This window comes from Rhipicephalus sanguineus, chromosome 9 (genome assembly GCF_013339695.2).
Source record: "Rhipicephalus sanguineus isolate Rsan-2018 chromosome 9, BIME_Rsan_1.4, whole genome shotgun sequence".
In the NCBI taxonomy this organism is placed as follows: domain Eukaryota; kingdom Metazoa; phylum Arthropoda; class Arachnida; order Ixodida; family Ixodidae; genus Rhipicephalus; species Rhipicephalus sanguineus.
The window spans coordinates 7164597-7690319 of record NC_051184.2 but is presented as its reverse complement, the minus strand read 5'-3'; the positions used below and the strand labels follow the sequence as shown (position 1 = coordinate 7690319).

At 44.1% G+C, this 525723-nt stretch overlaps 17 protein-coding genes across 18 annotated transcripts in view; 7 read left to right on the top strand and 10 right to left on the bottom strand.

The window, feature by feature from the left end:
- The window catches only part of LOC119404325 (osmotic avoidance abnormal protein 3), a 42454-nt gene extending 24582 nt beyond the window's left edge, over window positions 1-17872 (bottom strand). Inside the window, exons 1-2 of the mRNA XM_049419349.1 lie at window positions 17807-17872; window positions 17070-17257 (exon numbers count right to left, since the gene is read on the bottom strand). Coding sequence (XP_049275306.1) covers window positions 17070-17257; window positions 17807-17872 — 254 coding nt within the window. The remainder of the gene's footprint in view (window positions 1-17069; window positions 17258-17806) is intronic.
- Window positions 17873-27046: 9174 nt separating this feature from the next.
- Window positions 27047-29467, bottom strand: LOC125759781 (piggyBac transposable element-derived protein 4-like). Its single transcript, XM_049418921.1, has 2 exons — window positions 29208-29467; window positions 27047-28996 (listed from the first exon to the last, which is right to left on the bottom strand). Exons 1-2 carry the CDS (start codon window positions 29212-29214, stop codon window positions 27564-27566), a joined length of 1440 nt encoding a protein of 479 aa, XP_049274878.1. The 5' UTR covers window positions 29215-29467; the 3' UTR covers window positions 27047-27563.
- Window positions 29468-41824: 12357 nt separating this feature from the next.
- Window positions 41825-49511, bottom strand: LOC119404546 (protein YIPF3). The gene is made up of 10 exons (XM_037671085.2): window positions 49391-49511; window positions 49198-49237; window positions 49045-49130; window positions 48757-48866; window positions 47923-47971; window positions 47736-47828; window positions 46389-46520; window positions 44247-44369; window positions 42825-42948; window positions 41825-42025 (listed from the first exon to the last, which is right to left on the bottom strand). The coding sequence occupies exons 1-10, from the start codon at window positions 49439-49441 to the stop codon at window positions 42009-42011; spliced, it is 825 nt and encodes a 274-aa protein (XP_037527013.1). The 5' UTR covers window positions 49442-49511; the 3' UTR covers window positions 41825-42008.
- Window positions 49512-49638: 127 nt separating this feature from the next.
- Window positions 49639-62151, top strand: LOC119404545 (BTB/POZ domain-containing protein KCTD9). Of its 2 annotated transcripts, XM_037671083.2 has the most exons (11): window positions 49639-49888; window positions 50046-50167; window positions 50281-50324; window positions 51319-51394; window positions 51949-52145; window positions 53013-53080; window positions 54551-54649; window positions 55394-55543; window positions 56899-57004; window positions 57854-57987; window positions 61167-62151. In XM_037671083.2, the coding sequence occupies exons 1-11, from the start codon at window positions 49811-49813 to the stop codon at window positions 61278-61280; spliced, it is 1188 nt and encodes a 395-aa protein (XP_037527011.1). In that variant the 5' UTR covers window positions 49639-49810; the 3' UTR covers window positions 61281-62151. The 2 variants fall into 2 exon arrangements, with proteins under 2 accessions (XP_037527011.1, XP_037527012.1); XM_037671084.2 differs by lacking the exon at window positions 54551-54649.
- Window positions 62152-66796: 4645 nt separating this feature from the next.
- LOC119404544 (uncharacterized) lies at window positions 66797-73279 on the top strand. Its single transcript, XM_037671081.2, has 5 exons — window positions 66797-66902; window positions 67879-67962; window positions 69124-69340; window positions 70808-70998; window positions 72886-73279. Exons 2-5 carry the CDS (start codon window positions 67914-67916, stop codon window positions 73095-73097), a joined length of 669 nt encoding a protein of 222 aa, XP_037527009.1. The 5' UTR covers window positions 66797-66902; window positions 67879-67913; the 3' UTR covers window positions 73098-73279.
- Window positions 73280-75387: 2108 nt separating this feature from the next.
- On the bottom strand, window positions 75388-106774 carry LOC119404543 (uncharacterized). The gene is made up of 10 exons (XM_037671080.2): window positions 106735-106774; window positions 102768-104347; window positions 100877-101128; window positions 98083-98266; window positions 94657-94914; window positions 93625-93816; window positions 92184-92330; window positions 89244-89368; window positions 86570-87853; window positions 75388-76989 (listed from the first exon to the last, which is right to left on the bottom strand). Exons 1-10 carry the CDS (start codon window positions 106772-106774, stop codon window positions 76753-76755), a joined length of 4299 nt encoding a protein of 1432 aa, XP_037527008.2. The 3' UTR covers window positions 75388-76752.
- Window positions 106775-115762: 8988 nt separating this feature from the next.
- On the top strand, window positions 115763-130957 carry LOC119404542 (UDP-glucose 4-epimerase). The gene is made up of 10 exons (XM_037671079.2): window positions 115763-116034; window positions 122253-122385; window positions 123641-123756; window positions 124125-124238; window positions 127570-127746; window positions 128519-128699; window positions 128763-128848; window positions 129504-129581; window positions 129673-129787; window positions 130569-130957. Exons 2-10 carry the CDS (start codon window positions 122262-122264, stop codon window positions 130706-130708), a joined length of 1131 nt encoding a protein of 376 aa, XP_037527007.1. The 5' UTR covers window positions 115763-116034; window positions 122253-122261; the 3' UTR covers window positions 130709-130957.
- Window positions 130958-131015: 58 nt separating this feature from the next.
- Window positions 131016-162331, bottom strand: LOC119404541 (26S proteasome non-ATPase regulatory subunit 2-like). The gene is given in 21 exon segments (XM_037671078.2): window positions 131016-131120; window positions 132840-132954; window positions 135799-135917; window positions 137004-137225; window positions 137836-138004; window positions 138502-138669; window positions 139323-139393; window positions 139474-139575; window positions 140193-140355; window positions 147285-147372; window positions 149742-149869; window positions 151206-151312; window positions 152271-152420; window positions 152963-153029; window positions 153244-153388; window positions 159109-159267; window positions 159585-159800; window positions 159940-160061; window positions 161568-161732; window positions 161840-161896; window positions 162181-162331. Coding segments are annotated over 21 exon segments (2685 nt in total). The 5' UTR covers window positions 162265-162331; the 3' UTR covers window positions 131016-131052.
- A 129-nt stretch (window positions 162332-162460) lies between these two features.
- Window positions 162461-171821, top strand: LOC119404540 (UDP-N-acetylglucosamine transferase subunit ALG14 homolog). The gene is made up of 5 exons (XM_037671077.2): window positions 162461-162878; window positions 163336-163538; window positions 164456-164596; window positions 167077-167136; window positions 167763-171821. Exons 1-5 carry the CDS (start codon window positions 162713-162715, stop codon window positions 167931-167933), a joined length of 741 nt encoding a protein of 246 aa, XP_037527005.1. The 5' UTR covers window positions 162461-162712; the 3' UTR covers window positions 167934-171821.
- Window positions 171822-174189: 2368 nt separating this feature from the next.
- LOC119404538 (twitchin-like) lies at window positions 174190-270409 on the bottom strand. Its single transcript, XM_037671076.2, is given in 96 exon segments — window positions 174190-174925; window positions 176369-176598; window positions 179708-179821; window positions 180416-180613; window positions 181065-181187; window positions 181557-181713; window positions 182227-182372; window positions 183515-184258; window positions 186460-186637; window positions 186786-186933; window positions 187750-187795; window positions 188777-188949; window positions 189702-189819; window positions 190151-190256; window positions 190356-190436; window positions 190546-190591; window positions 190714-190866; window positions 190954-191153; window positions 191240-191381; window positions 193084-193287; window positions 193945-194035; window positions 194179-194244; window positions 194360-194392; window positions 194507-194628; window positions 195294-195459; window positions 196107-196394; window positions 196794-197078; window positions 197620-197925; window positions 198542-198671; window positions 200156-200328; window positions 200986-201264; window positions 201522-201700; window positions 202875-202986; window positions 203683-203880; window positions 204354-204458; window positions 204542-204655; window positions 204806-204994; window positions 206205-206364; window positions 206879-207021; window positions 207132-207297; window positions 207390-207508; window positions 208208-208510; window positions 210015-210314; window positions 210432-210555; window positions 210969-211129; window positions 212077-212379; window positions 213462-213659; window positions 214245-214349; window positions 214695-214886; window positions 215782-215889; window positions 215957-216244; window positions 216693-216822; window positions 218192-218364; window positions 218696-218901; window positions 221033-221138; window positions 221649-221927; window positions 222460-222762; window positions 223765-224064; window positions 224307-224585; window positions 225253-225552; window positions 226921-227217; window positions 227802-228083; window positions 228666-228832; window positions 230554-230689; window positions 231413-231527; window positions 232289-232479; window positions 233081-233362; window positions 234599-234898; window positions 235135-235257; window positions 235613-235789; window positions 237355-237636; window positions 238444-238746; window positions 240561-240860; window positions 241958-242239; window positions 243320-243622; window positions 244066-244365; window positions 245073-245354; window positions 245956-246258; window positions 247121-247420; window positions 248571-248852; window positions 249305-249607; window positions 250703-250919; window positions 250921-251003; window positions 251660-251944; window positions 252519-252821; window positions 253680-253985; window positions 254503-254784; window positions 255892-256194; window positions 257399-257704; window positions 262929-263210; window positions 264292-264594; window positions 266749-267048; window positions 267610-267897; window positions 268785-269090; window positions 269234-269539; window positions 270276-270409. Coding segments are annotated over 94 exon segments (20028 nt in total). The 5' UTR covers window positions 269529-269539; window positions 270276-270409; the 3' UTR covers window positions 174190-174925; window positions 176369-176398.
- LOC125759901 (twitchin-like) lies at window positions 269764-375752 on the bottom strand. The gene is made up of 40 exons (XM_049419348.1): window positions 375417-375752; window positions 363115-363136; window positions 327884-328046; window positions 325239-325380; window positions 323270-323399; window positions 321928-322112; window positions 320343-320358; window positions 319700-319910; window positions 318130-318220; window positions 317454-317680; window positions 316168-316258; window positions 315242-315462; window positions 314286-314376; window positions 312919-313215; window positions 310995-311043; window positions 310811-310859; window positions 310644-310720; window positions 309374-309540; window positions 307596-307888; window positions 304958-305797; window positions 299809-299915; window positions 299613-299731; window positions 297405-297641; window positions 293476-293515; window positions 291722-291815; window positions 285602-285872; window positions 284224-284363; window positions 282938-283079; window positions 281492-281633; window positions 280585-280709; window positions 279497-279635; window positions 278483-278613; window positions 278253-278339; window positions 277903-278109; window positions 276411-276713; window positions 273865-274022; window positions 272884-273028; window positions 271385-271529; window positions 270276-270412; window positions 269764-269801 (listed from the first exon to the last, which is right to left on the bottom strand). Exons 1-40 carry the CDS (start codon window positions 375730-375732, stop codon window positions 269764-269766), a joined length of 6585 nt encoding a protein of 2194 aa, XP_049275305.1. The 5' UTR covers window positions 375733-375752.
- Window positions 375753-407036: 31284 nt separating this feature from the next.
- LOC119404537 (mitochondrial potassium channel ATP-binding subunit) lies at window positions 407037-427987 on the bottom strand. The gene is made up of 18 exons (XM_037671074.2): window positions 427642-427987; window positions 426553-426865; window positions 425778-425951; window positions 424310-424455; window positions 422456-422531; window positions 421793-421933; window positions 420609-420694; window positions 420172-420269; window positions 418207-418312; window positions 416944-417016; window positions 415597-415716; window positions 414430-414502; window positions 411716-411849; window positions 410771-410842; window positions 409694-409872; window positions 408376-408434; window positions 407952-408040; window positions 407037-407140 (listed from the first exon to the last, which is right to left on the bottom strand). Exons 1-18 carry the CDS (start codon window positions 427719-427721, stop codon window positions 407054-407056), a joined length of 2106 nt encoding a protein of 701 aa, XP_037527002.1. The 5' UTR covers window positions 427722-427987; the 3' UTR covers window positions 407037-407053.
- Window positions 427988-428458: 471 nt separating this feature from the next.
- Window positions 428459-434346, top strand: LOC119404536 (sulfotransferase ssu-1). The gene is made up of 3 exons (XM_037671072.2): window positions 428459-428534; window positions 429759-430060; window positions 433560-434346. Exons 2-3 carry the CDS (start codon window positions 429854-429856, stop codon window positions 434337-434339), a joined length of 987 nt encoding a protein of 328 aa, XP_037527000.1. The 5' UTR covers window positions 428459-428534; window positions 429759-429853; the 3' UTR covers window positions 434340-434346.
- Window positions 434347-435563: 1217 nt separating this feature from the next.
- LOC119404534 (60S ribosomal protein L37) lies at window positions 435564-442432 on the top strand. Its single transcript, XM_037671070.2, has 4 exons — window positions 435564-435644; window positions 435890-436025; window positions 436973-437057; window positions 442332-442432. Exons 1-4 carry the CDS (start codon window positions 435642-435644, stop codon window positions 442408-442410), a joined length of 303 nt encoding a protein of 100 aa, XP_037526998.1. The 5' UTR covers window positions 435564-435641; the 3' UTR covers window positions 442411-442432.
- Window positions 442433-445004: 2572 nt separating this feature from the next.
- Window positions 445005-463216, bottom strand: LOC119404532 (5'-AMP-activated protein kinase catalytic subunit alpha-2). The gene is made up of 15 exons (XM_037671068.2): window positions 462882-463216; window positions 462221-462362; window positions 462050-462143; window positions 460877-461021; window positions 460645-460732; window positions 460308-460377; window positions 459564-459612; window positions 457704-457809; window positions 456674-456779; window positions 452213-452395; window positions 449915-450029; window positions 449721-449791; window positions 449012-449077; window positions 448846-448945; window positions 445005-447976 (listed from the first exon to the last, which is right to left on the bottom strand). Exons 1-15 carry the CDS (start codon window positions 462988-462990, stop codon window positions 447888-447890), a joined length of 1533 nt encoding a protein of 510 aa, XP_037526996.1. The 5' UTR covers window positions 462991-463216; the 3' UTR covers window positions 445005-447887.
- A 131-nt stretch (window positions 463217-463347) lies between these two features.
- LOC119404533 (armadillo repeat-containing protein 7) lies at window positions 463348-466403 on the top strand. The gene is made up of 5 exons (XM_037671069.2): window positions 463348-463532; window positions 463615-463713; window positions 463774-463842; window positions 464705-464842; window positions 466221-466403. The coding sequence occupies exons 1-5, from the start codon at window positions 463454-463456 to the stop codon at window positions 466373-466375; spliced, it is 540 nt and encodes a 179-aa protein (XP_037526997.1). The 5' UTR covers window positions 463348-463453; the 3' UTR covers window positions 466376-466403.
- A 5257-nt stretch (window positions 466404-471660) lies between these two features.
- Window positions 471661-524867, bottom strand: LOC119404531 (sushi, von Willebrand factor type A, EGF and pentraxin domain-containing protein 1). The gene is made up of 34 exons (XM_037671067.2): window positions 524015-524867; window positions 522632-522887; window positions 520781-520957; window positions 517962-518120; window positions 515420-515599; window positions 514576-514755; window positions 512604-512798; window positions 511444-511695; window positions 510332-510574; window positions 509079-509270; window positions 503977-504104; window positions 503275-503413; window positions 502397-502606; window positions 501150-501320; window positions 499535-499696; window positions 498133-498300; window positions 497729-497869; window positions 497014-497241; window positions 496608-496809; window positions 495344-495501; window positions 494353-494551; window positions 493645-493817; window positions 490300-490539; window positions 485196-485363; window positions 484189-484362; window positions 482344-482797; window positions 482050-482254; window positions 481179-481282; window positions 479538-479874; window positions 478205-478413; window positions 476323-476550; window positions 475317-475598; window positions 474391-474739; window positions 471661-472244 (listed from the first exon to the last, which is right to left on the bottom strand). Exons 1-34 carry the CDS (start codon window positions 524501-524503, stop codon window positions 471906-471908), a joined length of 7491 nt encoding a protein of 2496 aa, XP_037526995.1. The 5' UTR covers window positions 524504-524867; the 3' UTR covers window positions 471661-471905.
- Window positions 524868-525723: the final 856 nt, after the last annotated feature.

Sequence of the window (525723 nt, the reverse complement as noted above, 5' to 3'; positions counted from 1 at the left end):
ACTGTGCCACTGCGTGTGCATACAGTTCGACGTGGAGAACGTATATCACGTTCTTCCCGCTTTAACCACGTAGTCTAGTCTAGGAGCTGAAGCTATGAGTGCGCTTGGTAGGGCGCGGCATAAACGAATAGATATTCTTTCTTAATAGGAATCTCCAGCAGTGCGGCTTGCAACTTCTGCGGCTGAGAAGGGACAATCGAACAGCTGTGCCATTGACCACCTTTCGAAACTCAACGATGTCCTCCGGAAGCTAAGCTCCGTCGCTTAGATGAAAGACTACTCTCAAAGGAAAAAGACTAAAAAAGATGCCGAAAGCTTGGCCCAAGCAAGCACAAGGCCACAAGAGATCTTTGTGTTTCTCGATGTCGAATAGACTTTAATAATAACCTCTGGGATATTGCATGCCAAAAGCACGATATGATTACGAGACACATTGTGTGGGAGGGCCCTGGAAATTTCGACCATCCCACGTTCCTTAATCAACGAGCACTGACATTGCACAGTACACGGGCCTCTGGCATTTCGACTAGACTTTACGAACACTTGTGAACTGTTAGTGTGTGTTCTATGAGTCCACAATTTAAGGGCATTTTTGTTGTTTAGTTACTTTTTCTCATGTTTATCTATTCTATTTATTTTGCCCCTTTCCCCTGCCCAACTGTAGGCTGGCCAACCGAGCTTGGTTAACATCCCTGTGTCTGACTCTTCGTTTCTCTCTCTGTCTCTAACGGTTCGTGCGCATATAGCAACCAATCATGGCGTACAATGAAAAGACAAAAAAATTTGCGAGCCATTTACGAGCATTCGTTACACGCGGATAGCCTTTGTAATCCTACAGGCAACCCTTCTCCTCCCCGAAACAAGCACGCTCGCGCCGGAGCATGCGCGCACACATACACAGTGCCAAGCCTGACATATGGCATCATCGGCATCATATCTCAAACGCTGATGGCACAAGCGTTACGGGCGCAAAACATTGATCGAGATACCGGTCAAAACATATAAATCTTTCAGGTGCGGTCGTATACCAACCGGCGCATCGACCAGCTTTCACTTCGTACATCCTAATTTTCTTTCACTGTATACAGTCCCACAACATGGACTAATTACGCTTTCGGTTCATCGACCGGCTTCTTCTATAACCTAGGTCGCAGCTCACGAGGGAAACCGCCTGGCCTTCGCGTACATTGCATGCCATTCACACATCCAGATGCAAGAACAGAACTGCGGATATCTCTTTTGTATATGCTGTGCTGCCAAAATCGAAGCCACGCATCGTGCACACAGAAATGAAAAACGAAACGTTCAATTAAAACTGCACGTACGCTCTGACCTCTGCGTGCTTCCTACGCGGCTTTTCACCCCAGCTGAAGGAGTACTGATTATACATCTAATAATAATTGTTGGCTTAACGTCCCAAAACCACGATATGATTATGAGGGACGCCGTAGCGGAGGGCTCCGGAAATTTCGACAACCTGGGGTTCTTTAATGTGCATCTAAATTTAAGTACACGGGCCTCTAGCATTTCGCCTCCATCGAAAATGCGGCCGCCGCGGCCGGGATTCGATCCCGCAACCTTCGGGTCAGCCGTCGAGCACCATAACCGTGGCGGGTGATAACCCTATATCTCCATCGAAGAAACATCATGCATCGAACGCATTAAAGTGTTTTTCACTACTTGACATTTCGTATATAAAGATTATTGCACATCGGTCATTACAATGTATCATTACCTTTGTTTTATAAACCTTGCTGTGAAGCCGCTGCCGAGCAAGAGGGGGCCGCGGCTCTGCCAAGCTGTTTCTGAAAGCTTTTTCTGTGCCCCCACTGTATGTAACTCTACAAGGCAGAAATAAAGAATTTGAACTTGAATTTTTGCGCGTAACTCGGTCAGTCGAACGTCTTTCAGCAAGGTCTTCCACTGAGACGCTTCCTCGGGCGAGGTTGGTTCATAACGAAGTAAAAACCACTGCGCCAAATATATTACCGCGCAATGTGTATTTACCGTATCATTTTGTGCTATTACTCTTACGGCCTTCAGCAGTAGATAGGCGAGCAGGCTTGGCTTCCTGGCGACGACTATCGCTCTAGACTTATTAAGGCGAAAGCCTTAATAATGCTTCTTTCGAACGCGACCATCAACGAAAACCCGGCGTGAGAAAAATGAAGCAAGAAAAGATCGCGTGACGTCTAAGGGAATGAAATCCGTACAAACGCAAGCGAACGCATTTCTGTGCGCATCATCATCATCATCATCAGCAGCAGCAGCAGCAGCAGCAGCCTGTCTACGCCCACTGCAGGGAAAGGCCTCTCCCATGTTCCGCCAATCAACCCGGTCCTGTGCTTTCTGCTGCCACGTTATACCTACAAACTTCTTAATCTCATTTACCCACCTAATTTTCTGTCTCCCCCTCACGCGTTTGCCATCTCTTGGCAAGGGCGTAGCCAAGGGGGGGGTTGGGGGGGTTCAACCCCCCCCGAAAATTTTCAATTTTGCTTGCGCATATATACACGCACACATACAAACGCACGCACGAACACACATAAAGTATGGTTGAACCCCCCCCCCCCCCCCCCGAAAAAAATTCTGGCTACGCCCCTGTCTCTTGGAATCCAGTCAGTTACCCTTAATGACCACCGGTTATCCTGCCGACGTGCTATGTGCCCGGCCCATATCCATTTCTTCTTCTTGATTTCAACTATGATGTCCTTAACCCCCGTTCTCTGCTCTCTTCCTGTCTCTTAAGGTTACACCTATCATTTTCCTTTCCGTTGCTCGCTGCGTCGTCCTCAATTTAAGTTGAACCCTCTTTGTAAGTCTCCAGGTTTCTGCTCCGTAGGTAAGTACCGGTGAGATGCAGCTGTTATATACCTTCCTCTTGAGGGATAGTGGTAGACTACCATCCATGATTTGATAATGCTTGCCGAATTAGCTCCATCCCATCCTTATTCTTCTAGTTATTTCACTCTCATGGTTCGGCTCTGCGGTTACTACCTGTCCTAAGTAGACGTACTCCTTTACAACTTCCATTGTCTCGCCCCCTATCGCAAAGCGCTGTTCTCTGCCAAGATTGTTCCACATTACTTTAGTTTTATGCATATTAATTTTCAGACCTACTCTTCTACTTTCCGTATCCAGTTCAGTAATCATGAGCTGTAATTCGTCTCCCGCGTTACTCATCAATGCAATGTCATCAGCGAATCTCAGGTTACTGAGATGCCCAAAGCGCCACACCAGATGGTTTTCGCCTACCAGTCGTATTAGGTGAGCGCATAAGGGACCATGTGAATTCCTTTTTCTTTTCCTCCTATAAAGCTCAATTTGTGTAGGCGAACGCGTAAGAGACCCTGCGAGTTTGTTTTTCTTTTCTTTTTTTCTCCAATAAAACTCAATGTGTCATTCCTTTCAGACTTTAAGCTTACCTTTCAGTAAAGTTGGTCCTGTAATACTTTGCTGGAAAATGAAAGACACCCCCCCCCCCCCCCTTTCCTTTCACTTTTACGGAAGCCTCTGATCGGCGCAGTGGTGCAGTATTCGTGCAATAGCAGTCACAAGTATACATACTCAGCATATAAAGCCAACAGACAATCGAGCCAAGAAACGCATAAAAGAAATTAACGGGTCTTTCTTTATACATAAATAATGAAAAAAAAAAAGGATTGAGTGAATTCGTACTAAGAGACAACATGCTCCCTGTAATGACTCAAGTCACAACAGCCTTTATGGAAGCACTGATAAATGCTCACATGTGCTGCCAAGTGCTTGCGGCACTAGGAAAACTCACAGGACGCCCTAGTGATAATATCAGGTGTTACGATACAGCCCATATGTAACAGACAAAACGGAGAAAAGAGGACTACGACGAGTGTTTGGCGATTGCGGTGCAATTGTAAAATCAAAAAGTAATCTCAGTTGTGTACGGCTAGCTCTCGCATGTCATTTCTGTTATATAGAGCATTGTACACTTGCCTTAGCGGCAAGCACGGCACGGACTGTGCAATTCCAAGAAATCAGGTGCGAGTTATAGTGAAAAAAAAAAATAAGAAAAGAAAAAGACGGCTTTCACTGCAAGAATCAATTACCACTAAGGCAAGCTGTGCTGGCCATCGAAAGCCATTTTTACAATGTCAGTCGTACATAGTAGTTTTTCTGAGCTACCTACTGGAATATTCTCTCTAAGCGCAGCTCTAGCAAATCTGCACACAAACGAATAATACTTACAAAATCATAATTTTCAATTCATAACGTCGTAATAGTATCATTACGAATCGCAACCATTACTATTCGATGCAGCTTCACAAAGCAATGCTTTTGTGCGAGCGTGTGCAGGTGCATGTGTGTCTGTGCGTTAGAATGTGCGTGTGTGCTTATGTGAATGTAAACATTGCAGCGCTGATAAAGAAGTGTCAGGGCATAAGGTAGCTAAAACATGCAAAATCGTTAAATTATCAAAGCACGACAACGACACATCGAACTTCAAGGTCCTCCGTAAAAAGTCATAAGGTTCCTTATGCATTTTCCTGAGACGACTCGAAGGCGAAAGCCTTCTTTTTCTTCTCAGTCGATCGTATCAATGTCTCTTTCACCCCCCTCCCCCTTCGAAAGCATTGTGCACCAAACGTGCTTTTGCACTGCCTCCAAGACTGGAGGCATTGGGAGCTTTCTGCACCTCTCATTGTTTTGCAGCGCCTCCGGGATCGGCCCACCTTTGACCAAGCGACAGTGTCATTGGATGACGTCCCCATGTGACGTCACGCTATGTAAGTCATGATCACGTTATGATGACGTCCTAAAATTTATCGACCTGTGACGTCGTCACGACGTGACCGTCAGCGTCAACCTTATAGTGACACAAGAAATCACCATCCACGTGATTTCTTGTGTCGCTATCAACACGAACTTTCGGACCATGTACAATCGACGTCAAATGAAACGCGAATAGCGGAGCGCGTGGCCCAAGCATTAGCAAAGGTTTAGTGCGCGCCGTCCAGTCACTGCCAGTCGCGCACATCCGGTGTGGCAGCCCTGTGTGATCCCCTTATTGCGCGATTTTTCGCTTCTGTTGTAATTCTGATATGGTGATAAAGGCGGCCGGCGTGGGCGTGCCTGGCGATTTTGGCCGTTTCACTTTTTTGTTCGTTTATATCTTTTATTTTTTTCCTTTCAAACATCAGAACTTGAACAGAAGCAAAAATACTTCACTATAGACCAATCGCGCAGTGCTGCCACACCGGATGTGCGCGCCTTTCAATCGTGATGACCGGACGGCGTGCACTATACCGTCGCTAATGCTTGTGGAAAACGCGCTCCGATGTTCGCGTTTCATTTGACGCCGATAGTACGTACACGTTCGCGGGATGGGTCGCAGTGTTACAGTCGCACATATGGGTGAATACTGTGGAACACGACTCGTGACAGCCCGAAGCGCCAATTCACCAAGGCGGCATAAATAAGGCAAACGGGGGAGATTGATTCAGCTGTGACTCACGCGTTGGGCAGTCGTCGCGCTTACTGACCGGCTCAGCGCTCTCTTTGCTGCCACTCGCTATCGACACGAACTTAACGCAAAATTCTAGTGAAATATGCATAAACAATCTGCGCGCGTGCGCGGGCAAACACTATAAGACAAACTAAAAACACGCTGACGACCTGTTTTAGCAGTGAGTCGTTAAAAAATGAGGCCGCGCCATCGCGTAGCGTGAATGCATCGACCCCCGGCGTGGTCGATATAGCGTTTGACAGCAAGCTCTGTTCTGGCTGACTGCCACGGCAGGAAACTGGGGCACGCGTTCTGAGACACTCCGTCTTGGACCCCATCGTTCCATAGAAGACGAACGCGACAAAGGTTTCCGACTGCGACGCGCGACACCGAAACAGTGTATCAACGTAGCACTTTCAATGGGCCACATTGAGTTTTGTCTAGCTATCAACTGACGAACCACAAAGGCACTGACTAGTGTAAACATTTCATATGTAAACTTCACCGTGTCTGGGTTCGTCTTCGCCTCGGCTTCCGTACAAAGTGTATAGTATACTGTACCACCTTATCATTACCGCCGATCGCGTCAACACTTCTGACAGATTACTGCGATTGATCGATTTATGGGGAAGTGGTAGTACTGGGAAAAGAAAAGTGGCTTCTTTTTTGTTTGTTTTTTTCTGAAACCCACAGAAGATCACGGCTCACCGCCAACGATGACGAAGTAGGGAAACAAAACAATACAAAAGACAAGAGAGGAGTTTTTAAGCACCGTGCGGAGCGGACGTCCGCACGTGTAAACTTTCGTCGATCAAACGGCGAAAGCCGCACCCGATTTGTGTGGGCTCTCTTCTTAATGCAACAGGTGTCATGAAATACACAATGTATACTGAAGTATTTCGGAATAATTTTAACGTTTCCAGGTGCACGTTATAGATGAAGAATAGAACAGCGCTCAAGACGGGACGAGATGAGGGCAAGACACGGCGCTGCGTGTGTGTGTCCTCATCTATACACTGCTCAAGTACACGTTAAAAGGAGCGGTTTATTCGGCATAATAGCAAGTTTGGGAGGTTGATATCTGCTCATAACCATTCTCTAAGAGGCAGGACAGAAACAAGAGGTCATCTAGGCTTTTGTATTTTCTGCACACTGTCTCACGCAAGCATTGCGAACGACGAGCAAATGCGACTGTTCGTCAGACAGAGACCCAAGTAAATGTAGTTCTTATCCACCCCTCGAATTTCTTATGACGAAAAATCTTCGTTTTGCACTCTAGTTTTGCTACTAAACTCGTTAATCAGCGAACACTTTGATCATTCCTGTAAACAAAACATTCGTTATTAAAAACTCTTCAAATACATCTCACTCATTTGCAGGAATATTACAAATATTCTATTTTTTCTTGCTCTTGTCGAACTCTGCTGTTCATACCCTTGCCAATTCTTGTTATTGCCGAGGTTGGTTTGTTCAGAGAATTCATTGAAGTAAGTTGTTAGAAGTTTGGTTACGTATTACTCGATGCCACGCAATACTGTTCACTTGTGCGCATGCTGCGTTGAATATTTATAACGGGTGAACACCGTCAAGCTTTTCAAGCTTGTAGTCCTGCATGTACTCCTTTTCCTTTTTCAAAAGGAAATAAAAATTGCTTGCTTGCTTGCTTGATTGATTGATTGATTGATTGATTGATTGATTGATTGATTGATTGATTGATTGATTGATTGATTGATTGATTGATTGATTGATTGATTGATTGAATTTAATATCACCCCTTCAATGTTAGAACTTTGTCAAACAATGATTTGAACCCACAGTTATTAATTACACTGTCTGGCGTAGAAACACTTGGAAGACGTCCACGAGCATGGGCACACACGAGCACTAAGTAATCAACAAGAAATGTATCGCGCTAACAGTGCCAAAAGTTGGCTCTTGCAAAGCACAATTATATGGCTGTTTACGCTGTCGTAACACTTCTGCAGCAGTAGGTAAGATCAAGTAATTAATTTGCACCTACAATATATTTAAGATATATGTACTTTATATATAAGGAATTCCGGTGACGGCGTCGGTGTCGGCGTCGTTGGTTGTGAGCGAAAAAATCAGCGTTGTCCGCGAGCGAGAATTAGAGATAGATGAAAATAAGGAAATAATAAAAAATATTCGGTTCGAGTGGGAATCGAACCCAGGATCTCTGCGTAGCAAGCAGATGTTCCACCCTAGAGCCACGACCGTGCTCGAATTCGCTTCAGGAAAAAGCACTATATGAATATTATGTAGTGCGAGAAGTGTCATTAGCACATGTAATATTGCGTGGCAGAAGCTAGAATCACACCAGACGTCAAAATATGTGGTTAAGTAAAATCTTTGAGCGCAAACAAACGACGCATGACCAAGAAAGAGAAACACACACCACAAGCGCTCACTCGCAACTGCGTCGTTTATTTGCTCTCAAAGATTTTACATAATCATGAGATACCAACTAGCCCCCCTAGCTATATTGTTACAAAATATGTGAATTGCGCAATGAGTGGATGGTTTAGAGGCTCACCAATCGCAAAGTACAGAGGCATAACAATTGTCATTATCAACAACAGCATCAACAACGAGTACAGCTGCGCGTGTTGCCTTATGCGGACGCGTAGTAGGTGCCTCGCCAACTCGCAAAAGGAAGAATTATGTCCTGGTTGGCACTACGACATAATTAGGAAGGTCTCTGCTGTCGTGTATCCGGAGCAGTCATAGCTGTGCGCCGGGTATCTCCATTAGGGGAGGCCAAGTGTCACCACAGTACCCCCCCCCTCCCCCAACCCCTCGTTGGTCGAGTCGGAAAGAAAAGAAAATGAAGCGATGACGTACTCCTCACAACGGCCTGCCATTGGTCACCGGCCTTCCTGCGCTAAAGGTGGGAAGTAAATAGTTCTTTCAATGCAACACACCGGGAGTCCACGGTCGCCATTGTCGTCATAACCCTGCGCATTAAAAAATGGCGCGAAAGGCCCGTCATAGTGAAGCTGTGGAGCAGAATTGGCGCCCCCCTTCAATTGATAGAAGGGGGCTGCCGCCCCCACTGCCCCCCCCCCCCCCCCCCCCCCGTGCGCACGCCTATGGGAACAAGCCCCAGAGAGGCGCGAAACTCGCGTGTTCACGAGTGTCAGAGAGAATCGAGAAACAACACCAGCTACGCAAACGGCCACATGTAAGCCCAGAATTTGTGCAAAGCAGAAAAGAACGGTCAATTTCGAGTCATCCGCGCCTATAGTTCGAGTCGAGTGCATCGCGCAGCCGGGTAATCATTTCGGAGGAAGCGTATAATACAGAGCCGCGCCAGTGTTAGCTCGTCGCTGCGTAGCATCGATTGACAGCAGCTGACCTTCACTTGTCGTCCCGCATGTTAATGCAACACGAGGCCTGACGACGACGGCGAGAGAGCGCTGCTGTACACCGACGGACGACTCGGCGAACGTCGAGCTCGCCGCTCTAATGACACTCGACTCTGGTGTACTATACTTTCCGCCTGCATAATTAACAACGCGAAGAATAAACCTTCCAATCGCCTGTCCCCTATTACGAAAGCAAGGGTCGCAACGTATCTATCTTTATCTGTTTGCTGTCTCTTTGAATATCTTTAAATTATATTACAGAGAGAAATCGGAGGTTTAGCGATGAAGTCAAGGCTTGCGAGTAAAATTGGAGGGTGTTTTGTTGGTTTATATGTAGAACATTAGACCTATTGGGACACACCAACTCTGGGGGATTGACCAAGAATCCGGCAGTCCAAAAAAAAAGAAAGGTAAGAACAAAGCTTTTTTAAAAGAACGTATTAGTTCGAATAACAGTACATAAAATAAATAGATAAAGGGGGAAAAGCAACTCTATAAAATTAAGAAATAACTTCAAGAAATCGTAAAATATCGGGACATTGTTTTGATGGAAGAAAAAAACTGAATTTTTATTTTGATTCCATGGCGTTTAAGTCTCATCGGCTCTACTATTCCTAATGCAGTATTATAACACCATTATTTTTTTCCATCCATAGTGAAAGATAGTGAAGAAGAAAGCATTACGGCACCAATCCTTCATTGTCATATGTTGTGGGCTAGATACTGAAAAAAAATACACTCGCGAATCTTGAGCACGAACTCGCTGTCATCGAACTATCGACAACACATTCACACATATAGTAGCATGCTTCCAGCTTTTTCGTAAATCCTTAGAAACATGCAGCGCGATGCAGTGGAAGAAAGATGTGCATTTTCGTATCCTCCACTATTTTTTTTTTTACGTTACCGCAGTCATTTTTCTTTGGTTTAGCACTGCGTGCCTGTTCACTTAGTGAGCCTATTAGTTTATTGACGCTACAGTTACTCGCCAGTACGCGAGGTATAAAGATCCGTAATGCATACAATGTTTTGTACGTTACAGTAGCCTCGCAAGCTGACTAGAGGTGAAATTGAAGTCCTCGCTGTGCAGCATGTCTTGACCTGCGGGACTTTGACCTTGCTTGGGTTAAAGTACCGCCGGCTGGAGTGCAATTGAAAGAAGTGCTTGTTCCGAGGGAAAATAGGCTCTTGAGATGTTCGCAAAAGAATGACAGTCCCTTTAGGGACTAAGGAGAGCACAGGCGAACGAATGTGCTCTCACGGGACACTCGTTAAATTAATTTGACGCCCTCAGTCGACTGCATTGCATGCTATGTCGGCATTCCTAAAAAGGAAAGTGTCCTTGCTCTCAGTTCATTCACTCATTGTTACGACCAGAATCAGCGCAGCTTGTCTGCGCTTGCATTGTTCCCACCATTAAAGCGAAGCCCTATGTGTCTCATCAAATGATAAGTTCAGCGTGATCACGATATATACATATAACAACAAGCTTTTGCGTCTACTGACGGCTATGGAGTAACCCGCATCCAGGGCCTAGTGCATTGTGTGGAAGAGGTGTGCAACGCCAAGGTTCAACAAGCACGAAATGAAACGCCTCAAAATTAAACGTTTCAGCCTTCGCTACTAAGGCTTTTGCCATCGAGTTGTCTCAGCGAAAGTGTGAGATACCCTCGGAATTTTCGTCATCTTCCATCTGCCTGCTGTGCCGAGTACTGACAGGAGCGAATTCTGCGCTACGCGATAGACCGATGCCGGGCCTAAGCTGCACGACGGCTCGAGCTTTTCGCGGGACGCAGCATGTGGCATGCCGGGGCGCTGAACCACGGGGGACCCTTACGCGGACTCGCACCGCCGACTCCGCGCTTGCTTCAGCGGCGTGGACGTACGTGCTATCCATGCCGACGAGCCGAGCACCGGAAGACGTGGTCGCCTCTCCTTCTACCCCCACCTATATATAAGCCCTTTCACCCATTCCGGTGCACTGCTCCGCGACCCGACCACACACGCAACACATGTATCCCCTGTTCGTTATAGCCCATTGCAGAGTGTATACGCTTCAGGCGTATTTGTATTATTTACAATATTGCTAACCTCGAATTGGGGTTATTTCAAGGTGGCACAGGATGAAACATACATCACAACATAGTATATAAACATACAGAACAGATTTTACGGACTATCGCTATCTTAGACATTCTGACATCAACGCGCGGACATGCCTCTGGTTGTGCAACAGCGAGAGGATGTATAATTTCGCTTTAGACAATATAGGGAGGGATCTACAACAATACTTAGTCAACTACAAACTAACCCCTTATTTCTTTGAACTAGTGGCCAATACAAAGCAAGATATATTGCGTATGCGATGAATTGACCCTTCTGCATAGCCACCGTGTCCTTCCTTAGCCCCACTGTGCTGCGTATGACTGCAGCCGACCACTTCGGTGAAGGCACTGCAATGTTGAACTGCTCGGTCGACGTGCCGCGTTCCAAGACCAACGTCAAAACTATTATTTTTCTTTGCTCTAAATGAATACAACCAAAAACAAATTGCGTGCGCATTTCTGGCCTACAATTTGATTCGTTTTATGCAAAATTACAACATGACTGACCTGCAGAATAATGAAATAATTAATTAAGCGCTAATTGGGATTAATTACTGAAACTCGCACAAAACAACATTTCACTTCATTTCCTTCCTGGAAATGTAATATAGAGTGCCTTATAATTATTTTGTACGAACTTGACACATTTGCAAATAATCGATCATAACTTGCGCCAGAAGGGGTTAAAACAATTGGTTGTTGTTGTTGTTGTTGTTGTTGTTGTTGTTGTTGTTGTTGTTGTTGTTGTTGTTGTTGTTGTTGTTGTTGTTGTTGTTGTTGAAGATACGTCACAGAACTTTATTTCCCAGAAACCACGTTAATTCTTCTTTATGAATAACATCTCTTATATGCCCTTCCTCCTTTTAGAACTAATATATGAGACTGGCCTGACGTACGTTAAAAATTTTTTGCAAGATACTGAAGTGTGTTTAGTCCCATCATTAAGACTATATGACACGATTTACTTTACGCTTCGTGACCCACGAATACAACAATAATAAATTATCTTCAGCACGGCCAGCGCCACCGATGAGTCCAAATTGGGACATCCACGCGTGATAATTCGCTCAAGTTCCTCAGTTGTCGCTATCGTGATTTCATTAATTCAACGTCCGCAATGCAAATTGCGGTAACTATGGAAAATTTAGGTTGCTACGCTGCCGCAGTCATAGTGACAACAACGAACATTAGTCAAATGACATGCAATGACTTTATCAACACATTTCTTGCGTAATACAAGAGAACTTCCTCCGTTGTCCGTTCTGTTCTGTTCTAACTGTTTTGCTGTGGAGAGGTTGAGGTCCATATTGCCTCGGCTGTCTATTTGCATACGAGAGTTATGTTTTCTCCTCTCCGTAAACGTTCAGCATTGACTTTTTTTTTTCCTTTTACCCTCCACTGTTACGGCCACTTGGCGGATGTACGTATTCTAGTAATCTTGCCGACAGAGACACTGTGGTTATAACGTAGGTTCTGCTATAAAGCACCAAGACGCAGGTTCGGTTTCTGACTGTACCGGAGGCCCTATAACGGTGATATACGTGAAAGTTTTCGTGCAGGCAGCTCGGGGCACGCGTGGCATGTTGAGCTGCACTTCGAAAAAATTATTCCCGAGACTAACTTGACACTAAAGACATTAAAGAAGCCGTGTATGCGGCGTCTATAACAGGTAGATAAGAGACTATGCTACCATGGCTTTGTTATCCTATCCAAACGCTGATCACGTGGGGCACCACTATCGCGTTTTACAATTTCCTTGTCGCCGCCAGCAGGAACATACATACCACTGTATCCGCTACCATAGCTGTCAATGTTATGTCGTCTGCAAGGAACATTCAGTTAATTCCACGTTCAATCTCAAGCACATTAAGGTTCTCCTTTTGCATATTTTAATTTAGCGATCGCTGTGCTGTGCAAGAATGAATTTCGTCATTACTATCCTTATTTATATCACACTCTCAAGCAAGATTTGTGTACGCGTACTGCTTTAGACCATGCAGGTGTGCGCTCTATATCCAATCAAGGTAGCGATACCTTCGTACTCATAGTCCTCATAGACGACATTTGCAGACGATGATACGTCAACTAAGCGCAAAAGTGCGCCAAGTGCTCTTTGTTTAAATTTTTCTTTCGGGAGGATTCGATAAAGGGTGCAATGTAATCAACGTACGAAATAGACCACGATATAAAGCAGTACCACATCAAGTGTCAAGTGCTGAGCAGCGGACAACTATGCAGTTCTTTCCTTACTGATCCAGGCTAACTTGTAGCCTTCACAAAGCTCTGTAGAACTACTAGAATCTGAATAAGCAGTGTGCTTATTCAGCAGCTCAGGGATGACTACGGAGTTTATCACCCCGTTGACGGTATCTTTTTATGAACAGTGTTCCTACATACGAACGTCTGTGCTCCGAACAAGCGTGACACACTTCTGTCACGTTATTATTCGCATAAAGTTCAGGATCGGAGTGCGCAGAAATGTCTGAAATCGTAAGAGCCTGCGTATTTGGGCTGGTTGTTTTCATGCTTGCTGGGCAAACAGCGCGAGAAAAACGGGACAAACAAAGAGACGAGACAAACCGCTTACTTACAATCTCACTTACAAGGACTGACATTTATCATGGACTACGTTAACGTTCAGTCTCACGTAAGCCAAATACCGTGCCTAGATGAAAGTCGTGGTATACAACGAAGAAGAATATAATATTTAATGAAGAAAAAAGAGGAGGGGTTGGCCTTAAGAGCGTGTGTCTAGACTGCACCACCTCACCAGGGTAAGAGAAAATTCTAAAGCCATGGATAGATGAAACTGCGACGAAAGGTGACTATGATGTAGTGTACAATGCGTCACTGTTCACAAGTTGTACTATGCGCTGTGTTGCGCTACGCAGTATACAGGTAGGAGTCTTAACATAGCATATACTCTAGAGACGATCGCCTCAGCCTGCCTCACTTTCAAACTTCAATACACATTTTAAAGTGCATTGGTCATGGTCGACACGACTCAAACACAGCCTTCTATGAAGCAGCCGGCTTACGTCACCGCATTTTAATGGCAACTTCCTGGCGCCCGCACAAGTCCACAAAGAATTACAGAGTTTTAATTCAAGAGGCTGCCGCGTCGCTTTAGCGGATCTCGATCAGAGGAACTCTATAGCTATAGGCGCCGTATAGCAACAAGATTTTCAGACTTCATTGTGCAGAACGCTAAACAAACTAGAAAAGAAGAAGACGAGACGAGTTCATTGTCCGTGCGTTAGTTTGATGCTCTACATAATTTAATGTCCTAATATAATGACTTCACTATGTTCACTCACTTAACACTTTGAGCTTTCTGCTGTGCTTTAGACAGCCCGCCTACTTACTTTACATAGACATGTAAGAACACTCTTCAACTCATTCTTATGTTATGTAACCTCACACACGACGTCCATCACCTCGCAGACGGCAAGCATCTGGAGACTCGCAACATGCCCACACGTTCGCGAATAGCGTCACACTCGTGCTTATGCTGAGCTTCCGCGCGGAAATGCTACATTCTGCAAAGAAAACTTCAGATGCCGGGTGCTGTTTCGTGAAAAGCAGTGGCTACGTAAAACTCGCACGACGTTGTCAGCCGCGAGATGACCTGTATGAATGGAGTCACGAGCGCGTGACGAAGTGTAGTTAAGAGCGGTGACAAAGGAGGGGTGTCAACAGCTCTGTAGTAACGTGCTTGTACCTACTTTTGTGCGTGCGCCGTCAGTCAAACCAAGGATGCTCGCAGGCCGCGAGTCAAGGCGAGCAACGCGCCAGGAGCACAAAGGGAAGCGGCAGTAGTCCGTGGCAGCGCGCATGCGAGAGCTCAGCCGTCCCACCACCGGCAATGGGCGCGCGGTCGGGTGACTCGGGTCTCGCCGAAGCCGCCGGGGCAGAGCCGTGGATACGAGTCAACAAGCGCGGGGTTGCTACGGTAGCGGCTCGCCGCCGAAACGCTCTTGAAAACGCGCGCCGCCTTTGAACGCCGCAGCTGTCCCAAGACTTGCCATGCCTGCGATGTCATCCCTATCAGTATACATTCGGGTACGTGAAAGATAATAAATAAATAAATAAATAAATAAATAAATAAATAAATAAATAAATAAATAAATAAATAAATAAATAAATAAATAAATAAATAAATAAATAAATAAAAGCCAGTTCCAGCCCAAGTCAAAGCTGTACGAACTGCGCAGCATTCATTCGTCCGTGTTTCCGTTGTGTTTATCTGCTCTACTCTGTTCTTTTTAGGGGTGTGCGAATATGCGAAAGTTTTAATAACGAATCGAATAGTACACATTATAAATACCGAATATTCTTCCAATTGCTTTCGAATAATCAGCACCGACGGAAGAACCCCAAAACGAACAATACCTTAGAACTGCTAAAGGTGATTTTAAATGCGAAACATTTTCTTAGCGAACCTCGGGTACTTTTCGCCGTTTCTTTCTTTCTTTCTTTCTTTCTTTCTTTCTTTCTTCCTTTCTTTCTTTCTTTCTTTCTTTCTTTCTTTCTTTCTTTCTTTCTTTCTATCTATCTATCTATCTATCTATCTATCTATCTATCTATCTATCTATCTATCTATCTATCTATCTATCTATCTATCTATCTATCTATCTATCTATCTATCTATCTATCTATCTATCTATCCGCCTGCGTCTGGGCGCTCTCCTGGTCGTCTCCATAACTTGTAATATACCAAAATTGGCATAGCAGGGGATCAGTGTATGACGAACACGATTCGCTCGTCACGACATGAATAACTCAAAACGCTTGTCGCGTACGTCGTGAAATCCTTTCCCTCAGTCACGTGTGGCATATACCTGCATACCACACTTCATGTTATGCGGGTATGTGCCACATGTGATTCACGGTTTTAATGAACGCATTAAAGGCGAACATACACATGGAAACGCAAGGTAAGTGAGGGAGCTGAAGACAACACCCCTGAAGACGCTCGACTGCCATCCACTCGTCCACGTGGTGTTCTGTTCATATCATGTGAGGCTTGGCGATGGCCTCATGCTGAACGAGGATGACGTCAGATTGATTGAGAGCAGCTTTGTGACATGCGAAGAAGCCGCCGCTAAGTACCCTGACGGCATACGGCTATACCACAGCAATGCGGACGTCGACCGCTATAACGCACGTTGCTTCGACGCTGCGGACTATGTGTTATGTCATCCCGCATGCGATAACATAACTGGCTATAAGAACGCAGGCATGCCTGGCCAAGGTGGCCAACATGAACGCAAGCGACATGGGTAGCCTGCCGGCCTCAGTTTACCTGAGCATCGGCAAGCCGTACATGATCATGGCCGACATCGACGTGAGCGACGGCCTCGTTAATGAAAACATGGGCACCTTGTGGTATATCGAACGGGATGAACACGGTGACCTCTTGTGAATGTGGCTTGAATTGTGGCGAACCCCCCCGAAATTTTTCAATTTTGCTTGCGTATATATACACGCACACATACAAACGCACGCACGAACATACATAAAGTATGGTTGAACCCCCCCCCCCCCCCCCCCCGAAAAATTTCTGGCTACGCCCCTGTCGAGCATATATGTCTTCGGCGCGTGTTGGGAAACGCACATCTGAGCTTTGAAGAGTTGATGACCATGCTCAACGAAGTTGAAGCTGTCATTAATTCACGCACCCTGACATTCCTGCACGTATCGCCAGACGAAGGCACGCCCTTGAAACAGTCGCATTTCCTCACTGGCAAAAAGTTGCTCGCGCTTCCTTACGGTCAGCCGTGTGCTCCATCCACTGCTTACGCCAAGGAAATGATAGGAAGATGAAAGCATTGCCAAAGAACAATTGACCATTTCTGGCGTCGGTGGAGGAACGAATATTTACTTCAACTAAGATCGGCGCATCATTCCGCAAGCAAAGAAAACAACGTACTTCTTCGCTGGCCTGTGCAACTATTGTACCCAGTAGAACTCAGCAACTAAAGAAAAAATGAGCTTACTCATTTTTGGCGGGCAGTGTGTTGTATTCCTATTTTGTTTCCATTTGTACTTATTGAACGTCACGTGCGTAGTCCAGACGATTTTCCAGGAAAGCACCACAACTCCTCCTTTGCCGGCATAGAGGGTCTGAAACCGTGAGACCGCGCCACCTCCTCCAACATAGCCTCGGCGGGGCAACCTTTGACCGCGATGTTGACGGAAGAAGAGCAGTGCGTCGCTCCGCGTGTGTTGTGCTTGTGAGGGTGGTGTGCGGTTAGGTCTGCAGGAGGGGACGGACTGCGTGCCTGCGTGTTTGGGAAGACGCTTATAAGATCTTGCAGAGAGTGGACGTGTGCCCAAACGCTGAGATGTTCCGTGCTCTTTCTTTGTTTTATATCTCAGAATACAAGTTTTTCATTTCTAACCAAATTTGAGTTGTGTCTTTATTCAATCGTTCACAGGCCGTACACAAAGAAGCGGTCACCCGATGCCGGTGTTTGCGCGGTGGGCCCTCGAGGACCGTCCACAGAATTCTTCCTGGAAGCCCGCTCCGAAATGCGCATTCGTTACCCCGGGGTTCTTCCTTTGCGTTGAAGAAATGGACGTAAACATCTTGAGAGGCCTGGGGTCCAGTCTGCGTTTTCGGGAACGTCACAGCTGTGTCGTTGTTGCCTGAATCTGCGTGCAATTCTGCCTCATGTGAATGTATGGGAACCGCATGCTCCCTCAGGTCCCTCCGCTCTCCCTTTATCTCCCCAATTGCGGCCACGGAATGCTTCGCCCCTTTCTAAAAGCACTTGCCCCCATTTCTCGCGAATCTCCGGCGTCTTTGGCGCCTTAAAAAATGCACTAACCTTGTGCTTGTGCCGCCGCTGCGCAGGGTGCTTTTGCCGCTTGATTAACAACCGGATGCCGAGCATTTCCTAGGCATATTTCATCGTGTTGAATGAGCGCGCGAAAGCGCAAAACTGCCGGGAGTGCGGTCAGCTGCCGAGGGCCGCCGGCGAAACACACGAAGCAGACCATATGCTTCAGGTAATGCATATTCCACTTTATTCGGTCTTTCAATGTCGGCACAATAATTACATCAATTCGTACACTACGCGTTGCAAAGTTATCACAACAGAGCTAATGTACGTGCAAGTTTGTCAACGGCAGTAGACCACGCTGACGAGCAGCAAACGTGTCGTGGGCAAGCAAAATGCACCAGTACCTTCGGAATAACTCCACGAACATCGCACCAGAAAAGGAAAGAGCGCTTGCAGCGTTACTTGCAATTAAACAGCAATGGTCAATGTTTCCGCTTTTTTTTCATTGCAATTTCATGATTATGTCGTATCCCACCATGTGTCCCATTGGTTTCGCGGTTACTGGAAGCGACCAGTCAGCGCAAAACATAGCGGCCAATTCACGGTAAGTAGTGATTGGTACTGATGTGCTTTGGTTGCACTTCACCGCATCGGTGTCTAGTTTGTGCAGCCATCGTTCACATCGTGTTTGAGCAGAGCTGAACACTTCAAAGACTCGTCGTCTCAAACCTCCCGCGAGTAGTCTTTCCTCGAGCCCACATTTTCGAACGAGCAAACTTCACTTTAATTTATTTGCTTAAAGTCCCGCTTTATGAGTATTACATCAGGGTTGATGTTTAATAAAACTGTTCACATGGATGTTTCTAATAGCTTCAGAAAACATTAAGGGTTAGTGATGGCAGAAATGGCGTGAGAATGGCCGTTCCAGTCTTTCGCTACTCGTACAAAAAAGGAGGCTTGCAACGTCGCGGTATGTCGCGGTCCGGGTACGTGGTAGTGCGACTTGAAGCGGATGACACGTGCTATGAAATATGCGTGGAGAGGGCGTGATGTACGGTGGATAATTCAGTGAACTGAATTAACACATACGAAAAAGAGAGATGGCGGCAACCTGTCGGCGGGAAGCGTTTCCTAACCCGATTCCGCTTTCAAAGATGAGTTGCTGATATCGTATGAATATACAGAATGAATGAACCTGGTAGTGCGATTTTGAAGCGATTTGAGTCCATTTACGATATATGTTTGATGGGGACTCCATGGAGATGGAAGATGCATACTCGAGCTTCGATCTGAAAAATGATTTATATGCAAGCATTTTGACATGTGGCGGAGTACCGTGTAAGTTAGCAGCCGAAATTATGTTAGTGGTGTGATGACGCTAAGACAGGACATGAGACAAGGTGACGCTGAGGAATTTGAAAGATTCAACTGATTCTACAGGAACATTAACGATTGAATAGGTGCACGTGAAAGGGTTACGGCGTCGAGAAAAGGAAACAAGCTCACATTTGTTATGATTTAGGCGCCGCATGAAACACCAGTGTTGCATGCGGCGTTGAGCCGCCTGCGAAGAGCGCCCGCAAGGGTGGTGATCTAGTGTTTTGTAGTGCCGCTCCCAGATGACGCGACAGTTTGCTAACACCCGCAGAATCGGCCAATGGCATGTCCGGGATTTGGAACGCAATTTCGCAACTGGTAAGATTGAAAAACTCTGGTTGTCACCTGTTCTCGTGTTCCACGATGTCGGCAGACGCGGGCTTTAAAAGCCGAAGATTTTTGCACAAAAATTCGTTCATTTTCTCTCTCATGTAAAGATGTAAATAAATCTACCTTCCTTGTTGTAAGAACGCTTCTCCTCGCTAGCAAACATCGGCTATGTGGGCGGACGGCGGGAACCCCTACGCCCGACGGACGCCAGACGGACGCCACTAGCCCCTACGCCATTAATTATCATCATTTTCTGAAGTAAGGAAGTGCCGTATGTAGGACGCGCACCTGCGTGACTGCACACTTTATTGATGCTGTGGCTCTTGGCGATGCTAACGAAACATTACAACTGAGCCTTTTGTAACGGGTGGGAAGCTTTAAAACACCCACTCGTTACGCAATTCACTTCGTGTAAAAGCCATGGGCTGTGCTAGTAATCGTACATAGTCGCTGCGCGAGCTATCGATACTCACCAGTGTCATGATCGAGCATTTTCGGCTTGGCAATGGTATGTGCTGGACGCATGCGTTTCTTTAACCAGCACAGGTGAAGTTGTGGGATCCAGGTTGGCTCAGAAGGGTTAAAAGATAGTTACGAAGAGTAACGCTATGGCTACGTGTGGCTGCGCGGTGTTACTGTATGGCTACAGTGGTGTGTCCGTGAAAGGCGCGAGGTGGTGGGCAAGGAGACCAACGTAAGTAGTCCTCCTTCAAGTCAGGGCTGTGGCCGATCTGTTTGACCGGAGTACCGAGAGAGGGTGCGAGATGGTCATGCAGGAGGAGGAGCGGCGGAGCATGCAGGGGTACGACGGCGACGGGTGCTGGAGGGCAGCACTTTTTCGGCTAGCACGTCTTCATTTTGAGGTTTGCAAATGCGCTCTTGTATGGTACGTGATCGTTCTCTATGCAGGCGCATAGGGTTTTTGCGGCTGCCTCAAATTGGGACATCCTCTTGTGTGATTACATTTCCTGTTCACAGGCATAAAAAGACTTCATTTGCATTTGCACTGTGGTGCGAGACGTTACCGGCGTAGTAACCATTATTCTGGGTGTTTCACGAAGCTTCACGCTGGGTAGGCCGATTAGGAATTTCTTATCTTAAATGGGGATATTGAAAATATGCATGAAGCGAACTTGGCAAGGGTAGATATTTGGCCTTGTTAGAGCGGCATAACTTCGAGTTTAGCGAGGCCAGGACGATGAACTTTTGCTACGATGACGCCCGTCCTGCAGCCCTCAAAGCTAGCGACTATTCTCTACTCGATCTGCGGTGCTTGCGTGGTGATACTCAATTCAAGGGTCCTGAAGTCGGAATGCCGAAGCCTTTGGGTCATTCCACGCCAAACGTCCCAGACATTGCGCTCGACCCTCTCCAATTGTATTGTAAAAAATTGTGGACGTTCATATCAGTGCACTAACTGCCCTCGGAAAGTATTTTTTGGAAAAAAATTTTTCTTGTCTGTTACAGTGATTTGAATTTTGCCGTAGTGGGTGAAACATAGGTTGCGAAAAAATACTCTAAAAAATACAATACTTTACGGAACGCTTTAACTATCTGCTGTTTACTTGAAAAGGAATGGCACTATCTTATTATCGCCCATTGACGACCACTACTTTGTCTCACGATGTGCTTTGTGGTGAAGCAATGCCGCAATTCTGCCCCCATTTTGATTATTTTTTAAAAATTCTACGAATATTACAGACAAAATAGGACTATATCACATGGCTGGATAGTTGGCAGTAAGCGTGTAAAAAAAGTATTGAAGTCGATGACCGAGTAGTTTCGAAGTGGAAGGGGCGCAAACATTGAAAAATGTGTGAAATGCTCCAGGTTCAGGCACATGTAGAGTAGTGATGCAGTCTAAGTAAAAATGCACGCTTGGTCTCGTTGGGAAGAGTAAACAAAGGAGATTTATTTGTGAAAGTTTCATCGGAGTGTTTTTTGTTTTTGGCGAGAAACAAAATTTTATGTTGAGCACTCGCGGCGTGCCTGGGTGCGGGCCCGTAAGTCCGCTTCACTGCGCGGCCACTTATCCTTGGGGCAACGGAAGTATGCAGCGCCCACGCGGGTGGCACGATCGTGTACTGCTGTGAGTTTTCACGTTGCTAAAAACTTGCAAACAGTGTATATGGCTGGCAGAATGTTTCGGAAGGGCACTAAAGGTTGCCGGTTAGTAGTCGGAGCAGAGCACGATTTCATTGCCACGTCACTGCATGCACACGTACGACAGGCGCAGAGCTTGGGTTGTGTTTTCGATCTCCGCGGAGGTTGCAGTTCTTACTGCCGTTGCCGACGTATGGTCTTCGCCACTTGAAATGCCTGTGTTGCTGGGTAGGTGGTGAGCCCGGCATTAAGAGTGGTCAGTGATGACGGCACGAAAAGGTGAAACGTGCGCGTACCTTTGAGGGAGATTAATAATATCTGGGGTTTAACGTCCCAAAACCACCATATGATTATGAAAGACGCCGTAGTGGAGGGCTTCGGAAATTTCGACCACCTGGGGTTCTTTAACGTGCACCTAAATCTGAGTACACGGGCCTCAAACATTTTCGCCTCCATCGAAAATGCAGCCGCCGCGGCCGGGATTCGATCCCGCGACCTTGGGGTCAGCAGTCGAGCGCCATAACCACTAGACCACCGCGGCGGGGCCTTTGAGGGAGATTGTAGACTCAAACCTTTCTGAGAGCTGAACTTTCTGCCACGCTGCATGCGATGCTTTCATCTTAGTAATCGCCTTGCGATTACTAAGCGGAGGCGATAGATTTAAAAGCTTTTGTGTATTTATCGCTTTCGGTTTCCATTGTACAGGCTCTCCGTCTAAAATATGACACGATAGCAGTATACTCACCATTCGCAATGTTTATCTTACGCGCTGCCAAGGGATGCGGCCGAAAGACGAACCTTCGAGTGCCGCGTGCTCGCTCGGCGACGCGATCACCGGAGCAAAGTTCACCTCTGCCAAAGATCCGAGCGTAAGAATACGTAGCACCATTCGGCTCCGAAGCACGAATTGCGCGAGTCACGTTCAAGCGAGGTGCCCATAAAAAAGAATTATAAGTGTATTCCCGGTGACTGTTAGCCACTTTTATTATATAATAATATATCTTAAACGAACCATCACTCGTTTTCCCTGACACTTCGTCGCCGGCACTGAGGAAAGCCGAAGAATCCGTGTCGAAACGTGAAAACTCACAGCAGCACACGATCGTGCCACCCGCGTGGGTGCTGCATACTTCCGTTGCCCCAAGGAACAGTGGCGACGCAGTGAAGCGGACTTACGGACCCGCACCCAGGCACGCCGCGAATGCTCAACATAAAATTTTGTTTCTCGCCAAAAACAAAAAACACTCCGATGAAACTTTCACAAATAAATCTCCTTTGTTTACTCTTCCCAACGAGACCAAGCGTGCATTTTTACTTGGACTGCATCACCACTCTACATGTGCCTGAACCTGGAGCATTTCACACATTTTTCAATGTTTGCGCCCCTTCCACTTCGAAACTACTCAGTCATCGACTTCAATACTTTTTTTACACGCTTACTGCCAACTATCCAGCCATGTGATATAGTCCCATTTTGTCTGCAATATTCGTAGAATTTTTAAAAAATAATCAAAATGGGCGCAGAATTGCAGCATTGCTTCACCACAAAGCACATCGTGAGACAAAGTAGTGGTCGTCAATGGGTGATAATAAGGTAGTGCCATTCCTTTTCAAGTAAACAGCAGATAGTTAAAGCGTTCCGTAAAGTATTGTATTTTTTAGAGTATTTTTTCTCAACCTATGTTTCACCCACTACGGCAAAATTCAAATCACTGTAACAGACAAGAAAAATTTTTTTTCCAAGAAATACTTTCCGAGGGCAATTAGTGCACTGATATGAACGTCCACAATTTTTTACAATACAATTGGAGAGGGTCGAGCGCAATGTCTGGGACGTTTGGCGTGGAATGACCCTTTGCACAAGAGTAACTGTGAAGACCCTAACCCTGGATCAGATAGCACCACGCCAACATCGTTGATCTTAACGCCTAACGACTGTGGAATTACGAGTGCGAAGGAGACAGACACAACGATAGACGGGAACATGAAGCGACTGTACGGTGTTCGGAAATTATTGCGTACAGCTATTGAGGAAGTCATGGAAAAGACTGAAGTAGTACTTTCGTCTAGATCCCCGATGATCGGTAAACTCAAGGAATTACGCCTACATCTCAAAATTATGAGACAGGACTTGAAGAAAATAGACCGCCAGATTTATGACGCTTTACCTCTTGAAGATCTAGAAAGCGACGTCGAAAGGTGCGAAAAATTTGACTGCGACATCTTAAGGTTGGCATCAGACCTTCAATTTCTATTAGCGGAATTCCAGAAAAGACCGTTGTATGCACTCGCAAAAACAGCAGAAAGTTCACTGGTGTTGTCTAAAGAGAACTCGATTTGTCCGCACGGCGAGGGAATGCCCGTCGATGGCAAAGGAAACAAAACTGACAGTGTAAGGAATTCCGCTGCCCATTCAGGACACGGGCTAGGCAATGTAACTCGCAGAATAAGCGGTGCCGAAGATTAAGTGATGGAAGCTCCGATTGAGCAGCAGTCGCCTGAAATAAGTTCTAACAACTGCGCCAAAAATAACGTCTCAAGACTTCATTCTCTACCGTCTGTCAGTTGTGGGAGCCCTGCAGAAATTTTCAGCTATGTTGCTGGAGATCACGAAACATCAGACTCCACTGCGAAAAAGGCGTCAACCGTTTGTCACGAAGACAAAGGGCCCAAACAAAGGAAAAATCGAAGTTCACGAGAGAGCACACACGCCAATAATGTTAAAGATGACACGCGGAAATCGATATCAGCCTTTCAAGTCATGATCTCGGGCATATGGGCGACAAGCTTCAAGAAGAAAGTGCACTTACGTGGTTTGCAATCGAAGAGACGCAGCCATCGGGCTCGAGGCGTAAATGACACAAGAAGAAAACGAAAGCATCTGGGGGCTTGGAAAGGCAGAATGATGCCATCAAAAGGAAAGAAATTCAGGAAAAGAACGCAACGACGGTCTACTCTAGTGAGAGCCAAAGAAGACCTGGAAGCAAAGAATGTAAGAGCACGTAAGGACCTCCAAAGACGACACTCCATACCAAGAACGCACCTATTGACCTAACCACCTGCAAGCAGCGACTTCATGCAGGAAGAGCGACTGTAATTCGAGATCACTCCAAACGCTTCAAACATCGATGGAAAAGAAAGGTTCTCGCTAACATCCAGACAGCTCCGACTTGACTGCGCGACCACGGATTGGACTAGGACTATTGCGAACTGCGTTTGATTGACGTCACCGAACTAAAGGATTGTCAAAGTGCGTACGAGACGAATCTGCGAACGCGAAGTGGTGGTTAGTGCGCGATGCACTTTAAGTGAATCGCGCATCGACCTATCTGCAGCCAGCGAACGAAAATATGGCGCAAAATGTTACAAGTGACGTGACTTCGAACTACCGCCCAGCCAGTGCTTTGGCTCGGCAGTGTTTTGTTGTATTGTGCCATCTTTTCATTTTCGCTTCTTTGTCGCGGCGGGAAGATGTTGAAAATGGAAGACGATGACGGTAGCGCACCGCGCGCTGGCAATCATCATTGGGATTAGTGTGGCATTAAAGGGGGAAGAAGAAGGCAGCCATGCCGTCGGTCTCTGTTCTTTACAGACGGCACAGCCCAGGGGTGCTGTTACAAAGCAGATGCGAGGGTCCTGGGCCAGCTGTCCCCAAACGAGTCTTCCCGCTTCTTGGACCACCCCTCATTTCGGAGAACGGATTTGTCACGTACACCTGCCGTTCTTTCCCTCAGCTGGGCGCTTCGGCTGCACGGCGGCGGCTACGCGCGGGCCTCACCAGTATGCGAGGAATGCCGGCTGTATGTTGCAAGGGTGACCGCAATCAAGTCATTCAGCCGGGTCTCCTCCGTGGAACACGTGTTTGCAACGAGTGTGTTTTGGTGGAAGCTGGTGCCTTTGTCCGTCGAAGGTGTTCAGTAAAGTCCCTAGATTTTTCAGGAAAAATCTAGGGACTTTAGTTTTCAGTTCCCCGAAGTGACATTGCCCCCCCTTTCTTCCGAGCGGGTCGGACGTGGAGAGTGGGAGTGAAGTGGTCCCTGCATTGCCATCCTGGGGGCGGTGACCTATGTGTCGAAGAGACGGACCCTCCAAAGGCATGCACTTTGTGATTGAACGTTTGCTAATTATGGAGCTTCAAAGATATGCACGTTTGTGATTGGACATTTCTAGTTAAGGAGTTTCCCTATCTTGGAAATGAAGCGTATTTAAGGAGCAGCAGAGCGTCTGCTCGGGGGACGGATCGATCGGACCAGATGTCGTTCTGACGATCCTGTCCTCTATGATGTCATCTGTTAAGTTTTCCTCAACGCCGGTCTCTCTGCCTCGGCTTCCTGCTGTTCTGGACGTCCCTGGGCCTGCGGTACGACTCCCGCCGCTCAGCTCCACGCTACCGCCTGGGTCCGCGACGGCCACCGACGCAGTGCCGGTTATTTGTTCGACAGCCATGTCAGTCGCCCACCACCGAGCCCAAAGAGGGTACGCTACCATACGTGAAGGAAACGCAGACGCCAGCTATACATGGCCGCTATAACCAAATATGGTTTACCAATATAGGATAGCCAGACAAGCTTAACCATTGCCGCCAAGAAAATTGGTAGTAACTATAGAGTGGAGAAGACAGGAAAGATTAAAAGTGTGAGAGAAAGACGAAGATGTATGAGGAGAGAGATATAGGAAAAGGTCGTCCGCGTCCACGACAAATACACGATTAGCTGTCCGCGTCCACGGCAAATCCGGATTTGGTCCATCGCCTGAATGATATTATCCAGGCGACGGACCGACCCGCGGGCGGTTGAGTCACGTGACAGTAAGAACGCGAGTGACCCGTCCGTTTGCGCCATACACACGTGCAGTCCGAAACGGGAGAAATAAAGCACGGGCCGAGTCCAGTTCCAACCGCAAACGATGCTGCGCGCGCGTCTCGAAAGAGAAACCGCGTGTTCAAAGAGCCGCCGGCGCACTCGGCTACCGAAAAAAGAAGAAGAAAAAACCTGTCTTGTTGACGCCCCACCCCTCCGAGCATTTGCAGTGGCTTAGCTCGGCTATGCCAGGATATACGTATAGCGTTAGCAAAGGTTCAGCTGATTATTCTTACCTTTCCAGATTGTCTAGGACTATCAGCCTTCTTCTGTTCATTCTTCGTACGCTGAACCGCAGTTGCCAGGCAACTACTTCGGGATCCGAAGAGATAAGCGTCTCGGCTCTTCTGCGCCGTTGAGCAGCATTTGCGCTCTCCTTCTCCATGGCGTTACCCACCCGCAAACGCCAGTCAGAGACGTTATCAAGCGGCTCCAGCACAGTGTCAGACGGCGACTGCACAGCGAAGGCGAATAGCTGCACGCGCGACGGTGGCGGAGTCTGCGCGCGCACCGGCGCCAGTTTCTCTGCCGCGACTACAGTGTACTAGAAGTATTCTAGTACAATACTTCTAGTACCCCTTTGTTGGACACAGCAAAATAAAAGAACTAGGCAACATTTTCTTTTAACGCATGCTTTTCTGAGGTGATTTTATTCGAAAAGAAACAAACCAGGAATTGAAATGACTATTCACAAAAAAGAAAAAAGTGGGACAGGGTATGTCCCACAGACCACATCCAGCAGATTCACAAAGTGGGACAGGGTATGTCCCACCATCCACTTCAGGCAAATCATGGGCGGCAGTGAAACGGGCCGAAACAGGCTACACAAAGGGGCACATTGCACATTGTGCAGATGTATTTGCTGCGAACTTCTTTCATCTGTGTGGAGCACCACCGGCACCGCAGACGTTTACCGGTGAACTTCGGATGGTGGCCATTTCCGGCAAACCGGAGCTCGTCGGGCACCCCGGTCATGGCACGTCCGTTTTTTTTCCCTTTATTGTTGTGGTGAGCTTTCATTGTAACACTCGATCTTCGAAAGGTGTTTTGCGCAACCAGTTGGCGACCGAGTATCAAGCGGAACTGCAGATAAACCACAGGCTCTATGAAACTCATTTGAATAAAAGCATTCACTACCGCTGCATCCAACATGAAGTAAAGATGCGGCTCCACCAGCGCTTTGATCGGCGGTCTGCGGGGTAGGCATTTCTCTTCTGGTCGAATTTATCGACACCTCCCATCCACGTGTTGTAGTCTTTCACAACAGAGGGGCACTCAACTGCCATTTTCTTGCCATTTTGGAGTGTTCTTTGCACCTGCACACGGTCTTCTGGGTCATGGTAGTTCGACATAAGGTGTACATTCTTTGAGTCTCGCCATTGGTAGGCGACCACCTCTGCCTTTCTTCTCCAAATGTAGGACCCTCTCTCGAGCTTGTTGTTTTCTTTGACTACTTGAGGTAGATCCCTCTTGTTGACACGAAATGTACCACAAGCAAGAATGTCTTTTTCCCGAAGCACTTGAAGTAATTTTGTGGAGCTAAAAAAATTATCAAAGAATACCTGTGAGCCAGCAGGCACTGCGCCATCGGTCAGGGTCAGGACAACGTGTTCACCCAAGGTTACGTCATCTGGCTTGTGTGCGCTCTTTCCTTCGTACAGCTGGAACTTTAGGAGATAACCAGTCTCGGAGTCCGCCAGAGACCAAACTTTGTAGCCCCTTTTGATTTTAGGCTTCATGGGCATGTACTGCTTCATGCTCGAACGCCCTTTGAACAGTATCATGCTCTCGTCGACGGCGAGATGACTGGATGCCGTGTAGTTAGCCAGAAACCTCTCGTTCATCATGTCCATCAAAGGTCGAACTTTGTAAGACCGATCGTAGTCCTTCGTGCCGTAATCTGGCATGAGGTCATTGTCATTCAGGTGAAGGCAGTTGGTTATGAGCTGGAAGCGTTTGTACGTCATCACCTGCGCAATTTCTTTTACATGAAAGAAGCTGTCCGAGCACCAATACATTTGCAAGTGGTGCATGCGATTGACGCTCATCAGAATCAGCAGTCCTATGTAAGCACGAAGCTCCAAGCATGTCAGTGCCGTCCATCCTGCGCGGTTTGTTTGTGCTGCGTATAAGTTCGTTTGATCGACGATATGCTTCATAACGTCGTCATCAAAATACAGAGAGAATGTTTCAAGTACAGTGCTTCTCTGCGAAAGTTTCTCGGATCCAAGTGCACTGCAATTTGTAGGAGTTGTGGCAACAAATTTGGATGAGTCCCACTGGTTGTCCACGGTCTCGTCATCAAGCTCTTCGGAAGGCTTCTTCGATTTCTTTTGTTTTTTTCTTTTCCCAACGTAGTGTTTGCGTCGGATTCCTTTGCGCTTGCTTGTACTAGGCCCTGGTAGCGGTGGCAAAGTGTCGTCCTCCTCGCTGCTTTCATGAGGGGCAAGCACAAACTCTTCGTCTTCAGAACTTTCGCAGTACTCATCTGTACTGTCATTGCAATTGTCCGGTAAACTGAAATACAGTTCTAGAGCTTCCTCTGGGCTCAGGCGTTTTTGTTTTCCTGCGTGGGAGAAGGAAATCAGCCGATTCAGCACGCGTATCACGCCAGCGCACGCACTCCACTCAATAAGCCTAACCCTGCGGGCGCAAAAACGCGCGTGTTACACGATATTCATACATGCAAAGGTTTTTTCGTAACGCAGGGTAACTTTTATAGGCAATTGCATTTCTCAAAGCAATACTGTAGTGCAAGAAGCGAATATTTCACTTACCAGACATGTATACGTCGTTGAATTAGCTTCAAAAACAGGCGCACAATCACGAGACAGGAGCACAAGAACACAACAAAATGTAAAAGCAGCGCCTCCAGCTCCATCTCATGGCAAGGACATAAAACTGCATAGAGTGTTTTGCACAGGGTCTCATAGAAGGCGCCATATGAAAATTTCGAATATTATTTCATGTGTAAGCATTTTAGAGCGAAAAAAAGACAACTCAAAAAGTGGGACCTATGTGTCCCATCATCCATCAAAGGGTTCCGCAGTTGCCAGGCAACTACTTCGGGATCCGAAGAGATAAGCGTCTCGGCTCTTCTGCGCCGTTGAGCAGCATTTGCGCTCTCCTTCTCCATGGCGTTACCCACCCGCAAACGCCAGTCAGAGACGTTATCAAGCGGCTCCAGCACAGTGTCAGACGGCGACTGCACAGCGAAGGCGAATAGCTGCACGCGCGACGGTGGCGGAGTCTGCGCGCGCACCGGCGCCAGTTTCTCTGCCGCGACTACAGTGTACTAGAAGTATTCTAGTACAATACTTCTAGTACACTGTAGCCGCGACTACGACGCCACTCCTCCCGAACGCGCAGACAAGCAGCGGCGAGCCGCGCGCGGTGGTGGCGGAGCGCGCGTGAGATGGCGGCTCCGGCAGCTCCGGAGCTCCGGTGAGCCAGCTGTGTGACATTACTGACCCTCGCGCATGCGCAGCACGGCTCATGAAGATCCACGCGAAATCGGCTCCGGCTAGGCAAGTGTAGCTAACGCTACAAAAGTAAACGCCAAGCGCCGCAGTACTTCACACACAGCCGGTGCAGGCGAGGAGGTGTTTCTTCTGCGAGCCGACAAAACACGAGACACAGTCCTGTTCGGCTCCCCTCCCGCCGGAAGACGCACAAATTGGTACGAGCCGGGCGCTGCTTTCGTTGGGGCACCAGTTCAAAGAACGCAGAAGAAAAGTAAAGTGCATCCAGTGCGGAAAACGTCATGTATCTTCCGTGTGCAACCCCGACTGGGAGAGATCAAAGAACGATCATCCGCAAGAAGCTGTGAAAGAAGTTGCCACAACTAATGTACATGCGGCCGCTGAAAAACAAACGATCAAAGAAGTCGCTCTGCAGACTTTCCGCATCTTGGATACATCCGTGGTGTACTAGACGGCGGAAGTCAAAAGACATTTATGAGAGAAGACGTCTCTAAAACGCTTAACCTGCGTGTTTTGGGACAAGGATTTCCACCTTAACACTTTCAGATTGACAGCTGCGAAAACGGAAACATTCCGAATTGTTGAACTGAGCTTGCGGAGTCAATACAGCGACAGTGGATCAACCACTGAGGCCGTAGAAGTTTCTTTCACGTGCAAAGACGTTGTGCCAGTTTCTGTTGACTATGATTTCGTGCAGCAAATCGAGAATAATGGAGCACTTATCGCTGACCAGCTCATTTATCCAGGAATGCCAGCTGTTCCAGGAATTGCACTGTTGATTGGAGCGGATCATTTGTGGAAATTCCTGTAAGGGCAGGTCCGCCGCTGCGCTGACAACAGCGGTTTAGCAGCTATCGATACAAAGTCTTAGAGGACAGACATTTCGCGACTTTTCCGCTAGTGTCTTGAGATGGAAAGTCTTCCGGCTGCTCAAGGTTACAGCACGGCGCACTTTGGCGCTGCTCTGAAGCTTGATCGGCGGGTCGCTTCGCGCTTTTACACCTTGGCTTGCGTTTTTGCTCCAGTGGCTTCGACAGGTACGCGGGCAGGTTCGGAAACACCTTGGGCACGGCGTCTTTCACGAGACTCCATTTGCCTCGTGGGATCTCGACGGATTTCCCGTCGATGACATGGACGTACATTTTCAATATGTCCTGTTGATGAAAGTGGAGGTCGCACACTCGTGACATTGCTGTTAATTCCTTGTCCGCACGAGGAACTAGCTGCTCTGTTCCACGCTGAGCGAAGACTCACGTCGGACGGTGCGTAGAAAAAAAAAATCCCAGCATATCCACGGAGTGAATGATGATGAGTGGACGAAGCTGCGGAGGTTCATCGGTAAACAGTGAATCTTCCGTGAATTCTGCCCAGTACATCATCACCGACGTGAGATCGGGCGCGTTTATACTAAGGGCTCGATGAGTTATGACGACTTGCAGCTCACTTTAATTTTACATGTACGCTGTGAATTTTCATTGTTTAGAAAACCATTGCTTTAGAAAACATCTGGCGTCTTTCGTTAAGCAGCTGGCGTCTTTTCGTTTTGGTTTAGAAACATCTGGCGTTCTTTCGTTTTGCTTTTACAAAACATCTGGCGTCTTTCGTTGGTTTATTTCATCAATCAACGGCGTTTTGAAAAAAAATTTTATTGTTTAATCACGCACAGGAGAAATCTCACCAGGCACTACCTTGGAGGTAAACAATGGCTGCTAATGGGAATGAGAGACAGAAGAAGTCGGCTTTTAGCTAACACTTACACTTTTACTTCTACTAACGTTTCCTACTGGAACATGCCAAAGGCTGCTAATGGGGAATGAGAGACAGAAGAATTCGGCTTTTAGTTAACGCGCACGCTGCGAATTTTTTATTGTTCAACAACGCACAGGAAAAATCTCCCACCGGCACCACCTTGGAGGTCAAGATCTGGTACTAGCGTTACGACTGGTTACGCACTACTACGAGGGACGAACGGGTGCCGCCTTAAGAAGCTTCGCCCCTAAAAATGTCGGTCCGAGCTGCTTGCATCCTTGCGGTATCCGCTCGCGCACCCCGGCACGCAACAAGTTGGCATGGTTCACACCCAAAGATTATAGTTACACATGATGCGAACACAGTACGAAACGCCGCCACAAAAGCTGCAAAAGTCAGATAGGCCTGCGGTGGCCAGCGGCGCACCGTATTTTGAAGCCCGATGCGACTGCAGCGCCAAAACATATCGAAAGGAGCGCTCTGTTCAAACAGAAATAAGTGACAACTGTGACAGTTCGCGTTCGTCCTGTGTGTACCTGTTCCTTCGTTTCGAGCGCCCTGCTTTATGTTTGAGCAGTGCGCTTCAAGTGTCGAGCTGTGACGCATGATAGTTCGCGCTCGTCCTGTGTGTGTTCTTTTCGTGCGTCCTTTGCGTTGGAGCGACGCGCTAAAAATTTCGAGCTGTTTCCGTTCTTCGCGTTACATTCCAATTTGTTGCTATCGCATTCATTGCTTCACCAGTGCGGCGAAACTGTGACTTTTTTTTTTCAGTCTAAATTCGTGTACGTTTCAATGTCACTTGACAAGTTGTCTCACAGCCTTCTCGGCGAGCAAATGCCGCTGCTTATTCTGTTTCTTAATACAGTGCATTCGTTTCGTTTGGCGCTCGCACAAAGCGTCAGCAAATGCAATGGCTTTTTTTTTAATCGTTCCCTTTGCTTACGAGTGAACTTGCTGCTCTCTGTCATCAACAAATTCATACACCAAAGCTTCACCACTTCGAGATTGCTGGTGGAAGGAGAAGCGGTCTACGAGACCAAGCATGTGGTAGCACACAACGCCAAAGAAAAGAAAGGAAATACAGTAACGTTCGCCGGATTTGTTCTGCAAACGTTGGCTGTGAACAAGGACCCAAATGAACTTGAAATAACGGTGAAAGAAAGAGAAGTTATTGCAGCAACCAGCAACCGTATAGCAGGGTAGCAACACCGCGTAAAGAGTAAAATACAAAATTTTAGTGCGCAGCGTTATTTGGCGAGTACCCCAGCAATTTTGGCAGCAGTGTCGTGGCTAACGCAAACAGCGCGGCATCTTTCCCACATAAATAAATAAGGCTCCAAGACAATACATGGGGCTATAGAGAGACCCAGCTTGAGTTTGAGAGTGTCACAAATAAATTTGGTTAGCCCATAATGTTTCCGTCAGAAGAAAGCAATCATGACTGAAAGAACGTTATTACCAACATAAATGCAGCGCACATCAGCCGCAGCTGGCATTTGACTCGCTCGCTATATGTGTACATCCACCAGCAAACGTCGTGTAGCTTATGAAGGCGAAAGCCTTAGATGCCTCATCAAACGGGAAGGTTAACCGTCGGTGACGGCGTCCCGCATCGGTGATGTCAACATGAGTGATGCAAAAAATAATCGTCACGTGATGAAGTCACCATATGACGTCATCATGACGTCACCGATCGCCAAAATATGTATCGTCATTATGACGTCACATGACGTATTCACACGACATGGTAGCTTTGCATTGCCTCCGTGATCGGTGGGCCGATCACGGAGGCTGTGCAAAACTGCGTTAGGTACAGAACGCTTTTTGAGGAGGCGGGTGAGAATCAATACACTGACTGACGAGAAGAAAAAGATGGCTTTCGCCTTCCAGTCATCTTTGGCGAATGCGTAAGGGACCCCGCGAGTTCTTTAATTCTTTGTATCTAAACAATGACTTGCGTATCTGCAGCCAATTTTGTGGACGCTGAGCACAGGGCCTACGATCAAGAGGTGGCACAGGAAGGTTCTGAGGTGGTATCGTACCTGGTAAAAGGTAGCGCCGTTTCCATCCTGCGGGTGATAAACATCATTAGCCGGCAGGGGCGTAGCCAGAAATTTTTTTCGAGGGGGGGGGGATTCAACCATACTTTATGTATGTTCGTGCGTGCGTTTGTATGTGCGCTTGTATATATACGCAAGCAAAATTGAAAAATTTCGGGGGGGGGTTCAACCCCCCCCCCCCCCCCCCCCCCTGGCTACGCCCCTGTTAGCCGGCGAGAAGCGCGCGCAAGCCATCGTCTCAGTGCGCGCTGTCTGCTATACTCACCGAACATCGCAGTGCCGACGCAGTAGCGAAAGTCTTCGTCGCGGAAGTGCTTGTTGCACACACGACTCGTAGCCGATCGCTGCTTTGCCGGTTCTTAGCTTCACAACTCGTGCTTCACGCAGTTTCTTGTCCCGCGGGTAACGGTGCAGGCTGACACTGGGTTCCGTTGCGCATGTCCGGCACTGAGCAGTAGATCTAGCACCACGTACAGTGCCGTCCACTATTATACTATTGGCCGCGAGATCGACGTATAGGTGGCAGCACGGTCGCCGCGTTAGTGTGGAGAGGCGGTCGGAGGCGCGTATGCGCACAGAGGCGGTCGGAGGCGCGTATGCGCACAGCAGCGCTCCGTTGTGAGCGGTTTCAGACGATTGTCGGCGAATAAAATGCGTTGATTGCAGCTTACTGGTAATATATACGCTCTTCATTGTTGAATAGATGCACGAAGATCATCCAACGTTACTATTACAAATGAGAGAAGCGCAATATGCCGATGAAAGGGGTGCTCGCCCTGGATGACAGTCTGCGCTTACGCACTGTATGACGTTTTTTGTTGTTTTCTCTGTACGTGTTTATCTTGTGTTTTGTGTACTACGCACTGCAGTAGCACTACTGAACTACTTAAGTGTTTACTTCTTGTTCATTTGTATACCAGCCCGTATTCCTGCGCAATGAGTTCAATAGCGCTGTTCACGCGAATAGGCATATATACGCAGGTAAGAGTTTTGCACAGAACTTTCATCGATTGATTACGTGCACGAAAATGATGCAACAAAAGTCCGGTTATTTTATGGAGCAAGTGCCTTTTTTTTTTTAAACTAATTATGTGCGCTGCCTTCCATCAATTTATAACAACTCGACACAAACGCTTAAGATAATGTAAAAAGAAAGGATGAGGTTTTGCGTGAAATTATGCGACATAAATGTAAGGCACGCCGTCGGGATTAACTATGAATATCTGGGTCCTTCAAAACGTACCTAAATCTAAGCACACGGGTGGTTCTGCATAAATTTCGCCCCAAGTTAAAATTGCGCGCGGCAACTCCGTTTTATCACTGCCGTGTCATTCCATTGTCTGTCTTTCTTTTCTTTTAAAGACGATAGTCTTTCTTGGGGAACTTAAACGCAGAAATTTTGGTCTGTCTTTCTGTCTGTCTGTCTTTCTGTTTGTCGGCACGTCCCTCGATTCAGCCACTCGGCCAAAGTTGAACCACTTGCCCAAGGGCCAGCCGTCTTGAACTGGTACGGCTGTTCATACTTGTGAACGTTGTCGATCAAAAAGTAAATATCATGCATATCTGAGGTGCAACATCACTAGGTAAGTATTAGGTGGCGTGTTCCTTTAATAGAAAATGCATACATACGTAATTTTAAGGACCCTAGTTTCTTAAGCTGCGCTGAAAATGCATAAGAATGGAAGCTTGAGCGAGTTGGTATGCGTTCATCTTTGTTGAAACAGCGCTCACTAGACGACGACGAAGTAAAAGAAGGCACAGGACAGGCGCTGCCTGTCCTGTGCCTTCTTTTACTTTGTCGTCGTCTAGTGAGCGCTGTTTCAACAAAGCTGAAAATGCGACTGCGCTGAAATTTGCCTTCCTCCGTGCCCTTCGCACGAGCTCATTGTTGTGTTTCGGTTTCGGTTCTGTATTGCACTGTACGAATGCCATGGGTTGGTGTTGAAAAACTTTAGTTTTGAGAAGGCCAAGAAGGTGAAAAAAAATATTTAAAAAATGAAAAAGCAGCGTTGTGGGCGGCCTTTAGGCTGCCGGTTGTGGGCGACGCTCTGGCGTTCCTGTTTTACCCAGGCGACGTGTAAATAAAAGAGTGTGTGGAGAGTACTCGTTGAATGCGGACGTTTCTCTGCTTCAGCGCTTCGCGCCAAACCGCGTTTTCGGGCTGGCTGGCGTCCCCGCCGGTCGCGTTGGTCACCGCCGGTCTTCGCCTGCTGCTGCGCCGGGACTACCAGCACGCAACACAGCACTCATGTTTCCCGACGTATTGCCAGATGGCGTCCATATCTCACACAGCGCCTCTTCTATCGTCTTTACACGACATCTGCAGCGAAGCACGCAGATACGCGGCCAATTTTTTTTATTTAGGGACAGTTTGAGTACCGAAGTCTCAGACTTCACTTGAGAGAAACATTTCGCTGTAGCGGGGACCACGACCGTACAATAAAAGGACATCTTAAGCACAACTAAAGCCCATCATGAACTGGAGTGCCGCGATTATACACCTAACAACAACGCGAAAGTGCATGAGCTTCGTTTTTGTTTACCACATTATATAACACATTATATAATGCAGCGCTGAAACGCTGCATTCACACACTATATAATGTTCCTCATGTTTAGGACTATGCCAAGCGCACTTTAGGGTGTGCTTGAACCAGAAAGCGGCACCAACACTGAAGTGATTCTGGCGAACGAAGGGTACGACATCAATACACAGCCCTCTCGAAAGTCGCACTCACTGATCTTATTACAATGCTTATGCAGCCGAGCAAGCTCATTTGCTTCTCTACACAATGTCACGTATACGTACGAGCAGTTAAACTCGCGCTAACACAACAGAACAAACCGCCCTTTGAGAACGTGCATGACGTACGCGCACATGCAAACACGACGTGGCTAGCAGACGACGCAGGGAGCAATCCACACTAGGCGCGCTTCAGCCAGTAGCCGCCAGGCGGCGACTCCGCTCGATCTCGCGGCCAATAGGGTGAACACGGCGCAGCGTGACCACGCTCCGCGCAGCGCCAGCGCACCTGGCGCGGCCGCGCAACGAAGCGTAGCGGCGCATGCGTAGAGGGACGCGCGGGGACGACTTAGCGTTGTGTGCAACAGAGCTAGACCATTGCCGTGGCGCCGCTCTTGCCTGGCTGTAGTACAGCAAGAGCGACGCGCTCGTGTGCGTCTGCGCCGCTTCAATTTGGTGCGCGGCCACGCCGGATGCAATGGCGCTACGCGGAGCGCGGCCACGCTGCGCCGTGTTCACCCCATGGACGCCACTGTACGTTCGTCGCCTTCGGAGGCAGCCACTCCTATTACAATGATTTCAACTGCGAGAAAACCTCCGCATTTGAACAGACCGCAGCGCAGGTGGAACACGAAACTCATTTTCAAAGCACGGGGCAGCGCTCCACAAGCAGCCGACGTGCCCGCAGACAACGTTTATCCGCAGAGGCCCCGTGATCCTGCCAAGCACGTCACGCCGACGGTGGCGCCAGCGTTTCCAGTGGTGGCCCTCGCTCCCAATAATCGGCCTTATGAGAATGCCGCCAGAGGGACGCTCCTCTGAAGAAACGACGACGACGTTAACGACGTTTTTGCTGGTGCACCGTGTGCACGTGCGTCCGGAAGAGGTCGTAGCTGGTAAGCGCGTTTGAGCAGCTTGACTGCGCAAAAATGGCCACTTTTCACTGTACCACGTTCATTGTAAACCTGGGACATTTGCACATGTGCGAACATTGCGTGGAAAGCCCAAAGACCTGCATGAATCCAGTCACCAAGTGCAGCGACGCTGGCGACGCCAAGAGCGACGTACCAGCCAGGGGCGTAGGCAGAAATTTTTCGGGGGGGGGGGGCACCTCCTTGATCTGTAGTGGGGACGAGCAGGCAGATGTGGTCGAGTGTCATTTTCTGCTCTGTATGCTATGGCAAAAAAAAAAAAAATTCGGTGGGGGGGGGGGGGGGGGGGCACGGGCCCGGGTGTGCCCTAACGTGGCTACGCCCCTGGTACCAGCCGATCACGACCCTGACACCACAAGTGCCACAAGTGCTAATCGCAAGAGGAAAATGACAAGCGACGACGAATGTACTTAAAAGACCAGAAAGACTGATAAAGGGAAGACAGCCTCAGCAAACACAACCGGTAGTGGATCTGACGAGCCACCTGCAAGTACCACCAACGAGAAAATGGATGGCACGAGCGCTGCCAGCGTGTGCAAACCAATGGATCCAGGACGACCAATTCTGAACAGTCCCGAAGACTGGACGCCATCGAAAAAACGTGCAAGACTGCCCGTCAGTTTTTTTCTGATGGCTTGCTCCACAAGCTTAGGAAGGAGAACTTTGACCAGAGTGTCATAAGTGAAGTGAAAAGCCTCGCCAAAGAACTTCTGTCGCGTGTTGGCCCGAAGATTGAAGCTAAGAACATGGTGGGCCTGCTCTACACTTACATGCCCGGTGTGGTGACTGAGCTTGTAGAGAGCGTGAGTAAGCTTGCATCTTACATCGCACTGGCGACGACTTCGCGGGATCTGATGATGGCCGCCGTCAAATGGGCAGCACAGTACGCCCTAGAGTTGTTATTTGGATGACAGTGTCGTGGCCTGTGCGCAAGCAACAGAAGGTCGTACAAAACTCGGGTCACTTTCTGTGATACCTAAGTGGTTGTTCAGTTTCAATAAAAAATAAAGCCTTCAAAGCTGTGTCAGTAGTGTTTAATGAACACAACAAGGTTTCTTTTCTTAGCTAAAGTCAAAGCAAGAGCAGTGAAATTGTGCAAGAACGTACGTCTAGATAAACTACGGAAAAGCTTTGAAAAAAGTGACAAATTATTTTTAGATGCTTTCTTTGGCGCTAAGACCGACAAATCTGACGTTCGATCCCTTCAGTGTTATCATATCTGAAAAAGGTACGTGGCAGAAGCAGATTGCTGTCTACCTGCTCGATGAGCTTAGACTTTTTGAAGTGCGGGATCCTAGAATTGTGCTGTGAAGGTGAAGGAAATAAACTATCGTTGTTAGTAGCGTGTGTGTACGTCTCTTCTTTTGTCTGAGTCTTTTTGTGCGCTCACCTTGTGCCACTACAAAGCAAGGCGAATGTAAGAACATGCGCGGCCTCACGCCTTAGAAAATTCAGCTCAACTTGTCATATTTTGTCACTAGTGTTTCCTTATTGGAACTTTCCACTCGGCGTACGAAACACATCGAAGTTTGTTCGCCGGGCGCTTCAAGTTTAATTATCGCTGGTGCCCACGTTAGTTCCACAAAAACTTGGAGGACGCTTGAGCTTTGCCTTCAACTGTAGCACGCGTTAGCTTTATCGGGCCCCGTGCGCATCGCATTCTGTTCTCAGTGCATGCCTGAACCGTGCCTCCCATAACTGGCGTACCTCTCTCCTCATTAGAAAAACCGGTGGGTGCCCGGCGGCACTGAGTCCGCTCTTGCCCGCGCAGTGTGGCAAGATCGTGACTGCATATCCCTTTGATTGCGAGCTGTAATATTTTTTCACCACTTTTAGTGACGATAAAAAGTACATGCTGAAAATGTAGACTATCGCTATTTATATATGCATTACAAGTGTAATATAAATGCTGTGGATGGCTCTAAATTTAAACTCACGGAATCCCTTGTGCATTCGCCTAAGACGACTCGAAGGCGAAAGCAATCATCTTTTCAGTCGATGTACTGATCCTGCCCCGCCACCCTCTGAAAGCTTTGTGCACCGAACGTGGTTTTGCACCGCTTCAAGGATCGGTGGCAACTCACCTGGTTTTGCACTGCCTCCATGATCGGTCCAGCTTTGACCAAGCCACCATGTCATGTGATGGCGGTAACGTCACGTGACGTCACGCCAGAATGTGTGGTCATGATGACGTCACAAATTTTTGCTATCTGTGACGTCATGATAACATCATCACGTGACGATTTTTTGCATCACTCGTGCTGTGCCCTACGCCGCCAATCGATTTTCGCGTTTGATGAGGCATTTAAGGCTTTCGCCTTAAAGCTGGTCAGAATAACAAAGCATCCTACGGAACATCACAGCGACGGCGAAAATTCACGTGCTATATTTAGTCCATAGCTGTCCGAAGGTCTGCACTTTGCAGTTTTCAGAGTAACGCAAATATTCCCGACACAGCCCAATGATTGGCTCAGCAATGCTAACAGCTCTCGTTCCATTACATCAATTGCACCAGCTAAACTAATTCTTGAAGAATAAGGAACTGCTACTGCCTTGCATGCGGATTTCTTTTGAAGCTTTGAGCACAAGAAATTGTGCACTGGCTACATTTATTTAACCACGTATATAGTTTTCATATGTCTCAGCTAAATGTCACAATTACAACAAATTCAAAGGTTTATAACGGTCCCACAACGGGCTTAAAATTTCGAGCTTTCCGTTCTAAAAAGGCAGGGCGTGCAAACACGGACACAAGAAAGAAGTAGAATGCAGCATTGGAGTGAGAAGACACTTGGTGAGCCAGAAAAGGCATAAAAATGAAAGAAGGATGAAGACACTGCCTGGAAGTTTCTGCAACAGCTTGCTGTGACATCAGGTTTTGGTGGCGTCTCAAGTGTTTAAAGGGGTACTGACACAAAATTTCGCGGCCGAGATAGCCTGCGGGATCGATTCCCGTGAACATGCGTATATCATCTGCAAAATATCAACAGCGTGTATAGCTTGGAAGGTATTTTAAATGAATTTTGAATGCGTGAGCGATCGACATGCTCACGCTACTGACACCCTCAAAGGTGACCCTCGGTGACCCCCCTTCTTCCAAGAGTGCCACCTCAGAGCTTCGTATGGTGCACTTCCACACCAAAGGTGTGAAGGGCTAAAGTCACAAGAAGGCAGCTCAAGCAACAACTGCTTGCCACATGACACTGTAGTCTGTTACAACCAAAGAAAAAATGTAAGCTCAGCCCACAGCCATCACTGTCCCACCAATAGGTCAGCAAAAAAAATTGGAGCTCACTTAGACTCACTCAAGAAATATATCTTCTCCGAGGGCTCATTCGGACTCGGACTCGCCAAAATTTTCCTCTACAAGGCTCACTCGGACTCAGGCTCACTAAAATTTTTCTCAACCGCACTCACTCGAACTCAAACTCACCAACTTATTACTCAGCCGGGCTCACTCGGATTCAGACTTACAGCTTGACCCAAGTCTCAGTGAGCATGAGTGAGTCAACTCATGAATCCGTTAGCATAAAATTACTTTTTCAATCATGGTGTCGATGCTCTTTAACGCCAACATCACACATAATCGGTGCTCTACGATGTGCCTTTTGATCTTGTACCTTCAAATACGAGTTATCAGAGGTTTCAATCCAGTAAGGACCTTTTCATGAAATACGTAACTCACACGAGATGTTTTTATCTAGAACTTCCCGTGAAAGGTTTGCTGGGGGAGGTCATCGAACTTCCCCCCACACCCCCTTACTCGTGCCTCTGATCAATAAATATGAAGGTGGTGCATGAACGCTAGTGCATTTAGATATGTGTGAATAGACTTGAGTATAAACGTAAGCCGATATAAGGCTGATAGTAATGCTGAAGATGAGTAGAAAGGACCACAGGTCGGCAATAAAAGGTGGAGCTCACTCAAGAAATATATTTTGCGCTTAGGGCTCACTTGGACTCAGACTCACCAATATTTTCCTCAACCGGACTCACTCGGACTCAAACTCACGAAAATATTACTCACCCGGACTCACGGCCCAATCTGAGTCTGAGTGAGTTGACTGATGAGTGTGTTTGCTGACCTATGGTCCCACCTAGAGAAAATGTGCATAAATGCCACGTCCAACTGCGATTCCTTATTTACAAGACATCAAGGATATCTCATGCATTTCAAGCAGGAGACTTTCCCATACAGGCACATGTTCATGTATCTAGTTTTTTGGTTGAAAACATGGACTGCCTGGCAAATTTCAGTTAAGATTGCAAGCTCACTGCTGAGCCAAACGTAACATTTTAACAAGGGACAACGGACTTTTACTTCATAATAAGCACAGTATTTACATTAACAGCGAAAAGGTGCTCATGGTTAGTACAGAAACCGCAAAGCACAGCTCTCTTGTGCAGATGAATGACAGGCGCGCCACAGTTCTGGGTGGCAGAGCTTGTATTTAATCTTAGGCTGCAACCGATTGCAGTTCCATCTCTGTTAGGCACACGTACTGGCACAAGACACATACACAAGGTAGGTTGATAGAACCAAGAGTCTGTATCTTAAACAAGCATCAAAAAAAAAAAAAATCTCTTCATGTGTCGTCCCAAGCAGACCCTTTCAGATATTTTCGAGCACTGCAATAGAAAAAATAGAAGAGACATATTGAAAGGCTCCACTAAAAATGGTACCGGTAACAAAAAAAAAAAGAGAAGTATTCAGAACATCTTTCAAAAATCCTTCAAAAAGACACTGAAAAGTAAAACGGTTTTTGTCATACTATCAAACTACCCTTTCACAATACTGAAAGCACCACTCTTACCGTGAGGCAATGCTTGCATAAGCGGAAAAACGCGCAAAAACATAATGCGGGTGGTGACGCCACCTTGAAGTTCCCACCAAATCAACTAGACATCATAGACTTTTACGGTGTCTGCGGAGTTCTCAATAGGTAAAAATTAAATGTGTTGTCCTCTGTTAGGGCCAGAGACTTAACGAACCAATTTAACCAAATTAACTAATGCACTTGCACAAGATACCATGACGTTTCCACAGCTGCTCCGCTGCATCGCTTTGTTGGTGACGCACAAGTGGCCATTTTGAATGTTTTTGGTGACTTATAAGTGGCCATAATGTATGTTTTGGAACCTGACATCATCACAACTAGCCATACTGGCGCGTGACTTCACCAGAACTGACACTGTAGCCTGATGTCACGCTAGTGTCGATGTCACTATGTGCGCATGTGAAAATTGACTTCAATATCAAAATAAAATATCAGCATTTACTGAGCTTCACACTTGCTCAGAGTGGTCTCTGTATACGGGAGATTTCTACGACGGAGTAAACTCAGCTTCAAAAACTGGTGTCAGCACTCCTTTAAAGACAAACATGCCAAAGCTTCTGTCTGAGCACATATCACGTTGTTTTCCTTACCTTCGACAGTCCTGTGATATGCGAAATGAAAGTAGAGTAGAGCGAGCAAATGGAGTGCACCAGCGGTGCCGGCTGCTACAGCTTTGTGCGATGCACTTGCCGTCTTGGCCGAAAAGACTGATATCTGTGGAGAAAAAAAGCGAGTGCTTTATCTCACCGACCAAAGCAACGAGCACACAAAGTTTTGCCACTTCAAGCACAACAACCGTTGCAGAAAACCAAAAAATGGCTGTTGACATATAGATAACAACGATATACACATGTTCACACTCTCTTTCAGTGGCCCGCTGTATAATAGAAATGCACCTTTATAATAAAAAGAACATTAAGTTTTGCTAAAACAATGCGCTGAAGAACTACAAAGAAAAACATACAATGTGAAAAAAAAAGCACCTTTACCAATAACATGAGTAAACTAACATAAGAGCATGATGTACAATATGACATTTGCCTTTGCATACAATATATGAAGTGATAAATCCAGAAAAAATAAAAATTATCCAGGACATCTCTCTGCACTGTGCAACACGCAGTGCAGAGAGAGTCAAAGGAAGCTTTAATATAGTCTATTGATCTGAGTTGATGAAAGATAATCTGTAAGAACAAGATAGATATTTTTCATGGCAGTGTCAGCCTCTTCCATGAGCATAAGTTCGTTTGGATGTATTTTATTGCTGCTTGTCAGAATATGTGTCAAGCTTTGTATGTATTACACACTTAAGACCAAATGTTTTTTAATGGACCCTAGTGATTTCAATTGAAGGCTAGTGGAAAGTTTGTATCTTTGGGAGCTGTTTATCTTGCAGTGAGCTTAAATGGTCCCTGAAACAGTTTTTTTTAAGTTATGTAAGCTGTTAGACTACAACTAGAATAAATTATTTCACCGTAATTTAAGCAAAGCATCTTGATTCAAGGGAGCTACGGGTGATAAAAGTTACCCTCTTCCCAAGCCACACTTTTCCCCTCAATTACTTTGTTGGGTAGCCAGAGCTGAGCTCCAACTTCAGTGGTGCTCTACTAGCTCATTGCAGATCGTAGAAGCTGTGCTCCATGTTTGCTAGGTTGATCCCTGCACCACAAACCTGGCCACTCATATTTTCACTTGTGGCACAAATGCTTAGCAGCCAATCAGATCGGTTACAGTAGTGTTTCGCAAAACAATACCACATTCAAAAACAGGGCAGCTTATAATTTTGTAGTGTCGCTGTAACCTGCAGCAATGCACATGTTTAAAAACCTTATAACAAAATACACATATTGAACAGAGTGTTTTAATAGGTCCATGGATGATTTGAAGGACCTGAGTTTCCAATCAATGGATCTGTACAGAAAAGTCAGAGCACTTTTAGGGTCCCTTTAAATTATGATGATGCCAATGACGATTATGCAATTTTTATCTCACAAGTAGAGTAGGGAGCGTACCAGCTTGGCTGCAGTAGCACCACCAAGCAGCAACCACACAACGTAGAAAAAAAGGTGGGAGTGCACAGGATGGAACGTATTCCCCAGCAGCAGAGCCAAGCAATGGCCAGATAGTCCATAGCCCTAGAAATGAACATTCAGAAAGCACCACTGAAATCCAAAACACAGAGTAAGCTGTGACACAAGAAAAGCATATTACATGAAACCATAACAGAATGTGTAAAACGGGAATGAGTAACAATCAAACGATCGTCCTTTATTGCATTCATTCTCTTCTCTGCTTTCGTTAGTTTCATGTCGTTCAGTTTTCATCGAAAAACAAACACTGCAACGAGGTCTTACCATGCTACAAATCTTCATGCTACACCATGCATGCATGCAAGCAAGTACAGAAGTAACCAACAACGCACTAAATGCTCTGAGAAAATGTAAGACTGGTTTTAGTCTCATGTGTAGACTGAACAGCAGTAACGGATTCTCTGTTCTATAAATACTTTTAGGAGTTCTCACATTATAGCATACGAGAGTTTTTAACATTTACATACCTGCCAACCTCACAGCATGAAGTGGTTGTTTTTTTTGTGTGCATAGCGGAAATTACTGAGACTGGAGACTGAGATCAGAAAGGGGTAAGGATGTTTGTCTTGAGGTGCCTGAACCAAACTTCTTTACTAGTGAAGGCACCAAGGCAGTTCACAGTTGCACGTAGTACAGAATCCGTACTTGTCACCTTTCCGCGAAGTCACAAAGCACGAAAACCTAGCTGTGTACAAGTCCAGAAACACTTGCAAGTACATTGATTTTGACGCCGTCATCGACCTTCTAACTCTCGAAACACGCAACCCCCACAGCAGACGGCGTAGCATACGAATGGCTGAATGAATGGCGAATGGAGCATGAATGGCTTCAGAATAAATAGATATTTAATTACAAAGTAATTAGAAATGATTACTATAACACACACAAGTGAATGCATTACGACATTATTTTCGTTGCAATATACTATCGAGTGCCTTGAAATAACATTGTACTGATATGACGCATTTACAGACAGTTCTTCATAGGTGGCGTCTGAAAGGGCTAAGGCAACGTACTTCAGTTGCTCCTAAAACAAAACAAACACATGGCTTTTCGACATACCAGCATTTCCACACCACCAAAATTTTCACAATGTAAAACTCAGAAAACAGAACAATAAAGGTGTAGTCTGCTTTGTCATTACCTTTAATCTGCAGAAGAACATGCAATTGGGCAGCTTCATTCATGATTAAAAGTGGTAAACAGCGCTTCACAATGAGACAAATTTCATCCCTGATGAGTACAGTCGAATCTGGCTATAACAAAGTCGCTCAAGTGATAAAAACGGTTAGGCATATCATGTAATACCATATAAATGAACCCGGGCAAAACAACTTTTTTGAATAGTTATGATAAGTTTGTCGTGTATATATGATAGAACAAAGTTGTCCAATGACACACTACAAAATATGTGTTTCAGCAGTGATGTTTTTTTTTCCTTATGCTTCATTAATGCACTTTTGTATTTAATTAGATGCCTTGTAATTATGATACGATATCTGTTATATGTGTTTTGACATGCACTGTGAAATGATATGAGTTTCAGTAGTAATGGTTCCTTTTCTTATGTTTCAATAAGGCACATTGCATTTTAACGTGATTTTAATCCACTCCTGTAAGAGCCTGCCAAGGGCTAACAGTATCAATAAATAAATAAATAATAAATGAAGCTGAAGCAGCACCTGGCAAAGTGACTTTCACATCACCACTTGCAGGCAGGTAATACAACAACTCAGTGTGATCGGTACCTCTCCATCCAGTTAGGTCAGTGCATCACATAGTACCTGGTTATGTCCAAACATGCTGTAAGACTTGTTTAGCCACATTATAGGGGCAAAAAAGAAAAAGAACAGCTGGAAATTTATGAAACATAAGATGCTGCTGTGGAGTGTTTTATGTCACAGGTTATAGGCACTAGAAGCTGAATGTCCAGTCTAGATATTTCTTTCAGATAAACATCTTGCATGTTTAATAGAGAGCACAATTTGCTGAACCCAGATACATTATAATGGAGTTTGGCTTCACTTTTTTTTTTTTACATGACCTACAGCTGCGACAACTCACCATCAGTGATAGAACCTGAAAGAAGGAGAGTTGTGTGCTGCTGATGTAACCGGCAGCACGGACTAGGGCTGAGCCTCCAAGCCAGTAGCCAAAGCTTACACCGAATGCAGTTCCCATGAGGGTGCCTTCTTTCTGAAAAAGTCCAGCAGCTCAACTTGCTCAGCAAGTAAGAACTTCTGTCTCTCCTTAATAAAGTAAACAAAAGAGCTTTCGTGTGTGTACTTGAAGCGCAACAAAAGACACAAGAAAGTAGAATGAACAGGCCGAGTGCTAAAGCTACATTAAAAAAACTACATTATAAGGGGCCTCCATTTTTGTGCCAATAACAGCATTCTAAATGGTCCGACTTTAAAATGAGACTATGCACTCATCATTAGGTTTAGTTAGATTTGCGCATTTTAGAAATAACAATTTCCAGACCGCACAGCTACAAGCACTCGATATTATTTCTTGTGCGATTTTGACAATACCTCGCATGTGCTGATAAACTTGCTCTTTTTGTTTATCTTGATTTTTTAGTGTACTTGTGAGTTCAAGTAATACAAAAGAAAAATAGAAAGAAAATTGCACATTAGTCATGCATATGTTCTTACACCTGTTTTTCCTAAAGAAGAGTACACAAGCTAATCCTACGAGGTGAGAGCCCTTCTGAAGGAAACAGCACACGATGATATAAATATTAATGATTGATGGGGTTTTACTTCCCAAAACTACAATAAGATAATGAAATCCAAAAAACGGCAGGAAGTGGAAGATGGAAGCTGCGATGAAAAAATCCGTAAACAGGGGGTGGGTGCTCAAGGCTTGAGCACCCACCCCCTGTTTACGGATTTTTTCAATAAGATAATGAGGGACACCGTAGTGGAGGGCTTCGGAAATGTCGACCACATGGGGTTTTTTAACATGCACAAAAGCCTAAGTACACGGGCCTCTAGCATTTCACCTCCGTCAAAATGCAGCCACTGCAGCCAGGATTCAAGCTCGCAACCTTCGGGTCAGCAGTCGAGCACCATAACCACTAGACCACAGTGGCAGGTTAGCACATAATGATGTTGCATAGGAGAATGCATTCGGTATTAACAGCCTCTCTGTTTTTCACCATTACACAGTGCCGACACAGCGATTTAGGCTCACAAGATATATTGTGAAAACCCAGGAAGCTGCAGAAGTAACAGCAACAAATTTTGGTGCGGCCAAATGAAGTGTTCTGTACGGGTCACCTGTAGAGTGACTACATGAAATTTTTCCATCAAGTTAGGTTGCAAGTTAGGATTAGTTAGCTGCACATGAGGAAGGTGGTGATACAGGTACAATAAAGTTGTTTCTGTGACAGGCTGCTCCACTTACCACAGTATGACCAGATGTCTTCATCCCAAAGAGAAGCAATGTTATCAATGTCAAAACCAGCATCAGAGGTCCATAAAGCTCAGCTGGAATTAACTGCAACAGGAAAGTACGCAGGAAAATATTCTAAGGAAAGAACGCTACAACGTTTGAAGCCAAATACTGCTGAAATTGGATGCTCAGTGTTTACCAGCGGTGCATAGTGTGATGGCCAGCGAGGAAGGAAAGACTCCAAGATTCTGTAAAAGACACAAAGGAAAATTACTAAAACCAACGCACAATTAAGCCAAGAAAATTGTAGGGAACATTATTTGTTATGCTTAATTGTATCGTAATGATTATGACCCAAATTGCGAGGAAAAAAAGTGGGCGAAATATCACCCTTGTTTGTCGGTGGGATGCGAACCCACAACCTTCGAAGCCTGTGGGTTTGGATCCAACCGATGGAAACACGTCCTTCGAACAATTCCCCTTCTTTCGTAGAAAGGAAAATCCAATTTTAGGCTGAAAGCCTCACTAAAACTATCGTACAATATAAATTTCTTCTTAAACATTTCCTGAATGACTAATACAATATGGTTGTTGATAACCTCTTTGCAAAGACACTAGCTTCAACATTTCACACCAGCACAATGCAAGATTTCCCAGTGTATAATGACACCTTAAGCAAACATAATCGTTTCAAGAAAAAAAAAAACGTCAGCACAAAAATACAGCCAGTTAAATTTTCAGTTAAAAAAACACAACATTTGTGTTGTCTGCTACTCTTGCGTCCACGTTTGCACATCTCACTTTCTTCTGCAGTGAATCCCTCCCAATTAGTTCAACTTTGTCATTCTAAACTTTCTCTTTGGTTTGTCGCGAGTGATCACGTGACGTGTCAATCAGGTCGTTTTGTTTGTGAATGGGTACCTGTACACTTTGCGCAGACGCAAATGAAAACACCAAGAAAACAGCGTTGATTCATAACTGTCTATAAAATGTCATTAGGCAATAGGAGTAATGACAGATGCGTGTATATCACCTGGCCCGAACTTCCTGCGGCTCGACGTGAAAATACGGCCTCAGGAGATCTATGTTGGCATAGATGCTGAAAGCGTTTTGCGCCTGCTGCTTTCCTGCCTGCCACAGGAGCTGCAAAAATTTTGAGAGAACAAATCAGTCGACGATGAAAAAGGCAAAATTTCGCTCGCACATGGCCATCTTGCATAAAATCACGACCACACGGAGCTCAGAGACGACACACAGCAGCGCTCAATCGTGGCCGACTTCAGATTTAGCACATTCTAAAAAGCTTTCATGGCAAACGCACCATGGAGGGCACAGCCGAAAACACGTCTTGGCTCGGCTGGGTTGGAGCAGGTTTTTCCGCAGAATAGAACTTCTCATCGTGAAATTCTGTAAAAGTGTAACCAATAAGTCTACTTCAAACACGTAGGCAAAGCTCGCTGCCTATATTACACACCTGAGGAAGGAACATCCGTGAAATCAAGAACCGTAGATTCCTGAAACCAAATAGCAGGTGTAAGTTAGTGCTCCTACGCAACCAATTTTAACCACACAGCGCGACGGGACCAACTTCATATTGTTGAGAAATTTCAACTGACTTTTTATGTTTAACTTTAGATGCTATAGCGATCTAAACACAAACATATTACCTGTTTTTCCACGGCAGCAAACGGGGTGCGAGCGTCCGGCGGCGCTGCCATGTTGGCTGCGATTTGTTTACGTGCTCGATCACATGTGAACTGGTGTTTACGTTTAGCCAGTCCGGCTTACCTATTTTCGTTTTCATACGTACGTGCTGCGGATCTCGTATTTTGTATTTGGACATTACTTACGTAACAACATTACGAAAAGAGATAACACATACATTTTGAGGACACAAATGTAAACGGTATCAACGCATCCAAGACAATCCGATACGGAGCCATTTCCAGCCGTCGCATCGCCGCTACGCTTGCAGACAGTTTTGCTTATTTTGCAAACGACTCGTAGTTGCTGCCCCGTTCTGATCGTAACTGTTATGTCGCTTGTAAACTGAGTGAGCAGATTTCTTTACCCTTAATCTTTTATCAATGGAAAGCGAACAGCCTGCGGAAGAAAAGACTGTGCGTGTGGTTGTGTACCGAAACGGAGCAGGTCGCGATGGAAAGGTAAGCGAAACATACTCATCGTTACTTGTTGTGTACAGTTAAGACACTCTAGTAAGGAACATATGGTGGCTAATAATTGGCGACTTCATGCGCGAAGCCATGTCATGAGTGAATTGTTGATTTTGCAACGCCTTTCACATCTCCTTTTCGTCGTAAGGTGGTCCTGGTTCCTCGGACTTTAGACGAGCTGCTGAAAGCCATCAGTGCCAAGTTCGGCATTCAAGCTAAACGGCTGTTTACAAGCAAAGGTGGAGAGATCGACGATACAAGTTTAATAAGGCAAGTACCGACCTCCGCAACAAGCTACTGCGTTTCGTGTAGTGCTTACTTGCCTTACCGTTTTATTTGCATCGTTTCTTACGGTGCATTCAATCGTGCTTGATATTTTCCAGAGACGAAGAGACCTTGTTCGTCTCATCCGGCGAAAGCTTCATTGGTAAGCTATAGCGATTTATACAACGATTGAGAAGCAAGCGGACGGAGGAGCATTAAACACTTTCGTGTTCACACATCCGCTATCTGAATGTAAACAGTCCGCGCGCCATATTGTTGTTTGTGAACTTTCGAGAATGGGCCTATCGTTACAACAGCTTCGCTTCTCGTAGCAATCATCGTGGTTGCGATTGTACGACTAATCGATCAATTAACGACATAATACTTTTATATCTGGTTCACTTTCGAATCACAGTGCTACAAATTACTACAGAAACGAAGAGATAGGGCGTTGCCACTAACAACTGAATGAATCCCTATACACTGTCATAATGCATGACATTTAGGTAAGTTTCAAAAGACTTCTGTACCTGGTAGATGATGTGCTGTCTGCCAGTTTTTTGTCAAATACCATAATGGAAATGGCATGCTGAAGACGAAGATCTGCCTCCTAGGGCGTCACTACAGTATTGCATTTGCTATACTGAACCGAAACAGCCTCTGCAGAATGGCATCCTACCGCAGTATAATCGCTAGGACCTATGTGTGTGCAAATAGTTGCCATCAGAGTCAGCCAACCTTGTTCCTATGCCTCTCATCCACGAAACACATCAAAAGTGGACATGCTTTTTAAACTATGTGCATTGAACATTGCATTGTTTTATTCTTGTGTGTCAACCATTGTGCTTAAGCATATATGTCTGTCGCATGTAGAAGTAACGGACCATCCCTACCACTTAAGATTTTTCAATAGCGTCATCGGGCATAACATCATGGCACGATGACTATCAGTTTTTGCTTCCCTTTGAAACGATGATGTCTTTTATAGCTCATAAAAATGCTAGGATTTGCTACTGTTGCTAAAAAGTGAGTACATATCACGTAATCTGGAGATGACACAGTGCAGCTCGCAGACTTAAAGCAAACAGTAGAGGTCTACTTCAGCTTGTTATTACTGCGTGTGCGCACGTGCATATTTATAGACATCTTATTTGCAGCTCCACAGTGCCTGGCCCCTGAAAAGCCAGACTGGGTATTGCTCAACGTTGGTGGAAAGCACTTTGCCACTACAAGGTACCCTTCTGTTGTCATAGTAGCTGTCTCTTGCAAGAGATATCTCTTTTTTGAGTTGACAATGTAAAATTGACAAACAAATACTTTTTACTCCATAAAAATATAATTTCCATTGCTTACGTATACTTGTGTAGCATGTGCACAAGTAAAGCAAGAAGTTTTCAGAGTCAAAATTTAATAATAAACTTTCAGTAATTTTACGAGTATATTTAGTATACCGAAGGAGGTCCCATAGCCAAAGACTGTATCGGTACTAGGCATCTCCACCTAGATTGAAGAGATTTAAAAGGGGGTCTGGCCCCATGTGAAATAGCGATTCACCAAAGTAAGCAATTTCATTCGCATTATGTAATTTCAATGTATGACACCTGCTTCTTGTTCACCACAAAACAATGTAGAAGGTTTTGAGTTGGAATGATTTCCAAAATAATCTATGCAGTGTGACACATTCCTCGCATGGGGATTGAATTTCCTAGCAGCACTGCCGTAGTTATTTGGTATTTACTGCGTAAGAATCTGTGGCTCAAACTAAAAAAAATTTCCTGTCCTTTCAGGAGCACATTGGTTTCCAAAGAGCCCCATTCTATGCTTGGGCGTCTGTTCAGTGAAGGTGCTGATGGAACGGTATGGCCAAGTGCCAAGGATCACCACGGGGCTTACTTGGTTGATCGAAGCCCTACCTACTTTGAACCATTGCTCAACTACCTTCGTCACGGGCAGCTTATTCTCGATCGAGGGGTTTCACCACGGGGTGAGTGCAACGACATGTGATGTTGAGATTGTTGCACTCGTGAACATCAGGAATGTGCAGATATTCAAAATTTTGAATATGTAATTGAATAGTTGGTTCAGTTCAGCAATTCACTCTTTGAAATTGTAGAATACCATTAATTTCTTTCAAGCACACAAGGTGCAAAAACACATATTGTAGTCTAGTGAGACGAAACAATGGTTGTGTTGACTGCTCCAGATGATTCTGCAGTTGTTGCTCAAAGGTGCCACTTTCTGAGCCGTAGAGTAGGTCACTCCTGCTCAGTAATTTCCAGTCATTGAATAAGACTGGCTTTTTTAACAGACTAACTACTCATTTGTTCTTATTTATTGTTTGGCTAGCGTCACCTTGCTTTCATATCATTCTAAAACTGTGTATACTGCTTTAGCGTTACACTTTTATCTTCCAGTTGACAAAACGCAGTAAGTGCATCAGGCAACATGCTGTTTCCTTGTTTCATTACTATCACTGCAATAGTCCTCTATGTGGTTGAAAACAGTTACATATTGGTTACAAACTCCTTAGTTACTCCATGTATTTGTGAATGGCATCACATTCACAAATACATATCAGTGTATACATAGGCCTACAATAACTTTGTGCGAATATCATATTTCATGTTGCTTTAGAAAGAAGATATTCAATGTGATATTTGGTGATTGCTTTTCTCTAATTTAATTTAGTCAATTAGGATATTCCACTATTCAAAATGTCCTGTCTGTTCTTTTTTAGTTACTCAACTTCCTTTCTGCTCATCTATCTCTTGTCCAATGAAAACATTTGTGCATTTTACATTTTCATTTACAAATACAGAAATCATTGTTAATACATCATGTTACATTACAGGTGTCTTAGAAGAAGCAAAGTTTTACGGAATTGAATCTGTCATTCCAGAGCTGGAACGGATTAGTCAGGTAAACAGCATTCTATTTGAGATATGAAGCAATCTATGTGTTGCCATAGACATTACAACTCAATCAATGCTGCAACATGCCTTTGTGCCATGCTTTGCAATATATTCACACTGTTCTCGTGACATCTTGCCATATGTTGTCACATGGAATTCACTATTCAGCACATGAGGCAATCTCACGTCTACAACACCAACACTACCGTAAAATGCCAAGCAAGTGCCCCCACCCGAGCAAGCGCCCCCCTCCCTTTTTCGGGAGATCTCGAATAAGCGCCAATGACCAAGCAAGTGGCCCCCCCTCCCCCTCCTCCCCTGCGGCCACTTTTTTTTTCAAGACGAGCATCGCTTGTGTAAAAAGAATCATAAGAATCAGTACACTGAATGCGTATCTAATGTTGTTTATGAAATTCCGTTGTCATGTGGCCAGATGTATATTGGTCAAACCGGTCGCTGCTTCAATGGTTTGACAGTGACCACGGGGAATAAAAACAGTAAATAAATAAACCATTTCATGAGAAACATGGCTGGGCATTTTTTTTTTATTTTGAGCGGCTCTCCCGCCGCCATCTTGAATTTCGGTTCGGGACCGAGCAAGCGCCCCCCCCCCCCCCTCCAAATCTGGTCGGAATATCCTTCATTGTAGGGGGGGTGCTTGCTCGGCATTTTACAGTGTAATCCTATGAAATGCACCAGCATGTTTGGTTTGTACTTTGATGCATAGTGGATTTTCCCAAGATTTAATAGTGTCATTTTGATTCAGGCGATAATTGTTAGCTCTGTTGCTGTGCTTAATTTGGACTATAGTATGCGTATGTTATACAGTAAAAGCGCGTTAATTTGACCCCCATTAATTTAAAAAATCAGATAATTCGGACGAGTTTTTCAGTCCCGGCAAGCATATGTGCTTGCATCAAACTCTCGTTGATTCGGTCACATTTGACCGCAACCCGGTTAATTCGGAAAATCCTCGGAGTGTGCCAAGCACAAATTGCCGCACATGTGCGACGCAAAGGAGTGAAAATGGCGTTCACGAAAAACCAAAACGGCTGCGGGCCTTCAGAAAGGCGTGGTCGCGTTCCATGATTGTGCATTAGCAAGCCAGGTTTATTCAGCAGCAGCAGTTCCGTTTCAACTCAGCAGTTTCGTTTCAACTCTGGGCGTAGGTTGTGCGCGTGCCTTCAGAACTGCATGGACACTATGATCATGTCTTTAGCGACCACGGTTTCGTCCACAGCAGATGCGGCACTCAGTAGCTTCGTTTTGACTTTATATTAGCTATATACATATATTTGACGTTATATACATGTTTGCAGTTCCACCAACAGGGAGCTTGTCTTCGTACAGGGTTCTTGCTCTGCGTCTGCACTACTTGCCCCTGAAGTTGTCAGTGCTAGTTAGCAATACATTTCTGGACCTGCTGACTCCTTGGTCACTCATGTAAAATTGTTGTTTCACCACCCTGCCCCAACAGCAGAGTGAGTGCGATCCTGGTGACTGCCTTCCACTGACAAGACAAGATGTCATTCGCGTCCTCACCAGAACGTCCCACCTGTCGGAACTGCGATTTCAGGCAGGTATAGCATGTGCCAAACCATTGCTTTTGGAATGTACCCCATTTCCCAGTTGGCGGTGACGTACTTGCGGTCTTACACTTGCTGCATGACTGCAAAAGAAGTGGCGCGTCAATAGACGCCACTAACTTTTGAAGCCATTGTCATGTGCCTGCATTTAATGTTGGACCATTCTGGAATAGCACAACCACTTCGTGTTACCACTACAATCACCTATGCCTGCCAGCCTTATGCACGCAAGCCTATGCGCACCTTGCACATGTCAGGCAGAGATCAGTTTCTGTGTGAAGGCTCACAGATGGCCAGAGTGGCAGTAAGGATAGGAAATAGTAGCATGATGCTGAAACCTGAACATTGATGCATTTCTGGCACTTAATCGAAATAGAAAAAAAAAAACATGCAGAAACGGAAAGAAAAAGGAGCAGTGAGAATGTTGCACCAGCGTTCTTACTTCTGCAAATGCATCAAAGTTCAGTATTGCAACTAGCCCAGCAAGCTCCTTTAAATGCTGAAACCCTTATCATATGGCTTGTATAATTCAGTCAGTTGAAAAGAAATGTTTTTCATGTAATCCTTCCATCTTCAGCGCACTGGAAAGCAGAAAACAACAGGGAACCAATTTTTTTTATATATGTTATCCACGAGGTTCATTGCAGGAAATGTATAAGTGATACAGCATGAAGCACCACACATCTTACTGCACAGATTGTTCTGCAGTAAGAATAAAACTGCTTACACTCTAGGGTGTGGATCTGTCTGGCGCTGACCTGTCCCGGCTGGACCTGCGGCACATCAATTTCAAGTGGGCCAACCTGCGCAAGTGTCGCCTAACGTGGGCCAACCTCAGTTACTGTTGCCTTGAGCGTGCTGACCTCACCCTGGCCAACCTTGAGGTGAGCAAGGGGGCCCGCATCTTCAGTTTATTAGTTTACACTCACGATACACTGCATTCTCCAGCAGGATACTAAAAGCAGGAATGAAGTAATTACAAAACATGTTTAAAGTGCCATAGGCAGCACTGTTAGACACAAGCAACCAAATGAATCGAACTGACAGTTAGGCCAGGGAAAGCACAGAGGATGTTAATTGTTTTGTGTCACTATAGCGTAGTATTTATGACATAAATTGAAATGAACTGAAGTGGACGAAAAATCACCAGTTCTGTCAGTGTAATCTGAACCCACAACCTTCGAATGTTGTGGGTTCAGACCCCACCGACAGAACTGGTGATAACGCTTCCGATGCTCTACCACTGAGCTCAGTGGTAGAGCATCGGACACGTTATTCAAAGGTCGCAGGTTCAGTGCCTGCCAGCAGCAAGTTATCTTTTCGTCCACTTTACTTTCTTCACACTTTATCCTAATTACAATGAATAACATCCCCTATACTTTCTTTGGCATTATTGTCTGTTAGTTCTCTATAATTCAGCAGTTTTGTAGTATATGCACACAGAGCCATGAATTTCCTTGTGTATGTCATGTTTTACAGTCATTCATTTAATCTCCTTGCGTAAAGTGATGAATTCAGTAGTACTGTAATATATTTGCATAGCGAAATGTAGTTCTATGTGTAAATCATGTTTAGCATTGTGATTTTTTTTTTCGCATCACGTGAATTGCGATGTGCAGTTCCAACTTGCCTGCTTGCACATGTTGTAACATTCACAGAATGACATTGCTAAATAAGTGTGTGTGCTTTAAGGAGTATTCAGACGGGGGAGAAATGCTCGGGGGGTAAAGGCGGAGCCTAGTGACGTCAGCTCGCGAGGAAAAGTCTCCACAAATGCCCCCCACTCACACGGACGGGGCGAACGGAGGGGGAGACCAGTGTTACCAGACTACTCCTGTGGCTTGTACCGCCCGTTTCACCAGCTGCTGACGACAATGACCCCAGCTACAGATGACCCCAACTGCAGACTGGAAACCCACTGCCGCTCTCTGCAGGAGCAAGTGCAACAATGTGGCCTAACAAGAGCCCGAAATTCCGCCACATCCCCCACCGCCGGGGGATCGTTTGTCCTTTCGGGGAAAACGTGATGAATTCCTCCCCGTCTCCTCCGAGGAGGCGCGGGGGGGGTCACGCCCACTCGCTAATCCGTGACGTCGCGGTCACGTGATCCGCAATCCCCCCGTCTCCCCCCAGCATTTCTCCCCCGTCTGAATACCCCTTTACTTGCTTAAAAAAAGGATATGAACAAAAAGGATATGAGCAATGATCCAAGCTGTCACCCCTTTTTGTTGTCAATCAGGGTGCCCAACTGGTTGGAGCCAAAATGATGTGTGCCAACATGGAGGCAGCGCATTTACGTTCTTGCAACATGGAGGACCCCGCTGGTAACAGTGCCAACCTGGAAGGTAACTGGCGCATTTCACACCACCACACGTTTATGTGTTGTTCCCTCTGCAGAAATGGAAAGAGAAAGACTAGTAGAGATTATTATCAGTGCCATATTCACAGGTCAGATTATACTTGTACAAAAATGTGGTATCCTTTTCAATAAGTTTACAGCTTTCGTCTCTCTTATGGAGGACACCATGGGCGGCAGTCTCTAAACACCCTTTTTTTGGGGGACAGGTAGGGTAAAAATCAATGCTGTGATACCGTAGCAAATCACTTTGTACATTCAATTCACATACACTTGGAACACTCAAGTAGCATACAGTGGCAGCGCCTAAACCTATATATTCAGTACTACAACAATGCATTTTAGTAGAGCTTGAGTTAAGGACACGGTACTGGCTCATTGCCAGTTGGGAATTTGATTAAACACTATAGTGATGCTGCAAGTAAGACATACAGTGGTTTGGATGCTACTGCATAGCACAGTCTCGGAGAAAATTTTGAATTTTTAATAACTTGCAATGCTGCTAAAATTTACTCTTAGGTTCATCCACAAGAAACAATTTTTCGCTGGATTTTCGCCATCAGCATGCAATGAATTCATTGACAGCTCTCAATTACAAGGTGCTCTCAGCTTCGACATATTTCTAGCACTAACCAGATTCCAACTAGTCACTGTCTTCCGCCTAGAACGTAACAAGTGTAGATGTGTGGCACGTTACATGCGTTTTCTGTTCTGTGCTTCAGCTTGAAGCACAGATCACTGTACACGCACACACATATTGCCGCACACATGCTAACACATTAAAAGTGCTGCACATATCTTGGCTTGCAATTCATTCAGTGTTGTTGGTGTGTTTCAGGTGTGAATCTGAAGGATGCAGATCTGGATGGCAGCCAAATGGCTGGGGTGAACCTCAGAGTTGCAACCCTCAAGAATGCCAATCTGCAGAACTGCCATTTGCGCCAAGCCATTCTTGCTGGTGCTGATCTCGAGGCATGTCATTCTTGCATTATCAATTATATATTGCAATCATTGTTACCTCTCTTCTGTGACATTGTGTCGTTGTCATCATATGGTTAATTTGTCCACTGCTCTCTGTTAAAACTTGCACACGTAACTGACCAGAAGCCCAGCACTGCAAACTGAAATCAAAATTTTAGATCAAGCTACAATTGCCAAGCTTATTAAAACATTTCAACATGATTTGACACGACAAAGTGTTAACTCACCGGAGAAGACAGAAACAATGTTATAATTTTCCTGTACTGTTGGTGGGGCACTGAAATATTTTTCAGACATAAGTTGTGCACACTAACTGGCCTGCCTGTCAGCTATAATGAAAACCAGACAGTGCTGGTGGCAGGTGGGACATTGCTCAGTCTTGTTTAAATAATTCATTTTGTCCTTGTCATCTTGTTTTTTACTGATCTACAACATCATGCGTACATACTAATTGGCTGCATTCTATCACAGATATCAGATCAGACCTGCCAGATAACTTAAAAGAGGGCTGTTGTTCTGCAGGTTTGCTCAGTAAGACAGAAAGACAATGTAAATAAGTTGAGCGGCTGTGACAGAAGATGCACTGAATAAATCACCGAGCTCTTCAGTGAGGTAGATTTCCAACTGTGACAAGCGATCTCAATTTCCACTATAGTGCAATCATAAATGCTAATTAACTGAATTAAGCCTTTATATTGATCTGTGAAAGAAATGCAAGTGAAGGTCACAATATTTTACCATTCCATTGCTCTGCCTTTAACCACTGCCTTTGAAGAATGATACCGCTTTATAGAATGCAAAATGGCATATATTAACAATACTACAAAGTTTATTTGCCCAAACGATAAATGAACAATGCAAAGGATTAGGTGAAGCATACGGTAGACCAACACAGCATTGACTGACCACTATAGTGTGTAAGTTGACACCAGTGACTGTGCAGCGCTGACAAAATGAATAGAATGTCACACACAAGTGCTAAACTTAAAGGGGCCCTGCAACATATTTTCAAGTAACCATTGAATGGCTTTATTAAAGGAGTTTATTGCCTCAAATATCAACTGCCGCAAAAATTTTTCGAATCCGTGGAGTAGGAAAGGAGTTACAGAGATTTGTCGCATGCTGTCGCAGCCCGATCTCGCGGCGAATATGAGACGCCGTTGTTGAGGGCTCCGGGTAATTTAAACCACCTGGAGTGCATTGGCGTGCACAGAAATTGCACAGTACAAGACGTCTACAATTTTGCTCCATCGGTATGCTACTCGGGATTTCAAGAAACGCCTAATATAAGCTTCCGCCATTATAGTGAGTGAAAGATGTTCTTGGGTACCGTGTAAGGAAAGCAACTGTAAACTGCCTAGATTAGTGTATATAAGATGTGCGCGCTGGTATCTAGGGAAACATTCCGAGTATGCAGCTACGCTCGCATGCCCGTAGACTGGCCAACGCGACTTGTGAGTCATTAATATCTCAGGAGCTGTTTTTCGTGCATTTTAAGTGCTGGATGCGGAGCGACTCTTAACCCAGGGCAAACGCCGTTGTTGATGCGCCAGACACTAGTGGTGATGCGCCAGACCATAGAGACACTCGTTTCCCCGAGTGGCGGTGGCGGTGACTCGGGGAAGAAGGGTGGGACAAAGAACCTTGTTGTTTTGAACACGAAAACGTAGTGTAGGTTGGGTGCAGTTGCCTGCCGAGGCGTCAACATGACAGCTTTAATTTATGTAACGCTGCCCAGCCTGGCGTATTCCTCCCAGAAGCAGCTAGAGCACGTTTTTTTTTTTCATTGCATTGTGCAATAGATGAAGTTTGCAGGAGACTTGCTACTTTTACTCAACAGCCCTAGCTCGTATGCAGTTGATGTAGACTCAACCAAAAAGTTTCTGCCATGCGTTTTTCTCCACTTTATGCAGGTATTATATTTTGTGGTTGTTCTTTGAAATGCAAAAATGAGATTGCGTGGTTAGCACTGCGTGCGTACATGAAATAGCCAGCTATGACTAATTATATTTTATATTGCCCTGCAATCATTTCGCAAGAGTGTTACGCGCGTAATTCACCGAAAGTAGGCACAGTACCGGTGAAAGTTGTGACACTGAAAGAAGTTCCTAAAACATTCTCTAGAAAATATCTTGTGTGCGGCAGGTATCTTCACAATAACCGAAGGTTGGACAGTGCCTCCTTTATGCTCAAGGCATAACTAGCTGAAACGGGCCGGGCCGGGCCCAAACCTTTCGGGCCCGGGCCGGGTACGGGCCACATTTAAGAATACCGGGCCGGGCTCGGGCGGGCCGGAGCATGGCGTTTTCGGGCCGGGCCGGGCCCGGGCCGGAAAAATCGGCCCGTGCAGTGCTCTAGTGGTCGCGTTCCATGATTGTGCATTAGCAAGCCAGGTTTATTCAGCAGCAGCAGTTCCGTTTCAACTCAGCAGTTTCGTTTCAACTCTGGGCGTAGGTTGTGCGCGATATCTGATATCTGTAATTGCTTTCTCTGTTCTCTCGTCCCGACAAGCACGCTGAATGCTAAGCAGAGAGGGATGGCACGGGGGAAAGAAGTTACATCACGCGCATGTCATGACCTTGAGCACTGTTTCTTTTTTTTTTTCATCAAATGTGCGACTTACTTTCAATGTGGTAGTGAGTGCGCGGGCACGTGGCGGCCTCCCGTGGCAGCCACGGTAACTATGCAGCTCACGATGCTTAAATCAGCCAGTAGCCATGAATTTGAGTATATGGTACAGTTCTCTGGGTATATGGCACCATTTGTAGAGAGAAGAGAGAGCAATTTCTAGCTGAATTTGACAATTGTAAATTCCAGGCCGCGTGCTTCACTATAATGTTTGGCTCGCATGTTCTCAGGAGCCTCAGCTATTGATCGGCAGCGTTTTCTTTCATGCTGAAAAAGTGTTGCAGGGCCCCTTTAAGTTTAGACACGAACTGCTGTACGTTTATACTGTTGTGGCATGTTCTTTATGCATTAACACTTTCTGCAAGGCAATGGCACAGGACTTTTTGATGGATCACTGGTAGTATAGTGGTGCATCTGTGTTCTATGCGATACTGTGACATTCCGGCAGGCTCAGCTTTGGTGCAGTTGCTGTCTATGCAACAAAGGTCACAGGCATATAAGCGTGGACTAGCATTCAATGTCAGTCACAACTGACCTTGCAGAACTGCAACCTGTCTGGAAGTGACTTACACGAAGCAAACCTCCGTGGTGCCAACCTCAAGGATGCCGTCATGGAGCTGATGTTAACACCACTGCACATGGCTCAGGCCATCTGATGACTGCTGTCCGTGTGTGTGTGTGTGTGCATGCACTTGCCAAGCAACCATGCATTTTCCCGGTGGACGGCTATCTTCCTCACTGTGGTGAATTTGTTATCAGGTGGCCTCTGAAGGCATTACCTAATCTGCTTCAGTCTGTTATCACTGGCGTGTTGCCTACTAGATACCAGCTACTTCGTGTGGACTTGGTAACCTAAATTTGTGTGTTACATTTGTTTTTTTGCTTAGCTTTCTTTTTTTCTTTGCTTCCATTGCTTTGAGTTGTTGACCTTTGTAATAGCAATAACCACAGAAAGTTGCAAGAAGTTTAGTTAATGTACATTTGTTATGGACCGGTCCTTGTGGCATCCTTGTCATGTAGACAAACATGCAAAATATATTCAAAACTCTTTGCTTGTATTCTTTCTGAGTAAGTACAAAGTCAGGGGGGTATTTAACCAACTATACATATTTTGTTAAAGATGTTTTTAATGCATAGCACATGCTAGCAGGAATATTTTCAGAATAACTATATTCAGCTAGCCTACATAAATTAATGTTAATTTGTGTGAATGGGGATGTGCAAAAATACGACTTCTTTAATTTTTATTTTATTGCAAGCACAGTTGTTCTCTCTTCCCTCATTTTGCAGTGAAGTGTGAACTGCCCTGCAATTCTAGCTTAGACATACAAGCACTTAACATTTCTTGCGTAGACTGACACACTGTGCTTAGACTTCTCGTGCATTTTATTTTGAGAACCTGTACACTTGGTGACTTGGCTACTGCCAAACTTATGTTATTCTCTTGTATCATACTGTAAGCAGCCAGGTGTCTTGTCCTCACTGTAAAATTTCTCTGTAATAAATTTATAGCCTTTCGTGTTTTCAGTCCTTACACTGCAATAACTTTCTGACCAGTGTTTACAGCACATGTGCACACCTGCCTAATACCATGTGGGTCATTCCATGCCAAACGTCCCAGCCATTTTGGCAACTATCTCAAATGTATTGAAAAAAAATTGTGCCGATTTATTACGTTGAAAACAGTGAATTGCTAGAATATTTAGGAGAGAAAAAATTTTTTGGTCTTGTGGGTGCCTTCCAAATTTACCAGAATGTCATCTGGGTGTTGTTTGTAAGAAAATTTATTCTGAGAGTATTGTTTCTTGTTTTAATACCAAATTTGGTTTACATATTATCTAATGGTGTTTGTGTAAGCTGTTTAAAGCACGATAATATTAGTACAATTTTTCTGCCATATACGCCTCCAGGAATTTCGCCAAAATGTTCTATGTTTGCATTTTTTCCATTGCGATATTGCGCCTTGTATGAATATACGAGTAATTAATACTTACTCTACAGAAGGTATATTTTGCGATAAAAATATTTTCAGCCCCCTCAAGTTTCTAAACATTACGTGAAAAAATCACGAATTTCAGAAAATCGTCGTTTTGGTCCACATTGAGACGCAATTTACACCACGTGGTGCTCCAACTAAAAATCGGCTTTATACCTCAATCGAAAGCAACTAAAGAGTTCTTCTTACATGGCAAGTTTTATCATTACAGTTTTCGTTTTAAGGAAGAAGATAATTTTTGATGTTCCCCATTGACGGCAATTGGGAATATCAATAAGGAAGCTGCCATGTGACCAAATGGGGAGATAGCCATCAATGGGGAACATCAAAAATTATTTTCTTCCTTAAAACGAAAATTGTAATGATAAAACTTGCCATGTAAGAAGAACTCTTTAGTTGCTTTCGATTTAGGTATAAAGCCGATTTTTAGTTGGAGCACCACGTGGTGTAAATCGCGTCTCAATGTGGACCAAAACGACGATTTTCTGAAATTCGTGATTTTTTCACGTAATGTTTAGAAACTTGAGGGGGCTTAAAATATTTTTATCGCAAAATATACCTTCTGTAGAGTAAGTATTAATTACTCGTATATTCATACAAGGCGCAATATCGCAATGGAAAAAATGCAAACAAAGAACATTTTGGCGAAATTCCTGGAGGCGTATATGGCAGAAAAAATGTTACTAATATTATCGTGCTTTAAACAGCTTACACAAACACCATTGCTTAATATGTAAACCAAATTTGGTATTAAAACAAGAAACAATACTCTCAGAATAAATTTTCTTACAAGCAACACCCAGATGACATTCTGGTAAATTTGGGAGGCACCCACAAGACCAAAAAATTTTTTCTCTCCTAAATATTCTAGCAATTCACTGTTTTCAACGTAATAAATCGGCACGATTTTTTTTCAGTACATTTGAGATAGTTGCCAAAATGGCTGGGACGTTTGGCGTGGAATGACCCATGTGTACGTGCAGACTAAAATTAAATGTACGGTGCTCACAGATTGAAATGCGACAATTGGGGCTGAGTAGTGTATGTGCTTTCATTTCTGTCGTGTTCAGATCGTGTCGTATTGGCATAATTTCAGCTCAAGCATTGACATCAGAGCCAGCATTACCAGATGCGCAAAGACACGACGCAGTTATCTTGGGCAATTGTACATACCAGTCGTTATACTAAAAGCTTTGATGTTGCATTTCAGTTCGTGAGCACCGTACGCAATATACTGCATCCAGTGTCACAAGCCTGGCATGCCAGGGCAGTCTGCATGCTAGCCTCCAGAATGGTCTTCTTAGCAAACAAATTGACTAGTCTATGAACATATTAACCTTCATAACAATACATCTACCTAGTACTAATATACATCTGCCTAGATGTGTGTTATTTTTTGCATGTCATGTGTGTAGTGATGGTTGTGTGGCAATAAAGTTTTACACCAAAAAAAATCTATTTAGCACAGCTGTCATTGATTCAAGGATGAGACACTTTCCTAAATTGTGTTTCCGTGAAAATGTGATCTGCTAAAGTAAAACACAGGTAACAGCGACATCACCACTTCACACTTGCAAGTGAGCATATTTGAAACGTAATGACGGTACTGGCAAGCGCAGCTTGCAAGGCTGCTTTACCGTAAGCACAAGAGCCTTATACAATCTGACGGGTGCAACCAACACATGTGGGTATGAGTAGGAACTATGGCATGTTCTCGCACAAATTAAAGGGACAAAGACGAGGGGAGGGGGGCAGAAAGGATAATGAATGAGGGGTTCAGTATAAAGCACAGATAAACTTTAATTACCTCCAGTGCTTATTGCTCTTCTGAACAACAGTCTGTTTAAAGTCCCCTAAGCTCTCTCACTTGACTCAGCGTATTGTCACAGTGTACTTGACGATTTGCATCACTTCTCTTTAGAGTGACAGGTGTATAAAGGATACTTCAAAGTGTTTATGGCAATGAGATGTTGGCTATCATATATAGTGTAGATCAACATGAACATACCATGTTTTTAGTGTTACAAAAATGTTAATTATATTAATTTTTATCATTAATGTCGCTTTCTATATTCACCAAGTTTTCGAAGCTCATCAAAAGACATAACCAGCTCCACGGCTGCAACACGCCTCCAAATAAAAGATAGTTTTGGTATAGCTTAAGTGGCACCATGCTAGATGTTATAATACGGCAGAATCAGACTCTGCGCGTGCAGAACACTGACAGCTTTGTGCTTAGCACACTTTGCTACTTTTGGAATTTAGCGCAAGGCACCAATGCTCGCAAAGGCCATTTAGTGTGGAAAACCTAACAGCACCTTTGAAGCAACAGCCACTCACTTCATGTTCAGTGTCTCATCCTGCTGCCTTGTACAACTTGTTCATCCACAGTAGATGGCCCGGTTATTTTTCGCTCCAAGCCATTTTTGTTCGGTAATAGACTATGGATGATAACTTGGCACTGTTTTCAAAACAGATTTTCATTTGTTATGGTTAAGTTTTGTGCTTTACGGCACATCACTGTTTGTGCTATACTAAAGCTATTCCAAATGGCTCTCAAGTTAGCTATTCCAATGTTTCTCAAGTTAGCGTCTGGAACAGATTAAAGCTAATGCAGACACCTTATACTACACTAAAACTCTTGAAGTCTCTGTCATGACACAAACATTACAATACTGGCTGTTCTCCTGGACCATGCCGCACTCTCTTGGGGACCCTTGGGAATCATACACTGCAGAGGATGGGAAAACCTGCACTAAAAGATGGAGAAACACGTCATACTTCAACGAACCCTGCAACACTTGTCCAAGTAATCATCATCGCAAAATTTTTAGAATCGGTCAAGTACAAGCAGAGTTACAGGGGTATGTCGCACACTTTAAGCAAGTGCTTTCCCCCTTCTCCTTTCATGCCAGCGAGCTCGCTGAAAGCTTCACAGGGGCGGGATGACAAGGAGGCAAGAAGCTACGTCCGTTGGTCAGTGCACGTCATCACCTTGAGCACTTTCTTTTCTTTCTTGTTTTTCTTCAAATTCGCGGCTTACTTTCAGTGCGATTGCGAGTGAGCATGTGGCCACAGTAACTGTGCAGCTCACAATGCTCAAATCAGCCAATGGCCATGGATGTTGTGTTTATGGCGCGGTCATTTGGGTTTATGGCATCATTTGTCGAGAGAAAAGAGAGTGATTTCTACCCGACTTTGAGAATTCGTTGTAAATTCCAGTCTGCGTGCTGCGCTATAATGTGTGGCTCGCATATTCTCAAAAGCATTGACTACCGACTGGCAGCGTTTTCTGACCTTGCTGAAAAAGTGTTGCAGGGCCCTTTTAAGGTGGTTCTAGGAATGCCTCTGAAACCAAATTAAATCGGTTTTTACGTAGCTACTTTTACGTGCATTTAAATGCTAACTTTTGATGTTACCATTTAATGTTCTGTATTGCTTTGTCACAAGCAACAGCTACAACCATCAGAGTTGCACCATTTCCCCTATGTTGTGCAAGCACTTTTACACCCTCATAAAGACATTCAAGCTTATCAAAAGGAAGCGCATTTTTTTCGTATAGTATTGTACTTTCACGATGAAATATTTTTTGTTGGGACATATCTTGTAAAGTTCTTTCAGCTAAGAATATTCAATCACTGCATAATACTAGCAATGTGGCCAGCTGTTTAATCTTCAATATAATGGTACAGTGTAGTAGTCTTGTGTAAAAGTAAAAATTGTAACTCCACTTTTAGGGTGCGTTGGATGGCTGCAAGAAAAAAAAATCATAAATCTTTTAAGTGTGCCACATTCTGCAACAAATGGTATAAACAATTACTTTCTTACTTTTTCACGTGTACATTTTACGTGCAAAAATAATGTACCATGAAGTTTAGACCTCGCTTTTTACATCGACTTGTAATGATGTCAATTTGACGTACAGATGTTTTTCAGACATACAGCATTTTATATAAGAATGAACAATTATGTTATCAAGCGATGCCTAATTATGGTTTCAAAACTGTGCTCTACGTAATGCCTTCACTTGGTCGCCCACATGATCTGCTAGAAACAGCCAACAGCTTGCATTGCCTCATCTGCATCAACAGTGTTGTCATCGCAGCCTACGCCATAAGCTGATACGACAGAATGCTTGTCGTGGTGGGCAAGGTTTTAGGGCTGGGCCATAAAGTTACTCATCCAGCTATTAGCCGAGTGCAACTGCCCACTTATCACTGTGACAGGCAGACAACAAAAGCTTGTGTGGGAGACCGTCTCGTCAGATGACAGCTCGACAGAGGTGAGCACTTACAACTTCTGGCTTTGCCACTTTGAATGTGTCCATTGAATGCGTCCATTGATGCTTGCATTTTCTACAAAGCATCCAAACATTACTGTCAACTGTATATTAATAGACAAAATAGAAATCTCAAAGCAGTGATGGGTATTGCAATTGAATTCCTGTACAAAATCTTGTAACGAATTATTGTCATTAGCAAACCCTAACCCTGCACTTTAGGTTTACGAATGACAACTATGTCACGTCAACTTAATTTAAATATTGGAATTTCTCTAAAAATACTCCATGGTACGATGTAGAAAAAGTTAGGAGTAAGAAGAAAGCTAATTTATTTTTAATCTCAACTGTATGACATAGTAAAGATTTTACTTTTTACTAAGGTTAATATAGTTAGCACTTTATTCATCAAGGTAATGCTGTAGCATTCTTGTGTCACAAGTTTTAAAGGAGGAAAACTGAGTGCTAAGGCAAAGCCTTGTCGCTAACATGACACGGCAATGTGTCATGTTAAATTTCTATCATGTCAATGCTGAACCTGATATGGCAATGTTTAAATCATGCATGATCATGATCACAGTTCAGCCATACGGGCATATGACATGGCTGCTACAGTTATTCAATGCTTTTGAAGAGTTCTGTACATTACAAATCAGCTAGAACAATGCTTCGCATCCAAGCTATTTGATCACTGCAGCTCCTTCAACAATTATTATTTCACCTATATCAGTTCACGAAGTTCACATGACATGTGAAAGTTGACTAAACATCACACATTTTTCGAAATCTGTGGTATCAGGAATGGTTAAGAAAGTGATGTTGCTAAATTATATCGATACTACTAATGTCATGGTTTTTCTTCATTTGAAACATGTTCCTCTCGTACCGAGATACTAATCAGTGCTCATTAGTGTTGCCTGCAGCGAGTTTTTACAGGTATAATTTTTCTTGACTGCGTCATTTTAACTATGTGCCACAGAATCTCGCGGTCTCACTGCACCAAGAAGCAAGAAAATGCATTGGTACCTGTATAGTTTGGTCACGCTTGCCTACATGATGAAAGGTGAGAAAACATATCTCTGTAACATGTCTCATCTTACTAGGTACAGCGCTTTGTGCAAGGTACCCTTCGTGCTTCCTAGGATATATATATATATATATATATATATATATATATATATATATATGTATATATATATATATATATATATATATATATATACACACACACACACACACACACACAGGAAAGATGATTACTTTTTAAGAGCTCGTTTTTCTTTGTTAGACACAATATTAATGATAACTAACAGACATATATATAAATAAACTAAAGTGATCTAAAGCGATCCTGGTGAAAGAGATATTTGTTACAAACACAGCAAATGACTGAAACGAGCGTGCCAAGATGAGTGTATGTTGGAATGATTTATTTTTTTCAAGGATTTTCATTCAATACTCCAGATGTGAGAGCTGGGAAGCCCGATACTGAGGAGAAATGACACATGACGTCGCTATGAAGGAATATAATGAATAAGGAATACCAAAAATGGAGGAATCTGGCCATCAAATATGACACCTAGTAGCTTATTACTAAGCCCATGCACTCAATCTATCGAAAGTCAACTACGCCACTACTGAAAAGGAAGCATGCACAATCCTAAAATTGTTGCCATTCTCCAGTACTTACTAGGAGGATGTAAAGCTTGCTTTTTTCAATGATAATTGATAACTAATAAGTCAGGATGGTAACAAATGCCAAGGTGTATTTAAAAAACAAACACAGCATGAAATTGATGCCTAAAATAGTGTGATAAAACGAGCTTTAAGAACAGAAACAACTTGTAAAAGCAAATAACACGCGACTAAAATATCATGGTGTGTTGCTAGTAGCGTTATCTGTTAATTGCGTAGGTTGGCAAACTCACTCTTAAGTTGACTCACTCATACCCAGACTGACCATTAGTCCAAGTATGAGTGAACCTGGTTGAGCAGGATTTTGGCGAGCCCAAATTGGGTTGATCCCAGCCAAGCTCAGTATTGCTGACATTGAGTCCAATTGAGCCTGACTGAGCGCAATTTTATCAAGTGTGAGTACGAGTGAACCCGATTGAGTTGAATTTTGGCGATTCCTAGTGATTTAGTTCCGTTAATTTTGTTAACCTGTGGTTACTTGCCACCACCTAAATTTGGCGTGCTTGCCTTATTCCCCATGTCACTTCAGGGTCAGAAGCAGGGAGTCCTGTCGATTCCAATCTGTATGTGGACAGCCTGCTCACGACCCTGGTGCCACTGCATGCTCGCAGCCTGGGTTTGGAGAATATCAGTGTGCCCAACTGTGCATTCAAGGTTCCCAGCACAGCCGTCACCAATCGCGACGTCACTGTGGAGCTGCACAGTGGACGGTTGCTGGGACTGGTCACTCCCGGACTAGCTCGCAGGTAATCCCTAGCACCTGCCTGCTCCCTTATGATCAGTGTTATGGCCAGTAGCTCCTACTAACTTGATGTGGTAGCTTAAAGACTAAGGTATTGCACTGCTTAGCTTTGGGACGTGGGTTCGATTCCCGAACATGGTGGACACATTCCTACGCGGGTGAAATGCAGGAACTCCAATGTACCTAGATTCAGGTTCACGTTAGAGGAATCCAGGTGGTCAAAACTTATCCCAAATCCCTCACTACTGCTTGCCTTGCATCATGGTTTTACCATGTAAAACCCCACAATATTTTTCAAGTTTTCTACTAATTTTTAATTCCCATTGCTATACTGACACTGTCGGTGCCCTGCAGCGATACCCAAATACAGCATAACACACCACTTTCTTTTTGTCCGTAACAAAAATGTGACATGAAGATCAGATGCTTACTACAGTTATATTGAATTTCCTGAAATTCATTCGCTTCTCACACTGCAATTACGTGTGAACGTACAGTACATCGCTAACATCCACCACAGGCACATTGGTATGAAGATGCTCACCGCAACTTTTGTTGCGCGTATAATTTGCTGTGAGTGTGTTTTCTTCTTGCATATCCGAGCTGCAGCAGTTTTATTCTCGGGCTGTTTGGTCAACACCAAAAGCTATTTCAAACTTGGACTAGCCTGTCGTAGCATTACAGCACAGCTTTTATTCCCCCTTGCCTCAAGTAAAAATGTGAGTCACAGGTTCTTAAAACGAGTGCTTCACAAGTCTTCTTGCTAAAACTTAAGCTTGCCATTAGCCACGTTACAAATGCAGCATTTTGCTATGATACTCATATCCATCGGTGCCTTTCTGTCATAGACCATACTAATGAAGGAGGGTAATTCAAGGAGTCCCAATAAACTTTTTGAATATATTTAAACATCGCCAAGTGCTGTGAACATGAGCAAAATATAGACCAACATGAGGAAAACGGGAAAAGAGATGTGTTAGCCTGGCCATGTTTATGTATGTAAGTCATGGTCCACATTGGCATTTAGCTTAAACTTCGATGACTGGACCAAGTGCTACAAAAACAAATCTGACATTATTTTCCTGTTGCAGTTGTGAATGCAACTTTTGCCTACCACCCTGCAGTAACAAAATGGCTATGAGAGAAGCCATACTGAAGGGTTCCAACATAATTTTAGTGACCTAGAATACTACTTTAATGTGAACTGAGAAAACAGTAAATGAGTGTTTTTACATTCCGTCCACTTAGGTGGCTGGGTATAAAACATGTTGCCTCGCACTCAAGAACTGAACATAGGACTTGCGCACTTCTCAGACTTGTTTCTCAGGCATAGCAATTATGCACTTCAATGACTTCTTTTACACTGAAATGTAATGGCTATAACATATTCATACACAAGGACAAGCATTATTCACTTTCACTTATATGCATTGGCAGCCCCATTTTCAGTATGATTTGCTCTTTCCTGCAGGGGTCAGTGCTCAGCTCCTGGCTGGTTGGGTATGAACATCACCGTGGGTTGCTATGTGTCACTAGACAATGCACACGTCTCGTATGCTGGCTCAGCCAAAGGCGACAGTTTGTTGAACACCAACCGGAGCATTGTGCTACAGGCTGCACCCTTCAGTGCGAACGCACTCCTGGAAGTCACCTCAACACCAGGTACAGAAAGTTTTAAAATATGCAAATGTACTCGGAAGAAGCCGACACCCAGCTCTTTGCTTCTATAAGGGGTGTTGGTACTTGAAATTTCAATAAAAATCAATGATTAAAACAGAAACTTGAGCTATCTAGCAAGTACACTTTGAACAAATTGCTAGGAGTAAAACTTCAGTTGATGGCGAAAGTTTCAGCAGCAATGCAATTCTTGTAACACAGCCTACTTTTTCCACCAATAACCAGTGAAGTGTTGCAATAAATTTGAAATCATTTGTATTACGCCACCATGACATTCTCCGATTCCAGCCTGTGCCTGTCTGCCACCATAGATGTCTTGAGCAGCAACTTAGCCACTCCAGTTTCAGTACCCTTTCCTTACATCTCTTTTTGAGCTATTTTCTCTCCACTGTCTCTCATAATTTTATGGCTGAAACAGCTCAGGTGACAAAGCGAGGCGGCTATGACTCCTGTGACCTCACACCCCTCCACTTCACGAACCCCTCCATCTTTCTCATACTTTTTTTATCATCTACGTAAGTGAGATGCATTCTTAGTAGGGATAGGCAAATAGTAAGTTTGAGATTCGAAGCAAATAGTGATTATTTCGAATCAAATTTCTTGAATAGTATATATCACATATTATTAAGAAAAATTAGCATTTTTGTCATGACCCAACTAACTTGCACAATACAGTAAAACCTCGGTGATACGATCACGGCTCGTACGAATTTCGGGGTGATACGAATTTTTATGTGATCCCGGCCAAGGCCATTAGGCTGCAATGTATTGGAGCACGGTTGTTGCGAACCGATTTGCACCCCGCGACGTTTGATACGAACGTACGCTAGCGCACAGGTACGAACAGGTACTGCCCGCGCTGTCGCGGAAGACGCGGCAGCCACGTGCGGACGCGGGCATGCGCGCTGCGCGACCATCAACGGTGCGTCGTTTCCTCCGAGATAGTGCGCGCGAATCTTGGAGGAATTTAGGCGCCTTCGCGTTTAGATTACAGATGACATTGACGCCGCGATTTTTTTTTTTCCGACACGTTGACGCGTGCTCCGGTGCTCGAGGCAGCAGCGTCTTTGTACTGTGTCAACACGTGCCTGCCACGTCGAGGAAAGTCATGTCCCCGCAATCAGACGTTCTATGAAACAAGACTGAAACTTGGGCTGCGGGACTGTCATGCAGTCCCATTAAAGGTGGACGAAGACCCCAAGAGACGAAGCGGGTGGTCTTGGTGTAGGAGCTTGTCCTCTATCTATCGAGTGCAAAGCGCTTCTTAAGTCACATTCGCCGCAGTACTTTTGTGTCATGCAGAAAAGCGTAGTAAGATTAGGAAGGGGAAGCTGGCGGTCACGGGGCACAACACATGTGGTTCATTAATTACACACGTGCGCATGCACTGTATATTTACGAGTGCAAGTATGATTGTTGACGTCTAAAAACTTTAATGGCAATCATTCAGAGCTGTTGATGACGTCGCTGTGGCCCTGAGAAACACTAAATCAAAACGTATGACAACTTTCTTTTGTCGCATACTAATTTTCCATGTTTTCTGGTGATACGAATTTCAGATGATACGAATATTTTTGGTAACCCTGCGAGATTCGTATCACCGAAGTTTTACTGTATTTTTAAGAATTCGAACTAGGCATGTGTGAACGTCACTTTTTCGGTTCAAAGTTAAGTGCAGCAACTTTGAATAGTAGCAAGATTTGTACAGCAATAGGGTGCAAGTTATAACTGGTACAAAATGTTGCATTTTAAAAATTACTATGCTTGGAGCATATAAGCCCGTATTCCCACTTGCCAAGCGTCCTCTTGCAGCATACTGTGAAAGAGTAATTTGTTTTTCTCTTTCGTGTCCCTTTAACTTCCTCAATGCAGGTGGTGTGCCCCGAGTACGCACTTGGGCTTTGCAGCCGTTCACGTTTGTGGTGGGCACGTCGCCCAAGCTGAGCCTCAACGCCGCTCGCCAGGCCACGTTTGACAAGGAGGCCAGCAAGTGTGCCCATGCTTCGCTATCCAACGTACTTCTGGTGGCATACAGGGAAGCTCTAGAGAGGGCTGTGAGTGCTACAAGGCTGCCTCTGCCATGAACATTCAAACAAGTTGTACCATTGCCAAGAAATGACCGCTGCTGCAAAAGATGTACAGGTGAAGCGCAGTATGGATAAAACAGGACGAGAGCCACTACTTTTCAACCTCAAGATATCTGTGTCCGCTACTTGTTAGAACCGTGCTCAGGAGGCAATGAAGTAAGAAACACATGTATTTACAATAAAAAAATACAAATCTGCATAACTGGAAGAATTATGACTATCGCATGTACACATCTACCTCTTGGCACACTTGGAACTCTTCCTCCATTTTGCTTCATTACAAGACTTCTTGGGTGTGAAGAAAGTCAATTCGTCAAGAAAATGTTTTTAAAAATGCCTAGATGTTCCTTTAAATACATCTTTGAAGCATGCTTTCTCCTTTTTTAAGTGAGAAAGTATCCGCAGGGTGTCAAAAACACTAGCATTTTCAAATACCCAGATTCTTTTGCAAGTGTTTCCGTGTTAAAGCAAAAATTCATTTAAGATTTATACAAACACTTCCGTTTAGGATGTGGTATTGTATTCTGGATTTAAAGTGGCACGTAACTGCACCAGTTTATTAATTGTAATTGCATTAGTTGTAAGTTTATTTATTATTATAGTAACTGCATTACAAGCTCCAGCAGAGTCCTCTGACGAAAGGGTATCACAGGACTCTGGCCTGAATATTGCACTGAGTCACCTCTCACATATCTGTATCAGGCTCTCAGTCGGACAAGAGTTTCAGGACCACAAGACCAAAAACCCGTGGCTGATCTCCTGGCTTTGACAGCAGCTATTCATCTCTTGTTCGTGTCTGGCTTGCCCACACCACCAGCAAACACTCTGCAAATAGCGGCCCAATACACAATGTGTAAATTACCGCTGAAGAGAGCATGCAACAATGCCCACAACATTAAAAAATCACAGTAATAAGTAGGCAGCAAAATCTGCTTATTGCTCCATCTTTTTTCATTATTACATGCCCTAGACATTTCTTGAAGTGTATTTGAAGCTCATAAGACAAGTTAAAAAAACAAACAAGAAGCATGGAGGAGGTACTGGATCAAAGTTTTCAAACATAGTCTTCACATGCAACTAGAAACTTGCATTTCACCTGAGCATGTAAGCTTAATGTGTCTAGTAAAAATGGGAAAAGAAACTCTGTGCATGTCTTTTCCTTGCTTTGTTTGGCATAACTAGCTTCACACAAAGAAGGTCAAATGTGTTTAACCAACCAGCTTACTGCCAGGTTTTTCTTGATAAGGACTGCATAAACAGCGAGTGAGAGACCTGATAAGGACGCTCGCTGTCGCAACAGCGTAAAGAGCGAGATCATGGCTTGATAGTCCAATGGTGAGGTGCAAGAGGTGTTGCAAGTGGGCACCTGCAACAAACATGGCAGTGCACTCTCAGGTAAGCTGTCCACACTGCCAGTAGTGCTGTGCCCGTAAAAAGCGATGCGCCTAGTACGTGAAACTGTCGCCATTACTGGCATTTTAGGAAGGCTCCACGTCGTCTACGTAAAGCTAACAGGCTTCATTTTGACGATTCTGCTTATCTGAAATCTTGTTTAGGTTTTAGCTTCAAGTTAGTGGGGTACTGCTGTATGTGCTCAAGGTGAGATGATGAACTGCCACACAAAGCATGAGGAATTGATTCCTGAACCTGACGTCATTGTGGGCTATTGGGGGATCCGTGTTAACCAAGAAAAAGAACCTTGAGACCTGGGAACACGAATGGCACATTTGAAGTCATGCAAGAAATCCCAGAGGACTGATCTGACTGACTTTATCGACATGTGAATATTGTAAATGTGCTGTCTTGGATATTAGCGCTGTAACTTAGGGATGAACATGGACACACACAACACACCCTAAGCTACAGCGCTAATATCCAAGACAATGTATGTATAACCAAGTGGCCCATGTTGCAGTACTTGTACACAGAATTCTTTTCTGCCACGCTGCGGCCATGACCCCTCCTGTTCATCCTTGACATGTCCCAGGCACAAGATGCTTTAAGGCCAAGCAAAGTGGTCTTCACAACAGTAACCAGCCGCACCAAGACCGGTCACAATTATGACAGTAAGAGAGGAAGTGATGCATGTGGGAGGCGAACAAGTACAAAATCACAGCATAACAATGGCATTTGCAGCTACTGGTACACATCTCTTGCGTAACACTGCAAGGAACCTTCAAAATTATCTTCTTACCAAACAGGCCACTGAACTTGTTACGGATGCACCAGGTTACACCCAGTCATTTTAAACACTATAGCATTAGCCACAGGACACAACATAAACAGATGAGAAAATTTATTGCAACTGCTTGTTACAGACACAAGTACAAAAATACCTTATTATGTTGGTCCACATAACAATTTCACAAAAATATTAAGTATACATGGTAGAAAGATTCAAATATTAAGTATACATGGTAGGAAGATTCCACTTCAACAGCAATATCGGACTAGCTTAAGTCACCATTTTATGTGTGTTTCGTTGATGAACCACTGGTCTACAAGACAAAAATATGAAATTGTTGTGAACCATGGGTGTACTGGTCTGTTGCTTTTTTAAATAGCCAGACACAGTAAACACTAATTGCCCAGGAACTAGCACCGCAAAGCAACAGCAATTAATGCAGCTACTACGTTGTATCAACAATGTATAGTATATTTTCGAAAGGCACTTGAACATTCATAAAAATTCTTGAAAGTCACACAAATAATAATTATAGAAAAGCACAAGAATACTAATAACACAGATGAACTCACAGATACTTTCTGGCTTTTGCATTGATTTGTTGCATGCTTGTCAGGCTGCTATTGACAACATGCTGACGTGCAGTGAAATGTGTCACATTTGATAAGGTAATTAAACCCCACTCTGAAAGAAGGAAATGACACTGAAGCAAGATCAAAATGTATGATAAGTAGTACAAAGTAAATCTGAGCTTGAGATTACAAATTTCGGGCAAGTGAGAAGTGCTCTCAATTGAGATCAGTATCCAAGACGTTCAAAAAACAAAATTGGTCAAGAATCTTTGGTGTATGCATCTACAAAAACGAGATGAGCAGACCTTACCATTGGTCAGCTAAGTGAACTTTGCAATACAATAAAATTAGAAATGTGCTAGGCCCATCTTTGCCAAACCAAGGTATGAAATAACATAAGGTGGAATGTGAAACACATGAAAATGTACGTAACAAATAGTTAACGAGTCGTTATGACAAAAAAAAATGAAATGCTGTGTGACATTTTCTGATAGATAAATGCAGAGGAAAAGAAAACATGCCCCACGCGGCTTGGAATGCACAATTTCTTAATGTGCCGTGTCATGGTGGCTGCTGTCTTGAGTCTCTGGCTACTTTCAGAAACAGTTGTAAATGTATGAATGTGTAGCTTAAATGCCAGCACATAAACCTAACAGCTTTTCCAGGAAAGGAAGCATAGTTGGAAGACCAACAATAGAACAGTAAACTGCCAGCTCCAGGCAAAACATGACCTCCAGCGAAATATGACTCCAGGAAATATATGGTCAAGATCTTTCAAAAGTGTCAACCAATGATGCTTAGCACTTAACTGTTGACTGCGTGGTTAATTTACCCTTTGGCAATGACCAGAATTAGGTTCACAGGGAGAGTAGGTAAGTCACAGCTGAGTTGTAGGCTAACCTAGCCTTCTGTTGACGATGGCATCTTCAAGCCATGGCTGTGCTACCAGCTCATCAAAACAACACAGCTGCCACTGGCGTCCAACAGCCGAGACAATGATGTAATGGTATTTGCGTGAACGGTAGCTGTGCAGGCGGATGTTGACCTCCTCCACACCGGTCCACCGGCACAGCAGTTCCTTCACCAAGCCTTCCTGCTCCCGCAACATCTCCACGAAGCGAGCTGTTTGAACCTGGTCACAAGAGAAATGGGAAAACAGTGTAGCTAAACTTCTCGGCCACCAACTGTAAAGCTGAATGGCTGTCAGACAGTTGTGTATAAAAAGTGAGCAACACTTAAGGAGCAGCTATGTACCAAAACGATGTGTGACACCAAAGTAGCGAGGATGGATTACTCATTGCATGTCAACCTGTACAATGTTTACAAATTGAAACACTACAATTTAAGGCTAAGTAATGCACACACTTTCGCTTCCACCATCTCCAGTTTGTTTCATGTTGCCATAAGTTCAACTCTAACACACACATCAGAGCCAATGTTATCTTTAGCGGACAGATTCATGGTGACGTGACATGGTTTATCTTGAGCAATGGTGCATACCATAGCATAACACGGTCAAGCGCACACAAACAAGGTCAGAGGGAGGTGATGACAACACAAGCGTGTTGTCATTGCCTCCCTCTGTCCTTATATGTGCACGCTTAAGTGTTCTGCTATGCAAAACCAACTCCCCCAAAGAATCGGTGCTCTTGTTGGTGCATACCAGTCGCTATACTAGAGGTTTTGAATGTTGCATTACAATCCGTGAGCACTATAGTATATGTCCCACAACAAGAAGACAAAATTTGAGTGCATTATATGCAATAGAAAATTTGTATTTGAATCTTTTAATGTCACAGTTGAATTGTATGGCAATGCAGCAACCATGAGTGGTGATGAAATGAAATGACACCCCCGAAAGTGACTGGCTCGTGTAACATAAGCCAATCTCAAAGGCCATGCTTTTGCACAATCCAAAAACAGGAAGTGACTGCAAGAGATAGAAAAGGTCACAGTCGCCATGCAGTGCTTTGTTTTTCATGCAGAGTGAAGAGCAATTTCAAACTGAGTAGAGAAAAAGAATATTAAGGCAAAAGCCTTAGATGCCCCATCAAATGAGAGAAATTGATCGGCATCCCACATCGGCGTCCCCCATCAGCGGTGGCACCACAAGTGATGCAAAAAATCTAGGGGTGTGCGATTAGTGAAATTTCATCTCAAATCGAATAGTGCCAAAAGTGGCCAAAAATACTGAATATTGAATACAAAAGATTTGATTGAATATTGAAAGACAGAACAAAGAAATGAAATCTGCTCATGACCTCGAGCACATAACGCGGTGAGTGACTGCTACCGAAAGACTACAAATTGTCATGCAGAAACACAAGCTGTTCTACATGACCTGGCTTCAGGCTCTCTCGCCACGATATTACGGTGTTTCCTGCAGTTGAAAAGGATGGCAGGTCACGGAACTATCTAATTTACATGAAATGTGTAAATAAGATAGCTGGTGACAGTGTTATGAGCTTGTTCAGTGGGGTGTTCAGCTTTTATGGGTGCGCAGGCATGTTGATAGAAGAGCCACCATTTCATTCAACAGCGGCACTCCTAACCTAACATGGCTAACAGAGGGGGCACTCCTAACCTAACGGCTAACAGAGGCAGGTGCAGTAGTTAGTTTTGTTTGTTTGTTTGTTTGTTTGTTTTTCCCCTATGGTCACGCAATACGGCTCATCTGACAACGGTAATGTGCTTCATCATCATGTGTGCTCCGGGCCCAAAAATCTTCAGGCACCCATTCACAGCAGTGTTTTAACTGCCCGCATTAAAAGTAGCGCGTTACGGCAGTGGCAACTGCACAGCGTGAACAAATTTTTACATGTAAAGCCAATCAACGAGGGTTTCGCGGGCCAAAGTCAGGGTCGTTTTACGGCACTTGCAGCGCACGTGATCGAACTGCGCAAGAAGTCCGTGCCTTCCTTTCGAAAGCAATGTTGTGAAGGGCTTGACAGTTTTCTCATGTTTTTTTTTTTTCACGTGCAGAAATTACATTATCTCCTTTAAAATAAACATGTGCTCACTTTTGAACCAGGATACCAGTGAAACCCAGACGTCATATTTTTAGCGCAAACAGGAAGAAAAAGAACGAACTGGCTGAGAAGAGGAGAGGCAGAGAAGAAGATATCGCACAGGGCAAGCGCTAAACATCAACTGGCTTTATTTAGGAAAGAAAACCACGGAAAAGACAGATCACCTAAGCGCATGTGCGCAGCCGTAGCATAGCTAATCAATCATCGACCTGAATAGTCTGAACTCGTTGCCATACAAATGTATAGACGTGTCACTAATACACTCTGTGCCCTTGCTCTTAAAGGGACACTAAACAACAAAACGATTTTTCTCCCATTAGTAAAGTAGTCTTCCATGATACCAAAAACACCATGCTTGCTGCGAGAAGACTCTTATTAAGCGAGAAAACGCGCAAAAATAAAATACAGGTGGCGACGCCACCTTTGAATTCCCACACCATTTGCCGTGACATCACATATTTTTGACGGCGCCTGCTTGGGCCTACGTAGTTCCTAATTGGTTAAATCAAAGTACATTGTCCTCTGAGTGGGCCAGAGACTTCACATAACGAGTTTGTGGAAATTTCGTCGAGCCAGAGGCGCCAAAATACGTTAAATGCTCTTTGAAACCTTTTACATCACGAATTACAAAGTTCAGCGCGAAATTTAAAAATGAAACTTTGAACTTGGTTTTCTCCTCTAATAATAAACCTATGGTGGTGAAATAAACTACGCAAGAGTTCTCCGAGCACGCTTTATCAATCTAAACCAATTCATTGTTTCTCTTTAGTGTCCCTTTAATATAGAAAGCTTCCAGCAACTCCCTTCCCAAAGTATCGTCACCCATACCCAGAATCTTGATCTCGCAGTGTTACTTCACTACATAAGTAACAATATGCATAATCAGCACAAATATTGTATTAATTTATGTAATATCTGCTTTCTTTTATGAGGGAGACCTTGGCAGGAAGCAGCTCTCACACGTGTCAAGCATATTACCACCCAATAAAACCACCGATGTTACAGAATAATGCCTAGAACTGCGACACAACGTAATGTCGATAGAACTGCGATAGAACGTAATGCAACGTCACGAGAGAATGAGAGGCAGCAAACAGCCAATAGGCGAAGTGTAAATGCCCCAGAAGAATGTGTCACATTTTGATCACCTGCTGGGGGACAGCATAATTAATTCAGAAATGTGTTCAACCCCCATGAAAAAATGTAGAATTATTATAACCAAATATCAATACTTGGGGGCATTGTTTTTCAAAGCTTGAAATTGCAGAGAGCAGCGACTTTAACTATTTATTTGTGTTATGTCTTGACTGCGCGCTAGTGGTTGTTGCAATTTCACAAGACGTTTCGTGGGGGCACAGATGGCCATTTTCGCAAACTGTCGGCATGGGATTGTAGAGCCAGACACCATGTAGGCTAATTCGATTCTCCATCCTGTGGTGCAATCTTGTACGCATTCCAAATAAACACGGAGGCGTGGCGTTACATCCAGCCGCACGCGAATGGCCCATGTGAACCGCGACAGACGTCACGGCCCTGCATTGACCAATCGCGTGCGGTCACGAGCGGCTGGATGTAATGCCACGCCTCCATGTTTATTTGGAATGCGTACAAAATCGCACCACTGAGCGCTTGCATTTAAATCCAATCCAAGTCGTCCAGAGACCGTTATATATCCGTTCTATAGGACGGAACGGTTCATTATTTGTTACTCCTACTCTCACTTAGTGTGGAATTTTGAGTGGTGACAACCAATCATACCAAACACCATGTATTTTTTAAACTCGTAACTAGAGCGGCTGAAAGGCTGCTGCTTCAGCCGCCCTAGCAGACATATTTTCACATTCGTCGGATGTCATCTGCTTGGAGTAGCAGCTTCAGAACTCAAGCCTTGTATGGTGGTGCACACACACGTTATGCAGCTGCAGCATGCTTATCATGCCACCCAGTAAAACAGCAAGGTCCATTTAGTTATTGACAAGTTGGGTCTTAACACATTTTGCAATGCGGCAGTGGAGTGTGACCATTGCTGTAACTGCAGTTGAACCTCGATATTGCCACGTGCGTGCTATGAGAAAGACGAAGACGACAGCGCAAAGGCCCATACGCGTTATACAGGAGCCATAAAGAACAAAGAAGAAGAACTCGCTGGCGCGCGGTATTAAAAAGACCGACCCGCTGTTATTCTCTCTATCTTGGCGTTACGACCTCTCTCTTGACGTCGCGACACTGGTGGAGGTGCTGGAGCCTGCAACCCGATGCAGGAAAGCCTTATTCGGACACGTACCCCCAGTCCGGAGACTCAGCCTCTCGTCACGACTCCAGTACACCGATTCAGCCGGCGCCTCCTAGGCCTAAGTCCGGAGTTCTCGACTGTTCCTCATCTTCCCAGCATGGCCGCTCCTACAACATCAGCGGATCTCCTTCCTTCCCAGGTGACTCTTGAGCATCCTCACGTGCCTGAAATCTTCCGTGGGGAAGCGTATGAGGATGTCGAGGACTGGCTCGAACAGTTCGAACGGGTCGCTGTGGTGAATCGCTGGAGCGAACAACAGAAGCTTGGCCGTGCCTATTTCGCGATGGAAAATAGCGCTCGCACATGGTACGAGAACCGGGAGCCTACTTTCCAAACTTGGGCCAATTTCCGCCACAAGCTCCTCGAAACGTTCCAGAGCTCGGATCGGCGGGATCACGCACAGCAGCTGATCGAAGCCCGCGTGCAAAAACCCAACGAAACCGTTGCCATGTTCGCAGAGGACATGACGCGTCTGTTTCGCCGAGCTGACCCTGACATGCCCGAGTCGAAGAAGGTGCGTCATCTGATGCGGGGCGTCAAGGAACCGCTGTTCGCGGGCCTTGTACGAAATCCGCCGACAACAGTCGACGAATTTATAAAGGAGGCGACTGTTATTGAGCGGGCACTGCAGCAACGATGCCGCCACTTGGACCGCCTGCCCAACCACACGCCAATGAGTGCTGCGGCTCAGAACGCTGCCGTTGGCGAAAGTTCCCTGCGACAAATGATCCGGGAAATACTGCGTGAGGAGCTTCGGGCCCTCGGCGTTCCTTCTACCGAGCCGCCAGTTGCTTCTGTCGCTGAAATCGTGCGCCAGGAGTTGCGGCAAGCCTTTACATCGCCCGCGCCATGTCCTGAGCCGCGTCCGTTCAGCTATGCTGATGTGGTCCGTCGTCCTCCACCTTCACCTGAGGCAACGCCCTTCCAGCCACCGCCCGCTCCCGTGCCTTGGTGGCAACGGGATTCTGCGAGACGACCACCAGTTCGCAGAACCGACTTGTGGCGCACGGCTGACCGTCGACCCCTTTGCTTCCACTGTGGGGAACCAGGCCACATTTCACGCTACTGCCGTCATCGAGATGCTGGATTTGGCAACTTTTCACGCCCCGCTTCTTTTCGCTTTGAAGACCGTCGCGCCCACGATGGTGACCGCTTGTCGACCAGCCAAGTACCTTCACCGAGTCGTCGTTGGCAATCTCCGTCACCTGTGCGTCACACTTCCCCGAACCGCCAGAGCTACGCTGACGTTACCAGAGGCCGTTCCCCGAGCCCACGCCGGGGAAACTAACTGCTGCGACCTCCGGGGGCAAGGTTGCCAATCGTCGAGACGCCGAAAAGTCCCCCCTACCGCCGCAAGAAGACGATATGACGACGACGACGAATACTAATGCCGATGACGTCGTACGGGCCGATCTCAGTGTTCTCATAGACGGACACCACGTGACAGCACTGGTTGACACAGGCGCTGACTTCTCGATTATGCGGCAAGAGCTCGCCAACCGCCTTCGGAAGGTCAAGACGCCGTGGACAGGGCCGCACATAAGAAGTGCTGGGGGTCAGCTAATGACTCCAACGGGTAAATGCACCGCTCGGCTCATAATCGGCGATTCCAGCTTCGTTGCCACTTTTGTCCTTCTACCAGAATGCTGTAAAGAGCTCATTTTGGGTATGGATTTTCTGCGAGAGTACGACGCTGTCATCAACATTCCGGACCGTATGGTGACGTTTTCCGCACATCCGTATGTCGACACCACCACGGATACCACTGACGACCGACACGTGCGTTTGCGAGTATCCGACGATGTGACGCTCCCGCCGAGATCCTGCTGCCTTGTGTCCGTATCATGTGAGCAGCCGTGTCATAAGGATGTGATAGCGGAGCAAATAGCTACGCTATTGCTTACGCAAGGTGTTTCCGTCGCGAGAGGCGTTCTGGCACTAGCTGGTGGGCAGGCAGAAGTACTCCTCACCAACTTCAGCAACGAGCGGCGTCACATCCAGAAGGGTACCGCGATTGCCTACTACGACGACATCGACCAAACGAGGGATTGTTTCGCTTTGCAACCTCACGACGCGACCACGCCTGCCTCGACGCCTTTGTCTGTCGACGTCAGCTCTACTCTGTCACCCTCTGATAGGCAGCGCCTACTGGAACTGATACACCAGTTCGAAGATTGTTTTTCGTGTACATCGAAGGTCAGGCAAACACCATTGACCAAGCACCGAATAGTTGTTGAAGATAACACGAGACCGATCCGACAAAATCCCTACCGTGTGGCTCCGAAAGAACGCGAGGAGATTCAAAAGCAAGTACAGAAGATGCTCCAGGATGACGTCATACAGCCTTCAAAAAGTCCTTGGGCATCCCCCGTGGTATTGGTTAAAAAGAAAGACGGCAGCTTGCGCTTCTGTATAGATTACCGCAAGTTAAACCAAGTCACGAAGAAAGACGTCTACCCGCTGCCACGTATAGACGATTCTCTGGATAGACTGCGGCATGCACGCTATTTCTCATCAATGGACCTACGAAGCGGCTATTGGCAGATAGAGGTCGACGAGCGCGATCGTGAGAAAACTGCCTTCGTGACGCCCGACGGTCTTTATGAATTTAAAGTCCTTCCATTCGGGTTATGCTCAGCGCCAGCCACTTTTCAGCGATTGATGGATACCGTGCTATCAGGCCTGAAATGGCAAACATGCTTGGTATATCTAGACGACGTTATTGTCTTTTCAGCTACATTTGAAGAACATCTAAGCCGGTTATTCACAGTTCTCCAAGCTATACGTTCGGCTGGCCTCACGTTAAAACCAGAAAAATGTCATTTTGGCTTCAGTGAGCTTTCCTTCCTCGGCCACGTCGTAAGTCACGAGGGTGTTCGACCTGACCCAGCCAAAATAGACGCCGTTGCAAACTTTCCTGCACCACACGACAAAAAAGCAGTGAGGCGCTTCTTAGGACTATGTGCCTATTACCGACGATTCATCGCGGACTTTTCATCTATTGCGGCACCTTTGACACGACTCACACGAGAGGATGTTCCCTTTCTTTGGGGAGAAAAGGAACAAATGGCATTTACCGACTTACGTCAACGCCTCCAAACGCCTCCAGTTCTTGCGCACTTTGACCAAGAAGCGCCAACAGCACTGCACACCGACGCCAGCAATGTAGGCCTGGGCGCCGTACTGGTACAGTGGCAAGATGGCACTGAAAAAGTGATAGCCTATGCCAGCAGAGCTCTCTCTCGCACCGAGGAGAACTACTCGACTACCGAGAAAGAATGTCTCGCTGTGGTGTGGGCAGTTATCAAATTTCGACCATATTTGTACGGGCGCTCATTCAAGGTCGTCAGCGATCACCATTCGCTCTGCTGGCTCACTAACCTGAAAGACCCATCTGGCCGTTTGGCGCGCTGGAGCCTTCGGCTTCAAGAATTTGATATGAGCATAACTTATAAATCCGGAAAGAGACATACTGACGCCGACTGCCTCTCGCGGTCGCCCGTTGAGCCTGCCGCTGTTGATGACGAATCCATGGACGCCGCATTCTTGGGAGTCGTCAACACGGCTACTATTTCACAAGAGCAGCGCAGCGACCTAGAGCTGCTTCCGCTCATCGATTTCTTGGAAGGACGACGTAAAGACGTGCCGCGAATTTTTGCCAGAGGACTGCCGTCTTTTTGTTTACGGAACGACGTTCTCTACAAGAAGAACTTTTCTCCAACCGGCAGCGCGTACTTGCTCGTCGTGCCTTCATCACTGCGAAAAGAAATTTTAGAAGCCTGCCATGACGAGGCCACTTCCGGTCACCTAGGCTACACCCGAACGTTGTCCCGACTGCGACGAAAATACTACTGGCCCAAACTACCTGCTGCTGTGAAACATCACGTCCAGACTTGTGCTGACTGCCAAAGACGCAAAGCGCCACCCGGTAAACCAGCGGGCCTATTACATTCTGTTGAAGTACCAGCACGGCCATTCGCCCAAATTGGAATGGATTTCCTGGGCCCATTCCCAACTTCTACTGCAGGGAACCGATGGATCATTGTCGCCACTGATTACCTCTCTCGCTACGCGGAGACTAAAGCTATGCAGAGGTGCACAGCAGCAGAAGCGGCTCACTTCTTCATCGAAAACGTCGTCCTTCGGCACGGCGCCCCAACAGTGGTCATCACAGACAGAGGAACTGCCTTCACGGCGGAACTTTTGGAGTCGGTTCTCAGGCTCAGTGGTACAGCTCACCGGAGAACAACTGCGTACCATCCCCAAACAAACGGACTAACGGAGCGCCTTAATAAGACCCTCGCAGACATGCTCTCCATGTACATCGACACGGAACATAAAACCTGGGACGAAATCTTGCCTTACGTGACCTTCGCCTATAATACAGCTCGACAGGAAACTACTGGAATGACACCGTTCAGTTTAATCCATGGTCGCGAGGTCACGACAACGTTGGACGCTATGCTGCCGCACGAGGGTGACGACATTGATACCGACGCTGAAGAATTTACTCAGCGCGCCGAGGAAGCCAGACAGCTCGCCCGCGTACGCATTGGTCATCAGCAACATAAAGATGCGAAACGGTACGACCTGCGACACAGATTCGTTACCTACACACCAGGCGACAAGGTATGGGTCTGGATCCCAATACGTCGACGCGGACTTTCTGAAAAACTGCTGAGACGCTACTTTGGTCCATACAGAGTCATCCGACGCTTGAACGACGTGAACTACGAGGTCGTTCCCGACAGTGATTGCTGTTCCAGTCGCCGGAAGCATTCACCCGAAGTCGTGCATGTCGTGCGGATGAAACCGTACCTGTCCAGCTAACTCTGGTTGGGTTCCAGTGCATATGTGCGCGCTTTTCTAAGTAGAGCGCCTAGGCTGTGCATCGGGACGATGCCTCTTTCGGAGGGAGGCAAATGCCACGTGCGTGCTATGAGAAAGACGAAGACGACAGCGCAAAGGCCCATACGCGTTATACAGGAGCCATAAAGAACAAAGAAGAAGAACTCGCTGGCGCGCGGTATTAAAAAGACCGACCCGCTGTTATTCTCTCTATCTTGGCGTTACGACCTCTCTCTTGACGTCGCGACAATATAATGAATACGAATATCAAGAATTATCAGTTACCACAAAGTGAATGTGGAATAGTATTGCCATTAAAACAGTGTTACGAATATACATTTACCAAGAATTATCAGCTATAATGAAACTATTTTCATGTCAGATGGACTTTGTCGTAACAAGGTTTGGCTGTACGTGTTTGTGGCAGACAGGAACCTTTTTTTTATAATATGACATGTACGATTATGAATGACTAGATTTTCGAACTTCACCGGTTTAACTAGACTGCACCACAATGCACTGAAAGCAGCAGCACTACTCACATTTATACGGATGGGGTCAGACTCTAGCACCTCGTCTGCGCTGTCATGAAGGTCAGGATCACAAGGAAGACCAAAGCAGCAGACATCCCTCGACATGACCAGCCTAGAGTAACGGTACAAGGCTGCCAATGTCAGCTTGTGCACTTGGCCAGAAGGTGAGCAGCACTCGTTGCAAACTGGAAGCCCCGTCAGCGCCATGGTGAGGTAGCGAATGAACCCACTAACGAAGTCACCGGCAGTCTGCCCACAGCTGCCTGCGTCTCCTTGAGACTTGACGCAGCTCAGTGCTCCTGTTGAACTGTGGCTGCTAGACAAATATTGCTGGAAAGCCCGCTTGAAGCATGACATGCAAACTTGGGAAGCCTTGGTAACAGTATCGCACAATAGATCTTCCTTTCGTGCCCATGCACACAGCAGGTCAAATGCTGCATCTTGTGATGAACGACCAGAGCTATGCTGATTTATCTTTGCAGACAACAAGTTCCGTGGCACCGTCTTGCCTGTTGACTGTGCACAACTTCGATCTTTCAAAAGCAGTAGCAGGCTGTCTGCAATGCACCATGGAAGACCCAAGCTATGCTCCTTAAACTGCTCATCGCTGCAGGTTACCATGTACCAGGCAGATGCCATCTCCAGCAGTGTTTGTTGTGTTGGCTGGCTATGACCTCGCTGAGAGACTGCTTCGACATCTACGACAAACTGCTTCTGCATCGCTTCAGTGAGCTCCCGATATTGTTTAGAAACCAAGGTTTCCACACTGGTTTTGTCCTGTTTGCTCTTGTTGTAACGTGAGACACTGTTAATGACCCCTGCTACCACTTCAGCTTCACTCTCAATGCCATACTGATTCATGATCCTCATCATCATGTCTTCATAGATATCACGGGCATTCTCTGCAGCGTGCCGGTGCTTTTGCCATCCTGGGTAATCAAACAGGGCACTGTGAAAATCAGCCGCAGTATACGCATGGTAAGTGTTGCTGATCAGTGTCTTGTTTAGGCGGTAGAGTTCTCCCAGTACCCTCTTAGACCTGTACACTGGTTTAATTCCCCTCTTGTTCATGAAATCAGGGTACTTCTGAACACGTTCAGACCGAGTGAGTTCAGCGTTGATGCCAGTCTTTGCGAAGTCGAGGCAGGTAGAGATTTTCTTGGCAAGTTCGAGACAGGTGTAAGAGAAAATGCCATCTGGAAGCTGGTCAGCCCAGGCCAGGTGCGCATTGGACATGATGCCTACACTGTCGTTAAGGATGTACTTGCAGAGGAACTGAATGATGTCATCGTCCTGCACAGTGCCAAACACAAAAATACCGGTTAAAGTGGAAGTAAAGAGCAGGACATGCAAAGGGCCTCCTTCGGAAGCTGTGCATCACAGGTGACTGAAATTAGACCAACACTAATGGACAAGCATGCAAAATAATGCAAAAGGCATACGAGGCAGTGATAGCTGGCATCAGGTTTTGGATACACAAAGCCGCTGTCTCTCAGCTCCCCAATACGTCTTCATATCCTTTGCCACAAATAGATAAGATGAACTACCAGTTTTCACCAAAATTGCATGAACACTAGAAAATGCCACCCTTTCAGCGCCTGCACTTCATTAAATTTTCACCTCACAACCCAGGTGGTCTTGAGCATTTCCCTTTGACCCAGTGTATCATCTATAACTGTGCACCGATCTCGTGTTACACTACCAGCCTACACCAAATCCATCACTGGCCACCTATTGTCGATAAATCAAGTTTGCTGTTAAACTTGTGCTAGCTTTTATCTGCAAATACAGAGGACAACAGCTTCGGCTTTTTAAGCACGAAAATGCAGGGACAGTAAACAGTGCCTGCGAAAATCTGGTGCTCAGCAGGTAACCTAATGGGGAAGTTATACCCGTGTCACACGGGAACTTTTGAAAGACCATCCAATCGATGGCCGTCGAAACGCTACAACTCTATCGACTCGCTGGAGTTGTCGCGCCGCTACACGGTAGTTTTGAACGGCCGTTGAGTGGTTCAGACATTTTTAGCAAAAACTGCGTGGTGCTGAGTCTCTTTATTTTCATATTCGTGTCACCCAAAGTTAAATAATATAAATTCACTTAAAAGCACAAATATGTCTGTTGTTTTTGTTTAAACATTTTAATAAATTGTTTATTCGTAGTTATGAATACATATTTAACTTGAGCAGCGAAACTGTAGCGAGCAATACACAGCCAGATGGCACAATGAAGACAAGCACGTGGCTGTTGTTGAGAGTATGTGCAGTTCGCACATTTCAAGTGGCAAAAATACTTTAATAAATAATTCATAACACTCACATATACTCCTTCAAAGCATACTGGTTAGATGTTTTCTAATCGTGAGTACGAGCACACTGTGAATGAGAGGGCACGTTCGCACTGTTTCCGCTTCCGTTGCTCAATGGCTATCGAAGTTTCGCTAGCGTTGTCGGGTGCTCCACAGACTCGATTGATAATGGACTCGATGGCCTTCGAAATGACCAGTGTAGCAGCTTGTACTTGACCACTGAGTCAATAGAGTATCGGTCGGAAGGCCTTCCAAACGCCCGTGTGACACGCGTATTAGTCACCTCGCAGTATGCCACTGTGACTGGGCCACATCCCACGGTTGGGCAACACATGAAAATGCAAACATAAGGAAGCATATTCGGGGATCACTGGCCAGGTTTCCAGTCGAGGGAGCTCCAACGGAAGTGTCACTGAACACCATGGGCTCCCTGTTTGGCCCTGGAAAGAAGAGGTCTTGTTCCCAGATCACGATGTACTCGTCTCCATCAAGGTCTGAACCTGCACACACGTGAAGGGAAGAACTAAGAGATTAACAGACGCCAAGCGAAATGTTGCAGATGCTCACAAGCACGGTTAACTCTTTCGTTACCACGCCTATTCAAATCGATCACCGGTGATCGACGAAAAAAGCTGCCGATTTCGACGCGTTAAAATTTTTTCCCGTGCATGCTGCAGCATCTCTCGTTTAGTTCTGGGACTGCTCTTCTACAATCCGTTTAAATTTTTCCGCTCTGACGACGTTGCGATTTTTGACCGAGTTTTTCGCAAACGAATGCGCATGTGTTACTGGAAAAGGGGGCGTGGCTGCCACACTCGGGAAAAAAATTCGCTGCTCATGTTTGTGCTCCGTTATTATCAACATTTTGGTATCAAACGATTCCTAAGAAGTCAATTATGAAATTGTGCCGTCAGTTTTGCGAGGTAATAAACTTTGGCTGTGATAATTACATGAAAACGACACCTGCTACTCATTAGCAAGCTTTGCTTCCGAGTTTGCGCAATATTATTGAAATACAGCTCGTTTCTGAAGGTCTGTCGCCTCTCTAACTTGTTGATCTGGCCTTTTTAGCCAGTTTGCAGCAGTTTTGGTTTCGTTTCTCTTTATCTACGTGAGAGGGGCGCATCGGGTGTTAGCGTCGGCGCGCGCGGCAATCTCTCGGCCGCTCCCATGGCGTCGTCAACCCGCGGGGCTGCGTCGCGGGAAAAACGCTCCGCTCGAAAGCGTGCTCAACCCGCTCATGAATTTAGTGAAGCTGAGTCGAGCTATGAGTCCCAAGACGACACCAGCTCATCTTCAAGCGCTTCTTCAAGCCAGCCGGGCCATCCTCAGCTGTGTACCGGTAAGTTTCGTTTTCGGCCTTGAGCGGTCTCGTCCGTCGGAAGCGTTTATCTGCCAATCTCGGTACACGACCTTTGAGATGTCCTGGTTATCTGCAGGATACGCACAGAGCTTGGACAGGATGTGCTGCCGCCGGCAGCCAGAAAGCTTCAATTTTCACCAAGAAGGCCGCCCGGCGCATCTCAGCCCGGCACACCAGAGCAGCGCAAAACGTTTCACGACGGCGCGCGATTTTTTTTTTCCTGTTTTCAGAGAAACTCTTCAGAGAAGCTCAGAGAAACTAATTTTGACCAGCTATCCTTCCGGTTGGAGCTCGCTCAACAGCTTCTCGAGGTGGATGCGGATGATGTTCCACGAGTGGAGCCACCGCCAAAAAAAGTGCAGCACCACCCCGAAAAGGTGCCGAAAAGGAAAAACTGCCGCAAGTGCCATGAGGAACGCAAAATTGAAAAAGAAAACGAACGTTCTTTGTGAAACCTGTGGCGTCCACCTGTGCTTCACAAAAACCAGAAACTGCTTCACCGCATGGCACGAGCGGCCATGCTCGTGCCATGCGGTGGCCATTTTGATGCGGTAACGAAAGAGTTAAACCTTGATATGACTGGCTTAAGTGTCCCAAAATCCTTGATACAATAAAGTGAATAACTATTAGTTCCATACTAACAAAGTATAAAACACCACGTAATTTTAACCTAAATGCAGTAGACTCTTGTTAAAAGGAACCAGAAGGGACCATGAAATTATGTTCCAAAGGCTGCAGAATTCAAGTACGAAACCAATCATACTGCACGCAGTTGCTCTATTTAAGCAGCAATTCTGTCCAAGAGATTTCCGTTTACTGAGAGTCTCCTGTATAATGAAACATGCCTTAGAAGAACAGAGCGTTGGGCGAGTTGGTATTCCATTGTGAATGGCATCTGCACAAAAAAACAGGGACACGAAAAAAAAAAGCCACGAGACAAGCGCAGACTCTGTGCCTAGAAGCGGAGAAAAAAGAGAACATGTGGGAACCCTAGTGCATTGTACTACGCGCTCCGTACAGCATAGCTCCGTATTCCGTGCCGCATGTGCCTTGTGTCAGCATCCGATCTGGCCTTTTTGCTCATAGCATGTGGCAAACGAGATGCATCAGTGGCCATATGCGTGGTACAGTTAAGCACACACCTCTTTCACTTATCTTCCAAATGATCTTGATTGTTCCGAAAATGGGTGTCCCCGCTTGGTTAGGGATATCGCAGTGCTCGCTCTTTATGATCCCAAAGTCGAAGCTCAGTGATATTCTCTGAAAGAAATTATCAATTACCAGCGAAGGCAATCGAAACTAACAGATGTTTTTACTACAAATAACCACGCTTTCAATTAATCCAAAACTTAGATGAATTTTGCATTTAAGTAACCTACCAATTTTTTAGTGCTACTCACTCTTATTTGCAGCACCACTACCAACGATATGGTTGCTCTGTGATAAAAAAAACTAACAGCACTTTTTTCAAACCAATTGTTTTTCCAAGTGCACCTTCTTGGGAGCACCATCATCACACAAATTTTTAATCGACCTCGAACTTTTGACCAGTTCGTCGGAAGTTTTGGGAAAGAAAAAGCTTTGGAATTCTCGCACCACACAATGGATAACCTTCTCTAACCTTCTCTGCTAACCTTCTCAAAAATCAAGGGTGCCACTAATACACAGATAATTTTGAAATGTATAATTTTGGAGATCTTTTAAACAAAGTCTTGGTGCGGCTCTTATACCGGTATGGCCATTGAACAGGTACATACGGCTTAAACATTGCAGTAATGGGGTAGTGAGACATTTCTGAAGTCGCACGAACCGTTTCTCCAACTACTACATTTTTGTAAATTGTTTCATGTCAATAAATACAATTCAATTCAATTCAGTTCAACCTTACTGCACACATTCCACACATAAAGTGATCCCACTTTCAATCACACGCAAGTGTTGTCAAGACATACCAGCCATCTCGTTGGGGTGAGGCCGGGGACCTTTGGCTGGAAACACAATGCAGTCCCTGATGTGGTGCAAAGCAGGCACATCAACTGCCTCAAACTTGCGCACATCACCAGGGTGCAGGCAGGGGCACTTGGTCACCAGCACAGTACCTGGTGAGCAGTCACAGTTCATGATCAAGCACTATATAGTGTACACTGAAACAACTACAGCTTGCAAGTTAACTAGAATGGCTCTGTGAATACTCTAGAACTGCAAATGTTGAATCAAATAGCTGTCATTACTAAGCACGAATATTTTTCGAATAGTTTACAAATATTTTCAAAATGTCCACTCCACTGAAATAAACGATAAATTGGTGCAAAAGTATGACATATTTTACCACTGCAAATACACTATTATAAGCATAAAACATGAGTTGTTACTTAACTAGACGTCAGCCCTTGCGCCTGTGTCTATCTTTATGTGTCCGTTTCGTCATTGTTTTTTTTGTGCGCCACCATAACCTATGATACGAGTGGTTACATGGTGCAGGCAGCTTTTGCATGCTGCTTATTCATTCCCAATTCTCCATTAGTGCTTGTAATGCTAGAATTATGAATACTAGATTGTTAAAATAAATTTGTATTATTTATTAAAATGGCTGCTCAATATCAGAAAATTATTCAACAAGTACTCACCATTCGATTCAGTTCAATTCTGGCATTATTCAATTCATGCTTGATTCACTGTCGAAAAATCTCTATTTGCTAGCGAGCACCGCTGCTCACTAGCATATACATGCATGTTGTGGACTGTAAGTGATTGTTATACCTTAAATATACCAGTACTAGTATACTGAAATGGTATTTTTCAATGTGCTTTGCAGCATCTCTTCAAAAATTGCAAACCACTGCATGGAGCATTGCCAATAGCATGAGAGATGTTCAAGCGGAACAACTTCTGATTGTGTACACACGGCAGCAAAAGTTCATGGGACGTGAGCTCCACTGAAAATTTGGAACACTGTTCTGTTAACGCATGATGCTTCTAATCTAGCAGCTAACTGTACATGTCGCAAGTACTACAGGCTGTAAGATTTATTTGGAGATTATTTTCCCATAAAAAGTGGAAATATAGCTTTCTTCGAAATTCCTCATGCCGCAATGTTTTGTTGGAGGGTGCACACAAGTTTAACCTCATCCCTTCCAACAGTGCCACAGCTACTACCATTATGCGAGGAGTTTAAAATGTACAAAAAACACATTCTCTGTGCAAAAAACACGCAAGAAAATGTGTTCAGCACACAAAGGATGGATGCCAGTCTTCGTCCTTTGTTTTTCGCTGCATCCTGCCCTAATACGCATTGGCAAAATTATGTTCCCTAAGGCCAGTAACCAACTAGCCCAACTTAGTCTTAACTTTGCAGTGCCTCACCGTGTGAAGTACATAGAATCGGTCACATACCCGTCAGCACTTGGGTGCCACCTGAGTGGTTGTTACCAGAGTCTGGTGTTCCATTCTGGAGGTCAATGCCCAAATGTGTGTACTGGACAAACACTTGACCATACTCAAGGGTGCTAGTCTCATCAAGGACACCCAACATGTTACGGCCCTTCTCTGAAGGAATGGCAATTCGACTCTTTTCTTTGAGCCCCACTGAAAAGACAAGCATACAAGCCCAAAATTACTTTCTTTGTGGAGAGGTGGAGAAGGGTGCAGTGGAAAAGGGGGGGGGGGGTTAAAACAGAACAACACTTTTAAGGGATCACTACAGACTCTCAAACAGAGACTTGAACTTACAAGCATTTGCTCTTTTAAAGGGAGGCTGAAGCGACACAGAAGTCAGTTTAGGCAGATAAATTATTTTGGAGAACTCTATTTTTGGATTTCGTGCAAAAACTGCACCCTCAGCACTTGAACAGATTTCAAAGTCTTGTTAGCATTTCTGCCACATTGGCTCAATGAAATTTTCAGAACTTTGCTACATTAAGTTTCCAGGTTCCTTAGAACACAATTTAATTCATTTTCACCATTAAATAATAATGCAGCTCCTAGCAGGTGCCGCCAACAGTATTTTTCTTTTCACGCATTTTCTCGCACATGAAGTGCCTTCTTGCAGCAAGAGTGTTCGAGTCAAAATTGTGCCGATATGACATGAATTGAAGGCAGTGGAAACATAAGTATGTGCATTATTTAGCCCTAAATTAGCGAAAACAAGCGGACAATGAAGCCAAGGAAGGTATTGGAGATGTTAATTGCACTGTTTTAAGTGTATTGTAGTCATTTTGATATAGATGTGAAGAAAGTAAAGTGGATGAATAGACAACTTGCCACCAGCAGGGACCGAATCTGCAACCTTCGGATCGAAGGCTGCAGGTTGTCTGCTGGTTTTTTTAAGGTTGTGTCAAACAAAAGAAACAAGCCCTCAAAATTTCCTTCCTTCATTTGCCCTAAATGTCACATTTCAATCCAGGAGCCCCGAACATGGGAACTTGCCGAGTAAGCTCTCGTAGACAGCCAGTATCATGGCGCGAATGAGTGGCTCCCGACTCAGGGACATCCCGTTTGCAAGCAGCTTGGCAAAAGGCAGGCTGGTGTTTGCGTAGGTGCCAAGCGCCCTCAAAGCCGCACCGTCATTGACAAGGGCATCACAGAGCTGAAGCAGCATGTTCTGCTGCAAGTGCAAGAACACCCGCCGGGGAACATCCAGCTGCTCCAGAATGGTGATCAAAGGGCGGTTCAGAAACACCGATGCTGCGAAAAGCAATGGATTAGATTATAACTCGTCCAGCCACAACCAAGTATTCGCTTAAGCAGAATACATAGCGCAGAAATGAACACAGGAGTGAAGACGACAAGACAAGCGCTAACTTTCAAGAAAACTTTATAGCAGATCGTGCGCATACTTTTAAGCACAATATCTGAAACTGCAAAAAAAAATTATGGCAGCTTCACACTAGTGGTGCCAAGCCTGAAGGAAGAGCAGAGCTGTGTGGCCTTCCTTGTCTCTCTTTTTTTTTTCTTTATTATATTTCTTTATCTTTCTTTCTGTTGCTTGTATGTTTTTTTTTGTATCTGTTGCTTTCTATTTCTTTCTTTCTCTCTCTATTTCTTTCTCTTTCTCACTCTTTCTATCTTTATTTCTCTTTCTTCCCTCTCTTTCTTTGTTTCTCTTTATTTCTCTGTCTTTCTCTGCTTTTTCTATCTCTTTTTCATGTCCGTTTCTTTCTCTTCCTATCTTTCCCTCTGTTTCTTTGTTTCTCTTTCATTTTCTTTCGGTCTGTTTCTTTCTATTTCTCATCTCTCTATCTTTTTATTCCCTTTATTTCTCTCTCCCTATCTCTCTCTCTCTCTCTTTCACGTCCTCCACTTCGCCAAGCAGAGTTTTCGTTTAAACAGACACTAAAGAGAAAAACGATTTTTCTTATATTAGTAAATTACTCTTTCACAATACCAAAAACGTCACGCTTGCTGCGATATGATGCTTGGTAAGCGAGAAAACACGCAAAAAGAAAATGCGGATGGCAACTCCACCTTGAAATTCCAGCACCAAAGGCTGAGACATCATAGATTTTGACGGCGTCTACTAGGCCCTATGTACGTAGTTCCTAATTGGCAAAAAATGACCTACATCGTCCTCCAAGGGCAGCTTAGACTTAACATACCAAGCTTCAGAAAATTTTGAGCCAATGTCACCAAAAAACGAAAAATACACTTGGAAATCCGTGACGTCACGTGTGGAGATTCCGGCGTGAAATTTAAAACTGATACTTTGACCTTGATTTTCTCCTCTATTAATAAACCTGTGGTGGTGAGATGAACGACATTATGGTTCTCAGAGTACAATTTATCTATCTAAACCGACTCATTGTTACACTTCAGTGTCCCTTTAGCACTCGCAGCCTGCTGAGCTCGGTAGTGGGGCTTGCCCAATTCCGGTGGCACATACCCACCTGTGGTTTCTGCGGACACCAAAGTTTTTACGGCTGGCTTAAGCAGCTCCGTTGTTAACAAGGAAAAGTACAGGCTACAGAAAAGAGAAAGAAACGCCACGCGTGAAATATGCCAAGCAATAGTCGAAGCGTTTGAAATGGCTCAGGCAGGTGATGAGTGTGCAAGTATGCCATCAATAGCATTATCAAAGGAGCTTGGAATTTTTGGCATAGTTCACATGTGGCACTTTTTCTCTTTTCTGCAGCCTGTACTTTTCATAGTATTTTGCAGTTACAGATATTGTTCTTATATCTCCTTCAGCGGCGGTGTGTACAATTGTACACATCAACTTCAGAGGCGCGACACGCACTGCGTGTTTTTTCAAGTGGCTTGAAGCGCGGTGTGCACATTCGTGAAGGCTTCCTGAGTGGACAACTAGCAGTCATTTAACTTCATTGTGCTGTGTATTGCTGCAGAGGATCACTTTGCTGGAGACACTACCATGTTCAACTAATTATGATGCATTTGTAGACAGTGCATCATAATTCACGCCAGAAGGGGATATACGCGCACTATCTGCAATAAAGTTCTGTTGAAAGTTACTGCTTGTCTCGTCATCTTCTTGTCCTGTGTCTTTGTTTCTGCACTATGTATTCTGCTTAAGTGATGACCAACACACCCAAACCCTATCCCTTCTGACGCAACCAAGTCGCCACGAAATATCTTTACATTGTGTTTGTGCAATGACAAATACTTGATCTCTGTAGATAAAAATTATCAAGAAAGAATAAATCCTCCTGTGAAGAAAGCAACAAATCCAGGTGAAGTCATGACAAGCTGCAGTATTTTCAACTGTTTCTTTAATTTTCCAGTATCACCTCAACCCACCCATTTAAAGGGACCCTGCAACACTTTTTGAGCATGGCCAGGAAATGCTGCCGATCTGTAGTCGAGGCATCTGAGAACACGTGAGCCAAACGTTACAGTGCAGCACGCGGCCTGGAATTTACAATGAATTCTCAAAGTCAGCTAAAAATCGCTCCATCTTCTCTCGACAAATGCCATAAACCCAATTGATGGTGCCAAAAACCCAAAGTCCTTGGCCATTGGCTTATTTGAGCATCGTGGGCTGCAGAGTTACCGCAGCTGCCGCGAAACGCCGCCACATGCCTGTGCACGCTCTTGCGATCACACTGAAAGTAAGCCGCGCGTTCGAAGAGAAAAAAGAAAAGGAAGTGCTGAAGGCCACGACGCAGCGCTGATGAACGGTTTCAGCTTCTTGCCCCCTTTTCATCCCCCCTCTGCGTAGCTTTCTGTGCGCTCACTAGCATGAAAGGAGAGAGATAGTGCTTAAAGTGCGCCGAAAATCCCCATAACTCCACTCGTACGTGACGGATTCTAAAAATTTTTGCAGCGGTTGATTCGTGAGGCAATGAGTTCCTTTAATGAAGCCATTCAATGATTACTTGGAAAAGTGTTTAGGGCCCCTTTAAGTGAACACATAGCTTCGGTGGACAAAAAGGCAAACTCTCCAGAAGAAACCTCAGCTACTGAAAAAGGCTTACATTTCCATTCATGCAAATGTTACTTATATAGCAAGATCTAATAAAAAATTCCCCTGCACTAAGAGAATGTAATAATATTGTACTACTGGGAACAAAAGTCCCACGGACAAAAAAATTTGCAAAAAGGCTCAATTCTTGCTCACCCTGAGAACTTAACTTCTACTTAAGAGTTCCAGCCTATAGCTGCTTTTGTTACTTGCACAGTTGTCCATTAAATTAAAAGTCACGCTTCACCCAAGCTGAAATTCGCATTAGCTGCAGAAACAACGTCCTGGAGACTTCTGACCACAGGAGTACAAAATACATATAAGCATATACATTCCCGTAAAACCATGATATTCCTTTCAGAGAAGAATCTATTAATCATTATATTGTAGCAACTTGTTCTGTACATCGTTTATAAAATGTGTTGCTGTGTACTTACAGGGAGCAGACACCTTGATAACCTCAATGCTGGCTGACGTGACACAGGCAAACTTGTTCATGCTTTTGCGCAGAATGAGCTTGTCGCCCTGCAGAGCATTGTTTGTACACAGCATGCCTTTGTAGCCTGCATAGCGAATCTGAATGGCAGATGGAACCTGTGCCATGTCCAGCTTTGCACAGACCTGGAAAGCAAGACAATGTTTTATGTTCTTCATGCCACCCAAATGCTGTTTTTTCATTGACCTTGTGCTCTTTTTCTGTGCCACATTGAAATTGTGTCCAGACATGCAAATCTATAGTGTATTGTGCGAGAATCAGTGAGGCACCTTGAAGGCTCAACTTCCATTTGATAATTTTGCACAGTGTGACAAAACGCAAATGTGTGACACTGAGTGATGGTCACAAACCAGTTGCTCCGTGTACATTGCCCATTCTCTCAGTTCTGAACTTTGGAACACCTTTCACAGAGCCATTTTATGCACATGTTTCCAATACATCACTGTCCCTGTACTAGTGAAGCAGGTCTTTTAACAGCGGAGCTGTTTAAAGGAGTACTGACACAAAGTTTTGAAGGCGAGATAACTTGTGGGATATATCTGTGTGAACACACACACATCATCTACAATATCAACAACTAATATAGCTTAGAACATATTTAAAATCAATTTTAAAGTGCGTGTCGCGCAATTGCACGCGAAATGCCCTACCTTGCAACACCGACACTAACTTGGTTTGAATGTAAACAACCACCAGCCACCTGCATCTGCCTGCATCACGACTGCAAGAGATTGTGTTGGCTGCCATGATCCCTACCAGTGTTCTCTCCAAGCAGACCAATTCAACGGAAAGAGGAGGCACCTCCTTTATTGACTTGCATGGGAGTACAAAGGCTGACATCCTTGCCTTGGCAGTGCAATTTTGGGGGGTCACACACATTTACAACATCCCAGAGGGGATTACAGCAGCACCTTTCCAGGGAAGCCTTCGTTGAAAATAGTTGTCGATGCGGTGCTCATATGCACGCGGTTTTGTGTGCTAACATGGCCTGCTATGTTTACGTGAAAACCACTCTAGGCCCCTCCTCATTCGACGCTCTCTGACACCGAAACTGCGACTGGACGCTATAAAACCGTCTTCAAATAATTAAATGTTGCGCGCTCGAGCAAACAAGCTTTCCAGGCATGATAAGTGGCTCGTTAGCTACTTACTGCAACAGAAAAAACAACACGTAAAATTTATGTGTCAGTGCTCCTTTAAGCTCGTCAGTTGGTCTGTGAGCCACGAGACCACCGGACTATGATTTGTGGCTCTATGGGCCCCACCATAGAGCACTGTTGATGTATATAGCGGAAAACAGCCTCCATGTATATATTTAACTCTGCATGCCATTGGGCAAACATTTTAAAAAAAAGCCACGAATCGAAAATGATCATCGTCATGAACCAGCGCGCGCTCTCTTCGTCCTCTTCCTCATCCTTATTGTCTTCTTCTGCGTCGCTCTCAGAACATGTGCTCTAATTTCTCTGACACGGGATTCAATAACTCTGATGAGTGAGACAAATACAGAGAGAGAGAAAGAGAAATAAAATAGAGAGAGAAGAAATTCTAGGGGGAAAAAATTTCTTCACGAGGCGAGATTCAAACTTGCATACCCGTGATCCGAAGGCAAGCATCTTAACCATTCGGCTATCCAGGCACTGCTAGCAAAGCATAACATAGCCTTGTGTAGCAAGGGGGTGGGAAAGGGAAGTGAGGATGAGGATAATGTGAGGGTGAGGAGGAGAAGCGTAGCATAAAATGTGAGAGGGAAATAAAGAGAACGAAAGTGAGAAAGAGAAAGGAGAAAAAGAGAGAGGAAGAAATAGTGAGCTAGAGAGGGATAAAGAAATAGAGAACGAGAGAAAGAGATAGAAAGGAAAAAAAAAAGAAAGATAGAAAGACTGAGAAAGAGGGAGAAATAGAGAGAGAGAAATAAATAAATATATATATAAACAGAGACAAAAAAGACATACACAAAAAACAGAGAGATTAGAGAAAAAGAAAGGAAATATTCGCAAAACTTAGCAAAACAGCAACAGCCAGGACCACATACGTGCCCATCAGCTCCGCTGTCTCTTTAGCATTGCGCCTCCAGAGCAAGCTATGCTCATTTCTTTTTCTCAGTTGAAACACACTTGCTCATTACCCCTTCAATTTATGCTAGTACAGCAAAATGGTGCACCTGGAAAAGCCTCATAACTACTGTTCCCAGTTTTTCTGTCATGGAAGCGTGCAAGTGACAATGCTTTTATCTTAGTTTATTTCTTCCCACATGTGGGCAAGGTGCCCACTCCAGCCACAGGCACTGTGTGGGGCTTTGAGTTTAATAGAGAGATCGCCATTAAAATTTCGGGATAAATATCTCAAATTACTGTGCAACTTCTGCAATTTCTAAAAAATGGCATGCCATAAATAGTCAGACTACAACAATCCCATACAAACTGCCCGCAGGTAAATAGCTCTTAAGTTAATTAACATGTTTATGTTAATCAGTCAATTTGATGTCATTTTAGCTGTGACAAAGTATTTCCGCCTCAATGTACAGTTTGGGTGTGAAAACAACAGGTGCCTGGCTGTCAGAAATTTTTATAGAAAATATATATTCTAAAAATGAAAGCATCCTGTATAGACAGGCAATGAAACCTTTAATGCAGTGTGAACAATGGACCTGTATAAGCTAAAAAAACGTTAAATGGGGATTTATAATTTGATCAGTAACCTTAATTTTTCAATTTATGCGGAAAAGGACCCACCTTTTTCATAAGAGACTCCGAGATCACCCCAATGCCATCTGAGAAAACGTAGCGCTTTCCGGATACGGGGTGCACGCCGCCCTCTATGTCTGGCGCATCCTCCATAGTCTCGCCATGAAGAGGTACAATGACAGACTCTTCTGTTGTCGAAAAACACTGACCCATTCGTGCTATCTTCTTGGCAACGCTGGGGATCTCACTGAAGTCCCCCATCCAAGCCCGTATGGACTCCACTGAATTTCCATGACAGTCCTGCAATATACAGTGCCAGTTTAGAATATAGATGGGTTTAGAATATCGATGTAAGTGACTGAACCATCTGTTAACTTGCTGCATTGCATGTATGTAAATAAAGGCAAAAATGAACATGGCCACAGGACATCTTACACGATTCAGCAGTTAAGCGATAAAATCACTGGCATGATTAGGAGGTTCGTAGAAACACCTCATTAACATTAGTAATGTGAAATATATTGTAGCAAGGTCGACAGCTGGGCTAGTTGGTAAGGTTCCATGATATTTTTAAGCAGCGCAAAAGACGAGACGACGGACAAGAAGTTGATCGTGTGTCAACTTCTTGTCCCTCGTCCCGCCTTTTGCACTGCTTAAAATATTATGGAAGTAATGTGAAACAGGGCAAGTTACAGAACTAGGCGAACAGCAAGAAACAACAAACATATACACTGACTAACAAGTGATTTCATTCAGAAAATAGATTTTATCTTGTGTTCTTTTTATTTGTTGTGTTAAAGGAGCCGTGCAACATTTTTTCAGCATGGTTAGAAAATGCTGCCAATGGGCAGTTGAGGCTCCTGACAACATGCGGGCACACGGCCTGCAATTTACAAAGAATTCTCAACATCAGCTAGAAATCGCTCGCTCTTCTATCGAAAAATGACTGCACCATAAACCCAAAGTCCACGGCCATTGGCTAATTTGAGCATCGTGAGCTGCTTAGTTACCGCAGCCACCATGACGTGCCCGCATGCACGCTCGCAATCACACTGAAAGTAAGCTACACGTTCAAAGAAAAAAAAAGAAAAAGTGTTCCAAGGTCATGACGTGCACTGACAAACAGACATAGCTTCTTGCCCCCTTGTCATCCCCCACCCCTGCGTAGCTTTCAGCGCGCTCGCTGGTATGAAAGGAGAGAGAAAGTGCTTAAAGCGTGCAACAAATCCCTGTAACTCCACTCGTACTTGACACATTCTAATAATTTTTGTGGCAGTCGATTCGTGAGGCAATAAACTCTTTTATTGAAGCCATTTGATGATTACTTGGAAAAGTGTTGCAGGGCCCCTTTAACACAGTTTGCATTTTGTAAAACAAGTAGCACTGCATAACTTCATTTAATTGTTTAAATAGAATAAGCTAAGTGTCAGCGCACATGCTTGTTGTTTCCCTCATTGTAGGCCCAGAAGATTGCAGCAATCTTTACAGCACAGCGAGCCTGCACTTTTTTTATCACTAGTACATATAGTGGAACAGCTGTTGATGAATTCTAATATTATGTACACTGAATGACCCGTAACATACTAGGTTTTAAGACTAGTCGTCATGCTTCTATGCTTGAGATGAATACTGACAGGAGACAGTTATCTTAACTGCAAGAAACAGTGGGAACCAATTGGACGAGACAGACTGGACAGTGCCCATCCAGTTTGTCTTTCTTGTCCCATTTGTTTGCGCTGTTTCTTGCAATGAAGCTGTACGAACGTACTACCAACGAGCTCAAGTTCAAACCCTATTAAAGTACATTTATCTTAAACTCCCTTGCTTGCAACTTTTGTAACTGTGGTCTCCAAACCCACGTGTCAACGACACTAGACCCTTTTCTCTACACCCTTTTCATCAGCCTCTCAAAATTCATGTTTGTCTTTCTTTTTCTTACATTTGCGTAGAGCCAGACACCATGGTCTCGAAGCTGGCTTACAGAGCTAGCCAGAAGCCTGAAGTGACGGTCACCAATCTTGATTCCATTACGCAAGAAGCCTCCCACAACTTCATTGAGCATCTCAAGCTTCTTGTCATGAGATCCCAGGGTGTGCGACAAAAGTTCAAAGTGGTCGTCACGGAACGAGACTCGAAGCGCATAATCCGCGTCAAATTTGCGAAGCACTCTGTTCTCGGCGTGCACGGCGGGTGGCAGGAAAAAGACGCGAGACGGTGTCACGAACAGTCGCCGTACGAGGCAGGAGCCCCTTGGCACAGCAGGGGGCAGATACGTCTTGCAGAGCTTTTTGAATAGCTCGGGCAAGACAGCAGCAAAGGTGACATTACTCCGATTTTCGAGAGCAGTGCAAATGCTGAACAAGGCTTCTTCCAGAGCCCCTTCGTTGTGAGCTGCATACCTTTCCAAGTCTTTGAAGAGAGTGTCTTGCTCATGCTTCTCTAACACCATCAGCTGCACAATAATGTCGTCACTCATTTGGATGAGGGAAGTGAGTGCATAGCAGCATCTAAACTGAAGCTTAGGCATTATCCTTGAGCACAACTCTTGTCGTAGCTCTTCAGCTTTACTGCCAACGGAATGAGTTTTCACAGGCACAAAGCTGAAGCGGGCTCTTCTGCATCTACGGCTTAGGCGACCGACAGTGCGCCGTGCCTTGTGCCTGTCATTGAAGCTCAGCCTGATGACAAAACAGCCGCCCACGTCACTGCTTTCCAGAACTAGGCCGCACTGCTTGCATCCAATCTTTAACGTTCTCTGGAAATCCATTTGATCTCGAGAGTTTGGTCTTTTGGCCTTCCAAACAGTGACAGAAGAACTCACACTGCCTTCTGCACGGTGAAACAAGGGAAGGGTGTGCACATGAAGAAATACATCTGCGGACCCACTGTCGGGATCGTGCACAACCACATTAAAAATGTTGTTGTAAGACATGCTAAGCCGGTAGACATCTGTTGTTGTGCAATGGTTCAATTCAATGAACACCTGCAAAGACCTCTCATCATGCCTGAATGTGCAGTCTATGTTGTAGCCTTTACCAGTGGAGTTACCGACTATGGCATGACGCTCGGCAAAGATGTCCAGGCCAACAAATGTGCCAAATGCTATGGAGTTCATCTTGATGCCTTCTTCAATGGCATACCAGCCATGCCAAAAGCCATTTTTGCGGTCAGGCTGCAGCCACTGCAAGTATCTAGACATCTGCTTGTCGCTGAGTCCCGTTGTGCACCACCGGCGAGCTATTTCTACACTCAAGCTCTCAATCTTATCTGCATTCATTCGTGAATGTAGATTAAGGCTAATTTCAACCAGCCACTTCTGGTCTTCCCACTCATGCTTGAGGATCTTCCGCGGTGGTTGAAGCTTAACGCTTTGTACCTGCTGCCATTCAAAGAACCGTTTGTATGCTGCCAGAAATTCCTGAACATCATCACCGGGCTTCTGAGTCCACACACAGGTGAAAGAAAGGCGACTACTCGGTGGAGAGGCCATCTTTAGATGGTGCCCGCTGCGGCTTTCAACTAGAAATACAAAGACAAACAGGCAATAAATTATGAAATCATACATTAAAATACAGGTACATAGACGTAGTTAAAACATTCAATAACCCAAAATTGTAAAGAACATAATCAGAATGGCAGGTGTTGATTCAATTTGGTTGAACACTTACGACAACCTCAGTTTTTAGTGCAGTGGGTCAAAAGTGAGTCAAATACAAGCGTGATATACGCCTGAGACAGGCGTGTCGTATATCATACCGTCCAGCTGTTGTGTTCTGTGCTACATGCCGAAATGCAATGCCAACACGCATACAGCTTTTGTCACCCCAAGTGATCAATACAACTTTCCTAAACAATCGATTCAATATTGCAAAAAGAAAAATGAAACGATGCCGCAAGAGTCAATGGTTTAACAAAGGAAAGTTTCCTCGTCAAGAAGTCTCCATTGCCGAAACGTTAGTCCTAAACAAGTCTATCACTACTCGTTTGTCGACCGCTTCAGCCAGGTCTCCATCGCCGAACCCTCACTGTTCGACACACATTTAGACATTCGGCATTTACACCTGCCTCGAACGACCCCGCGTCTAACTAACACCACTGTTTGGGACCAACAAAGCAACTACTTTATTAGCACGGCGCCAACCACGATAGCAAAAGCGAAACTTTACAATGGAACGTAGCATCGTATATGAACAAATCACCTTGCGCGTGCTAAGTTCGATCCGATTAACTCGCAGCACACAACTACTGCATAGAAAGTTTATCGAAGCCGTAACCATCGTGCAAGCACACCTTAGCTCAAACACGCCGCCTTGCACTTTCGAAGCCGCCGGGCCGCCGATCGAGTCGATTTGCCCATTTCACCGTAGCCCCACACACCGACGTAGTACGTGTTGCAGTCGCGCGCGGTCGCGCGCCAGTACAGAACCACGATATTCCAATTTCCACACAATATTCTCTTACTGACAGCGCTTAGTAATGATGATGTATAACTCAAGCCAATGTTATATTTGTACTAATGCGACATGGTACAACGATTAAATGAAACATACATACAAAAAAACATACGCTATCGTCGCTATCGTGCACCCAGCGCTGCTAGCGCCTCTAGCATCCTTTAGCGTCAAGGTGGTTCAGTTGGGTTAGTTTCGACATGGCCTCCGAGATTGCGCGGCGCCGCGCAATTTCGGAGGCCATGGTTTCGAATTTGTCCTTCGCAGCACGGAGCAAAATTCGAATGTTGTTTTTTTTTTCTTTATTTTGCCCAGTTTCCGAAAAATTTGTGACAAGGAAACATTGAAGAATTAGTATCTGTGCTCTTTACTGTACCCAGAGCACCACGCCCAGAGAGACTGAAATTCGCGACGTCACGCCGACATTCAGGTGCTAATTTTTGGCGCGACATTCAAAAATGTAAATTTCTCCATTCCTCACTTACATCCTCCCACGGTTTACGGAGAATTCATGACAGCAGCGTTGTAGAAGAATGATATCAGTGCTCTTGACTGTACCCACTAACTTTGAAATTCATGACGTCACACTGGTATTGAGGCGCTAAAATTTCGGCGCGAAATTAAAAAATGAAAATTTGATTTCAAATTAAATTTGTTTTCAGGCGCTATAAATCATATACTTACGTAGTGACAGTAAATATACAATAAGGAAATATCAATCGGTAGTAAACTCATTATACAAAAGCAGGACACCAAAAAAATTGAAAGCTCCAAGTGCAATACAAAATTTCTGGCAAACCGGCCAGTTCTCCATGCGCTTCGTGTTGTCCATTAATTCCAGCTGCTAGCCTTTTGGTTCGCTCGAGTGGGAGAGCTATCGCAGCGAAAAAGCGTCGCGGTCCGGGTTCGAACCCCGAAACCGGACGAAAATTTCGCGAACAAGAAGCATTTCTTTCTGAGAAATTCTTATATTTCCTTGTACCTTTGTGCTACAAAATGATGGATGTCAATTTACTCTTTCATAGCCTTGCTTCCTTTATTTTAGTTCTTGTAGCAATAAGTGCAGTCCGCGACTCTGCGACCCATATGCATACCGTATTTTTTTCGGTAAACGCCACGGTATTACTGTCGTTGTTGAAGCATCCCAATAAAATAACAGCTGGGTTTATACGCGCCAAAACCACGATATCATTACGAGAGACGTGATTAAAAGGACTGGTGGGGGCATCCGGATTAATTTAGACCACCTGGCGGGTTTCTTTCACGCACTGCACCTAAATCAAAGCACACGGGGGTTCTTTGCACTTCGCCCCCATCGGAATGCGGCCGCCGTGGCCTGGAATCGAACCCGAGCCCTCGAGCTTAATTAGCGACGAGACACTCATTATAAACATGAGTTGCATTCACGTAGTAATCTGTTAATTTTGAAACAAAGTTCGCGGTATGTCAACTTACCTCGATCGGAGCTGAGCGTCAGCGCTTGTAAACTGATCATACCCGCGGAGCCCGGCAACCCGTTGCTATCGCGCACTATGAACAGAGGACGGTCTCGACTCTTCAGACACTCTATTCCCCACCAGACGGCGAGGCCGGATGTCTAGCCGCCTCTGTTGATGTCTGAATCTCGTGCTGTAGATGCCAACTACATATCCCCCCCCCCCCTTTCCTTTTCGCACGGCCTGCTGTAGTGCTTGTATACGCCAACGTTCGATCGCCAGACGGTGCGTGGTGATGGTGAAATAAATCAAACACTCGCCAAGTGTACTCACTTTATCGAGTTTTATTTAACCCTGTTCCCTTCCTCGCCAGCAGGGGTTCTATTCAACTCTGATTATTTGTAAAACGGATATGCACTTTGCGGAGGAAGCGTTGTCGACGGACTTTGCTCAAAGCGTTCCTCTTACCGCCTGTTTTGACGGTCGGACCATGGTGGTTGGATTTACAATATAAAGGCGTTGATACCACGTAGGTCGACGATACGCGCCCAAGTTGATAAGCGTGGGCTTTGCGGTGTCTAAAACTCCTCGGATATGTGCGTGCGTGCGCGCGTGCGTGCGTGTGTGTGTGCGTGCGTGTGTGTGTAGAGAGGGGGGGGGGTGCTGCATATAGGAATAAGACCAAGGAAATACGAAAGAAATGATATATGTGGAAGTTCTCGCAACTTATTAGCAGCAAATGTGAAGCCAGCATCTATCTACCCGTATACTTTAAAAACACAGCATTTTCATGTGATGCCCTAACGCGTAAATGCTAGGTTGATTATACGATAAGAGATCGCTGTTCCCCACGAAAGTCATATGCATCCGGAAGAGTATTAATAACGCGATGTCTGATAAAAATTGCCAAGACAGAATGAGCCACGTACGTTGAGCGCAGTATTAGCTGTGAGAAAGGATGAGCCATATCAAACTCATATGGCGTACGTACGTGTCTAGCGAGCAGAAGCCATTTAGAATGAATGCTTTGGGCGTCTCGTTGGATAGTTATCGCAATTAGTCACCAAAACCGCGTGTAATTTCCTGCGCAAGAAAATGCGCGATAGTTCTCGAACCCTGCAGCCTTTTCGCCTTCCACGCGCGCACGAGCCCGATGAAGTCGAATCACAGCATCACCGCGCCTTGCCCTTGGCGCGAAGAATGCGCTTTGTTCGATGATCCCCGGCGAGAGCAAGGGATGCCAAACAAAAGAGAGGGGGGCAACCTAACACCAAGCTTGCGTCCAGACGCATTCATCAACAGCACGCTGCTCCACCGGCGCAATGATGAAAGAACTTTATTGTTTGTCCGGCAGATTAACGGCCCGGGCTCAGGTCTCCCATGTCGGGACGTGAAGGCCTTGCCTCTCCGCCGCTTCACGGGCCTGCTGGACTGCCCAGAGTTGGTCGGCGAGCTTGGAGCTGCGCAGAGCGGCTTCCCACCTCGCCGAGAGAGCATCGGGATTAAACGAAACTTTCAGTCGGCGCATGGTTTCTCTGCGCTCACTTCTTTATTAAGGCGAAAGCCTTAGGTTCCTCAAGCACAAAAACACATTTTAAAGTACAACCTATACTACGTGAATGCACGCCGATGACGTCATCAAAGGATAACTGGGATAACTGCAAAACATTCTGCAAAGGATTAGTGGGGTCATAGAGTTAGAAAACAGTCTGTACTATCTCTATGAGTGGGGTGAACGAACCAAGTATCTGTATCTCCGTGACGAAACAATTCAAAAAAAGAAAATTTCTCTGTCATGCAGGACTATCGAAGGCATGCATGCGCACTTGGTGCCGTTTGTTGTGAATGTAATAAGCTTCCATAATTTCTCTGGGCCTGATCTGCATGAGCAAAAATACACACTGTATAAAAGGTGGGCCGGTCACGGAGGCAGTGCGAAACCAGGTGAGGTGCAGAAATTTCTTGCACTAGATGTCTCCGATCCCGGAGGCAGTGCAATACCCCATAAGGTACAGAAAGCTTGCGGAGATGGGGGAGGAAGTATATCGACTGAGGATAAAAATAACGAGATGGCTTTCGCCTTCAAGTCGTCTGTGAGATTTTTTCCCCCTCTCCGTTACCGACGCGACTTTTTAACAGACCAAATAACATGCTCTAAAATTACGCGAACGCGCCCAGACCATTTTAGGGCCGTTTTCAAAGGGTCTTTTCACAGGGCTCCGTACTGTCTGTCACCTACCAATTTCAACCTCATCATGTTCCACGTGTTACCCGGGTTACGCCCCCCCCCCCCCTCCCATGAAAAATTAGAAATCTACGCCTCCGGCCACCACCCCATCTAGACTTGCACCATAATCTATATATACACTGATTATGATGTTTTTTGGTTGTGTCGTGGCTCGCCAGCAGATACACAAAGGAGATATCCTGCTACGAGCTTTGAGTCAAGACTTCAAAAATGAAAGGCGCGTCGGAAGCGACTAGAATCGAACGCATGCTATTCGCACTAGCCTGTAGATACTTCAGCTATTTTTGATTTCCCCTTAACTCGTAAATTATGTTTAATTAACAAACTTTTTAATTATTGGTTGAAGACTCAAAGTACGAACGCAGAGTTGAAGAGCACCTTCTGAAACCGCCGAATGAATCGTTTCCTGCACGATACGCCTCACGTATATATATAGCCCTTTTTTTTCGCGTTGCAAAGAAAGCCGCGAAACATGAAAAAAAAAAGGGGGGGGGGGAAACGTGACGGAACACTTGCTCGCAGCTATCGTGCTGCTCTCAAGCGTGCAATCCGTGAACAACGAGGTCGTCTGCAACGCGACTGAGGCCAGGAGGAAGCGGCAGAGTGTTTTGATGGTGGGCAGGGGCGTAGCCAGAATGTTTTTTTTTTTCGGGAGGGGGGAGGGTTTATGGGGTTTTCAACCACTCTTTATTAGAATCGTTCGTGTGTGTGCCTATATATCCACATGCAGAATTGAAAACTTTCGGGGGTTTGAATTTTTACATAACAGCGGACACACGAACATATATACATTAAAGGGGTCATGAACCACTTTTCCAAGTAATGATCTAATGGCCTCAGTATCGGAGTGTACTGCCTCCCGAATCGATTGCCGCAAAAATTTCTCGAATCCGTCAAGAATCAGCGGAGTTACGGGGGTTTGGCGCACGCTCCCAGCGCTTTCTCTCTTTTCTCGTGCCGGCGAGCGCACTGGAAGCTAGACAGGGAGGGATGGCATGGGGGAAAGAAGTTACGCCAGCGCGCGTCATGAAACGCGATCGCTCTCCCGCTGTGATTCGCTTGCTCGAGTGCGGCTACCGTGTACTGAGGAGTGCGGCGCCGGCAAGTGGCGGCACCCCGCGGCAAGAAGCGCATCTGATCCGAACGCCGCTCTCGATTTACGTCGGCTATCGGCCAATAAGCATGCTATGTCTCTTGCGACGTACAGCGGACAGACGCCCCGCCCACCGACGAGAGTGAGAACCGGCCTCTGTTTGAAAAGAGGGTGCCTGGGGAAACGGCAACTTCGCGCTCCGCTTGTGGCCATTACGCGGCGCGCACGACTGTAATATTTGGCAGAGCAGTTCATAGCCGTGTCAGCTTTCCGCAGGATGTGTTTTTTCAATCAGCCCAAGGGGTGCTTCATGACCCCTTTAAGGGGGTCGGACCCACGGGCAGATCCAGAAGGGGAATCTGAATGTCCTGCAACCCCCCTCCCTCCCCCTTCATTTTTGAATGTATGAATGAGTTTGGCCGTTGACGCCCCATACTGAGCTTTATAGGCATCGGACTTTCCATATGCTGACCCCCCCTTCGAAAATATCCTATATCCGCCCCCTTGTCGGGATCCCTCTGAATAAATTTATACGCCCCTGATCTATATAAATCCTGTGGCCTGTATTAGGCAATGCACAATGGCTCTGTCTACTATGCGAGTATGCGAGGAAGCATGTGCTCACGCCGCACCCTTCCATATGTTGAAGCTGCAGGTGACTTGCCGTATAGACGTACAATTGCGTCCTTCTATCGGTTCGTTTATATCTAACGGAACCCCAACGTATGCATGCTTATAGGACGTAGTTTCATCCTGCAGCTACTTCGTATGTTTTAGTTATGGCGTCGTCGACAAGCACAGGAGGAGGAGACCCCGCACAAGGCCTCGCATCCAGGTCTTCGCGCGTTAATCGCTCTTTTACTGTCGACGGCTTGTGTGCCTTCATCGGCTCTGGGAAAAGACGCGAGTTGCCGCGGAGCGGCGTCTTCGCATTCCCACGTTTACTACACGGGCAGCCGCCCGCGACCATCGTACAGGCACGGCGCGTAAGAGGTGTTGCGAAAACCTGCGACGCATGAGCGAAGTGACTGGTTAAGACCAGGGGCGTAGCCAGAATTTTTTTTTTTTTTTTGGGGGGGGGGGGGTTCAACCATACTTTATGTATGTTCGTGCGTGCGTTTGTATGTGCAAGCAAAACTGAAAAATTTTGGGGGGGGTGTTAACCCCCCAACCCCTCCCCCCCCCTGGCTACGCCCCTGGTTCAGACACATATACCCCCCTCCTCATGTTTCCTACATTTGATAAAAAAGAAGAAAAAGACCAGCGCAATTGTAATATCTCGAACTCTAAAAACATGTACACCCTTCAGGGAGTCTTTTTGTGTCCTTTCACATAATTCCTTTCTTGAAAACTTGGCCCTAAGCCGCTTTCAAAAAAAAAAAGCCATGACATTTCATTTTTACTTTTCTATCCTAGTAATGGACCTTCTACTGAAAACCGAAAAAAATAAATTACGGGGATACGCCCACGACAGGGGCGCAGCCAGAATTTTTTTCGGGGAGGGGGGGGGGGGGGGGCACCTTTTTGATTTGAAGTGGAGGTCGGGCAGGCAGATGTGATCGAGCGTCTTTTTGTGCTCTCTTATCATGGCAAAAAAAAAAAAAAAAAATTCGGAGGGAGGGGGGCACGGGCCCACGACATACAATGAAATCACCAAACATAAGTTGGGAAGGTGGGAATTTGCACCCGCTCTCATTAGACCAAATAGAGTACAAGCGGTCACACTAGGACAACTATACAGACACAGACTCATTACTCACCGGCACAGATAAAAGAATGCTATGACATATAGAAGACACAGACACTTATTTGCAAGACGTGCAAGAAAGAAATATGCACACTTGAGCATATCCTCTGGGAGTGAGGGTCGTCTGGCCCTGGCATTTCCCGGGAACGGTGTGCAGGAATGATTAAGTCACACTGTCACACGACCACATACCCCAAGTCCTGGTTGTCTAGTACGCCCGTGACAGGGCTTGACCTCCCGGTCCCGACATGGGATTAACCAGGCAGGTGGCAACACCCTGTACAGGACCTGAATAAAGTTCTTTCTATCCATGCACCGGAAGAGGAGTTTTCAAAGAATACTTTATTGGTCACAGTAAACCGCTCAACGACTCATTTTAACTGCTGTGATCTACGATTGAGTGGCGAAAGCTCCGAGCGCGTACATTCTCGACTGGCCTGCTCTCCCCGTTCAAATAAGTTCATAAATTCAACTGGTGATTGGAGCCACTAATTAAGGTACGCGGCCTGAGGGATCGAATCCCCCATCCTCGAGCTACCACGGAGTATTTCGACGTAACAAACATCGACGTAGCCAGAAGCCCCCTCCTCCACCTCCCGCCCCCCGAAATTCTGACACACACAAGCACACACATTATAATATATATATATATATATATATATATATATATATATATATATATATATATATATATATATATACAAACTTCGCCTTTCTTCGATCCGGTGATTAATAAGTATATGAGGTGCAGGCGCACGTAAACAAACAAAAAATTATATTTATTGACGTTTCGATCGGGACTTGAATAAGACCCGGGATATATATATATATATATCCTCGCATGAAACAGATTGCTAGATACGCCTCCTGTTACCGGTGCTCAATTCTGTATCAAATCTTGCTCAAATTTTGCAACGAGATAGCGCAGCATAATTCGAATGTGCTATCTTCCAGCATTCATTTTTGTCCGACAGTCAGCCTGTGGGGTATGCCATTCCAGGAACGTGCAAAAGGCGCAAGCCAAGGTGACGCGTTATTAGCATCGCTGCAGACAGACGAACACCTTGAACCCGCGCAACCTTTTCACCTCCGGCAGTCGATCCCGAGAGCGGAGCGCCGAGCTTAACACATGCGATGCAGTCTATAGTGTGTAGACTCAGGCACATGCCATGTGCTTAAGCCTCTGTGCCGCGACGGTCGTTGCGTAAACGCCTCGGGCGTCGGCGGGCTTAGGATGCCGCATTCGCGCATAGGCAATTATATGAATACAAGGCGCAGCGCTGCAACGTGACGAAGGGTGCTGCACGGGTGGCTGGCAGGCGTTCAGCTTCAGCGTGCGAGTTTGCACGTATACCCATAGGAGCTTTTTAAACCTCCTTGCGTATACCTAGCTACTAAGCCTAGCACGACACGCAGGGCGAGAACCCTCTTCTTTGCTTCACAAGGTTTTTTTTATGATGATGATGATATCCTCTTCCTGATGGCTCTCATCCACAGATGGGTATAGACCAAGAACCTGGAAATAGGGTGTTTAAGGTAAAGACCAGGGGCGTAGCCAGAAATTTTTTTCGGGGGGGGGGGGTTCACCCATACTTCACGTATGTTCGTGCGTGCATTTGTATGTGTGCGTGCATATATGCGCAAGCAAAATTGAAAAATTTCGGGGGGGGGGGGGGAGCCCCCCCCCCCCCCCCTTGGCTACGCCCCTGGTAAAGACCTACGAAGCTAAAGGAAACTTTAGACTAAAAAGTGCACATCGAATGAATGAAAATACTAAACGAGCAAGCAGTCAGACTATCAGAAGGAATTTATGACGGAGATAGCAACCCACGTGGTGATATCATAGAGTTTCTTACAATAATTGTATGAAACTTTATGGGTGATATCATCTGGATACGAAGCCATATAAAGAATCGATTTAGAAAACTAACTTTTCTTGGTTAACTCTGCCTCCTCCACTTCGCCATCCTCTTTCTTCCAGTGAAAATAAAGACATTTTATTGATTTCGATTTTTTTTTCATAACTCCCAAACAGTTTTTACCTAGCTTTAATTGTGCTGTTCTACAGTTTCGTGCATTGTCTCCTCCTCCGTTTTTTCAGCCTACCTTGTGCTTTGTTGTTATGCTGTACATCTTGTGTTAATGTACTACATGCACTGTCATTTCGCGTTACCGCATCTTTTAAATATTCATACTTTTATTCGTATCTTGTCCTGCAGATGAGTGTCTTCACTTTATTGTTTATTATTACTATAACTATTTCTTAAAGCGTGTGCCAGCTGACAACGTTATTATTATTATTATTATTATTATTATTATTATTATTATTATTATTATTATCATCATCATCATCATCACCTACGTAAACTGGCTCTTCAGAGCTCTGAAGACGTACACCACGATATAACCTCCCACAATACAGCGCGGGACGTAATTCAAAGAATAAAGTTGCTGTACACAAGTTGACTTGCTGTGTAACCTACAGAGTTTCGCTGAACCTGTTAGAAACCCTGTAGGAGAGACGAGTGTTGCGCGCAGGAGCACCAGCGGGCTACATCAAACAGCGCCACCACATGTCCCCGAAGCGCCAAGAACCGCCACATACGAACATGCAACTTCGAGAAGGCAAAACCGGGTGCATTGGCCCCCCGAGAGCGATCAGCAAGCGGTCCATTCCGAAAGATGCGGGGTCATTTTGGAAACGATTGCGCCCGCCGGGTGAAAGGGAAAACGGCCCGCCCATGCAGTCGACGACGGATGCGAGCGCAGCAGTGAAGCAAGGCAACATTAACAACAGCTCGAGCTGCCAAGAATCGCCACTGACCGATGCTGGCCAAGGTCAGCGGTTCCCCGACTTGTATACCTAGAAGCAATGGCGCCTCGGAATGCGTGGAGAGGTCGTCTGTCCCTCGCTCTCTGCTGAGGCCAAGATGATGCACGCAGACAAAAGAACGCGATCTCGAAAACAATAAATTGATGCTTTGATTAAGGCTCGAGTTGATACTATTAATTCATAAATGTGCTTAGGAGGCGCCCCCCAGTCTAGCCATAGGTTGGGTATCCCTATCCTTATCCTTATCCTTGTCATACGAGATGTAGATTTTAAGATATTGTACACAGAAGTTTACAGAAAGCTTGGTCTAAAGGAACACATACATGACACGGTCTTCCTCGAACTACCAGCTCGATCGAGCTTTCTGTAAGTTCTGAATTCAACCCAAGCTATCTCGAGAAGGCAATGATTGACAGCCAAGTTTCAATTCCTAAACTATACAAAACATTCACTGTAGATGTGGTCGACCTCACCTACATCAAGCATAACTCGATCGGCTTGCTCTTCACCTTCAAAGACATCTGCAATTATTTGCACTGTACTATTCACGCGATCTGTATGGTTTTCATTGAAAACTTTTTCGCAATTAATTTTGATAGAAAAAAAAATTAGCAGACACTGAAGCTGTACATGGTGAGCCTAGGGAATCTTTATCCATATAGGAGCAGATCGAGCAGTCTTTGTTCAGCTGACCACCCTCCTCCGTCCTAAATATATATTTATAAAAAGACCGAAATTCGTGAAAAGAAACTATACCACCACTCAGCCAACGCACAACACGACAGCGCCATATGTTTCCGACCATTCCGCACTCTCACTACTTTCTTCGCAAAAGGCCAAAGCAAGAAGAAAAATAAGTAACAGATGCAAGAGCGAAACGAAGAGTCCGGAGCCTCCTCGCAGCATCTATCCAGCCTCGCTGCCGACGCGGCAACCTCACGCAAGAGCGCACGACTATCAAATACGGATGAAGAGAACGAAATGAGAAGAAACAAAGCGTTAAAGAAAAAAAAGCGGCCAGACCAGACAAGAAGGCGACGTCATGGCGTCTCCCTTGCCTCCGGTTGCCCTCTCGCCCCTTACGGCGAAGCGAGAAGCCAGAGAGGCCACCAGTTGCGGACTGGAGAGAGAAAAAGGAAGTGAGCTGCCCCGCTTCGTCCTCGTCGGGGGGTGTCACAGAAGTAACTTGCGCGTGCAGCTACGCCACCATCGCGAACCAACATCGTTCGGATTGGATCACTCGTCGCTGCCGTGGCAGCTTGACTACAACCAGCTCCACTGGATAGTTCAGACGCGCCCATTGCCATCGGTAACTTTGCGTCGTACGGCACCGCACCTGCCTCTGAGACCCAAGCTAGTCGTGTAAAGGCGTTCCTGTCGTCAGCAGCATCACCAACGGTGGGTGACTTCTTCAACCTCGACTTGTACACTTTTCTTGACTCTCCGATGCACGGAATTGCGCCACTCCGTAACGGGCCACACCGCGTTCGTGGTATGGTTGAGTCACTCGCGTTAGAGGTTTACAAGTCCCTCATCCACGATGAGTGACACGCAAGTGATTGAAAAGCCATCCGAATGCAGCCAGTAATCGATACGTTTATACCGAAAGGGGATGTGTGGTATCATTGAGTTCTACCGTCGTGGTGCCACAACTGGAGTCAGTGCACGTACTACGTTCTGCTCCAATGTACTATTTGCCCGCGCCATAGGTCGGCAAAAAAGTTGGAGCTCACTCAAACTCACTCAACAAATATATTCTGCTCTGAGGGCTCACTCGGACTCAGACTCACCAATGTTTTCCTCAACCGGACTCACTCGGACTCAAATTCACTAAAATATTACTCACCCGTACTCACTCAAACTCAGACTCACGGGCCGATCTGAGTCTGAGTGAGTTGACTCATGAGTGAGCTTGCTGACCTATGGCCCGCGCCAATCTATTCTAAACTCTTTGTGAACGACGACTGCTTAGCAGGGAACCACGATGTGATGAAACACGTAAATGCAATGTGCACAGATGACAGGGCTAAACACAATCCAGCGACAAAATATACAACTCTGAGCCACGGCGCGCTCGAACCATTCGTACGGTTACCTCCACGCTCACATCTCCGTTCATTCTATATAAGACGCTTGAAAAACGTCGACGCTAAATTACTGCTTTAATCAAAGTACCCGGTATCACTTGGTGCATTATGCTTAACGCAAAATACAGTGTCCCATCAATGATCACTCTGCAGCGTCTGCGTACACAGCCAATTGTTCGGAGCAGAGCTTCTTTGATCCATTGTCCACGTGAAGTTTCTGCACACTAAAACCGTACAGCATTCAACACCTTGACCGAGCATGGGCCGTATCCGAAAATGCTCGACCGTGGGACGTATCAGAAAATACCTGCATTTTTTTTTTGAGTGGAACCAATTAATGCGCTTGTCAACCACAATTGAAAAAAAAAAAGCAGTTGTCGAGACGCAGCAATAATTTGCAAGCGCTGTTTAGGTGTGACGTCACCAGAACCCTGATTATCTGGCTGATCAGCCTGTACATCCAGATTGGCATAATGGTTTAACGATAATCACTCAAACTATGCTTAAAGGACACTACAGATAAAAATCAATTTTCCCGTATCAGTAAATTATCCTTTCACAATATCAAAAGCACTACTCCTGCCGCGAGAAGACACTTTGCAAGCGAAAAAAGGTGCAAAAACAAAATTCAGGTGGCGGCGCCACCTTCAGGTTCCTGCACCAACTCGCTGTGACATCACAGATTATGACGACGTCTACGAAGGCCTACATAATTAAACGTGTACGGGTAAAAAAATGAATTACGTTGTGTTCTAACGGAACCAAATACTTAACATGGCAAGCTTCAAGAAATTATATTAAGCCAATGTGGCTAAAACGCGAAAGACAGACCGAACTCCCGTGACGTCACACGTACATTCAGGTGCTCAAATTTCGGCGCGAAATACAAAAACGCGACTTTCACCTTAATTTTTTCCTTATAATAATGAACATATGACGTTGAAATAAACGGAAATGGAGTTCTCAAATAACTAATCAGTCTAAACATGTTTATTATTTCACTTCGGTGTCCGCTTAAAAAAATACATATCCAGACAGCTTTATTTGCTGTTCGAGCAGCGGAACTGAAAACGAGGGACAGAGAAAAGACAGTCAAGGACGACGCTGCACCAGCGTTAGCTATGAACCAACTAGCTCCGTTGCATACCGTAGTGAGCTTTAATTGTCAAAGCGTCACACGATAAGCACCCGGAGCTTTTCGTTTTCTTTTTGCTTTTCTTGCTTTAGAAAGCCATCAATATTCTCTTCCGGGTGAGAGCTTATCGGTCATCCGCTATTTCAATCTGGCAGGCCGGTTACGAGTCTCTGCCCGTAAGCCAAAACTCGTTCTCATGCCAGTCAGGTGCCTATTTGCAAGTGCGTGACCAGCGCGAAGGTGTGCGCAAGCTGCTCGACAATTTCTCCCTAAACAGCATAAACGAATACTGAAGTCGAGGATGACCGTGCCCGGAGACCAGAGCAGGTTCTTCTGGGACAACGCTGTGGTGTTCTTGAGACGACCACATGTCCTAGCAGACGTTAAAGTCGCGAGAACAACTTAAAGGGGTACTGACACGAAAATTTTCAGTTGTCGTTTTCTTGCGTTAAATGAAAGGCCAAGACCTCAGGAGCCTAGAAAAGGTAGTGCTAAGCGCGAATGCAACCTGAAAAAGTAATTACAGTATGTTTTTCAAAGCTGGTTTCAGTTCCTACTGTATCCTGACGTCACAACACGGTATGAGCTTCTTTAACGTGCTGCACAACATATAGTGACTTTTCCACGGCCGCTCCGCACCGTGGCTCCGTTGGTGACGCAGAAGCGGCCATTTTGAATGTTTTGGTGACGCACGTGCATCCATTTTAGAGTTTTTAGTACCTGACGTAATCACAACTAGCCAGACTACTGCGTGAAGTCACCAGAATTAGTACTGTAGCCTGACGTCAAGTTAGTGTCGATGTCGGTAGGTGCGCCATGGAAAAATTGACTTTAATCACAAAATAAAATATCTTATCAGCATTTGCTGAGCTTCACACTTGCTCAGAGCCGTCTCTGCATACTGGAGATTCGTATGGCAGAGAAAACTCGCCTTCGAAAAATGGTGTCAGTACCCCTTTAAAAAATGTGCAGCATTAAACCGTCTTCAACGTATGGTTTAGGTATATGCGCATGTATTGGGGATCACCATTCAAAAGGCGGTGGGCCTGTAAATAATTGACAAGCCCTCCACACTCCTTTTCTTCTTATTGGCTAAGCCTCGTTATAAATCGGTGTGGTCATTACGAGAATGCAAACAATTTTGTATTGTTCCCTGGCCCCTTGAGCAGCTTAGAATATATTTTACAATACGCTTGGACAATTAACAATAATTAATCAGTCAACTTTTATGCTCTTGCTTTAAATGCAAAACTTTCAATGGAGAAATTGTAGTCGAGCCCAGCAACATATATCCAAACAATTATTTAGTCTAAAAGCGCGCGAGACAAAAAGAAAAAGAAAGCACATGACTATACCTGCTTCTGTGCATCGACATTTAAAACATAGTGCTCTCAAATACACCAAGAACGAATGATAGATGATAAACATATACCGATGACACGAATAGGCTGCACGAAATAAATAAAAAAGAAGATACATGATCACCACACCCGTCGTCTCTATGCATAGCCGTCCGCCGCCAAAACTCCCTCGTCCTTTACACTGTCTGTCAAGAGTAAAAACACGTGGCAGAGTTTACAGAATTTGCGTCATTTATCGCGTATCCCATGGTTCCGTTTGCTTCATCGCTTGAAAAGATATCTCGGCAAAAGAGGAAGCATCGACCCATGCTTGCATCCAGGGGGGATGTTCGGATGTCCTCATAAACGTTTTAAATTTGCGCGCGTTGTGCCGTGCAGCGTAAAGAACGTCACAACTCATGAAGTCATTCTTCCCAGCGGTAATTATGTTGTTGGAACGCTCACCGCGACTTGAACTTACTATTATTGATTACGGATCTGTGAATCATTGTCAGCATCGATCACCGCGTCACAAATTGAAGAGCTGACCATGCAGTTTCATGCTAAGATTTTAGTTCTTCTGGTGCGAACCTGCGACACAGCGTTGGTTGGGACCCCACAGATGAATGCGGCGCGTCTTTGTCCCAACAAAAGCAAAGAAAAAAAATTCAGGAGCCCTTCCTCCGTCGGGAAAATAGGGGCATGCGAAAGTTGGCGCGTGCGTGTCTGGCCTGTCATATTTATTTATTTATTTATTTATTTATTTATTTAATTGTTTCTATCTTTCATTTTACCCTCGGTAGAAGCGAAACGGCTCCGATTGGTTGCGGGCGTGATGTGGGGGCGCGCCTATGGGGAACGTGCACTGAGCTGGTGGCGCCGCTGTGCGGGAGCGAACGAAACGAATTGGCGTGCTACTTGCAGCAGCCGCTCCACGAGCCGAGCCAGATGTTCTCTGCCCGAGCCGTGTCACGCCGTTGGAGGAGTTTTGCAATGTCGCGCATGAGTTGCTGGATCGTCAACTGCGCTAATAGATATAAGGAATGCCATCCTGGAACAAAGTTCTCTCGCTCTGCGGGGCGAGAAAGCCTCCTAGACCAGCGGGAACGGTGGATTCGCAGCGTACGCCATGTGAAGTAATTGATCCCGTGCATGGTTATGAAGTACATGTTGTAGCTAGTTCGCTGTGAATTTACGCTTCACGCAAGTGAACCGGTATTTTTACAGTGCGAACCGAACCGAGTGGCAGCCGGCAAAGTGGTCTCGGGTCTGGAGAGTACATTTTGTGTGCGGAAAGTCATCGACAGATCCAGCTTCTCCCTCGTACGCTCCTGCTGTTTTTCCGCCGACGTACCGCAACACTGCGGCGATAGCTGAAGTTTAGCAGACTCTTCACTGTCGACAAAAGCTACAACTGCTGCTGCATGCTTGCAGTGGCCTTCACACCACCCATATACAGTTGTAGTGAGCTCTGGTGATCAGCCTATAGTTGCATAAAGCTGAAAAGTTACACCCGGCCTCCGGGCGGTACGATTGAAAAAGACGCGTTTTTGGTGTTAATACTCTAAAGTAATTAATGCTGAAAAGTAAACATGCATACCACAGAGCGCGAGCACTTAAAGTTACGTACATCAGCCAACAGTTATCTCGCAGTTCACGGCGATGACCATATTGTCAAATTACTTGACGCCGTCGAGCTATACGTGCGTTATTGTTACGCGGACCGTAGTTCTGACAATTTGATAGGTACATAAAGGCGAGCATCATTCAGTCATACTCATTTGCAGAGAAAAATGTTACTCGTACGCCCTATACGTATAAGCAGGTAGCGCAGTTCGTAAACGGGAACAGTGAGAAACAAGAGCCGGATGCGTGGCACAATGCATCGGGGACCGCTCCAATTTTAATTTTTATTACCCCTGTATTGTATTTGCCCCTTGACAGCGCTGCGCATGCAAGAGGTGCTGCGCCACGCTGTTTTTATGCTACGTGACGGCTAAGATATCGCTTGCAAAGATGACAGGTAACTGATTTACCCAAGCACTCATGCAGCCCGAGCAACATCCACAAACGGAGCTGCAGCATAGAAAGCTTCGCACAATTGTTACGGCATCACTAAATGCAACACGGGAGGCGATCATGCGTACTAATTGCGCCGATCGCACTCGGTTACCCTCAAGACAACATCTCGCTACAGCACATGTTTGACGTTAATGTAATCGTTTACTCAGTAATGAGCAGGTAAAATGATGAAAAAGCGTGCGCACAAACTTCGATGATGACGGCGTATGCTTCCTGATTCACGTTGGCCTGTCGCACGCATCTCCCTTTCAGAATACTCTCTCCGACCGTGCTCTCTTCCGTCACGTCGAAAACGTGCCTGCTGCGGCATAATTTGTGTCCCTTCTCCTCGTTGGAGGCTCTAAAAAACCCTGCGCTATTTACGCCCTTGAAGCCGGCGCGCTTTGTAACACCAGTCGCCGTCGCGCGCACGCACGTCCACAAAACGCGGGCGCAATAGAAGGAGAGACGAGATTTCGTAGCACGACACTTGACAACTGAATGGCCACTCGCGGCGCTGACGGCGCGCTGGCGCACTGCATTGTCGCGCCACCTGTAGGTGCCGCACGTTTCCCATATACGCAGTTGGCATAATGCCTAATGACTCACGTTCCTGCGCCGGCGCCGGAACGTGAGGTGATGCGTTCATATCCAGGCAGCAATGAAATGTGGCAACGTGAAATGCCAAGTGACGATAAAAGATCAGATTGCCATATCAGAAACGGCTGGTCGCCGAGAAGCCCACGATTGAGAGAGCATCAATTATTGGAAAACGACGCATACAAGTACGCATGTGACCGGAGCACGTTGGAAGGCCGCATTTCAGTACAATCGCCGGCGCCGGGTTTTTTCGCGAACGACAACGACGCCAGTGAAGTCTAAGTCATAGCAAGCCTCGCTTGAAAACAACGTTTGCGACAAAAGAAAAGAGAGCAATAAAAACTACGCCTTTCTACCCTAAACTCCAAAACAGCGGGGGTCCTTTATTTACAGGTGAACACGATGAGCGGCAAGACGGTGTTCGTGACGGGCGCAGCTGGCTTCATCGGCAGTCACACGGTCATCGAGCTACTGCGAGCCGGCTACAGGGTCATTGGAATCGACAACTTCGCAAACGCTGTCCCAGGTATGCACGTGTACCATATGGCGCCAGGAGTTTACGGGACGCTAATTATCCACGTCGGTCCCGAGTTAGGGTGCGCATGCTTGTACTGAGTAGAACTTTCATTTCGCGTAGCTCGCATATCGCAAACATTTGACACCGACCGCACGCAAACGAATATTTTTCTAAAACATAACTTAAATCGGACGTCGCAAAACTTGGAAATCTGTGACGTCATGATGACGTCATCACGTAATGATTTTTTGCATCACTCGTGCTGACCCCGAAGGTCGATTTTCGCGTTTGATGCATCTAAGGCTTTAGAGAGACTAGAAATATTTAGGTTTGTTCCAACTCGTAGTCGAACCGGTAGAGCCCGTCATCGCCGCAATGCTTTCAAAGGAACACTAAAGAAATTTCTTTCGTATCAGTAAACTACCCCTTAACAATACCGAAATTGCCTCTTTGGCCGCGAGAAAGCTCTTGGCAAGGCTGAAAACGCGCAAGAAAATGCAGGAGGCACGCCGACTTGAGTTTCCCGCGCGAACTCGCCGTGACGTCATAGATTCTGAAGGCGTCGCGTCATTCACTAAGGCATACGTGAATCTTAAACATCAGTCACGTTGCGTTCTAAAGAAACCGGGACTTATAAGCAAGTGGCCAATATACGAAAAAAAAAAAAAGATCCTCGACGTCACTCTGACCTCCGGCGCCGGCTAAAGTTCCCGCGCGAAATTCAAAAATAAATGACTAAAACGCGTTCTTTTTGTCTTTCATTTTTGTCTGCTCAAAAATGAAAGTTTTTGACCTTCGTTTTACCTCCAAATAGTTGACCTACGAATGAGAAATCGACGACACAGTTCTCACGCACTAACTTATTAGCATTAACCGATTTAGTGTCTCACATTAGTGTTCCTTTAAAGAACATTTCACACGTTGCAAGCCGGTGAAGAGGGTGCAAATGTCATTCATAATTATTTTGCCACAGAGTCATCATACTTCCATTGATTTCAGCGCTATTCGGCAACATCCTTTCCACACTAGCATCCACTTGTGCCATGCATACATGTTGCGAATCTAAATAGGAATTTCAATCCTCCCTTTTGCCTGCAGTGCGATGCATGGCAAAAGCACACCTTAACACACCATAAGTGTACACCATAAGTGTACACCATAAGCACACCAAAAGCACACCAAAAACACACCATAAGTGTATATATTTAGGTCTGCTGGCGTAGCTTCTCTACTACAGTATCGGTAATATTCGCCGTAAACACAGGTGAGAATGGACAAGCGGCCAGTTTGGAGCGGGCACAAGAGCTGACGGGAAGGACTATGACCTTTTACCAGTGCGACCTTCTCGAGAAAGCATCCTTGGCGAGGATATTTGACAAGGTATGGACCAGATGTGATTTATGGTTACGCACATAGCAGCCGATGGAGGACCAGAAACTTGCTTATTATCCAGGTGTTTTTTATAGTGTATGTTTGTTTTTCACATACACTCACTGCAGAGCATGCTTTGCTCACAAATACCTACAAAAGCATGCAATATACGTGAAACTAAAGCTACATCACAAAGAATAAAAACCGTTCTTTTGTGAAAAGGGGCAATTTAAGATGCCACTTAATTTTTTGCTATAGGAGAACCAAATTTTACTCATGGTATTTAGCATAAATTTCAACAAGTTGGTAGCCCTGCTGAGAACACAGTCAGCAGCAATGCGATCTAGTACGATTCACACTTAATTAATTTTCTGTAGCACAAGATCGACTTCGTCATCCATTTCGCTGCCATGAAAGCTGTGGGCGAGTCCATGCAGAAGCCGCTGTTCTACTACAAGAACAACATCGTCAGCACCATCAACCTGCTCGAGGTAAGAGACTGCCGTGTGCACAATACAGCAACTTAGTATGTATACTTAGTACATACACCCCCCCCAAACTGACGCTTCTAGTCAATACATTGTGCCAACGTCTCATTACAATGAATTAACAAGAAGACAGAGACCCAGCTTATTTTCTGACTCACAGAAGCTTTAGACAGGAAGAGGTGCACCTTGTCTTGAAATGTGCACAACTCTGCACTGACAATTCGTGGCCACACAAAAGGCAAATTTGCTAGTGCTTTGTAAGCCACTAGCATTTTTTTGCATAAACTTTACTCTTCGTAATTGAATTTGGTTTTTTAACAGGAAAGTGTTCTATGCCGGGGCCCACCAAGACTTCAGTGACGTATTTCCGTCACGGAAATGACGTCGAAAAAATTTACACAATCAGATGGCAAAGAAAAAAAGGTTCCGTCAAAGGGCATCAAACCCACGACCGCTCGGTCCGCAGCAACAGATGCCTGGCACGCTAGCCACTGCGCCACGGTCACAGACTCTAGAGGTACAAACGCGCCTTTTATATCTACCACTCTCCCGGTCGGCGGGGTGGTGTTGCCCTTTGGGAGCGGTAAAGTAAAGTAATTCGTCATTACTGTGGCCTCCGCGATTAACACCTGCAACGCATTACATGTCCGTCCCATTCGGCGCGTTTTAAATAGAAGTTAAATTTTGTCAATACCTTAACACACCGCAAGGTGGCGATCTTATCCCAGCGTCTTAAAAGCGTCGGCCTCGCTCATAGCATCACACAAATCCAAACCAAAAATAGCTCTGCGACGCGCGCCTGCCTCACCTGGCTGTTACACCGTGTTCCCCGCTCATCTCGAGAAAAATCGCGGCCGGGGGGCGGCACGACACGCTTTGCGTTTCCCTCTAGTCCGGCCGTCGTGTTCAATCACATTTTAACATGCCGCGGGATGGCGACCAAGTTCTGCGTCCAATATGCGACGCTCTCCTAGCTATCACACCTCGTTCTCTGATTACGCTTTCACCGTTAACTGCTATAGCTACCACAAGATTTTGTGTAATCATTTAACATGGACGTTAGTCTTCGGGATGGAGATGTACCAGCAATCGTCAAAGTGGGTGCATCCACGTTAAACGGTGCTATAGCTACCAGACATCAATATGCATTGTGCAAACTCTCTTATATCAATGTACAGTAAACATTCAGTTACTTCTGTAAGGGCACACTTTACTTTCGTGTTATTCTGATTCCTATGATGGAGGGATCAAGCATCTTTTTTTTTCGTGCAGCGACTAAGATGCAATCATGAGGCATGCCACTGCAGATGACAATGCATTAATTTTGACCACTTGGGGTTCTTCAACACGCACCGAACGCTCGGTGCATGAGTGTTCTTGCATTTCGCTCCTTTCAAAATGCAGCCGCAGATGCTGGAAATCGAAAACACGACCTTGTGCTTGTAGCAACGCAATGCCATAGGTGCAGTGCCAACGCAATGCAGGTCTTATCTTTGTGAGGCATGTATAAAAGTGCATTGCACCCTGCTAGTTCATCACAACTGATAAATCCAGGATCTGAAGACGCAGGCACCACCCTTATTTGCAGCTGTGGCTGGAAACAACACACAGGAGGGTGCAAACTCCCACGGGAGGTTCATACATCAATAATAATAATGTAATAATTGTTGGGGTTTAACGTCCCAAAACTGCAATATGATTATGAGAGATGCTGTAGTGGAGGGCTCCGGAAATTTTGACCACCTGGGGTTCTTTAACGTTCACCTAAATCTAAGTATACAAGCCTCTAGCATTTTCGACTGCAGGTCAGCAGTAGAGCACCTTAACCACTAGACCTCTGCGGCGGGTCTTCATACATAAATAGAAAATTTGTTTCCATTTACAATTTTTTGCAGGACCTGCCGGTGGCATTACTGAGCCCGATACAACACAAGGCTATTTCTTCAAGCACATAGAACCTTTTCTGTTAGGGCCAGTAAACAACCCCGATGTCCAAAAATTGTAATGAAAAGAAATATGCACACTTTTGCTATGTGAACATGCTGCCGCAAGAATTTTGCGAGTACGTGCTATAATAAGGAAGTTACAGGGGTTAGAACATCCGTTCCAGCTGGTTTCAAATTTTCGCGCGGCCTCACCACCCTTCTCCGCCACATGGAGGAAAAGGCGTAGCCCGTCGTCGTGACTCCGCCCACTTCGGCAACGTGACACGACGTCAGCAATTGACGTCATGGGTGAGCAATGCACTTCCGCTTGCTGCGGCTCCTGGTTGTTTATTGTTTATATTGTCGCACGTGCTTCGTAACTTGACGGGCAGTTTTCGGCTCTTCACTATTTTTAAACCATTGTGACAGTTCACAATGCAGCAGGAATGCGTGCTTGCTTTCCGAGACGTCGAAGGGGCGCGAGAGAAAAGCCTGGAGAACCCCGCTTGCCACGCGAGCAAGCGCGACCCGTCCGAGCTACCGGAGATTCCCCTCTCCCCGCTCGATTTGCAGCCGGCAACTGAACAACGCTTCGCCTCATGTAGAAGGCGAAGTGCGTGCAGGTGCTATGCAATGCGATGAATATACGCGCGCCGTTAGGCCGGTGTTGTGTATGAAGTGAAGAAGTGTCTTGTGGAATGTGTTGTCATGTATCCATCGGTCATAACTGTTTGTGTCACTGTAGCGAAGACACAAATATACAAAACAAATATTATGCCTTAAGGGCAAGTCTATGTCGCAAAAAAAAAAAAAAAATATACGCGCGACAACTGCGTGGCCGAAACCGCATCACCGCAGGGCCAAAAAACAAGGCGCAGTTTCGTAGCGGTGGGTGGGAACAGGAACTGACGTTAACCTGACAATTGTTTGTTGAGACCTGGTCTAGACCAATCGACGAGCTCAGTGCTACGTCAACTCGGCGATCGCCGAGTTGACGTCACTGCGCGTGCGAGGAGGATTGGTCAGGCGTAGGAAAGGAGCGCGGGAATTGTTTTTCGAAATGAAGGGTCTGCGCGGCGCGCAGCGCTGTAATATTCGGAAAACGTGATCGCCGCGGTCTACTGTACGGATTAGCGAGCTTGTTTGGCGGGTGTAAAAAAAAAGTCGCAGCCTGTTTACGGGCCCTTTAACCACTAGACCTCTGCGGCGGGTCTTCATACATAAATAGAAAATTTGTTTCCATTTACAATTTTTTGCAGGACCTGCCGGTGGCATTACTGAGCCCGATACAACACAAGGCTATTTCTTCAAGCACATAGAACCTTTTCTGTTAACCTGATAAACTTTGCATCCTCAGCACGTCATGCTTGTGGATGTTTGACAGCACTAACCGTTTGCATTTTTTTCAGGTCATGAAGGAGCACGGAGTCTACAGCATGGTGTTCAGCAGTTCTTGCGTGGTCTATGGCAACCCACAGTACCTGCCTATCGATGAGGCACACCCCATTGGCAATGTGACAAATGTGTATGGCAGAACCAAGTACGCCATTGAACAAATGCTCGAAGACATCTGCAAAGCTGAGAAGGTGAACTGAGCACCTGTGCTGAGCGAATTAATAATGTGTACAAATTACCGTATTTACTCGATTGTAACGTGAGGGGTAACTTTTCATTGCATCCAGGAATACAAAAATAGAATTTCAGTATTCAATTGTAATGCGAGGGTCGAATTCTGGTAGCAAAAATCTGGAAAAAAACTCGCGTTACATTCGAGTAAATACGGTATCTGCCTCACTATCCTGGTTGTCACACATCACAATTTTGCTTATAAGGTTAAACTTTCTATACTTTAACAAACTTTTATACAATGAACTAGTATCTCATTTACAGCTTGTCCGTTCAACACCATGTATCCTAAACCTCAACATAATCAGCAATGTTTATAAATGTTCGAAAATCAATCAAGCTCTGCATAAATCAAACATGCCCCAAAAGTTTTCAATTTTGCATGTATATGCATACATACATACATACATAGAAATGGAGGCACAAACACACATAAAGGGTGGTTGAACCCCCCCCCCCCCAACCCACCCAGAAAAAATTCCTGGCTACACCCCTCGGGTCGAACATCAACATAACAAACTAAGGTGTTCATTTTACAGACTTCATTATACTGCGGCTCAGCTGTAATCAACTCCTACATGACCCCCTCCTCTCCAGGCACCTTTGTGCTTCCTTAGAAATTTTCAAAGGTTACAGGGGCTTGAAGATGCCTCGCACTACAGTCGGTGATATGTCATGCCTTCATTTAAGTGCAGCAACGTCTAATTAACGTAACTACGCACCTTTTTGCAGCAATGGAACATTATAGCTCTGCGCTACTTCAACCCCCTTGGTGCTCACCCATCGGGAAAGATTGGCGAGGACCCCATCAGAGCTTTCACCAACTTGATGCCAGTCATTGGGGAAGTCGCACTTGGAAAGCGAACGGAGCTGGCTGTCCTGGGGGGTGACTACGACACCGAAGATGGAACAAGTTAGTGAGACGATGTGATCCAGTCAGAGCTTGCATGTGCAACCAAACGGTGTCAATGTGCAGGTGTAAGAGATTTCATACACGTCATGGACCTTGCTACCGGACATGTTGCGGCCTTGGAGAGGTTGGAGCAGAATCCTAGATACAAGGTATAGTGGTTTGGTGTTGAGATCATTACTTCTGCAAATTTTTCAGGTGTCAAACAGTAATTACAAAAGCAGAACTGGGATAACAGTGCAAGGTCTAAAGGTCTGAACAATAATGGGAACATATTTAAAGGGAGACACTGGTAAATTAAAAAAGCAAGAAGTTTTATGATATACTGATGAAATTTTCAGGCAAAGCCTGCTAGAAGCAGATATGCAATCTATTTTTTCCTTCTCTGAAGTAGTTTTTGAGATATTTAATATATCTTGAAAAATCAATTTTCCCAACTCTTCTGCAATTTTATCACAGACTATCCAAATAAAAAAAATTTGTCATAAAAGATATTATAATTAATTAGTTTTGTTTTCTTACTACACCAGAAGATAACGTGAACAACAGCACAGCACAGCATGTAAGAGAACAGCACCTCTTTCCGGGGAGGTGGGGGAGGCGTTGCGTTTGTGAGCGAAAAAAAGGTCATGAAGCTGACTTATGTAGAGTGCAATAACAAAATAAGTATTCATCAGAACGCATTATTATGGCAGCAACAAGTTCTTTTGTACATCTACAGTATGAAAAAAGAATCATTCAAAAAGTCTCCCCATTAGAAAAAAAGGAACCTCTACGGCACTATACTATTGCAGCCGTTCATTTCAGGTTTACAACCTAGGAACTGGCAAAGGGTACACTGTGCTACAGCTGATTGATGCCTTTGAGAAGGTCACGGGAAAGAAGGTAAGCCCAAAGTTTGCAAGAGGCAAGATCTATGTCGGGAGGAACAATTCATAACTGCATGGTTGCAATTTTGTTGGCTATTGCCACACAGATTGCCTACAAGATCCACGACCGCCGCCTCGGTGACATACCAGCCATCTGGGGCGACTGCAGCCTGGCAGAAAAGGAACTGCATTGGAAAGCACAGCACGGGATTGAGCGCATGTGTATGTGGAGTTTCTATAACTGAATCTACAACATTTTGCTATGGGGCAACTTGAATGCTGGGCTTCTTTATCTGCCTTTTTCTGTTACTGTTTTAGCCTACTTCAAGTACAAATGTCACTAATTATTTGTTCAGAACTGTAAATTAGCAACATACAAATCACTAATAAGGTCACTGCTTGAATATGTTCAGAAAAAAAGCTATTAGATTTATATGCAGTTGTTATTACTGTTGCTTTTTAACCGACATTACATGCTAATAGGCTACTACTAAACCTTTGGCTCACAGACGTATTTACTGCGACCATCAACGCACCAACATTTTCTTCTTCTTGGCCCACCAGATAAAGTCATAACCTTAACATTGTTCCATTGAATTCACTGTGCGTGTTACAGAATGATGAATTTGCAGGCTGACTGTCTAAGTATGTTCATAATTCATGATCAATCATGATCACTTTGCTAACATTCATTAATCAACTGCCTCATCCTCACATTACTACTTATACATTTGTTTCCTTCCTTGCTAAAGAACTGTACTATTCTATTGATAAAAAATACCATATTTTCTTGCATATAACCCGCACCCCTAACTTTAACTCTACAAAAAAAAAATTCCATATAACCCGCACCCCGACTTTTTAAGCACATTTTTCCGTTTTTTGGTACACGTTATATGCGGGAAAATACAGTGTATATGTACCCAGTCCCGCAACATCTTGCCATGTAAGATAGCAGTGTTTGTAAATGACAATAATAATAAAAACTTCTGTTCCTTTGTAGGCGAGGATTTCTGGAGATGGCTGACAAGCAATCCTGCTGGGTATCGCACAGACAACCCACGTGCAAGCCTAAAGATTAACACCACTGAAATCGGGTGTGGAGACTCTGCGCTGGCACCGGAGCTTGACTGTGACAAGTAGCAGCGAAGAAGCTCAAAGCTGGGGAGGGAGGCTTAAGGCTTTCCGTATTTATACTATTGCTGTGCATTATTTCAGTAGGTCTCAGTACAGTCAACATCAGATTTTTCAGACCCCTAGGGACTGCAAAATCGGTTGTTGGCTGCAGTCACAAATGCAAGCCTGCAGGTCGGGTCATTTTAATGTTTGGGTTACCTGTCTTTCTTTTTTCACTCTCTTCTGCAAATAAAAGTGCAAATTACAGTGCGAAAACATCCTCTTGTTTTTACAGTGCATGCAATAACATAACACAAGCTGCAACTACAGCTCAAAATTTTTTTTTATTAAGTTAGTAAGTACAGGTCGTTTCATGCTGCATAGTTCTCATTCTTCCTCAAGATGACGAAGCCTTCCAGGACAGGTGTGAGAGAAATGTCTGTGCCAGCAAAGTCAAGGTTGAAAGCTTTTGATGCACAGCGCACACTGCATAATATGGATGTAATAATAATTTCTGGGGTTTAACGTCCCAAAACTACGATATGATTATGAGAGACGCCGTAGTGGAGGGCTCCGGAAATTTCGACCACCTGGGGTTCTTTAACGTGCACCTAAATCTAAGTACACGGGCCTCAAACATTTTCGCCTCCATCGAAAATGCAGCCGCCGCGGCCGGGATTCGATCCCGCGAACTTCGGGTCAGCAGTCGAGCGCCATAACCACTAGACCACCGTGGCGGGGCGCATAATATGGATGTTATTAGCTACTAGGATGGTATAACGACGCAGGTTGGGAAACGCAGAGATTATAATTTGATAAGGTTAACCTTGAAATGTCTGATTTGACACCACTGTAACATGAATAATATGGTACAAAATTTTACGACTAGCAGGGCAAGGTATGACAATGCCAATTAAAAATCTAAATAAGAGTTTATATCTAACTGTGCTCACATGAGAGTAGGCCCAAAGCAATGGGTTCAGCCACTGAGTCATGGTGCAGCCACCTGTTGGGTAGTGATGACAAATGACTAGGGGTGTGCGAATATTCGAAATTTCGAATATTTTTCGAATAGTGTTTGCTATTCGATTCGATTCGCACTGGAATTTTACTATTCGAACTTCCCCAAAACAAATACAGTCAACGTCCAATTGAAAGTGACCCCTTCGGATTTTCAATATGCTTCACCACATTATACTCTCGTATTGCGGCAAAGCTGCCTTTCAAGCTTTGCTACGGTCGCAAATTTATGAACTCAGGAAAACGCTGGTTCCAACATGGAGATAGATGTGGCAGAAGTGGGGGCTCAATTAATGCTGTTTTGGACCTGAAATTTGGGCAGGAAGTCTGAAAAATCGGAAGCCGAAGCTTTTTGGCATCCAAAATTCCAGATGTTCTTATATTTGACGTCTGTGAGGCAGATATGGAACTCCGGACTTGTAGGGAGCAGACCCTTGTCCGCCACATCAGTTGGGCTTCCACAGAAGTTGAGAGAGGAGGAGAGGCTGAGGAAAGGGCATCTTTGCTTATCACGTGTAAAGTGTTGTCGGCAACACTTTGGTTGCACCAAATCATGTACATAAATACAATTCGGCCTCTACATTGCCTCATTCTTGATAAGACAACTATGAAACACCACCCCGCCAATGCTTCATCAACCTAGCGAAAAGAAACACTTTCATGTTGCTATCTCATAAGAATATGCTTAGGAATCCTCTATAACCTTTTTTTCTGCAGTTTCACTTCGAAGTATTCGAAAAATATTCTAGAAATATTCGAGAAGTATTCGAGAATATTCGATTCGATTCGCACTCACTCTTCAATATTCGAATTCGCTTCGCACCCAAAATTTTGCTATTCGCACAGCTCTACAAATGACTCACACTGTCCTTCCTTCTTGTCAGTGTGTGTTTGTGTGCAGCCTGTGTAAATGGAACCCAGCTATTGGTCTTGTTTAAGCACTGTTTCTTGACAGCAGTTGGCCAATGAAAAGCAACGAGGAATAGGCAACAATATTCACTGGATGATGCCTGCAAAACCTTTAATACTCCTCACTCACCTTAAGAAGTCCAGATCTGGAAACAATGAACCACGCAAGGAGCTGCTTGCGAGACAACTCTTATGTGGCTACAAGACGGAAATCCTCCTAAAAGGATACACTCCTCGGTGGCGAGTTCTGCTCGCTCCCCGTAGGCCAGTAGGACTGGGGTTGTGTGTGTCTGAAAGCCGGTGATGGTCTTGGGCTTTCCTGCCTGTCCCACCACATCAACAGCCTGCATAGAGACACGCAGACAACTTCTTAGCCAAAGTGACAATGACTGGTTCACGCAAGAATGCATGGACACACAAAAAAATTTGCAAGTTATTGCATGCCTGAACCAGGATCCAGTTGTGAGCCACTCCAGGTTGATTTGGTCCACTTGAAGTTCTTTAAAACGAGTACCTAAATGTGTGCTTGCATTCTACCCCACTCAAAACATGGCTTCTGTGACTGGGATCAAACCCAAAACCTTGAGCTCAGCAAAGCGATGCCCACTGCAACTAAGCTACCAAGGCAAGTACCGTATTTATTCGAATATAGGTCGACCTTTTTTTCCCAAAAATGTTGCCCATAATCAGCTATCGACCTATATTCGTGACCAAAGAATCTCGACCTATATTCGCGATCAAAGCGACCAAAAGCACCGCACCTATGGCGTTCAACTGCCGCGCCTGCTGTTCTTCAAGCAGTTCCCGCTACATACGCACATTATATACCATAAAATCTGGTATAAAAACCGTACCCGTTCGCCTTTTCCGACTAAGTAACTAAGAAAAAAAAAGTTATTTGTGCAACCGCCTTTTCAAAGCCCCCACGAAATGCAGCCGCTCCGCCATGTTTGCGCTGGAACCCGTGATTTCCCTAGGTAGGCTGTGAAGTCCCTAGCCCCCTAGCCGTGCTGCCTGCCGACGCGCAGCCGCACTGGCACTGGCCTAAGGCCTCACTGTTTGTTGTTTGATCTGACGTGACGGTTCGCATTTGCAAATGCGCGGTTGCGACGGTGTCATGTCAGTAGAGCTACACAACTGACTTCAAGCGTCAAGTGATACTTTTTGCCGAGAATTCCAGCAATTGTGCCGCTCAGCGTGAGTTCGACGTAAAAGTTGATTAGGGGTTGGCGGAAGCAGCGGGACCGACTGTTCGCGTGCAATGGATAGCGTCGTGCTTTTCGCGGCCCAGCAACTGGCAGGCATGACACTCTTGAAAAAGAACTGAGGCTCCGGGCGTCAAGGAGGCCCTGCAGAAGGCCAACAGACCTGGTCGTCATACCGCTAGGTATGACATCCCGGCTACATTAAGGACCGGGTGGCGAAGAGTTACAAAGAGTGGCTTGAAGGAGGATGCTGCAATGACACCGACGGGACGCCGCGAGAAGGGCTTCCCTCAATAGGCAGTTTTAGAATAGCGTACACTAAGTTAGCGTTAGCGTTTGCCACTTAACGGGAGGCCCCAAGCGGTTAGCGTACGACGCATGTGCAGTTGCGCGAAAAGCCAACGCAAAGCTTTGCGTACGCTATTCTAAAACTGCCTAATGAAGTTGCGACGTGGGTGAAGGACGCGCGGAAAGACTTGCCAGCGGAAATTATCGTGACTGGCTTTAAAAAGTGCTGCATTTCCAACGCAATCGATGGCAGCGAAGTCGACGTCATTTGGGATGCCGAGGATGCCTGCGAAGAATCCGACAACCTTCCTTGCACATCTGACGAACATGACTCTCCCGGCAGCGACTAGGGCGCTAAGTTAATTGTAAATAAAGGTGTGCTATGTTTCAATTTTCCTGTTTCTAAAAAAAAACATGGGTCGACCTATTTTCGAATATTTTTTTTTATTTCTCGTAGAGTGCTACAAGTAGGGGTCGACCTATATTCGTGCCCGACCTATTTTCGAATAAATACGGTATATGCTAGCAAGTATATGCTATGCACATGGCAGCCTTTAGACAAATATAATGAATTTTGTTGCACTTTAAAAAGACAACATCATTCTAGCGACTGTCTGGAACAGCTTTTTGATCTAGACTGTGAGATTTCTAACAAAAATTGCCAAACTAATATCCAGAACTAAGCTTAGGCAGTGAAAAGGTACTGCCAGTGATGGAAGTGACTTTTTGGACTTTTTACTTTTTGGAGCAGATTTTGGTGCAGGGAGCAGCCATAAGTGTTTTCGGAGCAGAAAAAATTATAGTTTGGAGCAGCTATTGGTGTTTTAGGAGCGTATGGCAAAACATGCCACACAACTCCTGGAGCTCAAAGCATCACCAAATAATCGCATAAATATAATATTCATTATGAAGGGTATTTCACAGACAACATAAATTTCAAGAAACGAACAATTAAAAAAAAAGGTTGGTTATTGAGTGTGCCATGAAATGAGATCAAAGTGGTAAAGCTGAGCACCACATTAAGAAGTAACCATAGTCACATATAACTGTTGCCAAAGGAGCAGTTAATAATAGGTATGAGAACAAAGCAAGCTCGATCGTTTTCACACTTCACTGAAATAGCGTGCATATAAAGTTGGAAAAAAAAAAAAAGAGGGAGCTATACGAGCTATATGCTTGATATGCCAGTTCTTGTAGAATAAACGAGATCAGAGCCAATAAAGCTGCATACTAGCATACTAGGATGATATTATACAGATTGTTTTCGGTTTCTTTAGGGCTTGCAAGTTGATCACATGGTTAAAGTTCCTCGTCTACATTTTCTCAGTGCCGTTTCGGAGCAGATTCAGAGGAGTTACTAAAAAAGTTATAGTTTCAAACAGTATGTAGCAGCATTTCTCTTTTGGAGCAATTTGGAGCAATTGGAGCAGCACTTCCATCACTTTACTGCTGGTGCTCTAGGAAATCCACACCTCTGTAAAGATAACTTGCTCCCAGAGAGTGGAGGCACCAACACCCCACTATGTAAGAAAAGAGATGGTGATGCTGCTACATTAAAAACGAAGCAGGCTATGTCCGCGATGACAGAGCTATCAACACAAAACCTGCGGCATAAACCCCAACACCATTCCGTATGAGGAGAATCACTGCAAAATGTAATTCGTTTGCGCTTAAGCAGTACAGATGCATTCTCACCTGTCCAACTCTGACAGGAACAGGCAGTGGCTCTAGCTTCTCGTTGAATGTGACCAACATGCGAGGCTGGATGGCCGTGACAAGGCAGTACAGCAGGTAGTGGGATTTGCCCAGGATGACTGTAGGAGACAAGTGGTTCCAGATCGTCCATGTTCAGTGAAAATAAGCACGGAATAATGGACATGTTCACGCTTAGCCTTTAGGAATGAACTGCTATGCTTTTAACCCCTTCCGTGCCACGGATGAGCTGGGGTCGCCCATGCGTTTCTGGTAAATGTGGCCAAGGACGAGCTCAGCTCATCTACGATACTCGCTCTTTTCTTGCACTGCCATAGACAAGCAGGCTTTGTCTCAGGGTTTGTTATGCCTCTGGTAGATTTGATTGATTGATTCAGTGATTCATTTGATTTATTTGTTTATAACAACACATGTACTGGGAGGCGAAAGGGAAAGCCATTCAAGGATGGCTTGAAGGAGTCCTTCGCCCCCGTTTTGGAAGGCACAGGCATTTTGTTTACATTGTCGTACACTTTGACGAAACCACTAGATTAATAAAAAACATCATTAGTTATTTGCCTACACCGAATGTCATGCATTAACATGCATCACATCTGCATGATACACCAGCATACACCCAGCTGCACAGCCAAAGCAGCACCAAGTTCATTTGCATGAAGCAATTGAAATGTATGTATTGGCAAGAGGGGCCCACAGTAAAAAAAAAAAAAAAAAAAAGTTGACCACTTTTGGACAGAACTTGGGACAACAGCGTGGCACCGAAGGATTAGGATGACTGCCAATTGGGCATGCTGGTATAGGTTCACGATGACACAAGTGCAAAGTACATGGTCCTTTCTAAGTCTCCGTGTATTTTGCGCTTGTGTCATCATGAACCGAAGGATTAGTTAAGCAACAAAATGAGACAAGCTTATCTCCACCTTTTCTAGAGCAACGCCTATACTACACAGATTCCCGTTACAAGGCGACAGGAATAAAGCTGTGATCTTCAAAACCACCTAGATTGCCTTTATCCTATACAGAGCTTCGTACAGACTACCAAAAATGTGCACCATCGCCAAAAGGCTTCAGCACACTCATACTCCCCCACTGTAACAATGCCTCAGGTGGGCACCTCTAATTTACCATAGGAAGCGTGCATACAACTGACACAGGCAACAGGTTAGTAGTGGAGTGACAGCACTCACTGTTTTTAACGTCGAGGAAGGCCAGCAAGGTGGTGAGCAGTCCCGCGGTGGCCACGGGACTCATGAGCTGCCGGTCACTGTGGTAGGGGCCTAAGGTGAGTGTGCCCTTTCCCATGTGTGCCAGACCCTGTGCTAACCGCACCATGAACAGGTGGTTCGGGTCCTTGGCATGGTACTGTGCCAGCTGCCGCAGCATGGCCGCCAGCCGGGCATTGTTGGTGCCTGTACAACCAGAGTGCACGGAATTTGACTCACTCACTTAAAATGATGGTGTAAAATGTAAACGCTCAAGAAAAAAAGGGGGCAAAAGAAAAACGTGTAGCACAGACGAGGGCACTGAAAGCAAGGGCATTTTGAACTAGGAACTAAGACCACGCTCCAAAATCACATGGGGAAAGAGCGATTGCATTTCATGACACACGCTGATGTAGCTTCTTTCCCCCTTTGTAGCTTCTTCCTTGTGTAGCTCCCAGCATACTCATCAGGGACAAAAGAAGAGAGAAAGCGCTTAATAAAACTGCGAAAAACCCCTAACTCCGCCTGTACTTCGCAGATCCGAAAAATGTTTGCAGCGATATGTTCCTGACCAATGAACTCTGGTACTGAGGTAATTCGGTGATTACATAGAAAAGCGATTCCCCTTTGAAGACCCTTTTACTGTGTTGCATGGATCTTGTTTTGATGTGCAATTGATAAATGAAATTTATTGATCACTAACTATGAAGTGAAGCTTTGGTAATGCTGCCAGAGATTGTCTAGGAAAAATTTTATATTACAGTATTAAAGGCCTGCTTTATCTGAATTTTGAATAATAAGAAAAATAATGCCGTACCAGCGCCAACAATTCCAAGTCCAAAGATGGCATTGTGGGCCACTTCATTGTCGCTGTCGTGTGAGAACTTGCTGAGCGTCTCCAGAATGTTCAGCCGAGGGTTTGACACCGAGATGAGAGCCAAAGCCAGAGGTACAGCCCTTTTGATCACAGGCTCCCCGTAGCGAAGCTGCACGTGTTAAAAAAGAGCACGACACACCATCAGAATGGGCAACAGCACAATACATCCAACAGCTGTAACGTGAAGGTCTCCATAGAAAATTTTATAAAACATGATTCAACATTCACCTGACCATCACAGCCCAGACACATATGAAATGTATGTTACAATGCAACAATTTTAAGTTAGAGACTGTCTCCCACAACAATGAATAATGAACAAGCCCAACTGGATACGCAGTACAACAGTACTGAACTGTAACGATTACGTGAAGAGGCTTTACCTCAGCTTTGCAGGTTAGTGTACGAAGAACTAGAGATTTCGAAAATGCAAGTCTTTTTAAAATTAGTTTTCTTCTGCGATTTTTGGCCATACGAGACCTGGCTGCCCTCTAACTCTCTTCAAGCAGCCACTGTGGTGAGGCTACATCAACAGACTAAAGTGGCGTAGAGTAGTCAAAGAAATGCTATAATAATAATAATAATACAAGGCAGAAACATGCTCACCAAATGTCCAAATGCCCTAAAGGCCATCTCTGAGCCGATCTCTTCTCCCATAGCGATCAGTGCAATGCCTAAGACAGCAACACTCTGCTGGCCGGACAAGTCCACTGAGCCAGCTGGCTTCTCCTCTTTATCCTCTTTTTTATCCTTCTTCTCATCCTTCTTTTCTTCCTGCAAAAATCAATAGTCATGTGAACCCTGTCACAGACAAGTCTCAACATGCTTGCGTTTTACTTGCTCGCAAACGCACCCGTTATGAAAGTGATAAGTAATATGCATTGATCATGAAAGCAAAGATCAGTAAACGAATGTCAGTAAAGGTGTACAAATATTCGATACTTTTGAATAGTGAATCAAATATCCCTCTACTTAGTTCAGCCTTCAAATCGAGCATTTACTACTCTATATGTAAATCGAATACGCTTAAAATAGCTTTTCTATACACATCCTATAGCCAACTGTAATGTCATTAAAGAGAAGATGTGCAATAAATTTATTCTGGCAGCCATAGTTGACGAGGCTTTATATTACTCTGCAAACCAGGCATCCTGGCCACACTGCTACCATTCACAATCAATGAGTCCTCGGGATCTAAATAAACTCATTATCTTCTAATGCCCCGTTTTGTGCTTCACGCTTCATAACGTGCAACATTATGACAGAAATCTGCTAATGTTGTGAAACACTGGTAGTATTAAAAGTATTCTGCAGTTTATTCAATTTACTTCTGGCGCTATTGCAGTAAGTATCAAGAAACTATTTGCACACCTTAAATGTCAACTCGTATAAAAAAAAAAAGAGCAAGCAAGGGGAAGAGGTCTAACCTTTTCGTTGGCTTCATAATGCTCACTACAAATGTGTAGCAAATGCTGGATCTTGAGCACGTTGCCAGTGCCTGAAATCATCGTATGCACATCAGTACTGGCACAGCACGATACAGAAAATGCACCAATGGTTAGAATAGGCAGCACTCACCGGCATATGCACAGATGTCCACGAGTGTGGTTGCCATACTTCTGAAAGGCTCTGGCAGCACCTCTAAAGCAGCCGTGATTGTTTCAGCACCCTCTTGCTTGCCTGGACACAAGCGATTATTGCACAGGACTCAATGTTAGGTACTATTCAACCAATGATATGTGGGCTGCATAACTAGTCATGCGTTTTCATTTTTTCTGCAACAAGCAAATAATACCAGCAGAGGCTATCAGCAGCCGGGTTGCATTGTTTCCTTATAAAATTTTCTGGCATTTCAGTCGCTCTTTTCTCATTCCATGCAGACACCCAGTAATGAGATCTAATTGCTATGAGAAATAATGCAGCTGGGAACATTGTAGTAAGCAGTTCATTTTACCATAAGGGACACAGATAAGTTTGCTGTACAGCGGCTGCCCATTGATATATCCATTATATTGGTAAAACCAGTGTAAAGACTAATGGAACAGTGAAATAAGGAGATGCAAAGTGCTTCAAATGGTTTCTTAGTAGATGCCACCAAACCAAGCCTGCAGTGCATGGTCGTAATTAACTGTGTAAAGAACTTATTGTTGTAACAAACTGAACCACTTTTCCCCACGTAAGGCTATTGCATAAGTGTCTAAATAATGCATTTGTTGTCAGTAATGCCATTGGTCTAGTGCCCAACACTCAAGTAACGATGGCAACCATGATGAGAGAGCTGGCACTGCACCCCCTACCTAGGTAGCACAGGCCCAGGCCGAGAGGAAGGAAGCGAGCGTAGGTGTCCTTCAGGTCAGTCTCTGACTTCTCCAGAAGGGCTGTCATGATGGTCGACGTGACATCGCCATTGCCAGAGCCGACCGCCACCATGCCACAGGCGATGGCAGTCACAGCTAGCACCTGGGTAAGCAGAGAGTTTTCAGATTTTGCATGAACAACATTTGGGTATGCAAACAGCCAAGTGCACGAACAAAAAAGGATTAATCAAGGTAAGCAACCAGGGTACGAAATTTTGGGGGTACAGCTCAGACCACTTATAACGTAACCCCTTACAGTGCAGTACCGGCTATAATGCGGTTTTTTCTGACTCCCGTTTACTCTCCCATAGAACTCCATGTATACGCATACCGCTTATTGTGCAGACCCCCCCGAGATGAAAGACCGGTTATAATGCGGCTGCCGGAACATCTCAGAGTGCGAGGGTGCGAGCGTGCTTCTCAGCGGAGATGCGCCGGCAGGGGGAGAGAGCGGCGGACGGCATTACAAAGGAGGAGGGGACGCGGAACGAACGAACAAGGAGCGGGGGGGGAGAAAAAAAAAAGGGATGGCTGCGGGGGACAGCAGCCCGGCGCAGGTGCGTGGTGTGAGGAGGGGGAGCGGTTGCGCGGCCGACGGAGAAGCCTTTGCCCCCTTCGGCCGCTTGACATGCGCGCTTCGTCGTAGAGCGCAGATATCGCGCGTGCAACCTCGATTCCCCCGCAAGCAACAATGCTTTGAGACGCGATTGAGCTTTCGCCTTTGCCACCAACAGGCGGACTTACAAGCTTGAAAGACTTTTTCAGGATAGTTGCCGCGGCTGTTCTCCCGATCGCGAACCGAAACTTCGTTTCACGCGTGATGCCCTCGGTTTAGCTCGCGAGTGCGGTCTCTTCTACTCCCGATTTCCGTGTTGCCTAAGGCAAGCTTCTCGCGGTGGCATGCCAAGTTGCAACGCGCACGCTAGGCCTAACGAGCGCTAGCTGCCATGTCGGCGCCGCGGACTACAGAAGTGCGGTTTGGTGCCGAGTCAATGAAACATTTTGCAATTGCTGCATTTGGAAAGGGGTGACTTACATCTTTTACGAAACGCGGGCGTGCGTGTGAAACACTCGAGTGGTGGTTTGTGGTCGCCACCGTTTTCGACATCGCGGACGCGCAGTGTGTTACCGCGGCGACTTCCCGTGACAGCGCATTTTTTCCACGTTCGTTATGTCGGCACCGCAGGTCCGCGGACGCTAACAGTTCAACATTTTCAAATGTAGCAGATGCAAACTACGGCCCAGTCGCATGCCGCGATAGTCGGAATTGCGCGCCTGCCTGTTGGTCATGGTTTTGTACACGTGCAACCTTTCAAAAATGTTGTTTTGGTTATAGTGCGGTACCGCTTATAGTGCGGATATTCGCGACTCCGGCGACTTACGTTATAAGCGGTCTATGCTGTACTCAGAGACTTGAGTGTGCTATGTGTAAACTCTCTAAGGAAATATCAATCACAGCTTAATACTGCACAGATATAAGCATTTACATGGGCGTGAATACTGTTTGAAGTGACACCTTTCTTTAGCTAATATGGCCACTCTGGACACAGAGGATGCACCTCAGCACATAAGCAGCTGGGGAATACATTAATTAGGCTATACAGTCAAACGTCGTTAATACGTACCCGCTTTAAGCGTACTAACGGTTAAAACGTAGTTGCGATGAATCCCCAACCAAGTCTCATAGAGCCTAATGCATTCACTGACCGCTTAAGCCGTAGTGCTTCATCCTACGCCTACCGGTTAGTGCGTACCCTGCGTATCGCGATAACTTTTTGTGCCATATAATTTCACTGCGCCGCTGAACTTCCCGACCCCCCAATGTGGCGCCAAAGGTTTTCAGTCTTCCGCGCGACTGCGATGATGCTTTTGTGAGTAAGCACCGGGAAAGAACGAAGGTGAGGCAGCGGCCACCGACGAACGCGCTAGCATGACTTATCACCGACAACCTTATCACAATAAGTATCTTCAGATATCTGCTCAGGCACGCGTGCGGCGCAGCACTACATTAAGCCATCTGGACGCTTTTAATAGGTGACAAGCTGAACGCACTGGCCCGCCGATCGGTGCCGTTTCGTTGTGCGGGGCCGTGTTCAAGCGCGCGCCGCTTTGTAGAAATGAAAGCAGCTCGCTGTTGCGGAGTTGAGCGTTGCTGGTTGCGGGCGACGAGAAACCTCTTTGCATCGACACTATCACGCTAAACGCACGCGTACCGTACAGCAAGCGTAGCGCTGTTGTAACCATATTGCACGCTCTTATTGGGCGACCACCCAAACGCGCTTCTGTACGCTGCCAGCACCGCTAGACCGTCGCAGAGTGCGCATCACTTGCAGGAAGTTCTTCATCACCGCGTTAACTGAACAAGCTACTCGCCACATCTGTGCACGGTCTGGAGCGATGTGGGTACGAAGAACACTCCCACGACAAATGTGCGCATGCAGTGCAGCTAGCAAGCGGCCCGGCAGTGACGGCGTGAGCCGAGAAGGCCACGCGCTGCACGCAACTAGCCAGGAGACGACCGGCTCCACGTAGTCGTACCGCGTTTCACTGAAACTGTGTCAGTTTTCGTTTAGTAGCAGATCGCGGTACAGACGCACACACATGTAGCCGACACTGTCCGTTCCGTCGCTATGTCGGTCACTGCGTATACTGGACCCTGTAATAGTTCCGAAATGCTCCTTGGCATCGCCACCGCGCGCTATCGGCACTACTGGATGGTCGTGCGAGAGTGCCAGAATCTTTTCTCCACTTTGGCAAAAACAAAGAAAAGGCTTTGCAGTGGGTAGTTTAGGCAATATTTGCTGTGGCACTTTATATATTTCTTTGCTGGCGGCGATGGCGTATGTGAGGAGATGCAAATTTTTACTTGGTTGTTAATGCATACGACCGTTTAGTGCGTAGTTATGCGGCATTCCCGGCAGGTACGCATTAACGAGGTTCCACTGTATATACATTAATTAGGCTATATAAGGGCAAGAAACTCATAGCAACTACATTTCTCGTTAATACAGTAGACTCCCGTTAAGACGAACTCGAAGGGACCGCGGACATCTGTTCGTCTTATCAGGAGTTCGGCTTATCAGAAGTGCCCTCAAAAAGAGACATGCTAACATGCAAAGTGCATCCAAATATGTTACTTGAAAATGCTGAATGGAGTAGACTTACAATGGGGGCAAAAAGACAAGAAAAGGCATTTATTTGGCTCATCTAGATAAAAACTATGCCTTCAAGCAGAGTATTTAAACGAATCTTACGAGCACCCGATTTTGCGTGTTCAAAAATAAAAGTGCTCATGAAGATATTTGCTACCACATTTTAACGATAAAACTGTAACACGCTTCTATGTTGACGATTAGAAAAAAAATTAAGAGACATGCACAATTTTCCTTCAAAGAATGTAAAATTTGTTGTCCTGGCAGTTCCTTTTCTTCCGTGAGCCTGTTTTGCTGGCTCTAAGATCACTTCTGGATACGCCTCGGTCGCGTGCTGTTGCCTTGACAAAGTCATTATACGCCGAGTTGCTTAAGAAAGTCTGCAAGGTTTTCTTCGAGGTCCGCATACTTTCCCGCTTTCGGCCCGTAGTAACTCTTCCTGATCGACGTGCAGCTGAAGATATCCCATCGCGCTACTCACGGTCACAAGCCTCGCGCACACGAAAAAGACACGACGCAGCTATATTCACTGTGCAAAATAGCCTTCCTTTGTCGTGCGCTTCCACAATCAAAATTGCTCATCATAATTTGCACTTCACTGGGAACAGATACAACGCGCGCGAACCAACCACAAGAAATCATGGAGCAAAAAATACATGTGCTCAGCCGCCATTGTGTGATGGCGATGACAATGCACCTGACCCCTCTGACAGGAGTGCCCGCAATCCTGGTTTCAGTTTCGTACTCGATTGTGATGCGTGATGCGCAGACTTGGACCCCCAATGGCATGGGGGTCCAAGTTGTAAATCCCCCTACTCTTTCTTTGCTTATAAAGCCCACACCTCCCCCACCCACAGGCTGGGGGTGAGGGGGGATACTGGCTTTATGCGCTGACCGGTCTTCTTGGCGCCCTCCCCGTCAGCGATTTGCTTCGCGTCTTTGCTCTAGGAAGCCCTTTTTTAAAATCTTTTTTTGCTTTTTCTTGGTCGCCTGAATGCCCCACCAAGACTGCAGTGTTCGTTTCACACAATCGCTGTTCGTCTTAACAGAAGAGTACAGCTGGGTGGTTCGTCTTAAGCGAATTTTTTTTGCATTGAGTCTATGGGAAACCAATCAAGTGGTCCCATGTTGTTCGGTATAAGCGAGAATTCGTCTTAACCGCGTACGTCTTAACGGTAGTTCACTGTATGTTTAAAACGGGTACACCACCACATTTACTGTACACGGCTGTGTTGTGGATATTTCTGTCACAATTTTTTAAACAATCCATACTTTCGAGCTGCCTTTTTTTTAAGTTAGCCTTTATATATTTAAACTTGAAGCACTTCAAAAAATTTAGCTAGAATTAGAGCTGTGTGAATAGCAAAATTTTGGGTGCGAAGCGAATTCGAATATTGAAGTGTGAGTGCGAATCGAATCGAACATTTTTCGAATATTTCTAGAATGTTTCTCGAATACTTCGAAGCGAAATTGCAAAATAAAGTTAAGAGAGGATTCCTCAGCATATTCTTATGAGATAGCACCATGAAAGTGTGTCTTTTTGCTAGGTTGGTGAAGCACTGGCTGGGTGGTGTTTCATAGTTGTCAAGAATGAGGCAATGTAGAGGCTGAATTGTATTTATGTACACGATTTGGTGCAACCAAAGTGTTGCCGACAACACTTGACACGTGATAGGCAAAGATGCCATTTCCTCAGCCTCTCCTCCTCTTTCAACTTCTGTGGAGGCCCAAATGATGTGGCGGACAAGGGTGTGCTCCCTTCAAGTCCGGAATTCCGAATCTGCCTCATAGACGTCGATATATAAGAACTAGGGGTGTGCGAATATTCGAAATTTCGAATATTTTTCGAATAGTGTTTGCTATTCGATTCGATTCGCACTGAAATTTTACTATTCGAACTTCCCAAAGACAAATGCAGTCAACGTCCGATTGAAAGTGACCCCTTCAGATTTTTAATATGCTTCACCTCATTACACTCTCGTATCACGGCAAAGCTGCCTTTCAAGCTCCGTTACGGTCGAACTTAGCCAAGAGACAATGTCCGGTTTCCGGTTGAAAGTGGTCCCTAGATTTTCAATATGCTTCACCTCATCACACATCCGCATTGCGGCAAAGCTGCCTTTCAACCTCCGTTACGGTCGAAAAGGCAAGGGACGTCCGTTAGGAAGTGGTCCCTAGATTCTCAATATGCTTCACCTCATTACACTCTCGTATTGCGGAAAAGCTGCCTTTCAAGCTCCGTTACGGTCGAACTTGGCCAAGAGACAAAGTCCGGTTGGAAGTGGTCCCTAGATTTTCAATATGCTTCACCTCATCACACCCCCGTATTGCGGCAAAGCTGCCTTTCTAGCTCCGCTACGGTCGCAAATGTATTAACTCAAGAAAACGCTGGTTCCAATATGGAGATGAAAGATGTGGCGGAGTTGGGGGCTCAGTTAATGCTGTTTTGGACCTGAAATTTGGGCAGGAAGTTCGAAAACTCGGACGCCGAAGCTTTTTAGCATCCAAAATTTTAGATGTTCTTATATATCGACGTTCACGAGGCAGATTTGCAACTCCGGACATGAAGGGAGCACACCCTTGGGCGCCACATCAGTTGGGCTTCCACAGAAGTTGAAAGAGGAGGAGAGGCTGAGGAAATGTCATCTCTGCCTATCACGTGTAAAGTGTTGCCGGCAACACTTTGGTTGCACCAAATCATGTACATAAATACAATTCGGCCTCTACATTGCCTCATTCTTGATAAGAAAGACAACTATGAAATATGACCCCACCAGCGCTTCATCAACCTAGCAAAAAGAAACACTTTCATGTTGCTATCTCACAAGAACATACTTAGGGATTCTCTGCAACTTTTTCTGTAATTTCACTTCGAATTATTCGAAAAATGTTTCAGAAATATTCGAAAATTATTCGAAATTATTCGATTCGATTCACACTCAATCTTTATTATTCGAATTCGCTTCGCACCCAAAATTTTGCTATTCGCACAGCTCTAATAAGAACATCTGAAATTTTGGATGCTAAAAAGCTTCGGCTTCCGATTTTTCGGACTTCCTGTCCAAATTTCAGGTCCAAAACAGCATTAATTGAGCCCCCGCATCTGCCACATCTTTCATCTCCATGTTGGAACCAGCGTTTTCTTGAGTTCATAAATTTGCGACCATAGCAAAGCTTGAAAGGCAGCTTTGCCGCAATAGCGGGGTGTGATGAGGTGAAGCACTGAAAAATCTAGGGACCACTTTCAATCGGACGTTGACTGTGTATTGGCAAAGTTCGACCGTAACGGAGCTTGAAAGGCAGCTTTGCCGCAATATGAGAGTGTAATGAGGTGAAGCCTATAAAAAAAAATCTGAAGGGGTCACTTTCAATTGGACGTTGACTGTATTTTTTGGGGGGGGAAGTTCGAATAGTTCGAATAGCAGGATTCCAGTGCAAATCGAATCGAATAGCAAACACTATTAGAAAAATATTCGAAATTTCGAATATTCGGCACACCCCTAGTTAGAATACAACATGGTGCAAATAAAGTTTTGTGAATGAATGAATCCAAAGCCAGCGGTATGTTAGGCGGTGCATGCAACTACAATTATGAGCATTATCAGTCTATTTTATGTCCGTTGCAGAACTAATGCATCAGCACAGCGATTTCCAATTACCCCTGTCCTGCATCAACAAACTATATTTTATGCCTGCAAGTGCAAACAACTGCATTGGCTGTTACGCAGTCATGTTAAGATAGTATATTACGCAGTATCAGCAAGAATCGTGCTTGCCAGGGGGGAACTTAGTGTATTTGAAAGCACTGGCTGTTTCATTCGCAGAAAGCCAGCATACCGAAATGAGGAACCACAGTCGACAAGACCATTCATGCACTAACCTCCATTGTGGACTTTGGATCTGTGAAAACGGGAAGCAGCAGAGGAATGACCTCACTGTGGTTGGATCCTGCGTACGCCAGGCCCAATCTGCAAGACGCACACAAGTTGGGTGATACCCAAAAGAGTATTCAGATACAACAATATCCTCAGAAGTCATTTTCAACCTTCAAATTGCATGTGAGCCTGTCAATCAATCAACCAATTAATCTTGTAAGTAACTCAGTAAGAGAACACAATACAGGTAAATATGCAGGGGGTCCCAAGGTTACAAACTGCAGGCAGGACTTCCCGTGGTAATACACTAGAAAAATATGTAAAGCAAACATTTGATAATAAAAACAATTTCAACATATTACACATAATAAAGATGGTGTCAAATAATTCAGTGATTGCTAATAAGCCCATGAAACACATGAGAGTTAAGAATGTTAGCGGTGTGCAACAGTTATACATACAATAAAAACATCTTTAGCTTCCTTCTAAATACATAAATAGGCATTATTTCTAGGGGTGTGCGAATATTCGAAATTTCGAATATTTTTCGGATAGTGTTTGCTATTCGATTCGATTCGCACTGAAATTTTACTATTCGAACTATTCGAACTTCCCAAAGACAAATGCAGTCAACGTCCGGTTAAAAGTGACCCCTTCAGATTTTTAATATGCTTCACCTCATTACACTCTCGTATTGCGGCAAAGCTGCCTTTCAAGCTCCTTTACGGTCGAACTTAGCCAAGAGACAAAGTCCAGTTGGAAATGGTCCCCTAGATTTTTAATATGCTTCACCTCATCACACTCCCATATTGCGGCAACGCTGCCTTTCAAGCTCCGTTACGGTCGAACTTAGGCAAGAGCCAGTCAACGTCTGATTGGAAGTGGTCCCTAGATTTTCAATATGCTTCACCTCCTCACACCCCCGTATTGCGGCAAAGCTGCCTTTCAAGGTCCGTTACGGTCGAACAGCCAAAAGACAGTCAACGTCGGTTTGGAAGTGGTCCCTAGATTTTCAATATGCTTCACCTCATCACACCCCCGTATTGCGGCAAAGCTACCTTTAGAGCTCCGCTACGGTCGCAAATGTATTAACTCAAGAAAACGCTGCCTCCAACATGGAGATGAAAGATGTGGCAGATTCATGATGAAACAAGCGCAAAATATACGAAGACTCAGAAAGGACACGTCCTGTGTCCTTTCTGAGTCTTCGTATATTTTGCGCTTGTTTCATCATGAACCTGTACCAACACGCCCAACTGGCAGTCATCCTAGATGTGGCAGAGTTGGGGGCTCAATTAATGCTGTTTTGGACCTGAAATTTGGGCAGAAAGTCCGAAAAATCGGACGCCGAAGTTTTTTAGCATCCAAAATTTCAGATGTTCTTATATATCAACGTCTACAAGGCAGATTTGGCACTCCGGACTTGAAGGGAGCACACCCTTGTCCACCACATCAGTTGGCCTTCCACAGCAGTTGAAAGAGGAGGAGAGGCTGAGGAAATGGCATCTCTGCCTATCACGTGTAAAGTGTTGTCGGCAACACTTTGGTTGCACCAAATCATGTACATAGATACAATTCGGCCTCTACATTGCCTCACTCTTGATAAGAACGACAACTATGAAATATGACCCCACAAGCACTTCATCAACCTAGCGAAAAGAAACACTTTCATGTTGCGATCTCACAAGAACATACTTAGAGATTCTCTGCAACTTTTTCTGTAATTTCACTTCGAATTATTCGAAAAATGTTTGAGAAATATTCGAAAATTATTCGAAATTATTCGATTCGATTCGCACTCAATCTTTATTATTCGAATTCGCTTCGCACCCAAAATTTTGCTATTCGCACAGCTCTAATTATTTCTTTTAGTTCAGATAAGAGTGAGTTACATAATTAGCATGTATTTTAGGCAGTAGAACGTTATTACGGACCGCATTCATGTGACAGTTACTACAATGTCATTTGCTCTGAGACAGTGGGAGGTCAGTGAAAAAGGCAAAGAATGCTTAATGTTCAGAGCACGCAGTTTGAAAATCACACATCCTGTTTTGCAGGTGAAAACAGAAAAACAATAAAATAAAGGGAACTAGAACTAAAGCAATAACTGCATGGTCCTAACAATACAGAAGGTTTGCCAAAAACCAGCTCCTGATGACACATTTGATGAATGGCAAGTGTCTTTTCAAGTACAGGAAAAAAAATAATGCAGTGCAGTCTTTCACGTTTACCTTAGGTACAAAACTACTGCATATGTGCAGCATACACTGTAATACACATTGTGCCACAGAAATGAGCCTGATATGTTTAGCCTGTTTACAACAGTGCTCACAGATCATAACATTCAATTACAGGTGATCAGTGTTGTGTCTGCCCTTGTATATGAGTCTGACAGTCTATTCAATGTGTTAAATCCTGTGGCATCAAATCATTGCTGCCCACTAAAATAAGAAACCACTTACCCGAGGATAGATCCAATCCTCATGAGCATGGTGTTGTGAAGAACGTAATCACTCAGAAGAGCGAGTGCAGGGTCGCATTCATTGCGCACACCACAGTTGACAATGCCACAGGCTAAGATGGCTCCTGCCTGCAACAGTAAATGTGAATGAAAATTTCAGTAGATGTTGATGGGCTGATGATTGCTAAGTCTACAGCAGACAAATGATGAAAAGCACGAGTGATAACTGGATACTACAGGCAGCAATACAGTCGACTTCCGTTAAATCGACCCTTCTGAGACCAGCGAAATTGGTCTATTCAAAGGGTAGAATTATCCAATGGGGGGGAGGGGGACAGAAAAGTGCCACTGATTCATTAGACAGTATTTGTGCATGCACTCCCATTCTATGGCTTCAAAGTACACAACATAAAAATGACATTGGAGCACTGAGGCGGCGTAAAATTTGAAAGTACACCCGGTTTTTTTTTAATGACGAAAGTGCAGCATGTTTCCTATTCTGGCAACAAGAAAAAGGTGAAACCAACATGCTTTTCTTCACGAAGTGGAACTTTATTCACTTGAATGGTGAGGCGATTACTCACATTTCCGAGTGTTGAATGACTGAATGATCACTGTGAGCAATCTGCAATCAGCTTGGCACGAAACCAATCTGTGGCCACCACGGTGCAGAGCTGATCAGCTGAACAACTGAGAGCAGTGTGGCTACCAATAAAATTCGCACTGGTTGTCGTTAAAGCTGCTAGGCACCCATCATTGCAAGGTCGCAATGCCTGCATTAGCAGCTCATAAGTGATTTAAGCTTGAAAACGTGCATACGAGCTTAGCTGACCGTAAAGCAGTGCTTACGTCTGTAGGTGACTAGGTAGCATTTATTGCATGCTCACCTACCACAATCATCTCTGTGCTTACTGCATGGATCGACTGGATTAGTAAGCTTGTGTGCAAACAGAAAGCTGCCAAATGAATTTCCACAACACAACCTAATCTGCCATGTCATACAGTCGAACGTTTCATGCAGCATCTGCAGAAGCACAGCGACTGCATGTCCCACGTATTAATTGCACTGATGGGCATATATATCTATGCACTTGTGGCTTCAACAATACCGCTACTTTCAGGGAATGTTTAGTATTTCACTGAAGTGCAGCATTTATTGAGCAAACATACCGTATTTCATCGCATATAACCTGCACCAAAAAATGGAAAAATGTGCTTAAAAAGTGGGGGTACGGGTTTTATGCAGTTTTTTTTCTTTCTGTAGAGTTAAAGTTAGGGGCGCGGGTTATATACAGGGGCGTGTTATACAGAGAAAAAATACGGTACGCAAACCAATTTGCCATACTGTTACGTCTTTTAAAAACTAATAAGAGGGCTTATTCTCGTATCATTAGCTTTTGCCTGCTTGATTTGGGACCAGCACTTGCTGATACATCAGACTCCCATGAGACGAAAGGACACATACCTTGATGTAGTCTTCTGTTGAGTACAGGTACTTGTCGATCTGTGCAAGCCCTCCATCAACATTCCACAGCAGAATCAAGCCCAGCGATGCTGTAGCACTAAACATGCCTGAAAAAATACAACAGCATTTGAATCGGGCTTGTCTTTTGTTCAGTTGGTACAGGTTCGTCTTGGCAGAAATGGCCCAAAACGAAATGACTGGTACAAGCCCGTGTACAGTGAAGCCTCGTTAACTTCAATTCCAGGGAGATTGGATTATTTTTTTTTGAACAAAACAAGTTTGAATTGGGTGGTCACTTGGATGTAGCACCTGATGACTTGTGTGGCATGGAACACTAGTGCAGAAAAAAGAAAAGACCTAAGAAACTGGAATATTTTTCTGAACTTCGGACCATTGTTAGGAAAAGTCGCAAGAACCTGCGAGAAATCCTTTTCATTACAATTGTGAGCTAATTTTTGCTCGAATTCGGTTTTTAGAGCTTGAATTCACGGAATTTTTTCTCTATCTAGATGCATATAATTTCGCCGAGACTGGTAGTGCAGCTGTAATTTTCAGTCAAACCAAATTAACTGATTTGGGATTATAGAGTTCACAATACAAGAAATGCAAGTCCAAGTACTACAAGTACTTGTACTGTTTATTTTTTATTTGTCTTCTTTTGTGCTGCTTCTGCCAAGATTAACGGTTATAATTTCATTCAGTTCTTGCCTACAACAATGTAAAGCAGCAATTTGTCCAATACCTTTATGGCAAGGCCATACCATTGTGTTGGTGTCATGGGGCTTTCATGACTGCATTGCGACAGTTTGATCCTTTTAAAAAATCCTGTGTCTTATGCACAGTTTTAACCTTTTCCACACATACCACAGCAAGACAGCTTTGTCCAAATGAGGTATGGCAACAATTTGATATATACATGCAGGTGAAAAGCACAGCACTGCCAATCCACTAGAGAGACGACACAAATGCTTTTGCCTTTATACATTACACAATGAGTTTACAAAAAAAAGAAACACACGTGAAAGATGGGGAAACAGGAAGTGCCTAAGGGAAGAGTGGATTTACCATGTTCTTTGTTCTTGTACAGCCACTTGTTTCCATCTTCCATGAGAAGCTTATCTTGGCCAAAAGCAGCATTGACAAACCCATTGACAAAGCTGGATGCCAGATTCTGTCGGGCAGAGTCCACACTGCCGCCAGGCCCAAATGATGGCCCTGCGTGAATGTAAGGAAGTTAATATCCACAAGCGAATAAAATGAGAAGATTTAATGCTACTGCAAGGAAAAAACTTACAGCCGAAGGAAGCTAGAGCGTGAGAGAAGGTGAAATATGAGGACACATGATAAAAACACAAACACATGATGCATGTATTGCAAGTTTCCCAAGCCAAGAGTTGCACCAAGTTCCAAGCAGATGGAAAAGCTAAATGACAATTGAGCAACACTAGGCTTTCAGGTTCACAGTTTTGGAACATTGGTGCAAGTGTTTGTAAGGAACTCGCATGCTGCTGTGTTGCCTGCACGACATTCGGCCACAATATAGACAAGCTGCTACAGAACCAACGCTGCACAAATGACATTCGTACAATTTGCGCCCATGATAAACAAGATGCTTGAATCATCTATGAACAGCTTATGATCTGTTACACAGGCCATGCACAAAATACTGTGTGCATGATCCCAAATAAAGTGCGATTCTTTAGGCACTAGGATGAAAAACAGCATAACGCATTTTTGTAAGGCAAAGGTGACCATACATTACTTGTAGTTGTCAAGGTGGGACTTGTAAATGTCCTCGGGAGTCTTTGGCTCAGTGATGTCCAGCTGCAATGAGATAGTGGTAAGAACAACCAAAATTCAAACAACAAGCCAAGAGTATTCACAGGCATCAAAGGCATTTAATTCCATGGAAACTTATATCTGTTGAAGCATTTCACTGCTGAAAGCTAAGCTGTCTTTGAACAAAAATGTATCCACGACCAAACAGTAAAAGATACTTATAATGATCAAGCGAGCAACTTTGCTGCCTTGAACTTGCCTCTCGAGCCAGACCCATGAAGTGGTCGTTGAGTGCAGAGTTGGAAACTATGTCTGAAAGGTCTTCGTAGTTGGCAATAGCTTCATTAGGCTTCAGGAACATTTGTTGTCTACCTAGCATGAATGCCATCTGCTTGAGGATGTCCCTGCAACAACGACAAAAATGAGCCCTGAACAACCATGACACCAAAAAAGGTGACTTCAAAAATAATGACAATCAGTAAGTTGTCACTGTTTATGCAGCGACAACTTTCCAGCTGGCACTTCGTCTTCACAATAAGATCAGGTTAAGCAATGCCATTTAATTTTTGCTTTTACAGTGGAGGCGAAGTAACAGTGGTGAATTTCGATCAAAGCATGTGGCCTGGACACTTCAAAGTTAAATAATCATGGTAACCAGTAATAGCCACCAGTACTATTGAGGCCGTAGGTCGGCAGAATATGCAAACACTTGCTCGTACATTCATCAGCACTAACTCACAATGCTACTCATACTCACCAATAGACACTCATGCTCACAGTCACTTCCACTGACACTTGCCAGCACCCACTCATGCTATCTCGTGCCTGTGAAGCTAGTGAACTGCGTACCAGTCAGTGTACTTCTTAGTGAGTGTCATGGGTCACTACTGTCAGGGAGGAGGCACTCACAACACGTGTCGTCGATAACACACTTTATTCCCTACTGCCCCTTCTCTCCACCGTCGTCACTGTCCATCCTCATGATGATGATGATGGCACCGACTGTCGCGCCATCTCTCGGCCTTACGGTTGCCGCCTCCGCCACACAGTCCTTACACGTCTCCCCCCCGTACAACGTGAACCCATCGGGGGCATGTCCATTTGGGGTTCATGGTACACTGTCAGCTGGTCAGCGTGGGCTATTCCTCGACGGCGTCCTGTCGTGGGATCTGTCAGCAGGAAATCATTAGTGCCTACCTTCTTCGTAATCCTGAAGGGGCCTGAACGTCTTGGTGCGAGTTTTGATGATACGCCTGTTGCTGCATTACTTAGGGTATGGCTGTCCAGGAGAACGAGGTCGCCTGGCTCCAGGGTAACTGGCCGCCTGTGGTGGTCGTAATGTGCCTTTTGTTTTGCCTGAGCAGCAACTTGTTGCGCGTGAGTAAACTCAAGGGCCTGGCAAGGCACTGCCGAACTTCTTCGGAAAAGGCATGATAGGCCGCAGAAGGCGGTTCAACGTTGTCCTTGGTGCCAGGTGGTTCCCATGGAGTGCGCAGCTCTCGGCCATAACAAAGGAAGGCTGGTTTAAAACCTGTCACAACACTCTCCGCAGTGCGGAGGGCAAAGGCGATTTCAGGGATGTGCGAGTCCCACTCCTTATGATTGGTGCAGTAGGCCCGAAGGCATTCTTTAACTGTACCGTTGTGGTGTTCCACCATCTGTCCCGCGGGGCGGTAAGGCACAGTATGACGGTCTTGATGCCCCATTGCTTTAGAAGGCCTTTCCAAAGGGTGCTGACGAATGGTCGGCCGTTGTCGCTAGAAATGGATACCGGTATGCCATGGCGGCTGAAGACTTGCCGCATACAGTCAACAATGTTTTGGCTAGTAGCGGCTCTCAGAGGAAACAATTCAATGAACTTTGTGAACTTGTCCACCACCACCAGCAGGTACTGGTGGCGCCGAGGTGTGAGCGGTAGCGGTCCAATGACGTCTACACTGAGCTCCTCCATCGGCGCAGTGGCCCACTGGCTGCTCATAAGGCCTGCTGGCTTTTGGCGGTTGGCCTTGGAACGCTGGCAAACTTTGCAGCACCTGACATATTTAGATATGTTTGCTCGCATACCTAGCCAAACGAAGCGAGAAGAAACACGCTGCAATGTCTTAAAAAAACCTGCATGTGCGCTAGTGGGGTGATCATGTGCCATTTTCAACACGAGAGTCCGCAAGCACGCTGGTAGCCAAGGCACTTTTTGGTTTCCTCTTTGCTGAACGAGTAACCCACTAGACTCCAGTTCTGTCGAAGCGGCCAAGTCCTTAATTAGGCGGGACTGTGGGTCGTCCTCCAGGAGTGGTGTACCCTGCATGACGCTTTTGAGTTTGGCAAGCAGTGGATCACGACTCTGTTCCTCAACAAGACGTTCAATATCGCTCAGGAGAGTCGTATCATCTGTCGTAGAGAGAGGGGCAACTGTCTCGAATGTGATGTGTTGCTCGGGCTCTTGGATGGTAATGGGAAACAATGTTTCGGGTAGAGTCTGGCTAGGGTTATCTGGACAGTTCAAGGGAGCTCGGCTAAGAGCGTCAGCTGGAATGTTGGCAGGTCCCCTCCTATGTTTGACCTTGCAGTTCAGACCTTGCAGGCGGAGGACCCACCGCTTTACTCTTGGTGAGGCCTGATCTGTGTGAAACATCCAGGACAGAGAAGAATGGTCGCGATGGATTTCAAATTCCGTAAATTCGAGATAAGGCCTGAATTTATCTACCGCCCAGACCTCTGCCAAGCACTCCCATTCCTGAAGTGTGTACTGTTTCTCTGCCTCAGTGAGGACCCTACTTATAAATGACACAGGTCTCAATTCCTCAGGGCTAGCCTGGAGAAGCACGGCTGCTATTCCAATACCACTAGCATCAGTCTCCACCACAAAGGGCCGGTTGAGATCGGGGAGGTTCACCACGGCATCATGAGCTTCCTTCAGTCTCCCGAATGCATCCTCTTGATGGTTTGTCCACTGCCAGGGTGCATCCTTCTTTAAAAGGCTGGTTAGGGGGTGAGCTGTGAGAGAAAACTGAGGTATAAAGCTTCGATAATAACCCGCCAAGCCAAGAAAAGCTTGAAGCTGTTTGATTGTTGTTGGTCGAGGGTATTGCAACACAGCAAGCACCTTGCCCTCATCAGGTCTACACTGCCCAGGTGAAATTACATGTCCGAGGAACTTGAGTGAATTGCGGCAGAGTTGGATCTTGTCTGGATTAATGGTGAGGCCTGCTTTCCTGATGCGCTCTAGTACACATTGAATGTGTTCCACGTGGTCATCAAGGGTGTCTGAATAAACTAAGACATCGTCCAGGAATGCCATTGCAAATCTGTGATTTACACCATCCAAAACAGTATCCATCAAAGTTTGGAAGGTTGCTGGCCCACCTGCAACACCGAAGGGCATCCTGGTAAACTCGTAGGTGCCCTGGTGGCAGATAAATGCAGTCTTGGGAATATCCTGCTCCCGCACTGGAATCTGGAAAAACCCTTGCGAAAGGTCGAAACTCGAAAACCATTGCGCCTGGCCCAATTGTGCCAAGAGCCAGTCAGTCCTGGGCATGGGATAGGCAGGCACCCTTGTACGGCTATTCAGTGGCCGATAATCGATGGCAAGGCGGAAGCCGCCAGACTTTTTTGCAACCAGAACAGGGGCGCTTGTCCACTGGCTGGTGCTCGGGCGTATGAGTTCATGTTGCAGGAGATCAGCGATGCAACTGTCCATAATGGCCTTTCTTTTAGCATTGACAGGGCGAAGCTTGCAACGTACAGGTTGGCTATCCCCAGTGTCAATGCAATGTTCAGAAATTGTTGTGCAACCTGGAGTAGCTGTAATGATTGGGCTGAAGTTCTCAAGCACTTGTGCGAGACGTGGGTCTACATTTACTTGAGACGCGAGGTATGTGGGGTTGTTGGGGGCTGGAATTTCTGAGTTGGCAGTAGGCGCAGGTTGCTCGGCAAATATTGCTTGCAGGTCGTAGATCTCTTCGCTGTCTAGCCCTCCTTTAGGCCGGCACTCTCCCTTGGCGAAAGGCACCATACACTGCGGTTCAGTCCCGATCGTCCAACCTCCAAGTGCAACATGAAGGGATATTCCGGTCACAGTCAGGAAGTCTCTCCCGAGTACGACATCCCTACAAAGGTCGGGCACACACAAAAACCGCTGCCGGCGAGAGCCTGCTGCCCAGTGTATCTTGCATCGGAGCGAGGTAGCAGATTGGGACCAACCTGTGGCCAGGCGGAGCGCACGTACCTCTCTTTTATGGCTGGCTCCTGTTGCTTCGGCGGCTGCCATCGCCTGCTGTCCCAGAAGGCTTACGCTGGACCCAGAGTCTAAGAGCGCCTGGAACGTCGTCGCACCGATGCGGATGTCGAGCAGGGGTTCCTTTCGGCCAGCAGTAGTCGCAACCTGGAGCGCGCTGTCGTAGATGCTCGCCGGCGCAGCATCTACCAACGTCGGTTTCCCGGAAACCGATTGTCTGGGCATTCAGCCCGCATGTGCCCCGGTTGACCGCAGTTAAAACACGTGGGCGGCACATTTTGCCTAGCCGTAGCGCACTGGCGGGCAACATGGCTGATCCCTCCGCAGCGCTGGCAGTGGACCTGTCGTGTGTTGGGCCGCTGCCAACGAGCGGCCGATGGCGAGGCGTAGGCTAACGGCTGCGTCGGCATCGGGACGGTGGAGGCCGGATGGAACTGATCACGGGCATATGATGGTTCAACAGCTGCAGGGTGTAGTGGCCAGTGGTATGCCGAGGCAGCGCTGGCCGAGGACACTGCGGTAGACGTAGCCGTACCCACAGCGGCCGACATCGGTCGCGGTCCGAGAGCGTTAGCGGCCGCCATGTGTGGTCGGAACGCCAGGTCCCTTGCGACCTGATTTGCTGGTGGAGGCGGCGGCTTGTACTGCCAACGCCGCCACGCTCTTTGCATCAATCCATCCGCGGCGGCGGCGAGCTCTTTCAAGGTTGTGAATGACGACCCTTCAGCGAGGTCTTGCAGCTGCGGGTGCATTTGGCGGAGAACCCGCTGCACTTTTTCTTCCTCAGTCACCGGCTCTCCGATACGATCATAGTATGCCGATATGACGTATATAAATTCCTTTAAATTTTCCTCGGGGTGCGGAGTTCGCTGTTCGAGCTCCTCGTTCAGGCGGCGTTTGGAGTCGATAGAAGCAAACTCCGCGCGGAAAGCTTTTGTGAATTCGTCCCACGAGTTGAAAGCGCCGACGAATCGCCACCAAAGCTTAGCGCTGCCCTCCAAGGCAGCCGGCACCACGTTGCTAAGTCTTTTGGCCTCATCGATACCGGACGCGAGGCAAAAGTTCTCCAAACGTTCCAGGAACACCTCTGGCGACTGCAAATCGTTGAAGCCCGAGAACTTCGGCGGTTCAACGAGCGGTGTAGAAGTCACGGCATGCAGCCGCGAGGGTTGCGGCACGGGCACCGGCACACCTAGGCCTACCGGCGCGGCCGTGACTGTAGCGGCCATCACACGTTGCCGCAGCAGGGGGGCGACTTGCTCGCGCTGGATCACCGATCCATCGGTTTGGCCGATGAGATACTGCACGACCTCCTCCGGAACGATTACGTTTTCCATTTGATCCCGGACGAGCCCCCACTTGTCAGGGAGGAGGCACTCACAACACGTGTCGTCGATAACACACTTTATTCCCTACTGCCCCTTCTCCCCACCGTCGTCACTGTCCATCCTCATGATGATGATGATGGCACCGACTGTCGCGCCATCTCTCGGCCTTACGGTTGCCGCCTCCGCCACACAGTCCTTACACTACATTGAGTTTACAAATGCACACCAGTGCCCTTACTTTCTTTGCGTGCTCTGCTTGAATGGTCTGCCTTCACTGCACGATCCATAATTATGTACGAAGACAGCGTTTGCAGAAATGCATGGTTAAACCTACACTGGCCCTCATATTTCTCATTGATATTGTGGGGTGTGCCATGCAGGTGACTTAGTGTATTAATTGGAGGAGCTCTCTTTAGATTAAACTAAATTTTATTTATAAATAAACTTTCGTCCCATTGGTGATCGAATGACCGATTCCTTCAATGTGATTGCACTCCAGACTTGAAAGAATCACACTCCAAAGTTGGCTCCCGAGTACAAGAAACACAGAGAAACATACACATCGGGGCATTTCATGAAGATAAGCTGTATGGCATCTTGCTCATTCAGTTGCATGGCCAGACGCAGGGCTTCAGGGTAGCGCTCATACTTGAGAAAGATCTCCATGGCGGTCTTCAGGAGGTTGGTGTTTTCGGGCTCGGGGACATAGGGTACACAGCTGCAAGAGAATAAAATACTTTGTGTCAATGGGAAGAAGATTACTTTTAAGGGCTTGTTTTTTCTTTGTTAAACACAATATTAATGAGAACTAACAGACAGTAATGCCAAGGAAAGTTTTCTTGGCACTTTCCTTGGCATTACTGTCTGTTCTAATTAATTTTGTGTCAATGGGGTATTATTAGAGTAGGACAAAGCCACTAAGCCGCTAAAATCAATGAGTAGACAGAAAACGATTAAAGGTGAAGCAGATCAATTTACTGCGAGGTATGTGCCTATTTATGCTTGATCCAGGATAGGCAATGCCCATGCACGCACCTTGTAAGGTATAAGCAGACCCTTGGGAAGGCCTCCTTGTCAACATATTCCTGCAGCAGCTGCAACTGCTCGATCTCCATGAGCAGGTCACAGGCCTCTGCCTCCGCGTTGTGTGCCATGTGATATGGCACAATCTGCTTGGCCAGACCGAGCAGGGCCGCTCGCCTCTCTTCATCAACTTCGACCCACTCCTGGGCAATCTCGCCTGCCAAATGCCTGCAGTCATTGACATATTATCAGCATAATATAAAGTCCTAAAAGTGGGACAGCATACACTGGAAAATACTGTACACATGTAGCCCTGAAACAAAACTTGCTGCAATGATTCATTTGAAAGATGAAAAAGATTGCTCACCGCACATATTCGTGGCCCCAGGAACCAATCTCTTCTCGTGATCCAAGAAGTCTGTACTTGAGACACTCCCGTTCCTCGCTGATGGTCATTGCCAAGATGGATACGATGTCGGCACAAAATCTCTGTAGAACGAAAACCAGTTGTTAGCAAACACTGGTGATGCTGAGCAGCAAATGTACTTTTCACACTCTTAGTGGTTGTGGTACAAGCCGACCATAAGCTCCTTATTGGTGTACAAGTGTTTCACAAGCTTTTTTTCAAAATTAGAAACTTTGTGCAAGTGCAAAAGACAGGTTCCGTGTGAAACACTGGCCTTCCTTGCAATAAACTTATAATAATTTTTTCTTCTTTTTTTTGTTATCGTTCGTAGCAGCAGCTAAATATTACTGTCGTAATTCATACAATTCGAGCCTTCAGGGTGCCCTCATAAAAAGATGTCTCTGTAAACATTCTTATTTGTACATTTTAATAAATACAGTTGTTCGTGTCAACACAGGCGTCCTGAATGTCGGGTCCCAGACTCTAAGGTCTCCCAATCCTTCGTGGTGGCATCAATGTACTCGCACCCGGTCCCCCAGTTCGCAACAGTCAGAACAAAAATTTGAAGAATGCAAATGCTTGCCTGAGTTTGTCAATTAATATAAAGCATATTAAATTCAGGGTGTAAAACTGAAAAAAAAAAAACGAGTTCAGTTCAGGCACAACATACCCCATTTTCCTTCGGTTCAGTTCAGGTTTAGAGAAATACAAATATAAAACTGTTCGCAACACTGAACCGGTTCATCACTGCAAACTTTATCATTGACGCATTACACCGTGTTAATGACTTAAATGTGCTAAGCTGAAACACTCCAGGTGGCAATGCTCTCCCAAGTTTACCAGTACTTGTATCTTTTCATTTTCCTGTTATTTCCCTTTTCATTCCCAGTCATGCGTAGCGCTGTGTGCATGGCACAACGCAAAGTTCTGACAGGAACTAGTAGAACAGACTGAAAACAGCAAGCAATGCTTTTACATATCAGTGCGATTTAATAAATAAGGCTAGAGCAGGCACACTCATAAATACAGTTATCTTACGAGCACTGTACTTCACGCGAAATGTGTGCGGCCCTTGGACCAGTAATGCTTTCATTTGGGCCAGTTGGTGCAAACTTGTAACTTAGCGCAGCCATGAATCAAGTCCCTTGGACCACTTTGTCCCAAACCAATTAAATTTTTTTTTTGTACTAGTTCCAATTTAGGTTCAGCACGTCCCAAAAATATCAGGTTTTTGGCCCAGGTTCCGTTCAATACCCCAATATTATTGTCGGCAAGAAAGTAACTATGACATTGCTTTCAAGCTGCAGCACAACGCAAAATTACTTTATTAAGCTGCAAGAGCTACGGCAACTTCTCAGCAGAAATTTTCAATGGCCAAGAGTATTGCAGATGGCGACCATCTGACACTAACACTACCTTACTGTTTCGTTCGGTACCGCAATAATAGTTTCTCGACGCGCTTACGAAGATTTCCATGATCAGAAGAAATGTTATCCGAACATTTAATCATAGTGGCGAACATAAGACAGCCGACAGCAGTACCGTAGGCTGAACAGTAACCGGCGAATCACTCGATTTGACAGGCTCACCTTCGTTTTTTCATCGGTGATCTTTTCGTAGACCTCCTGCAGCGTCTTGTAATGGGGTTTGAGAAACTTCAGAGGCTTCGGCACCGACGTCATCGATGTGGTCGAGGCCTTAATCTGAGTACGAAGGCTCTCCAGAGCGTTGAGGTACAGTGAAGAATCATTCTCCTGTCAGTGGCAAAGGGTAGCGTGTTACGCGAGCACGAAGAGGAAATAAGTAAGTAGGAGAACAGGTCAGCCGTGTGACTCGTACAATGAGGGAGACAAACACTTACGACGAGGCGGTGAACGAGCAAATTCAGATCGTCCTGAAGCTGCTTGTCTTCCTCCGTCTGAAAGGATGCAACGAGGAATGACCACCACAGTACGGCGTTCGGAGTGTCGTACAACAGAGAGATGAACAAACAGCGACTACGCTAGACATATGCAAAGACAGCAAAATAATAATTTTCAGTACGACGTTCGTAGATAAAAAAAAGTGCATCATGAACGTGCGCGAAGTGAGACAGCAAGATTTGGACGCCCATGTCAACGACGTGTACAGAGAACGGTTCGCGAAAGAAATGCTCTTATTTGGTGCCCAGGGAGTCGTCTTATGATTGTACGATTCACTCACGAGTTCCAATTCCTTTTCTGGTTCATTTTTCTTCTCCTTTGCAGGTTGCTCGCTTTCCGCCGGTGCGACCGTCTTTTCCTTCATGTTTGAAACTCTCCAAGCCAGGCAAGGCACGTGCTGTTGCACAAGCGTGACGGGTATACGCGAAGTAGTTTCGCTAACTAACTTAACTACGGATCGGTATATTAATTAATATTGAGGTTATATAAATATCCAGGCGCGTTCTTACTGAACGTTTAACGCTTCTTGCGTAGAACATCTAAAACTCTCGAACCACGGCGACACCATAATGGCTACAGTTGTGAAGTGACGTACTACGCTCGCGTCTCAAATCGTGCGAAATAATGCGCTGCAGCTGAGCACACCGTGCTGCAACCGAGTGCACATCGTGTGGGAAAGCGTCGGAAGCGCTCGACCAAGGCGACGAGAGTCAAAGATGTAGCGCCGTCGAGCGAGTACTTCGAAAATAGAGTCAACTACGCGGACTTGCCCAGTTTCAGTTTTGCCATAGCTTGCCGATCGCACGCATCCGATGGAAACCTTCGCCTACGCGACCTACCTCCAACACCTGATCGCCACTTTGGCGATCGTTCTTCTCTTTCGAGTCATCTGGGTTTTCGTCAGGATCAGACATGCTGCCGAAGCGTGCAAGATTCCCCGGAGAAAACCTGCCAAGCTTATGATTGTGCTGGGATCGGGTAAGCGCGCCGAACCGTTTAATTTCGCAATCACGCCGTACTGTCTGTGTCGTAAACAACGTACTGTACCATCGACGGATGATGCTACGTATGCACTGCCGCGCATCGCAACTTGCACCAGCGTTTTCGTTGCCGCTACCGACTAATCTGTGCCAAGTGTTTTTGTGGAGAAAGTACGATTGCAATCGCACGTTTTACGACCGTTAGTTGCTGCATTTCGCCCTTGACGACGGTCGCATAGCCCGTTGAACTCGCCGCAGTGTGCGTCTTTATGCCAGCAGCTGCATTTCACACGAATACCGCTGCGCTGGCTGTGCGAACGTTGCCCTGTCGGCGTTGTTTGTTCCACGTCGGTGCTGCGTAAGCAGCATCGCGTTGCAGTGTTCCAGAACCTATTTGCTTCTGTAAGCGACGTGCTGTAGTCTTTGCACTTCAACCTGTCCACCTTGTTGCGCAGGCGGCCACACGTTCGAGATGCTTAAGCTGGTGGAGAATATATCGACAACGTCGTACAGCCCACGTGTCTACGTGACGGCAACAACGGATCCAATGAGCGCCGATAAGGCCAAACAATTAGAGATGTGGAGAGTCGCATCGTCGTCACAGGTCCTTCTCCTGAGATTCCTCTCCTCTAAAAAGGACGCCACCGACGGTCCTGAGGTACCTCATTTTGACGCATCACCTCATTTTGACGCTTATTTCATCACCTCGTTTTGACGCTCATAAAACACTATTAATAAACGGTTAAATTCTTCTTTCGCTTAAATTGTTTTCTTTCGTTTATTAATGAACGGAGCATCATGAATACGTTTTGGCTTGCTAAAGTAACCATACTGTATCACATATTCTGCAAACACTATCTCATTTATGTGCCATACGAGTTAGCTAAAAAAAATTTTTTTTATAACAGTTAACTTTGAGGAATTCTTAATATACTGTTCAAGAAAATAGTTACGTGCAAAGTCATTCAGAGATTTCATGATATTATCAAATGACGCGATTATAGAAGTAAGATAATAAAATTCTATTGCTCTTCTTTTGTACACTTCATCATTGGCCACGAGTACAACCACAGCTGCATCATTTACACTGGCCCAGCCAGAATTGCCTCAGAACAGCAGGTATTGCAAAGGGTTTAATGCAAGAACAAATTGTTTTTTGCTCGTAACTTCTGTGAAACAAATTAATGGTCAAACGAGCAGTTCCATGCACAGTTGCCAGTTCGAATCCTTTTCCACAGGGCATATTTAGATCTGATGATTTTGATAGTGAATTACGATGCCATATTCTGCACCTATAACGCTTCTAATTATTTTATGCCGCTAGTTATTTTGTTAGCCATTACTACTATCTACATGATGTGTTGTTCCCATCTGGTGGCCACATCTGTTTGACAATTACCGCGCTACGATCATCTTGTTTCTGGTGTTTATATCTCTTGTTGATTGATTGTATGCTTCTTCATTTTACGTAAAGCATCTCTTGCTTGTGCCAAATCAATGGCTTGCAGTATTTCAAGATAAATAAATCCTTCGCTCATTCCACAACAATGCCCTCTTGCTGCACCACTTTTTCAGGCGGAAGAACCTTCCGACTATGTTGTCGAGCGCATTCCAAGGAGTCGCGAGTTGCACCAGTCCTGGCTGACAACGGTGCCAACGACGCTTTACGCACTTCTGGCATCAGCACCCATCCTTCTGCGCCATTCACCAGATGTCGTGAGTATTCACATCCGGCAGCTTGAACATTGAAGAAAGTAAAATACTACCATAAAATCCCGAGCAAGCACCCCCCCCTTTCCTTTTCGGGAGATTTGAAATATGCTCCAATGGACCGAGCAAGTGCCCCCCCCCCCCCTCCACATCCTACCTTTTTTTTTTTTCAGCCCCTTCTCCGCTACAGAATCCTGCAGCAGTGGTTCCTAAAAATCCAAGCTCTGAGAGTCTTCAGATATGTGGACGATTTCTTAGTAGTCGTACAGTTTGGTGCCTTGGGGTTGCATTCCGAGTGGTCACAAATTGTCGGAACATTTGACGAACGTCTTTCCCTCCTTGTCATAACACATGAAATTTCACACGAGGACTCCCTCCCGTTCACTAAAAACAGTAAATGCATGGGTATTCAATAAAGCTTTTCATTAGAAGCACCGATATGCATTCTTTGTTCTTAGTGGCTGTTCCACTGCCATCTTGAATTTTGGTCCACGACCGAGCAAGGGCCTTCCCTGCAAATCTTGTCCAATTATCTTTCACAGTGGGGGTTGGGGGGGGGGGGGGGGGGCGTGCTTGCTAGGGATTTTACGGTAAGCCTAGAAACTAGCTCCGCTTTCTGTCATTCTAGAATTCTAGCTTGCATATCATTACCCATTTTGATTGAAAGAGCCCAAAGAAAATGTTACTGCAGTCGGAAAGGCTTTTATAGTAGCGAGAATCTTGGTAAGTCATAATTTAACTTAATAAGGCAGTTTAGTCTGCTTAGGCGTAGTCTCTTGCCGAGTCCCTGTTTTGAAGTGTATGTTGTTGTATCGCAGCAACACACATAAATATATGTATATGCATGTGTGCGTGCATGTGTTCTCCCAAATAAGCATTCGGGAGTAGTATCAATCCCATTGTCTTCTTGCATCTATAGAAAGCACAATTTTGTTCCTAGAATTACATAGTATTCTAAAAAAATAAAGAGTTGGGTATTACTGCAGGCATTTTCTGTGGAAAAAGTGCTTGTGAGTTTGATGATACAAATAAATGTAATTTTTATGTTGGTTTAAATGCTTGGCTGAACTTTAATGGTACCTTTAAATGGGAGCGACTTGGTGTTCTTGAGCTAGAAAAATGAAAGATGCACTTTGTGACAGACACTGTTGTACAAAGAGAATTTTGAAAAGACAAACAGTGCAAATACCCACGTTGCAGTGATGCCAGGGTTGAAAAATTTAGACTGCTGTAACAGCCGAATTGCTGAGGTAGTTTGAAACCAGCATAAATCCAAAATGTGAAGGTTGGCTCTTATGGCTTCAGCTAACAACAGGTTAGCATACCTGGTAACTCTAGCTGAATTTAGTTGGCTGCCATGAACCTACACCTAAAAATATTGTATTACTTGTAATGCATCAATCACAAGCATTCACATAAATAGATGTTGTTTGATTAACTTTGGGGACCCATAGCAGCACAGGGTCCTTGAAACACAAAAAAAGCCAAATGCTCCGGGTTAATTTTTGACCATCTGGTGTTCTTTCAATGTGCACTTCGAGACAGTCTTTGAGCATTCTTACATTCTTTTCTTGCTAATGCCTTTGGTGCCTTTTAGAAAATTTAGACTTGCCATTGATAATGTGTCTAATTATGCATCTAGGTGGTGTGTAAGTAATTTTATCCCCTAGTTTCAAATGTCTGGACAATCAATTTGAAGCATTTAGCTGTTGAGGGGAGTACACAGTCAATGTGTATGTGCTTGTTGCCGCACTTTTTTCATAAGAAAAACAGCTTACCTTTTGTGACATTTTACAGCGAAAGCTGTTATGAGATCACAACAGCCGATTTTGGTGACGTAGTTGTCCGCCGCCGCCGTTGTCCGTAACCGCCATTGCGCAAAATGAGAAAAAAAAATATCCTGTATCGAGCAGGATTTGAACCCAGTCCCTCTGCGTGGCAGTTGAGCATTCTACCACAGAGCCACGCCGGTGCTTGAAAACTCTTTCACAAAAAGACCCTATACAGGCGTCATGTCAGACAGGGAATCACATTAACAGATGCAATATAGCATGGTAGAAGAGTAAAAGGCGTCACACAATGTGAATTGCATAACGAGTGGGTGGTTTAAAATTTCCCACCCATTACAAAGGGCTCAGCCATAATTCTTCATTGTTATCAGCCACGGCATCGACAAAATGCACGTAATGCTGTACAGATGTATAGCAGGTACCTTGCTTCTCCGCATAATGACGAATAATGGCATAGTGGGTGCTTCCCTACTTCGCAAAAATTATGATGATTTATGGCGTAGTTGGTACTTGTATTAGTTGCCCCAAGAGAGTTTACAACGGGCTCTAAAAAGGCCGCTCTTCCAGCTTTCGCTGTGAGTGTGCTGCGTGTTCCACCCAGGCCTGGCATTTTTTGTAGCAGTCTCTACTAGTAGGCCTTTACTCAGCACTTGCGTGAGTGTGTAGCTTATACTGGGACACTTTCTTTATTTTCAGATTATCTGCAATGGCCCAGGAACATGTGTGCCAATTGTTCTGATGTCGTTTGTGCTGGCTGTAAGTTTCATATCAATCATTGTGCATTATTGAGGCCTCCAACTTCGTGCACGAAAAATAACCTCAGTGGCAGTTTAAGTTAAAGCAGTGTTGCATCACATAATGGTAACAATATGAACATGGTGAACTCACATAGGAATTAGAATGCAATGTAGTGAAGTCATCAATTGTTTTGTGAAGCTGCTGTTATAAAACCTACACAGGTTGAAAACACTTGTGCTGGATGCATGGTAGTGATGGAAGTGTAACACGGGTGCAAATATTGGTATGGCTGTTAGCATGGTTTAAAGTTTCGCATGTCTAAAAATAGTGCTTGGATGGTGAGTTACAACCACTTTGTTGAACCTCTAAATGTGTTCTTGTAGGACGAAGCTATAACATGCAACTATCTTGCTACTGCAAAATGTTATGTTATTGATCGATAGTCTGAGGTAGGTTTTCACACATTTGAAAGTAACATTTTCAGGGGATTTCTCTCACCTGTATCACATGTAACCATTTGCATGCCCAAAACACATTTAATTGAGGAAGTGTAAATGGTGAAAGAGTCTTGGAACCTGTAATGTTGAGCATTTGTGTTTAAGAAAAAGAGATGCATGTTTCAGCTCTGCCTGTGGTTTTTACAGGTGCTGGGTACAAAGAGGACAACGGTGGTGTTTGTGGAGAGCTTCTGTCGAGTCGAGACACTGTCATTATCAGGCCGCATCTTGTACCACCTTGTCGACCACTTTGTGGTCCAGTGGCCCCAGCTCACAACCAAGTACCCTCGGGCTACGTACCATGGCCTGCTCGTCTAAGTGATCTCTGTGCAACTCATGTGGATTGTGCAAGGCATTCTTAACCTTTAGAGCGCAGGGCATATTAGGAGATGCGTTGGTCTCTCTCTCTCTCTCGCATGGGGCTTACGATATCTGTGTTATGCTAGCAACATAAACAAGAGGCTTTAAATGAAATGATGATTAGTGTGCCTTGTTCAACAGTACAAAGTGAACCACTTTTTACATGTAGTACACAGCTGTGTCCACCAACCTGCTGCTGCTTTTCCTTTCCCTGAGATTGTCAGAGCAATAGGTGTTCGCTGGTTTTACCATGAAAAGCCATTCATTGTTCTTACAGATTCAGTAATCATAAGAAATTTTTGAAATTTGGCATTTTTTAGGAGATGTAACTGTTTGCTGTGGCATGTTTACGACATAATAGATCAGGAGGCCATGCAAAATAATTAAATTTTTTTTTTTTACATATAAAACAACCAGAAATTTTTTAGTGGAACAAGTTATGGCTAGAAGATGCAGTCTGTCCCGAGTTTTATTGCATTTGGATTGAGTAGCAGAGAGTAAACATGAAACAAGGTATATGAACATTCCACTATTGCAGCGAGTGCATGCGCCGCGCCCGAGCTTAGTACGCAGAGGTGCTTGATGGTTTTAAACACTTGCACATGCATTTGACATTTCGCAAGTTTGATGTAACACATGCATAGGCCTCGGCGTTTCCTTTATTCTTGCAAGCTATTGCTATAACTTCGAGCATGCTGTTGGCATCTCAAAGTACTGCTAGAAACTCGTTACAATGGAGAAAAAAAGGGAAGTACAAAATCCTCATTGTGTAGGTCTAACTTAGGAAACGTCAAATGAATTGATATGACTGCAAGTATGGGGAGTATTTAGGAGCCCTAATGAAAGCTCCTGCTACGTGCATTTCCAAAAGCATGAAAGAAAAGTCTAGCACCAGAAGCACTGCAAGGGTACTTAAAGTACGTGTGAATGATTGGTTGGGCTCTCCTTTATGCTGGAGTGTTTCTTCCATCGCATGAATTGAAATAGCGCAAATGTCAGTGGATTGTGAGAATGCACTTTATTGAGACGTTGAATAGGTGCTGGAGTAACTATAACAGTCACCAGATGATGTCAACTTCTGCCAGGCTCCCAAGTTTCTCGTAGTGGCTTTTAGCCCCATGCAAAGAACTAAGTTTGGTGTGCACTTATTGTATTGCAGTCTTTGCGTTGTGGAGTGGTGTTGCCTTGCACAGTCCAGATGAGTATCTGAGGCACAGAGATTACTGGGTTCCCCTCTGATAGCCTGGCTTTTTCAGGTTCATGGCTGTGAATTTTGTCTGGGGCCATTTGGCTGTGGAATTTAGAGATGCACCATCGCTGCCTTAAAACATAAGGTGTTAGCTTCATGCATTTTGTTTGGCTGCCAACAATGCTTATAAGGTCATTGCATTGATATGTGGGTGCCATACTTGTTTCATAATGTTCCTAGCTTTACAGCCTAAAACTTTTTACTCCTCTATGAAACATGTAGGATAAAAACAAAACAAACATTACATGAAAGCAAGCATTTCTGTATGATGCTAGTATTGCAACAGTGTTTTTGCTAAGATATAGTCTGCTAATAAATGAATATGGATCTCTGTGTGTTGTGGAGAGGCATGCCACTAACAATACCTATAACTCGACGCTACCAAAGCGTAATAGCGATAGGGAGAGAAAATGGGTTATCTTTTATCCTCCATATGGTTCTATACAATTTTTCTGTGCCATCAATGTTCAACCTATTTGGTTGTTAGACTGTGAAACCATTATCTGCCTGTGCACACTTTCTTGCACGGCACAGGAAGCATTTAAACACTGAGTATTTCCACATGAGCTTTGTGTGCATCGGTGATAGAAAGTAATGAAGTAGTGGATTGTTCATTCAGGAACAAATTTTAGGGTAGATTTGTGGAAGACGCTGCATTTTTTAAAAGTCTCAACACAGGATCTGCATTATGTTCTTAAAGAATGGTGATGCTTTTATAAACTCATCATATTCTGGCACTTTGGTGCGCAATTGGACATCATTGATTTTATACCGACACTAAAGATTCATAGACTGATGTTCTTAAGAAAAAGGGGAGGAAGCACTGAACATGGGCAGTGGCCACGCATTTCAATGGCATTCTTGGAAGGAATAGTTGACACTGAAATTGTCAGGCCTACTTATGTTGGATACACATCGTGCAGGCTTTTGCAAGATGTTGCCTTCAGCACGATTCTGAACTGCTTTGGTGACGTGAATTAATCGCAGTGTGCATTCCCGTGCAACCAGATATTCTATTTGCATGCAATATCGATGTTGTGTATGTGCTTTTGTATGGCAGCTGATATGCATTGAGGCTGAGTGAAGAATGTGACCAAACAGAACAGCACAGCCATGAACCTGAATGGAGGCTCCAGAGTATTTTTGCTGCAGCGCGCCCAAAGTCCATGGCAAGCATATGTCCATTATTGCCAATGGGGACGGAGAATTCACCCTATACTAGAATGTGTCGATGGCGGTGGTGTCATGCTTGTAGCTAAGCGCACTTGACGCAGGCTCTTTTGTTCGATGCCCCTGGGTTGCTGCTGGTTCAGTAGCCCGAGGCAAGCACAAGGTTTGCCACACAGGTAGCTAGCTGCAGACTGCATTTAAACCGAGACACCACGACACCTAAGGCACTGCACCACGTAATTGTTTGCAGTGGCTGATAACACAGGTTGGAAGGCAATGTTCTAGCTCTCAAATGACTTCTAGCACCACTGATATGTCTAGGAGTGTTGCCTGCTGTGCAGCTCTTGATTTCTTTGTTCTCATCTTTTTTTACACAGGGTTTTTCTACTACTTGAGGTTACTACTACTGAGTGGATTGCGAGCAGCCAATACGTTCGAATGTTCGATTCTTTGATCTTATTTTGGTTCCCCGCCCCTTTTTACTCTCTTTCGAGAATGAGAGGTTCTTCTAGCAACCACCACTGCACAGAGCAGGCCTTTGCTGCAGCATGGATGGTTGTAATGAATGCTGTGAGAAATGTTTAGATGGGAGAAACAGACCCATGCAGAAATCAATTAAAAAACAAAGGGATTATATATTTTAAGGAAGAGAATGCTAGTCGTGAGAACAGTTGGGATTCATAGCAAATTGCAAGGACAGTAGCGCATCTCAGGTTTTATTGTTGATTTTTTTTTTCACTCCTCTCGAAGGTAACAAGCAACATATCCTGCTTTCCAGCAGTGCCCTGATCTGCTGTAAGTCCTTCAGTAAAACCGGGGCACGATTGGCCGAATTGTTTTCTATTTTTGAGTCTCCGGTTAAACTGCAGCGACGACCTCTGTGTGTTATTCATTCTCAGGATTCTGTTTCTAATTTTTTAGTCTCTAGTACAAAGCTGGGGCATGTGCAAATATGCTTCGTTCGTGGCTGGCCCATGGACGAGGCGTTATGCATTTAAGAGTGCTTCAAGCCCATTTTGCAAGCTATGGCACTTCCCAAGACATCTGCCTTTATATTTGTTCCCTCGTAGTTACATTCACAAGCTTCCCACATGCAATTTAATGACAGTATTGTCATCACGGGCGCTTTGAGCCAAACTGCGCTGCTTGTGAAGTGTGTGCCGAAAACCTGGGACATCCAAGGAAAAAGTGATGCCTGTTATCAAAGCTGTTTCACAAGCTTCTTTTGCAATGGCTTGACAAGTGCAGCTAATGCAAGTCACGCACAGCTTAAGGAATGCCAAGCGTAGAGCCTGTAAAATGTGTCTGTGCCCACAACTTGAAGAAATTGGCTCAGTGAAGTGGACGCACAGTGTTTTCTTTTTTTTGTTTGGAGTGTGCAATCCTGGATTTTTGAGATCTCCAGAATAAACTTATAACACCACTTATTGGCTTCCTGTGTATCTTTTTTCTAGGAACATCCAACACAGAGTATTTCTGTCATTTAAAAATAGGCTTTTGAAACGGAACTTATCTCGGACATTTCTCAATAACATATTGTAAAGGGGAAGGGTGATAACATTGTTACAAGTATTTGCAAGTAACACTTACCTGAGAAAGTAGGCAGAACACCATAGTGAATGATCTTCAGTGTTATAAAGCTTAAAATGCAACTTAATAGGGTCAGACAAGGGAGCCCATTGTTAAAAACACGTTTTAAAAGGACTATACACTTAATCAGTTTTGACTGATGAATTATGCATCACAAACTTCATTTACGTTAATTTTGCTAGAACAAGTTCATTATTTGAAAAGAAAATGAATTTTTAAAATTTTCAAGCTGGAAATTACTGCGCATATGTTGATGCGATGTCACAATTTCCAAAGTATTTTTGCTGTTTTGGTCATGTTGGCACATTAAAAGTTAACGGAATTTTCCATGTTAAGTCTGGATCTCTTTGAACACAATGAATGCAGTTTTATCGATAAAGATTTATATAGGCCCTAGCAGATGGTGTAAAAATCTGGGATGTCACAGCGAGCTGGTAAAAATTGGTGATAATAATAGGTGATAGCTACATGAATGCAAGACGACCGTGATTAAACAGTTGGCAATAAGAGACTTTTTGATGACCAGTAAATTGTATTAATTGCTAAATACGTGTAATGTAGTTAGATGTCCGGAGCTTTCCTTCAAGTGTACTTGATTTTCTGCGAAGCTCAGATGTCTTGCAATAGAGCCTGTATATGAAATATTGCAATGCCATTTACATTTGGAGCGTGGTTTTATATAGCATAGCACTAGGCTAGTAATATCACAATGCATTTCATGTTCACGTTTTTGCTTCATTCAGTTTGCTATTTTGTGCAAATATGTTTCACCTAGTTTCGTTTACGGGGGTTGCTGGAAAGTTATTGTGAAAGGAATGTCTATTATAGCTGTTGATTTCATTAAGAGAGCATACTTTTCTGTGACAATGTGCACATTTGGTGAATAATAATTTAGCTTTTTTTTTCTTTAAGTTGTGTCGAAGGCAAACACAGAATTTTTACCTTCCGAACTTTCAGCCATCCTGAAGGTGATCTTTTCCAGAAAAAACTCGAGAATGTTTAGAAGATGTTAAGCAGCCATACTACTCCACTGTTCAGAAGTAGATATGCCTTCGATGATTGCAGCTCCTAAAACTGTTTATCGAATCCATGACGTGAGTCCCGTGATACTCAGAGAGTGATGAATCTGTTAAATTTATTGCTAAGACATTAAATGTATTCAGGGAATGAGTTGGAATGATAATTAATGAGCAGTATGAAAGGTGGCCACCCTAACCATGTGTTTGCTACTTCATCATCATCAGCTATCATCATCAGTCGACTGCAAAACAACGGCCTCTCCCAACTACCTCCAAACCACCCTCAAGCTGTGAGCCTGATTCCATTTTATACCTGCAAATTTCCTTAATTTTGTCGCTCCATCTAACCCTTCGTTGTTCTCAGAAGTGTTTCCCATCTCTTGCTTTTTATTCCGTCGCTCAAACCAACCATCGGTTATCTGTCCTCATGACATGACCTGCGCAATTCCATTCTTTCCTCTTGATATCAACTAAGTAAATCGACTATGCCTGTTTGTTCTCTGATCCACTCCACTGTCTTCCTATCTCTTGGAGTCAACGACTTTCTGTTGCATCACGTGCTGTGTGGCTACTTGCAAGTACCCAACTGCTCTGACTGTGCTAGGGCGTTTTCTTAAAGCTTCAGAACTGATTTCAAAACTGCAGCATGTGGAGAGAATTCGTCTTTCTTTTCTCCTCATATTTGCTGCCCTTACCCTGTCCACAAGTGCATGGTAGCCAATAGGACTGTTAACCCTTTTCAACCTATCTGCCTTTCGTCTCTTCTTTTCCCTCTCTCCCCATCTGTAAATGGTTAAAATTTAGATCGTCTTCCAACACACAACGGTGTATACACGCTCCTAATCTTTTATTCGTCTCTGTATGGATTAAAACTTACTATATAATATTTATTTGTCAAACATCAAATGTTTTAAATATTTCAAAGATTTATTTATACATCAAACAAACCGTTGAACATTGTAGTTCTTGCACCAATGTGATCGGCTGCAATCATACTTAGTGCATTGAGGTTCAATTCATCTAAAGCTCAGTGCATCTCGCCCATTCTTGGCCACTGGTCCCAAGATCTGGCAAAAACAAGTTGCGTCCACATATGTGGACAATGCACCTGAGAGGATTATGCACGCAACTCGCATGCTTTGACACTACCAGAGTGGACAACAGAAGGAAACAAAGAGACCAGAGGTTACACCGACTTCTCTTTTATTCACATATGCTCATAAAATGACGCTCAGGCTACAAACAATCACTGTTTGCTAAACATGTTTTCGCCTCTGCATGGCCTCAAGCTCTGCACTCTTCAGAAGCTGCCCCCACCTTCTGAAGTCTTAGTACATTGTATTAGGATCGCAGTGAACTGTGCACTGGTCGGTGTCGCATGAATTTGGATAGAGATGCAGGAGCTGCGCAGGCCACGGCAGAAGCCAAAACATGTTTAGCTGCCCGAGAGAGTACTGTTGCTGTATGTGATAACAGTGTTTTAGTTTCGAAGAAAGAAAAGAAAAAGGCCGAGTTCGAGACAGTAACAGGTTGGAGAATGAACACTCCAAAAAGTCGAAAATATCGCGTGAGAAAAAAGAAAACGTTACAGCAAGCCAAAAAAAAAAAAAAACACCTAGGTCAGAGTACATTCATGCACTGGTAACAGTTTTCGTTATCTCTCTGCAGTGCTGAACTGAAAGATGTTGGTTATATGGCAGCACTCATTGCTGCAGGATGGCATCATCGTACCCTACGCGCCTGCACACTTCTCGCGTTCTGGTGTATGAGTGAGCTTCTCTTGAAGACAGAAAGAAAAAAGGCCATCAGCAATGGAAGAAATAATGCTGTTGATGCCATCCTGCCGCCCTGTTGTTGCAGAAGACAGAAAGAAAGTTTGTTGAAGGAAGAAACTTCGTTGCAAAAGGTTCAAGATGATGCACCTGAAAGATGACAGTAAGAGAGACTCAGAAAGGGAGAGTAGGAAAGGGAAAGAAGAAACATTTTCAGCTGTGCATTTTGATTAATCTATCACGCAATTGTTTTTTTTTTATTAAGCGCATTGCACACACCCACGTTAAGCACATTACTTGGGTGCTCTTTTAACCCTTTATGTGCAAAAATTTTAAAAGCTGATGGTAAAGCTGTGTACTTTGATTACTCCATCATGCAAGTGTTTTTTGTTAAGTGCGTTACACATACCCTGCTGAAGCGCATTGTTTGGGTGTTCTTTTAACCCTTTAAATCTTAAACGAATGTTACCATAATGACTCAATCATTTATGGTGAGAACATGCTTCAGTAACTCAGTTAAAACACAGAAATAACCCTGGAAGGATTATATGGAAAGAATATTTGTTTATTTGGTATTATATATAACTATGTGCAGTGCTCAAAGATTGAAATGCGACATCAGAACTTTGAGTGTAATGATTGACATGCGTAACTGCTCAAGATAACCATGTCATGTCACTACAGATCTGGCCACTAAAGGTAATGTTGGCTCTGATATAAGCTTGAGTCAAAATTATGCCAATATGAGAGATACCGAAGACAATGGAAACAAATGTATGTGCATTACTTAGCCTAAATTAACTTTTTCTTGTTACTGCAGTTGAACCATTTGAGCATTCAAGTGCAACAGATATGTTTGTATGACAACTTCAAATGCAAGAAGCCAAACACAGAAATGTACAGTCGCGCTCAGTATGACTTGCAACAGGGGAGCGCATGGCGTCGCAAGCTCCAAGATCACCCACTGCTTCCACTAGCCCTTATTTCCACAACTAAACACTGCTCTCTCATTTGAAGATGATCCCAAATAAAATATCATTTAGCCATGGAAATGAGGGAAAGTTGAAGCCATGCGCAACCTTTAACTTGTGAGCCAACACACTCCTTTATTGCAAGTCATATTGAGTGCAACTGTACATCTATGAACACCCTTTGCGTGCAACATTAACGTGGCCCAAATGACACATCGCGCCCATTTTGTGACGCCCCAATCTGCCATGTGACTGCTGCACACTTGTGTAGACTTGCACAGACCTACAACTAAGCCACCTTCGCCACCTCTGTGCAATGGGCCTCAGGCCTGGCCGACCACCCGACCTCGACCACTGGATCCGTGGACCTTACCACTGATCATTATCAGACTTTATACACGAAGCAAATTTACATGTGTATTTTTGACACCACAAATGACTATGCCTAAGGGCAGGCTTTCGAAATAAATTAAACAAAATCTGTACCTCAAAGAACAATAGTGTTTTTTTTGCAAGATTATACATTTTATTTCGGACTTAAACTGTGCGTATCACTGCAGTTGATTAAGTAGCACGTTGATGGCTGACAAGTGCTGGTTACAGTACAAAGTCGAGCACTTACCTAGACGGCACCTGCTCGACCGTGCTGAGTTCATAGCTGGTCAGCCTCTGAGACAACGTTGAGGGCAAAGCTGGCAGTGCTCTCACCGCTAGCATCTGTAGCGATAACCTGGTATTGGCCCACATCGGTTACAGTGGCCTGTGTGATGGTCATTGTGCAGGTTCGGCCATCTTGGGCAATCTTGTAATGGGCACCCTCCTTCAGGGCATCGCCATCCTTCAGCCATCGAACTGCAACACAGTCATCATGCAATGTTGTGAATTGCAGTGTGATTGCAGCTAGAAAACATCAACGCGTGTGAACAGCAACCGAAGTGCTCTGAACGCAAATAAGGAAGTACGATTCAACGAACAGGTCGACAACAAGGTCTTTTTCCCGCATTCACGAGAAGAGCATTATTCCCATTGTGAAATCCTGGCAGTGCTATCAAGGCGACTCTACACAAAAGGCAGCCAGATGGCAGGCTAGTCAAGATACCAATCGCAGTTTTGTTTGTGACCTTACTGCTGGCTTACTCAGTGTTGCTAAGATATTGCATGAATACCATCCTGTGGGTCCATCCCATAATTTATCCCACCAAGCCACTTAACGTTCTGCATAGCTCTCATGCAGTTTCAAAAATTTTGGAATTTCACAGTAAAGTGAAACTTACAAAGCAGCAGCATCTCTACACTTGGCTATCTTATTCGAGTTAATATGGCATTGCAGAGCATGAAGGCAGAAACTTCACTAACATCTCATTACCATCGTATCCTTTTATTGTTTTGACCAAGAGTGTTTAAAGCTAATTATTAAAAAAATCACTATTTCAACCAGTCTTGGGCAGTAACTAGTTACTAGTAACGCGTTACCGGTAACTAGTTACTTTTAAGTTAGAGGAACTTGTAACTGTAACACTGTTACTTTTTTCGCAGTAACTGTAACGGAAAATACCGTTACAGTTACTTCTGTCTTTATGAAAAATTATCCAACAGCAACACTTTTTCGAACTTTCTTCTTTACCATATATCCTCTCCACCCCTCAACTTTCCAGAATAGGGCTCCCCCTCGCAGTTTAGGAGAGGAGGTGACTAAGCGTATTATCTTCCCTGCAGAAGACCGAGGTTGGAGGTCTGTCATTAACGCGACATGTAAATCAATCGTGGTTCAACTGAACAGCCTGCTAAGTTCGCGTCCGTTTTTTTTTTTTTTTTTCAGCATATATATCCTTTTCGTCACTTTTTTAAAACTATGTTCTTGGTGTACAGGTGGAGGAGCATTAGGATGCCATGTTTATAGTCTCCCTCGTCTGAGGCTCCGAGCTAATCGTGTTTGACATGTGGCTAGAAAACAGCAGAACGCGAAACGGCTAAGGCCAGTAATTCCGTGAACTAGCGAAGCGATATTTTAAAACTTCTTTGTAACTGGTTGTAAAATGTTTACTCCGACTTAATGCAACAATTATTAACAAAATGACAGACGTTTCACCCCCAATGCAGGTGGCATCCTAAAAAGAAAAAAAAATGAGCCGAGGTCAACCAGTCCACTAGTCACACATGTCCTTGTAAATGTCCAGTGGAGGGCCGCGGCTGTTTTTGCAAGCCGCGGCGAATGCACCACGATTCCAGGAGTTGCTTTTCCCCCACCGTCGTTCACAAACCGGCGTCGTCGCATTGTTTAGGTCAAAGCTATGACCTGTCATCCAGCAGTGCTCAACAAGCTCGGTCTTAGAACACGTTGCATGGGTTGCTTTAGCGACATTCCGCTTGAGTTCTTTAGGCCTCGTTGATCATTTCCTGCCCGTTTCGCCGATCCCCACATCGCACTTTTAGATACCGCCATGATCATCCGCAGGTGTGCAGTCTTAGGATTTCGTGAACACACGTTGTCATGTTCCAAGGCATAATAATGGGACTTAAAAACGGTTTGTATGCCCAGTGGACCGGAAGCTCTCCGAACAGAGTCTGACACACCTTAAACATATGGAGCAGACACAATGGACGTCGTAACCACTCGTGATGTACTCCCCGCTGCTCTTCGTATGCGCTTCTGGGTATAGTTAATAAACGTTTTAGGATATATTGCCGTCGATCCAGTACATCAACCACGTTTTCCACTGCAAGTAAGAGGCGTTCAAAGTGATTGCTGGTGTTGGGCCCCCTTTTATGTTTCCTTCGTCCAGGGTTTTACGACGTGCAACCCTTATCAAATAAATTCTATAATTTGATTTGTGATCTATTTTATACAGTAACGGAAAAGTAACGACGTTACTTTTGCACAGTAACTGTAACTGTAACAAGTTACTTTCGGAAACTCTGTAACTGTAACTGTAACAGAGTTACTTTTTTGGCTTAGGTAACTGTAACTGTAACACTGTTACTTTTTACTGGTAACGTGCCCATGACTGATTTCAACCACATTTATTTTCTTACTTTTCTTAGGTACATTCATTTTTCTATTGTACATAACATCACGTTCAGTTAAAAAAGCATAAATTACAGCTTGTAATCCACCATAACTTAATTGTAAACTGTAATAACAGAACTTCTTAAGTTGGTTTGACGTCTAAAACTGGTAATCGTAGTATGTATCTAAAATTTATGACACTGTTTTACCGTACACAAGTGTATCGGTGTGCAAAGGATGGCGTAGTGTATAAAAACCACAAGAGTGCAGGACAGGGCTGTGGGAGCAGTGAATAGAGTTGAGCCTCAACATAATGAACACGAATATGAAAATGTTAATGAAATATTCATCTTGCCACTATTACATTATATGTTTATAAACAATACCAGTTATAACAAAACTGTTTCAGCACCACATTCAAATCTGTCATAACATCGTTCAACTGTAATTAGGAGTGAGATGTCACATCAAGTGACAAAAGCTTTAACAGTTAAGTTCCACCAGCTTTCCACTTATGCTGCCAAATTTAGCATGACATTGGACATAGCATACTTAATTAGCTTTGGCATACGAACAAATTTAATTAAAAAGAAAACATCTTAATGAATAATTTGATCTGTGTGTGCCAACACACTATACTCCATTACTTGTCAGCACACTTTTGTTACTCCTAGAGGCGTCTATTTTTCTCTTTGCATAAGTGCATGTATCCATAAATAGCCTCTGGCTAAAGATCCAGCGGTTATTCTCAAATTATGTTGTACTACACTGAGCTAAATAAAGCTATTGCACATTGTTGTTGCTATTAAAACAAACAAACAAAAATTTGGCTTTAGTGCCTTTGTGCACTCATTGTAGTAATGTTACCGCATCACAACTTGACAAAAAGGGAAAACTACAGGTGAAGATAAAATAATTCAAGCTATAGCAAATGCACGTAAAGAAACAACAAACCTCCGAGAGCTTCTTTGTCCGTGACACACTTGAACACAACTGGCTGGCCTTCAGCCGATGTCGCTGACCTTGGATATATGGAGAATCCAGGTCCCACGATTGGCTCACCCGGAACTGGGGGAAAAAAAAGGGGGGGGGGGGAGTATTCGAATCAGGTGGTGCTGGCTAAACAAATTCATGGAATGCGGCAATGTGAATTTTTATGTGTACACGTTGGCACATTTAAAAAGCAAATGCCAAGCCTTACGTACGACAGCACGGTGTATCCATAGATATTGTCACATTGCGGTAACAATGAAGAATCAAACACTTCCAAAAGCACGAGTAAAAAATTTACCTCATTATTGGCCAAACTCACACTTAAAAGTAAGACAAGACTCAAATCCAAATGATGGCAGTGAACAAAGCAAGCAATCACCAAATCTGAACTTACGGGTAAAGTCTCCTTTTTCCTATTTGCATAAAATGTATTACAGCACAATTCAAAGTAATTGGTAGTGCCTGTATACAGCTGAGAATGTGCGACAGTATTCATACCACATATACCATCTGATTAGATAGTGTACTCTTTTGCTGTAGAATAGGCAGGGATAAGATATTTCAGATAAAGTAGGCATTTCTTCTCACCAAGCACCAGCTTGACAATAAAGACTGAAGAATAGTTGCCAGCATAAGGTAAAACAAGCGACAGTACAAATCGGTGCGTACCTAAGACATCCAGGGTGCAGGTGCTGAATGCTTCCCCAACGTCATTGAAAGCTTCACAGGTGTACGTGCCACTGTCTTCTGGGTAGACTTCAGCAATCACAAGTTTGTAAACGTCACCCTCCGTCACATATTGGAAGTCCTTGCTAGACTTAATCTCCTTTTCATTGTGCAGCCATACGACATCAAACTTGTTGGAACCTGCAATGATGTTACCATTTGTTAGCTCAAACTTCTCTGTGCACATTGACAATGTGAATTGTTGGAAATATGCTTTTAGCACTGCGATGAACTGCCTCCATAACAGCAGCTATCCCAGTTTGCAAAAAATAAAGCCTTCTGGTCACTGGCCAAATCAAAAGTCATTTTGGAATTTGTACAGGTTGAGTTCCAATGGGTCAAATAAGATGCAACCAGGTTGTTTACCAGAAATCTTTAGTATTTTCTAACATGCTGCCTGCCTCACGAGGCAAGTTTACACTGTCTTTTGGCTATGCCGTTTTTTGTTAAAATTGACAGCAGAAACAATTATGTTGAAAGGCAGAAAGTACACATGCCCAATAAAAAGTATTTTGAAGCAGTTATGTAAAATGGTTTCATGAATTTCTTTGACTGCATGTGCGTGCTTATTGATTGCAATCTGTGTTCTTACCTCTGATTGTACACTGCAGCGTTACTGCGTCACCATCCTTGACAACGTGGCTCTTAAGGTGCTCGGCAAAGATGGGCGACTTGCCATCGAAGCCTTTTGATTCTGCCTCCTCTTTCTCCATGGCTGGTGTAGAAAAAAAGAAGAAAAAGGGAGAGAAGTGAGCAATTGTAGCTCGTCAGCTCGTGTTTCAAAAGGTCAACATGGTAAAGCTAACTTGAAAGTTCTGGAACATTTAGGAATACCGCCTTTGTCACGAACTTTTAGCAAAAATGACATTGCATTTGCAAATGCTTGTAAAGACAGCACAATTCGCCGTGTGCATGCAACACGAGTGTTACTCACGGCGACAAGTTCTTGTGGACTAAGTTTCTATTAGTGAACTGAATGCATTTTCAATCGTAATATAGACGTATGAAATGTCATAACGTTTAACTGCACTTTCTCAAACTCGCACTGTGCATCAATGTTTGTTATTTGTATAAGGTTACTTACGCAGGACAGTAAGCTTGCTGCGTGTTTCTGCCTTGCCTTCAGCATTGGTTGCTCTGCAGACATATTCTCCTTCGTCCTCAGGGTAAACTTCACCAATAGAAAGACTGGCTTCACGGTTTTTGTACTTCAAGCTGATGATGTCTGAGGATTTCAGAGACTGCACACATGAAAAAGAAGGATTCATCAGAACTAGCACAATGTTAAGTTTCCCATTATCATATTTCACTAAGAAAGCTGATAATAAAATTATTAAGCTGCCGTTTTACATTATAAATCTCTGTGTTGTCATTGCAACGTGAATGAAGCTAGGCTTTAGTAGTCTTTAGTTTGTTAATAAAGAAGAAAAAGTATAGTTATAGATACTGATAAGACAAGTACAAATGCTGCTTTAATTAAAAAGTGAACGTATAGTGACCACGTTTACTGTGCCACAGCTATTTTACAGTCAAGACTGACGTGAGAATTCACAAATCTACAGCTTACGAATGAAAGAGTCATGAGAATAATAAAATATAATCAACTTCATTTATGTAAGAAGCAGCAGATTGGTGGTGCATACATATTGCTGCGAGCTACGCTCAGTGCCCTGGCTTCAATATGATGCAATGTTCAAGGATCCTAGCTGCTCGATTTCTACAAGATGAAATCAAAAGTGTCAATGAAGTCAAACCTCGCCATTCTTGAACCACTCCACGGATGGCTCAGGGTCGCCGTCCACAACAGCTTTGAGCAAGAGGGGTTCGCCATCCTTAATGTTCATGTCCTGAAGACCAACCTTGAAAGATGGTGCTACCATGGGTGGCGCTTCATCAGGAACTGTGAAAGTATGAAATGGCTCAGAAGCTGGTTGGTGCAAGCACGCACATGTCCAATACAACTACGTAGTTTAGTTAATTTCTTTGTTAAAAATAGCACTGCCCCGTCTTTAAGTTCTTAACCAGACCTTAGTAGTTCTTTAAACACTAAATATATTTTAATACACAAGCTACTAACAGACTAGGTACATATACTGATAACTTGTCCTTATAACTGAGACAGAAACATAAGAACTGATTGCAATAGTGGCACCAAGTGTAAAACAAAATATTTGCAACAGGCACTGCTACAATGTACCGATATTCTAACAGCTTCTATTTCAATTAGCACCGAGCTTTCTTTCTTTCTTAGCAAAATCAGTCTAAAGTTCTTTGCTGCATGACAGTGTTTCTTCTTGCTTGGTACTGTCCTTCATGCTATTTTTACCTGGTTCTGTTAAATTGATATGCTAAAATGCAATCACAAAGGAACAATCACAACTGTCAAAAAACATTTTATGTTAGTTTCACCTAGCCATCTGAAGTGATATTATATGCTTTTTAATCATTTCCTTGAATATATAAAATTTCAATGTTAAAATGCAAGATACTAATAAAGTCAGCCCCCAAAGATAAAACATGACTTTGGGGACACATAGTGAAAACGTAAAGGGATAATACACTTTGTAACAAGACCAGTGAAGGAATTGCAAGGTAACAAAGGATTCAGCCGTATATTAAAGTTCTTTGATGCAGAAGCAGATACGATTTGAAGTGCTGCATTGTAATTTATTAGCACACAGCATCGCCATTCTTGACAAAAACATCTGGGGCTCTAAAATTCTGAATTTATCACTCTCGGAGGTATCACTTTCAGTGTGCACTGATTAGATGAAGCAACAAAAATATATGTAAAGAACAGCATGCAGTGGAACTTAACTTTAATTAAATTGTTTATAATAAATAGTTTGCACAACTGGAGCAATTTTAGCCTTAAATGGTAAGCCTCCCATCAACATTATTTGAACATTGCATAGCTCTGCAGTGCACAAAAAGGAATGCCCATCACCACTGAATGCAATACAAGGAAAATTAAAAGGATCTTTTAGACTGATCAATCTGGAGTACATCTCCTAGTAAAGACAGGCATGTATTGATACTTACGTTTAAGCTCCTGTGTTGCAGTCCGAGAACGAGACGGGCTAGTGCCTTCTGCTCCTTCCTTCTTACCATAGGGCTTCTGAACACGTTTGGTGGCTCCAGTGTCCGGCGGAGGTGACAGCTTGGCAGCCGCAGAACTTAGCGTACTCGCAACACGGTCCTTTGCAGAGTCTCGCCTTGACAAAGATGACACGTCTGAAGCCCTGTAGTCGGTTGTCTTCTTGTCCACTGACTTGTAATCAGACGACTTGAAGTCAGACTTATAGTCGGATTTGGACTTGTAGTCCGATGTGGACCTATAATCCGATGAGGACTTGTAGTCGGACAAAGACGAGACTTTGGAGGAAGACTTGTAGTCTGACTTGTAATCAGATTTAGACTTATAGTCTGACTTATAGTCAGACTTATAGTCTGATTTATAGTCAGACTTGTACGAGCTGCTTGACTTGTAGTCGGAGCTAGCCAGGTGCTTGCTCGTAGACGAGTAGTCCCTGGCAGAATAAGATGACGAGACATCGCTGACCCTCGAGCTCTTCACAGATCGGGTATCTGCGAATTTGGAGGATTTGCGCAAATAGTCGCTCTTGGAGTGCAGTCCTAGGTCGGAGGCTCGTGCATACGAGGACAAAGAGGAGTCGTAGCCAGAGTAAGCGGGTTTGGCAGAGTAAGGGGTTGGCGAGGCAGGAGAGGCTCCTGTGTGATGGTGTATCACGGTCGGGGAATGGCCTTCAGGTAGTTTGCGGCGGTCTGCAGTGGAGATGGGTGGAGAGAGAGAGTGATCTGATGTCAGAGTTGTGCATGTCCGTGCATGTTGCCTTCATGTCCCAACTGACGAGAGGGCTTCAGTGCTTGGGTAAATGCTTCGTCAAAGGCAAACCAGGAAGCAGGATGTGTGGCTGCACTAGTGTACTCCTAATGTGCTGCGCTGCTATGCCAAATAGTTTTTCAAATGAGTGTGATCTATGCCAGGCCTCATAGAGCAAGAGAGAAGCAATTGCTTGCATGTCTGTGCCTTTTAATCTGAACTTTGAGAGGATTTGTCAATGTTTTTTACTGCCTAATGTGAAAATTTTAACCTACACCTCAAATGATACCGAGAAGAGGCATTACCTCAAAGGTACGTATAATAAAGTGATAACTTGGGCTGGTTGGTGCATACTAGAATAATTCAGGAACAGTGCAAGGAACGGAACAAACAGTGCTTCGTCTGTCACAGTCTCTTTGTCCCGTACTTTGCATTGTTGCCGAATCATTCATGTACTCATACATTCACAATAATCCAATGTCTTGAGCAGTGAAAACAATGTGGTATTATACTAATGCCTGTCACTGTGCTAAAAATAAATTTTCAAAAGCACTGCTGGCTTCAGTCTTCAGAAAATGAGCTTGCAAGTATAACGACAAATGGCAGCAGAAATTACAGCCTAGGCGTGATTGGAGTCTTCATGAGAGCCAATCAGCACATTAGAAGTATAACTTAGTGCACGAGAGAGGCCAGGTATTTGGCAGCAAAAACACATCATCAACACTTCAAGTAAAAGAACTGATGTCCCGATTCCTGGTTTGTACTGGTTCCGACTTGTAGTTTACGCAGTTGTAACTGTGACCGCACTACATTTACGTTAAAGGTCTATTTAATGCATGTGCTTGTTCCAGTCATTATGTAACTTCCTAAAGTTTAAATACAGCAAAACATGGTCTTGAAAGATTGTGCCGTGGTATCTTTGTCATAAAGTATGCTTATTTAATTTTTGTAACATGCATTCATGCAGCCAAGAAAATGTTTTATATGACCATATACTTGGGGAGATAATTAAATGTATATGGTGCTTCACCTGAGTGGTTTAGAATTGTAAACTTAAGTTATATTCAGACAGTATTCTAAATTTTGACACAATTAAAGAATGAGTCTTAAGCATTCACTTTTTGTGGCAAATGTCCCCAGACCAAAGAGCTTGTGGCCAGACTTAGTCATGTGGGGGCAATGTGGTTGTCAGCTGGGGTGACTTGATAGCACAGGAATGCTTAGGCTTCTATAAACCTCTACAAGCAGAAAGCAGGTCAGCAGCAGTCAGCATATAGCTGTCATGCAGCTTCATGTTGAGTCTGACCTCAAGCAATATGGCCTGGAGACGATTGCGACAAGTAGTTCGACAAATTCTTTCACACTAATGAGAAACTTCATATCGAAGTAAAAAAAATAAATGTTCTTAGTACGTTAGAGGATTATATGCCATGCCAGGCATAACGCAATTTCTGGGACAAGGATAATGCAATGACCAGGACTTAGTAAAAGGTTGACAGTGTTGTTAATCCAACACATGCACTTCACAGCCTCAACAATGCTGCGAAACTATAATCACAAAGACTATAAAACATTGCATTCATAAAAACAAAAAATTGCACAAGTATTTACCAACACGGGAACACAACAAACATTAACGATGTCACAGATGCTCAATCTGAGCAGATCGAGTATTCTCTGCTGGGTTGTAATGGCCACACAGAGTTCACTAAAGCTGTACATTAAAACAACGATTGTGAGACAGATCGGCGCAGGAACACAAAACACATAGGAGCAAAACAATCTGTGTTATGAGAACGACACACAAATTTTGCAGAAACTAAGACAGGTTGGTCACTCAGCTTACTTTCCAGCCTACTTTCAGATAGTAACACAGGTATCAAAATACAACTGAAAAAATCGTAACTTGCGTATCAAATGACGACCACAGGCATTTAAGCCAACATAGAATCCAAAAATCAATTTTCATTTCGGTGGCTGCATCTGATACGCAAGTTACACTTGTAGTCTGAACATACAGTGAGTCACAACATCAATGCATGCAGGAACTGAAAGGTGCTGTAAACCTAAACCATCAATCAGTGCTCTATCGCTGCACTGCAACTCAAACCTATCGCGAAGGATGTCCTACACCAGTACTGACCTTCAACGATAAGGAAGCAGTTCGTTTCGTCCTCTCCAAGAGCATTTTTGGCCTTGCAGACATACTTGCCAGCATCCTCTTTCTTGCAATTCAAAATCTCCAACGTCACTACGCCATCCGCATGGGTCATGTTGTAATCAAACTTGCTGAGCTCTTTGCCATCCTTGTACCATTTGATCTGCAGTTTGGAAAAGTTACGTGTGAAGCTCCATTTTTGGTGCAGCTCTAGACATACTCTCCAAGTATGTTTTTATGCAAGATTCTGTAGGATGCACATGTGATGCATCAGGTAAATATTTAAAAACCAATTTGACTAAAGCCCTGACCTCTGGATGTGGCTTTCCAGACAGGCAGCAGAGAAGCTTGACGCCAATGTTGGTCTGGATGACACGAGGCCGGAGATGGAATGTGAAGCAAGGAGCACTGTCGGCGGGCTCCTCCCACAAATCGTACTTCAGAGGCTCTCTGCGCCTCCTGCATTATTCACACAATGTCAGCACATCAGTGCTTGAACTATAAAGGAAACTTAGGCAAGTTGGTGGTGATTCATCGTTGACAAGCTCAAGCGCTAATTAGACGAGGAAAGAGAAAGGATCTGTCCTCACGATCTTTCCTCTATCCTCATCTACCTAATTGGTGCTGTAGCTTGTCAGTGATGCATCAGCATTCAATTTCAGCAAACAGGCACAACAGTAGCAAACCTTAGATTGACTGGTGGCTTGTTTGCCTTTTGTAACTCACTCAATACCCTTTCTTCGTGAAGAGATGACTCAGTCATAACGAAAAATAGGAGTGTGTGGATACCCCAAAACTTCAGATGTCACAGCTATGAACAGCAGTGCTTGCTGCTTGTAGAATGTATTTTCTCATCAAGCCCATGGGGCTGTTAAGGACCCCTTTAAAGACATTGACTGCATACAGGAATACAGGCTTCCTGACTGCAGCGAACTCAGATATAAGCTGGAATTACATGCAGGAACTAGAAAACTAAAGTTGACTGGTGGGCTGGTTGGTATTGCATGACTCGGAACAGGATAGGTTTGAAACCTATCCTGTCAAGCCTATCCCGTGCATCCATCTGTCGGCTCCCATTTTGATCTATGACTCGGAACAGTAGCGCAAAAAATCACACAGACGACAGAGCAAGACGGGACACAGCGCTGTGTCCCGTCTTGCTCTGTCGTCTGTGTGATTTTTTGCGCTACTGTTCCGAGAACTAAGGTTGGTTATGAACAAAAGATTTCTCAGAAAAAAAAAAAGATGGCAAAGTAAGAAATCAAGATATCTTACCTGATGGGTTCCTCTAGCCGGACTTCTGGAATCGTGATTGGCATAGCTGCGGAGATAATAATAAAAAAGTAAATAAAGAACGAAAGTACTAGTAATACATTCTCTGGAAACTACAAGCAATTTGAACAGACAAAGTGCATCAAATATAGGATAACTAACTGGGTTAAGGTCATAGGCATCCGCAGGATTCTCCGTTATGGGTGAGCAATGTTTCCCCGCAGCACCCCCTTCCCCCTTCTCTCAATGGTCGAGTCCGAAAGAAAACTTGCACTATAATAAACAATTACGGAAAGATTCCAACTGAGTAAAGGTATAGGGCAGACTTGGCCAGACTTGGTGCCCCTCTTGGATGATTAAAGGTGGAGGCCACCCCCTCTGCCTACTACCGTGCACATGCCTAGGTTAAGGCAGCTATACTTCACTCAATGATAATGTCTGATAAGTCCGGCATAATATACTGTGCACAGTGTTTAACCTTTCACTACCATTGATTTGTATGGTCGTCGTGAGATTTTGTAACAAAATGACCGATGACGACTGTACTCGTCATCAATAAAAATTGGTCCTACACCGAACCAATGAAGACTGCACTCATCATACTTGTGTTTCTTGACACTAGATGGCCAAACTTGTCCATGTTGGGTCATTTGTGTCTCGAATTTCATTTTATTGCCATTTATTGTACTGCCATGCGGTGAAGCCACCTTCGAGTTATCTTTTTTATGCGATTAGTGAAACAAAGGAACCCCATTGAATTGAAAGAATGGGCTTGTTTCATTCAGAAAAAAAAAAGCTCTACAAATTTAGTGAAAAAATATTTCGGTAACTTTGGCACATTTTTATTCTTCTCTTATGGTAGCGAAAAAGTTAATCTGTCACTTACTGGCTAGTCAGCCTACATTCACATGATAAAGCTACATCTACCATCTGAATTGTTTTCGTATAGCATTGAAGAGTTCATCATGCACTGAAACATATGCTTGCAAAGTGAAAAAGCAAGCCAAAGGAGCAATATCTTGTCTATTACCTTGAACATTCAGGAAAACAGGCTCCTCTCTGTAGCCGTAACTGTTTTCAGCACGAATAATGTACTCTCCACGGTCATCCAGGCGGCACCGGTTCAGAATGAAGTAGTAGTCGTCGCCCTCGTAGCGCTTCATGTGCTTTACGCTCTGGCGCAGCTCACAGCTGTCACGATACCTGTGACATATAATAAATACATATGTGGAGGCCGCCTTCTAGCGCAACGGAGCTTACCTGCATGTTAGGAGCTTGCTCAGCTCCACAGACAGTTAAAAACCTAAGTTCGGTTTGATTGTTGCAGTGAAGCAGCACAGCCGTCCTATCGACGGCTGAATGAGAATCAGAATGTCGTACATGCCATGCACTTGTCATTTTTGTAGCTACACTCACATCATCCAATTGGACAGACATGGAATCCCAGAACATTTGAGACTACAGTTCTGAATTATTTCATATTAATGCATTTTGAGACATAAAGTCATATTTTCGTAAAGAAGTCATATTTTCAGCCTGCACCTTCTGCTTAGCAAGCAGCACAGATGACATTTTACCGAATAAATGATGCATTAAAGCCTGCGATGTTTTGAAGCACAAGAAATCTGTAGGCAAAGAGGAGTGGGTGTGAAAACTTCAGAACTAAAGAATGATTGTCCCATTCATTTAGGAGAAACAATTAACAATTAATTGCTGGAGTTTTACGTGCAAAGGCAATGATATGACGATGTGGCACACCTTAGTGGAGGACTTTGGATTAATCTCAACCATCTGGGGTTCTTCAACATGCGCCTAAATTTAAGAAGACAGGAGTTCATTGCATTTAGCCCCCACTGAATTCAGCCACTGTGGCTAGAAATTGAACCTGCACCCTCATTTGTGAGATAACAATGGGCGTGCAATAAATAGCAACAATGACAGAAATGATTCCTCACCATGTGATGGTGGCAGGCGCAGCAGCGATAACCCTGCAGTAAAACTTGGCACTTTGTCCTTCAAAGGCAAACGCACTTGTTGGTTTGATGACAAAGCGTGGTGCTGCTTGTCGTCGATCTGAAAGCAAAGGAAACAAAACAGCGTTTACGGTTAATCCCAAGTGCGTGCGCAGTCTAGGACCACTTTTTGGAATTGTACACTTTTAAGAGTAATAGGCATATAAGAAGATGAACAGCGTGCTCATAAACTTCTTTAAGAAACTATTACATAAGACACAAGCTATAAAATGTACAGCCTCTAATTAAGTTAATAAGCAAATGTGCAGAGAATGAAAGAGCTGAAGACAAGTGGCCTGCAGGCAATATTGCTAGGTGATATCAGTGCTTTTTTTTTACTCTCTGCTCTGGTTTGTTAAAATAAAGATGGTGAACAAGGAACAAACACTTACCGAAGTAGAAGTCATGGATGTTGTACTTCTTGTCGTGGAGTTTTCGTAACGAGCTGTAGTTTGCAATATGCCCAATGGGAACTGTGCATGAGTCCCAGTAATGACCCTAGAGAGTATGAGAAAGGGAAAGATTACACAAGGGTTGAAATGCTGAATCACTCAATTCAAGCCTTGTGGATATACTGCATGCAAATTGCAAGCTTACATATTTGGCCCTGATGTGATCCCGGAACTTGATGTACCGGCTGTTGGGTATTGGAATGGTTGCCGACTCCTTGATATCACCCTGATAAAAAGGAATGAATATATATATTAGTAAAGCACGAGAGCAAAATTACTTGGACTTAAATGAATAGTGACATTCTCCTCGGTAAAATAGCATATTTGACACATACCTTGAGCCAATCGTGCTCCAGACATTCATGTGCTGTCATACGCTTACTGCAGAAGAAAACATCACATGTGAGATATTCCAGCAATCAAAACAAAAAACAAAACACGATTTATTAAAATGAATGTATGTTCCAAAGGCAAAAAAAAGGAAAAGAAAACAAAGCACATACTCCTTGTTTCTTGTGAGCAGACGGCGAATGAAGTCTTTGCCTTCTTCAGAAACATTCGCAAATGCCTCGTCGTCAAAGTCCCAGTCACAGGCCTTGACATTTTTCAGTGTTTCAACATCATTCTCACCAGCGAACGGTGACAGACCACTCAATCTGCAAAATGAAAGTTGGGCACGTTTTAGTTACAATCACATTAAATCAAGGAATCAAGAAGGCGTTCATGGACAGGACGGTGCTCACAGGACGTATGCCAGCACACCAACTGCCCACATGTCCGTGTAGAAGCCAACTGGCTCGCGGTCAACGATCTCGGGAGCCGCAAACTCAGCCGTGCCAGTTGATATTTTGACGACCTCGTTTGGATCGAGCTTGGTAGCCAATCCAAAGTCAATTAGCTTGACATTCGTGCTCTTCCTAGTCTGGCACATAATATTTTCAGGCTGGAAAAAAAAAGAAGCAGTGAGAAACAGGTTTTGTTATATGATCGAAGAACAAAAGGCTTCATTCTCAGATGCACACACAGTACCTTGAGGTCAAGGTGAATAATGTTCTTTTCGTGCATGTGCTTGACACCCTCACAGATCTGGCGCATGTAGTTGATCACTTCGGCCTCGGACATCTTGTAGTCCTCGTCTGTGATGCGTTCAAACAGCTCTCCACCAGACATGCTGAAGTTTTTGGGACGCAGAGGAGATGAAAAATGAGAATTGTAATATGATGTCAGAATTCAGGTGCCACAATTCAGATGACGCATCTTAATCAGTGCCAGTCATGAATGGTTGTGCATATCTCAACTTATGCTATAGGTCATAAGTATGTATTCACCACATAAACATGTGCAAGCCAGCCATTCCAAAGCTAAGATTGGGAGACTACTGAGTACAATTCCAAAAATAATCTATAAGCACTAATCTGACATCAGTGAACAATTGATTAAGCAGGACCAGAACTTGTCAGAAGTAGGAATGGGCGAATATTCGGGCGTTTCGAATATTCGAACGAATATTAAAGTATTCGAATTCGCTTCGATAAGAATTTATATTATTCGAAATTTCGAAGGTTTGACCGCACATAACCCCCTGTAAAGGTGGTTTCACTGCAGCGTCGGGTTGCTGTGCCGTGAAACTATCCATCCAAGGGAAATCTGCACTGCCGCGAAGCCACACTTTACGGTTAAGTGTACATATTTTTTTAAGTTCAAAAGCGTATTATATGGCTTATATGCGCTAAGGATAGTAATTTTTAAATTGCAACGTATTGTACCCCTTATAAATTGCACCCTACTGCTATTCAAATTTTGATACTATTCAAGGTTTCTACCACTTCATTTCAAACCAAAAAAGTGACATTCACTCATACCTAGTTCCAATCCTGAAAAACATTGTGCAAGGGTCATGAAAAAAATGATCATTTTTCTTAATAATATGCGGCAAATACTATTCGAACTATTCGATTCGAAATTATTTGACCAAATCACTATTCGCTTCGGATTCGCTTCGAACCTCAGATTCACTATTCGCCCATCCCTAGTCAGAAGTGTCATAGCCACAGCACATATAACTATGCTTTCTGGGTTTCATACTATCGCCACTGGAGAAATTTCACTGTATACTAGTAATGCACAAGAAACTGACAGTACTCCTCACTACCTTCGGTTTTGAAGTGTTGAACATACTACAGGAACCCTACAACAGGTATGAATAACAGACCTTCTTGCTTAAGCTTCAAGAGACATAAGAAAAGCTGTCTAAAATTAATTACGTTTCGATGTGTCAGCCATGGTATAAACATTTTGAGACTATTGCATTAACTCTGACAGCAGCCTGTTAACTTGTAGGTAGCAAGCATGTCAATGTCAACAATAGCTGAGTACACAGGCAGTGTTGTGACCTTTCTCAGTATACTACCGTGGCTTACCAGTAATAAATAATACTGTAGAAGCAGTCATGTTGTGACTAGTTGTACAAAGGTCAACACACTTGTCTAGAACGCTCGAGTGGCACGTTCCAGACTGCACTGGCGACGTCTACCAACTACGAATGGCTTGAGACAGCCCACATCTAATCACGCATCATTGGTGGCAGCGCGTGCGTAAGGTTGGGCTGCCTGAAACCACGTGTTCTTGGTAGACACCTTTTCTACATGTCTGGAATCTGGCGCTCCAGCATCCTAGACAAGCGTGTTGAGCTCTGCACAATATACTGTGTGAGTTGTGTCTGGCAACACCAATATCAAAAATTAATGTCACATACTCTCTGCAATGAACAGGTTCTTCTATACTGCTCAGTGAAGCGTGAGTTGCAGCATGTTGTAGATAGCACAAACATCAATAATAAGAACTGGAAAAATTTGCATGTCCGCAGGACTTACAATTCATAGATGAGCACCATTTCGTCGTCATCTTCAAAGGCATCGTGAAGGCGGATGAGTTTGGGGTGATGCAGCTGGTTCATAATGTCTATCTCTTTCCGGATAATGGACTTCTCCAAAGGATGAGAAACAGGAATGAACTTGGCCGCAAAAATGTGGCCAGTCTTCTTCTCACGGCAGCGATGCACCACACCAAAGGCACCCCTGGTGAGGAAAGAGGCAGAAAACAGAGAAACTGATATAACAAATTTTCGGTTATAACAAAGTAAATGAGGCATTGTCTTGCCACAGATACAGTGTCACGAATATACATTTATAACGAATTTCCTTATAAACAAAGCCACTTCTTTGTCAAATGCAACTCTGTTATCATCAGGTTTCACTATATAAACACTGCATCCTATTCATCTAGAGCTTTTAAAGATATTGTTCTCTATAATCTATGCTCAAAATAAGCTGGAGGGATGCTGTGAAAGCACAAGTCATCCAAAAGAAATGACGTCTGTATGCATATTGCATCTGCAAACATTGCATCACAGCATGGACATCAGGAAGCCATGTTTTACATAGAACCAGTATTTTGTATGCATAAGCACAATAAAAAGGATTGAGTTTTGAGAACTGCAAGAATCCATAGGGATCAGCTATTAAAAAGTGTCAACAATAAATAAGGAATGCCTTAACGAGTGAAATATGACACGGCTTCAGTATAATTCAGTCACAGTCATCACCTGCTGGTGACTACCTTGTTTTATAATGCTACATTACATTGTTTTTATCTGGTCCTTTTCCCATTAACAACACTGGGCCAAGCCCATAGATTGTGCCTTGCTTAAGAAAAATATAACATGGTTGACGTACGTTCCGATTTCTTCAAGGATGTCATAGTAGTCATACACGCTGGAAGTTTTGATGTCGATTGGTTGCGGAATGTACTTGTCAAAGTCATGCACTGCATCAGAAAAAAAAAAAGAGAGGTTAAAAGCAATAAATCAGTGCAGCATGCACAATGAGCAAAGCAATAAGTCACATCACTGACTGACTCTGCTTAGTTAAGGGGCCTTATCAACTTGATAGTGCGATGTGGTAACTTACCAAATTGGTCATAGTTTGTAATTTTGCCTTCAGATTTTCCTCTGATCTTCTTTCCGTGTTCGTCAACTGAAATAAATGACAAAGGTGAGCGTCAAGTACAGAAAAGTGAAGCCATTATTTAGAGGCCATCAATGAAACAATATTTAAACCTACAGAGAAATAATTAGATTTGTAAACATACCCATGTAATCTTTCTTCTTTTCCTTCCTTGAAGCTGCAATAGAAATAAGTGTGCACAGGTTGGATAAAATTCTTACCAGGAACGAAGATTTCTACTATGGCAAAAATAAAAAATAATGTGAGTAGCTTTGCAAGCTGGGCTGCTTACGCTTGGTCATGATGGGAGTTGTGGGTTCACAAGGCTCACTCCTTCCAAAGACGTTTTCAGCATAGACACGGAACTGGTACTCCTTGGATGGGTTCAAGCCAGTGATCTGGTGTGTTGTAAACCTAAAAAGAAAATACAGTATACCAAACATTACTGAAGCACCTGCAACTTGCTTGTGCTATTAATACAAAATGAAAAAAAAAAAATGTTAGTCACAGACAGTGCAATGAGGTAAAAATACGGAGCAGTTAGATTGATTTATGTACTAGCTTGCACACAAGTGATAACCAGTAGGAATGAACTAACTACATACTTAATAAGACACCATAGCCTCCAGGTGCATGTTATCAACTATGATATTGGAAGCGTAGGTAATGGGGCGTGAAATAAGTTGCAATGCCAATCTATGGCACTTGGTACAAATCAAGTAGCAATGGTATGAAGTTGAATGCTCATTGACTATTATGCCAGTGTAACTTGAAAACTTGGTTAGTTTTACAGTTCAATGGCTGAAAAGATACTGAAGTCTCATTGATTCAAAATCTGGCAAGGCTATACTGCCCCAACGATTTCAAATCTAGTCTTCAATGACTGTCATGTTACCATGAATCACCTGAGAACAATCCGAAGGAATATTCAAATTTAAGAAGTCACTTGATTTGAAAATCCAGTCAGATGGCAGTACCTGATCTGACATTTTAAACAAACAGTAGCTTATCCTAGCTGTTACTCAAAATTTTCAAATAGCAGTCAGATATTACTTAGCATAATGTGAAGTACGACATACCTGGTGTTGCCGCAGCGCACCCACGTAGTGAGTGGGCTTTCTCGTTTCTCAATCATGTAGTTCGTGACGTGGCTTCCACCATCCCACAGCGGTGGTTTCCATGACAGCAGGCAGTTGTCATCATTGATGTTCTCAACCACTGGGTGTCTCGGTGGATCGGGCTTGTCTGTTTGGGTGCAAGAGAGTTTGTTCTATTTAACAAACAGTACACGAAGAACAAGAGTTGGAGAATGGCGTAAATCGTGCAACACAAGACATCAGCGGCAGCAACAGTAGGTCAGGCGAGCATCTTAGAAATGCTACAGTGCACACAAACAGGGACAAAATAAGAAAAAAAAAAACTTTTCGGGCAGTGTTCGATGATTAAGAAAGAGAAGGATAAGCTGACGTGTGAAGTGATAGAAGCTTACGAAATTGATCATGACAAAGAGAATCGCGTGAGCGCTCCTTCCGTCACGCTCTCAAAAAGGAGATTGATTACTTGAACACTGATATGCAATAGGCGGAGTGCAAAATGATGAGTGTCATATTCTTAATTTTATCTTTTGTAAATGCTTGGCTATGAGAGTGTTGTCATTGACTGGCTCAGTGTATATAATATGTCTTGCTCCTTGAAAAATAAGGTATCAAATGTAGTTCAGTGTAGTGTTTTCGTTTTCTCCACTTTTGTCCCCGTCTGTGAGCACTGTAATGTTTCTAAGATGCGATAACAACTGGCCCACAAAGCCATCCTTGTAAATCAGGCAGGCATTCCTGTTCCCAAATGCAGAATGCAGTGCCCAAATGCAGTCGGACATTGAATTCAGAGCTTACCACTGATCTGGACCTTGATGATAGCCGAGTCCATGCCAAGCTCATTCTCCGCGACCAGGCGGTACGGTCCGCTGTCGGTCTTGTTGACATCGCGGATGGTGAGGATGGCGTGCCGTTCGCCAGTCTGGATGTCGAAGTGAACGCCGCTCTCGATCTCCTCGCCTTCCTTGAACCATTTGATGCGCGGCTTCGGGAAGCCCGTGAAGGGAATCTTGAGCACCACATTCTCGCCCTTCTCGAAGCAGGCCAGTTCGCGGAAGCGAGGTGGCACGTTGATGTGCGGTGCCGCTGCACAAGGAAGTGTGAAGGCACACTGAAGCAAAGCTCTGAAGAATGAAACTTAAGTTTTAACAAGCTTTATCAAACCAGGCAATAGTTTGCAAGCTGGAAATTGCACACGTGCAGGCTACTGTGTGGCCGTCATACAACCAGGTTGCCAATTCTTAAGCGCTTTTTTGTAAAATTGGTTAATTCTTTTGCTTATTTTTTTCTAAATAACTGATGTACATATAACGCCACTTCATAAGATGCAAAAAAAAGTGGTGGATGTCAGTAAACAAAAACTCTGGTTATTTCTTTTGCAAGAACAATCGACTACCTCTTCATGTTTCCCTTCTACTGTGATCCCTTTTAGCAAATTAACAAATCAAAGTGCTTAACCAGAGTGCACTGAAAGAAGGGACTCACTCTTGATGAGCAGCTCTGCACGAGTGGTACGGGCGCCGCCCTTGTTGACGGCACGGCAGGCGTACTCGTCGGCGTCCTCCCCAAAGATGTCCGATATGATGAGCGTACACAGTTCACCTTCGCGCGTGATGCTGTACTTGAGACTCTCGTGCAGCTCGCGTGTGCCCTTGTACCATGTTACTTCGGGGGTCGGATTTCCGGTCACCTTGCACTGGAACTGGGCACTCTTGTTCTCAATGCCCATGGCAGTCTTGAGCGGCATGATGAACTCGGGTGGCACAGCAGCTGCACATAAGGAGATACATAGCATCATAATGTCACATATGCATCAATGCTTTAATGCTACTGTCATCCCTGTTGCCCCAAGTGCATCTGCTGCAGTGTAATATGCAGTGGGTGCAGTGATAGTGTAAATCGATGTACAAAAATTAAGATCAAGCATTACAATATTTCACTTGGACATCATAGAAAACAAGAAAAGAATAGCTAGAAACACTGAGTTATCCTATCTGCCAGTAAATGTTTCCAGCCTTTGGCCTCTTAAACTACATAAAATTCATGTGCTGTAAGAAATGAGCAGCCATGGAGTTTTCAAATAGCACATCTATACTTCGCCTAATTACCACGTGATCTTATAAAGCATTTACTACACACTGGCACTGTGCAAGTCTATAGGTAGGGCTAGGAGTGCTTTAGTTTGGGCAAGTTGGTGCGGCATCTGCAAAGTTGAATACTGAACTGACGAGGTCGGCACTGGTCCTTTGTGTGCGTGTTTTCTTGTGTCCACGTCTTTTGCACTGTTCAACTCTACAGATAGGCCACTCACCCTGTGGGTCCTTGATCTTGACTTGCTGGGAGTTCGAAGACGGCGGACTCTGGCCGGCTTCGTTGACGGCAAACACGCGGAACTCGTATTGGCGATCTTCAATAAGGTTGGGGATATTGATTTGCGTTGGCAGGCACAGGTGCGCAGGGTTGACGCGCTGCCAGGCTTGGGTGCCGACTTCGCGCTTGTCCACCCAGTAGCCAAGGATGCGTGAGCCGCCATCCGATTCTGGTTTCTCCCACGACAGGTTCACAAAGTCGCCTCCCACCTCCGTCACCACGGGGACGCCAGGTGCAGTTGGTGGATCTGCAGGACACCACGTAAAAAGGCAATTCATGCTTCGAAACTGAAGGCAGTACGTTGAGTGCTGTACATGGCTATCAGTACAGATATGTAAGATTAAAAATACCGAGGAAGAACTGTAGCACACCCAGCGGGCCTATAACGTTACACAGAATACGGAATACAGTTCCAGTTGCTTCGTGTTGTAATGATTCGCACCATTAGCGCTGCCCATGTAGAGGGCCTTGACGTATTTCGAATCAGTGAGAACCAACATGAAACAGTATTCCATATTCCGGGCTAAGGTATAGGCCCGCTGTAGAACGAAAAGCTAGGCCTTGATGATTTTGGTACATGCTGAAATGTTCAGTGTGCTTGACAAATCCAAAAAAATTTGAGAGAACTTCATGGTTTTAGGAACATTGACGTTTAAGCTTGTACTTTACTGGCAATTTGCAAGCAGGCATTACATGCACCTGCAGTGGATTTTATATAAATATAAGTGCAATGTAGGCGTCTATGGTTATACAGAACAAGAAAAAAAAATCCAAATTAAAGTGTAGCGATGTGTAGTCTTATAAACTTAAATAATCGTGCAAGAAGCAAATGTGAGAGATTCGAAATCTTTTGCATTACTGACCAAATGGCAACTTGGCAATGATCGGGTTTGTTCCTTCTAGTGGAACGCTCTGGCCATTTTCGTTGACAGCCATGACTCTGAAGAGGTACTCTCCGTTCTCAGTCAGACCTTGTACTGTTAGTGTTGTGTCCTGTTCATCCATAAAACAAGAGAGAGAGAGAGATAAAAAACAAAATTACATTTTTTTTCCAGCACAGTAATTACCTAAACACACAAGCAGGTGTAGATACTCGTTATAACCTATGTCTTATAACTGCTGTGCATAAAACGAGGCGGCCTTTTTTTCTTCAATAAAGACTGCATTTTCCTCGCCGAAACAAAACAAAACGAGATGAGTATCCCCTTAAGAGATCATGAAGGCGCATGCGTCTATACACAAGGAAGTTCGAAGAAAACCGGACTAAAGAAAATTCAAACTGCGTGGGGAGGAGGGGGGGGCGGAGGAGAGGGGAAACCCGCAGTGATCCCGTACATACATAAAATGTCCCATGGTTTAAAAAACGTGGCTAATCGTTTCGATGTACAAGTTGTTTTTTCGGCTCCAAATAACTCAATAAAGTATGCGGTAAAATAGACAGAAGGATAGCAGCAAAAGCGAAGTGCATAGAAAATAAGAAGTGCCAGGTTAAACACACCTCGCCTTTTGTTCAATGCGCAACATGTGTCGTGTACCTCATACCACTGTCATGTGGCCGTGTATACGTTGGCCAAACTGGCCGTTGCTTAAATATTCGCCTCCAGGAGCACAACAGAGCCGTGGCGTCAAGAGAGGGTGCCCACTTGTCCCAGCACTGCACCACGTGCGGATGCTCACCTTTTCTCGTTGACGCGATGGTTCTATCTAGGCATCGAGATAAAACCACGCGCGAACTAATTGAAGCTTTTCACATAAAGAGATGCGGGGATAGATGCGTCAGCCACCCTTCTATCGCCATAACAGAGATAGAATATTCATATTTGATCAACACACTGCATTAAACTTGTCTGCCCTCCCCTCTCCCCTCTCCTCCGCCCCCCCCTCCTCCCCACGCAGTTTGAATTTTCTTTAGTCCGGTTTTCTTCGAACTTCCTTTGTGTATAGACGCATGCGCCTTCATGATTTCTTAAGGGGATACTCATCTCGTTTTGTTTTGTTTCGGCGAGGAAAAATTGCACCACATGCCCCTTTTTTTGTAACGTATTTATGTGTACTCTTTCAATAAACCTTCAGTTGCGAGTGTGCGCTTTGTGTCGTCGGTTCCTCCCTTTTGTCCTTGTTCCCATAGTGCGCCTATTTGCTTTAAGATATGAATCGTTACCAACTAGCCCAAATGGCTGTTTTGCTACACTGTCTGTTGAATTCCCTGTCTGTTGGCACAAGGAACTCATGACGGAGTGAATGTTCAAGAGTAAACAGACAATGTAAATTAATAACTGCTACCAATAACTGAGGTACACACTTCCATTGAACACAACTTACAAAGCCTCAGCAATGTTCTCAAACGCCGCGCATCGGACACTGCAAAAGTGCTAAAGCACTCAAAATAACCAGACCTGCAACTTTTGCTGCAGACCTCGAGATCACTTTCATTCTGTGTGAAATAAAACATCTCATATGTTGCAGAATGCACTTACACGACAATAGGTGCTTGCCACCACCCACTGGTTGTGAGTGGTTTCCCTGCGCTCCACAATGTAGTGGGTGACCTTGCAGCCGCCATCATACTTGGGTGGGTGCCATACAAGTTTGCACGTGTGCTGAGTGATGTCAGACACTTCCAGAGGTCCGACAGGTGGCCCAGGTAAGCCTGTGAGTTGGAGGTTGCACTAAGAATTAGTCTGGAATTAAGCTCATTAACAATGAAGACGCACTAGAATGTGCTATAGAACCTGAAGGTTTACAAGAAATGGGCAGGGTTGAAGGTGCAGCCTACAACTTGGAAATTAACTGCAGTTCATACTACGTTGTCTTACAAATGCCATGTTCTTAAGCTCCATGGCGATTCATAGGTTTCATTAAACCTGCACTCCATTAGCTATTTGAGCCCTGCACTCCACTAACTATTTGAGCATATAGTACACAAGCCCGCAGTGTATAAGTACGTAGGTACTATATTTTCTTATCTAACATGCAAATCTGCTAACTGATACAGCATAGCAAGCGGCCTACTACTGTAGCACGCATGGAAACTGACAGTTATATTCGGACACTAGTAGTATTACACAGATGCTAGCAGTTCTGACATAAATTTTGTGAAATTTCACTCAACTAACTATGCCTATCGATTAAAGAAAATCACATTAAATAAGCGTCAATTGCGCACGTCACATCCCTTGGCTGTCCTTGATTTCTGTGGCACGATTTAACAGTGTCTGCCCGTATGGGTTGCTTCCCAGATAATTAAATGACCCACACCTGTGACCTGTGAAAAATGGTGAGAGTTCCAACAAATATTCTTGCTCACCAGTGACGTAGAGTGTGAACTGGGCGCTTGCCGTGCCGCTGTCATTCTTGAGGGTGAGCTGGTACTTGCCCTCATCTGGCTTCTCTGCCTCCCGCAGGTACACAATTACGTAGTCGTCAAACACTGTGTACTTGAGGTGGTCACTCTCTGGCACTTCAAGGCCGCCCTTGAACAGTGATACCTCCATAGGTGTTGAGCCCGAGAAGTAGATCTTGACCTTGCCGTTGTCCTTCTCTGGGACGAACACTTCATTCGGACAGCGCTCAATTCGTGGTGGTGCTGCAAGAGGTTGCATGTATTTTGATTTGAAGTAGAAAGATTTCTCTGACACTTTCAAAATTTAGTCACCTAACACAGGAAACTCGAGTACACACTCAAAGGTTGCATGCTGACTATAGGAGGAATTGAGGATAGACATGGGCATTCTTCGTGTTGCTTGTGAACATTAAATGCTACGGAAGAAGAGAGTTTTGTCTTGGTTTCAAATACCGCTATATGCCTTTTTGGAGATGAGTGAGAAACAACATCCAACTGACCAGCAATCTTGAGGTCTGCAGAACACCGTGCTGAGCCCAGAGGGTTGCTAATTTCACAGGTGTATTCTCCTTCATCCCCGTCTTCAATCTCGCTGAAGACAAGCTGGTAAATGCCTTCCTCTGGCTTCTCAACAGCTCGGATTCTTGTTCCAACACGGATGTCTCGGCCATTCTTTAGCCTTGTAAATAAAAGATGGGGGGGAAAAAAGTTGTGAGCAGTTACATTTAACGCTTAATAAAAGTGCTTACAGAGAATTAGCACAATTATTTCAGCTCCTGATTGCACAAACGGTAGAACGTGACTTACGTACTGATGATATCCTGCAGCATAGGCAAAATACAAAGGATAGGAAGAAGGGTAATATGAGAATGCATGATACTGTAGAGGCTAGTAAGACAAGTCTTACTGTTTGCATTCATTATAAAAAGAACAGTACGTCACATATGAAAGCCACACATAGGTGTCATTTAATTTGGTGTAACATTAAGTCTCATGCTTCACAAAATATGATGTGTTAGTCACATGATAAGCACAGTATATACAAGAATCCGTTTCACGTCTGATACACGATGCACAAAGTAGTGCAAATAATGCATATTCTAAACAACCATGTGTTGTAGTTGTAATACATAAAGTAGATATTGCATAGAAAGGATTACCACCACAAAACAACTGCATTGTGAAATGCACGCAGTGAGACCAATTATGGCGCTTCTTGCTTAGATTACTATATGTCGTTTTTGCTAAGCACCGAATAAAGTGCAGTAGCTATAAGATCCTATTCAAATTATGCGATTTCATGCTTACAAACCAACATTTTCCTTCCATTGACAATGATAAACAGTCTTGCTCAATGTTCATTGAAATGTTCAGTCATGGTGACTGAAATGCAGTCACCATGACTGGTAATAGAACCCACACCTTTATGCACAGTAAACGCATATGCCATGGCCTGTGGGTTTTTGGGTTAGATGATGTGCTATGCAGTAAAATGCTTGCGCCAAATTAAGAAATGTCCTGTGCATTGGCTGTCCCTGTAGCAGCTTATTTAGAATCCTATATGGTAAAAAGTGGTGCAGACCCTCTGCTATGGTGTCTCTTCAGATCTGATGTAACTAGCAGCCATAATGTTCAACATTAAAATAGCACAAGAAATTGCCAGCTATGTCATAAATATAGAAAATATCACACTAACAAGGCTGAAAAATATTTTTGTTGTATATACGTCTGACAGGCCCCACATACTGATACTAGCTTTATGCTGTAAGGATACAGCAGCTAACTTTAGCATCCAAATGTGGTCTCTTGCCCACCATGGGTATGATGCATTGTTACGAGAAAGAGGAGCTTACCATCTTGCAGTTGGTGCAGGCTTTCCAATGGCTTCACATTCAAGAGTGACTTGCTTCTTAAGGCTGACATTCTTGTTGAAAAGGCGGCGCACAAACTCGGGCTTCACTCCATCTGTAAAGGTGACAACACAACCAAGCGTTTGAAAGAAATAGCAGAGTACTGAAGTGGGCGCATTGCGCTTATATTATGAACACATGTTTTTCATGGAGTCGCAAAAGTTCATGAAATTTGCAGAAAGCACACATCTCAAATTTTAAGGCTACCTGTGCACCTTCAGCCAATTTTAAATGTATTTTTATGACATTAACAACATTACTTCATACTGAACTAGCAAGGACAGTTGGGTGAGTTGGTGCAAATTCATGTTTGAAAAAAGTGCGAAAAAAACCACAACACAGAGGCACAAAGGAGTGTCGTCCTGTCTCCTTCATCACACCTACAAAGCTGGGCACACTGGAACTAGAACTCCATCGATAATTTCAGAAGCCCTGGTAACAGTACGTTAAAAGGGCTTGATAAATCATGAACTAAGGTGTGTTGGTCAGACATCTCAAGTTTACGCACACCTCACCGAAGATTGCACAGACGGTTAAGGCACGAAATCACACAGAACAGCACTTATGTGCATGTGTGTGACTGAAGTTCCTGTTCTGCATTTTGCACCCTTTCTAGCTTTACTGCTAAGCCAGGTGAATAACACGTTCTGATTACATGCCTCTCTCATGCAAATTCGTGTTCTACATCACAGTTCACTGTTGCATCACAAACCTAGCATTCACTGCGAATGAACGAGGTGCAACCACACACCTTTGTACTCTGTTGCCTTCACCGGTGTGGTGCACATGGACGGCTCGCTCTTTCCAGCAGCGTTAACAGCGTACACGCGGAACTCGTACTCATTGTTCTCCTTGAGCTTCATGTCCGTGTAGTCGCAGTCCAGGATGGTGTAGTCATTGGACACCAACCAGAATGGACTGCCAACCTCACGTCGTTCCACGATGTAACCTACAGAGTGAAAGTATGAAGTTATGGGCATTTCTTTTGTTTAGTGTTCCCATCATTTCCTTTCCTTTCTGATTTGCAATATGTGGCTGCTAAAGGGCAAACAAGATATACAGCAAAGGGTGTCATTGTTCATACATCATTGCACTATAAAACATCGGGTTTCAGGTAATTTAAAAACAAATTTCTCATTGACGCATAACTACAGTTGAATTTTATTAATGGTGTGCCACGATAAAGACTGCAGTAGGTACAAAAGTATTTGTACAAACAACATACTGCCAATGATGTATCGCATCAGAAATGGCTCTGGTGGCACTACTCAACAGACACAGGCTGCAAAAAAAAAAAAAAAAAAACGCTGATTTCTTTGTCAAACAGACAAGCAAAACTAAACTTTGCCTAGTGCTATTGTCAGAAAATTGAGTTGAATGCAGTAAGACAGATGCCTGGAATGCAGTAAGACAGATACTTACCTGTAATGCGGCTGCCACCGTCTGATCTAGGCTTGTCCCATTTGAGGTCGCAGTAGCTCTTTCCAACTTTGACCACCTGAACATTCTGAGGAGGCGATGGAACAGCTGTAACGACAGCGATGCCACAAGTTAGCCTCGAATGTGTAAATGAACAACAGATTATCCAGAGAAAAATGGGAGAAACTTACAGAATTTCGGTTTTAGCCTCAGTGTTGCTGTAGGCTCGCTGGGTTCACTGAAGCCAGCAGCATTCTTGGCCTTCACCCTGAATTCGTAGTCCTTGCCCTCGAACAGCCTAGTAACTGCATGCAGGATATTACGGAAAGAAACACAAATGGGTTTTAAACAGTGTGTAGTTTGTGTCACAATGAAAAGCAAGAAATACAGATGCGCAAGTCTGCACGGTTGCAAAGATACACTCCATGATCCAAATGGCAAGAAGGAAGGCTCACCGGTGTAGGATGTGTCCTTGACGAGACCATCATTGGCAATACGCCACTTGCCATCGATGGGCTCACGGTATTCAACCTGGTATCCTTGAATCTTGGAACCACCATCACTTGCAGGACGATCCCATCTCAGGCTCACACTGGTGACATCATAGTCCACAATGTCTGGACGACCTGGTGGGCTTGGCACATCTGATAAAGAAATGTAAAATGATATGATGTACTATAAGTTATGGACAATTTAGCTAAGCAATGGACCGGGAGATGTCACGGTGGAAAAAGGGTGCAGGAAGTTCACATTAGCAGATAAATTGAAGCAGTGATGTGCCAGTGACCTAGTACAATGTACAGATGACACAAGATGTTTAGGAGCAACATATCAGACAAAAGCAATGTAGACAAGTATACTTCCATCAATTCATGAACTAAATTGCTGTAATGTACAGCATGAAAAGAATGTCCCATGCATGTTACACGCAATGTATTGCTAAAGCAACAGTAGACAGATTATCAGACAGGTCATGTCATTCAGTTTTCAAAAATGAAGCGGGCACACTTAAAGCGCTGTTTTCCTAAACATTGGCAGCTGGCATTGCTGGCATGGTGCTTTTAGGTTTTTGTGCAAAGTTCCGATCTTTGCTCCCTACTTGGCTGTTGTTGAAAGAAAAAAAAACCAAGTACAGTAGAATCTCGTTAAATGGAACATCAATGGACTGGAAAAATGTGTCTCATTTTGTTCCATTTAGTGAAAAAGAGACGCAGCACTATCTGCCCTACACCTTCTTGACATTGTTCGGTATGCACGAGCTAGTTCGTCCCAAATATGGGACAGAGATGACAGCTATGAAATGGACTAGGCTTTGCTAGTTTCGGTTTCAAGGAGGCAGAAGTGACATAACATATCTCTTACTGATCCAAGCGGTGGTCGAAAAACATGCAATTGTACAGGGAGAGTCTGTCACTGTTTATCAAAGATGGAATTCTGGATAGAAGACCGGTTTCACAAGAATATTTTCAAGATTGTCCTCGTTTTGAGAAAAATCCTTTAAAGCTTGCTTATGTGGTCCCGTTTACAGAGAATTGTGGAAATTTAGGTTCCAATAAATGAAGGTTTTTTTCTATTGCATTACCAAGTATAAGATCAGCCAATTGAAAGACTTTCGTTACATTTAATCAGAAATTTCATCTAAACGATTTCCATTTACTGAAATTCTAATTCCCATTTCTTAAATTTTCTCAATACACCTTGGCCCAACTCTATAAAGATGATGAGAAAAATATTAAGTGACTGTTTAAAAACCTCTAATGCTTAAACAACGTGACATGCAAAATTAAACAGACTACGTAGCTTCTGATGTTTGAAACCTGGTTCAAGGCAACTAACATATGCAATTGTTCTTACCGAATGGGAACTTGGCAGTGATGGGACGATCAGTCTCCAGTGGAGTACTGACACCATACTGGTTCTCTGCACTGACTCGGAAATTGTATTTCTTGTTTGGTTCCAGTCCGATGACATCGTAGTGGCAGCCACGGACAAAGCTAGACAGCTTGGTCCAAATCTGAAAATCAAGAACATCTGATGAGTTCGAAGCAGACAAGCAATGCTGTGCACGCAAAAGCAATGATTATGGCCAATGATTAGTGCACTTTCAGAGCTAAAAGCTACACAGAGGCCCACATATCACACTAGAGTGGAGGGCTATATAAAATGTTACACATGAGCTTTAGCAGTTCGTATTTTTCATTGGAACGCAGCTGCTGAAGCTGGAAATCCAAAATGCGACTACAATCTCAGCAGCAGAATGTCATTGTAAATGAGCCACTGCAGCACACAGTTATGACATTTGGACACAACTAGATGCCATAACTAGCACAAAATCTTATTATGCCAAAAGTTTTTATTCTTGATGAAAAACCTTAGGCAACTCAATATTAAGAACATGACGTGAATATGAGTGTATGAATACCATGCTTATTAACATAAAGTTGGTACACCCTGCTGAAATCAGAAGGCATCTGAGCAAGGCAATATTTTATGATAGCATGAAAACAGGTTTTTTTTTGCACGCTTACCTTGGTGGTTGGGTCTTGTTTCTCAACAATATAATTAGTGATCGGACTACCACCATCATCCAGGGGAGGTCGCCATGAGAGTGAGCAGGTTTCGGGTGTAATATCCGATGCCTCCAGTGGACCTTGCGGCGGGCCTGGTTTGTCTGAAAATTAATAAATGGAGATGATTCAGGTGCGCTGCCTTTCCGTGTAGTATGTCAACTTTCTGTTTTTCAAGGTGCAAGTGCATGTAATTGCTAAAACAGATCCGTACCAACAACAAGAACCTTGCATGATGCTGTGTCTGAGCCCTGTGGGTTCTTTAACGTCAGTGTGTATTTTCCACTGTCGTCACGCTTTGCCTTCTTGTTGAGGAACACGGTGAATGCCACGTTAACTTCGGTGTGGATCCTGTCGTCAGGTAGCACAGCGTTTCCATTCTGAAATGGACAGATAGAAGACATTTGCAGCCTCCAAGTGCTACTGTAGATATGCATTAAAGAGCATGGATAGATGACTGATTCAGACTTACGATAGTCCAAGATGCCTCTGGTGCTGGACTGCCACTGTATGGAACTCGGATGGTGAACTCCTCACCAGCCATGACCACAATGTCACGCATGACGAAGCCACTGTCAATCTTGGGAGCAGCTAAAGGTGAAAATCGGAATACGTCTTGTAAGTGTACATCATGTATAGAAAGATCATGCATGTGTTCGTCAAAAATAGGTAATAGCATGCAGGCTTAAAAGGACACTTAAGTGAAACATTAAATCAGTTTAGACAGATAAATTATTTTTTCAGAGCTCAATTGTCGTCAGTTGGTGATCACCATCATAGGATAATTACTAGAAGAGGAAACGAAGGTCAAAGTTTCGTTTTTGAATTTTGCACCGAAACTTCAACATGTGAACGTCAGTGTGATGTCATGTATTTTGAAGCCTTTTTTGCATATTTCACCACAGTGGTTCAATAAAATCTTTTGAAACTTGCTATCTTGACACTTTGGGTCCTTAGAACACAATGTAAACAATTTTTAATAATAAATGATTACGTAGGCCCTGAGAGATGCCTTCAAAATCTATGACGTCAATGTGAGTAGGTGTGGAAACTTGAATGTGGAATCACCACCTGTATTTTCATTTGGCACATTTTCTCGCTTACCAAGTATCTTCTCGCGGGAAGAGTGGTGCTTTGGGTATTGTGAGATTATAATTTACATATACGAGAAAAATCGTTGTGCTCTTTACTGTCAGTTTAAGAACAGTTTATCCCACAATAAGACAGAGAAGTTATGCCGATGTAATTGGTGACATAACAACGGTGTTGGAATAATGGGGCGACACTTACCAGGAGGAGGCCTTGCATAGATGCCCTCGGAAGTATTGCTCCAGGGCGACTCTCCAGCTGCGTTGACGGCACACACGCGGAATTCATACTGTTGGTTTTCAGTTAGGCCTGGCACCTTGTGCGTGAGGTCTGGCACTGGTGTCGGTGTAACACGGCTCCACTTGGTGTCGCCAACTTTGCGCTTCTCGACAAGGTAACCAGTGATTGGCGAGCCGCCGTCATTTCGTGGCTTGCTCCAAGCAATGGTGATGGAGTCGGGCGATGTGTCCACAGCATGTGGCGCTCCCGGTGCACCTGGTGGGTCTGGGAAAGTGAATGGCATGGGAGATAAGCAGCTGCAAGGAATAGTTACACGACTACAAACTCAGGCTTCAAATGTTGCACAGCTGCTTTTGTCATTCGTACAATGAAATCTTTTGCACTGCAGCTTTTGCACTGATGACATAGAGGACAGCTTGAGAAAAGCTTGCCGTTCTTGTACACGCGACAATAATGGGGTTATGCCGAATCTAAAAAAAGAACTGTGGCTAAAATATTTAGACTTACTGGAGGCTGTAAGGTAAGCTGTTATAATGAAATTTAAGGGGGGACGTGGCAATGGGAATGGTAAATTTGGTCAAATAGTTCAATTTTCCGATTTATTTTTTTCTGCAATCCTGAGACCATGTTTTAAGTCATGGTGAAATATTAGACCAAAATAAGCAGTAGAAGTTGAAAAAAAAAAGCATTTTACTAGTGTGCTGTCATCGAAAACTATGAGAAAATTGGGCTTTAGAAAATGCAAATCCAAAGTTTTCCCTTGACACAGTGCCACCATATTGGTGTCATCATAAAGAGGACAAATAGAGCTCAAGACAGGCGCAAAGCTGCATTTCTCCAATGAAAAATAAAACCAGCTTCCTTCCGAGTTCCATTTTCTTAGCTTTTAGCTTCATTTTCTTTGAGCTCCATTTTCTCAGCTTTCATTTTTTGAACAATTGCTGTCAGTCATCCCTGTGCCATTTCACAACAAATAAAGGTATAACCATTCCATTTTCTGTGCTTAGATCCTGAGACATTGGTGAGTGCCGTAATGCTGTCCATATTTATCTGCACATCATACAGATTTTTATAACTGGCTTTTTGTAAAAGTTGTTAGTAACACAATATGTATAAGAAATTTCAAAAATTTTTGTGTGTGCTCATTTGAACATTAAAAAATAAACCAATAGCTTTACGGCACAGAATGGGCCCTTGTGAATATCCTTATGCAAAAATCTTGATGAACTTATGTCTAATTCATTCATTAATTTTGGGATGACAATGAGAGTCTATCAAGTGTTGTAACTCAAAAACTACAACAGATAGCTCAAAACAGATTTCAGTTATGGTATCAGCACAACATATCACATCTTCATGCCTTATTTCATCACTTTATCTCCATAAATAAGAAAGATAGTTTCCATTGCCACGTCCCCCCTTAACAGAATGTATCAATGTAACCTACAGACAATTGCATCCATCCAGCATGTTTTTCTATTCCATTCTAGTAAATAAGTAGAATTGAATTGAACTGAATTGAACTACATGCCATAAACCTCACATGTGCTGTGGCAAATGTCTACACCAAAAACTTAAATCTACAAAAGTTACATTCATCATGATTTAAGCAGCGCAATGAGGTACGTGGACAGAGAAAAGAAGTTACATTACTGGACAATTACAAACAAGCAGCCAGGAACTTTTTCCCTTGCAAGCTGCACAAGTTCACTTTTATTTTAGTACTTCAACAGCAATGGTGAACGTTTCGTGGACTAAATCCACATACCAAATGGCAGCTTGGCAAGTATGGGTTCAGCAGTTGTTGCAGGATCACTGGTTCCAAACTGGTTCTCAGCCATGACCCTGAAGTTGTAGCGACGGCCAACGGTGAGCCCACGCACTCGGAACGCAGTGCCCACAACGTAAGTGCCAATCCGGTGCCACGACTTGGTGCCCTCCTCTTGCTTCTCCACAACATAGTTGGTGATTTCCGCTCCACCGTCATCCTTTGGTGGCAGCCAGCGCAATGTCAGGGAGTCACCATCCACCTCTTCGCCGCGCAGGTTCTCTGGTGGTGCTGGACGATCTGTGGTGGTAGACAAGCGAAGCGAAATGTCAGTTTTTGTACCAAACATTATGCTTTCTTGGTGCTGTCAGTTTTGGATTCAAGTCGAAGGTAAAATGAAAATGGTGCATGTCTTACCTAGGACAGTGACCTTACAGTAGACAGTGTCGAATCCATGCTTGTTCTTGAGGAACAGCTTGTACTGGCCAGTGTCGTCCCTCTTTGCCTTGGTAACAGTCAGGCTGGCATTTTCCTCCGACACCTGTGGGGAGAGCAGATGTGGGTGTTCATGACTGCAGTGGTTTACACATGTTAATAAACGGCAAGCACATCCCCACATTAGTTATTCACACCATTACGGCTTAAAAAACGTGATCATTAGGAGATCACAAGCTATCTTCATGTCTTGCTCTTCCTCAGTTTGTGAGCTTTTCTTCTAAATGGTACTACTGCATTGACAGTATCATTGGTACATTTTACATTGACGAACAAATTAGTTTCTTATCATTTCAGATGGTTCATCCTGTGCATTCCTCCATGCTTTCCACACTGACCAAAGCTTCCTTAGAGAACTGAGCCTTTTTACCATTATCAGTTACAGTCATATACTCATACTTCCTTTATCATTATGACAAATTATGAGTATTCAGAGCTGCGACTAGAGTTTTTATTTACCTTGTATGTTCTTCTAGGCTCCTTGTCATCAAGGTCAATGTCATTCTTGGACCAGATAGCTTCTGGTTTGGGGAATCCAGTGAATGGCACGTTGATACTGAAGTCTTGGCCAGCCTTCACAACAATGTCCTTCACAGCGCCAGCATTGATCCTTGGCTTGTCTGGTAAAATAAAGTATCAAAACATGTTTTATCCTGCCTAATGGGCATAATTATTCATAATTAATAATTATTAATACCATAATAATTGCAATGTGGCACTAAATGATCCCTCTTATTTGCTTCATTGAGACTTGCTCTGGTACTCAAATTTAAAAAGAATGGAAATCTTTCAGTTAGTAACTTTTCTTTAGGGCACATCAAATTACCCTACAGGTGAGCAAAGTAAATACCTGATTCCGCAAATTAAATGGCTCACTGATAATCTCAACAGTTAAAGGAATATATATCAAAGACATTGAAAGCAAACAGTGTCTCAAGTAGAATTGGTAGGACTAGTAAACCAATCAATCAACTGATTGATTGACTTTGATTGATTGACTTTGATTGATTGACTTTGATTGATTGATTGATTGATTGATTGATTGATTGATTGATTGATTGATTGATTGATTGATTGATTGATTGATTGATTGATTGATTGATTGATTGATTGATTGATTGATTGATTGCAGCAGAAAAAAGAAACTCAAGGATGAACTTTCCGTTTACCTCTCCTGAATCCTGTAGTTCTTATACCAGAGCTATGGCAACAATAACATTGTTGCACAAATTGACAAACTGTACAAGTTAGTGCTATTACACTGCTTTGAATCACTTGTGCTTAGAAGATTGAGAAAGATGCAATAAATTTGGCTTTCATTTCGAAAGCAGTGCAACTTTTGCTTAACAAGTAAATATGCTCACATGTGCATTTCTACAATTTGAAATACTAATGCCAATTTGTAATCTAGAAGCACAACTGCAGGCAATATTTATATATACAAATTTTTGCATTGTTTGTGACATGAAATGTCTATTTTAAATATAGATGCTTACTGTATCGATGCACCTTAAATTATTTTGCTTTAGTGTTCATTTAGATCATTCGAACATTTGCAAGGTCTCACCTGGCTGCTCCTCAACAAGCACAAGGCCAGTGGGTTTGCTCGGTGGGCTCTCGCCGATGTCGTTGACGGCCACCACGCGGAATTCGTACTCCTGTCCTTCATCCAGGTTGGGCACCGTGAAGTTGGTGTCTGGGTGTGGCAGGATGTTCACCGGCGTCCAGTCCTTGGCATCCTTGGGCTTCTTCTCAATAATGTAGCCCTTCACCTTGCTTCCACCATCGTTTGTTGGTTTGTTCCAGGAGAGAGTAACCGAGTTCTTGGTGACCTTGTCCACACGTGGTGTGTCTGGAGCGCTGGGAGCAACTGCGAGGTTTGGAGGCATCCAAGAAACATTACACTTAGTACACTGAGCAAAGCATTGGTTCGGGCTAGTTGGTAATCCATAATTATTAGCCTTATAGCGCAGAACTTACGCAACAGGCAAAGATACATGACATGTGCAAGTGCTATTTGAACTGACGTTAATATCAGAGCTCAGAATAAATACAGTGAAAGAGAAAGAAGGACCAACTACACCCAGTCACCTGATCACACCGACATGCGCGTGTTACAATGCATTTTCACCAGCTGCCTCAAGAAAATGTGTTTCTCTTGGGGATAAGAGTGCTTGTACGTGCCGTGTACCTTTGTCTATTGTGTGAGTTCTGCGCTATAAAGCTAATGCTTAGTACACTGCACTACAGTATCCTTGCTTCAAGCAAGGAGCCCAGTTATGTCCACAGACATCTGACGCTGAAAATTTTCCTGTTCATAAATTAAGTATGAGACATTATTGCTCTGTTGCCAAAACATGACACAGCTCACTGTGCATCTTCAAGCCATGAACTTGTGCAGCATGGCCTAAGTTCGATCCCTGCTGAAGGGCAAGTTTTTTTCTTTTCACCTCCCAACTGGTGAGCCGAATCATAGTGTACATATGGCAGCCATTGGCTTCCCAAATAATCTAATAATTTCTCTTTTTCGATTCTTAATGTCTGTCATTTGATTAAACTTATACCTCCTGATCAGATTACCAGTGACTGTTTGCAATACCGACATGCTTTATCAGATTTTGCCTTCTCCACATGAAAATGCTTACTATGTGGCAAAGAAGTTTTGATAGGTCTGCTGGACTATTGCTCATCGTGAGAGTGCTTCTTGATGGCAAAAAATAAAAATAAAATAAAATAAAGCTTAGAGCGCTTGCTCTAGAAGAGTAGATTGCCAAGGCATCAGAAAGCATCTGTTATCTCTAAACAAAAAAACATACTACTATCTTGTTTCTTTTTATGGCAAAGCTAAACAACCTTTGTTTCTGAGCTGAAATTTATGTAAGTGGATAACCAACAAAAAAAATTAGGCCACCCTCAGCACAGGGTTGCTAAATATTATGCGGTTTCACTCACACTTGGGCTCCTTGGCCACAACGGCAACACTTGGCTTGCTTGGTTTTCCGGGGCCGCCCTCATTGACAGCTGTCACCCTGAACTCGTAGGTCTTGCCCTCGGTGAGGTGAGGTACTGTAAACTGGGTGCCAGGCGTCGGTGCAGCATTGGCCTTGACCCATTCGGGATGTCCCCGCTCACGCTTCTCCACAATGTAACCTGCACATGGCATTGAACACTTACAGTTTACACACGCAGAGAAAATTTCACGCTTGTTGTTCCAAGTTTGATCTTTATAAGAGCAACTCTGAATAGTGAACAGTAGCAAGCAGCGCAATAAAAATGGTTGATCCATCTCTCATAACACAAATTTGTCGCAACACAAAAGTGAAACATGTTCTGACAGAAGTAGTTGTAGTGTACTTGAACATTATAGTTGGAGTGTATAAATTTTCAGTGTCTATGGCAAAAAATTACTGTAGATCCAACGTGATTTTTTCTAAATTTACATGTAGCAAGCTTCCCTCGCATCTTCATCTTTCACCCTATGCTCCAATGCACACGGCCTAATGTGTCTTCCTAAGCTGAACCAAATTTGTCCAGACGGTGTGTCCCTTATCTGGGCTATAGCAGCAAGTGAAGTGGAAACTGAAAGTGAGTTAAGAGGCATCTCACGTGGATGCTAGAAAACTAGCATACACTATTACTGACATCATTTGTGTGAAAAAAATGATGTCGGTAAAGTCTTGGTGAAGCCCAGAATAAACCACTTTTGTTTAAAAAAAGCTATGTGGGTGCACTAACCTTGGATTGGACGTCCACCATCGCTGGCTGGTGGCGTCCAAGAAATGGTAGCAGCGGTCGGGCCAATCTCATCAACCTTTGGCTGACCAGGAGAGTCGGGTGTGTCTGCACAAGAGGTGGGGTAAGGCAACATATTAAAAACATGCAAGTTACACTGTGTCTTGGATGCAGTCGAAATATTTGTAGCCGATGTGCTTTGTCAAGAATGCAAAAGCAGTCGAATATGTAGCATATGTTTCGTATAAAGATTATTCACTTTAAATTTGGGACCTTTACAAAATGGTACACGGTAACAAGGTACTGCCACCATAAACAGTATGCTAGGAACCCCTGCACCAACGAAGCAAATCGTACAGCACTTGCTACGTTGCATTTTATGGAAGAAGTTAATCATAGCAACACTTTACACAATATATGTCTAAAGCTTCGAGACAGGCACTATAATCTTACCGAATGGGTTCTTGGCAGTGACTGGCTTGCCCTCGAGTGGTTCACTGATGCCATAAATGTTCTCTGCACGAACACGGAACTTGTACTGCTTGCCTTCCTCGAGGTTGCGCACAGTGTATGTTGTGTTGGGACAGTAGCCTGGCACAGGCTGCCAGAAGTCGGAACCAATCTCACACTTCTCAACAAGGTATCCTGCACCAATGAACACACAGATGTTGCAAAATAATTTATACCATTAGTTTCAGCACGAAACAATCAAGCTACCTAACTACAAACATGATGTAACAGTACATATACACACAGAAAAAAAGAAGAGACAGAATAGAGTGCTGAACTGAACAACTCTGTCCTGTCTTTACTTGTTTTTTTTTACTGCGCATCTGCTGTAACAGTAGAACAATGCATCACTGACTAGCCTGCCAGGAAATGTTAATAAACTACAAACAATATTGAAAAACTGCATAACTGTTTATTAAGAACATTTAGACACAGCTATCACAGAGGACACATATTCATGCACTCACTTAGCCACAAAACACAAATTTTTGTAGATAAAGAGCTTTCGTGCTCAGACAAAGCAATTACAGAAAAACAATTACAGTATCACAGTGCATCTACGATGCTGCCCATTAAACTGCTGTATGCATATGTGCAGTTACATAAACTAAATCTAACAGAAATAACTTGAATGAAAAGAGCAAGAAATAGCTCAAAGCTGCAGATACCTGAACAGCTGCCTATAGTCGGGTACAACTTTAGAAAAAAGCGGCATTTGCACCTCAAAGGCGGATGCACACGCGCTTCCACCAATGGGCGCGCGCTCTAGACTGACGTCACGAGCCGGACGGCCGGTGCCTCCGCTCAAGGAGAAGATATTTCTTTGCCGCGGAGGCAATCGGCTGCCGCGCTTCGGTCATATGGGCGGGGCCTCTCCTTTTTTCTAAAGTTGTACCCGACTATAGAGAGATTCAAGAATCTGTTCTACCTATATAAACATCAGTCAGTCTGTCTGAAACACTTTACTCTATTTCATAAAATCTTCATTAAGTAGTGCATAATATGGCATTCATCCAATAGACAATCATACCTGTGATCTCTGCTCCACCATCATCCTCTGGTTTCCTCCACTTGAGCACAACTGTAGAGTTAGTCACCTCAGGATATTCGAGTGGTCCTTGAGGAGGTCCAGGCTTATCTGCATTAGAAGAAGTACTGCTGTTAGGAACTATCCTATTCTAGCTGATACTTGTCAAACGACATACCATAGACGAGAACGTCAATGTCAGCTGAATCTTCTCCATACATGTTCTTTGCCTTGATGGTGTACTTTCCTGTGTCACCTCTCTGTGACACTGGGATGGTGAGGTTGACCGTCTCGTCAGCGGTGTCAGTACGGATCCGGTTGGTGGGCGGGATCTCCTTGTCGTTGATCAGCCACGTGACAGCAGGTGCAGGTGCACCCGTGAGTGGTATGTTGATGTTGAGCGGATCACCCGCACGCACACGGATACCCTTTCCATAGAGACCGTCCAGGTGCAACTTTGGCTTCTCTGTAATTCGATATCACAGACATGCAAATGTCAGCAATTATGAAAGAAAGTCAGCAGATTTTCTCGTGGGATGGCTAAGAAAATCATAATGGTAGGTTAATGACAGGGCACATTACTGCTGTAAATAGCAATAAATAAGATGAACACCAGTATTACCACATAAAGACTGCGCATTTAATGTTCCCCTTTATGCTTGCTCGCACATGAGTATAGCAACTCATAGTAATGGAACCCTCATTGTAAAGAGTTTGTACACATACATGCAGCTCATTCTTATCAAACAAAATACTAAAAGCAGATATCAGTAACGTTCCTGACCAAATTTCCACCTTTCCCTAGGAGAGTTACAAGGCTGCCCATGTTGATATCTATGCACGCATTGAACACACATTAAGGTTTCAGAAAATGTAGTGTTGTGGTTGTGGTTTTCACTGCATTAAGATCTTACCTTTCATCGGTTTGGCTGCAATTGGCTTAGATGCCATGCTTGGCTCACTCGGACCAGCTGCATTCTTTGCAACCACTCTATATTCATACTGGTGCCCATCTGTCACATCCTTGTCTGTATACTCAGGTGTCTAAAATGAAACAAAAATAGAAATTGCTACAGGATATACACAGAGAAGTTAGCGTGCTACTCTACTCAGGGAAAGAAGGGGAGAAAAAAGGAATGATGTCAAGGCAGTACGAAAAATGGTTTGTTTGGTTGACTGTAGTACACTAAGGATTACTTGTGAGTCGTGACAAAACAGTGAAAACCTTAGCAGATGAGTGCATAAGCACTCCATGTTAGCATGTCATTAGTAGCAGAAAACATGAGACATAAAAACCATTATTCTGAACATAAAAGAAGAAAGTGACAATGCTGGTTCTTTTTGATACATAAAAAATACTAAAGTTGTGACAACAGGTGAAGAACTGAGCATTCAGATAAGTAATGATGTAATAGATGTTGCAGGACACCTATGCTTTCCTAGGATCCAGAATAGATGCAGATGGTAACTATACAAAACAATTACAGTGAAGAAGAGTACTAGGAAAGAGAGCTACGGGTGAACTTTCCAAGATTTCGAAAGAAATAGCTGATAAACTGAAATTCATTTAGTTTAAGCCCTGGTACTTTCCACGTTAATGCATAGGTGTGAGTTGTGGACCTTGTGAAAGTACATAAGACAAAAGCAAGATTCTTTTGAGGTATGGAACTAGCAGAGAATTTTATATTGAGAATTTCATAGACTGCCAAATGAACAAGTATCCTGATCGTAAGGGAAATCAATCCCGAATGTTCTTTTGAAGCAACGGTCATGAAGATGACACTAAAGTTTATGTTGGTCATGTTATGCCATTTACCAGCTCAACTCCTCCAAAGCTGATGACATCATTATAATGCAAATGTTAAATGCAATAACTACTAAACATGTTTGCACACTATGTGATCTAGTTCTTATGTGATGACGTTACATCCGAACTATATGTTTCAGACATGAAAAAATGTATATTGTTTCCTGCAGACTGCAGTGGTCATACTTTAATTCTTTACACATTTAGTGCCCGTGGCCTTCTATGGTTATATGCAAAGTAATTTACTTTGTATATAACCATAGAGTCGGCACTATGTCGCTGTGTAGTTCCTCATCCTTGTGCTCCACTGTGCTCTACACTGCAGGTCAAATATAATCAGATTAGCCTCCTCTTTTGCATTATGAGCCTAGATCCATATAAGTACAGGTTCTCCGCAGTGTCTGCTGTGAGCACAAGGATGAATTTCTTCAGCTTTTATAGAAGGTAGATATATTTATATAAACATAAACAGTTTATTGCATGCAATTTTATTGCATAACGAAAAAGTGTAAATGACAAGACAGGTTTCGATGCGAGTAGTCTGATGCAGTCTGAAACTTTTGGCCTGGACTTGATTAAGATACGAGTACGGCTTATCTGACTTACTCGAACAGGTTCCTTGTTGACGCGCACCCAGCGGTTAGACTTGGTGTCTCTACGCTCAATGTCATAGCCAGTAATGGGTGACCCTCCATCATTGCGTGGTGGCTCCCATTTGATTTTGATGAAGTCACGGTCATGATCCACTGCCTCAGGCTGCCCAGGCTTGCCTGGGGTGCCTGTAAGCATTGAGAGAGAAAATATAAGATGAAAAAACTTATTAGAATTAACATAACATCGGAGAAAGATGAAAACAAAAAATTTTTTTCTGGGAAGCTACTGCAGAAGAAAAGTGAGCGTTATCAATGTGCCTTCACAGCAATGCAGCACACATCATGGATAAACAGTAGCAAATCATATCAAGCAGATTCATGCCATGTAACTTCTCTCAGGACAGCCTAGTCAAATGTAGACAGAATGTATTTAGATAGAAATCAATACGGATTGTCCTTAAAATCTGTGTTAATTTGCTGACATGCTGCACGACAGGAAATAAGACAGAGGTCTCACCATATGGACTCTTGGCCACAACTGGACGAGTCGTTGTGAGAGGCTCAGAGAGTCCCTGTGCATTCTCAGCCATAACTCGGAACTCGTATGCGGTTCCTTCGATGAGTTTAGGCACAGTTGCTTCGGTGGCTGTTGGCGGCACAAATGCAACTGCAGGCACCCACTGGCCGCCATGGGTCTTGTCACGCTTCTCAATCACGTAACCCCTAGAGGCAATGAGACACACAATAAACACTTGTAGTTAGAAATGCGACTTCATAATACGTTGCCAGGTTAGAGTCATCCATGAAAATTCATGAACCAGTGCAGACAGTTTGTTCGCATTCTTGTGTTGTGTTGAATTATTATATAGTGCTATGTAACAAAACTTGTGCTGATGGGGTATGAAAGGCCTCTCTAATGCACACTTAGAAAGTGCTTATACAGTAGACTCTCATAAAATGGAACCTGAAGGGACCAGGAAAATGTGTTCCGTTTAACAGGAGTTCTGTTTACTGAGAGAGGAACAGGGGTGCGGAATACAAGTACGAAACCAATCATATTAGAAGCAGCTGTTCCATTTAAACAGCAGTTCCGTTAAACAAATTTCTGTTTACTGAGAGTCCGTTGTATTATATATACAATAGGTATATACATATAATTTATCTTACGTTATATGAGTATATAGATAAGTAAAAATGCAAAGTGCCCTTGTGTTGTATTTCACTCATTCCAGCTCCATTTCAAAACGAGTGTACTATAGTATGAGGTGCTGTAGTGTAATAACTAGGGGTGTGCGAATATTCGAAATTTCGAATATTTTTCGAATAGTGTTTGCTATTCGATTCGATTCGCACTGAAATTTTACTATTCGAACTATTCGAACTTCCCAAAGACAAATGCAGTCAACGTCCGGTTGAAAGTGACCCCTTCAGATTTTTAATATGCTTCACCTCATTACACTCTCGTATTGCGGCAAAGCTGTCTTTCAAGCTCCGTTACGGTCGAACTTAGCCAAGAGACAAAGTCCGGTTGGAAATAATCCCTTGATTTTCAATATGCTTCACCTCATCACACCCCCGTGTTGCGGCAAAGCTGCCTTTCAAGCTCCGTTACGGTCGAACTTAGGCAAGAGACAGTCAACGTCTGATTGGAAGTGGTTTCTAGATTTTCAATATGCTTCACCTCCTCACACCCCCGTATTGCGGCAAAGCTGCCTTTCAAGGTCCGTTACGGTCGAACTTGGCCAAGAGACAGTCAACGTCCGTTTGAAAGTGGTCCCTAGATTTTCAATATGTTTCACCTCATCACACCCCCGTATTGCGGCAAAGCTGCCTTTCAAGCTCCGCTACGGTCGCAAATGTATTAACTCAAGAAAACGCTGGTTCCAACATGGAGATGAAAGATGTGGCAGAATTGGGGGCTCAATTGTTTTGGACCTGAAATTTGGGCAGGAAGTCCGCAAAATCGGACGCCGAAGCTTTTTAGCATCCAAAATTTCAGATGTTCTTATATATCGATGTCTACGAGGCAGATTTGGAACTCCGGACTTGAAGGGAGCACACCCTTGTCTGCCACGTCAGTCGGCCTTCCACAGCAGTTGAAAGAGGAGGAGAGGCTGAAGAAATGGCATCTCTGCCTATCACGTGTAAAGTGTTGTCGGCAACACTTTGGTTGCACCAAATCATGTACATAAATACAATTCGGCCTCTACATTGCCTCATTCTTGATAAGAAAGACAACTATGAAATATGACCCCACCAGCGCTTCATCAACCTAGTGAAAAGAAACACTTTCATGTTGCGATCTCACAAGAACATACTTAGGGATTCTCTGCAACATTTCTGTAATTTCACTTCGAATTATTCGAAAAATGTTTGAGAAATATTCGAAAATTATTCGAAATTATTCGATTCGATTCGCACTCAACCTTTATTATTCGAATTCGCTTCGCACCCAAAATTTTGCTATTCGCACAGCTCTAGTAATAACCAAATGCCTCTTCATCGCAGCTTTCCAATAAGATGCAGATGAAATCCATTTCAATGCTGCGTGAATGGCTTTTGGAGTCATTTGCTTGCATTGTTGGGCAAATGAAAATATCAAGAGTCAACAATGATGGCACCAACCAATTTCAAATTTAATGCATCTGTAGGTGTAATGTGCACTGCTGGCTTTTAAGGCTGCCAATACATTTAAAAATATTCCTTGAGCTTCTGAAGCATGACTGCCACATATTTTGTAAGGTGCTACATCAGCACCACTCGAGCAGTTTTACATCCAGCTTCCAAACATAATCCACTTGAGCACTTCTATATCTTGTTGTGTAATTTACTCAGCATTTTAAACACTACTTACGTGATGTCACTTCCTCCAGTGTCCTTAGGAGGCCTCCAGGAAAGCTTGACATGATCCTTGTCAACTTCATCAACATTCAAGGGACCCTCTGGCGGGTTTGGTTTATCTGGAATGAGAAACTTGCGATTAATACACCATCTTCATCTCCATGAAATAGGGCTGCATGTTTCTTGTCATCACAATGTATGCAAGAATAGTTGAATGTAATTAAAACGATAAGATAGCAGACCTATTCATTAGTTGTATAATACAGAAAAAACGAGCCCCTCAGACAATACCCATACAGACCTACAGATGGAATTACAAGAAAAAAAAAAGGAAAGGAAGAAAAAGTTATGTAAGACTGCAAGTCTATCTGCATGAAAGACAACACTGAAGGAAGGACACGAACCAGTGCTATCAAGTTAGGTAATACCACCTGTTTATATCTCAATCTTAGGGTTTTAAGAATTTGTAAGCAATAGGGCTGATTGGTGAAAGCTGAGCCCCAAACATGTTTGCCTGGGCTGTAGATATGGTAAAAGATGATAGTGAGCTGTCAAGTATGTAACATGGAGTCATGTAAATTTGATAATGAACATACAATTTCACTCAAGGGCAATCAGCACAAGCTTACCCAGAATGACAACTGGCAAAGTTCCACTGTCCTCGCCACTATCGTTCTTGAGGTGTAACGTGTATGCCCCGCCATCAGACCTCTTGGTGTCAACGGTGTTGATGATGGTGTAGTCATCAAAGTTGGATATGGTGACCCGGTCATCCGAGATCAACGGTTTGCCATCGACCATCCATGAGACGGTCGGTGGAGGAGCACCAATAAACTTGATTTCGACGTGTAGAGTCTGGCCGATCTTGACCTTGACTTCTTTCATGGGGCTCACGATCTTGGGTGCCACTGTAAGACAATGACAACAGAGCACAGTTTAGCTAGCAAGTTACACAGGTTACGTACATCACTGCCTGTTTTAGCTGTTGGTAAATCTTTTTTCTGAAATGTATGTGCTGCGCATGAACCTTGTTGGAACAAAGAGTATACAATATACAAGAGTAGTAAAAAAGCCTGTTGCTTGCAACAGCACAGGACATTTCTTTCTATCCTTAGAGAACAGAGATGTCTTGAACAGATTTCATTTTTCGGTACAACAATTACAACAATTACAAGCAACAATTACAAGCATAGCTGCTGTACCAACAAACATACTAGCTTAGGACTACAGAAGCACTGATGCTTCTACAGTATTTACATGCAAACATGATAATGCGAAGACATCATCTAATCAACTCTTGTTATTGAAGGCGTTTTGGATACTACCATTTTACAAGGAAGTCCAGTCAGTCCTTGACTTTACAAAAAGTAACAAAATTAGCAGTTTACAAAATATTCTTTCGAATGTCCTGGCAGTATAACGTGGAAGCCAATTACTCACAGAATCTGGGCTTGCATGTGATGAGATCCGATGGCTCCGAAGGCTCGCTCTCGCCACCAGCATTGACTGCAATTACTCTGAACTCATAGTCCTGGTTTTCTCTGAGATCTGGCACAGTGGCCTTTGTCTGTGATGCCGGAACCTCCTTTGCCTTTGTCCAGAGGGGAGAGCCACGCTCCTTCTTTTGGATGATGTAGCTCTTGATGGGGCAACCGCCATCATCACTGGGTGGCTTCCATTCTAGGTCGACATGATCCTTATCCCAATCAGTCACCTTAGGACGGCCTGGCTGGCTCGATTTCTCTGCAAAGTGGTAAGGGCTCGCGTTAAGGCACGCTGGAGATCACCGAGTTGATTGCCTTTGGCATCTGACCTTAAAGACTGCTTTTGATTAGCACTGCTTGAGCATAGGGCGTAAAATACAACTGCAATTTGCTGCAGTCACATTTCGATGGAGATGACATACTAAAGACCAGTGTACTGTACGATGTCAGCACATGTTAAAGAACCCCAGGTGGTTGAAATTATCTGGAGCCCTCCACTACGGTGTCTCTTATAGCCTGAGTCGTTTTGGGATGTTAAATCCCATAAAAAAACAACCTAATTTGCTGGTTCTGTGATTAATTAGACAACCTAAATACACTCCTATAAGACTAAATGAGAGACAAAAATATTACTTGCTTGATATCCTGGCATGGTGAGTCAAATTTCTTTGATTCTACAATGTATTACATTGGCATGCTAATTTATTGTGTAATTCAGCTAGTTGGCTTACTGTACAGAAGGTGCATGCTGTTTTTGTACATTTCCAGTGCTGTGTACAATAAAGCCTCATTATAATGAAGTCATATCCGACATGAAAATGATCTCGCTATGTTCGAAAATTCGTTGTAAGCGTACATCCACAACACTGTGTATTAATGGCAAGACTATTTTTCAGCAAAGTTTTAAACTGCATGAGGAAGACAGGACGAAAACAGGAACACACATGTATGCACGCACACACGCACAGTACGCAGAGTTCTGCGTGCGCGTGTGTGTGTGTTCCTGTTTTCATCTCGTCTTCTTCGCACAGTTTAAAACTTTGCTGTAACCTTGAACCGACTAGCCCAACAACATGCCTTGCTTCACTATTATTAATTTACTTCCTTATAACTGAAAATTTGTTATATCCGTATTCGTTACATCAAGGTTTAACTGTAGTAGTATTCTTTGTTCCTTGAGCACAAGAGGCCCCACAATACATACTATGAAAGGCCATGCTGCAGTGGTCTAGTTGGAAACCAAGACACACTGTGGACTTACCGAACTGATCCTTGGCAATGATGGGCTCAGTCTTCTCAAGTGGCTCTGACTCGCCAATCTCGTTAACAGCCTTCACGCGGAACTGATAGCTCTTCTTGTGCACCAGTTTGGGAACCTTGAAAGTGAGGTTTGGTGTGGTGCCAGCCTCCACCCAGGTGCCACGAGACGTGTCCATCTTCTCAATAAGATAGTGCTTGATGGGAGTGCCGCCATCGTCGGCAGGAGCCTTCCAGGTAATGGTGGCTGAGTTCTTAGTCACTTCAGCAATGCCGAGAGGTCCTTCAGGAGGTGATGGGCGATCTGAAACCACAGCAGGCATTAGTACTCACCCTTTTTTTGCCGAGTAATTAATACTCTCAATATAACTCTGCGGCAGGCTGTGCTGAAGCATATTATATTCCAAAAGAATCTCCTTAAGAGGTCCTATCGTATACCAACAGGTATGGGGCATTTATTTCTGAATAAAAGCACTTTAATGTTTAGAGCTGTAAAGCCAGCAGTGCCATAAACAATGGACAAGGCAGTGACTCATTTCTGCTCACCGAGAACAGTCACTTTAGCAGAGGCTGATGTCTTGCCATGGGCATTCTCCAAAACCAGCGTGTATTTTCCAGAGTCAGACCGCACGGAGGATGCGATGTCCAGCAATGTTTGGTTGGCTGTGTTGGTGACCTCAACACGATTGTCATGCACCGGCTTGTCGTGGATATGCCACTCGATGGTAGGCGCAGGCTCTCCCTTGATGGGTACTGTGAAATTGATAGGCCGTCCAGCCCGTACCTTGATGTCCTTCAGGGCAGCTTTGTCCAGCGATGGAGCCACTGCGCAGCAAGAACACAGAGCAAGTTAAACATATCTTAGACCATTGCAGTTTGCTATTCCACAATGCTGTCTGAGGATAATGAGCCACTGCACAGCAAGAACACAGAGCAAGTTAAACATATCTTAGACCATTGCAGTTTGCTATTCCACAATGCTGTCTGAGGAATAATGACTTTTGACACCTGCACATACAGAACGGAGGCAACGAAACTGTAATTTCGTCGTTCCAACACATCCACTTAGATAATTCTTAAATTTCAAGATTTACTGAGATAACAAAATTTCACAGATGTTTACAAACAAGGTGCTAAATATATTCCTCTTTTACGATGCAAGATCTTCATGTCACAGGCTAAGCTTATTTTACTAACAGTGTGAAAACTCAAAAGTACTAAGAAAGGAAGACACAATGTGAACGCCGTTGTGTTGTATCTTCCTTTCTTACTTCTTAGTGCCTTCGTGCTTTTAGTAAAATACGCATTTGTACTGGCTTGCCTAATAAGCTACGGTTCTATAGGCTATGTGACCATATTTGGTCAGTGCAATCACTCTTTGGATGCAACCCTGCAGGCACAATGCTCATCCCATGCAGGCATGGACACCTGACAGTAATTTTCTGCTCTGGCTAACTCACAGGTCTTTTCAAATCTGGCGTAACCCACTTACACTTTCGTGGCTTGGCAACCACCGACTTTGATGGGTCGCTCGGCTCGCTGGGTCCGGCCTTGTTGAGGGCAATGATACGGAACTCGTACTCCTCGCCTTCCTTCAAGTGAGGCACAGTGGCCTTGGTGGCATCGCCAGGAACGCGAGCAGCCTCTTCCCACAGCGGGCTGCCCTTGTTGCGCTTTTCCACAACATATCCCGTGATCGGGGCACCACCATCGCGCGGTGCACGCCATTCGAGGTCAACATGGTCCGCATCCCAGTCGGTGACCTCCGGAGGTGTTGGTTTGTTGGGTTGGTCTGAAACGGTGCGTTCAACATTTTTATCAGTGACAGAACTGTGACTAAATTGGGCGTTTAGAATGTACAGTGCTCATGGATTGAAACACGCCATCAAAACTTCAAGTATAAAAACTAGATGCACCCTTGCTCGAGAAAACCGCGTCATGCCACTACAAATCTGGCCGCTGAAGGTGATGCTGGGCCTGACGTGAGTGTACAAGCTAAACTACACTGATGGGACATGAACCGAAAACTGTGGGAATGAAAGTATGCGCTCTACTTAGCCATAAATTGTCACATTTCAGTCCCTGAGCACGGTACCCAAAAATTTAAAGCATAACATACTAGGTACCGGCCCCAGAAACAAAATTTTTCTTACAATGGACTAGGTAGAACCAAAGTAAGATATGGTGGCAAACTATGCATACTTTACATGACTTGAACATAAAGGCGATTGGCTTAAGTGCATGATTGCAGATATGCTGCACCATGCCTGCGAATGATCCATAGTCATGCCTTCTCTCTCTTTCAACCCCCCTCCACACATGTAAGGTAGCTAACTGGACAACATCTAGCTAACCTCCTTGCCTTTCCTTTCTTTCTCTGAACTAAGGAAAATTGTGTTGAATTGATAGGAATTCATTGTTTTCCACGTTCTGTGTTTCAGTAGGTAAGCTTTCTAGAACAATCAAGATTGTGCTCATGCTCAAAAATATATGCTCGCTTTTTGCCAGTGTACAAGCTACCTTTTAAAAAGTGAATCGCTGCATGTGTAACTGATACTGCATCTTTTTTTCGTCGCTGTTGCATTGTTTAACTTAGAACGCTGCACATATAAAGTTACTTTTTCTAAACAGCAGTTCTTATCCTCAACCTTTAAGGTAACACCATGTTGTCCTCAGTATTCGACATGTCTATAGGCACTTGACATCTGGGATTCTTGGATACCATGGATAAAATACTATACAACATCGGAAAAGCTTAACACCTAAGTATTTAGTAAGGCTATGACTGGGGCTAGTTGGTTTGTGTCGACTTCTTGGATATGCGCTGTTTTTAAAGAATAACGACAAAGAAGACGCAGACCCAGAGGTGGATAGGACAAAGGGCATGCGCTTTGTCCTATCCACCTCTGTGTCTGCGTCTTCTTTGTCATTATTCTTTAAAAACAGTGCATATCCAAGAAGTCGACTTAAATATTTGTGGTCACAACCATATTGTGTTAAAGAAGGAAGAATGAAGCACAACTAGAACGCGCAAACTCTCCGCTGATGGAACAGTGCCCAACACTTGTCTTACGAAGTTCTGTTGAACATGGCTGCAGGATTTGAGAACACTGTGATTCATTAAAAACAAACGAGCACAGTGAAGCTTTTGTTCGCTCACCGAACGGATTCTTGGCAGTGATGGCATCCTTAGTTGTCGCGTAAGGAGAGTCACCCTCCTTGTTCACCGCCTTCACTCGGAAGTGATACTGGTGCTGGTTGGCCAGGCGTTCAGCCTTCACTGTGGTGCCCATGGTTTCAGCGACAGGTGTCCAGATGCCAGAGTCCAGGTCCTTCTTCTCAACGACATAATGCAAGATGTCGCAACCACCATCATCCTTTGGAGGCTTCCACGACACCTCGCAGTTGTCCTTGGTGATCTTGTCAATCTTGATCATCTGCGGTGCCTGCGGCACATCTGCAGGAGACAGGTTTCAAAATCAGAACAGTAAAAGTTGTTTACGGGTTCTTGCTAATGCTATGTTTACTTGTCTAGAGTATTAAACCTAACAAAATGAAAGTGCGTTCACGTTGTAAGTGCTGCAAGGTTAGAGAATGACAATGGTGGAGAGAAAACGCAAATGAAGTAGACTACAAGAACAAAACCATGAGGCTCCTTTCAGATACCTTGATCAAGTCCTTTTTCTACCATATGTTCTTGTACAACCAAAACTGTAATTTATTAAAGACATCCATCAGTCATGAAATTGGGTAGTTCAATAACTGGCAATTTAACTAAAATTCTAATCATATAGAGTCAAATAGTCGACTAGTATATTTTCAAATGTATGTTTGAAATTATGTGTTCAAATAGTATATGTCATAACAAAACACTGCTACCTGCAACACTTGCACACAAATGGATCGTAAATCATTTGAGCATTAAATAACCAGTATAGGCTGAAAGAATAGCAGTACACTGTTTGCTTGAAACAATACATAATGAAGATACAACTGATACACTGTGCAGTGCATTAACATGGGACAGCTCATGGTGCTCACCCATGACAACGACATTGACTTTAGCAGTGTCTGTGCCATTGGGATTGGTTGCCGTCAGGATGAGGGTGCCACTGTCACCACGTTCAGCATTGCGCACTGCCAGCTTGGTCTTGTAAGGCTCGTGTGAGATGGTCCAGCGCTTGTTGTCCTCTATGCTCTTGCCCTCCAGGGCCCACTTCTTGTTTGGCGGCGGCTCGCCAAGGACGGGCACTTCAAACTCGAAGCTCTTTCCAACCTTGATACGGATGTCATGCAGAGCAGTGCGATCGATCCTTGGAGCCACTGTAAAAAAAACAAGGCACAATACCACACAATTGTTAGGATTTAATACTGCTACAACAAAAGTTGTCTCCCCATGTCATTCATAACAAGAGTGCATTCCATCTAGAAAGGGTTCTGTGATGGAAAACCTTAGAACACTTTTGAAAACTGGGAGCTATTCCTGTCGATGTCTTAGCCCGTCATTGTTACAATGTCGTTCCTACAAGTGGAAAGTGGATTCACTGCCTAGCACTCAGCAGAACGACTAAAAGCAATGTTTTTTAGCATGGCCCTAGGCATTTAGATAAAATTGTAGGCTGCTAGCATTTAATACACCAGTTTCAGGCCACAAACAATGCACTTGCAAGTCACTTCGACCTTGCTCAACACAGTAAGTAAAATGTTGCTTGTTCATTCTTGTAAATATACAAATGTCTGGAATGCAAGAAATCATGGTTACTGACCAAGGAAGATGCTGTTTGACTTTTAAAAATCCATATGGGCACCTTGTTTAAAAGGAATCATACAGAGACCTTTAAAGACATGCCTCGGTGAAAACGTTTACCATGCGATGTACGCTCTTTGAGTCAAGTAAACACTCACTGTTTTTGGGGCGGGCAACATGTTGTCCAGTGGACTCGCTGGGAACTCCCGGTCCGCCCTTGTTGACTGCCCTGACACGGAATTCGTACGGAGTACCCTCGATGAGATCACCAACCTTTGCTTTAGTCTCATCTGCCGGGACCTCCATGACTGGTGTCCAGTCAGGACTGGGAAAGAGATGGAATAGAATTTGATAGAAATCAATCGCAGTGCAAGTCGTTCTCGTAATCTTTACTCAAATAACGGACTCCACGAGATGTGCAGTTTGCTGATGAAAATTTCAACCTTATTTCGCCACAAGTGGTCGCTCTTTGAACACTTTGCAATGCTTAACGTTTAGGCTTGTGCGAATATTCGAGCACTTCGAATATTCGAACGAATAATACAGTATTTGAATTCGCTTCGATTCGAATTTAAATTATTGAAAATTTCGAAGTATTCGAAAGGAACGAATAGGTGTATATTAAGAGAGCGATTCGTTGGGCAAGTTGGTGATCCATAATGTTACTAACAGCGCAAAAAAAGGACGAAGGACCAGGAAGAAACACAGACAAGCGCTGTATATTAATCCGCTTGTAAACCCCCTGTAAAGGTGGTTTCACTGCAGTGCAGGGATGCTATACCGTGAATACACCTTTTCAATAAAAATCCGCACTGTCCGCTTGTAACCTCCTGTAAAGGTGGTTTCACTGCAGTGGAGGAGTGCTATACCGTCAATACACCTTTTCAGGAAAAATCCGCACTGCCGCGAAGCCCCACTTCAAGGTTAAATGAACATATTACCCTCACATCGATTCATCATTTTTTAAGTTTAAAAACTTGTTGTACCAGCTTATATGCTCCAAGTGTAGTAAATTTTAAAACGTAACATACTTTACAAGTTATCACTTGCATTCTACCAAAAGCCAAATCCTGCTACTACTCAAAGTTGCTTCCACTTCCTTTGAACCAAAAAGAGTAACATTTGCACTTGCCTTGTTACAATTAAAAAAAAAAAACGTTGTGCAGGTTGGTTGGGTCATCACAAATATGCTCGTTTTTCTTTATAATGTGTGATATATACTATTCGAATTCGATTCGAAATTATTCGACCAAGATCACTATTCGCTTCGAATTCGCTTCGAACCTAAAATTTACTATTCGCACAAGCCTAGTAACGTTATGTATGCATAACTGCTCAGTTCACAACCCTTCGTAAATTTGTTCATCCTGATATTGGGCATTTCTCTGAATGTAATCCTGGGAGTGTTAGCCAGCGGCATTCGCAGCCAAGGCTGTGAGTGTGGAACACATTTTTTTTTTTTTGCCAGATGGCGTCATGTAGCACATCAACCAGAAATACCCAACAAAGTGGATGTGGAAACGCCTGCCGTGATAGCCCAATTGGTAGAGCATTGGATGCGTAATTGAAAGGTTGTAGGTTTGGGCCCCACCGACGGCAAGCTGTTTTTATTTGTCAATTTAATTCATTTGCATTTATGTCGTGATTACTACACAACAGTAAAAAACTACAAATGTCTCCTGTGCTTTCCTTGGTTTAAGCGTCTGTTGACTTCATTAAGCTGTGACAAAAGATGATGTATCAGGGCACAAAAGTGGGACATGAGATATCAATGGCAGGAGCTAATAAAAGCTGAGTGGTTTAAGCCAAATATGACACCTTTTGCTCCAGTCGAGACTGCAGGAGTGGCTGATGTTGAAGTACAAAGATTATGGAAATCACAATCACATAAGGCTCTAAGTAAGATAAGTTCTTTTGTTTGATTCAATTTTCTGGCTGGATTTCCTTTCAGGTGTAGGCAGAAGGAGGTTTACAGCAGCCTTGACATGTAAACATGAGCGACAATTGCAAAGCACACTCTACTGGAAAGCAAATGACAAGTCTCACTTGTATTTGTCCTTCTTCTCAATGACGTAGCCCGTGATAGGCGATCCTCCGTCATTTTCAGGTGGGGTCCACTTAAGCTTCACAAAGTCCTTGTCGTAATCCTCAATCTCCGGCTTGCCAGGACTGCCAGGTTCATCTTAGAAGAGAAGAAAAATAAAGAAAACCCGATTAGCTGGCAGAAATAAAGAAACATTTTCTGCTTTGTTTTGACACCTGTGAACAGAAAGTAAAGATAGACCTAAAGTGAAACGTAGTGACGATTACATTACTTGCCAATTACAAAGCATAATTATGTTTACTTTCAAGACTGAACTATGTTAGGACAATGCAACAGCTTGGACAAATGCTGCAACACGCTACAAGAGAATAAACATCAAAATTTGAAAACATTGGTGATGCAGCTTAGTGACAAGTAGTCATCAAGCCAGCCTAAGAGAACAAACAGTAACAGCCTGAGGAAAACGTGAGCATGCTATGGGATGAGGTCAAGGAATGTAACAAAAAGTGGTGACCCCATGTGAGAATGAGAACATCAGACTAAAATGGCATAGTGTAAAGGAATGCAGCGTGGAAGGTAAGTACTATCCATGGCAAACAACTTCAACGAACACTAGCTGTTCAAACAATGCGAGGTGCACTGATCTGACTTCATCTTGAGACTTACTGGCCTGCGATGCATTCTGTTAGAGAAGTGATACTGCGAGCATGCACATGATGTCAGCTGCAAGGTTGCATATGTATCTCTTTGAATGACTGATCGGTAGCTATGCGCAAATAACTGCAAGGCACACACGAGTGCAAGGTCAAAACTGAGTATAGTGACGAAACACGAAAATGGGGTTTAGTATTGGAGTATTACCGAATGGATTCTTGGCGACGATGGATTTGTCAGCTTCAAGAGGTTCAGACTCTCCCTGGCGGTTGGCAGCCTTGACTCTGAACTTGTACGTCTTGCCTGGCTGCAATCCCTTTACCTGCATGGCATGTCATAAAGAGATAAGAAACCCAGTATGCTACTAACAAGATAAAGTTTCACAGCCATCGTGAGACTACACATTCAACTCCTTAAGAGAAACATATGTGGCCATTATGCACCTAATTGCACACGGCTTAGAAGCTTTATAGCATTTTTGAAAGCACTATTTAATCGGCATAAATATTTATCTTCACATCATAAAGCAAATGAAAAGGTTATCTGAGCATCTCTGCTGAGTTCGGCTACCCATCTGCATTAGCACTCGCTTTTCCTTCAATTCTGCCTTAATTATTAAGTGCTGCTGAGGCTAAGCAGTTAAACTAGCTGAACCTCTGTTTGCTACTTTTCGTAAGCCTTGTACACACAAACATTATGAAAATCTAACAAACAAGCAAAAAATTTTTTAAAATAAAAAAAAACACATCTTTTGTGAGGCACACGTCTGAAATTAGCAAGAACAATGCAGTGGTCATTCACAAATGCAAAAGAAGCATATGTATTTGAGCTGCATCACAAGAAAACTCTGCTCCTTTATTTATATTTTTTCCACCACATTGATACTTAAACTGATGTCCCATAGTGTGCACCTTAGAAGCTGCCACGTCTTTGAGAGCTACAATATTATGTCATTAAAGATCGATTTCAATGTTATGCATAAAACTTTCACTGTTTAGCAATACAAAATTTTGAATCGTGAGACCAAGTTCTCGTGTCTGAAGGTGCTTTTCCTGAATTGAAGCTGGGAAGCAAGCAACCAACCTTCATCTGAGTCTCGGGCCCATGGGTGTCACCAGCTGGGACCCACAGGCCTGTATTAGGATCGAGCTTCTCAACAACATAGTGATCGACAGGCATGCCACCGTCATCCACAGGAGGATTCCACTTGAGTGTGCAACCCTCCGCGTGGACGTCTTCGATTTTGAGTGGTCCTCCAGGAGGCGTTGGTTTGTCTGCACAAAATGCAGTCATTCGTCAGGTCTATGGCAAAAACTCTAGAACACAGTTTTGACATTTTGACAGTGTAAAAACAAAGAAAGCATTTTCAATATGCCACTATTATTTACAACAAAAATGAAAACAAAAATGGATTACTTAGTTCCCATAATATGAAGTGTAGCATGTTGATCACCAACAGAATGTCAGATTCTGAAGTGAACTTACAAAAACCCTTGTTGATGTAATCTTGCTCCAAGAGGCATTTGTAATTTTGGTACTTTTGTAATGTACTACTAGTACAACAAATGAAACTCTAAGTATACGTTTGCCTAGACTTTATACTGATGATCAATTTCATCCGCCCCGGTGACAGTGGTTACAGTGTTTGGCTGCTCACCCAAACAGTGCAGGTTTGATCCCAGCCACCGCATTGCATTCTGATGGCAGTGAAGGTAGAGGCCCGTGTATTGTGCGAAAGAACCCCACGTGGTTCAAATAATGCAGCGCCCTCTACTACAGTGTGCCCCATAATCATATTGTGGTCTTTGCATGTAAAACCCTGGAAACTACATACATAATCAATTTCCTTCGACATCTCATGAAATACTGACTCACCCAGGACAATGACTTCGACGTCAGCAACATCCTTGCCGTGCTCGTTGACAGCTGTGATGGTGTAAGTGCCACTGTCAGCACGCTGAGCATGCCGAACGTTGAGTTTGGTGTTGTAAGGAACGTTGGTGAGCTTAACGTGATCCGTGGGGAGCACCTTCTTGCCCTTCAGGGTCCAGGTGACCTCTGGCGGTGGCTCACCAATGACGTTGACATCAAAGTTGAAGTTCTGCCCAGCCTTAATGCGCACCTTGTCCAGGTTGGTACGATCAATTTTGGGTGCCACTGGAACAGCAAATCAAGAAAAAAAAAATCAAAATGTCACCACTACTGGACTGAGTGAGATACAACTGCTGGAGTTAATTTGAATGTCCAATTCGTTTAACATTTCCTGTTGAAAATGCCATTTTGCCATGCTCTGTGTCGACCAACCATCGTTAACAACCACTAAAGAGCCCTCCACACTCACATGATTGGTGTTTTAATTCTGTGACACGGGCTAACAATACAAATAGTCAAAAAGCATGAAGGTACACGTCGACATGCCACCCGTAAAATTTCTTGGGGGCAAAAGTGAAATTTTATGAATTTGTAGCACAATATTGTGCTCTGTCATAAGCAGAAGCATGAGGCAAAAACACAGCAAGGAAACTCCAGTAATGTTTGAATGGGCATTTCTAGGCAATGCCATATAAAGAAAAAACCCAGAATGAATGCATAAAGATGAGGATCAACAGATGGTTCCTAATGGCATAAAACACAAGCTCGATCAGTAATCACCACAATTAGACGGACCAGCCCTGGATCACAATTTTATCCAGGAGAGGGAGGGTTTGACTTTGAGGTGGTTATCGATGAAGGTGATAACTGCATAGACGTTTACAATCAATAATAATAAATTTATTTGTGTACCAATAAGTGCTCTGATGACATGTATCTTTTAAAACAAAAAGTATGGCACTTAAGCATGCCACTTTATTTCTGTTCTGGCCTCGGCACAATTGGTGTCCTGAGCTTTAATATAAGGACTATAAGGACAGCAGTAATGCAGCTTTATGTAGTTTTTGGCTGGGCACAAACGAAGCAATAATATTTTAAAATTAAACCACGCAGATCGGGTATGTGCACTTCAATAGTGAAGGACCAGTACTAATATGGTTCTGTTCTCCTCAATAATCCTTAAACCTTTCTTGTACATTCGAAGCAAAAGAACAGTAAGAGCTGGGAAAGACTTCATGACTTTGTCGTGTGCCATATTCAGGTGCTGCACACACAAATTTTAAGGAGGGGGGGAGGGCAGGACATACGAACATACCCATTCCCCCTTGGATCATCTGTCCATGGCCCTGACTAGGCTGTTACACTTTTTTAAGGCATCAGATGAAGCTAGCATGCAATGAGCACTGATGCAGCTGTAGTGTCGGGGATTTTGAGCAGCCTTGCCAAAAAACAGAGATTATCTCTTTCTCAAAAGCGGAAGCAATTGCCAAAAGTCTGCCAACTTATCCCAAGTGAACTCACGCTTGCGTGGCTTGGTGATTATGGGCAGTGTGGCATCACTGGGTTCACCCGGTCCTGCCTTGTTGACGGCTATGACACGGAACTCGTATGGCTGGTTGGCTGCCAGGTCTCCCACCGTGGCCTTTGTCTGGCTGGCAGGCACTTCGGCGGCCTTCTCCCAGTTGCCCCACTTGTCCTTCTTTTCAATGATGTACTTCTCCACTGGAGCACCGCCATCGTTCTCGGGCGGAGTCCACTTGAGGTCCACGTGGTCCTTGTCCCAGTCCGTTGCTTCGACGTTGCCTGGTTTGCCGGGCTCATCTAGCAAGTAGCAGCAAACACAAGCATTACATCAGTGTGGTGCACGCAACTGATTACACCAATCTTGTTACCCATAAAAGCGCAATTCCTTCAAGAAGCAAAACTTAGCAAAGTGCTGAGCAGAGGTGTAGCTGTCCCATTTACTATGGAAAAGGAAGGGGGTAGCCAAAGTAGCTGAGGAAGGCACACAAAATAAATCATTGGGATGTTAATACACACATACCCCGTTTACTTACCAAATGGATTCTTGGCAACAATGGTTCCGTCCATCTCAAGAGGCTCACTCTCGCCTTCTTTGTTCAAGGCCTTAACCCTGAACTTGTATTCCTTTCCTGGAGTCAGGCCAGTCACATCCATTCCTGTATCAAAATTCAACGCCACTGTGATTACACAATCAATCAGAAAACATCTATAAGCACTGAGCCAGTACTGATGGGTCGAGCTGTTAAATTGAAATTGACAACAGAACGGAAAATGCGTCATGTGCTATACTATCTTTTGCAGATGCTACTATAGTTACCTCTACCAGCAACAAAAAAACTATAAAGGGGGGCACAGTGTAAGAATAACCTTATGTTCTGTTTTCTTTGCATGCTGATTTGTGTCCATGGTAAAACCTGCCAAAGCTGCGGTACTTATAACAGTGCCAAGATTAGCAAATGATAAACCTGCAGTTATGACAAAGTCTTAATAAACGGAGTTGTCATAGCTTACCGGGCTCTTTGGTCTTGCCCACAGGAACCCAGACACCAGTTTCAGGGTCCATTTTTTCCACGAGGTATCCATCAAGTGGCATGCCTCCGGTGTCCTTTGGTCGTTTCCACTTCAGCTTGCAACCCTCCTTGTGGACATCAGAGACCTCTAGAGGACCTTCGGGATTTCCTGGAACATCTGCAGTGGATGCACAGCATGTTCTTAGCAAGGTTATGAAATTCAATAAGTCATAAAGTGTGGCTAAAACTATTTTGATGTCGTCTTTCTTTAAATTGCCTATATTAAAGACTTTAGTATTATACTGGTTTCTGTAAAAACTTAAGGTCAGAGTCAGATGTGGGGACATCACCAGAATTTCATTTCGGGAGATTAGGAGGAGGTGATTTTCCTATATTTATGTGATGTGCATGTACCTGTATTGCAAGCATCATAGAAGGCATCATGCAGGCCCTGCAACTGTAGAAAGGTATTTTGTAGGCTTGTGCGAATAGCAAATTTTAGGTTCGAAGCGAATTCGAAGTGAATAGTAATTTTGGTTGAATAATTTCGAATCGAATTCGAATAGTATATGTCACATATTATAAAGAAAAATGACCGTATTTGTCATGACCCAACCAACCGGCACAATGTTTTAAAATTGTAACAAGGCATGTGCAAATGTCATTCTTTTTGGTTCAAAGTGGAAGCAATCTTGAATAGTAGCAGGATTTGGCTTTCAGTAGAATGCAGGTGATAACCTGTAAAATATGTGACGTTTTAAAATTTCCTATACTTGGAGCATATAAGCTGGTATAACAAGCTTTTAAACTTAAAAAATGATGAAGCGATGTGAGGGTAATCTGTTCATTTAACCTTGAAAGGGGGCTTCGCGGCAGCGCGGATTCTTCCTGGAAAGGTGCATTCACGGCATAGCACTCCTCCACTGCAGTGAAACCACCTTTCAATAAAACTTGTAACTGGGCGAGTTGGAGGTAAAAAACTGGAAGCGCAAATAACAAGACAGGGACACAGGAAGAAAGAACATGGACAGGCGCTACTTTCAACTATTTTGTACCACCTTTACAGGGGGGTTACATGCGGACTAATATACACCCATTCGTTCATTTCGAATACTTCGAAATTTCCAATAATTTAAATTCGAATCGAAGCGAATTCGAATACTGTAATATTCGTTCGAATATTCGAAGAGCTCGAATATTTGCACAAGCCTAGTATTTTGTACACAACATACATTTGCACACAGTTTATCCTGACACTTCGTCCGGGGGACCAGCCTTCGTCTGGTTATGACAAAGGGCGTTCCATACCTAGACAAGGGCCATTCCCTAGGCTGATACGTTGAAATAAAGTGTGCGAAGAAAACATATATCGTATCTGAAATACCTTCACACACACAAACATGTTCATATCTAAATAAATTTCTGGGCAGGGGAGGGGGGGTGAATCTTTCACCCCCCTTTGGCAATGCTTATGGCCAGTTGTCTTCCGCAGTTCACTTGATGCAAATGTGAATTAGCACCAAGTGAACTAAACTTTTTCCCGCAGTCAATCTAGTCACACACAGGACCAAATGAACAGAAACGTGTACATTGTGAATTAAAAAGAAGTCCCACTTAGCTGAACCATCCTTTATGCTGCTAAAATTCATTAAAAACTGCCAATGTAGAATCTGCCTAACTACATCCCTTTCCTTGGAGGATTGTCTAACGACGTGCTGGCCTCAAACCAATTAAAGTGCTTACCCAAGACGTTGACTGTAACCGTGGCTGCATCTTTGCCAGAGCTGTTTGTGGCAGTGATGGTGTACTTTCCAGAGTCACCACGTTCAGCCCTCCGCACAGACAACTTGGTGTTGTAGTCCTCAGTCTCAATGTTGCGATGTGTGGTGGGTTTCAGGGTCTCATCGTCTAGAGACCAGACGATGGTCGGTGGAGGCTCACCCTGGACGTTAACGTCAAACTTGATTGGCTGTCCAGCCTTGATGGTCAAGTCGTGGAGGTTCTTGCGGTCAATGCGTGGTGCCACTGAAATGAGGAAAAAGGCTCAGATTAGTTTATCGGCATTACTCTTATTCTCACATATGGGGCTGAAACCTTGAGAATAACAGAGAAACCCTTCAAGAAGAAGCTACAGGGACCACCCATTGCGTGATGGAACAAAAAATTATAGGTGTAACACTAAGACTCCAACTATGCTGGAGTCAGTGCCCATTCGCCATGCATTTCTCTGTCATGTCGGCGTAAGACTGAGAGTATCATTTATTTTCACATTGAAGTTGTTATTAAAACAAGTATTGCCACATCATATCAGAGGCATACGAATGAGACAATATCACTGAAGATGTCTGCTGATCTGATGTAACAACTGTCAAAATTACACCATGGGAGAACCCTTGTTAGCCTGCAATTGGATGCTGGAGGTATCATGACAGCAAAAACATGCAGTCGTATTTGTGGAATACAAGACTGTTCTGTGGTTGTAGGGGCTGTAGATCTGCACTGTGGTGCCGTAATGAAAAAGAAAACTGGAGAACTAAACAGCACTTCAATTACTGATACTTATTGAACCAGTTTTTAGTATGCCGGTATTGTTGTGCGGTCTTGGAGCCCTTTCAACCAAGTGCACTACATTGAAACTCACAATGCACACGATAGTGCACAGTGCAACAAAGAACAAAAGCATAACTAGGAGTGATTACACTTGAGCTGTAGAAATAACTTCACAAATATTAAATTTAATTAAAATAATACAGTACTGATCCCTGGCTTTATACAAAATGCTGCATCCAAATGCATTGTGCAAGCAATCAGAATTGAGAGAGGTCATCTTACAGAATCTTGGCTTAGCCACAACGGGCTTGGAGGCTTCACTGGGCTCTCCAGGACCGGCCTTGTTGACGGCGATAACGCGGAACTCATACTCCTTTCCTTCGTCCAAGAAAGGAGCGGTTCCCTTGCACTGGTCGCCGGGCACCTCGGCTGCTTTCTCCCAACGAGGGCTGCCCTTTTCTTTCTTCTCGATGAGATAGTGCGAAATGGGAGCACCCCCGTCCTTGTCTGGTGGCGTCCACTTGAGGTCCACATGATCCTTGTTCCAGTCCGTGGCCTCTGGCTTTCCAGGAGCCGATGGGGCATCTGTTCAGGTGAAGGAAGTATACAGCGCCGTTGAACCTCACAAGGATGCAACAGCAGTAACATAATATACAAGATAGGCACTGACTTCACTGAAGCCAACAAACAAAATGTGATAACGTTGCTCAATGGATTCTACACTCACATGCTGTAGCACTGAAGACTAGAGCTGTGCGAACAGCAAAATTTTGGGTGCGAAGCGAATTCGAATATTGGAGTGTGAGTGCGAATCGAATAGAATATTTTTCGAATACTTCGAAGTGTAAAGTTAGAGAGGATTCCTAAGCATATTCTTATGAGATAGCAACATGAAAGTGTTTCTTTTCGCTAGGTTGATGAAGCGCTGGCGGGGTGGTGTTCCTGTTTCATAGTTGTCTTATCAAGAATGAGGCAATGTAGAGGCCGAATTGTATTTATGTACATGATTTGGTGCAACCAAAGTGTTGCCGACAACACTTCACACGTGACAGGCAAAGATGCCATTTCCTCATCCTCTCCTCCTCTTTCAACTTCTGTGGAAGCCCAAATGATGTGGTGGAGTTCCAAATCTACCTCGTAGACGTCGACAAATAAGAACGTCTGAAATTTTGGATGCTAAAAAGCTTCGGCTTCCGATTTTTCGGATTTCCTGCCCAAATTTCAGGTCTAAAACAGCATTAATTGAGCCCCCACCTCTGCCACATCTTTCATCTCCAAGTTGGAAACAGCGTTTTCTTGAGTTAATACATTGGCGACCGTAGCGGAGCTTGAAAGGCAGTTTTGCCGCAATACCGGGATGTGATGAGGTGAAGCATATTGAAAATCTAGGGACCACTGACAATCGGACGTTGACTGTGCCTTGGCCAAGTTCAACCGTAACGGAGCTTGAAAGGCAGCTTTGCCGCAATACGAGAGTGTAAGGAGGTGAAGCATATTAAAAAATCTGAAGGGGTCACTTTTAATCGGACGTTGACTGTTTCTTGGCTAAGTTCGACAGCAACGGAGCTTGAAAGGCAGTTTTGCCGCAATACGAGAGTGTAATCAGGTGAAGCATATTGAAAATTTAGGGACCATTTCCAATCGGACGTTGACTGTCTCTTGGCCAAGTTCGACCGTAAGGAAGCTTGAAAGACAGCTTTGCCGCAATACGAGAGTGTAATGAGGTGAAGCATATTAAAAATTTCAAGGGGTCACTTTCAATTGGACGTTGACTGTATTTGTTTTTGGGAAGTTCGAATAGTTCGAATAGTAAAATTCCAGTGCGAATCGAATCGAATAGCAAACACTATTCGAAAAATATTCGAAATTTCGAATATTCGCACACCCCTACTGAAGACTTTTCACTAAAGGCTAGTTTAAGGCGACAGATGTGATGGCATGCTACGTACATGTCACAGTCACTGTCCTACTTAACCCAAACGTGTCTTTAGCATTTTTTTGCTTCCCTTGTGGAGTGTTCCGGAGATCTCTGATCGGGGTGCCTTGAATGTGCATGCTTTGCGCTACCGGTATTGCTGATATGTACCACTTACAGCCTGTGTTAAAGTTAAGCCACTATAGATGTGTCAACATTGTTTAAAATTACACAAGTCTGATGGTGGCCGTACATCACTGTCTTCTGAGGCTAGCAAACCTGTCAAGCACAGTGCTGATATATACATTACTAAAATGGCCGTTACGTGCCTTGAAGAAGCGAGATGTAATACTGAAGTGTGAATTCGAAGTAACCACTGCTTAATATTCACAGTAAAAGGGACATAATTTAAACAGGAAAGTATAGACTATAAGATTTCAAGAATGCACAAGCTATGATTCTTCAAATAGTTGGCACGACTTACCATATGGGTCCTTGGCTGTGATGGGAATGTCAGTCTCCAGAGGCTCTGATTCGCCTTCTTTGTTGACAGCCTTGACACGGAACTTGTAGTCCTTGCCAGGAGTGAGTCCCGTGACTTGGAACTCGGGCGAGTGACTTGCACCAATGGGAACCCATGCACCCGTGTCCGGGTCTTGTTTCTCCACCACATATTTGGTGATAGGCTCACCACCGTCATCCTTGGGCTTGTTCCAGGCCAGTTTGCAGCCGTTCTTGGTGACATCAGACACCTCCAAAGGACCCTCAGGTTTCGAGGGTTTGGCTGAATACAAATTTTAAAACTTTTTTTTACATCAGTAATGAAAATCCAAAGCAGATGCTACACATTTTGCATTCACATAGTTTAAAATGTCCCAATATTACACAAAAAGTAATGCACATTCATTTAGGGCACCGTTATCTCTAGTTGATTCTTGTAAAACTAATTTAACATACGCGTGTCCTTGCTAGTGGTATTTGGACTCCTGAAATATACGTGCTTTGTTCAAGCATGCAAGACATGTCATTCAGTTGTTCTGCCATGATGGCAAGTGAGTCCAACATTGCAAATTCCTAGCAGTGCAACAACCGAGAGGGGACAGAAGAGGGGACACAGAGCGCTCTTCTGTCCCCTCTTGGTTGTTTCGCTGCTAAGAATTTATAATCATGGTATACCAACACGCCCAATCCTACACTCTTCTGAATCCAACAGGTGGTGTGAGAATTGATACCCCTTGAAATTTTGCAGTAGTCGGCATTCCAGTTCCTGAATCTACGAGTCTTTGAGAAGTTCTGGTGACTGTTGTAAGAAATCTCCTTTCAGAAGTCCATACAAATGGCATATTAATCTTAATGTTAATCTTCATCTGTACTTGCATTTTTCATAATCATATTGTGGTTTTGAGATGTTAAACCCCAGATATTATTAATTTCATCTGTACTTCCGTCTCTTCCATATTAATCATTCAACGCAAAAGACAGGAAATATCCAGCACCGAAGACTGCATGAATATACAGGCCATGTAGTCTTCACTGGAATTGAATAAATTAATATCATCTGAGAGAACAAGACCTTCAACATTTCTGTAAACTTCGCTACAGCGAATCATTACAGCAGCAAGTGCACAGCATGCATTGGGACAAAAACCGACACAGAACTTCTGTATCAAACAAAGCCTGCACAAATGTCAGAACGGCTGATTGGGAGAGTTGGTGATTCATAATACTTGAAATAAGAGCGTGAAACTGCACAGGGACATAGGAAGACTTGTTCCTGTCTTCATATGTCCCTGCATAGTTTCGCGCTCGTATTTCAAGTATTCTGTATAAATTACATAACTATGCCAATGATCGTTAGAATGACAAAGAAGAGCAGCTCACAGATGACATTGACTTCCACCTCAGCCTCGTCTGTTCCGTACTGGTTTGAGGCAATGATCTTGTAGACACCATTGTCCTTCCTCTCGGCACGGTCGCAGGTCAGTTTCGTGTTGTACGGAACATTTGTGATGCTCAGCGTGGGACGCTCAGCCACTGGCTTGGATCCAAGCATCCAGCTGACACTTGGGGGCGGTTCACCCTGAACCTTCACATCAAACTCGAAGTCTTGGCCAACCTTGATAGTGATAGGCTTCAGGCTGCGGCGGTCAATCTTAGGAGCCACTGTAGAAAATACGAAGACCATGTGTTGATGAAGCATAACCTAATAGTACATGCATCAATGCAGTGCCTAATTAAAAATAGCAAGAACACGCAGTGGAGCACTGGAGTAATCCACTTATGGTTCTCTTTCAAATTTCAAGTTAACATCTCAAGACAACTCTAGAATGACAGTTAAATAAGTTGCAGAGATAAGCAGTGTTGTAAACAAGCCATAGGAAATGATAGACAGTTGCATTACCGGGCTTATCTGCAACATAAATGTCTTGTTGGATTTGGTAAAGACAAATCACAACTGTGTTCTTTACAGAGACAAAAAGAGGTGAATTAGAATTAATATTATATATCATAACTTAGATCAGAAGTTAATCGTGTTAAAATTTTACGTCACAAAAAGTAGTGTGAAATGTTTCAGTTTTTAACACTGATGCCACCTGTCACTGCAATAATTTAAGTGCACAGAACCCGACAGTTGAATGAAAGAAAAAAAAATTGGAGGAATTTTGTTTAGATAGTCGTCTTAGTGTCTAACAGACCCTCAGGATCTGTCATCACCTGTGAAACTTTCTTATTGAAACTTGAAAAACAGCGCAAAGACAGGACGAAGGAAAGTGACACATGGACGGGCACTTTCCTTCATCCTGTCTTTGCGCTGTTTTTCAAGTTTTAAGTTATGTACCAACTAGCCCGCCTTTCACCACTTCTACAGTTTCTTTCTGAGCAACATGTATAACATTCCTTGGTGGCTTTGAGCTACTGTCAGGTTGGTGATGATGTTTATGTTTCATGAGACCTCCTAAATCCTAAATGTAATAGCAGCGCAACAAACAAGGGCCAGCGAAGAACACACCAGTTCTTGCTTCACTAGTCCTTACTTACCTAGTCACACACTAGTCCTGTGCTAGTGACACACTAGTCCTTACTTCGCTAGTCCTTGTCTGTTGCGCTGTTATTACATTCATTATGTCATACCAACATGCCTAAGTTTCAACCCTCCTACATTTTGTAGATTTCCACACAGCCGATTTATAACTGGATAGTAAAAAATTTGCAATGCAGCGATAAAGTACGAAACACACTCACATTTTCTAGGTTTGGCAACCATAGGCTTGGTGGTCTCCGATGGCTCTCCAGGGCCAGCAGCGTTGACTGCTCGAACCCGGAACTCGTAAGTCTCACCGGGAATGAGGTCAGGCACGCGAGCCTCGCAGGATTTGCCGTCCACTACAGCCGCCTTGGTCCAGACAGGGCTGTCTTTCTCTTTCTTTTCCACAATGTACTTTTCAATGGGGGCACCACCATCCTTGAGTGGTGGCTGCCACTTCAGGTCCATGTGATCTTTGTCCCAGTCTGTAACTTCTGCTCCCGTTGGTTTACCAGGTGCATCTGCATGGTGATGTGAATGCAACCAAATGCAGGACTAGGTGAGGACATGGTATAAACTAGGCCTGTGCGAACATTCGAGTACTTTGCAGCCTAGGCATGCTATGCAGTGAAACTGCTTACTAAGAAAAAAAATCCACCCTGCCACAAAGCTCAGTGCACATTACCTGCACGCCGATTAATTTTTTCTAAAGTTTAGAAGTGTGTTATAGTGACATACACGGGCTACATATGCCACATTTTAAAATGCAACATAGTATTTTACTGCCCAGACCTTGCACCCTACTACAATTAAAATCCTACTACTCTTCAAATTCACTTCAAAATTATTTGATACTAATTACAGTTCACTTCAATTTCGCTTTGATCCGAAGAAGCGAAAAGAAAGTCAACCATTCAGGCTGAACGCAGGGACAGAAGTCTTGAGCTGAATGAACGAACATTACCATAGGGATTCTTGGCAATGGTGCCCTTCTCGGTCTCAAGTGGCTCGGACTCTCCCTCAGGATTGACAGCACGCACCCGGAACTTGTACTCCTTGCCTGGCTCCAGGTTGTTGACCTCCATCTCGGGCTTTGTGGGCCGACCGATGGGCACCCAACGCCCAGTATCGGTGTCCATTTTCTCCACCACATAGCCATCAAGTGGTTGCCCACCATCATCTTTTGGCGGGTTCCACTTGAGCTTGCAGCCCTCGGCGTGCACGTCCGTCACCTCCAAAGGCCCCTCGGGAGGTGTGGGCTTGTCTGCAAAAGGAAGGTCACTTTGGCTTAGTGACTGTGTGGTTGAGAGAGCAGTGTGTCAGGTGGTTGCGTTGGACGTTGCCGGTACTTGCTACCCATGTATGCTACTTGTAACCTATCATTGTTAGTGATTGCTTATTCTCACTCTCCCCATGTCTTTCTTCTTACTGTCTTTGAGAGCAGGTTGGAGTAGTTAAACTACTCCAACCAAAGTCTATTATCCTACAATAGTGTCCAGCTTTATACATTGCAGAGAAACCATACATCAAAACTGTTTTCTCTTTGTCGAAAGAAGCCCACTTCAATGATAATGATTGCTGGGGCTTTATGTCCCGAAACCACGATATGATTATGAGAGATGCTGTAGTGGAGGGTTCCGGTTCTTCAACGTGCACCTAAATCTAAGCACACGGGCCTCTAGCATTTTGCCTCCCCTGAAATGCGGCCGCCGCGGATGGGATTCAATTCTGCCACCTTTGGGTCAACAGTTGAGCACCATATCCACTAGACCACCGCGGTGGGTAAGAAGCCCACTTCAATGATTCCCATTGCTTTGTAGGCAATATGACTTGTTACTTAAAAGAAAGCTTTATCTTTTAGAGAAGCCATACAAAAAGAGCCCTGGGTATTGCTCAGGATTTTTTTCAGATATAATTTGAACTTTATGATGCACACACTGTTCACGTAGATAGGACAATGCCCAAACTTACCCAGGACTGTGATCTTGACTGTAGCCTCGTCCTTTCCAGAGGTGTTTTCAGCCACCAACTTGTACTCCCCAGTGTCCTTGCGCTCTGCATTATGAATGGTGAACTTTGTGCGATAAGGCTCCTTGTCGATCGAGTATGGCCCTCCATCCTTCAGTTCAGTCTTCTCTAGGAACCATGTAGTCTTCGGAGGAGGCTCGCCGATAACCTTGACGTCAAACTTCACGCCCTGTCCGGCGTGGATGGTCACGTCCTTGAGCGTGGAACGATCAATCTTGGGAGCCACTGTTCAGACGGATAAAGACAGAATGTGAACAAGCACATCAAATACAAAAGAAACTGTATGTGCAACACCAAAATGCTACATGCAAGAAAATATAATCAAGCATTCATCACAATTCTTCTGCATTTACCAATGTGTGTGTGACATTAGCGTGACGAAGGCTTAGATGTGGATAGTTGGGGATGTGATGCGTGTAAATAGAGTGGCTAAGAGCAGCGTCATATTGTATGTGCAAGATATGGTGAGACATTGCCAACAAAGACATTTGTGAAGTTCCTTAGTTTTTATCTTAAAAGCATAGATCTGTAGGAGGTGTCCCCTCTAATACATATATTTTTTTCATTTACACTTCCAGTTGTCCAGGTGTCAGGCCCTACAGTGAACAACGCCTTCATATAGAACACAAATAAATTATCACGAGTGAACAAATCGAAAGCAACCGCTTTTCTGGAGCAGCAGAGACTAGCCTGAGATAACTAAATCCGACACTTCCTTTATATTTTTGTGGTAAAATTACAATTCATCTTGCATCCACCTTTGTCTTTCAAAGAACATGAAAATAGGTTGATGATGATGATAGTGTAAGAGGTAATATTAACTTACAGAAGCGTGGCTTGGCAATGACCACATCGCTTGCATCACTGGGTGCACCCGGGCCAGCCTTGTTGACAGCTCGGACGCGGAACTGGTACTCCATGCCCTCAATGAGGTCGGGCACTCTAGCTTCGCACTTGTCGCCGATAATCTCGGCAGCCTTCTGCCACTTGGTGCTGAACTTGTCCTTCTTCTCCACAATGTAGCTCGTCACTGGAGCACCACCGTCGCTTGACGGAGGCTGCCAGGCCAGGTCAACATGGTGCTTGTCCCAGTCCTTGGCTGTTGGCTTGCCCGGTTTGCCTGGCTCGTCTGCGCAGGACAATGTAAACATTAGAGTGACAGAAAGCTCAGATAGTTAGCAGGGATTCACGATGAAAGACAGCAGGCGTGCGAACACGTACACGAGAGAGAAGTTGGGACACCACAAACGTCATTTGTGGTGCCCTGACTTCTCTCTTGTGTCCGTGTTAGCTCGTCTACCGTCTTTTACCATCAACGTAAACACGTTTCTCCACTGAATGCAAATCCAAATTAGCATTTTCGTGGTTTCATGAAATGTGGGAGGCAAGAAGACGTAGAGTTACTATGCGGCAGCTTGATGAAGATTACACCATCTGCAAGAGCAGCAGGATTGTCAGCAAATGACACTTTATGGAACTAAATGAGCAAACCATATAAAACTAGCGCTAAATCAAAATACGCTCATTACCAGTTTGTGCACCCACATCTATAATTACAAAAAGGAACCGTAGCGTGGTAAAAGTCAATATTCCGTAAGCATGAAACTAATATTAATACCATTGTACATTTAACATTAGGTCACTGTAGTTCATTTCTTGTACCAAGAAAAGCTGTACTACTTTTTGTGCTATACATCAGTGACATGCTCATTTGAAATCAAGTGTGCTAGTGTTCTTCAAAAGCAGGTACTCCAAGTCTGCTCAAATTGCTGGAGTCTATGGTGCAAAAGAATAGAAAGGATAGCTTCTACCCTACTGCTATTCAAATCCTGCTACTATTTGAATTTGCTTCAATATTATTCGATACTAAGTAATTACCATTCGCTTTGACTTCGGTTCAAATCATCAAAGTGATAATCGTAGAAGCCTGAGCGCAACATTATGTAAGGGGACTCTCATGAACACGTGAAATTCAGGCACATTTCACTCACCATACGGGTTCTTGGCAATAATTCCCTGTTCCGTCTCGAGTGGCTCCGACTCGCCCTCTGGATTGACGGCACGGACGCGGAACTTGTACTCCTTGCCTGGAATCAAGCCCTTGACCTCAGCCTCTGGTTCCTTGGTGGTCATGACGGGCACCCAGCGACCAGTATCTGTGTCCATCTTTTCCACAACATACTGTTGCACGGGCTCGCCACCATCGTCTTCCGGTTTGTCCCATTTCAGCTTGCAACCTTCGGCTGTTACGTCCGACACCTCCAGTGGGCCCTTGGGCTTGGATGGCTTGCCTGTACGTGCAACGAAACACGGTGATTGTCATGGCTATGACAGCAATGCAAAAGCCATGACTTACTAGGCAATCTTGGTACACTGTTGCACGGGAGACTGCCTACTCTCTCACTGCCACTCAATACAGTGCGCATTTGAGATGTGGCTAAATAGGCAATCTAGTGAGAATCGACCAAGTGCTGTTCTATGGAGATAGTACACATGTACCTTGTTTCTTTTAGTAACTAGTTGCAATCGTGCAAGGTGCCTTTGGAGAGTGTGCCCCTCATTCCACTACATGCTACCTATGGCTTGGTCACAAGAGCAGGCGAAACCTTTTATTCAACGAGAGAGACAGACCGCATCATAACTAATTCTCACTGAACCTTCAGCTAGAGGGATAGACAGCACTTTGAGGATAACATGATGGCATGAGGCCAGCAGAGAGAGATGGCATCTTTTCTTGGTTTGAGTAAGTCCAAGAAATTGCTTATTGTTAGACGAAAGCACGCAGCACAACTTTACAATCGGAGATAAACCTCACATCCCTTTTCTCATTTACTGTCACCATACCTTTGTTTTAATAATACAGTATATTTGAATGTCGGAACAACCAGGAACACTAAATGCACACCACTGCTTTATTATTGCTAAACGTTGCAAGTTGTTGCAGTCCATTTCGAAAAGGTGTGATGGGATGTACCGCGTGCGGTCTTGAAATAAAAGTCTATCCTCTGTGCTGTAAATGCACACAACAGCCATAACATGATAACAGCTGCACATGATGCTTCAGATGCACTGCATCCCTGCCATTCATAATTTCGCCTTGTTTTGTTTTAAGCACAGTGTGTGCTGTTACAAAACAGTAATTTTGTTTGACTGCAAAGAATTTATTTGCCAACTACATCTTGTAACCAACATCAGGCTGGTTAAAATAGATTAGGGGTTATATTGCACAGCAGTTGCATGTCAGCAACATTAGCACGAGTTATAGCACAGTGGAATGTGTGACAATTTTTTTTAATTATAATATAATTCTAACAGTGCTAGAGAGATAACGGAATTGACTTCTACATGTCAACTCTGACTGAACTTAAAAAATGCGAATCAGAAGTGATGTATTCCTTATGATACTACTTAATCCAGGAAATGTGCGGTTGGCATACTCACTGAGCACTTTGAGCTGAATGGATGCCTCATCAGTGCCATGCATGTTCTTGGCTGTGATAGTGTAGGTTCCAGTGTGGGCACGCTTGGCCCCGGTCAGGATGAACAGCGTGTGGTAGTCCTCAATGTCAAGTTTGATTTTGTCATTCGCCTTGAGAGGCTGTCCATTGTAGGACCACTCAATGGTTGGGCAGGGCTCGCCCTTCACGTCCACGTCAAGTTTCAGCGACTGGCCACTCTTGATGGTTGTGTCCTTGAGGTTGGTGCGGTCAATCTTGGGTGCCACTGCATAAGAATGCGAAATAAGCACAATGAATGTTAAATATACAAATAAACAAACATACAGGCAGTTGTACTCATGAATAAAAAGATATGCTCTCGAAAGACAAGCAAGTTAATGTAAACAACAAGGAAATAAAAAATATGCCAATATCTCTTGAAAAGGGCATAAACTATGTGCTAACAGGAAAGCAGATTATGTCGGGTTTTCTCTGATTCGAATATTCAAAGCGCTCAAATATTCGCACAGGTCTAACAAGCAGCTCATCAATAACTCTTTAGCAAGTTCTGTTCAGCATTCATAAAGGTTGGTAGATAGAGAGCAATTTTTAATGATATCCCCGGAGATGCTAGCCTGGTTTATTGCCTGGCCTGTTACTCAAGGTGTCGGGTGATGACTATGGTATAAACAATGACAACATATGCACACAAATAGTACGTGAGGTTGAAGGACTCACACTTCCTGGGCTTGGCCACCACGGATCGGGAAGCATCACTAGGCTCGCTGGGTCCTTCCTTGTTGATGGCAATGACACGGAACTCGTATTCCTCTCCCTCTTCCAGGTCACTGACAGTGGCCTCGTTGCTGGTGCCAGGCACTTCCTTGGCCTTCTGCCACTTGTGCGCACCTTTCTTGCGCTTCTCAACTGCGTACGCTGTGATGGGAGTGCCTCCATCGCTCTCTGGTGGTGACCACTTGAGATCCACATGGTCACTGTCCCAGTCTGTTGGCTCGGGACGGCCCGGTTTGCCAGGTTCGTCTGCACGGGCGCACGACCGGTCACTCTCAACGCTTTAACACACCGTTCTTTCTAATACACTATTCTTCATTATTATATACATTTCATTTTACAAGTTACACGCAAACTGTTCGGTCCCACAGCCATCGGCTAGTATGGGGACCATTTAAAAAAGCACATATGAGAAACTGTGATATGAAAATGCAAGTAAATCAATTACAGGAGTGGAAAATAAGTGCTAATGACTAGAAAAAACAAATAAAAGAAATAAGACAAAATTTGGCCATTAGAGTGAGTTTCCAATGTGCAGATTTCTTAAATAAATAAATAAATAAATAAATAAATAAATAAATAAATAAATAAATAAATAAATAAATAAATAAATAAATAAATAAATAAACAAACAAATAAATAAATAAATAAGTGAATAAATGAATAATGAAGGAAATTCTACAGTCAAACCTCGTTATAACAAAGTCGCATCTGACATGAAAGTAGTTTCGTTACATCTGGAAATTTGCTATAAACATATTTCCAACACCGTATTAATGCACATTGTCATCAGAACCTTATTCTGTACTTTCACTATGCTGACATAAATTTTATTTTTTTACTGGAAAGAGTGAAGTATGTTAAAAAGAAGCTGCAAATTTTTACTTGTTCTTTTTTGTGTTTGTTTTCCAACTGCCATAGATTGGCTTTGTCGCAAGAGAAATAGCTGAACAATTGCTGAACAGGGAATTCCCTGCTCAACGATTGTTCAACGATTTTTCGTAATTTTTTCTTTATGCAGTGTAACCGAAGGCTGGCTCACGCATGCACTTCCACAAATATAAACATACCAAGCCTTGACCATAAGACACATTTCTTCGCTCTTGTGGCTGCATAAAACTGCATTCATTGAATTTTGGCGTGCATTTACAATAGCCTTGACAACTTCTTTTACAGGATACACATGGATGCAAGCAGTAGACTTCTATAACTGATCACGTAGCGCAAAATTCGACACTGGACAAGAGAAGGGACGAAGTCCAGTGTCCAATCTTGCGCTACGTGATCAGTTGTGCATTACCAACATGCCCAACTTCATACTCTTACTAGACTTGTGTTGCTTACCAAAGGGATTCTTGGCAAGCGTGCTCGTGTCCGTCTCAAGCTCGTCAGAGTCACCTTCCTTGTTGACAGCACGCACTCGGAACTTGTACTTCTTGCCTGGAACCAGGTTCTTGACCTCCAGCTTGGGCTCCGTTGACTTGCCAGCTGGCACCCAGCGGCCAGTTTCCTCGTCCATCTTCTCCACCTCGTAGCACTCGATTGGGCAGCCGCCATCGTCAGTCCGGCTTCTTCCAGCTCAGCGTGCAGCCGTCCTTTCGGACATCGGACACCTCCAAAGGTCCGTTGGGCTTGCCTGGCTTGCCTGCAGGAAACCAGAAAGGAAGAAACTGAGCTAAGGCTACTCTCATATGCCATCTCAGGCGATTTAAAAGAACTCATCTTTCACTGCACTGACATGTGACTGTAAAGTTAGAATAATAATGTAGAAACATCGGTGAAGCAATTTCACAAATCTACGAAAACAAAGTTGCGGCAGTCGTCCCATTAAGGTATAAGTAGTGCGTACAGCACAGGGGTGTCATGTTTGTAGTGAAGAACAGGCAAATGATTACGAATTGCAGATAATCATGATCCCGATGAAGTGTGATGTGTGTGCCTTGCAAAAGACTACGTGAGCCTTTTCGTGAAGTAATACGGTATCGTTTTCAGGAAACTGGTGTTTTTTTCAACTTCCTCATCCAATAACAGGGATGGTATTGCTGCATCAAAACCATGGCTCACACAAGGCTACGGGCTGTAATTTTCACTCATAACTTCTACAGATGCCTTTCAAGTGGTGTAACACTTCACAGAATGCCTCAAAATAGATTGTATAGGCAACTGGTAATGTCACAACTGCTTCTGCTGATCATCCTGCAAATGCACTCAACAATCACATAATATTTTTAATACTACAACATTAACAGAGAGATCACACAACAACATAATATTTCTCAATGCAATAAATATGTCACCCACCTAGGACATTGATCTCCACTTCTGCCTCATCTGTTCCAGAGGCGTTGGTAGCTTTGACCTTGTAGACACCCGTCTCCTTGCGGGTTGCCCGCAGAATGTTGAACTTGGTGTTGTAGTCTACGTTGTCAACCTGGTACACCTCGTCAGACTTGACCTCACCCTTGCCCACATGCTCCCACGTGACCGTTGGCGGTGGCTCGCCAATGATGTTCACGTCAAAGCTGACTGCCTGGCCAACCTTGATTGTCAAGTTGCGCAGGTTGGTTCGGTCGATACGTGGCTTCACTGTAGAGAGAAAAGTTATTGAACGACACAGTGTTTCCACAACTTTTTATACGAATTGAACCTCAACTGCTTTTATCTGAATATTTACAGTACTTCAAAGAATTTTAAATGCTGCTTAAGTGAATTAAGAAAATACTTTTATATTTGGACTTAATTTGTCACTCACATGAATAGAGTATAAAATTCTTGGAAGTATTAGGGCGCATGAATAAAAGAGACATTCACAAGAAAGCTCGTCCCCTACCCTCTCGAATAAAAAAACAAGAGAGGGTACGGGGACAAGCTGACTGTGTCTTTTTTATTTGCGCACCCTAATATTTTCAGGAATGCATAATGCACTAAGCCATCAGTGGGTTCTACTAGAGTATAAAATTAAAGGCAGTTACACTAATGTACAGCAATGAGAGCAGTTTCAGTGGTTGCACTTTACTTAGACAGCTAATAGTGTGCATGCATGTCTACGGGTACAGTGGATTGGTTTTTTTAGGCATACTATTCAATTGTAAAGTTTGTCAAGCGAGACTTCTAGGATGAAAATGAAAGCGGACAGACTAAACAGAGAGGCCATACTTACAGTTCTTGTGTTTCATGAGGTGGGGTGCAGTGGCCTCGCTTGGCTCACCCGGACCGGCCTTGTTGACGGCTCGCACACGGAACTCGTACTTGTCGCCTTCCTGAAGCTTGTCCACCTTGCCCTCGGTCCTGTTGCCAACCACCTCGGCAGCGGGCGTCCAGTCATGACTGTACTTGTCCTTCTTCTCAATGATGTAACCCGTGATGGGTGCACCGCCGTCCTTGATCGGCTCGTCCCACTTGAGCACCACAAAGTCCTTGTCGTAGTCGGTGATGACCGGCATGCCCGGTGCCCCGGGTTCATCTGCATACCACGTGCAGAATGAGTTTGGAAGCCTCTTCTCTCCATATTTGGCTACCTAAATATTTCATGTGTTTTAATGGTTGTGCAGACTGAAGATAATGTGTTCATGTAAAAAAAAAGTATTCAAAATAAAGACCGTACTGCATGTCAGACTTAACAAAAATCTTTACAGATTTACTTGAGGTGAGCAAACTTCCAAGAGCACCACTATACCAGCACTGAAAAAGGTGCCCATCGTCACTGAAGCTACCCAACTCTGTGACACCAACCTCAACAGACAGAGGAGCCAGACTGTGTTTCTGTTCCCAAGTGCATGTTCAGAATAGCCACAATCAAAACTCTTTTGCACAAAGCTTATTAGACAAACTAGGTGAGTGCCAAGTGATTAGGAATGGTTATCATAGAAATGCTGGCACTCCAATACTCAAAACTCTGTCAATATGCAGATTTTGTGTAGTAGTGTTTTATGTTAGTTTGCAATGTAGTGGCACCACTAACACCACTAATGTTCCTGCCACTATGTTCCCACAGTGGCAATGCTACTATAAGAGGGCACAAACAAGTGGGAACATATTGAGAGTAAATACCCTTGGAATAAATAGTGCTGAGCCATTTTTTCAAGAGCACCCAAATGCCACCTTGTTCCTCACAGTGCTTAAAGTTTCACAGCAATGCCAGCACATAGGCCAGGCCGCACCTATAGTAAAGCGTGATGTAATTTTAAAGCTTAAGCAAGGGCCGTACAGTGTACAACAGCTCACTAGTATTTATACACCCAAGTCCCCAACTTGCACAGAAGCTGGATGAAGGAACAAAGACTTCCTGGAGAACAAAAGGGTGAAGTGAAGTAGCACTCACCGTATGGGTTCTTGGCTAGGGTCGATCGCTCTGTCTCGAGTGGTTCCGATTCACCCTCGTTGTTGATAGCCTTAACGCGGAACTGGTACTTCTTGCCCGGTTCCAGTCCGGTCACCTTCATTTCAGTGGTATCCTTGTCGGCCTTTCCACAGGGCACCCACCTTCCAGTTGCAGTATCCATCTTCTCCAACTGGTATCCCTCGATCGGAGTGCCACCGTCATCCTTAGGTTTGTTCCATGACAGCTTGCATCCCTTGGCGTCCACATCTGTGACCTCCAGTGGACCCTCGGGTTTGGAAGGCTTGTCTGCGAGTAGCATGGAGCCCCATTGCAAAAGATCTTTGGATAGTGTGGCTAGCAGCTTTCATTTATTAACTACTTGGCCAAGAAAAATTATATGACTGAAGTCTTAATGACTGCAAAACAACAGAAAGGTACCATTGACATTGGCTTAGGCCAATGTGTTAGTACCTCACCATGTACACTAATATTTTATTAAGTATTACTAAAGGAGAAGTTACTCTAGCATAACTCAATGTACAGTAAGATCGTTAAGACAACAAAGAATGACTTGTTGTAAGTGCTGACCTTTACAACTTCAGTGTTTTGAATAAGTTTCATAACATCCAGAAAGCTACTATGGTCCTGGTTCTTTTGGTTTAGCACTGACAGTTGAGATTAGTCATAATGCTGTGAACACTTAAAAGTAGCATTTTCAGAATGCAAGTTCTCTTTTTGCAGGATGAGTAACCTCAGTGAAGGGCTAACACTTAACGAGCATCTAGCTAGCCTGATAAGAACTACAATGTTGTACATTGCTTACCAAGAACAAGGATCTCTATGGTCTCTTCGTCTTTTCCTGATGAGTTCTCAGCCTTGATGGTGTACTTGCCGGAGTGCTTGCGAGACACCTTGCCTATGCACAGGAACGTCTTGTAATCCTCATCATCAATCTTGACGACATCACTCTTCTCCAGTTCCTTTCCGTTGAAAAGCCATGTTGTTTTTGGTGGAGGTTCGCCTATGACTTCCACGTTAAGCTTGGCAACGTGTCCAGCACGGACAGTGATGTTCTGGAGGTTGTCTCGCACGATCTTTGGTGCCACTGCATACGGTAAGATGAAACTCAGTCAAAAATTCTTACAAGCAATGTGGCTGCCCTCGTGGGAAATTAATCCATTATGTCTCATAAATTGGAGGACCCAGCATAAGTTGTAGAGAGTGCTAAAGATCTTGCAAAGTAAGCCCCACAAAATGCGAGGTACCTTCATACAGCAGTATTACCACTGGCTTAGATGAAAGCAACCGAATATTGACATACATCACCTCGTTTCAAGGTGTCAAACACACAGGCAAACTGTTCCCTTCTATGAACTGCTGTAGCCAAAAATTGAATTTCCCATTATTAAATGTGCGATCCACATTACTTTTACTGCTCAGTAACTTCCTTCTTACTGCACCTAATGTTGCCAATATTCGTAAGAAGCATAAAACACAATGTACAATATTTATGGCTACATCTCATGAATCCATTAAAAATAACCACCTAGATGTGCCAAGGAAAACTGATTACCTACCTCTATTTCTATATCAGCTGTCACAGTGTATCAAACCATGACTCTGAAAAATGCCACTAAAATTTACAAAAAGTGGGGCCATTGCATTCAACTGCATTTGACATATTCTGGGTGTATTTTTAAGTGGTGAGCTACAGATTTTTGATTGAATACATTAACATCCAATGGTTTGCAAGCAAGAACATATGCGTTAGGAAGATGGCCATTAACACTAAGTAGCACATTAACTGCTTCTTTGGAAACACTACACAAAGCCATTCAGTACCTGGTCACATCAAGCCAATCAGCATCAGTTGCTATAGAGTAGAAATGCTAAGAAGCCAATATCATCAATCACATGAGTTATACAAAAAAACAGTGCCCCATCACAAAACAAGGGTGACTGAAAACTCAGTGCAGTGGCATGATGTTTAGTGGTGTGTATGTTTAAAAACTTGCACTAAACTACACATCTTATTGAGAGCACTTAAATCAGTTGAAGTCGAAGAACCTATGCTGATGGCTCAATGGATTTGTAAGAAATCATCAAAACCATTTCACGGTCCCTTAATCCATACAGAGTCTCTTGCTGCCATTTCAGGCAGGGTAAATGCCAGAACAGAAAAAGCAAGAGACAGAGTGACAGGTGAACTTACAGAATCGCTCCTTGCAGAGGTGGGTTCCAGTCGGTTCACTGTGCTCGCCGGGTCCAGCCTTGTTGACTGCCCGCACGCGGAACTGGTACTGCTGTCCTTTGACTAGGCCTTCCACCTTGGCCTCGGGTTTGGAGCTGTTGGTCTCCAGGCAGGGCTCCCAGTGGCCACCGACCCTGTCCTTCTTCTCCACTACATAGCCTGTGATGGGTGCACCTCCGTCATCCTTGGGTGCATCCCATTTCAGGTCCACGTGCTTCTCGTCCCAGTCAACAATTTCGGGTTTCCCTGGCTTGCCAGGTTCATCTGCACCAAGGCAGCAACCCAGTGATGCAGGTCAGTAACAAGCATATTGTGCATTATACACTTTGACGATTTTGGCTAGTAACACATTTTCAGTGCTAGTATGTTGTATATTTGAGCATGTAATTTGCCCCGACGCGTATTCACGACCTTTAGCAGCATAGAAAACCAATATGTTCGAAACTTATCTTCTTCTAGACTGTTGTTGCAATTTCGTGACATATTGAATCCAAACGAGATGCTCAGGAGAGAAAAATCTTAATTTGGACATCATTTGTGTCTATTTGGTGATAACCAATTCAAAATGTTGCCATTTCTGACTTAGAAAAAAAATTCATTGAGCATGGTACTTCCAAGAAGGCTGAATGTATAACAAAAGACCTGGATGCCTGTATCCAATTAAGTACATAAAGTGAGATCCCATCTGTATAATATTGAATACCTTGCAGTCTGCCATAAAAATGAGAGACCAAGGGTGAGTATGTTTAATTCGAAAATATGCCAACATAGAATGAATGTTCTATGCTAGAAGCCCCGTTTCAGGGGCGTAGCCAAGGGGGGGTTGGGGGGGTTCAAACCCCCCCCCCGAAAATTTTCAGTTTTGCTTGCGTATATAGGCACGCACACATACAAACACACGCACGAACATACAGAAAGCATGGTTGAACCCCCCCGAAAAAAATTTCTGGCTACGCCCCTGCCCCGTTTCATTTTTTTAAGCATCATTCAAGTTTTTAACCTCGTTTGGGAATCTCATCTGGTGTAATAATAATAATTGTTGGGGTTTAACATCCCAAAACCACGATGTGATTATGAGGGATGCTGTAGTGGAGGGCTCCGGAAATTTCAGCCACCTGGGGTTCTTTAACGTGCACCTAAATCTAAGCACACAGCCTCAAGCGTTTTTGCCTCCATTGAAAATGTGGCCGCCGTGGCCGGGATTCAATCCCGTGACCTGTGGGTCAGCAGTCCAGCACCATAATCACTATAGACCACCGTGACAGGTTGTCATCCGGGGTAGTAAAATGGTCTGAAAGTAATTTTGGATGTAACTGCAAGCATTTCTAACTGTAATTCGAATGCTTTTATTTCGGCCAAGAAATCCAGGCTACGAGAGGTTAATTGTTTCATTCACTGATTTTGGTGGTCAGAATGCTTCAAAAAAAAACTGCTGTGACGAGGTCATGAAGAACTGTTGGGCACCTACCATATGGGTTCTTCGCAAGTGTTGGCCCATCAGTGACCAAAGGCTCCGATTCTCCTTCGGCATTGACTGCCTTCACACGGAACTGGTACTGCTTGCCAGGTATGAGGCCGGTCACTGGACACTCGGTCTTGTCGGGGTCTACTCGTGCCACAGGCACCCAGCTGCCCGTCTGCGTGTCCATTTTTTCCACGACGTACGCTTGAAGCGGCTTGCCACCGTCGTCTTCTGGCTTGTTCCACTTGAGCTTGCAGCCCTTGTCGTGCACGTCGGTCACCTTGAGTGGGCCTCCTGGCCTCGATGGTGCAGCTACGAAAAAATTTAGTTGTAAGTAAAAGCTTATCCCAGCACAACCCAGTGTGAAATCTGCAGAAACAGTAGAGCTGCAGTTCACCTGTGTTTCCTTTGTAATTTTCTGCGACGTTTTGTGGTATGGTATGGGTGTCTGTGATTACGTTATTTGTAGAGTAGAAATGCACGAAAGAAGACATGTGGCAACCCCTGCCACACTTGCCCCTGCTACAGTGACTTTAGGCCCTATTCACGCTCAAGCCGCCCTTCCCCGTAGCATTGTGTGGTTACCTCTTCATCCACGACCCAGAGCCATATATACCCTTCGGGAGAGTTTGGCGATTGTTTCATCTCGCCGCTCTCCGAGCTCCGCCCCAGCGCCGCCCTCTTCTTGTGACGTAAACCCTCTCTCCTCGCCGGCGGCGGCGGGCGGCAGTGCCGACAGCGCGGCGCGGAGTCCGGAGCTGCCGCGACGGAGAGACGCCGGCGCGCCACACACGATCTCTGAGGAGCGCGCGTAGGTTACGAAGCTTTGTGCGAAGCCACGCGTATTCGTGGCTACTGCTCCTCGCATTCAAGCGTGAATTTATTGCGTGCGATGGGCTGTTGTTGCGGTTGGCTGTTCAAACAGCAGCGCGCAGGGTTTCCGCCTTTTAGGCTTCCCAAGGAAAAGAAGCGACGACGCCTTTGGATCAGAAACATCAGATGCAGCAAATGGACCCCGACCGACTGCTCCGTGCTATGAGAGATACGTACTTGAGTATTTAGCTTGAATATTGCTGGTATCATAAACAACGTACCATTAACACACACTTATTATTTGTTGTGCAATGGGGCCTTTTCAGGCGCACAAACTTTAAAAATAATTTTGTCACGCTGAAAAAAAAGGAGTTTTATGGTTCGCGTTTCGATCGCTTGGGCAGACTGAAATTTTGCAGTGATCACGCTGTAAGTGTCAAGCGTGATGTGTTGCGTTTACATAATTACGTAAGCACGAGCTTGGGATGTTACCGTGATGATGCGAGGGGAAGACTTATTTCGATATCGCAGGTTAATGCAGCCGCGCGTCAGCTGCGGCGGTTACCTGGCATGTGTTGTACGTTATGTACGTGGTCTGCGTTTCTGTGGCTGTCAGCCTATGATGTCATTTAACGCTGTGTTGCAGCTTGTGTACATGCTACCAGTTTCACGTTTAATTCGCGCATGTAAATTAATCTGCCCCTCTGTGCTAAGCGAATGTGCCTTGCGCTTTTAGTCATGCACGTATAGTGCACGATGGCTGTGCTCGCGCAGGAAGCTCTTCAATGAAATTTCGTGATTAGGAAGTATAGAGCGCGAAGAAGTTGAGCAGAAAAATGATTTTGTAAATTAAACCAATAGGATGTCCGCTATCAGACTAGCCGAACGAGGTATTGTTTTCATTTAACACGCGCCTACTGGGGGCCCTGCACCTGCTCTGACGAAACCTGAGATGCCTCCGCAAACGCGAAAATTGACCGCCGGCGTCCGCGTCCCGCGTCGGCAGCGTCAACACGAGGGATGTCAAAAATCATCACGTTATGACGTGACCATACGACCAAAGATTGTGACGTCATCATGACGTCGAATAACGTGACTTCACGCGATGACGTCAGCACATGACTAGATGTGGTGTAGCAAGATTGCAGTGCCTCCGATCTTGGAGGCAGTGCAGGAACAACACATCAACTGAAGAAAAGGAAGACGGCTTTCGCCTTCGAGTGGTCTTAGGCGAATGCATAAGGGACCCGGTGAGTTTCTTTTTTCTCTCTTATTAGAGAGCTTTAGTGCCGGGGACTCCAAGCCGCTTCCTCATTCACCCTCTTACGTTCCCTTGTACTCTCAGCCGCACCCATGACTATACAAAGAAACGTAAGGGGCTTACGTACGCAAGGCACTTTGGAGTCCCGGCACTAAAATTCTCTAAGAGGGAATTTTAGGGCTCGAGATCCCCAAGCCGCTTGTGTACGCCCGCTTTCGCGGTTTTGTGGCCTTAATACAATTACGTGCGCTGGTATCTCCGTTTCTTTTAAAAGCAGAGCTGTTTAAGCTTGGAGAATCCCCGTTAGTGGCGAATAAAAATTGTCATCATCATGAACCGGCACGCAATCCGTCCTCTTCTTTATCTTCTTTGCTGCCAGAACGCGTGCACAGACTTTTCCGACGTGGTATGCAATGATTCTCACGTAACACTTGTCACGTGACATGTTCCAAAACTCACATCTGTTGTATATGCTCGTCACAGAGTCACATCACGCAATACCAATTTTGGTGTATATCAATCTGGCGGAACGGCCGCCATCGCACCATGAGCGTGGCACGTAAGTCATGCTGTACATGACACGCGTGTCATGATTTTCATAATAACTCCTGTTATTTATGTTCGCCATACGCTCTTGTCAAGCCGTACCAATTTTGGTAAATATCAAATTAACGAAACGGCCGCAAGAGCACATGACATGCATGTCATGATTTTCATGTTATGACCAGTCATTTATGTTTGTCATACAGTCACATTATGCCATACCAATTTTGGTGTACACCCCATGAACGAAACGGCCAGGAGAGCACAAATTCGTAGGCGGCTAGATAGGTAGATAGACAGATAGATACGCTCAAAGTCGCAGAAGTTCGCTAAGAAATGCTTCGCATTTAAAAAAAAAACAAAGATAGACGCAAACCCACAGATCTTCATAGCTCGAAAAGTCACCGATGATCACGATAATCCGTCATGCAAATTCTGAGCACAGCTTTGTGTTGAGGCAACGCGAACTGTGTTTGAATTTCTGGCTATCCGCATTGGAACATTCGTTACATATTGCCACAGAAACTGCCAGTGCTCGAATGCTACGCACGCCACTCTGTGCATTGCAGGCGTCATCGACATCCCCGTCACGACAAGCGAGACAGTAGCAGCGTACCCACCAGCCCTGCGTGCGCACGAGCTCCGACCGAAGGGCGAGCACGCATGACGGAGGAAGAAAGCGATGCAGTGGCTCGTGATATCGACAGAATGCACGTTCGCTGTCTTTCGTCCTCATTCGCTCTATCGGTTACGCCGACTACGCCAACGGCAGCACAGCGCGTATCGTAGAACGTCGTGGACTCGAATCGGCGTGCACACTCAGTTTCACGATTATTTGGACACGTCTAATTCATTCCATATTTTTCATTAAATTTGTATAACAATGTTCTTGCACAATTTCGCTTTCGCAATTTGTTTAGGAGCGCTAGATTTCACGAATGAACAGCGCGTACATAGCCTCATCCGTGCGCCCGTCGCGCGGAAAGACTATATATGGCGGACGCCGCCGGAGCGGAGGCGTGTCGGTGACGTGAACAGCGTCATCGCCGCGCTGCGACGTCACTGCCCCGCCCATTCGCCAGACTCTCCCCATCGACGGCTCTGCCACGACCGAGGCAGTCACGCCATCTATGGGTGTATCTGGGAACCGAAGCGTGACATGCGACGCAGACACTCATCTGTCGTCAGGCCGAGCTCTGAACAGCTCCTCCATTAATAGGTCAAGAAAAGGTCAATCAAGTGTGGACTGTCAAGTAAAGTGTACATTTCAGAGCAAGCAAAAAAAAAAATACTGAAAAACAATGCACAGCGTTACCATCTACAGAATTATGCAGAAAGCCCCTGCACCACAGGATTTCTAAGTTGTAATATTTGATCAAAGCGTATAGAAGCAAAACGAACAAAGAATACCTGTGAGTTGTGCCTGCCTTTTCTTTTTTTTTTTTACTAGGCAAAGGCATAATGTGCAGGCAGGGTAAAAAGTTTGTGGGATGAAAGATCCATAATTAAGTTGACTATAAACTAGGGGTGTGCGAATATTCGTAATTTCGAATATTTTTCGAATAGTGTTTGCTATTCGATTCGATTCGCACTGGAATTTCACTATTCGAACTATTCGAACTTCCCAAAGACAAATGCAGTCAACGTCCGGTTGAAAGTGACCCCTTCAGATTTTTAATATGCTTCACCTCATTACACTCTCGTATTGCGGCAAAGCTGCCTTTCAAGTTCCGTTACGGTCGAACTTAGCCAAGAGACAAAGTCTGGTTGGAAGTGGTCCCTAGATTTTCAATATGCTTCACCTCATCGCACCCCCGTATTGCGGCAAAGCTGCCTTTCAAGCTCCGTTACGGTCGAACTTAGCCAAGAGACAGTCAACGTCCGTTTGGAAGTGGTCCCTAGATTTTTAATATGCTTCACCTCATCACACCCCCGTATTGCGGCAAAGCTGCCTTTCAAGCTCCGCTACGGTCGCATATGTATTAACTCAAGAAAACGCTGGTTCCAATATGGGGATGAAAGATGTGGCAGAGTTGGGGGCTCAATTAATGCTGTTTTGGACCTGAAATTTGGGCAGGAAGTCCAAAAAATCGGACGCCAAAGCTTTTTAGCATCCAAAATTTCAGATGTTCTTATATGTCGACGTCTATGAGGCAGATTTTGGAACTCCGGACTTGAAGGGAGCACACCCTTGTCCACCACATCAGTTGGCCTTCCACAGAAGTTGAAAGAGAAGGAGAGGCTGAGGAAATTGCATCTCTGCCTATCACGTGTAAATCATTGTCGGCAACACTTTGGTTGCACCAAATCATGTACATAAATATAATTCGGCCTCTACATTGCCTCATTCTTGATAAGAAAGACAACTATGAAATATGACCCCAACAGCGCTTCATCAACCTAGCAAAAAGAAACACTTTCATGTTGCTATCTCACAAGAACATACTTAGGGATTCTCTGCAACTTTTTCTGTAATTTCACTTCGAATTATTCGAAAAATGTTTGAGAAATATTCGAAAATTATTCGAAATTATTCGATTCGATTCGCACTCAGTCTTTATTATTCGAATTCGCTTCGCACCCAAAATTTTGCTATTCGCACAGCTCTACTATAAACCAAGTTTTACCTTAATTAAATCCTTGAAAATAGATTAAGCTTCCGCAGCACAGGCTCAAGAGTGAACATCTTTATACAAAGCCCTTGTTCTACAGCTTTTGCCAAGCCTAGAATGTCTCTTTGATGGTCATGCCTTGTTATTTTATCACATTTCATTTTGACAACTGTGAATGCTATGTCCTCCAAACTGCACCTGCCGTACACATATTGCCGTGTTGTGCAGTAGTACTGCTTTTAAGTTGAAGATAGATGTGGAGTGTTGAATAATTATGGTACAGCGACTGTTGACGACGAATACTCACCAAGAACAATAATTTCAACTTGAGCTTCATCTTTTCCGTGCTCATTTTCAGCAGTGATCTTGTAGAGGCCGGAGTCCTTGCGCTGGGCATCGTTGATGTTCAGTTTTGTGTTGTAGTCAACATTGATGACCTCCACATTGTCTTTAGTCTCGACAATCTTTTCCAGCAACTTCCAAGTGACCTTCGGCGGTGGTTCACCGCGGATGTCGACGTCGAGGCGTATTTGCTTGCCCTTCTTAACCATTGTGACGTCCAGGTTTGTGCGGTCAATGTATGGCTTCACTGATGACAGGAAAGAAAAAAAAGTTGTAAGAAATGGGGTAAGCAGGAAAGTTAGCACAAATGTAACTTTATTCGAGATTATAAATTCTTATATGCACAAGGAATGCCTCAAGAAAGTTTGCTGTTGCAGAAAACCAATCAGCGGCAAAAAAATTTTTATTGCTCATTATACCAACGCCAATGCTCTACTTGACCAGGTATATTGAACAAGCAAGAACAACACATTCTTTTTGTTCAGCTTATGCAGTAGCTGCATATGTTTAACAAAAATTTTGTATGGGCTGTTTTATCTATAGTGTTCTACAGCCTAGCGTGCATGGCTTTTATCATTTTAAGCAGGCATGTTAATGTACACTCCTGCCATATCGAGACAAAGCTGAGGTGCCCACCACTATGTTCAGAGTTTGCAACTTTGATCAGTGGCTGAATTGACACCTCACATATTTCTCCACTATGGAAACAGTCAGGATACTCTATAGAGACGAGTTATCCCTTATTGTCACTAGTGATGGTCTGCACTGCAATGGCCATCTATGAGATCATAGTCAAAGAAAGAGCGCAGATCTAGTACAGCTTTTTGAATGCTTTGAATATCCAAGCACTTCCAATATTAAAATGAATATTACAGTATTCAAATTCATTTCGACACAAATTTAAAATTCTTAAATCTCAAAGTATTTGAAATGAACGTATAGACTTATTTTACCGCATGTAACCCACCTAAAAGGTGGTTTCAGTGCAACTTGGGGCCACTATACCTTGAAACTGCGTATTCAAGGTAAAGTATACACTGCTGCAAAGCCAAACTTTAAGGTTAATCGCACATGTTACCTACACTGCGAGTGATTTTTTTTTTTTAATTTAAAAGCATGTGTTATATGGGCTTATACAGGCTCAATATGGCAAATTTTAAAATGTAACTTATCTTATCGCTCATAAATTGCACCCTAATACTATTCAAATCGGGCTACTATTTGAATTTGCTTCTATTCGATACAAATTACCATTTGCTTTGAACCAGAAAAGTGACATTTGTGCAAGCCTAGGAAAAAGGTTTACGGGATCAAGTCAGAGCACTTACGTTTCCTGTGCTTGACGGTGTGCATCTGTGTCGGCTCGCTGGGTTCGCTGGGGCCTGCCTTGTTGACAGCCACCACCCTGAACTGTAACTCGGTCTTTTCCTTGAGGGGGGTCACTTTAGCCTCAGTCTTGGTGCCAGGCACTTCGGCAGCCTTCTCCCAGTCGGTGCCAAAGCGCTCTTTCTTCTCAATGATGTACTTCTCGATTGGTGCACCACCGTCGCTCTTTGGTGGCTCCCACTTGAGGTCCACACTGGTGTTGTCCCAGTCAACCAGCTCGGGTGTCCCTGGCTTGGTTGGCTCATCTAGAGAGAAAGAGATTTATTAGGACAAAAAAATTACACCATCTCCCGCTAAAGGGGACCATGAGGCGATGCGAAGCCGGAGCACTTGCACGATCACGTTTCGTTGGCGTTCGTTGGGCATGCTACCGACCTCGCGTCGTGGAATGCGAAGAGGGACGCTACGCGCGTCGTATCTTCCATCTAGCCTGGCCGTTAATTCTCACAGGGCGAGCGGGGAACGCGGTCGACAGGCGGGCGAGAGGGAGACAGCGTGGGAGAGGAGAGAGAAGCGGAGGGGACGCGCATGCGCTCGAGCTCATCGCGGCGTTGCGCAGGAGAGAATTTCGGCATGTCTAGCCCGCGTTTCAGAGGAAGAGTGGAGAGGGGGGGGGGAGAGGGAAAGTGGAGAGGGGTAGTGGAGAGGCGAAGTGGGGAGGTGGAGGGGAAAGGGTGAGTGGAGGGGGTATGCGCATGCGCAGTAAGGGTGGTCACGCCGCACACCACCACCACCACCACCACCGGATTGAGCTCCGCCTTAAGATACTTCGCATCTAAAAGCTGGGAGGTCGGCCTGAATCAATTTTCTGACCTCCTACTCAGCGTTAGGAAAGCGAGGAAAAGATAGCAGTGAGAAGGTGTTGATGATGAGGATGAAGGTGGTGATGAAACAAAACCTTGAATGCCCAAAAACTATTTACAGTCTGTTGGCGAGTTGCGTCTTGCATAAAAAATTGCTCAGAGCTTTCAGAATATTGCGGAAAAAGTTTTGTTGGGACCTCCACCTCGTCACTGGCTCGTCTAGGAGATAGCCATAGTTGATGTATGTTTTGTACCTTACACGACACTCTCTAGAGCAGAGGTCTCAAACTTGCGGCCTGTGAACCTATTGCTAGCAGCCTGGCCCACACATGGCTGTCTTTGTCTCATACTTTTTTTATTTCCTTAATAAGTATGTCTATGAGAAACACAGACAGGACTGGTCTCAAGCATTTTTTCTATGAGGCCTTCCGTGCAGTCACCATGTGATGAAACATAACCGTGGAACAAAAACTCGAGTTCAGAATTGTTGCCCAGATTTCAGTCATTCTGGATGGAGATCAGCATCAACAATTTCTCGAATCCCGACGTCAAATCCCCTTCAGAAATGACAACTATATGGGATATGGGAAAGGCCTTCTTTCAATGGCAATGTTAGCTGACATTCTGTTCAAATTCATCCCCAGCCTCCTACCTTTTTCACTGTCGCAGCGAGTGACTAAATTTCGTGACTGCGACCTGCTAGCTGAGGTGAGTTTTAGACCCCTGCTCTAGAGAATGCACTTATCATAGACCAATTGAAGTGGTATTAGCAATGAGAATAATGAGCCTAGACAGTGGTCGCATAGCCCACTATGGATAAATTTGTTGAACTAGCTGGCCAGACTGTGCTGTCAGCAACGAGTAGGTAAGTGATGCTATCATTATTGTGTCTATCATTGTCTTACCTACCAGGTGTATTAGAAACCTATGATGTGATCTTGTGCATGACGTTATCAATCTTATATATCCTGTGCTCGGCTTTCTTTTCTTCCTTTTACGGTGCATTATATGCAACTGAGATAAGTCAACTATGCATTACCTTTTCACCATACTTAATGTGATTAATGTAAATCCATTATCTTTATCTCCAACACTTTCTAGTCACCCTACCGTATACTTATATGAATGCCTATACCACAATGTCCATAGACCCTTCTAACCCGCTCCTGTAAACATCCCTGATAGGATTTATGGTATCATGAAATCAATAGATAAATAAATTTAAAAAAAAGACAGCCAACTGACAATTTTATTAGTTAGTCTTGCGTAACCCAATGTAATGCCTTGAGAGAAGTAAGGCCAATTGCAAACAGAATAAAAAATGCAGCACATAAAATGAAGAATGCATGTATTCAGTGCCAACGCAATCCTGAAGCAAGTGGCAAGATCCTGCACACTTCCCCACAAGTTGTGAAAACGATGCTTTTAAGCCCATGTACTCATTATTCTGCTTATCATAGCCCCTCATCGTGATAACTGAAAGGTGCACTAAGCTTAAGCAATTCAAGGAGTGGTACCTGTTATCCAACCAGTTAACGTCAGCACGAAACAATGACGAAAAATTTTTTAATGATTCCTCATGAGGCCAGCACTTACCGTACGGGTTCTTGGCTACGGTTCCCTGGAGCGTCTCCAGTGGTTCGGATTCACCCTCGTCGTTGACAGCAACGACCCTGAAGAGGTACTCCTTGTTGGGGGTCAGGCCAGTGACCTCAATCTCTGGCTTGTCTGTCTTGCCAACGCGGGTCCAGCGACCAGTTTCTTTGTCCAATTTTTCAACTTCGTAATGGTGCAGTGGACAGCCACCATCATCCTTCGGTTTGTTCCACTTGAGCTTGCAGCCCTCCTTGTGGACATCCTTGACCTCCAGTGGTCCTTCGGGCTTGGCTGGTTTGCCTTTTGGTAAGAGAGAGAAAAATTGCGAGTACTGGTTATGAAAATTCTATTAGTACTTTCATTCTCCATAAATACATTGGTAAAAAATATGCGAGTACTGCTTGGGAAAATTCTATAAATACCTTGGTTCTCCATAAACACATTGGTAAAAAGAAAGACAGAGAAAGTGAGATGAAATAGTTCAATCGGCTTAGGCTACATGCACTGATTGCAGTTCACATACTGAAAATTTGAACTCGTGACATGAAAGAGCTGATCACTCTGCAATTAAGTAATGAGCCTAGGTTTTTCTCATTCAAACATACAACACCTCTGGTTGCGTTAACAGCCAATGTAACGGTATTTTTATCAAATAAAAATCTTTGTTCTCAACTACTGTATTTCTACAAGACCACAAAGACACTTAGCTATCCTAAAGACTAGCTATGTAGACTATCAAGAATACTGTCTCTCAAAAGAGAGGCATTCTAAACTAAACAGAGAAGCCATAACTTGAAATAAAGTGAATTTTGAACAACATTCACTGACTCAAGTGAGTTAAAACAAAAAAGTGACACTCACCTAGTATAGTAATGTCGACTGAAACCGAGTCCTTTCCATTCCTGTTGGTTGCAGTGATGGTGTATTTGCCAGACTGCTTGCGAAGAGCTTTCACTATGCCAAAGGTGGAATGATATTCCTTGTTCTCAATGGTAGTGTTCTCATCAGGGCTGAGCTTCTGCAGTCCCTCGCCAAACGTCCAGACCACTTCTGGTGGCGGCTCACCAATGATGTCGACCTCAAAAGTGTGAGACCTCCCCACCTTCAAGATGATGTTCTTCAGGTTGGTGCGGTCAATGCGAGGCTTCACTGGAAAAAAGAAAATGCAGAAAAGAAGCCATTAATGTTCATTTGTGCAAACTCCAGTAGACGAACCATGCATGACGAACTTGAAAACAACCAACCGGCATTTGCCCTTTGTCAAAACTTACATTTTCATATTTACTTTTTTAGCATTATTCCCAACTGTTTTCTGCCTAGATGCTGTCAGCTTGCTGGTTAGCATGCTTTGTTGGTCTCTTAGTATGGCAGCATGAACCAACAATGTGAATATGCATTGGCCAAACCGATGCTTCTGTGTTCATGGCAATTTCTAACAGTATTAAATAATGAAATTTTTTTTTTTGTTTAGTTTCGTCAGCTGGAGCCAGATTTCGGGTGCCTTAACTTACAATACAATATGCCACTAGAATGCAGGTGCTATTGCACGCCTTAAGGCACAGAGACTGAGAAAAAAAAAAAAATTGGTGACATCAAACACTTAACTTGTTTCTGGTGGCACTTCAGTGAAGAAAGGAATACTCTGTCAGACACTATACAATAAAGGGGATATCCAAATGCGTCTGAGCAGCAGGGAATTTTTGCGAAAGGCTGGAGAATAGTGTGCAAATAGGTTTCACACCTTGTACTTGAATCTTTACATGACACTGGACTAATAGATATTTGGTAGAATAATCTAGAACAGTGAAAAAGATGAACGAGCAGAGCAATAACTGGCCCAGTGTGCCAGGCCAGTGGAAAACTGCAAGAAACCTAAACCAACCAACTATGCCGTTAGCATGTTCTGAACATGTCTTACTGGATGAAGCTGTTACATAATCTGACTCCTGCATTAATTTCTCAGGCATCACTTCAACTCAGCGGTACATCTCTGCAGCACGGCTTTTCATTCATGCACAGTAGAGCTGGCCACTCACGGTTGCGGTGCTTGACGATGTGGTTCTCAGTGGGCTCAGCTGGGCTCTCCCACACCGGCCTTGTTGACAGCTCGTACCCGGAACTGCATGACGGAGTTCTCCTTGAGGCCATCCACAGGTGGCCTCGCATTTGTCGCCGGGCGTCTTGAGGGCCTCCACCCAGTCCGAGCTGTGCTTCTCCTTCTTCTCCACAATGTACTGCAGGAATGGGACGCCCGCCATCATTCTCCGGCTTGTCCCACTTGAGGTCAACCTTCGTGTTGTCGTAGTCCACAATCTCTGGCTTGCTTGGCTTGCCAGGTTCATCTACCAAAGCGGACAAGTATTGTTAATCAGCACAAGAGCTCGTAAAAAAGAAGACGTGCTACGTGGCACCAGCTGGCAAAGAAGAGTGTTCAGCACTCATGCTGCCTATTTGCGTAGCTTACAAAATGGAACACAATTCTTACCGTATGGGTTCTTGGCAGCAATTTCCTCTCCCGTCTCCAGAGGTTCCGACTCGCCCTCCTTGTTGACAGCCTTGACGCGGAACTTGTACTTCTTGCCCTTCTGGAGGCCATCGATGCGAGCTTTGGTCTCTCTGGGACCAACCTCTCCTGCTGGCACCCAGCGTCCTGTATCCGTGTCCATCTTCTCCAAAACGTAGCCCTTCAGCTCCTGGCCACCCGTGTCGGGAGGCGGTTTCCACGAAAGTTCGACGTGATCCGCGCGGACTTTCTCCGGCTTCAGCGGACCTCCGGGCATGGCAGGTTTGTCTGCAGCATAATGCAACAAGTAGCTTGTTGTAAAACTTCTTGGATACGTTGCAGAACTATAGGCCCATTGCTAAATCAGAGTGTTGTAGGTTTTAGCAAATTCCTCTCTAAAGTACTTCAAGAAATGCTACTAAATACAAGGAATAAAGCCACTACGAGTGACACTGTTTTCCATCTCATGACGAAGCATGACAAAGTGTTGTAGTATTATAAAATTCACATTGTCACAGGTAATCCAAAGTGAATGAAAGAGACACACTGCCTGAAATGGCAGCCTTTTCAAAGACCAAATTTGATATTCATGCATTGGCTCAACATGAGCCAATGAAAAAGGTACTGTTCCTGTTGCTCAATTTCTGTGCCGCAGCGTCTTCCTATAGATTTGGGAAGAAAAGGCAGTTAAGATCACATAATTGAGTATAAGTGGTTTTATGTACAGAAGAAGTAATATTCAAAGCAAAAACAAAATAACATGTTTGTTCAGCATAGTAAAATCAACACTTGAGGGTTTTCAAACAATATGCCTGTTCTTCATTTTTATGTTATTTGCTTAAACAAAGCCTTAGCTAAATATAACACTTTCCTCTGTCTCTATAAGTTAGATTTCAGTGGATTATACTGCAGTTATTAAAACATAAAGCTGAACCACATTGGTATAGCAAGGCTAAGTGGTCGCTTCGGCGTGGCTTTGCTAAAAGATGAACGCCATAATATCTGAATGGAAGACATAGCATACCTAGAACAACAACATCTGCCTCGGAGAAGACTGTTCCACTGCTGTTGGTCAACTTGAGTGTGTATCGACCACTGTCAGCCCGCACGGCGTTCTTCGTTACGAAGGTCGTCGAAGTGTCCTTAATTTCAATGGTTGTCCTGAGGGACAGAAGTCATAAAGATAGGATCAGCATTGCCTGGTGCCAACAGTGCATTGTACAAGGTTATGTCACCTCCGCAAGTTACTGCATGGTGTCTATCGGTGTAACAAAATATGTTTGCCCTCAAGTAAATGTATGAATTAGGAAAAATAATAAAATTTCAATGCTTATGCGAGAAGCATACAAAAGGCATCCATCACACAAAGTTTTTATGTTAAAACAATGCTTTGGTAAGAAATTTAACCCTTTCACTCCCATTGACAAGTATAGTTGCCATGAAATTTTGCACCAAAATGACCAATGATGACTGTACGTGTCATCAACAGAAATTGGTCCAACATCGAACCAATGGCAACTGCACTCGTCATAGTTGTGTTTCTTGACGCTAAATGGCCACACTTGTCCATGTTATGCCATTTGTGTCTCGGCTTTCATTTTATAGCCATCTTTCATTGTATTGCCATGTGGTGAAGCCATCTTCCAGTTATCTTTTTTTACGCAACTAATAAAATAAAGGAACCCCGTTGAATTGAAAGAATGGCACCGTTTTACTCAGAAAAAAAAAGTTCTACAAATTGACCTAAAAAATGTTTGGTAAATTTGGTACAATTTTCTTCTTTTTTTACGGTAGCGAAAGAGTTAATTAGGCCAGTATTACGACATGTTTTATCATGTACCTGTGGCAGCTTACATGGCATTTGATCGATAGTCATAGTTTCATCCCCTCGTACATCAGTTCATAACTGATGCCCCTGAGCTTATATTTGAGTGATTTTTAAAAATTTTCGATACTGCATATATACAGCACTTATCCTTCAAAAAAAAAAAAAGAAATGCTTGACAGCTTTGCATTCCAAAGGAATACAATAAAATCAAACAAAACATACGAGGATACTTAGCAACTTCGAGCCTCTAGAAAGAGATTGCTAGCTCCACCAAAGACACAGGCCTGTTTTCAGAGGGTACTTGCCTGTCAGTGGCCTTTAGCTGTGTGCTGTTGCGCTCCCACAAAACTTCTGGTGGAGGTTCACCTTTGAACTCGATCTCATACTTGATCGTGGCACCTCGTTTGATAGTCAGGTTCTTCAATCCATCACCCAGAATAAATGGCTTCACTGTATGGTTAGAAGAAACACACAGATCCCAGTGAGAAGTTTAAGAAAGACAAGCAGTCAAACATAATCAAACGATGTGCTCAGCACTAAAATGATCAAGTTATGAAATAGAAAACTGATCACATTATAAATAACTCGCAAGAATGTATAATTATGGAGCAATGCTTTTTCAAAGTTTTTAAGAACACGTTCTATAAAACACACACTATAAACATATCATGTTTGAAAGAACACATGCTACAAGACATAGATTTTCTAATCCAGGTGCAACAAGAACGTCATTGTTTTTCATTTTTAAAAAATTAGCAGTCACCATTCCACAAAAGAGTTCAATCAAATTCCAAAATCAAACTGAAATATGAAGTAAATTATTTGGTGGATACATTGAAAGAAACACAAAATACATCCTGGTGGCCTCTAATCCGCACTTGCCAAGTGGACTTAACCAGTCTTAACCAGTACTGCACCTTGTCATGGCAGTTGGACATGATGCATCCAGCATGACTATGATTAAATTCAATTCAACTAAAGTTTAATAACATTCACAGGAAAAATAGTTTACATTTAAAATGCAGTAGCTAATTAAAGCCACATTAAAGACACTCAGGTGCACTGAATGTAAGTGCCTCTTGCATCCTTCATATTTTCATGCGTTATACCTAGCATTATGGCAGTTGTGAGAAAACAATAATAACGCTATTGCACAATATTCATCCATTCTTTGCACATAGCAAGAAATATTTCATTCAGAAGTTGCCCTACTCATTTGAATTTTCTAACGAACTGTCAATATGCCTGTCATTTTACAGCACGTATTTCCTTTTTGTGTACTAGGTAATTGATGTTACTCATAATGAATCGAGATAGATATTTAATGTCAGGTTAATGATTCTTGTTACTACTAGTTGCTATTCTGTTTGTTCAAATGTGTTTCATTAGTTAGCATTATCATTGACGTATGTATATATATACTTATATACTTATATACTTATATATCTTATATACTATAATCAAATTACCTAATTGTTATTCATATTGTTTATTTGTACATACTTTTGCTGTTTTGTGTAGTTATGCTATTTATGCAATCATATGAGGACCACCAGACAGTTTTCTCACAAATCTTGGACCCCTTGCTGTAATATTCTGACCATGAAACCTGAACATAACTTTCGCGATAAGCTTGACTTGACTTGACAATGGTGCTATAATAGTCAAAGGACAATCACCTGGATTTGCAAGAGCTTTGTAGAGAATGGAATTCATTGGGCACCACAGGGTCTGTTCTCACTCACAGCCATAGTATTAAATAATTTCAATGTTTACTTCGTGAAAGTGGGGTTGTATTCCTTACCAAATCTCGGCTTGCAGATAATCGGCTTTGTAGGATCACTGGGTTCACCAGGCCCGGCCTTGTTAACAGCGCGCACACGGAATTCGTATTGAACGCCTTCTTTCAAGTCGGACACTCTGCCTTCAGTTTTGTCAGCTGGGAGTTTCTGCGCAACGTAAAATAAAATAAGGTCACAATTTTTACGCATTTCAAAATGACAGCAGGGCACATCCTAATGAGATGGCACGTCATTTAATCCAGGCAATGAAAACTTGAAAAAAAAAAGAAAAACAACAACTGAACAGTGAACTTGGTTGGCACACCTGGAATAAACTGAAAAGGCTATTTTTTTTGCAACAAAGATAGGTTATCTAAGTTAGGGCTGGGCAGGCTTCTCATCGCGTGAAGAAATTCCCCAAGCCTGATAAAATGAAATGCAGAAAAAAAAAAAACTTGGAGGACGCTTGAGCTTTGCCTTCAAGAGTAGAATGCGATAGCGTAATCGGGCCCCGTGCACGTCGTCTTCTAAATTGCTAGTCTAGCTTTGGTTCTCAGTGCATGCCTCAACCGTGCCGTAAGGAAACGAACGACTGTGCGCATAACACTGGCTGTTTCAAACTATCCTACAATGCCTACTGCAAGTACAGTACTCTTTTTTTATGAAGCCCCTGCTAGTGGCGAACGTGTAGTGCTTCACCCTGCAAAGATTTCCTGGAATGAATTACTTTCACTCATTCAGAACGTGCGAAAAATTCAGAAAGAACAACGCTGACGAATCTCTATTGATGTTTTTATCAACCATACACACATTCACATTTATATGTTCTTATTACAGACACAATTTTACAGACACAATTACGCAAGAACTCTGGATTACGTCAATTGTAATAGTAAAGAATTTACAGACAGTGATTATAATAACAATATGCCTTAGCTCATAGACGATGCAATCATGCATGTGCTTGAGAAGAAACCCAATTCTATGCGACAGTAAGCACTTACAGCACAAGGAACCCAGTCCCTGGAGAACTTGTCCTTGTACTCAATGACGTATCCTTCAATGGGTGCGCCACCATCCTTTTCAGGCTTATCCCACTTCAGATCGACCCTGTCTGCATCCCAGTCAGTGACCTCAACATTTCCAGGCTTGGAGGGTTCGTCTACAAGCAAATAGGGAAGTGCGTGAGATGGTTTTCACCACATTCCGACGCATTAAAGAGGTCCTGAACCAACCCTCAATGATTGTGAGAAAAAAAAACATTTTACGAACGGTATGCACTGCTACTAACAGATCAGCCAAATTTTGTAGTCCAGCATATAGAGTTTACATCCGGCATATAGAGTTTACAAGTGGAGCCCAAAGTTGCCACTTTGTCAAGCGTTCTTTCTGCATGCAGAGTCCCGTACTCACTCTGTTTAAAGCTGCTGGTGGCGACTCTATTTTAGCATATTGCAGCTATTGCCCAATGCTGACATAAATCTGGAGCGGCATTTGGATCAGACATGCTTCTTGCCTCGGGGTGCCGCCATGTGCTTGCACCACATTCTATACAATGAAATCTCGTTGATACAATTTTGCATAATATGTTTTTCGGCCTACTATGTTTTTCTTTTTATTCCCAGCCAACGTCCCTTGGAAATAATGCATTTTCATGCATTTAATACGACCACATTTTGGCCCAAGATTGGATAATACGACCGTGAAAGTGGATCTTAACCAATATATCTAGAAATCCTACATTTATTCTTCCAACAGACCACAATATGCACATTGCACAGCCACCAAGGCCACAGCAGCGTCGGTTTTGCGGCGAAAAAATAAAAAAAAAATGCATCGCAAATTGACCAGCTACTACAATGTTGCTCCGTAAAAGTGAGTTGCTGATGGAGTAAGCATATTTTCCTCCTTTTTTTTTAACCCCTTTCGTTAATACGATTTTTGCATATTACATTTTATTTTCTGGTTCCTGTGAAAAACGTGTCAATGAGATTCCACTGTAGTAGCTAAAATTACACAGTAGCAATACAAGCGCACATTGGAATCGCACTACTAGTAGTGGGTGAATGCATTTCATGACGCACACTGAAGTTCCTGATGCACGCTGATGTAGCTTCTCGCCTCTTTGACATCTCCCCCTATGTAGCTTCCAGCACACTTGTTAAGACAAAGGAAGAGAGAAAGCGCGTAAAGTGTGCAACGAAAATCTCTAACTATGCTCGCACTTCAAAAATTTTTGCACAGATCGATTCACAAGCCAATAAATTTCGATACTGAGGTAATTTTATGATTACTTGGAAAAGTGCTTCAGGACCCCTTTCAGTAGCAGCAGGTAAAGAAAAGACAGAAAAAAAGCACACTTAGCAATGGAAGTATCCGCCATTGAAGGTGGGTGGTATTAAAGTACTGTCATTTTGTGAACAATAAGGTTTATGTAGGATAAAAACAAATATCGTTTCATTAACAATGAAAGTGCATGATGTGCATAATTATGACTAACAAGGGTTTCATATCTGCATGTTTATGTCAATACTGAATATGGCTGACTAATGCTGTATAGTAACAGTCAATGATGCTTTTTTAAAATTTTTTCTTTGTCTTGTGCCATGTCCCACAAGCTCATGCTGAGAAGCAAGCACTGATGTGGATCAGGGAATGATGGGTACGATGAAGTTGGATGAGCATTTGCCCGCAGTGATGTTGTGGGTGTCTAGGAGACTGGAAGGTTTGATCTGGCAGTTGTCTGGAAGGTTCGACAGCGGTGATTTGTCGATGTGTCTGAGAAATTTGTCAGGTGTGATCCAGTAGGTTTCTAGAAGGTCTGGCAGTGGTGATTCTGAACTTGATCATTGTATTTTTAAAGAGAGTAGGGTGCATTTGGAGGAAGCATTTTGTATGGAGCTTGGTGAAATAGGAAAATAGGGTGGGTGTGATCTCGTGGATGTCTGGGAGATCTGGAAGGCATGACCTGGTGAGCATCTGTGATTTTTTGCCAGCTGTGATCTGGCAAAGTGTGACTTTGAAGGTTTCATAGTCGTAGTATGTCTTTGCTGGATAGACTTCCAACCAGCAGTGCTGTAGTTTCATTGACAGCTTTGTATCTTGCAGCTGCCACATTGATGGCTCCAACTAGAGCACTCTGCAGACTCTAAGCAGCACATCTTTTTTTGTACGAACTCAGACAACAGACATGAGCGCCACATCCTTGCTCAGCAGTCTGATGCTCATATAGGCCTGAGTAGTTCAATGCAGGAGTGAGGCCTTTAGGTGGCAAGTTCCAGGGTATGGAGAACCACTATTGTCAAGGCGAAATTTCATGTTCTTACTGTGTTTGCGATGTTCTTGTTCAAGCAAATTATATTGTGTGTCTGCAGCCAGAAACTCCTTTCAGTTTGATTTCTTCGAGCCACACATGTTCGAAATGCCACTGCATTCCTGTTGTGTTCGCTGTGTTCTTGTTCGGACAGTGTCGTGTGTTTGCAGCCAGCAGCTTCTTGCAGTTTCGTGTCTTCGCACGTGTAAGACTGCGACCAAGCTTTATAAAACTCACCATACGGATCCTTGGCCAACGTTGTTCTGTCGGCATTGAGCGGCTCTGATGCGCCCTTTTTGTTCACAGCGCGCACCCTAAACTTGTACTCCTTCTTAGGTGTCAGGTCCGTAATATCTGCGTGAGTGTCCTCAGTAGTGAGGACTTCGGTCCAGCCTCCCCTGACACCGAGGTCCTGCCTTTCCACCACATAATGCTGCAGTGGGACACCACCAGTGTCCTTTGGTGGCTTCCATTTGAGCTTGCAGCGATCCCTGTAGATGTCGGTGACCTCAAGGGGACCCTCGGGTGGCTGGGGCACGTCTGGAGTTCAAGAATGGCACATGAAATATGACAGCATGAACTCTGCTCACTTATCACAGAAGTACACTCCTCGAACCCCTTCAGAAGAAAAGAAAATGCAAGAACTACACATGCACAATACCATGCATGCATGAACTTCTTTTTGTCACTATCATGTTGCATGGTAGTTGTCAACAGACCCTAGCGAAATTCTATTAGATATTTGTATTGTTGTTAACATTGTTTTCTTAGGGTATTCACAGCTGCAACTAGCACCGGTCGCGTGAGCATTTGCAACTGGCGACCAAAAAGCAACACAAGGCAACCGATATTCACACCTGCTAGTGCGACCTATACCTGTCAACTCACTGAATTCGAGATCGCTCGTGTTGCCATTGCCTCACATAATAAGCTGACGTTCTGTTCCTATCATCTGATTGGTTCAGAGATTTGTGACTGCAGTCGCCTAACTAAAAAATCAAGCAGTGAGCGACTGAGACAAAGCAGTCGCTTTTCGACCAAAGTGGCCATTGTGACCATTTGTGACCGGACGCTTTATGAATAACTTGGTCGCATGACCGGTACTAGTTACAGGTGTGAATGAGTTTTTAGACTTATTAGTGCTGTATTCGTTTTGTAGAAGTTTGGAAAGATCAAATAGGCTTAAATTAGTTTGGTACGACAACTACTCAGCTCATAAGAATAAAGCGATCTTTAACAAGGTCGGACCCATGCATGTCCCTGTGGCATGCTTAATGCAGGCTTTAGTTTCCTGGTACACTTGTGCACTGGCTAGATAGACATAATGCCTTTATCCCAGCATAAGCACTAGTAGACCATGACTAGCACAGACAAGTCTTGTCCCATTAGCTTAATAATAAAACACAATATAAGTGTCGACAATTATACAGACTATTAGTGTTTGCATTAGAGTTTCGGTAGGGATTCTTGCAGTTTTTAAGCGGCATAACCCACAACACAATCAAAATGCCATATTTCTCCCCAAACTCCTCGATACCTCCGTATCTTACTAGCATGCTCTTACTTTTCCACCTATGTTGACATTTCTTGGTTGACTTGCAAAATGTCGATATCAAGTTGCAAATAGCATTGCATGGGAAAGCACGGATAGCCTTATTACTAAACACATGCTCGCATCCACACAAATGCGTAAAATACATTAGCTGTCCAGCTGGGTTCTTGTACTCACCCAGAATGTTGATGTTGAGTGGGAGCTTTGCTTCTCCTTGGGAGTTACTCAGAGAAAACTCATAGGGACCAGAAGTGTCCCGAACAGGCTTCCTGAATGTCACAAGCACTACGTCGTTCTTCACGACAATATCAACCTCCTTGGTGCTGACAGGCTGTCCGTTGCGCAGCAACTTGCCTACAACATCCGATGTCCTCACACCAGTCACTAGAGAAAGGAAACAAGACGTGTCAAATGGAGCTTCACTGCTGCAGCTGTTCACATTTAGGAAGTAGTGTCATTAACTGTAACCTACATGCCATGCCAGTGAACGACACATGAGAAATTTAAAGTATCGAAACAAGCCCTACCGCTGTATGGGATCTCGATAGTCAGTGGCTTTCCAGTGTCTCCAGTGTAGTCTGTTTTGTCCAGCTTGATGACAGGAGCTTTTTCAGCTGAAAACAGAGATACAAGAACTCACATTTGTGATAAAACAGTAAGAGCGCTTCTATTTTTGTGACTGCATGTTTCTGATTGGAGAATTGACGTCCTCATAGTGCAGAAACTGAAAGAATGCCACCCGTAAGCACGGACTCACCTTCAGTCACGCTTAGCTTGCAGGCACACTTGAGGTCCTTGCACTCAATGGAATATTCGCCCGTATCATCAAGTTCACATTTGTTAATGATCAGTTGGTGGCGACCATCTTCAAGCTGCTTAATGGTTATCCTACATGACAGAAGCAAGAAAATGAGCAACAAAAAATTAGGCACTTGTGATTGGTGCTAAATGATGACGAAAGAAAAAAAGAATGTCATTCACCAGTTTTCTGGTGACTCCTTTCCCCATGGTATATGAGGAAGTATTCCATCATAGTTAACATAGAGATATTCTGAGACATGTTGACCAAGTCTCTCAGAAGCAAAATGACCCAAGCAGTTTTACAGTGGAATAACAATACAAGGAACAGCTAAGACCAGTGGCAGCATGGTATTACAGCTGCCAATGCTTGTCGTTCGTATTGATAAATTAGGAAAAAATACCCATCGCACCATGTAACACTTACCTCACCACCCTTTGCTGTACAGCATTTGTGTCACATAAATGTTATATCGACAAGAGCTTGATGATACAAGCTTGCATCTACTACAGGACAAGATTTCAATTGTATTATATTCATGAGCACAAAACAGGACCAAACACAATTTTCAACTAAAGTTTATTGATAAACAGGCTTCTGCTTTTGTGACCAATATATATCGTTTTATTTTGTGCAGTAAGATATAAAACACCAATAAATTAGTGCTTTTGAGAAAGAGTGAATGTTGTAGGCATTGCAGAAAAGCTTCCATATGGTAGACTCGCATGGTTTGGCTTTATAATGAGGAGATGCAAGAAGTACATTAGCATGGAAGTGTTCGGTATTGACTGTATTAGCACCTAGGAAATGTGGCTGTCAGCCTAAGATGTGGCAACACAATCTCAAAGATATAAATGTTGAGAGGCTAGGGAAGGAGTGTGCCGTGCCAGTGATGTGACAGAAGTAAAATGAATTATATATACCAAAGAGTGCAGTCCCCAAGCTGTTCATAAAGTACCGAAATCGCCTCACCTGTCACTCGGCTTGATCTCCTCGCCGTTCTTGAACCACTTGAGTGGAGCGTACCTGTCCAGAAGATCAACCTCCAGGATGGCTTGCTCTCGCTCTAGAGCATCGACATCTTTTAGCTTCTTGTTGAACTTGTTGGCCGCTACAATGGAAAAATGAGAAAGTGTGAGATGACAAAATCTACATCCAACTCACGTCAATCATCTCAAACACAGAGCTATGTTTTTCTCCACTGAAAGTCAATGAAAGTCCTTGGGAAGGTGTCAAAGTGTTATACAATGAAAATTTAATATGGTTTCTTTGTATCCCATATATCACAATAAAGTAAAGCTTTGCATACAAATGGGAGCGTACAACTGAGGTACTGAACGTTGGTTTTGCTGTGGAACAATCGATGGCATTATGCACAGTTGCATTTCTCTGTTACCAGACAGGTGAACATTGTGCTGGCTTGCTGGGTTAGACTAAGAACAAAATATTCCAGAACCACCTGCAAAGCACTGTATCACACGGATGTCAATCCTGGTGTAAACAGAACAGCAGCACTGGAGACCTCATATTAGTCAGCAGAATGTTGCATTTCACACATTGTAAAGAATTCATTACAGCACCATCGTGGTAGTTTGGCCTTGCTATTATGACATTGTAAGTACTGTAGGATCTCCGTAAAAGAAAATCGTTTAGACTGCTGTTTAAACAAAACAGCTGCCTCTATAATTTGGTTGGTTTTGTATTTGAGAGGTGCACACCCAAATATCACTCCCGGTAAGCAAAACTCTCGTTTAATGGGACATATTTTGCCTGTTCCTTCAGGTTCCATTTAGCGAGATTCTACTTTTTGAATAGTACAAATTTTCTTCTCACTTACTTATGCTAGCCAAATCTTTATATGATTAGAACCAATCCCCTGTGATAAATTACCAAATATAGTATGTTGCTGAGTTTGGTGCTAGCGCTACATAATGTGCAATACACACATGGCTGTGTCACTGCTGGTTTCTTTTATAGACACCACTCTGTGCAGAGTGCATGACAGCTGACTGATGACTGTGTGTGAAACTTAAAAAAAAAAAAACTACTTCTCCACTTACGTTCCACTAGAACTTCTCCACTTGTCTCATCCGAGTTGGTTTTGCAAACATATGTGCCTTCATCAGTGATCTTCGCCTTTTTGATGTGGATGCGGCGTTTACGACCTTCTGCAGTCACTTCGTAGCTGCAATAGAATGACATTTGTGCTTCGTTACTCAACTTGAAATGTAGTAATGCTTAAATAAATTGATCAGGAGGAAATAATGATAATGGCAGAGCCTTCTTTGTACTTCATAAGGGTCACCTATAAGACAAGCTGGTAACATGTAACGAAAAAGAGTGCAAGTGGGACAGCAACATGAAAACAAGGGCAACGACACAAGCACTTACTGAGACCTAGTTATTTGTTAAGATAGATGAATAATAAATACAAGTGTGATAGACAGCCCAACAACTGAACAATAAAAAAATGGCATGAAAGCTTAAGAATTATTGGCAAATCTTTTAAAGAACACAACACACAGTTGTTAGGAAAGCAAACTTTGTTGTGATTAAGTAAAGTTGACTGCTGGCTAACATATAATGTGCCTTTTCTTTTGAAGTGGAATGCCTCGATTATTTGAAGCAATGTCTGATTATGATGCCTGGATGAAATGGTTGTGCTATGAAAATCAAAATACGAGATGCATGCACCGTAGAGTGCCGCCAAATGAAAATGAGTGAAAGCAGTTAATAAGCACTTGCGCTCCCTTTTAGGCAACAAAGACAGATATGAAGAATTATCCAACATAACAAAGTATGTAAATTTTGTCTCGTTGCCATTACAAAGTAAAAGACGTACATTTATAATGAACATTGGATACAGCAAAGCTGTTTTCGTATTAGGTGCCACTATATTATGAAGACATGAATCCTGTCATCTTGTCTTGATTGCAGGGAGAATTGCATGCAGTAAAAAGTACTTACTGCTTGTCGCCCTTGATTTCTTTGCCGTCCTTGAACCATTGCACCGGGGCCTCCCACTCGTCCACTTCGCATTCAAGTGTGACAGAGTCGTCCTCAAAGATCTTGAAGCTTTTCAGGCCCTTCATGAACTGGAACTTTTGTTCTGCGAATAGAGGTAGAAACAACAGCTCACATACGACTTGCTACCTTCTGAAGAAGCAAGGAAGCACCATTGTACCAGTGAGCCATGGCAGGCTGCAAAATGCAGCTTGGCTGCCGTGCGAATCTTACAGCTGAATATGATAGCAACATTTGACATAGTGATCATGCATACCAGTACGAGGTTTGTGCCCACACATAATCAGAAACTATACCAAGGCAAAACTGATACAGTAGAACCCCGCTGATACGTTTTTGAAGGGACCGTAGGAAATAAACGTAAGAGACGGGAAACGTAAGAGCCGAAAAACAGGAAAAACGGCAAAATATTTAGTGGTACAGAATTTTATTTCAATTCTTACGAGCAGCTCGAAAATTGGCGCGCTCAGCCGCGATCTAGTCGATGGATAGAAACGCGGAGCTTAGGATGGCCTCATCCACAGAAATGTAATCAACGTATGTGATTTTTTTAACACCAACAGCTGTAGGCATGAAAGAACTAAGCACACGCAATCACGACCGGCGCGGCGAGTCCGACCGCGAACCGCACGCACGACCATGCGAGCTCCAACCAGCTCGAACTCCTCCCGTTCTCCGACAAATAACGATGATGATGAGTCTACGCCAACGCGATGGCAGAAGTGAATGCCAATCTCGAAGGCCTTGCTTTCGCAAGCAATTACGTCATACACGCCATGTTCGTGCAATGCAAACCTCAGAGGCTATGCCTTTGCCAATAGTAAATGCCAATCTCGAAGGCCTTGCTTTCGCGAGCAGTTACGTCATAGACGCCATCTTTGCAATTCGAATCTCGAAGGCCATGCTTTTGTTTGCATCAATTGAAAGATTCTGTTGCTTGCCCCTCTCATGCGGCTAATATTACGGTCAAACGAGGCCAAGCTGCGTGAAAATGCACCATGGCCGCTCTCTTTGGTAGTCACTCGGTCGGCTCCGGGCGCACTTCGCGACGTATCATACGGGAACGGTCCGACAGTTATGACGTAACAGCGGGGTTCCCAATACATTGTATCCTATGGGAGCTATGCCGGGACCGGCGGAAAACGACGTAACAGCCGGGAAAACGCAGCAGTGAGGAACGTAACAGCGGGGTTCTACTATATGATAGTCAAGTGTGCCGTTGTTGTTTCGGTACATATATATGGTAATTGACGAAAATGAGCACAACATGTCTCGCCTTTTGTTTCAACTAAATGCAGCCCTCAGCTGATATAGTGCAAAGATTTAATTTGCTTGATTCTCTTCTCTTTCTTAAAGAGGGAGACGGGATATCATTCCTAAGCGTGTTACCTGTAATGGTGACCTTGCACGTGGTCTTCTCTTCTGAGCTGATCTTGCAGGTGTACAAACCGGTGTCATCCAAAGTGCAGTTTTGAACTCGCAGTATCTTCTTGCCAAATTGGTCCTGCTCAATAATGTACTTGTCGCTTGCCTGCGAAAGGTCACATACGAATTATACATTTCAAAGTAGACAACCACCAAATGATGCTCGTGGTAAAGAGCCGAAGCATTGAAGCTGATATGCTAAGGATGAGTCGCTATAAATTCTGATGCCGCAGAATGTGTAAGTGTCATTTCATCTTTAATGTTAGCTGGGCATGATTTTATTGTATAACGACTCTTACGAAACTTTTATTACAATAGCAGGAAAAAAATCTGTCCCTTATCGAAATGTCATGCTCAGAAGAATACATTCCCTTACATTTTACGAGAAACACAGAACGCTGGATAGCGCACAGTTTTAGAAGTAATTACGGCTCAAAAATGCTTTAAAAAAATTTTGCTAGGGCTGTTAACGAAATTGACACACGTGACCTTACCCATTAGAATTTTCACGTTTTTAGCAGAAGGATTGACATGCTCCTTATATTGTCAGTTGCCATTAAGGAGAGCAGATCAGCTTGAGCCGATTGCTTTTTGTATATATTTATATTATGCATTTTTGTGATACATGTAATGACATGAAACTGTAAAATGTGCAACTATGGTTGCTGGTCTTGTGTTACGAAATATGTGAACTTGTGTTTATCTTCTATTCTGCAAAATTATGTAGCTTCTGTGTTTTTCTTTTCCAACACTGCACAGCAGCTCCATGCTGCTATTATGTCTTGTGATCTTAGGGGGCAGGGTGTTTTCTTTTTTTCTTTTCTTTTTCCCTAACTACCCCATATTATTGGAAGTAAAGACCAACTTGCAACTTCAAATCCTGCAGGAACCAGCACAGAATTCCTACCAAAAGTGGCCGGTTCATCTATGGCAATATTCTAAACGAAAACAGTGTAGAAAGTACTTTAAATGCTTATTTATAAAAAACTTAGGCCATTTACTGTGAAATTAAAGCTCAGCAGTAGTATACAAGAAAATGAAAAGTATCACCGATGGAAAAAATAAGAACTTCAAGAAAATGAAAAGCATTATGGACAAGCTCAATTTTACCTAGGCCATTTTTACCAGAACTTCAACCCACCTTGTCTATGGCAAGGGGTTCATATTATCATTTTTCTTTTGTGAAGGAAATTGCTGTTTGCAAGAAAACTTGAGCGCGAACAGAGGGTAATGTGCTAGGAAGAACTCACAGCAATCTTCTTGTCATCCTTCAGCCATTGCACGGGGGCCTTGTGGCTGTTGGTGCTGCATTCGAGCACCAGTTCCTTGGTTGTGTACTGCTGTGACTTTGACGGCAGCTTCTTGACAAATTTGTACACGGGGTCCGGGTCTGTACAGAAGCCACAGGCACAAAAGACCATTGGCATAGTCATCAAGGGAAGCTATGAACATTTCAGTGTCAGATGTGTTTCAAGCACTGTAAATATTTGTTCATAGATATATGCAAAATATTTTGCAAATATTATTAGATAATGGCACAGTAGTTTTGGAGAGGCAAGGACTACCGTCCACGTGGCATTGTGAAACGAGAAAAAGCTCATATATAAACGCTTAAACAATAATGGTAGAAAAACATAGGGTTGTGAGAAATATTTCCTGCATTGTAGATAAAATCTTTTACAGCAGCCCCCCCAAAAAAATGCAGCTCCACTATTGTGTAACCTGAGAAAGGCACCCAGTGATTCTCGTTCGCAGAGTTCTCACTGTTCCGTTTACGAAACTATTGATGATGTCACTGTTTGAAGTAAGCATGTAGGGTTTCCCCGGCACGAGTAGAATCTTGTTAGAAATATCCACAAACTCGTGCGACATGCGCGCTACTTTTTGCTGTGCTTTATCGACTTCCGCTGTTACGGCAGTTGAGATACGTGTCGTCTGCAGCGAAGCGAGTTCCGTCAGGTTGTTCCCCCTTCAGATGTAGTGCCGGAGATGCACCGGTGATAGGAGCAATCGTGCACTGAGCGAGGTGGTGACGCCCTCTCTTGTGCGGCGCAGGTGCCAGCCACATGTTTTTGAACCGTTTTTAGCGATTTAAAGTTAAATATTGTGATTAATTCTTGGTTATTTCTGCTAGTTATATTTTATTTTAGACCTTGTTTGTTTATTTTAACTCGATTTTGAGCACTGCTAGCCTTGTTTTATTCCTGTATCGACCACTTGATTTTGAGTGTGATAACGCCACATGAGATCTACAAATGGACGACAAGCCGGACCCCTAAAGTGCTGCGCGCTTAAAACAACATATCTTATCATAACATGGCACTTATAGCTAAGTTATTCATGAGAAGTTCAGGCTCTTTAGCCGTTCGAATAAACTGCACTGACACCAGCTACTTAAATGTCTCACCAAGCATCTGAAATTTATTGCTGGAATTTGTGTACATACGAGAATGTATACTACCATTTACGACATGTATGTAATCTGGCAAGGCATGCCTCCTGCACCCTAGACTAGCAAAAAGGTTCAAGAACTTTTGGACTCAGTATATAACTGTGTCTTGATAACAGTGATATTCTCTTGGGTGCAAACATTGGCAAAATATAAAAGCAACGTGCAGCCATACGCACCATCCACTTCCAGGAGTGCCTGGCAGCTGGTGTCGAGGCAAGTGAGTGTGTATCGTCCTCCATCTTCCACTGTTGGGTTCATGACCTCAAGGACATGAAGGTCACCCTGGCTGGTCATGTGGTACTTCTTGCCCATGAAAATCTCCTGGCGGTTGCGGAACCACTTGCCCTTCACACCGCTCTTTGAAAACACAGCCTGGAAGCGGGCTAGCTTGTCCCGACCTTCCTTAACATGCACATTCTCCAGCGGTTGAAGGAATGCGTCTGGTTTCTGCAGGGGTCAGACAGCGCACAAGTCACTGTTATAGAATGCCAATGGACGAGAAATTCGCTTACATACAGCCAAGTTCGAAGTTACTCATTACTTATTTGTTAATTAAAAAAGAAGCATCGTGTTTTATAAAAGAATTCCAAGAAGTGAAATTTAGCTAACATCATTTAGAGTTAAGGCAAGTGCTCGATTACTGGTCAATGCTGCTGTTGTAAGGTACACCTACAGAACAGATAAGCACTCATTTGTGCGCCATCAGTGAAAGTCTTGTTGAACACTTTTCTTTATTGCAGCTCCATAACGATCATAGGGAATGCACATGTGGTTGTTTTTCTTTAAAGTATCCATCTAAGTGCCATTGTTTAAGCTACGTCCCTTGCTAATGTCAGCCTTCAATGCTGCCATTGTAACAAATATGTTGCCATCAAGCATGTTACTGCATCAACATGGCACACTGGCTCTAAAACCATTTAGCTATTTGGGTAGCATAGCAATAGATGTACAAAGTACTTTGCTCTAATTGAGGAATGAGTAATAAAAGAACAAAGGCTTTGCAGCACCAAGAGCATGCAAATGTTTCATGACTATCCCCAATTTCATACAGTAATTATACATTCAAGCACTGATAGATTTCTCAGACCTATTACAAATCATGCAACAAAATGCGTGTAAAATGCCAAATAAACAAGAAAAAGAAAAATTATTATGAAAAATGCATGCCGCAGGCAGCTGACCACGCACAAAAGGTAACATTAACAAATGAAAAACTGGATGCCATTATTTGGCCATACTATTTCGCAGCTTTAGTGCAAGCAATCACATTGATACTTTACCAGGAGCTGATTCTATTTAAACTGTCACATCAGAGGCTCACTGCCCATGCACGTTAGTCTTATGCTTGCAATAATGTTTCATGTCATTGCAATGCAACATACTAGTGACTGTAATCTCTACAAGACATAACATCAAACAAAGAAATATGTTATTTTTGCTATAAATGTATACGTAATGTGTACTTTGTGTAATGCAGTGTAATTTTGAAGAAAACGTGTCTGGAATGCATGCGAATATTTCCTTCTGGCAGGTGCACAAGTACTCAATTCTGCAGCAGAATGGTTGGGCACCTTTTTGCACACCCGTGCAGTTCACTCACATAGCTCAGAGTGTTGGAAAAACGAGAGCTGCACACCAGTGCATTTCCTTAAGCACCTTACCACACTGCACTTCTTTGTGCAAATGCAAGCATGTCTTTGCTCCAGGTAATAAAGAAAAGTCAAGATATTATTCAATTTCATTTTTTTTACTTTCTGGTTCTGATACTCCTGTGGATGGTTGAACACTAAAAGAATAGAATGTAACCTGACCACTAAGCCTGGTGTAGCAGTGACCTCAACACTTCATCGCACTGTAAACATTTCGATGTTGCTCTCAGCAAATTGAACAATAAAAGATCACGCGGTGTCTTTTATCCCGCAGTTAGCAACACGCAGCAAGCAGCCAACAAAGAAACATGCAATGTGACACCGAACTACACCGCACGTGAGAACATTAAGCCATAAAAGAGAGCGATGAAGCAACAGAAATACTTGGAGCTTAGCCACTGAAAGCAAATGTCCAAACAAAACAGGGCAAGAAGGAAGATGTGGAAAGAGAGAGAGACACAGGCGAGAGTGAGACAACATCCTGCCAGCATCGTTGCAAGCTGCGCGGAAGAAAGAGTCCAGACACTAAGAAGACGCTACGAGACAAGCACGTCATTCGAGTGGCCAACCTCGCTGCCTCGTCGCACTCTGTGCAGCGTGGGCCAGTCGGGAATGATGTCCGCAAGAGACTGACGCCTGCTTTCCCAAGGAGAGTGCAGGTCCAACGTCTGAGGTGACGTTGCAGAACCACAAAGGGAGACACGTGAGAGAACAGAGGGAGGGGCACACAGACGGTAAAACAAAAGACACACATAGTACAATGGGACGAGACATACACAAGTGACAAAAAAGTGAATGGCTTATACCTCAACCAAAGTGAACTTGATTAGAATGCTTTCATTTAAAAATATACACATACTTTTAAAGGTATGCTAAAGTGAAACAATGAATCGGTTTAGATTGATAAATTGTTCTCTGAAATCTCTAATGATGTTAAATTTACCACCGTAGGTTTATGAAAAGAGGAGAAAATCAAAGGCAAAGTTTCATTCTTAAATTACACAGTGAAATCTCCGCACTTGACTTCAAGGATTTCAAAGTGTTTTGGTGACATCGACTCTACGAAATTTCCTGAAACTTGGTATGCAAAATCTCTGGGCCCCCTCAGAGGACGGTGTACTTCATTTTTACTAATTAGGAACTACGTAGGCCCTAAGAGATGCCGTCGAAATCTACAACATTACGGTGATTGGTGTGGAAATTTCAAGGTGGCGCCATCACCCGCATTTTCTTTTGCGCGTTTTCTCGTTGACTCAGCCTCTCCTCGCGGCAAGCGTGGTGATTTTGGTATTGTGAAAGAGCAACTTACTAATACGAGACAGATCGTTTTTCTCTTTAGTGTCCCTTTAAGTGTGGATTCAATATATTAGAAATACGTATATAGGTTTAATAACAAAAAACTATTCTGAATCATTGAGAGCTACGGAAACTGTGTGCTCAAATCTTCCATTTAGTAAAATGACCTGATTTCAATGGCATTCATAATGACTTTACGTTTCTGATATCAATGAGGCGATAGCATAAACAAAAAGTCATATAAATCAACAGTGCTTAGTCCTATGGCTTGCAATGGTAAGCGAAAAAAAAGTACATTAGCTTAATTAATATAAGACATACAGCTACATTCATGAAATTTTAAGACTTAAAGCTCGTTAATTTTGCACTAGCTACTGATCATGTATTATTTCATTAACAACTAAGTGTAACATGGAGAACAAAAATAACGACAGACAGAACAGACACAACACAGCAAGGACAAAACAAGAACGCTGTGGCACATCACACAGATGTAAACAGAAACAATACACAAACACATATTATACTACATAACCAGCGAGACCACTGTTTATCGCCAATGCCCGAAGAGAGAACGGAAGAAAATTACATTTGAGTGCAGTGCCAACATTTTGAGATTGACAATGCTCGATCAACTTATCCAGAGACTAGACTCCTTAAAACCTCGACGCTGATCAAACGTATAAAACAAATTATAAAACAATAGAAAAATAAATGTTGAGCAGAAATTAGGCAGCAGCGTGGGAAAAGATATCAGCTCTATAGCAGTCACTAGATGCTGATGGCGAAGTGAAATTAAGCCAGCAATATCACAAAGCGCAATGAAATAAAGAATACATGAGTAAAAAGTGTATGAAAGGAAAGAGATAGAGAGGAGAGGGGAGTTGCTTCTAATTTCGAGCAAGAGCTGTGCAGTGCACAGCCTCTAGGAGTTTGCAAATAAGGTAATGGAAGAAACTGAACATAAACAAGAAGAGACTGAAGAGACGGCAAGCACAAAGAGGATGAGAGAAGAGAGAGCAGATAGAGGAAATGTCAGAGGTGGAAGCAAAGAAAACGGAAATACTGAAGCAGCAGTGCAATGGATTCGGCGAGAGAGAAGCAGCATTTTGAGGAAATGCTTCAGAGGAGAGAAGCTGGAAAGTGTGCCCATTATATCGTCAGGCATATCCAACCTCCATCTTCTCCTTCGGAACCTTGTGGAGAACTGGCCAATCGGGAATAATCTCTGCCAGTGATCGCCGGCGAAGTGTTGAATGAGGAATCATCAGCTCGTCCTCCTGTGTAGGGGATCCCAACAACGGCATCAAACGGCACTGTGTTGTCTCTAAGACTGACAGTTGTTAGGCAAGCGTGCTTGTGAGAACTGCAATCTCTGCTGAATCCTACCGAGGAAGGCCACAGCTCCAAGTCACAAAGCCCGGCTTAAATGCGAGGCAGTGCCGAGAAAAACGACGTGAGAGTCCAGGACGCAGCCCTGAAAATCTGGCCGCGAAAATGTGGATGACAAAATGGAAAAGCAAGAATAGGAGCCGGGACTGAAAAACATGTCCGACGACCACTGAAAAATGTCAGTAGCAATATCGAGACAAGGAAACAAAAAAATCAATGAACCGTGCAATGACGGATACGTAAGAAGTGCACCATGTCACAAAAATTGTGCGACAAACAAAGACACAAGATCAACCTTAGATGATTCTGGGCATTTCACAACAAGCACATATAGGACAAACACATACATGAACATAAAAACAGAGAAGTCACTGCAGAAATGAAAGAAAAAAAAGAAATGCCCATGCAGAAAAAGCATGCACAGAGGTCGAAAAAGGTCTGCACACAAACACACACAAACACGCAAAAATTTGCCAAAAGAGATGAAAAATTGTACTCCCCAAGGTCCAAAACAAAACAAAAAGAGGATTCGGGAAGAGTAAATGTGGCACAGAAATGCTGACTGCATTTTTTTAGAGTATGTATATAGATATATGGTATGTACCATCCGTTCTATGAGGCAGGGAAATCTATTGATTAAACAGAAAAAGCTCACTATATTTGCATGGCACCATTCAGTATTATACATGCGATGCAATTTTGTGCCACAAACAAGAGTGTTGGCTTGGTGATGCGCTTACGGTAGGTTGAAGTTTGCGCTTGTCCTGTTAAAGGAGTCATGAACCACTTTTCCAAGTAATGATCTAATGACCTCAGTATCGGAGTTTACTGCCTCCCGAATCGATTGCCGCAAACATTTCTCGAATCCATCAAGAATTAGCGGAGTTACGGGGGTTTGGCGCACGCTCTCAGTGCTTTCTCTCTTTTCTCGTGCCGACGGGCGCACTGGAAGCTAGATAGGAAGGGATGGCACGGGGGAAAGAAGTTACGTCAGCGCGCGTCATGAAACGCGATCGCTCTCCCGCTGTGATTCGCTTGCGCAAGTGCGGCCACCGTCTACTGAGGAGTGCGGCGCCGGCAAGTGGCGGCACCCCGTGGCAAGAAGCGCATCTGATCCGAACGCCGCTCTCGATTTACGTCGGCTATCGGTCAATGAGGATGCTATGTCTTTTGCGACGCGTCGATGCAGATCGCGACGTCACCTGGTAGACGCCCCGCCCACCGCCAAGAGTGAGAACCGGCCTCTGTTTGAAAAGAGGGCTCCTGAGAAAACAGCAACTTCGCGTTCCGCTTGTAGCCTTTACGCGGCGCGCACGACTGCAATATTTGGCTGAGCAGTTCATAGCCGTGTCAGCTTTCCGCAGGATGTGTTTTTTCAACAAGCCCAAGGAGTGCTTCATGACCCCTTTAACACTGTGTCCTGTGTACTTTGTAATGTCTCCCTACCGTAAGCGCATCACCAAGCCAACATGAACCAACTAGCCCCTTTCGTCGCATTACAAACAAGAGTGTATTTGAAAGAAACAGAAACTTTGCAGTTATAAGGAAAAGTGTCTACTATGAAAAGTGTGAAGGAGGATAGGCATTTAATTGGCAGTAGATGCTATATCATGCCTGACATGATATATATAACCATCTCATTTTGAAAATATATTGCAAGGACATTATTATTATATCAGCAAAGTTTCAGTGTGAAAAGAGCAAGAAACAAATCCAATCATGTGCCTATGCAGCAAATTAGATCTTTAAGTCACTGCATTTCCTACATCGAATTTAAACATGCTAACGACATGCATGGATAAGGTGCTGAGCTGTTATATGAAAAACTCCACACACAGAGGTAATGAACAACGTTATAGATAAAACTGTTGCATGGAAAAGATTCCTCATTAAATGGCGAGAACACAGCAAATTTACAACGCTGCAGGGTAACACAAAATCATGCAAACGATGCTTTACCGGCTTGCGAAGGCCAATCTGCTCTTTCTCTTCTTCTCGTTGCTTGAGTTGCCAGTCTGGGTCGTCTTTGCCCATACCCCATTTAGCATATTGCCTGCACGCACACAAACAGCAGCAAACAAGTACTGAGTGTGCTGGCAATATAAAGTCTAGTTTAACATGACAAGGAACTGCTGTCTAGCTTCATGGAGGTAAAAGTGTGTTGGCCTGTAGTGAAGAAAAGCATTGCAAGTGCATTTCTCCAACAGGAAAGCTACGTACGATATATCGACAAGACTTGAAGGCACTGTATTGTACTGTATAGATAGCATAGTCACAAACATAATAAGGGGGCTAACTCAAAGTCATCAAAGAAATATGCTGTTATGAGATATTATCTGACCCATCGAACATTAACCAGGAATGAGGGATAAGGAAAATAGATTGTGCATATGCAAGCAGTTGTACAGTGATTGCACGTAAACTGTTAACTCAATTCACTCATGGACTCTACCATTAACATTATAAGGCTGCTTGCGGCAAACACAATTCCATTATTAAATCAAGACCCTCGGCATTGCCTCTTAGTAAGCCATTAAGATAATTTCTGCACAATGTATTTTGCCAAGCTATTGGTCTAAAAGAACGCAGAGAGCATGAAGAAATGATGGCAACAGATAGCGTACCTTTTCTTTGTGCTCCATATGACGTATTGTTATTGTACATCAGTCACACACACACAAAAAAGCTTATTACTCGTTCTTACTAAAAATACTAGTAGTATGGCCAATCTTTAAGATTGCGGCTATATCGTCACATAGGAACATTTATGAGTATAGTTGATATGGCTCCCATAATGAAATTGGATGAAATAACTAAGCATTAGCATACGCAGTTTCTAACAGCACTTTTTTTGGACACCAACATAGCCACCTGAGTTGTTCAAAAGTGCAATGTTCAGTGCCCTTGGGAGTCAGGAAGAGGGTTGATCGCATGTGTTTATGGACAGCTTTGGAACTTGGTACTTTGGAAAAAAAAAAGCTTCTACAGTGAACAAGTTAACTATAACATGACACTTCTACAAGTGCCATTAGATTGTACCCTGCTGTAATGAAAAAGGGTGCGGAACCACAGCGCAGCTACCGAGACAAGGATGATAAGGAAAAATAAGGCACTGACTTACAACTGGTTTATTTTCTTCGGAAACCATTAACTTGCGGCAAAAGGTATATTGGGCCAACCGGGAGATGTATGAATGACCAGCTCAGGGAACATCATACTAATGTAAAAAAGAAAGCGGACAGACATCTTCCCAGTCACTGTGGTGCATGCACCTGCGAGCCTCAGCTTGAGAATTGCCGCATAATTGGTAAATGTTCGGACACATTTACCCGGGAAATAATCGAGGCAGCAGCGATTGACCGCTGGGGGCAAGCAATGCGCAAGTGTGGCATCAACAGCACTCACCAAGAAAGAGTTAAACTATCTTAACAGAGCACGGGTCGATAGCGGTTAATGACTTGGCCTCATGTTTTGCTAATTTATCATGCGGTTTTCTTTTTCGTTGTTTCCATGTTGTTTTTGTCTTCGGTGCTACTTTATGAAATGTGCGTTTCCAAAGAAAATAAACCAGTTGTAAGTCAGCGCCTTGTTCGTCTTTTTTCTTATCGTCCTCGTCTCGGCAGTTGCGCTGTGGTTCACCATGAATCACCAACTTGCCGAAGTTTTCACGTTACTAAGTAATGGAAAAGGTTACAAAATAAAAAATTGCCCACCTGTGTTTGAGCATGGCACGGAAATCCATACCACTTTCATCTGAAACAAACAAGTGCAAGTATTATGTGGGGACCAGTCTACGTAAACATTTGTCACCTGTACGTTTTTCCGTTAAAGCTGCATAGGGAATGGCTTTACTGCATTACACAACATGGATAAAAATAAGTGCATTAAAGTAAGTCTCAATGCCTAACAGAAGTACTAGCCAATATGCACATTTTTGTATGAATTGAGCAAATTGTAGAGTGAATGGATTTTTGTGTGGGCTGTGAGAATTATGACTTTATGTGCAAAATATCTAAATTCTACCAAGCTATCCTTTAGCCATTCCGAGAGTACATACTCATAAAGCACTGCAATAAAGATAAACAGTACTCAAATAATGAAACTGTAAGTGTGGGCAGTTTGGATTTGCAGACATTTAATGGTTAGATTAGGGAAACATTTGGTGAATAAATGTACATTTTGTATGGGAAAAGTTCATCACGTGTGAATAAAACAATGATGTAGGCAACAGAGTGACTGATGTGATTTAACATCGCAACACAACACACACTCTGTTAACAATGTCATAGTGAAGGGCTCTGAAGCAATTCGTCCCCCTGGCCTCTTCATTAATGCACAACCAAATCAAAACATAAGCATCGTTGCATTATGTTTTCATTGAAGTGTGGCTGCAGCAGTTGAGTCAACAACACAACCTTGTGCTCAGCAACAAATTAGCGTAGCTACTGAGCCAATCCTGTTGCTGTGTTCCAAGAGTGCCAGTCACCTCCAAACCCTATGGAATGTTTCATCGCATACTTTTTGGGAAAGTGAATTGAATTGAAATTTTTAAAGTGCTTCCTTCAGAGGAAACAAATTTTCGTAGTAAATTTTTTTTTTCACATGAGTTTATGCATAGTGAATGCAGGTTCCGGAACTAACAAAGAAAAGTTTATCAATTATAAGGAATTTGTTGATGGAGTTACGACAACACACAAGAATAAAACTTGATGGTGTTTGTTATCATGGGGAATTAGTTGTATGCAGCGGGGATGGGTACCATGTGTTATAGCCAAATGCATTTGGCTGTTTGGTTGATGTGTGTTTCTCAACCCACTTGCCTTGTGATGGTTTGCGAGCTGCAGGCTTAAGGGTTCTTCCTTCCTGCTTTGCTGGTTTCTGTGTCAGTGTGGCACCGAATTTCTGTTTAACGTCAGCAATGTTTGTGAGTGGTTGTATCTTTGGGACTGTCTTTTGTATTGTCTTTTGTGCCGCTGTGTTGTGAAGATGAAGTGGCAAAAGTTGCTTCAAACTATTGCACAGAGACATACTTTGAAAGCAGTGTAAAAAATTCATAAATGTATGCATCTGCATGTAATTAGCAGTCACTGCTGAAATGTTGAGAGTCAAGTGCTTACCACTTCACATTCGTAATGTGCTTTTTTGAGAAAGTTAGCGATTATGAGTTAAGAAGTAAGCAGCCTAGAGGAGGCCATCTCTTCAGAAATTAAAGAAGCTTATGGAATTTAAACTTTTGCAAGTTTCTCTCTCATAGCCACTTCAGGGCAGCCTAATTGAAATTCCATATGTATCATAAGTTCCATATCCAATAATCCATGTAATATTGAACCAAGTAGTTTTATACAAAACTTGATATGATCATATCAAATCATATGGGCTGTATATAAGACCTCATATGATTTAAATAAGATAATAAGGCAGAGAAATTATAAGGTTCATAATTTTTAGAGAACTAAGGTTACTCATTTGTTTGAGCACATCAGTGTTCTATAAGTGATAAACAAAGTGCAATTAACAAACTATATTTAGCTGGTGGATATACAATGTGTAATATCTGCTAATGTAAGCATCTGCATCATGACATGTGAAGCAGTACCTACTTGTTATAGCTAGCATAAACTTGCTGGAATGTCTACTACAACTATTCAGGTACCAGTTAATTCTAGCTGTTAGTTTCTAGCACATTTATTGAACATTATTTTAATTAAAAACCAAAATTATTAGAAGATAGCCATAATTTACAATTTTTAAAGGTTCTTTTCTTCTTTTGCATTTTCAAATGCCACCAAAACGTTAGAAAAACCTGTGATGTGTGTATAAAATCAACTGTACCACATAAAGTGTACATAAAAAGCACTTAGTAATTTGAGATACCGTATTTACTTGAATCTAGGCCGGCCCCAATTCTAAGCCGACCCCTGAAATTTGCAAGGCCAGAAAAAAAAAAACTTAATTATTGTACTCGAATCTAAGCCGACCCACCACTTTCGCACATCATTTTTTCAAAAAAACATCGGCTTAGATTCGAATAAATACAGTATATGCACCAAACAATAAATTAAAGAAGGAAAACATTAAAACAATACCCCAACCGCTTACACAACATTCTGCTGGTGCGATAATAAATGACCCAGACATTTCTTTTCCATGCATTTTCTTTCTTGAAGACTTTGCACCCAATACAAGCTCCTACAGTATTACATTAATCACAACTGTAATAAAATAAGGGCAATATGGCTTGAATGAGCTTAGGCTTTTTTTTTTGTGCTTGACGATTCACATGCACAGATGATGCCTCAGGGGTAGTAAAACGTGTAGTACTAAAAAGTGCTAAGCTTATTGTGTAAATGTGTGCATAAAGAGACACAAGACATTTTGTACAATAAAATTCAAATAAGTGCATGTAACAATGTTAGTTATACAAAAAATAAAGCGCAAAAAGAAATTGCCACTTGCAACTACAACACATTTTAATGTAGCCCAGAACACTAGTTTCTGACTGGAGCTATGTGAATGCATACATAGTTCTTGCTGCCAATGGCATGCTTATCGATTGGAATATGTGGTACTGCAGCCTACAGAGGGAAAGCAGCTCAGTTAAAGAAATTTCAAGTTAAAAACAACACGCCTGTCTATTTACAGTACATTGAACCTGCAGGTGCAGAACATCCCTTGTTTCACAAGCCATTAAAAAATTTGCAAGATGTTACCAACTCTTCAGGCAACTATAAGACAGACAGAATCCACGCTCAGAACCTCACACGAGCCCAGTTAAAGGATTTCGTATGATGCCCTGTTTACACCTTACTACGTGGTTTATCTTATATCATTTTCACATCTTTCAGCTTTGTGTATGTTGTGTATCGAGCATGTTTCTTGTGGCATAATACTACGTATTGATTTCTATATCAGTGTTGCTATTCCCTGATTGCCAAAAGCGCTTATGTTGAACAGAAAGGGAAAAAAAAGCCAGGCCTGCATGGAACACGCAGCACAGTCACAGCGAAAGCTGAAGAAGCGGCCTTTCTGGAGCACGTTGTAATGTCTCTTGGGGCGACTACTGCAAGTACAGTTGCAAGATACCCACCCACTACACCATAAATCATTATAATTCCGCGAAGTAGGGTAGTGCCCACTATGCCATTATTCAACATTCTGCGGAGAAAAAGCGAGGTACCCACTACACGTCATTATGTGCACCTTGTTGGCATTATGTGCACTTTGTTGATGCTGTGTCTGATGGCGATGACGAATTATGGCTGAGCTCTTTGTAATGGATGGCAAGCTTTAAACCATCCACTCATTATGCAATTCGCATTGTGTGACGCCTGGTTGGTATTTTACTCTTCTGCCACATCATATTATATCTGTTAATGTGATTCCTTGACCAACGTGATGCCTGTATAGGGTCTTTTAGCGAAGAAGCGAAGGCTTGGCTCTATGGTAGAATACTCGACTTCCACGCAGGGGGCCTAGGTTCAAACCCTACCTGATCCTAGAGTTTTTTTTTTATGTGCGATAGCGGTTACGGATGCTGCCGGCAGCGGCTGCAGTGGCAGACAATTAAGCCACCAAAATCGGCTGTTGTTGTGATCTCATAACAGCTTTCGCTGTAAAAGAGAAAGAACACACAGCTACTCACCGCTCACAAAAAGACTAATGGTGACTGAGTCCTCGCCATGTTTGTTGTAGGCAACAATCTTATATTTGCCCTCATCAACACTCTTGGCCTTGCGGATGCAGAAGCACACCGTGTTTGTCTCGCCGTCCGTGATCACCTTGTAGCGGCCTCCCTCATACACCTCGCCCACTCCCTTGTAGAAACGGAATTGAGGCACGGGGTTGCCCTCCACTTGAACTGACAGGTAGGCAGTACCACCTGCATAGATCACGCAACACACACTGTGCAACTGGTTTGAAACAGAAGCAGTGCAGCTGCCAGCCCAGTCAAAAAGTGGCACATGGTGGCACTGACCCTTTAAAGCCCTTATTGTTTCCTTTTGTAAGTTCAAGGAACACTAAAGTGAAAGAATGAATCAATTTACACTGATAATTATTCTTTAAAAGCTCTACTGTTGTTAATTTCCCCATCATAGGTTTATTAATAGAAGAGGAAATGAAGGTCAAAGTCTCCGTAAAATTCCGTGCCGAAGCCCCCACATATGATTTAACAGTGTTTAAAAGTGTCATAGATTTCAAAGTCCTTTGTCAGACTTTGATCACATCGGCTAAAAAAATTTGCTTAAACTTGGTACGTTAGGTCTCTGGCACCTTCAGAGGACAACATACTTTATTTTTACCAATTAACAACTACTTGTACGTAGGTAATAATAGGCACCGTCAAAATCCATGAACCCACAGCGAGTTGATACGGCATCTTCAAGGTGGCGTCGCTACCTGCATTTCTTTTCACCAGTTTTCTCGCGTTTTCTTGCTTACCAAGTGTCTTCTCACCACAAGAGCTGTGTTTTTGGTAATGTGAAAAGGTAATTTACTAATACAGAAAAAAATTTATTTTTTTCATTAGTGTCCTCCCTTTAACAGAGTCAGTCAAAATTCAGTCATTGGCTTCGACAGACAAGTTGTGGCGTTGTGATCACGATTCAATCGCTGACATGATGAAATCTGTGATGAACAGCATTTTAATTTTGCAGAAAGATTTTAAAGGCATAATCTAACGATCTTCTGTCAAGGAAATTAAAATAACGGCAACTTAACGATGCCTGACTAGATTTCATTTCCTCATGCTGTACACAGCAGCAAAAAGCACACGAGTGTGGTCTGAACAAGTCATTGCCATAGCTGTGAAGATTATTCGGGAACAGTTTTTTACCGATTATTTCCCAGTATTTGCTATTCTACCGGAGAAATTCCAGCATGCACCTGCTGTGAGCAATCAAGACAGGGGACACAGAGTGATGCTGTTCTGCTTTTAAAATACCAGTGCCTCCAAGCTGCGTCACATAGTGTTGGCATCTCAGAAAGCAAAAACGAGACAAGGTATCACACCAGTGAGAAAGTACTCCTACGCCAAAGAAAACCGCGTTGAATCACTTCATAATTTTACACTAAACCTTATAAAAAAAACATAACAAGCATGTTTCATGACTTGCACTTCTTATCACATTTAGTTTTCAATACAAATTTATTTTTCACGAGTGAAAAACAGCGCTACAAAGATGGGACAAGAATTTATTTTTGTTTTTGTTGCGAACAATGTTTCCAGTTTAATCCAGGACACACTAAAAATTAAAGCAGAAATTCATGCTAGTTGATGGATGTATAACATGTGCATGCATGTTAACAAGCGCAACAGAACAAACACAGAAGAAAGAGACCTGTCCCGTTTACGTGTCTCTTCCTTCTGTGTTTGTTCTGTTGCGCTTGCTAAGATGCAGATGTTATAAAACTTGAAGGTACTGCAAATGTAGAGATGACAATACATGCTTGGCAGTAAGGTGTAGATTTAACATATCTCGCCTTAATCTGTCCATAGAAAGGGAATTGATCAAGGACTAATTTTCTTTGTTGGTTTCATTAGGTTAATCTGTCCATGTGATATATGGAAGGCAGGTTGAAGACGAAAGTGTGTGCTTTGAAGAGCAGCCTTTTTTTTTCATTCATTTATTACCTCAAAGGTCTCTTGTTGAAACATTACTTGAGGGAGTGGGTTATGAAAGGCTAGCAATATATAATATATGATAGGATAGCTGAATGTGTGTAAGATGTTGGCACCTCATAGTTGCGATAACTGCTCCGTCGCTCCTACATGCAATATAAAGACGAACGCTTCAAGGAGGACGAAGCAGCAAAGAACCCAAGAGTTCCTCCAAGTTGTTCACATTGTTACCTTCAACAGCTGTGACATTCTCCTGGTAATCCACAATGTTAGGTGGTCCTTCTTCGCTCTCAGGAATGGGGCGCAGAGGCGTTGACGGTTTCTCAACCTTTTCTTGTAGCTCTGAAACACTATGAGAAACAGGAAAAGTCAGGGTATGATAAGCATTAAAAACTGATACGGACAGTAGCTGCTGACAGATTCTAACCTGGCCCGCCGCATGTCAATACTGGAACGGCGCCGCTGCCTAACTTCAACCATTTCACCAGGTCGAAGTTTCTTCATTTTGCCGGCCTCGTCGACAACCATTCCTTTCTGTCAACAGGGATGCAACACACAGTTAGCAAGTGTGGGTTCCTTTGCACTTGCTTTGATTTTTGTCTTTGCAACTACAATTAGGTGTGACCTGCGTGGGCAATAAACTACCACACTTTCTCTGACATGTTTATGAGTTTTAACTATCTCTTATATTAGCCTGTTTACGAGCTTCAAAAATTGCCACAGGTGATCAAAGACAAGACTGTAGCTAGAGGGGAACAAGTCTACGCAATCAATTAACTTATATTTGAGTATAAAACATAAAGCATTTATACAAATAACTTGGCATTACAAAGCTGTAAAATTCTTAATAATAATGACCAAACCTTCCAATAGCGCAGATTAAACGAAAACATGAAAGAAGCGTTTTCGTTCAGCTTGCGCTATCAGAAACTATGGATCAGTACCAACTAGCCTGATCTCAGTGCCGGCTAATAATGATAACCACACTTATTTCCCATCAGTATGCGTCAATGGAAGGGGGCAAGTACAAAAAGCGATAATTCGCTTGTCTAGGTTCCTGCCTCCTGGTGTATGTTACCAAAATCTAAACTCGGAAGTAGATTTATAACCTACCCTTAAAAGGCCAACTACCTCTATATTTTACAGTACCTGAAGCAACTAAGAACACAAGTGAGGAAAGATGGCACCTGTGCATACGAAGAAATGTAGACGTGAAACAGTTCAGGAAAAAGCTTTCAAAGCCAGAGCAGCAGCAAAGAAGGCAGAAACAACGAAGGCTGCAACATGCATCCCGCAGCCTTAGGAGTGCATGCAGCAAGCAGGCAAGCATTTGTGACACAGGAAAACAGAGACTCAAGGCATTCAACAGCATACAGTAGAGAGATAAGTGTAAAGCACACTGGTGCCCCGAGGACACCACAGCACAGAATGCAGATGACACATGGATTTGTGATGCAAGGGATCGACCTTGAAGCCAGAAGTGCTCAGGTGTGACCTGAACTTCAGAGGGTCTTCAGCTTCCAGGTGAGGCATGGGACAGACAGCTGACAAAGCATTGTTGAATCAGGGAAAAGAGATATGACAGAGAGGTGAGAAAATGAACAGGAAAAAAAAAGTACAGCAACAGCAGTGAGAACATGTGACAGTGGGGTTGCAACAAGTACAAAGAAATAAAAACAGCAATACAGTACAGAAAGTGAACAACACATGAGTTTAATAATGAACTGTAGCCACAAAAAGAAAAAGAAGTTTACTTTGTTCCCACATGATTATGTCGATGTCATGTCATGACGCTGGCTGCATGTGAAAACAGTAAATGTGTAAGTGCAAGGTGTAAGGAGTGAAATGAAAGCACCTCTTTGTAGAACTGAGTGATTTAACAGCAGAGGATTAATACAGCAGAGGACATCACATATAGCCACTTTGCCATAATTAATCAGAGTGTATTAGTGTGGTAATACACAGTGTTGGGCATGTTGGCATGGTACCCTGTAGTCTGAACATGGCCCAGTGTTAGCTGTACAGTTTTTAAGTGTTGTGCAAATCACTACTAGGTAGTTACAGTAGGCTTGCGATGATTCAAACTGAATTTGTGTATAGGTACAAATGAACTTCTCTTTTTATCAGGTAAGGAACTGCTTTTGTTAGGAGTGTTTTTATGTGCATGTAGCTCACCCACAATGCTCCTGCTACGTATAAATAAACATACTGCTAAGAAAACCAGCTGTTGGTTTAATGAAGACAAGTCCGCGTGTCGAAATGCTGACTTCAGCGACATTTCTCAATTACCATTGTTAATCGGTTCAAACCTCACTATTGTGAACTGTTCTCTTGCTTTATACGTTGACGCATTTTAATATGAACCAATTCAAGACGCATCTTGATTTGTAGGGATGGGCGAATAGTAAATTTGAGGTTCGAAGCGAATCCGAAGCGAAGAGTGATTTGGTAGCATGTACCACATGTTATAATGAAAAATGAGCAATTTTGTCATGACCCTTGCACAATATTTTTAAGGATTGGAACTAGGTATGAGTGAATGTCACTTTTTTGGTTTGAAATGAAGTGGAAAAAACCTCGAATACTATCAAAATTTGAACAGCAGTACAGTGCAAGTTATAAGAGGTACAATACGTTACAAGTTAAAAGTTACTATACTTTGCACATATAAGCCCAGATAACACGCTTTTAAACTTAAATAAAAAAATATGTACACTTAACCTTGAAGTGTGGCTTCGTGGCAGTGCGGATTTCCCGTGGATGGATGGTTTCACGGCAGAGCAACCAAATGCTGCAGTGCAACCACTTTTACAGGAGGTTATGTGCGGTCAAATATATACATATATTCGTTCATTTCGAATACTTCGAAATTTCGAATCTAAATTCGTATCGAAGCGAATTTGAATACTGTAATATTCGCCCATCCCTATTGATTGGCTATGATTTCTCAAGTTTTCCACAGGATGTGTCAACTTGGGGAGGGCAGGTCCGAAAGTCATGTGCAGTCAAGTGCAGAGACTATTGAATAGATTAACTGCCTGTTGTTTACAGTCAAAGACAGAGAATATTCAAAGACTTTCTTTAGTATAGCTATCTGTAATCTGCCAATACGCCAAGCATGGAATGATATCTATTCACTTATGTTCGATATGTGTGTCTAGTTAGACTTGTTGCACATGAGCAGAGGTAAAAGTACAGCATTGTATGTTTAGATATTAGATAATAAAATGCTTCTATTTTCTGGCATAATAAATGTGTACATAGTAGGGCAACTCAAATGAACACCTGTGAGCTTGGATAGTTTGAATAAATGCTAGCCTACTGTACACAGGAGACAAGTCTTAGAGTCAGAAAGACAGTTATTCACCCTTCCCATTTGGCCTGGTCAGTTGTATTTCACACATAGATGTGGATCACAGCGGAACTGTCAGAAGCAAAAATTCATGCTTCAAAGCAAACGAGGCTTCAGTGCATATGAGCGAGAGCGTGAACAAATTGCTTTATAAATTGCACCTTTTAAGATGCTTGAAGCTGACAAGTGAAGCAAAAGCTTGTGCCGAATGTTATGTTGCAAGAGCTGAACAAAGCCCGCAAAAGCTAACAAAGCCCGCAAAAGCTTTGAGACTTATGATAGAAGCTGCCAACTGGAAAGCTGCAAGTGCTGATGCAATGTAATACAAAGCCCTAGGCGCAGCAATTGCAATAAAGACTGGCAAAAACATCTGCGAAAAAAGAAGTTGGCATTGTGATGGCTTCATGTAGCCCATTGCAAGCTCCCACAAAAAAAGCTTTTCAAAATGTCAAGAAACAAAGTATTGAAAAAATGCCAAAAAGGTGGCCAAAATACAAAACTGTAGTGCAAACAAAATGCTAAGCAGGTGCGGCACTCATGGCATCCACAGCACAAATGGCATTTGCTGCAACTTGAGATGAAAAAGAAATTAGCTGTGACACACAATATCTGTGCTTTTTGTGTGCTGTGGTTGTGCAGGGGAGAAGCTTTAGCAGTGGAAAGCAGTTGCAATGAGGTATTTCACCAGCAGGATACACAGTGGTCCAGGGAAGCCGCAAGCAAGCCCGTGACGAAGTGTCCAGAATATGAAGCCAGACATCAGGAAGCGAGAGCAGTTGAAAGCCATTCAGAGGCGCCAAATTCGGTTGTCAATTTGCAGGTAGGTAACCACAGTTTCATGCAAGCTCATCACTGATAAGGTGACAGCTTAACGAGTTGTTTTTGCCAATGGCATTATGAGCAGCATGGCAAGAATGTAACGCTGGCTTAAACTGTCAAGGGGGCCTCTACAGCTGGAACTGATGCTACATGGTGGTTTAATCAACTCAAAGCTGTATTTAAGGCAGTCACAGCAGCAGCTGGCTCGTTCATAGCACCGAGGCGTCTCATCCTGCCCTTAATTGCAAAAGCATACTCTACGCACTAGTGTAAAACATAAGCTGCGACGTGAGGCTCGGTGTTTGGCAAATACTTACTTCTGATGACACAAGTATTCTGTTTGTCACCTTACCAGCAAGCAACGGAAACACATGCGACAATTTCTTCTGGGATACAGCTGCTTGGGATATGACAGGAGAGAAGGAGCAATAGAGTACAAGCAGCTCTGGCTCGACTGCCAACAACGACCAGGCCAAAAAAACGGACAACACCGAGAGAGGACACTACGGGTTAAAGCCAGGCACCGTGTCCCGCATCAAACCAACCTCGTCGGCTGTGATGATGATAGAGCCTCGGCGTGAACCGGCAGGTGAGCCACCAGGAGATACGGGCTCAAGCGTACCACCGGGCCCAACAGCCAGCGAATCTTTCCGATTCGGTTCGGGCGTGGGTTCTTTGACGATGGGCACCACTCGCTTTGGCGGAGCTTCTTCCGGTTCCTGGACTGCAATCTCTGGAACAGACTCCTTCTTCTTTGGCTTTGGTGCTTCAGCAGGTTTAGCTGGCACGCCGTTTGCGACCGGACTCGGCTGACAAATACACGAGAGTCTGTTTTGAGGCATTGCTTCGCGACTGAGAGTGAAAGTACACATTTTCACAGACAGTGTGCCTACAGTGAAGTGTGAGATGAGGATCCGGCGAGATGCTACATCGGTGCTTTGACACCCTGAAAGAAACATCTTACTGCAACGATGTATGGACCTAGAAGAGAGAAGAAAGTTAGACATATCGCGCAGCATGCAAGCAGGCGGCTTCAAAATGGAGGCATTGGCAAGCTTGATGCCAAGTTTGCCAAGACTGTGATGCAGCTTGCCAAAAACTGCATCTTGATGTAGGATTCAGCCAGGCACAGCATTGGAGCTTGTAAAGCAGTTAGGGCTGGGAGAAGAAAAAAAGAAGATGGCGGCTGGGGCGAGAATAAATTGGGAAGAGCAACAGTGAAAACTCAGCATTGCTGATGTGTTGCTGCTTACTTTTGTACGGCAACACTTCAGCATGCTCTTTTGAGTGAAATACAAGCTTTTCACTGTGGCCTAGCCATGTGCATCGAACAGCAACAGCAGCAATAGCATTGCAGCAGCAGCTTGAAGGGCAAGCCCAATTCTCGCTGATCTCGAGAGCGTACCTCGAGCATCTTTTCAGCGTCTTCTACGGTCATGACGACTCCCTGGACTGTGACAGTCGCAGTTTGTGGCATACCCACAAGCTCTGCTGGAATGTGCCCTGGCTCGGCTGCGACGCATACAGAGCTCCGTCGCCCTCTCGGTGATGGTGGCGGCTCCGGTGCCTTGTCGGGAGAACCGGCACGTTTGATTGACCGCATTTTCGGTTTGGGCTTTGGAGCCTCCTCTTTGGGCTCTTCTTCATCTTTGCCTTTCTTGACGCTCCTTTTCTTTTTGGGTTTCTTAGATGCTTCAGTGTCATCTACCATGATCACTGGCACTGAAGACTTTCGAGCTGGTGGAGACTCCACACCTTCCAAGGGCACAGGTTCATAGCCCTCCTCCTTAAACTTGTACACCAGAGGTTCGCCAAAGTCCCGCGCTTCCTCTTCTTCTTCTGGTGGCGCTTGAAGCTGAAAACCCATCACAGTCCTCGGGGACTTCGATCGCGGGGACTGAGAAGGTGACGAGGTCGCAGACTCCGTGTCAGACGGCACTTCGGGGGCCAGGTTCAGAGGTGGCGGAATCTTGTCTTTCTTTTTAGGAGCAGCTGGTGGAGGTGTTGGAGGAATAATCTGTTCTGGCGCAGGCATGGTGGGTGATTTAGGACTCTCATCATTTTGGAGGGGCTCGATCTTGTCGCTGGGTCGTCTTTTGCTGATGGACGGCCGACGCTCTTCCACAGGCGATGGCTCGCGAATTATTTCGTCCTTCATCGACTCCATGACTTCGCCATTTTGCTGGCGGTTGAGACTCGTTCTGCGCTCTGGTGGCGCCTTTTTGTCAGCTTCGGGCTTCGATGGCTGCAAAATAATGCATCTCTCAACCACAGCACAATGATAACCCGAGGACTCTGTGGAAGTTCCGTTGCTGCGCCGGTGCCTAGTGTGCTTAGAGACAGAGAAAATGTTAGTGCAGTACACAGTGCACAACATAATAAATATAAATATTAAAAAAGGCCTCATTAAATGGAAGATCTTCAATTATTCTGTTATGGTAGTTCTTTTAGGACAAACATTCAGATACATCAATATCTTGTGCAGTTACACTTAACGTAATGTGCATTTAGCATACTTCACAAAACAAATCTAATCTAACAAGCTCACCAACTAGCATACTAAGAAAGCAACAAAAGCATATCAGTTTCTAACACTGCTACAAAACCTAGAATAAACTGGCAAGAAACTGAAAAATCCAAGGCAGACCTCGACACACACACACACACAGAGACATATGCACACACATACACTCAAGGTCACCTACACAGCGACTACGTTTCTATGGGCAGCACTCCAGAATATATAGGTACAGCAGCATCACCAAAACGTGTGGTGTGCTGATGTTAAGGCTATTGTAGCAAAAGCTGCAGTATGTTTACAGCACAAAACTATATACAGTGTCATTGGGTAATTACAATGCCCTGATATCAGCGTGATTTGCTGATTTAAAAATTGCGTAGCTAACGAAGGTTAAGGTGTCACATACCTCAGAAGTACTTCAATGATGTCTGTGGTTTGTCTCATAAGCAGCCTTTCTATTTCTTTTGATGATGATTATTAATGAGCGTTTGATGGCCCTTCTGATGGCAATAGGGCCAGCTCTGGCCAAAGAGTGCTTAGACCATGATAATAAGTTGTACAGCCGTCCAAATAAGTTGTACAGCCGGCCAAACTATCGTGCCCAGCGGCAAATTTTTTGTGTGTCAGCGCCATATGATTGAACAAAGTAGCTAAAAATTGTTCTGTGGGCATGTGCTTTGTCGGCATGCACTTGCCTTCACCCTTTCTGGAACTTAAGTCGGTAATATGGCGAAGATACACAGAAAAAATTGCCGCTCGTAAACGATAGTTAATCATGTGGGCAACTAAATGTACACGAAAAAGAGTAGGCACATGTAGTGTAGATACAACCTGGCTCTAGGAGATCTAAAAACCATTAATAAAAAGAAACTGGGCACTTTAGCCATGTGTTCATACGATACATTGAAATTATCATGTGTATCAGTGCAACGAATTTCTTGTTGCTATGAAGCCTACTGACATGAAAGCCTTGTCATAAGTAATTCTAAGGTTCACACCGATTTTGCCTTTCAGTGACACACCCCTTTTTTGGTTGAACGAGAAAAAAAAGAAATTACGAAAAAAATTTGCGATCATTCCTCAAAATTCCAACACTGGTGCTGATTCCTGCCTTTACCTCACTCCCATATCCTTCAAGAGAAGGTGTCTGAAAATCTGCGCTTGTGACAAACCACGGAATTAGGCCTGGAAGGAACAGCGCAAGAAATTATGCAAGATATTCCAAATGCTGTTTTTCGGCGCTCATTATCAAAATATTCAAATTTATGTTCACATTTGTTTGGATTGCCTATTCTTCAGCAGCTATGGCAACCTCTTACGTCTCTCCTCCCAATCCTACTCTGTCATTCACTACACTGAACTTTAACGTAAGACATTTCTGCTGCTTTACCATCAACATTCCACCGTGCCACCACATCACTTTTCTACAATGCTCATGATGCACACTGTCATACAGATAACCCTGAATAACGTGCAACATGCCATGGAATACGACAACACTATCAATGAAATTAAGCTGTACCTTCTCGATTGAGGGCTTCCTCTCAATGGTCTCAGGCTTCAGATCATCCGGCTTCTTCTCTGCCGCCTTCTTCTCGGCGGGCTTCTTAGCCTCGACCTTCTTCTCCTCAACTTTCTTGACCTCGGCTTTCTCTTCAACCTTCACTTCCTCCACCTTCTTCTTCTCTTCCACTTTCTTCTCCTCAACCTTTTTCTCTTCAACCTTCTTTGGCTCAGGCTTCTTCTCTTCTGGCTTCTTCTCCTCAACCTTCTTCTCTTCGGGTTTCTTCTCCTCTGGCTTCTTTTTCGGAGCATCTGAAACAGTTCCACGTGACACCAATGCTTAGATGCAACTTAGCTGCAAACCACTTGAAAAGTACAGCATTGATTACACAAAACATTGACTATTTTAGTACTTCCTCATTAATGAAGAATTCCCATTTATGTGCTAATTACTTTAACCATAATACAAGCCTAATGAAATGCAGTAAGAAGCCACATCATTACCGCTCTATGACGGTGGTCCAACCAAAGCTGTGCATACAGGGGAAACTGCTCTTTAATTTTTTTTCTAATTGAAGACAGAGTTTGATGAGTGTATATTTGTGTGCTGGTTTCAAATATGCAATTATTTTTCTAATATAGTACATAGATTTTTATATATAAAATATTTTTTGTACTCTTAGGAGCTCAATTTTCTTTTAAACTATGAGAGTTGCTAAGTGAAACAATATTAATGAGAACTAACAGACAATAACGCCAAGGAAAGTAGACTTGATGCCTTCAGGTAGTATGCGAGGGATTATTGGTCATCTGCCAGCTCGTAAAAAGATCACGTGCTACGTGACGCCAGAAAGGCAGAAAAAGAGTGTTCCACACTCGCCGCCATGGCTGCGATTGGCGCTGACTAACACTCCAAGGTTTAAATGCACATATATACCCCATAAAGTGGACGGGAGGATGACCACCGCCGTAGCTCAGTGGTAGAGCATCGGACGCGTTATTCGAAGGTCGCAGGTTCGGTCCCTGCCGGCGGCAGGTAATCTTTTCGTCCACTTTACTTTCTTCACATTTATATTCTAAATACTACACATAACACCCCCTATACTTTCCTTGGCGTTATTGTCTGTTAGTTCTCATTAATATTGTGTCTAACAAAGAAAAACGAGCCCTTAAGAATCATCTTCTTTCCTTCTAAGTGAAACAATATATCACAATAATCTGGACTGACAGCTGTATGCAGTAGGATAAGAATGGATGTTCTGAACTTATTTGAACAAATGTTATGGCATGTTGAACTTTAGTGAGCGAGCCAATGTCAAGCTGGGATTTCGCTCACAAATTGGTCAACATAGGACAACTTTTGTTCAAATGGGTTTAGAACATCCGTTCTCGTTCTACTGCACACAGTCAGCATTCCAGGTTATTATGATATGCTGATTTACTTTGTGACTGTCTCAGTTTAAGAAATATCTTGCTCCCAAAAAGACACATAAAATGGTTGATATTTTAAAAGCTACATACACTGAAACTTCATTATAATGAAGTCTCATGTGGCATGACAATAACATTGTTATAACCGAAAATTCGTTATAAACGCATATTCGTAACGCTGTATCTATGACAAGACTATTCTTCATCTACTTTGTTATAACCAATAATTCGTTATATCGAGGTTTGAGTGCATTACAACATATTTTGCATACCCCTCATTATGTTCTGAAAAACAAGAGACAAAAATTTATTGTTTAGGATTACATGTATGTCCCTTCCAAAGAGAAAGGCATAACAGAGGCCAACCTGTGACAATGAGCTCAGCCGAGGATTCCTCCTTGCCAAACTCGTTCGTGAACTCGACTGTGTAGTTTCCAGCCATGTCCTTGGTAGCTGGAGAGAAGACAAGCTTCGCTGTGGAGCCATCAAACGTGATGCGGGTGGTAGTTGTTTCCCGGACGACTCTCTTGTTCCTGGGAAAAGGAGAGCAGTAAAAAAAAAATTTTACAGTGGGTCTTCACTGTAATTTCACGAATTCGAAAACAAAGCCGAAGTACTACAAATCTCTGTCCATTAGAAACAGTGCTAGTAAGTATACATGGAAGTCTATGTGTCAGCTCTGTCACAATGAGTCTACTTGATCAACTTCGATCTCTCGTGCATATTTAGTGTGCATTTCAATTTTCATACATATGTGCCTCTGAATGCAATCCTGTGAAGACAAAGCCACAGAGCAGGAGTCAAACTATGTACATGTAATATCGGGGGCACCATGCAATTGCCAGTGAGCCACCGTGATTAGGGAGCCAAGTAGAGGACAGTAATAGTAATAACTCACAGTCTTTATCACACATCATTTTTCACTGACAAGTTACTTAGCTAAGAACAACTAATGAAGCAAAAGTACATGAGAAAGTTACATTACCAACCACAGAAGCTAACGCAACACAGCTATCATGAACTGCTCTATCCTGCAGGAAATGTATGTGCTGACACTGAAAGATGCTGTAACTATGTTTGAGTGCACAATCAATGTGGTGCCATTCTCAGTACTAATTGCACTGCTTGCTTTGAATTTATAAGTAATTCTTTTTTTCAGTTCTTTGATTTTTAATGAACTATTGTTACTGGCAGAGAAGCAAGGCACACTAGAGAAAGCAAATGACCAAGAACGATCAGTCAGCAGTAAAGTGCAGTTATGTGTGTCTGGTCAACAACCTGTTTTCTACACCTGTTTTAATCACAAGAACACAGTATATAGTGGCTATGTCTTTCCTGCTCCCTCTGAAGAACAAGCTTATCCGGTATATTATTTTCCAGTACTATTTAATTATATCACAACTTGGATCAAGGTTTTCAAAGCAGGAGTGCCAATAACTAGCCTTGAAACTAGCAACTTCAGAAGTCCATGACGCTGTTACTTTGCGGTAAAAAATAAAAAAATAAATAAAAGGAGGAAAAAGAGGTAAGGGAGCTGAATGAGACGCTTTTTAGATAATTTCACTGAGTAATTAACAGTGAATAAATACGCAATGGAGGTCATTGGAGAATCTCAAGGACACAGTTAATAACTCACTTCATCCAGATGACCGTGACCTTGGTGACAGATTCAACACGGCAGACAAATTCGCAGGTCTTCCCTTCTTCAACAGTCTGAAAAAGAAAAGAAAAAAGACATTTAGCCATCAAGGGTAAGTCACAGAAACAACAAAATACCCCACAGGCTGTTGCATTTCAACCTACCTGAGAAGCCAACATCTGTACAATCTTTGGCTTCTCACCCTTGGGCTTTCTGCAAAAGTACATGCGAAAGTATGTTTAATAATTCATCAGAGTCGGCTTCATTTCAATACAGTCACATACTCAAACCAAAGTTATCGAGTTTGTTTTAAATTAAATAAAGTTTACGAAAACACAAACAACTCACGGCTCTTCTTTTTTCTCAGGTTCTTTCTTTTCAGGCTCTTTCTTTTCCTCTGCAATGAGAAAGAGACAATCATCACAAATCTGAAAACAAAGCAATACTCAAACATGTATAGGTGTGCTACAGACGGTAATAAATCTTAGGTGCTGGAATCAGAAAAGGACAAAGAATAACATAGCATGCACGCATGTGCTGTGGCCTCCTTCATTCCTGACTCATCCCAGCTCTTAAAATTTGTTGCTATATTTTACCCATGCCGAATGTCTACCCTACATACTGTGATCTGTCCCTTTGTGTGGCAGGTAATGTTAACAGAGACATTAACAATGATTACTAAGCAAAGTGCTAAAGACACTCAGAAAATGCATACACATGTGTGTGCACTTGCAGCAAAGCTGAACTACACATGCTAGCAAGAACTACTGTTGTAATTCTGTTAAATTTGAGAATGTGGGTAGAAATGTAAAATCGAAGCAGTGAGCCATCATGTCTCTCAATGGAGTGAAGACGACCTTGTTCCACGCACACTTTGTCAATGTCGTAGTTTGCATTTGCCTCTTCCATTAATTATTCCCTGCCACGTATCGTAATTCTTTTATCATTGATCAAATGAATATCTCACACAAAACAAATTTACATGTTCACTCACATATGTACATTCAAACCTCATTACAACTAATTGCATCCAACCAGAAAACAGCTTCATTACAATATCCTCTAAAAAGCATGTAGTACAATTGAGCCAACTTATAATAATTGCAGTTATAACAAATGTTTGATTATAAATAAGGACAGCATAGTGATCATAATTATCGTGTGGCCAATAGCAGCGTACCTCAGATAAAATGATTATGTTGTGAGTTTGAGCTGGTTTAGAACAAACTCATGTGTGATTGCAGAAACGATAATTGCAGTTCACATTAACGTTGCCACGCATCTAATCAAAGACTGTTTTCACAAAGCTGCACTCCAATGTAAGGCCTGAGAGTCGGGAAGCTCCATGCTAGTACACAGTGGAGTACTCCATGAAGTACCCAATGACGACAGGCCTATGTATTTATGGCAATGTAAAATTTTAAAGCTTAGCAAAATGTTGCTGACATCAAGTGGGATTACTTTGTCTAGGAGGACGATGGAACTAGCAATGTGGACTTACGCAAGGTGACATGAGAGCGTAGTTAATGAGTCGACATGAAGCAATAGTAGAACCACCAGCTGTAAGCTCATCAACTTTGGTAAGTACATTGCATTGTTGAAACAGTTCACCTGTAGCAATGCTCTAGTTGAGCAGATGCCTGCTCTGAATAACCTGGAAGCTACAGTTATTGGGTCAGCATTCAAGAAGCAAAGGAAGCTTAACAATTGCATTTAAAAACAATGTTTTTGCCATTTCATTGCTTTCCGTTCCATGGTGTCACTTCAAAACCAAATAAGAAACACATCACGGTCATGTTTTTCTTGTGGTAAACAAATATTGGGGGGTAGGAATTTTTCACTCCACTCTCTGAATAAAACCTGTTCTGGTTCTGGTAGAATAATTGTAATAGCCCCTGATTAACAGTTATTTTCCAAGCATGGAGTGGCAATCCCCCTGGCAATCAGAGAATGGAATAACCTGACCCCCTCCGTTACCAATAGCACATCCTTAGCCAATTTCTCTCAACTAATTGAAAGCGATTTGATAGTTTGGCAATTTTAAGACAGTGTTGTCTTTTTTGTTCTCATATAAGTCAAGTGCCAATGTGCTTGTTGTATGCCTCACAGCCTTAAATCGGGCGACCTTCGCTTGTATGTTTTTTTATCTGTCTTTTTCTTTTTTGATTTGTTCCAAATCCCTTTCTCACTTTGTCCTCCTGTTATAATCCCTACTGTGATTGACAGTAAGTATAAATAAAAATAAAATAAATACTCTGACAGCTCTTCTTACCTTCGAGGTCGACCGCGACTGTCTGAGAGGCAGCCTCGCCCTTGACGTTCTTGGCGACCAGCTTGTATACGCCCTTGTCTTGGACGGCCGGCTTGTCGATTTCGAGCGCCACGGCAAACTCTCCCTGAGACACCTGGCGGATGTGCACCTGGTGGCGGGTGTCCTCGCGCACCTGGGTGTTCTCCTTGAACCAGACCACCTCGGGCTTGTTGGTTGACTGCACGTGACACTCGATGACAATCGTCTTGTGCAGCTCCCGCCTGACCACCTTGGGACGCTCCTTGATCACGGGCGCCACTGTGAGGCAAGCAGAAGAAAGTACGTTTTGAAGAGCATAGGCATAAAATTATGTCTGAGTAACTATTCAAACTTGTGGTCCCAATGTTAAATACAAATGGAAGTCGCATAACCTCCTTAATTTCAGTTCATAAAAAGGTGCAATGCAGATTACAACTAGGTGTGCCATTCACTTGGTGCAACAGAGGAGATTTTAAAAGAATTCTTGGAGTGGAAATTATGCCCCAAGAGTGAAGCCGTGCCCCTCCTAAGGTGGCAGCCGCAACTGCCATCTTAGGAGGGGCACACTAAAAGATTATTGTGCAGGGAAGGGAAGTGAGTGGTTTCCTTCCATGCAGTCCGAGTTAAATATGGCAAATTTTTCCAGACAGATACTGCTCAATGTGTACCTTTGTGTTACCAGTTTCTTTAAGAAGCCTCTTCACTGCAAGAGGCACAGAAATGGAGCCACTGAGCTTGCCTAAGCACTCAAATAATTCAAGGCTCCAAACTGTGCAAGTACTGTCCCCTCTTGTAAAACAAGCCCAGCTCGAGTAAAAGTTTACTTACTCCTTTAAAAAGCATAATGCATAGTGAGAAAATGCGCACGTGATTAAACCAGGAAAGATCTTGTTGGGAGGGGCTCAACAAAGAACATCAAAGGGTTAAGGTAAGTTATTGTAGCAACAAGACTAGAGAGATGTTGGGTGACATTGTATAGCAGCAAAATGTCAAGCTGAAAGAATATAGAGAATAGTCAAGCTGAAATGTGTAGAATGGAAATATAGAAACTGCAAGAGTACACAATTCAAAACCTGAATATTCTAAAACGAAATAAGTAATGATACACATGATGTAAATGCAAAAGAACGCGTTGAATATGTGACTGCCAATCAAGAACAAGGCAATAGCAAACTTTTAAACAGCGCCAGCACAGATTCCTCAATTTTACCAACCCTCTATACAGCACACTATCTCAGAACACTGTTAAAGGAGCTTGATTGTAAGAGTTTCACCAAATGAAAATCCATATGGACAAGCTGAAATGCATAATAAGAGGTCACCATTGCAAACTTTGCAAAGCAACTTACATTCAATGTTTAGAGTCAGGTTTGCATTGCTCTCGCCCGCCTCATTCTTAACGTTGCACTTGTAGATGCCAGCATCTGAAAACTCGGGATCCTAGAACACAGCAAAAATAAGAATACATCAACTGAGAAACAATTCTGAAGAACACAAGCTGCATACATTAAATGTCAAGAAGCAATGCGGGCAAAAAACGGGTATCAATTCTTAATGCCTGCCAATATGAGGCAACCATACAGAAAAAAATTTCAAAATATCAACTTCCCTAGAAGCATGCAATGTTGCCACAACGCTGAAGCAACTTTCTCAATGAGGCGGCAACGTTGTGTCAACATTTGGTGCTACTAGGTTTATTCTTTTCATAACTATTTAGATATGTGTATATGTCGCTTGCATATCCCTTTAATTTCCTATTAGTAAAATGCAAGCCTTTTAAAAAGTGGCTGCAAATAAAAAATTTCGCAACAGGTGTACATTAACATGGGCCTCTAGCATTTCGCCTCCACTGAAATGCAACCACTGCAGCCATGATCGAACCCACGACCTTCGGGTCAGCAGCTGAGCACTGTAACCACTGTATCACTGCCGCGGACTGGGATAAAAATGGAGGGAATACGAGGGATGTACAAGAAATTTGGAAGCATTCCACATAACGTGACAGAAAAACAATTGCAGCAGCAATACTTCGTTGCACCTCACTGAGAAAGAGATGAATTTCTTTAACGCCACAATAGGAAGATGAATTTTCATATTGCGATGGCTGTTTGTGCATGCGCCAGGTGGTTGCCAGTGAGTGCATATTAGTCCTTCAAATGTACATTTCCTTTAGCTGTAAGTGAAAGCTAGTCCCGTCGTTTTCTTTTCCTTGTCTTTCGAGTTTTCCAATGCTTTTTTATCATTTTTGCAAGTGTTTAGGAAGCGTTTGATGAGCTGTGGAGCTAGCAAAAGCCACTTCACTCACCCGAAGTTCCAGCCGAATGTGGTATACATCTTTGTCCTGTTTGATGATCTGCTTGATGCGCTTGTTGTCAGCAACTGAGACACCCTCCTTCATCCATGTGATGGTTGGCTTGGGGTCGGCACGCACCTTGCACTCCATGATGATCAGCTTGCCTTCCTCCTCGGCTGTGATCTGTGGCTTCTCCACGAATGATGGCGCCACTCCAGTTGGTGCAGCAGCACCTGAGATGCCATTGATTGATTTATTGATTGATTGATCAATCGATTGATCGATTGAACAATACTTTGATGGATCAGAGTCATGTCTGTTTACATATTTTCCAAGCCAGTTATGACCAATTGCTAGAGAACCCCAGTGTTGCACCCAGACTTTGAGGCTTGCCACAGCAAGTAGTAATTCCCTGCGTCACAGCGCGGTTTCATGAAACTTGCTAATTGCAGCTCTAGAAGAGTGCAGTGATCATACTGGCCTTTTGAACAATTGTTAAAGAACTTCCTAAGTCAACTTCCATGACAATGAAATAAATAGCTTAATGGGCACTAAATAACTGAAAATTCGGATGGATGAAGCGCACCACTAATAAATTAAAAACCATTATTACACAGTATCATAAAATGCAGAAGCAACCCACATGCATCTTTGCTTCCTATCAAGTGCGATTGATCAAACAATAGCAATATTTTTAAGAGCTAGAGTAGAATGGACAATGTTCCAGTTAAAACAATGTACGTATCCAACATATACTGATGGTTTACATGTAACTTCAAGGCAGCCTCAACATCTGTCCTGAATGCCACCATCAAAAAGATCACTACTCAAAGCTCTTGAAAGAGCATTCTAGTTTGAAGTTGATGCTGTTTCATCACTTCTAAAAGTTCACAGGGGGCTCTCTGCAAACTAGTTGACTGCATTTAGCCATCACTTACCAGCAATGTTGAGGTTGAGATTAGCATTGATCTCTCCGTCTTCATTTCTAATGTTGCACTTGTATGGACCTCCGTCTTCCTTTCCAGGTCCCTAGTTAACCAAAAAAATAATAATGTCTTTAGCTTTCCATTCAAGAGCAAAAAATAAATACAGCAAATGTGTACTCACAACTCTTTCATGTAAGTGTTACAGTACCAATTAAGCTGATACTATGCAGTCAATTCCTTTTTTGTGCAAAATGTACATATGCCCTTACTTAACTGTCTAACTACACAGCTCTTATGCTACAAGTAATAATATGGTGTAACACTATTCAATGTAGCGCAATTTTCACAAAACGTTCTTTGCGAACAATGCAAAACTTCAGTAGACATGAAAATTTTCACGAGTAAGCGGATGTATTTCTTACTGCTTGCCAAAGCTGGTATACATTATGGAAACAGATGTTCCTGCTACCATTATCTCATGCTTCAGACAGTCATGTTTATAAATACTGCTACAACAGAAATAATTTTTTTTTTCATTCCATATATACGCTACGTTATTATTTTTTATTTCTTTACTTCCACAAGATATTAAAAAAAATGCCAATGACCGATAGCAATGTTCTGCCTTTCAAGATTTATTTCGGGAACAAGCAAAAATGACAAAATGCAGAGTCTCTGCAGCTCGTTCGAAAGATCAATTAATTTTTTTAATGACTTTCTTTATGGCCCATGTTTAACTAAGAAACTGATTCAGAGCGGTAGGGAAAAGCATGAGTGATGATATATAGCCTTAATATGTGCCTCCAAACACAATGGCATTTCAGTTTACAGTTTTTCAACATTTCCACTTAGTGGTATAAAGCAGTATTAAATAAAACACAATATGTTTTTTAGTGAATTTTGGGAGTTATGTTAGTAGTAGTGGGTGTTTGTTCATTTTTGATAAATATATCTACATACACGAAGGTGAGGAAAAGGAAATTCTACTGCTGAGTGCACAGTAACTACCTTGGGTGAATACTAACACCTTAATGGCAAAAAGAGCTATTAGCCTGTTAATTTATGCTAGGCAAATACAACTTCACCACTGCTTGGCTCAATTTTGTAATTGCAACGCGTGTTCTAATTGAAAATCCCGATTATATGCAAAGAAGGTCAATTTTCGCGTTTTTGATTTCGCTGTCTTAAGCCAGAAAACAAGTAAAATCAAAAAGAGTTGTCATTGTCTCAATTCCTGTGACTGCATTCCTTTTTAGTGGGGACTCTATTATTTCAAAGTGCTTCACGAAGTTGCTCACCGTGATCTCTAGGGTGATGATGAATTCGCCACCGTCCTTGACCATCTTTGACTTTATGTGGGGGGCCTCGCGGACGGGCTTGCCATCATGGAGCCACGTGAACTGGGGGGCAGTCTTGGATTTTACGTGGCACTCCATGATGATCACCGCGCCGGAGTCCTTTGGAATGATTTTTGGCTTCTCTGTGAAAACCGGGGGCTCGCCCGGTGGTTTGGGTGGCTCTGCGCCTGCATGATTCACACGAAGGTTGTGTCTCAAACACATGATCCGACATTACATGCAGAGATTGAAGGTACGATTTCAGTGACCCACAAGGTGATTGCATAAAACTCATGACAGAATACATATTTTGACTATTCAAATAAAAAAAGTACCATTTCCAGTTGCCTTATAGAACCAGAAATCTTTCCAGCCAGAAAGATTTCAGCTACAGCACTATAAATCAGCTTGAAGTGGATGAATATCCAGCTGGAATATGGCCGAATTCCAGCCGAAAACTGACAATGTCCCAGATGGATGTTCATCCAGCTGGAACATGGAAGTATTTCCAGCTGGAAAGATTTCCGGTTCGATAATGCAGCTATAAATGCAACTTTTTTCATCTGGGTAGTGTTTAACGACATGTAGCAACCCGGGTCTACATGTGCCAGCAGCCAAGCAGAAAGAGTATGCATACCTTGCAGGTTTAGTGTAATGTTGGCATTACTATCTCCGAGGTCATTTACAGCATTGCAGCGGTAGTTGCCGCCATCTTCTGTCGTTGGGTCCTGAATGGGAGAAAGAATTCCACATATTAGTGTAAAACACTGCAAACTAAGCAACTGGTAAGAAAGCTCTGTAATCACCAACAAGTTTTTATTTCACGAAAGGCTGGCCATGTTTGGACACGTAAGTGCATCCAATCTGAGCAAGAAGCAATAAGTTTGAAGTTTCACAAAGTGGAGTTTCGTGGTCACGTATTTCGAAGAAAACTGCCAGCAATCACAATGCCATGATAGTAGTAACCTTTCTATTCTCTTGTTCATTCAATTTAGGTATTAGAGTTATACCCATAGATAGGCAAACTCACTCATGAGTCAACTTACTCAGACTCCGATTGAGCCATGAGTCTGAGTCTGAGTGAGTCCGAGAGTAATATTTCGGTGAGCTTGAGTCCGAGTGAGTCCGGTTGAGTAAAATCTTAGTGAGTCTGAGTCCGAGTGAGTCCGGTTAAGGAAAATTTTGGTGAGTCTGAGTCCGAGTGAGCCCTAAGCGCAAAATATATCTCTTGAGTGAGTCTGAGTGAGCTCCACACATTTTTCCCAACGTATGGTTCTATATACAGAACTTCCGCATTACTATCAGCCTTATGTCTGCACTAGCGTTCATACGCCAGCTCAATATTTATTAATAAGGGCGTGAGTTGAGAGGGAGGGGGAGCAGATTGACCTCCCCCCTGCAAATTCTTTCACAGGTAGTTCTTGATAAAAATATCTCGTGTGAGGCACCTCTTTGAATAAGAATGTCCTTACTGGATAGCAAACACTGATAACTCATACTTGAAGGTACGAGATCAAATGGCGCCAAGTAGAGCACCAATTATGCCAGATATTGGTGTTAAAGAGCATTGACACCATGGTTGAAAAAGCCAATTATACGCTAACAGACTCATGAGTCGACTCACTCAGACTCAGATAGTGCCGTGAGTCTGAGTCTGAGTGAGTCCGAGTGAGTAATATTTTGGTGAGTTTGAGTCCGAGTGAGTCCGGCTGAGAAAAATTTCATTGAGTCTGAGTCCGAGTGAGTTCGTTTGAGGAAAATTTTGGTGAGTCTGAGCCTGAGTGAGCTCTAAGGACAAAACATATTTCATGAAGGAGTCTGAGTGAGCTCCACATTTTTTGCCGACCTATGGTTATACCTGCACTCTGTTTGTAGAGAGCAACACATGCAAACTCTTAAAGAAAAAGTACAGGTGCAGTTATGCTTTTGGTATCTTTCAAATGAATTTTAAGAAAAGCTTGGTTACTACACTTTCAAAGGAAAAAAAGGAACTCCCCTTCTCTGACTATGCCGCTGCATGGCAGCCTGAGCAAATTGGTAAGACATCAGCAGCAGCAATTAGCAGCAGCCATATTCACAAAAACTTGGAAAGGCTCACAAAGAATGTTTTGCATTTAAAAAAAATCGTACTCGTTGCACAGCAGTGCTCTCAAAAATGGTCTCGATACTGCCTTCCCAAAACAATGACCGTCAGAGACGATGCTCACCTTAATCTCTAAGCTAAGCAGGTATGTGTGCTTTGCGGTCTCCTTCTTGGACGTTCTGTGTCGCAGACCGTCGTTGATTTTCTTGTTCCCTAGAAACCAGGAGATCTCTGGGAAAGGATGAGCTTCAAGGATGCATTCAAGGATGAGGGAGTCGCCCTCCTGGCGAATGGTGGGCTTCTTGGGAAAACGTGGCGCCTTGCCCTCTGGAATCCTGCAGCACGAGAATCGCACGCGACTCCAACATTGTACATGGCGCAAATAGAATTCACCTCGGCCGGCTTCAACAGAACCTCACAACTGAACGTTTTCAGGGCTGTGTTTCAGAACAAAAACGTACTCATAACCTTATTTATTATGGCAAAATAATTATTTGGAAAACGGGAGACTCAGAACTCCACTAGAACATGCACGCCCTTCACTGCAATAGAAGTGAAAAAAAGAAAGAAAAGAAACGCATAATAACAGAAACACTCTTTTTAAAAGCGTTCCTCCTCTATCTGAAAAGCTTCCATTGTGCTAAGTGCTTATGCCCCCTACCTTAAATAAAAGCAACACGACTTACCGTATGGCACTATTTAATGACACATTTCAACAATGTGCACATATAATTTAAAAATTGGGAAAAATTTTCGAATATGCTTACTTTGGTTTTCCAGAGTCTGAAATAGAAGAAAAAAGAATATTCATTAGAAAGTCACAAACACATAAGATATGCAAGCTACCAGCAACAAAGTATTACAGTTCAAAAGTAGCTGATTTGCACACACAGCCGAAGCAGCTTGAATGTGAGGCTACCACCTAATATAATTACTTTTTTTACTTTTTATTTTCATTGCGTTATCTTTGTAAATAAACGTGTTTTGGAGAATAAATAGCAAGATTTTCAGGTTTATTCAACAAGGACGTCAGTTACAGGAAAGTGTGTACAAGATTGGTAATACACAAGGAGCCCCAAAGTTAGAAACTGTCAGGGGGGCTCCCATACATGATGTTAACGGGAGAAGAAACAAAATCTACATCATTCAGTGGTTACGGTATCTTCGGTGAGAAAAAAAAATGCACAGTGCGAAAAAACGAAAGTGAAAAATACATATATGTTCAGCAAGGCAAAAAAAAGGAAACTCTAAAGAACAAACAATCGCAAGTTCCAATACAAAATATAAGGACAATATAACATGTAGCAATTGTTATCGCTACATTAAAAAGCAGTTGCTAAGATGAAGACAATTGTTGCAAAAAATATTTCTTTACTTGGTTTTTGAATGCATGTTCCGTGGCTGATGATTTTATTACGTAAGGAAGGGAATTCCACAGCTTGATTCCCGCAAATGTGGTAGTGAACTTGCCGTAATTTGTGCGAACTTTAGGCAGAAGACGGTTATCAAGCTCAGAAAACCTAGTGGTATTATTATTTACAAGCCTTTCCACGACAATGCCATCTATATGCACATTCCTGCGAAAAAGCCTATACATCACAACTGATAACTTCAGCTGAAAGAGGTGATAAAGAGGATGTATATTTAGATTCTGATAAAGTGGCGTTGCATTGGTTAAGAAATGGCTGAAAGTCATGAGTCGAAGTGCTTGATTTTGTAGGCGTTGTAGTTGATTGAGATGGGTGAAATATGTGTTACCCCAGGCTGATATGCAATAAGATAGATGGCTGTGAATATGCGCGTGATAAAGGGAATGGATTATGTGTGGCTGAAAATATGAACGAGTTTTGATTATTGCGCGTATTCCAAAGGTTATCTTGCGAATGAGTGATTGCGCATGAAGATTGAATTTCATATGTCGGTCAAGAATTACACCGAGAAACTTTGTACTGTCAGACATTGGAATTAAATTATCGTCCAGACGCACAGATATAGATTTTGAAAGTACAGTCGGGAAGGAATGAAAGACTACAAAAACGGTTTTTGATGGATTAATTCGATTACTAAAGCAGTGTGACAACTATACTGAATGACAAGCTCAAATAAATTACTATCTTCAGCTGTGACATCAAAATTATATTTGCTATCCTGGTGAAGTCAAGAGCTGAAAAATCAAAGAGAAGGAAAAAAATAAAAGCAGTTAAGAAGAAAGGAATGAAGTGCATATGAAACGTGAGGTGCTTATGAATAAAAATCCCTCCATTCATCACACTGCTGTGACATCAAACAAACATTATGACTTTAAAATCACTTTTTTTATTGACCAGAAAGAAGCAGAGAAGTACAACCTACCTTCGAAGTTGAGGGTAATGTTGGCGTGGCCTTCTCCGTGGTCATTTCGTGCGAGAACCCGGTACTCGCCGCCATCCTCAGCTTTGACATTTGCCACTTCCAGTGCTACTGTGTGGTTGTGCTTGTCGGACACGACTCTGTACTTGTGCCGAGCGTCTTCCTTCACCAGGGTACCTTTGTGGTACCTGCATGAATGGGGCGAGAACTCGTCAACGATGCTCTTGAAGTCTTATAAAGAAAGCTGCGCTGATATGCATATGAGAAAATGCACGTCTGACTGACTCCCTCACAGAGCAGATCAACGTTTGACACAAATTGATGTGCAGTGGGCTAACAGGAATGAAATAACACAAAGTGATGACAGAAGGTCACAGCTGAATTAACACTGCCATGACAGATGCAATGAGAGCTATAGTAATTAGATGCAAAGGCAAATCCAAAACGAATGTCACTAGCGCCATAAACACCGACTCACTAACGACACCACCCAGGTAAGTTCAATGATCTAAATCTTTAAGGTATTGTTTGCAGGCTGTAAAATCAACATGATGGTAAGTACACCTTGTTATAAATTAAAAATGAGCATATTCAATATTCAGAAGCTGAGCTTGTTAATACAGTGCCAACTAAACATTCGCATACATTTCAAAGTTAAGTCCCCATTGACATTTTAAGCCGTCATGCGGTTTTCAAAGAAAAACAGCCCCTTTAGCATGCGACTTCTACGTGAAAAAGCCAGTCTATTTTCTCAGAGGAGATCACACATGACTGCAGACTAGAGAGGAAAGGATTCACAGACTGACTTATTCAATTATCCCTTCAATGACAGTTTTTCTGTGAATATTATGACTGAGTTACTAGAGAAATTGCTGGAGAGGATTATGAGTCAAATTAAACCAGCTGTACTTTTTAATGGGCACTGAAATTTCATAACACATGTGTTTCAGTGGTGTCATACTAGGATCATACTGTGCAGTGTTCACAGAATGAAACGCAGCTTCAAAACTTTAAGTATTACAACTGGTACGCACAACTGCTTAGGATAGCCACATTATGTCGCTAGGAATCTAGCCACTGGCTCTGGTATAAGCATATGAGCCAATCTTTCGCTGATTCGACGTGAATTGAAGGTGGTGGAAATGAAAGTATGCACATTACTTAGTCCTAAATTGTCACGTTTAATTCTGTGAGCACTGTACAAATAAGACAAATGGCCTCAAATTTACAAAGACTGAGGTATCTGTGGTGACCGGCGATCAAGCATGAAACCTTGTTTTCAACAACAGTAGAATGTGGTAGCTTTCAAGCTGCCAGTTAAGATACAACGAGAAAATGTATTCACCATTCAATGGCCGGTGTTGGGTCCGCTACACACTGACACTCAAAAATTATCTTGTTTCCATCGTCAGATTGCCGGATGGTCGGCTTCTCAGTGAACGTGGGCTTTGCCCCTTCATCTGGGAGATCGTCACCTGTGAATAAGGAAGTAAAAGAAAATTTTATCCGTAAATAGAATTTATTAATCTTGCAGAAACAAAGGTGACACCGCCCACATCGCAAGAATATGAATATGAAAACCTTTGTTTGGAAAACCCAGGAATATTTTGGTAAAACTACGTAGTAAAGCTATCACATATAGCAGGAGTCTCAAACTCACATCAGCTACTGGGCTGCAGTAGAAAATTTAGTCCCGCAAAGGGCCAGAACAGTGAAGAAGCTGGAGGCGGGCAGGAGGGTGGGGGGGAGTCGTTTGAACAGAATTTCAGATTTCAGTTGATGTTTCCACAAGAAAAAAAGGCCTGTCCCATATCTCATATATGGGTCATTGCTGACATTTGGCGTCAGTACTCAAGAAACATATCTATACCGATCACCACAATGGCTAAAACCTGGAAGCCGACCCTGAAGTAAAGAATTTTTGTCCCGCGGTTGTGTTTCAGCACAAGGTTTTAACACCGCATGGGGTGCTTCACAAAAAAGGTATACTTAACACCAGTCACGTCTCTGTAGCTTACCCGAACAAAGCATTATTATTTATGATTGGCAAGGAAATACTGCGAGCACCATTTAGAAATGTTGCAGTCAAATATTCATATAAAATATATGGAATGAAGACTGTCATGTGCGAGCCGCAGGCCACTATCGAAAGGTTGGTGGGCCGCGTGTTTGAGACCCCTCCTGACATATAGCTATGAACATGTATTAAAAATAATTACTCATATCCTACAGCAATGCTGTGTTGCCGCTGTGCTTGAGTGCAATCTTGGCTGGCTCTTCTTAAAGGGCGCTCCTATCACAGCACCGCCATCTTTCACCATCACAACCATATAAGCTTCTAGTTGGCATCAAATGTGATGTTGGCAAAATGTGATGTGACAAACAAAATGTATGAATTACTAGCTGAGAGAATACGTGAATGAGTTGTATATTTGAATAAGGTATCCATGCAAGGAAACTTTCGTTTCATCGACCACTCAGCGACAAACTCCAAAAACAACTAAAAAAATCAGTCCTCTGGCTGTTCTGGGTCAACATTTGACACCAAGCACAGTGCCCCGTGCTGGCATTCACTGCCACACAAAAACTTGAAGGAAAAATACAGAGGAACACTTTGCAGAAATGGGAACCAGTGAAACATTAATTCAGCCTTTGGACGTACTTCAGCTCAGCTATGGAGACTATTTTTATGTCCAGCACACTTACTAGGTGCTGAGAGCTTAACTATACACTACAAACTGTACACTGATTATATCAGTTTAATTCAGTACCACAGATCCTTTGCTTCCATAGCCAATGTTCAGGCTGAGTTATAGAGCTATTAATGCTGATATTGTAGCATATTAAATTGCTTCATCGATTTATAATAAATATTTCTGAATATTTGCGATATTCTGAGCTTCTTTGTAAACTGTTACTTTCATAGTCTGGGAATCCATCACATAAAAGTTGTTTTTTTTTTTTTAGTTTAAGATGCATTTTGCATAAAATACATTTGGTTTAAATTAAATAATGCATGTCTCTTTGTACTGCTGTCAGGACAACGTTTATGAAATTAAATATGCCGTATAGAGGCACCATAGAAGATTAGCATGTTTACTGCACATTTCTTGATGGTCATTGTTTTTTTTAATTTTTAAACACTTAAGGCACTTGCATTATGTTCCTGATGCATTATTTTCTCACTTAATTCATGCAACAAATTCAAATGGACTACAAATGGAAACAGTAATGGCATGTAAATGTAGGAAGAAAAAGAGAAAAACTTTTCACTGCAAAAAGAAGAAAAACAATGTGCAATCAACAAAACTCACTGTCAAAGTTTAAGCTGATGTTGGCATTGCCTTCACCAAGTTCATTCTTGGCAGTGACCTTGTATTTTCCGGCGTCCTCAATGGTGACGTCGTCTATTTGCAGTGTCACGTGGTAGGAATTTCCATCCTTTTCCATGTGCATCTGTCAAAAGACAATTATCACTCACTGCTATTACACCACAATAAAGAAAGTGATCTCTACACCACATACACCATTTCAACATGCTTTTTGTAGACTTTACACTGATCTGTTGCCATAAAACTAAACAGAAACTAAGCATGTATTAACGGGGTCCAGCAACACTTTTTGAACATGGTCAGAAAACGCTGCCGATCAGTAGTCGAGGTTTCTAAGAACGTGTGAGCCAAATAATATAGCACTGCACAGGGCAGGGAATTTACAATTACGTTTCAGACAGATAGAAATCACTCGCTCTTCTCTCTGCAAATTACATCATAAACAGGCTTGACTATGTGAATGGAGGGAAAGACATGGCCATTGGCTGATTTGATGGTTGTGAGAACATGCCCAAAGTCATGACGTGTGGTGATGTAGCTTCTTGCTCCTTTGTAGCTTCCAGTGCACTTGTCGGGACAAAAGTAAAGAAAAAGCGCATAAAGTGTGTGACGAATCCCTGTAACTCCAATCGTATTTGATAGATTAAAAAACTCTTGCGACAATAGATTCGTGAGGCAATAAGCTCCAACAGAGAGATCATTCGACGATTACTTGAAAAAGTGTTGCAGGGCCCCTTTAATATAACATCCATCACTGCACTGTTGAATGCATGTAGATATGATATACATGGTAACAATAGCATTTGGTATGCCTAAGTAGGACAAAGTGGCTGCTGCATGAATGAGTGGACATGATTATATACCCTAGTGGTTAAAAATGAATGAGGTGTTCACTTTACCATGAACCATGATTCCCACATATGTGAGCTGTGCATTTCACATAGATGCCACAGCAAACAGCAAGAACACGTTTGTGAGCAATATTCTAGAGGTTCATCACGAGAAGAATGGAGACACGTGCATCAGTGATGAATGCATATCACTGCTCAGAAAGTGCTTTTTTTGTTTGAAATTCCAATATAGCACCGAAATCAATTATCGTTATTGATATAATTTCTTCATCTCTAGCCCCGTGGTTCTGAGTGTGCCCTAGATGTATGGTTCGCAAGATATATAGGTGTCATTTGAATAATGTTCGCAGTCACATTTGCACTGTCTGTACTTTTTTGTATATAGCTAGCAGCCAGTGAAGTCAAGGAAAGCATAAGACTGCTTCTTGTTAGCTTCTATGTTAAAGTGAAAAGCAGCCAATAATTCCGTCTAGCTTATTTTCCTTTACATTTTCTGTCAGGTTTGTAGAGCTGTGAAAAAGAAAATCAGGCTTCACAGTTCTCTTCATTCTTCAGCAGAACAGACTGTTGGGCTAGTTGGTTATCCATGAACTCTGAAAGAATAAGCGCTAAAATTGACAAGCACGCAGAGGAGAACAGACAGTCCTTTGTCTGTTCTCCTCTTTGTGTGCTCGTCAATTTTAGCGCTTATTCTTTCAGAGCTCTTCATTCTTGCATGTTTCTGTGTGTATATTCACACGTGTCTTCTAACAGCACCCCAAACTCTTTTTGCACTTAGGTATCTGCATCACTCTACACATTGTTGCTGTCTCTTTAAAATTCTGCAAACGAACTTCCTGTTTCATTATAACACTATGATACTAGTACAGAAACATAAGTTATGTTAGGTAAGTTGCACATGATTTCTCGGTGAGTAAGATGATGAAGACCACTCAAAATAAAGAGACCCCATCCCATGGCTACTCACTACTGACACTTAAGTGGTGCTGTTTAAAATTGGTACTGCCATTGCCTATAGTCGGTTACAACCTAAGGATAAATACAAGCTCCGCCCCCAACACTGCAGTGCGCTTGTCAATCACCTATGAAGAGAGTTGCGCAGGCTGGTTTCCTTTCGAATTGCAAGTACTTTTCCTGTGCTAATGTGAATACCACACATATAGAAAACTAAAGGTCCGTCATTCCTATCTATAATATGACCTATCTATAACATGACCTTATGACCGTGATGTCAGAATCTCTGATAAAATTGGCCAGGACATCCAAGTTTTCGGCTTACAACCAGTGACACGAACATGTGTCTGCATGGAAACGCAAGCCATCTGAAACACTCAAACTGTGCTTGACTTCACAGAAATGAGCAAATGTGATTAGATAAAACGTCTATGCAAATTCTCTCTGGGTGGGTCAGCAGATTGTAACTGACTATAATTTGAAGTCATGACCTACAGGTCTGGAGCAGGCCTCGATCATTAAAACTGAACATTCAAGTCGCCACGTCTATATTCGGACACAACTGTAGAAGTCCGCGGCATTTCCTCCTCAAAGGCGGATGCACAACAGCTCGCACCAATGGGCGCGCACTCAAGACTGACGTCATCAGCCGGACGGCCGGTGACCCCGCCTTCGATGAACATTGCCGAGTGCATGAGCGGGACTACATTTTTAGACGAGGAAGTGGTCGGCTGCCTCGCTTCGGTCGTCTGGGCGGGGCCTCTCCGGACTTCAAAGTTGTATCTGACAATAAGTACGGCAGCCTGCGCCTGTTGTACAGACCTGGAAGCGGCCCTTGGGAACGACGGGTGTGCCGTTGTGGAACCAGCACACAGTCGGCTCTGGGTCCGCTAGGATCCGTGCCTCGAAGAGGAGACGCTCGCCATCGTCCTCCTGCCGTATTGTGGGCTTCTTGGCAAACGTCGGCGCGATGCCGTCGATTTGCCTGCGTCAAGCAAACGCGCGTTGAAGCAACACATCGGGTCACCTTTGGCGCTCAAAAACACCCTTCACAAAAACAGTTCACCGGTCGGAAGTGCACAACAACATAGGACATCAAAAGGAGAAGCAGATAAGTAATCAAATGAATAGAAGGGTCAGCCAACAACTGTAAAGTCAGCAGTGCGTAACTTTTTACACACTTTCTTGGAGTGTTCGGCTATATTTGCACGTTTAATTAGTTTAGCATCCGTGCAGCCCGCCAGCCACGAGTTTCTTGATAACAATGCCGATTGCACTGACCACGTCAATCATGCACATAATGCAAGTATCGCGTAGACGCACGGCTCAGCTTCATAACATTTTTATAATTAAAAGCTAAACAATTAATTAGCCTATCCTAGACTATTTAGATCTCCACGGCACCTAGGTGTCGCAAAAGAACTCGTAGGCTGGTCACGTGCTGTGGTCACATGTCCACTTTTTGTAAAGAGGGCTTTTCTGCAAGCAGACTAATGATGAGGGAAAGACAGCGCTATTAAAGTAACCGAAAACAGTCGCCATATTTTCCCGTGATATTTGGTTGTGAAAGCTCATTCGTAACTATAAAGCGCAGGTATGAACGCTATGGATGTCGGCAGAAAACAAAAAAAAATCCTTGATAGAAAAGAAGGGGGGGGGGGATTGCTCCGGAATAAATTTTTGGGGTGTGTCGGAATCCTCCTGCTGGGTTCGCACTAAATGACAAACATCAAATGAAATGACCGGCGCCGAAAGCCAACTCAGTTTTAAGAGAAGGGCACCAAACCTTAAACACAAAAGACTGGAAATGGCTACTGATATTTCAATAAAATTTAGGTGGAACTCAATAATGCTGGTCCCCTTGCGTTTATTTATTTTTTTTTTTGCGCCCTTATTTCTTACGCGCTGCTTCTCTGACAGAAATTAGCTGCAGCAACACAGAATGTACAGTCACGAAGTCATGGCGCTTCACGAGAGTCATTGTTATTTACAGAGCTCGAATTATATCGTACGACGGGCTATATTACCGCGGACAGGTGAATTGAGCAAGTTTTCAAGGGTTCAAGATCCCTGACAGCTCGTTCAGATTTTGCCTCTAGAGCGCCTATTTGTGTGGTATAACTGCGGCTTATTGGTACAAATGTAATTATCCTGGAAAGTTTATGAATACGCAAAGGCGATAATTAGAAGTAAGTTTTATACCAACAAACACCGACAGCGAGACCAATTGTTTTTTGTTCGTTTGTTTTTTTCATGACCATGCTAGTTGTTCTTGTTCGTGCGCTGGATGGCAGATGACCGGGGCAATCGTAAAGCAGCCATTCAATCTAAATCATACTGTCTAATAACTAACTTTTCGCCTTTAAACATTGTGTTTGGACAAGATAAAAAGCCTTTGGTTACACGAAGTTTATGCGAGAACTCTGACACTGGCAGCAATTCGATTCGTCTTTTGCAATGAACGTTCGCTCAAATAGACATCGCATCGACGCCTCCTACATGTTTTCTTGAACTTTACTGCTCTTGCCATTCCTGCCAAAGCTACGCAAACAGCCCCTCCGCCCCCCTCTCCCTCCCCCACGACAAAAGACGGCCGGCGCGTTTCCTCTTCACTTGAGAGAGGATAACTGCTTTCACTCGCATATATAATATACATCTGACGGAGACGGCGACGGTCAAGATGCACCTCGAGTGTCCCTATGGAGTGTCCTATGCGAATAAAAACAAGTGTGTGCGTGTGTGTGTGGGGGGGGGGGGGGGGTTAAAGCCAAGAAAATGACACACGTTCTGTCTGCAGTAATAGCCTCGCCTTTTCTTAACAATCGGCATATTTGTTTTAGATACTAAGGTGGTAACCAATTCACAGGCAAACGGCTGGTTCTGTGTGATAGGGAACGACTAAAAGATTGTCCATGCTTATAAGTACAGGTCAAAATTATGATTATGAGAGACGCCGTAGTGGAGGGCTCCGGAAATTTCGACCACCTGGGGTTCTTTACCGTTCACCTAAATCTAAGTACACGGGCCTCAAACATTTTCGCCTCCATCGAAAATGCAGCTGCCGCGAAGCATCCGCCAAGCAGCCTTCTCCGCAATAACATAATTTTAAAGGAGAAGCCCGCTTTAGGTGGTTCCTTCGTTCGCATGTGCACGCACGAGGGCGTGACTGAGAACCATAGTATGGAAACGTCAAGCGTGGTTATTAAAATTCCAAGGGTATCTTACATTTGAAGGCGAAAGCCTGAGTACCACTGCATTAAAGACTGATACGTCCTGTCAGATTCCGACGATGCATTGAGGGCCGTGACGTCTAACAGCTCGTCTCACTAGGGCACGTGACTCACAGCTACCGTGTTTACTTGCATATTTCCATCACTCGTTAGCACTGGATAAATATTGTCTAGTTCAGGGTAAATGATGACTGCTATTGGCTGAATTATGGCTAATGTGTTGTATAAAGATAACTAGCCGCAGTTATAACACCCACTTCGTCTTCATTCAATTTCGATCCACTTATTCGATCCACCATTTCATAACATGTCATTTTCTTTATTCACTCCTTTTTAGCTTTCATACTTTTTTTCGTTTCCTTTCTATATTTATGTTGCCTCCTACAGGAAGAACGGGCGGTTCTACATGAAGAGCAACCAGTATGGGCGTTGATGCCCTATACTCAGCTTTATAGGTATGACTTCCCATAAGCTGATCCCACTTTCGGAAAAATCCTATATCCACCCCTGCTTGCAGTGGTATGTTCCAGCCTGCCTCTTCCCATCTTTTCCTTTACATTTGCGTGTGCGTATCCAAACTTAATAGTCGCTATCGAAGCGCCAATGCTCAGTCACGATCAAGCCTTGCGCGTGAAAATAACCGCGAATCTGTGTTACGAGTTCAGAATGCAGCGCTTACAAAATATCACTTCATAAGTGCGCGAATCTGCGTTCGTTGTACCGAACGAGATAACATACCCAAAGCACAAATCAGCGATGGACACTCCTTACAAAGTGAGTGCTTTGATCATCTGACTCATAGCTGCTGTTATTTCATTCTAAGGCGCGCATGATATTTTGCGCCCCCGTAAACAGGAAATCGACGTCTGCAGGCAACCGCGTGGGGGCGAAATACTTGCAACAGCGGGGGCCCTGGCCGAGTAAAGAAGTACCCCGGTGTTGTTTATTTCCATACATCAGGCCGACCTGCAGGGAGGACGGAAACGGTACTGAAACAGCTATAAGTAGCTGTGCTCTCTCGCCATTTTTTTCTCTCGTGTTCCCAACGTTACTAGTTCTACCATAGGTTTTATTTTATTTCACCGCACGCGCGTCCTGTTGGCCGCAAGCAAAGGAGGATGTGCGCAGACGTAAATGAAAACAAGCGCTGGAGCACTTTATTTCGTTTACGTCCCGTCGACAGCTCGACTTTGAACGGACCTAAATGGCGCTATTACTTCTCCGTGATATAAAGCCTGACGTGTCCCTAATTTGTTGTCGATTCATGTTTTACTTCAATAAGACTGAAGGCGTCACGAACGCTAGAGATGGCGTCGTCAGCTACCACTCAGATGTGGTCTCGCTTGAAGGCAGACTACAGAGAGACGCACGTCAGTTAGATGACGTGTTCCAAACTCTCCGCGCACTTCTATACACAAAGTTACTGCTTAGAATGACAGTAAAGCAATGTAGTAGAGCGTCACTTTGCGTTAACAGGCACTTCTTACGTACACAAAGCCATGGCTCCCACGGCGCCATGGTGAAGACGAGAAGTCTAATGTGTTTTCCTGCATTTGGGCCCTTTATATAAAGAAGGAACTCCGCACGCGCGCACGCACGCACGCACGCACGTACAAAAAACAAGGTTCATGCGCTCGGTTCTCATAATGCACCGAGTACAACAATCTAGTGTAACTAACAAACAATTAACTAGCCTCGGAGGCACTCCCAAAATATGTCACGTCATCTGTTACGTCACCAGGAGCTACTACGAGAAATCTAGGCTGACGTCACGTTGGGAACAATAGTAAAGAAATGGAGTCTGAATTCTTCATCATGAAATAAGTGAGCATCATCGCGGTGCGCATGCGGTGCTGACGATCTTATTTGATGGTGCGGCCACTCTCCTAAGTGACTCAAATGAGACAACTTTAACGGAAATAGTATTGTTGTGTAACAACAATGCTATTTCTTACAAAGGCAGATCTCACAAAGGCAGAACTATGTCTTACAAAGGCAGATCAGCCTGTCCCTGTATAGCATTGCAAACGCAATGTACAATTGTATACAACATCGTAAACCTGTAGCTGTCGCAACCCCCTTAATTTCCCTACTTGTGCATTCTGTCTTATACTTGCTTTGTAGTTTCTGCCTTCTGTAATTTGGTCGCTGATATTCCAGTTTTCATTAATCCCGTATATGCGACGGTCATTTTGCGTCATGAAATTAATATGTCACCATCAAAAGCAATAATCATAAAAATGCAATAATGATAATCATCGTCATTATCATTGTCAGTTTATGCTATGTTCACTCCAGGACGAAGGCCTCTTCCAATGACCTGTAATTTACGCTATATTCGGTTTCATCCCTGTAAACGTCCTAATTTCGCCGCTCCATCTGACCTTCTGGTGTCCTCGGCTGAGTTTCCCATTTCTTGGTGTCCATTCCGTTGCTCTAGCTGACCACCGGTCGTCTGTCCTACGCGTTACGTCACTGGCCACTTCTTGCGCTTAATGTCGTTCGAATATCTCCCAGCTAAACTTTTCTGTCATCACAGCGAACGACAAATAACAGCGAGTACTAAAGTGGGCGAGATATGAAGGCAACACACGCATGCGCTGCCACGTTTTCCTTCCGTGTTCGCGTTTCATTCATTCACTGTGATTCAGGACCAACTAGCCGACAAACAAGCCTTAACAAATTTTCTTTCATACGCGTTTACGAAGGCAGTTGCTACCTGTACGACCTAAGTAAAATTTAGAAATAAATTGAGACGGGGAAGGCTGGTGTTGCGACGCCTGCCGTTCATGTGCATACGTCGCTTGAGTCACGGCAATGGCCAGTATGGTATCAAGGGGCAACTGATGACGTTGCTAGGGAAACGGTTATGTCAGGAGAGAAAATTATAAATATGATTAAACAAAACAAAAAGCTTCGCGTTGGTCCTTCATTATCACATAGTCGAAGAGCTCAGAATTCTTCCTCCTTTTGTTTTTCTCATTTTCTTTTTTTTTTTTTGGTCTGACTTCACTGCTCAGCTTATTTGTCTAACAGACAAAGCACGCTTTACAGGGTGACTTACCACATGCGGAAAACCAACTGTTCGCAAGTCACGCGCCGCACGGAACGAAAGAATGAAAGCTCCAAAATGTACCAAGACAACACAAGCATTCTATATTTTATGGATTTATCTCGCACGGCTACAGCATGAAGCTTCAGAAGTTTTACGTAGCGCTCAAAGGCCGGGGGGGGGGGGGGGGGGGGCAGGAGTGGGGTGAGGGTTGCGTCAGAGGCACAAGGGTGTCGTAGTCTTCGGTTAATTCTCATCCTTCGTGTCAAGTCATTCATAGGGTAATCAATTTTCCCGATCTGTGTCGTTCCTCCATTTGTTTTTGTGTTTGGCTTCATTGCTATGTACTACTACCTAACAGTAAAGTACGCTTTACAGGGTGACTGTGCCAGCCACATGATACACGAAATGAAAGAATGAAATGCCCAAACTATACCACGACAACAACAAAATGTCATCTTTAATTTTTTCTTCCATGACTGCAGCCCTATTTTAGTTAAATACTTCATGCTCATTACAATACACGTTTATTTCGTTTTTCAAACTCCATGCATTTGTCATCATTCGCATGCCTATGGCCTTTCATGTCCAAGTTTGTTTGTTTGTTTTTAATTTAACACGTAATCGTTCGCTCCCATATTTTTCTCTCTTTTCAGCTGTGGGACAGCTCACGCGCTGACCGTAATATTACGGAACTACGATACCCAACAACCGTCTTATTTTCTTGCTACAGTTTCAGTTTCATAACACAAGGTCTTTTTCTTTTCTCACTACAATTAGAAGAAGCGTTATACGCCATATGACTGAGCTCGTAAACATAAATTACAAGCCGCTTTGTTCAAAAGCGCGAGCTAGGGATATTACCTAAAAATATAACAGGTGTTACCAGCACTTTGATTTCGACAGCTTAAAAAATAAAAATTTGGCCGCGTATCTGCGTGCTTCGCTGCAAATGTCGTCTAAAGACGATAGAAGAGGCGCTGCGTGAGATATGAACGCCATCTGGCAATACGTCGGGAAACATGAGTGCTGTGTTGCGGGCTGGTAGTCCCGGCGCAGCAGCAGGCGAAGACCGGCGGTGACCAACGCGACCGGCGGGGACGCCAGCCAGCCTGAACACGTGGTTTGGCGCGAAGCGCTGAAGCAGAAGAAACGTCCGCACTCAACGAGTACTCTCCACACACTCTTTTATTTACACGTCGCCTGGGTAAAACAGGAATGCCAGAGCGGCGCCCCATGGCATTCGTACAGTGCAATACAGAACCGAAACCGAAACACAACAATGAGCTCGTGCAGAGGGCACGCAGGAAGGCAAGTTTCAGCGCAGTCGCATTTTCAGCGCAGCTTAAGGAACTAGGTTCTTTAGAATTACGTATGTATGTATTTTCTATTAAAGAAACACACCACCTAACCCTTACCTAGTGATGTTGCGCCTCAGATATGCGTAATGTTTGCTTTTTGGTCGACAATGTACACAAGTATCAACCTAGTCAACCGTTCAAGATGGCTGGCCCTTGGGCAAGTGGTTCAACTTTGGCCGGGTGGCTGAATCGAGTGACGTGCCGACAAACAGAAAGACAGATAGACAGAAAGACAGACCAAAATTTCTCCGTTTAAGTATCCCAAGAAAGACTATCGTCTTTAATAATAATTTACGCCAGATGGTTCCTGGAATAAGGGACCCTCCCGCCTTCACTCACATGCCTCCCTGCAATAATTTTTTTCTCTCTCTAACGCCTACCTCTGCGTTAGAGCTCAGATTTCACTAAAATGTAGCTTTGTCTAAATTGTGTAATACAACGCACGGCATTGTTTAAAAAAATCACAGTTGTACGAAAGTACGCTGATTTAGCAGTCCGTTCGCAACTAAAGGAAACACCTTGAACAACTTTTGTGTCATGGCGACATCACGCGATCGCGGTTGATGTGAAAATCCCGTTGTCTGTTCTTGCCTTGATTTTAACGCTCAACAATTTCGCATAATTTAAGCGTGAAGATCAAAGCCCTGACGACAACAATGCCGACCTGAGGATTCACTATGTTATTTTTATTTGCAGACAAGCGCTGAAATCAGTCAACCTGCATGTGGAAGTTTGCTTACGCTCGGACGAGTGTGCCGCGTTCCTTCCTTTTTAGTTGATAAAAACGAAAAGATTTCCGTAAACTGTCACATTAAATGACGTGGGGCAAAATAGTGATATATTTGAAATATTGCGGCGATGTCAGCACAAAGTACGTGTATGTGAAATCAATTTTGCGGAAATGGACAATGTCGAAGAAGGTTCAAGAAAGAGAGATGCTGTCTTCCCTATAGCAGTAGCACAAATCTCTTGATGAAACCCACACGATTTTTACACAATAAAGCACCACAGTCGAATAACGTGTGGCCCGTAAATCAAGCCCGGGTGTTTGTAGTAGGTTTGATCCTCTAACTGGCACGAATTTTAATATAATTTTCTTCTTTAACCTCTTCAGTCACGGATTTCTATTAAGCGTTGCTAGAGCCTCCATATACACATTTTTTTTTGTGAAAAGGCGTTCAAAACATCTAAAAAAAATCGAATTCGTAGCATCTATATTTAGGTCTAGTCAGGCCAGTCTTAATACACATAAAAATGATTATTTGTCAATATTCACCTCTTATAAACGATGTAATACAACATAATATGAACTGAAATACTTGTTACACGTTCATGCGCTGGCTAAGATAGAGAAGGGATCTTTTGATGACAGTAAGAACACTGATTAGCACTGTGAAACAGCGGAACACGTTGAACTTCTCGTCAAACCTGATAGTGCACCTTTAAGAAATACAAGCCTTTTTCATCAATACATTATCATCATTAAAAAGCGTTATATGTTTTTAAGGCGAAAGCCTTAAGCGTGTATGTTTCAAAGTCGTGTGGTGTCCAAAACAAATGGTCCAAAAAATAAATAGGAGTTCATAAAAATTCGTGGCATGCTTAGAACTTTCCAAGAATATGAAGGCGAAAGCCTGCTTGAATCTTCTGTTGATCTGCTGTTGAACTTTCTGCTGATGTGCTGAACTCTGTGGTGACCGGCAGCTACTAATAGACACGTGTATGGTACTGGCACTTCACAATCGGGAATGTGTAAAAGCGACACAGTATGCTTCATGCTACTTCACAGACCGTAAGATAACGCTTGTGAGTGTGGATACCGAGCGTCCGCTTTGGGTTGATGGGTATGGTGTGTGCACTTGTGCTGTGAACCAAGTGGACAACCACACGTCTTTGGAAGTGGATGTGGAAGATAGGTACTGTGGTGATTGAAGTGTGTACTGGGAGAGTTTGGACTCGTAGAGTGGGAACAAAAATATGCAATTAAACAGTGCAATTGCCGTGGTCCGAGCTCATTGCAACTTAATAAAGATAAAGTGTTTTTACAGATGCAAGTAAATAGTACAGTTGTCGTGATCTGAGTTCATTGTAACTTAATAAATAGAGAGTGCTTTGTAGGCTGACATACACACTTAACTTATGTGATCGACATACAGCATCGGTTTCACACGACTCTGGAAGAAGGTAAACGATACTTGAAAGTTCTACAAACGTCAATATAACAGCTCATAGATGTCAGTAGAATGTATGTGGTCGTCAATGGGAAGTTCTTTGGGAGCTTAACAGAAATTTTCACCAAATTTCAATGTAAAGTCTGACAGAAATTCCGCCACGAAGTTCGAGAGTACATCAGCAGAGCGTTCATCATAAAGTCCAGCATATCAGCAGTAAGTTCAACAGCAGATCAACAGAAGGTTCAAGTAGGCTTTCGCCTTCTCGTTCTTATAAAGTTCTAAGCGTTCCTTGAATTTATTCCTGCACTCTGAACTATGTCTGCAATCATATGATGTCGTCACTGCTTGAAATAATTCAAAGACAAGCTTGAAATGACGAGAAAAAAATTTCATCACTTCAAGCGTCAATCTTCCCATGAACTTGTTGCCAAAAGTAATACCCCTGTCACACGGGGCAACTTAAGTGCACTTTGAGGGAGTGCACTTCGCCGCAAGTGCCATTCGCACGCTGTCACACGGGAACGTTTAGTGACACTCGCTGCAAAGCGCACTTGCCGGCGAGTGCGTTCGCCAAACTCACTTCGCCGAGACGGAGTGTCTAGCCTCGATAGCAGTGGCTCGAAAATAAATAAGTTATTATCCGAAGCCGAGTTCATAGCATTTTTGAACTATCGTTTTCTTTATTAGGAATATTCTTATGCATTAAAACATACTATAATACAAAAAACTACTTTGCTATTCTCGTTCTCGGGCAGTTTACAGCCCCGACCGCCAGGGGCATGCCCAGCGCACGCCGTGCAATGGCTGTAGCCGCCGCGTTTGTACGTAAATTTTATTTTAAGGGCTGGTTATAGCTGTAACACAGTATTACTCAAGAAACATTGCCTGAAATAACAAATACCTGTTGTGCTACTTCAGTACCCATCGCCATTACAATCATTTCCAAAGTGCACTTCCTTTTCTCGTGTAGCAGCGCGCTGCCAAAGTGCCATTCTGGGGGCGTAAGTGCACTCGCTCAAAATGACACTAAACTTGCCAGTGTGACCGGGGTATAAGCTGTATTTCTATATGAAGGCGTCACGGCGGCAAGGTTAACGTAGCGGTAAGCGTGATAGGTCTTTGACCTCAGTAAAAAAAAAAGAAACAACCAGTAGCACTGTACAATATCTCCTTTCAATCCTGAAAATTCAGAATTTACCCTTACCGCGGTGAGTGACGTTAGCGTTGTGCCGCTGAGCACGGGGTCGCTGGTTCAATACAGACTGCCGCACTCGCATTCTCATGTTAGTGAAATGCAAAAATGCTTGTGTACCGCGCTTTGGCTTAACCTGTAGAAGTCCGGCGTAATAAAAAGTAATATTGAGCATGCCATATCGGCGTACCTCCTAACTACTCTGCGGCTTAGGACGTTAAACCGGACAGCTTAATTTAGCAGCTACTTATAAGACGACTAATCGCAGACGCTTCAACCTCAGGAAAATGGTGGGTACATGACCAACACATACGTTACATAGGCGGGCATTATTGATACTTAACAGATTTCTAAAAGCGGGCAATATTCTTGGAAACCACTGGCAATGACATTATATATATAGTGAAAACTCATCGTATGCACGTAATTTGAATTCATCTTGTCGAAATATGTGTCGACAAATTCCATATCCGTGTGACTGGACTTCATGCTTATGTGCTTTTTTTTTCCTGGAGCACGACGGCACCTTTAACGTGAGCCCTGGCGAAGGGAGGACCCCTCCCGAAACTGATGGCCGATAAATAAATTTTTATTTCACTGTTCAAGACAATGCCTCCGTTCATAATAGAATACTGGAAAGCGCAGCTTCGAAACGGGAACAAGAAGAAACGGTCTTGTGTTCAGGACCGTTTCTTCCTGCCTTAGGTACAGCCTTAGGTACCTCATCAAACGCGAAAATTGACGTTCGCGTCGGCGTAGTCAACACGAGTGATGCAAAAAATCATCACGTGGTGATGTCACCGTACGACGTAATTATGACGTCAGATTGCCAAGTTTTGTTAAGTCATCTTGACGTCACTATGCCGTCATCATAACGTCACAGAAAACATCGTTGCTTGATCAAAGGTACGTGGGCAGACCACGGAGGCAGTGAGAAAACCAGGTGAGGTGCACAAAGCTTTCAGAGGGGGGCGGGGGAGGATTAACACATAGGCTGAAAAAAAGAAGATGGCTTTCGCCTTCGAGTTGTCTTAGGCGAATGCGTAAGGCACCCTGCGAGTTTTTATATATAAAGCACCCCCAGTAGCTGCGGCTCCCACCTAAGGTACCCTGCAGCCAACAGTAAAACGTAATACGACCAGCGCTGACTAAATTTAACACGGCGTCAGCCCGACGTAACCGCATCTTAAGTCACGATGTAACTACGGGACGACAGGCACGGACTCGTCGAAGCGAGCGGCTGAGCGACAGAAGGGAGCCTGCGCCAGCAGCGGAGGAGGAACGGGGAGTCCCCCCCTGTCCAAGTAGGTAAGGCGGGCGTCTGCCGTGAGGGCTAAGTTTAGAACGATGGCGTGCACATCGTAAATGACTGCGGTGTTGACGAACCTGCAAGAGCTCGTTCTGGAAAACCTCCCGCAGTGCTTCGGACCGCCACTTCGCTCACGTCTCGTGTCCGCGGCTGGCGCGGCAGTCGGCAAAGCGTAAACCTTTCAAGATTTTTTTTGTGGTCCGTAACGGTTTGGCGAGCGTCGAAATAAAAACTTCCGTCGCTTGCCATCCGAAGCAGTGCGGCAGGACGTCGTTTACTCGGTGTTTAACATTTACGAGAGGCTATTACGAGAAAGCTGCTGCAGTGTACACACGGCTACTTCGTTCGCACCCATTTTTTTCCCGTTCCTCTTCACACCTGAAAGTGACGAAGGTGCTGCTGAAGTTTCTGTGGTGAACAAGCTTCGCTGAACGACTATGACACTCCAGTGTTGTTGTTGTTCCTTAGACACTTGGCGCAACCCACTTCGGAGGATAGGACATGAATCGGACTGTGCCTTTCCTAAAGAATTAATTCACTTTCTGAAGAAAAGGGTTTTAAAAAAGAATAGTTTATGCGTTACACATTAATTGTAAACTTCTTAAATCTTAAAGAGAAAACAAAACCGGAAGAAAAACGGTAAAAAAGCTATATATACAGCCGTGATTAAGGAAAGAAACGTACGAAGTGATGATGATGATGATGTCCTCGTCTTGATGGCGCTCACCCACAAAGGGGGATGGGCCAAGAACCGGGCGGCAGGATGAGGGGATGATACTATACAAATCTTTAAATTTAGGTTAAAAAATGTAATTGATGAAGGAGCAAGCGGTCAGACTATCGTTCTTGAGTGTGTGGGTCTTGTTGTTTTCCTCTGAGCGTAGCTCATACCTAATGCAGGGGATTGGCCGAGTAGTGGGTGAATTTTACCAATATATTCTGTAATGTACCATTCGTAGAAAGCTATAGTTAATTAATATATTGACGTGAAGCGCCAATTATTGGTAACGAAATATTTAAAGCAGGCAGAATTTAGCTAGATATTCTTTTAGTCTCACTGATGAATTCCTCGAAGGCGAAGAAAACATTCATGTGGCTTATCCAAGAGTAGTGACGTCAAAAGAAAGAATAACCAGTTCTGATATTTCCAGGCGCAGCTTTCGAAGAGGTTGCACTAATATTCTTTTCCTTAATGTATTGAACTGGCAGCAATTATTGGTAACGAAATATTTAATTGGTACATATAAAGAAATGACCAATAGTTTCCTCCTGATTACCAAAGACGCACAGAGGGGAAGTCACTAAACGTGCTCTACGCAAGTAAAAATTGAGGGAGGTAACGCGGCAACGAAATTTCGTTATGGCCACTTCCATTATTCTTGACTTAGATAAATCGCTGCGCCAGGAAAATAAGACGTGCGTGTACTCCGGAGAAGCAGTCAGCATTCTAAAAAGACAGGGCGTGCAAACACGGACACAAGAAAGAAGTCAGGACACCACAAACGCCGACTAACAACTGAAGAGAAGCACAACGGCTGAAAAGATAGAAGGCACGAAAACTTATCTGCGCATGCCCATGCAGCAGGCGAACCTATCAATCCGGCACGCGTGGCAGTCTACGTGGCAGTGAGCACCGGGTCTGATAAACTTCTTTATATTTTAACCTTTTCTCTCATTCTCTTCCTCCTCACCTTTATGCCCCATCGACTGCGAAGAAAAAGAGATGGCTTTCACCTTCGAGTCGTCTTAGGCGATCGCATAACGGACCCCGTGAGTCTTTTAGTCCGTTCATTAAATAAAAAAAAAGTTATTAATATTAAAAAAGGAAAATAGGAGGGCTTAGTTATCTAGGTTACAGCTTTTTAACTCAAAGACTACACTTGTATCCGCTTGTGAACTCTAGACAAGCATCGTGGCGGACGTAATAGGATGCTAACTATATCGCATAGAATCCGGAATGGCTCACTGACTACTTGAATGCAATTTTTATAGTTGGATCGTATAGCTATTCGATATTTTTCGCTTGCGCACACCACATTGTTTTCATTGTTCGTTGTGTTATTCCTTTCACGAGCTCAACTCATCTCCAAAGCGTGAATACAAAACACAGGAGCATAAGCAGACAGGATGAATTTCGAGCTGCGTTTCAGGAAATTTATTTTTAACTGCGGAGCACTTTAGGGCCCCGGGCTGTCGTCTCATGTTGTCACTTGACATCACGCTTGAAGTACCAAAATAGGCCAAAAGAGGGAGCTACAGGTCAAGTCAATAACAAAATAGGTCAAAAGATGGCACGACGGCATCACAAATGAACGTTTCGTTTCTCGCCATGGATGCCGCGCAGGCTGCACGTTTGGGGCTTCAGCTCGGATAAACACAAGCCAATAGCGTCAACAGAGGCAGGCGAATCCTCAGCTCTGCTCCGCTGTTTGTACAGTTCTCACGGTGTGGAGCTGGCGCGTTTTTTTTCTTTCCTCTGTGTACTTTATGACAAATGTCACCGGTAGTTTGTTTCCAGGCGCCACTGACATTCGGTTGTGGATGGACGACCATAAAACCACAGACAAGCTTACTAAATTTGTTATCTCTAAAAAAAAAGTCAATAGATCTTGTCCCATCAGTGGAATTTAGAACAACCTTTTCAGGTTTATTTACAGAAGCCACCGATTACAGGCCATACGATGATTACTTGCACTTTTTGAAGAGTTGTATACATGCGAATTAACTACTAATTTGGTCATGCTGCTTAATTTGTGGGTTTTAATGCTAAAATTATGCATACCTGGATGTGAACATCGTTTTGTGATAACTGTAAAGAACGGTTGTTCAGTATTTGAAAAAACAATTCGAAAATTGTTCGATATTCGATTCAATTCGCTTTTTCACTTATTTGATCTAAAACATATCTATTCGCACACCCCTAATTGCCAGCAAGCCTAAACGCTTATCGACAAGTGCATGCTATCACCTGCTGGCACAGACGTGCCCAAGGTTCTCTATTAAAGGGAGGGGTGAACGTTTCACCTCACCCCCCCCCCCCCCGATTCCCGACAGCATGCTTCACAATGGATGAAAAAGTGAAAATGAAGTGATGGCGTGCTTCTCATAATGACCTGCCTTTGGTCCCTGTCTTTCAAGGATAAAAATGGAAAGTAAACAGTTCTTGGAATGCTGCGTCTGGGGCCTTCGGCCGCCATTATCGCCGAAAACATGTGTGGTCATAGCCCTCCTCTTTTAAAAATGACGGAACAGGTCGGACTGAGCAAAAAATACAGGGCATATTTTGCGCCCTTTCCATAGATGACAACGGGAAGCGGCCACCACGTCCCCCCCCCCCCCCCCTCGTGCGCACACCTATGCCTGCTGGGCCCAGTGTCGAGTCGCGGCCCATTTAATTCGCTCAGCGTCTTCGCGTTTGTTGTTTCTCGGAGAAGCGATGCGCGCCAGGCCTCCAGGAATGCCAAGCCTCTCTCGGTACGCGTTTAAATAGATGCTCTTCGGCATTTCGAGACGTAAGAGCACGCGTGGGTCGCGAACCGGTCGACGGGGCACAAGCGGGACGCCTTGTGCGGGGATGAAATATTTCTTCGAGACGTCACTGCATGCAGCGGTCATGTCGCAACCACTCAGTGTACATCCGTCCAGGCCAAAACGGTAGCTGGCTCCGAGAAGCAGAAGGGCGCCGCCGAATAGTGAGAGGCAACAGACACAAACGAACACTGCCTGAGATATCTACACATACTACTCAGCGTGGGGCACACTGAAAATAGCCTAACGCGAGCGAACGCCCGGTTCAGGTCGCCGCACGTACACCGAGTCATCGTAAAGGCAAGGTCACCAAGGAGCTAATGGTCGCGTTGAAAAGCCGAGCTGCCTACCGTGATACACAAAAAAAAATATCACAGTTTCGTCGCAAGGGCGAAGTAACGAATGCGATAGCAACCGATTGGAATGTTATCCCAAGATAAGGCTAGCAGCTAACTTCTTCAGGATACGATCTCGCGTAACTCTACAAAACGCTGGCGTGAGAGAATATGGCCGCTGTTTTCGTGCTCTCTGTCACCTCTACGCGAACCAAGCGGTGGGAACACAGAACGTACAAGGGTAGGAGCCATCTGCTGATGTCTATGAAGATAACGCGCGCGATTACGCCCTTTTGATCAAAGTACGCAGTTGCCGCCCGAGCGACGCAGCCCAACCCAACGCCCTCCCCCACCTCAGCCCCCATTCGTGCTCCTTCGCCCGACGGAGCCGGACGGCGCGTTTCATCGCTGTTTGAGCAACGCTCGTCTGTACCCTTTACAAGCTTTGGCTCGCGCACAGACCATACGACGCGCGGGGCGATGTTATCGACTTAGACTTAAAACGGAACATGACGGCGACGGCATAAATACGCCACAAGCGTGCATATAATTGCTACCGCAATAAAGAAAAAGAGTGCCTGTTATTTTTTGGGGGGGGGTTCTCGACTTGCCACATATATAACGCCTTTGAACGGTACACGTCGACTCCTTTTTGACGATCACTGTACTTTCTACAGGGAGGCGCGACTCTCGAAAATAGTATTAAAGATAGTGTCAAGACGTTTATTAGCGGGCACTCGGCGACGGCGCACGACAGCGACAGTCAAAGCGGGGCCGACTCTGCACGAGGGGCGTGCTCTCAGAGAAGAGGACGACCCACTAGAAGGCGCTCAAGAGAATGACCCATTAATAGTTATATATGTGGAGAGTCAAGACTCGCCAACAGGCACTCCTTTTTTTTTTCTAGAGTGTAACTTAACGACTAAGATGTTTGCGCTACTAAGCTCTAGGACGCAGGTTCGATTACCGGCCACGGCGACCGCATTTAGCTGGTAACGAAACGCAAGAACACACGTGTACTCATATTCAGGGGCACGTTAAAGAACCACGTGTGGTCAAAGTCGAGCGAGAATTCTCCGATACTGTGGAGCTCATGATCATATTATGGTTTGTGCCCATAAAATGGGCATAAAGTAATTTTAATTGAAAATGCGAGTTGAACTGGCGCTTCTGGAAATACGGTTACATCAATGCGAGATAAAAATATAGCAGGCCACATTGGATCAAAATTTTGTGTCAGTCAGTGAACCATCCCAACGAAAACTCACGCTTTTATGTACTATTAGCACTGACAAAAAAAGACAGGATGTTTGGTGTTAAGGCAAACTGACGTAGTCAGCAAAATGCATAAAACATTGAATGTGAGCTAAAGACGCCTATGTGGCGGTTTAGGTATGTTCGCAGGCTAAAGCGTATCGTTTCTGGTGGCGCGTATTTTTTGAAATAACGAAGTTTCTGCTGAATGTAACACCTTGTTTGTGATATACGATCGTTTGTCTCCTTGTGTTCGCTTGTTGTTGTTGCTGTTGCGGTTATATACGACTCAGTCTGGGACTGGTGCAAGGCAGTGGTATTAACGCGATAGCTTTAGAGAGCTCGTTTCGCAGAAATTCCGCGGTGTCGGCGTCGGCGTCGTTGGTTGTGAGGAAAAAAATCGGCGTTATCGTTGAGCAAAAAATTCGAGATAGATACAAATTAATAGATAACAAAAACCTTCAGTTCGAGTGAGATTCAAAACCAGGCCATCTGCGGGGCAAGCAGGTGTTCTGCCACAAAGACATGCCACTGATTGTAGCAATTTTTGAAGATAACCCTCAACGAATACCATTTGGTGCGAAGAGTCTCCTTAACCAATGTAATATTGCGCGGCAGAAGCGTAGGATCACACCAAGCGACAAAACACGTGAATCGCGCCACGAATGGGTGGTTTAGAGGTCCACCAATTTCAAAGCACACAGGCATAACAATTGTCATAATCAGCAACGGCCTTAACAAAGTGTGCAGGTGCGCGTGCTGCCTTACGGACACGTAGTGGGTGCTTCGGCAATTCGTAAAAACGAAGAATTATGGCGTAGCGGGTAATTCGCAACTTTACTTGCAGTAGGAATTCTATGATGGTTTAGAACGGCCAATGTTATGCGCACAGACGTTCGTTTCCGTGCGGCTTGGTTGAGGATTCCACAGAGAAAGAAGCCAGGCTAGCGATTGAGAAGGCGATGCGAACGGGGCCTAATTACCCTATCGCGTTCTACTCTTGAAGGCGAAGCCCAAGCGTCTTCCAAGTTTTTTTTTTTTTTTGGAAGTCCTTGCGTGAAACCTCCATTCCAAGGTGAACATAAAGATTATTATTATTATTATTATTATTATTATTATTATTATTATTATTATTATTATTATTATTATTATTATTATTATTATTATTATTATTATTATTATTATTATTATGCAGTCAGATTTGCGCTCTTTTTCCGAATGGTGCAACGCTAATAACCTTTCTCTGAATGCCTCGAAGACAAAATTCATGTCTATCACTCGCAAAACATCTAGCGTGTCATTTCAATACTCTGTCAATTCTGTGTCCTTATGCAAGGTTTATGAAATCAGTGATCTTGGTGTTGTTGTTGATAGCACGTTAAACTTTTCTGCTCACGCTAAGCGTGTAGCTTTGCGGGGTCTTCGCACCCTAGGCTGTGTTTGCAGATTGTCTAGAGAATTCCGTTCTCCTATGCCCTTCCGAAAATTGTACACCGCGCTATGTCTTCCTCAACTGGAGTATGCGTCCGTGATATGGAATGGCATTGCTCAATCCAGCGGTAACACCATTGAACGAGTCCAGAAAAAATTCCTTAGCATATATAACCATCGCTTTGCTAAAAAATCTCGTTCAAATACTGCTGAATTATTATCATTGCCATCACTTCACTGCCGACGAAATCGTTCTGATCTCTTGTTTCTTTACAAGCTAGTTCACGGTATCATATCCTGCCCTGTACTTCTCAATTGTGTTAATTTTCGAATTCCGCGTAAGTTAACCAGAGAGAACAGACCGTTTCATGTACCCGCCTGCTTCTTCCAACACTCTACCGTTCACAGAATACAAAGTCTCTATAATGTTAATTTTCTTGATCTTGACATTTTTCATAGTCCACAATCATTGTTTTTATACGAGCTTTGTACTGTTTTGACATAGTATGGCACAATGTACAGTGTCAATTTTTATGAAAGGGAACACGCGAACGCGTGGCCTGCGCTCTGCGACGGCTGCCTTCAGCTCCGTCAACCGACAGCTAACGAAACCTCGCCCACTTTGGCGTCATCTATTGGCAAACAAAATAACAAGTCATGGCCGGTTGCGAAGCGCCTTTAGATAACGCTGCCTCTCGGCTCGCGTTAAGGGCAATTCCTGCAGCTCGCGCAGTGCTGGCACGCCACGCTCGATTTGTTGACAGGCAGACGACGCGCTGCCTGCATCGCCCGTTACGCGAGCCGAGATGCAGCGTTATCTAAAAGCGCTTCCCAACCGGCCATGACTTGTTATTTTGTTTGCCAATAGATGACGCCAAAACGGGCGAGCTTTCGTTAGCTGTCGGTTGACGGAGCTTACGGCAGCCGCCGGAGCGCGCAGGCCATGCGCTCCCGTGTTCCCTTTCATAAAAATTGACACTGTACAAAGTCTTCCCTTCTCCGCCTTTCCGCATAGTTGTATATATGCAATCTAATTTTTCATTCCCCTTCAATATTTCTCGTGTTGTCTTATTTTACTCCTCCCCTTTTGTGTTCATTTCTCTTTGTCTACGTGTATTTGCTCTTTTTATTTCTGAAGACTGTCTGTATTGTATAGTTTATTTTTATTGTTTTTTTTGCGTGCGCCTGCACAAAGACCTTACGGTTGTTCCTGGGCACGTTAAATAAATGATTGATTGATTGATTGATTGATTGATTATTATTATTGCGACAATGATAATGTAATTCTCAACTTGTGGTTTGTGGTTGGTTTTTTTTGCAATACTTAGTTGCTTAACAGGCAAAGCACGCTTTACAGGAAGAAGTCTTCGTCTCGGACGATTATTGACATCGTTTGTAAAAGTGAGGATCAAAAAGCTTTATAAAGTTCTCACCAGTGGCTTATGTTACTTAAGGCACTCAAAAACGTAAGAAATGTGACCCTACAAGTTTCAACTGTTGGTTAACTCCGATGTCTTGTGTTTTCCAAAACGTAACTTGCGTATATATTTAATAATTTATTGGTATTACGTGACAAAATCACCATGTGATTATGAGACACGTCGTAATGGAAGGCTCTGCATAATTAAGAGCACCTGGGGTTCTTTGACGTGCACTGACATCACACAGTACGGGAGCCTCTAGCATCTTCCCTTCATCGACATGCGACCACCGCGGTGGTTATCGAATCCGCGTCTTTCGGGTCAGTAGCCGAGCACCGTAACCGATAAGACACTGCGGGGGCCTCGCGTAGATGTGTTTATGACAGTGTTGTGGTTACATATTATTGTATCACGTTACTTGTTTCCTATCACGTAATACTTCAGATAACAACTTTCTGGATAAATGAAAAAAAAAGCATAACTGCTGATAGCGAGGGCTTACGTGGAAACGTAATTTCCTTTAGTCACACGTCGACGTTTGACACTGTTTGACTGCCCATCATTCAAGTTACCTTCACTTAAGAGCCTGCAGAATGTCAACGTGTTAAAAATGGCCGCGAAAACAACAAACAAGAAGTTATTTGTTTCATTTCAACACCAACTGCCAAAAGCACTCGACGCACGGCCATGAAATCGAAAAGAAAGGCAACACGTGATCGCTGAATTTCAAAGACAACAACAACATAGGCGTGCGCAGGGTTCCCCATCAGGGGGGGGGGGGCAAAGGTTCATCGCAGCGCCCCCACCCTACTAAGTGAATGTATGGGGCAGATTTTGCGCCTACCACCTTCTTAGGTGACTAAAAGGGTCAATGTACGAGGCAGCCTTTGCGCCCCCCCCCTCTTATGTGATTAGGGGAAGCGGCCGCCCCCCCCTGCCCCCCCCCCCCGTGCGCACGCCTATGTGTTACGATAAACCTCAGTGCTCGTAACATCTCATGCTTTGTCGTCCGCATGTCATCTGCGCTGTTAAAAGGAAAAAAAAACGCGCATGTACGAATAAACGTGGCATAAAAAGCTTCATAGTATTTTAACGATACAAATGTCCTGCCGCTATAGTGAACGATGTTGCTTTGAAAAGTTTTTGTTTGCCTATTCCGCCGGCACTTCCCATTATCTTTTTCTCTGGTGCTACCGAAGTGAGTTTTAGATGCAGGAATGTTTGTAATGCCCTCTGCATGCATTTTTCCGTTTGAGACCAAAATAAATACATCCTAAAGTTTCCGGGTTGTTTTATTTCACACGTTTACTTATTGTTAAGTTTAACTATTACAGACGTCACATCTGTAACAAATTTCATTTTGTTTCAGATCTTTTTCATTTATTTCCATTCCTAACTATTTTAATGCCTGACTCTTGTAGCCAATTCCTGGTAGTTGCTTGCGCCAGTTCACCGAGGAACAACCTAGCAACCAATCAAACATTGTATTCATCGAGTGAATATCGAAAGCCAATTTTATGTAATAGACATAACATAGCGCGTTAGTGAATTTTGAAGCTAGCGCCCACGATCGTTACACTAAGAACAAAAAACAAAAAACGAGATAGTGTGGTCAAACCATTACACTTTTAAAATGTGCAGTCGATTCTCGATTTATGATAAATCATGGCTAGAATGACCTCTAACAATAAATTACTACATGTGAGACATTAGAGATAACTATTAGGTGCGGAGCACCTTAGGGTCCCGGGCTGCCGTATGATGTCGTCGTCTCATGTAGCTTGGCGTAACGCTGGCAAAACCAGGTATAAAAATCGAAAAAAGAGCAAGCAAGCGAGAAATAGAAATAGAAGAGAAACAAAAGGAAAAAATAGAAAGAAGAATATAAATAAAGAGAGAAAAATGGCCGAAAGTCTGGAAAAGAGAAAAAAAAGAAAGAGAGGAGGAAAGAAGGAGAAAACCGAAGTGAAACAAAGAAGGCTACCCAGCTCCGCACTTCCTTCAGGCTTGGCACCACTAGTGCGAAGATGCCTTGATTTTTAAGATGGCTTTTAAAGAACAAGGATGTGACAGTAGGTATAGCCAAACAAATAAATGAATGAATGAATAAGAAAAGAAGGAACCGTTAAGAGTGCGCTTCCTTTCCTCGAAGATTTCGAAAGGCGCACTCACACAGCCACATCGAATGGTGACGTCTCAGACAACAATCGGTGACGTCATGGGCAGCAGACGATGGAGCGTAGCGAGGACGGAAATAGGGGCAGATGCCAGGGCAAACATTCGGCCCCGCTATTTATAGCAGCGCCGCCTTGCAAGCAACGAACAAAAGTGGAAACTGGCAGCCCCTCCTTGCCGCACACGTTCTTCTGCATTTCGCACACATAATTTAACACCTTGTCATTGACTTTTGACGTGTTCTGACCTCGTGGATGATCATTTTGAGCGCTTTCTTACTTTTCTATCTTTTTTTAAATGTACACAATGAAATGCGAGAAGGTCCTCACCAGTAGTCACTGCCATAAGTGAAATAGCGGCAGCATCTGTGCACATAACCGGGTGTTATTAAGGCGAAAGCATTAGAGGTCTCGTCAAACGCGAAAAGTAACCGTCGGCGTCGGCGGCGTCAACACCAGCCATGCAAAAAAAGCATCATTATGTGAGGACGTCACCCAAACACGTCATCACGACGTCAAAGGTCTGCAAAATGTGTGACGTCATCATGACGTCTTCGTTACGTTACTATGACGTCAGGGCACGAGACTTTACGTGATGACGTCATCAAGTGACATCGTCGCTTGGTCAAAGGTGGGCTGATCACGGGGGCACTGCAAACCAAGTAAGGTGCAGAAAGCTTCCAATTCCTCCGATCCCGGAGGCAGTGAAAAACCACGTTGTGTGCGGAAAGCTTTCGCGCAGGAGAAAGGGGGGGGGGGGAGGACCAATACAATCGACTAACAAGAAAAAAAAGATTGCTTTCGCCTTCCAGTTGTCTTAGGCATAAAATGTCTGGAATTACAATGACATAAGGACTGGAGGACACAAGAACTGGACTTCCGTTTTCTTTCAAAAATTTGGAAGACAACTAAATTATTGTAGCGAGGTTTATTGAATACAACATTAGTGATATAACAGCTAATATCAATCGATCAATCATAACAGCTGATATACAACACGAGCCAAAAATGTCGATAATTTAGTCATAATTAGCCAACGCTAGCTAACACTAGCGCTAATTTAGTCAGTACTACGTAGCATCAGTCAGTGCTAACGAGCGCTGGCAGTGTGAGCGTAAATGATGGTTGAAGTCAGGTGACTTAGTGCGACGCTCGGTATGTTACGCTGCGTTGCCTTCGAGATCGGCCCGCATTTTTTTATATAGAAATCGGGCATCGTCGAGCTCCATTACATAGTTCGGGTGGAAGACATTGTCCCTAAAGCGTTTTTCTTTTTCTTTTTGAATCGCAAGAATTTGCGGGTCTGTGCTCTTTCGATCGATGCGAAGCTAATATAATTGAATCGCGCTAACTTACGATGCAATGTACCGGGCTTCCTTGCCACGTGTCACTATATCAAAGCCTAACTTAACCACCACGGCCCTTAACAATGCTGGATTAACGTAGATTAACGTGAGGCATAGCTTGTTGCCTAACAGAGAGAGAAAGATAGTAAGAGAAAATTCTTGTTGGAAGGCAGGTATATTTGCTGGCGTGTACACAACTTCATAACCTAATCTAACCTGCTGACCTACTGCTAACCTAACTATGGACATTCCACCCTAGATATGTTGGGGGAACGGGATTAAAGGCTCCCGAAGATACTATATAGAAGAAAAATCACATTAAAGTCAAGATAAGCAAGCAAAAATGAGAGTGATATCAAGTTTCTGACGTCACGCTTCAATAATATGAATCACAAAACCACGTGACAACTCCAGTCAGTATGCCACGTTTAACTTAACTGAAGCATTTATTTTTAAGAACAATTTCAGATTGAAATTCGAAAAGTGCAATTATTAAAATCCAGATCAGAATCATAAGTCATTCATTCGTAATAAAAGTAGCAACAAAATACACAGGATGAGGTTTCAGAATTCTGAGCCATATGGGGACCTCACGTTCAAGGCACTTTTCAAAAACTGAACCGATCCAAGCCTTGTTGGAATGTGTAGTAATATAAGTGACTAGCTAGATATTGGTGCTGTGACATCGCCGACATCTAACAGATTATTCTGGAAAAATTCACTGTTAACGCTTATGCCCAGTTAAGCTCTGAAGTTTACAGGCACATTAATGTAATCACGTGACGCTTAATCATCTGAATAACTAAGCCAACATACAACTTCTCGCTATCTTTCGACTCTTTACAAGAAATACAACTCGAGGCACCTTTACATAAAGGACAATGACAAAAGAATTCTGGCATTGAGCAGTGTGCAAAAAAAATTAAATAGGCCAACTAAAAAGTGAAATATCATAATAATAATAATAATAATAATAATAATATCTGGGGTTTAACGTCCCAAAACCACGATGTGAGTATGAGGGACGCCGTAGTGGAGGGCTCCGGAAATTTCAAAAGTGAAATATCAGTTCGCCATATTATTGTTAGCGTTTCCTTGAAAAATCTTTTATTTTTGATATCGAAGCATCCCCTACTCTCACGTACACTTTATTCGATAGAGGGCGAACCACTGACATAGATGTGCAAAATTGGAATACAGAAACAGATTAATATGTACGTATAATCAGTCAAACAAAAAAAGTGAGTAAAAATATCAACAAGACATTTAGCTATTATCACAATAAAAACAATAAGTTCACAATGTCCCGTAACAAAGGTGTCGCATTGTTTATAAGTATTCAGATATAATTATCAGGCGCGAAAGTCTGGCAGTAGAGAAATCGGTAGAGACCGAGCCGTTTGTTGCCAGACGAACGTCGAAATATAACCTCAGTAGTGCAACCGGTGGCGTAACAGGGCAAGCCGTTACCGAGTCTCCCTTCGGTAACGGCACAGCGACCTCAACGCCAGAAGTCGGGGTGGAGGGGTGGCGCGACCTCGCGCGGGACCCCCTGAACCGCGTCCGCTATAATTGACTGGTTGGCCTTTCGACGTCCCCCACCAATGTAGGCCGCCGCAGGCCCGGGCCCGTGCCGCCGGCAGTGGGCGGGATGAAGACGAAGACGACGAGGCGCAGCAGTAATATTAGCTACTCTGACTCACGCAAACAAGTCAACGCCGCGGCCCCCTCCTCGCGGGGCAGAGGAATATTAGAAATAAAAGAAATTCCGGCCTGCCTTCCTTCACCCAGCCCACCTCTTTCTCCAAGACGACCCCGTTCCCAGTTTTCTTGGCTAGTCGCGCAGCTGGCAACTCGAAAAATTCCCCCTCTGTCGCTCCCCGGTGTGACTCTATACCTCTGGAAGAAGAGGAACAAGCTAAAGAAAGAGCCCAGCCCGCACAAACAACGGCGGCAGAAGCAACAAAAACAACGGCCCAGCGAGGGACAGCTATAGGCGCGTCTCGGGGCGTCATCTTCGCTTTCAGCGGTGTCAGCGTGTTTTGCACACGGCCGCTACTGCTCCTGCTGGAAGCGTTCGGACATGCCCCCCCCCCCCCATCCCCTTCTTCCAACCTTGCCAAGGTCACCAGGCGGCCCGTTTCGCATTCCCGTTCCACCGGACACCGCAAACGAGCGAGCTTATCCAAGTTACCTGGCTCGTGTTTGTCAATCTGTTCGTAAGATCCCCCCCCCCCAAAAAAAAAAGAAGACAAAAAAGGCAGAAGTTTAGGAGACGATGGAAGCTTGCAGAGATGAAAAATTCGCCAACACAGGGTGTCTTTGGAGGCGACGTTTCGACAAGCGTGCTGGTCTTCAATGATGCAACTGCTTACCTTAGCGAGTGTATGTCATTGCCTAACTTAACGCGTGTATGTATACATACATAATTAGCGCGTGAATGTGTACATACAAGCGCTAATGTAGGCAGTTGCAGATTTGAAGAAGACAAGTCCGCTTGTCAAAACGTTTGCCCCAGCGAAGCCCCGTGGTCACGAATTTCTCGTCTGTTCGTAGGATGTGTGATAATATAAAAACGGACGGTATTTTACGTGCGGACCAGGGACGCCGTAGTTAAAGGGTTTAGGATGAACTTCCGACACCATCCGCTCCTTACGTTGTTACAAAATCAGTTGAGTGTTCGGCGTTGTTTACGTCCCGCTGTTTCAGTGTACGGCGTATGCGTCTGGTCGGGAGTCGGATCAAATGCTTCATGCATAGCAGCAAAATTACAGTCTCCGAGACACACGCGTTAGTGGTTGTAATGTCGACAGCATGGAGTGACTGTGATTGGAGATGGGTATCCTGAAAACATCAGCGAGCTAGCTTTCTACGATTTTATTGCCGTAGCAAACAACAGACAGTGGCTTTATTGTTGGTGGACCGTTTTCTGGGATGCCTTCAGTTCTGCGTGTCGGTAACGTTGACGTCTCATAGGATAACATGGAATACTGCTGGTTGTATCAGTCAATCAATGCTCGTTACATAGGTACCGTACTTACTCTCATATAACCCGCACCAAAAAAACTGAAAAAGTGGGGATGCGGGTTATATGCATTTTTTTTTGTAGAGTTAAAGTTAGGGGTGCGTGTTCCATGCAGGGGCGGGTTATATGCGAGAAAATACGGTATCTCTGACGCTGATCAACTGAACACCGAGGAGATTTACTAGCCAAGTCAACGAAAACTTTTAATCAGACCTTCAAAATTAAGTGTCCACCTAATACAATCTTTGTGTCAGATTGATAGATGGTACGATTCACATAAGGTCTACAGTGGAAGAACATCTACGTCCTTGATTAAGAAGGCCTCGTCTGGGCCTAGCTTGTGCGTCATATACGTCTTTAATAAATACCACGGAGAAGAAACAGTGCTGCGTTTTTCGTTTAAACTAGTTTAGGTGTTCGTCCTGTCTACCTTCAGTGTCTTTCATGGTTCGTGAACTGCGTCAATGTAAGCGACGCATGTCGTAACGTAATGTACTTGAACTGCATCGACGCACCGGCAATAGCCCTAAGTATTTCTCAAATACGTGCCCCAAATGACAGTACGAGCATGTAAAGCCAGATTAAATAATCCGAAGGAGCCACTACAACAAAGTATTGAGCGTTTGTTCGAAGGGGAGCATAAGAAAACACTAAGCCAATAGAATTGCGTTTAGAATTGACGAGCACTTGACGTGTATTATTTCCAGCCTTGTTCCTCGTCACGGTTACGATAATAGTAATCAGGCAGAAATCTTTTGTTCCACAAAGATGATCAAAAATGTCGTCCCGCATAATAATACGCCGCTTTGCAATGAGTTCAGATGGTGGTAGAGCGGATGCAATGGTTAGCGTCAAACACTTGTTCCGTCATGAAATATAGGCTCAATGAAACAGCGATTTATCTGTGTAGCGTTAGCGAAAGACTTTATAAATATGTCATTCTGATCTTCCGTTTTTTCCACTCGCAACGGCGACTTCTCACACTGCGATGTGGTGCGTGTTCAGCAAATATCCGCGTCCAATTTCTTGAAATTGTGAGCAAACGCGCAGCTGTAATTAACTAAAGTATACCGTAAACGGCTTTGGGCAGTCTCGGAAGCAGTAACTCAACACTTCTTTTGACTTTGCCAACAAAACTAACTGCTCAACCATTTTCTTTCAACCAAGGCCACAGAGACATTACGAAAGCCCTGAGGTATTGGTCGACCTTACGCCACGTCATAACAGACGTCACGACCCGGTTTAGGAGCCTGGAAACCAGCGCATTAAGAACCACTCGCGGAAGGTAGCGCAGACTGTTAGATGGCTATAGAAGCTCACCTACACCGCAGATTAGAGCAGCCGTTTAGCGTATATCAATTTACAGTCACATGACTGAGATGAAAGATGTTTCAAAGTACGCTGACAGATAGGCGAAGTTACCGGCACGTTTAGACTAGTCTCTAGCGGAGGGGCAGTTTGCAACACTGATCCCACTATGAGCGCAATCAATAAGCCCATACCGTTTTCACATGTGTGGTCACCTAACTTTTATCAAAACTCTGGAATTTCAAAGAAAAATTAAATTATCGTCTCTTACGTGCCAAAGCATCGACGTGGTAATAAGTAACGCCGTATTCGGGGGACCCCGTATTAATTTCGATCGCATCGTGTTTTTTTAATGAGCACGTAAATCCAAGTATGAGGGTGTTTGTTGTGTTTCGCTCCCGATCGAGATGCGGCCTCCACGGCCTGAGAAATCGAGCCCGCGTCCACGAACCCAGCATCTTAAGGCTCATTCGCACCTGCGACTAGCACCGATCGCGCGACCATTTGCGACTGGCGATCAAAAAGCGACTCTACACGACCGATGTTCACAACTTCGCGCGACCTATACACCCGTCGTCACAAAGAATTCACGTCTAGTCGCATTGCCATCGCCCCGTAAAATAAGCTGACATCCTGTTCTTGCGCACCTAATTGGTTCAGAGGTTTTCGACTGCATTCGCGCGACTGAGCCAAAGCAGTCGCTTTGCGACCAAAGCGGCCATTTGCGACCAGTGCTAGTCGCCGGTGTGAACGAGTCTTTAGCCGATAAGCTACAACGGCGTGTCTATTAAAGCCGTTACTCTTCAACTACGATGCTGAAACGCATTCATTAAACCGTGGAATTTGCAAGGAGGGACGGATGAGGTCGTTACGTGTCTATTAGAGCGGTAACGATCTTAATATTTGCGTCGGAGCACGGGAAGGCCTCGCTCTGGGCCCGAGAGCAGCGCGATGCAAGCGGAGCGGTGTGGCAGCGGCGCGAAGAGGGAGAAGATTGGATTACCGTGTCCCCATCACGACGGACGGGTGTCGGCGACGGCGACGAGGCTAAAATCCACACGGGTCCCGACTCGTCGAGGGCGCCGTGGTGTGGCCGGCTTTGCACCCGCACGGGGGGATCGAGCACCGATCCCCACCCCTTCTCTCTCCCTCTCTCAGCGCTCTCTCGTCCTCTCCTGTCGCTCACTGGAGACGGACGAACGAGCGATCCGGCACAAGGGAGTAGTTAATCCAGCAGCGGCGGCGGGCACATTCCCGGCGGGAGGGTGGACTTCGAACACCGAAGAAAACCGTCGTAGTGCAGCGGTGGCGACGAGTCGTCGTATTCCGAGTTCTCTCTTGTTTCGTGGTGGTCGTGCACGTTCTCAGCGGAGGTGGGGGACACCCCCGAACCTCGAGGTGGCGGAGGAATTCCCGAGGCGCTGAAAGTGCCGGGCGGGCGGAGCGCGGTTTTTTCGTAAAGTGGGCCGGGCCCCGCTGCCGGGACGGGTGTAAAAGCGAGAGGGTGGAGAGAAGGCTCAGTGGAGGAGAGAGAGAGTGGCTTCTCTCCGAGAGGTATACAAAACGGCGAAGTTGGGGGGTCCGAGGGTGCGGGAGAGGAGGAGGAACGGCCGAGACGGGCGGTGTGCACACAGCGCCACGGGCCTGCTTGAGAGGGAGAGAGGAGGATGGAAGATGCTGCGACTGTTCCTCCTGCTGCTCCAGCAAGCGCCGTCGCCTTATCGTAGCTACAGTACTCGGCCAGATTGCGTGTTTTACAGGTATTCGAGGGGGGAGGGGGGGGAGGCTCGGATGCGGGAGCGCTTCGCAGGTCGACCTTCGAGAAGGTCGCTCAAGGCGCGCGCGTTCGGCAGGAGAAGGAGGATAACCGAGATTCTAGAGCGAGATTAAGATGCGTTCGCGAGGTGGCACCAGAGACTGAGCTCGGTGATTTGTTCGCAGAATGAACTGAAAGTGAGGGAGAGATGCGCGGGAAATCCCTGTTTATACGCATATTACTTCTGTGTTTCGACCGTTTGCATTTCACCTCGTGTTCACTTCTAAATATTACTTTTATTGTATTTACTGAATTCGTGACTGCTTGAACGTTCCTTTTCTTATGTATGCTCCCCCCTTATGTAACACCCCAACAGAGGCATTAAAGGTTGATAAATAATGATGATGACGATGAGATCATCAAGTATTAGCGCCTTATGGCTGGCGATAAGCAAAGCAAAAGAGCCTTCAGTTCCCGGTAACATGCTAAGCTGTCAAGTAGAATGTCTTGAGAGACCAGTTGGTTCCTTCTAATGACTGACTGCTAAATGCTCAAGACGGGAAACCGGACACCACGAAGACGATACTAACAAGGATCTTTCTGCCTGTATCCGTTTTGTGGTGTCTTATTTCCTTATTTCCTTATTTGTGTATTCAGTGATCAGTCATTACTAAGCTGTCACTTTGCCTACTTCTGTCCACTTGAGACATGGCGGATTTTTTTTTTTTTTGTTCTTTGAAAACGTTCTTCGATTTTTTAACTTGCAGGTACTTCAGTGCACTAAAGCTGAGTGAGCACAGCCGAAAGCAGCAACTTCTGTAGCACTCGTAGGGCACTAATGCCGGAATCTTCACAGCTGTCATTGTATATCTCGCGGAGTTCGCGTCATTCGGTGCTTGTGGGTGGGTTCGATTTCCATCGATGGCAAACTGTGTTTTCGTCCACTTATATTTTCCTTTACCGTATAATTACTGCACTTCCATTAAAAATTACTAATTACTTCATCTAGTGCTTTCCTCGGCACAGTTATCCGTTGGCTTCACACAGGCAGTTTTCTAGTAAGTTCAATATCCCAAAATATTTTTTCTTTCTTCTAAGTGACGAGAACCGGGGTGAAATGCTTTAGACGGAGGCCTTGAGAATTTCATTCCAGAAACAGCGAAAATGATATTTTTTTCTTTTTACGGGCAGTTTTATTAGTGAATATTGGCATCGCGTGATACTGTATAACCCAGAACTATGATAGCGCTGTCAATGTTGATTATTACTAGCAAGTTTCTAGGAGCAAGACGGAAAGATGTCGACATCGCAGGAGCGCGTGTCAGATTGCCTTACCATGGGCAATGAAAAAAAGAGAGGAATAATAAGGACTGATAAGCGTTTGCTAAGTCACAGCAGAGATGTTTGGCGTACCATATATTACTTACATATGCTCATTCATTTTTAATCAAATGAGGCCCTTGGCAATCTGCGAACTGTTGGAAATATCACGTAAGGAAAAAAAATGTCAGACGTCTGACAATAGGAAAATGTTACGAACGTACTGATATTATTCTTCTAGAAAAAGAGCAAACACTAGTGGTGAATTCCATTGGCGGATTCGGAGTGGCCGACGAACTCTGCGCCGGAGCACTCCACTCCGGCGGAGAGCAACTGAAGAAATCTGCCAATGGAACACAAATGCCCTCGCCAGAGCAAACGGTAGGGGGCGCTAGCGCACATCTGCTTCCCAAGCGTCCAGCATTCCTCGCGGTTCGCGCAGTTTTCGCCTTCACGGGCGCGAGCGGAGAGAACGGGCGCGATCGGACAGCGCATTTCATCGCGCACGCGGTACGCCACGCTCTGCGCACGCACGTGAAGCTTGCGACTTCCGGTCGAATCCGCCGCTTTTCGCGGAGTAGAGAGAGCTGCTCCGTGGAGTGAATCTGGCGCAGCAGCTGCTCCAGATCTGCCAATGAAACATACAGAGCACTCTCAATCTGCCAATGGAACAGACTTGCTCCGAATGGAGCAGAAAAATTGCTACCGGAAGTGCTCCGAATCTGCCATTGGAATTCACCATAGGAGTTCAGTTGAATAAAAAGCTTTGCTTGGCTTTGAGGGCGAATTCGTTTGTATTGACATTTTTAGGGCGGGGAGCTGTTTTCAAAAGCGTGAATTCTCTTGCGGTTCTCGTGTGTGCGTGCGTGTGTGTGTGTGTGCGTGCGTGCGCGCGTGCGTGTGTGTGTGTGTGTGTGTGTGTGTGTGTGTGTGTGTGTGTGTGTGTGTGTGTGTGTGTGTGTGTGTGTGTGTGTGTGTGTGTGTGTGTGTGTGTGTGTGTGTGTGTGTGTGTGTGTGTGTGTGTGTGTGTGTGTGTGACGCCTCCGCACCCGTCCTCCAAGGTTTTTGGCTTCGCTGCTAAACGCACCTGTCTAACAGACAAAGCACGCTTTACAGGACCAATGAGCATCTGGAGAAAGCCGACCGTTCCCATGTCAGTTCCCGATCTATATATAGTCACGTGGACGACGGGGTGGTTAAGCTGTAGATTTATTTCTAGGTATATTTACATTGCCAGTTGCAGCGTTGCCCACTCTTAGCTGACAGCGCGAGCTAGGTGAATTCTTCCACCAGGTCGCTTCTTCCGTCAGTACGCTGGGCGCACGTGAGCATCGCCCAAAAGAACACGCAACGTACATGAAGCAATATATTAATACAGAACGTCATATGGGAAGTAGGTTGAGGCTTTGGAACCACCCTCGAAGTCGACTTTAAAAAGACATTTTCTAAACTAAAATTAAAAAAAAAAGAAATGCTAGGCCGGCGCGGAACACACAGCGCAGTCCCGGCGTAAGATGGAGGAGCGGCCTCCTAGCCCGTTGCAAGCTCTCTTAGAGCGCCTAGTGCAAGTACAGTTGCGAAATACCCACTACACCGTAATTCATGACCATTTTGCGATGTATAGATGTAACCACTACGCGTCTGCGAGGCAGTATGTGCACCTACGTATCTGGACACTGTTGATGCTACGGCTGTTGATGACGATAATGATCAAGTATGGCTTGAGCCCTTTGTAATGTGTGGGAAGCTCTAAACTTCACACTCGTTATGCAATTCACATGGTGTAGCATCTGGTGCGGTTCTACGCTTCTGCCGCGCAATATTACATCTATGAACGATCTTTTTCTGAAAAAGTTTCAACCGGTGACTTTGCTCTGTTATAGGACGCATGACTGCCATGCAGGACGCCAGGGTTCGACTCCAGCTCGAACCCTGCTTCTTGTTTTGCATTGTGCGCGAGGTGAGGTTTTGTAGCAAACGCCGCGTTCTTCATCCGATAAGACACTTTAGGCTTCCGCCTTAATAAGTTGTAATTAATTTATTGATTGACAGTGTCTATGAAACGCCCTACGCAAGCCATCCACAGCAAGCTCAACAGCAACTGCAGCCGGTGAGGTGCCAGCTGACTGCTACTAATTTTCCCTGTAAATGACCACCGCGACCACTTGACGCACAGCGCGTGACGCGGCCACAAGGTCGCTCCACCGTCTTACAACATCCCCTCCCCCATCCCCCCGTTTCTTGTGCACTGAAGAAGAGCAAGACAGTCGGGGCGTTTAGCGCACTTTCAATTCTCGAATTAGCGGCGCCGAGGTTTCGGCTGCCAAGCTCGGCCTCGTGAGATATGACCGCGCACGTTGGGCGGCTGTGCGCGTGCGGGGAGACGCCAGAAATAACGCCGACGCTGCTGCTGCTGCTTCTATGACAAGACGGCGAGCGGAACGCAGCAGTGCTTCTGTGTGCCGCACGAGGTGGAAAGGAGGAGCTAGAGAGAAAGGGGGTTAAGGGCCGAATGCGCGTGAGGGAGGAGAAGATGGAAACAGTGAAATGATGGAACGTCGAACTCGAAGGAAGAAAAAGATGAAGCAGAGTGGCAGAGAAGGATCGAGAGGAATTACGAAAGAAGGAGAGAAAATAGATAGAAAGAGAGAGCGTAGGTCGTGTAAGGCAGAGGAGGAGGAGGGGGAGGAATGTGGCTTAGTAAAACGTTGACTCTGTGTTTCCTTTCTTGATTATCGCGAAGGTGATACCCGATGCTGGTCTGGCGATGAGTACAAATTTTCGTTTTTTTTTTTCGACAATAAACCACAGTTGGAAGTTCATATTTAAAAAAAAACGCGAGAAGCCCACAACACAGGGAAACGAAGGGGACAGGTTGTGGTTTCTTTTTCGCGCTTTTTTCAAGTATGAAATTGCACCAAGTCGCCCAACTGTCCCTGCTAGCAAAGTTGGAAGTTAGCGTCAGTCTTGCGTTCTTGTGTTCTCCCTGTTCTTTTCGCGCTACGGTTTTCTTTTTATTCAAATGAGGAGGGACAGCGGAGAATTTGCTCGAAGAAGGAGAAAGGAAAGGAGGTGCAGTGGAGGAAGAAGGGAAAGGGCTGAAGCTACGCGAGGAAGAGTTAAACGGGAGGAAAGGGAAAAACTTCTCTCTTAGCAAAGCGTGAGTGCAAGGGTGAGAGTAGGAGAACGAGAGGGAAAGACTAACGGCTAGCAAAAAAAAAATTTGAAAGGATTATAAAGCACAGAGAAAGGCTACAGAGCGGCTTCGCGAGCGGCAGCCTGGTTTATAGCCCGTTGGAAACACTGCGAGGAGTGCTCGAGGAAACAGCGGTGAAGCATTATTCAGCCGCCTCAACGACACGAGCTGTTTGCTGCAGCCGAGAGGAGATCGCTGGAGCGTGCCAAGCCAAACTCGTTTCTGCGTGGGCTGGGAGGCGTACAGCTCCCTGGCCCGCGGGGTTTTGAAACAACTCCGCGAGCTGAGCTTGTCCGAAGGTGCGAAGATTACCGGCAGATGACTATCATGCTCCGTGCGCAAAAGCTGCGTCGCCGCCCGTGGATCCCAGGGCGGCGACACGCAACGCGGATGGCAAAGTCAGTGTTATCATCACCACCACCACCACCACCACCACCATCATCATCATCATCATCATCATCATCAAAGCTCTCTCCCAATGAAACCACCGTGTCCTGCGCGAGCCGATTCCATTTTATGCCCGCAAATTTCCTAATTTCATCGCTCCACCTAAACCTTTTCCGTTCATGGCCATGCTTCAAATCTGTTGGTATCCATTCCGATATTCTAACTGCCCATCTGTTATCTGTTCTCCTTAGGACGTGATCAGCACAGGTCCATTTTTTTTTCTTTTAATATCTACTAAGATATCGACTACCCCTGTTTGCTCTCTGATCCACTCTTCCGCCTTGCTACCTCTTAGGGTTCCCGCTATTATCTTTCGTTCCATTGCACGCTGGGTAGTTCTTAGTTTCTTCTCGAGTTTCTTTGTAATTCTCCAGTTTCCTACCCCCTATGTTAATGATGGCAAAATACAATGGTTGTGGAGTTTCCGCTTTAGTGACAGTGATAAGTTACCGGTCAAGGGTTGAGAGTGCCTGCCGTATGCGCAACAGCCCATCTTGAAACATTTTAGGCGTGTACAAATAAAACGCGAACAAGAAATCACAGAGTATAGCAACCTTTCCTCGTAATACCTCGGACCCAGGTGGTCGAAATTGCCCGGAGTCCTTCCCTACGGCATCTCTCATAGCGTGAGCCGCTTTAAAACGTTAAGCCTCACAAAACCAACCAGTCATGTAGTAATTCGGGAGTGCGACGTTGCATTGCTACTCCTCTGGTAACTGAAGACGCCATGCACCATGCCTACACTAAAGACCTACGGGATCGACCATAATCAGAGGAAACGCCTTAGTAGTTTTCAAGAGCTCATTGCACCTAATTGTCAGCGTAAAGTTAATAATAATAATATCTGGGGTTTAACGTCCCAAAACCACACTATGATTATGAGAGACGCCGTAGTGGAGGGCTCCGGAAATTTCGACCACCTGGGGTTCTTTAACGTGCACCTAAAGCTAAGTACACGGGCCTCAAACATTTTCGCCTCCATCGAAAATGCAGCCGCCGCGGCCGGGATTCGATCCCGCGACCTTCGGGTCAGCAGCCGAGTGCCATAGCCACTAGACCACCGTGGCGGGGCAGCGTAAAGTTAGAACAGAAATTTCGGACTTATCAACATCATCGGTGGACGTCATACAAGACGCGTTCATGCAGAGACAAGAAATAGAATAAACAAATACGAAGGAAGGATTTTCAACTCACTGGTCCATTGGCTCGTCAGCAGCTGGAAAGAAAGAAAGCAGAGACAAAGTATGAGTGAATTGTAAATATGGCGCCAACAAAAATCATATTCAGTAAGTTGTCGCTGGTGCGTTGGGTGCCGATATTAAATCTGAGTGACAATCTGTCTAGTGCGTTACGTCACAACCATAGTTCAGCTTGTGACTCGTTCATTCTTAGTTGAGCACAAAGAGGATATGCAAAAAGTTCTTCGTTAGAACAGTGTTTCACAATTACTGTTTAGGGTCGCGGTCATAGTGCGCGGGTTCGAATCCCGGCCACGGCGCCCGAGTTATGATGGGGACGATGTGTAAGAACACCCGTTTAACAGATTTGAGTGCGTGTTAATGGAACACGTGTTTATTGTAACAGATCCTAAGTACGCCACTGCGATGTACCTCACAGCTGTATCGTGAGTTTTGCACGTGAGAGCCACAAATTTATCAAAATAAAAAACAGGGTTAGTTTTGTGATACTAAGTTATATTCGACCGAAGCCACACTTTTACGTAATTTTCGCACGCGGTGCGTGCAACACGAAAGATAATCTTCATATCGTGCATATCCGTGGTCTTCTACTGGTTTTCAGAAGCAGCGCATTTAGGTGACGTTAAGCTGCGCAGTGAACTAGGATAATTTAAAACAACGAATAAGTTTCGGTTTTATGAATTTCATTTGAAATATAACCACCTGGGCTGTAAGATACTTATTATTCATAATAGCGCAATGATCCTAATTCGTTGCACAGCCTATTTATACGCATGCAGTGCTCCGAAGCCATTTTATTTTCGTGTGGTAGGATCGGTAGTTATGACCGCTGGCGTAATTGACATATTTTGGGATATATTGGTAATTAATAATTAAATGTTAATTAGATTTAATTATTTTCAACATTACACATTTGAAGGGTGTTTCAAAATTGCTCTTCTTGACGCAGAGACAAGGCAATCAACTTAGGATAAATATTTAAAAATATTTCTAAAAATATGGTGACACCGAAAGTCTATATATAGATGCAATCTTGATGAAAAAAAAAAAGATATTTTTTTCAGCTCTTAATAGATCAAGAAGCAATTACTAATCACCTATTCAACTACGTAGGCGTGCACTGAACCGACAATGCATTTTTTTTTAAAGTGAGGTCCTCTCCATGGTCAGAAATAAAAACAAGTGTGCTTATCCCAACTTTCTCTGATGCAGGGCTACGTTTAGACATTGCAGGGTTCATGCGTATGTCTCCTTTGGTTTCTCTCAAGCTTCTCGCTCGAACTTTACTGGTCTATATGGTTAAATAAAACACGTGACATGTTTTTATCACGTGTTTGTCCAGTCATTCAGTTGAAAGCTAGGCCACGTCCCTGCAACAGCTCGCTTCAATAACGACTAATTGCTTGCGTTACACTTAAATGTGGTTTTATTTAAGTCTGAAGAAATTATTCACAGGGCGTGCAAATGTATTAGAAAATATCGAATCAAATAGCGTCTTATTCGATTCAATCTTGTAATTGAATATCTGCTATTTTCTAATAAGAATACTTTTAAATAGTTTAGAAGCTTTTTAAAAGGTCAACTGCGCCCGATTAAAGGCAAAATCGGCGTGAAATTACGATAGACTTTATTCTCGCGGGAGCAGTATTAGCGCAAAATACTAACGCTTCTGCAGTCTTACGTGGTACAGAAGACAAGCTCGCTTAAGGAACCATACTTTTCCGGCTATTCACTGATCATTCGCACTCCCTGAAGAGTTGTGTACACGCGAAGGATATGCGTCTTCGTCCATGACGCTCCACTGGTGCTTTTAATGACACAGTACTACTGTTCGAACATCATTTTATATTAACTGTCAAAATGGTTCTTAAATATTCTCAAACTATTTCAAAAGTATTCGATGTTCGGTTCGCTTCTTGCACGATTCGATTCGTACTATGTTTCAAAAATTACTATTCGCGCACCTCTACATACGAAGCAAAGACACAAGCCAAATGTTTTACTGAATCCGCTGTTGCCGCTGCTGATCGACTACGATACGGCCGATTCCATAAGCGGGCAGCGGCACAGTTCGTGCGTCAAAGCCCGCTCACAAACGACTCGTCGTAAACCCGGCCGGCAAAACTTCGTCTCATAAAAGCTACATCGCCGTTAAAACGAGTGCCCCAAGAATCCCCCCAGCATCGTTCTTTTCTTCTGTCGAGAGGACGAGGAGAGGATAAACGGGTCTCCGGCCAAGACACACTGCTCGCACGCGGGAGTATGCACGTTGAGTTAACAAATACGGCAGCGCCACATAAACACAGCAACGCAACGGCGCGCGCCATAAGTGGAAACACGTTGTGACGCAATGCGGCGCCCCCTTTTATTGTTTTTCGCCCGTGTGACTCAATCGGCGCGACGAACCGTCATCTTGGCTCGCTTTTCCGCGCAAGGTGTTTCAGGCCAAATGTCTAAAAGGGAAGGAGGGTATAGGTGCAGCGGAGGAGGCCCTTGGGCAACACGTTGTCTACACAGCAAAACATTTGGAAGCGCCGGATTCCGCTGACGACGAACGTTCGTGTACCGCCGGCAGGCCTATTTTAAAATGTGCGCTGGGCGAGACGCGCCTGCGGCTGACGCGTTCTGTGCATGGCAGTAGCTGAGGACAGCAGGCAGAGGCGACACGAGTGTGCCCTCGACTCTTGTGACAGACAGCCGCGCGGGCAACGGCCGCGTTGCTATGAAAGCTAGCGTATATAAGCGCCGGCCTTATTTTCGCCGCGACATGTTGTGCTGGCATGGAGCGGCGAGCGGTTCAATCGAGGTCTCTCTTATTTCGGCGAACTTATTTTAGGGCTAAAGTCATATAAAACAGTGCTTATTTGGGCCGGTTGCTACATCTCCATATAGAAAGCGAGAAACAGCGCGAACCACAGGACAACAGTACAGAAACGGACTAAGCGCTGAACATATACTAAGAAGCTTGATTGCACAGTAGGCAGTGTGTATACGCACGTGGGTCATGAAAGGATATGAGGGAGAGGACAACAGTTTTAAGTCAATACACCTGAGAAGGCATACGCAGTAAAGCTTAGCGAAATATTCGTGGCACAACTAATAACAAGGAAAAACAAGAGAAAAGAGGATATGTGCGCCAGGCAGGATAGGGAGTGGCGCTCTATCTCTGGCTCTTCTCAGTTGCGCCACGAATATTTCGTTAATGGTTTAGATTGATAAAGTGTGGTCGGACAGCTCTTGTGTTAGTTTATTTCACCACCATAGGTTTATTATTAGAGGAGAAAACCAAGTTCAAAGTTTCATTTTTAAATTTCGCGCCGAACTTTGTAATTCGTGACGTAAAAGACTTCAAAGAGCTTTTAACGTATTTTGGCGCCACTGGCTCGACGAAATTTCCACAAAATCGTTATGTCAAGTCTCTGGCCCCCTCACAGGACAATGTACTTCTATTTAACCAACTAGGAACTACGTAGGCCCAAGCAGGCGCCGTCAAAAATATGTGACGTCACGGCAACTGGTGCTGGAATTCAAGGTGGCGTCGCCACCTGTATTTTCTTTTTGCGCGTTTTCTCGCTTATTAAACGTCTTCTCGCAGCAAGCGTGGTGTTTTTGGTATCGTGGAAGACTACTTTACTAATGCGAGAAAAATCGTTTTGCTCTTTAGTGTCCCTTTAAGCTATGCAACAACTCGCCCAACGTTACACTCTGCTGAAGTGTCCACACTTCTATGTAATCAACTAAAAAATGAAAACACCATCATCCACATCCAAGTTCCTTGGTGAGGAGCGCTATCGAAGGCACACCCACGCGCATATCACCTTTTTTGTCGACGCAATATGCCTCACACATTTCACGTGCTCGCTGGTCACGACAGAGCCTTAGTATCAAATATAGCACGACAACCACATGTGAAACTCTCCGCGGCCAACAGAACCCTTCATTAGGCTGCAGTGTCTCTAAGGCGGTCATTTAAACACCTGTCAGTTTGACCGATACATCAAAGACCACATGAGAGGGGAATTTTATAGATAGATATACCAGCGCAAAAAAGACAGGACATTTAGGAAGGACACACACACATAGCGCTGTGTGTGTGTCCTTCCTAAATGTCCTGTCTTTTTTGCGCTGGTATATCTATCTTGATCATGAACCAACTCGCCCAAGCAGCCGTTTTAGCGAATTTTATAGACTGCGTCATGGAAGCATTCAACAAACTTTCTTGCGTGTTTCTTACCACACGCGCGAGGTCCCGTGTCTTCTCTGTTCACCTTGTTAGACGTGCTAGAGAAATAGTTATTCGCTTATTCTTTGTTTCAAGTTCAGCGCTTAGTCAGTTTATGTCATTTTGTCCCGTGGTTCGCGCTGTTTCTCGTTTTCTACAGTTTTATATGCCTCATGAAGAGAAAAATTTGGCATGATCACGAAACGGTGCAGAAAAAAAATACCGCACAAAAAAAAATTGTGGCTCGAGGCGCGCGAGCTGCTTGTTCGCTGCGCCTGTTGCGTGGACAGTGCGAAGACAAAAAAAAAAAAGAGTATGTGTGACTCCTTTCGGTGAGTCCTGACTTGCCACGTAAATGACTCTCTTTAATGAGACACGTGAACTCTCTTGTGGGTCCCACGACTCTCCGAAGAGAGTACAATGACCTCCAAAAAGAGTTGACGTGTATCTTTAAAGAGAGTCATATACGTGGCAAGTCAGAACTCTAAAAAAAAAAGAGTCAAAGGACTCTTTTAAACGCACACCTGGGCTAGGCTAGAGTAACCTGCTCTCAGCGAGTTAAACCACAAGGGAGGTCTGACCCACGCAGAGGTATAGGGGCACGTGTACTAAACACCGGATATTTGTTGTTTCCCGGCTAGAATCTTACTAGCGTGCCCTGGCAATTATCTAGGCATGACGCCGCTCCGGACAGTAGTATATGGCCGACACAGATAATCATGTTTGCGGCAGAATCAGAAAGTAATCGTTTGAAGCGCCGGTACGACGAAACACGCACATACGCAAGCTCAACGACAACCCAACAGCCAACAAATGCCAAGGAAGGTATAGGAGACGTTATTTATATTCTTTTAACTGTATTGTAGTAATCATGATATAAATGTGAAGAAATCAAAGTGGACGAAAAGACCATTTATTGGTCAGCCGTTGGTCAGACAAATAAGTCTGACCAACTTATTGGTCGGCTGCCAGCTCGTACAAAAGATCACGTGCTATGTGACGCCAGCTGACAACAAAATAGTGTTCCACACTCGTCGACATCGCTACAAGAGGCGCTGACTAAGACTTCCAGGTTTAAATGCATAGATATACACGATAAAGTGGACGGGAGGACAACCGCCGCTGTAGTTCAATTGGCAGAGCATCGGACGCGTAATCCGAAGGTTTCAGGATCGCTCCCTGCCTGCGGCAAGTTGTCTTTTCATCCACTTTGATTTCTTCACATTTACATAATAATTTCTACAATACAGTTAAAAGAATACAAAAAACGTCCTCCATAGCTTCCTTGGCTTCGTTGTCTGTTGCTTTCATTAAAGTTGTGTCTAACAAAGAAAGAAAGGAGGCCTTAGATTCATCTTCTTTCGTTCGTAAGCGCATTTCTGTTTGGTGGTGTTATATTTTAACGTCGAGCTATCTACCCTGTTGCATTTACATTAGCTCGTAGACACGATAGGACGCCTGCCTCGCTTCTGGGCCAGGCCTCGATTGTCGTTCTGGCTTAACCTTGAGAAGCGGTTCCCACGGACCATTAATTTCAAATTACGAGGACCCGTCCTGTCATTTGGATCGGCTCCACAAAAGCAGGACCTTGAGACGAGTACTCGTTTGGATAAGTGCACGTACAGGTGTATATTGAGCCACAGAGGTACGGTCGTTCGCTTGCTGTGTACTGGAGAAGCGCCCTTCTATCTTTACTCCTCTGTCGAACTTAACGCAACTGTAATTAGGCGAAGTCCAACGGTGTTCCTTGTCCGTAGTTTTACAACAGCGCTTTCCAGTTCTTACCTCGTCTCTTCGTACGTTTACTTTTTGTCCCCTTACATTGCTTAAGGCCTTGCATGTCTCATGCGAACGTGACCTTGAGAACTTGAGCCGGAAGTAGGCGCGTCGCACGAAAAGTCACATGACCAACCGCGCGCCTCGTGAATCGAGTGTTCACTTTGTCTTTGTGGCGTTCGCGTGACTAAGAAGTAAAAAAAAAAAAAACAGAAAGAAAAAACTCGGAGGATCCCTTATGCATTCACCTAAGACGACTCGAAGACGATTCGAAGGCACCACATGACGTCACCATATGACGTCATGTGGTGACGTCATCGCGATGATTTTTTGGATCACTCGTGTTTACGCCGACGCCGCGGGACGATAACGCCGACGGTCAGTCTTCGCCTTTGATGAGGCGTCTAAGGCTTTCGCCTTAATAAAATAAAAAACGAAAAAGCGGCGTCCGCGTGATATGCAGTGCACAATAAAATAGCCACAACGGATGGATGCATTTCGCCTTAGAGTCGTCTTAAGCCAATGCATAAGAGACCCTCTGAATTCTTCGGTTAAGACTGAGGACAAGTTTCTTTGTTTACTTTCCCCAAATTTTTTTCTCAAGCTCAGGTTTATCTTTATACACAGGTTGTTTTAGATCTATGCTCCCACAATTCCAAGAAATTTTCGTCCGCCCCACCTTATTCATGTCCTGAAAAACGTCGCAACTCACGCCAAGAGCCGTGCAGCAGGATAAACTTGCATCTTGCGAGGTCCCTAAGTGTAAATATAAAAAAAAGCACTAGGCGACAAACATAATTTCGTGTTCCTCAAGAAAGATTGTGAAGGATGTACGAAAAGAAAGAATTGCTTACTTTAGGTCCTGAGTTTCGCATGAGTCGCATGTGTTGCCTTGCTATCCTGACTACCAAACAGTCACCGACTATCCAGTGTAGAGTTAAACCGGAATTGTTTACTTTTAAGCAAGAGCCACCTGTTAATTTCAGCTTTGGACAGCTCGACAAGAACTGGTTCTAAGCAGTGAATGTTCATTATTGCGTTAACACTTTTGTGATTAAGTTAATAAGTCACTATACGCTCCTGACAAAAAAAAATATAGGACAAGAGCAGACAAAACAAGGCGCTGGCTATGCCTATACACAGGCTTTTATGGCGTTTATAGCGGGACCGAAATACACCATACGCTAAAAAGAAATATTAAAACATAGATGTCGCAATCAAATGCAGACCAAAAAGAATTTGGTGCAGTTCTCTTGCGGCCTCTGCGATATTTTTTTTTTCATCTATGTAAGTATTGCAATCACCTGACAAGTGTCTGTGCTGGCGCAAGTGCATTCTCTAGTAAGCTCTCTATCGTATGAGACACCGCAGCCTATTTCCTTTTCAAAACCGCAAGAACAAGCTCAAGTTCGGGTGATTCTTGATTGAGGTTGTCTTCGTCGCGATCGTGATATCTTCATCACCATAAATATAATCATCGGCTTGTTCATTTTCAAAGCAGAACGCATTAGGAACTTTTTGTGCTATTCTCGCACATCATGAAGTCTATATAATTTATTTTCTTGCCTCATTATCTGTGCAGTGTAATCACTCGTGTAAATGTTTTCTTTCTTTTTTATGCGTTGTATGACTGTCATGCTTCATGGTAATTGTATCAGTGTATTGTGCTAAGTGTATAGTGCGCATTACCATGTAACCATACCAACCGTACTGTCCTAAACGGGGTGAGGTTTCATCAAGCAGCGTTTGCGCGGCTTTTGTCCCTCATCCACCTGCATTTGCCGTTTATTTTGTACACGTACGTGTAAATGGAAAACGATAAATCAGACCTCTCCCAGGCAATTACCGATTGCCTTCCCATTACTTCTATATCCCTGCGATACGTACGTGGTTTAACGCATAATGTGTACTGTTCTTGTAGTTAAGCGAAGTTAAGGGCCGATAAAATGCGCTAATGTGCTCAAACGCTGCCTCCATCATTATTTCAAGAGGCGACCGAGCGAGACGGACGTAGACGGAGCACCACGGTCGCTTCCTGCGCGAAGCTCACCACGAAAGTGCCGGAAGGCAGCCATAACACAAACACACGGTTTTCTCTGTATCGGCGTAGGCAAACAAACGCGTGTTTAACGAGCGTGCCTCGAACAAAGGCAGCGCCTCGAATACCGGCGCAGGACAGCGTGCTAACGGCGCTTGCGCGTTACCAGCGGGCCAGGCCGTTGCTTACTTAGTGCGGTCCCTTGTGCTCGGTCAAGGCCACGGTGGTAGAATAGTTTACATGACCTGCGTGACCACCATCACCCCCACCACCGCTACTACTACTACTACTCAGGTGAAATTTTGGTGAAGTATGTGTTTTTACCAAAAATAAATAATGAAAATAGGTGTTTTTCTCAAATAGTCAAGGTTTTCAGCAAGTGCCCCCCCTCCCGAAAAAAATTTCTGGCTACGTGCCTACTACTACTACTACTACTACTACTACTACTACTACTACTACTACTACTACTACTACTACTACTACTACTACTACTACTACTGCTACTACTACCACCACCACCACCACCACCACCACACCAACTGCTAACTACTACTACTACTACTACTACTACTACTACTACTACTACTGCGGCGACTACGACGGCACAGCGTAGACTAAGACAGCTTCGCTGTAAAATACTAATCGAATGACACTTTATTAGAGCTGGATTCGAGATTGTCATTTTCGAAATTTTCGAATACTTCTTGCAGCTGAATATCCTCGTGGTTATTGAATGATGTAGCGGGAAGCACGTAGGCAAGACGTCGAAGTTTTCGAGCCATGTCAGATATATAGTCACTCGCTAGGGAATCTAAGCTAAAAATCTCGAGCGAACTCCGATACTTCAGTTCTATTCTAGTCGGCTGCAAGATGCGGGGTTTTTTGCTAATAGCTGCTTGCCTGCCGAACGCAAGCTTATGCATACGTAAACTGAATGTCTAAGCGAATTCTGCAAGCTTCTGCAGACGTTTGACGTGCAACAAACAGCTTGTGAAGTTCTTGTTTTGACCGTCCTTAAACTTCGCGGACAAGTACATTTCTTTTTTTTAAATACTAAACTGACGAAATCGATGTTCATGAGGTGCCACTGAAATGAACTTATTTCACGCATATTCTAGTTTCCAAAAGCTCACAGGGTCCCGTATGCATTCGCCTAAGACGACCGGAAGACGAAAGCCATCCGTGGTGTGGCTATCTTAACGTGCACTTTATATTGCCACGCGCGCTTCTTTTGCTATGTTGATGTAACTGGTCTGTTACACGTGTAATCGCTGCCTTGCGCAAACCGCGCCCGAATGGCTGGGAGCCAGATTATTTCAGAATCTTCTTATAGGCTTGAGCGCGCAAACGTGAACAGCTCAGATTATTCTGGAACTAACGCGTCCACCAGCGATAAGGCTCGAATGTTCGGTGCCGCATGTATAAATGCCGGCACGCCTTACCGCAGAGCAGATTATCGACGGCCGACGCTCTGTTCGCCGCTATCAGTGTACAGCGTGTATTGCTGTAGGTTGACTTTCCGTTTCACGGCCGCATTTTCGGCCAAATAAAGAGTTTCATTTTGGGCCCGCCGACTGCTGCCTTCGTCAGCGTCACGGCCACGTGACAATATCACGGGAACGCGGCTTTTCAATTTTTTGTTCACGCGAATGCCGCAACGACGAAGTGAACGCAAAGCTCGCGCGGTCACGTGATTATTTTTTTGCATAATTTCTCTCACTCCGGCTTTTCGTTCAAGGTCGTGTTCACATGAGACATATATAAGGCTTCCGCCTTAATAATGGCACGAAAGATTTACAGCATTGGGATTCGAACCTTATACTTAGTAGGATAGGCCAGGGCAACAGCGAGTCCACCCATTCCGCAAGGAATCTAGTTGCGCATTTAACATCTTCATGGTCAAACGTATTACGCAAAGATCAGGGTTCGTGTTTGTCAACACGGAGCCCTATCTATATATACAGAGCTTCTGCTGACGTCATGGTAAGGGAATACGTTTATTCAGTTTCGCTCGCTCAAAGACCTGTGCCAAGAGCACACGCGCGCGCGGGATTCTTATTTTTTTCGCGGCGTAGAATGGCAGCACACAATGAAAAACAAGTCTTATTTCGAGAGACGGCTCTTCAAGTTGGGTTCTGCGGAACTATGAAATTGTATCCTCTCTTCAATGCCTCTCAGCCCGTGCCCGAATCAATTAATGTTCGCACGTGTCAACTACATTTTGGGATCCTTAAACACTCCTTCCAGTGTAGAGTAACGAAACCGGAAATGTGCCTAGTTGGCCTTCCTTCCGTCCGGCTTTCCTTATGTTTTGAACAGCCAAGCTGTTTAAGCTGTCGGTAACTTGTGCTCCGTCGTAAAAAAACTATCATCATAATGAATGGGCATGCGCTCTCTACATTCTCCGTACAGTGATGCTGTTTAAGCTGTCGGTAACGCGTGCTCCTTCGTGCCAAACGCCTCATGTGGGTACGCGCCACAGCAATTGGGCAAGCCCCACTACCGTGTACAGCAGGGGCGATTGTCAAACGAAAACGAACACGTGAAAAAGAAAGAAAGAAAGAAAGAAAGAAAGAAAGAAAGAAAGAAAGAAAGAAAGAAAGAAAGAAAGAAAGAAAGAAAGAAAGAAAGAAAGAAAGAAAGAAAGAAAGAAAGAAAGAAAGACAGACAGACAGACAAATTAGATATAGAAAGAGAGAGAAAGCGAAAGAAAGAGGAAGAGAAAAAGAGAGAGAAATAAAGGGAATAAGACTTAAACAGATAAAAATACCGAAAAACATACGGATAGAAAGACAGAGAAAGAAAAAAAAGAGATAGAGAGAAAGATGAAGCAATAAATAGAGAGATAGAGAGAAAAAAAGGTAACAAAGACAAGAATAACAGAAAGAACGAAAGGGAGAAATAAAAAAACCGAGTGAGAAAGAACGAAATAGAAAGGAACAGATACAAAAGAGAGATACAAGAAAACAGAGAAAGAATGAAGAGAAACAGGAAGGGCCGTCCAGCTCCGCCCTTCCTTCAGGCTTGGCAACACTGTTGCGAAGCTGCCATTATTTCCACTTGGCTTCAATTTGGCTCAGTCTGACTAGCTGGCTAACAAAATGGATTGTTGCGTAGTTCAAGTCCCAATTGCTTAGCGTTTTCAGGAAGTAAACATACTCGCTCTTTTAGCTTTGCAGCGGGTTATCTACTGACTAAAAAAAGAAGCAAGTTTGCCGGAAAATTAAATGCGGAGCACATACGATAGCTGGATAGCTTTGTATTCATTCACAAAACCCGACGAAGTACGGTGAACAAACGAGACAAAAGCAAGCGTTAACGTCAGTGTTTTTTTTTTTTTTTTTGCTCGCTGTTGTATGTGTCTGGCTTCTGTTTTTTTTGTTGTTGTTGTTGTTGTAAAACCACACACGAGGAGCAACACAGAGAACAAATTAGACATAATAATGCGGTACCAGTTATGCGTACATTCTTTTGGTGACAGCTGGCGTTACCTACCCATTTCCATAACCATTTTATACATTTACTTCGTGTCATGTAGTTTTGCATTCAACTTTCAGCGTTTCCTTATTGTTTCATTTTAATACGGTGATTTAATGCGCGCGATTACTAGCGTATACTTCATTTTTATAGTACAAAATGTAACAGTGTTTTTCGCTTTTTGTGATTTGTATAACTGTACGACTTCTTAGAACTGACAGCACTTTTTATAGCCTGTTCATATTATAGCCATTATATTGCATGCTTGACTTTTTAGACTCAGTTATTTTTGTTTTATAATTATTACCAAGGTTTCCTTATTATTGTATAACTCTGAGCCACCTACAAATCGTGTAACATTTTCTTGATACTCCCCCGTGCCCTTCTGTGGGCCTGTAAGGTACATTGGATAAATAAATAAATAAATAAATAAATAAATAAATAAATAAATAAATAAATAAATAAATAAATAAATAAATAAATAAATAAATAAGTACGCACTAGTGGAGCGAAGACTGAGGAAGCAGCGCAGCTGGTGGTGTTGTCCTCCTCCTTTCTCTCCTCCTCACATTCACTTTCCTTTCCTACGCCGGTTAGTGATGATGATAGTTTTCTGGTGTCGCCACACGGAATAACAAAAAGCTTAACAGCCCTGGTGTAAAAACTTGTGTTGAGCCTTTGTGGCGAGTTTGTGGTGACTTTAGCTCCCGAAGCGGTCAAAACTGTTCGTACCGGTCGCATTAGCACAGAGACGTATCCATGCAGCAGGGAAATGCGAACTCACGGCTGAAGTTGAGGTTGATGGAGGAGTCGACCTGACCCTCGCGATTCTTGGCGAAAACCTTGTAGAGGCCCCCGTCCGACTCGATGACGTCATTGAGTTCGAGCGACACGTGGTACTTGCGCGGCTCGATCTCGACCACGCGGATCGCCGTGCGGTGGTCGTCGTGCAGCTGCACGTCTCCTCGGAACCAGGAGATCTCGGGTCGCGGGTGCGACCGCATCTGGCACTCGAACACCAGCCGGTTGCCGTCGTCCTCCTCGCGGAGGGTCGGCTTGTGCAGAAAGGACGGCGCCGACACATCCTCTTCGTCGTCCATGGCGCCCGCGGGCTAAGGGCGCCCCTGCGGGCACGTGGGACAAGAACAAGCGGGTTGGAGTGAATCAACGCTCGGCGGCACTTCACCGATACAAAAATATTACGGCAGAAAGCATCTATTTACGTTTGGCACAATCGACTGTATAACGTTTCGATTTTTTTAAATGTATACACCTATCTATAAGATCATTTTACACGGGTATAAATAACAGTATTTGCCATAGGTACCCCTTCCACAACACAACTCAGGTTGAGTTGCCGGGTCCCACCTGTATAAATATGACGCACTCGATTTTATTCTGTTATGAATAATAAGTTGATTGATTGATTGATTGATTGATTGATTGATTGATTGATTGATTGATTGATTGATTGATTGATTGATTGATTGATTGATTGATTGATTGATTGATTGATTGATTGGCATGCATTTCAACACAACGAAATCACGAAGAGCGCAATATTCGACTCAGATCCTCGAGGTAAACTAATGCACGTTTCTCACCCTACGGCTCTTTATGTCTTGCAAGAAGTCCGCTCCACGACTGTATAGCTTAATGCATTACCAACTGTGCAGCGGGCTTTAGCCTTCAAGTGTTACAGAGTGTGTAACGTGCTGCAGATTTTTTTTTACCTTGCTCATGCAAAAACAGTTAGCTTAATTATACGGCAAGCCAGACTTGGAATTTACCAGTGCTATTGGAGACCCATATATATAGCAAAGATAGCATTGATGCATTTGAAAAAGCACAGCAACTGGCTGTTGATTTCATTTCCTCAAAGTACATCCGCGATGACTCCGTCTAAGAACTAATATGGTCTAACAATACCAATATCCCTGCAGTCGGGCAAGAAAGTCTCACGTACGCCTAACGTTGTTACAATCACTGTTCAATCGAGCTCATCCTGCAGAACCCTACCCTGTAACAATCTAAGAAACCCGCCATATTCATTCCTTGACCTTGACTTTTTCATCGAAGCTTCTACGGGTTACAGATTCCTGTGGCGGATGCGGCATGATTCGCTAAAAGCCCTGCGTCGGCGAGTCTACACAAATGCGTGCGTACGCAAATGCCGCCCTAGAAGATGCGTCGGTCACATGCGTCTATGTAAGCGCCGTTTTCCAATAACTGATGCTCTCTCGTTCGTGGGCTTGTTGAAGATCAGCCGTTTCTTTTTTTTTCTTTGTGATAGGCTCTTAAGGCATAATATTTGTTTGTATATTTGTATTAAATGTGCGCTGTGAGGCCGGTGTTGTGTATGAAGTGAAGTGTCTTGTGGAATGTGTTGTCATGTATCCAGCGGTCATAACTGTTTGTGTCACTGTAGCGAAGGTCAGTTTGCAGGAGATGACGGGAGCGTTCCGACTGCAACCCTTGGCATGTCCATATAAGGTGGTATGCATCTGCTTGCATCACCGAAGCAGAACAGTACGGGCATGTAGCACCCACTGGTAAATGCGACCAGTTCCACGTTGAGATAACAGCCGGGGTAAGGGCCACCCCTGCCCGAAGCCTCCTAAGCACGACTTCCTCCGCCCTAGCAAGGTGAAGGGGGAGAGAGCAGATACACGGTGGGATAAGAGCGTGTGTATCCTGCCGGAGAACATTTTTACGGGCACGGAGTGTATTTGGGGGTCGAGGTGGAAGGGGAATAGATGGGAGCTCTGTATTAGGAGGGCAGTGTGCCTGTTGGTCAGCAGCAATATTGTGAGGGTTCGCAGCATGGCCTTGAATCCACAGTGTACCCTGACGCAAGTGGCTGTATTGCGGTTCATCTTATGTATCGCCTCGCAGATTTGCATCGCCTTGTGAACTTTCTTGAGTTCCTGGATAGCCGCTAAAGAATTAGTGAATACGTCAAGTTGCTTAATTGTAGGCAGCTTAGAGGTGACATCCAGCCGTTTCTGGCATGGCAGTTTAATCTTTCAACGAGATCACTCGTCATTTCACGTTGCCGCGTTTCATTGTTCCCTTGCAATGTTGCATTTCGTTGTTTCACGCATGACCGTCGTTGTTTCCTGCAGCAAAAGAAGTGTCGCGCTGCTAAGCACGCACGCGGGTGAAGGTCCCGTACCAGGCATGGAGAAAGGAAAAAAAGTTAGGAGGGATCATTGCGCAATGCGACAGAAAGAACGAAAGAAAAAGAATAGTAAGTCAGGCACGCGCACGCCAAGCTTCCCTCTCCCCCATTTTCCCGGTAAGGGAAGGGCTATTGATCAGATCAGATCAATTAGCTTTATTGATTGCCCTGCGAATTGGTGGGATGGGCCTGGATCCCGCCTAGGCTTCGGCCAAGGGTTGCTGGTCCTTGGCGGCTTCCTCGGCTCGCTGGACGGCCCAGAGTTGTTGCTCCAGGTCCGAGCTGAGCAACGCAGACTCCCAGCGCGCGCGGAGGCTGTCGCTGTTTAAGGCTGCATCACAGCTATTGTTTATTATGTCTGGACATCCCCATAGTATGTGCTCTAAGGTGGCTCTAGAGTCACAATGTCTACACTTGTCTGTCGTGTATAAGGCTGGGTGTATTACATGCATGATAGCTGGACTCAGGTTATTGATTTTAGTTTTTTTTTTTACTTCACCAGAACAAACCTTTCCTCGAACAATTTCGGCATGGAACGAGCTTCCTTATTCAGGTTTTTCTAATCTGAGACTTGATAGAATAATCCACTGTATTATTTTCCCAATATTATTTGCACTTGAATGACTGAGTATGTCGCATGAGCGTCTCTCTTCAAACATTAAGTCACCTATTTCTCATTTTGAGCTTTTTGTTATTACGCAACAGGGGCCCAATTCACAAAACTTCTCTTTAGTTAGTGCGTTTTCACAATGGTCCGTCTGCTTCGCTAATGATATGTCCCGCATCTTGATTGGCTGAAATATTCTCTTACGAAAATTTTTAGAGTAAGACGTTTTTGTGAATATGGGCCCTGTTTTCTTTTTTTTAACGTTATTACTATATGTTTTCTTTTTCTACCTCTCCTTCTTGAGGATATGTGTTTGCAGCAATAAATAAATAAATAAATAAATAAATAAATAAATAAATAAATAAATAAATAAATAAATAAATAAATAAATAAATAAATAAATAAAAGACGCGTCTAGTGCCATTCGCTAGAGCTATATTGTTCGGGTCCGTGACGTCAACAGCCGCGGCGCCTCGCACCGACACGTTCAAGCATGCCAAGCTCCTGCTTTTGTCGAGGACCGGAACGGCAACGAAGTCTGGTTGGGCCCTTGCACAACGCTGTGTCAGTTCAAAATTGTGCCCATAGTTACGTGCAGCACCGCGAACGCCGCAACTGCTGTGGACAAAATCGGGTAGTCTACTTAAGCATGAGAGTTTGGTGAGAGGAGAGTCCTCGACAGTTCCGGCTCGTTGGTGCGTAACGATAAAGCAATTTCACAGATTTAAAACAGGTACAGAAGAAGCAAGACAACACAAACGCTTGAGTTGTCCTGCCTTTTTTTCTGTTTCCGTCTCAAATATACGCATTGCTATGTCACAGAAAGCCTTATTTCTTAACAAGAAAACAAAACGGAATGACTGAGTGTTGCTCCCACAAATAAGAGCCTTATATATACTGTTTTTTTTTTTGCAAAGGTACAAACACCGTGATACCATTGGTATAATATACATCACGCACCGCGCACGTTTCTGTTGCATCACTGTGAAAAAAAAAAAAAGCACATATAGGACCTGACTAATGTAGTGAAAACAGAAACTATCGCTCACCTGACGCGGTCAAATGACAACTCGTGGTAAGGAACGACACTCTTCGAGAGAACTTTCATTTTAGTGAGGCGAGAGAGGGGATATATAATAATAATATCTGGGGTTTAACGTCCCAAAACCACGATATGATTATGAGAGACGCCGTAGTGGAGGGCTCCGGAAATTTCGTCCACCTGGGGTTCTTTAACGTGCACCTAAATCTAAGTACACGGGCCTCAAACATTTTCGCCCCCATCGAAAATGCAGCCGCCGCGGCCGGGATTCGATCCCGCGACCTTCGGGTCAGCAGTCGAGCGCCATAACCACTAGACCACCGTGGCGATGAGAGATATGAAATGCGAAAAGCGAGAGGTTATTAACCGAAAAAAAATAATGATAAAGCTCACAAGGTTCCTTATACATTCGCCTAAGACGACTCGAAGGCGAAAGGAGGAAAAGGAGTACGTGGATGTTGTAGGTTTCCGGCGGATGTAGCCTTGCGAGATTTGCAGGCAATTGACCCGCCATGTTTTCTCCTTTCAGGCTATGTTGAAAACATGTTCATTTTTTAAAAGCGAAGCGCGGGCAGGCTATCGAGAACGCGCGAGGAAGGAGGTTTTGCGACTACTTTTGAATGTTTTGAACGTTACAGACCTCGCATGTGACTGGTGATGAGTGACACTCGTATTGGGGTGTGGTGTGGTGACGTGATGTGGCGTGGCGTGGAGGTGTGGCGTGGCCCAACACTACACAGTATGCGGAACAGCTCACATGCCACCGGCATGTGCCATCTGGTGCGGATATTTTACCGTGTACTTTAAATCCTGGGAACTCGGCTTTCCTACATTTCTTAGTCACGTGAAAGCCGCAAAGACGAAGTAAACACGCATCTCATGCTCCACGAGCTAAGAGGCCGGCGAGTCGTCATGTGACTTTTTGTACCACACGCCGGCTTTTTGCCCAGAGACTCTTCTCATGAGCCGTCCAAGGCTTTCGCCTTTTTCACGGTGTAAGAAAAATAATGTGGCCTTTTTAAAAAAATAGACTTTGATGGTGAAGAATGCATCAAGCAAGAACCTGACGTATTCTCGGTACATATGCCCCGCCACGGTGGTCTAGTGGTTATGGCGCTCGACTGCTCACCCGAAGGTCACGGGATCGAGTCCCGGCCGCGGCGGCTGCATATTCGATGGAGGCGAAAATGTTTGAGGCCCGTGTACTTAGATTTAGGTGCACGTTATAAAACACCAGGTGGTCGAAATTTCGGGAGCCCTTCGCTGCGGCGTCCCTCAATCGTACAAATATTTAGGGGTGACGCTAACGAGTACATTGAAATGGGACACGCACATTAGTAATACATGTCAAAAAGCGTTCAAACAACTGGGGTTTCTGCGCAGGAAACTTGCAACAGCACCCCCGAATGTTAAACTATCATGCTATAAATCTCTGGCACGCCCCATTCTCGAATACGGCAGTGTAGTATGGGATCCCTACTAAGTCTACCTTATCAACAAGCTAGAGGCAATTCAAAACAAAGCGCTTCGTTTTATTTATTACAGACACTTGAAACAGACACTTGAAAACAGATACAGACACTTGAAACGCACCGGCGCGTTGCCTCTTTGAAATTGATGTACTTGTTATATCGCGATGCGCTTGCTGTTAATAAGAACGACTACCTCAAAGAACCCTATCAGCGCTCTTCCAGGCTAAATCATACAAAGTGTATCAGACCATATATAACACGCTGTGATACTTACAAGTGTTCTTTCTTCCCGTCTACCATAGAAAAATGGGACGCTCTGCCACATGCTTGCATGAATGTTGAATCTTTGGAGGAGTTCACCGCTAAAATTGAGCAATTTCTTTTTGAGTAACCCCTTGAAATTGCAAAATTTCTACATTTCTAAATTCACTCTTACACTGTAAGAATAGTGTGCGCATAGTGTGCACTGGGTTATGTAAAAACGAATCTCTGTTGTTCTTTCCGAACTATGTAGACAACGTTGTCGCACAAAACACTGTGCCGAAGTGTGATAACTGTTCTTTTGTTATTCTGTTGCGAAATTGACCTATGTATTCATTGTTCACTCCTGTATGGGCCTGTTTAGGCTCACAGTATCCAATAAATAACCATATCGTGGTTTTGGGACGTTAAACTCTGCAGAGATTTTTATTATTCTCGGTATTCTCGGAACATATATCGAAATGAGTGAAAGAATGAAACATTGCCGAGTATCGTGAGTTGTCAAAATGTAGAGAAGGAGCAGAGGATTTGCATTGTGATTCACTTGCATGATGGAAGGCAGAAGGACAGAGAACCACTAGTAAGCGCGAACTGTCGCAATTCGCAGCTTGTAGAGTGTACGGTTCGACTGCGACTGTCTTAGATGAAGCAGACTGCAATCCATGATGTTAATGAAGGCTTACAGAGTTCTGTTCGACTGAGACTGTCTTAGATGAAGCAGACTGCATAGTTTTCCTCCTCTTCACCCCCTCCCCACCCGTGTAGGGTAGAAAACCGGGTACAACCTGGTTAACCCCGGTGGTGTTGGTTAACCTCCCTGCCTCTCCCTCTCTCTCTTGCATGACGGAAACAGGCAATGTTCAAGGGCGCGATGGAAGCTGAAAAGGAACGCTCACAATGTGGCATCCTCAACGCTGTTTAAGTTCCTTCCTTTGTTTGTTTCAACTTTTAGGCATCAAAGATTTTCCTACTTAAAACATATCGCATTCTTGCATAGCATAACATCCGAGACGAGCAATGTTTTTCCTCTGTGTGTTGTATATACTGCATACAACTACGTACACAGCCTCGGCAGTATCCCGTGCAGGTGAGGTGAAAGAGGGCATCGCATAGGACGAGGGTGAAGGAAAAGAAGAAGAAGAGATGACGAAGGTGAACAAGCTCGGCAGACGGAATCGTCGGCGCGTAGCGGAGCATCGCGTCCCGCCGTGACCGCGCCGGCTGCAATAGTGTGTGCTACGATGACAGGTGTCTCCCGTCTAGCACGGCGCACGAAGGAGCACCGCGCTCCGTCACTCCAGCGACGAGCAAACAATGAGAGCCCTGTGTTCTTGCCGCCAAAATAGTTTGAGCGTGCGCACGTGTGTGCGTGTGTGCATGCGCACATGTGCATGCATGTCCGAGTGCCTCTACATAAGTACATAAGTGTTTGTGTGTGTGCGTGTATTGGGATCTAAATATGTGTGTCTGTGGCGGAGAGGGGGTATTTTGCAATCCCGTTGTGTGGTAAGTGTAAATTGTGGTGCTAAAAGACTAATCAGTCATGTATTGGCAACCAATAAATAAATTAATCCATTAATTAATCCTTTCTTCGAATTGTGACTTCATGCGTGCTAAGTGTACAATTGTCGTTATGGACGACTATACCAAAGTTGTTATGGTTCGTAATGTGGCCTTCACCATTGACATTTCCGTACGTGTCCTATATTTTTATTACAACGACAGCTCGCGTTCTGCCTCGTTTGCTCACCAAAACATTGAACAGTGTATTTTCTTTTTTTATCTGCCTTAAGTTGACCGTCAAGCTTTCTAACCACCCTGCTACGAATAAAACACAAATACAAACGTAAAAATCACCACCGACAACCTCACCTCCGGACGATCGAAATCCGCACCCTTCAGGCCTAAATCCCGAGGTGGCGCAGAACACACCCGCCGGCAAAGAAGCACACCAGACGAGCAGAACGGAGCACTGCCGGCGAACCGGCGGACGAGAACACGACAACCCCGGAGAAGACGCACATACGAATGCCCCGCCAGGACGCAGGGCCAGAGAGGGACGACACCTCCACAAGACAGGAAGAACGACAGTCCCTTTGGTTGCCGAGCCGAGCTCAAATAAAGCAAGAACGATACGCCTATCACAAACACGCGGGGAAACAGACGCGTAAAGAAAAAACAGCCAGGAAATGAATGGTAGTAGACAGCGAGAACGCAGTCGGCCCACGCGCTGTCTGTTTCTATACTCGGTCCCGCTAAATGCGTGCAGTGCTGCCGAGGATACGCCGAAAGGTGCCGATGGTTAGACTGAAGGTTGACTTGCTATTGGAGCCGGCTCAGCCATTGGCTCCAAGATGACGCTCTCTCGCTAGTCCCTGAAATGCTGACGCAAAATATTCCCACGTAGATTAATACAGCGCAGTCAGCTGAAGCACTCGCTCAAGAACGTTAGATATGCAATAATAATGCTTTCATTGCAACAGCAATTGCACAGACGCTAGAGGCACAACCCGTTTCACTGGCGACTCCGTCGCCGTCGTCGTGCTTTCTTTCTATCGACGACGCACGCGCGAGCTGCGCGTCGACCTTGGCGGCTTGGTGGAGTTAGCAAATATACTACACAGATTAAAAAGAGAAACTATGCAAATGAAAATATCGTAAGGCATTAATGGCGTTTCAAAACGACTCACGGAGCGTGAGACACACCGCATAACCGAGAACACCAAAGTGATATCGAGTACTTAAGTGTTTCTTCACTCTTCACCCTACGTACGGGTTTTTCCTTTAGAGCCTATCGAAATGCGGCGGCTGCCGTCGAGAATCGGAATCGAACCGGCGACCTCGTTCTCATTAGCAGAACGCCACAACCATTGATACACCGTGATGACTCAGCAAAGGACGACATGTGACTTGTGCCCACTAATATGTGATGGTTGTCGATGCTACAACTCAGGCGTTAAAGTGAGTCAGAGTTACGCTGACAGTAAGAACACTCGTCAGGTTAAGCCACCTCGCAAGCTTTCGCAGCATTGGTCTTTTTAATCACGGTCGCAGACTAGTGGTGAGGTATGCAACGGAAAAACAGCGGGTGGGACAAAATTCAGTCGCGGCTGCGGTATGCGGCGTACATCGCCAACCTCGAAGCATGCGCGGACGCAGCCGACGAACGCGGCTGGCCCCGCTGCAGCGAAGAACGGGAGCCGAAATAAGCATTCGGAATGCGCGAAGCGAACCAAGAGAAAGTCGGGCCCAAAACAGCCATCCACCCCGCGTCGCAGGTTGCTGCTGCCTTTTACCCCACAAAGGTGCCGCTCTCAGAGTCGACGCGCGGACAGACGCGAGCGCTGATGAGACGAGAGCCCACACGCGTTGGGAGCACGACTGATATCAGCATTTATAGCCACGCGCCTCAAAGGTAGATAAGGGAAGAGCGACGTCGTATGAGGAGCAGGCATATCTCTCGTTTGCTAGGCTTTCCGCGATGCCCTGAGAGAAGCAGACCGAAATCGCTTGTTATAAACTGGGGACGTCCGGAAAACCACGGAGAGGAATGCTGCTGCCTCAGCAGAACATCGCCGAGAAGGTCTCTTGGCTGCGATTCCTGGTCCAAAACGACCGTTATTCCAGAAGGCCAGCCATGCATTCAGAAAGGCAGAACTTATTTTTAACAATGAGAAAGTTCATCGGCATGCTACACCCTCTGAAGTCGAAAGCCTTCTGCACACATGGCAATGCGTTATGTTATACAATCGGGGAGCAGACTTCATGCAAGTCATAACGATACGCAGTGTGAGAGACATGCGTTAGAATGACCTTTACGTTTTCAGTCGATTGCATTTTCCTCACCCCCCCCCTCCTTCCCGAAGCAGCTTGGTGCACCTCACATTGTGCACCGCACTACCTCCGGGATTGGCCCACCTTTGACAATGCGACTATGTTATGTGATGCGACTATACGACGTCATGTAATATGTGACGCTATGATGACGTCACAAATTCCAATGGTCTGTGACGTCATGATTATATGATGACGTCACAACAAGCCGTCATTGATTGCGTAAGTCACGTGTTTCGCCACTCGTTTCCTCTCCACACGCCGCTCGCTCGGAGGTGGTCTCGTGGGCTGCTGTACCCTTACTTGCGCGTGCCGTGTTTCGCTCAAGGTCACCACGCAGAGAGCTACTTAAAGGATTCGCCTCAATATGGTGCAGCGTGGATTGACGGTCTTGTTGGCAGGTATCGTAATTAACATTAGAGCACTGGCAGGGCGCAAGGGAGATTTTCTGTGGCTACCGACGACGGCCCAAGGCTTCGCAATGTTCAGACTGTGCTTCTGTCCTGAAAGCGCCTCCAGGGCTACGCTTTCGTCACGTCATCAAAGCAGTTTTGGTCACACGTGGTGCATACTTCGCAAGCAGGAACGAGTGCAGAGGTCACGTAATGCAGTAGGACACGGCTGTTGCCAGTATCGACAGTGTCCAAACCTTTCTTTCCTCTATAGCCACGCCACACTGGTTCCAAGGTCCCGAAATAGCCCGGCAGCTCTAAAAAAGCGTCTACGGCGCGGCTTTTTCCAGACAGCGACGCCAGACAGGTCGAGGCAGCGCTCGCTGTTGAAGCGATAAGACGAAGGCTGCTCGTGTGGAATATAAAGGCCGCTCGCGTGATTGTGTCTGCGCGTGTGCGAAGGCAGTGTGCCGCCGCAGTGATGAATGGCTCGCGATAGGAGGCGAGGATGCACCTGGAGGTTGTTCAACCTGCAGCGGCATGGGCCGCAGATCACGGCGGCTGAGGGAAAATAGGAGTGTATATTTAGACGGGATGGAATCCCGCGGCGGCATCAGCTGCGTCGGTCCTCCTCTCCGCATCGCTCATTGTCTTTCTGCAGCTGCCGCTCCCTGGCCGATGGCAACTACCGCACCGTTCGCTATACGAGTGCGACACAACAATAAAGTCTGTTCATAACACACTTTCTGTAAGAGGGCGCGGTATTACTCAATCCGAAAAAAAATTAAAATAAAGAAGAAGGTTATTTGAGGAGAGGTGACAGAGACGAAGCAGTTGGCAGCTGTAGGGATGACTCCATTTGCAATCAGAATCCTAATTTAATGCATTCGCTCTTTTTTTTTTTAGTGAGTCTGTCAGCTCAAGCAATACTTATGCAACTGCAGGGCATAATTTATGAAAAAGCTATTCACCGTCACCATGTGCAGTGGGCTGTGAAAACGCATCACATTCGTTTTCTGTCTGATCCCTACTTTTCCCAAATTTCATCCTGTTTCCCAACTTCTCCGTCTTACCGCAGGGTGTTATAGGCTCTAACAGATGCAGTGATGAAGGACAGAAATGAAGGGAATGCATAAATATATATATATATATATATATATATATATATATATATATATATATATATATATATATATATATATATGTGTGTGTGTGTGTGTGTGTGTGTGTGTGTGTGTGTGTGTGTGTGTGTGTGTGTGTGTGTGTGGCGTTATGGCCTAATGCTTAGGACATCGGGTTGTTGTGCACGGAAGCCTAAGTTCGACCACGTCCATCGGACACGATAATTTTCTGCTTGTGAGCCACTCAGTGAGATAACACCTTCTGCGCCCTTCCCTTTCCACCATTGTAGGGTAGCAAATCACGATGCAGCCTAGTTTACCCTCCTCTCTTTCTTTTGCTCTCTATCTGTAACCAAACTCCCGGGTGGTTCGCAAACAGAGCTCCGCTTTAAAGAACGAAGAGATATTCTCCAGCAGCAGCCAACAACTAAGGCCAGAAACGTGAGGTTTATTTGGCTGCCGACCACGCTTTCACGACGGTCCGTTTCAGTCTCCGAGTGTTCCAAGAAAGCTTTCTATAGCCGGGAATGAGGCAGAGACGGCGCTCACCGATGGCAATATGATAAGTGTCCCCTTTCGCCAGAGCTAACGCAAAACGTCTGTGTGCGATGCCGTTGCTTGCGTCCTTACGGCCTTAGCCGGGAGACAACCACGGCCGCCATTACAGGCATGACAACGAGGGGGGCAGGGTGGGGGGGGGGGGACGCTTTCCCTAATCATATGAGAGGGGCGCCAATTATGGCCACGCAGGCTTTTGACGATAATGGCGGCCGAGGACCACTGACGTTGCATTCCAAGAGATGTTTACTTTCAACCTTGACTGCTGGAAAGCCGGGGACCAAGGGCAGGCCGCTGTGGGAACCACGGAATCGCTTTATTTTCATTTTTGCATCCTCTGCAAAAGTTCCTTTTTTTTTTTCGAACACGACCAAAGGGTAGGTGGGAAAGGAGGGAGGCTGCGGTGAGACTTAATTGGCTATCCCTCTCCCCTCCCCCTAATGGGGAAGCATACGCCTCCAAACTTGCCTTCACTGCAAGACAAACCTTGCAAGCCTCCAACATTCCTCAAGGGGCCTTCTAAAGAGACACCTCAAATCACTTTATACTCGTAGATCGTTCTCTCAAAAAGTTACTTGTGTTTAATTGGCGCAAATGCCTAGCTCCGTGGCCGAGAATATGAAGGTCAAACTTTCGTACTTTTAGACCCTCACGCGCCCGTGTCTGCGCGCACGTGACGTCCGTTTGAAATCGATTTTTTTATTAGGTTTTTTGCCCGAAATGGATTGAACCGGTGTCTACACGCAGATAAAGTTCTGAGAGCTTTCAGCTTCAATTGATGCAAGGTTATCGCTGTCCAGTGATACACAGTTATGTGGCCGCAAGCAAACGCCAGTGAAATCCACGGCATCACGGTGTTTTTGTGCATGAATGTCAAGGTGACATCACTATCCCTCTTCGGCCTTCACGTCCCTTACTAATTTACATTTTTTTACTTCCGGTAAGAGTACATTTGGTATTCCGGAACAGTAACGCACCATTCTTCGTAGATTCTTAACTTGCTGTTGCTTTTTTTAATTATTCTTTCGCAAGCCTGCCCTTAGGCATAGTAATTCGCGGTATCGAAAATACACATGCAAATTTAACGTCCCTTTAAACTTGGTGTAGCTTCTGTTCGGCGCTGCGTCATACCGCTGCACGCCAAAATAGACTGCAATTTATATTCCCGAAGCGGCAGGAAAGGGTCGTGCCCGTCATTGTTACGCTTGAGATAATTGTCTATTTCAGAGAATCAGTTCTCAGTATGTACTGAAATTCACACTAAGCCCTCGCAGCTGGCTGCGTTATTCGTCGACACGAGAACAGGGTGATTCAAAGCTTAATCTTTGACGTTTCGGTGGGTAATCATTGCCCCACCTTGCTATGTGCTCGCAAGGCAATGGTAGCTGTTTGCGCATGTTCGAAACTGTTGAAACAGGGCTGTAAGATAAGCGCTTCGCTTCTTAGCGCACGTGTATCAATCAATCAATCAATCAATCAATCAATCAATCAATCAATCAATCAATCAATCAATCAATCAATCAATCAAAAGGTGACCGGGAAAGTGCTGCCTAATCACAGCTTGACAGAGCCCCAGCCACCAATCGGTGGTGAAAACAAGTTACAGCACCCAATCGTTAGCATACCAAATTATAAGAAAAATAAGTGACATATAAATGTTTCCTCGAGTAACTGTTCCACAATGGCAGACTTGAACCAAGTGGACACACGGCTAGTACAAGTGCACAAGTATGTACCCCGTCATGCGCAGGCTAATTGCATTTTATGCCTGCAAATCTCATAATTTCATCACCCCAGTTAGTCCTCTAGCATCCTCCCTCTTGTGCTTCTTGAGGACCACCGGACTTCACGAAAGCCTGTGAACTAACAGCGCGAGTTCGAGTTGTGTAGTTTCAAGCTAACTTTTCATCCATCTCTTTCTTACTCGCCTTCTCTACCATTTCCTTTCTGTTATTCCCCCTTCCCCCACCCCAAGCGTAGGGTAGCCAACCGAGCCAACGCTTTGTTAACCTCCCTGCCTTTCCTCTTCGTTTCTTTCTCTCTCTCTCTCGGCTGTGTTTCCTATCTTTTAGTATCCAAATATGACGATTTCGACAGATGCACTGCGCAAATACCTGAATTCCCATCTTAATCGTCATCGCAGCACACTTCTGTTCTTATTTTCGAGTCGCGATCTTACAATGGTTTAAAAAGTCACAGTTTCGCCGCAAGGGCGAAGCAATGAATGCGATAGCAAGAAATTAATGCTATACGAAGTGAGGCTCTCCAATGGATACTCTCAGTTTGAACAGCGCTCCTGTTGCAAAGGCGGCCCAAGCAGCAAAGGAAACTAGCGTGCTTCAAGTGTCGAGCTGTGACACTTGATAGTTCGCGCTCATCTTCTGTTTGTTCGTATAGCGGCGTCCCTTGAGCGCGAGTGGCTTTCGTACGCTCCGTAACATGAGCGCGGACATCACGGTGAAAGCGTGAAACAACCCTCTTCCCCTCAGCACGAGAAAACCGCGCGAGCAGACAAGGGCAAGGTTCTCCCTGCGCAAGTATAAGAAGAAGCGAGCGAGCTCGCCGACGACTTTTAAATGCGCCCGTCGCGCTCCTAACGCCATCTCGCTGGTAATGAAGAAACGCTTATAAGTGCAGCCGTCTCTGAGTCCGTCCAGCGGTAACGGGTGCGTATATAACGCTCGCCGTTAGCTACGTGGAGGATCTGCGTTTCGTGGCGTAGTGGATAGCGCCACTCGCTGCGGAGCAAGAGGTCCCTGGTACGATTCCGCGCTTCCGAAGCATTTTTCTGAATTATTTTTCTTTGGGTCTTTTAGATATATATACATACTTATACATATACGGTGCATGACGGCGACGGACATTTTCCAGCCGAGACTGTCCATATAATTGCTATCGCAATAAAAGCGAAGTTTCCTACCCGTCACACGCCAGAATTGCGCTTGTGCTGCCGTAAGCGTGATTGCGTCAAACCACGCGAGGCCAAGCGAACTGTTCTCCTTCCGAACGTGTCATAAGACTGCATCTCAGCCGTACCTTTTCGCGATGCCCAGTGTTTGACGCATCAAAACATGTTCATGCATCTCTTCCCTACAAACTCTCTCGTGATACACCGAACAATGAACACTTCATGTGCTTAAAGGAACACTAAAGGCAAATATTAAGTCGACGTTGATAGTTGAAATAGCGGTCCAGAAACCTCGTAGTGCTACTTTTGTGCCAAGGAAGTGCTTATTTTGAAATAAAATCACGTTTTAGTGGTCCGCATCGTGTTAGCGCACTTCAAATCACCCGCCTGAAATCAGTCTTTCACACGTCATTGCTGCCGTGCCCAACGTTGCCCGCCTTTACTGCGCGGCGGCGTGTACTGGCGGCGTGCACCATTCGGGCATCCGGCAACATCACATACATGCGGCATTTTGTCGAACTTTTCGTCAGAGCGACTTTCACGAGCGCAAAACACACGCGGCAGTACGCGATACCGAAACTACCACTGAGACGCGACTGCGTGAGCGAAGCAGGGCGCTGGGCGAAGCGCAGTTCGGCGAAAACGGAACCTTTGAACCAGGCGCGCCATTCCCCATGGCAACGCCAAAGAGGTTCTTTTTTCCATGAATCAAATAGAAATTAACAAACAGCATTTGATTACGTCTCTTGATGCACGGAAGGTTGTTTTTTTATTGCTGGTAGTTTGATTACTAGTGATTAATTGTAGGCAGACTCTCATACGTCATCAGGATCATTTTGAAAATGTGCCGCTCGAGGCGCTCATCGCGTGATACATTCAGCTTAATTTCTCGGTAAGTAGGGCACTGCTGTTGATAATACTGCCGTTTTAGACGTCGTCATACATTGAGCTTTCACTCTGACGTAAATTGTTATTTGCCTTTAGTGTCCCTTTAAGAGGACACTAAAGTAAAACAAGAATTCGATTTCGACTGATAAATTATTACTTTAGAACTCTGTTTCCATTAATTTAGTCATACTGTGACCTAGGATCTGGTCACAGTACCAAAGTGCTGTCTCGACATTTATATTATTGTCGATATTGCTGTATACGTTCTACGCAAATTCAGTTTTTTTTTTAATGTGTCATCTTACGAGACGATTCACGTGTAGTTATGTCAGATAGGCATTAGTTTACCAATGTGAAGGTTAACCTATATTTAAGAACTGAACATATATTGTAATGCGCAAATGCAAACTATCCAGAACTCTCACCATTCTCATAACACGTACGGCTAAGAAAGTAACCTAACTAGTTTATGTGATAAATATAAATACAAATTCACTTTACCCGTGCAGAATCCGAATACTAATTATACGTGACAAAGGTGAATATGAAATCACTGTAATATTTGTAAAGCGAGGCGAATATTTGTCTTTTCTTGCGACATAGACGAAACCATGCGTGTGCATGTAGAGAAAAAAGAACAAAGTACAGAAAATGTCACTCCACGTGTGATGCCTCTTCAACGTTCTACGATTTTGTAACGGTCCTACAGGCGACTGTCTCTTTAGTACGCGCTATAAAAACATAAACGTGCTTCGCCTTACACACCTTGCTTGTTTCTGAAGACCTTTTGTTTCCAACCTATTTTTTAAACTCAACTCCGGAAGACCAACGCAGACCCGAATGTTCCAGTTGCTAAGGCTTTTAAAACGGACGAGGAGGCAGTGCGGTGGTCCTAAAATAATTCCAGCTCCGTCGTAAGACCTAATGTTTGCGGACCTAACTATAGAGGCTGCTAGTCCGCACGGAACGGCAGCGAACGTCCGGCATTTTAGCGAGGAAGCGTGCAACCACGAAGGCGCTCTGCACACGCCTCGCCGCTGGCTTTGCACACGTAACCCACGTAGGGTGCCGTGTGCAACCTGCGAAACCACGTGCGTGCCGGCGACCACACCGGCGCCTGACGGAAAACACGTTGCGTGGCACGAATCGATTTATACACAATGACTAATTAGAAGCGAGAATGGTGATTGACTAAACTGCGTTGTTTAGAACCCTACGTGATTCACCGTAGGGTCTTCAGAGCTAACCGAAAATTCGACGCTAAAGCTAGCCGGCCGGCGCCGTGCCATGCGGAGGCAGCCATCTTTGACAGCGGAGGCGGAAGCTTCGGGGGTTGCACGTAATATCAGCTTTAAGAGCGAATTGCTGGTGTAATAACCCACTATCACTGAAAGAAATCAGGGAAGTGGCAAGCACGATGAAGACAGGAGATCCCGGCTTCCGGAAAGGTCGGACAGCCGGACCTCATGGGCGTCGCCATCTTTGAACCACGCGCGAAGCACATTTCAAATCGCACTTTCGCAAAAGGCGCGCTAGAGGAGGGGCGTGGCAGAGGCACTCACCTTTTGCTACTCGATAATAATAAAAAAAGAACTCGTCGGTGGCGCGGTGCAGTCGATCAAAGCACCACTCGCTCTCCTCGAATCAGAGCGTCGGCCGCTCTTCGGTCGGTCGGTCGGGCGGGGAAGTTTCGCGGGGGTCGACTAGGGCACGGTACGCACAACATACAACGCAACACAACACACCGAGGAAGGAGGCCGACACGCGTGCCCTCCCCTCTCTCGCACCAGTGAAAAAGAAGGCAGAACCGGAACCCGGCCGCGGCGCTAAATCCCCCTGCGCAAAACGGCTCCCAAAAGGAACGTGCGCGTCTCCTGCCGCTCTTCTTGCTGGACCCCTTTCGGGTCCTCCCCCACTTCGCGCTCGCCCCTATTGCTGACGCGCACGGGCACGCCAGACGACAGAGCGTCCACGTGGGGAGAAAAAACGAAACCAAGCCTGAAAAAATGTGGAGCTCTCAGTGCGAGAGAGTCCACGAGGAGAGACAGTCTTCTCCCGTGGTCTCAGAAGCCATGAGGAAGAGGGAAAGAGGAAAGCTATCTGAGCGAAATTTTCGTGCCTGGCTTGCAGAAGTGTCAAGACCAAGAAACGGTTCCTAAAGCCGGCCCCGCATGCGTCCGGCGCGCCCTCCTCCGGGGAAGAGCGCGCGCGCTATCTAATTTTAAGCACGCGTCGGACTAGGAAGCGGCGCGCGTGCATAGGACGTGTCGGGGGGCGCACCAGGATAACTTGTCTGTTTGCAGAGAATTTGTCTCTCAAGGAGGTCGTTGACTACGACATAGGGGTGCCTGTAACCGCTAAGACATGGCCACAAAAGTTCTGTTCTGACGCAAGCGAAAACTCTTGCCAAATTAACAATAACATCTCTTCATTGTTCACATGAGTGCGTCATCAAACGCCACGTCGTCCAGCCGATCGCCCTAGACGTTTGGAGCACGATTGGATCTTGTTGAAGCTCAGCTTAACTTAATCTTCCTTGAGTATGAACTGCCGAATTCTTTTTCTGCAATTTTTTTATAGTGTCAACCATCACGATGAAACAAGAAGACTTCCGACACCGTGCAAGTAGTTTTATTAGTGATCGAGGATAGTCTCCCCGCCCAAACAGTTGAAAAGCATTTCTTACAATAGAGCTGACGGTTGGGCGAGTTGGTACTGATTCAGCATTCAATGCGCAACGCTAGACCAAGACGGATTTTTTTTTTTTCGGTCTCTTCGTGGTCCCTGTCTAGAGTAGCGCATTGAATGATGAGTGCATTTCTTACAGTTTGCATCAACGAATTACTTCGTCGAAGATGACTGGCCCAACTATTGACATTGTTGCGAATTACTTCATCTCCATCACATTCTGCAGCCTCGAAGCAAAGTACCAAAATGGCTGCCACCGTTGCAGGGCTCCCGCAACTGACTCGCGCTAGCTAGAGCTGTACCACCGCGCTTGTTCTCAACGTGTCTACCGCCAGCTTCGGGCGGGATGCGTGCACGACGTCAGGAAGCGGAGCTCGCTCGCTGCTCGAAATACGACTTCGGAAATAACCGCGTCCCAAGCAGCAGCAGCCCGAAAGGCGGCGATGGTGAACAAAAACAGAGGCAGCCCTCCTCCTCCTCCTCCTCCTCGAGGATGAAGGAGAGAAGGAAGGGCTCAATGAGAGACAGGGGAGAGGCGCCCGCCTAAGAAAGGGAACGCCCGGTAACTCTATACCGGCCGAGAGGGTGAGGGCTTTGACGCCGGCAGCCAAGAGTCTGAGGAGACCGCGGCTCGCCTTATAAGACGGCGCCCGGCTCCCCCACGGTCCTCTCTAAAACGTGCCCCGACTGGCTTTAGCTCCTCTCCGGGTTTCCTGTACTCGCGTTTTCGACGCCAAAATCTGTCCGCTTCTTTTTCGCCTCTCTTTTTCCCTCAAAAGAAAAAAAAAAGCTATCTTACGACAGGGATAGGCGAATGACCCAGAACTGACGAAAAACAAGTTTTCTTCTAGAACACCTTATGTTTCTACCGTTTACGGCTTGTCACGACGCACGGAAGGGCGAGGGGAAAGCCAGAGCTCACTTTTGCTAGGTTCGGAAAGCACTCAACTTTTTCGAAATCAGCTGTTCTCTCTCTCTCTTTCTTTCGTCCTATTTTTCTCGTAGCCCAGTTCTGGTCGCGGCACGCTAATAAAGAAAGAACCAGAAAATAAAGAAAGAGCTAAACCACTGCCCAACGTCCATGGCTGCAGTCTCCCAGTTTCAGGCCAGGCCACTGTTTCCGCGCTTTTCCCACGGCTGGCCTACCCTCCCTCGACCTTCTGCCCTCCCTCTCTCCCTCGCTCTCTCTCGGTTGGATTCACTGTTCCCTGTTTTTGTTTCCCGGTGCCCTTGCCGGTGCGACGAGCGGGCGTGGCGGTGACGGCATCCCTCTGTACACAGCCGCCGTAAAACGCGTGTTTAAAGCCGACATTGCCCCCCCCCCCCTCGTGGCAAAAAACAAGTCTTCGTTCGGATCGCATCGAAATGCAAGATCTTTGCGTAACCGCCACCCTCGGGATGTTAGTTAGATGGCACCGGCACAGTGTCTACTTGATACATTACACTTTACGCTACGCTTTTCTAGGACCTAAGGCAGCTATCGATGGCAGCTCTACAAAATAAATTCGGTGAAGAATGGACCGGACTATTTTACCATCGAACCGGCGTTGTCAGCGTGTACAGATAATCTTGACCCCGGTTATCCCCTGTCGGCGCGACAAGCACAGGGACTGCGGGTTCGGTTACGTCACAGCTGATGGCGAGCGAACTCTGGCGGCAAGCACGAGATGAGAACAGGCCGAGCGGTGTCATGGTCGTGCGCTCCAACCGTGGACTTTATGTGAACATCCAACGTTCACTGATTAACTCCCATTAATTACTGTTCACTTATTACTTCAGCGCTCATTCAATTTGCCATATGTCAATAAAATTAACTTTCGCTAATCAACCTTCGTTATTCTTTCACTAATTAACTCACTGTTCAATTAATTTGCTTTATCATCATATATACACGCACGGTCATGCTTTCACTCGTTTTTGTATGGCTTTCACTCCCCTAGACGTCATGTGACCTTTTGTGTGTGTGTGTGTGCGCGCGCGCGTGTGTGTGTGTGTGTGTGTGTGTGTGTGTGTGTGTGTGTGTGTGTGTGTGTGTGTGTGTGTGTGTGTGTGTGTGTGTGTGTGTGTGTGTGTGTGTGTGTGTTTGCGCGCCTCGTTTCTCGATCTCACGCCGGCTTTTCGTTCAAGGCCACGTTCACATGAGACATAAACGCTTTCACCTTAAAAAGTACTTAGAAAAGTCTAACTATACGTAAGCCTAATTCGGTACATAGGCTCTATAGAACAATTTCGCGAAAGGAATCACAAACAGGCTATGTTTACATCGCCGCAACAATCCCCTTGGAGTGTTTCGAAACCAAAGTTCGTGTCCTATTACAGAGCGTTTGTTGTTATCATTACGGTCGCACCAGTTCCCACCTGTTATCATATGTTGTCGCGATCTATCTTTGAGCAAGGCACGTTTGATTATTCGAAAATTCGCTCTGCTATCTACTTTTGGATAACAAGGCCGGCCCGCCATGATCGGATCACATGCGTTCCCCGAAATCCGTTGTCCATGTCGAACGGAGGCGAGTACTGCCGACACCTCTCAAATGTACGACTCACGTGATACCGATAAGAGTTAAGAAGCGTCATTCGATTGAAACAGAATGATCACCCACACATGTAAATTTAGTACAGTTGTGCTTTCCAGAGAAAACGGGAGAACACCAATTCTCATCGAGTACTCGGAAACAGCATGGCGCGACTTGGTTTCTTTTTGAGCTCGGAATTTTTGTTTATCCCTTTCCTTAAGTTTACACGCAGTTTTGCAGCAGTTATTTTTTTTTTTTGCATTGCTCTGTCCGTTCCTCATAACGTGCGCTTTATTTTATTACATTTTTTTTTCGAAGCTTGGAGGAAGCCACGTGACTCAACTTATAAAACGCAACAACGTTAAAGCTGGCTTTGTTGCACTACTTAGTTGCAAGAATGAAAGCACGCTTTACAGGGTGCCTCATTGAAATTGGAAATCACTTTTTTCTTTTTTTTCCTTGTCAGAAAATAACAATAAAGAAACAGCACGGGAGGTGTAGCCCTAGCGAATATTCTTTTTTTTTAATGGAGATGTACGACAAGCGACCGCGCGAGAAGTTTCACTCTTGAGTCAGCGCCGTTTCTCGAGGCTTCCATCTCACTGCGCTGGTTCGGGAATTAAAAGTTGACTGTAACACGACGTTAGGGATAATGCGATAAAATCAGTTGGCGAGAAAATCCCGTGCGACCACGTATGTGACACGTACGTGGTCGTGCCGGCGTGTGGTGTGCGCCTTCGTGTCGCCAGAGAGCAGCTGCACTGGAGTATGTCGGGCAGGTAGCGCGGTGGCCGGGCGATCCCGAAAATAGACACGACCGGCAGCCACTTTCCCCCCAGTAAAAAGATAGCCGATGACATCAGCACAGCATGCGCGCGGACCCCCCATTTCTGGACCACGTTCGTTCTGCTAACGCTTATACGGCCACGCCCCCTCCTCCCCTCGCCCCCCAGAGGCCACCGCTGCCGCTGGTACTGGCGTGGCGCCCTTGCGAGTGTCGTAGTGTCGTTTACCCGCGTTGACGCCAAGCGGACCGCTAGCTCTACCTGGTGCTAGCACGTGTTCACATCAGTAGATGGCGCTGGGATAGGCGTGTTCTTTTTTTTTCTCTCTCCCTTCCTTTCTTGATGATGATGATTATGATGTGTGACTTTGCCCTTTGTAGCGGGTGAACAAATAGGATGTGTTCTGGCCAAGGTAAGGAAAAAAAGGAGGGGAAAAAATGGGAAGAAAAAAGGAAGAAAACACGAAGTACAGTTCACATCTGTTGCCACATCCGCCACTGTTGGAGCCTATAGTCTTGGTGATGGCAACGGCATTTGCATTCCTGTCCGCCAAGGCCAGCGCCTAAGGGTGTGTAGTGGCCTCTGACGGCCGGGGTGAGAGTTTTTGGCATCGCAGCACCAAGTGCTCCACTCTTTCTTGTTCTGCTTCGCGTGTTCTGCATAACGTTGAGTCGATGTTCGGGTCGAAGCGGCTGAGGTATGTCAGCGCGCGAAGCGCTCCCGCGCGTGCTTCGAAGAGTAGCCCACTGCCGCCACTGTTGTCATACAAAGATGCCGGCCCAATGGCCTCTTCGTATACGTACGGTACAGCTGGAGTGTATTCTTTCGTTGCAGAGCCATTTTCCATTGCGCGTTCTCCTCTTCGCGTATCCGGCTCTGAACTGTCGCGGTAAGCTTACGTTCCGTCTTCTCGGGTGTCTTCGAGTTACTGTATATGCTCCCTATATGCTACCTAGAGGTAGCATGTAACTCTAGATCGAGTGTCTGAACGCAGAGCGACATCTGCCGACTGATGTAAGACTAGGCCAGAGAACTGAACGTAGTTGTGGGCCTCACATTTCCAAGAAATCAAGCTCAAAGCAAAATATCGCGGATGGCAAGATCCTTTCCACTTTCTCGTGACCAAGTTGTAGTAACATCGCTTTCTTATAGTGAGGATAGAATAAGGAAAGGCTGCAATCAGGGGTGCTATTCTGGACTCTGTCCGATTCCGCCATATTGTCAAATTTCGTAATGGCGGCATTTTAAGCCAATCAGAGAGGCAGCCTTCCGGTCCAATCGGATTTGACCAATGGCAAAATCTGACAATATGGCGGAATTTGACAGCGTCCAGAACGGCACCCGAGCTACTAGCACACTGTAACCGAGCCGTAAAACGTATCTCTAAATTCACACTCCCCTTCCTCTGTTCCACTGGTGCTCAGGAAAATTTCGATTTACTTCTGAGATAACTCAAAAAGTCTCAATCCTGTTTCAACATGTGATGTGTTCATCAGTAATCTTTTCATCAACTGCGAAAGAGCTTAACCACGACGTCTTTGGAGGGTCCATCAAGGTGGGATACACTGGTGAAGATGTCAAGATCGGGAAGAGCACCTCAAGATCTTGGGGTCACGTGACCTGGTCAGAAACGTCACGTGTGACGTCGCTGGTAGAGAAGCGGCACGTCGCTGTCGACCCTGGCTATAGCAGCAGTGACGCTGCCAAAACAATGAGAACTGCGAAGCTCAAAAGGACAGACTGATGGGCTAGTGGGCAGTGCATTAGTAGTAGTACAGTAGTGGTTGAATAAACTCAAACATAATTCAGGCAGTAGCGAAAAGAATTACATGAACGGCGAAAGCAATACGGGACACAGCGCTAACTAAAAACTCAGTGTTTATTGCACGTGATCAGCCATATACATACTGCTTACTTTGTTGTGCATACTGTCCGCAGCAACGGCGCAAAAATTATAAGGTGGGCCGATTATTAAGGCGAAAGCCTTACATGCCTCACCAAACGCTAAATGTGGCCGTCGGCGGCGTCAACCAGTGTTGCGGAATGGGCGCCTCCATTCCATTCCAATTCCATTCCGGTGAATTAGAACTTGCCGCAGTTCCATTCCTGGGAATGAAAAAACTTAGCCCATTCCCATTCCGGGAATGGTCGGGCAGTTCAATTCCATTCCTGTAATTCCTCAACGTAGGAAAGACATCTTGATAGTTTTAGCGAGTCAATAATGAACGCCCCATAAAGCTGATGTCATCAGATGCATTAATACCAAGGCCGAGGATAGTAGCAGTTTTGCCAAGCCTCTGGAGCGGTCGTGAATATGGAGAAAACTAAGATTTGGTTAATGGGGAACGAAAACCTCTAAATCCGCTGGTATTAGCTAGAACACCGCTCGGGCACGAGGTGCCCGAGCGGTGCACTGTTCCAGCTAATACCAGCGAATACGGAACACTGGGCCGCACTGCTCGTCAGCACTCACGCTTGTCAGGCGCGCCTCGCAAGTATGGATGGGGTGAGAACTTTATATGTTCGCCTGTGCGCAGATATGCAATGTCTTGTTGTTAAATTGTTAAATTCGAGGCTCTGACTTACTTTGAAGTTTGAAAAACAGCGCCTAGACGAAAACGTGCTCTTATTTTTGGAAAAAGACGTAATTTCATTCCCATTATATTCCGTGCAAAAGGCGCTTAATTCCATTCCTATTCCAATCCTCCAAGCGTTGTCCCCATTCCATTCCCATTCCACTCCGGGGTCGCGAAAATGTGGAATGATTCTGGAGTCATTCCAATTCCGCAGTGGCAACTCCGCAACACTGGCGTCAACACCAGTAATGCAAGAAAATCACCATTGTGTGATGACGTCATCATGAAGTCACAGGCCACAAAATTTAGGGCGTTACATGACGCCGTCATCACATGATATCGTCGATTGCTCAAAGATGGGCCGATCACGAAGGCAGTGCAAAACCACGTTGGGTGCGCAAAGCTTTCGGGCGGGATCAATACAATCGAGTGAGAGGAAAAGGAAGATGACTTTGCAAATGCACCGCGGGAGAGAGAGAGAGTACAACTTTGGCACTTGACTGGTAGGAAACGAGAGAAGCAGGCATACCACAACATAAACTTGGGAAAGGAGGCATAGATAAGTTTGGTTTGTTTTAAAAAAATGGTGTTCTTTATCATCTATACCTGTTGCACTGAAGGTATTCAGGTAACACGTGTCGTCTTATTGCACAATTTAGATTTTTGATCGTCAGCCAACCAATAGAGATACCGCGGGGGAGGGGGTGCAGTTTCCCTCTTATTATTATGTTTTCTTTCCTTTTTTTTCTTTTTTTTATTGGTAGGGCTCCTGCTATCGCAGACGGGCCAGAGTCATATATATGCCCTTCTGGATAGCTTAGCATTTCTTTCATCTTGCTGCTCTCCGCGCCAGCGCCGCCCACTTTTTCCTGACGTTCGAACTGGCTTCAGTCGACCTTGAGCGAGAGATGGGCGTCTACAATCCCACCAAGCAGAACATGGATCGCGCTGAGCAAGAGCTACAAGCAAAACTTGAACGGCTCGGCGCCGTTAGCGACTTGGGCAGGACGGAGAGCATCGTCAGCGAAGTCGTTGACAAGGTGAGCCAACTACGGTCATCTGTTGTCCTGATCTTGAAAGTGATCATCTCTTGTCCTACCTGAAGGCCGAGAAGAGTTTGTGCGCCAGGAAGCGTACCATGCAGAGTCGTTCGTCGCGCCGCAAAGTGGCGACGCTCCGCCGCCGAAAGAAGACAACTCGGAATTGGTCCGGCGACTCGCCTCTGTAGTTTCGGGCAAAGGCGTCGAGTACCAGGCGCCGACAGTAACGCTGCCGTGCCGAGCTCGTGGGCAAGTTGACCGGTGCGTAGGCGGACGCCGTGGGCTGCCTCCTCCCAAGGTGGCGCGTAATGCTCTTTTGCACCTCGTCGAGACCAGAGAGATTCGCTCGCTGGATTTCAAGCAAGACGGACGTGCCGGCCGCGATGTCCTGGATTACTCCTCGTACCTCTCGCTGATCGGCGCCCCGTGACGGACTCCTCGCCCGCTATGCCGTGCGCCGCTCATCGACGGGGCCTTCGCCGCTTCGCCGATGTTGTGCACTGTGCCTCTAGCTGTGTTTCGCGGACCCGTCCCTGAACTCCCGTGACCGTTTCCACATCTTTCCTGTCCTCTTTTCTCTTCGTTGGATGGATGGTTCTCTCACTTTTCTCTCTATTTTCCTACTATTCTTTTATTCCCTCCTTACCCCCACCCCTACAAGGCACTGCGCCGTGTCGCCTATAGGCAGACAGAAATTAGGTGCCTTTTTCCTTTCCTGAATAACCACTGAAGAAGAAGACCAGAGCGCTTGACCACCTCATCATATTTCGTGGGGTTTTAAAACTGACTTGAATGGGAAGCGTCTGTCGGATTGGGCTAATAAGAATAACTTGATGTGTGTCAACACCAGAACTCCCACGTTTGTGTATAATCAGTCTTATTCTGTGCTTGACCTGACTTTTTCTAGTGTTAATTTGTCCATCTCAACATGGTCTGCTATTAATTCTGGCACAAGTAGCGACCATATGCCTATATTTTTTGAGATGGTATGCCCAGTAACTTCCATGATTCGACCATCGGTTACGCATGTAAATTTCAGTACATTTGGAAAATTACTACGAGCGGCTATATCTAACCGAGCAGATGATAGGGAACCAGACGCTATCAGATTAAGTGACATCCTAAAAGAATCGTTGAATAAGTCCAAATTCACTATACACAGCTCCAAAAGCGCTTCGACCAACCCTTGGTGGAATGCGGACTGTTCGCGGGCGTATAGACTAAGAAAAGCTGCATGGAAAAAAATTACTTTTCAACCAGTGCCCTCGCAACTGGAGTGACTATAAGTATGCCGCCGCGAGTTTTAAAAGAACCGTTGCCATTGCGAAGGACAAATTTGACAGTGAACGTTCTGAGTTTCTCTCAAAGACAGCAAACAGAAAAGCACTATTTCGCTTTCTGAGAACCAAGAAAGTTCTTCCAGTACTGAAAACCGTAGAATCTGTAGTATCAACACCAAGTGAACTGAAGTCCTTTCTCGAAGACATCGCTCAGGGCCTAGAGAGTCGCTTTACGACTGTTCTCTTATACCAACCCCAGACCCCTAAGAGGGGTGAGGATTTTGAGGAGGTCACAGCTGCTGAGCTAGTAAATGTGGTAAGAACGCTGCCTAATTCCGCTCCAGGTCCTGATGGTATCACGACGTCGGTAATAAAAGCAGTACATAAGATATACCCCCTTGGCCTACTCGAAATTGTGAATCACTCAATTAGAAATTCTTGGATCCCAGCTGATTGGAGAGTTGCAAAAGTTATTCCGTTATTAAAAAAGCAAGGCGCGGGGTTTACCTTAGATAATATCAGGCCTATAGCACTCACATCAAATCTAGTAAAACTCGTCGAGAGAATTTTACATAGCCGGGTAGATCGCTGGATGTCAGAAAAAATGACACTGAGCCCATGTCAAATTGGTTTCAGGCGTGGTTGTTCCATTTGGTGTGCACATGTTGATCTAGAAAGTAGAATACAGCTTGCTCGATATCAGAAACAATATTCAGCTTTAGTAACCTTAGATATCACCAAAGCCTATGACAGTGTGGAGCATGTGAAACTGATAAATTCGCTTCAGAACTTAGGACTGCCAGAATACTTTGTGGCATGGGTCTATGCTTTCTTGAGGGATAGAGAATTTTATTGCTCGCAATCTGGTGTCAGTTCTTCAAAATATAAGCAAACGAGAGGCCTCCCGCAGGGTTCAGTGTTATCACCCTTATTATTTAATATTCTACTATGTTCTATTCCCATACAGCAGAACGTGCAGGTGTATGTGTATGCCGATGATATCGCATTTTTCGCTACGTCAGCAGACATTCACACTCTTTACCAAACCCTGCAGAAATATATGAATAGCCTGGAAACGTGGCTAGAGGGTATTAATTTATCGCTAAATATTAATAAAAGTGCAATTGTTGTTTTCGCACAAAATGTACCAGTGCAAATTTCATTACTTTACCGAGGGGCCGTGATACCTCAGGTCGAGTCAATTAGGTATTTAGGAGTAACCTATACCGACAAACTTGACTGGAGACCCCATATAGAAAACATGGCTACTAAGGGAGCACGCGCAGTAGGGATGCTGCGTAGGCTCAGCAATAAACGTGCCGGTTTGCGCAGAGACGTGCTCGTCATGATTTATTGCATGTACATTCGACCAATTCTAGAATTCGGCTGCGTTTTGTTTTCTGGCTCTCCGGCTTATAAAGTTCGACCATTGGTTTTGTTAGAACGTGAATCATTACGATTATGTCTGGGGCTACCAAAATTTGTTGCAAACAATATTCTATACGAAGAATCACGCCTGCCGTCTCTTATCAAAAGATTTCATATTTTAACAGTACGTACATTCCTAAAAATCTATGCTTCTCCACAGAGGAGGTCACAGTATGTATTCATTAACCAGCAAGCCTCATTTTTTAACCACCAATGGTCTAGATTACGTTGCCCCCAGGTCATTTTTACACAGAGACTTTTGGACCCATTAAAAGTTCACCTCTGGGAAGTACAGATACTCAGCACTGTAGAAACAATTAGGATTGAATTTGATGATATATATCCCAAGAACGCGAAAAATTTACCATATAAATATCTAAATTGCATTTTGGAAGATCATCTGGCCACTTTAGAAACTAACACTGTGATAGCGACTGATGCGTCCGTTTGTGAAGAGAAGGCAGGTGTGGGAATTGTATCATTCTCTCTAGACTGGTCATTCTCGATTCGGTTACCGGACTTCACCCCTATTTACCAGGCTGAATTGCTGGCAATAGTCCTAGCATTGAGTAAATTGCCCCAGTGTCTATCAGCAGTGGTTGTACTAACAGACTGCCTCTCTGTCTGTTCTGCGTTAAGTGCACCTAATTTATCGAGTACCATACAGACGTTCTATTCGATGATTCCCAGGCATGTACGGCTGGTTCGATTAGTGTGGGTACCAGGCCATAGAGGGCTAGCACTCAATGAATATGCGGATGCACTGGCAATATCATCCCATGATGGCCCTATTTTGTCTGTATTGCCCACGTCAGCGTATGTCACAGCAGCGAGATTTGAAAAGCGTACCACGGCCGATAACTTCGATAAATCTCCTTTGTTTTCATCAGATTTCCCACAGCTAAAGTTTCCTTGGAAGAGCAGATGGTGTTCATCTAGGAAGGAAGAAATACAAATTACAAGGCTACGCTGTCGAGTCCCACCACTGAACTTTTACCTTCACAGGTCGGGTCTGGCTCAGTCACCGTTATGCCTCCACTGTAATGAGAGGGAATCTCTGGAGCACTTCTCTTTGACGTGCCGAAGATTTAAAACACAAAGAAAAAGACTACTAGAAGAACCCCTGCGGAAGTTGGGCTTGAATTTGTCACTTCCGGTGATTCTTTCATTTGGGGCAACCATATTTGGTTTTAGCCACAGGAGCGTTTTCAACGCTGTCTCTAATTTTTTACGAGAATCCAAAAGAATTGAATGTTGAGTGTAGCCTCAGTTGTCTTATATGCAACTGTATATATATATATATATATATTTTTTTTTATTGTTCTTGTTGTTGTTTCTATATAGGCGTTTTTTTTTTCTTTTTTCTCTTCTTTAAATCTTGCGAGTTTATATGTAAAGGCTAAACATTTCATTTCAGCTTTTTCCTTCACGAAGTGAATTAGTTTCCTAAGCAAAGCACCGTCCGCTTCATGGCCTATCCCCCGCAGTGGGTTGAGCCAAAGTACTGAGGAACCAACCAACCAACCAAGATAAGTACAGTGTGGCCAATCCCCCTTGTGGGTATGTGCCAAGATCTAGGCGACAAGACAAGACAAGACAAGATGAGACGGAACTTCTCGCGCCGAAGCTGGACGCGGAGGAGGCCCGCCGCTACGTCTACATCCAGGACTTGCGCGCAGAGAAACGAGCCGCGTGCGTGAGAACGGCCCAAGGAGAACGTCTACACCGCGAGCAGCGATTCCCTCGCTTCGAGAGTGCGACTGTGCCAGTCCCAGCTGCCGACAACTGTCAAGCGCGGCAAGTAAACGCTGCCGCCTCGGTGTGCATCGAGGACGATACGGTCGGAGTTGACGTGAAAGTCGACCAGCTTGATCAGATGCAGCTTCCACCGATGCTCGTTGACAGGCTCGAAGCCGACATGACCACCCGCTGTCAGGGCCAACGTTTGTTTCTAAGAACTTAGGTCAGGGCAGCATGAACAAGTGGCGTGCGCGCGAACACCCTGAACAAAAACAAGTACCTGGACTGACTGCGCGCGTTGTTCATTGAATTCCATACGAACCCAGGGACTCCGGAACGTTTTTGGGAGTGAGTGTGAGTGTGTGTGTGTGTGTGGGGGGGGGGGGGGGGGGGGTCGTCTTTGTGTGTTGCGTTTATTTTTTTATTAATATTTGTCGGATTATTTATTTACATTTCACTGTTTTAATTAGTATAGTTTAAGTGACATGAATTGGTGTTTTATTTTAGCCGTAATAAATTTTACAAATTTGCATCCTCACGTATTATGCCGGTGCTCACACACTAATGTGCTCTCTGCGCTTGCGCATCATGTAGGGGACATCGTTACTTGTCGCCTGTATTAGGAGATACCTTTTCCAGGATCAGCTCGCGCGACATTACTCAAATACTGCGAGAGTGCAACACTCCCGGGCGGGCAAATACAAAATTTGGGGCGTCTTTGTACCACGCCAGTCTTCCATCTTGCGTGGTTTCCTTGCTTCATTGCCGCGCGTCCGTTACATCCTGGTCACGCGGGTATCGGTGTGGCATAGCACACCCGTACCCTAAATGCAACGAATGGAGGCCCTGAAAAAAAATAAGTATGCCCATGGTAATGCGGGTCAGCAGCGTCAGCTAGCTTACAATGAGGGTTTTTTTTTTGTTCATTTTGCTTTGAATTTGGATGTCACGCACGCATGGCTGGGGGGCAATTATTTAGTTCTCTCACGGATACAGGCAATGTGCTGGGGGCGTTCGCATGATCGCGCTCACTTGCTGTTGATATTGACTTCGAGAGAGAGGTCTGAAATCCCGATTTAATAGCGAATGCCTTAAAACCACCTCTACAATTTGGGGACCACAGAGCTCCTTTCATGTCGAGAAAGTAAACACATGGACGGACGATGTACTAGCCACGAAGTCGTTACAAGATGCGACGCACTAAGTACCTGTGTTTCACATGTGCGCACAGGCAAGGAAAAAAAATACATTCACAGAGCAGCATGCCACAAGCAAAACTATATCGGATACAAAATTAAAGCACCTTATCATGTGGCAGAAAGAACGTCAGCAGCGTAGAGCTCTCCTCAAGCTCCTTTTTTTTATTTCGTACGCCCCATTCACACGGCTTTGGGAAGCAACCAAGCCCTTCATAAACATTCATTTCAGAGTTCTCGATGTTAACTTTGTTATCAGTATTTTTGTTATCAGCAATGGCTTTGCCGACTTTCTGGGGTCCGCGAACCCCCATTTGAGAACCAGTGGTCCATCATATACAGGGACACTAGGCGAGGCGGACAGCACGCTATCCCCACACTATTTGCTCATAGTTATTAGGCGTCCATTGATTAGGTATTAAAAATAAGAGATAATTTTAATGGCGTAAAAGTAGAGAGGGTGGCCAAAATAAAGCACTTTGGCCTTGTGCTCCATGCTAGGGATGAGACTGGAAGGAACAAGGCAGATAAGACATGGAGAGGAAGGAATGCAGTGATAACATGCAAATGAACCTGATGAGAGTTGCACAGTTTATAAGTACATGTACATTTCACAGTATATGCGTAGAGGCTATTGCAGAAAAACGAAATGCCCACATCTTCCAAAATGATAACTTCCAAGACGTAAGCCATATCTTGATAATAATCCAGACCTCTGGCACTCGTAACTGTCAAATGCTTCCCTAAAGGAAACATATCACCGCAATCTTGCTATAAAATGTACTGGGCAATAATATGCAGGGCACAAAGAAGGTTAAGAATAATAAAACAACAAGCATCTGCTTAGACTTAACGTTTTTTTACTTTTATGAAAAGAAACATGTCTGTGGCAACAAAAATTTGTCTGATCACCCCGCTCCTCTCAGGATTCCATGATGTTGCGTAAGCTTCCAGTAGACACCCTTCAACCTTGTCAAAGACTTGTGGTCTCCGATCTGAAGCAGAGAAAAAAAAGCTCACTGAATGAAATAGAACAATCTCAACAACATCCTTTGAGCGTAACCAGACACAGTAGAACCGCCTTCAGAATGTACCCACTGAAACTGTGAAATCTATCGCATATCTAAAAAACCAGCAACAAATTCAATGTGACTCGCTACGAGTTTCCATGCGTCTGTGAAGCGGATTGCAAGGAAGCAGGGGTAGGGCCCTAATGTGACTCATGGTTCAGAAACTTACAAAAAAGCATTGACTCAATGCAAGTTTTGCAGTAAGGTATCCTTGGGGTAGAAGCGTACTGCATCTGCAAGCTGCGAGTGCTGTTGGCACATCCTGCTAATATTAAATTGTTCATTTAGTTGTCTTGAGTGAGACAGGTTTCTTTTGTTGTGCTCTTCCTTTTTCACATACGTACAACCCCTTTTGTGCATCCATACCTGTTTTTTTCCTGGGGCATGAATTGACTTTCCTGCATGTGTAAGTTGTCTGACGGACGAGCACACCATGTAGTGAAGGGTGAAAAGAAAAGATGGCACTATATGCAGATTGATTTTTTTTCATTACGCGAGAAAACCTACTGAAGTGGTAAAATTTCCTTAAAAATCATGCAATATCCAGCTGCCAGGCTGGCAGTAGACAAATTAATAAGTGGACCACTATAATACTAAAAAAAATTTCCTGATCAATACTTCGAACCTCATAGACTCTGTATTGTAAATGAATAAGATTTGTATGTTTCACAGGGGCAGTATTTCAAGCAAGTGTCACTACAGCGGTTGTGAAGCCAAGCACTGCATTGCATATTACCTCGACAACGTTCCCGTCAAGCAAGACAGCAATGATGTCAGCATTTCTGATGGTAGACAGTCGATGCGCGATGACGAGAACAGTTCGACCTGGGAAAACGACACTAAGTCAACCAAGAATGCCTCATGAAAAGCAACAGTTGCTTACGCAGTGCGTAAAGCCTCATGCAAATAGGCTTTTTGAAAGTTATTCCAATTCATAGCACACAGCAGACCATAACCAACTTGTACAAGATGAATGAATGAAAGAAGGGAATTTTTCAGGGTTCGTTTCTTTCTTTGACACAACTTTAATGAAAACCAGCAGATAATGAAGCCAAGGAAGGTACAGGGGATGTTAATTGTACTGTTTTAAGTGTACTGTAGTAATTGTGATATATGCGTGAAGAAATGTGAAAGAAATGTTATACATGACGATGACGTACCTTTGCTAAGCCTGTCCAGGGCAGCCTGGACTACCTTTTCTGATTCAGTGTCCAGCGCACTGAAAACAACCGTAATTAAAAAATTACACATTGCAGACATACGGATACTGGGTTGTTGCACAGAGAAATTTACATATTCAATTCTCCTTACTTCCTGGCATGCACAATTTCGGACACTAAACAGTTCTAGGGATTTCAATACCAGCTCGCAATACAAAAGCCATATGACAACAGATACATGCAGCAAATGGACCGAGGATCATGAGCACAAGCAGCTTTCTTTAAATGCCAAGAAAGTTTAAGAGCCTTTGCGTTATTTTCATGCCTTGACAATAGCCAAAATTACATACATTACAGAAACATGATTCGATGTACTTAATAGGCTGATTTAAAAACACTTTCCTACGTTACAATACTTCCTAATGGATTTCTAAAAACAATACTAATTAGCGATATATTAATTGGTCAAATAATATGCAAGGAGCAAGAAAACAAAATCCAGAGTTGTAGAGCATGAACAAATGACAGCATGGAAATTTCTTGGAAAATGCTAACGCAATGTTCAGAACACTTCAAATGAATCTGAGCAACAACTATTGTGACACGGTAAATTTATGAACCACATTTTCAAAACTTAATTAGAGCGCAACCACACGACACATTCACACACCCACACACCCACACACCCAGACACCAACCACGCACGTGTGTGGGTGTGTGAACGTGTCGTGTGGTTGCACTCTAAGTTTTGAAAATGATCTACCAACTAGCCCAACAACAAGTTCTTTTAGAGTACGTTATGAACCACAGCTTGACAAAAATATAAATACAAGAAAACATAATGAACAAACTCCTGTGATGCTATGCATAAGACTCGAGAAATATTTTTGAAATATGCAAACAGATGCAGGTTGTTGTGCATTGATTGAAATGTCTGCATTCTGTTCCTCTGGTCAGTTTAATACACATTGGCCATGAACCTTTCATATAGTATCGTACTTACCCTTCTCCATAAAAAAATTGAGATAGTGCCTTTATATTATGTTTATTACAGTACATTCAAACCTCGACAGCATTACAAACACGGATATATGAAACATATGAATAGAATTAAATATAACATCTTTCTTGCCAACACTAGCACGCAGTGAATATGTTCTTATACCACCAATAAATATTGGATATAACAGAGGTATTTTTGCACCACGTATGAATTCATTGTCATAAGGTATGACTACAAGTGGTGAAAGTGCTATGTCATGGTCAAGACAGTGCTAAACAAACAATTGGTAGACAGAGAATGTGTCTGAGTACGTACCTTGTGGCCTCATCAAGAATGAGCACTTGTGGGTTCTTCAGCAGTGCTCTGGCTATCGCAATGCGCTGCTTCTGCCCACCTGATACAGTGATACCACGTTCCCCAACAACAGTGTCGTATTGGCGTGGAAACGACATGATGAAGTCGTGAGCATTGGCCTGCTTAGCAGCACTGTACACCTACAATGGAAACACCCACAATCTCAGCAAAGCTTTTCCTTTTTCCTTTCACTGATGAAACAGAAAATGCTAAACACTTACACAAGATAAAGTGCACAAGAAATGTATAATCTGATAGAATAACAGAATAACACTGGCTGCTAGTTTTCAGTTGCCGTGCATGATGTGCTTTATTTTTTTTTTCTGATCCATGTTTTTGCCCTGTTTGCCCCTTACACAGGCTGACCCGACTAATGTTAATATAACTCCAAAAATATCACAGCTTTACATAAACCAGAGTGAGTGCTGTAAGCCTTTGTGCATGACAATCATCACATAAGTTAAAAAGAGTGAAAAGGCCACAAGACAAGGAAAAATAATGATTTCTTACTACTTTGTTAAAACTAATTTAATAGCTCAACAATGTATCCTTTCACAATAAAAAACACCATCAGAGGGATACAGGAAGCATTGAGAAAAATCCAGACCAACTTTTTCAGACTTCATTTTCCAAGTGATTAAGCAAACAGTTGGTAGTTAGCTGCTATACCATTACATAAATTGGCTATATTAAGAGAAAACTATAACGACAATACACGAGTGACATAAACACACTTCTTTCTCTTTCATACAAAGCCCTACATTACTGCTCAAGTTGTGTTCTATCCTCTACTCTGTAGGTTCTTGCTAACTTGACCCCACAGACCAATCTCAGCGCTCTATACATAATGCTGCTTCCATCACAGAAGTGCTATACGAAGCATACATTCATAACATATTCATTCGTATTCACAGGAGGTCCCGCCTGCAGTTCATAACTTTGGGAACAATGCCTGCCTATTTCTTTGTACTGTATTCTCTTATTGTATTGCCAATAAAAATTTGATTGATTTGATTTATTTATTTATTTATGTCTCACCTCTTCATCAGTTGCATCAGGCTTGCCATACCGGATGTTCTCTTTTATTGTTGTGGCAAACAGCAGTGGCTCCTGCAAAGACAACACTTGCCTTATTGTTTTGCAACTTTCAAAAGAAGCCCTGTATTAGCATTCGCACATATTGTAGAGCTTCCTTTAACACCCTAATCATCCTAATAACTTTCAAAAAATGTATTAAAACTGTGGCCTCATTATAAACCTTCGTTACCTTTTCTTTTTCAAAAATATGTGGTGCTATCAGGAATGCCTATTGTACTTTTACTGCTACTGTTGGAAAACATAGCAAAAGACACTGATCATTATTTATTTGTGCATCTAGATTACAAGCTAATGAAACTGTCGTCGTGACGAGACCACGAATTATATTCCATGTTCTGGGAATATCAGATACTTTGGCAATAACTCAGCTCAATCATTTTTTCTTGTAGGAACCTTAGTGGAAAAATGAAGTGACTCAAAGATCAGGAGCTTTATCATAAAATCTTGAATCTTTGAACTGCTTAAGCAAAATCTCATGCCACATGGCAATTAATGCAAAATCACATCATTTTATAATGAGGATTACCTCAAACTAGACAACCTTCTTTAAGCAATGCAACATCAAAGTCATTCTTAAGGCAACTACGCCTCCATGCCGTACTGCAATTAGTGGAATTTAAGCATTAATGAAGACAATGGCAGCTCCACAGGATTTGTTATCAGCATCTCTGTTGCAAATGTTTGAAAATTAAATCTTTCCCTAAGAAATGAACTTGCAGGAATGCATGAAAACCATAACTGCAATTATGTTTTTGCTTGTTCAAAAGAAGGATAGAGTTCGCTAGACTAATGATTTGACAGCGTGCGTCATAATCCTTTGTAAACAATCAATAGCTATCTCCAATGAATATCAGAAGTGGAAGAGAATGAGCAATAGAGGAGCACCTGTCGAATGAAGCCAATCACATTGCGTCGAAGCCAGTCAGGGTCCAGTTCCTTCAAGTCATGCCCATCTAAGGTTATGGAGCCATCGGTCACATCATAGAAACGTTCTAACAAAGCTGCAATCGTGGACTTGCCTGTATGGTAAAATCAAGAACGAAAGAGCATCAGCAGTTGCCAAGGCTTCAAGTAAAAATATCAAGTAGGAGATTCGTTATAATATCACTTACACTTGGCACAATCTAGAAGAGTAGGCGTCTGTGTCTATGCTATGCAGATTGTCTGCCGTGGCTTCTGAAGTTTAACTTGCCCAAAGCATGAGCACTTGGTACTTGTTAAAGCACAAGCATTCGGTGCATGTTAAAGAACCACAGGCGGTGAAAACTTATATATAGCACCAAACGACAGTGCCCCTAAGGGCTCTAAATTTCTTCAAAATGTTTCACTTCATAATTTATCAGCCTGGAGAGCCATATGAGCTTGGATATGTTACCAGAAGGTGGCTGTAGAAGCACTGCACCTTGCCTAGCATGTGTAATTGATCAGAGCTCCAACTATCTCACCAATGCATGTTCCTGCATTCTCTTTCACTCACCCACACCTCACCACATGAATGCTTAGAAACTGGGCAGAGTCCAGTTAACTGTACTGTCTTTCCTTCTCTCTCTCTCCAGCTCATCAGTCAGCCTAATAAAGTTGCTGCAGAAGGACATCTGAATCTATTGGAGCGAGTGTCAAGATAGGCTGAAGGACGTTGTCTGTGCCAGTTGCTGCCTTGATGAAGACAAGTCCTTTTGTAGAAATTCAAATACCAGACGTACATACAGCCAAAATCTCATAATAACAAAGTACATCTGACATGAAAATAGCTTCTTCATAACCGATAATCAGTTTATCCATATTCGTCATATGGCGGTTTGACTTCACGTATATACACTAGCAAGTTAAAATAAGGAGGGGTATCAAAGGTCTTGACTTTTTGTTAGTTACAAGTGCGAGAAGCCAACGGGCGTTTAAGTTAATACAGTGCAGACCACTTATAACGTAACCGCATATAGTGCAGGACCGGTTATAATGCGGTCTTTTTCAACTCCCGTTTACCCTCCCATAGAACCGCATGTATACGCATACCGCTGATTGTGCAGTCCCCCAAGATCAAATATCGTTTATAATGCGGTTGCGGGAAAATATTTCTGACAAACGGGGTAGCGAGTGCGGTTCTCAAAGGAGGTACGCCGCTGGGAAGGGAGCGACGAGGTCGTTACGAAGGGCGAGGGCACGCACAGTGAACGAACGAGGGGCGGAGGGAGGAAAAAGACCGCGGCAGCGCTGTGCGGGCTCGCCGAGTGGGGAAGGATGGTGGTTGCCTAGGCGACGGAGTAGCCTCTTTGCACCGGCGGTGGCTACGCGTGGAACATACGATCGCGTCCTCATCAAGTGCGCTTTAAAGTAAGTTTCCTGTCGGTAAAAGCGTCGTCGTTATCACACTTGCTACAGATATCACGTTTGCGACCTCGTCCGCAAATTTGCGGCTTCATGACGCGAGCTTTCGCCTTTTCTGCCAGTGCGCGGACTTAAACGAGCTTGGCGGGCTTTTGTCGCCGTTGATCTCCCGGCCGCGAACACAAACTTCGTATCACGCGCGCGCTGTTCTTGGGTTAGTGCTTGAGTGCGATCTTTTCGACGTCCGATCTTCATGTTGTCTTGGACAAACTTCCCACAACAACATGCTGAACCGCACGCTAGGCCTAATCAGCGTTGGTTGCTTTTCGGTAGCGGTCGCGGGCGATAAAAGTTGCGGTTTGGTGCGGAATCAACGAAACTTTTAGCGATGGCTGCACTTGAAGGGAAGAGAATCATATCGTTAATGAAAACGAGGGCATGGTTGGCACATGCAACTCTCGAATGGTGGTTCCGGATTCGATTGCAATGTCGGGCATCGCGTGAGCGCCCGTGAAATCGAACGATCGGTACCGCTCAGCACGTGAAATTTCGGTCGCGATTCGACATGGTTTCTGTGTAATGCGCATACCTCGAGATGGCCTGAAAGGTAGTCGGCGAATTTCCGCGATGGCACTTTGTTTTGTTTGCTTTTTTCCCCTGTGTTATTTCGTTGGCAATGTGGGTCCTTGGCGGTTAATTTTTGAACATTCGGAGATTTAAGAGGTTGTAAGCGCCCCAAATCGCATATGTCGATTATCGGACACGCGAGGCTACATGCTCAACACGTTTTGCGCAAGTGCAGCCTTTGAAGAAGGTTGTTTTGGTTATAGTGCGGTACCGCTTATAGTGCAGATATTCGCGACTCCGGCGACTTACGTTATAAGCGGTCTATACTGTAAATTAAGGAAAGAAAAAAGCAAATTAAATTTTCTCTTTTAAATAAATTAGAATTAGTAAAGAAAAGGGAATTGAAGCTGGACGAAAAGATGCTTCAGTATTGACATTTCATAAGATTCATCTCTCTGTGGCTCTTTAGGCTTACACTTGATGCATGTACCCTCGTCTTTAGCCCCATCAGAAACCAACTGAACTGACCTCAAATCAAACCAAAGCCCTACGCAAGACATCAAAGCACTACTCTGCCGTTAAGCTACTACAGCCAGTACAGCTAGACACAAGAGTGAAATCATGCAAGCCAACAATATCGGCATAAAGTGTTGAGATCAAAAGGTCTGTCATAAAGGTACCAACACACCAATTAGAGAGCAGCTTACCACTGCCTGAAGGTCCACAAATGGCTACAATCTTTCCTGCTGGAAGCTTCAGTGACACATCCTCGAGGACAGTCTGCAAGAAAAATGAGTGGGTTCACCAACCTAACTGCTCTAGCACATTGCACTCATTCACAGCACTATTCAATAACCCCTAAGAGCTGTATTCTATAACAATGCAACTCATTTTTCATATTTTTTTACTACATGTCCCTATTGTGGTGTCTGTAACACTACTGTGGAACGGGCCGTTTGGCCCAAAAGAATGGAAAACGTAATAATATTTACAAAATATGATCCAGGACTTGCATAAATTAGAAAAGCAACAAACCCAAAATTTTGTTGGCAGAGAAAACTTAATGGCATTGTAACGATCTTTTACATGGGATAAACTGGAATAGTGCAGAATTTGCTGCAGTAGACCAGGACTACCAGTCATGGCTAAATCTGTCAGTCATCTCCAACTGTTACTATGCCTGTCATCTGCTATAATCCGTAGCAAGGGGTGTGACAGCCTACAAGTAATAATAACTTTGACATATTCTGAGATAAGCATCTGATGACACTTATAGTGCATCAGTAGGTTATGTGTTTAGATACCAAAAGGTCAACAGTATTTGCTGGCATAAAGGTGAGTGACAGGATTTTCGGCCTCACACTTGGCTACATGGTTATTTTGTTAATACATTCTAATGTGTGTCTTCATATTTCGCAGAAGTGCCCCACCCAGACAGTTAGTGTTTGATGCCTCACAAACTCAGACAACAAAAAAGTGCACAATAAATGTGGTTAGAAACCAACACCAACAAAGACATGAGTTTGGCTTGCCTGTCAATTTCTGTGCTCGTTTTGTTACTCAGGGTAGACTGTAGCCAAGACGTTTATTGCTGCACATCTAAAGTACTGGTGAGATTTATATAGTTAGTGGGCATAGCTAAAGGGCATAGTTACTATACTAAATGGATTATTCGCTGGCACACTCTTCACCCTAGAGAAAAGAACAGCTGACAACTCCACTAGTCTGCTGTTTCATGTAACCAAACCAGCAAAGACCAAGGAGGAAATTATAATGCAGCTCTGAGATAACTACAGCTTATAGAACTTCGCTCAAACACTAATAACATGACATGTTTTTATTCAATGAAATAGACGCGATTCTTGGTGACTTACCTGGTTTGGCCTGGTCGGGTAGGCAAAATAAACGTGGCGAAACTCAACATCCCCCCGCAATGTACTTGGGTTTAGCTGCTTTGCTCCAGTTATGGCCACTTCATTCTTCAAGTTGATCAGCTATAAAGAAAAATAAGTTTCAAGATTCAAATGGAAGTCGTTGATAGAGTGACGAAAAAAAAAAGTCACAATTTCATCTGAGAGGCAATAACACACTGATAGCAATAGTAATGCAATAAACAGTTATACAAAGTAATGTGCAGAGTTTTACTGGCCCTATATATTGCATGAACATTTGCATACTCATTAGGTTAATGAGCATGGTGTCTGCATGCACAGGCAAACACAAACACATATCTCTTGATGACCACGAACAGCGGCTTTCACAATGCTGGCATGACGAAAAGCACGAGTTGAAGTGAGCAAATGCATTGAGTTGCTTGGTGCTTCTTTTTTTTTTCCAAACCCCTGAGCGTGCTTCTGGGGTGTGCTTTTGGAGGTTGCGGCAAGAAGCATACCCAGGGGTTTGTAAAATACACGGCTGATGGTGTTAATGAAATTCAACGATCAGGTGGGTATTCATATATCAGACAAACTGGAGGTTGTGTTAACAAGTGACCTAGAGAACATGAGCTTTCAGCTGGAAATAAAGGCCATCCATATTTGCCTGTGCACATTTGCCTCTGCGCTGTCAATTCTGCATGTGTGTTCCGATTTTCTGGGAGATTAAGATTTTGAATAGGAGCAAAGATAGCACTGCTAGGGGACTGATGGAAGCGTGTTATGTATCCTCAAGAGAAAGTGTATGCGTTACCAATACTTCATTTGCTTTGCAAGACATCAAGAAAAGTCTCTTGCATGACTTGTAACTATTTTTATGTTTTGAAATGCGCTCACTTATTGCACAAGTCTGATTATATCTACGTGAGAGATGAAAAATAAAGTTAGTTGAAATTTTGTGCCTGTCTACGTTGCCTTCCTGTCCTTTTCTGAAATTGAACAATGTATTCTGCTTCAGTGCCATATTTTCTTCCTTCAACCAAGTATTAGTAATACTGTTGTTTAATCTATTAAACTCGTACTGTTACAGGTTTTCAGCCATGGGTCTTGAACTCTCCGGCACAATGAAAACAAGATTTTAACTTCAAAAGATAAGCCTCTCGAAAGACTGCACTACAGATTCGTACCATAATTGTTTTTTCCAGGGATCTGAAGAGCTATAGTGTTACGCACCAACTGCTTGTGAACATCCTGTGCGACTTGTACAAGAACGTCAATAAACTTTAAACATAATGTTTTGAGGTCACCTCAATTTATCCAAACTGTAAAGTATACATCCACACTTGCCTCGAAGACTCTTGATCCAGCAGAGATCCCACGAACATAATGTCCAAAGAGGACAAACAATTGTGAAAGTGACCTGCACACATAATAAAAATGAAATAGTGAAATGAGACAAAATTTTAAGCAGCACAGTTGCCTTCAGTAAAAACATCCCTCTCATTGTTAGTTGAGTTAACTGTGAAATGCAAGGTACCAGTACTAAATCTTTTCATAAAATTAAATCTGCATGTCACATTTATAAGCTTAACATACTAAGGTGATCATATGAAATCAGGTAAATAAGCTGAGAGATACATCAAGACACACACACAGCGCAAAGACAGACATAGCCTAAATGAGTACTACTTAAGACAGGATCCTTTTGTAAATATGCATAGGTATAGTGATAGCATTATCATTTGATTTTAGCCGGCTTCCCGACACCTGTCATCACTTCTGTTTGCGAAGGTCTGATACGTCAGATCAAGAAGGTAGAAAAAAGTGTTGAAAAACAAGAGAGGTCAAAGAAATGTGCCACCATGCCCTACAAGCATAGATTAGCCCATGGACTAAAAAAAAATGTGGCATCAAGGTACGACATACAGGTACTATTCTCAGCAGGAAACAAATTAGGAAAATTGTGCCCTATGGTGAACGAAAAACATGATAGAAAAAGCTCTAGCCAAAATAAGTGCGGTGTAAAACACAGGGACGCTTCAATACCCTGTGCACTAGGGGTAGTGTACAGAATTCCCTTAACATGTAAAAAAGCGTATAGTATCGGGCAAACGGGGTGCTGTCTCTATACGCGATTAAAAGAACACTCCGGATCCTTCAAGTCCTGCACAAACGCGAATCTGCCTTCGCACTGCAACACGTGTGGGTGTACGCCTTTGTACAATGAAACGACAGTGCTCTTCAAACATAGTGATCAGATGACAAGAGAACTGGTAGAAGCCTTCTATATCAAAAAAGAAGGGGAGTCCTGCGTTAGTCAAACATCGGTATCATTGCATGAAAAAGAAGAAATATTAATCAGTAGCATGTTTGTTTGACCAACATTTTTGTCGCACCTGCGCAGTCACTCGCAGCCTTAAGTCTGTTAATGACATAGACAAGGCCCCTCGCTGGCCCCTCTGCGCATGTTCTATGTTTATCGCAAGTGTTCAAATTGTTTGTTGCACAGCGCTTGTTTGTGTTCCCTTCTATCCGTCCCGTGAGTGTGTGCGCTGTTACCGCCCATAGGGTATAACACACATAGTTGTATCATGTTTTCTTTGAGCATACCTCTGAATTATTTGGCTGCACACAAAAAATGACATGACCTGTCCAGCATTCAGGTTGTCAGCTTCCATCATGGTTCCTCCAAGATACAGCACACCGAGCACAACACCTGCAAAAGCCATGCACAGATACATGAGAGACAGGTGATCACAATAGCTCATGAAAAACACATGCAGACAACTGTCTAAAAGCAGTTGAAACTGTTTAAAACAATTTTTTGATAAAGTGAGCCACAAAAGAGATTTTACACCAAAGCATAATAATTAATAATTGTTGGGGTTTAACGTCCCAAAACCACGATTTGATTATGAGAGACGCCGTAATGGAGGGCTTCGGAAATTTTGACCATCTGGTGGTCTTTAACGTGCACCTAAATCTAAGTACACGGGCCTCAAGCATTTTCATCTCTATCGAAAATGCGGCTGCCGCGGCCGGGATTCGATCCCATGACCTGCGGGTCTACGCCAAAGCAGATTGCCAGGGCAAAATACAAGAGAGGCAACACATGATGGTGGCTTATGACGATACCATTACTCATGCAGTATTAGTTGTACTTGGTGCATGCAAATGAACAAAATTGACAAAATCATGTTTTCACTACATCAAGTTGAATGAATGACTGATTAATCCTATTCTTAGCAATGCTGCTTGGCTTATACAGATGAAGCAGCAGCATTACAGTAGAACCCCGCTGTTACGTTCCTCACTGCTGCGTTTTCCCGGCTGTTACGTCGTTTTCCGCCGGTCCCGGCATAGCTCCCATAGGATACAATGTATTGGGAACCCCCCTGTTACGTCGTAACTGTCGGACCGTTCCCGTATGATACGTCGCGAAGTGCGCCCGGAGCCGACCGAGTGACTACCAAAGAGAGCGGCCATGGCGCATTTTCACGCAGCTTGGCCTCGTTTGACCGTAATATTAGCCGCATGAGAGGCGCAAGCAACAATCTTTCAATTGATGCAAACAAAAGCATGGCCTTCGAGATTCAAATTGCAAAGATGGCGTCTATGACGTAACTGCTCGCGAAAGCAAGGCCTTCGAGATTGGCATTTACTATTGACAAAAGCATAGCCTCTGAGATTTGCATTGCACAAACATGGCGTGTATGACGTAATTGCTTGCGAAAGCAAGGCCTTCGAGATTGGCATTCACTTCTGCCATCGCGTTGGCGTAGACTCATCATCATCGTTATTTGTCGGAGAACGGGAGGAGTTCGAGCTGGTTGGAGCTCGCATGGTCGTGCGTGCGGTTCGCGGTCGGACTCGCCGCGCCGGTCGTGATTGCGTGTGCTTAGTTTTTTCATGCCTACAGCTGTTGGTGTTAAAAAAATCACATACGTTGATTACATTTCTGTGGATAAGGCCGTCCTAAGCTCCGCGTTTCTATCCATCGACTAGATCGCGGCTGAGCGCGCCAATTTTCGTGCTGCTCGTAAGAATTGAAATAAAATTCTGTACCACTAAATATTTTGCCGTTTTTCCTGTTTTTCGGCTCTTACGTTTCCCGTCTCTTACGTTTATTTCCTACGGTCCCTTCAAAAACGTATCAGCGGGGTTCTACTGTATTTTGCAAGTCAAAAATAATGAAATGACTAAATATGAATTAGACTGATACTGCAATTTGTAAGTTTTAAGTTGTTGAAAAAAAAAAGAGTGAGCAAGTCTAGCAAACAAATCATGCCATGACAAATAATGTTTGTGAACAGAGGATACACGGAGGAGCCCTTTTATTTTATGAGTAAATGGATGGAATACATCATTACAATTATTCAGATAATGTAATCAGGACTGAAAATGAAACTGCATCTGGAATACCTAAGGAACATAACTCTTTTTCAACAAAAATTGATTCACTAAAAAAGGCCCTCATTAACCTGAGAGCTCATTAACCAGACAGCAACAACAATAAGCAAAAGGTTTGGGAACTGTTGATGATACTCTTACAACTGTGCGAAAAACCAGGCTTACCATTCAGGCTGAGGTTGGTGAGACCCTGAAAGCAGCCAATGCCAATACCGAGCGCAGTATGCAGGTTTTCAGCCTTGTCAACTTCGCGCTGAAAGAGCCTTCATAGAAATACAAATACAAAGAGACAGAAATACAAGCTCAGGCAATCGACCAATTAATCAACGAACCAACATGCATACTTAACAAGCATCAACCTAACCTCACAATTAGATAACATTATTGCACATTACTTTAGCTTACCTTATTTAACACAAATTTCTTATTTACTTGTCTGTCCGTATGTGACAAGAAACATATAGCTTAATGAGAACTATAAATGTATACCTCATAATAATGTTTCAAACACCTCTTCCAGAGCTCTGGTCTCAATCATGCACAAACATTCCATATATTTGTGCCCCAGAGCAAAAGCAACAAGAAGTGCAGACAGTACTCACTGAGCTTCTGTGTCCTCCATGGCAAATGACCGAACTGTCCTGATGTTGCTCAAAGCTTCATCGGCCACACCTGCAGCTCGAGCAGTCTACAAGAGAGACCGAAATCACATTACAGTACATGCAAAAGACAACACCGTTAAGCATCATTGAAAGAAATGAGGGAAGGAAAGCATTATTAACTCTCTAAGTATGTAATAGCACACCCATATGTTGATGATTGTGAAGTGTTGACTGTTGTGCATGCATACATCATGGTTGATTTTGTGCACTCTCACTTACCAAAGTGACGTTTCCGGATTCTGTATCTCTTACAAACTTGTAATCTTTTGCATACTGTGATTTAAATTAAGCATTACAGTATGCATTGAGTTTACTATAACACTCCGTTACATGCTGCCAATATGGGTGATGTCTGTGTATAAGGCTACAAGAAAACTTGCATCCGATGCTGGGATCAAACCCGTCTTCGAGCACTGTGGCCCAATACTTCAGCCTATAGGTCACAACCATGCTTCTAAGGGGTTCTCATGACAAGTCCTTCATCCGCCAGTTTCTATTATTTTTATCTTTCAGCTGCTGGCACTTTGACAAGCTGTGCTAGACAGCAGCATTTTTGGTATCAGCAACAGGTTTTAGGTGACAGGATAGTTCCAGAGTAAAGTTATCTATAATGCTAAGAGATTTTGTAGATGTTGATGAAAACAGAAGTTACGAGACAAGTTTGTTGATGAAATTTGCTTTCCACCGTACTGTAATATAATTCTGAATAAGACTTCCACTTGCTCAGCAAGGTGCACCATTGATACTGAGGGATGCATCCAGTTTTCTGATGAGCACATACTACATGAGCCTTCTTGCGTCACAATGGAGGTGGAATGCATGAGCACTCGTGTACTATGCTTTGGGCGCGAGTTCAAGAACTCCACGAGACCAAAATTAACCCAAAGCCCTTCACTGCACTGCTCCTCATAAACCACTGTGCCCCTTCAGGATGTTAAAACACACAACTCAATTTTGCAAGTAAATTGAGTGACTTGGTACCAGTTCACTCTTGACCACTCTGCCAAAACAAGTCATTACATCGGGAAAGCTCAAGAAAACATCAAATTAAAACTAGCGCTATCATCACACATGGTTTATGTGCTGGTCAGGAATAAAACTACTAATGGGCACAGTGTATTCACCTGCTCTTGCGCTTTTCGTGAGAGCACTCGTAGAAATGAGCCAAATACTGTGCCCGCTGCCAACATCACAGGCAGAATAACAACAGTCCACATGGTCATCTTTGGTGAGATGTAATAGAGTGATATGGCGCACCCAACAGTCTGAAATAGAAAAAATGACGTCTTAGTTTCTGCAGCACTAGTAAGCTGCTGCTTCCGACCAGAGCAACATGTTAATGGGAATTGAATTGTAAATAAGAAAAACACTGAGCTCCTTGGCACTTCTTATTCTCTTCACCCATTACGCAACGAAGGTCTCAGCTGCGGCAGCAGTAATGCTATGATGTGGCATGCAAAAATTTAGTGGCAAATTGCCTGCTCCTAAGTTAACATACTATATCTACATGACTTGTATTCACCTGGGTGAGATGGTTCATAGCTAAGTGAAATTTGACTAGCAGAACTGAAAAAAGAAGGACGAACTTCTACTTGCAGCAGGAAATGGTTTGAATTTTTTTTCTTTTTTTTACGTTCTCGTCACACAAAGACTTGTAAATTAACTTCAAGTTTTTTTTTCTCAAGACAAAAAGAAAATTTGGTTATAATTAGTCCTGTGATAGGAGGCTTCTATTGTACAAGAAGACAAGAAGGCTGACGGCACAGTGATGAAAAAAGAATGTGCACCTGGGCCACACTCCTAATCCCTTGTGATATGCACAGCTTGAAGGCACTTTTGAACTCCTGTACATCTCCACTGAGGCTGCAAAGGACAATAGCAGAGGCGGCAGTTAGTAAGTCATGCTTCAACATAAATAACTGAGCAAAAGGAATGTATAAACACTGAATTTGGTTAAGTGTTCTTTGAGTGATCAAATGTGAAAAACTGCACTTCGGCATTATCTTCAAAAATGCAATTGGGTGGGTAATACGGCGCATGCATTAGATACTCAAAATTGTTTACAACTTAAAACTTGAGAAACAGCGCAAAGACATGACGAAGGAAAGTGACACACGGACGGGCGCTGACCGCCAATTGAAGTTTTTATTGATGAAACCAAGAATAAGTAGATAGACGAAAGAGTGGGAAAAACAATAAGGTTACAAGATTTTTGTCATGTGCGTGACGTCAAATAGCTGATTTATTTTTCTAACAATTCAGCAGTCAGCGCACGTCCGTGTGTCACTTTCTTTCGTCCTGTCTTTGCGCTGTTTCTCAAGTTTTAAGTTATGTACCAACTAGCCCGCCTTTCGCCACTTCTCCAGTCTGTTTACAAGAACAAAATGAGTACCAAGGAAAGGGTAGTGGAAAGTTATATAGAATGATAACAACACGACACACTAAGATTGACTGACACAAAACCATATGTGTGCGCAGGGTTCCCCATTAGGAGGGGGGGGGGGCAATGTTTCATCACAGCCACCCCCCTCCCTCCGCTATACGAGACCAAGCCTGCCCACTTTGCGCACGCACCTATGCACAGAACCGAAATTTACAAAGGCCCTTCAAGGCCTTTGGCTGGCAAGGGCTTAATACTATTATGATAATCTATACTAATTATGATAATCATACTAATTGTGATAATATATTATGATAATCATACTAATTATGATAATCTGCTGGCACAGCATGTTAGAAATTTTATCAAGATTTATCAAGTCAAGAAACATTCAGTTTGAGCATGCGACTGGAAAAATCAGGACAAAGATGTAGGGGTGCAGCCAAATGGTGGCACACTTGGTACATGCCCCTCTCAAAGCTTTTGTCCACCATAGGATAACTGGAATAAAATGATGCAAGGCAACACCCACCCTCCCAGCACTCACAACCAAGTCAATGAGGTGCCTCCCCTGCCCCCCCTCCCCCCAAGAAAAAAAAACATGCTAAAAAAAATTCTGGCTACACTAGACTAGCAAGCAAATATGGCATAAGATTCTTCTTAGAAACTGCCACAAGCTATTTTTCTTATTTAATGTTTACACTTCAGCAACAGTCAGTCACCGAGCTTACACCAACATATGTATCTACAGCATCTGTACTTTAATTTTACCTAATCAAGCTGATTGGAAGATACCCTGAAGAAGCAACTCTTTACAGCCTGGAATAAACCTGGAACAGCAAGAGGAGTCATTCACACGCTTTCTTCCATGGATTCCCTATGTGAGGTCAGATATACAACAAATTTCGTTTATATTAACATACGACGTGATTGGGCTTCATGCACCAGAGTTCTACGACAGGTTAAAGCAATGCTGTGGTATAGGAATTTAAGATTATAATCCTAACTTCTTAGCAGTGCCGGTTCATTTTTAGAAGCGTTCTCCTTAGCCCTTGCTAGGTGTTCTTTTTTTTCCTGCATACTGGTTCAGCGGACCTTTCACAACACACAGTAGCCAATTATCAGTGATCGTTTCCTTCTCATTCATAACTACTCAACAGCTTTTTTCTATCGAGGCATGGACAGACCTGTCACCACTACAACAGCAAGCAATACAAGATTGTTATTTATAAGATGCAGAGTCTCATGACTTGCGGCTCACCAGTTCATGATCTCGCCAGTCTTTGTCTTGTCAAAGAAGCACATGTCTTGCTTGAGCACAGACTCAAGCAGCGCTTGGCGTAGTCTCGTGGCATAGCGCTCCCCAGTAAAGGACAGCGTTGATATGTAGATGGCTGTAAAAACACTCTAAAAGGCAGTGAGAGAAGGGTGCTTAAGCAAGGCTACAAGAACGGCAGTAATATAGCACACAAGTTTTAAGGCAGATGTGAATAGGACATTGCAATAAGCTAAGCTGAATGAATTAACTGTACCTTCAGAACACCGTAAAGGCCAGTGCTGCCACGAGCACAGTTTTCGTCAGAAAACATGCAAGAATGAAAGACAAATCGTGATGCTTCTATAAAGTCATCACACCACCCTCCTGTGAAGTCATGAACTTTAACAGTGCTTCTGCTAGTCCAGTTAAGAGTTTCCCGAAAAAGAATAGAGTGAGTTCTAATTGAGCATAGAAGGACTAACTACAGAAAGTTTTCATAACCCTTAGTGCGTTAAAAAGGCCGAGATACAAGCCTCTTTAAGATATGCCCAGAACCTGTGACATCATGCTGACATACCGGCTCTGATGTTCAACATGAGGTTATACAAATATGGACTTTGGCACAGCTTTCACCTGCTGGTAGGCATTTTTCCACTAATAAAATGAAAATCTGGATTATTACATCTATATTTGAGTTCGTTTGAACTGAAGTAGAATGGAGAGTCATGGGAGTTGGTACCGGCTCATTTTCCCCTAGACTTCAGTAAGCACACTTGACAAGGCCGCAATTCCTTCATATTTCTTTGTAATTTCTCTGAAATAAGTAATCTGTTGCAAGTGCCAGAGCTTGTGTCTGTCTGTTAACTTCCTTTAAGGCCTTGTCGACTGTGTGTGCAGAAATCTACAAGAAAGTGACTTGGTTTCATTTAAGTTTTTAAAAGTAAGCTAAAGCCTATATCTGAGTGCATGGTAAAGGAAAAATGATTTTCTTTTGTATCCACTAAACCATATTTCAAATTAAAGGTTTATGGTATTTGAAAAATCAAGTTAAAATCTACCCTGTGTTGCTTTGCAAAGCAGAAAATCGTCACAATTTATGTGCTTGCATACTCATAGCCTCCCGTATATTTAGTGCCTGCCAGATCGTTCAACATGCAATGGGAAGCAGCCGTCTTTGGTACCAGTGGTGGCACCACTTATGTAGGCTAGACCTATGTGATGCCGTAATCACAGAAATGTAGCTCTATAAAAAAGGACTACAGCAAAGAGATAAGTAGACCGATAAGGAACACACTCATTAGCATAACTGTAGACTGAAGATGGAAATCGGCCTTAGAAAAAAAAATGCATGCCAAACCAGACACAAGCACTTGTGTCCATTTCCACTTCCTGTGTGGCATCTTTTTCAGTGGTAATTCTATTCAACAGTTATGCAAGCCTAACTAGCCCAACAGTTAGCCCTTTCACTTACTTGCATTACATAAATGAGAAAAAGTTGCGCAGCTGGCCCACGTATTTCCTCGAAAAAGCTGATGGGAGTTGCGCCAGGGCTTGAGTTGCCAGATTTTATCCTGCTCAGGACGTCAACAACTGCACCCAGGAACACCGGGATTTTAATGTTGAGAGCAGCAACAATTAAGGCACTCTGCAGGACAGAATGGAAACCACAAGTCACAAACATTCGAAAACAAAGCGCAATTCCTACACTTGCAATGGGAAACAACAACCTTTCAAAATGCTGTATTTAAGGGATGGCACACAGGAAAATCTTCAAAACAAATTTCAGTTGTTTTCAGTTACAAAGCGTTTCATTTGAAATTTAAACACTGGTAGACAAAATGTCTTTCGACTCAACTTTATGTGGAAGTCATGCGAACAGAATACATTGTGATGTTAAGTTCAATAGAAAGAGGCCAAACACTGCCAAGGTTAATTGGGACAATTGTAAGATTTGATTCTTTTTATGCAAAAATGCAACATGACTGAGAGCAGAATGAATAAATCTGTAATGATGTACCAACTGCAATAAATTAAACTTGCACAAAAGAAGATATTACCTCCTTTTCTATCTTGAAATACGATATTGACTGCCTTGGAATAATGTGTAAATCCATCATAATTCGTGCATGGCTGCGAGGGGGTACGGTTGCGTCTAACAAAGAAATGAACCCCATAAACCATTCTCCTTCCATCATTCAATGACAATGAATGGCACACAGAAAAAAAAGGCAAATAGACGCACTTACTATAACAGCTACAAGAAGCGGTAGCCAGTCCGGCTTCAAGAAGCGAAAGAAAGAAGCCCAGTCGAAAGACGCTGTGCTGCCTTTCTTAGCATCAAGGAGCCTTGTATTGTGCTTAGCACACTGTACTTTCGTCTGAAGGAAGCATCGCCCCAGAGCAACGGACAGTGTCACGGTGCATCCTCCGCCAAGTACAAGAATATGTCGCAGGGGATGACGACATTGAGATGATCCGGGTGGTGGCAGTGATCTTGTGGAGGTTTTAGCGAGCCCTCCTAACGAGGTGTTTATGGAGAGCTTGCAAAAGGATGCCACACTGGAAAGAAAGATAAATTAATTATGTTGCAAACATCCGATACACTTTAGTTGAAAGCAATGTGCTGAAGCATTTACCATAATGCAATATATTTACTCGTACCACATTCCAATTCTCTCAGTTTCCCTCTCATTCCCAAGTATCGCGTCCATATTAAAAACTTTCGTTATTAATTGCAAATGCATGATGTAGAAAGTTCACTGTAGAACCAACATATCATTTCTTTTTTTTTTTTCTTTTGCTGTAAATTTCCTGTGTGCAGGGCTATTCATGAAGCGTCAAGGCAGTTACCGCTCGAGTTAAGAGTGATTCAGCGGCTATCGTTTTTGCTGCTGAACAAACGTCACGGACGTAATTTCTGGCGGAACGCTTCTATGCCGCTTGGGTCGCAAAAACGCCTATGTACTATAACTTAGATGCACAGCGTCCTTCGCTTAAGTTCAAACATCTTAAATTTATAGTCAAATGCAAATGTTTTGCGATCACATTTATGGAGGCAATGTGTTTGCGGAAACGGCCATATATACTTTGCCAAAACACAACGTCAACAGGAAAAAACGTACGTAACCAAAAGCTAGGCGAAGGCTGCAGAAGCTCCGTCTCAAATACGTTTTTGGTGTGGCATTCGCAACAATCACGGCAGCTACTAATTGTTTAACTGCATGAACTTCCTTGCATAACAAGACGGGCAAAATCGTAACACATCACACTTGCTGTTGGAACACTGCGCATCGTCTTTAGAGGAAATTCGCGCGTTACGGTAATGGAACGCTCACCTTTTCCCAGCAGAGAACTTGAGCAGGGACAGGTGATGTCTGCACACCGCACCGCTAACTCTCAAAGCAGCGTATAACATTTTGAGTTACGTAAAGAATGTCAGCTACGAAATCGAAACAAGACGCATCATTCAAAGAACAGCACGTTCTACAACGACGATCGACCTTGATGCCGTTAAGTTGCGCAACGCTCGGGTAGCTTCTGATATAAACGATGCTCGCTTTACGTATGATGTTCCAGTATTGCGTGCCACAAGAAACATCGCTTCACTGAAGTTCATAACCGTAACGAATTGTTAGCGTGCAAAGCTATCAACGCGGGTGGCATGGTATCGCCGTAGCAGCCGATGAAACGATCGGAACACCACAAGCTGATTAAGCAGCTCTTGCAGAGCCGCACTATTATATTTAACAGAATATTAATCTAATCTAACTAATGTGATCATGCTGTTTAATTATAATAAATAGCCCAGTAACTATAGTATTGTTCTAGTTTATTGTTTTTATTTTTATACAAAAATCCATATGTACGATAATGTAAGTGGTCCGAGCGCGCGCTATCATTGGATCGCTTTGTCATGAGATTACACAATAAAACAAGGGCACCAGGGATATGAGATAAGGCCTACTGTAGAACTACACCGAAATAGATCCGGTAGAATGGTTGCTTGGACCTTTACAATAAATTCGTTCGAACGGAACCAATTAAGTTTCGGTTTGGGTAACGTTTAGACGCGAACAAGCACTTGCGCTCAGCTGCGGTTCCGATTTCGAAGAATCAAAAAAAGAATGAAAAGAATAACGTAAAATATGTGTGTACAGACTCACGGGACCGGACGCGCAGCAGGCAGCCATCGAAAAACCGCCGTAGATCAAAACAACACGCCTAAGCGGTGAGTTATCAACGGGCTGCGCAAGCGGCATCCTTTCAGCTTACCGTAGCGATCGTCGCACTTTTACAAAGACGCATACGATATCTATAAAAAAAAACGCTGATTTCACAGCAATATTAAGGTTTTATGTTATTATTAGGTTTTTGTACCTACAGTACTATTACGTTAACTTAATCCCCTGCAGTAATGTAGCATAGATTATGTTATGACTGCGCACAAATGTCATGCGGTGATGGTCGAGAAGCCTGTGCTTTTTGTGGAGATATTTAGATCAACTGAACGAACTCTTGAGGCACAAAAAAAAATAATAATGTGAATTGATAAAAACACTTGAAGATGTTATCTTCTATACGATATATAATTAAGTGACATCACCAATATAAGCTGAACTTCAAGGCTCATCGAATAGGCTTCGGTCATTTCTTTTACACCACTTTATGGTCAAAATAATTTGTTACTCCCAATTCGCGCATGCATATCATGAAAAATGCAATTAAGTAAAATACGGCGCTCCCGCGACTTCTGGAAAACAATAAAACAACGCGACAATCAAATGAAAGGAATGCACAAATTAGGTGATTGACGCACAAAGGCGGACGACGCAGAACGTTGGCCTTTTCCTTACTTTTTGTTCGCCTATATTTATCTATGAAAGCGCCATTTGCTCTGGTTGAAGCAATATTTACTATATAAAATGCTTCATTCTAAAAAGACAGGGCGTGCAAACACCTTCTTTTTAGAATGAATACTTACCAACTAGCTCAGCTCTCTTTTATTATAAAATGCTTGTCTGGACAAAAGAGGCGTCCCTGGAAGCGTGCAAAATAATCACAAGTACCAAACAACAGCTAGCAGTGTGCAGAAATCGTGTGGGCGTACATCGCAGTGCCTCGTGTCTCAGCCTTCATTTTTGCAAATATTTGAAAATATCGAATGTTATTGTGCCCTATTCAGTTGGATATGCTCGACAAGCGAAATGCTAGAGGCCTGTGCGATGTCAGTGCACGTTAAATGGTCGAAATTTCCGGGGCCCACCACTACGGCGTGATCGCAATCATATCGTGGTTTTGGCACGCAAAACCCCAGCTATTATTATTATTATTATTATTATTATTATTATTATTATTATTATTATTATTATTATTATTATTATTATTATTATTATTATTATTATTATTATTATTATTATTACTAACTCGACTGAATCGACGAATTTCACCGCAGGTATCAGTGTGAACACGCGGCACACACGGTGGGACAAACTGCTTGCGGCCAGTTAATTATTAGTTCAAGTGCATGGTCCACCTGGGTGCTTTGTCATGCAGCGTGACACCAGTAACTCCCTTCAGTACGGTTGTGAATTGTCGCCGCGCTACGTCTGCGAAGACGGCGACGTCGTACTGGTCTCGTATCCTGGCTGCGGCGTCCACTGGCTCCAACAGATCGTCCAGCTCATCCTCAACTATGGACAGAGCGCGCAGGACTACGTCGAGTTCGCGAGACGCACGCCGTTCCTGGGTAGACTTGTACGTCACTCAGATATGTATACATATACTGTGTTCGAATCATTATGCATAAAGAGCTAATTCAATATGTGTGACTCGATGCGTAACATTATAGTATACTTTTTCTGGCTATACACTCTAGGAAAAAAAACTGTTACTCTCTTCGGCCAGTCCTGACTTAATACATATATAGTGTAACTATCTTATAAACGTTAACTCTTTTTTTAGGTTCGATTCTCCAAAAGAGAGTTAACGTGTAACGTTTACTCTCTTTTGCAGAGGCGAACCTAAAAAGAGAGAGTTAAAATACACGTTAACTCTCTTTTGTAGAGTCAAACCTCAAAAAGAGAGTTAAATACATGTTAACTCTCTTTTGGAGTGTCAAACCCGCGGTGGTCAAACCTCAAAAAGAGAGTTACTCTCTTTTGGAGAGTCGAGCCTCAAAAAGATAGTTAAAACTCTCAAAAAGAGAGTTAACGTGTATCTTTAAAGATAGTTACACTAGATATGTGTCAAGTCAGGACTTACAAAAGAGAGTAACAGGTAATTTTTTTTCTTAAGAGTGTAGTATATATACTCTATCTTCAGTAACTGTCCGAGTAAATAAATAAATAAATATCCCTAAGTAATTCCTGTTCGAAATAACAGCAAATAGTTTCGCGTATTAAATGCATTTTTACTTTTAATGCGGATCTCCTGATGCCTACATGAAAGGCAGGAGAAAACTTATTAAAGAAAATATTAAAGAGCATATAAGCCTTTGCAATGCAGTCAAACGCATTTACATCCAAGCGCTTGGGAGCTCCTTATATGCTTCTTTATGTAGGTATATGTACACTCTAAGCCGCAAAGGACGAAAAGGGGTCTGTGGTTCGTCCTTTTGGGGGGTAACTGCACTGCCACAACCATTACTCCCTAAAGGATGAACGATTCGTCCTTTAGGGAGTAACTGTCAGGGGACGAACTGTTAGTCCTCAGTTGTTTTCAGGGACGAAATGTCGGGGCGTAAAAGTTACCCCTTTTAGGGAGTAACTGATTTATTGCATGGTAGCTGCGTAGGGACGAACTGTTACCCCTGATGGGACTAACAGTTGCTCCTTCTCGATTAAAAAAAATCAATTTATTACAGTTTCTGGTTGAATTACCGAAAATTGGAGGTTGATACACGCATTTGACGACATATACAATTATTGTACGGAAATAAATTCAGAAGTAAACTACAGAAAATTCACAACAAACACACAGGATTCGAACTCGTGACCATTGAATCAGCAGTCGCGTACGCTAACCACTATACCACACGCCAGTACGCAGCAGAGTGAATATTACCGAGGCTATATATGTACAGGCAGCATCTGGAAGATGCGCGTTCTGCCATGTTAGTCAAAGTAGCAAGATTCCTTATATTAGACTTCAGCCTTCAGTGTTTCGCAAGCAACCATTCGGTGATCACGTTCATGAAAATGTAAAATGCGTTGGATTGGTTTTTTTGCGCGCGTGTTTCGAGCGAATTTGGGCGCTTGATGAATGTATGTATATATAAGCGTTCTCATATATGCTCCCGTCGACGTGCCAAGCTTGCTCGCTTCTCACTGTGCAGAACACGGTTGGTTATACCGTTCAGCGAAAATGTCTGTTTAATGACAAAAAAAAAACGAAAACGTCTAAAGAGACAACGAAGTTTATTCAACGACTCGTGTCAATTCTGCAGCATCGTGCGTACACATAAATTGAACAACTTTGTTGAATACAGAAGATAGGATGGTTTCCCTGCATTATAGGAGACACAATGAAAAGTGCAATGTTTTATTCGAATGGATGCTGTCCAGCCGACGTCAGGAAGTGCAACAGCACCATTGACAGCTGCTGAGAGCGTGTTCATATAGCTGCAAGCTGTTGAAGACGTTTCTCAGGAGGCGCAGCGCTCCCATTCATCGATTTCCTGAAAAAGTAATTGCAGAAGCATTAATATTTCCAGCAGAACTGTTCGTGCACTTCCAGTTACGTCACAAGGCGTCTGTTAGAAATGCTGCATGCGTAAAAATTAGACGAAAACTACTCTTTCACAGCATTGCATTGGAACAGTTCAGAATGTGTTATGAAGTTCGAAAAACCCGTCCTCGAGTTTAACGTTTCACGCTTTCACAGCGACACGCTAGTGGGCCCACTTATTTATCAATAAAGCTTGCTCTTCATTTGAGAGATAGAAAAATTAAATGATTCCTATCATCGCTACAAACGAGCAAAATCGCCGATGCCGTCGCCGACTGCCCGTGTTAGCGGTGCTAAGCCTAGCTAGACATACTATTTTAACAGCCAGTCTTCCGAAATGACTTGTTTAGATTGCAATAAAAGATATTGTGCGGAGTTTACGTGAATTTTGTTTGAAAAAGTCGCGAATATTTCTGATAAACAACGCTTATTTGGGCAGCACTGAAAACAAAGCTATTTTTGAACAGCTGTACTTGCTACAGCTAATGTTGAGCCTTTACCGAGGTTACCATGTTTCGATGGCCCAACCATCATGCTTGTAATCCTATAGCAGACGGGGCAGCAATCGCGACGCTGTATCGCGCGAGCTCATCAATCATGCGTGTTTTGTTCGCGCAGAACGTGAATGTTAAACAAGCGGTGATCGTTACATATCAACTGCACACAGGTAAAATCACGCGGAGTGATGGCAGCCTTGTTTACACTCACCTCTCAGGCGATGTCCCAGTCGGCGCGTAGCGTTTCGATAGGGTAGCACTTCATTCCAGTAGCAGATCACGTTTACCACAACGCGAAGATGATTCAGCGCACCACAAGTGACAGCAATCGCAACTAGGAAACGAGAACACATCCACAACACACCGCAAGACCGCCGAGTCCTAGCTTGCCGTGCATACGACGAGACCACCACGCCGCGCATTGATACAGCTTGGGCGCGAGCACATTTTTTTTTTTGTGTGTGGGAGCTTTTTCACATTTGTTTATTATTATGCCATATGAACGATATTACTTTACTTCTGCCGCAGTTGCCGTAGTTGACAAGACCTTTTACACTTAAATAAACTGTTAACAGTTCATTTCTTTAGCGGACTCTTTGAATACGCGCATGCTGACCATTCGTTCGAGGCCGCCACTGCGCCGGAAAGTTCCATGGGAGTAAACGTTGCTCCCTGTGGTCTAACAGTTCCTCCCTCACTTTGCACACGGCACCCTCGTCTTGCAGTTAATCCCTCCGGGGACGAACTACCTGTTGCGGGGATGAAATGCAGCACTTACTCCCATTTCGCACCTTTGCGGCTTAGAGTGTAGAGAAGCATAAAACACTCATGCAGCGACAGAAAGACTTGCATCTACAACTTTCGGAGGACTTCTTTTGAAATATATTGCTGCGCTTTTGTAGAAGCAATATACTGGTCCACTCACGCGTTTTCTGAAGGCTTGTACACAAAGTATTCGGCATTGTAATTGATATACATAGTATAATTTAAATTGGAATACTCTTTCATAAAAACATCTATTGGCTTCGCAGATTGCTGGAGGCAGACGAAGTCAGGATTCCGACTTCGTCGTTCCAAAGGGGCCGCGGACGCTGAAGACTCACGCGCAGATACTTGGCGGCGGCGTTTCGCTCTCTAAGGTCAAGTACGTCTACGTGGCCCGCAACCCTTGGGACTGCTGCGCCTCCCTCTACCACCGGGTCATGTTCAACCGCTCGACGACGTCGTCAGCCCACGTGGTCCCGCGTTCCAACTTCGACGAGTTCTTCGATCTCTTCGTGACGGGCAAGTTCAGCTTCGGCGATTACTTCGACCACGTTCGGTGCGCTTACGAGCACCGAAAAAAGGAGAACGTCTTCTTCGTTACGTTCGAGGACCTGAAAGCGGACAGGGAGGCCGTCGTACTGAAGCTGGGCCATTTCCTGGGCGTAGAGTACGGCGAGACGCTGGAGAACTGCGACGACGTGTTTGAGAACGTCTGCGAGAAGTCGAGCTTCGATTACATGAAGCGAGTGTACGGCGCTCGAACAGAGCAGGGTTCGGATTCGTCGGCAGTTGCGTCGACGTCGCCTCCAGTGGTGGCAGAAGACATCTTCGTGTCTGGGTCTGACGGCTTCTTCAAGTTCCTGCAAGATGGCGACCACTTCTGCCGCGCTCTTCGGTCGGGCAAAGTGAACGACTGGAAGGAACTTTTCACCCTGGAGCACCGAGACAGGATGAAGGCGAGGATAGCGGAAAAGACCAAAGGGTCCGACTTGATGAGCCTCTGGAGACTTCAGTCCAAATACAAGTGCTTGGCAGCGTATTCGTGAGGTGATGGTTATATGCCCATTAAAAAAACGAAACGAAAAGAAACAAAAGGCATTATCTGGAGCAACGGCTATCTTGCATTATTTTCCTACTTTTTCCCGCTACTAATCCACACAGTTAGCAGAAATAAGGCCAGGCGTAAGTAAACGGCAGGGGCGTAGCCAGAAATTTTTTTCGGGGGGGGGGGGGTTCAACCATACTTTATGTATGTTCGTGCGTGCGTTTGTATGTGTGCGTGCCTATATACGCAAGCAAAACTGAAAAATTTCGGGGGGGGGGGGTGAGGTTTGAACCCCCCCCCCCCCTTGGCTACGCCCCTGGTAAACGGCTATGCCTAGCGCATTCTTGAATCAGGCGGAGTTTTAGTAAGCTCCATATCTCTCACAAGCATTCTAACTAGGGGCTCAGAATAGAATAAGTACTTTATGTCTTGATAGTTCCTTTGGTTTTCCGATTTATTGATACGAACTAAAGAAGGGAAATATGTTGGAGGAGGTCGAGCATTATCCCATGCATATACGATAGAGTGATGTGGAGTGAGGTAGTGACGGGCTAGCAGACGCAAGCGCGTAAGGGTCTTTCCTTTCTGTCTAGCCTCGCACGTCACCGGAGGGCTCACATTGTTGTGCAAATAAAAATTATTATTATTAATTATTATTATTTACATGTTTACAATTAAGTGTTTGTACACGCCCCCCCCCCCCACACACACACACACAAACGCGCGCTTATGGGTTGCAGAAATATGGGTTGGGTCTTATGGGTTGCAGAAATAAGCGTCTTCTCTAACTTCCAGCCGTATACCAGCCTGCGAATGTCCATACGGACCAGTAGGAGACAGCGCTGACCAGGAGGTCGACTGATACAGAGGCCACGTGGAGTGGCGCTCCAACCTACGAGAAAGATTCCTGATCCTGTTCTAAACGAAATTTTCTCGCTTCTGTGTCTATCGGAAGTACTGTCGAGTTGCACCATCGTGCCTGTGCAGATAGTTGAAAAGTTGAACCTACTAGAACACTTTCAACCAACTTGAAAGTCGCGCCAAAATGAGCGACACTAGCGCTTTTTGCAGCAACGTTAGGCAAGATAGGTCTCTAAGGCCAACGTTCAAATAATAAACTTACGTAATTACATAAAAGCTAAAATAAAAATTGAGCGTTGTTAGCAGCACTTTTATAACAGTGTTTTAATTTAACAACGAACATAAATTGACGGCCAACTGCTAGCGCCCCCACAACTTGGACTACCGCATTGCTCTTTTGCTCTTCGTACCAAGTCCTTTCCTGGATTGGTAGACCGTCAAGATGGTGAGCGTTTTCTCGTTGCTTCGAAATCTATCGGAATCGTAAATTGTAGGATTTATTGCGCTATGAGACATTCATTAAACGCTTCTATCGCTCTTAGTGAATGCGACCGTAATTATATTTTGTCGGAAAATTTCTCATTTCGATAAAAACGAGCTGTCGGCGCCCATGCAGCCGCCTTGGTTTCAGCCCGGGACGCGTTGTGTGATTTGTGTTTGACACATGTTTTCGTGGCTTTTCTATTTCAGACGAAGGGTACCTCCAGTTTCGGAAAACGGAGAAATAAGACCCACACGCTGTGCCGGCGTTGCGGGCGCAGCAGCTACCACATTCAGAAGTCGCGATGCGCCCAGTGCGGCTACCCCAACAGCAAGATGCGCCACTGTAAGTGAACGTGATTTCTCTTTCATGTCGTCGTCGTATGTAGCAGTGCTTGTCGCGCATAGGAAACCTTGCGCCCGATCGATATATGCACAAACGTGCGTCTTGCCGCATTAGTTTTCTACGGCGTTGTTTGTGAGTAGTTCACGATTGAGTACTCGCAAAGTGCGGATCTTGCCCGAACTGATCACTGGCCGGTACGACCTCCTTGAAGTCAACTTTGATTTCTAGTGTTACTTGCACAAACGTGCGTCTTGCCGCATTCGTTGTCTACGGCGTTGTTTGTGAGTAGTTCACGATTGAGTACTCGCAAAGTGCAGATCTTGCCCAAACTGATCACTGGCCGGTAACCTCCTTGAAGTCGAGTTTGATTTCTAGTGTTGTGACATCATTGATGTCGCATGTTCACGCGCGGCGTCATTTTGAGCACAGAGAAGCGTGCAACATTGAACAAACCGTCAGGTGTAGTGTCCTCCACCACCGGCCGCATTGGCTTTGCGGCTATGGTGTTGCGCGGCAAGGCACGAGGGTTCGATTCTCGGCCACGACTGCCGTATTTTGATGGCAAAATGCAGGAAACCCCGTACACTTAAATTAGGTGCTCAGTAAAGAACACCCTTAGATGGTTGACATTCTGGGGTCTCCCAGTACGACATGCATGCCTCAGTCATATTGTGTTCGCGGCACGTCAAATCCTAGAATTGATTTCTTTAAGGGTTTTTGGCGGCGTTTGGGGGTTTGGGACGGACGATTTCTTGCATCTACTATGCAACACAAGCACTGCTAAATACGTGTTTTTGTTTGCACTTGCTGTGTGCACATGATGTAAAAACATTTATCATCATATGGATCGTGCTGATCTAAGGAACCACTGATGCATTGTTGCCTGATGTGTAAGTGTGCCAGTGTTGTTACCGTGTTTCAAGTTGTTTGTTTCACGCCTACTGCAGACAACTGGAGCGTCAAGGCTAAGAGGAGGAAGACCACCGGCACTGGTCGGCTCCGCCACCTCAGGAAGGTCTGGAGGCGTTTCAGGTGAGCTACGCTACAAGTAGAGCACAAACATTCATTAGCATGGTCCATCTACTACTTCTGCTTCTAACTGATATCATTTGTCCGTAGCACCCTCCTTTGACTGTTTTACTGGTTTAGTGCACATAATGGTGTTGCGGTTATTTTAGCTTTAATAGTAATATCCATCTGATAGAGTGTGAAACTATGTGGAGATAAAACTAAAACAGTAAGTGTTCGTGAGGGTTGTCAACATTCACCAACTTCAAGGGACAAAGGTAAACAAGTTAGGCTAGAGACAGAATGCTTGAGGACATCTGAAATGTCAATATTGCTGTGTAGCAACAGCAACACAACAGCACTTCAGTAATCAACGAATCGGGGTAATTGTGGGGCATGACTGCAGAGATTCTGGTACAAGCCCGACGACGTAGCACCTCCTTAGTATTATTCTGTCACTGTCGTATGCAGCCATTCATAATAAAAAGACCATTGCAGAGCATTGCAAGTTTGCAGTTCTGTTAGATTCAGTTCTTGGAAAAAGGAAGTTTGGCATTATCCTTGACAACTGTGCAGGTTGTTAAAAAGTTCAATTTTTTGCCTGGCTTTGTGCCATGCATGCGCACATGTTTCAGTTCTGTTGTCGTGTAATGACATGCTGGCTTTAATCACTAACTATACCATCGTATCTTGGCCTCGGCAGCCCCAATTTGATGGATGTGAAATGTCAGAGGCCCATGTACTTGAATTTAGGTGCACGTAAAAGAACCCTAGCCGGTCGAAATTTCCGGAGCCTTCCTCCACTGCGGCGTCCCTCATAATCTTATAGCGGTTTTGGGATGTAAAAGCCCAACAATTATATCACTCAAACTGCATGTCAGAATAACATGCCATGTCATTGTGATGTCTGCTCGGTTTGTGGCCGCACTTTTTCATTTCACACGTGCTGGCTGTCGGACAGTAGAGGGTGGTGTGGAGTAAGCGATGTCACAGCTCGTCGCTTTGAAGGCGATTTGGATTGTGCCATAGCATTATGTGGACCTTTGAGATTGTCTTGCATTTTGCACCAAACAAGCTCTGAGAGGTTTCCCGGGTGTTATTAAAAGTCAGTGTTGACTTGGTGTTCACCTCTATACTCGGCGACAACTTTTCTTGGCACCACTGTGGAAGCTACAGAGCCAAAGTGCCTGCATGCGCGCGCGCCAAGAAATAGTACCTATATTTATTTTCTAATTCGAAAAGTTACCTAGCTCGAATAAATAAAGATTTCTTCATTATAAAAAGAGAGCGAGTATGGGAAGCCATTCGTGAAAAAATGTTATTGTAAATTTCAAGTTTGTTTCTGTCTTTATTTTTTGGACAGCACCACGTTTTCCTCAAGCCTGCTCTCTCAGAGTCTCAGTAAACATGGTGTCCGCGATGCTGCCTGAACCGTGTGTGGCCGCAAACTCGCCGTTTCGTTCTCCGAAGAAGCTGTACTCTAAATGTGACAGAAAGTGGCTTATCACACCAGACCACGCAAGTTATCTGCAATGTCATCGCTGGAGTGAGGCGCCGTCAGCGTGACTTGTCTGCAAATGCAGTGTGCTGGACTGCCGCCGAGCTCACCAGAATGAGTGAGCGAACAGTTAAGCTTATCAAGGCTGAAGCTCAGCGGGCCCCTCTTGCCTCCCCGAAGCGCAAGAAATTGAATTTCTCGGGCCAAACTGAGAAGCGCATCACCGGCAAGACGTGGCTGCTGCGCTATTACACGTTTGCGTTGGCAGCATTGCGGCGCAAAGTGCACAGCTACTTCATGCGCAATGAAATACCTACGGCCGAAAAACTACGCTCTGTGAAGGTGTGTGACCAGCGAAGCTTGATAAAATATTCTGCGTCAGTCTCTTTTTAATTTAGCGTGGGCTCTCCTTAAATCTAAACCCAATTCATTGGCATCATGGTACTTGCATTTCGTATTTATTCGAATACAATGCGAGCTTTTTCTCCAAATTTTTGCTACTAAAGTCTCCCCTCGCGTTACAATCGTGATCGCGTTGCAATCGAGCAAACACCGTATTCAGGCTGCGGTGTGCGCTTGGTGGCGTTCATCATATAACCATGTTTCTTATTTTGTTGTTTTCGGGCTTCATCCGCAAAGACTGTGGAATCTTCCGCGCAGACCGCGATGAGATGTTCCAGAAGCGTCACGATTGTTCTGGATCTTTCCGTTAAGATTGCGCGCGGTATGCGAATAGTCGAGAGATTACGTGGCCACCAGCGATAACGCTGGAACATTCGCTAGAACATGTATAAAAGCGGACACGCTTCACCCCTGTCAAAATTATTGACAGACGACGCTCTGACTGACTCGTTTCCCGCTCACAAGTTCGGCCAAATAAAGAATTTCATCTTCGACTCGCCCACTGCTGCCTTCATCAACATAACAACCCTGTGACAATATACAGTACAGTAGGTAGATGCATCTACGCACACTGATGTTCCCATTCTGCATGTAGACGTGGTGCCAAACGCTCCAGCGATGCGAGCAAGCGAAACCGAAACTGGAACTGAAATCGGCTGCAAGATGCCGAACTACTTGCGTAGTAACACAATTGTGCGGATGCCCTGCCTCCGTAGCCTTCGCTCCAATGCCAAGATAAGTTGTTGCCGAGTATAGTGTCATTAAACTACTGGCGTGCCACATCCTTGGAAATGGTAAAATGAGCATAGGAGCCCTGTCAAAGGAGCTTGGTTTGTAATTTGCATGGCAGATATGCTGATCTATGGACATTATTTTCTGTAGCTGCAATAGCCTCATTCTGTTAGGGCCAAAATGTGACAAAGCCTGTCTGCGTAAATTGAAGTGCATGTTGAGAGTGCCATTGTGACACTACATGTTAATTGTTCAGACACTTGAAACTCTGAAAAAGTGGCTACTCATTTTTGCCTACTACTAGGTGTCTCGAGAGTTCATGTAGCAAGTCTGCTAAAATTGGGAAGGTGTAGTGGCGCTGCTCTTGCTCTCTCCACTCTTAATAAGGTTTAGTTGACATTTCGGGGGTGCGATGACAACTCAAAAGGAAACATTGCTGCTGCTGCTGCGTTCACCAAATACTTTAAAGGTGCCTCCAGCAATGAAAGATGTAAAATGGGTGTATTGTACAAGAGCATTTTGAATGTGATCACAGTGATATACGTAGAAGTCTGTGAAATGATTTTATTTTTTTAATATGAACATATTTGTGAAACATCTAAATTAGGTTTAATTGGTACCCAAAAAGTGGTTGCATCACATTGGCATACCTGCCAAGTCTCCCGGATTACCCGGGAGACTCCCGGATTTTGAACGCTTCTCCCGGTTGTACGGGTCATAGCAAAATCTCCCGGAAATCCAGCTTTGCCCCGCACGTTCAGTGCATTGCGCGCCCCATGCGTCACGGTGACGCGAAGTAGGACGTTTCGCGTTCAGATGCGCTACACGCAATTTAAAAATTGATCCTAAATGTGTTATAGGTTATATCAGCCGTTAATATTTCGTAGATGATGTGTTTGTGTACACACAAATCTATCCCACAAGTTGTCTCGCCTTCAAAATTTTGTCACTACTTCTTGAAGTGGAGAGCCCAGCACATAAAAGGGTAGCTGTTACCGATGTCTGTCGAGATAGCGTGTTTGCCAGCGCTTGCAACCGTCCCCGTCTCAACGGCGCCCCTTATGGTCTCTTGCCCGACGAAATAACTGGTAAGCAAGCGACGACAGGCCTCGCACGCGGAGTGATGTTATCGCATGTGCCCTTCGCGCGACGGTGACGGCCGGGTCGTTTCATCTCTGCTTCAACCGCGTTCGTCCCTGGCGCTAGCACACTTTTACTCGCATGTGAAACAGACGATGCGTAAGCGATGTTATCGGTTTGGACTCTGTACAGATCAGCGGTGACCACAAAATCCCGCTGTCAGTGTCCATATAATTGCTATCGCAGTACCCCCCCCCCCTCGTTTCTCCAAACTTGGCAGGTATGCATTGGGATGTACTATCGTATGCAGTATTACTTGTAACATGGGAGCACTTGGTCAAACGAGCTGAAAGATTGTGCATGGCTTTCATTTGACCTTGTTGCTACACCTAAATACTACTAGTCATTTAGCAAGTTACGGAAATACGGTATGAAAGTACGGTAGCACTCCTCCTTTCCCGCTCGTTGCGCTTTTGCCGGTGAAGGCACCCCAACACCACAAAAGCTTTTTCAAAAATTACTGTGGGGGTTGTCACGCCTCATTGTTGCCTGTCAGCCTACGCTGTTGACGAGGAACCTGTCGTTCGAGGGATGCACTGTCACTGGAACTGGGAGTGGGTTTAGCACAACGAGCGGGAAAGGGGAAGTGCTACCATACGGCCTTACCGTATTTGCGTAACTTGCTGAAAGACTCGTGAGTGCGATAGTAATTTGCTCACTCAATTTCTGCAATCACTACAGCTATCATTCACGAAAGTAGCTAGAACACAATACCCTGGTTCATTTTTTATCAGCAACATTGTCATGCTTAACCTTATTTCTAAATTTCTATGAACATTTCCCTCTGGGGTGAGATGTTGATGATGCTGGAAGAGACCTTTCGAATCTGCTTTAATATCTAATCATATCTTAAAAGTTTTGCGTAATTTTCATGCTGGAGTTGAAAACCCCAGGTGGTTGAAATTAATCTGGGTTAATTTTTGTTCTGGTATGTGTAAGTCATGGCGCCATCTGTGCAAGTGAATATGAAGGAAAAAGTGCAGGCATGTAGCTTATTTCCCAACCAGATATAGTAGAGCCATGTAGCATGGTGTTTTGGTGCTTTATTCTTGTAGGAAAGTCAAAATGAGCCATTTTTTGATAGTCATCAGTGGCAAAGTTGTGCGTGCAGTGATGTGATTTTCACTGTCTGGACACATCCACGATTATTGTTCCACGCTGTCATAAAAGGCCGAACTGAAACCATTACATAAAACTTGACTTGAGATGCTCCGCTGTTTGCAGTACTACTATATCAGAAATATTCAAAGAGTAGTAGTGCCCGAGTAGTAAGGATTGGATCATATGGAATGACTTGCTGTCTTATGTAAGCAGTAAAGACGAGACTGTGCCCCATTTTGAATGAACAAGCTCTTTGAAAGTTTGTTAAAGTAGATGATACAGCATTGCAGTGAAGGTGCAAGCATATTTAGCATTGCCTAGATTGGTAACATGAGCAACAGCATTTTTAATCTTGGCTGCACTGCGTGCCTCAAACTTTCTTCATTTAGAAAGATGTGTAAAATGTGTTGGTGTTTGTCTTTCAGGAACGGTTTCCGTGAGGGAGGTCTTCCCAAGTCCCAGAAGCACGCAGTCGCTGGTGGATCCGCATCTGGTGGCAAATAAACGTTGTGTATAAAAGCCGACACGAGAGCTCAGACAATAAAACTGGGCATTCCTGAATTGCTTTTTGAAAGCGAGCTGACAGATTTCAAGTGAGCCATTACACTAACGGACACCTCTGAAAGAGGTCTTGTTTGTCACAGAGCTCGCACGTGCATTGTTCTTTTTAATAGCCTGGGCGACATACAGACGACAAAGCCTGAGGTATTACAAGCACTTAAGTTTACAGTTGGAACCTGTCACTGTGGTCGTGTGGTCGACTGCTTTCCCGAAGGTCGCAGGATCGAATCCTGGCTGCGGAGGCCGCATTTCGATGAAGGCGAAATGCAAGAGGCCTGTGTACTTAAATTTGGGTGCACGTTAAAGAACCGCAGGCGGTTGAAATTTATGGAGCCCTCCACTATTGTTTCCCTCATAATCGTATTGTCACGTGGTCGTGACGTCAACGAAGACAGCAGTCAGCACGTCCGAGATGAAATTGTTTATTTGGCCGAACTTGTGGCCGAGGAACGGAAAGGTAATTTACAGCAATACACACTGTATTCACTGATAGCGGCGAACAGAGCGTCGACCGTCGATCAACTGACAAGCAGTCAAGCGCGTCGGCTTTTATACAGGCGCCATCGAACTTTCCAGCGATATCGCTGTTGGCGGCATTATCTCTCGACAAAGCTGGAACATTCTCGTGCGGCGCGCAATCTTAACAGATTGTTCCAAAACAATCGCGAAGCTTCCTACACATCACGGCGAGGCCTGCGCAGCGCGTTGCCCACAGTATTTGTGGGTGAAGCTTCAACTCAGGAAATATGACTCGTGGCAGTATCGTGATTTTAAGGCGTTAAACCCTTACAATTATTATAGAACTTCCCGAAGTTAATAGAAAGCCTCCAATTACCGCAACTTTCATAAATTACAAATTAGATTTTGGGCACAAAGGGCCAATTATTTTAAACCTGCATTTTATTAGCTGTCCATGAACTAGGATCTAGATGATCCTCCATAAAGCATAACCATAGGCACTTCAGCATGCAGCGGAGCCCTAGGTTGTTCTGAAAGTACGAAGGTATCAGAATAGTTCTGGATAGTAAACAGAGTGCATATAAATTTGACACAGCTTGTGCTTCCAGTACAGTAACAAGCATTAGGGTAAGTCATGTTCACAAATATGAGGTGGATTCCAGGAAAATGTTAAGTGGCTTGAGGTCATGGCTCAACTGGGCTGTCCCCAGAAAAACGATGCAGTAACTTAAAGGGGCCACGACACCCAATTTTTTATCATAAATCTGTCTTACGAGGGTTAATCCTTGTTCCTCCAGAAACAAGCTTGCTCTTGACGACAAGAAGACACATAGCACTCTGTGTCGTCGTCTTGTTCCAGTCTTCATGCACTTAACGGTTTCGTGTCAATGTACCAACTAGCTTGGACCCAGCCTCTGATTCAGGATGTGTCAAAAGTAATGTGCACAGTATATGTTGAAAATTGGGGCCTGTTTTGCACAAATTTCTACGTAATTGCCATGATTAGTTGGCCGTTGTAGACCTTTCACAGGAGAGAGAAAACGCAGCATGGTAGTGCAAAGGCCGAGGTCACAGCCTCGGCAGTGCATTTTTGGGGGATCACGCCTATTTGGCGCAGCCCAGAGAGGATTATGGTGGCTCCCAGGGAGCAGTCTGTGAAAAGGTCTATAGCAGCAACCAAATCACACATTCTACTGTCCTCAACAACAGGCACCTGAACAGCACCATGTTTCACTTCAGCTGATAGCATGACAGTAGTAACGCTGTTGTTGCTGCGGCATGTCCTTTCATCCTCCTCTGCAAGTGTTTAACGACTGGCTCAGTGAAACTGTTTGGGTGGTTAACGTTGTGCATGGTAAAATTTGAATGACTGCTGAGCAGAACAATTTGCAATTGCTTGGCAATTGCAAATAAAACTACAATGAATAGCGCCACAGTATCTAAAGCAACAAATACTATAACCATCATTCCCATAGTAGCTGTGATTGCTGCACCAGTGCTGCCATCTTTTTTTTGTGAGTAACAGCATACTAAAGAACTTCCTATGCCATGTTCTGGGCTTTGCATCATCCGATAACCACCCACATCTCAAGTGTTATAGAAATTTGGAAATTTAAGTTGGCAGCTCTGCAGCATTCTCAAGGTCACTTCAATTGTAGATATACATACTACTAGTAAATTTACCCAGTGAAACCTTGTTCCAGTCGGCATTTAATACATCCATTTGGTTGTGGAACTACTGTGATAGTGTCAGTAAGTAAGAATGGGTTATGTCGCTTAAAGCCTGTGCCATGGACAGGCTGATTTGTTGCTTTGCTGCACTTTAGGTAGATGGCAGTGCACAGTCTGTATGGTAGCGCAAACACAAGCAAGTATATTCTGAGCGAGACAAGTATAATATGTTGGCAACTGGTGTCTAAAAATGATATTGTACTTTTTAGTTGGAACACTGGAAAATGCTAGCGTATAAAGGGTTAGTAAGCATTTTTACATGCTTGCCATATTTGAGCCCCTTCATAAGAAATGGCAGTCAGCCTCAACTCTGCCAGGATGAAGACACGCACACATGTTGGCATTTGCTCTTGTATTGACATATATGCATATTTTTCTATATAATATGTACAGTATAACTCATCTTAGACTACAGAAGGAAAAACAACAGATTCATCTCTATCATTCCCCAGGTATACAAAGGTCTTGCAGCATTTTTTTTTCTTTTTCCTACATAAAGCTTCGGTCCTTGCAACAAACAACTCTGAGAAAGATTGTTTTACACTCTCACATTACAAAGGGTAGTTGCATCTAGAATCTACATGAGCAGGCTGTTGTAGACACAGGAAATATTTTTCTTTGTACAATCAGCCTTATGATTTTTTTTATCTCTACAAATGTGAGCACACCAACCATGTCTTGTTATAGTTTCAACTCTGGCACAGTAATGTGACACATCACATTTATACACACTGCCACATGCACTTTGCCCTTGATATAACAGCACAGTGATGTGAAGTTGATGTGACACCACACCAAATACACCGCATTTCCTATGGCCACTGCTCAATACTGTCGGTGCATCAAATGTGAAGACAGAAGCAGTCCCCAGGTGCTACAGAAACATTTTATGTGGGCTGTGGTCCTTCACAAATTTTTACGCAAGTACGCAATACTTTCACACATTTTCTTCATACCTCGTCAGACCTGCTCTACACACACGCACATGATGTAACTGGGTTGTGCAAACACTGAACATCAGTTACGCTGCGTCAAATACAGGCATAACAAAATACAGAGCTACGTAAAACTGAAGGGCACAGCCCAATGCAGACTACATATTGTAAGCTGTACAGTACAATAAAGCAAGAAGAGCAAACATGCTAGCTATTGGAGAGTTTTAACTAGTCCGTTAACTTATGCAGGGTAGCGGAATACCAGGTTATCGGTGTGTAAATGTGAGTGGCCACAGCGGTGACACCCTCTGGTGGCGCAAGTGTTCAAACACGATCGCACCTATCACTGCCATAACAAAGCGTACGTTACACCTTCGCTGGAGTACATTTTTGGCAGCAGTATAATCTTAAACAGGTTGCCTTTATAAACCTGTTTTCAGCAAGAACACATCTCGAGCACAAAAGACTTGTCTATCACTACAGTTAGACGAAGTGAGCAACATGTCACCACCATCGTCTGCAAACCCGATATTCCGCCAACTCCTTTGTGTATACCGGAACACTGGACATGCTGAAACTCTCTATTAACAAAATGATAAACTGTTAACAAAGCGTAACACGAAAAGTAGTCTTCAAAATCAACAAATGTGTCCCTACAAGAAGTGGCTATGTATGTAATTAATATAAGGATATGCAGATGTAACGACTGAGGTTTTCCGTGTTCACGCAAACTTCACTCCTAGCACCCATGGTGAAATTTATATCTAAACATATCTAGCAGTGGCTTCAAATGCGCAGCCTGCAACATTCAGGTATTAACATTAAATTGGACTGGCACCTCCTTAAACACTTCCACTGTCAATACAGAGATGGCTTGTTTCTCCCTAAGTAGACCATTGGAAAGAAAAAAGCAATGAAAACACATGATTCTACATTCTTCCTCTCTCCCTGTCCAACATGGCACGATCAAGTAAGGTATGTGTCAAGGGTTTCAAAGCAACGAAACAATGCTACATTCTATTTCAAGGCTACTGTAACATGCCTGGTGTTTTCATGATCAAAGTCCGTACAGTTCTGCACAGAATCTCTCTTGCGGATTCACTCTTCGATTGATGTAAGTGAATGCTGCCCAATGTAATAGCCTTTAAGGATGGAGCGATGCCTCACCAAAAAAATCCACTCATACAAGAGATCTGTTGTGAATGAGGACCAAGGAGGAAGGGGCATAACTGCTCTAAAACCTCTGGAGCTTTGGTTCGAAATACAAGGGCCACAACATAAATGATCCCACAGCAGTTCATGCACACCGGTGGCTTCAAAACTTTTGATGAAGATTGTAGGTAAGCAGCTTGCCAAGAAGGGTTAGATTGAGGAAATAGATTCAGCTAGTATGCCATTTAAGGCTTCTTTGCCTCTTTGCAAGCTGTGTAGTTGATGCTGAACTTAAAAAGATTAAAAAAAAAGTGTTAGAAGTGTAAGCAGATGCGTAAGTGAGTCCCTCTGACTAAAGCTTTGCGTAATGGTAACACAGATGTAACGAGGACGGCTAAGTGGGCTAGATGTAACGACTGAGGTTTTCTGTGTTCACACAAGCTTCACTCCTGGCATTGGTAGTGAAATTCAAATCTAAAGATATCTACCTACAGTAGCCTTTGATACTGCATACATTAGTCACTGCGCATGGAGTTTATATACTATCCTCACTGCTGTAAAAGAGATGGATCCAACTTCTGCAAGGCGGGAGGGTGATCTGAACAGTGGCCACCTCCAAGCAACCGATCAGAGAACGGGTTGCCTTCCTGACTTGCAAAGTTGGATCCAGAACTGTTCCTCCATTCCTTACTATAGACGTTATGCACGAAACAAACCTGGTCATTTAAATGTGATGCACATCTTGTGCTGCATAGTAAAGTATGTTATGCCTAAGGAAAACCTTCCGAAAGAAAAAAAAAAAGCATGAGCATGTATCAGGGTTACACAAGCACACACTCTGCTTGCTTATTTTACATAACTGTTCTGCCTCAACTGATACGTTTGACATTCTGAAGATGGGCAAGTAAGTGTTGTGCTTCATGGCACTTGAAAATGGCTCTCAACAATCGAGCACGTTAAGACCTACAGTGGCACCACAAAGAGATTTGGTCTGAATGTTAGCGGCACCTCTTGCAATGTCGGCACCGCCGGCAAAAATGGCACACTAGCCCAATCTAGCCAATATGACATCAGGGTGTGTGTGACATTTAACGCAAGGAAGGCTGTAACTGAGGGCATTCGCGACTGGTAGCGGTGGGTTGCTCAGCGGGCCAGCTGAGTGATGAGTGCGGCACACATTTCGAAGAACTCCATCGTGTTGTGGATCTGGTTGTAGCTTGTCTCGGCAACACCTGAGAAAAAAAAAAATACCTACGTGAGAAATATGTAACACTGGGCAGAAACAATGCCGCAGATGTTGAGCAGTACCACTCCCTACAATAATATAATAATATCTGGGGTTTAACGTCCCAAAACCACGATATGATTATGAGAGACGCTGTAGTGGAGGGCTCCGGAAATTTCGACCACCTGGGGTTCTTTAACGTGCACCTAAATCTAAGTACACGGGCCTCAAACATTTTCGCCTCCATCGAAAATGCAGCCGCCGCGGCCGGGATTCGATCCCGCGACCTTCGGGTCAGCAGTCGAGCACCATAACCACTAGACCACCGTGGCGGGGCCACTCCCTACAATCCCATACTTCAATAATGTAGCTTATTGGGTGAGTTGGTTCATATTATTCGGAAGAGGAAACCAGCGAAAATAAAATGAAGACAGCAAAGAAGAACAATCAGACAGGACAAGCGTTGGGCTCACAACTAAATGTTTATTGAAGAAAGCCAACACACCCATACACATGAACCACCAGCACATGGGGGTTCATGTGTGTGGGCCACGACACTTTTGGTGTTTCATGGAAATGTGCTGTTTGTACCACACTGACACCTTTCGTGGCCTTGTACTGTTAGGTGTGCAACTTTGACACGACTCGGATAGCCTATTTACGCATCTGCTGCTGGTTCATGTGTGTGGGTGTGTGGGCTTTCTTCAATAAACATTTGGTTGCAAGTCCAGCACTTGTCCTGTCTGGTAGTTCTTCTTCGCTGTCTTCATTTTTCTTCACTGGTTTCCTGTTCCAAATTCTATACTTCGTTAACAATTGTGAACATTCCTCTATATTGGAAAATATGCGTCACTAATCTTTTGAACTGGAACTCACTTGGGTCTTGTGGCACGGCCTCTTCATTGGCAGGAAGGGATTTAAAATCCAGGAGAAAACTCTTGTACTCCACCTGATACAGCTGCAGGCTCATCTTCACCTACAGTAAGAACAGTACGGTTAACTCCCAGTCTGACGAAGCCAACGGCAGCCAAACGTTTCTTACCGGGCGTCCTTTGGTGGGGTTTTTTCGACGAGCACGAACGTGGAATGGGTTAACCACTTTCCACTCCTGCACAAAAGAAAGAGAGGAGAAAAAAACAAAGAACTGGTAACACAAAAGTAGAAGTGATTAAGCGTAAGGAGAGACCACACTGAGGTCGGGGCACCACTGATTATGAATTAAGTTGGTTTATCATATCCAAATGCAGTCTATGGAGATGTGTTAAGAGGGCTGTTCCAAAATAAGCATCCGTCGTCTATGAAAAGAAGTGACGAAAAAAAAAAAAAAAGTCATGTCGTCTGGTATTACTATCACTACCATGAAGTGCCTTGAGGTGATGTTGACCCACCGTGATAGCTTAGCATGTAAGGTATTGCGCTGCTAGGCTTGCGGCCATGGGTGAGATTCCTGGCCGTGATGGCCACATTTCGATGGGGGGGCTTGCAGGACTGGATGTTGCATTTTTTAACACATATGTCTTTGAGTGTCGGAAAAGCTCTGTAGGATTTTCAAATCAACTAAGTTGCAGTAATTAGGGTGTTGTGAAATAGAAGGGTTTCATAGCATTTTCCTGCGTTCACGTCACAAAGTGTGCAGTAAAACTCTGGAACCTATTGCATTTTGACTTGTGCCTTACTTACTGCATTTCCGTTAACCTGTTTAAACAAAGATGTATTGAGTCTTTGACACACAACAGCAGAGTGTGACTTACGAAATCGAGAGCCTTCATGGCTCGGTAGACTTCATTCATGATGTCGTGCGGCTTGCTCTGTGATCGAATGCCTGTCAAATGAGATACAAGCAATATGCGACTCTTGTTGGAGCAGCTCTACCTTCTTGGATATTTGATTGGCATCTAAATGCTTAATTAAGAAAGGAACTGATTACCAAGGAGGTGAAACTCACCTAGATGCCACTTTGCCCTCTTCATTGGGGTGCCCTTGCGATCCGCTCCGTTGCCTCCGCTGAGCATCCTTTGCCGACTCCCCAACCGCTCTGGATGTGGCCTCTGTGGGCTTTGCTGCATCGAGGCACAGCACACCGGCATTTATTATGATTTATTTCAGATACCTCAAAGCCCAATGGCACTGCATAAAGTAGTGGGGTAAAAAAACAAAATGAATCAAGAACATTCGCAAAAGGCATAGTACACTAGTCCTTAAACTGTTAGTGTTCGTAGTGAGTGTGACTGATGCTGAAAAGTGAATCCATTCCAAGCATCACCAAGGGATGAGGCATTTCGGTGAGGTAGTACTGAAATGCACAGACTATCTGGTAGGGGTCAAGCAAGTCCAATGTGAGACTAGACTGAAGGAGTACAGGTCCTCAAAACACACACTGGATGCAGCTACACTTTGATAGAACTAAGCCAACCTCAATAACCGCAACATGAGCAGCATAATCCAATGAAATGATATTAAAATGGGCATATGAAAAAAAAAAAACTGAGCACAATAAATTTAGTGAGCAGGAATATTGCTGGCCTAGATTACACGGTTTCAATAAGGCTTCCTATGTCAGAGGCGCAGCATCAAGCTTATTAAATCTTTTACGGCTAAAGTTTCTAGTCTCCTTCCATGATGTTCCAGCCTGCGATCTAGTGCAGTTGCATCATAGTTCCAATTTCAAGAAGTAGCACACAAACAGCGCTGTGCCTGCATCCCCATTCTTATACTATCTCGTTATTATCTTGTGAAGTAGTGCTGTTCATCCTGTTGTTGTCAACAAACTACCCTGCAATTTAACTAAGAGCCACAACTTCATCAAAAATTGTAAAATCTGTCATGGAATCAGCTGCATTGAACATTGTCAAATATCATGGCACCTACTTCTGTTCCTTTGAAGAACTTGACATGGATGGGTAATTTCAAACAATAACTGTTTTGGGTGAGTACAGCTAATCAATTATGATTATGTGTGTTCTTAGGTGCATGAAATATTTACGGCTTGTCCTGTAAGCATGGTGTGCACGCTGATCGTCGGCTGCAGTGCCGCACTTGGCTTGGCAGCGTACTCCAGAAAGAAATTTTCGCAGGATGTGACTGTTTGAAATTGCGGCAACACAAAATATGGTCCTGAAGATTGGTGTGATATGGAACTTCAAGCAATATAGTACTCTTTGAAAGGCACCGCATTCATTCAAGCGCATTTCTTAGGTCTAACAAATTAAAGATTGCTGACGCCAATTTTCGAAGCTGACTTTACACCGCCATACAAATCTCCTGTTTACAGAGATTGCTTTGAGCAAGTGCGAAGCTCAGGAAATGTTGATAATATATTTAATTTTATCGTGTGGCGCACCTACTGATATCGACACTAGTGTGATGTCAGGCTACAGTGTCAATTATGGTGACTTCACGCGCCGGTACAGCCAGTTGTGACGACGCAAGGTAGCAAAAACATGCAAAGTGGCTGCTTGTGCATCACCAACGGAGCCATGGAGCGCAGCGGCAGTGGGAACATCACAATATCTTGAACACGCACGTGACGAGAAGCTCATATCGTGTCATGACGTCAGTAGGAACCAAAACTAGCTTTTAAAAACACGATGCAAATCATTTTTCAGGGTGCACTCACACTTGCCAGCACATTTTCTAGGCTCTTGAGGGCTTGGCCTTTCATTAGACGTGAGGGCTTGGCCTTTCATTAGACGTAAGAAAGCGACAGCTCAAGATTGTCGTGTCAGTACCCTTTAAAGGGACGCTAAAGGGACGCTAAAGTGCAACAATGAATCGAAGTTGTACAAGAACTCTAATGTCGTTAATTTCACCACCATAAGTTCATTCATAGAGGAGAAAATCAAGGTCAAAATTTCACTTCTAAATTTCGCCCCAAAATCTGCGCGTAACGTCAAGGATTTCAAAGCGTACTTTTTGTATTTTGGCGACATTAGTTTGACGAACCTGAAAGTTGGTATGTTAAGTCTATGGCTCCCTAAGAGGACAATGTACTTCATATTTACCGAATAAGAACAACGTAGGACCTATTAGATGTCAAAATCTATGAAGTCACGATGTTTGGTGTGGGAATTTCAAGGTGGCGTCGTCACCCGCATTTCCTTTTCGTGCGTTTTGTTGCTTACCAAGCATCTTCTCGTGGCAAGCGTGGCGATTTTGGTATCGTGAAAGAGTAATTCACACTCATTTGTCTCTTTAGTGTCCTTTCAAAATTGAGCACTGCAAGGGCTCCCTGAAGGCAACTCACGTCAAGCAGGGCTGCCGTGGGCGGCGGGCTGGAAGCCAGGTAGAAGTCCTTGATCTCCAGCTTGGCCGTCTCGTCCTCGATGCGTTTGTTGTCCACCACCAGGTTGTAGGCGATGGCCAACTGGTCGTGTGGGTTGCCGCTCAGCAGCGCACTGTGAAGCTCTTTCTCTTGCACGCCGAACTTCTGCGCTCACACGTTGTGAAAGAGAGAAACATGAGCTCATCACAGTGGGAATCGCATTTGCAAGGGAGAAACGGTGCCTTAAAGGGACTCTGCAACACTTTTCCAAGTAACCATCCAATGGCTTATAAAGGAGTTTATTGCCTCACAAATCGACCACCACAAACATTTGTAGAACCCGTCAAGTATGAGCGGAGTTACAGAGATTTGTCGCACGCTGTAATTGCTTTCTCTCTTTTCTTGTCCCGATGAGCTTGCTGGAAGCTAAGCAGGGAGGGATGGCATGTTGCGTCACGCGTGCGCGTCATAACCCTGAGCACTCTTTTTTTTTTTTCTTCGAATGCGCGACTTACTTTCAACGTGATCTCGCGTGTGCGCGGGCACGTGGCGACATCCCGCGGCGGCCATGGTAACTATGCAGCACACGATGCTCAAATTAGCCAACGGCTGTGCGCTTTGGGTATATGGCACAGTAATTTGGTTACATGGCATCATTTGAAGAGAGAAGAGGGAGCGATTTCTAGCTGACTTTGAGAATTAATTGTAAATTCCAGGCCACATGCTGCAGTGCCGTAGCCAGGGGATGGCACACCAGTGGTGCGATCTTGTACGCATTCCAAATAAACACGGAGGCGTGGCGTTACATCCAGCCGCACGCGAATGGCCCATGTGAACCGCGACAGATGTCACGGCCCTGCATTGACCAATCGCGTGCGGTCACGTGCGGCTGGATGTAATGCCACGCCTCCGTGGTTATTTTGGAACGCGTACAAGATCGCACCACAGGCTCGTGCCCCTCCACCCCCCCCCCCCCCCCAAATCTTTTTTTCCCGTGCAATACAGAGCACAAAATAACACTCGACCACACTTATTTGACCAGACCTCATGCTGGATCAAGGAGGTGCCCCCCCCCCCCCCCAAAAAAAAACTTCTACCTACGCAACTGGCGTGCTGCACTATAATGTTTGGCTCGCATGTTCTCAGGAGCCTCGACAACTGATCGGCAGCATTTCCTGACCATGCTGAAAAAGTGTTGCAGGGCCCCTTTAAGAATCAAAGTCTATCATAGTTGTCTTATGGCAAACATTGAGAACAGTGCGGGTAATGAGAGGAGCTGAAACACACATTCCAAGTGTTATTTTTAGACAACACTCCTCTGCACTGGACATAGATATTTCTTTTTTTATGATGCATGCGTTCCACCTTCCATGAGCTTTTGTTAGCACTGATAGGCAGCACACATATTAAGGAAAGATTACTTTTAAGGGCTCGTTTTTTCTTTGTTAGACACAGTATTAATGAGAACTAACAGACAGCAATGCCAAGGAGAGTATAGGGGGTGTTATTTGTAGTAATTAGAATATAAATGTGAAGAAAGTAAAGTGGACTAAAAGTTGCCGCCGGCAGGGACCGAACCTGCGACCTTCAGACATGATGCCTTCGGGTAGTATGCGAGGGATTATTGGTCAGCTGCCTGCTCGTAAATAGATCACGTGCTACGTGACGCCAAAAAGGCAGAAAAAAAAGTGTTCCACACTCGCCGCCATGGCTGCGACTGGCGCTGACTGACACTCCTAAGTTTCAATCCACATATATACCCTATAAAGTGGATGGGGAGATGACCGCCGCCGTAGCTCAGTGGTAGAGCATCGGACGTGTTACAGTTGAACCCCTTTATAAGAGACACTGATATAAGAGACACGTGGGGTATAAGAGACACCAGTGTGCTACATGAAAGTAAGGGTTGATAGGAAAATGCATCACTTAGTACCCTGCTTATAAGAGACACCTCATATAACAGGCAAGAATTTCTCCCCCATGCGTGCCTCTTATAAAGGGGTTCAACTGTATTCGAAGGTCGCAGGTTCGGTCCCTGCCGGCGGCAAGTTATCTTTTCGTCCACTTTACTTTCTTCACATTTATATTCTAATTACTACAAATAACACACCCTATACTTTCCTTGGCATTGCTGTCTGTTACTTCTCATTAGCACACATATTAGTCTCTTTCTGCTGTTCCGTCATTTGAGCCATTTTCCACATTGATATCGGCCTTTACAACATGGGGAAGAACTATCTTGAAATAAAAAATACAGTATAACCTCGTTACAACGGATCTGTTTACAACAGACATTCGGATATTACATACCAAATTGTGGTGTTATGCCGACCTCCGTATTTGTTCCATTGATTGAGCTTCGTTTACAACGGATTCTGGTACAACGGACATTTGGATATAATTGACTAAAATGTCAGGCCTGCAAGGTGGTCAGGACTCCTTTAGAGCGGACTTTTCTACCACGGACATTCCAAATTCAATTACTTCCGACTTCAAACATCGCTTAGCATACTTTTGGGACGGGAGCAGCGTGCCGCGGATATCGACGTACCGATTTAAGAACGAAGGCCGCCGATCTCCGGTCTGTCAATGATCAGCTATATGCCAAGCTGTAGCGACAAAAAATCGGCCCGCAGCGTGCTTGGTGTTGCGTTTTGGGACGCTGATGCGTGAAATTGCTAGCCGCTGCCACCGCTTCTCCGAGCGGACACTGCGCGGCCAGCTTGACCGGGGGGTTCGCTGCCGATGCGCAATATGCCCATCCGCGGTTCTGAGGAGCCAGCGGACGATGCGGTTCGTTCCTTGCGACGAAGGACATTGCAGCTTCTTCGCTTTCGTATGGCCGCTAGCGCGATGTTCTTGCCCGCAAAGTTCGGATTTGCCTCATACATCAGCACCGTGAGCGGAGCTAGGCCTAGCCACGACACTGAGTAGAAAGCTCGGTTGCAATGTGCATGGCCGCGGTGCCCGATGTTTCAAAGTATGTCATGTTCGATTGCGAGTACAAAGAGTTATCCCGCGGTGGTCTTCATCATAAGCTCCGAAGTGCTGATAAGAACCTTTAACAGCGGGTCCAACGAGTCAACGCTATTACAGTCGCACGTCTGCGATGTTCGTGACGAGTGCGGCACGCTATCGTAACCTGATGATTGAGCTTTCGCTTGCAGCTGCCAAACTGAAGCGTTCTAAATTATCGTTGACCCGTGAACACAGAACGAGTGCGAACGTGTCACTAAGTAGCGCAATTTTCGACAGCCACAACCTCGCGACGCACAAGCAGCAGACGACGATCCCGAAGCGAGCATCACGGCAGAAGCAGCCAATCGGAGGCTTTGAATTGAACTTCAAACATGTGCTTTTTGTATGCTTGTTAGTGAATGGAGGAGCGAGCTGAAACGGAGAACTTGAACACGGAGAAATGCTCTTTACGACAAGCCGAAAATGGTGGCGCCCGGTTGCGCCGTTGTCGAGCTATAATTTTGAAAAACGCTTTTTTTTTCTATTTCCGCAAGCTTCGCCAAGTCGGCAGATGCAAAAAAAAATTTTATAGCACTTCTACGTAGTTTTCAGGGAAAATATTTTGGAATCATTGAAAATGGGCTACAGAAACTCAAAATGCGATTTTCAAAAAATCGCATTTTTTCTGGTCCCCCATTAAAAATAAGACCATGTTCGTGACTCGTAATTCTCTCCGGTTATAACAGACCCATTAAGCGTTTGCATAAAAGTCTGTTGTAATAGTACTTGGATTTTACATACTCCCTTTACAACAGACCAAAATCCTCTTCACTATGAAGCTCTGTTGTAATGAGGTTATACTGTAGTCTGAAGTGTGGCCAGATGGCATAAAAAGCACTTTCCGTAATGTCAAGCCCATTGCATTTCGGAATAATCTAATTGCTGAAGAAAGCAACAGGTCAGTCCCGTGTCTTATTACTACAGCACTACAGTTGTCACTGCAACCAGACACGCCTGTGTGCATTTTAAAGCCTTCCGCTCCCCTTTTGTGAGGTGCCATTTCGACACGCTGTTGTACTGTCGCCATTGACGCTTGCATTTTTTCACTGATGACATTGTACATACCAAAGTTGCAGATTGATGTGAGTTGCCCTAGTTGAGGGCCCTAGACTTGTCTTGACCACCTGAAGGTTTTTTAACACTCACGAAAATCTCAGTATGATAGCTTGCTGCAGTTCATCAAAACAGCTGGGAATCGAACCGTAGACCTTATGGCTTGCAGGAAAACATCATAGCCACTGATAGTGGCCCTTACTCTGAAGCCTACAAACAGGATAAGAATGGCTTGGCAACTAACCACCCTAACAGCCAATGGCAGCCAAAAGTCAGGGCAACGAAACAAGATAGGCAAATCAAGACCCGAAGCACTGAGTCTTCAATTATTTATTGCATGAGCAGCATGGAGATAACCAAAATCCACTTTACCTCACAAACAACTTTCACAGCATCCATGTCAATTATAGAAGCATCGTTGTCATTGGGTAGTGGGAACAGGTATGCAGGCAACTCCTTTTTGAACCACTCATGATTTCTGGAAAAAAAAAAACGTTTAAAAAATGAGGGCCCTGAAACTTATACGAAAAGCTTACCACCACAACCTGTTCCAATTCCAGTGAAAAAACAGAGACGGCACATGATCACATGGTAAACTGACATCAAACTTGGAAGCAAGAAGCCAGGTAAAGTTGATAACTGTATGAAATGTTTTTTGAACAGGCAAAAAGTAGGCATGCAATACAGTCCTTATGATTTGTGAGTGAAGCTGGAATGAGAATAATACGAAGTTTTTGATCTTGTGTATCCAAAGTTTGGGCCTGCAAACCATTGCGCATACAAATGAAAGCGAACTAGTGTACAAAAGAACACAGGCGGGGCATGTTGTTTTAAGTGAGATCCTTCGGTGCACCATTTCTAAGACTACCCATTAATGTGGCCTGTCCATGTCAAAAGTAAAGAGGCTTATTCGTTTCAACATCTTCAGATGACCTGTCTCCTTCATACCGCACACGCTGTCTTTTGCTGAAAGATAAACGGAGTCACAGCTAGAGCAAATGAGCGCATGTTATCACATGTCCCCTGCTGCTTTTAGAATAGCAATCAATTGTTAGGAATTATGCATTAAGAATAACCACTAGCCAATAGGGAACATATCTAAGGTTGGCACAATTGACTCACTTAAGCTCCTAAAAGCCACAGAGATATTTTTCTGATGTACCGCAAGGTTTAACCAACAGAAGCTGAATAAGGTATGGTACAAATCCAAGACTATGCCTTATTATCAGGCATGTAAATTATATGTGTTATTATGAACCTTCTGCATTTTTGACACACACAACTAAACGATGACGAGAAAGGAGCTGTGTCTGAATCAATGTGCTGTTGATGGATGACTGGCGCCAATTTTTTAAGACCTACAATCCAAATGAATTATTACTGGCAAGAAAACAATCCTCACTTGATGTCCTCCATGGTGGCTCGCTTCATAGGGTCCACTTGCAGGCAATGGATCAGAAGGCTGACAACTGATTTGTTGAGGTAATCCGGAATAGGGAAGATGCCAGCTGCAGATATGCACAGCAATCATGTCACCAATGCAGACGAACAGCGTTAGAGAACAGAAAAGGCATCAGAGATACTCTATTTTTTCACATATAGCCCGCACCAAAAAAACGGAAATATGTGCTTAAAAAATGGGGGTGCGGGTTATATGCAGTGATGGAAGACACTTTTCACTTTTCTGAGCAGATTTTGGAGCAGAAAAAGTACTACTTTGAAGGAGCCATACGTGTTTTCAAAGCAGAAAAAATGCTAATTTGGAGCAGCTATTATTATCATTTATTTTCAAATACTGCAGGGCTATTGCAGGGCTATTGGTGTTAAAGGAGCAGATGGCAGAATATTCCATACAAATGCTGGAGTTCAAAGCATTGCCGAAGTGTCTCATAAATATTAATATTTATTATGAAAGACATTTCAAAACAACAATCAACATAAATTTCAAAAAATAAACAATCGATAAGATGGTTAGTTATCGAATGCCCCGCGAGGCAAGCTATATATTTAAAATACCAGTACTTGTGGCAGAAATGAAATCAAACCAATAAAAGCACCACATTATAGAGTAACCACATGCAACTGTCACCAAAGCAGCAGTTGACAACTGGGATGAGATCAAAGCAATCTCGGTCATTTTCACATTTCACCAAAATAGCATGTATGTAAAGTTGACAAAAAGAAATACAGTAAAATAAGTTACACGCTTCATACACCAGTTATTGCTGCATAAGTGAGATCACAGCTGATAAAGCTGTATACTAGCATACTAGGATGATAGTACACAGATTGTTTTTGACTTCTTTAGGGCTTGCCAGCTGATCAGGCAGTTAAACATCCTTGTCTTTATTTTCTCAGTGCCATTTTGGAGCAGGTTCGGAGAAGTTACTAAAAAAAATTACAGTTTGGAGCAATTGGAGCAGCACTTTCATCACTCGTTATATGCAAGAAAATATGGTATGTAATACATATTTATAACCATGCTACAAGGCAATTAATGTCCCTGCTGCTGAAAGTCTGTGTAAGAGGTATAGAGCTTCTGTGGACGATATCGAGGACATCTGATATAGCAATACAAATGCAGTGCTTGACTTCAAGCATAACACAGAATTAGCAGGCATCCATGTGATAAAAGAACTGAAAGAACAGTGGCCTGGACAAGTTGATGCGTGCTTAAAATAAAGTCAGTTGTGCAAGGTAACTAAAGAACTTATACTGAGTACTAAAAGACAGAACTAAGTATTCATACAGACCTCAACACAACAAATTATTGGATATAATCAAATAAATCTAAGATGTTCCTTGCTGATGTCACTGTATCACGAAGATACACTTATAATGAAGATATTTTAAAGTCCGATGTGACTTGGTAATTTAGGACACAAGTTCACTTCACGCCAACATGCTGTGTCCAACTTCTCAAAAATAGCGATAGTTTAAAATTTTCTTGTATGTGCAAGACTTCATTACTGAGACACTTCACTTTTGCTGAACAATCCCGTGTGCAAAAGTAAAGAAAAGATTAGTGAAAGTGAATTGTGATTTGTTGCAGAAGTAATTGTGCTCTTCTGTATAACCCAGCTGGTGGGGTAGAATCAAATAAACATTTTTTTTTTATCTTCATAAGCCTAAAAAGATATTACGATGATGTTGTTGCTTATACTTCCAAGACCTCACTAGCAGCTGAAACATTTCACATTTCCCAGACCTGAACATCCATAAGAAAACGGTAAGAAGCTGATGAGAAAGATTACAAACTTACATTTGATTTTGCGGAACAAGGTTGGGACATGCTCATCATCAAATGGAAGCTGCAAAACAATGGTACAGTCATAAGGTGAGCATTAACCATAAACATACTCTATAAACAAATAACCGGAGATTTGGCTCAGGTTTCTTGGAACAAGCATAAATACAAAGAACTGTTCAGTAGTAGATTTCAATACACATTTATGAATTCTGCATATTGTCAAACTACACTAACACAAAGTGGCTTCATGATAGTGCTCAGTATCGCATCACATTCTATGTCCATTGCGGAACTGATCTCGACTTACCTCGTCTTGTGCCAGCTAACATAATGGTGCGGCTGGACATTTTCCTATCTCATCAAACCACATAGTTCCCCACCATTCTTGACTGTGCTTCCATTTCATTGGGAAGCATTCTAATCCCACTGTAGCATCAGTTACCTGTCCTACGCATTACATGGCTTGCCCAACTTTATAACTCTCTTTTCATGTCAATTAGAATACCAAATAGTCCAGTTCACACACTAAACCACACTACTGTCGTCATATGTCTTCATGCTACACGTATCGCTCATGCAGCCCTTAGCTTATGTGGAAAAGTTGAAACAAATTAGCTTGCAAATCTTTTACGACTGTACAAAACACCATCTTGCAACATGCATGTCAAGCTCAATTAAATGTTCACAAGGAAAAAAATGCCACGCAAAGAAGTCAAGCTGTTAATTGGTATGATCTGCCAAAGCTTAGATACCCACCGTTCCACAGAGAAGAGCATACAGTATGACACCACAGCTCCAAATGTCAACTTCGGGCCCTGCGTAGAGCCTGCAACAGAGGGTCTAACGTAGTACCACCTAACATGGATGCACTTAATGGCATGAACTGCTGTATGACTTAGTTTCACATCGGTCGTTCATGCGATGCCACTTTAGGTTCAGCCAACAGTTACAGCTGCACATAACAACAACGCTTTATGGTAACCTGAAATATTTCGCATGCAGTATGCATCTGCTTACCAATATGCACTATGAATGAGAAAGCAAGAATCACGTTTCAAGAGTGTGAACTGAATCCTTTGAACAAATGACATACTTTCCGGATATAACTTCAGGTGCAGCGTAATTGGGGGATCCACAGCTTGTCCTGAGAAATTCACCATCCATCATCATGTTAGAGAGCCCTTGAGATGGTGGAAATACAAGATGTCAGTCGTCGTACGAAATATGCTGAATGCGGGCACTGAAAAAAGCTTTCAGTGCAGTGTGGTTTCGTGCGGAAAATTCATTACTGCATTTCGCCTCCTTGGAACATTAGCATGACTCACCAAAATCTGCAATCTTGACGTTCAAATTTTGGTCGAGGAGAAGGTTTTCAGGCTTCAAGTCACGATGCACTACCATGTGACGATGACAGTATGCCACGCCTGAGATTATTTGTTGGAAGAATCGACGTGCATCTGACTCTTTGAGCTGCAACAAAGTCGGTGCATTAGCAACAACTTAAAGTGTACTGTATTATGTGCTATTCTGAAAACTAACCAGTTCAGCGTGTCTTCAATCAAACGTGTGCAAACCAGTTTATTTGAATGTGCGGTGCAGTGCATTAACAAAGATAAGTAAAACTTTTTTTAATATCATGCCACACATCATTGATTTCAGTGAATGTAGTAGAATCGACCTATTATTACAAGTTGACTATGCTGTGCCACTGTTATGTATAGCTGTAATGCACAATCTTTAGACACTAAAATTACTTTCTTTGGCAGAAATACAAATCTCTTTAAGAAGAAAAGAAATGTGACAGTCCTGCAATTTTACATTTTCAAGTATAGGTAAGCGCTGATATATATCCGCACATTATAGCGTTAATTCGAAACAAGAATTCCTAGAGGGAAGCTCTGCTTATGCATGGATTAGAGCCAAGTCATCATCATCATCATCAGCCTGTCTACGCCCACTGCAGGGCAAAGGCCTCTCCCATGTTCTGCCAATAAACCCGGTCCTGTGCTTTCTGCTGCCACATTATACCTACAAACTTCTTAATCTCATCTACCCACCTAATTTTCTGTCTCCCCCTCACGCGTTTGCCATCTCTTGGAATCCAGTCAGTTACCCTTAATGACCACCGGTTATCCTGCCGACGTGCTACGTGCCCGGCCCACATCCATGGGCCGGGCACGTAGAGCTAAGTACAGACAGTTTATTACAAGCTGATTGCATATGACTCCAGAAAACATCTGGGAGCCTGTTTTAAGAAGAGGGCTTGTTCTGTTGTGATCTCTGTCATATGGTAATATGCTTTGACGCACTAAAGATATAGAAATACATGTCATGCTTCAATTAAGTTTATGCAGCCTACTTGTATGGAACATCACACATTAACAGATTCTTGCTGACTGTCATTCTTTGTCTTTTGAACTGATGAGGCTGTTTTGTAATGTAATGAGTGGTTGAATGACCCTTTAACTGAGTCCAAATGTCTACTTGTCGTTCCTTACCTTTCCATGTTTGACAATGTAATCGAACAGTTCTCCTCCTGACACATATTCCATGATCATGAAGATGTCAGTAGGGGTACTGATAACTTGATACCTAAGAAACAAGAGGCGATAAATATGCATACCTCCATGCACATTGCTCATTTGCCTCCGTGATCGTGCTTCACTTACAACTTGATGATGTGCGGGTGCCTAAAGAGCTTGAGGTTTTGTATCTCACGTCTGATCTTTCCAACGACATCGAGATTCTTTATCTTCTGTCGGTTGAGAATTTTCACAGCCACCTTGTGACCGGTCAACTGGTGACATGCCGCTGCAGGAACAAAAGAAATGACGCGGTTGTTTTACAGGGCCCGCTTTTTCACGCGACACCGTGCACTTTGCTATCATGCGCCGAGAAAGCCGACAACAGGAGGAGGAAAATCACTTAGTGAATTCGCTAACGTGTTTCGCAAATCGAACCTGCCGTCCCCAAGCCGACAACAGCTTATCAGTGGGTTTAGTGCAACTTGCAAGCAAAGAGTAGTGATTACGTGCCATCCGTGTCAAGTTTCCAATCGTCCGCACGCCGGATAGTTTCATGACCGTTTTATCAGAGTAAATAGTAAAGGTCAGCAATGTATATTCTCGGGAAACTAAACCGGCAAAAAGAACAGCGGTTTCGAAGCCTTGTCGCCGGCGTGCATTTCGCGCTCGCTGCGTTCTCGCTCATTTAGTTATTTTTCTGCAAACGAGCCTGCGGCCACTGCGATGCGCACTGCACAGACCAAGTTGTTGCGGAGACGTAAACGATCGCCACCGCAACGCAAAGCGTATTGAAAGGTGCACTCACTTTTCACCTTGCCAAAGGTGCCGACGCCGAGCGTTTCTCCCAGGATATAATGTCCTATTTTGACGAGCGGCTGCCCTTGAGGGCCTTGAGGTTGCGATTTGTCCGCCATTTTTTCTCAGCAGTCCGGATCAAAACACATGTTTTTCGATCTCGTGCGAAAACTCAGAACGTCGGCTCGCGACGAGAACTCGGCCTGTATCTGTAGGCAATTTAGACGAAACGCAATTTAACCTAAACCTGAGACCAATCTGAAGCTAAAACCTGTAGCTATCGCACGCCTCGATCGTCAATAACTCGAGAAAATCGTCAGATGTGTTTACCACTATTTTATAAACAGCTGTTTTCTCTTTAAGTCGGTGCCGCCATCCGTCGGTAGCGTAGCGCACCATTCAAGAGAGGCTGGCTTTGACGTGTGGCGCCGCCTCTTAGGCATAAATACAAACCATGATACAAACTACCGTATTTTCCCTGAGGCAGTTTTAAATGGCGCCTGACGCGCAGCATTTCGAGCATCTGTCAGTCGCGTAGGCTTTCGACGTTGACACGTTTCTTGCAGTGAGCACGCGTACACAATGACGCGGTACGACCCGAAAGAACGGTTCAGGTACCTCAAGGAGTTGGTGACGGAGTTCCACACCAGCGGCTCTAACGGTAAGCACCTTCCCGCTCGAACGTCATACGTTCAACATTCGGGAGAAACTGAAACCGTGACAGCTCGGGTGTTTTGTTTCAGAGGCGAAAGAGCAGGTTCTGGCCAACTTGGCCAACTTCGCCTACGACCCGATAAACTACGACCATCTCAAGCGCCTGAACATTGTCAACTTATTTATGGGTACGTTTTGACACTCATATCTGCGCGAATGCATTTTTACCGCAGTCTTTGTTTATGCAGATCAGTTGGACAGTGCCAATGATAACCTGAGAGAGTTTGCCATTGGCGGCATCTGCAACCTCACTTCGGGTGAGCCTCCTTACCGCCGTTCTTCTGTTGTATGATGCAAGTGTAGGCGTGGTTGCAGTTGTGTTGTACTAAGTGATACGAAACGCGTATTACCCACTTCGCTGCTGTCGCTGTATCTACTGACTACACTCGAAGTAAGCCACTAAAACATGGAAATGGAGAAAACTGAGAGGCAGAGACAGTGACACAGAGGTGCTACTAACAACTGACATTTAATATCGAAAAGCCTCCTCCTAAGTCTGTACAATACATGCGCAAAAGCACCCTAATAAACCACTGCGCTAATCTTATCGATGCAAATCACCACTGTTCAAGGAAATCGCACTCTTTCTTGGTAAAAAAAAAACTAAGAAGCGTTTGCACATTTTTCAGGGCAAAGTTTCCAACTGGTACACCTCTATCAATTCTCTTTCACGCTGCATCTTAGCCTACACTTGATAGATTTCCAAAAATAAATGTGCAATCGCACTGCTTGCAATGTAGTGGAAGGTTGCCAGCTTCCTCTACATCCGAATTCACCGCCCATGACTCGCAGCCTCATGGAAATGCATGCGTGTTGCTGAGTGCCATCTTCCTCAGACTACTAATAATGTCACACAGTGCACTTTCAAAAATTGACTGAATTGAATCGTATCGCTTTTAATTTGACACCATTAGCTAAGAACGAGGTGAACAAGTTCAGTGGCTAAAGTTCTTGTGACCAACCACATGTGACACGGCTATTTCTCTTTTTGAATCGGGTAGCACTAGTCCATCTTGAAGGTATGATAAATTGCTGGGAAGGCACCTCCTACTGTTCGTGACCCCCCCCCCCCCCCAAGGGGCTTTCTCTGTCTCATATTGCATTGGCTTATATTTACAGACCAGGACTTCCGTACAGAGGTGCTGAAGCCAGAGAACCTCGGCAAACTGATCAGCTGCCTATCCACATCACAGGAAGAGACAGTGTTGTCTGCAATAACAACACTTATTTCTCTGGGACTTTCCGGTTGCCAGTCAGGTTTGTGTCTTCGTTTGTTCAGACCTTGCCTCACTCCAGGTATTTCCGCTTATCACTTCTTTTTTTTTTATCAATCTATAATTCATTGGCATCCAGGGGCTCTTAGAAAATTTGAAAGGGTGCAGAAAGAATTTTGTGTGGAAGCAGTGTCGCTGATCATCGTTCAATGCATCAACCAGTGCTTGGCGAGGTATTCATGGGAACCTTTCCTTTGCAATGTTAAACAGCATGACAGAGGAGGACACAAGAATGTGCACAACACAAGAATGTGTTGTTTTTAAGCCATAGAGCAGCTTTCGCTCTGGCTAACCATATTTAAGCGTACATGACATGAACTAACGCTGAGTAAATACAAGTGTGCAAAGTAGATAACTGTTAAACCTTTTCAATAAAAATTTCACATGTATAGAAAAAAATGTAGTACAATCTCTGTTCAAAGTCGAAATCTTTCGTTTATGAGATTTTACAATGATGTAGAAGTCATGGATTTCCATGGCTGTACGGACTAAGGAAGACAGTCTGCCCATTCTCTATCACATTAGCTGTTATGGGAAAGTAACTTATTGTTTCATATTGGCATTTAACAGTCTAAAACATCTAGTTGAATTATGCAACAACATATTGCACCAATATTACGCAGTATTGGTGTACTCTTCCAGCTGCCTACATTGTCAGTACAGCTATGGTATGTAGCACTTATGATATCAAGCAAGCCCCCCCCCCCCCCCCCCCCACACACACACACACACAAAGAAAAAGAAAGTTGGTTTCTAACCTGAACCTGTGGATAATGGTGGTGCTGGTAATGTTTTATTAGCATCCACTTACACGCAGAAGAAAGTCATGGTCGCTGAGTAAGTTTTTTCTATCCGGGTTTCATTGTCTGTTGCAGTCTAGCATTTTAGCTATCCATTTCTTATCTTAGTTTTTTAATGCCTCTGTGAAAACTATTTGAAATGCCGCATTGCCGTTTTGATAAAAATGAGAGTGGTCTTCGTGGCAACAGTGCAGCTTCCTCTTTTTCGTTTATCTTTCAGTAAGCGAGAAATCATCACTAATACTTTGCAGTTGAACTGCTCTCAAAAAGAGCTAAAAGTACTTTGCCATTCGTTTTGTGGACATTTCACAACTAGCACTAAGAATGTGGTTGAGAACGAGCACTTCAATGCTATTGTATGCTCGTAATACTAGTAATACTAGAATACGCCTAATTTATCTCATGCTTGCACACCTTGAACACACTATCAGTGTAAGTGCTTTGCCAACACTGTACTAACACTGCCTACGCAAGCGGATTGCACTCGGCGCCATTTTTGGTGATGTCGCGTTTCACAGAACTGGGGCTTCATACCATAAAAATTCATTTTTCTTTGCACAGATATCACGACAGCATCTGTGATCGACTGCATGGTGCGATATTCGGAATCTCCGAACACGAGGCTCAGCAACCTCGCCAAGCTCTTCCTCGAAGATATCTGCAGCCCGGAACAGATCAACAGTGTCGCAAATGCTGCTTCCGCTGCTGTTCCATAGAGTAAAACGCACCTTATGCGGCTTCAAATTGCATGGCCCACACCATGTTTGTACAAATACTTGCATTGTCGAAACCCTCTTCGAAGGGGTTGTTTTGTTTCGAAGAGGCCATTCTGGTCTTAAGTGTAACATGAATCATAGCCAGATGAAGCATAAAATGCGTACCTTATAGGCCCATTGTATTTACAGAAGTCATTCCTAACCATGATGCTTGTCATTGTAAACTGGGTCATAATACTAGAAGATTGTTTAGAGTATCAGTATAGAGATTAAGGTGCCAAAAAATGCAGAGACGAAACGTGCATAGTCTGGACAGCTGCCAAGTGCAAACGGATTTCTCCTCTTTCTAGGACACAAGCGTATAAAACCGCGAATACAATTTCAGGAACATGCACATCATCATTGTCGGTGAAAACAGCTGTAGTGAGCCTATGCACTACCAACACTAAACGAGATACCAACATCAAACCCATCAGAAATTTCCAATGGAATTGCTGTTTTAATGTATTTTCATTTTTCATAATTTTTTCAAACGTTTTAGAGATTTTACCTTTGTTTTGACAGCTTTTCATCTTGAAGGCCAATTTTATTCCCAGCACGTGGAATCGCTGGGTTTTTGGTAGGGGTGTGCGAATATTCGAAATTTCGAATATTTTTCGAATAGTGTTTGCTATTCGATTCGATTCGCACTGAAATTTTACTATTCGAACTATTCGAACTTCCCAAAAACAAATGCAGTCAACGTCCGGTAGAAAGTGACCCCCTCAGATTTTTAATATGCTTCACCTCATTACACTTTCGTATTGCGGCAAAGCTGCCTTTCAAGCTCCGTTACGGTCGAACTTAGGCAAGAGACAGTCAACGTCTGATTGGAAGTGGTTTCTAGATTTTCAATATGCTTCACCTCCTCACACCCCCGTATTGCGGCAAAGCTGCCTTTCAAGGTCCGTTACGGTCAAACTTGGCCAAGAGACAGTCAACGTCAGTTTGAAAGTGGTCCCTAGATTTTCAATATGTTTCACCTCATCACACCCCCGTATTGCGGCAAAGCTGCCTTTCAAGCTCCGCTACGGTCGCAAATGTATTAACTCAAGAAAACGCTGGTTCCAACATGGAGATGAAATATGTGGCAGAGTTGGGGGCTCAATTAATGCTGTTTTGGACCTGAAATTTGGGCAGGAAGTCCGAAAAATCGGACGCCGAAGCTTTTTAGCATCCAAAATTTCAGATGTATTTATATATCGACGTCTACGAGGCAGATTTGGAACTCCGGACTTGAAGGGAGCACACCCTTGTCTGCCACATCAGTCGGCCTTCCACAGCAGTTGAAAGAGGAGGAGAGGCTGAGGAAATGGCATCTCTGCCTATCACGTGTAAAGTGTTGTCGGCAACACTTTGGTTGCACCAAATCATGTACATAAATACAATTCGGCCTCTACATTGCCTCACTCTTGATAAGAAAGACAACTATGAAATATGACCCCACCAGCGCTTCATCAACCTAGTGAAAAGAAACACTTTCATGTTGCGATCTCACAAGAACATACTTAGGGATTCTCTGCAACATTTCTGTAATTTCACTTCGAATTATTCGAAAAATGTTTGAGAAATATTCGAAAACTATTCGAAATTATTCGATTCGATTCGCACTCAACCTTTATTATTCGAATTCGCTTCGCACCCAAAATTTTGCTATTCGCACAGCTCTAGTTTTTGGCATTCATAATGTCGGACAAGTTTTTATCTATTAATGCATTAATAGCCGCATTGATAATTGTACGATTCCAAGGGCATAGCAATATGTGGATGATTACCTGTCCATTGTATAGATATGGATATTGTTTATAGCTGTTAGTGTGCAGGTTTACATCCTCTGTTTTCGCTGATGGCGTTATTGCAGATGCTTCTTTCATAAGTATTTGTGGGTTATATGTTCATGTTCCAGAAGGAATAAAAATCTGTAGTTGGTGCCTGTCCTGTTGATGTTTCACCTCAGTTTATTTTTGCAGCTTAGTAACTATACCACTACGTCTGACCAAGTAACTCGGACAAGAGCTCTGCTGCGAGTATTCTCTTATTCCTACACTGTGGTTACATAACATGTATGTATTGAATAAAGAGATGATGTTATGATTAAAATGTTTCGGAGCATGTTTATTTCATGCGTGCACATTCAGTGAATTCGTTTTGCTGTTGCATGATGAAACGGATGTTGCAGGAAAAGTCCGAAAAGTTGCACCATAGAGAGCACGTTTGAAATTTTTGCCATTTTTCTGTGTTAATCCATGGGGCAGGCTTGTGTAGCTGCAAAAGCCTTTACGAACGTGGCTGCAAAAAAGTGTCACTGGTGGTTTGTCACATGTTCTAGAATGTTTCTGAATGTGAATGAAACATCACTGTGGTGAATGTCTACTCAGCTTTTTATAACCCTGTCCATAGAACAGTTCTAACCTAAATATCTCTAACAAGCCGTATTTATCCGGCATTTCAGTTTCACCCTTTCACTGCTGCCACAAAAGAAGACTCTGGCAATAAGTCGGAACAGTGCGATAACATATGTTAAAGTAGTTGGATTCCCTGTGGCTTTTGCAAACGAAAGAAGTAATTTGAAATAATTTTGAAAAATGCATCACAAGTTAGAGCTGCTGCCAAAATACTGCATGGGCATGCCACTAGGCAATTGCAGAGACCCCGAGTGGAATCAGCTGCTAGGTAAGCTAGCCATGGCTCCCTATATGTATTTCTACATATCTCTGGGGCCGAAAGCTGGCAGGTGTGGTGTCGGGCCAGATGCATGATGATTTGATTTGTTTAAGCCTCCTGAGAGGAGGAAAAAAAAATTTGAGGCAGGTGCACGTCATGAAAGTTGTGGGACAGTGAAGTTGTAATGATGATGATAATTTTTGATAGAAAAGTTATCATTTCGTTGTATTCATTTCTTTATTCACTACCCTTCTAGTCACGTGACCTGCGTGACGCCTACTATTTTTACTACTACGACGCTGATCACTTCACGCTGTAGACTAAGACAGCTTCGTTGTAAAGCAAGCTTCGAGGCAGAAGCATAGCTTTTCCATTTTACTGGGCGGAGGGGAGCCTGTGTAGAGGGCACAATTGACGCCAAGGGTTGGGGAGCCACTTGCTTCATCAGTGGCGTAAATCCATAAAAATCTCAAGGGGGGACACTCATCTTGATGCCATGGTGGCCATCTTGTATTTCATATGCACTCTTTTTAATTATAATTATTTTGTTTATTATACATAAAATTCAAAATAGTGTTGTCAAATAAATTAAGAAAAAGAGGAGCATGGGCCTGAGCAGCCAATAGTTGGCAAAATTAGTGTCTATGTGTAACTTGTATACGTATAGGCTCTAGCATATATGTAGCTGATATATCATTTGGGTTAAATTATCAAATAAAAATCTTAACACTTTTTTCTGTTTTAATGTGTAACGGAAATTCTTTTATTTAACTTCACGTCCAACCGTGTATCGTGTTAGCATCCCGCAATTTAACGCGAGAATCGTTCTTGTAAAGCGTGTTTATATTCACCAGTTATTTTTTTAATAACAATTGTATTGGAGAAATTGCATCCATACTTCATTGCCAGTGGCTTCTACCCCAACGTCTACATGATGATTGGGGATTGTTTGCTTTGCGCTTCAAAGGCCAGCATAATGAACATTTTTGGCACGTGAGAAGTTGCCCGTAGCATTTCATAATATCTGGGGTTTAACATCCCAAAACCACGATTTGATTTATGAGGGACGCCGTAGTGGAGGGCTCCGGAAATTTCGCCCACCTTTAACGTGCATCTAAATCCAAGTACACGGGCCTCAAGCATTTTCGCCTCCTTCGGAAATGCAGCCAGGATTCGATCGCCCGCCCTTCGGGTGGGGCGCCATAACCACTCGGCCACCGTCTCGGGGCCTTTCAGAAAACCCTTTTGAAACAGCTTTCTCTCATGTACTTTTTTTCTACTCATTAGTAGAGTTTCAGAGTTGAATTTAAGGACAGTGCACTATGCCTAACTGTCAAGCAATTCAAATATGATATTTCAAAGGTAAATTTCAAGGGGGGACACTTGCAAGGGGTGTCCCCTCCCCCCAGCCTGAATACAAGGGGGGTCAGGACCCCCCTGACCCCCCCCCCCCGATTTACACCACTGTGCTTCACCAAAATTCTACACCTTCCCCCCCCCCCCCCCCATTTTGTTCCCCCCTAGAGTGCTAAAAAGTCTATAGTTCCTTCAGAAGGACGCTGCCTCCTGAAGGATCTCTCATTGTAAATTCCCTAACCCCATGGGAAATTTCATGGCATCGTCTCTGCTGGAGGGAGGCACACAATTAGTCGCCATCAAAATTGAAGGTCGTTTACACAAGATTCATTGTTCGTTACAGCAGTATACGTGTCTCGCATTGATTCAGCCAGTAACTGGGGATGTAACTCGCAGTGCTAATGATTAGTTTTTGGCCGGTAAAGGGCAGGCAGGAGTTGGGGAAGAGGCAAGCATGCAACTTCCCTCCATCCATACTGTTCACAGCATTGTGTGCCATACTCTGCAAGTGCCTTTGCATCAGCGCCTAACTTGGTGCTATTGTGTTAGAAAATGGTGCAAAATGCCTGCTGTTACAAGTTTTTTTGCTGCCATGCGGCAAGCATCGAGACTTATCAGATGTTTCTACCAAGCATAAATGTTTCGTCTGCGAGTGCACTGCTTATGCAAAAAGTCTTGGACCTAAGGGGGCCATGCAACACCTTCTAAATTACTATAAAATGGCCTTACTAGAAGGGAATATGTGGTACGCCATCCACAGTGGATGAAACGGCTGATTATTTGAACATCATCCTTGGCATTATCAGGCCAGCCTTATTTCTGGCTATATATTTCTCATGGCTATAGTGCTGCAAGCACAAAACATTTTTGCAGTGTTGCTCACGATGACTGTCATACTCACGATTGTCACACTTGATGGCCTTGCATTCAAACATGTCATCTGCTGGAGTTGATGCACATGTGGGCGTTATGAAATACAGAGAGGTCTGCTATAGCAGTTTGGGCAATGCAAACAGGCAAGCACATCACATAGATTGCTCAGTGGCAGTTGTATCTGCCAAGTATAAAATTGCTGTGTGCCATGAAAATGGGTGAATTCAAGATGAAGGCGTGCGCCTTTCCTTTTGAGAGCTGTGCTTCACATGTCCAGCTACGAGAACAATTAAAGCGCTGCAAAAAATAGCACAGAACACATAGCAAGCATTGAGACTTTATCAATAGTTTGAGTGTCTGCACAAGCCTGCAGCTGCATGTGCCGTTTCTGTGTTTGATCACAGTGTACATATATCTTTCACCCAGCACATGGAACAGTGCACTGGCCTTTCAGCTGGTCAAACAACACTAGCTTTCACTAGAACATTTCTAGATTTCTCCAAGACTAGTACTAAAACACGTGCCACATTGTTCTTCTATATGTTAAGTTTTTGTCCTTTTTTGCACATAGTTCTTTGCTAAGAACAGAGACTTGACTTCAAGGAGGGACACAGGAGGCCTCCTTTCCGCTCCATGTGCCGTCAGGACCACAGACGCGAGAGGCACCGCCCAGCATAGTGTGACCAGCGTCACATTCGTAATGAGCCTTGGCTCCCAACCAGGCACCCTCTAGGATTAGCCTTCCCTGGACTGGGCTTTGGAGGGGCGGGCAGTGGTCTTGAAGGCACTGAAAGATTCCCTCCCGCTTCCACGATCCATCCGACTGGCAGACAGATCTCGAGGGTCCCCGGGCCGAGTAGCCCGTGTCGCAGGAGTAGGTGGCATTGTGGCCCTGAGTGAATCCCGTGTAGTCAACGCGGGCATGCTCAGGTGTGGCCTGCAGAGAAGCATTTGAACGAATAAGGAGGCATCGCGTGTCCATCAGCGAATATCAGTCGATTTACACGAGCACTAGAAGCTAACTTGAGCCCGAAAAATGAGTAGAGTAGAGTAGCACTGACCCAAGAAGCTATGGCTCATACCCACACTGGGGGATTGGCCAAGAACCGGTTAATTTTTAAAGGCAAATTTGAAAGTGAAGTTCAAACGTTGTTTAATTAATAGAGAAGAAGTATAAATGAATTAGAATTAATATTCTTATAATAATAATAATATAGAATAGAATTGAGACAAACAAAACGATAATTTGGAAAAAAAGACAAGAAAACAGATATAAAAATTTGGAAAAGTAGATTTTATAACCTAAATCTTTTTGAATCTTTAAGGAACTCCTGCAATGCATCAGCAATCTTCCCGATATGGACCGACAAGAAATGGTGTGACCCCACTAGTACGCCAGTTATAGTCGGAAATGTACTGCACTGCCTCGCTAATTCCTAGGGGTGTGCGAATATTCGAAATTTCGAATATTTTTCGAATAGTGTTTGCTATTCGATTCGATTCGCACTGAAATTTTACTATTCGAACTATTCGAACTTCCCAAAGACAAATGCAGTCAACGTCCGGTTGAAAGTGACCTCTTCAGATTTTCAATATGCTTCACCTCATTACACTCTCGTATTGCGGCAAAGCGGCCTTTCAAGGTCCGTTACGGTCGAACTTAGCCAAGAGACAAGTCCGGTTGAAAATGGTCCCTAGATTTTCTATATGCTTCACCTCATCACATCCCCGTATTGCGGCAAAGCTGCCTTTCAAGCTCCGTTACGGTCGAACCTAGGCAAGAGACAGTCAACGTCTGATTGAAAGTGGTTTCTAGATTTTTAATATGCTTCACCTCCTCACACCCCCGTATTGCGGCAAAGCTGCCTTTCAAGGTCCGTTACGGTCGAACCTAGCCAAGAGACAGTCAACGTCTGTTTGAAAGTGGTCCCTAGATTTTCAATATGCTTCACCTCATCACACCCACGTATTGCGGCAAAGCTGCCTTTCAAGCTCCGCTACGGTCGCAAATGTATTAACTCAAGAAAACGCTGGTTCCAACATGGAGATAAAGATGTGGCAGAGTTGGGGGCTCAATTAATGCTGTTTTGGACCTGAAATTTGGGCAGGAAGTCCGAAAAATCGGACGCCGAAGCTTTTTAGCATCCAAAATTTCAGATGCTCTTATATATATCGACGTCTACTTGGCAGATTTGGAACTCCAAACTTGAAGGGAGCACACCCTTGTCCGTCACATCAGTTGGCCTTCCACAGCAGTTGAAAGAGGAGGAGAGGCTGAGAAAATGGCATCTCTGCCTATCACGTGTAAAGTGTTGTCGGCAACACTTTGGTTGCAACAAATCATGTACATAAATACAATTCGGCCTCTACATTGCCCCACTCTTGATAAGAAAGACAACTATGAAATATGACCCCACCAGCGCTTCATCAACCTAGCGAAAAGAAACACTTTCATGTTGCGATCTCACAAGAACATACTTAGGGATTCTCTGCAACTTTTTCTGTAATTTCACTTCGAATTATTCGAAAAATGTTTGAGAAATATTCGAAAATTATTCGAAATTATTCGATTCGATTCGCACTCAATCTTTATTATTCGAATTCGCTTCGCACCCAAAATTTTGCTATTCGCACAGCTCTACTAATTCCGCTATGAAGACAAGTCACTGCAATAAATTAACAGACCGTGTAATTGTGAATGCGCACATTTTGATGGTGGAAGCACCATAGCGACTGTTAAAATAAGTGCAGAAGAAAGATGAAAACGAAGTGTTGGCATGAGAGGAGAGCGCACACTTGGTGTGCAGCATGAAACATCTTGCCGACACGGACATGTTGGTGCCTGAGTTATTAAACCATTTCTTGCTCCACTCCACTGGTGATAACACCTTTATTCCACAGCGACTTTGTCATTATTACTCCGATTGGACCATTAGCCGACTGGGAAGACCTAAGGTTGATCTCAACTTCCCAGCTCGTTTATCATTGGGGCTGAAGTCTGTCGTGTCTCATATGTGTCCACCTTCTAGTTCCCGTTGGTCTGCCATACATTAGAGCTAAGGCCAATTCACTGGCGACTATACCTGCATAGGGGGGCACCGTCTGGCTCGGCACGAGGGCTCCCTGCCTTCCCAGCGTCCGTCACGGCTGCACAGCCTGGAGGGCGGCCCCGACAGGCGGTACCCGGGCTGGCAGGTGTAACTGGATGTGCCTCCCACCGTGAGTCGATCGTAGGTGACGCGTCCGTTCAGGGGCTGTTGAGGTTCCGGACAGGAGGAGTTAGGACATGGGTGTGCTGCCGTGCCACATCCTTCCACCAGCTTGCAAATGGGCACATTGCGTTCCCACTGCCCAGTGTCCAGGCAGGTCCGTTGCTGCAGACCCTCCAGGGTGTAGCCCGGATTGCAGTGGTAGAAGACAACGCTCGATATGCTGTAAAGATTATGACCGCTGAAATAACGAAGTTTCTCTGAAATGGGCAACATACTCTAGACTAAGGGTAACTTTCATACTATGCTTTGGGCCTCGTTTTCACCCTTGATAATGCATGCTAGATAGCTTCAACTTTTCCTTTCAACAAGAAGCACTTTGTGCATACTACAAGTGAACCGAATCTTTTCTGGTAATTAGCACCTTCACCTACTAATCAGAAATTACACCTTTCAACATGTACCTCCACTTCTAGGAATGTGAGATGTGACTGTTATTAGGTGCTTTATTTTGGTATGATGAGATGTGTTTTGTAAAGAATTCAGAGTTTGATCATGTTTGACCTGTTTGAAGCCTGCTGTATTTACTCGCATAATACCATCACTGGCTAATGTTGCTTTCTGTTGACTGTTGAAGTTTCTGAAGGTAACTGGAGGTAAACAAAGGTAACGCTAAGACAATTTCACCCCTGCCCCCTCATGTATTACACCACCAACCACCATCTGGTTACAACACACTCTGCTAAAGAAGACAATCATGGATAAATGCCTATAGTTATCGGTTCTCTGATAAAAATTACTTGAAATCTGTTCCCGAAACTACTCCATTGATGGGAGGATCAGGGGGTGGGCACTCTGCAAGCAGACACGTTGTTTCCCCCGGCACCATCCATGACCCATTGGCCAGGCATGTCCAGCGGTTGACACCCTGCAGTCGGTAACGCGGGTCGCAGGATGCGCGAACAGTCTCTCCCGTTGCGTCGTCCTGGACTAGCCTGCCATTCGCCACTTGTCCTTGTAGCGAACAGTTCATGGGAACACATTCAGGAAGCTCACCACTCCAGGTTCCATCAGCGCGGCACCTGGAACCCGAGTGGATAGATGAATTCTGAGATTCCTGTGGCTATACTGTACACCATCAGGGTGGTGGTGTCGAAGATATCAAAGGGACTCTGAAAAGATTTACTGCTACCGTGAGAAGCTTGCTGTAAGCCAGGAGTGAAACCAAATGAAAATGAACGTGGAATGGTGATGCCTGCAAGTTCTCTGATCATAGAATACTTAAGGGGGCTTGAACGTCATGGTCACATGAATATACTATCACTCTCACTTTTTTTTCTTTTTCTTTTTTGTCACAAATCACCACAGCTGCCAAGCTCTGGAAACCACCTCCAATGGTAGTGCGCTTGCAGACTGATTGGTTTCGTTTTTTTTTTTAACTGTCTGTCATGTTTTTTTTTTTCATGAAATTGCTTGGAATGCGAGGGTTGAAGCTTGGGCTAGTTGGTTCATGCTTGTAACAGAAAAAAAACAGCGCCAAATTCTGACAGGACACAAGACTAAGAAGGCACTGTTGTCGTGCCTTCTTTGTCTCGTGTCCTGTCAGAATTTGGTGCTGCTTTTTTCCCTGCTTGGAATGACAGCACACTTAAGTTTATTCGAAGCACGTTTCTATCTTCACGTCTTTCGTTAACGTGAAATGGAATGAGATTTCATCTGTGTCATTTTCTTTTCCATCAGCCTTTTCCCATGAAGCTCAAGGAGCTGCTTCGTGAGTATAACCACATGCATGCTGAGAAGGCTCACCGAAGAGCTTTGAGCCCGACGAGTCTGAAACCCCATTCGCAAGAGAACAGGCTGAAGGATGGCGTTGTGTGGACCCGTCCATGCTTGATTGGTCTCGGCACTGTGCACGGCGTAGGCAGGCATCGCGGAACCGAGTCCGACCACTTTCCATCAGCCAGGCATGTCCTCTGTTGGACTCCATGCAACTCGAACCAGGGATCGCACTGGTACTCAACAGTAGAACCAAAGCTGTGCAAGAAAAGCCTTGCTTTAGTGCTCCTGTGGACACCACTGTAATATTTATGGACAAATGGAGTGCTGGGCAGCTACTTTATGAGGAGTAAATGCTTGTTTGACACTTGTACTCGAGGTGGTTGAGCCTCAGCAAAGTGAACAGTACTGCACTGTGGTATACGAGAACTGTGAAGGTGATCATTAGGCAAGCAGTCACACCTGAAAAAGGAGTTGCCTTCGTCTGCTTTTCCTAGGTGTTCTTCCCAAGGATGTCATGTACATCCTTGGGAAGTCGCGGCCAGTTCACGCTGACTAACACAGCATGTAAATTACGGAGGCAATGCACAGTTTCACATTATTGAGCTTTCCTGCAGATATTGTTAGCGTTAGTGACAGACAACTATAGAAAACAATTGCTATTCTGTGTTACAGACAATGCATGTATCCAGATCTGTCGACTTTCCGAGCCTGCAGTAGTCCGGCTTGTAAAAAAAAGAAGAAGGCTGCTTCCGTACAAGTCTATCAGCAAACATATGAATTTGTGCACCATTTTACTTGAGGGAACCTTCAATGCAGTTAACGGTGTACCAGAACAACTCTGGTCATACGTATGTCATCTCAGTTTATTGGTACCGTAATTACGAAAAGGGCATAGCAACATAAAGAAAACTCTTCTGTACTAAGACCCTACACCACTGCATCGAGATGGTTGCCAAGTGGCTGCATACGCTTGAAATGCATATACAGCAGACGCTCGTTAAATGGAACCTGAATGGACAAGGTAAACATGTTCCATTTAACAGGAGTCCCATTTACTGAGAAGTGAACAGAAGTGCAGAATTCAAATACGAAACAAATCGGAGTAGAGGAACTTCTTCCACTTGAACAGCAGTTTTATTTTAAGAGATCTGAATAGGCTTGTGTGAATAGTAAATTTTAGGTCCGAAGCGAATTCAAAGCGAATAGTGATTTGGTCGAATAATTTCGAATCGAATTCGAATAGTATATATCGCATATCATAAAGAAAAATGAGCATATTTGTCATGACCCAACTCACCTGCAGAATATTTTTTTTAATTGAAACAAGGCATGCACAATTGTCGTTCTTTCTGGTTCAAAGGAAGCGGAAGCAACTTTGTAGCAGGATTTGACTTTCGGTACAATGCAAGTGATAACCTGTAAAATATGTTACGTTTTAAAATTTACTATACTTAGAGCATATAAGCTGGTATAACAAGCTTTTAAACTTAAAAAATGATGAATCGATGTGAGGGCAATATGTTCATTGAACCTTGAGGTAAGGCTTCGCGGCAGTGTGGATTTTCCCTGGAAAGGTGTATTCACGGTACAGCACCCCTCCACTGCAGTGAAATCACCTTCACAGGGGGAGTTACATGCGGACTAATATATTTATTTGTTCATACCTATTCGTTCGTACCTATTCGTTCACCTATTCGGACTATATACCTATTCGTTCATTTCGAATACTTCGAAATTCCTGATAATCTAAATTCGAATCGAAGCGAATTCTAATACTGTAATATTCGTTCGAATATTCGAAGTGCTCAAATATTTGCACAAGCCTAGAGATTTCCATTTACTGAGAGTCTACTGTATGTGATTCAGGAACAACTTCAGTTGCTATATAAGCCTGTTTGAGATTACATACGTGGTGCTTGGGTAGGCAGCAGTACCGTGGGGCACGTCCTCAGGCTTGGGACATGATACGACATCACACCTGACGTCACCATTCCAAGTTCCGTTTGCTGAGCATGTTCTTTGGCCGGAGCCCAAGATGCGAAAACCCTGTCGGCAGGCATACTTGGCCACACCTTGGAACTTCGTGCTCTCTGTCTCCACTGCTTGTCCCTGTTCTAGCTACACAGAGCCAAAGGCATCATGTTTGTACAATGATACGTGTGAAAAAATACAAATGCACTGACTATTGCAACTAGTCTTGCAATAGCTCGAGTAATGAAACTGTACACATGTATATATCTGCACTTTAGTCAGTAAGGATGCTTGGAGATTTACTGTAACAAAATGGCAAGTTGGGCGAGTTGGTGTGTATTCATCTTTTTTTTTTTTTTAGAAAAGCAGTGCACAAAAAACGTAGACAAGAAAGAGAAGGAAGACACGCTGCACTGTGTGTCTTCCCTCTCTTTCTTGTCTACGTTTTTCTTCAAGAATGCTTGGAGATGCTGGTTCAGTTGCATATTCTTTCATGGATGTATGAGCATATTCAAGAATTTCATGCCAATTTGATTGCTCTTTAATAACATTAGCCTTGTATGTCATGCTTAACTTTCAAAGTGTGCTCCAACATGTTCAAAACATGGCATATAGTAGCGGTCCTGTCATGAAAACCAGTGCTGATTTTTCGTCTGTAAACGTAACACTGCTGCTTTTATGAAGTTTAGTATGACTTGGACAATACTGAATCATATTTCAATTGGGACATGCACTGCTCATGTGACCTGAATTCATACAAACAGTTTTATGCATTACATTCCACGCACTTGAGGTCAATGCAGTGTGGACATTCCTGTTCATTATATCAAAAAAATTCGATCTGCTATTTTGTGGGGAAAGCTAAATTTAAACAGGAGCACATGAATGAGTGTGGCATATCACAAAATGCTGGTTGAAATGCTGCCTGGCTTGTAGTCATTCATAACTGAAACCCTGTAAACGATATTCTCAGTCTGTAATTTTCTTGATTATCATTACTCTTGTGAGATTTCACATGACTCAGCACCATATCATGCAAAGTCCTTGAGCAACAGCGTTCCTGACACCTTTCTAAGACAGAGTGATGGGTGTATATGTGACTAAATGATAGCTAAGGAAGGCCTATACATTGGACAACTTGATTTCAGTAAGAAATTATCACATATTTTGAGGACATCATCATGCCCGTTTTAGAAGTGCGGTTGAAGAGGCCCAGTGTGACAACTTTCTTCAATATATGACCTAAGAATGTGCAGTGTTTCTTGTCTCACCGGGGGTGGTGGTCCACAGTCTACCGGTTTGCAGTCAGGAATCGGCGGGGTCCACAGTCCGGCCCAGCCGCATACAGCCACCTCGCTGCCTGCCAGGACGTAGCCGTCTGTGCACGAGAAGTGTGCTGAGCTGCCCAGAGCAATGTCCGTGTATGAGAGCACAGCGTTTGGCCCAACAATAGGCTCGGAGCAGCCCGAAGGCTCGCACAAAGGAGTCTTGGGAGGTGACCACTGGGCAGTGGTGTGGCATATGCGTGTAGAGGCACCACGCAGTTCGAAGCCGTGGGAGCAAGTGATCGAGACGGTGCTGCCCAGTGTCCGGCCGGATACAGCGGCCCTGGTGAGAAAGTATATTTACTGTGTGAGATTGCACTAGAAGAATGAGCACAGGCGTGCACAGAGTTCCCCATTGGGAGAGGGCAAAGTTTCATCACAGTGCCCCCCTACCCCCTTCCCCAATGGTCGAGTCAAATTAACAGCATGCTTCACAACGGATGAAAAAAAAAAAAGAAGATGAAGCGATGACATGCTTGTCACAGTGGCCTGCCTTTGGTCCCTGGTTTTCCTGAAGTAAAGATGGGCAGTAAACAGTTCTTTGAATGCAACATCAGGGGCCTTCGACCAGTGTTATCACCAAAATCCTGCGTGGCCATAAAGTAAACGTATGGGGTAGACTTCGCCCCCTCCCTGCCCCCCTCGTGCACACGCTTATGAGAATGAGGTACACAAAGACACATGGAAGCAGACATAGATTTTAGGATTCCACAGACAACCATAAACATTTTTAATTTAAGACTATCAAGGCACAGTATGAGTGGAAAGAAAACTAACACAAGTGCTGAAGAATGGAGCGAGAAAATCGCAACATGCAGTGTCTTGTGCATGAGCGTGCCAGAACAAGAGTGGCAGGCTCGATCCATGTGTAAAAGCGGGGGTGGCATACATTCAGAAAGTTGGAGCATCTTCGACCAAGAAAATTAGATATTAGAAACCTTCCAGTATTGTCTTGTGCTCCTTAAGCTAATATCTCCTCAGAATGTGTCATAGTGGTTGCACGCCTCATTGACAGTGACATTTCACACAGTGCAAATAATCCACGAAAATTAGGGGTGGTGTTAATTAGCTGTGATTATGCAACTGGGCTTGTGATGTTGGATTAAGAATGCGTGACTGGTGATTCAGGAATCCACCGCAGTGGTGCTGAACGGATACGACTATGAGGCTTTATTTCTGAGAAATCCGTAAGGATTTCCTTGTGGCTTCATGCTCCAAACGGGTGGTTGTCTATTTTCCCTTTCTTAACCCTTCTGCCACCTTGCGGGATTCCGCAGAACTGATTTGCAATGCAGGATGCGACATGTGTTGCCCCCAGTGCAAGGACACTGGAACTAACATGACAGCACGTGAGTTCTATCCAGATTACCCAATGCATAAACACTAGAAAATGAACATTTTGGCGCACATAACCTCATGGGGTCAAAATTTATGTTTTCCCCCTGCATTGTACACAGTGCGATGTCCCTCAAGAGCTGACGTTAGCACAAACGAGGCCAAGAATAAAAACACAAAACAGACATTTGTTCTTGAAAGCAGGAACTTGTGATGCACCCGAGGGGGTGGTGTAGTGCTTTTTGAACTGACCTCCCGTTAGCGACAGGTGGATGAGGAGGGCATTCGAGAGGAATGCACATTGGCTCGTGATCGCTCCATGATCCATCATAGCTGCATCTTCTCCAGCGGCTTCCCTGGAGAGCAAGAGAGCGATGAATCGGCCTTGTTGATGCATGTTCCTGCACTCTGTACTGCCTGCACCTCGTACCGTCTCTTTAAGTACACAGCACAAGAAGAAAGCATGAATCCTTGAAGGGAACACAAAGTGGTGTTCCGTGCCTCGACTAAATACTTTATGTGGGGCCATCCTCAGCAACCAGTATACACCACAGCTGCAGCACTGCTTCTGAGCGCCGTGCTGTACACAAAGAGTGTTCAGAACCACTGCACCTTTTGCGCACTCTACTGATGGAAGCTGCATACCTTTTCTTTATAACCTTTCAGAACTGGCTTTATATCAACAGTGCCACAGCTGAAACCTGAAGGTGAAACAGATAGGGAACATGCATGCATGCACCTGAATCTATATTTACGTAGCGTGCATGTGTGGGAAGCTCATAGCCATTAGAAAAGGGGGCACATATGAAATAACACATACACAGGTAACGTACAGACATTCTTGTTGGGCTAGTTGCTGGACTTAGCTACTGGAAGAGGGGCTCAAATCAACTAATATACACACTGCAAAAGAAGTATATTTAAATAAGTATATTGACAAAATTATTGCCACTGTAAGTACAAGTGTCACTTGTTATGTCTATATTTGAGCTATGCATATGTAAACTTGAGCCCCTCATCTAGAAACTATGTATTACCTACATACAAAGTTCGCCTGCATACGATAGCTTAAACATCCAGGTTAAGAGATAGCAGGGTGTGTACGCAGGTAACGAGCCCTCACCAGTAATGTGTAATTAGGGTGGCACAGGTAAGTCGCCATTGCTCCAAACTCCAAGTTTGTGGCAACTACTTCGCCATGTTGTGGATCGACGGGCTTTGGACACTTCACAGGTGCACATGTTGCTTCCAGCAAAGACCATGTTTTGTTTGCCAGGCAGACCATCTCCATGTGACCGGAAATCTCATAGCCGAGATTGCAGCGACAGCTGCATTGGCAATATGAACACATGAAAAGACAACATGACCGATAACGCATAATCACAATGCAAATGTATGAAAAGACAGAAGCACCGACCTCACGACGTCTCCAAAGAAGTGCCTGTCACCAACTTCACACAATACTCCTGCCGACAGGTTCACGGGCTGCCCGCACGACACACGCTCGCATGTTGGTGGGTTGTGCGACCACATTCCCACTTTTACATCACAGGTCAAGTTCTCTGATCCTTTGAGTTCAAACCCATCGTGGCAAGAGTAGGTGACCATCACGACGACGCGTGCGCCGTCCACTTCCGAAACGAGTCCGGCGACACCATTGGCTACCGTCAGCGGTTCCTGGCAGCTGACCGGCTGGCAGATGGCAATGGGAGGACTCCACTCCCCACGTTCCGTGCACACAAGTTCCCCCTCGATAAATTCGTATCCCTTATCGCAGATTACTTGTAGTTTGGAGCCCGGCTGAAACAGGCTCTCGTTGGAGGGAGCCAGCACACCATTAGTGACCTGCGGATGGGCCTCGCATGTGATGCCTGTGAAATAAGATGAATGATAAAATATTCTGCAGTAGCACTGATTGTGAGAATCTAGCATTCTACGTTCACAACTTTAAAGCATTTGAGTTATATGTGTGTTAAATCATATGTATACACCCTTGCTTGGTTTTGCATTAGGCTTTTGTGGCATAGCAGTCAAGATAATTTTGTAAATATGCATTTACTTTAAGTTCTTCGTAAATATTAGTTGCAGACTGTTTATACATTGCGTCTTCTCTTGTGCCTATATTTATATTTCGATTTTTACCCTCCACATAATTCAAATTGCAAGAAGTCTGTTTCCCGATAGATACAGCACATCATGAATTCCTGCCAGACAAATCAAGAATGGCTATACTTCAACACATGGTAGCAGCTACTGTCGACCTTTCGATTAAGTATGCTCACTCCTCTCTGAAGTCATCAATAACCCTTCACACGACATTCTCTTACATAAAATCCTGCACCGGAGCTTCGGCATGTGCACTCTAGGTATATATGTGTTGAGAAGGTCTGGCACTTGTGCTTCCATCCTTCTTGTTCATTCGTAAACGATGATGTGTATGAATAATTGCACAAATGAACAAATCACGCCTTATTCTTTCTTTACAGTGTCTGGGTCACATGTGTTCTTCACAAAAGCTAGGAGATCCATTTCCGCTCTTTTCCAGACCTGCTTCCTATCAAATGGATTGAACAAGAGCAATATGATAAAAAAGTCATAGTTTTGCCCGAAAGGCACTGAAAGCAATAGCAATGTACAAGACTAGTACGCAAAATAAGGTTTGTAGTTTTGTCAGCCGTATATGTTGCACTATGTAGCTTGCAAATTAAATTAACAAAAATGGTGTATTTTATGATTATGAACACTTGCTGTTATAACACTGGGGTGGTGAACAGTGCATGCAGAGCTGAGCGAGCAAACGTTTTGTGGTACCTCTTGCTTCAATGTGTTCCAGAAACTTTGTTATAATGCTGCCTCCAACAGCAGACTTGTGGCAAGATAGTGCGTGAATACAAAGCCACCAGAAATTTCTGCTCCTTGAGCCATTGCACCAGCTGCAGTTTAATGCAACATAGAACTTGCAGGCCGTCTATGCTCTTAGTCGTTCAGATTCAGCACTGCTGCCACAGCAGGATCAGCTATAGATTATGAGACACAGTTTTCTGTCGAAATGTTGGCACCACCGACATTTGCCATTTGATCGTAACTGACCACTTTTATCCTCTGCGCAAATGTAGAGCCTCTACAATTTCCTGAGTGCAATTGTGGGGTAGTCTTTCTCTTGTTCGTGCCTGTCGTATTGCTTGTGTAGTTGCATTTATAATTAATGATTGAGGTTGTAATGTAGTTATGAAGCCATGTAGGCACCTCAGTAACATCTTACTCTCGCACTGCGGTTCTTCCCCACTCCAGCGTCCATCCTCCTGGCAGCGCCTTTCACCAGAACCGAGGATTCGGTAGCCTCTCCTACAGACATACGTGACCTTGGCCGAGTACCGAAACACAGATCCCCGGACGCTGCCATTTGCTGGCTCCGCAGGAATTCCACACAATACACCTGCAGAAAAATTTTGGAGTATTTTTTGATGGTCTTGCACAGATATATACCACTGCAGCAACTCCCTTTTGCTTCGTTTTTGCTACGTTTTTGTTTCGTTTTTGTTTTGTTTCAAACTATGACTGTATCTCATGAGTAGAGTGTAAGTGCAAAATTGCAAAAAGAAAACAGGTATACTGACACGGACAACTACTTATGTACTTACTTATATACTTACTTATATACTTGTACAGTGTGTTGCAAATTTTTTTTGTGAACTGCCTATACATAGTGCTAAATATTTTATGGGTGACTGGGACATTGTAAGGCTTGTCTCGGCGCCCTCCTTTCGTTGAATAGAATGATGTGTGTTGTGGAGTTAAATTACTCACACAGCTGCAGTACGATACTTAACATTGACATTTTCAATGCCATTACAACTACTTTGTTTATTGACATTGGTAAAGAAAATGCACAAATCGCTTGTATGCATCTTATGCTATAAAAGGTGACTTATACTGTGAAAACAAAATAAGTTGAACGAACCCGTGACAAATATTCAAAATGAAGCAGTACTAAGAAATGAACACTCCTTATTGATCTCATGAGCTGTATCATGCAGAGGAACAGCTGATAATGACTACTGCTTGTGTAAATTGATTATCCATGCGAGAGCACTCATTGGTAATGAGAGTGAATGGGCTCTTACGGTTGCCCCCCCCCCCTCCCCCCACCCTTTTCTTTTTTGTTGCTGTGAACTCACTGAGTAACGACTTTAATGTAGTTACCCATAACATTCTTTGTACCAGCTGCATTACAATGGAAATAATACGTTATGCAGTGACTCTGCTCACCGATACAAACTGGTATTGGATGCGACCACTCCCCCGAAGCAAGACACCTACGGGTTGTGGCCCGCATAACAGTGTGCCCTTGGTCGCAGCTGTATGTGGCCACAGATGCAGTATTGGTTGTTGAGAAGCTGGCAACTCCGTGGATGGGCGCCGGTGGTGGTGGACACCCTGTCCAAGGCAAGTAAATCTTGTTTGCAGCTCTTGACAAAAGTGCTGGTAGTCTCATTCAAATGAATTATTTTTAAATTGCCATGCGGCATTCACAATTGCTCTTATGGACAAGTTAATAAAAAGCAATCCAATATGCATAATGACGTGCCGGTCTTCATCCAAGCTCTCATGTACTACAGGATCAGCAATCCTGAACAACACTCCAATAGCATTCAAAACACTCATAGTAGCCTAGATATGGCATATTCAATCTGTAAACATAAAATCACGTCATATCCACGAAGTCAATGATGATTGAGGAGCTGGCTCCGAGATAATCGGGTAAACCGTGAATGCTCCGTACAATTCCTCTACTGTCATATAAAGACGTCACACATTGTGATAGTAGCGATTGTGGTCAGATTGTCGAACCACAAGTGGTCGCAGACCTTGCAGCTGTGGTCGAACATGTGGTCGAGGAAATCGAGGAAATGTGGTTTTGCCAGCGTTAATGTCATCATCAAGGCGCTCGAAGAACAAGAGGAAGAAGAGTTCTCTTTCGTGCGAGCGCGGGCATGCTACAGTTGGCTATGCTATATGTGGTTTTGCCTGCGTTAATATCATCATCAAGGCGCTCGAAGAACAAGAGGAAGAAGAGTTCTCTTTCGTGCGAGCGCGGGCATGCTACAGTTGGCTATGCTATATGTGGTTTTGCCAGCGTTAATATCATCATCAAGGCGCTCGAAGAACAAGAGGAAGAAGAGTTCTCTTTCGTGCGAGCGCGGGCATGCTACAGTTGGCTATGCTATATGTGGTTTTGCCAGCGTTAATGTCATCATCAAGGCGCTCGAAGAACAAGAGGAAGAAGAGTTCTCTTTCGTGCGAGCGCGGGCATGCTACAGTTGGCTATGCTATATGTGGTTTTGCCAGCGTTAATGTCATCATCAAGGTGCTCGAAGAACAAGAGGAAGAAGAGTTCTCTTTCGTGCGAGCGCAGGCATGCTACAGTTGGCTATGCTATATGTGGTTTTGCCTGCGTTAATATCATCATCAAGGCGCTCGAAGAACAAGAGGAAGAAGAATTCCCTTTTGCGCGAGCTGAACCCGTAGCGGTCGCCTCTGGAACTAATGTTACGCTTACGGTGCGGGACTTTGCCCCAGCTTAGGAACCTGTCGAGCCAGCTCCTAATATTCATTCTTAGATCTTTCAAAATAGGGAACTTAGCCATTTTTTCCCACCTTGTGGAAGAAATACTCAAATTATGCGAGGACTCCGCAAATGTCTGAAGTGTGCAGATTGGTCACAGAACGTCATGCATGTGTAACCGGATGCACTGAAGGCCTTCAGGCGCTGACAGATTGTATGCTAAAGATTGAAAAGCACTTCTGAGTTTCTGGACTCGAAATACTGAACTTTCTTGCCTAGCAAGCCATGGATCTATTGTTTAAGAACAGGGTCAAAAATGTAACAGCTTGATTACATCGTGTTGCCTTTCGCTCCCAAACTTCTAACGCCACCGTTTAATTAACTGCCTCAACGACGACTTGTGTGTTCACAGCTATTGGCTAGCTCCACTCGCAGTTATATGCGAGTATGTAAATGTTATTCCTTACGTAAATCGTTATACTGGGAGAGTTATTAGTAGAGCTGTGCGAATAGCAAAATTTTGGGTGCGAAGCGAATTCGAATAATAAAGGTTGAGTGCGAATCGAATCGAATAATTTCGAATAATTTTCGAATATTTCTCAAACATTTTTCGAATAATTCGAAGTGAAATTACAGAAATGTTGCAGAGAATCCCTAAGTATGTTCTTGTGAGATCGCAACATGAAAGTGTTTCTTTTCACTAGGTTGATGAAGCGCTGGTGGGGTCATATTTCATAGTTGTCTTTCTTATCAAGAGTGAGGCAATGTAGAGGCCGAATTGTATTTATGTACATGATTTGGTGCAACCAAAGTGTTGCCGACAACACTTTACACGTGATAGGCAGAGATGCCATTTCCTCAGCCTCTCCTCCTCTTTCAACTGCTGTGGAAGGCCGACTGATGTGGCAGACAAGGGTGTGCTCCCTTCAAGTCCGGAGTTCCAAATCTGCCTCGTAGACGTCGATATATAAGAACATCTGAAATTTTGGATGCTAAAAAGCTTCGGCGTCCGATTTTTCGGACTTCCTGCTCAAATTTCAGGTCCAAAACAATTGAGCCCCCAACTCTGCCACATCTTTCATCTCCATGTTGGAACCAGCGTTTTCTTGAGTTAATACATTTGCGACCGTAGCGGAGCTTGAAAGGCAGCTTTGCCGCAATACGGGAGTGTGATGAGGTGAAACATATTGAAAATCTAGGGACCACTTTCAAACGGACGTTGACCGTCTCTTGGCGAAGTTCGACCGTAACGGACCTTGAAAGGCAGCTTTGCCGCAATACGGGGGTGTGAGGAGGTGAAGCATATTGAAAATCTAGAAACCACTTCCAATCAGACGACTGTCTCTTGCCTAAGTTCGACCGTAACGGAGCTTGAAAGGCAGCTTTACCGCAACACGGGGGTGTGATGAGGTGAAGCATATTGAAAATCAAGGGATTATTTCCAACCGGACTTCGTCTCTTGGCTAAGTTCGACCGTAACGGAGCTTGAAAGACAGCTTTGCCGCAATACGAGAGTGTAATGAGGTGAAGCATATTAAAAATCTGAAGGGGTCACTTTCAACCGGACGTTGACTGCATTTGTCTTTGGGGAAGTTCGAATAGTTCGAATAGTAAAATTTCAGTGCGAATCGAATCGAATAGCAAACACTATTCGAAAAATATTCGAAATTTCGAATATTCGCACACCCTTAGTTATTAGGTTGACTCTCTGGTCATCTAGGGCGGCAGCCATGCGGTGGTATAGCATACTACACTTAAAACTTCAGTTTATGAGCAACAGTGCGACAAACTAGTGGTGGCAGAAGTTACTGCTCTATGATAACATGTCGTTACCGCACTTGCATGGTTAATGACAACATAGGGAAGTCCACAGCACTGCTCAGAATGGCTCCACAGAAGAAGAAATAATACGGCACGCAGTTGCAAGTCTGGGTCAATATATTCCAGATAAGATAATGTGGATCACATGAAGGTAAAAATTCGAGTGGATCAATGCTGTCACGTTTGCGAAATATTCTGTTGCAAACTGTTGTGACGTTATGTTTGCAAACTGTTCTGGGCATATGAAATGCTCTGGTGTGCATGTCCCATGACTAGTGATAATGCTGCATTCGTGCTGATGCAGAGTAGCATTTTTCTAGTGACCTTATACACAATAAGACAAGAAACCTGAAAGTAGTGAGCAGGACCAATGCAGGCTCTACAATGGATCAGCATGTTCTTGTGTACAGCCCATGTGGCACCCGTTGAGCCAGCATCGTTCTGGCTTTGTTTTTATAAGGAACAGTACACATGAATTCATCTTTAAAACAGCGCAGCAACTTGAAGACTAAGAAAGAAACAGGACGGGCGTTGCCCAAAACATGAAAGAGCCAGCAGGACAGATAAATTGCCGCACATCAGAGTGCATTGTGGTGCATGTGGTTGTGAAACCCGCTTTGAGGATTGCACTATCATTCGCCGTCATAAGAATCGACTAATAAAAGAAATCATCAAAGCATATCACCTTTGTAAAGAAAAAGATTTGTGCATTATATAGCCACCCATCAGTGTAATTGTCACAGAACGAATTGAGCTATCTTCAGACATCTTATGGTGATCAGGCTTTTCTCACACTCATGTTGTCGATGTCCATGCTGTACATTCATGCACATGTTTTGTATTCACCCTTGTTTATGTTTAACGGCATCAGTGTGGATGTGACATCTTTGTGTATACAGTGAAACCTCGGTGATACGATCACAGCTCATACGAATTTCGGGGTGATACGAATTTTTCGTTGGTCCTGGCCAAGGCCCATTGGCCTCAATGTAATGGAGTACGGTTGTTGCGAACCGACTATCACCCAGCGACGTCTGATACGAACGTACGCTGCCACTCAGGTTGGAATAAGTGCTGTCCGCGCGTTCGCGAAAGACGCGCCAAGCACGTGCGAGTGCGGGAACGCAAGCGTGGGCATGCACGCCACACCGCCAAATCGTCAGAATCACGGTGTAAGAAAAACATTTTTCTTATGGTCAGAATAAACCTTCAGAGACGCATCACGGCCTCCGAGTGTAGCGAATCACAACGCACCTGGTTCATTATTTAAATACGCGCGTACGGGCCGTATATTTACGAGTGCTGGAGTGCTGGTATGATTGCCGACATCTGAAAACTTAACTGACAATCATTCAGGGTATTTCCTGACGTTGCCGCAGCCCTGAAAAACAATAAATGAAAATGTACGCCAGCTTTCTTTTGTCGCATGCTAATTTTCCATGCTTTCTGGTGATACGAATTTCGGATGATACGAATATTTTTGGTGGTCCCGTGAGATTCGTATCACCGAGGTTTCACTGTAATCAGCGCCCGTCCCGTTGTTTCTTTCTTAATCCTCGTGTTGCTGCGCTGTTTTGAAGATGAATCCCAACCAACTTGCCCAAATCTCTGTTCTAGTACACATGAAGTCAAGAAAATTATATAGAAAATTTTGCCTATCTACTTCAGAAAAACCATGAAAAAGGAAAAATAAAATGGCAGGAAATATAGCGTACCACTGATGATAGGTGAGCCCGCTGTCTTCCATAAAGGCATATTGAATAAACTAAGGTGGTGGCTGTATCCCCCACCATCTTCCACTCAGATGCTTGTATGCGGGTTAAACATCATCGTTGAAATACCCTGTGCCATAACTTAGGCCTGGGTGTGTTCGACAGCACCACTCAATGCTACTGCGGTGGATGCGGAGCATCCTTTCAATTGCAAGGGTCACAGCAGCAGTCCATGTGAAAGAAGTCTGCAATGCAGATAAAAAAAACTGCTCACCTTGGCAAAATCCCCAGCTGGCTGCCAAGATGTGCCCGCTAAGACGCTCCCGGAAGTCAGTCCACGCGACCACATCACCGAAGTAGAACTCACACCGCGTGAGTAGCGGGGCCACCTCTTCAACACCTAGCACGGTGCTCCACACGTTCACATGCGTCATCTCGCCAGAGTAGGACTCAGAGATGGAGAAGCTTCCTCCTCGCCTGTCTTGTTCCTGGCCCAGGACGAGGGTTCCGTTAGCTGTACGGGCATCGAACAGAAAATGCATGATGGAAACGGTTATTGGCCATGCCATGATGAATAAGTGTTCCTCCTTATATGTTATTATTTGAAATGAGAACACATGCACATTATCGCATGCATATAGGGAAGAAGCAGGCTGACAACTGCCACCAAGAAGGGCACAACGCCTGCCTACTTTTCAAGGAGGAAGGGAAGCAAAGAGGAAAGAAATCACCAAATGACAGGAAACACGCGCAACAGAAGTAGAAACAGAACAAGCACAAAAAAAGAATCTTTTTTCTTCTTTTACAAAGGGCAGGCCAAGTCAACTTCATGGAAGAAATTTAGCAAGACACGATGACCCTGGTCGAGTCAAGGAGTACACCCAGTCAGAAACAGTAGGAATGGGCGAATATTCGGGCGTTTCTAATATTCGAACGAATATTAAAGTATTCGAATTCGCTTCGCTATGAATTTAGATTATTCGAAATTTCAAAGTATTCAAAATGAACGAATATATGTACCGTATTTTCCGGTGTATAAGACGCACCTTTTTTCCTAGATTTTCGCTGGTGCGTCTTATACAACGGTGCGTCTTATATACGCAAAAAGTCACGTGATTCTGCGAGACCAATTTGTTTATATTTAATTTATGAGTACGATAAACTGAGCTCGAGAGCATTCGTAAAAATATATCTAATTTTGTTGTAACAATGAAGCGGCTGCGATCTTAGATGTCAGCTACTTGCTGTTCAAGCAGCGCGGCGCCCACGGAGATTGCGGCCGCAATAAAAGCCACCACTGTCGCGTGCCACATTGTACTGTTTGAATTGTTTGTTCTTAAACGAAGAATTAAGCCCACAGAACTGAGGCAATAAATAAAAAAGAGCACCACAACGGTCCATTGTAACGTTGTAGCGCCCACAATATCACAATATTACAAAAGCGAAAGTACCACTTCATTATCATCATCATCAGTTTCCGTGTGAGACGCCGCTGCAGTCCAGCAGTAGTCGCAGCTTCCGGCTTCCGGTCGCCATTTACGTTTTGTATGCGTGTGTAGGTGGTATCCGACGATCGTGTGATAACCGTGCGGCGCGTTCGTTGTTTATGTGTTCTCGCCAAGTCTGGTAATGCCCTAAAGGTATGGTAGCCACCATAGTACAGGCAGTTCCAACGATGTGCTTCAAGGTGCTTACAACGCTGCGTAAAAGTTACTCAGAGGCTGACGACGGCAACCCAGCGATGCTGCCAACCGAGGCGGAACTTTTGACAGTGCGCCGGAGGATGTGGCTTCAAATCCAGTAGAATAAATAGTGGTTTTCTGCGCCTTAATAAAACTGCTGCTTACAGATATTCAGTGCCGTGCGTGACTACGCATTTCGCAATCAATGTACTCTGCGTGGGTTGCCCCGCCATGGTGGTCTAGTGGTTATGGCACTCGACTGCTGACCCGAAGGTCGCGGGATCGAATCCCGGCCGCGGCGGCTGCATTTTCGATGGAGGCGAAAATGTTTGAGGCTCGTGTGCTTAGATTTAGGTGCACGTTAAAGAACCCCAGGTGGTCGAAATTTCCGGAGCCCTCCACTACGGCGTCTCTCATAATCATATCGTGGTTTTGGGACGTTAAACCCCAGATATTATTATTATTATTACTCTGCATGGGTCGTGTTTTATCATGTCGACTGAGTTAAAAATAGATGCGTCTTATACAAAGGTCCGTCTTATATATAATTTTTTCTTTCGAAAGTCGTAAAAAGTAGGGGGTGCGTCTTATACAAAGGTGCGATTTATACACCGGAAAATACGGTATATATCTGACCCCACATAACTCCCTGTAAAGGTCGTTTCAGTGCAGCGTCTGGTTGCTGTGCCGTGAAACCACCCATCCAGGGGAAATCTGCACTGCCGCGAAGCCACACTTACATACTTACAGGTTAAATGCACATATATATTTTTTTAAGTTTAAAAGCGTGTTATATGGGCTTATATGCACTAAGTCTAGTAATTTTTAAATTGCAACGTATTGCACCACTTATACCTTGCACCCTACTGCTATTCAAATTTTTATACTATTCAAGGTTTCTTCCACATCATTTCAAAACAAAAAAGTGACATTCACTCATACCTAGTTCCAATTCTTAAAAATATTGTGCAAGGTTCATGACGAAAATGCTCATTTTTCTTAATAACATGTGGTGAGTACTATTCGAACTATTCGATTCGAAATTATTCGACAAATCACTATTCGCTTCAGATTCGCTTCGAACCTCAAATTTACTATTCGCCCATCCCTAAGAAACAGGCAACTGTTGAAATTCGTACACCTTTGATGAAGCATACTATGTTCCTTTACAACAATGTGCACTGTGTAAACAATGTGATAAAAGTGTAAAAGTGTCTTGCAAGAACCACAAGTCACTACTGGTCACCAAAGGAACACTGACTTCAAAGCTGCATAGATCACCAATGATACTGAAGCTAACAAAGCTTGAGAGTCGGTTAGTGCTTGTGAATGAGATCACGAAGGTACACGAAATGTTAATGGTCTCCCTTTGCGTCTCAAAATAGCTTACATAACCACCATGACCAAGGAAGTCATGTTGTTCAAGGCAGTGAGATACCCTTCCCTATCAAGCACTTAGAAAACTTAATGCACAAAAATCTGTGATTTATGGTTGCAGTAATAATTCCTGACAGTGGCAGCCGCACTTCTAATGCATCGGAACATGCAAGCACTTTAAGGTGGCCAAAATTAATTGCCGTGCCAGCGTTCCCTTAGGACAGTGTGTAGCAGCAGGACGTGAAGCCCCATAATTTGAAATTTATTCATCTCCTTAAACCATGCCTCAGAACGAGTAAAAAGTTGCAGTTTGCTTCACCTAGCACCATGTTTGTCATCTTAATCATAGGCTAATAGTGCAACATCAAATGCATTTGTTCTGACATTGAAAATGCACATTTCTTATGTGAGACTGAAAGTTTAATATGTCTGCACTGGACCACACTGATTATTACGTACCATTTCTTATAAACAAACAAATAAATAAGTGAATAAATAAAGTTCGTGAAGGATTGTGTGTTTAAGATGTTAGATGCCTGCGTAGTGCAAGGCACGCGTACCTGGTATCTGTGTGCCGGTAGCAAGCCCGGTGCCACTCTCTGCCAGCCTGCCATCTTTGAGAATGCTCCACAGGCCTTCAGCGGAAGACCAGCTGAAGCACACATGGTGCCAGTAGCCGTCGTTTGCCGTGACGTCCGTGATAATGCGGCGTCCGTTGACATACAACACGAAACTGTAGGACAGTGCGGAGTTTCGAATGGAGCAAATATACAGCTAGTAGAATAGCTTTTGCTTGTTACAGCAACGAAAGGAAATGTTAGCACAAGAATAATGTGCTGGTTATTCCTTGTTCTACGAACAAAACTAAGGATCAAAAGGGGCTTTGACAGTAAAATGTAGCGCGTTGCTAGCTTCAAGTTGGGACTAGTTTATTTATACTGAAGTGCGGCACGTTTTCCTGCATGTCTTTAGGCGCTTGTTGATGCATGTTCCTTGGTGCATCTTCAATATCCGACATTGCTTAGCGTACATAATGATCACAAGTAATCCATGGCAGCATATAAAGTTTGATGACTAATTTAACGCCTCAACAACATCGATTCTTTTTTATTCCAGCATAAACCTGTGCTGTACTGCTTATCGTGCTTTCTTAATGCATCGTTGTGTTCTTTTGAATTCTATGCAGAGAGTTGCATTGATCAAAGAATTAAAACAGTGCACGGAGCGTTATCATTATGTGTAATTTGAGAATGCTTGGTGACACGCACCCACTGTAGTCTGTGAAAGTCAGCATGTTGTCGACACTATCCGTTGCATAGGAGAACGGCGTTCCATAGTTGTATCTGTCCGTTGTTTTCAACCACATACAAGCTGTCAGTTCAGTCATGGGTTTCCTCAGTGACTCGATGGATGCCCTGTCAAACACATTCGTGCCGGAAAAGTAAAGCTTGAAATGAGGGTCAGCTTCTGTAAAGCAAGAAGAATTATAAATGCTTACATTTAGTAGAAGCAGGAAAAGAGAGGTGGATCAACATCATTCAAAAGCAACCTTTTTTCCAAGCCTTTGTGGAAACATGTGCCACCTAGGTCAGCTGATTGGCTGGCCCAGCAAGACTGTTATTGCCAATGCAAGTGATCTGAGACAGCTAAAGGTATCTTAACTATCAAAACACTTCAAGGCTTATTGTGAAGTGTAGAGAGGCACCAAAGGTGGAGAGTGGGTTAATATCACTGCGCATGTTACAGCCGTATTGTGACACTGCTCAAAAGGGAAGTTTGTATGTTCATATTCTGCATCTTAATTGGTCATCCCTAGACATTCAACAGAACCATAGAGATCCCACTTAGTGCGTCTTCAGCAATGACATCTCTTTATAAAGTTAGGTTGTTTGCAATAAGGTGCACCAGCTTGCCTGGAATACAAGTGCCTTGTCAAGAAGCTTGCAAAGCTTGCTTATAGTGTTTTAAACATTTTATGCACACTATAGCTTTGATTAAGCATGGGATATACCACTCCAAATAAGAAGGAAACCGATCACGATATTGCTGGTACGGAACACGAGAAAGCAATAGACACACCATGGTGTCTTCCATGCTTGATACTGTGCCTGCATTAAATGCTGCAACATGTCAAAGAATACATATGGTTCTGTTGTGTCCTCCTAACCACCGATACGTTAAATCAAGCGATGAAGTTTATGGTGAAACACCAATGAACCTGCATATCGCGTGATGGCTCTATTTATACTGCCACCTCACCTGACTCGCACAATCTTCCGGTGAGTCCAGGTGGGCAGGAGCACTCGAACCTGCCCACGAGGTCTAGGCATGTTGAGCCCACGTTGCAAGGTGCTGTGGAGCACTCATCAATGTCGATATCACAGTGCTCGCCATCATAGCCGGGTGAGCACACGCATCTGCGAACCAAGCCAGGAACCTGAGTTTTGAACAGTGGTGAAACTCAAGTGTTTAAAAAATAATGGTGAAACCAGTGAATCGGAAGTTATCCACTGTGTGAACAAAAGAAGGGGGGGGTGGGGGAGGGCAGTGTTTGTTCCTGTGCTTTTTCAGTCGCAATGGCATTGGTAATGCGAAGTAATTGCAGAGCAATGCATAAACACTCAAAAACTGCCTCTCCTTTGCCGTCTCAAAAACTTGAAAGTTTGTGAGGTGTTGTCCGGCAGTTGACAAACCTTCAGACAAGCAGTTAGACATACGATGAATAGTATATGTTGGAAACATTTGAAATTATATGTGGAAAGGCAAGCAATTAATGTACGATGGCAGTTAATGACATGAACTGTTCTCGGTTTACACCATGCCTGACACCCAAGCCCATGCGAATCAAGCTTCACGTAGGCCGCTTCATGAAATTTAAAGCAAAAGGTGTTTGCCCTGTTCTCCAACTACAACATGACTCTTTCACAAAAAGTTCAATCTCAGCTAGCAAATTGTTATAGTCACTTTGTGCATGTCTCACATTTACATTTGTGATTACATTTTGATGCTTAAAGGAATGGTTATTTGAATCTCCTGCACCTCGTGAAAAAATGTTCTCTTATCTGGCAGTAGCGAAAGTTCCCGAACAATTGAAACAATAGCAGCTCACCATCATTCTGTTTTTCGGTTTCATCAGCAAATTTTACATGACATGGGATGCCTTTTCTGTATGGGTCCCGGTGTGTTTTAAAAACTGAATGGATTAGTAAAATTTGAACTTGCACTGTATTTAAGAAGTGCACATTGTGCTTTTGCACTCTCTGAAATTGACGTTTGGCTCTATTAAACAAAATCCAGGCGTGGTATTCTGTACACTGTTGAGTTCCATCACATCATCATGTGCTCCATCTTGTGTGCTTTGACTGGCTCATAGGTGGCTACGTCCTGTCTGCTTGACTCAAAACACAAACGTGGTGGAATTTGACACAGCTTGGATGAATGTGACAGCAGAAAGTACAGCAGTGCAGTTGGTAAGGCACGGAGACAGATCACTCAAAACAACGCTGGATTAACGCGTGCTCACCGATAGTGGGATCCCAGGTTCACGCATTTTGCACCGTTGAGGCAGGGCCCACTCGTGCAAGCATCCAGTTCTTCCTCACACCAGCGTCCTCCAAACAGCGCGGGGCAGATACAGCTGAAGTTTCCAGGCCGATCCACACATGTGCCTCCATTCAAACACGGTGCGCTCAGACATTCGTCCTCATCCTCAGAACAGGTTTGACCTGCAAGACAATGTCAGACAACTTGTAAAAAAAAATATGACAAAAAGGATAATGAAATACAGGGAGGTTAACCAGAGGAGATCTCCAGTTGGGTAACCTGTACTTGGGAAGGGGAAATGGGTTATGAAAGAATGAAAGTGGAGAAGAGCCTATGACAACACTACAAAGCATGCGAAAACAGGGTAGAAATTATGAAGCACTGACCTCCAAACCCTTGCTTGCAGTTGCAGCTAAAGCTGCCGAGTGTGTTGGAACAAGTGCCATTGTTTTGGCAAGGAGTCAAGGTACATTCATTGATGTCTTCAGAGCAGTCAGTGCCTGTTCGGCCAGCTGGGCAATGACAGCTGAAGCCATTCGGTTCTTCTGTGCATTTCGCTCCAAACCGGCACGGATTCCTAGCGCATTGGTTTCTTCTGTGTTCGCATCGTGGACCTGTGGAATAACAAGAAATGATAAAAAAATCTTGGCAATTTCCGACACACAAGGCTTATGAAGAGCGCTGCATATGCTGAGCCTTTCCTAAGGCAGTTTATTCACATAACCTAATGTCATTCACAACAGGACAACTTGATTACTGGTAAGCTTGGCTGTAAATATTTGCTGTGAAAAATTTTTAAAAACTTTGCAGGTGTCAATAACAGTGTATGCAATCTGCTACACTTGCACTAGAAATTACTAAGTGCCAGTGCTTTCATGATGGTGGTATCTAGTATGTCCACCATGGTAGCCTCAGTCGCTTGTAAATTATAAAATACTTGCACAAACTCTTCTTAATGCTTATTGCATTGCAATACTTTAATCATGATCATCATAAATTTATGTCTGACTGAACTGCTGGAACGTCTGACTGAACTGCTGGAACGCTATGTTCTATGTTGGCTAAACACATGCGCACAATGCACACTCACACATACATCACCTGCAAATGGAGGCTGGCACATGCACAGGAAACCAGCAGGCACTACAATGCATGTCGCTCCATCTGAACATGGCTGAGAAAGGCAAGAATTGGCTTCGACGAAGTCTCGCAGATCCATCCTCTCAGATGATGAAACAGATCCTGAGAACGAGACATGACGAGAATACATTAAGGCTTGTGAAGGCTGTCTCTTGTATTCTGTTAAGCTATGTGCTAACAGTGTCTTGTTTATCCTTTCTGATACTCTAATAATTCTCTTTGGGTTGGACAGCGGTACCCATGCTACTGCAGACTTAGGATGTCACTGAATGTAGGCAGTTACACTAGCTACTTGGAGCAGTGTGTTTGTGTGCGTGCTTGGTATACAATTTTTGGACAGTCATACCATGCTTAAAGTGACTAACCATTGCAGTGTCCCGAGACCGCCTTGTCTGGGGTTATCACATCATCCCTGGTGTCGTTGGAACACCTGCGGCACGCCTTCTGTCCCTGCTTAGGCTGGTAGTACCCATTCGGACACTCGAAACAAGGCACGATGCCGGACTTGGACACGAAACCAGGAGAACAAAGCGCTGTGATGTGGAACGCACACACGCCGTTAAAGGAAACCTAAAAGAGAGACTTGTGTTGATGCAAGTTTGTAGCGCATGCGCTTAGTCTGAACTCGCGATGCCCAAGTTCTGTATTCTAAATGTAAACAAATTTTAAAACAAGGTCACTGGCAATTTAGCACCAAATTCTCAAGAAATACATTAGTATTACGTTTAATTTCCCCTTGTTATCTTCAATTACCTTGATAGCCAACATAGGCCATCACTTAGCCAACATCAACTAAAAGTGCTGCTGTTATGCTAGCAGACATGATAGGCTGCACACAACCTCTCGTGGTTTTTCCATTTTGCCTCTCTTAATGCTCCCGCATTAAAATTGGAACGTTAAATATAGCCAAGCTGCCATCACATTCAGCGCAGGTGAAATAAAATTTTGTCTAGCTTTACAGGGGCTTGATTTATTTTTTTCTGAAGGTAAGAATAATGACCGTGACGTTTCCAAAAAATAATTTTCAACATTTTAAAAACAGTAAACCGAGAATAATCATCCACATGTTTGTCCATTCTTTTTGTTTGCACTGTGTCCATATTATTGTTACCCTACATCGCGCAAAGTAGAAACATGAGGATGGGTAATCAGTTCAATTTCACTTCATTTCAGGTATCATCTGAGAATACAGTGGCGAAAGGCTATGTGTTTTTTGTAGACGAAGTACGAAGATAAGCTGAGGGATCAGAACATAATAGAACTGTGTATCTCACTTTGCATTCTGGGACATTATGTATGTGGCCCTAGCTCTCCTTCGGTTCGCTTTCAACGTTGTGATATGTGAGCCACAGTTACCGATCTGAGGTTGCCTTACATGCTTTATGAATCAGGCTGCCCAAAATGAGGCTTGCCCAAGCAACTTCCTTTCCTCTCTTCAGTTCTTGAAATTGAATCAAATCTAAGTCATCTGGTCTCAAGTCCCAAAGCCCTGCTTAAACGGCCAATTAGATGAGTAAATTATTTTAGTAAGCAACAATGGACTATTCCACGCACAATATGCCTTTTTGTAGACTCAATCTTTGCGGTCCACAAAATATTTGAAAGAGTATTACGCTCAAGAAGTGCTATGGGGGCATGTTCCATCGCCTAGCTGTCTTAGTACATAAGCCTCCATTTATTATTTATTTCAACTGCAATATTAATTGAATGTTCGGGAGGCTTGAGTCGCAGAGCGTTGTGTGTCAAGAAGCATGTATGGAGACCTACCTTCACATTCGCTTACGCTTACGGAGCCTCGGCGTTTGGACCGCGTCCCGCTTGGGCACGGCATATAGCTTGCCGTTCCGTAATCGGGCTGGTAGTGGGACTTGCGGCAACGTTTGCACGGTCTTAACCCCGTCCCCGAGAAAGTTCCCGGCCTGCACTGCTCTGCGCGGAGTGGAGAAAATCGCAACTGCAATGCCACATTCCCTGAACTGTGTTACCGATGGTGTCAGTATGCGACAAGAAAGATATAGTGGATTTAGGTGTGTTTTTTACCTAAAGAATATGCCATCATAAGTTGCTAAGATAAACATAATTTGGTCATTGAATACCATGGAATGTCTTATTGAATGAACAGCAGGGGCTGAATTTAGAAAGCTTATCATTCACTCACTGCCAGAGGCCGGCCGGTTCCACTAATGCTATGCCCAGCATTAGGGCTGTCTGCAATTTTCTCTCAGGAAAAATTCTATCGTAAGATGTGTTTGTGAATGCGGTCCCAGTTCACCGATCTCGTTTGGTAATTTTCGTGGCACGTAACGTGAGAGTCATAGTATAATGTTTAGCTATAGTATAAGAAACGGCTTCATAAATCTGAAGGCGGTATCTCCTGCCAGTGTCTCACTTTCCACTACTTTTCTGGAAGGCGAAATGAGATGTCTCTGCTGTTGGCAAACGTGACTTGTGTTTCAGTTTCAGAAGTACACTCGGCCATGCTTGTTCGGTAAAATTATCATGCCCGTTTGTCTTGAAAAGTTGAAAGACCATCTTGAGCATAGACGTGGGTGCGCGACATTCTTATAAAGCTGGGGATTCAGAGGCCGCCGAATAGTAAACTTTAGGTTTGAAGCGAATAGTGGTTTGGTCGAATAATTTCGAATTGAATTGAAATAGTATACATTACATATTATAAAAAAAAATGAGCATGTTTGTCATGACTAGGCTTGTGCGAATAGTAAATGTTAGGTTCGAAGCGAACAGTGATTTGGTCCAATAATTTCGAATCTAATCTGAATAGTATATATCATGCATTATAAAGAAAAATGAGCATACTTGTCATGACCCAACTAACCTGCACAATATTTTTTAAAACTGCAACAAGGCATGTGCAAATATCATTCTTTTTGGTTCAAAGGAAGTGGAAGAAACTTTGAATAGTAACAGGATTTGACTTTTGGTAGAATGCAAGTGATAACCTGTAAAATATGTTATGTTTTAAAATTTACTTTACTTAGAGCATAGAAACCTGTACAACAAGCTTTTAAACTCAAACACTGATGAATCGATGTAAGGGTAATATGTTCATTTAACCTTGAAGTGGGGCTTCGTGGCAGTGCGGATTTGCCCTGGAAAGGTGTGCTCACGGTATAGCACCCTTCCACTGCAGTGAAACCACATTTACAGGGTGGTTACATGCCGACTAATATACGCCCATTCATTCATTTCAAATACTTCGAAATTTCCAACAATTTAAATTCGAATCAAAGCGAATTCGAATACTGTAATATTCATTCGAATATTCGAAGTGCTCGAATATTCGCATAGGCCTAGTAATTAGCTACAATTATACCCAGATAAATGGCAATACGTGAGCCATTGCTAAACTGTCAGGACATACCTTTGCAGTCGCGTTCGCTCTTGGACTTCACAGTGGCCGTAAAAGTGCGGTTGGGGCAGTGGATGCACATTTCCTGTCCTTCGTTTGGCTGGAATGAGCCCTTAGGACAGGGTCGGCATTTAGCTTGAGTCTGGTTGTACGATTCGTAGTATGTTCCCATGGGGCATTTCACTAAAACATGAGAAATAAGGCCTTAGGCTGAAGATGAAGAGGACACGGTGTAACAAAAAAGACAACATATTTGTGGCAACTTGATCACCCACAGCCAAAGTTACCCAATTGCTAGTGCATGCCTAATGTTTGTGTAAGCACCCGTCATGTCCATGCTTCCATGCCACCGGTTATGCTTTGTTCACCTGTAATGCACGCCTTGTTATAAATAAAGAGGTCCTTCCTTCTAAAGACACCTTTTAGGATCCATGATTATGAAATGGCGCAATGAAAGGACACGCAACACTGACGACGAAGAAAACACGAAGACAAGCGTCTTTTAGGATACTGCGTGTGCAGAACCTTTAAGGATACTGCACATGTTTAGGGTTGCCAGCTGCAATGGTTCTCTAAGAATGAATTTCCATTGACATTCTAATTGCAGTTTCAGTATTTACAGTTGAACCCCTTTATAAGAGACACACACCAGAGAGCAGTTTTTGTCCCTTATATGAGGTGTCTCTTATAAGTAGGGTACGGTGTTTTCATTTTCTGATCAACCCTTATTTCGATATAGACACACTGGTGTCTCTAATGCCCAATTGTCTCTTACATCAGTGTTTCTTATAAAGTGGTTCAAATGTAGTGGCTCCAGAGCAAGCTGCACGATATTCTTGACAAATATTTTCATGACAGATCATGGAGCTACACTGTAAATTTCACAGATGCACTGCTGTATACCAGTGAGATAACTGCATTTTTACTTGCACACTCGCAAACTAACTTGAACTCGAATATTTTTATCCGTTTCATGTTTTATTACAGAAAACACTAAACAACAAAATGAAACTAAGTGAATGCTTGGGAAGATGATCAGTGACGCTATGCCAAGAAAGATCCATGCCCATGTTAATTGCCTACCATTTTCCTTACATCTTACTCCATTGTGGAATAAAGTGAAACTTTAAATGAAGATGGCACATCGGATTGTCTTTCTTAGTGGGCAGTGTATGTACCCCACACAATATTGAAGTGTTCGATTGTCTCCGTCATCAATATCGTAACCCATGAACAGCTTATACACCATTACCACTTACCACAGTATGACAGTGACGGAACACTTCCTGTAGGACAAACCAGATGGCCGTCGTCTTCCGACTCTTCGAGTACCATTGCAGTCAGGTCACCTTCTTCCAACGTCACATCCAGCTCCTTCCGAAGCACAGCCTCCTTTAATCTCTCCAGAAAGGCTTTCATCGCAGAGAGGAGGTGTTTGTCAGATGAGGAGGCTGTTTCGTTGTGCGAGCCTGTTGCGGAGATGGAAGGCTCACAATGTGAGCTAGTTCCTACATTTTATAACTATCATCAGCCCTTCGTGAATGTGCTGTAGTTGTGGTCATGTTACTTCGGAGGTGGTACATTCGCAAGAAAATGAAGTTTTCTTGCAAACTAAATAAGTTTATGTTCCTGGGAAGAGAACACTTTTAATATGTCCCATGCTTCTGTGTGCACTGCATATCCTTGTTTATTTTTTAATTTCGAAAGCCTACCCTTAGGCATAGTAATTCGTAGTGGTATCAAAAATACACATTGCGTGTCCATTTTTGGACTGCCATTCTAGGATAGGCATTTGTCATGGAAAGATGCATTCACAAATTAATTGAATTAGAGTCAGCGTAAATGATTTGTCATGGAAAGATGCATTCACAAATTGATTGAATTAGAGTCAGCGTAAATGATTTAAGAAATAGGATGTGACGTCGCACAATACGTGCCGTGTCGAGTTAAAAATAGATCGGCAGCATGCTTGCATTTGGCATCACGATGACTTGGTCTCTGCCAGGATAACAACACACTGAGGAAGACCAAATCTACCTGTCTCTACCTAGCTTCCAGGATGAGGCTTTCAGCTTTGGAGTTGCATACCTCACATAGTGAGCCTGTTGAGAGAGCTTAAACGGAAGCTGTTTATTACCTGTGACACGAAAATAGACATCAAGTTCCATCTCTTTAGAGCGTTTGACTCGGTGACCACTTGATGTAGTGCCATCTTTGGAGCAATCGACGTGTAGGTCTTCAACGGCACAGCTCACACCTTCGGCACACATGGATGCCTAAAGATACAAGATAACCAGGAAAAAGCAGAAAAATGGGAAAGAAAAAAGACTTTTTTCCTTGACGTGAAACGGCAGATGTGGGTAGCGATAAGGGATTGAGATGTAGCGATAAGGGATTATCTTACGGTTTTATGTCAATACGCTGTTGAGATACTGCATATTTTTGAAGCCTCCTGTGCAACCCAAACCTTCATATTGCCCCACATTTGCGTTTGATATAATTATTGCATTTTCACTTCTTACGCTTTTGAGTATCTTGGGTCAAATAGCCATTTTCTGGAAGGGGCAGCTTTCATCACGCCCTCCCCCTCCCCTCCTTTAACACAAACTGTTGAATACACCATTGCTACACATTGATATCAACTCAATGCAGAGAAGTGAGTCGGTGAGGATTGTTCAATCCTGCACAATTCCCACAAGCTGAGCGTATGCACTCTCCAGATATATTGATTCCACTTCTGGCATGACGTGTTGGCAAAAAACCACAGAACCACGAAATGATTAATTAAGGAGTGTATAACATAAAAAGAACCTATGCATACATCAGGACAATGTCTTACCTGTGATGCCAACTTCATCTCAATGTGATCATGCATATTCGTTCGCACTGTTTCATCGCACTCTAAACCAAATGGTGCCGAGTACAGCATCCTCGCATTTACCGCAGCTGATGCAGATGGAACAGACTCTAAAAAAGAAAAGACTTAGTCAACATCATTCTATTGGCTCACCCACGCAGTTTACCTATGATTATCCAGTACCAGCAATGTTTATTTGAACAGTTGTGTTTAAGTGCCAGGGGAACAGAGCTACAGCTTTTTCTTGGGATAAACTTGCCAACCTGTCAAGCTACTGTGACTACCCGTCTCTATTCTGAGAACATATCATTATAAAGAGTTTTAAGAATTTACATGTGCAAATATTAAACATATCTGCTAAACGAGTGAAGGTTGCCAACAGTAATTATCAGGAATAACCGATATGTCTAGAAAGCTTGGACACTCATGCTTCAAAAATTTGTCCACCTATTGCTCCTGCTAAATCTAATTTAGTGTGCGCAGTCAGTCTAACCCAGTGCCTCCTCTATTTTTTTCAATGCCAGCCAGATGTGCCCGATCCAGCCATTCACTACCCTCTCCTCTAGCTCTCTCCTGCTCTCCCCCTGTTGGCTAGCCTTCGAGTCTGCTTTGCGTTGATGGGGGAGAGCACCCTTTAGGCGCTGCCTCACGACGGAAGTGAGATGAGGTAATTTTTTGTTCATTTGTGTTCAGATCCATAGGGCAGCATCTTGCATCCCTCATGATCACTATGTTGGCTGCCACGCTGGCTCTCTAAGAGATGCAGTGTTTTGAGATGGGGTGTCTCCGTTCGTAGGCGCTATACGGGCTACCAACGCAGACGCGTCACTGCGACGCTGCTGCATGCACTGCGTTTAAGATGTGCCCCACAAGCGCTGTGAGGTGGCAGCAGCATTGCTTCGAGCCACACAGGAAGGAGCGTGAAGAAACAAATCTGACAGACGCATGATACTGAAGAGGAACAGAGCATCTATCGCATCTCCATGGGAACGCACTCAGACACATGTGTGACGCAAGCGGTCGTACCCCTTAGGTAACGTCGTACCACGACCACTCCCTGAACTAAGGCAGACCAACGGTTCCCACTGAGGAGCGAGCGTTTGCACTGGAATTGAAAAAAATAAAGGAGGCGTTGATCTAGGCTTGGTCTAACGGATAAGATTTGGCTGCATGATTAAGTTGAGACATTGGAAGCACATGACTCTTGCATCACTCTTGCAGACACAAGCAAGACCCACATGAAAATGGCATGTGAATTCCCAGCTGGAAATCGGGTTTCCAGCCTGGTTTTCAGCTGGAAACGGCTCTTCAGGCTGGAAATTTTCCATTCCCAGCTGGAAATTGTATTTCCAGCTGGTAATGAAAACCATTCCAGGCTGGAAATCGTATTTCCAGCATGGATATGGAAATAATTCCCGACTGGAAAGCCATTTCCAGCTTGAAGTTTCCAGTTCCAGTTGGGAAGTTATATTTCCAGTTGGAAATTCTTCCATCTTCAGTTGGGAAATAATTTGCTCAGCATGAAATTTTCCTGTTTGAGCGAGGAAGTGGTATAGTTGACAAAAGGAATTCCAGCTGCCCAAAGATTGATCTGCATACAAGCGATAGCAGATTAAGTGTATAATGCAGACCGTGCATTTAGACAGGACTTAGAACAGTGGTTCTCAAATGGGGGTCCGCGAGGTCATTTTTTGGGGTCTGCAAAAGCCAAGCTTGCAAAAAAAAAGAAAAAAGTTATTTGAATCCCACAACTTGCTCTCTCCGACGCCGCACCGGCCGCACTGCCGCGATGTTTGTTGGCATCTCAGTAGCTCTATTCTCGTATCGTTTCTTGGTGACTTATGACGTTAATGCTAAATAATAACCTACTCTGTATTGTAAATATGGCATACAAAAATTGTATTCCTTTTTTTTTTAAGGTTAATACCATTAAAGACAGCGGTCCAATAGACTGCATAAATTATTATGTCGCCGCAGTCAGCCACAGTTTCGAACAGCACATGGCGGCCAGTCGTGGTGACATCTGCACAGTGTGTGTGCTCGGTGTTCGATAGTCTAGGGTGTTTCCTTGATGAATATCTGTGTGACAGTTGCAAGGAATAGTTATTTTTGGTCAGGTTTATCTCTGGAAAGTGTTACTAGTGATGACCAGCATGTTCGAGCGGTTTTTATTGCTGTACTGCGTGCGATGTCTTGGATACACCAGCGCCGATCAAGGGACAGCGATTTTCTCAGCTCTGAGTGTTCCATTTGGAGGTAAGTGTCACTTATATATTTCAAGTATAAGTGAACGTTTGTCCCGAATGTTTGTGGGCTTCGTTATCACGGTGTCGCGTTACCTGGCTGTGTGTAATGTTTATATATATGCGCGAAGTACGCTACAGGCCGGTTTGTGCAATGCCGTGCAATGCTTGCGCCTACTGGTGCGCATGCGTCTATGCAACAAACGCGAGTAATTACATGTGTTCGAGTGAACTCGTTAGACGGCTATTCGGAGTAGTTTAAGGTCAATATAAATAATCGTTACTTAGCACCGCAGTGCTCATCAGATCTTGCTCACCTTTGCTTTGCACTGCATTGACTTTGTATTGTGGTACTGCTTTTGAAAGCTGTATTGATGCTGTTCATGTGATTTGGTAAAACTATACTTTTGGTAGAACTGCGTTTTATGGATCATTGTGGATTTGATGTTCGCTCACTATGTATAAATATTTTTTTTCAGGTGGTGTACGAGGGTATGAGCAAACTCATTCTTCATCTCGAGATATGTTCCAACACTTGCTAAAAGCGTTCACATAAATGCTGTCAAAATAAATGCTGTTAAATATCACCACCATGTTCTTTGACTGTGTGCAGTTCACTGGACGAACAGGTCCTGTAGGAACCATGCTAAGGCGCATGCGATAGCCGCGAGGTCAAATCTGGAAATTCTTTCATTTCCAGCTGGTAATGAAGGATTCCAACTGGAAATTTTGCCATTTCCTGCTGGAAATATTTGCTGGGAATATTTCCATTCCCAGCAGGAAATATTTCCATTCCCAGCTGGGTTATGGAACCTGGAAATTTTTCCATTTCCAGCTGGGAAAATTTCCAGCCTGGAAAGATTTCCAGGTTTCATAGCCCAGCTGGGAATGGGAATCATTTTCACCTGGGGAAACAGAGACACGAGACAAGTGCTAACACCAAACTAAAGTTTATTCTAAGAATCCACGCCTATTTGTCACTCATCAAAGATCATAAAACTACATTGTCACCCTAGAACACCTCATCCCGCTCCCCCAACGATAATGGATAACAAAGCAGTACACCATCTTAATCGGCCCCTACAACGAAAACCACACAAACATATAGTGACGCAGTTGAGAAGGCTATAAACTAGAGCTGTGCGAATAGCAAAATTTCGGGTGCGAAGCGAATTCGAATATTGAAGTGTGAGTGCAAATCGAATCGAATATTTCTCTAATATTTCTCGCATATTTCTCAAATACTTCGAAGCGAAATTGCAGAAAAAAAAGTTGGAGAGGATTCCTAAGCACATTTTTATGAGATAGCAACATGAAAGTGTTTCTTTTTGCTAGGTTGATGAAGCGCTGGTGGGGTGGTGTTTCGTAGTTGTCTTATCAAGAATGAGGCAATGTAGAGGCCGAATTGTATTTATGGATATGATTTGGTGCAACCAAGGTGTTGCCGACAACACTTTTTGCGTACTAGGCAAAAATGCCATTTCCTCAGCCTCTCCTCCTCTTTCAACTTCTTTGGAAGCCCAACTAATGTGGTGGACAAGGGTGTGCTCCCTTCAAGTCCGGAGTTCCAAATCTGCCTCGTAGACGTGGATATATAAGAACATCTGAAATTTTGGATGCTAAAAAGCTCCAGCGTGCGATTCTTCGAACTTCCTGCCCAAATTTCAGGTTCAAAAGAGCATTAATACAGCCCTCAACTCTGCCACATCTTTCATCTCCAGGTTGGAACCAGCATTGTTTTAAATTAATACATTTGCGACCGTAGCGGAGCTTGAAAGGCAGCTTTGCTGCAATATGGAGGTGTGATGAGGTGAAGCCCATTGAAAATCTAGGGACCGCTTCTAATGGGACGTTGACTGTGTCTTGGCTCAGTTCGACCATGACGAAGCTTGAAAGGCAGCTTTGCCGCAATACGAGAGTGTAATGAGGTGAAGCATACTGAAAATCTGAAGGGGTCACTTTTAATCGGACGTTGACTGTATTTGTCGTTGGGAAGTTCGAATAGTTCGAATAGTAAAATTCCAGTGCGAATCGAATAGAATAGCAAACACTATTCGAAAAATATTCGAAATTTCGAATATTCGCACACCCCTACTATAAACTAAAAGCTTGCGATTATATAACGCATGCTCAGACTCGAGCCTTTGTCACGAGGAAAGCGAAGGTGCCATGTTAGCTACAAGAAAAGCTCAATGAAGGCTGGATGATACAAATGAGACCGTTCTTTTGAATAAAAAAGGCTTCCACGATCTCTCTGGACACCTTGTTATGGTTCCGGTACAACACTGATGTGCCACTTAATAGCGGTCCACAACCACATTGCCGACAATGTGTCTGTTTTTTGCGCCACTTGCTTCAGTATGCAATTGTACAAACTCGCCCAAATTTCAGTTCTCATATTTGTGAGGTTTGTTCATATCTCAACAGAAATTTCCGTTGCCTTCTTTAAATCATGGTAATGGTCTTTCGTTTGCCGATTTATGGATTCACAAATGTCAGAATGGAAGAGAGTAAAAACTTCCTTTTTTTCTGATCGGCTGTGATATATGCCGTAAATAAGGGTGGCGGGTTGATTTTTACCTACTTCCGTTTATTAAAGGATGCGAGAATCTCGCCTCACAGGCTTTTCCTTGTTCTGCTTATATGAGAATGCTGTCACCATGCCAAAGGATTCTAACTAGTGGATCTGTATTCATTAGTAGAGCAGCATAATTCAGTACCACATTGGCAGGTGAAATGTTTCATTGATCAAACACCATGTGTAAATCACAAAAAAGTGTGAAATGTGTACGTTAGCTGATAGGAATGTATACTGATTGACTTATCAGCTGAGAAACTTACCAGAACAGTCAGGGAAAAATTGCAGTTGATAAGGAGCCCATCCATCCTCAAAAGTGCATGAAAATTCACTGGGGCTGTCAGGTTCAAGTTTATAACCATCCAGGCAAGAAATGGTGCAAGTGACACCAGAAGTGGTGCTTTGGCAATTGGCATTCCCATTGGCTGGATGAGGTCGTTGGCTACATCGATTCTCTGAAAATATAGCCGGAAGAAATTAAGGACTGGGTACCCCAAGAGCACCGACTGGTTATGATAACAGTACGAACAGTCCTCAGATCAAAGCTATCTAGGAACGCATACATTAGGAATTGAACTACACTCAAACCTCATTATACAAACAAGTTGCTCTGTTTGGCAACTACGGATAGTATCGGCTCATGGACAAGAAGTGTGCACATAAAGAGAACCTAGACCCTAGACCTCCTATGCACCACTGTCTTCCAACATGTGTCGTATGACAATTACGGGAAAATTTAGCAGTCTGCAAGCCAAACCATCTCAATGCCTTTACGAGCTGATCTTTCATTTGAAGAACTGTTGTCAAAATTGCGACACGTAGTAGCACAGTCAGCATATAATTGCGGTTAATGATTGCCACTTCTGGTAAGTATTGTTGTTCTCACATGAATTAGTAATGATTTGGGGGCATAATGTCACGACAGCGGAGCAATCACACCGGCTGGCGCATCACTGCTTGTCCCTAGGTTCCAGAAATGACGCATGTGTGAAAATTCGTCATTAGCAATTTTCAGCACTGCATACATTGCATCCGTAATGGCGTTGCATACATAGCAATGCCATGTTTCGCATAGAGTGCATAAGCAGACGTTTTTCGCACGAGCTCTCTGCGAAATGTGGCGTTCTCACGTACACAGTGCCATTACTGATGCAACGTGCACATTACTAAAACTCACTATTAAGTGGCAGTTAAAGCAACATTTTTTAAAATTGATTGAACTCACGTTGAGATGACCATAATGTATATAGCAAGTCAGGGAAGCTATACAGCCTGTACAAGTCATAAAATATTGCAATAATTCTATTCACATTGCTATGTAAAGCTTGATTTTATCTCTTTGGTTTTCTTGTATCAATGAAATTCTCATAGAATTCTGTTAGCAGAATTGTTATGCTCCTCGGCAGCTAACTACTTGTAACGTATGGCCAGAATGTGTTCGTGCCCTTTGAGAACAAATACAGTCCAGTTTCCTCGCACTATATGCATAGGCTTTTGTCAGGAAGAAAGTGGTCACCTCTCACAGTGACTTTGATGACACAAGAAGCGTTGTTTCCAGAGGTGTCAGTTGCTACGTATGTCACTATCGTCTCGCCCACAAGGAACGCCAATCCTGGGCTGTGGGATTGCCACAGCTTCACATCTTCCTCCGAGTTGTCTGAGAATTCCGGCTCCTCCCATGAGACGTGTACGGATGACTGCCCATTAGAAAACGCTACAGGTGGGTCGGAGCAGTTTTCAACAAAAGGTGGCTCCACATCTGCACACAACCAACGAACGGACGTTATTAGAACACTTTTATACAAGAAAAAGAAGTACTCCTAAAAAATCTTGTTTATGATCAGAGCACAGTACATTAACATTTAGAGCACTGGGTGTGCAATTTATGCCTATAACGTTATGATAAATTGGCAAAAAACTTAAACATAGGCATAAGGTCAGCGAAGGTTCCAGTTCGAGAGTCCTCTGCTTGGAGTAAACATTACGAGAAGAGGACTTGTTCATCTCAGAGCAACAAGAAGCACCACTTGTTGCTCTGATGAAGACAGGTCCGACTTTCCAAACGTTGTCTCCAAGCTGGGGATCTTCTTGCCTTTATACACATAAAAAAATTCATCCCACTGCATATGAGGATTGATGTCCACACGGCAAGGATCAGACTACTTTACATTGCACCACCTGGGTCTGCAAACGTAACCCGGCATTGCCGTCACAGAAAAGTTTCACATTTGAGGATTGGGAGGTGCCCTTGACCACCCCATTTCTTGAGCACGAGCTCTCTTTAATAAACTGAGGCTGCGTGGTGGCTATCTACAAAAGGGGTTGCTGAAGGGGGCTAAGTTAAAGGAATTAAAGGAACTAAGTCTACAGTAAGCCACGCTGTTACTGCCAAGAAGCATTTGAGAGCAACATAAAGGTTTCTTTCTTTGGTGATTGTTGGTCACTAAATGGGCGGTCTTTGACATTGTAGATCTTGTAGAATGTAGATCTTCAACATTATCATCATTGTCATTTACGTCACAGTGACAGAGGCTTTCTTTTACGAAACAAGGTTTATTAGCTAAGCAGAATGTGTTAGTGTACGCTAACAACGAACTCTTGAAGATGGCACCTCTCACTTTGACCCACCTGCTACCGTCACGGTGAAGTTGCAGAAAGCCTTGTTTCCCCACTTGTCCTCGGCCCAGTACGACACTTCGTGTTCTCCTATGGGGAACAAGTGTGGTGGCATCACGGATGGAGCCACGTTGAGGAAGAGTGAGGCTCCGGCCTTGTCCACAGCCTCGAGCATTTCCCAGTCGACGAATGCTTCTCCGTAACCTGGTTCTGAGTTGACCATAATGTTGCCTGGACAGTTTCTGATAACAGGAGGCTCAGTGCCTGTCAAGAGACGGAGGGCAGACCAGGTTCTCTTAAATCAAGTGCGCTGGGTAATGCGGTCTGTGATGAGTAAGCAGAAGTTCCTATGCATACCTGAACATTCTCATGTGTTCGAGGTAGACTGAAAGAGCCCATGTAACGAACTATACCAGATATGTGCTCTGTAATTTTATTCTCAGAGTGAAATTCTACTTTATAAAAAAGGAATAACATGACTGCCGCAGCTATAGAATGAACAAGTAGATGAAGTCAACCAATACTATACTGTATCTCTCTCAAGTCTACTTCCTCCTGACTGGCCTCAAAAGCAATATAATAAATAGGCAAGTGTAGTAAACTGTATCAGGTGATCTGGGTGCGCAGTGAAGTGGGTGTGCAAAAAGGTAGGTCCTCAGTGTGTATGGTTGTACTATCAGTACCTTGACTAAATGAGAGGACTGATCATATAATCCATCTAAAATCTGGAACAAAACATTGTCTCAGATTGACATGCGAGGGCCTGAGAACAGAAAATCAGTTGCTGCAAATACTCAGTGTACATTGATTTTCACCTGTGATGACACTTATTGCAATGTTTGGGCAGCTGGACGAAACAGCTGACCTTGGATGAAATAGGCTCAAACAGTGGCATCACTGAAAGCCTCCCAAATGTTATATCTATTTCCACATATATGCGTGTGATCTGCAAATTTTATAAGTTCGGATGATGTAATAGTCTTAAACATGAATTGCTGCTATGGTACAATGCTTCACAACAAGAACACATTGAAATGTAAAACTAGAGGTCTGTGTGCACCAGGAATTTTGAAAGAACCAGTTTTGTGGCACATGCCTCCACTCCTTTTCAAAGAGAGGTGCTGCATTCATGATCATCATTGAGACCAGAACTTAGCTACACAACTACTTACTGGCACAGATCGTCACATCATCGGGCTCACTCCACGTTCCCGTGCTGAGGCAGTGGCGAATGTCGGGGCCCGAAACACGGTATCCGTGGTCACATGAGACAGAGCAGTCCTCTCCGTACGATGACTTTGTCTCGCTGCAGTGGGGTGGGCTCAAGGCCCCGTTGGCTGGTGGCACCAAGGGTGGGCAGGTGACGGCTGCAGTAAGTTACGGTAGTATGCAATCTCTTTCCAGCAGGTTAAATGCACAATCACAGTGACAATATTCGGCAGAATTAGCAGAACATCAGTAACATAAGCAAAATATAGTAGACAAAGAAAATGACAGCAACTGTCATCTTCAAAAACAAAACGATAGCTGAGATACACATTTTTAGTTTTCAGCGACTCTTAAGCCATCACTGAAATTACTGAAGTATTGCTTTCGTCATGAGCATCAGCTGCTTTTCCAGGTTCTAGCCTACTCTTTGCAAAGGAGCACTGAAGACATCTGACGAATTTAAAGGGGGCATGCCCTAAGACGACTGCTCGAAATGCATGCTAGCTTGCATACACTGACAGCAAGCTGAAAGCCAAGCTGAAGACACTGCATGTGCCTTGAATTGGTGAAAAACAGAACACACGTCATCAATGTGCTGTCGAAAATCGGGCCTTATTTTCCTGCGTTTGTCACAAAGAATTGTTCGCAAGCCAACACTAACAGAGTTTGTTATTAGCGTCCCTTTGATGGCTGAACGTACTTTCACAATCTATAGTTATCGGTAAGAAATAACACTCCAGAGAATTCCAGAGAAACCGAGCATTGAAACTAGGAAGCTTTTATTATTCTTTGTGTCAAAAGAGTTCATACATCAGAAACTATGCTGACATTTTTTAAACTGCAGTGACGTACCAACGCTGAAAATTTGGAGTATTTAGAAGGTACATGTTTGAACATTGACTCTATCAACAAGTAATGAAACATATTCTGTAAAATGAATGCAAATAGAAAGAATAGTTTACTTGCCTACACTTATTTCATGTTGCTCTTAGTATGGAGTGCTCTTAATTTTAGGTAGCAAAGAAATGATGCTGGTTTTTCCTATACGTCTAACACTTTTACTCTTAAAGTGTAAGATAGAATCATTGCTGGGGACGAATTAATTTTTTTGTGTGCGTGTTTATGATTTTTCTTGGCACATAGCAAATAAACATGACACAAAAACTGCATGAAAGAAAATTTGAAGGCTATTTCTGTCAGATACCCATGTCTTATATTCCGGTGCTCAACGGGTGAGAACAGTACGCAGTTCAGTTTTGGTGCACTTGTGTAGCTCAAGCTCCTCATCATGTACAATAATTTTATGTCTTAAAGGGACACTTAAACAGAAAAACGTTTTTTCTCATATTGGCAAATTGCTCTTTCACATTTGCAAAAGTCACCACGCTTGCTGCGAGAAGATCCTTGGTAAGTGAGAAAATGCGCAAAAAGAAAATTCGGGTAGCGATGCCACCTTGAATTTCCGTTATAGATTTTGACGTCTTCTACTACATAAGTCCTACGTAGTTCCTAATCAGTAAAAATAAAGTACATTGTCCTCTGAGGGGGCCATAGACTTAATATAGTACCAAGTTTAAGGAAATTTCGTAGAGCCAATGTTGCCAAAATACGACAAATACACTTTGGAATCTGCGATGTCACGCGCGGAGATTTCGGTGTGAAATTTAAAAATGAAACTTTGACCTTGATTTTCTCCTCTGTTAATAAATCTAGATTGTAAAATTAACGACAATTAACAAGTTCTAAGAGTACAATTTATCAATCTACACCAATTCACTGTCTTACCTTAGTGTCCCTTTAATAGTAAGGTATGTTATGTGTTAATAGTAATCCATCGAACAAACCAGCACCCTAAAACCTCCCTACCCTTAAGGGAGTAAATAAAATTTTTCTGTGTGTTTGAAAGCACCCGTAAGGCAATATTTTGGGCCTTACGTCTGCAGAGCGCAGGCAGGCCATCCCAGAGGGCAATTGAGAGGCAGGTCCGTTTGCGGGAGCCGATGAGAGCGTATCCCCTCTGGCATTCAAACTCGCACGTTGTGTCAAAGTCGAATGAGTCGCTGGAGCAGCTCATGGATCCTCGGAGGGGCGATTCCAGAGGAGAACATTTTTTCTCTGCAAGAGAAACATAGCTGATAAAGCCACAGTCCCATAGATTACGTCACTGCGCAACGTGTACATCTTGTTCTCCAGGTGAAATCAAAGTGGTGGAATGTAGCCCCTTCTCAGAAAGGAGCACTGCATTGTCAGTTTCTGATGTGCCATTGGCTTACTCTAAGTCAAATCATAGAACTCGAGCACGTTGTGACATTGGTTTCATTTATTTCATCTTCAGTTCACATCTCACCTCAGTGTGCTGGAACGTCGAACCAGATCAGTATCGACTATGTTCGATCTAAACAATGAAAAACTCAAAGCAGAAGTGATAAAACAAAGCGACAGAGATTTAAAAAGAAACAGTGCTACTATAGGGATGAGGAAAAAAATCTTTTTGGCAATTAATTCAGTTGCCGAGCACCTTGGCATTTCTTTTTGTTGCAATGGCCTTTGTGCGTTGCACTTCAATCACACTGAGAAACACCTTGTCAAGCAAGACTGACATATTTTCACTATGCTAATATACGATCCCCTGTTTTATATCAACTCCTTGTGAGCATGCACCACTGCATGTATGAGCAGCTGGCAGCAGGAGCTGATCAAATTATATATAGTTATACTATACAAGGCATATTAGTACATAGCTAAAGCGACTTGTGCGAATTCAGGAAGTGTGACTCACTCTCACAAACAGGGTCACTGCCTGACCAGTTGCCATCATGCTGACAGACGCGTATGCTGTTGCCGATGAGGCGGTAGCCAGGGTTGCAGCGAAACCCGCAGGCAGCATTGAACACCACCTCGCAGTCCGCGTTCACCATGTACCCGTTGGCCGGAGGACTCAGCGGGTCGCATCGGACCACTGCATGTTGTTACCACTGCGTGTCACTCGTGTGTTTTCCAAGTGCATATTGTGAATATTGTGCTCACACTACCCTGCACCTCCACCACTCTGAAAGACAGCAGCACAGTTGTGGTCTCGACGCCTCTCGTTTGGCAGAGCCGATGACCAACCCTCAAAGCGAAGGTGACGCTCACAGTGATGATGATTAAATATAGGTGAAGAAGATGAAGGACGAATGTTGTGACTATTGTGCTCACAATATTTTCAAGAACATACATGACCATAAACTATAGTGTAACTGGTAGGCTAAGAAATGGGACTGCTGGGCCGCCATGGATATAGAACTAAACCTCAATATAACGAGGCCGGTATGAAGTCGGCAATTTACTTCGTTATATCAAAACTTCGTTAAATTGAAAGTCGTTTTTTTGTGCAAAAGTATAGTCGCCAATTTCTTTTTTTTTTTCTGCAGTGAAAGTGCAGGAAGTATGGTCAAATATTATGGGAGAACAATAAAAAAACTAATTTCAATAACATAATAAAATAAATATTGTTAAACCAGAGATACAGCGACAACGACTTAATGCCGCGCCGGCAAAGCCCTCTGCACAGCGGCCGGACGTCACACGCAGGTCGAACACAGTGTCGTAACATCGGGTTAAGCGGATATCGCGCCTTTTTTTTTTTTTTTTGCTGCCGTTCAAAATCACAGCACGCCAAAAAAGCAGAAGAGCTGAGGTCTGAAAACGCACGAAAGCGAGCAGGGGCGTAGCCAGAAATTTCTTCGGGGGGGGGGGGGGGGGGGGTCAACCATACTTTATGTATGTTCGTGCGTGTGTTTGTATGTGCGCGTGTATATGTACGCAAGCAAAACTGAAAAATTTCGGGAGGGAGAATTTGAACCCCCCCCTGGCTACGCCCCTGAAGGCGAGGTGAAAGCCTGAATTGCGGTGGCCGAGCTTGCAATGCACCCTTACCGAGAGGAAAACAAAACAAAAAAAAAAATATCACTCATTTTTGCCTGTTAGTTCCGAGATTAATTTCGTTGGGAAATTAACCCATTTTTCAGAGTCCATAATGGCTTCTTCCGCGTTCGGGATCATGAAGACTGAGCCCTGTGATACCCGAAACAAGCGGCGTCGTCTTTTTTTTTTTTTTTTTTTTTTTCGGCTAGCGATTTCAAGATGCTAAAACCCAGCCCGTCGGCTACTACATCCGTTCTCTGAAAGATCGCGATCGCTTCCAATAAGTGAGAGTTCATCGCGTTTAGTGCTACCGGCCCTACAGCTACTCACGTTTCTTACTTGACACACGACGACGACGAAAACACCAATCGGGCGCTGATGCACGGCACTCGCGACATAGAAAACGGAACTATGCACCAGCGCTCCCATGCTCCCGCCCATCACCTATCGCCACAAATGAGCCGCATGCTTTCCACGCCGCCGACGCCGTTCCGAAGGCGTGCTGTCGGTGCTGTGGTGGAGCCGTGGGGCGCATTGAAGTGCACCCTTTCCCCGATGCCGGAAAACACTTGCTGCTCCGCCCACTCCGCGGCGGCCGCTCTCGTTAGCGCGGCGCGCTATTTGAAAAATGCGTTCACGTAAAACGCATGCAACTTGATTAATTAATTAATTGTCCGTGTCACCAGGTAGTGGAAGACTCCTACCACCTGGTGACACGGACCACAAGCATTTTCGCCTCCATCGAAACTGCGGCCGCCGCGGCCGGGATTCGATCCCGCGACCTTCGGGTCAGCAGCCGCGGCGGGTCGCTCGCAACTCGACCATCTGATCACCGGCTCCAGGTGAGGTTTCAGTTTGTCGCCTCGGTCTGATGATGATTAGTGGGTTTTTGTGGCGCAAGGGCCATTTGTGGCCAAAGAGCGTCATAAGTCGCCTCGGTCTATCTCTACGGCAGCTGTGAAACCTCGTTTTATTGGTATCACCGGTAAACACGCTTCGATATATTGAGGTCAAAGAGAGAGAGAGAGAAAGAAGGAAAGGCAGGGAGGTTAAACTGACGCATGTCCGGTTTGCTACCCTGCACTGGGGAAAGGGCAAAGGGGCGAAAACAGAGAGAACAGAGGGCATGGACTGTTGCAAAAAGTGAACTAATTCGTTATATCGAAGTTGGAATATATTTCTACATTATATCGTTATTTGTCAGTGCATATACAGAAGTGCGCGAAACCCGACAGCCCACTCACGTAGTCGGGAGCGTGGGGAAGGAGTGGGGGGCGGGGCTTAGAACCCCCCCCCCCCCCTCCCGAAAAAAAATTCTGCCTGCGCCCCTGCCAAAGCTCGGCCAATATGTATACGCGTTCAACGCGACGCGTCATTCTTTTTTCGTAACGCGGATAGGTGAAAAAACAACATGCCCTTGCAGGTGCCGCCCTCGGTGCTGTAGCCCCTCTTGCAGTGGCACTGGGCCACACTGGTGCTGCCCGGAGAGGAGTTCTGGTGAGCGTGCGGGCACGGAACGCAGATGCTCGCGTCTCCGCTTGCTTCCACGGGTTGGTAGGTGCCCCGGGGACACGCTGTGCGGCGAAACAAAAGAAACAGGTGAGTCTTATGAGGACAACGAACGAGGTGGAGGAGGAATAAACTCTATTATCAAACAGCAATTTAAGTTCCTTGGCCTAGGCCTCCCACGTGGGGACGTCGAGGTCTTGCCTCTTCGCCGCCTCGCGGGCTTGCTGGACAACGAACGATGAAAAATAAAAAAAAGATCGGGCAGAGCCCACTCAAGTAGTTGTTCACATAGGCGTGCGCAGGGTTCTCCATTAGGGAGGGGGGAGGGCAAGGTTGACCACAGCTCCCCTGCCCCCCCCCCCCCCCCGATGGTCGAGTCTGAATAGAAAACAAGCTCTGCAATGAACGCAAACATGAAGACGAAGCGATGATGTAATTCTCACAAAGGCTTGCCATTGGTCACCGACTTTCTGGGGTAAAGATGGGAAGTAAACAGTTCCTTAAATGCAACATCAGGGGTCCTTAATTGATCGCCATTATCGTCAAAAAACACCGTAGCCAATTAACCCTACGCACTAAAAAGCGACGTGAAAGGTCTGACTGAGTTAAGGCATGGGGCAGAATTGGCGCCCGCTTTAGATTATTAGGGGGGGGGGGGGCCTCCCTGTGTGCACGCTTATGATTGTTTATCATCTTTTGATTGAGATTGAAAAAGGACAATATAGTCGAACCTCGTAATAACGAAATAGCATCGGCACCATAAATTAGTCCATTATATCCGAAATTTGTTGTAACAGTAGAGATAAAAATCGGTACTAACAAATCGTTAATCTGGCTCGCTCGAAAATCCTAGATACAAAAATGCATTACTCTCGGCTTCAAACCCGCTATAATCACGACGTAATCCTTTCCCTTAGGCGTGCGCAGGGTTCCCCATCAGGGGGCGGCGAAGGTTCATTGCAGCGCCCACCCCTTCCCCTACTAGGTCAATGTACGAGGCAGATTTTGCGCCCCGCCCCCCCGCTTTTAGGTGACTAGGGGGGTCAATGTATGGGGAAGATCTTGCGCCCCCTCTTAAGTGACTAGGAGGGGCGGCCGCCCCCCCCCCCTCCCACGTGCGCACGCCTATATATGTCCTTACCTGTCTCGTTATGGCATTCCATAACTAAATAGACAGGAACACGAGCAAGTGAAATCGCAGTAGAACAAAGTTCGTTTGACAAAACAGGCCCGCGTTCGCATTTATTTGAAGAAGGATGTGATCTCCGTCTGATGGCATTTCCCAGCACTGCCCAGAACGAAGTTTTCCACAGTGCCCATGCACGAGAGGGCATTTTCTATTTCAGCAGTTTCGGTCGTCGAGAGTTTCTCTGAGTAGCTTCTCAGCCTCCAAAATTTCCGCAACTGTTTAACCAAATTTGAATATAATTTGTGATGTCACAACCACATTTGTAAAATGAAAATGTGGTTTGAATTGTCTTTCAATATTTATTTTGCTTTTTATGCTACCTTCCGAATTTCGAGCCTCGCGCGCCCCGAATGTTTCTTCGTTACTGCCGATATCGTTGCGGCTTTCGCGTCTTCTATTTCGTTACGAAAAGAATAAATGTCACTGAAATAAAGCGTGGCCAACCAAAGTTCGTGTTTAGTTCACTATAACAGATAATTCGTTGTATCAGTGTTCGTTATAACGAGGTTCGGCTGTTTTGCTGGTACAACAACGGATCACCGACATAACGAGCACTGGACAACATTAGCAAGTGCTTACCAGTGCTTGTACTAAGCGAATACATACGGTAGACTGTTCAATATTTAGAAATCGCGCAGAGGGTGGTAGGGCATGCTAAGATGCGCCCTCGTATTTAAAAAGAAACGAAAAAAAAAGAACACGAGAGGAATGGCCACGGTGTACTTTCTCAATATGCAGTTGAACTTTAGTACTCATTAGGTAGTTGTAAGCTAGGTTTGTGTAATTTGAAACTCTGAAAACTTTATTGATTTCCAGCATTCCATCATTCGGGATGCTGAAGGACGCGGTCAAAAAGTCTTCACGGGCTTGACTCGGACCACGACCCAGTACGAAATTGCAGGGATAGGCGATGTGCGGCACAATAAAACAACGGAGTGAAACAATCCCAGAGACATAGTAAAAACGTTTTGTAAAGAATCATTGAATTACACTATCAGAATTTATTTCGTCACTAATCGACTAATGCAAATATTTTTCGAAAGTTACAGGGATTGGTCACACGCTTTGAGTATAGTGTATACTGCAATACTTAAAGTGCTTTCTCTCCTTTAGTTCTAACGAGCGCGCTGGAAGCTACACAGTGGGAGATGACAAAGGGGCAAGAAGCTACTTCCGCGCGTATCGTGACCTCGAGCACTTCCTTTCCTTTTCTTCCCGTGAACGCTTCGACTCACCTTCGGTGGGTGAAACGAAGGTATAACAGGTATAACTGCAGAGGTAATAATCAGTCCTTTGCTTAAGTAACAGCAAGGATGACAAAGGGATGGAAACCGTTCTGGTTAACACATGGTTACGTGGTGTTCTGGGATATGGAAATTTGTAATATAGCACGCTATCACCTGAAGTAAGAGAAACAGGTACTTGGGGATTGCTTGGTGCAACGGTGCTCTTCCAGCAGTGTACCTCACGACATGCTGATGAAAGCCTTACGTAAACGCGTTGCCGCCGTCACCTAAGTATCGCGGACACACTTACGGTGGCACTCTCCCCTGAGTCCCGATCCGTAGTGACCCTTAGGACAGAGGCAGGCGTACTGTCCCGACGATACACCGCACGTACAGAGCTCCTCGTGGTCGCAGCAGTGGTGGCCTTCCGGACACAGTCCCGCGCACTCTGTTGCGTTCACCAGCTGGTGCGGGCCCACGTGCATATCTGTGAGTTTTTTGGTAATCGAAGAAAACATTTATTAGAGAGAAACCGTTGACTATGAAACCGTTGTTGAGCGTGTACTTAACGGCTGCGAAAAACTCCCGGTGGAGTAGTCTGGCGCGCAGCGCCATAGCGGAAAAAAATTTTTCTTTGGGGCAGCTACGAACTTGTGGTGCGAAGACTGAGGAAACAGCGTGGCTGGTAGCGTTCCTATTCTTTTTTTTCCTCCTCCTCACCATCACTTTCATTTCCCATCCACTCTATACTATACTATATCTATATACTATGCTGTGTTATGCTACACCCTCTCCCCTCATCCCTTCACCCTCGCATCACTCACCCTCAACGTCACTTCTCTTTCCCTTACTATACTATACGATACTATACTGTACTATACTATACTATACTATACTATACTATACTATACTATACTATACTATACTATACTATACAAGGATATGCTATGATTTACGCTCTCCCCTCCACCTCCTCACCATCACTTCCCTTTCCGACGCTTTGCTATACTATACTGTACATGGCTATGATATGCTTCAGCCTCTTTCCCTCCTCCTTTCGTTCAATCCCACCTTCACTTCCATATCCCACCCGCAACGCATTTATATGGTTCCCATAAATGCTTGTACTATGTAGTGGAGCTTGCCGAATTCCTGTGGCGCATACCCGCCAACTGGTTTTCCTTGTCCTCGGGTTACACCTTACGCCCGGCCTTAACATCTCCGCTGTTAAAAAAAAAAAGAAAAAAAAAACGAAGCCAGTTTTACGCCGTGAAAACCGTCGGACAGCGAGGCTGTAATTGCGTGAGTGTATGTGATTGTCTAGTGAGATCACGTGCATCATCATCATGTCATTTCGTTTTATGTCACCTCTGATCACGTGACCTGCGTGCCGTCTACTACCACTACTAGTACTCCTACACTACTAAACCGCCGCAGTGCTCTAGTGGTTATGGTGCTCGACTACTGACCAGAAGGTCACGGGATCGAATCCCGGCCGCGGCCGCCGCATTTCGATGGAGGCGAAACGCTAGAGGCCCGTGTGCTTTGATTTAGGTGCATTAAAGAACACCAGATGATCAAAATTTCCAGAGACCTCCACTACGGCGTCCCTCATAATCATATCGTGGTTTTGGGACGTAAAACCCCAACTATTATTACTATTACTACTACGTAGACGGCGACGGCACAGGATAGATTTCTCTGTGAAAAAAATTGTTGTAGAGGATCCGAAACAGGCCCGTAGCCAGGAATTTTTCTCGGAGGGGACCCACTTACTGAAAGCCTTCACTATTTGAGAAAAAGGCCTATTTTCATTATTTATTTTCGGTAAAACACCATGTATCATAAAAATTTCGGGGGGTGGGGGGGGGGGCGCCCCCCCCTCCCCCCTGGCTACGGGCCTGATCCGAAAGCACATTCTTATGAGATTAGAACACGAAAGTGTTTGCGTCTCTGCGGACAAGGGCGCGCTCCCTTTGTAGATGCTACGTCGGTGGCCACGTGTTGAGGACGTGGCCCCGACGGAACAATGCTATGGACGGAGAGCGTCAAGGTATATATGTATGCTTTCGCCAGTGCAATGCTTATAGGGCTAGCTAAATGGACTGTCACTTTATTGCAGTCAATCCCCAGTTCCAAATACGTTGAGAAAGACACGCACCTTCGTGAAGTGCCCTTCGAGCGAGTGCCTCGAACTCTTCGAAGCTGTCTAGTATGTAGCAGTGCTCGTCGTACGGAGTCGAGGCCATGTCCTGGAGCTCCCGCACGTTGCCATTGCGTATTCCGAACGTGTAGATGGTGACGTCACTGTCGCGCAGCATCTTCGCGCAAGGCCGAGGATCTCCTCCGTTCGAGTAACCGTCCGTAACCAGGAACACTGCTTTGGCCGCGTCTTCGCGAGCAAACTTGAGGATGTCCTTAGAAAGATGCGAAGAGATAAAAGAGCTGTTCTGCTGTTCTGTTCTGCAACAGCTAGAATACAGCTCCGTAATACATGCAGCGATCACGGCTTCTAGACATTATCGCACTTCTGAATGGTCTGGGTCAGGGGCGTAGCCAGGGGCGGTGGGGGGTTCAAATCCCCCCCCCCCCGAAGTTTTTCAGTTTTGCTTGCGTAATTACACGCACACATACAAATGCACGCATGAACATACATAAAGTGTGGTTGAACCCCCCCACCCCCCCCGAAAAAAATTTCTGGCTACGCCCCTGGTCTGGGTGTCTTGTTGTAGACAAGTACATGGGCGTCGGCAGGGGCTGCAAAAGGGGCATTTATATACATTCCCCTCACCCCCACCTCCCCCACTGCTATGCAACACGTGTTTTCACCCCCAAGGACAGAATCCTGCCAACGCTCATGGTCAACTACCATTGGCTTGCCGACGACTCCATGGCACCATGGATATATGAACACCAGTGAGACCTACTTAATACAATTCCTTTAAAGGAACACTAAAGTGAAAGTATGAATCAGCTTAGACAGCAAATCACACGTTTAAAACTCTATAGTCGTTGATTTCACCATCATAACTTTATTAATAGCAGCTACAATGATGGTCAGCATTTTATTTTTAAATTTCGCGCCGAAATCTTCGCACTTGTACGTTAGCGTGACGTCACGGATTTCAAGGCGTCTTTTTCGTATTCGTATTTTGGGCTACATTGGAAACGCACTCACTTTCGGTATCGCCTGGATCGGGCCTTCAATTTCGATTATTAATACCTGAAATTACGTGTTTTTTGGGGATGTATGAAAAAATTAGTATGCCATAAATTGTCACGCCCTACAACTTTTCCATACAAACAAGTGGTCTCAAGTTCAATAATTACGAAATAATTAACGAGCTTCAGTTCACTAATTGTTTAAATGTAAATTTAGATGCGGCAAAGTATTTCCGCCTCGACGTAGAGTTTGTGCGCGAAGACGACAGATGTCTGACTGTCATAGTATTTTATAAAATATCTGTACTGTTAAAAAAGACACACTCACACACACCTCGTACAAGAGACTGCTGCGAAACGAAGCAATATGAAAAGTACTCACCATGGCCTCCTTCATGGCTCCCAGTGTGAAGGTTCCACCACCAGAGTACTTCACTCCTGCCAGCTGCCTGTTGTGCAGGGCGCACTTGTGGTTCTCGAACGACGGCACCGTGATGTGGTCCAACTCGCGGACCACCTTCTTCTTCGAGCTGAAAGTCACCAGGGCCACGCGAGTCCTGTCGCGAGACACCGTGAAGTCGGCCAGCAGCTTTCTCACGAAGCGCAGCTCGTTGACGAAGTTGTCGGCGCCCACGGACGCCGAACTGTCGACGAGGAACACAAGCTCCGCCCTCGGGGCACTTCGCAGCTTAGCGACGTGCCGCTTGAGTATGCCGCCCAGCGCATTGAGACGTTCACTCTCCGGAGTCGGCCCCGGATACCGAGTGCGAAGCGAACGTCCTTCCACATGGAGACCGCGGGGTACAGATGTCGGACACGAAGTCGTGAAGAATATAACGACCAACAACCAGAAACTCGTGAGCGTTCTCATTCTAAGTTTAGAACTGACGCACCTCAACTGACATGGTTTAAGACATTAATTCTTTCGTACTCGGTAAAGCCTGGCCTGCTTGAAATTATCAGATTCTTAATCATAGGTAGTAAAGTTCAGATATTCTTAATGAGATTTTAACAGATAACTAAGGAGTAACATGCTCGCTGTCAGGTCTGTCGCTTACCCAGGTACTTGTTATACGTGCTGTCCGTCGACAACTGCCAATTGCAGGACACTTTGCGACGACGACAAAACGTACAAGCCCTGAAAGAACCTCTCATGCCCGGACGCTCTTGAGATAGGTGCCGTAATATGTCACAACTGGAAATATTGTTTCCTACAGCAGCCCTGTCTCGAAAAGCGCGAAATATACCGCCGTGAAAGAGTTAAAGCTGTCCGGCAGCAAATGGTGTCCTCTCTGAAATTCCCCGAGTCACCGGCTATTGCAGAAGGTCATCGGCGTATAGCACGCTGTAAATCCTCTTTTACAAGAGCAACGAAGGCGTTGTGGCAAAATATGCTGAAGTGCGATGCCCGGTGCACTCAGATGCGCACGCGCAAGATCAGATCGGCTAGGTCAGAGTTGTCATCCGTTTATGGCTTACCAGGACGTTGAGCGCGTTCAATTCGCCAAGACGCATTTACGAAGAAGTTCAACGCAAGTATACTCAAGGTTCTCAAGCAGGAGAGCATCCAGGAGGCACAACGTCCATGTCATTACATACCGTGAGCTCCATCGTCTCTGCTTCTCCACGGACCACGCCACCCTCCGCAAGTCATCCACAACCTTTCTGGTCCCTCTCTGCCCGCTGGAAAGCGAATCCGCCACGACCGAATCGGACACCTTCGGCACGCAGTACAATCACAGAGACGGTGCATGCAGCCCTGCACCTGCCAAACGTATGCGGTGCGAGTCTTCGCCGTCGTATCGGAACCCGATAGGCTACCGACAGGTTGAGCTGCTCGCGTTCCACATGCGGTGCGGCGGAGTTGTGGAACGCTCCCAGAGTTCGAAGTCTTCCGGTGTTCGTCGCTCGGCGGTGGGTGTGGGAAGCAGACGGCTTCTTGGTTTCCTTGTTTATATAAACGAGGCGCCTGGTCAGCCCGGCGCCGCCGTTCTCGCCGGCGTCGTCGCCGCCGCCGAGTCATCCTTGGCGTCGCGTCCCGTCGACGGCGAACGGAGGAGGGCTGACGGCTGGGAGAGGAAGAAGCGGCGC

Coding starts and splice junctions, on each gene's coding strand:
- LOC119404546 (XM_037671085.2), bottom strand. CDS start 49,441: ATGGCAGCGCCGCCGGACGCTCGCACCCCGTTTGCTGCCGTGGAAAAA. Junction 44,370..46,388: donor TTCAGGTTCTATCACTGATG/GTGAGTTGTCGC, acceptor GTTCATTTCTAG/GGCTATGGACTATCTGGCCA. Junction 42,949..44,246: donor GTGCTACTGCAGCCAAGCTG/GTACGCTCCCTA, acceptor TTTTCTCCACAG/ATATCAGTCTTTTCGGCCAA.
- LOC119404545 (XM_037671083.2), top strand. CDS start 49,811: ATGGAAAGCGAACAGCCTGCGGAAGAAAAGACTGTGCGTGTGGTTGTG. Junction 50,325..51,318: donor ATCCGGCGAAAGCTTCATTG/GTAAGCTATAGC, acceptor TCTTATTTGCAG/CTCCACAGTGCCTGGCCCCT. Junction 53,081..54,550: donor AGCTGGAACGGATTAGTCAG/GTAAACAGCATT, acceptor CTGCCCCAACAG/CAGAGTGAGTGCGATCCTGG.
- LOC119404544 (XM_037671081.2), top strand. CDS start 67,914: ATGCATTGGTACCTGTATAGTTTGGTCACGCTTGCCTACATGATGAAA. Junction 69,341..70,807: donor ACTCCCGGACTAGCTCGCAG/GTAATCCCTAGC, acceptor TCTTTCCTGCAG/GGGTCAGTGCTCAGCTCCTG. Junction 70,999..72,885: donor GGAAGTCACCTCAACACCAG/GTACAGAAAGTT, acceptor TCCTCAATGCAG/GTGGTGTGCCCCGAGTACGC.
- LOC119404543 (XM_037671080.2), bottom strand. CDS start 106,774: ATGATCAGTTTACAAGCGCTGACGCTCAGCTCCGATCGAG. Junction 98,267..100,876: donor CGGAGTCTCTTATGAAAAAG/GTGGGTCCTTTT, acceptor CTTGCTTTCCAG/GTCTGTGCAAAGCTGGACAT. Junction 76,990..86,569: donor CTGACCCCATCCGTATAAAT/GTGAGTAGTGCT, acceptor TCTTGTGACCAG/GTTCAAACAGCTCGCTTCGT.
- LOC119404542 (XM_037671079.2), top strand. CDS start 122,262: ATGAGCGGCAAGACGGTGTTCGTGACGGGCGCAGCTGGCTTCATCGGC. Junction 124,239..127,569: donor GCACCATCAACCTGCTCGAG/GTAAGAGACTGC, acceptor CATTTTTTTCAG/GTCATGAAGGAGCACGGAGT. Junction 127,747..128,518: donor ACATCTGCAAAGCTGAGAAG/GTGAACTGAGCA, acceptor ACCTTTTTGCAG/CAATGGAACATTATAGCTCT.
- LOC119404540 (XM_037671077.2), top strand. CDS start 162,713: ATGGAAACCTTCGCCTACGCGACCTACCTCCAACACCTGATCGCCACT. Junction 162,879..163,335: donor TATGATTGTGCTGGGATCGG/GTAAGCGCGCCG, acceptor CTTGTTGCGCAG/GCGGCCACACGTTCGAGATG. Junction 163,539..164,455: donor ACGCCACCGACGGTCCTGAG/GTACCTCATTTT, acceptor CCACTTTTTCAG/GCGGAAGAACCTTCCGACTA.
- LOC125759901 (XM_049419348.1), bottom strand. CDS start 375,732: ATGGACGACGAAGAGGATGTGTCGGCGCCGTCCTTTCTGCACAAGCCG. Junction 305,798..307,595: donor GGAAGCCCTCAATCGAGAAG/GTACAGCTTAAT, acceptor ATTATTTTGCAG/CCATCGAAGCCCGAAGCTGA. Junction 299,732..299,808: donor ATTGACATGCGGCGGGCCAG/GTTAGAATCTGT, acceptor TGTTTCTCATAG/TGTTTCAGAGCTACAAGAAA.
- LOC119404537 (XM_037671074.2), bottom strand. CDS start 427,721: ATGTTATACGCTGCTTTGAGAGTTAGCGGTGCGGTGTGCAGACATCAC. Junction 418,313..420,171: donor CACCAACCTCAGCCTGAATG/GTAAGCCTGGTT, acceptor TGGCTTTTGCAG/GTGTTGTGCTCGGTGTGCTG. Junction 407,141..407,951: donor TTGACGGGAACGTTGTCGAG/GTAATATGCAAT, acceptor TCTCTGCTTCAG/ATCGGAGACCACAAGTCTTT.
- LOC119404536 (XM_037671072.2), top strand. CDS start 429,854: ATGCAGCGTGACACCAGTAACTCCCTTCAGTACGGTTGTGAATTGTCG. Junction 430,061..433,559: donor CGCCGTTCCTGGGTAGACTT/GTACGTCACTCA, acceptor TTGGCTTCGCAG/ATTGCTGGAGGCAGACGAAG.
- LOC119404534 (XM_037671070.2), top strand. Junction 436,026..436,972: donor CAACAGCAAGATGCGCCACT/GTAAGTGAACGT, acceptor CGCCTACTGCAG/ACAACTGGAGCGTCAAGGCT. Junction 437,058..442,331: donor AAGGTCTGGAGGCGTTTCAG/GTGAGCTACGCT, acceptor TTTGTCTTTCAG/GAACGGTTTCCGTGAGGGAG.
- LOC119404532 (XM_037671068.2), bottom strand. CDS start 462,990: ATGGCGGACAAATCGCAACCTCAAGGCCCTCAAGGGCAGCCGCTCGTC. Junction 450,030..452,212: donor CCACGGCAGCCCTGCTTGAC/GTGAGTTGCCTT, acceptor GCCTCGATGCAG/CAAAGCCCACAGAGGCCACA. Junction 447,977..448,845: donor GGCCGTGCCACAAGACCCAA/GTGAGTTCCAGT, acceptor TTTTTTTCTCAG/GTGTTGCCGAGACAAGCTAC.
- LOC119404533 (XM_037671069.2), top strand. CDS start 463,454: ATGACGCGGTACGACCCGAAAGAACGGTTCAGGTACCTCAAGGAGTTG. Junction 463,714..463,773: donor CATTGTCAACTTATTTATGG/GTACGTTTTGAC, acceptor TTGTTTATGCAG/ATCAGTTGGACAGTGCCAAT. Junction 463,843..464,704: donor CATCTGCAACCTCACTTCGG/GTGAGCCTCCTT, acceptor TTATATTTACAG/ACCAGGACTTCCGTACAGAG.
- LOC119404531 (XM_037671067.2), bottom strand. CDS start 524,503: ATGAGAACGCTCACGAGTTTCTGGTTGTTGGTCGTTATATTCTTCACG. Junction 478,414..479,537: donor ACTGTGGACCACCACCCCCG/GTGAGACAAGAA, acceptor GGCTCTGTGTAG/CTAGAACAGGGACAAGCAGT. Junction 475,599..476,322: donor GTCGGGCTCAAAGCTCTTCG/GTGAGCCTTCTC, acceptor CTCGGGTTCCAG/GTGCCGCGCTGATGGAACCT.